The 434848-nt window shown below is 29.0% G+C and overlaps 10 protein-coding genes across 21 annotated transcripts; 7 read left to right on the top strand and 3 right to left on the bottom strand.

Annotated features, from left to right (window-relative positions):
* Positions 1–3940: 3940 nt before the first annotated feature.
* Positions 3941–81872, top strand: LOC116771494 (cGMP-dependent protein kinase, isozyme 2 forms cD4/T1/T3A/T3B). Of its 4 annotated transcripts, none has more exons than XM_032663346.2 (12): positions 3941–4249; positions 31647–32344; positions 56025–56191; positions 69312–69531; positions 74175–74316; positions 77129–77223; positions 77613–77759; positions 78820–79139; positions 79218–79305; positions 79378–79562; positions 79708–79924; positions 80339–81872. In XM_032663346.2, the coding sequence occupies exons 2-12, from the start codon at positions 31866–31868 to the stop codon at positions 80502–80504; spliced, it is 2226 nt and encodes a 741-aa protein (XP_032519237.1). In that variant the 5' UTR covers positions 3941–4249; positions 31647–31865; the 3' UTR covers positions 80505–81872. The 4 variants fall into 4 exon arrangements, with proteins under 4 accessions (XP_032519237.1, XP_032519238.1, XP_032519239.1 ...); XM_032663347.2 differs by lacking the exon at positions 3941–4249 and adding an exon at positions 18265–18461; XM_032663348.2 differs by lacking the exons at positions 3941–4249; positions 31647–32344 and adding an exon at positions 52519–53089.
* A 9169-nt stretch (positions 81873–91041) lies between these two features.
* LOC116771070 (rap1 GTPase-activating protein 1) lies at positions 91042–225408 on the top strand. Of its 8 annotated transcripts, none has more exons than XM_061523119.1 (14): positions 91042–91232; positions 132546–132699; positions 172591–172729; positions 210170–210359; positions 212260–212444; positions 218879–219023; positions 219131–219406; positions 219698–219879; positions 219974–220071; positions 220874–221227; positions 221414–221507; positions 222045–222222; positions 223223–223368; positions 223844–225408. In XM_061523119.1, exons 2-14 carry the CDS (start codon positions 132626–132628, stop codon positions 223985–223987), a joined length of 2205 nt encoding a protein of 734 aa, XP_061379103.1. In that variant the 5' UTR covers positions 91042–91232; positions 132546–132625; the 3' UTR covers positions 223988–225408. The 8 variants fall into 8 exon arrangements, with proteins under 8 accessions (XP_061379103.1, XP_061379104.1, XP_061379107.1 ...); XM_061523116.1 differs by lacking the exons at positions 91042–91232; positions 132546–132699 and adding exons at positions 152154–152254; positions 166477–166626; XM_061523120.1 differs by lacking the exons at positions 91042–91232; positions 132546–132699 and adding an exon at positions 152094–152254.
* Positions 225409–228689: 3281 nt separating this feature from the next.
* LOC116771582 (basic juvenile hormone-suppressible protein 2-like) lies at positions 228690–372409 on the top strand. Its single transcript, XM_032663471.2, has 6 exons — positions 228690–228892; positions 369624–369728; positions 369884–370017; positions 370096–370926; positions 371000–371172; positions 371289–372409. The coding sequence occupies exons 2-6, from the start codon at positions 369650–369652 to the stop codon at positions 372313–372315; spliced, it is 2244 nt and encodes a 747-aa protein (XP_032519362.2). The 5' UTR covers positions 228690–228892; positions 369624–369649; the 3' UTR covers positions 372316–372409.
* LOC116771357 (synaptotagmin-15-like) lies at positions 322561–360253 on the bottom strand. The gene is made up of 12 exons (XM_032663199.2): positions 360088–360253; positions 350317–350487; positions 349792–349983; positions 347497–347659; positions 343842–343978; positions 328365–328453; positions 327389–327513; positions 326796–326889; positions 325557–325724; positions 324354–324461; positions 323914–324130; positions 322561–322859 (listed from the first exon to the last, which is right to left on the bottom strand). The coding sequence occupies exons 2-12, from the start codon at positions 350465–350467 to the stop codon at positions 322732–322734; spliced, it is 1572 nt and encodes a 523-aa protein (XP_032519090.1). The 5' UTR covers positions 350468–350487; positions 360088–360253; the 3' UTR covers positions 322561–322731.
* Positions 372410–377315: 4906 nt separating the features above from the next.
* LOC116771573 (basic juvenile hormone-suppressible protein 2-like) lies at positions 377316–380000 on the top strand. Its single transcript, XM_032663460.2, has 5 exons — positions 377316–377413; positions 377488–377621; positions 377705–378541; positions 378613–378788; positions 378892–380000. The coding sequence occupies exons 1-5, from the start codon at positions 377338–377340 to the stop codon at positions 379907–379909; spliced, it is 2241 nt and encodes a 746-aa protein (XP_032519351.2). The 5' UTR covers positions 377316–377337; the 3' UTR covers positions 379910–380000.
* Positions 380001–382766: 2766 nt separating this feature from the next.
* LOC116771234 (hexamerin-like) lies at positions 382767–387108 on the top strand. 2 transcript variants are annotated; one of them, XM_032663035.2, is made up of 6 exons: positions 382767–382779; positions 383096–383205; positions 383538–383671; positions 384318–385097; positions 385172–385287; positions 385426–387108. In XM_032663035.2, exons 2-6 carry the CDS (start codon positions 383109–383111, stop codon positions 387026–387028), a joined length of 2730 nt encoding a protein of 909 aa, XP_032518926.2. In that variant the 5' UTR covers positions 382767–382779; positions 383096–383108; the 3' UTR covers positions 387029–387108. The 2 variants fall into 2 exon arrangements, with proteins under 2 accessions (XP_032518926.2, XP_061379353.1); XM_061523369.1 differs by having other exon boundaries at positions 385157–385287.
* A 2488-nt stretch (positions 387109–389596) lies between these two features.
* LOC116771343 (troponin C) lies at positions 389597–392426 on the top strand. The gene is made up of 5 exons (XM_032663177.2): positions 389597–389756; positions 389944–390115; positions 390811–390913; positions 391464–391612; positions 391980–392426. The coding sequence occupies exons 1-5, from the start codon at positions 389754–389756 to the stop codon at positions 392006–392008; spliced, it is 456 nt and encodes a 151-aa protein (XP_032519068.1). The 5' UTR covers positions 389597–389753; the 3' UTR covers positions 392009–392426.
* Positions 392427–392872: 446 nt separating this feature from the next.
* LOC116771516 (basic juvenile hormone-suppressible protein 2-like) lies at positions 392873–395947 on the top strand. Its single transcript, XM_032663386.2, has 5 exons — positions 392873–393199; positions 393267–393376; positions 393914–394723; positions 394796–394941; positions 395026–395947. Exons 1-5 carry the CDS (start codon positions 393121–393123, stop codon positions 395828–395830), a joined length of 1950 nt encoding a protein of 649 aa, XP_032519277.2. The 5' UTR covers positions 392873–393120; the 3' UTR covers positions 395831–395947.
* Positions 395936–398528, bottom strand: LOC133319328 (arylphorin subunit alpha-like). The gene is made up of 5 exons (XM_061523315.1): positions 398429–398528; positions 398190–398323; positions 397291–398115; positions 397043–397209; positions 395936–396910 (listed from the first exon to the last, which is right to left on the bottom strand). The coding sequence occupies exons 1-5, from the start codon at positions 398517–398519 to the stop codon at positions 396019–396021; spliced, it is 2109 nt and encodes a 702-aa protein (XP_061379299.1). The 5' UTR covers positions 398520–398528; the 3' UTR covers positions 395936–396018.
* Positions 398529–405943: 7415 nt separating this feature from the next.
* Positions 405944–423483, bottom strand: LOC116771517 (acidic juvenile hormone-suppressible protein 1-like). The gene is made up of 9 exons (XM_032663388.2): positions 423398–423483; positions 409073–409205; positions 408803–408936; positions 407802–408626; positions 407521–407690; positions 407157–407410; positions 406871–407077; positions 406602–406784; positions 405944–406509 (listed from the first exon to the last, which is right to left on the bottom strand). Exons 2-9 carry the CDS (start codon positions 409161–409163, stop codon positions 406262–406264), a joined length of 2112 nt encoding a protein of 703 aa, XP_032519279.2. The 5' UTR covers positions 409164–409205; positions 423398–423483; the 3' UTR covers positions 405944–406261.
* Positions 423484–434848: the final 11365 nt, after the last annotated feature.

Below are 434848 nucleotides of genomic sequence, written 5' to 3'. Positions count from 1 at the left end.
TTTCTGACTTAAAGCCTTTTGACTACCCTCCATTTATATTCGGTTTACCATTTGGTGTTGAGTCGTATTCATCATTCACATTGGAAATAAGCCAAGAGGCGAGACGGAAATTGATATTCTCATAGCTGGCAAGTGACATTACTCGAAGCAGTAAATTTCCCTCCAAAAAAGTGGCTCTGTGTAAGGTCAAGGATGAAGCTTACCAGTAAACGTAAAGAAAAGTCATCCCAGAGAGATTGCAGTACTCATATACAGTTTTTTTCGGGGTTTTTTACGGGTAATCATATACTGCCCACTGCAACGCTTTTCACTATCAAGATACAGTTACAAAGAAGGTTGCTTTTCTGGATTTTCTACTCGAGTGTGAAGGCGATATTTATGAAAGATGATATACTTAAGTCGAGTAGAAACGCAAGCATGAAGTATTTTAGTTGTTTCCAGAGATATCCCAATACTTCTGGCATTCGTCAAGAAGGAAAGTGAAAGGGAACATTTTAATGTAAATTAAATAATACACAAAAAAATAAAATAAGGAAATCACATTTATTTTATAAGAAAAATATTTTCAAAATGTCAAACAAAATTATTAAAAAAACTTGTAAAATTCTATCTTAGTCATTGAACTTTTAGAAAATAAAAATCGACTTGACTGCAAATAAATAGAATTTATATTTATTTCAACTTTGACGTAACTCACATTATTTAAAGTTTGTCATAAATAACTTTCATACAAGTTTAACGTGGGTCACGTACGATTTTATAATATGTTATATTAATATATTAAGATTTATGAGTAACAAATTATTTTATATTTAGAATCTTTTTATAATATTTGTTGAAACTCCCCAGGATTAATTGTACTAATTCTCCTTCGTTGGCATCAGGTGAGACGAAAACTAAAAGAAATCAATAATGCCTATTTAAGTTTCTAAAGAATGTCTTAAAATAATTGTTCATACAAATGTAAACTAAATTTAGGATAAAAAGCGACTACACACGTTTTCTTTTTTAAGTGAAACTTCTTTAGAATCCTGATTTCAAACTCAATGAATCGAAAAAATAGGTCCATAGAGACACAAACACATCAATGTATAGGATTCAGCCGGCGAGAGAATGAGTTCGACCACATTAGACGTTCCTGATCTTCTCTTTGCGCTACTCTTCGTAGCATCCCCACTATCGTCTACTAAACATTGTCTATATGTAGTGGTATAGTCAGTATACCTATATCTAAATGAAAGTAATATTTTTCGGATTATTCAAGGCGTAATCCGGAAAATATTAGTTTCATTAAAATGAATACTCGCGAAAGTCGTAGATCTCATTATATCTAATATCTATATCTTGCTCTAGGTGCGAGCGTCCTACGTGTTATGTTAGTATGTGTTTGCGCCTGCGTATTACAAAATTTTAGTATAAGTGTGTTGATTGTTGATGAATTTTTATTTGTATCAATATTTTCATCTCCTTGATAAATTAATTTTATAATTATGCCAAAAATTATAGCTGAAAAGAATCATGAATACGTGCGGAATAATATGAAAATAAAATTTAAAAAACCGCTAAAAGTTCTACGGAACGTGTCAGAGAATTTCGTGCACGTCAAAAAAGTAATTATCACATGTCCTTACGTGAATGATAATGTGCCCGCTGTACCAAATATAAGTACTTGAATATTTACAAATATACCCACCCATTAATGTAAGTCGTGGTGGCCTGGAGGTTAAATGCCCGCCTCTATACCTGAGGGCGCGGGCTTGAAACCTGGCAAGTACCAATGTGATCTTTTCCGAATCATATGTACTTTCTAAGAGTATTTAGACACCACCGACGGACGGTGAAGGAAAACATCGTGAGGAAAACTGGTCTTATAATTTCAAATTATAAGATTGAAATCGCAAACCCGTCTTGAGCAAGCATGGTTATTTATGCTCTAACCTTCTCCATGTGAGAAGAGGCCTTTGCTCAGCAATGGGTTCAGATAGGCTGATGATGAATATAAAATACAAGAAAGGAAATAACAGTAAAGGAAGTTGGTAATTATAAAAAAAATATTTACACTTGAAAAAGGTAGTATAAATTATAATGAGGAGTACTCTAGTAAAAGGAAATTTTACTTTAAAGACAAGAAGTTCTGTTTTCGGTTTCGGGGTACTTATTATAGAAAAAGCTTTATACCAGAATAAATATGTAATTGAAACTAAGTTTTTCGGACACAAGTATTTTTTATAATGTTATGTCAACATGATCTCAGCGTTTCGGTTCCTTTACAGCGACCGTGATCGACGGCAAACGATATGAAAGGATCCGTCCGATATGATGATCACAGTGACAGTCTACGTCGATGAACGATAGCAACCTTTCATAACTTTTAATGGAAATACTTTTTCTTACTTAGCTATTAGTATATACTGAAATAAGTTTTTTTTTTTAATGTTCAACATGGCAAAATATAAAACACAAGAAATATTTTAAAACTATTATTCTTTAGCTTATTTTGATTTAAATGTTCCTGAGGTCCCACTACCCGATAAATCTGTCTAGTTATTTAAAACTCCTTTAAATTTTCAAGAGATTATTAGATTTCATTTCAGACTCCTGTGATACCGTTACGTTTTTGTCCCATTTTAATCTTATTTATTTTTTCTATAGTATTTTTGAAAGACATAGAATACTAAGTTTAATATTTTTATATTTTTAACCCCCGACGCAAAAACGACGGGGTGTTATAAGTTTGACGTGTCTGTGTGTATGTCTGTCTGAGGCAACGTAGCTCCCAAACGGATGATCCGATTTTAATGCGGTTTTTTTTGTTTGAAAGGTATATCCGTCGAGAGTTTTCTTAGCTATGTTTGGTGGATATCGGCTCAGGCCTTCAAGGTCAACAGGTCGTTTGTTAGATGTGATAGGAATGCTTTGTTTGCTTGCAAGCATATGTGGGATCTGACATTTGAAACACTAACCTTTTGTCATAATAATTGCGTACTTTTTTTTAGGTCGGGGGTTTTATTAAATTTTTAGTTTATATTATCAAATCAATTATTATCTAATAAAATTAAAGCAACTACAAGTACTTTTGCCTTTTTTTATAAGTTACAGAGGATTGATAGATTATTTATTAATACTTTCATACATACATTAACTGAAATTTTAACCTTATAATTAAAGAATCTCCTATATATAATTATTATTATACGTATAATATTTACATTATATCAACAATGCCTTTAATATTGGAACAAAATATTTATTGAAAAAAAACTGGCCGCCATTCGTAAACAGAATCTTCAAAATCTCGGCTATATACTTAATGATAACAATTAACAATTTTGTTTAAAAGCGTCATCTAGTGTTGGATAGCTAAACTAGTAGCTCGATTTGAAGATAAATATTGAGAATATATATTTGTACTCACCATAACTATACTATACCTAAATTTTTTTCTGCCGTCATCTCCATTATTTAGCACTGAATATTTATTGCACAATTTTTGTGTCTGGCCATTATCAATGAATATGTATAGAAACGGTTTCTCTTTTCTAACCGTTGTTAATGAAACGAGCCGTAGATAATTAGTTGATAACATATCTCTTAAGTTAATTAATATATATTAAAAAATACTGATAGTAATTGTTCCAATAAAGGATAATAGGATTGTATGATGTTGTTTGTTGCCCTTACTTGATGCACAAACAAATTACTGAGGGATTAAATACGATAAAAGAACCGTTATCAACGTTTCTAAAATCTTTTCTCCGTCAATTTGTTTCGTAATATTAGGTTAAAACATAATGTTAATTTCTAGAAGTCATTTACTTACCCACATTATTGAACAAATGACGTAAAATCGCTGCGCATTCATTCATATTCACAGCGCGGCGTTTTTATTTATACCTTATACCGCTTATCGGCGCATCACGCCGGGCCCAGTCACTGCTTAGTTGCCATACGGGCAGCGGACTAGTAGCTCGTGTATATTGCTGCACTCTATCGCCGATCAGCCTCACTGGCTCTGCTTCCAGTGACCTTGGCGCTGTACGTTCATTGGCCGCTATGCCAAGCGTCGCGAACGGATCCCTAAACTATGATCTTGATGTTTCATAAAACATAACCGGGAATTGTGTACGGCAGCAGGTGTCGGTGACGTTTCACGTCATCTGTCAAGATGTGTGACAACATAACCTCTATGTAACTAAAAACATTTTAAATTCGTTAACGACTATGAAAATGCGGGAACCAGCCAGACGTGGTAAGATCTTTTTTTATATGTTATGTATGATATGCTCTGGTTACATCATGGAAACAATATGTGTATAATTTTATGCCGGCTGTATAATGGGCCAACTCGCACAGGTTATTTATTCATTTACATTACCAGACAAAGCCGTGATCTCTGTACGGAATCTAAAAATAACTCGTACAGTAATGGCGGTTAGGTTAATCAGCGGCTTACTATAAGTTACTACCCCATTACTAATGCATTGCATTAATTATGTGCATGCATTGTAATTTCCTTTCAAACATTGTCCTGCATTAGTTGCATTCCGTTGTTTGAAATGTTACAGAACTGGTCGCGATGAAGCATGTATAATTCACCTAAGCGCTAATGTTTGCTAATGTTATACCTATAAGTTATTTTTCCAGTTCTACAGGAAAATTATATTTTTTTCTTATAACAAAAGAACTCAAATATCATATGCTTACAATATATGTTAAGATACGAAAATACAGAATTAGAAGGATTTATACAATACATGATTATTTTTAAATAATGTAATTTGCTATTTAAATAAATTTTGAATGATTTAATATTACAGTTGCACAGACTATTGACGAGTCTAAAATTTTAATATTAAATCACTTCTGACAATATTAAAACAATATATAATTTTCGATATATTCCAATTAGATTTAAACTAAAAATTCTAAGGTTGCATGCGAAAGCGACCTCATAGTGCTTCATTATGATTATGAAATGACAAACCACTCATTATCTTCGTTTAATCCTGGACGAAAGGGTGGGTACTAACCTTTCAAAGTTCCAAAGCGACGTACTAAAAAATATATCATATTATTCATAGTCAGTTAGATGACGTAAGACGTAAAAGTCTTCTTACTTTTTTTTAATTATCTCACTGCACCATTTATTACAATAGATTTACATTTTTTTATTTAGATTTACATTTTTATGTCTCAGAATTAAATTCTAATAAAATAGAAGAAGTAATTATATATAAATTCTATCTATGAACTGTGGTTTTAACATTATTGAGTGATGGAAGTGAAAAGTCCACTTTTAACATTTGATAAGATTTGATATTAATCGCATTAAAATGTTAGCAAATTCATTAAACTGATAATCTTAAAATCCTCTCCAATAAGGAAACTGAACAAAAAAATATGTTCCAACAACTTTTTTGTGAGAACTTAGAGATGTTACGAAAAATACGATCATCAAATGGCAGCTATCGATTAAACTGAAACAAATGAAGTTATAGGTACAAGTTAATATATTTTTTTAAACGAGTGTTACTTTCTACAAATTCTTTTCATATTAATTACAAATTTAAGTTTGTTAATTTCGATTTAATTAAGATGTTTTAAACATTAAAATTATTCCTAATTAAGTATTAATGCTTTCAATATCGACACTAAAAGGCTATTCTTCTTATTGTCTTAGTTTATCGGTATCAAGAATGTAAAATGAAAAATGTGGTAGAGAGTAAAAGTGTTGACTCAAAGATCTTTTGAGTTTTAAGGATCTAGCTTCATCTTTACAATGAATTGTTTATTCGTGAATCGTATTAAATCCTGTCAGAAACAACACTCGAAAATCCGTAACGAAATAAACTATAAATTAAATCTAACAAATTTCTTTTCATCCAATATTAAAAGTCTCATAATAAAATGAATTTAAATCGTCGGGAATCTTATCTCGCAAATGTGCCTATATTAATAGAACCTAGTTAAATAATTTACTTTTTAAATTTATTTGAAGGATATAACCGTTTTATATGACCTGAAAGTCGCAAAGAAGTCACTACGTATATGAAAGTAATTCATATCTCTTTTATAATAATTTTACAAAGACGTACATATATTTTATTATATATATCGAGCGCGAAGATAAATAAAATTTATGAATGAAGTTTATAGTACTTGCAGCAGTTTCAAAAGCTCTTATTAAAACTCCTTGAACTTCTTATCATATTATATTGACACAATTAATCTTTAAATAAAGAATGATGGCAGTGACACTTTGCTACATGAGTTTTTTCACTTTATTAATGATCATTTATACAGAAAACTTTATCTATTTCTGTTATTTATTTATCTCATTTGTGCATATGATTATATATAAAATGTGGAAATTGTTTTTAATGTGTATGTGTGATGAATATATAATTATAAAAGTAATGTTTGTGAATGGCTCGGACGACTCAGTTCGAAATTTTTCTATGACGTCAAGATAAATAATATCGATCTCAATGATAAAGCTATCAATAGTCCGCAGTCGTTCTTCAGTTGGATTGATATGATATAAAAAAAAAATACTTATCAAGTTACTATGATTTATAAGACGTTATCAGTGTTGTTGAAAACAATCGTAGGTACACGGTCTTACCAAAGATAATGTCACATCCGTAAATAGTACATTTGATTTAATATCTCGTTTTTAAATCTTTGCGATAAAAGAGTCATAGCTTCCAATGAAGAAAATTATTTTAATTTTTATTAAATAACTCGCTGTTATCGTATTTTTGGATATATATCGCAATTCTGGTTTTATAAATCATGATGATGGAATAGGAAAAATGTTATTTAAGGGATGTTGTTCAATAAACGTGTTCAATAATTAATAAACAATTATTTTCGTTTAAATTTTCACATCAAACACTAAAATATCTAATTTTCAAACTGATCTCTGTCTGGAAAATATATAATATTGATGTTCTAAAATAATCGATACATTACAGTTGTAATTTTACCGAGCAAATATAAATTTTATAGATGATTATGTAATATTACACATAAAGGTAGGTATATTTATTTATCAGAGAGATTTTATATAGATACATAACAAAAATTTGTGTTGTTTTTTCTATATTGCCACTTGTAAATTAAAATTCTTTATTACTTTTTATATAAAATCTATAATGAAAGAAAAATTTATTTGACAACAAAATTTTTAACGCTGTCTAAAGTGTGTTACATCACAGTAAGCATCACTAAAAGGTTCAATAGCTATGAAGCTCATTAATGGTTATAATTAAAAAACAATAAATTAAAATAAATTCTATAGATAATAAAAAAAAAATATGTATATGGTTGGATTTATCTACAACATCCGTGTAAGAAGATGCGAGAAATATCAGTCATAAAAACTTTAAATGCCAAAGCATAATTTCTTCTCATATTACTTGTAAAACCTCCTTCATTTGAATCTATATTTTTTTTATTTAATTGAACATTCTACAAGGTTTATTGATTTTTGCGAACCAAATAGCTTCCTTACAGATGACGCTACATCTAATTGCGTATCACTCAATTTTATTGCCGACTTTGATAGATGGTTGAGCTCACCATCACGGCTATTTTGACGGTCATAAACAAGTTATATTATACGTAGAATAAAATCTAATAATAGAAATAAATTTTGGCGGATTTTAATAATACGATTCTTCTGAATTGCTATTTTAATGTGATCGCTCCTTTACGTTCTTGATCTTTGAATTAGAAACCTCAATTTTGAATAACAATATATAAATTTTAACAAAATCAACCTTGTTGGTATTATTATTACATAATAAAATTCAATTACATTAATGTTTCCATATTGACGATCCAGTATGCCAATACTAAAGAAATAAACAAATGAAAAAGTTATATAAACGTCATAAAAAATTGTACCGAATTAAAATAATAAATTAAAAACTTTCCTCTTATACGACTGTTAAAAATAGACCGAAATTTTGATTTACCCTAGAACGTATTTAGGCTTAAAAAGTTTAAGAATTATAAAATTCTTTACCCTGATTCAAACCATCAATAGCAGTCGATTGCGGCCATGAATAATGCAGGTATGTAAAAAATTTATGTAATTCTCCAATACACGTGACTGGGATAAAATAGCAAGGGTTCGAGGTACTTTCGTGTATAGAATTAATATTAGTCTTGATGTAAAATATTAGGCAGAATGAATTACGTAAATAGACTAATAAACTCAGATCAAATTTTATTTGCACAAGGCTTACAGACTTTCTAAACTCAAAAGTTGTTTTACTTAGTATTTCAAAGCCAGCGTGTGGTTTTAATTCATATCAAACGGTCAGGAGGCTTACCAACTGCTGTGTCCAAAATTAAAAGATATTTTTTTTAGTTAACATCGGAAAACATGTTTTTTTAAAGTCCCGTTCTTCAATCGCCAAAAAGGAAGTCCTTATATAATCTATATGATTTGGTTGTTAGTCTGTCTAGACAATTTTTCCAAAGAAACGTAGGCAAATTACAGTTTTTCACTCTGCAATAATTTAAAAATATTTGATGGCTGTCAGAGATTTCAAAACAGATCAGGCCATCCCGGTGACATTACCATGATATTTTGCAAGAAGTACCTAATATCTTATAATATTAGTGACCCATAATGTTCTCTGTTTCCATTATTACAAGACGGCAAATAGTTTTTCTTCAGGTGTTTTGTCTACAATTTCAACCTATGTACAAGCATTAAGCAATGATATAATGAATTTGACAAAAAAACAAATAAATTGAGATCTAAGACTTTCGCGAGTTTTATTCATTTAAATGAAACTAATATATTTCGGATATACTACGCGTAGTAGCAGTATATTCTAAATGTATTAGTTTCATTTAAATTCAAATAAATTATCCATAAACGGCTTACATTTTATCATTTAAAAGCAAATATTTGTAATCGAAAATATCTTATAGTAATCTTAATGTTACACATGATTTACAAAACGTCTTGTCGTCGAAACTTATTCTTCATCGGATAAAACGTTTTATACGGACAGCACTTTAGCAATTTAATAATTTGGAACTATAATGACGTCTAATATGTGAGACTTCGAGTCTCAAACGACGGACAAAATCTGGAAAATAATATTATAAAAAAATACAACTAATATACTTAAATTCTTATTTCCTTTAGTGTGTTTTAGAAAATATTTTTTCTTTATTTGTATTGTTATAAATATACTTTAAAATTATTCAGAAAGATTTCTAAATTTAATGATTTCTTCTTTCGCTTCTGTAAAAGGTAATTGAAATAGACGCGTTAGAAAGCTGCTAGACTGGATGTTGGTAGTAATGTGTCTGATCCTTTAGATGGGTAATAATTACAATATGTTTATTTAAAGTATTTGTATCAAATAGTAACTTGCAACCAGGTGTGTATTCGCGAGTTGGTATCATTGAATAGACATGTTTGTTTTTACATGATAATGGAAGTCATAAAAATATTTATATACCAATATCTACAGATTTTTAAATTCACTAAAATCAATGCTTTATGAAGAAAATAATTAATTGAGGCATGCACCGGAGTAATAACACGCTTATATTCAAAGTGTGATATAATAATAAATCTTTAATAAATAAATTCTTTTAGCTGAATTAATTTACATTTTGTTGACATAATTAAAAGTGTCCTTTGAAGTTGCGCAAAAACATTGAACTATGTTCAGTTGCAAATTGTAAATAATTTACATTCAATTGAATTCTCAAAACTTGTTATTATTATGTACAAGACAACGTTGAAAAAACCTTCATAAATATGGATGAACCTTCTCTTGTATATACAAAATTATAATCTGTTGTTGACGGATTATTTAACTACAAACTTTATTATCCAGCAATAGAACTGTTTTTAAATCAGCATTTTCAAAAGATGAGTACTTACTATAAAATGCATTCATAAGTCGTATCGTTAGAATAGTTCATGTTTAAGAAATGTATATAAAGATAATTTTGTTTAATTTTTAATAATTTAGACTCTGAACTTTTATTAAGAACATTTGTTTATATTGTTAGCAATGATCTTATAACCACCAATAACAATCTGATAGTTAACAATGACTGACGATTTTTAGTAATGTCAGGTGGAATAGAAAATTGTAATATTTTATTCTCGTTTGTTGTATTCCTCACGTGGAATGTTCCGAGCGCTACCTTATTATTTTTGGCTATGTGACAGTTTCTGTTCATATCGATACATAAATTGTTTAGTTTAAAGCCATCATTGACGTTGATATATATCATTTGCGCTTAAATGAGTTCCGGGTCAACAAAATTATTTGGTCACTCTCCACATTTCTATATCTGCATATGACACTGAACGTAGGAGACCAATAAATCAGCATATAGTAAATAGTATAAAGATCAAGGAGAAAAATATATCAGATCAGAGAATTAGAGATCGTATTTGTAATATTGCTTTTTTGATAATAGCAAAGGTTATATTGGGAAACTTTGAAATGTTTCTGACATAGTTACATTATAATTGTTAGATATTATCTTAACGTCATTAGCATAGCGCTAACTACACGTAATGCTTATCCTTATGTTTCAGATGATAAATAATTAACAAAATATCATCACTGTTCATGTTTATAAAAAATAATCTTAAGAAATCAGTAATTTAATATGTAATAAGGTAGAGAGATAGACAAAATTATATTTCGTAAGTCGCAAATAAAAATTTAAATGATACAAGCGACTTACATAGACAGCGGTTTCTAGGAATATTCGATCTTAAATATCCCTAACGTACACGATGATATATTTGTTTATGTTTGATGAATTTTCTGTGATGTTTAATGTTATCGTATGTAGCATGTTGTATGAAGATTGTATAAATAAAATGGACTAATGATTTAAACGCTATTTAAAAGAATAACGCTTGTATAATATTCATCTAGAGTTGTATAACTTCAATCTTAAGTATTTCTGAGTTCACAATACACGTTCCACTTGATTATGGCCATTACATAATGTAAAAGATATTTATGGATATTAAAAGATAATAGTTCTTGGATGAGTAAGTGAGATAAGAATATGTAAATATATAAGTGCAAATAATAGCTATAGACAGATTTAGAGGCTTTAGGAGTTTCACGAGGTCATATTTAAAGAGTTTTAATTTAAAGAGAGTATTTCAATTTTATTTTTCTACATTATCCTTTGTCACTTTCATCTCTTTTTTCCCGTGATCACGATTACAGCAATCGAATCGAATCGTTGCATTAAATGTAGTGTAATAGAATCTCGAAGAAAATAAAGAAAACAGAGTTAAATGTGAAATAACTTTAATTTTTAAATAAAATATGTTGAAATTTCATAGCATTGCGAGGGTACTTTCTGCCAGAGTTTCATTTATGTATTTTTAGGTGATAAATAACATTTGAAATAAAAAACTAATGTATAACTCTTATTATAACTACGCAGCTTTACTTCTCACGAAGGTATTCAATGGAATGCTTGCATCGGCCTTGAGTGCAGTATTTGCTTCGTCCATAATGGCAAAAGCGATTCCGTTCAGTATCTATTTAAATTTCGTCCCACTTACAAAAAAATATTTATTTTTGTTAATAAAATTATAATATGTTAATCGATTTTAATATATTCAGTATTTTGTACATCTCGCAGATTGTCTACATATAAATAGAAGATCCTGTTTTCTGTCGTTGAACGGAAAATGTGTCGGATATTTTTGAGATTCTTTCTGTTTACGTATAAATATTATACGTGAATATATAATGTTGGAATCGTGTTTTTTAGGAATACATTTAACGAAAGTTTAAAGTAGAAGTTCTTTATACGCGTCTTAGTCGTAACCTTTATGATTTCAAATTTAGCTTCAAGGTAGCTTGCCTTATTTATTGATATAGTTGTTATAGCATTAGGATCCTGTGAGTCCGCGTCATGGCACATCTATACAGCCATCACTAATATTAGTATTCCAATATATAAGAGGAAGAAAAAATTAAGTTAAAAGCCATAGATTTTACATAAACCGCCACTGTAATGATTGTCTAACTGCATACGTTGAACTATTTTAAACTTATTAATGTTTTTTTTTATAATCTAATACAGCTTATTTCGTTATTATTAAATATTAAAGCTGATAAAATATCAACACGTCAATATTTTCCTACGTTAAGGACCTCGTTAATGTACAATAAAGATTTTGAGGTCTGTATAATCTGTTGTTATTTTTATATTCTATATTAAGTAATACAAATATCATGAGTTGTGAGCCAGATACAACTATACAGAGCTGTTAGTAATGTAAGTGGTTGGCTTATACAGTGTGTTCTATTTTATAACACTTTTCCATATAAAATTTAAAATTATAAACACGATGATTTGTAGGACACGAAAACCCATATTTAATTGTTGTTTTAAAAGGAGACATTGTGGGGGTTAGTGTGAGCAGAACGTTATCAAAATAATTGATTTACATTCATTAAATTATTCTTTAAGATATTAATTAAAGTATATAAGTTAATAGCATGAGACGAAAACAAACACTGTTTCTTTTTAATAAAACCTTAGTACTTAACAGAGGCTTAAATTTCGTATTCAAATTTTTATATTTTTGGCGAAAGAAACTGCTGCGGCAATTGAATTTTTAAATTCTAAAATTATGTTCATTAAAATGTCAATAAATTATAAAGTTTATAAAATTGGAGTCGTATCTCGCTTCTAAAAATAAAACATCCAACTCTTACCAAAAACAAAAATCTTAAAATAAAGATAAACGTAGGATAAAGCCAATACTTTATTTACTATGTATATACACCTACGTTTAAGATTAATGGAACACAATTTTACATAGAGCTAAACAGTATTGGACATATTGTACCCCGTAAATGGTAATGCTTTGGATCATCATACTGTACATCTGTTATAAGTTCAACCAATTTATCCGGGTCGAGTGATTGTGTCCCAAAATAGATCACACACGACAATTGTAGAAACCTCGTGGAGTCCCACGAGGTATAGTCATATATCATGGGGATTAGGATTATAAATTGCATGCCTTTTTTGTTTGCATTATAGTTTTTATTGATTGTCTGTCACATCTTATGTAAGATATCTTTTTTCTAACATATACCATGCATTATGTAGTAAATAATAGATTTGGTCACATTTTTGTGCAACCAAAATAACAGAAAAGAAACAACAAATAGTAAAAGACAGCAATTGTATCACTACATCAAATAATTCATTAGGAAATTTCATCAAACGAACTTAACGAAATTAAGACTATCAATGTCGTGTAACAAATAACTTGTTATGATTTAATTATTTATGACGTAAGTATATTTATTTAGTTCCTTGACCCTGACTACATGTAGTTCCTTTGAAAATTGCAATGGACATTTTTTTGACATTTTTATAATCCAGTTTTAAATACCGCCTGTGTGTTCGGAATAGCTTCTTTTTAAATGTCTATCATATAAGACTGCTATTTATACTACCGAAAAATTTTTATTACACGCTTTGGCTTTCAAATTATATTACTTTAATACACCGTCTGTTTCCGTCTCACTTCTAGCCTCTAGAGTCTAGATTTTTTGCTAATAAAAGCGCACATCTGTTTAATATTCTAATATCTTTACGTTTGGTTAATTATAAATAAAATTTTTGCTCTTCCTCCTTTAAACATAAATATTGCACATAAAACATATCCCTAAAAAAATATTTTCTTATTCTTTAAAAATTCAACTACTTTTGAGCACTGTTTTAAGTTCATTTAAATGAATAAAACTCGCGAAAGACTAAGATCTCATTACTGTTTTAAGTTGATTAAAGTGAAAACTGTAAAGCGTTGCTATTTTTTTGCTATTTTATAGAAATGTGAAACTATTTTGTATGATGTTTATTTATTTGGAGTAAGTTTTTTGAAGAGCGTTATTGTTATAAAAAAATAATAATACAAAATTTATATGTAATCAATTCCAGAATAGATTATAATGAAATAATTCTCAAAATTAATAAAATGCGAAAAAACAAGTGTTTGGAAATATATGATGTATGTTTATCAACTTTATCGAAAACTTTTACGAGGTGGAAGAGTTACCAAATTTTATAGAATATGTATATTGTTAAAACTTGGTACCTCTTTCTTTTGAAGCTGGTTAGAAAGATGCGAATTCATGACTAAGTATCTGGTCGCATATCTTATTAGGGAGGTGCCGTGATGAGTCAAGCATTGGTAAATTACTTTCAAGGAATCAAATACAGGCTGTATCGTTTGCGTTCCCCTTAATCTTACAAACCATTTTGGACATTAAAAGTTTATTGAATATTTGATATAATATACGAAATATCCTAATAATATCATTAACGATGATGCTTCTGTTTTTGTAATAAAGATTTTTTTACCATACAACGATATCAATAATTTTCATCTAAATTGAAATTTAAACAAGAGTAAAATTTAAATGACTACAAACAATACAGAGAAGCCAATATCTAGAAAACAAAAACAAAAAAAAAATATTCAAATCAAAAACGCCTTTCACCAAAAAACTCAGTGACTGATGTCACCTTTTAGTTTTCAAAAATAAAAAGCAGGATGATAATTCTTTAGCGTTTTTACGATAGAGGTATAAAAAACTGATCGTAAATTAAGGAGATAATGTAACATACTGATTTTTGTTTCTCATAACATCATTTTAGCTTGTTATTTTATTGGAACGGGAAATTTCAATCAAAAGTAATGTCTGAATTAGGTTTTTTATACATAAGATTTTATTTTGTTTCGAATATTTGCAGATGTAAATAATAAAAAATATATGTTTATTGTTTCATTTATATCTAGCCTTATTAACTTCTATTATATCAATTAATTACGTTAATGCAATCAACACAAATTTTAGTTGTTGAATACAAGGGTGGCCTGCCCCACAAGCTTACTAAGTCAAAGAAATTCTCAATTTAGAATTACGCGCAATTTGTAGGTCTATTGACTAAAACAAGCAAGAGTAAATGCCGAGAATTTGTAGTAGATAACATGAGTAATAATAAAATTACTATTTTTCATTTTAACTGAATTAGATCCAAAAAGGAAAACCTTAAGTTACAGAAGACATGCCAGAGAAGACTTTTATGTATATTTTTCAATCGATGTCCATCTCATATTTGGTATTCCACACAGTGCTGTAAGTTAATCTTCTGTAAGGCTTTGTACAGATATAACCTTGAATTTGATCCTATCTTTTTTGCTTAATAAACGTCCAGATGGATATATAGATATGGACTGATATTCTATGGAATATATTTCACTACTAGAGATATTTTCTTTGGTAAAACCTAAAATAAACATAGTGTTAGCGTCCTCAGTATTAAGAGGCGTCTATTTTGAGATATACAGTCAATTAATTCAGGAAGTACCCAGTTTAGATGAATTTTAAGATAGTATAGTCACACTTAGTACGTCCGAAATAGAATTGAATGCTATGTACAAAAATATTGAATAATAAAGGATCCATATATATCTATATATACATACCTTGAGGAACAATTGACAGACAATTTCTAGAATACTTCTGTTTTAAAAGTGTCCATTTAGAACAAAATAAATTAGATTTTTTTTTTATTATAAAATATATATGTCATACATATGTTATTATTAAGTTAAGTAATTTTTATATTTTTGTCCTCACAAGTACATACTACTCAAAAATTGTATCACGTATATCATCTAATAAATTGATAAATGTCTAATCTTAAATTTATAAAAAGGTTTTATTTTAAAATTAAAGTCGGTATTTTCCTATTATTCCTTTTATATAAATACAAGTGATGTATACATATATGTAAATCTATTTATTTAACTTCAGCAACGTAGACAAGTTATGATTTTTGTACTGTATGTTTATATTATTGTATGGATGGAAATATGCATGTATCTTAATAGAATATCAAAAGAAACACATCTAAGTAGTACCTAAATGATGACGAATGTCTACAAAAGTCATACAATCCTAATCCCTCTGAATATAAAGAGACAATAATTCAATACAGGGTTGTTTTCTTTAACATGAAGTCACCAAGTATAAAAATCAAATACAATTAATGAAACCTAATTATTATTTTTTAAATAAACAAATTTATTACAACTAAAAATTTTGCTTTCAGCCAATGACGTCTCCGAATTTTGATAGGGTGTAATTTTTTTTTCTCACTATTAGTTCACTTATCACTGGCTTTTTATTATTAACGTATTGAAGACTTTATTATATCTTTAAGATTTCTTATGTTTTATACAATTTTCATTCTTCCACTCACCTCAAAGAATATTCAAAGAAAATATGCTATTTGATAACCACTTCGCTCTTATCTAAGGTGAACTAATCTCGAAACTAGTTTTATATTATTAAACAGCATCTCGTCTAATAGCGTGTTAGAGCAAAACGGCTGGATACTGAAATAGAACATTATTTTTTATCCGATTCACAAATGACTGGAGTTATACCCGGCACGAGGCGTTGAATAATGTAACGTTATCAGAAGAGCAATGTCCGTGGAACCGGTTCACCAGAATCTTGTTTTGGTAACAGTCATGTTTAAGTTAGCTACATTTCACCTAAGTGTTACCAGACTATTCAAATGATCTATTCCGTTTATATCTTCACAATATTCCACATATCTATAATATAACTTCTAGTATTTTATATACTTGGTTAGGAAACGTGAATATATTTGCATAAAGCATAAAGTTTATCGGAAACGATAAAGCAAACATTAGATATTAATAAATATACATGTTTGATTTAATTTAATTTAATAAGTAATATTGGCCAATGGTGCGGTATTTTATAACAGGCTCAATGTGTTATTGGCAATTACCAGTGACATGCTTATCGGTGCGATTCTAAAAATAAACTGCGGAAAGATTATACAAGTTAAACATAAACATATTGTAAGGTTGACATAAATTGACTTATAAATAGCATCATTTAACTTATAATTATTACAACAACAAAGAGTTAGAGTGATCTGATTTAATGTTCTTTGATTTCGAATAAAATTACACCTTATTCTAATCATAAAAATATGTTATCGGACTTCAATAGGTCACGTATATAAAAAATATTCTAAAACACTTACAAAAATATAAACAGTGCCATCTATAAAGTTGTCAACGCAAAAAATTAAGCTAGCTTCAGGCTACAATTTAGCAACTCGTCGCTGGAGGGCGCTGTACACAAGTAATATGACAAAACAATAACAGTATGTAATTGTTTAGACTGTGGAGCTATGACATTTGACAATTGTAATTTGTATCGAAATTCTATAATTGAATTAAAAATTATCTACATTCCGTTTTAATCTGTTACGCTTGAGGTACGTAAAATGACAAACAGGAATAGGAAGGAGTCACGCTCCGGTGCTTTAGAGCCTTTAAAATAAATATTTTTCTACTACGGTGGTACTGACAAAATATGTTTAGGCGACCTCGGTGGCGCAAACGTATTGATACTTACGGGTTACAAGAGAGATTCCGCACTACATTAGATAAATGCTTAACGGTTTAAGTCACGAGATGCCGACTTATTACTTTATCTCATGCTTAATCGTATAATTTATTTGATTATTTCATGACAAGTGTCTTCAGTTATCTTAAGCTCGAAACGTTTGGTTATTTAAGGTATCTTTTAATTGTTTTGTCACAATGAAATTCTGTTTACGTTTCAATTCGTATCAGACATTGACTGAAAGATAATAAGTTTTTTAAAAAATATTTTAATTAGTCTGTTAATCTATTTTAAAAGAAATTAACGTAAAGATAGGTATTAATAGGACTATGACGATATCGAGTGGAAGAAGAGAACTATTCATAGTTTTCGTATTTTCCAAGTCGATAAACGTAATATATATATGATTAATATCACATATTTTTATACAAAAAAAGACACTACATAAGAAAAAGCTGTAACATATATCCTTTTTTTTTTCATTTCTTAAAATATATTTTACTCGATTAAAACAAAAAGAGTTTTTGATATATTTTCTGAACATTTAAAATTTTCGGTTATTTAAACTTGTTTTCTATTCGGACTTTAACAAATAAAATTATATTATACTATTATTATTTCACTATAATTAGATTAAATATATTATTTTAATATAAATCGCCGTCGCTCATGATTCAATCCGTATCTCAAGTGGTTTAAACTAGTATCTATGAGCTGGTGAGTGTCACTTGTTCAATATAAATTTATTGTCCAACCGCCAGCTCCACGACCGCTCGTCGATGCTGAACAAAACATATTTTTTAAGAAAAATCATCGATACCCGTACCGTATCATTGACAGTCGCCGACGCCATAGTGTAATATAGTGTTGAATATCATACAGATAAGAGCCAAATTGTTTTAAAGTGTTTTTGTGGAGTTTTTATCTTTCCGACAAATATTATTATTTTCGGTGAGTAAATAAGGTTCTTTTTGACATGAAAAGAAAAGCAATAGATTAAGTTCCTTTTTGTATGCTGTATATACACGCTGTATATACAAACACGAATATGAAGAAAATTGGAAATGCCATCAAAAATATCGGATGATGATTACTATCATTTGATTTACTGAAGAATCTTTTACCATTAACATTACCTAGAAAGTCACAGAATAAAAGAAATATAAATATTCTTATTTCAATGAAACAATAGTGTAAGCGCTACTGAGCTGTGAAATGCCTTTTTATCTGAATATTTAGAACAATAATAACCAAGACTTAAGAACATTTAGAGAGATCATAAATGTAGGTCGTGACTTAAAATACTTATTTCCAATTACTAGAATTGTAAACTATTGTAATCTATAGAATTACCATGACGATTATTAAATTATTAAACTGGTATTGCACTGTCCTAATTATGGAAAAATTGCCGGAAGGTAAAATCTTTATGTAGAAAAAAAAAAATGTGGTTCGGCATTCGCATTAGTGTTCAGCCTAGCGTTTGTAAATTTTTGATTTGTGCATATGATACCTACTTTATATTGTCATTTACCAAAAAATAAATATAACAATTATTTTTAACGTATTGCGTTTAACTATTACCATATATGAAAAGCGTTGCCATATTTATAGATACAAAAGGATTTTAACTACTAAACGACGGTAACGGCAATATTTTTCATCTTTATGTACATTTAGGAATAGAAAAACTAGTGGATAGTCGGTACTAATTACTAATTTTAAAGTTGTACATTTTATAATGAGCGCACAAGAGATTTCATGCTTTATAGTGTTCTCTGAAGCGCCAAGAAAAAATGTACATTTAAACGGTATCAGCTAGACAATCAAAATTAACGATAAATCGAAGATAGACGTGATAAAAAAAGTACTTAAGATCACTGTATCTATTACATATATTTAGTACGATAAATAACGAGAATTAGTTATTTGTGGAATAGCACCTTTCATAATACTATATGAGCTATAACATGCAAACTATTTCATAAAAAGTATATATATTGATTTATGATTGAAATGGAACAGTCTAGGAAATTTACTTTTGACTTAGAAGTAACGACAATTAACAACTAATTAACACTTTGTACTTAATTATTGGATCGTGTTAGTCGTGATGTTATTTATTTTATGGCATTCTCGTTATTTATATATGTGACGTTGGAAATGTTTACATTTCTTTGTATAAATTTATGTTTCTCTCTGAGTGTATTTTGGGACTCCAAATAGAAGCTGCAATTATATTAAAATTTGTCTATTCTTGTGAAAATTCTATCTATTGGCCGTTTTAAGTATTTACACGTCTCAGGCATATATTTTTATTTTCAAATAAATACTGAATATTTTTTTTTTAATAAAATTTTTATATAAAATAAGACGCTATTAGACTTAAAAAATCACAAACTAAGAAAATACTAACAAATGTTGACTATAATAATGACAAACAGATTATTGTGAAGACAAGTTTAGATTAAGATATGTATGTGTTTTAAAAAATTAAAAAAAGAGCGCTAAAACTAATAAAAATTAAATAATAACAGCTTGCATAGCATAGCAGATATTCCTGAAGATAGATAAGAATTACTCCTGAAAACTATTTTCAATTTCTCAAACTTATCATGTATAGCTTATTTACTTCAATAACTTAAGTAACTTCAATTTGTTTATTGAAACATGACTATTCGTAGATTCCATTAGGAAAAAAACTGTAGGATGAGGTGTAAAATTTTGTGAAGATATTGTATCCATCGTTCAATATTTTCTCAATGTGATAACTGGATAAGATTTTGTATCATGGAATCTGTAGTAAAAAAGTGAAAAATGCATCTTTTTAAGTCACTTTTATAATAGAACAAACTAAGCTTATTTTATGGACTTCATAGTTAAGAAAAATTTTGAAGATTTGAAGGTTGACAACGTAAAAATTAACGTACATATTTTATGCTATGTTTGCATACTTAAATTACTGACTCTCTCATGATATGAATATGAGTTTTGAGATATGTGCTTGTAACTCTATATATATACATATATACATGTAGCCATCGATTATAATTAATTATTACAAAAAAAAAAATCAAATCCAAACAGGGTTGGAATTATACTGACACCATACTTAGGAAATATTAATAAAAATACAGCGTTTTGTTTAATTGTTATAAGAGTTTTGTACAAAATCTTTACTGTCATAAGTTGTTTTAATAACAATATTTACAACTTATAACATCGTAATGATATCACAATACCTATATATAAAAATCACAAACTTAGAAATGTACTCAAATAGGATGTATGTATTTATACATGTAACTATATTTATATTGTGAACTACATCACGCGATTTCAATTACAGTCCCCGCGCTAAACGAGTGACGCGAGGTTGATCTTATATCAACAACGATAATAAGTTTACATTGTTTAATAACCGAAACATTGAATACGGAACATTATCTACAATGACCTCTTAATATCAATGAATTCAAAGTTTTTGTTATGGAAAATTCAATGAAATAACAGCAAATTAAATTAAAGATGCGTTGTAAGACGTAGTGTTATTTAAATTTGCACCCAATATACATTGCAGCGACAGTAGGTAATTCAAATCGATTTTATTGGATCGAGTAATTTTGTTTATTCAAAACTTTGTTACGTTAATACAAAATTATGATTCACATTTGCGCTACCTATAATACAACTAGAGGAAAAATCTTCCCTTAAGGCTATTATTAGTCACATCATCGTTTAATGCAATTCAAACTAAATACAATTCACATTTATTACATTTAAAATAATACGTGTAATAATAAATTTCGTATAAAATCCAGTTCTCGTTGGCTGCATTCGAGATAACCTCTTTTAGCTCACATTTGAACCTACACGTTTCTTAAATCGTGCGTGTGTTTAAATCGACCGAATCTCTTAAACCCAAATCGGTTTTAAAGAAACGATAAATAAAGTTACAGAAGTTATTGGTCACGCGATTGTATGTACGCATAACGGAATATTTATCTTAAAAGCTAAAATATATGTTGTCTATTATTGCTATAAGATGGAGACAATAATCTCATTTCCGATGATCGAATAGTGACTAATTTATGTTGGAGCATATTTTTCTTATTAATCTGTCATACTTAAAATACACAATACTTATGTTATTTACTGAAGTAAATTGCTATGTCATCAATTTTGTTGCAATAGTTCTTGCCAACTGAAGCGAAATAATTATTGTTTTAATATTTTTTTCTGTGCCAATGAAATGAGTGTAGTCCTAATTAAATTTAAGGACGGGTCGCTATAAAAAAAATTGATACTTTATACCGACGAAGATCAGGATTGGATTGGATTATATGCAGAAATAAATGCATTAACAGTGTACAAAAGCTATCCAGAACTCTAATATTTTTTGTAAAAATAGCTTTGATTCTCTGCTATTTGTGTGAAATACTTATTTAATTTGTTCCACTTCAGGACACCGTGAATATAAATTTAAATTTCTGACGGTAATTTTTCACAAACAATTTGTTTTCCTACATAAAGTTTTGGGTTTTACTGATTTTTTTTTTATGTTTTGTATTTCAGTAATTATATGGCTAGAATTACAAAGGTTTTAATCCATGGTATTTACCTAAATGTTAAACTGGTTTCAGTAGTTTAAAATATAGTTGAATCCTTTATTATTTCAAATCAAAGTTATTGGAGTTCTTAAGAATGTCAAACAATAAATAAAACGAGTAACTTATAAGTAGGAATCGATTCATGTTGAGATTAAGTTATTTCTTAAACGGTTATTATATAAATGTACCAAACCTTGACCAATACATGTCGGATAAGTGACTAGAACAATTACATACGCTATTACAACGCGAAATACACTCTGACATTTATAATATTATGAATGATTAATTTATTAAGATACAAGAAAAAGGCTAGGATTAAACGCGGTTTTGCTAGTGATATATTTTGCAGAAAAATGTATGTATACAAAAAATTAAAGTACTATTTGTTGCTTGATTAATGAGATATAACAAAGGAACAAATGACTCAGTTTCTTCTTTATAATATAAAGAAAAATGATTACAAAGTAATAAACCGAGCAACTTTATGTAAAATGATATCCCACACATTTGTTATAAAGATAATTTTTAATCGTTAAGTAAAGAATTTATTTCAGTTATTGTCGTGCAGTTTATTTCGTCTCAAGATCATTCTCTCTCATAAAATATCTTGAGTATAACCTAGACATATAAGTCAAAATAAATACTCTTTATTTAATAATAATTCAAGTCATTACGGCTCGCTTCGTATCATAAAATTGAACTTCATGTTGCGGGTGTGTAATAAATCGTCCATTTCGCCAAATTACTAGCTAACTAAAATGGCAGCTACCAGCTATAAATTATTTAAATCATACCAGGGCTTATATTCACTTGCCTTATAGAGCGATTTATTTGGTTACCGCCCAGAGATACTTATTTTTGATATGATCGGTATTTAAATACTGAGGCTGATTAAGATTTTTTTATCGGAGAACTTTGACATTTCACATATTTTCAACTTGTAAAGATATACATCTATATTTTATATGCTTTCGTGTCTTTTGAATTAAAATTGACATTTATTTAAATTACGACGGTTTACATTTCATTAAAGATAAATTAATTAATATTTGACACGATTTTACTAATTTACAACAATGTTAAATTTAAGTCTACTAAAAACAACCTATTTGAAGATCTTGTTACTTTGGTTTTACTGGCAGTTAAAATCATTTTGTGACATGCAATACATGTACAATAGATATTAAATATGTTTATTAATTCATTAATTTTGATATTAATGTGGATATAATAGAAAGTGTCGAAATGCAGCTGTGTAACCATAACGTGTGACACCTGACTCGCAACTGTCAATCAACCGGTCTCGGCAACCTTTTTAAATTGCACGTTGCCTTTATTTCACGTGTTTTATTTAACAAAAACGACGCTTCTGTAATTATTTAGTTTGTTCGTCAGTTTTCCTCTTGTTTTTAAATATTTATTCAACTATATCTGTATGAAACTGGTTTGTTGTTTAAAATGCCGTTGAACGGAACCATCAAAATGTCACTTTACTAGTCATAATTGTTTATTGACACTAGTAGATTGATCTGATTAAAAATATTGACGTCGTATTGATTTGTATCACGCTTTCAATGTCTAGTAATTAAACTTCCATGTTTGATGATTGCTTTGTCAATATTTTCATATACAAATAAATATATATTTATATTAGTAATAATTATATGAACAATTGTTTTTAGTAAAAAATTATTAACGTTTAATAAACATAATTTAATTAAACGTTCATATGATAAGACATGAGAAATAAAAAAAAGAATTATATTAAAATGTTATCGAAAAGAAAAGAAAAAACTTTTTTCTGAAAACTTTTAACTAAGAGACCTTCTTTTTCTATCTTGATTAAAATACACGTCACTAAATAGTAAATCCATTATGTCACAACACTACTCCGTTGAATCATGATATAAGATATGCATAAGTCGTTTTAACACCGCCGTATTCGGTCACTATATATGAATATAAATAAAATGTTCAAAGCATACTATTTACATATTAAATACCATGAAGGTGATTACTAATTAATCCAATTACATATCGGTTTTACCAGTTACTATATTTGGATTTTGATGCTATGGAATAGAGAAAGGGTATGCTAAAGGTCATAATGCTGATTCCCCTAAAACAGATGGCACGTAAAAAACGATCCCTAAATGTTAAATATCAATAAATTAGTATTATCTCCTAATATCGGATAAACAGAAAATACCAACTACATGAACATATTTCAAATAGGGTTGACAAAGTTAGCAATTTTGTTTTTATTTTCTAAGATATAATGTTTCATTATGAATAGTTATTAAGTCGAATATTTTCTAATATCATAAGACATAAAATATGTACAATTGCTTTTTGTTCTTGATGGTAATGTTTAGGTTTTTATAAATTTTATTAAGTGAATATTTTAATGCAATTTCGTGAACCCTAACTCGGATCCTAAATTGGTTACCCTGGATGCCAGCACAAGTCATTGCGTCTAAAGTTGGTTCGTTCAATTACCTAATGACTGCATCTCTACGGAAGATCCTTATTTGACTCAAACAATCTATGAGTCTGTTTAAAATTATATAGGACGACGTAGTATATGAAATGTTTGAATATTTTAAAATTAGTGCTTTATATACATAAATATAAACTGTCCTTGTAATACAGTTTGTATAATGAAGACAGAAGCACTGCCATTATGAATTAAAAGATATATAGTCATAATTTTTAAATAATAAGAATTATCACTATCTATTTCCCACACATTTCAATGTCATTACGTCCCAAGAAAAGAATCGTCATGAATTGTTTTAAACCGCCGTCTAATAAAGTCCAATTAAACCGAATTCTAAACGCGATTTCACTTACAAATGTACATTACGATCCAACCGTTGAATTGGTATTAATTGAGACCAATCTAAAAATAAACCAAAAGTAAAAATAAACATTGAAGCTTATTGATAACAAGTGGCTTTAGTATAATAATTGATGCATTGAACAATATTTCATTTCGGAAATAAATCCTACAATGCTCTAGAAACGGGGAAAATTGCGCAAAAATGTGTACACATAAAGGTTTCTTTTAATTCGTACACAGATGCTATTTTGTCTCCTTAATATAAAGTGCACAGATAAAATCTTGTCTCATTGTAGAAGCCGACATCGGTATGGCCATTATGTCCAATAACTTCGACTGGTTCTAAGTACGTAATGGATGTATGACATTCTATTTACTTTGTTAAGGTTTTGTGGTATTTATTTTAAACAAGGCATTAGACGCGGCTTCGTCGATATTTTTTTAACAAAGTCTCGGGATGTTTAATATTTAGAATTTAATTTATCGATGCGCTTTTCTTAGATTTGATTAATATAAATTAAATAATTCCACAAATAAATTAAAATATACTTTAAAATGTATTTTTATTGATTTGAATTATCATTCCTGTTTTGATATAATTCATCTAGTGTTTCGACTCATGAGATTTTTATTGATATAGTACGAAATAAAATACAAAATTGTTTACTCAAAAAAAAAAAAAAATTTCTAAACTACGTGAAATTAATTTTACACGAAACCACTAAAAAATATACCTGTAATTCGTCAATAAAATTCTCTTATACAACATATTAAAAAATTTATTTATTGTTTTTGGTATAATAAAAGTCAAAGTGTTTGATTGTGTGATAATAAAAAGATCGTAATTTCTCATTAAAATATATCTATTCTTTCATAATATATATTTGCTAACAATTGTTTTGAACTATAAATATAAAATATAGTGTGTCACTTGGTCAAGATGATAAAATTATTGTTATAAGTGGATGTTTTTATTTTTATGGCCTAATAAATTTAATAAAACAAATATAACAACTAGTTTCAACATCTTCTAACAGAAGATATGACATAATAAGTGTATCTTTAACCCAAATTATATCATTTTATTAAGATGTTGATGTAATTTACGACATCGCGTGGAATATAAAATTATTTAAAACACCTATTTAGCATCAAGATTGGGAAATAGGAGAGGTATTTCATTAATTCCTTTATCTTAACAGATTTTTTTTGTGGATGTGTTTTTAAGATTCTGTTACAAACCAGTACTGAACTATAAAGTATCTTAAACGACTTTAAAGATAAATCTAATATACCCACCAAACTTTTTATGATGCGATAAGCATTTGATATGCTCTGTAAAACTTTTATTATGGATTGTGACGTCATGTTACACACGAACCATTTAATCATTCGCAGTCAGGATCGTGTTGTATTGCAACCTTCGTTTGCTTGCTATAGTCGAAGTAATGAGTATTTCTAGTCCTACTTTAGAATAAGGGGCATATATTGAAGCATACATAAATGTTAAATTATTATTATAAGTTTAATTATAAAGCATTTTTTTGCGGTCACTGACATGATTTTGAACTCTGTAGCCTCTCATTATACCGTCATTTGCGAATTCATCAAGGCTGTCCGTGCATTTTTACTTTCATATGAATGCAATTATATCCAACATTCTCAGAATTAGACTTGAAACATAATATTATATTATATTAATAATATAATCAAAAGCTACTTATATATAATATATTTTGGATTAATTTTTATGTCCATATATATATATATACATATATATTTTATAACTAATTTGTAAAACCATCATTAACTTCATTTAATATTTTGATTTATTGTTTTTCATTTTCAAATAAATCCTTAACTAAGATCGGTTTGATTTTATATAAATACAGTTTTAAGGGACCCTTAGTAAATGTAGGTTATGAGACATTACAAGTTTGCTTGTTTCTATTTTTAAATCCGACTATGTGAAAATGAAGACTATACCTGAATTACGTTATTTTACTTTTCGTGAAGATCAATATCTGTTCAATCGATATGTATCGTGAAGATGAACGTGTGTTCTTAAACCATGAAGTTGACAATTGTACGAAACTAATATCGTACAATCTACATAAAATACGCTATGATATAAAGCAGAATTTACTACTTATTATTATAAATTTTGAAATTAATCTTGTGATAATGGCTTTTAAATATTCATTAATTTACCCTTGCGGTATAGTGTACTCGTGTAAGTAACCTGTTCTCTCAGAATAGACAAGCATTTACATACATAAAGCTAATTTACAATGTACATGTACAAGTTATCTTTAAACCGTATCGCATTTAAAATAGATTTGTAATGTACAATCATAAACTAAAATGTTTATTAATTTTAGAAGTATTTAAAAATTCGTATCTTTAACTTAACAAAATCTTACAATTAGCTTATTCGATGAGCTTTTTTCATGTAAGGAGTTTATTTAAAAGTGTTTATCAGCTGTAATAATTCATTTTTTAACAAGTTGTTCTCTTAGTTTCTTATATATAATATGAATTTCTTAAAATAATATATTTTTGAATTCAATAATTATAAATTTGTAAATCCAAAAATGTTTAACGCCATTGAAATTAAAATCTGTAATGAAATAAGTTAATTTAAATTGTTATATGACTGAATTGTTTCAAAGAAAATAACTCTAAAAATAGCTGTTTTTGAATGTAATATTCTTAATTCATTTTATACTATTATTATTATGGATGTATATGCACGTAACACGTTAAATCAAAAAGTGTGTTAATAAATCATTTAATAACTTAGCACAATAATTTATATAATTTTAATTTAACCTATTACATGTTTTGAGAATTCCAATTAAATATACCAACATAAATCTTTATAATTGCACTCTTATTGAGGTAATTTCAGTAAATTACAGCCAAGTTTGTCCTTCATTATTATACAAACATTGCCAAAAAACCTTAATTGTTTTATTGGGTAATTGTCTGCTAAATATGGTTATTTAACAATACGTCGTCGCTCTATTTATTGAAGTTTCTATCTATGTATGGCAGACTAAACATCGTGCAATAAAATGTATTATGAAAAAATATAAAGCAATGCCTTCGCTTACACATTACGTAATCCTATCTTAAATTTTATTATTTTGCAATAACTGTCAGGAATAATTAAATAAAAAATATAGGAATATGTCGATTTTTTCGGCTTTTAAATACTAGAACTTTTAAGCACTTACTTTTTAAAACTTTTATTTTAATAAATTTCTTATAGAGTTTAGATTAAAATAATATATAACGAAACCTCATAAACCCTAACGCTAATATTTGAATTTTAAAACTTGTACTTCAAAAATCTTTTGAATGATACATATTTAATTCATCAAAATCATTCTATCTCGTAAACACTGAAGTGAGCGCCGGTTTCATAAAATCAAACTTCTTTTTAAGTACGCCGCATTCGGAGGAAATCACTTATAGGAATATATACAGCGGCCTTACTATTGATAACTGCCAAGAATCGATTGTGTGCATATAAGTCTCATATAAGCATGTTCTATAAACTCCCACCGGAAGTGCTACACGCCCACCGTCCGTAACATAAGGTTACGGTGACATTACAATCTTAACTTTAATTGATTACGAGACTTCGAGAACCAAACGTATAATACAGTAAAAATATCACGAAGTTCCTTTATTTAATCATTATATATATATATATATTGGATTATACATGTGATAAAATTTTCATTAAGAAAAACAGATTTATTACTTATTTTATCAGATTTTTTAACAACACACCTAATTGCCAATATGTTCAGCGCGTTTAAAAAAAAATCTGTACTTTTGTAACCTTCTAAAAGATTGAAGTTGTTATTAAATCCGCGATACGTTTGTTTGCCGAGAATTCTATAAGCCAATGAGCATACTTTTTCATCTGAGACTTATTACTCCAGGTTACTAAACTCTTGAAGTTATATCTGAAGATCTTGATGGACGGATAAGTCTGAAAAAAGATTAAAGGTTTAAAACAAAACATTAAAGGTTTAAATTACGTTTAATTCCAAAAAATAACCTGCAGACGTACCTAAAATTTATTCATTAAACACATGATAAGTTTTTTTAAATCGCTTTATCAGTTACATTAAAGTGTCAGCACTAAAAAAGAGAATGAATCTTATATTCAACGGTAAATAAAAATTAGTGACACGTAACATTGTCAAATATTCACATTAGTGTCATGGAAAGTGCAGGCCATGTTTGGGTTATGCTGTGCGGATATTCGGCCATTAAATATTTATACTTTACGTTTATTTTGCTGTTTATGAAAATAGTTATCATTGGCTGTCTGCCTTGTTTGTCATCGTGCGTTTATTTTAAAGGTCCGACTTTCTGTTTGCACAGTTGTTTAAAGCCAGGTATATAACTAAGATATTCTTTATTGAACACTAAACAACATGACAAAAAGTAACACACATTACTAAACATAGATTAGCATATTACGGTTGTTCAATTATTGAGTGTTATTCTAAAATACTTACCATTTAATGTAGTTTAAATTTATGGAGTACTAAACGGGCTTAACTGACACCACAGCCTCCAATATATCACGAATGCGTTGTAGCGGTCAATTATGCTGATATGTGTCGATTCATACAACGCTTTAATATAAATCAGTGGAAAGTTTGCGGACACGTGCCATGTATATTTACGTAATGGATGTAATTTTTAAACTGTGTTTAAGTATTTCTATTAATAGAACGTGGTAATCTATTTTTTCTTAAGATCATTAATTTATTAGCGATATAAGTTTGAAAATTAAGGTCTAACTTATATGAAACTTGGGTTTTCGGATACTACTCGTTTTTATTATTATGTTATAACTACATAATCCCGTTGTTACGGTTCCTTGACAGCGACGCTGTTGCTGATATTTTATAGCTGTCATAAAACATTGATGATTTTTATTATTCATAGTAGTTATGTTTAGAGAGATGTTACATTGTAGATTGTGTCAGAATCTTCAGATCATGACTTGTCTATAATGATTAAGGGATTACAAACGCTGCAGGATTGAGTTTACAGATTCTGAAACCTATAATTAATACAAAATTAATACCGGAATGAAATAATTATCAACTCTGAAATTTTATTCCACACAAATACTAGCAATCGTAAAATTTCTAAGCAATTCATTAAAAATTATAAAGTTTTAATAAAAAAATTATAAATCTTTACGAATTTATAATTAAAAACATTAGTGAGGTAATTTTCTATAATAGCGGTAGAAAGCCTTTGAATAGATTCCACAAAATGTTGGCAATGTTCAATACAGAATCATTTAAATTTATTTAATTAGCATTATCAGATATTTTAATTAATTCTCGCTAAGATAACTCAAAGTCAATTGCAGTCAATAATAGACTTGGAAATCTGACACGACCCGTCCTTCTTTGTATTACAAGTAGTTCAACATTATACCTACAAGATCAAAGCGATTTTACCCGACATTATAATAAATAATGTTGGTTTATAGAATTATTGTTCAATGTTATGGGTTGCCCCCAGCGATGATTTCTGATTTCTGACCTTTCTCTGTGTGCTGTGAAATAATTTAACAAGAAACTACAATCTCGTTCGAGTTCATTATGTCATTAACGTAGTTGTTTTTGATCGACACTAAATGTCTATTTGTGTTTTTTATATGTGTCAAATTCGTCGTAAGTAATCTTCTCAACCTACAAATACACTTATTAATGAGGGTTATAAATGAATTTAAAAATCTTATTTTAATTAACAGAAGTCGAAGTCATGTTTGTATGTTGTTTCGCATAACGGTAACACAAAAGGTAATTAGGTTTAAAGATTTGGGTTACAATAGGCTCTTGTGTCTGACATAACTATCAACATATTCACTTATGACAAGATGGATAGTGTATTTCTGGCTTTATCATAAGATAGTCTGAGTTTCTTTAAAATACTAAGTATCTTTTTCCCATCTACTTGTGAAATTCCTGTTCCATAATTAGTTCCTTTCCACAATCATCCTACCGGATCACTATGTTTCCAAGTTATAGTCGGTGGATATCAATTGATGTTTATATCTTATTCTGTATCAATTCTTGAGTAGATTAGATAGAAATCATGTGGTCATACGCAAGCTGTATCAGGTGATCAATAGTCACTTAATATATTACAATGCGTTCAAAATATACTTTTCCACTTATATATAAAATATGAGAGAAACATAAAAGGCTTCATAAAAAACTTGATAAATGATTAATTTTAATTTCTTAATTTATGTCTTTCAATTTAAACATTGATCATTAATTGTAATTGTTTCTTGATTAATTATGGCTTAAATTTTATTATTAGTTTGTTGTATTGCATTCATCGTCATATAAATACCCATTATGATATTAAAATAGAACAATACCTTATGAGTAAAATGGTGACATAAAATTTAAATCTATTTTTAATTATGACACATTATTAAATTATATACAAGCTTATTTAGATGCCCTTATCTCAATTCTTTATTTGATGAGTTTATGTATATCAAATATTTTTTATAGAAATGCGGAACCGTACTTTACATAACTCTAGATATGAGTATTTGTTATAATTAATCTTACTAACGTATAATATGGTGTAAGTAGAGTAAAAAAATTTATTTTGCAGGACGTCGTCGCGGCACGCGGGGCTAACCGCACCGAGTAGGCGTATCACTACATCGAACGTCCGCGCTCGCGTCGCACGACTCACGAACATAACGTCAATAACAGAACTAAAATCAAGTGCAAGTGTATCAATTAACTAGAAAAAACACAGTGCTAGTGTAACCGTTAACATTATTAAGTGCTATATAGTGCTTCCGTTCGGTGCTCTGTAGCCGAGTGAATGCGCGTCTGTTTCGATACCCTCTGCTTTGGATCGTCACAGCGAGCAGCTGGTGACGATGAGCCGAGGGCCGTAGTAAATACAGGAGGAGGAGCGCTAACTGTGGCGCCCACCGTAAACGGTGATAGACGAGCATTAGACGAAACGTATCGAGAGGAACTAAACGGTATAATGGGGACTCCTACGATGAATTTGGATTCAGAGAATTGTGTTTCTAACGCAGCGACCAGCGAAATGCAACCGCTAGTTGAGAGAATTAGAGAGTTGGAGGCGTTGTTGAAGCAACGCGATCAGGAAATGTTGGAACTGCGATCGCAATTGGACAAATTGCAGAGCGTGTTTCCTTATCAGCAATATGCAAGGGGATCAAGAGGTCCCAGGAAGCAGAGAGCCCAAGGTATCTCAGCTGAACCGCAGACGAGCTCATCTCTTCAGGATCTGGCTCACCAGACGTTCCCGATCTACGATAAGAGTGAAGCGTAAGTACCTCCAGTTATTATGTTAATGAAAAACTGTTTATCTTAAAATGGCGCATTTCTTGATATGGATATCTCAAAGAGTATGTTGTCGCGACACTTATTTAGCTCAATGTTTATCATATCATAACAAGTAATTGATATAATTAGTAATTGAATGACAAACATGGCGTTTACCAGAAGGGAACATAATTATTTCACTCGTTAGCTTGAGACCATGAGCGAGAGGGCAATTGAATTAAATTTTCACATTAGTTTATATCATACGTCTCAGCAGAATAAAATAAATCTATTAGATATTTTACTTCAAGCACTTATGGTAATATTTGTATTTACTTATTCCAATGGTAAACTAAAAATGCCTCTTGTAAGTATTGTAATGATTATATTTAAATATACATATATATAATACATGTTGGGTCTAATGGAGTCGTAGTGGTTTCCCTGTACGCTTAATTTACTTTAACTTATCTTTATTGAATAAAGTATCTAAACCGTTATAAGTATTAAGAACATAATGGTGTTCTTGAAAACAAGAATATACAGCTTTTTCATTTAAATCAATATCAATATACTGAATTTTTTCACTGATTCATAATAAGCCTCCAAATAAGATTTTTTTAAAAATAATCAATATATTTTCGTATGTTTAGTAACCTTCTTGTTTAGTAGCGGATAATCTCGTTCTCGTTGTATTCGATACAGTTTGTTATCAAACTAATCCCATACAAATTTTGTTATCTATGTGATGGTGAACTTGGAAATATGCTGTGATAGACTCGTCCACAAGTAATTTAACAACATCACACAACATACAAATTTAATGTTTATTTCTTTAAACATGAATAAAAACATCAAATAAGATTAGTCTATTTGTAATATTCATTATTTCTTTCAAAAAGCTTTATTGTATTGTAGCTACTTATATGTTATAATATTTTTGTAGATAGTACTTTCATTATGACCATAAGTATGTACTTTTGTTAAAACACGCGCTGCTTCCAGTGAAAACTATAAAATAATTTTGCACCTAAATAGAATGAAAACTTAATTTGTATCAAAATCAATGTAAATGTCATTGTAATTATAAAATCTTTACTGTTACAATAAACTGTTCGAGAATTCATTTGTCTACCTTTAAGGCACTGATAAAGTATGACCTCTTGATACAACTCGGCTAAAAATATACATATATATATCTCCTCCTAATAGTCAAATATTAGCACTAAACATTTTTAGTGTTATCCACAAAGGAGTCATGGACATTGAACAAGGTTCGGTCGCGTTAATTCGATAATCGTGAACATCCAAACATTAAACTTATAAATATAATTAACACCATACTTATTGTCATTTTTGAATAAATAACATTCAACGAGGTCATGATAATTCAAACGTTTTATATGTATTGGCTGTTTGTCATTTATTTATCAAACGGTTATTTCACGTCTGTACGACCGTTATCATATGTTCTACTAATATTAATTAATTAAATAATTTATTAAATTATATTTTATATAACGTAAACAGCGGCTCTTATGGGACGTTAGGATGATTGCAATGCAATAAAGAATCAGCAATAACATTTAAAAGAAATTAAATCAGTAGATATTATAGCTTTTGACAGTATGAGTCATGCAATGCAGCTGCAATAGTTTCTTCCGAGAATCATCTATAAGAGAACGGTACTGATATATTTAAACCAGTCCAAATACTGGAGTTACATATGATCTGTCAACAACTAGATAGTAGTACTATATTCACAGAATAAAAATTATGTATTTTAAAATTACACATAAAAAAAACACTTAATCCGTAATAATAAATAAACAATCATTTCCCCTTTAATGTTTATTTCAATATATGTTAATAAATATCTTATTTTAATTCATATTCTAAAAATCGTTATTAACACCTCGGTATCTTCATGAACATGAACATGTCTGTAATTTTTTTTTATTTGTTCACTCCTTAAGTGGCATATAATTTCTGCAAAAACCCGAAATGTAAACGCGGTAGACCAAAAATAGTACAAATATCTCCTACTAAAACATAACTTTTAACTCATAACAAAAAGTAAATATTTGTCATAAATAATTTGTATCAATTTAATATTTCATCAAAATATATCAGCAGTAGATACAAAACGACCTTTTTAGAACACGCAGATTATTTTACGAAATTTCTGTTACAAAAAAGCAATTTTTTAATCTCAATCGATACTTAAGTATTAATTTTTATTGTTTTAGTCGTAAATTATTAAGAAATAAAACGAACATAAATGAAATATTAAAAACATGTAAAAGTATATAAAAAAAATGTCCCATTAAAAAGTATTACAAATTTTATAGTCTCAATTAAAGCGCCCTTAAACCAAAATTAAAAACAACTTATAACTACATTTAAAAACAGTACAATTAAAAACCTTATACCATTATTATTTTTAACTAATTTCATTCTTGTTTCTTGAAGGTGTTGGCCTTCACCACACTTCTTCAGTTAACGAAAATAAATGCTTCAAAAATAAAAAAATACTAGTTTATCTTAATTAATTTAGTAATGAGTAAGGCACAGATGTCAGATAAATGACGCATCTTAAGCAAAATTTCAAGCTATCTGACATACCGATCTCTTACGTGTAAAGTTGATGGGGAATAAATTTTAACGTTACGTTCGTCGTTTGTTTATAGATCTATTTAAAATAGTAAATATACAGATAATATGTAATCGTTGGTATGAAAAATAGAATCAGCCAACTATACTATATGGCTAAGTCATATATTTCTGTGTTACTAAAAATAATTGAGAAGTGAATGTAATAATGCAAATATCAGAGAGCTTTTTCAGGTGACGTTTTAATAAAAATATTGGATTTTAATGGTTACAATTGAATTTAATGTGTATGAATATTATTCGGGATATATCTTTATAGAAAATTAATTGACAAATCGTGGTGATTCCTATAATTTGTGCTGTAGAAGTTTATAATAATTTCAGCGCACGGATTTCGATCAAATAGTGACCATTGTTGTTACCGAGTTTCAAATTATAATTTGATTGATTAGTATTTCGTTCTCATAGATTAATTGTATAACAAATGTTTAAAGAATCTTCTCGCAATTAACATGTAAAAGGTGATTTATAACTTTGTTTAGATTCCGTCTGTGTTTAGGTTTTATTGCTTGGATTCGCCAATTACACCATTTAAGAACTTTAAATCACTAGTTAACTATTAATTATAATTCAGGAAACGTCTGCTCTTTATTTTCCATTGTCTTAAATAGTGATAAAACGTTGAAGCCTCGTGAATTCTAAAAAAGTCATTAGAATTTCAAATGTGACAAGGGATAATTTGGCAACATGTCCTCCATTTTATCTCATTGCTAAGCTAATTTTACTGTTTCTTTATTTGATACAAATATTAATCCCCGTGAAGGTAAGCTTCGAACGAATTCATACATGACTGGCAATAAGCCTAGAAGATAATTTTACTTCGTATCGCACTTGAACATTGAAACATTCCTGGCGTGACTTATTGAATATACAAAGTACGCCGACAACAGTGAACCATCTAGATAAACTCTCTTGGCATCTCATTAGCATATATCTATGTAGTAGTTTAAAATTGTCAAAACTGGTGGTTCAAGGCGCTAAGATGACCTTCCCGATTGACCTTATCGTTACAACATCTAGCCCGTATTCTACGAACGTACAACAGTGTATTTAGAACGCTTTATAGCCCCATCTAACAAGCCCTAAATTTTTCCTTCATCTATGTTTTATTTTGTCGCCTCAAATTCTAAGAAAACGTATTTTTAAAAACTTAATTACGCTAATAACTAATTTCAGTTCAGTAGTTTTTATTCCTGTATATTTAATATAAAAGGCACGGTTATCATCTTGTATATGAATTTAGTGGCTTTCATAATTCTAGTTTATTTTGTGGTTATCAAAAATAAAACGAAGCCGCAGTAAATGGTAATATTCCGTTTGAAATTTAAATATGAATACGAATATACGTATAACATGTTTCTAGGTAGGTAGTAGAATCGAATGTATTTTATTAAATATGTTACTTGTTCCTTTAAGTAAACATCAGTATCAAGTCTAATTATCATGATTATCTAGTTCGTAAATACCAACACGCCCAATTAAAACTTAAAAACTGGAAAGGTACTTACTCCTTATCTGAACAAGTGCCTTCGCTAACGTATTGAATATTTAACGTTAGCATAAATATTCTTAGTATATTTTCAAGTAAATACATTCAACCAACATAGTCCATTTAATCTGATATGCGTGACATTTTTGAAGTCTGTTTATTGGTAATGCAAATCCGATCATATCGGTGAGAATTTGAATTATTTTATATATATTTAGTTAACGATATTTATTCATTAAAATGTGTTGTTTTTATACATTAATACGTGATATTAAATAATTGTAATCAAAAATAGAAGTGTCCATATTTATATCTCTAAATTTAGTTAAGAAATGGTAAATAAAGTGTATAGTGTAAATTAAAACTAGCTAAAACCATGGGTTTAGCTCAAATAAGTCGATTATTTTATAAAAAGTTGTTGTTAGTTTTGTTCCCTGTCTGTTCCTAAATCATAGAGCTAATTGGATAAAATAAAATAATTTGAGAGGACGCCCGTGAGTGATCCCAAAAAAAACTGTATTTGAATATTTTTTTCATTTATAATAAAACTCCAAAAAAGTGAAAGAAGAAACAACAGCTGATACCCATGTAAATATTGCAAAAACAACCTGTAGCTCATATAATAAGTTTTCTTGAAACAATACGCACGGACAACAAATAAATTCGGGCATTCCGAGTTGAAATACAAGTGTGGTGCAGTGTCCCAAAGATGGCAATGAGAGAAATCTCGTTATCCGTTTTGGCCTTTGCCATATTCAAGCGAGCTTCACTTTTTACAATATTTATCAGCTTCTCGTTAATCCTCACATATCATTTTAAATACTAATTTTAATGAGAGACCGATTTATATATATTTTTATTATCGTGTTAAAAAAAACTATGTACGTCTCTTTTATCACATGATCTGAATTCTGAAGTAATTTCTTTACGATATGTATGTCAAGAGACACAAGAGAGCTATTCAAGAAATCATTTTATTGTTCAAGTACCGGCTTCTGAGGAAGGACGTCTAGCATGTTATCATTGAACTAGGATTTATTTTTATGTTTTATTAGATTTTATTTTACCTGCTCTACATTTTTTTATATCTACGTTTCGGGCGTGACTTTAATTTCAAAAATTATAAATAACCATTTTTGCCATTTCCGTATAGATGGACAGTCGTTCGTTTTAAATTTTTTAAGTCCCACAGACTTCAGCTATTAAACTTTTTTTACTTAAAAGCTATACTTTCCTTTGTTATCAAGATCAAAATACACATTTATTCAAATAATATAAAAGCTCTTTAGAATTCGACCACTAAGGTCATATACTATTTATTATTGAATTCCCAATTACAATTTATTCGGCAAGAAAGTGTATGGTATAAAACTGTCACTTTACATCTGTGTCAGTGAATTTGCTGACCAATTAAACCCGGGGTCGTTAAGATTTAAGATACGGTGGTCCTTTGTAACATGAGGACAAAATCGTACGAGTAAATAATGTTACACATTATGTACCGTTTCAATACTTTTATGCATTAAAATTCTTTATAATCGTTATGCACCGAATGGAAAATAAAGAAAATTACAAACAGTTAAAAGAAAATAATTAATTAGTAGGACACTATATCAAATCTAAAACAAATGTTTTGAAAGTATCTATTTTGAAATTGATACGGAATTTTGGAGGAATAAAATTGTATTCAGAGTAATGGTTAAGCATTTTTTTCTTCTAATATTCCTATACGCTTCTGAAAAAACAGATAAATTTCAGCTAATTTATTAATCTAGAAGATAGTCTTCGGCAAATCTACATAAATGATATACCTACGATAAATAAATAAAATTAATACGAAATCGATAAAAAAGCTTCTGGTACTTCAATGGTCAAATCATTTTGTTTTGATTTAATTTCAAACATTAATAATAGTTACTCACTATAAAAAATACATAATATATGGCAAGAGCACATAAAATGACGTAGACAATCTTTATTGAGGAAAAAAAATATTTCTGATATACATCATAAATTTGTTTGGTTTCCAAAAAGCTAATTTAAAACGACATATTTTTTTTTCAATTTTATTGCTTTTATTGCCTTGGACTAGATTATATGCTCCTTATATTTCTTGTTCATGTTGTCTAAGTCACATAACACCCGCTTGAAGACAAGAAACTAAAGACAAAAGGACGAAATCACATCCAAAGAACGTACTGACAGTGAATTTAACAAAAAATGATCAAATCTCATTTATAATTTTTTTTTTGAATATTGATTTGTTAAAAAAAAATGTACGGGACTATCTTTTCTTATGGACTATTCATTTGTATATCTACAAGAGAATCACACCCTTTCAAAACTGTACCGATGTCTTAAAAATTAATTAAAGTTTAAACAAGTGTAACATATTATTCATGTCTTGTAATAAAACATCAGCGTCCACTTACTTGGTATGATCAATGAATATGAAACGTAATTTGGTTTTTATTTCCATTCACAAGTTTGTAGAATTAATTACTTTTTATATGACAGCTTATTAAAATGCTGTCACATTTCTTATTACCGATCTCAAACTGTTGAAATATGCTTATTATAATTGTAATTTAAGCCACAAAGGCTTTGACACCATTTTATCAATTCAAAAGCATTTCATATATACTTTGTTAGCATTAAAGTTTCACGAGACGAAGGCCTATAGAAAAATTCCGAGAAGAAATCATAACCCCATTAAAGAAGGTTTTTATGACGTTCAAGTATAAACCTATATTTCATTATAATTCTAACGCTACTAAGAATTTTAATAGTGACATGAATAAAAATGTTGCCTTAAAAAGTGTAAATTGTACTTATAATTAATTTAAAGCATTTAGATAATTAAGGCCAACAATTCGAGATCGGATTGATAAGACAAACAGGCAAACAAGATTCCTTGCGTATATTTAAAGCTAAATAAGTGCATTCTGTAACGACAGCAGACGTCTTAATATTAGAAGGCGTTGAATTTCAAATAAAGATTTGCTAAAATTTTTGAGAAAAAAAAAATTAATAATAGTGTATTCCAGTGCTTAATAAAATGAATCTTAACAGAATTCACCCTCCGAGAGAATCCTGATATATCATGTCAATACTTTATCGAGTGACAGTTCAAAGACAACCGTCGCGTCGCTCCAATTTCCTTAACTTTCCCAATAACCACAATTCAAGAGTCATTAGTATAATTGCATGCTGTAAGAAGTACACTTGGTTATAATGGTTAAGTTTTAAAGGCTTTATATATAAAGTTTTAGGAATCCATTTTGAGAGATAGAAAATATTTAATAATATTTAAGATAAAAGTGAATAATTCTTGGTGACAGGCTAAATAAAAATAATATATTTAATATATCAATATAATAGGAAATACGCCGTCGCATTTTTTTTCTCGCTTCGTTCGAAAAAAGCTCTCGATGTAAGTGGAACCGTTTTTCTGGACATAGATTCAGTTTTCCGGCAATAAAATAAAATCAGTAATTTTTTGACAAAAACCACCCCAGATATCTGGGCTATGGAACGAAAAAACACTCGACTCCATTGGACATTCGTTTGCCAAGATCGTCTCAGCGGATGAATGACCTGAGTGTCTAGTATAGCGCTCGGTTCACTCAATAAAGAGGTACTTAGTTGTTACCACAACCATTATGTTGACAAAATCAAAATAAAAATATATATACATTTATTTAGAGCTTGTTATCTTTTTATTCATGATAAAAGATTCATATACATATAAATACTTATTGTTCAAACGAATTGCATTGCACATTTATATGTTGCAAATATTGCACGTTAAAAACAATATATTATTTCTTGTAAAAATATATAAGTATCGAAGATATGACTCTTAATCTGCTTTTGCAAGTTATGGGATTTGAAAAAAAATAATTTTAAATACATATAAGACAAGCCTCATTTTACGGTATCATCTAAGGTAACGTTAACAAAATTATTTGGACTCCCAATATTATTTATTAAGACTAAGAACAATTTAAGGATTAATGCTACTATCAAGGCACAATCATATCCATCGTTATCGTAGGAATTTCAACTTTAAAAATGAGGTTTTAAGGTTTAAATTTTATGCAATGAAACAAAAATGTAACGTTATTTTTTTCTTCTTTACAACATGAAACTTATACTTGTAATGAGAAAAATCAATTGTACGCAAAATAAAAAAAATTACTACAATATTCATTACATTAAAAAAAGTTAGACTAAACAAGAGTAAAATTTACTCTTTATATTTGTGAATTTTTTTTCATACAAGGTTTAAATTACAATAATCAATTCCACACGCAATATTAGTTTAACAATGTGATGAAGTAGTCGTAAACGACGAAGCTATTAATGGAAATTAAAACGAAAGTCGTGTAACCAAATTATTCCACTTTTTTGGTTCTACCATAATGATAAACAAGGTTGCATTGACAGAAAGATATAATTAATTTGTTGCTATCATCCATAAGAACTTTTCATTATTCTCTTAACTTTTTCTTAAATACTCTTCAAACCGAAGTAAAACGAATTTAACTTTTTGCATAGCAGTCTTCACAATTGCAGCCTTGTGAGATGTTTTGTCGTCCTGATAAAAGAACACTTCAAGTGGAAGTTAACAACTTTTATTTTAATATTATTTGAATCTCTAATACGTAGTAAATCTATCTTCCTAAAAAACCTATAAATATGGGTATATTCAAAATATGTTGTTTTTTACTTGCTTCTTTTTATTTAAACCGATCTCCTACTAAGTCATAAATGCTTTACGTCATTTAGAAAAATAAATTGTTATTTGTTATTTTCGCGTGTACTCATTTAAATCAACCATCATCACGGGTGCTGTCAAGGTACCGCAACGTCGAGATTATGTAGTTATAAAATGTAGAAGGTATTCGAAACGCTTAGTTAATTTAAAAATAATGTTATACAAACTCACATTATTTTTAATCGCGTAATAATTTCGGGTATGGTAAAAACGTTCGCAGTATCGTAGAGTGTTTCAATTAACATACTTTAGTAAATTGTAATACAATTCTTATCAATTATCCGCCAAAGCACCTTGTTTGATATTACATTTATTATCGAACGAGCAAATATCAAAATGAAAAGAAATTTAAAAAAGGCTTAATTAGTATTTAAATGAAAGGCTACGTTAAAAAAAGAATATGCTACATTTTAAGATTTTCAAACATTTATGATATCATTTTATCACATAATTTTACTCGTGATATTGTCTGTAATTTTATGATATATTTTGCTTGGTAACTTGTTATTTTTTCCTTCGTGTTTAACCTTTTAAATCTTTATATTAGTGTGCTAGTGAAAGTCCATCATACCTTAATTCATTACAAAGATTACATTGTCAATATAAGAAATCGTATAAATTTTTATAGTAACTAATAAAAAATATTTTAATATTAGCCTGTTAAGTTTTATTATGCTAAAATTCTAATAGATATTATTAATTTTGTACGGGGATCAGGAATTTTGAAAGTTACTATTAACTATACCTATTATGGTCTATACCAAAAGGCATCGGTATATCGTCTTGTGTATTAAAATAGCTGAATATTTTATAGTATAGTAAGACCAATGCAATGTATTGGCAAGAACATGTCTTTGTATAAAAATTAAGCCCTCTCCTCCCTGACACTTTATAACTTGAGAATGGCTTCACGGGATTAATTTTTAAACAATATAAGAATTTTGAAAATTTTAGAATAAATTCAAGCCTATTCTAATCATCTTTTGTAATGCTATGTCATCATTCGTTCTGGAATCGTGGAATATTTTGCCAATGTCAACGTTTTTATATACTTTAATGTACCCTGTACTAATCAAGTTTGAAATAATTGTCAGTTGCTTGACAGGTGTTCCGATAGAACGCGAGATTCAATGTCGTCTTCAAAGGTGGCATAATTCTAAAGAAACGTTATCGTATATATACGTGAATTAGTTGTATTGGTCGGGATTGAGGGCTTAACCCTTTCCCAGGGTCATAGTCGAAATTATATGTTTTATACACATGAAGGGGCGGTTTATATACCTTTTATATCTAATATGACTTGACAATAAAAATAAGTCATTAAAGTCGGCAATGTCATAAAATTACCACTCAAACATTAATTTCCTGAGCTAGGAATACTGTGAAACAAATGAATCATTTTATCTTTTAAAACAAAATGTTATAACATGTTCACTGCAATTCATATTTTATTAACTGAAAGTAAGATTTAAAATCGTTTGTTTTAAAAAAGCTTTATACTTACTAATTAATACTTAATTGCTTTCATAAAATTGCTGTGAAAGTTTCAATTGGTCACAAATCATGACCTTTTATTCACTCTTGCGAAGATAACTCGCAGAGAATTAATGGCATTGTAACGAAAAATACACTAAACAAATTGCAATAGCTAAAATACTTAAAAATATTCCTAACATATTAATGGCTATGCAAATATCAACAAAGTTGCAGAACTATTTATTATGTATTTTATTTAAAATTTTATAATATACAAACCTCATGCTATCTACTAACACTTTTCATTACCACTAATCGGTCAGAGAAATTTAAATCATACATCACTGTGACAGGTAAAGAAATTGGAGTTCACCAGTTGGTATTGATTTCATTATAGCATCAATATTAATTAACATCAAGGTTTTTGTATGTTTCTTCGTTAATTGTTTTAATAACGGATATTTATAAGGCATTGTAATATATGGTGTTGTAACTGTATTTTCCCAACGGCTTTGATGTTATATTTAAGTTTACTCTCGACCTCATTGTTAAGATTTATGGCATCAAAAGTATCGTGTTATGCCATCGCTGTGACGACTTAGTAAAGTACAAAACTTTATGCAAAACTAAGAAACACTAAAGCATATTGCTTTAAATAAAATTAGTTTGTAGGTTTACGGCCAGGTCATTAAGAATAATATTTTATCCCTGATTTCTCACTTTCAGTTTATTTGATAATTTCGAGTACACATTAATTATAATATATATTATATGGAATGTGTTATTAAGCTCCTTCATGCACATGTCTTTATTTTTTAATGGTCATAACTTAAGGGCGAAGAATTATTTATTCTCAAGTGTAAATATGTATTATGAAAAAGTTTATTATATAATACTAAATGATATATCAAAATTATTAAATTAAATTATGAAGTTTTCTTATAGAGGAATTTTGGAAAAAGTAAATTTTAATTATAAGTAGACAATATGTATCAGAACTATCGATATTAGGAACTTGCAAATAAACGTCACATGACTGGCAAAAAAAAAAACATCAATATGGCGGACTTGTTGGAAACAATATATAAAAATATGTCATAGAAGGGTTCTTTGTAATAAAGTGTATGTCTGGTCTCTGTCGAGATTATGATTAATCAAGTCAATATTGAAACTTAAAATAAACAAGCATGATGTATTATTCATTTTCTGCTGATTTCAAATAGAATCCAAGTCATGTACGCCTACCATATTACCCAATAATGATACTTAACATAAGGACGTTATGATAAAGACTAAGAGTCAGTGTGCTATTTTTAGTCGGCCAACGAGCCACAATATGTTCATTTCATCAACAATCAGACGCAATCAATTTGACCTATCCCGCTTTGTAGTAAATTCGTTCTGAGTATCAATATACATTACATGATGTATTTATTCATATTAGTTATTTGAAGCGTTTTTTTCGAAAATAAGAATTTAAAATTACATGTCTTATGCAGGCTAGGTCCTACTTACGTCGTACCTTACTTACTCAATTTGTAACAGCGCCATCTACTGTCGAGTAGTAAGTCAAAAAGAAAAACAATTGAAACAGTTTCTTAGGAACATTGAAGATGGCGCTTTAATTTCCAATAATTTTCTGAATACCTTGGTGGATACAGATAATCTTTAAAACTTCATAAACACTATTAAGATATTGGTTAATCTTTCATAGTTCTATATTAAATTATAATCTATAGGTATGCAGGAACAAAGAAAAACAAATTTAAAAAAAAAATATTCATGTTTTGCTGTATTATTGTTAAAAACAAACTTATTGTATGAATATTGAAAAGCTATAACGCCAAATTTATGTAATTTATTTTATAAATAAAAATAAACATAAAAGATTCTAATAAATATTTGCTAAGAATAATATTATTTTTTGCATGTCCATAAAGTTTCCTGGTACGATATTATTTAAATGCTAGACGTATGGTTCCTTGGCTGGTTTATGGTTAAACATATTCAAGGCCAGTCCGTTTGCCAGTGGCTAAAATAGTAGCAAGGTAACGCAAAATTTTGCTTTAATATCTCGATTTAATATTACCTCATTTATTACCACATCTCCCTAATCAAAGTTATTAAAATGTCAAGTTTACAAAGGAGGTCAATATTTCAAAGATTAGATTTTTAAAAATATATTGAAAATTTTATTTCGTGTCGTTTATTTTACCTAATTAGGTTTGACTAATTACTAAATTAGCGTTCACACTTCGACATATATAATTAATTGACTATGTTACACCACTTAAAACTTTATTTTTTATTGTTAAAAATATATTTCCTTATGTTTATCACTAATAACTATGCGGCAAAAGTTAACAAAATCGAATAACCTTTGCATCTGGTTCTATCATAAAGGGAACCAACGAACATTTTCGTCTTTCTTATTGGTTTTCTTTTTAAAATATTTAAAACATATTAAATTATTATTATTAAAACCTTAGTCTTAGGTAAAGTATTTTTTTTGTTTTTGATCTTGAATACAATCTAATGTGGTAGGAATTTGTTGCAATCGATGATTTTGTATTATATCTGATAGTCGGATTGATATTTAAATAATGTTTGAATGGAAATAAAAGTGTATATATCCAGCTTCAATAGAATTATCAAAACTGATCTACTTTTAAAATAATCGTGTCATGTTTATGTTTTTTAATACAAATATATTGATGCAAGCTATGTTATATCTATAACAACAACACAGAGGTTAATGTAAAAACGATTCTTTTTAATTTAGTCCCTTCCTTAACATTGTTACTGCGGTAATAATTCCATTTGCAAAATTTATTTGCATTTCCTTTTGTATCATAAATTCAAAAGGTTATATATACCTACATTTTTCTTGCATAATAACTATAAACGTCGACTTAACCCACTGTAATGAAATTCTTATAAATCTACTTACAGTCCTGAAATAACACGTGTTTATTTACACTACAATAAACGTTAAAGACGTATGTGAGCCAATTCGCGATTAAATTTAGTTATCGATAAAATTTAATAGCATTATCAAGGCAATTGCCTTTATCTTGATTTGGATCAAATATGTGTCTTTTGAAGCACTTTCTTAACATGTGTAAGAGATTTCGTTAGCTATGAATATGATGATGTAATTGCCAAAAAGTCCGCGTCTAATTATAGGCATAGAAAAAAACTATTTTAAGTTTCTTGTTTGTTGAAGATTTTGCGAATGCTGTTAACTGGAACGGAAAATTATTTTCAAGAACATCAAAAAACTAAGATTAATGGATGAATGTTTTTGTTTCTTTTTTTATATTAAATGTTCTCCTATAGGATAACATTTAAAACAAGCTTACATATACAAATATATGAGACGAGACAAAACTTCTCAACACTCCTTAGATTCATCGTGCTGGATCCATCGCGTTGCAAAGGAGTCCTAACAGTCCTGGAACTTGCGACCCAGATTATACAAAGTAATTTTATGAATGGGAAAGTTTGTGAGGATTTATACCTAGGTGTATAGGTATAAGTTTCCCTTTAGCCTTTTCTCCTTTGAATACTTTTTTTATGGATTTTGACAAAACTTTACCGTAATGTAGCTTAGACATAATGAAACATGATCTGTTATATATCCCCTCATTTCGTTTAAAACTTAATTTATTTTGAAATGGACTATATATAAATTTCTCTGACGGCCGATAAACATAATATCTATTGTTTTAACACATTTTATACATTTCTCTCCGAGTCCAATTCCGAAGGTCACGCGAACGAAGTACCGGCTAAAAACTAGTACAAGATGAAACAGAACATTTTGGTGTCACAGTGGTAGTTCTGAAACGCAAATGTTTTGTTTCATTAATACTCCACCGGTATTAGTACTCATTTCATATTAATGGCAAGGGACCATTTTCTTGATTTTACTCGAAACATCAAAATTTTCATCCAAAAAAAAAAAAATTTGTAGATCTTTAGTTAGGACCATAATCGTAAAAAAAATCGAATTAGTCTGTAACATAAATTTTATAGAACAATCGAATTCTCTCGATACGGTCTGGAAGTTCTGGAGAATCGAAGGTCGTTCCTTAAATTGCCATTTGGTCCCAGATGTTAGACACGTATTAATTTACGTATGTTAATAAGCTCGAGTTGTGTTCGCGCGAAGTAGTCAATCAGTAGCGTTCAGACTGACGGAACGCGTGCGCTATATATTCGCGTGGTGCAAAGTTTTAAGTGTGAAGTACAGTGTTATTATTTTAAATAATTCATATATTTATTATTTTTTTGTAAATTTATTTAAAATCACTTTAGATTTATACGTTTACTCTATAAAAAATACAATTTAATTAGTACCTCGTATGCTTATGTAGTTTACGGAAGAAACATGACATGTTCATATCTGACTTAATTATTTTTAAAGTCATATACAAAATCTGTAATACTTTAAAGGTGGTTATTTTTTAAACATTGATTTATCAGAAAACAATTGTATTATTATTAATTCTTTCATCCAAATGTGGGTGGAAGGTATTCCGTTCAATTGATTGTAAGCAAATGAGCACAATCAGAACAACAAAGTACTATTTAACTATTTAATTTGGTATGAAATTCAATGCTACTTTTTCTTAGTCACAAATAATATATACTTGTATACCAAGGTACAGTACTTGGTTGATTAATTTCTCTTATCAAATGAGTTTTTACAACCCTAGAAGTGCTCTGGTGTTGAGTCACTGATAGCCCTGATGGTTGTTGTAGCCACATGGTCGATGGCTACGTGATTTGTAATATAGATGGATAAATTAAAGTTCGTTACTTCCGATGTCATCGAGATAGCCTTCATATACAACCTTTGTATACGTTTGCTACCAATTTGTTTCAGTAAACCGCTATAGATGTTGAAAAGAGGCTTGTTATATTTAGATTTTATGAATTTGGATAAAAATTATTTAAATGTAGAATATACTTGACGATTTCTTGTGCCCAGTACGAAGTTTTATTTAAGTTTAAGAATATCGCCGAATAGTTTTGTGCGAATCCTAGTAATATTAACGGTGTTAAGGTTAAAATGTGAACTGAAACGACAACGGAAAAAACTTTTTAAGGGAGCAACTATTTCTAAGTTAAACTTAAAATTTATTCTTGAACTTGATGATGCAAATAGAAATTAAAATTAAAGGAAACATAAGAACAGTCGTTTACAAAGTACCTACCATCAGTTAGAACTGGACAGCTAATGTTAAAAGTTGTTTACTTAAACAAGAAGTATACATATTCCTATTATTTGGCTAATAGTTCTCTGTGTGCTACTTAATACTTGTCATAAACATTTACATTTTACTTCCATAAGCAATAGTTAATTAGCATAAGTAACTTTAGAAAGAACATCGGACATTGCGCAGTAATGGTAATTAGTGTCAATTAAAAATATTTTGTATTAAAAATAATAATATTTTTGCGTCATAATACCGTGAAAAGGAACCAAGACGATCGCAAAACTGTCAGACGATTCAGTCACCGAAAATAAATTGCCGTTTGTCATAATGACAGCAACCTTTCTCCTGTTACAAATATACACGATTTAGTGTCAGGGTTTAATATTAATAGTAGTTCTAGAACGTCTGTTTTCTCAACCAAAAAAATAATATATCGGTTAATCTATGTGACACAATTTTCAGCTGGACTATTGTATGTAACAATTTCATAGATACTTTACTATTTTAGTGGTTTAGAGCAATAAAAACAGACATTCCAAATTCACAATAATAAGTACATACGTTGATTTTAAACGATAAACGGTTTTGAACATATAAAATTAAGTATTATTTTTATATATTTCATAAACAGCTGAACCTTAATATATAAATAAATGTAATTTACTATATATTAAACATTTATGAGGAAAAATTAATATAAACTTGATTAATACAAATAGCTACTGTAAGGAAAAAATATATATGTTTGGTAATCGATTGACATTGTGATTTATGTATATAACCTGATTTTTCGAAATTTTTAACTTAAACATGTACATTTTAAAATTATATGTACTAATATAATTATCAACTAGATAATTTGTTAGCGTTGACGTACATGTTGAGGATTTTCTTATTTCAATTATTTATAGAGTGAATCGTAAAACAAGGCTTATATGAACGCAATTATTACCAAATTCATTTAAATATTGTTTGGTCATACTATATACAAATTAAAATACTTTAAGGTATCACTATATGAAATATGATAAGTTATAAATATTTTAAATGCAAAAAATATATACAAGACGTAAAAAAATCAACACATTCTAACAAACTTTAACGCTCTTAACATTAGTGTAATTAAACTGCATTATTTTTATTATAACCAAGATAGGTCGCTGTGCCCATTCGTATGAATAACTTCCACTATATTCATATACATTACCAATCAAGTAGAACGAATATTACGTAATCAGGTTGTCCTAATGGTTTCGGTGATGATAACGTCAAGCCCATAAATAACGTTAGCCGACTGTCAGCCCGGTTGACTGGGCTTAGCTGCGCCATGTGACGTCATACAGATTAACTGTCTCGCAAACAAATCCGGTTAAATGTTTACAATATTATTGGATTACGTCCGCGTGTGTACATGTGTCAGTGCATTTTCCTATGCATTTCTATTGTTATTTATATATAATCTGTGTAAAGATAGCAAAGGTAAAGTTAGAACATGTGGCACTAGCATTCACGTATGAATGAAATTTTAGTGATTTTTATGATTGCAAAATGAGGTAATGGTGCTTCTTGGTAAAAACGAATGACTTTACCTTTTCTTACGTTAAGTGAAAAAGAAAAGAATTTTTGTTTACTTAGTACTTGTCAAGTGACTTGATAACCAAACTTGTGATTCCGACTGGTCCGAATAATCGGAAAAAAGATGTTTTAAAAAACTAAAAACTGATAAAAACTTAAAATAACATCAGCGATGATGTTTGTTTAATTTAAAATGTTCAAAATTTTGGAAAGTAAATCAATGATGCTCTTACTCTCTTCCTTTGAAGGCAAGAATGCATAATCAAATTTACACTTTATCAACACTATCTCAAATTACGTAAGACAAACTTAATTATAATTTCATACCTAATTATTATGCATGTTATCTGCATGTGACACTTTAAAATGAATTTAATTATGAACCTTCCAATAAAAATAAATACATATATAAAGGCGCAAAAAATCTGTAACTTTATCATTGATATTAAAAAAATTTAATCATCATAAAATATAAAAAATATCGTATTCAATAATTAACGATATCAATAATCACAAAGTCGTAATTTGCATTCAATTAACTTGTTTTTTTCGTTAAAAAAAAATTGCGAAAGTAGCCGCAATTGAAAATGAAATCCGTATATCTTTTTGACTTATAAAATTCGTTTCATCTTAAAACCTGAAGTAAGATTAACTCCTTTTTAATAAGGATACTAACCGGTCTTTAATCTGGAAATATATAATGCAATATTGACGGTATTGCTTCGTTAAAACAGTAAAGAATGTAACAATGTAGGTACGTTATAACAAAATAATATTAATTCTATGAAGATATTCCTTTGTTAATACTTATTCAGGATTAACGACTTTTTTTCACGAATATGTCTTTATGAAATGCTAGTTCTTCTCATGTGTGATATTCCTAACAATTTGATGTTTTCCATTCCATTGTCTCAAGGGCAACGACTCATCTGTTTCTATATTTTCCACCTGTTCTTTTTCTATTCTGGATATTTCCATCAACCACAACCAATTTCCTGCTCGTTCATCTGTGATTCATTTAATAGCTACATCAGTTAAAGAAATATTAGAAATTTCTCAGTTTAATCTTTTAATGCGTTTTTCGCAATTTTGTTAATTTCTTGATATAATATAATATGTCATAGCATATAAATCGGTTTAAAAGATTCTATGGCGCAAGATCTTTTTTCGTTTAAACATTTGTGAATTTTAATTTTAATTTCAAACAAAATCTTTTTAATGCTAACAAGTTGTTAACATTATTTATATTCTAACAGGTAACGATAACATTTATTACAGCAAAACAAAATACTTGGGACGTTATCCAAGAAAAATAATGGGGTCAGGGTCCCTCGAAAGAGTTTCAAGGGTTTAAATTTTTGAGATATGTTAATTTAATAAAATAATTACATGAAAATGTTTTAACTGTCTTTTGATGATAAGCTTATTGTTGATATTTTAAATATTCAATGTAATATATATTTTAATCTATTCAATTGACTTTTCGCTATATTAACTATTGCAGCTACTTTCTTATAGAAGGCACATTCCACTAGTACTTATAGTAAAGAAAAGTATTGAAAATTGCATAAAGTTATGATTGATTTTTTTAATAAAGTGTTGGTTTTTTAAGTACCTATAATGCAAGATCAATTCTTAAAAAAAAATTTTTTTTATATGGACGTGAGGCAAATATACAAATTGCTAATTATCCATCAGAATATTTTTTCAGCCGTTCAATTATTTTCTAAGTGCAGCCTTAATAGCTACAGCATTTTCAGTAAAGGAAGTCAACATTTATCTAATCTATATATTTGTACGTTGCTATAAATAAGTTGTGTTTACTACACTATTAATGAAGTGTCATAGACATTACATTCTCAATCAATACTGTTATCGAATACGAACAGTAAAATTTGAGTGATATAATTTTCGTAAAAAAGTAAAGTAAATAATTAAATCCCTCCCTATAGAATCTTTCTTGAATTGCAACATATTCTTTATTATAATAAAGCTAACACACTCATATTTTGAACATATTCGACGAAATTTGTGTAGACAAAGCAGGTATAGGATAAGACCTCGGTGGTAAGATATGTAAACTAAGTAGTAAGTTCTTAAACTATGTTCGGCATTGAAGCGAATAAGCTCACGTCTGGCCTTCACGAGTACGCCATTGAGTTAAGTTGATTAATATCAAGTTGCCCAATCTAAGCACATACCCGCAACTGCACCGTATACATGTGACCTTTGTGATCTCTACTGGTTAAATGATTGGCCTTATTAAAACCACCCACTGTAACCAGTTCTGTCTGATGTTGATCTCAAGTGTAATGATATGTTACAAATGCTATCAGATTAGTGTTTCTTTATACCGATTCTGACAGTATTATCTTATCACCAATTTAAGTGTTTATAAATTTTATGTTATAATAAAACAGGTTTTGTTTTGTAATTATTAAAATAAACTATGGTCCGTAGACTTCTTGTCTAGTTGATCACATGCTCTTTTAATACGTGTCGGTGCTATCTTTATTTATTGTTACTTTCCGCTCTTGCGTGACAAACAACAATATACGAAATATAACTAAAACATTATAATTTTATTTACATACTAATAACTTTGACGAACGACATGTCTTCTCGGTTTAGGTTGCGTTATAGAACCTTTGCAATTATTCTTATTTCGCGTACGACAGATCAGATAGCCAGTAGATTCCCTTGAAATTTTAAACAGTCTTACAAATTCGTACCAAGCTACAACAAACGAACAAATCAGCATACAATCGCACAATGGAGACATTATTATTTATTACGTACACAGATATTGTTGAGAAAGCAACGTCAAAACATCATAGGTTTTATCTAGTTTTATCTTTTTGGAGCTTAAGTTTAAACCGCATTCAAATTGTCTCAAAAGATATACGAAAATTTTATCTATATTTAGAGTTTATGGTGTGATTGGATAAATGTAACTTTACTTATCTTGCATCGATAATATAGCCGATAAGTGAAACATATTGAAATAATAAATTGAGTCACAGATCGTTAGAAATAAAAAGCACCGTATAAAGACATTGACTGTTTGTTTAGTGTGTACATGATGTACTAGTTATAGTGTCGAAGGACGTTTAGTTCGTTAAAATGGCGCAGAAACACGCTACGCACTGCAAAATAGACCACTATTACAAACTAGAGAATAAATGTCTCGAACTAAAGAGACTGGTGATGGAAAAGACTGAAGAATTGAAGCGAAGAGATAAAATAATAGCGCTTCTGGAAAATGAAATCGATGATAAGGATGCCACAATTAGGCATTTGAAAAACGAGATAGACAAATACAGGCAAGTCGTCAAACCCTTAACGAAGCAGATATTGCAAAGGGTCGATGTGGAAGATGATCGGTCAGTTAAGGCACCTGGAGTTGAGAATACGAGGGTACTGCCTTTGGGTGAACCCAGGCTAAAGAGGACGGCGATATCCGCAGAACCATTATCATCATTATCTCAGGATTGTGAAATGAGACTTGTTAAAATACCCAAGAATCACAAGTAAGTAATGTGTGGGACATTATAAATGTCAACATATATAATAAGTGAATTTTTCCTTGATTAATAAACATTTAAACGTTATCTATATATAAGAAATAACTTTTTAAATATATGATTATATATGACTTTAACACGTCGACAGTTATCGTGTGGATGCTAATAAAATGAACGGATATAACACCATCTCTGTAACTCAGTATAAGCGAATCGTTCACGTCACGTAATGGCTAATGAAATAAACAATTGCAATTAGTTGTATAAATTAAAAATTTTATATAAATCATGTATAGTTATTAACTAATAAATATCATGTAATGTCATCAATCAATCAATAATTTCTCTAGCGAGGCCGACGTGTGAGGTGGCACGCCTTCGAACGTTCCCATTTGGTATAATTACAAGAAAACTTTATTATTGTCCTCGCCTATGCCGTTGACGGCTGTTCGATATACGACTGTGACTAATTCGCTAATAACTTTTTATTTGACATTTGCATGTTATAATTAAAATTGTTTTTATTGAGATATATATATATATTGTTTAATGTCAACTGTCAACCGAAAATTAACAGCCAGTTGAGTTAATTTTTTAAGTCCTAATTGCACAATTAAACTGGAAAGTGATAAAAGATTTTATTATAATATACAAGAAAATGTATTTTTTTAAAGAACACTGTATGATACGAAGAAAGAATTTTTTTAATATCTTTGTTATAACAATGATTAAAATCTAGAACTATTAACATTTTATAAGGAACGTCGATTGCATCAATTTGTAATAATACAAAGGTTATTATCATTAAGGTCTATTATAAGAGCCTTGTATAATCTTCGAAACATTTACAAAGCATCATCGGTTCTGATTAAAAATTCTATATAATTAGAGTTTTCTTGCTATTAGAATCATTGTGCAAGTAATTTTAACAAACAAATAATTTATCAAGGGATTATCTACACCCGTTTAATATATCACTAATATTAGTTTCATCGATAGTTCAGTTTAATTCTGTCTTTATTAATATAAAAATCTGTTTATACAACATTCAACTGTCACGATACTTCAGTTTACCGCAAGTTTGAATGTCCTTACTTTCTTGAAATCTGAGGGCTTAGTATAAGGCTACACGGAGATTTACAAACTTAATATTCATAGGTTTTTTACAGTTAATTATTTGTGATTCAGTTTTTTTGATGCATTCTCATAATAAATCCGTTTCGTAGTTGACGGGAAAATAAACTTAGATATATTGAAGCTCATCCATTCTTCTTATTAAGGCTCTTCATTTTCTTACTGATCTCAATATTTTAAAGTTTGTCCTCCATATATAAACTATAATTAAGAATTGAGAATACATACAATCTATTCACACTTAGTTCAATGATTAAGACTAGTACTATGGTTACTAGTTAATTCATTTGTAACAGCTTCGTTAACGTCAACGTAAATAAATCGCCTAATTTATTTTAATATGCTTATTTTTTTATATTAAATTCTCATGGAAGTCTTGTTCAATTTGTCGGTGTTTTTTTTTTAACCTTCTAATGACCGTTGATGTCATCTTTTTAAGTACGAACAAAATGTACAAAAGAAAATCATCTCTTTTTATATCAGTAGATTGTCGTTAAGAATTAATTCAATATCATTAGTTATAAATGGAATATTTTATAGATGTAGTGAAAATTTCTGAAACATCAAGGGACTTCCCTTAACCCTTTCCATTAAAATAAAATTTAATAACCCGTAATAACTATTCTTAATATAAAGAAATTTAAGGATTACGTCATTTATAACCTAATAAGGTTATATCTACTACGCTTGCGTCATATCATGCTGTTGGAAAAAGCTACTGTTTTTACAAACGTAATTTTTTTTTCTATAAGTATGTAATAAAGTAGAAATAGTCATTCTCAAACTAATAACTTAAAACCTGATTTTTTGGAGTAAGTTATATATATATATATATAGTTTTATATATATAGGTTATATATATATATATATAATGTGTATATATGAATGTATGTAACTACCCTTCTTCTTTCGCTAATAATGATGAAAATAAAATATTATCTTTCTTCCCTTCAATGTTTAAGAAATGTTAAGATTGTGAAATTTTAACAGACTTCTTTGTTTTTGAATATTTTATCGCCTTTTGAGATATTTTTCTTTTCATAATTAATACAGTTCTTATAATATTTATTAAATCTATTAACTATTTCTCTATAATTTTTTGTACCTACATAGAAATGAACGATCCCATGTTCTCTTTAAGACTGTAAAAAGTATTTTTTTTTTTCATAAACTATAATACAATGCCGTTAGACGACGTATTTATTTCCAATTTCTTTTTTCCTAGAGTTGACGCAAAAACTGTTTCATGTTACATAATATTATTGTTTTAAATTTGTTTGTCACGAATATATGCAAAAGATATATTTGTATTTATAACGTTCGTAACGTACAATACATATGCATCATAGTTGCTCAAAATGTCGCTTTTCATTTTATTACAATTTCTAAAAGACAATTTAATGTCACATTTTCGAAAATATCTATTTGGATATGAAAAATATTAAAAGTAGCAAATAATAGTACATTACTTAGTCCAGTAAATGCTATGGCATGGATCTCTCTAATTAGTTCTCATTGAGCGTCATCAAACCAAAGTGGAATGGTCCAGAATATTCCATCAACGTATTGTGTAACATATAGTTTAACTTTTATGGAATGCAACTGTTTGAACGATAAGTAGATCATAGATACCAGTATGTATCGTGGATTGAGATCTATACACAATATAAAAACGAACTTTATAAGTTTAACATATTTATTGTTTATCGCACACAACAAATGCGAACAAATACAAATTGTTTATTTAGTAAGCTCACTTTTATATCCTTATAAAAATGTAAACAATGTCGTTTTTTTTACATTATAGGTCCAGAGAACTTATAAAGGGTGCTATTTTGGATAACGACTTCATGAAGAACTTAGAAATGACGCAAATACGTGAAATCGTAGACTGCATGTATCCAGTTGAATATGCTGTCGGCAGCCTTATAATCAAGGAGGGAGATGTTGGCAGCATCGTATACGTCATGGAAGGTTAGTACATTTTACATAACGCCATCTAGTAGACACTAGCGGAAATTCAAGACTTTGTAACAATACCATCTAGCGATAAAAACCTGAAACATACTTTAGGTATTATTTCGAATAACTTCTGCTTAAGAAAACAGATGGCATATGAAGCATGTGAAAGTAACTCATTCAATAATAAATAACTTTATTCTACAGAATTGTTGTAGAATATTTTGAGGTATTAGAAACAACTTTTCAATTTATCAATATTAATTTTTTATTCCAATCCATATCAGTAACATTTAAATATATGCAGTTGTTCCATTGGTATGACTTATAAACCTGCATTCTGTAGGTAATTTATATTTAAAGACTTAATTTCTATCGTCTTCACGATGTCTGTATATTAGAAAAGTAAGTGCACTAACTCAACAATGAATCATATTTAGATAGAAAAATCTTTACTGTATTGTGGTGTCATACGTGACCATTTAAATATTTAATTTTCATGGATATGCATATAGGATAAAATTATTTATATAAAACAATATTTATATCAAAATAACAGTATAGTGGATCAAGTCAAAACTTTCCCTATGAGAAAGCGGAAAAACTACAAGCAACATTAACTTTTCCAGTGAGATGAATAAGGCGCTACAACCATGACGGTATACATAGTTCTTTAATAGAAACTAAATATTTCTTCTTACTTCTAAGTGCAACATTATTTTGGATTTAGTGAGGACTTGGATTGAAAAACGTTAAGTTTCTATTATGTTATACTTAATTATTAATTATAGCCTAGGAATAGTCATTGGAAAAGACGTAAAAAATTGTTTTGTTTGTAAATTAAACAATGTAAATACTAAACACTGAAATACAATATTAAATAATTAAGGATTGTAATTATTACTTATTGATCGGGAAACTTTATCTACACGAGTTAGGACATCACTGATGTAGAATTATATTATAATAGAAACTGTGTGCTTTTATTGAATTTAAAATGCAGTATTTGCTAATCATATTTCGTATAATAATAATAATAGGAGGTAGTTGGCATACATTGTACTTCGTCTTTCGAAACTGTTTGCAATTGATGCCTTACGACCTTGGATTTTTTCGCACCACAGCTTAGCTGAGGACGTACCTATTTGCAATCAGTTCTAAAATGCAAGTAATGAATAATTACGTTATTGTTTTTTAAGAGTAATTAAAATTTTAGAAAAGTATTCATTAGTAATTCTATTTTAATGTTATACATTAAACGTCGGAAGAGAAAGTGTTATATGTTAGGTGTGGTAATTAGAAGTCCTTTTATGGTGTCGCTAGAGGGCGCTGACCGTAATAATTGTTCCCTTACCGTATTACGTCATATTCTAGATATATCATGTTTAATATAACATCGATATCAGACGGGAGCCAAGGTTTGTATGACAGGAATATAATGTTTTATATATTTATCAAATAAATTTGTTTAATCTCTCAATTTTTTTTGAGTAATTATATTGATATGAATTTTAAATCATACTTTTGTACAGATCTTATTTAAATTTATAAAATTTACTTAATATTCTTCTGTATGGAAATTTTAACGAAATATTTTTATTTAAATTGTGGTCTAGTGGTAAAAAAACTTCTTGAATGATTAATTGGGATGAATACGACAGCCTAAGTTTATACGATAAAACTAAAAAACTTTCTGTCACAATGAAGTAAGTTTCGTATTCTTTCTAACATCTCATTTTATTGAACAAGTAACATTAGGAATAATATATCAAGAAATAATCAATTTAACTTGAATTGAATTGAATGGAATAGATTTCTCTATTTACCTATTTGAAATATAAATAACAATTTGTTTTGATAAAAAAAAAGCCTTAAAATTGTGTTAATAGTTTATTTTCTGTAAAATGATGCATCAGATACGACTATTGTTCCTAATTATAATTTTAAACACATCGAAGTTATCACAAAAGTTAAGTTACACCTTCGATACTTACAGATAAATATGTCACAAATATAAAGATAATTAGTTTTTTTCATATTACACTAATGAAATGAACAAAGAAAGTAGGACAATTGACGATATAACAATAATGAACCGTGTCCTTAAGTAATAGTATTGACGTTTATAAGTTACAACTTTCTCTTTATTTTTTGTGCTAATATTGGAGGTAGTTTGTTAATGAATTTGTTTTAACTAGTTTTTACGTCTTTGCTGGAACGATGCTAGTCAACAATCGGTCTTTAAAATGTGATATTGAATGAGTGAATTATATGTCCTTATAATCATATATAACAAACTCTTCCATTGTGTATTCATCTTGTTAACAAAATGGTTTTTTTATTAATCGTACTAACACGCACTTATCTTAGGAAGTATAAATAAGGCACGTCTATCGAATCGTTATCGATGAACCAAAAACCTTTTGACCTCACTAAAGTACGTGACCATTTCAATACATCATTAAATATTTTAATATAACAATACCGTTTCTTGTCATTCCCCATCCTTGTGATTCCTTCAAGACAAAAGTTTTTTTGGGAACATAAATCCAACAATAATTCCTTATGCGTATTTTTTTCACTTGTAGATTTCAAATTTGATAGAAGTTTTCTGTTTTACTTAATAAATAAGGTACTGAATGCAACTTCACCTACGCTGTCGCTATTTTTTTGTCGCCTTTTATAAAAATTACATATTATTAAATGTTTTCAAGGTATAAAATTATGGCCCAAGATCAAACTATATTTTATTCTTCATAAAAGTTACTAATTTACAAGAAATATTCATATGTATTTGTTTATCCTTTATATCTAATTTATAAAAATATATCTTAAAAGTCATAGAATAAAAGAAAGTTTGTTTTGTCAATTAAAAAATGAAATTAAAATATTATGATTTCGTTATTTTTCTGCAGGCGTTTTAAATAATAATTTTTGTATGTTCCTAACTCTTTTAAAAGTATATATTTGTAAACACTTCAGTCTTTAGTATTCTGTTCATTTTTAAAAATAATTCATACTCAAAACGAGATATGACACATTCAAGCATACTGTTTATATTATTTATATATTTTCTCTCAATACGGGATTTCTATATGCAGAAGTATAAATTATTACTGTGAATGAACATTTTAATGACTAACCGATACGATTAGTTACTAACGCTCAAAATACTTTCCTATTCAGGACCTATTCCTCTAACAAAAAGCACGTTTTGTTCCACTTATTTAGTTATCTTTTAAAATTAAAGGAACCGTTCAAATTGTATTACGTCGGCTTATATGCGTCAAAATAAATTTATAAACAATATGGCTTCCTATTATCACTGTGAAAATTGATTAAAACTCATTCAGTGATTTTTGCATGAATTTCTAACAACGACTAACATATTCCATCCGCTCAAAGTTTCGAATTTAGTATATATGATACATTTGGGTTCAGTTAGATCTCTCTAAGGATAATTCTCTTGAGAGGGGTAAGCAATTCAAAGAATTTTCAACATACCTTCAAGTGAATGAAGTTCTCATTATGGTGCATCTATAACTGGGATAAATTTCTATACATTCAACTGTTGCCTTTGTTTAAACAGCAATAAAGATGAATATTGTTTGTGTTCTTTTTGTAAGCCACACATCTTTAAGATAATTTTCAACTTGGTTCCACTCACTTAGTGACCAGGTTGGCCAACAATGTGGCCTTAATGTCTATCAGTCGTTCAAAGTCATTATTAAACTACAATTTTATAGTTATTATACGAAAAGTCTAAGAGCATAATATTGATAACCCTCACGAAACTTATCAGCATTTAAATATATGAAGATTAGGTCACAAAAATTCAATCTTTAAAATCAAGTGCACACCAAAAAAAAATTTAAAAGCTATATAACTAAATAAGCATTTAAAATTAAATCCATTAAGATATAAAACGTCTAAAATAACTTTTCCTCACTTTACTAATGCTTTACACGCATTGGTATGAATTTCAAAACGAAAATACTTTAGGTAAATAGTTTAAAGACTTTTCTTTCTCGCATGGCATTATTTTTGCTACGTTCTAGTAACTCGCGAAGAATGTTAGCTGAACAATTTGTAACGGTGTATTATTTAATGTTTTGTTTGAAAATAACTTAAATATCTAATTGGTCGTGTAATATTGCAGTTTAAGAACGGCCATTAACAATATAATGGATATTTGACGTGCACCATCTAAGCATAGTCGAATATAACGAGCGCTAAATATGGGTAGTTTTAAAATCATATGTAATGTCAACAAAAATTATGATAGAAAGCTTAGTGTGGGTTGGTTCGTAGTTTAAAGTAATCATATTTACCTTTCGCCATACGTGACCATATCGTTCAGCGTAGAATAGCATGGGACAGTATTTTTCGATACGATCATGGATACTGGTAAAACTACGCTCCGTTTGTTCAAAATGCACGAGATAAATGCACTTAATTGAACCATATTAAGGCCATTGCAAAGCTTACAAGTGCCTTAATGAATAGATGCTGTAAATACGGCATATATTTGCTTAACACTGTCTGAATGATCAAAACATGATAATAAATATATTATTTATAAGAATTCACTTCCAATTCAAAATATTTGAAATTTATTCATGTTGTAGCTATATAAAATATTATAAATAATAACCTTCAAAATATATCCGTGATTTGTGAAAGCGAAAACATGAAGCCTTGACCGCAGAGTAATTTACGTCACAGATGCGAACGAGGCTTCTTGATTATACTTTACATTTCTACTTTTACCTTTGGATTGTTGATATTTCATGAATTTTAAATTGCATCATTTAAATAACACTGAGAATATACAGAAGATACATCCATTTACATCTGATAAGTAGAATAAATTGTGCGATAACAATTAACAACATACCTCGAGAGTAATCAAACTATTCAGTGAAACATAAAGTGATCAATCTGTGCAATTTTATAAAAATATTACTTAATTTTTTTTTAATCTTTTAATTTCTGTAACATCATATTAAGTTTTAAGTCAAGTTTTTCAAAAGGCACAAATGACTTTTAAATAACATTTAATAGGACTATTTAAACTACTGATCCTATCAATTTATGCGCTTTAAAATATAAGCTGTTTTTATTCATACAGAGAAGTGTGTTGTTTCTTTATAATTTATTTCACATGCCTTTTTTCCCTAAATAATAAACGTAGAGTTTCCTGGTTTGTAGTATAACTCTACTAAATTCTTCATCGACTTTATTTATTGCTTTCCATTTTTCACTACTTTCCTTTCCATCCGGATTTTATTATAAGTTACGTAACCATGGTGGCATAATTAGTTCCGTCATTTGCATTAAATAGTTAAAACTGTCCGTCAATTCCAATGTTAACTTTCTAGAATGGTTTAAGGAATCGGTTTACTTATGGAAATATCTCAAATATTTACATGAGATAAAACATCCATGTGAACCTTTTTGAGTTATGTTATTTTTAATGTAAAAATTATGTTAGTCTTATCATTTGACAAATCTTAAGTTGTTACTAAATTTAAATAACAAATAATAATGTAATCATAATGAATGTGATGAAAATTATTTGTTATTATATTAATATTATCTTATCTTGTATTACCTTAAATTCTGTATTTTGATTTTATTTTTGAGAGACACTATGTCTATTGTTAAGGTCATAGAGCTTTCAACTTCAGGTATAAATATTGTTGTTTCATCTTCTCTCTCGCTCGCACACATCAAAATATACGTGCGCAGGAGTTGATCAAGATCCCAGTAAATCAGTAAGCGGTCCGACGCTACCGTGATTGGACGTCGTGTGATTGACTTGCGTCCGTTTAAAATATGTTTTAAATAGTTTTTAAAGATATTTATGTCGTATAAGGTTTATTTTTATTGTTTAAAGTGCTTAAAATTACGTAATCGGTGTGTATTGTAAAGTGCAGTGATGTGTCAAGGTGATATTTTTCGCGCGATCGGCAGCTGTCATTACAAAATTTTTCGATGTGTATTAAATGTCTAATATAAAGCTTGGATTTCGTACATCCGTTAATGCCACAACGATATTATGTTACTGCTCCCAACAAAGCGTTTAATCTTGATTTTAAGATAACAAAAAATAAGTTGACAAATAAGGTTTAACCCAATGACACATTGGGAAAGTTATGATAGTTAGAATGTAATATCAATGTTAAATTGAATACTGCACTCGTGTAATGCTCGCGTGCATTATCCGAATGTATCGTGAAAGTATTTTGGAACGCTGTCTTCACGGTGAAGATTTTAGCATATCAATGTTCAAAAGTTAAGCTTTCTACTCACTTTCAGCCTAACTGTGACATAAGTTTGTTTTGATACAAAACCTGTTATATTTTTATGGATCACTCACTTTGTATGTTTCCTGCTAATTAAAATATATAAAAAGGCTGAAACACTTTCATATATTAATAACAAATTGACGGCAGTGGCAATATTAAGAACACCAATAAATGTAATTTTTTAATAAATCATTGATAGAAAACTTGATGTTACAGCTGGTATGGAATAGTATGAACACCGTCCCATTGGGATTAGAAAGTGATGTTGTTATCAAAATAATCCAAAGCTGGGATTTCGTGTTATACTGGTTCTGATGACATGATAATAATAATATCATTTCATGATATAGAATTGTTTCTATAGAAAGCAGCTTTGTTATGGTTTATAATTTAGATCGATTGGAATACGTTAGGGTCCGAAAAGTCTTTGTTTGTTAATGAACCTCAGTTTGAGTTAATAAGAACCATTAGCCTAAACTTGTTAGTTAATATTCCAAATATTAAGTAGTGGGCGTCGAGTTTAATCCTTTATGCTGCTTTAATGTCATTTTCTGTTTATTAATTTATTTTATGTTCATTTGTAAGCACACCAGAAAATCATGTATAAATATTCAAAGTCCACGTATATATATATATATATATATATACATAAAGGCATAAATACATAAAGGCGTGCTTATTCAGTCAAGGAAAGACTTTTGTTATTATTAAAACCAAATAATAAAAAAAAAACACTTATAATAAATTTACGACCGAATAAGGAAATTTATTTTAAATATGCAATATTTTATAACAGTCTGCTTGAAATAAATTTACACATAAATATTTATGATAAGCATAGAACAATCAAAAATTAATGAAATAAAAAATATATTAATTTAATTATTGTCAGAACAAGAGTGTTCAGGACATTAATTTTATATAAGGAAAGCAATTCTTATGGGTAGTCTATTAATGGCTGAAGTCACCAGACTTTGCTAATGAATTATATTGTTACATCTGCGCATGATAATTCGTGACTCATTTTGTTTATTGATATTATTATTAATTGTTCCGATACAATGTAATGGAAATCACAAAGAACTTTTAAGTTAGTCGACGTATTTTTTGAGCAATCGATAAATTAGTACAGGGGTCTGGGGAAGGCTTTGAGACCGATAAATATCAATAAATAATAATAATAATCATCATCACTAAATAATAATAATAATCAATCCTACCGCTATAAATTATGAGAAATATTTATTATGTTCTATTTAAAATATAAATTTTAAGCATATAGAGAAGAAAACTGCTATTTTCACTTTCATTTGTTAAGACTGTTACTCGCTTTTTATCAACGTCATTGTTTCATTTCTTCCTTATAGTAATTAATACATATAACAATGTCATTCCAATTTTAAAAAAGAATATTTAAGTTTTGACAGAATAGCGTAAAAAAATTTAATGGTTTATTGATCATAATAAGTAATCTCATAATCAATTGATTCACACTTTTTCACGACTACAACACAACAAAACAGTAAGGATTAATGGAAATAATTAAAAAGTGATAGAGATATCAAACGGTAGAAAAAAGTTATGGTTTATTTTATTATATTAACGATTAAATATCTTTTTACCACAATTATCATTGTAGCTTAAGCAGATATAGCATCAAGGAATCAAAAATTATGTCCAGAAAAACATTTAAATGTAATAAAATAGGCAACTTTAAAACCAAGATATAAACCGTCCTCTAAAATTATCTTATTATTAGAGATTTCATTTGCAATGATTGAAAAGTAACAAGATTTATCCCGATTCAGAGGAAATTAGTTATTAATGAGGTCGTAAGATTTCTCAAGTTCCTTCATGCATCGCCCGTTCGCTGCATATGTGGACCGATGAACTTGTTTCAACTCAATCGGTTGGAAATCGTTTTCTAGTAATTCGATCATGCGTTCAATAATTAGCTTTAATTTACGAGTACATATAATTGTGATGATTGAGGATTTAAGATTAAAAATCAATTTACGGATAACACAGTTAGTACCATTGTACTCCAACATTTGTATCACACAAAGAACTAATAAAGGATTTAAAATAATTTTTGTTCACTTTAAATAAACTTTGGAACTTCTGGTATAGACAGAGCTCTGCTTTGCGCTAATATGTAAAATATAGTAGTCCATTTATTACTTGACACTAGATGTTTTACGGCTGCATATCTTACCAATCTTTCATCAACATCCGAGATGGAAAATAAACTAAACAAAATTCACTTAACCATTTAACACGAGAAGCTCGTTTAAACATTAAAATACATTTTATATCTGTAATACATTTGATACTTGTGTCTTCGGCAAAAGAATCTTATACCTCATTATTGTAAGGTTTTACGTTATATATGTGGGAAAAACATTAATTATTGTGTATTTTGATTGACGATGCACGTTAAAATTTAAATTATTTATATTAAAAAATGAAATTAGTAGCAATCATTTCATTAAATATTTTAAACCAATACCCTAATATAATGATATATTAATATATATTCAACATATTTCCATACTGTACTGGCTCTGTGGTCAGTGAAAGTGCATTTTATACAATATTAAATGTAAAAAATAATATACGGTCGTTCCATTATCTAATTATTACGTAATTCAGTTTACATTTGATGGACTCTTAAGACCCAGTTATTTCCTCATGGCGTTTGTGCAATTCGTGCTCTCGGACCGTAACGCCTCCGTTCTGATGGTCTTATATCTATGTTCACTAGTTAAATATATTGTACAGATTGTTATATATTGAATGTTATATAGTTATTTTACGTAGTCGTTACTAAAAATTATTCGCACGTGATCGATAAAGGAATCCTTGAATAATATTAACATGTGTTTACTTTAAAAAACTGTAATTTCACACCTTAAATATGTGACATATTTTATTACATACAATTTAAACGCTTTCTATTTATTTTACCAGTGATCAATAGACTTACAAATACATATTTATATTATGTTTAGGACTTATTTTTTAATGAAAATCGTTATTCATTATTTTAGTCGTTTTATAGGAAAATTTAATTCTAACTCACACTTGATCTATTTGAACGTACTTGTTTAGAAACGTATTCTATGTAAAGTTATAAAAGTATACTTTTCGGTATATAATATTGTTGTGGCATAAAATAAAATGTTTCTTTGTTAATCCAGATATCACAGTTCAGTTTATGTCTAAATAAAAAAGTTGTTTGGAACCGAGTGAGTGATTACAAGATGGGTTCAGTGTTTTCATTATTTTATTTACTTCCAAGATATTGCTTTCAAAGTTTTAAGATTGATATGACATTGATGGACTTAAAAACATTATGAAAATTAAACATTACCCGGGAAAAGCGGTCATGGAGGACCCGTGGCTTTCAATCAACGATAGAACTATGGACCTTGTTTATGCAGCCAATTGGGTTGGAGCCAATAATTTAAACAATCATAAGGAAGAATATAATCAGGATAGTCAATCGAGATTTAATTCGATATCTAGAAGCAAATCGTGTAGAGATATTGGTAGAAATTCAAATAAAGATGACGGCGAATTACATGCATACCACAAGCAAGAATACAATCACAATCAATGTACTAACAATGAAAATATATCTCAATTAGCAAAATATCAACAAGTTATAGAAGAAAAAGCACGGACAAATGATAATTTCCTCATACAAAATAAAATTAAACATAGCTATAGTTTTAAAGATATGCCAAATGGATATAAACCTTCAACATTGAGACGGGTTAAAAGACGAAACTTTACAGAATGGGATATTGAAGCGTTTGGTCCAAATGACCGTCAAGCTCCTGTTCCACCTCAACGAAAAGAATCACATAAATATTCACATCGTCAAAGGAAACCTGACCCAAAAAAAAATGGTTACCCCCTCCCAGACCCTGGACCATTACCCCCTGATCCATCATCAGAATCATATTATGAATATTACTCCAGAGTTAGTCAACAAAATAATGACACCGATAGTGATAAAATTAAACTAATGCAAAAAGAGCCAAAGAAAGATAGTGGAAATTCAAAATCATTTGGGTCAGCGCGTGGGTATGGAAATGATACGATGTATCAAATAATTAATTCAATGGCAACCTTAGATTTAACACCTATAAAATCTAGAGCGGGAAGTAAAAACCTCGACACGGATAGCGAAGCGGAAGATTTGGGTTTATATATGCATCCTATTAATGAATCGTTATCTACATGCGAGCAACTTCCTGAGCGTAATACACAACCTGAGAACGTTAGGAACGGACGTATGGACGATGTGCGACCTAATTTTCGTTCGAAATCTATGAGAGTGAAAAGTGAGGGACGAACGCCGCTCCGGGCTTTTCTTGATACGGTTGAAGATGAGACCAAAGCATATAATGGTGTTACCGTCACTCAACCGAAAAGGAATTTATCACCAAGCGAACAGCTGACGTTGATGCAGCAAAACATGTATCAAGAAAGCCAACTAGCACCGGTCCCTGCCACCGATAACGGATTTCACTCGGTGGGTTTAGGAAAAGAAAGCGAATATCGGACTAATAACAGTGTGTCTACACAAATTAAACCCGATAAATATGGGAAGTTATACAATACGGTGAGAGTGAAAAGTGACGATAGATATAATAGATACAATGACATTCTGTCATTTTCATCTCGCGATCGTATTAGTGAAGATCGTGTGACTAACGGTGCGTATTCAAGAAGTGCTAAAAGTTCCTCTAGCGGTTCAGATTCAGATTTTTCGATTCCTCGACCGAAACTCATAGTTCCCGTTCACACTTATGGCACTCGAAAACGAAGAACCGGAAATCTCTGTCAAAGAGAGAGCAATGCGACGGAATCATCTTTAGATGCTGGCATATTGCTCGATGTTACACGCTTAGAAGACAAGCCTTTGGAAAGTCATAGTAATGCAGATTCAGGTGATTTTTTTACATACGTGATATCTTCTAAGTTATATGTCTTATCTTTATCATGTGATTAGCGTATTTTTGGATGTTGTCACGTTGATTGATAGACGTAAAGGTTAACCACATTACCGTCCGCACCTTTTATTTTGCAGTAATATGAACGTACATATAATTATTTTACTATTTAAAAGGCATTTGCTCATTAAATTTTATTTGTAAATCATTCAGCCGAATTATAAATATTCTTTTTATTTCATTATATTTGAGGTTTTAGCGTACCATGGATATCAAATGATGACGCGGACTTTTGATTTCTCACGATTTTAATAAGATTACTGTCATATTGATGAAATAATTTATACTTTTTAAAGTATACGACTAACTTTCATTTTTCAAACGTATTTATTATTGCTTGCTCCAATTTCTAAAGTACGACTTTTGGAAAATCAAACTGATATTAAGCATTTTAAATAAGAAATACATTTATAGCTTTGGCTGAACACGATACCATTTTTATACTCCACTCATAAATATGTAATTGTACTGAAACGTTAATGTCACAGTAAACGTTTGCTTGAAAGTGCTTTCATTATAAATAAAAACGATAGTAACTTGTATAAAACCATTTTTTATTTTACATCTTTTACATCTTAAGCGCTAGTTATCTTAATTCACTTTTACTTTTTTCCTTCGATTTAAGCGCTTACAAAATTTACTATTAACATAATTAATTCATTCCAAAAACTTAATTTAATATAGGATTTGACACCGTTTCGTGTACCCGTTACAATAATTTATCATAAGTTATTTAAATAATTCAATAATATAATTTTCAAAGTTATGCGAAGATACTCAAAGCGATTGTTTATATCAAAACAATAGTAAGGTAGGTTAAACAAACAGGAATAAATAAATACAATATAAAGCAAATATTTCTTCAATTCAATAATGAATGGAAACAAAGAACCCGGCAATTTGCACTCTTTGTTTTAGTTGTGAACGTATACAGTAATTCTCTACTATGATAAGTAAGAAATTGTATCATGACATTTCATTATTAAATATGCAACCATTATTTACTATTGATACCATAAAATATTGAGTTTTGAAATACTATGCATAATAGAAGTACGTTGAGAAATATGGATATAATTTTTTTGGTTTTAACTTCGTGATCACTCATCGCGGCATTAACATTAAATAAAATCTTTATATTAAAATTAGAAACATTCGTGTTAAATGTCTCATATTTCTCAAAAGCCACAACATATCTCGTTACGTGTTTACTAAAGTTGAGACTGTGCAATATCCCGTCAAGTTCTCTAATGAGACCACTTGTGACTCACCAATGAGTTGGATTAACCTTGAACATTTATGGCTTAAGAATATGTGGAACTATGTTCAATTAATTGTGCAGATTAATTACTATTAGTTATATCGAATTTATTAATGTCATAAGATTAACTTTTAAGTACTACTAAAATGAATATATTATATTATTGTGACATGACGTTTTCACTTAACATTTAAGTATCAGTACCCTCATAAAATTTATGAGTTTTATAGTGAATTAATAATGTCAAAATTTACCATATTGCATTATTAAATTTTTAGATACTAAAGTGATAATAAAACTAACATAAAGTAATATGTCAAGTGTCTGAAATAAACCGATAAATGAACGAATTCAGAAAAAGAGAACAGATTTCGCCATTTTAAAATTACACACGTTAAAAGTATAAATTTATTTTATTAAAAAAAAATTAATATATAAAACAAGAGAAACATTTTTGTTTTTCACGATATTAAGATACAGGTTTCTATTGAACACGTACAAAATAAAAACTGTTTGACTGATTTTAATGTTGTCAACAGAGGGAAGAGTGGAAGTATCACGGGAGAACAAATACCTTAGCACCATGGCACCAGGCAAGGTATTCGGAGAACTGGCGATACTGTACAATTGCAAGAGAACTGCCACCATCAAAGCCGCTACCGACTGCAGGCTCTGGGCCATCGAGCGCCAATGCTTCCAGACAATTATGATGAGAACTGGTCTTATCAGACAGGCTGAATACACTGACTTCCTTAAGAGGTAGGTTATTATGATAAATATTTTATAGTGGATAAGTAAAAGTAAATTATATGTTACATATGACAAAAATCGATATCATTAATGGGAAACCGTGATATTTTTCATTCCAGTAATTGCCTATTGTTTTATTTAGTTCAGTGTAAATGTCAATTAAATTGTTGATATTGTTTTCTTATTAAATGGATCTCAGTCTCAGCTTACATTTTCCATTCACACGGGACTTCAAATTGTAACCGTTTTGGCAATATCACCCACGCTTGATATATTTTTATTTACTGGTCCTCGTTATACAAGATATCGGCATATACGGATCCCACGCGTAATTAAGAGAATACATTAATGAAGAAACTCACTATACATTTTGATGTACATTTTTTTCTGTGAACATGAAACTGTTTATTTTTAACACCACCATTCACGTACTTTTAAAATAAGGTATACATCATCGGTCAACAACTTTCGTTCCAAATCTGTAATCATGAGTTATTTTTGTGGCTATTCGAAGTTTCTTTTATTGGATCGAGTTGTTTATGGCTTAAAGTCCATAAAGTTTGGTAGTGTTTGGAGTAGCAGTTGTTTATATAAAGATTTTTTTTTTAATTTTATTTTCTGTCCATGTCCACCCTATCATAACTATTCATATTTTATATCTAAAAACATTTACGACTGCTTATTATAAAAAGACAATTTCGATTCTGTATCTTGCCAAGCTATAGCATTTAATTTAAGCTATTTAACATACAAATAATTTTGTGTCTCACGAACTGATTAATATTATAATTATTTAAAATTATTATTGAGAAGGTTTTGGAACCTATTGAAAGAATAAGTGTTCATTTACTTTCCGCCGTGACTTCATAACAGGTATTTGTAAAAATGATATATTGTCAGAATTAATATTTTTACTCGTAATCATATGAATAAAGAATCAGTATGCACTTAACAAATAACCATTCCATAATCAGGATAGTATTTATGAATGAATAAGAAAACTAATTGCAAGATCAGACAGATATTGTGTTTTACTTTGTGAAGATATATGTTTGTAGAAGAAAGGATATTGACCCGAGGCACTTATGCAAATTCAATGGGCTGAGCGACGACCTATTCTTATGCCTTCAATGGGTCGTACTCAAATCTGTACATATAACGTACTTAAATAATTTTTATTGAACTATAAATATCTAATCATCAAATTATATTGTTAACTGATCGTCTTAAGAATGATAAGAATTAACTAATAAATAAAAACCCAATAAAAGCTGCATGGTCCACTAATTTAATTGAAGCATTTTCGGAAATGAAATTCTAGAAAGTAACATAGTCAGGTCATCTAACAATTTGATGTATTAATGAACGCCTAATAAGATATCGTTCGTTTAAAAATCTTTTCTTACATACATAAACTTTGGAAGGAACCATAAGTTTTCGGTTTAAAAATAAATATTCCAAATTTGTACGAGACACAATGATTTAAAATTTGTATAAAATAAGAAATTCAATGTAGCATCCAGCTTGCATAAGAACTTTTGCAAAGCTGACCTCATGAAAGCATCCTTTCTAACACGAAAACGAATTGACATTCCTGTCGTACGTATTCCAAGATTTTATACAAAACAATTGTAAAACAGCATTGCCTAACGTCTCGTGCGATACTTTGCGAAATACTTTGAAGTTTGTCACGTTGAATAATATTTTAGTCAATCCTTTCACTGTAATAATAATTCAGGAAGACAAGCCATGGCCTAACCATATTTAGAAGTAGGTAAAGTTGTAATTTAAAATTATAAATTGCATTACTCCCCTACTATGTGGCTTTTATAAAATATCCTTTAAATTTTTTTTTATTACAAAATGATAGATACACACAAGTTACACTGTGCAATTCGATATAATCTATTAAAATAGTAGAGGTAGACTGCAATAAATACGAATATGAAACACGTATGCCATATACTTCGTCATACATGACTAACCATCGATGTCTATCATAATATTTTATGTACTGCGATTGCTCATAAGTCGTAGCCTTCTGTTAAGCAACTATTTACGTAAGTGCTGAAATTAAATACGACCGGTAATTACATAGCAATATCGTTGCTAATTAAATATATCTATGTAATATAACTAAGTGCAAACATAAAATATAAGATAAATATAATCCCAATAATACTATAATAATTATAAACATATATGGAATAGGCGTGTTGTTACTCTTTCATTTAAAAATCATTTACATGTATACGAAATTTATATGTATGTAGAATTTATTAAAATTATTTTAACGTGGTTTCAAATAGACCTCTCATTGTGGACGTATTGTATACTTCCTAGTAATAACATTTTTCTTAAACTGTGTTGTTTATATTTTGGTCTTGTTATTTAAATAGTCATCTGGCTCTTACATCATTTATTAACAGAGTATTAAATATGTTGCGTACATACACTTGTGTAATTTAGCTTGATAAAATGAATGCTTCATTGACGAAATCTTTAGTTGTTTCGTACTACTTCACGTTACGTTCTGCACTCTATCTCGTAATACGATGAAAGTGGTGTCAAAAGAAGTATTTTACATTTTTTTATTAAAGTAATCGTTATTTTGATTGATAGAAAAATGTTCTTATCTCTAACTTTATCGTTCCAGCGGAACGAATATAAAATTTTCCGTCATTTACACAAGTGACACTTATCTTTTGTCTACTCTTTAATAATAAAAAAAAACTTCTGTCTCCTCGCGTGCTGTATCAACATTAAATTCGCAACGTTTTCTTAATACTCCATACATAATTTTACGAAAACCACATACACTCATCTTAAAACTATGTCTGATCAAACAATTGGATTACACTTGCTCTTACTATAGATGTTTACCGCGGTATTCTTAAAGAGAACATAACGTTTCATGCTTTTCAAATTGTCTCTGACCAATAAAACAACGACACACATTTAAATAATTGTCACGCATCGGAAAGTCGCAACCTCTACAATTGATTTCGTTTAAGCTTAGTATACGTGCTTACGGTATAATATAGCCTATATGGATACAAAGAACGGACATTTTAATGGAACTTAAAATGCCTGTCATAAATGCGAAAGTATGTAAATATGTAATATGAGTTTTTTTTTTTGCTTTGCTCAAAAACGACCGAATGGTTTATTTTCTTTCGATTAAATTAGACGCATTAATTAATTGTGCTATAAGACACAAGTCCTCCAATGAATCCCCGGGCTTCAGCTAGTTTGATATATGATTTGTCGGTCAACACTTGCTGACCGAGAAAATAGGAACGTTCAGACATTGATCGTTCACACAGAAGCAAGTAATTAAATTATTCTCTAGTTATTGCCGCCCGACCAGTTTCGAATAAATAGCTTTATTGTTATTTAAATAAATTGCTTTGCATTGAATTTATTCTTCAGTGATGTTAAGGATCGTATTAAAAAATCCGGTTATTTTGTATTATAGGGTCCAAAATTTAAATAAGAACCTAAATAGTTCTTAGCTAATATCCTTAAATGGTAAGTATATACGATGCAGAAAATGCCTTATCAATGTTAATTAACAATTTATTGGTCTGTAATTTGTCGAACGGAGATATTGTTAATGTTTTAATTTTAGCTAATAATTATGTTACAATAATATAAAACGGAGCAATTAAACTCGTTTAGTGTATTTATTAAGTGTATCATTGAAAACTAAACATTAAACGATAAATTTATTTAAATAAATTATTCGTTACATGCGTATAAAACTTACTTACAGTTTTCGTAATATTTCGTATACTAACTAACTCCGCTGAATTACTTTCATATCAAAGATTTGATGTGAAATTGATTACAACTTAAATTAGAATTGCTACTTTATTTCACTCAATAGAAACAGGTTAATTTTCATTTTAATGAATTGATCATTGAACGAACGATTTAAAATGAAACATCCTCTATTAATGCCCTAATTATGCTTGATACAGAAACTTGACAAACAAGTTAAACATAAAACATGACTTACATTTAATGCCTTTAGGCATTAATAAATAAATAATAACACCAATACATGTTCTTTTTTATTTATCAAAAAGTAGTTCAATGATAATTTAATATAATATTTATGTAATGTGGCCATAGAAAATCTATGACTCCATACTTTGAGTAATTCAAATAAAAAAATATACATTTAATACAATTATAATTTCACTTATCTGGTAATTTTCAGGGAAATGGACATTACTAAATGTTCTGTTTCTTATTTAATTTTATATGTACGCAATAAAATGGATCTGACAAAAATACTACATTTTTTATATAAATATGAAAGTCGGTTTTTTTTTCTTTATTTTTCTTCCAAGTGCCTGTTATTAAGGATTTGTAATATTTTTTCATCTATAAAAATAAATAACACGATGAAAATTAGCTTAAATAAAAAATATACAATACCCAAATATGCGAGCCTAAGACTACAATATAATAAAACGTTGTAAATAATGATATTTAAAGTATTACATGACACGCTATTGGAAATATCTTTGCCGACAACGTTTCCTCTTTATCAAACTTAAAATATGTAATACAATCAATAACATTATAGTTGAAAAGTGATATGTGTCAGAAGAAGCATTAACACTTCGCCTATTTTATTACAGTGTACCGATCTTCAAAAACCTTCCCGAAGACACCCTTATCAAAATATCAGACGTATTGGAAGAAACACACTATCAAAATGGCGACTATATTATTAGACAAGGAGCCAGGGGTGATACCTTCTTCATTATATCAAAGGGACAAGTAAGTTATTCTTAATTGTAACGTTACATCTGCCCCACGTTTTAGCAATTAAAATACTTTGACTAATTACACCTTCTTCTATAGAAATGCATTCAAGATTGTTTACATTCCGTTGTTACTTGTATGGCAATTATATTATTATAGAATGTTTTAAGGATAAATTGTGGTAGATAATAGGTATCTTAAATCAATGTCGTTCATACAAAAATTATATTAAAATATCATTATGTAACCAGAACAGCTGAACTTTCAAGGTTCGAGCAGCGCAAGTTAGCATTTCGTTGGTAAATATTCTTTGTTTTGTTTTCATTAAACAAATTGTATAACGTCATCGGCTTTTTTAAATACACTATAGCAACCGTGTATGTAAATTTTGATATACAAATAAGGAGACAATAAAATTTTTGAAAATAATATATTAAACTATGATAATTTAATGTTAATGTTTTTAGAATATGATGTAATAATATGAAAACTTTTATATCATCATCATTATCATAATCTTGATAGCAAAAACCTCCAATTGCATCCAATGATGAAGTCATTATTAAGATGATTTTGTCTTGAACTTCTTGTCATTTCACATATGATTTATTTCGATGACATTGTTATTAAGTCGACGGTAATCTCTAAACAAGTCGAGTTTCACTTTCGAGAAGACGCGCCACTCGTACCTCGGCTTCATGTTTTTTAAATAGATACACGATTCGTTTCTCATCTTTCATTTTTGATATCACACTGTAACATTTCATACTTACGGCGTATCGTGCGAATTATATTGAGTTTCTCTTTTTTATAATTATCTTTAATATTTGATTTAAGTCTAAATCTGTCTACGGTTTTTTAAGTTAAGGTTTCATAAGAATTTTTATCAAAATAAAATTTAATTAATGGTAAAAGCGATTAATGATGGTTGCGGTTAAAAAGCGTCTTTATGGGAGGTGACATTAAATATGAATTATGCCCCTAATATATGTTTCCTTTTGTGTTCGACTTTGATATTACTTATTGTCCGCGTAGAAACGGTGATTGTAGTATAAGTAGTTCACCTTGGCATTTGAGCCAGCCTCGATACACTGCACATTCAAACTTAAATAATTTGCAATTTTAAACTGTTGCTGACATTAAACATTTTCTTTAAATCTCTTATTAATTTAAATCTCTAGAATTAATTGACGTGGACATTTTAAAAGGTACAATACAAAAATCAAATATCTCTTCATAGAATAGTAATATAGGATATTGGGAAACAATATAAATAATAGGATTGATAGCTCTAAGCTACTCATTTATATTGCTTATAAAAATATGTAAATCTTACTTGATGTGTAGGTAAATGTTTAAAATAGTCATTGGCTGCAAAGGCCATAGGCTATTGTGCAGACAAGGTCAGCGCACGGGCAAGTTAGGTCAAAAGTACTATCTTTAAATAACGCATCAAAATGAAAAAGCATAAAAATAATTATTAATAGTAATTAACAAAGACTTCAAAAAGAAAGGGTAAAATTTTATTATGTATATTTGCATAATGTATATTTTTCAATTATTAACGGATGTATAAAGATTTTAGTATTAAATACATTACATAGTTTCAGTTTATTATATGAATACAATAGAAGCAACTGTATGAATGTTATTGACACGCTTGACACTAGAAGTCGAGAACAAAGACACCATTTGTTTAAGGTCACATTTTTGTAATTCTGGGAAAAAAATATCATTCGTTTTGTAACTCTACATCGCACCTTTGAAACAAAAAGTTTATCCAAAATATTTTTCAGTATTGTTGTTTCAAACATTGTAACACCATTTTATGGTGCAATATGTGGACTATTTTATGTTTTATAGTCTTTGAATGTTAATGAATTTTATCTTTTGTTTGTGTTATTCTTCAATTAAGTATTATTCCTCAATTATTAGGTATTTAAGAAATGTATATAAACAGAAGTATTTAGTCTGTGGAATATAAAGTGGATTGTTGTAAGGTATAATTGCTTTTATGTCAGGTTTAGTTGCAAAATGTATTATTTACGATACAATGATATAATTGTTGTACAAAGCCGGATGTGTTGGTCGGGCTCAGGTTATAGGAAAAAATTACGTTTTTTTTTTGTCACTTACTCAGACGGCGTATCGTTAGCGTAATTTCGAACGAATTTTGCTATTGCAATTTAAATATATTATTTTGCGTGATATTTTTTGTAACCGGCTGTATTTATTCACAATCCTATTTCTTGAAATTTTTAATGGTATGAATAAAAATAACGTTAAAAAGAAAGATGCTTAACAAAAAGTGAAAGCCTCATTGCTGAAATTAGGAGCTCTTTCAAATAAATTACATTAAATCCAACCAAAAGGAAAAGTAACCGCAAATGCTTGTTAAAAACGCTGACGCGTTGTCGTTTTCCTTCACGTTTAACTGTTAAATAACAGGCCAGTGATAGTTCGAGTTATATCATAGTTATCTTTATTTTTTTTTGTTCGAGTTTTATTTTATCCCTCAATTAAGTTGTCTGTAAATAGTTAAATGTTTTGTATGTCATAGTAAACGCAGCTAGAATATAATAACAACTTCTACATTGAGTAATAATACACAATATAAATCATTTCGACATTAGTTTCTGTAATACTTTACGTGAATAAGATTGTGTCACGATTGCATATCGACATTGTTTGATATTAATGTTGACAACATTAATTATTTTAACAGATATTATTACCATTCTTATTTTAGAAAATAATATTATGTATATATTTACCTGAATTATAGTTACTTGTGATGAAGACACGATGTTATGTATCTTGTTTGTAGGTCAAGGTAACACAGAAGCAGCCAAATAGCAACGATGAAAAATTCATAAGAACTCTAACGAAAGGTGATTTCTTCGGGGAAAAGGCCTTGCAAGGGTATGTATATAATAAGCAATTCTATCACATCATACTTCGAAAAATATGATTTATTGATATAATAATGTTATTTCTTTGTCTATGTCTTCGAGTTATCTGCATGCACGTGTGGTTAATATCAGTTTACAACATAAAATAAAACTATTCATTTTTAAATATTTATTTAATACGAAAATGGTTATATCCTAAAATATTGATTGAAAGTGAAAATGTTCTTTGCTTAGATTAGCGTTTCAAACTAATGATAAGCATAATTATGTCTCAACATTTTTTACGATATCACTAAAACCATACGATCTTTAAGAGATTTTTTTTATCTTCCACTAACGATTTATAATAATAAAAGTGTTCATAGTAATTTCCTATGTATAATGCGTTACGTATTTCAGAGACGACCTCCGAACGGCAAACATAGTATGTGACTCCCCAGATGGCACTACATGCTTAGTAATAGACCGGGAGACCTTCAACCAGCTTATCTCGACGCTCGATGAAATCCGCACCAAGTACAAGGATGTTGGCGATGACAGGCAGAGGTAAGGCTGGAGACGATTATAATCATTGTGACTCATATAAGAAATTCGTAATAGTATTAAGAATGACATCTCACTGACTTAAGTATTTACAATATTTAACATATTTTTTTAATTTTTCTTATTACAAACTTTTGTTCAAAGCTTTAAAATGAATTTAATATATTAAGTCATTACTATATATTTTTTAATATCAACAAATTAATATCAAACTTCATATTTCAAAAACAAAACGGCTACTTCGACAAGCCATTTGTCACAGTAACAATAGATTTCACAAGAATTCAACAATACCATTGTTACTATTATTTTGAAACTTCGATACTATTTTTGGTAGCCTTTGTCTTATTATAATACGTTCAATTTATGTTTATGCTAACTTGGACTATGTTTACGGTAAGTAATTAACATTACACAAGATATCATTGTAGCAGACGGTAGGTATAAACAACGATTCTACTTAGAGCTTGAAATAAAGATGAAATAACAATACCATATCCAATTCTATCCAATCCAATACAAATTCCTTATAATATACCTTTAAATAAGCTCCCCTGTAAGTATTTATTTATTTCGCTAGAACTAAACTTAAGCTATATTTCAATGAGTGCACATATTTTTTTAAGAAGTTTCGTTTTCATCGGGCCTCTAACTAAAATAATGTGTTTATATAGATTGAATTTTTGTATCACATATTATCTTCGCAAATGATAATGTAATATGCAATTATGTATATCGCAACAAATAACTTTCACTATCACTCGAATGTGATGTTAAATGAGAAGTAAATCTTAGATGGGCTATTAACTGTCCTGTGGTATAGAAATAATCTTTTTATTAAAAACCATTAAAGATGATATTTTCTTTCCCGCGGTTTTATGTTGGTATTGTAAACAAGAAAACAATGTTCTCGGTAAAGCTAAGTATTGATTAGGTGATAATTTTGGAAAGTTTATTGTTATCATGTTCATAGTATTATATCTAGTATAATTCATAACAGTAGAAGTTTTTTTGTGCATAATACACTCCTAACTTGCATTATAAATTGGAATAATAATTTCAGACTTAATGAAGAATTCGCAAACTTGCGGCTATCAGACCTGCGCATTATAGCAACCTTGGGTATTGGTGGTTTTGGTCGGGTGGAGCTTGTTCAAATCCAAGGAGATTCCAGCCGATCGTTCGCCCTAAAACAGATGAAGAAAGCCCAAATCGTTGAAACCAGACAGCAACAGCATATAATGTCGGAGAAAGAAATTATGTCCGAGATGAACTGCGAATTTATTGTGAAACTTTATAAGACGTTTAAGGATAGAAAGTATTTATATATGCTAATGGAGACATGTCTTGGTGGAGAATTGTGGACAATCTTGAGAGATAGAGGTATTTTTATTGTTTAAATATGAGAGCAATAGTTAATACTCGTATATAAAAAATAATTCTATGTGTATTTCATTCCAGGACAATTCGATGACTCCACTACTCGGTTCTACACAGCTTGTGTCGTTGAAGCGTTCCACTATTTACATTCTAGAAATATAATCTATAGGTAATATAAAACCTACCGCACAATAATAAAGGTAAATTTAACAGCGAAATTGTAATGATAATGTAATTTTAGGGATCTTAAACCAGAGAACTTACTACTTGACTCCAAAGGCTACGTGAAGCTAGTGGACTTTGGTTTTTCGAAAAAACTACAAGCGAGCCGAAAAACTTGGACTTTCTGTGGAACGCCGGAATACGTGGCTCCGGAAGTTATTATGAACAGAGGGCACGACATTAGCGCAGATTATTGGTCCTTGGGTAAGTCATAAGATTTAAATGCTAGAAAGAACTATCTTACATTACCCACGTGCAATGTTGGCAAATAGAATTGACAAAAATAGACAAGCAAAAACTCATAAAAATACTGGCTTCTTGTCTTCTACACATATGATTATCGTTTCAGGGGTGCTCATGTTTGAATTACTGACTGGATCTCCACCATTCACTGGTGCAGATCCAATGAAGACATACAATAAGATCCTGAAAGGTATTGATGCGGTTGAATTCCCGAGGTCAATCACACGTAACGCAGCCAACCTTATCAAGAAACTTTGCAGAGACAACCCTGCGGAGAGACTCGGATACCAACGGGGAGGCATTACTGAAATACAAAAGCACAAGTATGTAAACAAGAATTAGAAGAAATTAACTCGTAATAATAGTAATTCCTGTTTCCGCTCCAATTTATCTATTTAATTAATAATTAAATAGATTAAATAATGTTTTTACAAACAAAAATGTTGAAAAGGCTGAAACTTTGAATTAGTCGGGGTAGAATCCTAAACGGAAATTGTTCGATCTGATTTTTATTAACATTGATTTAGATTATAACAAATTTTTACATGCATGTAACTCGTATAAGAGCACAAAATAATAATATTGTATGTATGTAAGAAGACTAGGTTAATAACGTCTAATTTATTTTGACGAACATTTAATTCTGAATGTTTAACAATTTTTTAACCCAAAGGTCCTTTAGGGTTATTACTAACCTCATACAAGTTAAATATGAATAATTCTATAATTCCTTCCAGATGGTTCGATGGTTTCAACTGGGAAGGTCTAGCACAACGCACTTTAGACCCTCCAATTACTCCCGTTGTCAAGTCCGCGGTAGACACACACAACTTTGACCAGTATCCTCCAGACGCTGACGAACCACCGCCAGACGATCTGTCAGGTTGGGACAGCACCTTCTAATGTAAACCAATCGGAGGGTTATCATTCTCTGATTATGACCTACTTGGATTCTAGTGTAGATACGATCTTATAGTTTTATGGTTGTTTACGACCTAATAAATTTATTTAGACGTTATTCTGCTCTGCTTGGAATAGAATGTAGACAATACATCTGAAGTTATGGCATTAATTGTTACGTACGTTACAGCTGATGACTTTAGATTTTAATGAACCCTTAAGAGACAATTCTTAATTCATTAAATTGTTTTCAAAGATTTTATCAACGATTTATTATTATTATTAAATGTCTCAACGGAGTATTTATAATTTAATAAATATAAATCGAATACGGCGTTCACGTTATCGTGAAGTAAGATATATCTCACTTAGTTGTTAAAAAGCAGTATTTTTCTGTTTGCCATTATAATCTTTATTAGCGCTTGCCAAGTTACAGATATATCGCAAATATAATTTACGACCAGTTAGTGTTGAATTTTATTTTGTTTCTGATTTAGTATTAGTGCTGTATTTGTATATATATTTATTTAGAACTAAGTAAATCGATTCTGATAGTTTTGGTGTTAACGCAATTGCTATAAAGTATAATGTTTTTTGTATACCGATATCTTGTTACCAGAATAAAATATACTATCAAGCTCATCGATTGACATTGATATGTCTTATAAGTAATTAACAATAACATTTTCTTTTTTTCATTATGAATTTAAGATTGGTAATTTAATTGAATTATTAGATCTATATTTCTTATTTTTGACCCTGTTTGTTTGAAGTGGCAATTTTAGTTTAAAAATTTAAATTGAGGGACAGTTAAAAACGTAACGTCAATTATATATAAATTAGTATTTCGTTATATAGGTACATGTTTCAGTTATTGACAGAAATATATTTATATATACAATATAAACTTTAACATAATCTGTAGCGTTTTGGTTCTAAATTTAGTGCAACCTCTATAATATACATATATATAAAATCTCTAATGTAAATTCTTATATAATGTGTAAATTATTATAATTAGTGTGGATTTTGATTGTTTTTATTTTATAAATCTTTTTAGATAAGTACTTACATAGTTTGAAAATTGTTTTCTGCTTTTCTTATGCAACAAATCAATTAATTATTTCCGTAGTAATATTTTAATGAAAATTATTTTATATAGAATCATAATTCATACGTGAGGTCAATTCATTAAGTCTTCCGAGTTGTGTAAATATAATTTAAGATAAAAAAAAAGATTCAATAGCTTTTGAATTAACTAATATGTAGTGATGTTACGTAGTGTAAGGACATTTATTTTTGTAATCATAGAATAAAATATACCTAATTGTATGATTTTGAAAAATGTATAAATACATTATTTCGATTGGATGCTAATAGTTTTATTTAAATTTTATCAAATACAAATTAAATATATTTTTTTTATTTTTTAATATTTATAGTTTAAATTTACATTATAATATAATTAACACAAGTGCCGTTCATTTGTTTTGAATATAAGGGAAAGTTAAAAGTGGTTCTTATAAAATTTAATGCATTCGTGGGAAAGTAAAAAGATTGAAAAGAATAAAATAATCTTTATGTAAAATATCATATCAACTAAATGAAAGGTATTTGTATTTTTATTCTTACGTTAGTTCAACGTTCACTTAATGTTATAATGATAATTGTTCCAGTTGATTTCTTTCTTAACGTTATTTATCTTCCAAATTTCATAATTATTTCAACAAAAATCTTGTACTGAAAAGATATCCTAACATGTTAAGTATGAGATCTTCTGATTCAGCTATCTAAGATAACATCATAGCATTTCTTCATTAATTGTATCAGAAAGTTCTGGAACACAAATTATGACAAAATTATCGGTTCTGTGATTTCTAGGAATTTACAAAAATCATTAAATATAAGGTGTATTTAGTTTTATATAGAAAGTCCAACATTAAATATCAATTAAATCTCGATGAATTTCCTCCATAACACCTCTGAAAGACATGGTAGTGTTGATAGGTCTCCAATTACTTCGCGACTAAGTTTTCAAAAAAGTATAGATTTTCATGAAGTAATTTAGGTCATTGTTTAAAATAAATTCAACCATTAATCTCTAAAGAAAATCTTACATATCTATAATTGAAATAAATATTTACCCTTCGTTCAAAACTCATGCATCCCTCCTTCCCTCATTGATAACAAAATGACAGGGAAATCAAATTTATTTTATGTATATATATGTCGCGCCGACAGCCTCCTCGAATCGAAAATATTCCTTTTCGTGTATTCGTTCATTATAATTGTTTTCAAATTACCCACTTCACCGATGTTAATAATTTTATTAATACATCAGGTGATTAGTTTTTTCCAAGTACCCACAATTGTAATACAGAATTTACCATATAAAAGTCCAAGCATAATCGTACTGAATTCATTCTACGTTGGTCGCTCTTAGGAGCCACAGTGGTAGAATCTCTGCTATACAATTCTTGACATTCATTGTAAGAATTTGTTAGCAATAAACAAGTATCATTTTGAGTAAAGACTATCTTTGCTTCGAAATGGAAGCCTGTCCATCGTCATCGGTACTTAACGCCCAGACTCGAAAGCCTTTTAAAGGACTAGGGTCTTGACCAAGGTTCCACGAGGATCCCCTCGCTCTCACATATATATTTTTTATTTTACATTTTTAAACAAGTTTGAATTCGGAAAAGACATTTCATTAAAGAACCTAGTTTTAATACTAATTGTAAAAAGATAAAATTGTGTACGAAATGGAAGACAAATTAATTAATTACAAAAGCAATCAAAATATTTCATAGTTATCGAAAAAAATATGTTTATGTTGTATATATTAAAATACAAAACTACTTTTTTGAGTTATTAAAGTGTTCAATATAAATGTGACCTCAAAATATGCTAATAAATAACAAAATATTCATACAGTTCGCTGTAGTCCGCAGCTCATCCCCGGCTCTCGGAATTCCGCACGATATTCCGAAGTGGTCCACGCTTAACAATAAAGTAGGATACGCTGGAAATTGAAAACTCAATATACTAATACTAATATTCAAAGATAAACATGGAGGTCAATTTAGTTACATCGTTTTATATAACACATCAATATTTTACTTAAAGCTTATAGCTTGAATAATATTGTTTAAAGATCTGTACGGTATTTACATTACAAGAGATGGTGTTCAAACGGATATTTATAAAACATTTTCCATTGATTCAAGAATTTATTTTCCAAGGCCCTGGATAAAGTGTAATGATAAAATTCAATAAATTTCTCCATACACTTTTCTTTGTCCTAAAAGAATTCGAATAAAAAAAACCTTTAATGAGAAAATGATATTAGGATGATGATTCGATTTTTATTCACAAGTTATCCACCTAAAATAGTTACTTATTTTAAACAGACTTTTAAACATATGTATGTACATGGCTTGACGAATTATGTGCATTACGTCGTTAATCTAACATACATAATCTGTTTCTATTAGCCTGTTATGTTGAATATTTTACAATGTTTGTGTTATACGAATTATATTAAGATACGATGAAAGAGTGTCATGAGAAGGACGAATTATGAATTCATAAGGATCGTCATAGCTATATTCGTACAGTGGAACGACATTTACAGTCACTGAGTAATCTTCTGGGTATTCCGGAAAAATAAACATTGGTTTAGTTTTGACATGATAAATTTATATCAGACAATTTGTTATAATTTCATTGAATTAGTTTACTTAAATACAGTTATGTTTTGTTATAATCTATTATTACTAAACGTTTACTATAACTATCTTCTATTGACCAAACTGTTTTACATATTTATCAATACTTAAGATAAGTCTAATAGACAAAGAAACTTTTTATAAACATCGAAATTGAAGAACTAATTTCCTACGGGATTAAGCAAAGTTAAACGTCAGTCTAAATGGAACTGATGCCATAAGGGAAAATGATAATGAGAGAGTAGGAAACTTTAAGGAACCCTTCCCTTTCTGCGTTCTTTTTACTTGTCTTGCGGGAATCTTAAATCCTAATAGCCCCTAAGGTATCACCCATAGAAGTTTAATTACGTGTTCAAATTACCATCAAATGGGCATTTCGCTCGTTTGCTTTCATATACCATATAAATATTTATATTTATAAAAAATGTATACTTATTTGGGTCTTAAATTTTTTATATTGAAAAAGTGAATGATGCCTTTTCTTTCGTAACACTAGCTTGTGGTATTAAACTCCGCTCTTGCAATTTAAAGCAAAAAAGTAAAACATAAATTTAAGCTAGATATTAGTACACATTTGATATATAATATTCGGATATACTTAACGATTTGTATTATATTAATTAACAGTAGTATTGTTAATTGACCTAGTTTCATGAAAGTTTAATTTATGCTTTAAAAACTGCAGCAATGTGCTTTTTTCGATTATTGTACTTAATGGAATTCATTTATCTAATTTCTGCATATTCCTCCTTATACACACGGACCAAAAATGTAGACTTACCTGAGATATAATATAAGCTTTAGGAATATTCTGTGTGTTTAAGTAAACGAGGTGGATCGTTAATAATAAAGCAAAATATTGTCTCATTAAACTAGAGTTCTATTATTGCTAAGATTAAACAGTGTAGTAGCTATTAAGAACAAACTTCTAATATAACAACGTCTTAAACATTGACAAATAAGCGAAAAACTTAAATCAAGCCAAATATGTTTTTAATTGCCCTATCATGTAAATTTATTTAAAGAATAAATATTATAGTAGAAAATATATTGCATGTAAACTTGTTATAATGAAAATAATTATGAACATTTAAATTAAACTAAGTTTTTCGGTTTTTACGCGTTTTTTATTATTTTATTTCTACATATTCCCAACGTTTCAATTACTCTTCACCAACCGTGATCACGGGCATCTCATCTGTCTGTGGAACATGTAGCAATAAAATAATAGAAAAAGCGTAGCATACGAAAAATTTAGTTTCAATTCAATGTGTACACGTGAAAATCTTATATATCATAATTTAAAACACATTAATCCTCCTAATACATAATAAATGCCAAGTTAATTAGAATGTATAATGTTAAGAGGTACCGATAAATGGATATACAGATTAACCGATCTGGCGGCTTTTGAAGAAACTTATTAGTAGTAAAACATCAGATTTCAGAATAAGGCATAAGCTATAATTTATCTCGGAATTCAAGGTAATTAATGTGGAATAGACCATAACAGTTGTATTATGTGTGGAGTAATGGGACACAGACATCGCTGAGGATTGCTTACCATATCGATTGTTTAAACATACTTATAAATAATTCTCTCAGTCCGATTTTGAAGTCCCTTCCGATCAACTCGACGATAAATCTAGTTTGTTTACTTTATTATTATATATTAAAATGTTCTAGATATATTTATTATAAAAACAAAAATCACATAGGGTGAAACAAAATCACATCTGATGTATGTATGTATACTCTGAGCCTGAAGCTAATCCAGTTGAGTTCATTGAGAGTAAATTTAGGTCGCATAAAATGAGTTTACGAAGGTGTTACTAGGTAGAAAGCCATTTTCTCAACCAACCCCATCATAGAATATAACGTGTTATGGGGTGAGCTTCGTACATAAACATATATATAACACCGTATTATTAAAGAATAGAGTAATATGAAAGATTTATAAAAGAAAAAATTGTATATGTATGTACGTATTTAGCTAATAATAATTTTAATTTAATGTATCGATTCCATGTCAGCAATTACTAAAACCAATTACGAAGTGGACATATGAACATTTAACAGATCTAACGTATCAGTCTATTGGAAAAAAAAATAAACACTGCTAGGGAAGAAAGTCCGACCCTCCTGAATAAATCAATGAATGGAGATGAAATTATCATAAAATAACCGAATTTATTATATAAGTTTTCTTACACGAATCAAGAGAGAAAACTTCCTACAAAGGATATCAAATTGTTAGTTATGATTTAAATTGAAATATATATTTTTGTAGTTATAAGGCCAAAACGTGTGAGAAGTGTTATCAGTCGTGTAGTAAGGATGCGTTGGATTTTCGCTTGGATCCCTCTATTCCTGTTGGTAATGGGATAATTCGTTGCCGCCTAGGGTCGAACCCTCCGTTATTGACATTTGACAGATTGCACTCGTAAACTTCAATCGAAATCTAACACTGTGCGTGAAATCGTTTAACATTATGTTTGGCTTTGGTACGGTGATGATGACAATTACTGTGGTACGTTTAAAATCATCTGTCAGTTCCGTATTTCGCAATATTTTATCCACTTTCTTTATATATGCTACACAATACACATATACATCACTATCCATGCAATAATGTGTACGTATAATTGAAAAACAATTTACCTATCATTAAAAATAATTTGTAGAAGTACGTATAGGATTTAAATTAAAATAAGATATAAGAGTTATAATTAATGATAGAAAAACTCACAGAGTGTAAAGTTCCGGTTGCTGAGTAACAGATTATACTGGTATTGTCGTTCGTTTCGGCTCGACTGTTACAAAATATACTTCATTTTTATATTCCAACTAATAAAAGCCGGGGTCGCTTTATATGTTTGCTTTTTTAAAAAAAAAAACGAACGTGTTGAAAAAAACCTTATAATGGCATTCCTTTAAATTTTTACGCTCCATTAATATTAACGTTCTATCAAAGAATTATGTAAATTTCAATCGCTCTGTTTTTCAGTGTGATTAAATAAAATAGTCTAGGAAATAGTTAATAATTTTAAAGGTACCATGAATTACATAAGCATAATATAATTTTTGCAATCATGTTATTTCAAAACTAAAAATTACCTTAAAATTATATTATTGGAGATTAATATTGTCTTTTGTTATGAAAACTTTAGATAGAAAATTTTTACTTCTTTGATAATAATGAATCAGTTTATCTGTATGAGAAAATATGTCTTAGTTTCTAATAACATATATATTCTACATTAGTAAGATTTATTCACATAGGAACACAATTATTAAATCCGATTCCACCTTGTTGAATTTAAAAACAAGAATTAGATTATCTACGTTTGAATAACAGTTGATTGAAAAGGCTCAGTCCAAACAAAAAGGTATCGCAAATAGAAAATTGATTTTATTAAGAAAAACGGATATTTTGAATTCGAGTACGACTATTTTTAAACATTGAGTAAGTTCTTATTCCAATCAAACATTAGAATATTTTAATAAATATAAATCTATAAATATATATTACATTTGCTTGAGTAGTTAAATTTAAGCAAGGTTGCTCTCCAATTAAATTATAAAAGCAGTCTAATCTAAAGACTTATTAACACTTAAAAGTGTTAATAAAGTTATTGGCTTCTATAAGCAAACACATAACTCGTTTAGATTGTATTTATCAATTCGCTCAAAACAATTTGTAATGTATTAGTTTTGAATGTATTTGATATAATATCACCAGTTTAATGAACCTTGCATGTTCAAAATATACGTGAGTGTATAAAACTTTCCCAAACATACCTATCGTGGACGTCAGGCGTCCGTTTGGGTTTGCCATTTAATTATTGACTGTACCACAGAGTTTATACATAAATTATACGAACTGGGAATAAATTATTTCCGGAAAATGTTTCGATTTTTGTTAATCCAATTCTGATTGATTATAAAATAAATGTATTTTCGTTATTGACGAAATGAAAATGGTCTCTCATGTAATGCAATTAAAATTGTTATATTACACAACTATCTCCGCTAATTGTCTATTACGTTCATCTATTTAAGGTGTCGAATTTGTCAAACCGTAAATACTTTTTAATAATAATTTTGTCAAAGAACCTGATAAAAAGAAATCACTTGTCTCGAGAGAGACGCTATTTGCTTTACTTGTAAGCTTTTATTGCGGAGCAAGAGACAATTTTCTTTTTAATTTAGGTTAACCTAGCTTCGTGATAAAGGCTACGTCAGCTATAGCCGTATAAAAATAGATTTTAATTTAGAAAGTTTACTACTATTTCCATACAAAAAAAAAATATCGTGCATACGTAAAATAATATTAATACCATTAAAAATACAAAAGGACTGCACAAACCTGCCTTCAAAGGTTACTTGCTCCGGGACCCTTATTAGTTGGAATAAGAAGAAATGAACCAAAATCTAAAGCAAAATTAATTATACGAATGCTGCGTTATTATTCACAGCAAAATATACCTTATTCTCAAAGACATACAAACAACTTTTTAATTTGCTAAGCTCGTTTATTAGCCGCATTCTATAACGGGGTGTGTAAGGAAGCTGAAATTTTCCGTTGAGTAATTAATTTATCATGTAAATGAAAAGTAAATGAATGTAGTCTCATTATGAGAAATATTACATTACGAAGTCAAGGATCTTTTAAATTACAAATGTAGTAATGAAAGTGAAAATAGAATGTTTATTGTTGCGGCACTAAAAAAAAATTGTTACATTTTTAAAACTAGCCGTTCTAATTTCGATTTGATGGTTTAAAAGTTAAATATTTGTTTCATATAGACACAAAGGGCATACATCTTTTTAATGGTGTTTATAGAGTTAGAAAACACAAAAAGAAAAAACCACGTAAGAAAATATTTTTGAACTTAGAACTTGTAATTCAGTACAGAAGCCTGATGAAAACTGGACACGCGGTTGTCACATGATAGATAATTTAGGTTTTGAACACATTGGAAATAACAATAAGTAAGTAACATACAAAAAAAAGTCTTAATAAATCGCAATAAAATTAAAACAACACATTCGAAATCATTTTCTTAAAAAATCCTTTTTTTAATAACTTATAAATATCTGAAGAGATTTTTTAAAAGCATTATGATATTATTTAATGTAAAATCAGTAATTTATATATTATATGCATAAAAAATGTATACATATATAGCAAACAGCTATTGTGAGTTCAGGGCCTAATGAAGCCGTAGCAGGACATTGAAATCACAGCAGCTTTCCAACTTTTGACTGGTAATATAACATATTACTTTGGAATCTGAGACTGGCCGCATTTGGTGACTAAAGCTTACCCTTAAAGCGACATATACAGATAAGATTTTTAAAAACATAAAGTTAGACCATTAACTTTACTATCACTTCTAACATGACCTAATGCACAATATTTTATGAACACAATAGATATATAAAATTTATACGTTAAATTGTATAAAATTCATTGCAAATGTTACAACATTAAGATACGCCCGTAAATCAGTTTTACGTACATATAAAACAGAGTTCAATCAGAATTTCATTCTCTTTACGGTTATTGAAGTACGGTGGAACATTAATTATGAAAGAAAAACAGCTCCAGGAACTTAAATCTGCATATGAATTTACATTGTTAAGAAAATTACACAAAGGGTTCTATAACTATTATTTACGATTATTTCAGTGAAAAGAGGTTTAAATATTCTTATCGAAGACTAGAATGTTAATTGCTTTATTGATAAATTGTTATTTATTTAGCCCTATTCAAACTAAGATTTAATATTAAAATTATTACTTAAAGAAAAATTTTCCCTTAATAACCTTAGTTAGTAAGTTTTTTTATTAAAAGATGGCTATGTGACCTTTTTCAATGAAGGCATTCATCACTGTAACGTTGCTAATTCCATATGCATTACTTTAAATAAAGCAAGCACATAAAATGTATAAATACACAAATCCAGTTGGACAAAAATAAAGCAGTATATACAAGTCTTTATACTGAATTTGTTTACATAATATTTTTGATCATAATATTTCAGGAGAACCTTTAATGCATAGCATGATTAAGTGACTGTGAATTGAGAGTGCTATCACAAAAAGACCACGTGAAATCTCTAATCAAAATATTTATCTTGAAATTGATTGAGACACTTATGATCTGACATTGATACATCATCCCACGATTACTGGGCAATGATATACGGCTTATTTAGCTATGCGGCTTATGAGAATTATACATCTTAAACGTGTCTATTGTCTATAGATATAAATGTTATTGTTCCGAGTTGTTCAACGCAACAAAGTTCAGACTGCAATAAACCTTAAGTTGTACTTCTCGCTTAACTTTCAAACGTAAAGGAAATGTTGAAAAGTAGGTCAAATCAGGAAATATTATAGCATTGTTGTATATTGTAACTATTGTCAGTAGAATAGATACAGTTAGAGTATATGATTTCCTATCAAAAGTCTTGTGTCAATTTACGTTACAAAATACTTGTTAGGTAATCTGGATATTTTATTTTCACATAATTGTAGGTATATTTTTACGTTAAAAGTTTATTTCCGTACTCGGATAGGTCGCCCGAGGTAAAAAGCGGGATGAGCTGTTACTTAAACTTAACACAGACATTATCAAAATGATAATTCTATGAGTATTAAAAGCAAATTCATATATAAAAAATAACAGGACGAATACAAAAACATTTTCCACAGTTGGTTGAGCGTCCGATTTTCATTGCAAGTTTAGTTTCGTATGAGCGTTCAGCGGGAACGAACGTCTCTATATCATAACAGGCGTCGCGAATCTGAACGAAACGTAAATAAACCGCAGGTTACTATTTACATTTTTAATTTAATTTAAATAGCTTCAGTTTGATTATATAATTGACAGTGTTGTCATGTGATATTGATATTGAGTTGCTTTGTGTGACATAATTGTGACACTTGAGTTTTAATTAGTGCTCTATTTGGGGTAAATGACTGCGCATATCAGGTAAGATTCGTGTTAAGCATTATTTTTATGTATTGTATCGCTGTTTTACGATGTGCGTGAACCGGCAACGGTTTTGATTTCACCGGAATTTTTAAATGGATCATAATTAATATTTAATTTCCTATGTGCATTATACAATTGCAAAATTGGTATAAACATACTAAAGTGGTTGTATTCAATGCTTTTTTTGCAACAGCCCAGTTCTTGTGTGATAGGAGTCATAAAGAATTCAAATTTTTGATAATTATCTTCCATTTTTAATTTTAACAGGTTTTTTACAGTATACGCTTGAGTTAATATTTTTTTCATAGACTAGTCACACAAGTTATAATGTTGAATCAACATGCGTATTCAAGTCAAAGACGGTCATAATTATGTATTGCTTAGTAACCATTTATTAATTAATCACTCTTAATTACTAATTAAGTATGTTTTAGAACTAATTGGAAGAAATAAAATACCTATAGTTTTTGTACGAATCAAATATAATATTCATAAATTCTTTTATATTTAATTGCGGAACGTAATGTTTTTATCAGCGAGAGGTTACGAGGTGAACATTAAATCAGGAAATCGTTATATTTCGAAACAGTAGAAGAGATTGGGAATATTCTTTAAGAAATATGAAAAAACAAAAATTACTTATTCATTATATATATATTTATGACAAGCATTGAAAACAAAGACGAAATTAAAAACATTAGCATGCAATGATAATACTTTACAAAAGTATCAATTGTTATCAAAATAAAGTGATGTAAGTGTGTGAAGATTTTTTATCACCGGCTATATTCAAATATGAATGGAAACACCTCCCATTTGTTGACATCACTATGTGTGGAAGTCATGATATCATACGCGAATTATTGTTTTTAATATAATCAAACCTCTAACTCGTCACCTTTGTCTTCGTTACTAGTGGTCGATGGCCGAAAATACATAAATGTTTTAAACACCGTTTTACTTTAAAACATACGATGGTTTCACACATTTCGTAGATAATTTTAATGAGGTATAATACCATAAAAACTATATGGCTGTATTATTCCTGAAAGCGAATTTCGCATTGCGGTAAAACTAATGCATTTAAATCCTGTCTAGTAAACCAATGGAGTACAGGGCTGATACTTACGGGCAGGCAAAAGGAAACATCACTATAATAACAATTTTATAAATCATATAGTAATTATATATTAGTTGCAAAAACTAATCTTTACATTAAAATAAAATTGAAATGTCTGTTTGCAATATTGAAATCACCGTTTTTTACTACATGTATATGAATACGGTACGTATATACACCAAAATATCATTTTTACAATTTTTGTCTGTCCGTTTGTTCCGGCTAATCTCTGAAATGGCTAGACCGATTTAGACGAAACTTTTACTGACAGGTAGCTAATGTAATAAGGAGTAACTTAAGCTACTTTTTATCTCGATCCCGAATTTAAGCGTTATAATGCGCGATTGGGAGGTGGGCGCATGCGGTGCTTAAAAGTTTTAAATTTGCTTTTTGTTTATCTTAAGCAGAGAAAGTCGCGGAAAACAGCTGGTATAATACATAAATCTGTTTTAAAAACTATATTTTTATTTGCCACTAGTTACAATGTCGTCTCAGGAATTTTATTTATATAAATAATATAAATGTAGTTTATAAATATAAATCATGTATAACAATTTAATTCCCAAACACAGTTCTTAAGTTTTCGATTTCGTAGACAATCTTACACAGAGCAAACACTTCTGATAGAATAGTTTTCTATTAAACGTGCTTACTCTGAGATCACGGACCTAAAGAAGTTAAATAGGAATGAATGAACACTTCAATCTTTCAACATAATTTTAATTTCAATATTTGTTTTGATTTAATATTCCGTAACATGCAATAAAAAGAAAAATAGGTAATAATATGTTGATATTTTATAGTATTTACATAAAATGTGTATTGATTTTTGCCAGTTTGCAATTCCAGTAGTTTAGTTGCGTAGGTGCGGAAATTGCTCGGACGAACACGTGACCGGAAGTGATGACCAAATCTAACTTAACGATAGTGTAAAATAAAGATGAAAGAAATTTTCTTTTCAGTTATATTTTTATAGCAAATAATATCTCCCTGTGATTAAATAGTGGTTGTTTCTATGTCCAGAAACGATTTATGTATTATACCTACATACAATTATAGGTTCATTTTAATATGTGAAGTGACGTATATAAAAATATAATGTAAATATATTAACTTTTTACAAATTTATTTTTATAAGAATATACAGATAATATTTTTAAGGATGTTCAAAATATCAAGCTTTATTACTCTACTTTTATCCAAATTTCTATTCGTAAAAAATTTAACCTTCCGGATGAATGAGTGCGGATAACGAGGTACCGTTCAGGAAATTTCATTCCACTGAATACACTAATTGTAGGCAGGATTTTATATTTATAAAAAATATTTCATAGGGAAAAAGTTTTGTAATTCATCTAAAATATAATTTACTGTTCTACTTTTGAATATTGTGTTCGAAATTTGAAGTACTTTGGAAAATATGTAATTAATATCAATAACATCCAATATTTTATCTTTGGATATGAAATTTGTGCAAAGGAAACTCATGATATTGCGAGTTCCATCTAAACGGAATGCCGACCAAGATTATGTCAAAGTCAAGAATTCAGGATACACGAAATCATAGGCCTTAAATATACTTTAGTGAATTTGAATCAGTACTATATTATTAAAAGCCATAAATTTATGGCAAAATTAAGGAGTAGGAGTACTTTATTTACTACTGGCAACACATACTTTTATGTAAAAAATTACAAGTATTTTATAAAACTCTGATAATAATATAAAAATATAAATAGTTGTCCAAACTTGCGATATTTGAAAATTGCTAATCAAGGAATTGGATTAATGTTAGTAAGAAGGAAGTTTTGTGGGTGTTTATATATATGTCTCTCATTATTCTTTACTATAACATTCAACAACAAAGGCATAGATTAAATTTAAAATGCTTTTTCTAATGGTGTTACGTGAAAAATGTAGATGTAAATAGTTGTTAAAATTATTTACTAGCAATATTCGATAATAAAGCATTTTATAAGTATCAATGTTATGTTTAGTCTAGTTTTTACATCTAAGAATCCTTTGTAAAGTATAGCAAAGTTTGCAAAATTTGGTAAAGGTAAACACGCATTTGCATTTTTTGTATCTATTATAGTGATAAAATATTGAAAGTATTAATTCGGAGTCGAGTACGTCAGTGCAACTATCTGTGGAAAATATGTATATAAGCATATATATTTCAAGAGTCATTGAACTGGAATAACTTAAAAGTCTTAAAGGATCAGAGGTACCCATTGTACCAAGCACCATCTCAAAAATAATTTGCATTATTTCTGGTTGAAGGAAAAGTGGTTTTGAATAGCACAGCGCTATAAAGATGTGGTTTTCAAAATTTCTTACACTTTAAAAGCTTCACTGTTCAGGCTGTCAGAACTTTTCCTTTCTTTGGTATTATAAAAACTGTCATGAGAGAGCTTTCAACAACTTTAAAGCAGGCAAGTTTTAAAGTGGTCAGTTTTCTGTCCTTCAGCCTTTCGATTAACTTTAGCAAAAAAATAATTGTTTTCAATATTCATAAGAAGAGAGCATATCGAAGAGTTAAGGGCAACTTAAATTCATTTCTTTATTAATTTCTAATAACTTATAGTAAAAAGCGAGATTCGGGAGCCAGTTATTTATTATAAAAAATGGATACTAAGAAGATTCCTACAGACTCAGAACCGAAGTTTTTTTTTCTGCACAAATTAAAGTTATTGAAATAATTACTATACTTTATTAATGCTAATTTCCTAATTTCTACTCTTTGGTAAGGTTTTTGACAAATTATCAAGAATTTCAGATTTTATAGAAACATAAGAATGTCTCAAAATTTCAGGGATAATATGTAGTCTTACAAAATTTTCTATTAATCAGTAAATGTAGTTCAAAAATTCTTTAATCCATTTCAAAGATGCCCAAGGGCAAACAGAAATAGATAATGTTATATCAAACCTAAGTGTTCAGAGAAAAACTAAATTTTACTAATACATCTATGTACATATAACTTAATTGCAATGATATTATTCTTATTCTTTATTTCTGCACACAAATAATATATATGTTTTATACAATACAAAAGAAAATTAATATATTATATATATTTCGAAACCTATTAAATTATATCATCCTTTATGAAAGTGGAATTGTATATAATATTGTTATGTAGTCATAGAAAATGCAATTGTTGCGAACCACTGCAATAACCATAACAAAAAGTGCACTGCGGTTTGCTGTTTCAGTGAAAGCAAGTACTTGTATTACGACTTGTAATGGACATAACAATAATAATGCACACATTACAAATGAAAATTTCTTTGTACTTTTAAAATAGTCTTTTATTTGTTAATCTTTTAAAAAACTGGATATATCGTCGTAGAAAAATTTGCTAACATGGAAAACAAATCAATAGCCTTTTTAAAGTTCCAATTATAAAATTGAACGTATATTTTTATCAACTTATGTTAATCAATTATGATGTTTATTTAAGTGGCGACTGGGGTCATGTATTATTTTTATATCCTACTAGAGCATAGAGGTCAAGCGTGAAATATATTTTTGTTTTAGTGACATTTATAATGTATTAAAAAACAGTTCAATCAGTCTAGTGAAAATCAGTTTACAAAACAAACACAAGATAGTTTAAAGTTTTCGTTAGCGTTGTAAATAATATTATTAAATAATTATTAACATACCCTCTTAAATTTATGGCAAAAAACAATTAATAATACTGCATATTTCTTAGTATACAGTACTTTGAATCAAAACGTTTAAATTAAATTTTAGTTTTAAACCCATTTGCTTTTCACTTCTAAACTAAATATTTTCAAAGTAATCTCTTAAGAAGAGTTTATTGGAAAATTAAATTAAAAATTAGCTGAAAAACTAATTAAAATTGCTATAAAGATGTTCTATGTTTGTAAAGATGAATCACGAAAGTAATTTTTAAAGCTTACATAACAGTTGTTATTTTTACATAAACTATATTTATATAGTTTCACAGGCATATTTATTAAAAATTAAGTTATTTTGTTATGGTAGGTTAATCACTTTGCTATTCCAACCCATTAAAATATAATATCAAATTATTGCTCTTTTTGAAAAATATGCTACATATACCATGATACACAAAAATTTTGAACTACGTTCCGACATTTGTGCTTATTTAAATATTATAATGAATATTCTGATATGACAAATTATCTAAATTTAGACAATTTAACTGGTAATTATAAAACTGACACAAACTGAAGAGATGAATATGTTTATATAACTAATTAATAACAAAATTATAAGTTTTTATATTAAAATTTTCAAATAGTAAAATACTTATTCTTCTTATATATTGTATTGTACAAAGTCATAACTAAACTAAACTATTTACAATTATTTTTATTACAAAACAGTATCGATAATTTTAACATTGCCTTTAAAATGAATAATAGCTTTGAATCTTGGCGCATGTCAGTTATAACGATTGAAACAAATGTCGGAGGCTCTAACAACACCATGAGGTTATATTACACAAAATAAAACCAGTTCAGCAATTTATTTGTGTGAAAATTGCAGATCATGGCTGATATTCTTGAAACTAATTAGTTTCGTTTAAGTACTAATGTTACTAAAACGTAATATGACTTATTTAGTATTTATGTCATTTGGATTACCAGTTCTTTATTAAAAATCTACGTCTCAAGCCATCTTCCTAACTTGTTATTATCTTGATAGCTGTTACAACATAAGTCATAATTCTGTACAGTTAATTCGTTTTCATTCTTTGTAAGTCGATTCGCTTTCCGTTTCAAATAATTACATTGCGGAATAGAACCTACGTGTGAAATTATCACAAAACAATGGTCATTGTCACTTCCAACCGATATTTTGATATACTTATATTAAATTTCAATTGATGATGAATTATTATACATATTTTTTTAAACATTACCATATGAAAATATCAGTATATTTGCTGTAAGTATTAATATTAATAATAAATCACTTTAGAGGAATGCTTTATCAAACATTTAGTATTTATTCATATGTATAATGAAGCAATATATTTCACTTGTTATACTTGGCTTTAGTTATGTTAAATTTATTATTTATGTCGGTTAAAACTAAAAGGGTTTTTAAAGTAATACGTTGCACATTTTAAAAATTCTTTGCTTAAAGTCGCAAAATAGTTGACACTTCGTCTTGATTGTAATTATAAGATTCTAAAATAATAACAGGTTAAACATTGCTGAATTTTAGGTAAACTTAAGCTAAGTTTACCTAAAATTCAGCAATGTTTTGCTAAGGCAAAGTTTATTTTGTATGTATGAAATTGCAATATACATAGTGTTCCAGTTTTGTTAACAAGCCAAGTTGCATAATCGGTCAGATATCATCAATCCGCTCAGTAACTACGAATTGGATTGTAATCTTATATCATAAATACTAAAGTATGTTCTAAAACAACAACCAAATGAGCAAAGAAATTCTTTACTAACAGATCATCAAAATAATAACTAAAATCTGGTTAAAAATAAGAATATAATTGAATTACTATAAAGTATAATGCTGTAGAAGAATAAATAAAAAGGACTATGTTCCTTCACCTTTATTTGATCTTAACTATAAAAGCATAACTAACTCTGATTATAAAAAAATGTTTCAGTTTAGATTTTTTGAGAAATTAGAAGAGAGAATTAAAAAAACAGCAAATTAATATTAAGGAAGGTTTGTAAGCGTATTCCTGACGTAGAAAAAATTAAACAGGTTATAATTTGTTTGATTATGAATTAGTTTTGAAACATCAAATATACAAAATAGGCATGTAAAAAGTTGCTTACATGCATAATTAAACCAATCAGTTTGTCTGTCAGTACTATAATTGTGGCTGCATGTATCATATAATGGATTGAATAATGTATAAATCAAACACGATTAAATTTACCTTGTGTCTACATAATTGTCTAATTTCTGCCTTCGACTTTTTATAAAAAAGTTAAGTCCCTAGAATATTAATCTTTAATAAAAAGATTCTTTATTTAAATCTTTAAAAATAAAGATTTATTTCAAACAACCAATACGCATATTCAATAGATATTATAAATATAATTTTTGTTTTCAATTGCAGCGTTACTTCACGAAAGGAACACATTTAAAATTAAAAATTAATTCTTAAAAGCAAAAACTTTTATATTTTTTGTTCTACATAGAATACAAATTTACTTTTCATCTTTTAATCAAAAATCTTATAAAAGTTGGTCAACAGTTAACCAAACCCTCGAATTTTCTCATTACAATTTTAAATCAATTAACATCTAGTTAAAGGGAATACCAGATCTCATTTGCATTTTAAATTATTTGTTAAAAATCTTAATTTTTAAGCATCTAATTACATACAAATTTGATTTCTACATTAATAACGGAAATAAAACATAAAATATATCGATATATTACTTTATATTAATATTTAGACATTGCAAACAATTTTAGTTCATTTAAGACTTGATTTTAGACCTGTATTAATACATTTGAAGTGAGTACATGGTCTTTGTTGGTAGTAATTATATGTCAGCCACTGTGATTACTAATTATCACATTACGATGTTGACGAAATTATATACATAATTAAATGAGACTATGATTTTCGGATATACTAAGCTATTATTTGATTTAACATTTTACCTTACGTTTCCAAAACTTTACAACAACCGTGACCACCGGCACACGAGATGATTCTGTCTGAGTTTTATAATAAGAAATCGCAAGAAAATTAAGTAATGGTTGGCCGTAGATTAATAATAAGTTGGTCGTAGATAAATAACAAGACTTACTGACAGAAACTTTTACCTCGTCTGTCCGTGATCACGTTTGCTGTAAAGTAACCGAAACGTCGGCTAGAATGTAAAAAATATATCAGAAAAGGGCGAAGTATATCCGAAAAATATAGATTTATTTAAATGTGTACTTACGATAATGTTGGATATCACAACATCTGCACAGTTCAAAAACATCAGGTCTTAAATACTTAAAATTCTATGCTGATCTGTAGAGATGCTTTTATAAGGTAATATTTTTTTGTTGTTCTCTACAATCTAACTACAAATTGTTCAAACTGTAGTGTAAATAAATATTAGCATACATTTTATATATTTCCATAAAATTTGCATTATTGAAACATGTTAAATCATGCAATTCCACGCGATTTGTCACAGTTGAAGCTAGCATCAGCCTCATCTAAATTACATGAGCCGTTCATTAGGTCTGTTCTACACCGTTCTGACTTATTGAGTCGCGTGATAAAAACTTGACAACATCCTTGTAATATGCCAAGTTTAGACATGGAATATATCTTATTAGTGGAATAAAAGTCTAGATTAGATTCCTAGTTAGCGATGACATACGGTTTGTTTTGATTTTACATACGAAATATTGTGCTTTAGAGGCTATTTTATGTTCCTTATAGGTTAATTCGTTCCGAATTATTAGTAACAACACCGACACAAGCGGTTTAGTTCGCTAAATTCTGTTATTAGAAGCTGCAATTGTGCGTGGGGTCTTGTTGGTAACTTAAGTTTGTAATCTGATATGGTCTAATAAATCCAGTGTAAATGCTGACACCAACAGCGTGCTGACTAATATTTTGATAAATTTATAGCTTTTATTAAATTATTCCAGTACTTATTTAAATATAAGTGGTAAAATCTTTTACAATTGATATTCTGAGTAAAACCATCATATGTTTACCAAAAAAACTGTTTTTAAGCAAATTGGTGGCTTCATACAAAAGGTAGTATAAAAAATTTACTTCCCAATTTGTTATTTCGGTCACGGAAAAGGTTCAAGAACTGTATCTGTCAAAAGTCTGAATGCACATTGTAATATTGAATATTTAATTCGTACTCTTAGAATTATTTTAATTCAACCAACCATTACAAAAACATTACTTGTCATTGAAAAAGGCATTATAATGAATTAAACATTAGTTTTAAGAAATTATTTGTTTAAAAATTACATGTTTCTTCTCTGCTCACGTGATTCAAATATAGTATGAAATCGTTCACTCCTATATTTGATACCTCTCTATCTCGTAAAATATAATACTCGTATTCTTAAACATTTGAATAAATAAATAGAAATTAGATTTGATTATAATTTCTTCTTCTTAAAATATTTCGTTATTTGAACAAGGATTCATATTAAGTTTGTTCCTACTAGATTATCAAAAGCACTTATCTTTAAAGACATTTAGTATTCCATCCTCTTGAGAATATAAAAATAAAGTCCATTTGATCGTGCCTTTATGGAAATTTATATAATATGTAAATAAAAGCATCGCTCGAATAAAAATTGTTATTTTTATTCAGAATATTCTTGTTTAATTTCATTTTGTACACTACTTACTCTGGGTTTCTGACTTGTGTTTGAAGTTTAATTACTTTATTTTATAGCTTTGCCGGAGAAAAATGGTATAATATTACATAACTAAACATAATGTTTATAAAACATGAGCATAATTACATACATTACATATAATAATACAACGCTATAAATTTTGTGGACTATAAAGTTTACAGGGACGCGTTTATCTGTAACTATGAGGTAGCTAGCAATTCTTAGTGGTAACAAAACAATTCGATTTCACAAAATAAGCGAATAAAAAATAATTTTGAAATCTCTTCAATATAAGTCATGTAAAAAAATAAGTGTATGCATTCATGAACCTGAATAAACTTAAAAATAATTTTGAAAATAACAAGACAGTCAAATTGAAATAAACAAATTCAACTAACCCTTAATGTATAAAATGTAAAATTTAATGCATTTACTCAGTGTAGCTGAATACTGAGTGCTTTGATTTTAATTTAGGGTCCTGGGACGTGCCTTATCAAAATTCGTAATTATTGATATAAGGCTGGCGCGGACAAGTGCTTTACACAGCAGACGCTACAAATTGTTTCAAACATAAGCTGAAATATTTTTTTAGGCTGACATATTTATTAACAAAAGTTGTCATGAGTTTGTTTGTATATATTTTCGTGTGTATTATGTAACTTAGGTTTTTTTTGTTAATTTATATTGAACAACTTTTAACCACTTCTAGAGCTATGTCTTTAGTAAATAGTATAATAGTATTGTTGTATTAAGTCGAAATTCAAAAAGATGTAGGAAAACAATATATCTTGTGAATATCGCTGTTGCGTTAATTGAAATTAAATTTTAGCGTATTGAACTCCTCACCAACTTACATTAACGTCCTTAAAATAATCAGTATTATGAACTTTCACTAAAATCGCCTTTTGTCGATTGATTTTTTAAGATGTCTCTCTTTTGTAACTCAATTATAAAACAATGAATAAATTAAATAAAACCTTTTTAATTTAATGTTACAACTCTTTTAAATATATATAAGTTGCGACTATAATTTTCGACTTATATGAAGTTTATATAATCCATTACATATAAGAATATTTAAAAATAACTAAATATATATATCAGAATTTCAAAAGTAAATAATTGGTACTGTCGTAAAATTGAATACAATTTAGTTTTACCTCTATTTCATTACAATTTTGTATCGACAAAGTGATCGGAGTACTCGATATAAAAATATTAATCATAAACGTATTCTTGGAAGCGTGGTAGGAGATTTTTATTCCCATTGAAAACCTTATCGATCGAATCGATTCTGACACCAGTTGTCATGTTGTATCACAAAGACTGACAGATAAAATTATGTATTCGATTTATGTTTTATTTTAAATGTAATGTATTTTTTTTGTATTTTGTTATATTTAATATGATATATTGAATTAAATACGTACAAATGTTATTTCTTTTTCATCACAGTTCATCAAATTCTTTAATATTGTTTTTGATTTGCAAGAATGAGTTTGTTAATTATACTGGCTGAACTGTAAATTCACACTTTCTAGTATTGTTATAAATGGTTTAGTTAGGAAATAAAAAACGAAAGTAATAAAATAAGTATGGGCATTACATATAAAGAATTCGCACATACATACATACATATGTGTATGTATATGATCTTGGACTTCATATACCGATTTATGTACCTACATATTATGAAATAGAATCAATTCTGTGCAAAAATACTCTCTAAGTGTGAGATAATACGGTTTCTTTTATATAAATGATAACTAAGTTAACGAGATCGTTTAATTTTTAATGTTTTAAAATTATTATCATACAGTATAAAGGTATTAAGTTATAAGTTTTGCACATAAATGGTTTTATTTTAGATAAGTCTTATTTTATGACTCTAATGAATGAATCGGCTATTGCATACACCCTACAACTAAGCAATTACTTAGAATTTGTGTCGTGTGAGTATAATAAAATGCATTTTCATTAAAATTTTATATGCACTTAGACATTATCAGCGGACCTATTACGCAGAGCAAATTGGTAATTAAAAAAGTTCAACGTACCAGCTATGACGTAGCAGAGTCAGACGACCGGTCAAGTGGATTCTGAAAACTGAAGTCAACTTTATGGTATCATATTGTTTGAATAATAAACCTTTAATTTATTTCACACTACTGCAATATCATAATGCTCATAAAGATATTTACCGTGAGCTTATAGTACCTGCAATACTAATTTTAAAAATAACTATACTGTAATCTAACTAGTAATTCTATATTAATCTAGTAATTCCATTTAAGTTGAAGTAACATTGTAAATATATGTATTTATGTATAAAAGAGGACAGTGTTACGTTATTTTCTACGTAATACTTGTATCAACAGATTTAATGAAATCACATAATTCGTTCCGCTCCGCACATTACTCCGGTTTTTTTTTTCTTTCTGACGCATTCTTTAACATAACATTTGTAATGTTTCCTTTCCATTTATATAAAATGTCATATTCTCGTATTATCTTTACAAAAATTACCCATTCAGAGCAAGAAAATTGGAAATCTTTATGTTCCTTTTGTAAAAATCTTTATTTTCTTTGTCGTCTTAACGACTCCAATGGAGTTTATTTATTTATTTATTTTGGGTTATATTTTTTTCAGTTTCAACTACTTATAATTAATTGACAAGTTTTAGAAGTTATGAGATAAATTATAATTCCTTGCAATATCCTAGAATTTAAGGGCAAATAATAATACATATAATAAAAAATATAAATCCTTAGAAATGTAATATATTCTCTGGGCAACTTAGCTTGTGACTTAGTAATCTTTCGTAGACCTTATTCTTTGTATAGCACGGATCTTTCAACACCCATAAAATTAAATAAAAATATATTTTATATGTAAGATTTCATTAAAAAAATTTAAATTCGTTATAAGATTCTCCGATCAAAACTTTGCAAAGTATCTATCTACTTGAAAATGTAAAAGTTTTTCTTAATTAAAAATGCTTTCTTTTATTTGAACATAATTAAAATGGTTAGGTGTGATTTATTTTCGTCCAAATTTTGTCTACCATTTGAATAGAGAGATGAATTCAAGTATTTAAAATAATATATGTGAGGAAAATCATGAATTATAAATGTGCATATATGCATTGCATCTAAGATACAAAATTTATTTCTTGAACGCATTGATATTTTATTCGGATATAAGGCCATTGAAGGCCAATCAATTAATATTATGTTCTTGACTCAAAACACGCACATTTGACTTAATATTGAATAGAAATAATTTCGAATACTGATATATATTTATGTTGTGATGGTTTTCATAGCTACTTGGTCTAATTTGTCAATTAACGGGTAATTAAAATATATAATTAATAAAACATCCATAAAGAAAACATATGGTACATAGTTTTATGAATTTATTATTTATAGATAAATTGCATCTATTATAAAAACCAGCTATTTACTACTTAATTATACAACTTAATTGGAACTACTACTTACAATAAATGTAAAGTGCTTTACGCAATGATGTTTCATTTCGTTTGCAATTCACATAAAACCATTTGAATATCAGTAACTGAATTTGATATCTCCAAGAAAGCAAAATTTTAATGAACAAAATACTTATCAAATTCAAAAATAAATATTTTTTACGTGCAAAATTATTTGACTGTAAAAGCAGTGTTCAAGATAGATCCTAAATTTTATCGTCAAGGTAAAAAAAATGCAGATGCCTAAAAGTTTTCAGATTTGTCATGTTTGTAATCAATCAAACGAGCGATTAAACAAAGTAAGCGACGTTGTTGTTACGTAATTTGATGAGCAATACCATCAGAGAGTTTTATTGAAACCAGTATTTGTAAAATATACACCCATAATTATGCATACTTTTCGTATATATATATATTTAATATGAAGGCAGTATTTTAAGGTATATTCTCATTGAAGTAAATATAAAAAATAGTATATATACTCTCGATCTGTGATAGATATAAAGCTGCTATTTTTTTATTTCATGTCCTCAGATTCGTTTCTTCATACAGCGGGGTTAAAGTGGACCGGTAATTCGTTTACAAAACAGCCGCTGCCTCCATTTCTCGTTTCATAGAAGTTTAAATGTAACCAAGTTTAGAGTAAGTTAATTCTCACCTGTGCTACATTTAGAGTTCTGAGCCTTATTTAATTAAATGGTGTACTGAACGCTCAGTTCAGAATCCTGTTAGGGATTCCTTGCACGTTTATAATTTGAAGATCGCTTAGCGTCATTGAATTCCTTATAATTTAATATTTCATACAATGGTGATATGACAGGGATTAGTATTAAAAGAATAATATTATGTTACTGAAAATATTTTCAGGATATAATTATTTCGTTCACTTAACTATTTTAAATCAGTTTTATTCAACTTTTATTGAAAAATTTACAGGAATAGTATTAAAGGGTATAAGTTAAATAAATATTTAACAACGTTCAAGAAGACTATCGTTCAATTAAGTCAATACACTCTTAAACATAAGTCTATGTATGTAGGTCAAGACTGATACAAATAATAATCATTATTAAAACTAGTTGTTTTACATTAATCTACCAAAATAAAGACATTTGTTTGGTAAAAACAATGTTTTGAAATGAAAAATACCATGTATCTAATTAAAGATATTTTAATATATATATTAAAATAAAATTTTCTTTTTCGGATTCATTTCGCGTATTTTGTTATTTTACCCAACGTTTAGATTACTTTGCTCTAACCGTGATTATAGAAAGACGAGATGAAAGCGTCTGTCAGTTAGTTTTGTTTTTTCGTCTACCGCCATAGATTTCTTAATTTTCTCTCATTCTGCTTTGGATGCCTGCGGAATGTGTTAATTGTGAAGTCTAGTAATATGGTGACGGTCATGGGATTTTATAATTTTAAAAAGTAGGTCCCAGATGATAGGTAACTTTACAGCATTTCCTCTACTGAAATTAGGATGCTCTTTAATTTCTATAGCCTCGCTCTTATATCTGTTTTCGTGATTGAGGCTCTTTGGTTTCTCAAAACATATGTATATAGTAACATGTTTCTACTTTCTGATTTCTACGCACAAAACAAAGTTTTTAAGATCAACTTTTTTAACAATTTTTTAAAAAAATATTTTTATATTTTAAAAGTGGTTCTCTGGTATTACGTCATACACCAATGCAATTTGTCCTGTTCCTATTCTCGTTGCTATTAATTTTCTACCAGCCAGCCTTAAAACATCTTACAATAAACTTATAAGGATCGAAGCTCCTTACATACTTAAGACTACTTTGTACTCATTATCTCCTTTTTGCGTTTTAATAGTATAATAGTGGAATGTTTTATAGTGTACAAGGAGAAATAAAACTTAAGCCCTTAAGACCCTACGCATTAAACACGTAATGTTTAATGCGTACTAATGTATATTGTTAAGTTTTTATATAGTGTGAGTGCAATAAACATGTAATCAAACCTGGTCTAGTTTTATAGTCGAAATGTACATGTGACCATATAATTTCAAAAATGATATAATTTATGATTTCATTAGGAGAGATTAAAATTTTCTGTATCGGTTTGTCTTATTCTTCACATACAAAATCTTTAAGATTTCTCATTATGTTTCCATTTTTTATTTTATATGTTCCTACAGCTGGTTTAATTTTAGAGAATTAAACGAGTTTATTGCTACGGATTTTATTATAATAATTTTTATTTTTAAGTTGTCTTAACTACTGAATAATCAAACAATTGGCAGCTTAATTCTATTCCATATCGTAAAATTTAAAAGAATATAAAAATAATATATGTTATCTCTGCTTTCTGCTACTTTTATAGGAAAATACACTTTGAATTATTTATCACGTAGCAAAGATAAAATGCATTGCCACCTTAATAAAAAATAACAGTCCCTAGACTTAGACCTCCATTAAAATTTATAGCGATATTGTAAGCTGTAGTGGATACAATGTACGTGAATCCATGGTGAGGGAGACTGTCGAAGGGCAAAGGGCAAGGGACCGGATCCGATGAGTCATAACCGTCGTATGTCATAATCACTTTTTCACTTTAAGTGCTACGTGATAGCTATTAATCAACCAAATTGTTTATACAAGTATTAGAAGCGGTGAGGCAATATATTACCTATAATACCCAAGCTGTTCAGTTTGTTATTTTAAACAAGCCAAATAGTACCCGTCGAGTACGGGTTTTGTTTAAGATATATTACGTGGAACTTCGTCTTCAAAGTTTGAATTAATTTACCGCTTACTGCACTTTAGACTTCGAAGTTTTTGGATGTATTACTTATGTAATAAATATTATGTCCCATTTAAAGTAAATGTTAATGTAATAATGACTTCAATATATATATGAAATAAAAATCATATATACTTAACCTAAATCTATTTCTTGTCTTTCAATTTAACATCGGATCAAATAACATCCAATTTTAATTTTAAAGGCCTACAATATAAAGTTGAAAGTCAGTTACGTCCCTGACTAATAATGAAGAATGCTTCATAATCGAATGCGAACCATTGCTGCGTATGAAGTGGCCACTCACACCCACTTGTGTCAGGTAATATAAAATGGTCATTTCCATCTAGCCAAAGGACTATGAAATACTTTATAGTCCTAAATTAATGCGCATTTCTGATTTAATTTTATCTTTAAATAAGGTCACGTACCAATAAAATTAAACAGTCAAAATTAAATATTTATCCGACGAAAATTTTGAGTTATAATGATGAGGATATTTTTATCACTACAAGCACTATTTAATAATGATTTTGACTGAGATGTCAATTTAAATTATTACACGTATAAATACTTATGACAATGTAGAACTGGAATTACGAAATAGATAATATTTTCTTATTAAATCAATTCTATTTCAACTTCCATATTTTATTCTTTCAAATTATTTGGAAATTTACCAGTTTATCTATAAGAGAGAATGTAAAGCAATAATTAACTAAAAATAATGACAATAAAATTTTCTTCAAAGCGTTTATTCCACAAATAAAAGAAATTCAGTTTTTCCATGGCATAAAGTAATTCAGTTAATATACCTATTTTTTATTATTTTCCCTTTGGTAATTTTAAATGTTATACGACCAAAAATATACAAGCTTAGAAAATAATTAAATAATAGTTTTAGTAAGTAACACCATAATCATTACAATATTTCTGTAAACTGATGGTGATAATAAGATGATTAAACTAACCATTACTTATATTTTAATTTGCATATTAGTACAAGAATAATATTTTTAAATTAAAAAAAAATTACAATACTTCAAAATTTAGAGGATCTTTTTGAAACTCTTACAATTAATTCGTTACTTGTAAGAGTTTCAAATTTTTTTAAATTCAATTATATTCATGCGCGTTGTGTTAATAGAGCTTACGGGTCCTTGGGAAACCAACATCCCCAAAGACCATGCCATCAAGGTCAATAAGTATTTCGATCACACAAACGAACTCACAAAGAATAGGTTCATCATAAATTTATACTCGGTAGAGGTAGAAGCCAGCCATATAACAGCCAAATCTCTCTACAACAAAGATTTAGGCCTGTCTAGAACTAACACCAATTTATTCTTAGAATTACGTCTAAGGCGGCCACAGTAGGTTCGTTTCAAATTGGTTAGGTAGAGATGGGAGCTTGGATGGTGGAGGTGAGAGTTTAACGAGCTTTGGGTAGGAGCACTTCAAACCTACACCTGGGTCGCAAGTCCCAGGCACTGTTAAAGCTCCTCTACCTGCAACAAGATGGACCCGACATACACACGGTCAATCCACGGCCTGCTGAGGATTTTTTGTCATGTATACTCTTTATTGGTTTGTAAAGCTAGTTATTATTTCTTTTAATTCTGCTTATGTTAGAATCCCATAAATAGTAATGTTACGTATAGTATTTTGATACTATTTCCTTTAAGACATTTTAGATATATTTAATTGAATAACAACTTTTCATTATACTTTTCGTTCTACATAGTTACCCCTAAAGCATTCTATTGACGTCACAGTTTGACTTCCCTCGACGTTTTCTTAACAAAGGGATTCTTGCAATTTTTATTTATTAAAAAATGAAAAAGCTTTTAATCAGGGTCATAAGTCTGTTTGCAAAGACAAATATTTCATTTAAGATGGCTATCCAAGTTTTCAAGTCTCAGAGAGGGTGTCAGAAAAATATTATTCCATATACTAAATATGTAAATGTTAGTATGAGACATTAAATTTGTATTTTATTAAATAATTGGTCAATCTAAAACTTTATATTGGAGGTAGATATCTAATTAATTTTTTTTTTAAACTGACAAATACATAAGGAAATCCGACATCTGAGTAATAACCTTAATTAAGAGTCAACTTACAGGTTTTAATTTATGAGATTCGACTACAGAAAATATAATTTAATAAAATTGAAAATAAACCAATGTTTAAGAGTGTTACGAAGCACTTTCTTTTATTCCACATTGGCAATTCAAATGATAGCGGATGTGTCGACCTTATTGAGCTTTTATTCAAATAACTATTGTAACAATAGTACCAAAATTGTATCCTAAATTGATCCATGTCGTTCTTGAAGATTCTACTTTATGTGAAGGATATAGGTACGAAAATCCGGTGAATGATAAAATTTTTAAGACACTTAACCGTGTGAGGTTGACATAGGTCAATTTTGCTCCGGACCAAATTAATTACTGTCCAGTGTAACATAATGAAGTATAACATCATAAAATATTTGTTAAAGGAAGTTAAACGCGGTTTTAAAAATTTTATTATTATTGTAAAATTAATCTTGTGTTGTTTGCATTAATTAATTTAACTCGCATCCTTATTGCTTATTTGCTTGAAGAATTAACGTCAACTTAGTTTTACTCGAAAGCTTAACAAAGAATAAATACATATTAAACATATCTATACTGTATAGTGTATACATATGTTTAAAAAAATGTAGAGAGTCACAATGCTTCAAAAATGTAGATTATTTTTTGGCAGGAATCGTAGCAAGTCGACGGTAAAACTAGTTTATCGTTAAATTCACCCTCATCTTGAAATAAATTTTGTGAAAAGAAATACTTCCATGTGAATATAATTCTAAATTCAGATTTGATACTTTAAATGCACGAAGCATTTGTTCAAAATATCCAACTCACGTCAACCAACCTAAACTATCGTTCTTATATCTCGCGGGAAATCAGAGAAAAGGCTTATTTTACATGTTGTTTAGCGAAATATAACTTTAACATCTGATATGTTAACTTTTTACAGGATTTCACTTGAATAATCCTAATTTTTGCCCTCTCCAGGGACACAAACGAAAACAACTTTTCAAACGCTTACGTGCGAGTTTTAAGAGGATAAAGTGTTAACTTTTTTACATTTATAAGATACCCACTAGCATTGATAAATTTAAACATATCTAATAAAGAAAAAAATTATAACATAAGTCTAAAAGCAAACGTTTTATCCATAAATAATTTTATTTAGGTATTATTGCAAACTTATACATTAATTATGTAATTAATAGCAAATTGAATTTCTTTTTTCTGCTTTCATTGAAGTGTAATGATACTATAAGTAATAACTTATACAAAAATAATATAATATTGTCAGAACTGTTACCATTTACACAAAGATTTGCAGTATTCATAAATAAAAATGCGGGTTCATTGAACCTATCTTCGGTCAGATGTCAGACGGCCGCTGAAACACTGCTTACACCCTTTCGACAATGCGGCACCAGATAGTGCAGTGTTATTTATCGATATTTTCTTATATAATATAAAAATAATTCATTTTAGAAACTGACTATATTCTTTAAAATTAAAATTGATCGAGACTATGATGTAACATAAATAGATATATTACGTCAATATATGTCATCTTTGTGAATTCACAAAAAAGAATAATTATGTCTTAAAAGGTAAGAAAGTAATGGGGTAAATTTTATTCATTCCCCGAGCAAATCACTGAGAAACCACGTTGGATAAGGATACTGATATTTTTAAACAATAAGGTAAAAAATCTTCCGCATCACTCGGCTGACGGCTTATGTATCATTTATCGATATAAAAACCAACAGTTGACTTCCCTTATTAAGCAAACGCCTTGTTTCATCTCCCGCTGTAAATGACCAGATAGTGGCTGAATAGCTTCTTTGTAGTTGATATTGCCTACTTTATGGACTATACACATGTAGTAAAACCACTTCGAGACAGAGCAGTATTGCTTTAGACCGACGCAATTCAAATACGGCCCTTATCAATGACGACTGTCGTGTGTCATTAAATTTTATATCTATTAAGACAAAGCCGTTAAAAACTTACGAATTGCGTGCAAAGAATGTTAATAGTATATAAGCGGAGAAGGTTTCGATGAACCTTCTATTTTGTTGAATCTTAGATTATTTCTTTATTCTTATTGTATTTATGATTATGTTTAGCTTTAATGTATATGACGATTTTAAGTCGAAACATTCTGTAATAAAAACATTAAATGTTAACTGCTACATAAATATTAAATACATTTTATATTGAATATCATGAAAAAATATACTTCGAATTATTTAATGTACAAAAAGCTTTTTGTAAATTAAATGAACCAAGGTCCCTACGTAATAGAATTTGCGAAGACCATTATTCCCTAAATCAACAATTGGATATAAACTCATCTTCAGAAGGTAAATAAAATTCGCTGCTTGGATTTACATAATCTTGTCGTAGACGAGAAGAAATTAAAAAAATACTTATCTTAGGACCAAGTTGTAGCCTCCGGTCATTTGGTTTTAGATATTTGAAATTTAGGTTAAATTTAGAAAAATTTGTTTAGTTTAAGAGGCATAAAGTATTTCAATTACATTAAAGTTTTAAAAGTCTTATTGATTGCTATCAGATTAAACCTAAGCAAAATAATTATATGAAATATTGTTCAAATTATGTAAAATATCGTATTGTAGATTAAAAATAATATCCTTTTTTTAATTTAAATCTTTCTTGATGGAAGAATATAATGAAAATTCATATTAAAAAAAAAAAGCCTGATTACTTTCTTTCGTTACGCAGCATTTGTAATAAAGCGCGATTGTAAATGAAAATCATTGTTATTATCCATCACTTAACTGACTTGAAATGATAAATATGTATGTATTAGAAAATTAATCTATATCGTGGCTTTGAGAAGCTTTCAAAGTAAAATTTTATTGTGTTTTCTTAAACATCCAGGTTATATAAGTGTTAATGAAGTTTTATTTCTAAAATTTTCTAAAAATAACAAAATATAAATTTTAATACTATACTTATATTTTTCATAATTTTATTAACTTAGTAACAGAATTCTGAAAAACTAATAATCTCAAAATGTTGAAATGTTAACGAACACAGTCTACCAAATTAAATTTATTTATTACAAAGACCATTTTACCTTTCATAAAATATCACTATCAGAAAATTCTAATTAATTTACACGAAAGGTTCTATTTTATACAAAAGTGATTTATATCTAACGGATATTTATTAGGACGATGTTAATCAAAAAGCTAATCAGCACGTCACGAAATAAAATGTGAAATTTTTAATATGAAAAGATATTCATATCCTCCCAATAGTCGCTCTCAAGAGGAACTAATGAACAGCATTGAACATTTCAAACAAATTTGGCTGAACAATTTTATATTTGAAATGAATAGCAAATATCATGTAAAAATTACTTTTCATAATTATCCCTGCCTAACGTTCACAATATAACAAAACTAAATCACCAATAGAAACTTCTTTGCATTATAGAAATTGTCATAACGCATTTGTAATTCACTAATTACTAAATGTTGTGATTATACCTAGGAGCAACGATTATAAAAGTGAAATCATATTTTCTTTTTCTGGCATGTATTTTTTAAAAATTTGCAACTTTGATTTTCATTTTCTAAGACGTTGTCATCGTATGAAATTGAACTTACGATAAATGAATAGATTACGTAACATTAATTTAAACTCATATGTCTTCAAGAACAGTAGTCTTGGTCCACATTACATTAATCAACATAATTCAGCACTTAATCAATCATAGAACTTCATAATAGAAAGTCACTTACAAGAAACAAGCATATAATTGAAAATGAAGTGAAACTTATTCATTATATAAATCTGTTTTTGACAGTGCCGTAAAATTTAATTATTCGTATATAGAACGTATGTATGTGTGTAATTATAAAAGTAATTTTCATAAAGCCCTTGAGTGTTTTAAAGTAATTTAACTTCTTAAAGAGTTTCAAAGAAAAGTTTATTTCCCAATCTGCAAAATAAGCAAGTGATTCCCTTTCACGGGTCCTTAGTAAAAAAAATATTTTGTTGTATATTATGTTAACCAGTATAAAACTACGTGGATCAATGATTAAGGTTTACTACTCTTTTTTTGATTAAACAAGTAAAGCAATACTTTTTGCAAAAGATGGCAACCTACAATCAAAAAAGGGAAAAGCTTTTCAAAGTATGAATTAATATTTGATAGGCCTTTAAGCAAAGTGCAAAATTCCTAGCGGACATATTAAATGAAACATAATGGAGAGATTAGGTCTAAGTTGTAGATATTATTTTCTTATAATCTGTTCCAGTTCGGATTTGAGAATTTGGTACAATTTCCGGATATTAATTATGTACACTTACTGAAAATTTGTTGAAGAAAACATTTATATTCAAAAAACTTAGCGTCTTCTGTGTATATTTTATAATAATAGACTAAATGATTTTGTCAAAAAAAAAGATTTGCCTTAAAACACTATTTAAGACTGTGACGATATGATAGTCGTTAAGAATACCTCTAAATATACTTTTGTGGTAATAGTATAGGTATATTATTGGCAACAGTTACTGTCAATTATTACATTACATCCCAAGTATATAAATAAAAATATACATATTAACACGTTTAATGAAAAAAATTAATACATGTTAGGAAAATATAAATAGTTTTTTTTTTGGTTGTAGGAACGCATATATTATTTAGATAATTTTAAGAAGGTTACGTCCGTTGTATATATTGTAATATTTTATAATGCATTTAAAATATCACACGAAAGAAAACGCATGAACAGCCCGAATGTTTTTTTATTTTTATATATAAATACATTTACTTGTCTTTGCGAGCAACAAATGACTTTTCTATGTTTACTCTGGACGTGTACAGCAAAACAAAACCATAGAGACTTTCTATCGAAATATTTAACACGGCTTGCGCATGCGCATCGAATATTCATTAGCGGGAACAATGACGGCATTCTAGTACGGTTTAGGAGGTCTCCGTGTGATCTTTATAGCTGACAGCGACTGTCACACCATAATTGAAATAGCGACTTTAGCAGGTGTAACAACCAACAAAGGAGTATTACTAATTGATTTAATTGTGAGTGTCTAGATTCCTCGTACTAATTATCTGATTAAATATTTATAAGTTAAATATTTAAAATACCGATATCCTAAAACAGAGTAGAGCAAAATAGAAACGATTTAATATTAATATTCGATGTTTTAATGAAGTTAATTTGACAAAATAGTAACTAGAAACACTATGCCTTGCCTACGCTTGAAAAAGTAGCATAATATAACATTCACTTATATGTTTTTTAATGAATTATATATATATTACACTGGCAAACTTTTGAAGGAAAGTTCCATTATCTAATATTTTCGATCACGCAAAAGGTTTTCAAAGTTTTGTCTGGTTTTTGTTCATCTGGGATTTAAATTTCTAAAAGAGGGGATACAAACTTGAGCTGACCACATCAAACAGAAAAGTGACAACGAACTAAGGTTTTTTTATCTGAAATATTTTTATACTAAATGAACCAAACTTTATGGCCTGTTATATTTATTAATGTAAAGAAATACTAAATTTACAACGACAACGCGTATTGTAAAAGGTGCTATCATAAAGGCGTGTGAGTTTTGTCGTGCTCCTGTGACGTCGTATAAATAACGACTGGATCTACTTAATGTTAAATTAAACTATTAAAGTTACTGAATCGTAAGTTAAGGACATTACTATTAAAATATATTACTTAGTTTCATGGACAATACAAGCTAATTTTAATAGACTTTTAGTTTTCCATTTATTTATTTTTTATTATATTATAATAATTAAATTAAATTTTACAATTAAAAATAACACAGAAAATAAAGCTAAAAATACTTCAACATTTAACATTCAAAGCTCTTGAAAACACTGACTTATTTTGCACTTTAGGTTCTTGACCTCGACGGTATTTTCAAAGAAATTGGTAACTGATTATTAAGATTTGACACTATACATACACATTTTAATGTTCTATTTCATACACATTGCCGTATTCTGGTAGTAAAAATTGTGAATTATTCATACTACGCTTTATTATATTCTCTCTCTATATTTAATTTTTGTAATGCTACTACTTGATGCTTTGTAATTAGTTTATAAGTTGTGATATCTAATTATCCTAGGAGATTTATTAAAGAATTGTTGATTAAGATAATTACTACAACCAGGACTAATTGAACACACCAAAAGGAATGTTACTCACAAGTTTTTTAGAGTTACACTCATAAATTTGAATAAATACAAACAATAGAGATTGATACAGATACTGTATAGTATATTTGTCTTTCTATTTAAAGTCTCGTGTCACCAAAAAGGAAACGGCATTGCCCATAGATAAAGGTTTCAGTAATAAATTTTCCACTTTCCAGCTCGTACAGTAATACACAAAATAAATTATTTTATTTCCAGTTTATAAACAATATGATTTCATTAGAATGATAAGCATTATTATTCTTTATTTATGTTTTGCTTTTTATTCATTATTTAAGAATTCACAATTTTATAATAAACCAACCCATTAAAAAATAAAATTTTATTTTGTTCCGGCTAATAATATTTTGATATGTGGAAAGAAATAACTTTAACCCTTTAATCCCGAGATAAGAGAGTATTCTAAATATATTAACATACAAAACGTCAATGGTTAATCTCATCAGATTTGATCCATTGATACCATTGATATCATCTTTATTTCATGCAGTAAAAAATATTTTTCATCTTATTTAAGCACCCTATATATATTTATTTAAAGACGATTTTTATTATTTTATAAATCATAATTCTTCTATTCGCCTATCTATCACAGGTAAATGATTTATGAAGTTATTAATTAAAATAATATTCAATATAACGATTTTCATGCATATATTATATTGCAATATAATTCATTAATAACAATTTCCTTCACATTTGTTGCTAATGTTACGAGTGAATAAATTCTGAAGAAATACATGAAAGGTATCGAGGATATTAATACACTATGACGATCAAATAAAAAAAAAGTGTCAGCGAAGTATTTGCCAACGAAAATACCGATATTGGGTAATATCATGGTAATATCAGAAATTGAAAGAGAGGCGGCATCGAGCCTTTTCTGCTTGTTATTGCGTGTTCAAAATCCTGTATTATTAAGAGTGACATTGTTAATCTGACACTATTAATGTTTATATTATCCATGTCACATATCCATACAATCCTATTTATTCGGTTTGTCTGTCACAACACCTAGTATCTTGTTGAAGAACGATAAAATAAGAACCTTCCTATAGACAATACTATAAAAAGTTATTATTTCTTTAATTTCACTTATACTTAATCGCTTTTTATATATTTTTCAGTATTTTATATTTTTAAAGAATATTTAATTTCGTTACAATTTATTAAGAGTATTAAACAGATCTTCTTAGTATTTTCTTTTAATTCGATTGAACAAAACTAAGAGCACGTAGCCTCGACACGTATTCACCATTTATGTTCTGAGCCGCAGAAATTTCTGTATCACAGTGAGGATTAAATGAAATTGCTTTAAAAGAATTGTTTATATATAACATAAACTGACGTAACTCATGTCTCTATTGTTCTTTTTATTTTATGACTACTTCTAAATTAAATAATAAATTTAAATCAATAACAAGTTTGAAATTTCAAAAATGTGAAATAAAATAACAGCATTTCTATGAGTTATAATCCATAATTTTTTTTACATTACAACTTTTCATGATAAACAATATTTAAAAGACAAATAGATTGAGATTAATGTTATAAAAACACACCAAATTTTGTGTCAAATGTACGAACGTAAAGGCTTTTTAACACAGAAATTGTATGGATTGAAATTATTTGTTTTATTTTCGTTAGTAATATTTGATTTAAAAGGAAAGAACGTATATTTTTTTTACAATTAAAAAGGCTTTTTTTATATCCATATCGTAGGAGTCCGCGAGAAATCAACTTATATGTCATCCTAAGCCGTCGCCTTATTGAATTTATAACGTCTCTCAGACGGTATTGCATTAGTGTTTTAACAAAATTTATATAATTTTGTATCACATATAAAATATTTAATATAACATTTGACATTTTGCTTTAAAGTATTTACTAGTTTTCGCTAGAAAAAGATTTCCTTAAAACGATAGGAGTTAAATAAAATTTAGTTCATAATAAAAATTGTATGATTACATTAAAAAGTAAGTTATAAATTTGGAGTTCGAAACCAAATAAACTCTTATTTTATATCACATATTCAGGTTTAAATGGGTCTTTTACCGTCCTTAGAACGTTTAGCCTCGAGGGAAAAGGAGTACAAAGACATCAGACGAACTTAGGCGTGCAAACGAAGTTTGTTAACTCGTTGGAAATTTTTACGCCTTAACAGGTTTTTATCATAAACTATAATATCGATCACGTGCCATTACTTTAGTTTAATTTCAACTAATATGTAGGAAATGATTCATATATTTTTATTACTTTTTGTATTATAATAGATTTCCGTTACAAAAAACATTAATATCAGCTGTATGATCTAAAACCAATTTTTTGTATAAAATGAGAACAATTCTACTACCAACACTGAAATTTAGAGAGGAACAATTTTACGTCCAGATTAGCTACTATTTACGCAGCACTCCCTTGAACTTAGATGGACTTTTTTGACTTTCTTAGAAAGTGAACCCGTCATTATAATAAAAAAATATGTTTAATATATCAATATATATAACGCAACAAATTATTTTTTTATATTAACAAATTTCCAAATACAGGTTGAACTTAGTCTTAAAGAGGTGTTTATGGGATATTTTACTTCTACCTGTAAAGATATCGGATACGAAAATATAAAATCTTTTTTTTTTCTTAACCTCATAAATTACCCGTTGCCAGTGACTTGAACTGTCATTCTATTTTTGGCAAACCCCATTTTTGCCGATAGTACTTCAATATGTGTTTTAATGGAAAGTAGTCAAAGTACTGTCTCAAGAGAATTATTTGTTCAGTTGTTTCAGAAATCAGTACATAAAAACAAACAGATTAAAAAAACGCAATTTGGACATTGAAAAGAGTTTTTCCAATTATATTTAAAATTTTTATTAATTTTTTTCCAATTAATTTAAATATTTTAGGTATTATAACAACCATATTCTACTTTAACTTATTTAACTGAAATTTAGGTTATTTTTAAAGTGAGAGTTATTGCCGCGTTTCCTATTTCCTCCACCTATCGCATGTCACATTGCAGTCAATCGCAGAGTAGGAACAAACTACAAGACACTCTGTAGAATTCATGCGAGTATTTTGTATTGATATAATTATTTAGGAAGCATCTATGATTTAATGTTTGTTTTTTTTACGACTCATATTTTCTAATTTGTGGATTAAAATTAAATATTAAAGTTTGAAATCTTGTCTCCTGTTGACTTCTCATTATCATAATATTTTACCGAACGTAAAGTTACTTCGAAAGACATTATACAAAAATCTTGGTTACCATCGGAGAAGAAATTTCACTTGCATTGTATTTCATAAAATAACACCACACGTTTATTATTTCAAGAGGTATTTACCGTTGCAGACGTTATGGCAATATTTTATGCCAATTATTCACATAATATACATATGTATAAAGCTATTAAAAATCATTTGTCTTAAAACCCAGTAGAACACGGCGAAGAATTTTCATTACGGTACATGAAAACGACAATTTTATGATAAATGTTTGAGTAATAATCGTAAAATATATTCTAATATTATTTCTCAATTGTAAATAACTACAAGCACAACCCTATTATTATTAATATTTATATCTATATATCATAATTGAAATTCAAATGGAGTTGTCAATCACCCTGACAACATAAATAGCGGCTGTTCAAACATAAATGTAATTAAAAGCACTACCAATTAATATTGTGTTATTATAATCAGAAATATGTGAGGTATTTAATTATTGAAACGTATAAAAAACTTCCATTTAACAATTATATTTAAATTACGAAACTTAAATACATATATGATATATAATTTATAAATCAATTTAATTTCTTAATCATTATTTCTCACCGAAAAATCACAGGAGATTACCTCCATGAAGCAAATAATAAAAAAAAATAAAGCTCAGCAAAAAGGAAAAGGGGTACATATTGGCATAAGGGCTATTGGCACAGATCTTATAACGACAATTTTAATGAGCCAACCATTAAATGTTATGTTTGTCAATCTGAGTATCTAAAATGTTACTCATAAATTTAAACACAAAACAAATCATCAATTGGATATCTGTTTACTTCAGTTCAGGTAAACATTAAGAAATAAATAACCATTTTACTCAATTGCTCGAAACTAGATAGGTATTTTAGGACATTCATGAACATTTCTGCTTTTTAATGTTACATTTGAGATGTCTTATTTTTGAAGATATATATTTATTCGCCAATTATGTACCGACTTATCCATAGATAACGTTCATTTCATTAATCTGAAAAAATTTGATGAATTATACTAATCTCAATATAATCCATCATCGGCCTTCAAATAGCGTTTAAATATTTAATACTTACTAGATTTACTAGACTTATTGTCTAACCACAGCTTCATCCGCGTCCAGGATAATTTTATAAACAAAATCTTTAGTAATCATACACTTTCAGAAAATAATTAATTTATAATTGAAAAGAAAGTCGCACTGTGATATTAATGTTTTACAAAATATATGATTCTTAGGATATATAAAAGAAACAAAGTATTACACATGCACTATATTCCATAAAATAATTCACTGTACTCATTTTAAAAATAAAACAAAACAGAAGTAGTTATAAATATATATCAAGTTAGACAACAATGCCGCTAACGATTTACAACTGATTCGAGACGTGTCCTACATTCCGAGTTGGAATCTTGTGTAATGCTATCATGTTGAACCAGCTTATTCGCAGCACATTATAATAGATTTAACTATAAATTTCGATTTTATAAATAAGCTCTGTGCTTCTTGATTTGTTTTCGTGGTCAGAACAATAAGCTTCTTCATAAAATTAAAATCAATATTATTATATGATAAAAATATTTATTAAAGCACATTTATTAATATGGAAAATAATCCAACGGATAATTCAAACCAATGTTGTCCAGTTAAAGAAGTAATTTTAGAAATTAAATATCATCAGAAATAAGACATGTACGATATCAAAATTTCACGCCCAAAGAGTAACCTAATTTGTGACGATGTAAATTCCAGCTCATCACATGCCACTAGTAGGTATTCATTCATGAATGAGTTATGGAGTGTGTTTATAACCAAAAATATTGAAACGGATTTTTATACTTTTGGATGTAAATTGTATTGTATAAACTACTTTTTTAACCCCCGACTCAAACAGGGGTGCTATAGGTTTAACGTAAATGTTTGTCTGCGCGTGTGTGTGTATTTCTGTGGCATCATACCTCTCAAACTGATGGAAAGATTTCGGCTTCTTTTTTTCATTCGAAAGCTAGCTTCCTTGCGGTGGATGTTTGATATGTTTGGTTAATATCGTTTAGGTAGTGTAAGAGTAAGTTAAGAGCTCTTTTTAAAAATAATGTAAAGCATTTCTGGACTATGATTATTCGGCAAGTACTTTTGTCGCCAGTATGATTGTTAAATAATAATTAATGTATAAGTGTTTTCAAAATTTTATAAACTTTTGTTATTATATTTAATTTCAAATATTTGATACTCATGCAAAATTGCACCATTTGCACGTGGTCACTATAAATAATGTTAACAAAAATAATCTAGATCTTTAATTAATTATATTATCAAAATATAAAGCTGTAGGTATTTATTGCTATTTTTTTGAACGAAAACCCTTTGCTGGCCATGACCGATTTATTATTTTAAAAATAGTTCTTTGTATCTCGTCTCACATATTTTCATCAAAAATATTCCAAGATTTTAAAACACGAACAGGAAATTTCTATCGATTATACGATAGAAATTTTAAATAAAGTTAGAACACGCTTCGAACTCTGTGTACAAGTTCTACGTTAAAAAAATACGAAATCAATCAATCGCATACAAAGTACTAGCGTGCATAATTTCGTTAGTAATATACAAGCCAGGCGTGAAATGGTATAAGACCATGCACCCACTGCCGAACTATTTCTGATATGCATCACATCACTGCATTATCATCACGCTTAGGAGCGTTTGATATCATCAAATCTTATCAGTCATGTAATAATTACGCTTTAAGAATTTTTTCTTATATGTCATACGGCTATGTGTAATATATATAACTTATAACGATATAACTTATTCGGTGGGCGTCAAGTGCCACACGTATCAAGTGCAAGTACAAAGTACGACCATACCCCAGACAGGAGAATCAGTTTGATTGAAAATAATGTATAAATTCATAATAGGAATAGTCTGAATCCACTGACTTCAAGTATATATTAAAGTTCATTTAAATGAAACTAGTATTATTCGGATATACTACGCGGATTTTATTATTTAAAAACTACACAATCCCGACGTTTCGGTTACTTTGCAGCAACCGTGATCACGGGCAGATAAAATCCGCGTAGTATAAATGAAACTAGTATTTTTCGGATTTACTACGCGGATTTTATTATTTAAAAACTACATAATCCCGACGTTTCGGTTACTTTGCAGCAACCGTGATCACGGGCAGACGAGGTGTGAATGTCTGTCAGTTGGTCCTTGTTATTTATCATCTACCGCCATCGATTTCTTAATTTTCTGGCGTACCGCTCTGGATGCCGGCAGAATGCGCTCACGGTGTCTTGAGGTCCTGCGGTGTGGTTTCGGACATGGGATTTTATATTTTTAAGAACGGGGTCCCAGGTGTTTGATAGATTCCAGCCATCTTCTCTATTGAAATTGGGATGTTTTTTAATTTCAATAGCCTCGCGAATTAATCTCGGTATATACTTGTCTTCCCGAGCGAGGATTTGAGGTTTATCAAAACGAATGTAGTGGCCTGGTTTGTCCATTGTGTGTTCACACACTGCTGACTTCGACGCGCGCCTGTTTTTGATGTCTGAGATGTGTTCCTTAACTCTTGTACCGATGCTCCTCTTCGTCTGTCCAATGTATGACAAGCCACAGTCACAGTCGAGTTTGTATACACCCGCTTGTTGTAAAGGAATGTTACTCTTGATTGGTCTCAAGAATTGGCTCACTTTCTTATGTGGTTTGTAAATAGTTTTAATGGAAACCTTCTTCAAGATGTTGCCTATTCTGTCAGTAACTCCCTTCACATATGGTAGTATCGCAGGTTGTCGTTCAACTGTGGGTGGCTTCAGGTGGTTCTTGCGATGCTGGCGAGGCACGGGCAGGTTGTTGATAGTGAGAGCATGTTTTACATGCTGCAGCTCGGCCTCTAGGTGGTCAGCATCACAAAGGTGTTGGGCTCTCTGTAACAAAGATTTGCCAACGGTAGCTAACTGTATAGGGTGGTGGTGCGAGTTACCGTTGAGGTACCTGTCCGTGTGTGTGGGTTTCCTATAAACAGTATGTCCCAAAGTATTGTCAGGATTCCTAATGACAAGTATATCAAGGAAAGCTAAAGAATTATTTGCCTCCAATTCTATAGTAAACTGAATCTTACTATTGATAGAATTAAGATGGTTCAGAAAAGCAGATGTTTTATTTTTATTTAATATTGTGAAGGTGTCATCTACATACCGTTTATATATTAAAGGTCTTATAGGAGGAGAGCAAAGGGCTCGCACCTCGAAGTCTTCCATGAATATGTCAGCGACAACGGGGGAAACCGGCGAACCCATTGCAACTCCATCTACTTGTATGTAGAATTCATCCTTCCACATGAGGTAGCCAGATGTTAGGCAATGCTTTAATAGTTCTGCATATTCTATAGGCATATTGTTATCCTTTAACTTACCTCTTACAATCTCAATGCAGTCAAGAACAGGTATACTAGTGAATAATGACTGTACATCGAAACTGACCATACTGTCATTGTCGCTTAATTTTAGGTGTTTTAAATCTTTGACAAATTGGTAGGAATCCTTAACAAATGACTTTGTGTGGCCCCGGAGTGGTGATAATATCTTTGAAAGAAATTTAGCCAGTTTATAAGTTGGTGAGTCAATCTGGCTTACTATTGGGCGTAATGGAACATCTTGTTTATGGATTTTAGGCAACCCATACAATTTTGGAGGTTTTGCACACGATGGTACGAGTGATTTGATATCAAGATTAAGTTTTGAACTGTATTTGTTTATTAAAAATTTTGTTTTTAATTTTTAATAAAAAAATTTTTAATAAACAAATACAGTTCAAAACTTAATCTTGATATCAAATCACTCGTACCATCGTGTGCAAAACCTCCAAAATTGTATGGGTTGCCTAAAATCCATAAACAAGATGTTCCATTACGCCCAATAGTAAGCCAGATTGACTCACCAACTTATAAACTGGCTAAATTTCTTTCAAAGATATTATCACCACTCCGGGGCCACACAAAGTCATTTGTTAAGGATTCCTACCAATTTGTCAAAGATTTAAAACACCTAAAATTAAGCGACAATGACAGTATGGTCAGTTTCGATGTACAGTCATTATTCACTAGTATACCTGTTCTTGACTGCATTGAGATTGTAAGAGGTAAGTTAAAGGATAACAATATGCCTATAGAATATGCAGAACTATTAAAGCATTGCCTAACATCTGGCTACCTCATGTGGAAGGATGAATTCTACATACAAGTAGATGGAGTTGCAATGGGTTCGCCGGTTTCCCCCGTTGTCGCTGACATATTCATGGAAGACTTCGAGGTGCGAGCCCTTTGCTCTCCTCCTATAAGACCTTTAATATATAAACGGTATGTAGATGACACCTTCACAATATTAAATAAAAATAAAACATCTGCTTTTCTGAACCATCTTAATTCTATCAATAGTAAGATTCAGTTTACTATAGAATTGGAGGCAAATAATTCTTTAGCTTTCCTTGATATACTTGTCATTAGGAATCCTGACAATACTTTGGGACATACTGTTTATAGGAAACCCACACACACGGACAGGTACCTCAACGGTAACTCGCACCACCACCCTATACAGTTAGCTACCGTTGGCAAATCTTTGTTACAGAGAGCCCAACACCTTTGTGATGCTGACCACCTAGAGGCCGAGCTGCAGCATGTAAAACATGCTCTCACTATCAACAACCTGCCCGTGCCTCGCCAGCATCGCAAGAACCACCTGAAGCCACCCACAGTTGAACGACAACCTGCGATACTACCATATGTGAAGGGAGTTACTGACAGAATAGGCAACATCTTGAAGAAGGTTTCCATTAAAACTATTTACAAACCACATAAGAAAGTGAGCCAATTCTTGAGACCAATCAAGAGTAACATTCCTTTACAACAAGCGGGTGTATACAAACTCGACTGTGACTGTGGCTTGTCATACATTGGACAGACGAAGAGGAGCATCGGTACAAGAGTTAAGGAACACATCTCAGACATCAAAAACAGGCGCGCGTCGAAGTCAGCAGTGTGTGAACACACAATGGACAAACCAGGCCACTACATTCGTTTTGATAAACCTCAAATCCTCGCTCGGGAAGACAAGTATATACCGAGATTAATTCGCGAGGCTATTGAAATTAAAAAACATCCCAATTTCAATAGAGAAGATGGCTGGAATCTATCAAACACCTGGGACCCCGTTCTTAAAAATATAAAATCCCATGTCCGAAACCACACCGCAGGACCTCAAGACACCGTGAGCGCATTCTGCCGGCATCCAGAGCGGTACGCCAGAAAATTAAGAAATCGATGGCGGTAGATGATAAATAACAAGGACCAACTGACAGACATTCACACCTCGTCTGCCCGTGATCACGGTTGCTGCAAAGTAACCGAAACGTCGGGATTATGTAGTTTTTAAATAATAAAATCCGCGTAGTAAATCCGAAAAATACTAGTTTCATTTATACTACGCGGATTTTATCTGCCCGTGATCACGGTTGCTGCAAAGTAACCGAAACGTCGGGATTGTGTAGTTTTTAAATAATAAAATCCGCGTAGTATATCCGAATAATACTAGTTTCATTGAAATGAATAAAACTCGCGAAAATCTTAGATCTCATTATATATTAAAGTTTCTTTATTGTGGCTGTAGGTTTTCTTTTTAGTAAACTTTGATATATCTATCTCAAACTTTTTTAAATATTTCATATTTTTTTATACATCACGAAACTGCAAACACCAATGATATATCTTTTGGACGTTAACGCTGTTTAGAATTTTAAATTAAAATTAGGATTTTAATTTTCAAAGGAAACTTAAGTAACAGAAGTACGACCTTTACATATACATATTAACATTCAGACATCTTCAGTCGTTTAAAATATATGTATGCCATCTCAACAAGCATACAGATTTACTCGTATATATAGACATATAAATCTATGAGACATATGTAAGGTAGTAAAAAGTTTATGTAGTGTAATGAATAGTCACTATTTATAGCCGACATATATTCATATATATACCGACTATTTATTGGTCGTTAATTAGCATTGAACCGTTATTCAATTGGCTTCAGATTATGCTATCTTTTAATGTCAGTAGAGAGGACTCAGATATCCTGTTGTCTCAATATCAGTGAGATTGTTCTAAATAGACAAGTTGATGGCGACATATTATCATAAAATATACTTAATAGACTTCATTGGCTGTGATCTGAGTCACTGAAAGCCAGTCGATGTTCCTATAAACTGCATGTCGTTAATAGCCTACATGTAAAGTCCATTTGAAGTGAACGAAAACATTCTACTTCATATTACGTAAACAATACGAAAAAATTTTTAACCGCCCAAAAAGTTGCTATTTGTTCAATGAGTGTATTTGTGTATCGCAACGTGTTTACATTATATATGTATATATTTGTAATTTGATTAAAAAATAAAGACTATAAGTAAAATCAAAATTATATATTTGTCAAAATTGAATAACTAGACAATTCTTTTAGTAAAACTATGGAACATAATTCCTATTGTTGAAATTTAATATATAGATGTGGTAAATATCTTAGAAATTACTAAAAAGATCAACACTATTAACCAATTGTAGACTATTACACTGTAGAGGCAAATTTATCAGCTTCTAAATCCATTAACTTGTATAATTACAACGTCGGCAGTCGTCAATTGCAGACGTAATAGCACGGTAAAACTTCATTCATATGAAGCCCTAAAACCTATTAAGTGATATTGCAGAAAAATCTGAGTAGGAACTTATAAATATTTTTTTTATAAATCCACATCAGATAGCAGATCGGAGTACTTTTTACCAAAATGAAGTGTTATTTCTTATTAATAAAACATTTTTTCATAGTGTCGTATATAAATTGAAATTTTATTGTTAATAAAGACGAAATGGAATTTTTTGTACGTCAATGTGCTACATAAAAGAATTAAGCATTACCCGAGAGAATTAAAAAAGTTTCATTTGGAATTTTAGTACTGTTTTAAAATACGGGAAGCAATTTAAAAGTTTTGCTTGAGTTTGTCCAAGATTTAGCATTTTTTCGTCCCAAGAGAGCTTGCTTTGAAAAAACACATGTCAAAGAATTAGGTTGTAACCTAATCAAGCAGGATCAAGATACGCAACTTCTGACATTATTATATTATAATGTATTTTGTTTGTATATTAGATAACAATATATTTATGACATTTCTTGTTACTATAATTAAAATTTATTGTTGTTTAGACGTTATAAAGACACAGCTTTGTTTAAATATTTCAAATAAAATTGCGTACATATGTATTATAAGGGGGAGTAGCGCAGTCCAGCGGTACTACTAAGTCTAACAAGGATTTAATATACAAAAATGAAACTTTAGAACGAATTTTATATGAAAATAATACAGAAAAGCTTTTTAAACTAACAACGGCTACAGTAACTGGTGAACATATTGTACGTGACTACTAAAGTTTGTTTGCTACTATTTTGTGTTTTTCAAAATATTTTTGGAACTAGTTGTACATAGTTTTAAAACTATATTCGTATAATATTTTAAGGATTGGATTTATATTAATAAAATTTACATTGCAAAGCACTGAAGGTTAACTGTTTCAAGCTTCATTTTTTCACTTTGACTTTTATTGCTAAATGACTTTCATAGTTTAGGCATATATTCGTTAACATTTTTTCATTCATAAAATATAATAGCAAAGACAGACAAACAAAAAGTTTAGAAAAAAGGGACCTCACTTCCATTACTTAATGTCAAAAAAAATTACGATCCGGAATAGCGAGATTGTATTTTGGGGTTTCAAACAAGCACAATAGCCATTCTCCTACCCAAAATAGACAAATTGGAGCAGGTAAAATATCTAAATCACACTAGTGAAATTTTTAGAAAAGGTTGCTTATATACAAAATAGAAAATTGATAATCCGGGTGTCCGTTTCTTCGCGTTAAACCAGTGATGGGAGCTTGATAAAATTCCTCAAAATTTTACGATAATAAGGTTACAACAATGACCTGATCCTCCCAGTGCATCTACCTCTATCGATGACTATCGGCACTTGGCACTAAGTGCATGTCCGAAGTCTCAACACCAACGACGAAGAACATTTTGACACCTTTTTAATTAACGTCTGTCTAGCTTAACCGTGTCATCTCTTTACGTTCATAAAAAAAAATTTACATGTAGATATGTATTTACTTTATTTTTAACGTATAAAGGGAGGTTTTTTTTAACTTTTAATTAATACATAATTTATTAATTACCAAGTAATCTTGAACAGATATCAAGAGTACTCATATAAAAAAGGTATAAAACTTTTATACGTGTACACTTTCATAATTAAAGTTTTATATATTTTTTTAACTTATCCCATTTTGTAAGGACTGCCAAACCGTTAATGTGTTTTAAAGGTCTGATGACAAAAACCTGTGGAAGGTTTTGTTATTGTGTTGTAAAACAACTTTGTTTGTTGAACAATTTTGTTTATATAGCTTAAATAATTATTAATACTGTTTGTGAGTTTTAGGAACTAGGAGATTTTTTTTAACCAGCATAAGTGTCAATGAGCGAATAGACTTTATATATACCTGGACTATACTAACCTATTATAGGCACAACAGACACCAAATTTGTTGGCGTTTTAGTTAGTATAATCTTAAAAATAATTGATAAAGACGTTATTATTTTGTATTTGCTTTGAAACTAATTAACATATTAATAACATAAGATGTATAAACGACACAATAATATAAATATTACACCGAAACTTTGTGCTGTATCTTTTCCAAAATACTATATGATATAACAAACTATAAACTATTTCATTAATAAAGTAAAAATGTTGGTAGTATTTTTCCATATGTTTTTTATAATATAGATTTATAAATAATTTTACCAGAATTCAAACAAAGTTCTTTTCTCCTTTTAAACAGTCATTGATTTCGTTTTACTTTTAACATTAATTATGAATACCAATTAGTTTTAATAATAATTGATGACAGCCTCATGCTATTTTCATGTTGAATCCGTCATTAATGATGATAGCACCGATATATATATATTTTGTACAGCATCTATTATTTCGTTAACATAAGCATATACAATATATACAATAATCGTTCACTATAGGTACATATAAATGTTCTACGTTTTGCTCGACGACTTTTACTGTATTGTGTTGCATAAGGAGGTAGTTTTATGTTTATAATAATAGTTCGACACCTTATTGCATTTGATGGACCAATACATTGTAAGTATGGGTGTCCTGAATCGCGATATTGAAATTTTATCGAAGCTTGAATATATATGGAACTTATTCAACCACATCAAGGGGAGGTCCGTCTCTACGTAGTAGACCGGTTCATAACCGGGTTCATAACCGGTGCGATGCTGAACTATACCAAATTATACAGAACCCGAACAATACCGGTCTCTCCCCTCTGTTCAAAATCTTTCAAAAATTAAAAATTCATTTAAAATAAAGAATCATTAAAAACCTTAATCAAAGAATTTTCAGCCCCCAATACAAGATGTCATAATGAAGCGAAAATCTAACATCACATACATACGTGATCTGATGCATCGAAAACCTAATAAATATGCACAAAACTTAATTCAATGAGCAATTACTAACGTAGAAAATTTAACCTCCTTTTATGGTTTTGGTTTTTTTTTTATAATGAGTAAACAAAAATAAACAAATTTGGTATACACCAATCAAGAAACAGAAAAAAGACCCCGCAGGTATTCTATTTTGAATTATTAATTTATATGTGTATCAAATCAAACAAAAAAAAATAATGGGCATTATAAATATTTATTAATTTTAGTATAAAACAACAAGTACGTATTTCAGCTAATTTCAGAAAATATAATATAAACCCCAGCGTATTGTTAGGTGCAAGATAATATATATTATTTTGATAAAATAAAAGTATCATTGTTTCTATTTTATGATTTATTTTATTCCATGAATATTATACCTAATGCTAGGAAGATACCAGAAAAGCGTTCGCTTTTGTTGAAGTTAACTTCTATCTTTTTATAGTAATTGTTTCGACGTGTGGAGTGAAGGGTTTTATATATGTTTATGCCAACTAATGAAAACTTTTATGATTACATATCAGAAAGAGCAGGGATTAAATGTTTGATTATTTGCAGCAAGTTTCTTTGAATCACTATTAAAGGAAGGCAAGGATTTTGCTATAACAATAATTTCGCAGACGATACTTTGAAAAGCAGCTGGTTTTTAATAAACTTTATAGCCATTATTGTTCCCTCCCTTGTTATATTTTACAGATGGATTTATTATTATTTTCCACAGTTCAAATATATTTTCAATTTCTCTCTAAACTCAATTCAACTGACATTATTTCAATAAATATTCACAGATGTCACTTTTGTAACCAAATTTATTTCTTAATAATTTTATTATAATATTTTATGATAAATAAGCACCAGTGTTGTATTAGAAAATCTACACAGAATAGTCGTATTTTCTACTTAGAAAGATCTAATACGTACTTTTGTATTACCGAATCAGGTATCCAGCTCTTTTCGATAAACCGTATATAACCGTATAATCATTAGTTAAAATTGAAAATGACATTAGAGCAATGCTGCTAAACATAATTTATTTCGAAAGTCTTATGCACACTTTTTCTGGCTTCGGACAGACGTTACTGCTGGATACACAATCCTTGGTTGGAGAATAGACCTCTGTTCTTACTTCTGCCGCAGTAGGACAAGTTTAACTTTAAGTTTTATTTTCAACATTATATATAAACTGCACTTATTGATTCATGGATGAGTTTTAGGTAAGTATTTAATCATAGCCTCATTGTTTTGTTCACCTATCGCATGTTGCTGTTACAACAGTTCTTGGGGTAATAGAATTGGTATTGATTACTAATCGTCTGGTAAAGCAACTACGGCTAATATTACTCGGATTATCTTACCATGCAGCATTTATATTCTCACTCATTCGTGAAAAAAAATATGTAATTTTTCTCAAATGAATGATCTAGCCTTTGAAAATATATTTTTAGACAATTAAAAAAAAATGTTTCACAGCTGCTTGTTAATGCTAATTGTCTTATTTTGATTATCAGTAATAGAATTTATTCAAACCTTACGCGGTCTATCTACTTAATAGTTTATTATAATTATTGTTATGACCTCAGTTAGTATTAAAACGAGTTTAATTTCACTATCTTAGTAAATGTATCCTTTACAAATAGCAATTATTTGATAAGAGAATGTCTAATGTTTAAGTGTTCACTCCAACACGAAATTCTTTAAACATATATATTGTGTCTTTAAGCAACACATGTGTAGTAAACTACAAACATGGTAAACCATGAAACACGTCGAAAACATTATTAAGGTCTACAGGACGGCATTGAATTTAGTAATAGGTATCCTAAAACTCACACCTTGATCATTTATCTAAACAACTTATATTAACAAACTCACTAAAACAGTATGGGACAGTATATTTTAATCAAACCCCGAGAACTTTGGATATAAATACAAATACGTGAAGGAAAGTTATTTCAATGATATTAAAACTTGGAGGGATAATCTATACGAGGGATTATCTGCACAGAACTTTAGACTAAGTATATGGGAAAAAATATTGTTGTCAGTTTTCTTTTTTTCTAAATAGTTTTTATGATCACATCACATACACAGTTTTTTGCGACATCTAACTAGTATTTACATAAGATTGAATACTAATTATTAATTTAAATTTTATTGAATAAAAGGAGTCAATTCTTCTACGTCAGTGGTGTTGGGTGCTGAGCACCGCTCTTTCCTCATCAAGCAGCACTTTGCCTTCTGATGCTATCCATACCATATAGTACTTCATGCCAAACCAATGATATGTGCGATCGATCGCACTTCCAGCGTAGAAACGGACCCCCGAATATTGAATGCCAGAAAACTATAATATACCAAAAATACAACAAAACTCCGATACTGTGATTCAGAGATCATAGAAAAAAAATAGATTCCGGATGACGTAAATAAGGGATGCAGGTAGTCAGTCGACACAATATTTCTTAGGATACAATAGTTCACACAAACACGGAAATATAAAATTCAAACGGACCCTAGTTAGTTTTTAGATACCTTGGGTATTATTTTATGCATCTTGTAAATTTAAGTGTAATCTTTAAAATAAAATTTTAAACTTGATTATAATCAATATCTAGAAGCTGTTTTATTTAGATTTTTTAAAATGAGTAGTACATATCCTTTATGTTGTTCATTTTAACCAATAAATAGATTGCTATATTAAATTATAAATTACTATTTAAAATACACAATTAAGTCCTTAAATAATTGGTCTCGTCAACTCAAGTGAATCAAGAACTCTGTAGGCGTTAGTGTGATTGGATTCTTGTGTTAAAAGTCAACAACGTCATTAAGATTTAACAGAACATAAAACTCCACTTCAAGATATTTCTTTTTGACACTTAATTAATAAAAATTTTTTGGCTATGCCTTCAATTTCATGAAACTCTGTAAATTATTGACAAATTTTAATTATTCTAACATCTTGGCTGATTTTTAAGATTTGAAGAAACAGTTGTAATAATACAGTTGTTATCAAATTGAAAGTACACACTACTAGAATTATCACGTGGGAAATTTTTGGCCTTATTTCATAACCTTAATGACCTGGGCGCAGAATATTCTGACAACCGTGATATAAATATGAATAGTATCTTTCTGACTAGTGCAGGAACTTGGTAACTCAATGCACAATAAATAAAAATATACAAGTTTTTTTTTTAATCTTGTCGACAAAAGCTAAAATTATGGCAGAGAGGCTATCTAGCTTAAATAAAAAATAAATAAGTGAAATAAGTAGCTTGCCAAAGAATATTTATTTTCAATCACATGAATTTCTAAATCCAAATCCTATATATCTGTATTTGTTGTTTCAGGTCATTTTGATACATAGTAGTGCCAGATTTGAGTTATTAAATACATCAGTGTTGAAGTTAGTGTCATGTGATCAACAACAATGTTAAAGATACAGATGTTAGATTCCATCGTGAGCAATGAAGCTGAAGAGAATCAGGAAACGCAACAAAATGGGTATGTATTTAGTCAATTAAATGCTGTAATACTATATAAGGACAATAATGATTATTGACAGTAACGATATTGTTATAATATAAACAATATTTAATTATGTAGTAAAATAATAATTCTTTGCAATAATTAAATTCTATTAAAAATTTCATCCCCTTTTCACTTTGAATAATACTATCCGTGTACACTTTTGGATAGGCGCAGGATTCATTAGAAGGAATACAAGATTTCAGGCCACGCGTTATATATTTTAATTTATTTATTATAATTTCAAACAGAAATGATTTCACGGCATAATATTAAATTAATAGACACTCTTGCTAACGTTCGCATGTCACAACATATTATGAGACACATTTGTTTCCCGGTGAGACAGCTATATCGATCTAACAAATGTTATATTACGTGGATCTAAAATAAACCCGTCCATTTCTAAAGACAAAAATTACATATGCGTCTGTAAAGGCAGCCTTCAAAACTTTTTGATATCCGATTTTAGACAGTAAATATAATTCTTAGATAAACACAAGATGTAACATAAGAGTCGCGTAAGCAAAATTACAGATTTTTTATCATTCCTAACCTTTATAAAACAAAGTCACCATCTTTTTATTATTATTCATTAGTTAAATCATTGTCTTTTATTTTCCTTATTGAAATATGCATTCATGAATACTGTATCTAATTCTGTAAAACAGTATTAAATATTTATTAAAACATACATTGAAATAAATATAAACTAACATGTATGTAAAGGGAATGAAGAATCCGAAATTGAACAAACTGTAAGGAAACTTCGCTACACCAACATGTTATTATTTCTATACGATTATTATCGATTTTTCGTAGGACCTTCTGACTTCGACATTTGCATATAATTTTCTGAGAATACTTGAAAACTTTACCTATTTATTTTTCTATGTGTAACGTTATATTAGAATAAAATAATAAATGTACCTTATATGTTTGTGTTATAATGAAATTATATAACTGTAATAAGTCTTCCAGAAATCAGTAGGAATCAAAGAGAATTAAGTCATAAAATGGAGACAAGTAATATTAGTATATTACCTACAAGGGGAATCACAATGGCTGGTTTAGTTAGCCCCATTAATCCTGATATACAGGCCATGAGAAGATCGTAAACCTCACGGGAAAGAAAAACAAGTCTATTTCGCCAATAAAAACAATTTCCAAATTTCTTTATACCATCATTTATTATATTATTAATAAAAGAATCTAAATGGTATCAAGATTATTAAAAAAAATAAAATAAACCTTTACTATTAATTATAGCATAATGTGAAATAATCACAAATAATAGATAAGTTTAAAATGTGATACATAAATATTTACGACAGATTTTTTGTTACAACGTCGGTAAACTAAATGCTTTATAGAAAGGAAGAACCGTCGCGACGTCGCGCGTCTTCTTTCTTAGAAAGAAAAACAATTTCAGGATCAAATGTTTTATGAGCTGGCACCACACCAAAACATATTAAATAAGTTATATAGAAAGTTTTCTTCTTATGGAAGACACGAAACATTTCGAAATATAAATACTATGAATGTAATCCATATTTTAAAAAAAATAATAAATAATATCTAACCGTATATAAAAAAAAAATTATGTAATATTTATTCACTCGATAGCATTTATTTTTTTGCATACAATAGAATATTTCTATTGAAAGAATAAAGACTTTTTAATTAAAAAATTGTGGATCAATCAGAAAAAACAATTACGTTCAGTCTGGTTCTTCAAGTTAATTTTTTTTTGTGCAATTATAAAAAAACGAAGGTCGTGTTGTATACGTCAGTTGTGGTGCTTGCATAGAAAAGGAGACCATACTGGTTTAACACACGTGTCAGAGGTATGTTATGTATTATACACAAGTAAATTATATAAATACATACTTTCATCTCTGTGTGACTGACTACCCCAAGTATGGTCGAATTAATAGACATAAATTTACAAGCGAATTCGCAAAGCGATACGTATCTATTATATCTTTACAATTCGGAAAACTGTATAGATATAATGATACGGGGTAACATACCACATACCCAATGGTTTCCTGCGTATATACGGACCCCTATGCGTTTATCTTGATGAAGGTATATAGCTTTAGTAATTAAAAAACTTTGATATCGTGATTTAAAAAATGTTTATTGTATTAGAATTAGCTAATGAACGAGGGTACCTACAAGATAATTAGTTGCCGTACAAACTGTCACAGAGCAAAGACAATTTTGTCTTGTCCATACTGACTAGTCGAATATGCTGGGATTGTTAATACAATGAAGACAGTCATTTTAATAAAAAAAAACACCGTCCCTTTTTAAAAGTGGAATGCTAGAATAGAGGATTCATAAAAAAAAGTTTTAATAATTTGAATTTTTCGTTCAATGATTTTATTATATACAAATTTTATAAAAAAAAAATGTCGTCATAATATTTCTATATTAGTACATACTTTTTTGAATTTAATATATATTTTTATTTTTTTTATAATTAATGTGGACACGTTGGGAACAAAAACAACATTTTTAGCATAATTAATTGTATGCTTTTCCTGTAACTTTTTTTCAAAAATAGTATAAAAAAATACCAGTGTTAAAATTCCATATATATTAAACAAAACATTAATACTTATTTATATCTCTACCTTTTATACATTTAAAACTCATAATAAAGAGAAAATTTTCCTAAAATTTTAGAAACTCCCGTGTAAGAATCGATCAGTTAATTGAAATTGTACTGATCGATGTTTAACTGTCTTAAGAACTTATAGACAGACATTTGAGAAAGAAATCAAGAGAAACTAACATGTTCGCTATCAAAATTTACTTAATATTAACAAAATATTTGTGAATAATTCAAAACGGTCGCAACGTAATTTTTTAATATTGATTTCACTTTATTGATTCGGTGTCGGCAACAATAGTTATACTCGTTACAAAGGTATAACCTGTCAAAGCTGAAACACCGTTCTCATCGAAGAAAATATTGGATTACAACAAAATGTGAACCAGATATCCAAAATAACAAGAACCCTGTTTATCACAAAATACCGTTGTATACTATGATGACTAAAGCGAACGGGTATCTAGATTTTTTGGTGCAATTATTATTAGGTAAGTTTTGCTTGTTTCATCGATATTGTAAAGGCAGTGGATAAATACATTTTAGAGTTCCCTAGTGTTACTAATAAAAAGATTTACAATTAAAACTATTTACTATACTGCATGTAAAAAGGACCCAAAATATTAAAATTAATTTCTTTATTACATTTTTGACAAAGACGGTTTAAGTTCACAATGATCTATATATATATATCATTAAATATTAGTGCAAGATTGTCTTGCAAAATTTAAAATAGTGTACTGCATACACTATTGCTCAGAATACTTAATAGTGCTAACTGAAAAAACAACGTTCAATTTAAAAATGGTATGTGCAAAGGGTACGTATTTATCTCATTAAATAATTAAGTTTCAAACATTAAAGTTACACTTTTAGTGGTTAATCGATTTACCTACGTTAAACTTTCAAAGCAAGTGCAAATCAAAACTTGATAAAATATTTATGAAACAAGTTTGAACACATTGAAAATTTATTATACTTAACATTATCAAAGCCAAAGTTAAGCTAACTTCATGAATAATGAAACATCAGAACCCTATAGTTTTAGTGAAACTTATAAATATTTTATCAGCAGAACTAAACAATTCAATTAAGTTATAAAGTAATTTGTTTTTAAGTCCTAACAAGGTTATGTAATTCAATTTCATTCGAATAGTTATATCTTATTAAACATAAAATATGTATTTTTCAAAAATGTGTAAGTAACGATGGATTAATTGTATGATGCAAAGACATATGCCTAATGCTAAGTATTTTGTAAAAGTTTTATTTAGGAAAAAAATATATGTATAAAAAATAATTGCAAGCAACGTCATCTATTATACAACAAGAGAAAGTCGTAGAGAATCGTCAATCGTAGTTTCATAGATCCTCACTAGATGGCATTTCGTTAAAAAAGCTACCGTTATTAATCATTATTAAAATAAAAAAAGATTTTTTTTTTACTTAATTGTTGTTAGTTCTATATAAATAACAGTTATTTATATTTTTTACTGTAAATTACGATAGCAATTTTCTTTACTGAACGTATCATAATTCAAATTGTTACATACCTAATATGAAATAATATGGTTTAAAGTCTAGTTAATAAAATAATATACTTATTACTTAATAATATAGATATTGCATCTGTTCTCCTAATACAACAACACTAAAAATTTGTCTTATCTCTTTATTACTTTGAAAAACGAAAAGTTTGTTCAAAATTAAACTACATGGTAAATAAAGAAATGGCTAAATCTTAAAAAAAGACTAATGGAAAACTGTAATTTGTGGTAAAAATTGGTTACTTGAAAGTAAAGATAACGATAGGACCTAGGTAGAGAGATACTTCACCCTGTATGATCAATTCAAAGGAGAATGTTTCTACAGAAAAATGTATTAGAATTCATAAGATACGGCTCATTGCTTTAAAACATTATTATCATTATTAATAGTAAGGTCTGAGACATTTGTTTCGAATGTTGAGCGTGACGAAGACGTTCAATATCAATAAATTTTAACATGCTTCAAACAAAATTATAGTTTACAAATGAAAGTAATTCCATGAAGCAACATAAAAACATACATAATTAATAAGAAAAAATAAACTGTCAAAGCAACTAGGCTTTACAATTTATTAAAAGCTTGGTAAATAATATTCTTTTTCAGAATAATAAAACTATGACACCGAAGCAGTGTAATTCTGTTAGATGTAATTTCCATTCAAATTATCCATCCATACGACTTGATTCTTTGCTCGCTCGTTTGCACTTCCTCCACCCATTAATATAACATGATTGCACTATTTAAATTGTATTGACAATACCAGTTTTACAAGCTTCGGAACTAGTATTCCCTGTTGAAAGAAAACTTGAAAGGATATATGCATCATTTTAAAATGTATTTAATATGTAAGAAATCGGATATAGCTATAAGGGTTTAGAATTATTAATAAAATGTTGTCACCTGGACCTTGTGGTGAATACCAATACAGACATTCAAAAACTTTGCTAATTCAAGACTAAATTTAATAGTTCTTTTCTGAATAATGATGATTATAAAATATAGGTCTCTTAATTTTATTCTACAGATAATAAAAATCTCAATTGAATATTATACCAAAAAATTGTTATTTGCACTTTCGAGCAATTTATAAGGAGAACAACAAAACTAATTCTTAATGGTCGACTACAGTGAGAAAGTAAACTCGCTCATTTTACTACGACTGTGACGGAAACACGGACGATTAGTACAAATGTCTATTTTAAAACAGCAAGCAGACTGTATGGTGGCTTGTTTTCCTTATTTAATAAGACGCGTGCCGGACATAAGCAATTGTTCGTGCCCGCGTACCATGACGCTGTAAATCAACTTTTCGCTTGTAAAAATAAAGGGGCGTTAAGGATCCGTTAGTGAAATATTGAAGATTTTCGATTATGAATATATTTTTAGAACTACAGCTGTACTTTTTATTATTAACCTTGAAATTTTTAAAGGGTGACTTATTGGAGCAAAATTTATTGACTTCGGAAAACGTTAAGGGTTTGATTTAATGTGTCAGTTTTTTATTGTTGTATGAGAGGTCCTTTGTTACAACTCTAGCACCCACTTTATTTATGATAACTAACAATTTTAACGCGCCATTTATTTTATGCCGGGGTAGTTATACTATCAAACGAGCTAAAACGTTTTAGTTGGGTTTTACTTGGTTGTCAGCTTGAAATGATATCTTTTATATGTCACGTAACAATTAATTTGTTTTATAATAAACGATTCTCGATTTTGTCAAATCTTAATTTTATAAAATTTTAACTTGACGGTAATTCTTAGGATATATAAAAAAATATTTAACTTTTGAGGGACATATTAAAATGTTATCCCTATAAGATACCAGTTTACTCTGATTGCCCTAATTTATGTATACGAATACGCAAATAAAACAAACATTGCAAACAACGAAACAAACAAACAATAAATCAAGCCGACAAAATACAGAATATATTCATTGAGGGCCTTCAAATGAATTTACATTTTTGTTTGTTTGTTTTTTTTTATTGAATCTGATTTCAATCTGTGCATTTACCACTTGAATTAAAATCTCTAAAACTAAAAAGCTAAACATGTACAAAGTGATTGTTAATTTAAAATGAATTGTTATTTAAGATATGCAGGTTTTGGTTCATTGAAACAAAGAGAATTACACACTTAAAAGAAACTGAAAGTTATGTTAATTATTACAATATTTAGAATAGTGCTCTAGTTATATAAACTTAGCTTTCTGCAAATTTGCATTAATTGACAAATCTCCTTAAAACTATAGAAGATCTAAAGCTAAATATTGTTAATTACTGTTTAGTTTTATTCAAACAACACAAGGTACTAACAGGAAAATGATAAGATATAACGAAAAAAAATGCTAACAAAGTATAATCAACCGAGTTATGTAAAATAAAATAAAAACTACAAAACATGAAGTACTAGAAATAAAACTAGTTTGTGGTTGAAATGTAACACAAAAGATAGACAAAAGCATGTGCCCAATAAGTTCATACTTCATGTTTGCTCAAGGGGCGTTGGGGTTCGTTACCAAAAAGCATTTGCAATGTTTTTGCTAACATCGATAAATTCAACACCAGATACATCTATTGTTATGTTTTAGTATTGTTCGTTTGTTATCTAAATAACAAATTCAGTTTTCAAGCAGAGCCTCACTCCATCAAATGTTAATTTTAAATATACCCATTGAAAAATTGTTATTGGTTACGCTCATGTCTTGGTAAAATTTTATTATTGTTTTTCTATAATTTAAATAAAAGTTGGCATAGCACATGTCTAAAAGGAGGAGCTTCCTAGATTTACATAAATATAATAAAATATCACTCCCAATCTTCTCACAGCTTAATAACTTTTAATTCCTATGACAATAATAAAATCAAAGAGTGAAATAAAACCCAATATCTCGATATATATTAAATAAAATATACATCGTATAAAAAAACATGTCTCTTTTCGGCGAACAGCCAAATAACAAATGTATCTAATGCAAATCAGTCAACATAAAGGAAGCGCCGGCGCATTGTCATGCTGAATGTACGGACTGTACATCGCAATAAACATACGCCCCTATTTACGTTTACAGAACGGTACTTTTGATTTTTAATTAAATTACAACCCTCTATTTTGCATTACTTTTGGAGTACCTATAAATGTGCTATATTAGTTAGTGACCCTACGATATTTATTTTATTTAAGTTTGTAAAAATAAATAAAATCTTTTTTTTTTTACTAAAGGTGTTTTATGATCGTTACGCATCCAAAACACTCTAAACAAATTGTCATGTAGTGCGGTTAGAAGTGCGTTTATTTAAATTAAACCCATTTCACGTACATGTCTTAAAAGATTGTTGATAGATTTTCTATAAGTTTATAATATTAAGTTATTATACAGATTGTTTTTCCTGTGACATAAAATTCTATATTTGTCCTTTAAAAATTAAATATATTTAAGATTTAAATTTATATGGTGAAGCACTATAAAGCAGGACTAAAAAAAATATATACAAATTATTCTTAAAAAAGTCATCAAAATAGTTGACTGTTACATTTTCTATATATAATAATAAATGTTATTCAAAAAAAGGTAACTTGTGCCCACCGTCCGTCAAAACAGAATTAAAGAATCCAACGAAAAGGTCACTAGAGGGCGCTCATTGTCACTCCTTGATGAATGGCTGTCATATTCCAACTATCAGCTATACATATGCAAATACAATTTTGATGTATGACTGACTACATATTCGAAAATGTGAAAACGAAGGGGAGGAGAAATTTTTTATTATTGAATATTCCGGGACAAGATAAAATTTAAATAGAATAAATTTTTACAAAATTTACTTCTATAATTCTTTGTTATAACAGTAAAAATGCTCCTTTATTACATCGTATTCATATATGTACCTACACGTATCATTACTTGAAATTCTAAAACTAATGGCCATTTTTAAGATGCTTTCTATTTAGACCATTTAATATTCGGAACGACTTCACTAACATTAGAAACAGAAGATTTCTAAGACTGAAGAATTTTATGTTTATTTTCTAATGTGGTAATTTTTATGCAAAACTGAAATTTAGCTTAAAAAAAATTCTCATACCAGTGCTGTAAATGTAAATTATTATTGAAACGTACTCCCCAGACAATATTTTTTTTAATTTAGCTATTGAAACTCGATAATCGACGGACCTCGATATATCAATTAAAATTCAAATAACATTAAAAATAAATATTTCTCGACACAATCAGGATACAAACCTGCAGTAGGTATACAGGGCTCGAAAGCTAAGTATCTGAACTCATATAAAGTGTTTATTCGTTCGAGAAGGAAAACATCCGTTAGCACACAAAATATTTTCGACACGCGTCTCCGTAACATATCGTTCTATCTTCTTTTATAAAGTTCGTTCAAAGGGTTGAATACACAATACAATGAATCAAGTTTCCTATGTGAGTTATTTGAGGTCCTACGGCCTTTTCAAAACCACGGCCCGATGTCACCATTCACAAATGATTGATGTAACTAATTAATTTAGGTGTGCGCGTGTTATCCGAATGCGATGCACTCGAATACAAATTAAAAATTGGGTTTGATCCTTTGTAATGTTAAATAACAAAGCATAGATGTTTAATTATAAAAAAAAAAATGCTTCGGGGAATGTTCAGTTTATAAGGTTCGGTGAAAAAAAATACAAAATATTTGTTATATCCAAGAATTTGTTAGCAATCAGACACATTATTTAAATGATTTTTTTTAAAGATATATTTTATTTCGTTATAGCCATTATTTTATTCATTTTATATATGTGTCATTGATCTTTTTTTATTATGTAGCTCTCATTACCATTATTATATTAAATTTATAAACTCAACTCAATTTCGTTTCTTCCATAATTTTCTTTACCGCACCGTAACTATCAAGGTGTGGGCCGAGGGATATGAGCGTACATTATGAATGTTTCCATCGCCATCTGACCTATAACTGTGACCCCATTTTTAAAATAAGACGACCCCAGTATTCCGATATTGAGAAATCATAAGCGATCTGTATTTTCTAGTAAAGTTTCGGTATTAGAATCCATAGTTCTATGTGGAAGGGAGAATTTTAAAAATCATTCAATAGCATGTTGTTTTAAAAGTATAACCATATTATTTTAATATAAAAAAATATATAATATGTATCTAAAATACTCTGAGTAGTTTTATTTTCGTCTGTTATGTATTTATTATTTATTTATTCACAGCGAACATACTTTGATATGGATACAAATGCGTTATCAAAAATACCTTAATTATTATTATTATTTTGCGTCATTTAAGTATTATTGATTCAATTACAAAGCTTCTCATAAATTCCCCGTGATAAGAAGCGGGAAAGACATCAATTTATTATGTACATTTTACGATGAAAGCACGTACATCCCACAACAAGTAAGTCCAGGTTATGCACCGTTGCCTGTGGCTTACTATGCTTCGTTACTTCACCTTAGATTTTATTTAATTATAACAACAGCTTTTTACAAATACCTAATTATTTCCGACGGAAGTTGAACTATATGTTTAAATTAATGTCTTAAAACTCTGTGATTTAAAAACACTTCCTCAATTATGTTATAAAACATCTCTTGTAACGCTTCAGTTAGAAATATTTTATTTTGTTTTAATTAATGAAATAAAACTATTCCAAATCACACACACATATATATATAAATAAGAAAAATATCAAAATATAATATTTTTTTACAATTGTTCTTTGTACGATAATGCAACTATAATATTTAAGTTTCGGTTATTTTCTTTTCATGTTTGGGTCACGGAAGAGATAACAACCTTTGAGATAAAGAGGTTGTAAAACCAAAACCAAAGAAAGATTACTTCGAGGTAAAAATATATCTTCATGTAACAAATTTCTTATAAAAGTCTCTTACTTGAACGGGATATAACAATGGATTTATGTTTAAATTAATGGAGCTTTTGGGACTTGAATGTTACGAAAATTTACCTCCACTCATAATGTCTGCGTTAAATCTAAATTACATTGTCTTTGTGCGGATATCTTTGATAAGGGGCCTCTTATCTGTAAGTTATATTTGACATCTGTTACAACAGTAATCCCGAAACGTCCTGTATCTTAACTCTTAAGCTTCTAAGATAATGTTACCATAATATTTGCAACAGTATGTCGCTTTGCAGCTGTCGGCAGCTGTCTGCCGAACTGACTCAGGCCTTACTATCATTGTTTTTAGTAGAGGTGTCAATATTCTTGGACGTGTAACTAGTGAGATATTATGGGCATATTTTAGTTTATACGACATTTGATCATTTTATTTCAATTTAGGATTTAATGAATAATTTTATGTTTAATACTCAGAACAAGCAATCTTTACTTGGTTATTTAGTAGCAAAAAGTGTATCAAGAATTTTTTTTATAACAGTATAAATAACAATCGAAAATACGAATAAAATCTTGTGACATATATTTCCTTAACTTTTAAAAATATATTGAATGCAATAAAATAAATGTTGTAAGTGGATACGTAGAATAAAAAAATATAGTTAACAAAATGTATAAAATCGTTATGTATTAAATTATACGTTCTTTTATTGATACATTTTGGGAAGTGTACAAACAATGACCTTATGCAAATTTTAAAATTAGAATCTGGTATTTTAAAATCCTACATAAGGACCAGACAGCTATAAGTTACTTAGACTAATAATTTCTCACAATTCATAAGAGGTAATTTAAGTCTCAGATATTCTTAAAGCATGAATGATGTTGTTTAATTACTTGTTATTTTTTGCAGATAAATGTAACGAATATCAATCTATACAAAGTATCGTATTTATAATATAACTAGGACCATTTCTATAGTTGTATAACATCTGGATAATTTTACCCTATTACTCAACGTGTTGTTAATTGACAAGTTGACAAAACTTTACAGATAGAAATAAAAAAAAAAAAAAACCGTTAAATTATAGGAACGTTTACGAAATATCATATTATTAGTATGCATGTATGTGGCGTATGTAGCGTAATAACTAACTATTTTAGAGTATTAGGTTCAATATAAAATTATATAAGAGCAACCGCTGCGTGAAATTACACGCCATTGTGTATGAATAACAAACACGATCTCTCAGAGTATGTAGTTCTATCTCTGGCTCTAAAACTGTTGATGTACGATTTTATAGAGTAGAACTCGCAATATAACCCTTACCAAGGGACAAAAAGAACCATCTGCTATTATTATATGAACCTTAATCCCCAAAAATAAGAGCTGTAATAGTATAAAAGTAACCGTTCTTAGGATAAATGAGAAAGAATATTGTTCTAACATTATTGCCGAAAAGGTCGGTTGAATGGATTGCTATTTGAAGTGGGACACTACAATAGTGCAATAAATAACGCTTAGACACCCGATACCTTTTAAACACGTGCCTTTATAAACTTTTAACGTATCGATTTCATTTATAAACCAGTAGTAATACAAAAATGATTACTAAAATAATAAGAATTAAAATATTTTTTTTGTATAATGGATGTTTTAAACTATATAATATGTTGTGTTATAATTGTATTAGAAATTAATTGTATTCAAAGAGTTTTTAAATGTCTTCTATTTTGGGAATTATTACATCAAGTACGATTTATTGCGGCGACAAATTTGAAACGGTTCTTTTGATAAACATATAAATAATGTGTTTAGGTAAGGGGTTTAGCTAAAGTTTACATAGATATTTATCTTTTATTTAACAAATTCCTGATTCCTTATGACGAACTGTTTTAAACAACTCAATATTTTAGTATAAAATAATATTATATCTGTCTCATTAACTTAAAGGTTTCCACATCCTTTGATAACGCAAAACTTAACAACAAGAGCCCTTCCCTGTATACTTTTGTTTTTAAATTATCTAAGCGGATATCCCATATATACACCGTATGCTCTCTAATTAAGGGTCCTTGTATGATACACATTAATGCCGTGGTTCTTATTCCATTAACATAAAGACTACAATGCAAAATTGGCCAATGTTACGCAAAGCAAATGTCTAGACCCTAGTTTAATTTGTCCTCTCTTTGACGGTAAACATAATTTACCACCCCCATGTCTGACTTTAATGTTGAAAATTGCAAAGCAAATATACATATGTATATCCATTATACAAAAATCTGTGCGTTTATATTTATGATCGTAAGGTTTTACTTAATGCGGCCAGCTTCCTACTTGCGCTCTAATGAAATTCCTTTCATGGGACGACATAGAACAGAAATTACAAAAATGTATAACACAAGAACCGATGAAGTATGGCACATTATACTTCAAAGCTTCTACGACCATAGATTCCATATAGACAGCCTTCGACGATATTATTACGGTAATTTTTATCGGATCATCTGACATTTTGTATTAATTTTATCTAAAATCGAATCCCTCGTCGGTGATGTCGATCGCGATCTACAGGTCGTTAACCTCTCTATAACAGCGAATGTTCTGTATTTTTTTTTATTGACTTTAAAATGGACCTTATTACACGTATTACAAGCATCCGAGGCCCTGAAAAGGACCCCTTTAATTGATGTATTATAAAAATCCCTATTTTTCCGCTCTACTGCTTAGATTATGTTAATAGATGTAATACCGTCTTAAATCAACACATCAACGCGGACTATTGTGACAATTGTATCAAATAAAAAAAAAATTGGTAATGCTTTTTTTGTCATAAATAAATTCTTTATATTATAAGAACAAGTCGGCAAAGACTTTCTTGTAACATGTCCAAAAAATATGTACTTTTAAGAATTTATGCCAAAAAAAAATACATTTTATTTATGTCCATTTTCAAGTATTTAATGATAATGAATTATACATTAAACATTAATATTATTGCAATGACATAAAAATCGAGTACATTTTTAAACAATCCCTAAAACGCGAGTAATCCCCGGTTATTCTTTCAAAGTTATACAAAAGGCGAAGCGACAATGAGGGGATCAACCCTAATTCCTAATTCAAATCTGTTAAATCTGAATGGTAGCCCCCCGTTTCGATTTGGTGGTCAACGAAATCCGATACTTTAGCGCGATAGCGTTGAAGAGTCAAGTTACTATTAGTGCCTGTTAAGATCACACGCATTGGAATTAAACAAATGGTCATAAATATTTAAAAAAAAAACATTAAATATAATTTCATCGAATTATGTCACAAAGTCATTACTTAGTAACCACTTTGATGTCTTTTTTTAATTTTATAGATATATAACTTGGTTTAATACCAAAAGAATAATATAATTATAATGCAATTTATTGGTATAATCTTTCTTTTTTAGTATTGGATATTGGATATTATTTTTCAGGATTTTGTTACTACAATAATCATACAAAATGGGTGTACATTATAAATAATTAATATAGATCGCTATTTTATTCTAAGATATACAGACAATAAAATTAAGGTTTATATAAGTTTATAAAATAGAACGAGCTAAATATTTGCTCTGCACTCCAAGCATTTTTAAGAAACAACTGAAAACCGCAAAAGTTTTCTCAAAAATATTTTTAATCAATTAATGTCTCGAAGATTTTGACCACGAAACTGTTCTGTAAACTAGTTTCGTGTAATTAATCACGTGCCACTTGTGACCGACAGCGCTGGCAAGATTAAATCTGTTGCGGAATCCTGATAGGCATTCTGTTTTATTGATTTTAATCATATCTTCATCAGTGAATCCATTATCATTGGGATATTAAGTAAATTTTAGGTTTTTATAATTTGTGTCCTGTGTAAATAAAACTGTATATATTATTCTTTTATGTATTGACGTCTACATAGAGAGGATAGGTACGAGTATATTCGTTACATTTGTTAAGGGTAATTTTAGTTTATTCTTTATTTGTTTATTGCACGAACGTTTATAAAAGTTTAATTATATTTATTTTCCTTTTCTTCTTCTGAACTACTTTTTTAAATATTTTCTCAACTTCCATCGAATGTTAAGTTTCTATATCAATAACATAATGGACGTTGTTGCAAGTTATTTGGCTATAATTTATATCAAGATGTGAAAGAAGAAGCAGTATTCATCTTAAATTTCAATTCTTTGGTCAGAGATGTTACCATATAAGTATATATTGCAAATCACAACAGATTTGTAATCCCAAAAGTATCGAAAGCTTCTCCAATCCTGAATATGTCAGAATATTGAAATTAATGTTACATCTGTTTAGATTTAATACATTATATATATGTTACAAAAGGAATGTCATATATAAAGTTACAACTCTATTTTATACGTAAAAGTATTTGAAGAATGTAAATAATTCCAGCGGCGTGGTAGAATAATTGATCCTCTTTGTGAAATAGTGTGAGGAAATAGCTTTAAGTACGGATGACTCTTGAATGCCATTCAAAGGGGTATTGAGCTTAACATATTAACTCACGGCTGGTGGTTAGCGTAGGTATTCTTAAAAAATAGATTAAAGCTAACGACCTTAAAGGGTACGTCTCATTTTATTACAGTCACACAATAGGGTTAAAAGAGTCATTGTTGAGATCGCGTCTGACTTAATACAATACATTTTAGTTCTTTGTGTGGGTGAAATTCTTGTTTGAAAGTATTTAAAGGTCATACGAGACTATCATTGCTAAGCATCAACTCTTTAACTCTTAGGAAATATTTAAAAAGTTCTCTAAGAACGCTCCTTAATTGAACATTTTAATGCCTTGTTAACTATTCAATATATGTACAATTCTAAACATTATACGTGAAGAATATTTGAAAGGTAATAAAACAGGAGAAAGGTCATTGACACTTACTGAGAAAAGAGGGCTGGGATCGCCGTTGTTTTGGTCCTATTGTCCTCTTTGTGAATATTGCTACGCACTTGTGATACTTCACCTTGCTCTGGACTACATCTTGACGCAAATTATAGAGGGGGATACAAATTGTTTCAAAATATAAAATTTCACAATTGTATTTTTATTACAAAGGAAATTTTTAAACATTTCATTCGCTAAGTTTTTGGCACATTGAAACAAAGGTTTGCATTTTTATTAAAATACATTTAAAATATCGATAATCGTTAAAAAAATTGTGCGAATGATATGAATCTTAAATTAATAAAAGGTCGATCGCGATATTTGGTATCCAAGAACTCTTCAAAGATAAATTGGATACATTTGATTCCTTTAATTATTTCAAAATTTATTTATTATGCATTTAAAATATGATGTTTTGATTCAAACCACCCTTTTCTTATCCAACCCGGCTCGTATTATCATCAAATATATTATAATAAAGTTAACTGTGTGAATAACAGCATCCTTTTGTGGTCTATTGTTGTTTTGTGGGAACTTTCTACTGGGTCATGTACTTACTCTATTGTTATTATTATCTAAGGGATACTTAGCAGTTCTTTCGTCTTAGTATAGTGACCGCGTGATGTGGACAAAAGGTCTAAATAGCCAGACATTCGTGTTGTAACAAATCTCGTCATTGTTCGGTTTTCTTTCAGATTATGTGACGCTTCCCCTAATAAAATAAAATATTGTTTTAATTTGTTAAAAGAGTGCTGATTTTATATCGTGAATGTAAGCTCTTCCAAGGCTTTTGATCATGATTACGATTCCAAACGATAATTTCAAATTACAAGAGGTGATTGCATTGTAGCCACTACACCGGTTTGATTTGCTCTACAATCTCAAACCTAGACTTTCTTTTTATTATCTTCGTTCCTACAGGTTGTTAACGCTAAAAATAGTGTTAATATCAAAATCTAGGTTCATTCGATATACCAATAGGATTTTGAGTTATGAAAGTATGTTAGTGAATTTCTGTCTTAAGTACACACTAGAATTATGGGTCAAATTACAAAAATATCTCTTTGTGTTAAATTTATAAACCTCATACAGTTTTACACATGCAAATAGGTGAAAAAAATATATTGGTACGTACAGAATACGGTTGAGTTTGATAAAAATTAAGTATAAATACAATAAAGCCTACATTCGAGGTTAAAGAATGCAAGGATTAATAAAACTTTTTACAAACCATGGGACGCAAAAATTGTTTTCTAATTTAAATATGGAACTAGTTTTTTTCGTCAACATTGGAGCATTAAAGTCGGTCGGGTCAAACATGATTTTTCTCTCATCGGAATCATTAAAATAAACGAGATTTTGGACGACAAGCATCTCGCAAAAACCGGCTATAATGATAATAAAAAGCAGATGTGATTTTGGTATTTGCTATTGTTTATAAAATTTATTACGAATGCAAGAAAAGTGAAATGATTTATAATATAACTTGTATTTACTCTCGATTTCGAGATACCAGTTATTAATTTATTCGAAAAGAATTTAATTTTTCCTTAAAATTATTATTTTTGTTACAGGTAAGGACTTGGAGGAAGGCGTTATGAAGAATATTCTGTTTCTTATTATGTTAAAATTTCCGATTAGAATTATATAAAGGATTTCATATTTCAAACTCAATAAAGTATTGCTAACATTAATAAACAAATTAATCATGATTTAAGAAAGACAATTATAAACAAAACGGATGTTGCTTAATTGAATTTACTTAGAAAATAGAATATAATTAAATCCTTCTCTCGTTTAATATTGGGTTATCTTTGACTTCATTCTATTAATTTTTTATCTTATTACTTGCAACGGAAACCCTCAGGTCCAAGGTACAGAAAACAATTCTTGACGGTAATATTACATTTGGGGTCCCATGTTAAGGTAATTATGGGTCAAACTGTACCATGACCCCTTTCAAGTTTGGCACGAAAGTTTCAAGTAAACACATCGTCATTCAAATTCAAAAGGTCATTGGCATAGAATTATACAGCTTCTTTGATATGTGTAATTTGAGTTTTCCAAACCAATGCGTATCAAGATTAGAAATAGCAACGGCTTTTGTTGTTTAAAAATAATTAGAATCTTGCTTATATTTATGATTAACTTACGCTATTATTGTTTTTCTTTTAAACCTTTACATTTCTCTACTGTTAATAATTAAAAAAAAAAAAAACAAGAATTACAAACGAAAATTTGAGAATCATTTTTGTTTCTGACTCAAATAAGTTATAGTCAGCCTTTTAAAGGTGCACAAAACAAAACAGTACGATGCATATGAAATATTAAACGTATAAGTTTTAATAATTTATTAGTTTCAATAAAATTTAATGCGCCAGCAAAATTCCTATACATATATTGTATGGCAACTGTTCGAAGAAGGTGTCTATTTGTTTCAATTAAGCTTCACACGTGCTTTGCCTACATTATAATAGACCATATACAGTATACTCGACGCCGGCTAGCGAATATGGGTGTCAATAAGTAAGGCTACATATTAATATATTACGAAATATTTTTTTGCGTCTTCCTACTTATGACGTATTATAGTAATTTTCAAAACAGCTCTTCCTAGCACTTCATTAGTAATAACCATATACATGTGTATGGTTATTAGGTCTTTTTTATCGAATTCACATTAAATTATTATTGTTATCATTAATTTATATATTTGTTTTTGGTACGTATTGTAATTTTTTCTCATACAATATTTTTATATTTATTCCATAAAACTATAATTCATATAGTCAATCCATGGCTTTGTACTTTTAAACAATTAAAATTTGGGATATTTGGGCTTAAAACTCAATACGATTATATATGAGAAAGTTTGTATGATGGTATGTATGTATGTTATCAGTGAGAAAAACACAACTCATCCGAAGAGATGAAATCCTACAAGTAGGTAAGCTACACTGCTGAATAAGTCATAGGCTATTTGTTTCTGAATTAATCCTTGGGGATTTGAGGCAAATCTCCGGGTAAAAATTATTAACACATAAAAATATAATAAAAGTGCAACTTTAATGCTTTTTTGAAATAACAACGTCCTAATGGGATTTCTTGATAAGTCAGAGATTAATGAATTTTTTTATTACTCAATATACAGACTGGAAGTTCAAATAAATAATTACAGTAACAAAAGCAGCTTCTGCAGCTACAGCGCTTTTGTATATTTATCGTTCCAATTAGCACACCAAAACAAAAAAGCCTATTCTCTCCCGACCAAAACCCTTTATAATAAGAGCACAGGTGGTCACACTAGCACAGTGACCCCGATTCTGTCGCTGCGGGACGTCCCAGAGCTATTGTCCATAATCTTCCATCTCGATTCTAAATTGAGAATGAGATATGCCAATAAAGAATGAATTGCATTTCAGTCAAATATTTTTGTAACTTGATAACGAATAAATAATAAAAAAAAATGACATTTGAATAATTTTACGAATTTTAATAAAAATACTATTTACGAAGATCAAATTAAAATAATCTATATATTGCTGAACACATACTATAGAATAAGATACACCGTTTATTTAAAATACAGGCTTTTAGAACAAACGCTGCTCGACCGCGGATGGAATGTCGTGTGCCTGTTATTACGTTGCGTTTCTAAACGGTAAGAAGATTGGCTTCCGAACCGTTTGAAATTTGTACCAGAACAGATACAATTGTATATCAGACCTGTTATACACCTGTGTTGTATTCACTTTTTTATCGCAGGAAGTAACTGGTGAGAATCGATGAAACACAAAATCATTGCTTGATAATATTAAAACTTTAACCAATGCTGCTTCGGACGAGACGGAGACAGTTTATTCCTGTAGAAGTACTTAGGGACATCCAGGTACATTATCGCTGTTCATTAGTATGCGTCGCGAAACTGAGTGTGGAGGCGTGTAGCATCACCAAGATAGTGACTAACAGATGAGTATTACCCCCGTGAACTGTGGAATACATTACCTTTTACCAGTACAAAATAACGGCAACTGATCCTTTGTCACTTTTGACTTATACTACAAAATATACGTATGTTATAACGTATTAACACGTGTTAATTAATCTCGTAAATTAACAAGGTTACTGTGTGTATCTTTCTTTAAAAAATAATAATTTAAACCTTTAACACAAACATTTTATTTCCAAATATTAAATAAAATCAATTCCGTTCTTGATAAAAGAAGCATCGTTAATATTGAATGCATATATTTAATTTACTCCCCAAATTAAATTTGATTGATCTACATCGGAGTCACTGCATCCCGACGCAAGCGCAAGCAACCGTCGAAGCGACGACCAATCACCGAACATCAAGCTTAACTCAAACTTTAGTAGTCGTCCGACTGCGCGTGCGTGTGGTTGTCCTCTTTTTGCCGGTTCAAAGTTCGATAGCCGATCTCGTAAAAATGAGCCTTGTGAATAAGTGAATTCTATAACATTGATTCATGGATTTTTGTGTATCGTGACTGGAATATTTACTATGGTTATCGTTGGTGTTTTCAACAGGTCAGTTTTGTTTTGTTTTACTCCTGCATAATGTTTTTTTATTTGACATACCTTATTTTGTGTTGTATGTTATATATAAACATTCACTTAAGTATAATTCCGATATTAGATAAGTAAATATTATGTAGTATATACCTCTTATGTTCCAAACTACTTAAATAGAGAAATATTCAGTGTTACGTTTCATTGACTCTGTAATATCTTAGTTATGAAGAAGTAAACATAATAAATAGGAACTACAATTAATAATACTGCACATAATTTATGTAAAACGGCCGTCAAAGAGTTTTGCACTGTTTGATTTTTATGAAATCTTCATAAAAAATATCACTCTACCCACAATAAATAGATTCTTGTTGAAATGAAAATTCTTTGAACATTAACCGAATAATATTGCAAGTTATTCTAAAGTTATTAAGTTACAGTTACAATAATTACAATCTGGGCTCGTTTAAAAGAAAACAAACATGGCCTCCCCTAAACGAGGCAGATAAAAAACAAACAATATAATGTGTCAAACTGTAAGCGTCTAATGATTTCTAGCATCTGTCATCAGCCACACTACCATAATGCCCCCGCAAAAACCGTTCTGACAGATGTAATTATCATATTGATTGAATATGAATGGCACGAAGAGCTGTATTTTTTTACCTATAATATTACTTAACATTACTTGAGACACATGTAATATATGTGTTGAGATTCATTATGTTTTATTAACTATTGGTGCAGGGTAAGATTAACATAATATTTGGGACAGATTTAATTTGGTACCCCGATAAATTAAGTGATATTATAATTATGTTCAGAAATTTTATTACAAATATATTTATAGCTTACATTTGTTGTTAGATAAGACTAAGACTAATGAAGGTTTAGGATTGTGTCGTTATCAAATTCATACTTTTAAATAAAGTGTACCTACTTGGTGACGCAAAACAACAAACACATTAAGGACTTATTTTCCCACACCCACTTCCCAAAATAATAATAACCCTTTTTCCGTATCCATTATAAATAAATTTATTAAAGATTAATAGCGTTGTCATTAGGTAATATTTACTGACACCTGTTAATACTTTTACAGATACATTCATCGCCTTCTTCCGCATCCCATTTAAATATACTTTTCACACTCTTCAATTCGTCTTTTTTATATTTTTTGCTACCCCTCTTTTCCGCTCAAGTCATTAACCAATGAATTATTCATTGTTGAAGGGAGCTACAGAGATTTATACTTTATTGTTGTAATTTCTAAGTTAGTATTTGTATAGTTGGGCGTGTGGATGTTTCGACGCACTTCCGTTTACGCGCGAAATGGAAACTGATATTTGAATATACATGTGCACGCATGACGTCGTTCAGCTGCATTTTTGTAGCATAATTTTGTTCCTGCAAATTTTTTGATCTTACTGCATTGTGTGGTCTTACATACAAACACTTTAAATCAAAGAAAACTATTAAGAAGATGACTCAAGCCAATTACAGAGCTATGGACGTAATTTCATATCGTCATGATTAAAATCCTCTTTCAAATCCTTTAATTGAAACTTAATTCAGTAAAAGAACGATAAAAATAAAATAAATGTATTCTAAAGTGAATATCAATTAGCGTCAATGAATAAACCATTCAAAATGACAAGATTATTTGCAGTCGAGTCTCACGCCACTAACCCAAATCGTTGTCTTTTTTAAAATTAAAAAGATAGTCATTAACCTGGAAAATGTGAAAATTCCCAGAACTGAATATTGCCGACCTTGATTTTACGAAACCGCATTATAATAAGAAAAATATGAAAACATGAGAAGCGACTGTTTAGAGAATCAGATAAGAGAATGTCTTAGTGGTAAATGGACGATGTTTGTGATAATTAACATCTTTTATGACAGCATGGTGCATTTTCGCCAATTAAATTTAGCATAAAGAACATTAGCGGTGCCTTTTGCACTTAAAATAGTATGTATTTATATACAACTTTCACTTTTATTTATGTTTTGGTAATTTCTTTTCATTAGAATAATCATTAGTCTACTACGTCGTATTAAATTTTGCTCATGACGATATTGTATCTAGAAAAAGTTTCAACTTAAATTTAAACACAATACACTAATCAATTATTAATTAATAACTTAGCCTTTATATTTGTAATACAAAAAAGTTAGGTTACTTTGATGTATCTATGCGTAGCATGAAATATAGTATCTAAAGTTTAAAGCTCAAATTACAGCTATAAGAGAAAAACATAACAAATCTTAAATATTTATCTGCAATTGTTAATAATATCTACGCTGTACTTTCATATCGCAGAGTTTTTTGTTTCAACAAAATCCCAGTCAATGTGGTGTAATTATTCACCTGAATAGCCATATTTATTTTTTATCGACTGTTCTTTTTCCACCCACGCTTGAAACAACGGAGCATCCGGATCGAGATAAAAACAACAAAAATAAACAGCTTTAAGTGTTTTATGCCTGTATGTGTACTCTGTGATAATATAATGCTGTGGAAATCCCTGTACCCAATAAGGGTGCGTATAATTTTCTAGGTTTCTCGTTAATAAATTATATTCTACAGTAATTGCTCATTGATAAAGGAATTAGAGTGAAACTTTAGGTATCCAAGTTGACCGTGCAAACTAGTAGTAAGCGGTAGGTATGAATCAATGTGATACTTTCACTTGTAATTCTTAGTCGATGCTTATTACTCAGCAATGTCATTCAAAGAACTGAAGCTGGTTTCTAAGACTCAATAAACTCGTCTTCAACGTATATACGTATATAAAATATGTCTATAAATTCCTTCTATCAATTGCGTCTTAACTTCCTACATTAATAAGAGGAGATGGTATTTCATTAATATTAATATATTTTGTTCGTAAGAATTTGAAAATTATTTTCTTCCATTCCGTCGTTTTTTATAATATAATAACGTCTTATCCAATGCTTATGATATTCGGAATAAATAATATCAATGATACTTATAAAAGAAAAGTTACGAGTCATTAATGAAAAGAGATTCTGAAAAGGCGTAAAGAAAACCTAAGATATGTTTCTTTCAGCCAAAAAAAATTCTGGGAACAGTGTGGCTTTTACGTAACCAAAGCCACAGGAAAAACCTAGTTCCTATATTAATGAAAATCGTTCTGCTAATTGATAGTGTCACCACAATAGAAATATTCATAAACCACAATTGCATTTGGCTGTACCCAAAACTCTTACAAATGCGACCACATATTTCAAATGTTTCAGAGCTCAACCGATTCTAGAACACTAAATTACCTCAATATTTTTTAAGAATAAATATAATTTTATCATTTAAAACAAACGTTTGAAAGGATTTCCAAATAAACTTGCTATTGATTAGAAAACAGTTTAGCTGTTGAAAAGGGTTCTTAATGTACGTTGAAGTAAAACAATGAATCTGGGTAGAAAAAGGTAAAAGATAGGACACTTTGCGCTAATACAGTACCTTTTTTATAATACTCAGCAACGATATTTCATTAACTTAGATATATAATACATAATCACCAATTGATTCGTCCTCTTTGCAATACTTCCGTATTCTTAATAATTATTAATTTTACTCTTATTTGGAACATGCGACAAAAATATTGATAGCCTTTTTGTCGCTTTATCTCACTACATAATTTTACTTTTACTTTTAGAGATAATAATTTATAGAGTTGTTCATAAGGTAAGCATTCGTGCATAAAAGACGTGCGAGATTTCTTTTTAATAAAAAACACATTACAAACAGTTTTTTTTTTTATCCGAATACGAGAAATATATCTGTAAGTGAGTTATTGATCATATTTCATGTATAAAATAGCTGTCTAGTTTTTTCGGATGCAATATTCAATACCGCCCTAATTTTTACATAGCAATTATTAACGATTGTCATAAGCATAATCAATAATCGCTCATAATCCAAGAGCTCGTTGCGGAAATATATAGAATAGGATGTGATGAATACGCAAAAATGCCCCCACGTTATTTTGTTGTTAAAATTGAGCTAACAATAAAGTTCACTATACGACCATTGTGTTTGAAAACTGTCATGAGGGTTCCGTACGTGATAATACTAGGCTACCTTAATACCTCGCACCAATTGCAAGATCCACCATATTATTTGAAACACGAACCAATAACTATACGCACGCATTTGCTCCGATAGTGATGTATCTATTATTGAATTCTATATTTTCCGTACCCCACAAACGGATAAATTTATTTATTGGTTTAGCTGTAAAATCTTTGTAAGGGGTACGATTTACGACTCATTTTATTTTGTTATGGGGATCCGTGAAGTCGTTGCACGCAGTCTGTAATTCATTAATCTCGGGGCAAATGAACGTTTTAAAACATTTATTTTATATGACACTCAATATCTTAATTAAGAAACTAACAAGATATTTGTGAAAAAAATATATTGTAACAAAAATTACTCGTGCGAACGGAGCATTAATATTATTAATAGATTTTCTAAAATTTGTCCTGTAATATTTATAACATGACATTAATTTATTAAGTATATTGCGTTTATATAAAGTAATAATTTTAACGAATTGAGCTGTTTGATTGATTTAAGTTAATCAAATTACAAGCGATGACGAGTAAAATGTCTCTTCAAAGACGCGACGCGTGCTTGTAAGCATTCATTAATAAAAAGCCCACAATACAAGCATGAAGTTTAATATGTTTATTACGCTTAGGGGGGTTTATTGATTCCAGTGATTTTATTGTTATAGGAATTATGAATATTTTATGGCTTATCCGATATTTAACAATGCGGTCATTGTTGTCAGGCAAAATTGTTCCCCATTCCGGTCATTCCAGCTGACTAGTTATGTCCGTAACCTCTAACACCGGCCTGACAACCAAGAAATATATTAACTATTAAAACTAACGGAATACAACACAATTCTTCAAGTGATCTTGTATTAGTGCTCGCATAATTATGGATTTTAATGCCTGTTTCTAATAACATAACTCGCAATTGGACTTTGATATATTTGTTCAGCTCATTTAAGTTTTCTTGTTTTATCCGTTGCTAGTAATTTATGTATTAGTTTTTTTTTTTATTTATTTAAATATCGAATAAACATTTTTCATAAATTCGAGGGCTTCTAATAAAAGCTGAGCGATACTTGAGTCATTCGAATAATTGCGATATCAGTTTCTAGAGATCACTTATTTATCTCAATCAAGTTTTAATATCACTCCAGGGTATATTTATTTAACTTTATTGCATAACTGTTCATCTGATTTGATTTTGTGTTATCATTGAATACTTTAAGGATTATATAAAGAGTGTTTTGCCATTTATTTGGAATTTTCTTTAAATATCCGTTAAATCGATTTACCTTAAACGGTACCTTTTTACGGTGTAATAATAATCGGATTTGATTGTCGTTACACAAAATGTGGTCACATTCGATTGAAGTTAATCGGAAATAATCACATTACGTTTGTGTATGCTTTTTTGCACATCGGGGGACGGTTGTTTATTAGACTTTCGTATGATAGGTTTTTTTTTAATCAATTATAAAAGTTTTTTTTTTGATCAAGACGATATAAACAAAATATAAACCGATTTTGCCGAAAGGCAGAGATGTTGTTTTTTTAGTTTTCAAAACTCTTAATAGGTTTGTTGTTTTACATTCATCTAAGGGTGTTAGGTGATCTATGTAGAGGAAGGCTTTATAATAATACTTTCTCATGAACTTTAATTTTGTATTCAATAATTGGGTGAATTGTGTAACACTATCTTATCAGAACGGAAAGGTCAACGCAAATAGATTCAAGCTTCCTTACTGATGTTTTAGTTGTGACAAGCGAAATGTTTTACATGAACATTATATATGCTATATCTAACCAAAAAAAGTAGGACAAATTCCAACCTCTCATTTTATTTTCGATTTTTTTATGGTATTAGGGGCTCATTTGTCGTAAATATATAAAATTTCTGCGCATATAATAAACAGTAATGTGACATTTATTAGCAGTAGACATATCGAAGATTTTATTACTATATCTTATGACAAGAATGATGGGGGAAATGGTTTAGGCATTGCAAACAAAATATGCAAATTTGTGATACGTGTCGTAACATCAACGAACAAAATTACAGACTACCGTGGTCAACTTTTGGCACGCGAGTCCAGCCCACATCTTCTTAAGGGACAATGCCACCGCTTTGTTGAGAAACGTGATTTCCAATGGATTTCTCTAATATGCATAGCCGATACAATCTTCGTGGGTGACAATAATTCCTTAGCAGATTTATTGTTTTTCGATTCTAAGTTGAATTAAACGCACATATATTAAATACAAATAACGGTATATTTAATAGGTGTTGATTTATCATAACGCTATGAAGATAAAATATGTAAAATATGAATAAGGTATTTTTTAATTAAAATGAATTTGATCTTAGTTTTATGACCGATCCTAGTTTCAACTAGTATTTTGTTACTGAGAGAATGTGAAGGAGACATTTTTTTTTCAGTTTATATATTATATAAAGTAGAAAAAGTTCTTATAATGAGATCTAAGACTTTCACGAGTATTCATTTAAATTAAACTAATATTTTTCGGATTATACTACGCGTATTTTATTACGTACGAAAAGTAACCGAAACGTCGGGAGTATGTAGTTTTTTTTTTTAATAATTAAATATGGGTAATATAATCGGAAAATATTACATAGTTTCATTCAAGTTCTTATAAACAGTACATGTTTAGGAACCGATTGTAAATATATAAAAATCATGATTAACAGTTACTTTATAAACGCTACCTCCGAGTCCAGAATAAACGATTAGTCTCGGACTTTACTTAAGCTTAAAGTCCCGATTTCACAGTTACCCGTTTTAATCTATGTTATTTATCGATTATCTGTGCCCGGTTATCGTTTCGTTATTTATTGTCTGTACTTTATTTTCAAATATGGAATGGTAATGTTTGCTTTGGTTTTACAGCCGGCATCATTCATTCGTAACAAATATCTGTATTGAAAACAGATTTTTGAATGAAGTATTGTTATATAACGACCGCTAATAAAAACCTATGAAATGTAATTGTGAAAAACTGCTATTTTTATAAACATATAGCTCTTGCTACAATAATAAGGATATAATTTATTCAATCAATGCATAATGCAACCTACATTCTATAGCCGACTCGGCTTAGGGCGCCAAGTAGTGAGCACTCCAGAAATCATTTACATATATTTGACTTCACCTTATATGCTAATTAGTTAAGTCATTTATAACAGTCATTGTTTACTATAACACCCAAACAATTGTTGTCTTACAATTATAATGTTATCGTACACTTACGGCTTATGCTGTTAATATGTGGGCTTTCAAAGGAATAGGTAGATTAAGTATTGGCCTAATTCTTAAACCACATTGATAAAAAATTATTAATAATTATCTTTAAGTAGGTGGTAAATTTACTTTATTTTATAATCAAATTGAAATATGCAAATTTGGAACAAAATTCTAATTTATTATAAATTTAAAGCAGTAAAATGTTTGTTGTAAATCCTTTGTGACCTGCCATTTTGTCTGTTCCCTCTAATGGCTGTGTTAATAATTCAAATAGCTTTTACATTTTCATTATTAATTATAAACATGTCACGTGATGTTTGCAATGTAACAAATCATTATCTACCTCCAAATGAAGAATCTAGATGAATATTCAAATACAGAAGGTTATTCAATTTTAAAATATTAACCATTTATTATTATGGGATAAATTTTTATTTCACAAAGTCGTTCGAACCACTTTATAAAGAAAGATTGGACAATAACAGTGTTTATTTATAAATATACTGTACTCTACATCGTAGTATCTTGTTTAATCACGCTGGTCTATTTCGATATAAACCTATTTCTTTGTTAAACTGGAACGTAATATTTCGATATTTATGTATGGGGACCGTAAATGAGGGCGAAGGTGGTCGATAGACTCATTTCTCCGATAATTGAATCGCCTGTACTTGCGATATGTGAATCGACATTGCACGATTATGATATGTAAACTTGGAGAAATGAGATGTTTTCCTTGTGGAAACGTTGTGTTTTTAATAAAAATGTAGCAGAGAAGAGTCGACTCGGTAAAAATATATTCACACAAATGTACACAAAATAAATATCAAATCTCCATAATGAACTCTCAATTTGTCAGAGAGAAGTTCTTTTTTTTATTATAAATATGTAATATAATGATAAATATAAAAAAAAATAACATATGTTCCGTTTCATTGGTAGTAACCAGGGTTCAAACTTCAAATTACAATTTGATAACATATATGAAGACCATTATCACTCAAATAATTATCGTTAAAAAGATATAATGATACATTATCATTATATAGCCATTAACAAATTAAGTTCTAATATTACGTTTATCTTCCTTTATTTCCCTTAATTAGTTTGATGTAGGAAATCTTTTAAGTAATTAATATAAAGGAACTTATAATTATTTTTTTTAATAATTGCTTCCGTTTATCCTTACTAATCAAACCTAAACTGAGTATTAATAAGTAAATTAATGATTCTATTTCATTTAAGTGATAGATTTATTTAATTAGAAAAGCTAATTTTTTGCTCATATAATAAAAAGGCAAACGGAACATGATTAGAATCTGTACCTACCGAGAAGCCCACGCTTTCGTATGAGGATCAATCTCGCTCTGAGATTAAATTTGGGAACTCAAGGTGTGTCCATAATAACATATGAGACAGGTTTTTTCCATATTAAAAATGGAGTCGGTACTTATTTTTTTGTTTATAATTGAAATTAATACATATGTAGGTAAGTATTTATACGAATTATTTGAGTAGTAGTGAAGAGCATCCTAAATTTATAGAATATTAAACTATATATTACTATCTTCCGAATACTGGTTATATTAAAGTAACTTATAATATAAACCGAACAGATTGTATAGTCCAGTAAAATGAAATAATTACACGTATATATATGACTTTACCTTTGTTAAGATTATACACGATTTGAATCGGTACCATTCGAAGCTTCCAAATTACTATATGAAATATTCATAACTCACCGCCTCACTCGGTGTGTTAATTTCATCCGGATTAGGGATTGTAGGTCAGATGTTATTTTCTTCGTGATAAATTAATTTTCAACAGAATTGTAAATATTGGCGACTTATTTATCAATTATATAATATAATATGTTCAATACATTTTCCATATAATAGATCAGTGTATACATTTTTATATTTTTCTTTATCAAAATATTCATGCTATCAAGGTGAGGTTCATTGCAAATAAAGTTTTCAGGTAAATAACATATAACTCACGTTTGTAACAAAAGTTTTAATGATTATTTTGAATTATCGTTTCATATTTATTTATGTAACATAACAATTTAGAAGAGTTAAAGCCTCTGTTCGTGATAAATCTTAACGAATAACATATCCTTAACACAAGTAGAATACAAATTTTTTGCATCGCAATAAATTTCCTTATGTGTAATGTTTTATTTATATATTTATTTATTATATGTTAAAAAGGTAATATCGTTTCATCAGTATCAATTACATTTAGGGACCTACTGATAATAAAGCTTTTCATATATTTATTTTAATTTATAAATGATAACTGAGAATTGAATTGATTGAGAATTTGTTATACAAAAATATTGAAACAAAATATATAAAGCCAAACACAAATAAGACAACTAATAATAAAATGCGAGATATAACATATAAAAAATTATTTACATTATCATTTAATATGCTATTTAATTTCTACCTTAAACGTTAACCACATCAGCTAGGCGTTGGGATTCTTTCGTATGAAGGCTGAACGATATCAATGACAAATTATATATAATATGCATAAACGGACCGTAGAAGTAGACTAACACTATTAGTTCATAATCACCTTAAGATTATTTTAGCAATATTAGCAAAGAGATTAGTCGTATAAAGTTCTGGCCTGAAGTTAATTTCTTCCTAACTACAGCAAAACAACGATGCATCATACTGCCCCTGATCGCTACTGCCTTTCGCTTAATATCTTTATGGTCATTAAGGTCTTCTATGAAAATATGTTCCACGGTACAGGTGCTTGTATGAAACATGGGATAAACCTTGGAATGTGGAATAAAAAACCCGGGTAAATCTTTTGGTATGTTCAATAATAATCATAAAGTTTCTTTCTTGAAAAAAAAAAAAGGTCAACAAGTTATTTGTCATCATCGTAATTATTAAAATCTGTCGAACGACTTCTTTTACGACACGGGAAAATATGATTTGACTATTCACTTCAATTAACCAGCTCAGCTTTTTATGTCATTTTTATGTCTACGTTTATGGCGCTTATGTTACACATCAAAATAAACTAATTTTACTTCGCCTTAAGTACTTCTGCTGTGTACTATAATTTTTTAAACGACTTAAAAAAGAAATACCTTCTCATATGCCTTGTTCAATTATGTTTCTGTACTTAAAGGAGGATCAATGGTAATTAGGATTTTTTGTAAATTGGGTATTAATAAATGTGAGATAATTTTTCTTGTTATTATCAATTGCTTCTATGATTTTGGCAGGCATTTAGTTGGCAGCAGCTAGGTCTAGACATGTTGTAGATTTATGAAGCCTTCCCGCGTGGGAGCCGTTGGCCTCGGTTGAACTGACTTGTAAATAAGCTTATGAGTTTTTAAGTATCGTATGTTAAAACTTCCCTCGATGTTTGCTATTACACTATAGTACCTATATGTTTGAAACGAAATATTTTACTTGAAAACCACCCAGTATAAAATGGTCTCATTATCTAATTGTTACAAATACAATATTCGAGATGTACCTTAATTACAAAATGTATATCAATTTACCTATAAAGAATTATTAAATTTAATCAATGAGAAAACGATACAGAACAATACATTAAGATATTTTCATACAGACGAATGAAACCATTATATATAAATTTTATATAATCGTATAAAAATTAAGAACTCACATTTTTTCATGTCATTTTTTTGTATATAATTATTGAAAACTTTTAATACTTCACACTGACAATATTCACAAATAATAGGAAATTGATATTGTATACTTTAATTGTCACATAACAAAAAAATAAGACAGAGAAACTACACACTTAAAACAGACGGGTAATATTACTGACGTTGTTATCGAAGTACACGTAATAACATAACATTATTTTTTAATGTTTAGTAAAAATGAATAAAATATCATGTAACATGAAATTATAGAAACAATTATCTTTGATGAAATGTCAATCCACACTGAGCTGGAGGATCCTGTAGAGTAATAGTCATAAAAACACAACAACTTCATCATATATAATGAAGTTTAATGTTACTTCATGCCGGCGATGCAGTTTGTGTCACTTAAAATTTACAATGAACAATATGCGTTCTCAGAAATTTAAATAAAAATATGCGCATTAAAATTCCATATACCTTCCAAGCTTAAGTTACAGAGCGGGAGGTTGTAAAACTAATTGCTTTAGACACAAAAGAAAACGCAATTAGCAGACCTTTAGATGTAGTAGAGGTCACTGGACTTATACTTCAAAAGCTAAGTGGCTTTAGAGATATTTGTCACTTGGAAAACTAATTTATCTTCTAAATAATTATCAATTATCGATCCTAGTTGTATCCATCTGTTATTTCTGTGTTTATGTTAATAATTGAATTACAAAATATACTCATTGCCTTATCAAGAAACTGAAATTGAGTTCACGCTTTGAATAAAGTGTAACAAGAACATTTGAGAGAACCAGTTGTTGTCAAATGTATCAATAAAACATGTGAAGGCGTCATTTTGTATTTGCTGACGTTAAAATTGTGAAATTTCGCTAAAACTTTAGTATTGTAATGAATATTGGGTGTAATTTTTTTTTTTACTCAAAATTTATATATTATTTCAGTTGCAATAACATACAGTTTTATAAAAATTTTAAATTATACATCATATGATATTCGTTATTTACTAAAGATGTTATCAAATGCACATAATAATATTTATTATAAACTAAACTAATATCATAATCAAAAATAAATAAGAGAATTGAGGAATGGAATTTTTCAAATAAATACTCAAAGAAAATGTACAATTAGTAATACTTACTTACCCTTTTTATTACTTACAACTCTTTAAGAATGTTGAGTTGTTTTGAATAAAATTATATACCTACAGAGGCTGCAGATAATTATTTAGGTAAATACTTTTAATTATCTGTCATAAAAATGTATCCAAGAATATATATATAACTACTTGTAAACTAATAGCGATCAAATAATTGTGTCACCATTTGTTGAATTTATTGGACATAATGTCACTATGACGTAATACAGTTTTTGCTAACGAATTGATATATCGTTCCTCCGTTGCAAAATCGTCCACCCACGCTGTCCTTTGTTAGTATAGTTTATTACGCTGTGTTTATTGAAACAGAACAGATATAAAGTAAATAGAATTTTGCAACATACTTCAAAACTATGTACAATAAATAACAAAATGTGCTAAAAATTTTCAAGATTTTTTTTTCAAATTAGAGTGAATAGTGATTTTTCATAATGTGTAACACTTGTAAATTATTTTGGAAGAAAAAAACTAAATACTAATCATGGTGGGATGCTATAAAAACTAAAACATTATACACGCCCGCGGCGGCCATATTATTGTAATGGGGTATTGCCGGGGGCTTCGAAGTTTCTTACAACAATATCACATGTGTAATCGGTGGCGATATTGAGAACTAGCTTTTAGCTCGATCTTCGCTCTCGTTCACGGAGATTTCCCGGAACCAAAAGTAAACTGTATATTATTATGGCACTCGAGCTTAATACTACCCACATTTCACGTTAATCCATCCAGCAGCTTTATGGTGATTGAAAATTTAACACGGAGACAAATTTTCGTATCTGTTACGTAAAATATTTTATAACACTGAAGTGTTAATATTTTAATGCATATCAAGGTGTAATTTTGCCTGAAGCTTTGAAATCTTTATTAAAATAAATTTTCCATAAAAGTGCAACAAATTTTTTGGGAAATATTATTAAATTAATGTCATTAAATTTAAATGTCAATTCGTTAATATCTATTTTGTTTTTTTTTTGTATTTAAACGCCATTCAATTTATCTCAATCAATATATCTGATATATATATATGAGTGGGTGCGTTCTAATTGACTTTGGTTCAAACAAAACTCCCCATTTATATTTTAATGTTCCATTTATTCATATTCGTGAGTACAGATATAATTAGGTGTACTTAATAGGTTTCGCAATACTATTATATTATGACTATTCCCTATTTTATAGTTTATATATTTCGATTTTGTTTTGTCAAATTTAGTTAGTCAAGGTCTTTTTACATCAGACTATGAAAGTACCTTCAGCAAACCATGAGGATAAACTGAATAAATAGACACAGACCGAGTAAAAAATTGACAATGTGTCGTATAAAAATTGTGTTTGAACAAAAAATTTAGTCATTTATCGAATGCCAGTACATTTAGACACTCAGAACAACTTTTATTTCGTAAAAAGATTATCAATTATAAATTAATTAGATTATATTATTTTAATTGACATTGAAACTTACTACTTAGCGCCTTTATTTTATTATTTAATTTATGGAGCTGACACAAAGAGAAAAACGATTTATTTATTCAACATTTTGACAAACTTTATTCAGATTGCGCAACTTGTTTGCATTTCAATCAAAGATCCGATCAATTTATGGTTCCATGTAATCAACTCTCCAGCTCTAGTTTTATGTAGACGTGAATCTGATTTGGTCATCTTTCATTTGAGATTCTGATTATATTCGCTACGTGACTGTTAATATTGCTTTGTAATCATAAATAATTAATATAAATTACAATTCCCTGCTCTGATTATCTCAATTTTTCCATCCACGATGCAATCATATTTTATTAACATCTAGGTATACCTAGATATATAATATATTATTTTATTATATTTAAACGTTATAGTTTTGTTCATAAGCTTTTGTAGTAACGTAGGCCTGTTTATTGTGCATGCATATGTATATATATATATATATTTAGGTCAATTATTTTCCCTGTATTTTAATGAGTAATATATTGTTTTGTTTCCTTTTGTATAAATCGGTTCGCTTCAAGTAGCTTAGTGCTTAGTCTGTAAATACGATCCTTCAAACTTCTTGTCTCTATTGTAGGAAACTTCAATATTAGTGAAACATTTCCAACTTAATAGCCGGACGCTGAATGAAGTCAAAATTCGCGAAAATGAAATATTTGTCCACTGGCGGGCAAAAGGAATCATATACGCTATTGACTGCGAGAAGAAGATATATGAAGAAATTAATGTATGTACAGTTTTATTATTTCTATATCTATGGTTTTGGTTTATTAAGGAGGTATAAGTCTATGATATTTTCTTCAATCAAACAATTAATTAGTTGCATTAGAGTTTTAATTCTTAGAATTTGCTTATTACTTTCGTTTTAGTGGTAATTGTGTATAGCTTAGGATTACTATAATAGCCGTTGTTGAACGAGTTACTTAGCTCCCGTTAGGAGGAAGATGTTTAATCTTGATAGATGGGCAAGCAATCTGTACGAAGAGTGCAGTCAGCCACGCGAATATCTGGAATGTTACTGCATTGTGGTCCTTATTTTGAAATCCTATTTCCTACTGTTGCTCGCTGCACTTTTCGCTTCCGAACTTGATTTATTGTTCTCGAATTATTCTTCACGGAAACTAGTTTGTACGATAGAAAGATATATTTCTTCTGCTGAAGTAAATTACGTTACCTAAGAGGCAATTGCTGCCCAGTATTGGTGTCATTAGTGTGCTACATAATGACCATTAGTAAATGAGTCCTAGCCTCGGGCGGTTAGTTGAAGACCTGATCTGAGTTGTCTTCTTCTAAATCTGTTCAGATGAGTACAATTTTCTTCGAACTCACTTTATATTACCCTTTCATTATATCACCTAAACAGAAACTTAAAATTTTACCTGAACTAATTGAACGTCATAAGAGATTTATTACTTGAACCTATACAAAAATTTAAATTAAGTTTAAACTACCTATGGAATCAAAAACAAAATACAAATGACATAAAAGTGTTTTAACGAATGATTACGAACATGTAAGAAACATTTGCATATGTAATTCGTATTCCACATATATTATTATGTAAAGGTCATTTTTAACCACTAGCTCACAACTACACCTCGTCAAATACCATCAGAGACAACGGCTTCGAACACCTGCCAATTATATTATAATCAATGAAAATTTAACCGCAGACGCGTGCGCATACTAAACTAGTTTTTGTTTTTATTACTTAAGTAACCTTTTAATCAGATGTGAGATTAGATTAAATAGAAAAAACAATGTTGCAATGATTTGCGTAATACATTTAGCTCATTAACAACATGTTCCATCTTAAGATACGTATTAGTGTTGTAAAGGCTACTATAATATAGACAAAAAACATTAAACTCCCACGCAAGATGTAAAAGATAGATCGAAGTATGTACCAATGTAAAAACGCTTATTTTTTGTTAAGAACATTTTAAGAATGAGTACCTAATTATAAAAACAAAAATATATCATAAGATTATTTTAAACGGTACGATGTTTTATATCATCGTTACTGTCTGAAAAGGCTTTAAATACAAGAACCAGATACATATATGTGAAAGATTGAACTTTTAAAATGATGACGTAGTGCAAAGAAAGAGACTTATAATCTTTACATCTATTTCAATGAATAGATTACATTAAAATAAGATAAATTTGTTTATTTGATTTCCGATATCGAATTTGTGCATCCTGATTCTTTTGTTTATCAGAGTACATTTTAATCAATACATGACCAATAAAGCAGAATTTTGACATCAATAACAGCTGGCCGACAAAGTACCAAGGAATTTTACTGTTGATAAATATAATCAAGAAGTCCTTTTCCTTTGTGGTTATCTAAAAATATATAGTTCTGAATACATAATAAACATCGGGTTCTTATATCCCTTTAAAGTCTAGGAATTATTATCTTTTACTTTATGTTTGACGTTTTTATAAAGCGTAGATCTTGATATTGTTGCAAGAAGATAAAAATCCAACATAAAACGGGAGCCAATAGAGTATTGTAATATAAATGAGTTATGTCTCAATAACCAGCCAGTTTACAATATCGCTCGGTACCGCTCAGTAGGAGACGAGACTTTAATGTTGCTTGCATCTCGGATTAAAGGAAACTTAAATGTATTATTGAAATGCGATTTTATATTATGCAATATTTTATTACAAATGGAGGCAAACATTTGCGTGGCGGACGACTGCGGCATACAGAAAAATCAAATAAAATGTATACAATAGAATAATAATAATCAAATCATTCAAATAATAAATAATATCTGTTCAATTTATGAATTCTAGATTTTTACTTATAATTAATGTTTCCTATTTTGAAGCAATCTTTTCCTTTCAATGTGCCGATAATATCATGTAATCACAAACTATCATGCTATATTTTGTTTACCACTTACGTACACAGTAAACAGAACTCATTACAATAGTCTGGAATTACAATTTTCTCAGTCATCTTCATGGAATTACCTTGTTACTCAGTTCGCCCGTCCTCTGAAGTCTACCTACCTACTTACTGTATTACGGGTTTGGACGGAATAGATTAAACCGATCTAAGCAATCCGTTTCATTAAATATAATCGTGTCTGGATTTCGGTTTGGAATTGGTCCAATAGCAGTGGTTTTCCATCGATGGGGAATAATTCAGATATTTACCGCTAAGGATTATGCGGCATCCATATAATTTATAAAGCAGGTTTAGAAACTTTTTCTGACATATAATACTTTCAGGGTAGTAATATGGTGTAACTCTTATTGAAATAGTTGACATACCCGCGACGATTCGGCGTCTAAATATAATCTTCCTTATTACATTTTTAATGTACTTTAATCACGAGTCATTTTAAATGAAGCATTATGAAGGAAATTTAGAAAAAAAATATTGGAGTAATATTGTATGTTGGAAATTTCGTGGATTTAGATTTTGAATTCGGTTCTATAATTATTCGAAGTTCAAAATTTGTTTTTTTTATTAACCTGTTAAAAAATCGACTGCAAAATTATTTACATCCGTTCATAAACAAAATCAACATGAACGGAAACCGAAAAAATGTGCAATGTAATTAAGGATCTATTTGAAATAGGATGTTAATTAAGTTTGATAAAATAATTATTAATACAATTAAATTTGTTTAATATTCTGATGGATATTGTGATTTGTATGAATAGGTACTTGACGATGGTAAAACAATACATGAACGTTGTGTGAGGCAAAACAAGCGGTTTAATACCCCTACTTGAAAATAGCATATCTCCGAAATGGGATCATCCATAAAATTTTCCGGTTTCACATACACAATGCTTATGGGATGCCGTGGAATGTTACTAAGTGCTCCCCTAAAATACCCCTCACCCATTTGCCTAGGGAAGCCTTGGCTGAGAAGCGTCGCTTTGTTATTCCAGACACTTTTAAAAGCCTTTTGTACCTTCAAGTATGTCTTCTGAAGTATATTTTGTTTTTGCTTTTGAAATGTTTCGAAATTTCTACAGTGATTTTTATAATTATACCAAATTTATTCAGAAAAATTATTTACTATGTTTTTGTATTATAAATTTTTATCTTTTCTACTGTACTATATAAATAAATGATACCATATGTACTTATACAATGTAATAATTTATTTTATATTTTTTTGTATGCTGTGAAATATTACATAAATCATAATTTATTGTGTATATTATATAAATAAGCTGACTCAGTCACGCATAACGAACTGTAACTAATATCGATCTTGTAATACGATCGATTGGGATAAGGCTGTAATTTATCAAGAAACTTCACAAGCAAACGATATTTCCATAAATAGGCCGTGCCAAAACATATATAGTATATATATGAATGTGTAACTCATGTGAACTGTTAGTCTACGATATCCCCCTTTGCATGTTAATACTCTGGAGATGAACGTGTTCCGCATAAGTCTACCGAAATTAGCAGAGTAATTAATTAGTCTCCCCACGTCCATTCTCGGCTGAAACTGCTGAAAATTAAAATAATATTAATATAACGAAGACATTACTATAATGAAAGAACATTATTAGAAAAAGAACTAGAAATCATTACCTTTATGACTATGTTGCTTTTATACATATCTACATATATTTGTATTTTGTTAACTGGTAACACTGAACGCCGGTATTTTTTTCTGATTTCTTTGGTAATTTATTTAATTTCATTTATATACATATATTTAACGAAGATGTTTTCCTTCAAAACAGAAAATATTTCAAACAATCATCCCGCATATAAGCCCCTTGAAGGTTGCAAAGGTTGAATTCTTAACTTCAGTGATTGTTAAGATAAGACGCTAATTGGGAAAGTTAAATACAAATAGAAATGTTCCCTGTTCTGTTTAAAGCTTTCTGTATTTTCGTTAAAGCGAAGTTTTGTTTTACAATTTGTCAATAGAAAGCGTTTTGAGTTTTGAATAAATAACACCCTTTGGAGTTTCCTTTTACTTTTTCATGCTACGTATTAAATATTAATGTATAATTTCAGTAGCTATTTGAAATGCTTACTGTATAATTCAAGAGAATTAATTTTAAACCAAATATTTGTTTCGAAGCTAAGATTCATAAAAAAACTACATATCATTTTATCAGGGATACTTTGAAAAAAATTCTTCACATGTGTTCACATCCTGACACTTGAATTACTCATTTATTTTTTTACTAAAGGGATGCCGTCATATCGATGAATACAAATCACAACTATTAATTTATCTTCAAAATATAGGTAACCTTAATTTAAAAGGTAACAATAAATAAATATTCAATTGTACCCAGAATTTTAGCGTAACTTTAAAAGTTTCGCAATTTTATTAACAACCTTAAATTAGTAGTATTAAAGTACAATATTGAAGAATATGTCACTCCAATGTACTAAAATATTTATAAAAGTAATCGCAATTTTACTTCCACGTTATATGCATACAAAAAACATCACTCGTTAAATACATTTTCCGACTCATTTTTAGAATAATTATGACATCAGTCTGCTCTTTCAATTACTTTAAAATGTATTTAAGTAATCAAAAGAAATACATACTAACTTATATACTTATTTCATTAGTATCGAAAAGGGAATGTTTCATTAGTATCGAAAAGGGAATCTAATAAAAAGTGTGTAAGTATATTATTTTAATTAATATAATATTAATATGAATTCAACGTCCCTAAATTTATAAAATGTTGTCACATATCTTTTTCCATAAAATTATAGTTTAACAGACTGATTCGATTAAGCCACATATAAATTTTAATAATTATACATTTAATTAGCAGACAGGTGATCGTTAAAAACGTTACAAACTATTAACCAAAAAAATATTTTAAGTGTCCTGTCCTAGCCATAATCTTCGTAAACTATTGGACCATTATAAACTTTATTGAATTTTAATTAAATGAAAACATAACGAACACATCTGCCGGCAATTACGTTTCTCTTAACAATTCACCCTTTCAACACCACGAAATTAGACCCAGACGAAAAACAAACATTGCTTGATTAAGTTGCTCTAGAACCGGTTCGCGATTAGTGGGGAATCTAATTCGAAAAACCGTAGGTCATAAAGCAAAGTATGCGGGATGAATGAATGGTCAGTTAATTGAGTCAATAAATCACATGTGGCTATTATTCCTGACCCACACAAAGTGCTGTAACTGCCCGCTAGATGGGGCTGCTAGCAATGTATTGTTAAAATTTAAAATATCAGAATACATTTGAAGGCAATATTTATTTTTTTCTGTCATCGTTTACGTTAGCCTTTCAGATATTTGAATATTTTATGTAACCCTCCCTAAGAGTTTATGGCGATAACAAAAACTTTTTTGAAATAGATTATTATTATTATCGAGATCACACGTCAAAATGGTATTATAACTATTTTAATACTTGAGCTTTCCTATTTATACGCATAAAAAGAAAAAATGTTCTCAATATTTTTCTATTTGAAGAGACAGAATAAACAATACAATAAACCTAAAAATTATATTTGCGAAAAAAAACCGATTTTATAAAATTTTAGAACAATGTATTTCAAAATGTTTACAACGACATGTATCACACAGTTCAATTATATACCGCGAGAGTGGTAAAGAAAAAAATAGTTAGGTTTTGACTGCCATCTAACGGTCAGTGTTGAAACTAATATTTTCCTTTTATCGTCAACAGGCGGCAGCACGTTGGGGCGCCATGGAGCTCCACGACAGGTACCGCTCGCGCTCAACACGAACTATTTGAACTGCTTGAACGAGTACAATGTTCCCGTCTGGACGACCAGAGGGCGGTACTGCCACCGTATTTTTCTCAGGTAAATTTAAAAAAATGATTAAACGATACTTTAGTGGAAAAACACAAAAAGACCTCATGTTGTTACAATACTTTTACTAGTGGTAAGTATCATATAAAACTTTAAAATTTCATTGTTATACCTACATCGAAAACAAATAGACAAGTTATATTCGAAAACAAAGTAGCTGTAAAATTAAATCTTTACATTCAGAAGCTGTATAATAATGATTATATTTAAAAAAGGAACATATATGGACACATCGCTTACAATAATAAGACATATTTACTGGTGTTTCTGCGATTCATAGTTGTACAATGACCGCAGGTTCAACAGTCATATTTGGTTCGTTGAACAATAAACGTCGGAAATGATAAAGAAGGTTCGTGGGGTGTTAGACGGAGCGTATCAACATTATCTTGTCACGGACGTAACGGAATGGTCTCAAACTTTCTAGCTGTTGAATACTATCTTTTATCTTTTACGGTATATCTAAAGGTAATTAGTATTTCGCATGCCAAATATCTCTTCTCAAGGGATAGATCCTACCAAATATACCTTCTCCTACTATCCCTTCATAGGCGATTCTGTTTAACCAATATCGTTACAGTAAAAGCAACTTAAATATTCTCACAATATTTATGAATTAAAACGCTTGAGTAACTATTATTAAAATGGATCTTTATTTTTAAAACGTACATATTTTCCTAATTTCTGCTTCAATGATAAATATTATTTCCAACGACACTATGTAAAAATATTAAGATTTTTAATTCTTTGAAAACTTTAACAAACATTTTACAACTATGATACAATCTTTATATTTTTTTATTATTACAATTCTTAATATATCAACGAAGGTAGTATAAGAAATAAATTTAGGAAAAGTCAAAAAGCTTACTATATTAGGTAGTTTATAAACATAAATTTTGTTCCGAAATTAGTTTTAAGCATGAAAATATAAAGATTTAATCACTCATTTAAAATTCACCCTCCCTAATTTGTTTACAAAATTTACATATTTCTCTCTTACGCGATTAACTACTCGAGAATTTTATTGTTCAAATAGTAAAAATGCCAGTGTGGCAGTTTAAACTAAAAGTTAAATTATTATTGTTAAGATTATAAAAAAGTCTTTCTTTTTATTGAAATTTTATTTCGTTCATTTTATAATTAGAATAAAAATCATCTAAAATCATGGAATACTTTGTCTTAAGTATGATCTATACAGAGAAACATTAAAAATGAAGATGATGATTAAAAGGAAATGTTGATTAGCATTGTATTAAATATCAGCGAACATGAATTTCTCATGCACACTCATACCTACATATAGAATATTTCACTCATCTTCGTTTCACTCATATCTTCGTTTCACTCATATCTACACAAAACCCAAGAATTGTGAATGTATTATCATATTTGCCAGTTATTGCTCACAGAGACAAACATTCGATGTGACATCTAAAAGTAATATTAAGTATCATCGCAATTTGTTACTTATGCATATAAAGTATTATTGATTTATGTTATATTTGTTTACAAACTAAATAAAAATAGATGCTAAAGACTGGTTTACTAGGATCCTTACGTCATGTGATCCTTAAAATTATTTAGTCTTCCTCGTCTTGGACGAAAATTTGACCCACCAGTTATTCGCCCAACAACTTGAGTCAAACATGAGTCAAAGAGATTCTTAGAAGATACCGTCCTGTGAGTACTTTAAGGTCTCCAGTTTACTGAAACGGCCTATGAGGTCTATTGTTTGTAGCAATAATAGACTTGTTCTAGTGGAACATTTAAAAGGGGGGAATCTTTATTATAGACGTCACTTACACATAATTAGCAAGTAAACAGTAAACTAAGCGCTGGAGTGCTGTTTCACGAGGACAATAAACTAGCTCGCAATTATGCTGTTGTAATATTTCTTATTAAAAATAATAATAATCGATTTGCTCAAGTCATAACGATATTTGTCAATTACTTAGTTAAATTTGTCCTTACTTGGGACCAAATAATAAGACAATAACACTATAAATGTTAAAACAAAAGTTTCAAATTACTTAATTTATAAGGTACGAATGTATTGAATACAATACCTACCTATGTACATTTGTAATATAGCCATACTTTATTATTATTCATTATGAAGAAGTAATTAATAAAACTTTCTATTAAAACCTCGATCGTCATTAATTCAGAAATAAATAATATCAGCAAATAGAAAAAAAAACTAAATGGTTTTACCACGTCGATAAGTCGCCTACAAGTGTTGCCAATGAGATTATTACGGAAGATTCTATAGACATTATGAAACTACGATAAATAAAAAAACTATATAACCGTTAATAGGTATATATAAAGAAAGTTAAAATTCTCACATTGTCGATTTAAAAGATAAACAAACAACATTACAATTAAAAATAACCAATGTATTTGTATGTTGTTATGATTTCTTCTACACGAAAATGTTGTGGCGGAAGCTTGCATTAACTCGTCCCTTTGTTCTTACACTTCCAAGAAACTGTAGATATATTAATAGCTTAAAACCTTTTCATCATATCTGAGAAATTTACTTTATTAAAATAATTTACTTTAATATTAACAAGGTTGAGTCTTTGATTGTTATAATGAAAAAACTATGAATAATAAGTCTAATTAAATAACTTTCTTTTTTAATAATGATAAACGCAAATTTTCACGTGAACTAAAAAAGCTCGTATTTTATTAAATTATTTATTTGCTTCGCAATTAAATCTGAAAAGCATCTGAAAGTCTAAGATAAAGTATTCACCTGGCATCATGGCGAATGTTTAAGTAAAAACTATCGATAAAGTAAATTAATATTCAATAAAATCATATAGCCTCTTAATGACATAACTAAGGTAGTGCTCTCAACCATTGGAGGACTATGTTTTGTAAATAATAACTTGGGAATGTGTTATTTTAAATTCATTTCGTCCTTTACAAAAATCTATATCCAATTAAGTATTAGAGAATAAGTCATCTTTTTTAGTTTCGTGAATTTAGTGTTTCAGTTATGCTTCCTTACTATTGAGAATTTATTTTTTATAAGTGGAAGTAGGTAGCTACATAGCTGTGAGCTTTGAAAAAGGTTTATTTTATATAGGTGAGTCAGACATATCTATTTGATAGTTTTAAGGATGCTGCCAAGTCGTTTTTTGCTGTAATAACATCTTAGGTATTAATCCATCAATATCCGCCATCTGCCAGGTAGCAGTCCCGTTAAAACTCTTCCAGGTGTCAGAGATTATTTTGTAAGCGCACAGACAAACCAAGACACAATTTCTGACCTTGTTAAATATACTATATAATATTATATTTAAAACTAAGGAGTATTGTTACATAATTTTCTTTTGTTTTTTGAAGTACTATAAATATTACCAAAGTCTTTATAAATTGATGATATGACAGGTTTTCGCGATGCAATTTTAATAACACTATGATTTTCGGTTGCATGACGCGTAAATATAATTCTATTTTGTATTTTACCCGACGTTTCGATTACTTAACAGACGAGATGAAAATATATTATTTATCAAACCAAATTGATAATTTTGTTTGCACAGACAGGACAGACAGAACAGATAGAACTATTGTTATATAATATACATAATATGTAGACATTCAATTCAACATACTGAAGCATCCATTGGCCCGTGACTTGCGGTGACTGATTGACCTTCAGTTAATAATATCCCGATTACAAAAGGATACTAGTCGTATGTATAAAAGCATCTTCGTACTTAGAAAGGAACCCTATACGGCCAAAAAAAGTATATAAATACAAAATGTATTTCGAAATTACGTATTCTATTGGTGGTTTGTTTCACTCGTGTAAAGGTTTGGCAAATTTCGTGTATACAGATTCTAACACCGCCAATCCGTCTCATGTCTACCTAAACTTGGCAATGGACAACACTGCAGTGGTACTGCAAAATCGTTCATGTACGGATGCTGGTTGAATTATCTTGGCAAGGACTGAGGTCATCGGTATAAAAACGGGACCTAGTTCTTTATACGCATGACATAGGCGTTTTAAATATGGAATTCTTATATCATAGCTATTATAAACATATGAAACCTTCTTTTCTTTATTATAACCGGTACAGATGTATAAAACCCTTTCAATGTGATGAGTTTTATTGTATCTGTACTCTGTCCCCGGTGATTCCCCTGAATGGAATTGAAAGAGAAAATCAGTAATGAGGTTACATACATCTTGTTTGTATGTAGGCCACTATAATTTACATAAGTGTGGTACGCCAAATAACTTGCGCAATAACAGATTTATGTTTTGATTTTAAATGTAATTACTGGAGTGGAATATATCAAATAAAAATAAAGAATAAATGTTCGTATATGATACAACAAAGTAGAAAAATAATGAGGGCCTTTAAACAACTTCACTCTAAATTTTCACTAACGTACTTATATAGAAATAAATAATAAGTAATAAATTTGTTAATTCTTTTTATAATCTAAAAATTATTACAGAATTTAAAGTTCAAAACAAACAAAACCGCAGACAAAATAAACATAAAATAAAATACATTAAAATTAACATAATGTACAATAACAAAACAAAAATTTCGGTAACAATATAATAACAATGGTCGCGAATTAATTGGTACGATCAATTCCCGACCGAGACTTGACATTTCAACTCATTAACTGAATGTGAAATGTATTGTATTCAGTAATACTGTTGTATTTCGTTGGAAATCATGTTATTTTAAGCTGTTTTAATAAACATAGCGCATCTAAAAATATGTAACTCTATATTAATATAAACTTGCAGTCTATTTAAAGTATAGCAGTCTAGCACTACGCCGATGCTAACGACCTCCAAACGAGAGATTACATAATGCAACGGTTGCGTAATCATCCTTTCAGGAATCGTGTTTTTTTTTATTTCTTGGCAAATATTGTAATTTGGTACGATCTTCATAACGATTAATTATAACATTATTTTAAAGTATTTATCTCATTCTAGGTCTGGTCTCGTAGTCTAGTTTTTAAATAGACGTCTTCTTCAGCCGTTCCAAGAAATTTATCATCTGTCCTAATTAAAATATGACGATGTATGTCACGTTGCGTTTTCACTACAACTGTTTTCCGGCGACTTTGTTTGAGATAGGAAAACATTTTTAATCTACCGCGACTACGTACCTTTATTATTACGTACCTACATATGTAGTTTGTTTCGCGAAAAGCAGACAATCAAATAGTTTACTGAAATTTTTATGCATTATTTAAAATCTTTAACGAAACTTACATAAATTATATTAATGCATAATTTAAAGTAATAATAAGTATTATTGTTTTTGTATCAACAGTTTTTCATGCATAATTTAATCTGCGTTTCAAATGAAAAGAAACTGAGTACGCCTCGTACGCTGTGACGATTCAAACTTGGACTGAGCATACAGGACTTCATAACAACAAATTGGAAAGGGTTGTTGTTTGTTTAAACAAGTCTTATCTTTTCCGAGATACAGAAGTTCACTAATGTAGTGCGACATAATTACAAATTCTTAGAACCTTTACTACTATTGATAACTAATTGTTATCTTTAAAGATAACAATACGACATATATTTACAAAGTTCTGTTCCATTATTTAATTTCAAAGCTTTTGTAACTAATCGATGTACTTGAATGATTGAATATCGATTATGTAAGATTATAAAGCGTTGAAATATTAACGACTCTTCTAATATTAACATGGTAATCCTATAATTACAGTCGTGTTTAACTAAATGATTACAGATTTATGTATATGAAATCTAAAGCCTGTTATTATTATGAATAATTGTCACGTTCACAAATCGGATATTATAATCTCGTGTGTTCCATTGCCGTATCCTTAGTATGACTTTGCATTGTTAACTCAACACCGATAGTTTCTTTGTTTTTAGATATAAACAATTAGAGCGGTCTACGTTTAGGATGTCAGTGAAAATGAGTACTTAGGTTCTGTACCTACAGCTTATCAAATTTTAATGAAATGTGGTATTTTTACGTCTTTCAACATGAATAGGCTTTGGATTTGGAATTTTGTTTTTTATTATATATATACGGTTTGCACTTCAAAGGCGAATACTTTTATACTGTAGTAATATTAAATAACATATGATTAAATCAGCGCACGTCATGCTACGTTTATAGAAAGAGAAAATACCAGTTCTTTCAAAATAACATTTACAATGAAAGTTAGGTGCCGTCCGTATAAAATTTTATGTCAACCGACTTTGGAAAGTGATGATACAAATTTTAACTTTCATTTATTATAAAAAAAACCCTTTGTTATAACAAATTATCGTTAGCAAAATCGTTATACATTTTCTTAATAATATTGAAAATTTTTAAGTGAATTCATATGTAAATTACATAGTAATTTAATTGTGTCATATGTAATAGAGTTCAATTTAATTCTAAACTTGTCGCATATTATGTGTTAATGAATTACATGACATCAAAGATTTTGTTTATTTGGCAAACAAAGCTTTGACAGTATATATGGAATTTTAGGTAAAGAGAGAGTGTTACTGAAAAATTTACAGAAATAATAGGATGTTTATAAAGCAAAACCGCGGACAAAACAGAGCATTCCTATACCACGATCGGAGAAGTCTTTTCATATTCTTAACACTTATTAATGTCTTAAAGCTAAGATACTTGTAAATAGTAAAATATCACTGTATTATTTGCTTCGTAAAATCAATAAAAACAGTAAATAAACTTTATCAAAACATAAATAATATTGTATTTTAACAGAGTTATTACAGTCGCGAGTGCTGACGTTAACGGTTAACCAAATATTGGAAACAGAATTTCAATGAATAAATCGACATTTTAGCCACATCCTATTTGAGGTAACACTAAATAATTCGTTTGAAAATTGAATACTTCATAAAATAGTGAATTATGTGAAAGAACTTGTAACAGTAGAGTGAAACAAGAACCACTTCCTTCCTTGTACGACGGATGGCGATCTTTCTAAGATTTCCCAGCCATTTTGGGTTTCGGAAGCAGCTGCGCTAGTTACCTGTTGAATCCTTGTCCCAATTGCTCCCTGTGCGGCTACGCTTCGCTGCAAACCGGATATTCCCACGCACCACTCCTACATACAAATGCGCTCCTTTATTGCAATTCTATTTGGACACTTCATCTATATGTAAACAAAATTTGGCTGAAAGATATCACGGTTGCAATAGTTTTGTACCCATATGTATGTATATTATATAATTATTATTTTTTTTGATTTATAAATAAAAAATTTTAGGTTAAAATTCTTATTGTACAGATTTTTCGTACATTTTGTTTTTGCTTTGCTACATTCACCTGTCTCGTCTCTTATTCACCGCTTGCATCTGAAAGTTGAATGCACTCGTTGTCCTTGTCTAATGTTAAGAAGAACCATAATATAGAAAGAGATACAAAAACCTTTAGTTTAACCGGTGGTGGAAGCATGTGGCACGCGCCAATCGCCATTCGGTTGCCGAACGTTTACGCGGAAAGACGTAATGTTTGTTATGCTTCGACTATAGTATCTGAATGACTCGATCGTATTTTCTAAGTTTTGATTCAGCGTGCATAAAATCCGCGAGTGCAGCTTATAATTTTGGACTTTTTCATACAGTGATTCGTTACTGGAACTGTTACACATTTGTAACAAATATTCAAGTGCTTTCAAAATATTAGATTGTTTTTGAACAGTCAACATTGGAGGACGATAGTACCGGTGCGAAGTGAAAGTTCATTATTTTTATACGTTACTACAGTTAATTAATCTTTTTGGACAGTTTTCATCCTATTATAAAAGTTGTGGGAAGAAGCAGCTGAGTGACCCGAAATCTCATAATAAAAATAAACGATTTAGCCTGTGATGTTGGATTATGATGATTAATGATGCGTGTGATGTAAGAATGGGAATGCGTTAAAAATCTTCACCGCGACACTTCTCCGGGCTTTATGAGGGAAAGAAGATCATTACCTATTAGCGAAGTGGCGCTTAAAAGCGAAAAAGATGGACCTGGGAGGGGTTTGGTGGTGAATTCTGTTTTATGTGGTGTGGTAGATGAACTGTCTAACGCCAGGACCGGTAGGCGAGGCTCGTGGGTGCGACACGCCGTCATGGGTGTCCTCAGGTGGAAAGACCTGACCGGGGTCAGGACCAGCACTCCGACTGAACAAAAAGAGGTAATTACGGAAAACTGAAATGTCCATGGTGCCTTGTTACATGATCTGTAATTGAGCAACATTGAATTAGATATCAACACTAGTTGTAAATTATATCTCATTAATTAAATCGCAACTTAATTTATATTTTTCTGGATTAAATAACAAAATTTGATGTTATTAATGGTAGCGCAAGATGCTGGTTTGAAAAAGTGAAATAAAAACAAATTAATTTCAAAACCGAAATAAGTAATTAACATGTAATGACATTTGCTTACATGTCAATGTAAATACTATACTTATTTTTTTAATTATTGACGATTACCATTAGTAATATGAAACACAATGAGAAATGACTTAAGTGATTAGTATTCCGATATCAGACTAAAATTTAAATGTAATGAAGCAAACAATACTAGTCATTGCTGTAACAGTTAATAGTTTAATTTACTAAGAGCTTAAGTATAGGTTTACTACGAATTGTGATAACAAAAACGAAATTCTAATTGGATGATGCTATGAATCATATGTTATGTAAATATATGACTTATAGAGAAAATTTTGTATAACAATTTACTAAGTCCGGTTTTCTAAGATGCTAGTGACGTCATGCGGTTTTGCTGTCATTTTCGTTCATATCTCTCTGAGCGTCAGTTTGTCCAGGTCAAGGGGATTTATTTGTGGAACGTATTATGAGACATGTATAAGTCTAGATTTTCTTTTCAAAGCGCTAATGATGATCACTTTGAAAATACAAAAATACATATTATGTCAACATAACTTATGTCAATAGTGTATGAATTTTCAAGTTCGTGCATGAACAGGTGTATAATTTTTATTGATTCGTTCATGTTGGTTTGAAAAATACATATTTAATCAATTTATTAAACAAAATTAAAATTTATAATGTTTTATTGTTGCACAATGTATTTGAATGATTATTTTATCCAGACAAAATTCTAAAACCTTCGTAATAGATAATAGAATGAATTTTGACGCGTAACGTAAATCCAGTATGTTTATGGTCATAATGTGTACTAGTGTTATGCTTCATCGAAGAACACTACAATGAGTTTTAAAATGTAGGTTGTAACTGTAAAGTCTAGAGGAAAATTATTGTTGCGGTCTGATTGTTCAAATCGCTGACTTCTTTAACACAATGTCAAAAGAATATACATCCTGTTTTGCGAGTTTAGATTAGACCCTTTAAAGGCTCTTGAATCTTAATTAGGGCTGCTGCACGTCTTTTGAAATTAAATTTCTAAGACAACAGTTCATAACAAAAAATGTCGACTATTATGTAGTGGGGAATTTCTCACTCCAATTACCCCCAACGTTTTTACTACTTCAGGGTTGGCATGCGAAAATTCTTTAATTAATGCAATTAATGAGCACGCTGTACATTTTTATATTACATTTCTCTTAATTAAGATCTGATTGTAACATCACGTATGACGATTGAAGCACGTACTTACGTATCTTAAAATATTATGCATTAGTTTGCTTTTTGAAATACTACAAACCATCAAGTGAACGGAATACTGTACGAGTGAAATAAAAATTATACGATGAACATATTTAATAAGAACCTCCGACATTATAAAATACACAGTGTATTAAGAATTGAAGAGTCTTGTAAAATAATTTTGTTTATGTTATATTTATAACATTAAAATTTACACTGCGTAATTAAAACCTAGTAAAAAACTAATATTTTTTTCATTGATAACTTGTCTGCTTTTGTGAAATATTGCTATTAGTAAATACATCATGCTGTCGAACCTTTACTAATAAATCAATTCGCTTTTGGGCAATCGCGTGATCGTTGTACATTTTTCTTTATATTATTTAAATGCTCGAAATATTACTTAGAACAATATAAATTATATATCCCATTAAACTAATAACTTAAAGAATTTTGGTATTTCATTTATTTGCAATATTTTTAAATATTAAAATAAAATATATATCAATATTTTGGGGACAACATCATATTATAGGCGAATTATTTGTTATTAGATAAAAATATAAAGGAAAATAAATTACAATTTGTCTGCAGTAATCAAAACGCAGATTCTTAATTCGATTTGAATATCTATTATCTTGCGAGAATTCAGAGGATTTTCTTCTTATGATTAGGGACGCCAATTTGTTACTCGAATTCAACTGATATTCCTTAAACTGGCTTCTTATCGTTCCGTAAAAATCGCTTTGTAAAGGGAAAATTTAAATGGAATAAATTTAAATTCAAAACCATTATGAATTATAAACATTCATTTTTCTTCATTTTATAATGGAAACGAATTGCTGTCCTAGTTTTATACCAGAAGTTTTATAATAGTTACAAACTATTTATCAGTAATTCGTTACATTTAACGTCCAAAACTGTTAATAGTTCAAACTGCAAAGCGGTCAAGAAGAGTCAATCTAGCACTTTAGTTTCTTTGCTATATATGTGTCCACGATATTCTTGATACAGTGCTAAACTTGGCACTTTGACAAGTATTTTACGGCATTTGTTCTGCCTCGTCAAGTAGGTCGCTGACTTGGGCTACCGTGTCATTTCCTCTGTTTTCATGTTTGTCTAATATTTTATTGTCTCTTACGACATTTTTAGTTTTAACGGACGTGTTAGTTTTTTTTTAGAATTACAATTTTATTTTAGTATACTTCGACTGAGTTTCGATTTTTAAAGTATAGGTAAAAGTATTTTATATTTAAAAAAATACCCCCTAAATAGGACGACCTGTTTTTAACATAAAAACCATCAAATTTAGGGTCAAATACGTAAATTATTTCGTTTAAAATCTATATGTGATAAGTTAGGTTTACCTTCATTGTAGAATTATATAATAATAATAAAGGCACGGAAGGCTTTCCTACGGAATACAACTAGTTTTCTGTTGTATCGTATTACTTCAACTATTAAATATTATTATAAGTCTATTGTAATTGTATTTGTTGTAATAACACATAAACGCGTATTAATTTATATCTCAGTGTCACAAATATGTATTAAATGTCTTGTGATATCGTTTTTATTCAAATGATACTTGAGTAATTGATACCATCTAATAGACTTACATATCGGTTGTTCCAGTTTTGTAATAAGCTTATTGGTTATTGCTATATAAAGTTTATCTTGCGGTAATGTCTATCTAAGGGACCGTTCTCATCAGGATGTTTTGAGGAATCATAACTTTCGACACTGATATTTACGCAATTCCTTATCTTATCGCCAATAAGTTATAGTGCAATAAAATCATGCAATTATTATTGCAAATTTGTAATCGTTTTCTTGTGAAATAAAGTACAAAACTACTATTTTAAAATAAATTATATGAATTCGATAATATTTTCGTACATGGTAACTGAAACTCATTTAGTTTCATATTAGTGCTAGCGTGTAGAAACCTAGCGAGTTTGACGAAAGTCACACCTAGTTAATGTAGAGGCAACATTATTTAATACAAAAAGGTTAACGCACTGGAGCTAATGGGATAAAAACTGAGATAACATTGACAAGCGAGTGATGAATTGACACACTTTATAGCTACGTGTGAGATATTTACGTATATTCAAAGGTAAATTTTTATTTAGAAGTCAATATTAGACTTCTATTTTAGTTTATATGCTGTAAGGGACATCTTTTATTTTGTAAATGAGATGCTATCTTGAAAAGGTTCTATTTCAAAGTGAAAGCCTTGGCGACACTACATTTGAATCTGGTCGGATGTACTTTTCAAGTGTCGTGACCTGGTTGCATTTCAAGCGGTCGGTCCGTGATTATAATATCTTCACCCCATCACTCGACATGTTAAGTTGTATTATTTATTCATCAATTATAATAACTTTTTAAAATTTTATGTCCACAATCTCTTGATTGTGGATTTCGTAACGATGTGTGAATTTAATTCATCTCTAGATACATTACGTGATGCTATTTGAATACGTTTATATCAATATACGTACTTCGAAATTCAATCCAATTTATCAACCTCATCAGATATTTCTCTAACTATGGGAGATTTGAAAGCGTATTATTAATGATGCAAAGCTATTTTTATTTTGAAATCAAAATTTATGCCTGCAGCGTTGCTGATAGCAATGCTAATAATTTGTGAAACAATGGAAATCTACGCAGTAAGTACAATTAAATTGATGTTTGTAAATTGTTTGTCTATATATTCTTTATACTTCTCACTCTTTCAATATCGATATTATTCTGTTATGACCTTAATTCAAAACGTATTTGCACAACGAGGAAGACGTTCCGTAACCAATTCGTACTGAACACTGAAACATTATGGGTCGTCACGATTTCGTGTTCATTACAATAAAACACGGGCCATCTGTGTACAAGTAACTGTATTCAAAAACACACGTGTGCTCGAATTCTGTAGAAAATGCTTTAGATTCACGATTGGCTCTGACATGGAACATTGAACTAATGCATAAGAATATCTTCCTTGGGTATTCTTGTTTTGATAGATACCATTAAAAGTTTAAAAGAAGTCATTTGAATGACTCTCTTACAAATTTCTTAAGAATTCGAAATTAATGATCAGAAGTTTGTACCGTCTCTAAGTACATTGCAAGTTTAAACAAAGTAAGGGCTTAGGATTTTGTATAAGCTTATCGCAAAGTACAAGTGTATTTTAAGTTGGGCCACTCCGATCGTTCGGAATAAGTTTGAAATCGGGCACAAATGTTTTAGAAGCTGAAAGCAATTAAGCTTTAAAGTTATAGCTGTATATGTGAATTGTTTTACTTCGATAATTGATTACCAAATAATGTTAGTGCCCAGTCGTAAAAAGTAGTTTCATTCATATAAAACAAATCTTACGTAAGAGCCGTTTGTTAGGTTACACAAGAAAACATTTATATTTTTATTGCAACCAATTACACCTATTAACGATTTCTTTCTGCACACTATAAATTTAACTTATAGTGCTCTGGTAAAGAATATGTTTCTATTAATTTGATTAATGGATCAAAAGTTCAAGTATTTCAAAGAAAAGGTCAAAAGATTTAATTAATAAAATATGATTCTTTTAGATTAGTAGAATTATCCAGCGTTATTTATTTTATCAGTCAACCATATATATCATATTTATTACTCGCTTTGAAATTAAACTTCATACAGTCAAACCAATATGAATTTTAATGTCTTTTTCTAGGCTTCATCAATTTAGTCATGAAGAACGCATTAACGAATGCTAATTTTAATTATTGTTCCAGTAAAAACAGAGTGACACTTATGTCTTTAACCTAACGCTATATGTATAAATATATCGTAAGATTTTCTATCCGTGTATATCTTAAATCCGAACTAACTGAAATAATTCCGAAGATGCTTACTCACCTAATGTTTCTATGAGTTGGCTTGAGAAATTACCTCTTATTTGTTATAGAATACAAATAATGCTGATTGAAAATATTGTTTCATTAATATATTTTATTCTAATATGTAAAGTTACTAACGGATTGTGAAGTCAGTTTGTCTTTAGTCATTTGTTCTTTTTAATTAGCTGAAACAACGCACAGGATACATTTTGTTTTATTAAACTTCAAACACTTGATCAAAGCCGTTTGTATATTAATATTAGATAATTTCTCAAGCTTCCGATTTTCCCATACATCATCTATTTGTTTGAACAAGTGCATATCAAAATGTTAGTGATTATAAATAAATGCCCGCCCTCAGTACGTTGTTCCACTTTCGCAACTTGTCCCATTATTTATGTTAAGTTTACGATGTGTGGAAACATCAAGTGGGCTGGCTTGAGGCTTATCCGTGTTTGTTTTACTATGGGAACATTGTTAATGCCAGTTTTATTTGGATTATCATGTGACGAATCACTAATGTTATTATCTTTGTTTCAGGTATGTTGATTGTTTGAGTGCTCAATATTTTCGTAAGTGTTAAAAAATGTATATTTCTGTTATATTATTCAGATAGGTGCGGTTTATTTTGTTATAACGTTGATACATGATTCTCATGCCATTAATACATTTAAATATTTGGTTACGGGTGTTATAGTAAAAAAGTGTAGCCGGCAATTATTTCCGTCAAGCCGGGTGAAGGTCAGTATAACGTCATACTGGTTTTGTCTTAGTTAGATTAAAAAATTACGAAACATTACCATAAAAAAAATTCCTTTAATAAATAAGTTATTTTATAACAGTCAAGTATCATAGCTATGTCCTATCTACTTATGAATATTAGAATGTTTGGATTTGCAACGTCATTGTTGACGAAAATGATATCGATGAGTCACAGTCCAATATCGTGTCTAAGGTGTTAACTTCCCTAATAGATTTAATGATACAATCATTCATTTACGACTTGATTCCCGCTTTTAGTTGATTGAATAATCCTATTCAACCCATTGTCTTAATGGAATTGGAATATATGATATGTTGTAATTGTAGTTTTGTGTTTAAATTATCCGTATCTGTATTAACGCTAGTCATGAAAACGTATAATAACATCGCATAGCTTTATTGCTATATCAATAAAGCTATTGTTTCTAATAACATTAAAATGTAAGTCTCTTCTAATATATTTTACATATAACATTTTAGAAATAATATTATTGAATTATTTTATATTATGCCCTAATGAAGGAATTCAAGAAATTAAAAGCAATGAGTGCATAACTTCTAATGTCTTTTAAATGTTCACTCGACTATAAGAAGTATAGTTACAGCGTTAAGGCCCCGAGCACTCGTTATGAGGAATAAAAGTAATTTGCTTCTTGTACAAAATGTTTTTTCTTTTTTTTTTTTAATTTTTATTTCAAGCTTTTAATCTCGCAGAACTATTTATTCATCCAATTTATTGAGCGTGCAGTTTGTATAGGTCCTGTCAGGCTTGCAATAACAGGGCAAACCCTTGTCAGCAAACCCTGATATATGGTGTGCTACACTCAATTTACTCTTCACCAAGATCTCACACAAACTGAAAACGACTTGAGATATAGTTAGGCAACCGTTCATTAATATTTATTTGTAGGTAAAAAAGGGTCGGCTGAAGTTTGGGAAAGAAGAATAAGATGTTACTCTATAAGTAATGGAGTTTGTGTGTAACAAAAATATTCTGCAGTAATTTTCGTATATATTGTAGTTCAATGACATAAACAGAAATCAAAAATATTTTTATTGATAAAGTCCTTTGATAGCTCCATATCAGTATTATACAGAACTGACGTGCCTATATTTATGTATTAAAATCGTGTGTGTTTGTAATATTAAATGATAAACAAGGGACATCTGCAACGTGTATTTTAAGCAATACCAAATACATAAAATAATTCTCGTTTTATATAAAATATATTACATACATATTTTTGTCTTATAAAGAAACTAAATAGCTTATATTCCCGTGTGATAACCATAATATTCTTTCACTAAAGTTAATGGTAAGTTCTCTTGAGTAAAGAGAGTCATCATCTTAATGTGATTTACGAAGCACCAAGATGAAAGTTTTAACAGATTATAATATACTATACTGAACATTTCACCGTTTATGTATTATATACTTTATGTATTTATTTCCGTGTTATATGATCGGCGAGATTCCTTTTAGTGATGTGAATTTTCGCATCCCAGCGTCTCTAAAGCAAAGAGGTTTAATTTGTAACAACAACAAATTAGTTCTTTGTTCTCTAGAGCACTGCGGTCAAAGTATTCATTAACTTTCCTTTTAAGACTTGTGAAAACTGAGCTGAATCTTTCGACAGGACGTAAAGGATTTCGGGATAGAAAATAAGTATTTCACTCAGTCTTCGAATTCAAATATTTGTAAATATACTTAGTCAATAAACATTTGTTTTTGTATTAGATATTTCGTTGAATCTCAGAATAAATAGGTAATCGATAACTTCCGCAGGCCTTGATGTTTTTTAAGTTTTTAAGATATGCAGCTTAATAAAATATATAAGAATATAGATTAACATATAAATGCTTCGGCTCTAAATCATTTACATATATTGGTAAACAGTACTAATTTTAATAAGCCGTTTTAATTGCGTCAAATACCTCAAAATAGTTTGCGAGTACCACGTTATCAAACGTTTTCCTGGTGCCAATGCTATCAGCACTTCAATACATGGTTGCCAGTTTTCAGAACATTTTCCTTCGTTAATTCAAATGGGACGGACGTTCTTTTATCTCTATAAGTTCGAGTGCCGTTTATTTTTGTTTTCATTCTCATGACGGTTTATTGTATCTGTGTTTACACATAAAAATGATATATCTGCGTAGAAAATCGTCGTTGAATACGCTTGTGATAGATCTGTTGAAACGTAGGGATTCTACGGGCTCTAGTAATCCGCTACCCTCGCCGTCAGCAGATGTGGTAATATATTTTGTTTATTTAACATGAGAATTATCTATATTGTAAATATTGTCGCATATAAAATGTTTGACGGCCTTGAAAGCCAATCTTATCATTGACTGATTACATACGATTTTTGCTGTGAATATCATTACGAAACTTTTATAAGGTCTCGTTGAAAGGTCATTGTTGAAATATGAATTAAATTACAGTTATTTTTATGTATAATATGTTTTGGTAGTTTTATAGTTTTATGGAGTTTTAACGTTGTGATGAAACTGTTTATCGTTCGACAACTTTTACATCTTCAATTTCAGTACAAAAATAAATTGTTGGCAACTCTCATTGTTTACAATCACAAGTTTCCTGTTTGAATATGTTGTAGGAAATGTAATAAAAATTAAACTTAATTCTAAATGTATGTCCACTTTAAGTTTAGATTCAATTTAACTATCTGCATAATATTATACCGATAAATTGACAATTTGCAAAATGGCGCCTCGTAAAATTTTACCCGCGAAAAATATAATTAAATAATTTCTCACGGTCATTGCTGATATGGCGTTCGAAAAATATGTTATTTAATATGAATGTAAAAATAGTCTGCAAGAATATTTTACTAACAGCTAAATAAACGGTTAAGGTTTCATTGTTGTACACTATTCAAATCTATATTGAAAGATGCATTCATCCCTACAGCTGCTCACAATGATTTTAATAATATTTTTGCCTTATGAAAATGTATTTTGCTATAGATGAAAACATCAATCAGACTATAAATAGATACAATTTTAATTCTGTAATGCCAACTTTATTACCGGATATAAACACTCCTTCATACCGGTTTTCGTTCCGCGCTGCTTATCACTACCCCCATTACATTTAAAAGATGTCCGTTACAGACAGTTTCTTGACATAATCTGTATACATACGTTAATATATAAATAAATACTTATGAACCTATTTCCAATAAAACTCAAAATCTTTTACTGAATTCTCAAGGCAGCGCCCAGATAGACTTGCAAGTTCTAATAATAAATTATTAATGGAGATAAAATATTAATAACGGATGTGTTCCATAAATTATATCTAAATTTTGTGTTTCCTGTAAGTTTGTCACTTTTTTTGTACAAATATAAAATCGTAATTTAAATAAAAAGATAAATCTTCACGCTTTCGGCATCACATGTTTTAACAATCTGTAAATACCGTCTCAGAATTGTTTAAACCTTACACAATAAATCAACTTCATATAATATTAAAAATACTTAAGCATATATCATATTACGAAAAAGCAATAGAAAAAACAATAATAGTTAATAGTTTTCTACAAATAATAGTATAGTTTTATATAAAAAGTGTGTATAAGAAACGCAATTCCTCGTAGAATGTAAAACGTGCTCTTGAGTTTTGAAGTTTTAAAACAAACAGAGCTCGACCTTGGAACGATGGTGTGAGGTTCAGTATCTAATCCATGTTTATGAGCTGCGTCAATAAGTACAGTTACAATGACATCATTTAATGTGAAAATATCGTTATATTTTATTTTCATACTTCTCGTTTACCATATTTGTTATATTTCTGTGAGATATCATCTAGATTTTTGTCAATATATTCGATTCGACAATATTTTGTATTAGGTACGTTAATGCGAAAAAGTAGTTAGTTTTATACAGGTATGCCCATTTTTCTCTAAAAATTGTTATGGTGGATAATATTGTGATTGATTGTGTTCTATCGTATATTGAGTTTTAGATAATTTAGAATTTAATATGACTATTTTTTACTTAAAAAGCAATAAATTTTTGACGCTATTTCGATTTATATAACTTTTGAGATTAAAATTCAAACATTTCAATCGACATTGAACCAAGACTTGCAGACAAATATCATGGCCATATTCCTAAGCCTATTGATGAGCATAAAATTTAAAAAAGCGATCGTTGGCCAAAAACAAACGTTGTGTTTGCTTGTATGTCGTCATAGCAACTGCTGGGCAGGTGTTTCAAACAGCTGGCATGCTAACAATAGATGTTTGATAGGCTGTGTGGTGTGTGCAACAAGCTGCAAAATTAACATTAGAAAATATTCGTACCATCAAATTTTGATAAAAATAAGTGAAGATTTTCAAATGATTAATTTAATAAAAATTAAGTACATATTTAAAATTATAATTAAAAATCTGTCATTCTTTATAATAACAACAAAACGGAAAATTTGTGACAATAATTATTAATGCTATGTGTATAATGATTAATTAATAATAATACTAATTAGGTGTTTCCATTTTAAATTATTACAGGAAAATATTCTAGTATTTATTAATTATATATCATCATAATATATTGTTTGCATTGCGGTATGATGTTAAAATTTTATTTACTTTTAAATTGATCTCTAAAAACATTCGATCACACTTTAGGATGAAAATAATCATTGTTCAGATAAGTGAAAGTGAAAAAAGCGATAATGAGACATAAAAAAAAATAAACCATCGTATACGTTTACTCCTACTTAATTATTCTATAAGCCGTTGTGTATCGTTCAAATGGCGCCCCAAATATAACCGACACGCGATACTAAAACACGTCCTTACTGGTTTAGGACCCGGTAATTTATTTTAGGCAGAACTCTTTTATTGTTATCGATCGTTCTATGAGTTCAAAGAAAGTAAATACCATATGTAACAAGTTTTGGAACACTACAAACATAATTTACATTTTTTAAGCGATTGCTTTTTATTATAACGCATCATTTCGGGATATTCACGGGACATGTGAGATTAACGAGAAAATATTCTCCAAAAGATTTTGATCAATCCTTTTAAAAGAAGTTGATGGGATATGGAATTAGTAAAGTGTTGCATATGCTGTTTCTAAGATAATAAAAAAGTCGCATGCACTTAAACTTGAAGATTTCTAGTCATTGTGTATAATTCTCATATGCTGATAGTAATTATCATTATGCCGTTTTCTTTAGTCGGTCGATTTGTGTGGGAAAACATTTTTTATGATTACTTTTAGTTCATAATAAACATTACACTCGTGGGAGTGAGAGCAATACTTATCTGTATTTAATCTTATTTTAATGAACTCTGTTTAAATATGATCAATTGCAAAACATTTTCCCAATTTTGGAGCCAACTTGTGGATTATGAAATGTAATGAAATTAATTCAGTTGTTTCTAAAACCATCATGTATACCATGTTTGATAAAAAAATTTAAATTGTTGATACACGTATGCACCTAAAACTATGTATTTGTATGTTAGTGTTAGAAAAATATTTAATAATCTTTCCTGGTCTAGACGATGTTTACCACATTTATTTCGCAGATAAGTCTTCCACTTGAATATTCTCAGACGTGTTAGTTTTCATTCGATTTGGCACAAGCTGCCATTTATTTGGATCTAAAATATGCAGTGCGGACGTTTAAGGCAGGTATTATTTTTACTGAGACCTTCTCGGTCTTAGCAATGTATGTTTTTGTTATGTATTATGAAAATAGTTTCTTTAGATGCACGTTTTCTGAAATGAAATATCTTTGTCAGAGTATTTGTGAGACACTTTACACACAACTTTTATAACTTGACATATTAAATTTCTCGAGCTTTGTCGGACATCACGTATAAAAAATTCAAATTATCTCCCCTTTTAATATTAATAAAACAAAAGAACGTTATGTTGTTATAAATAAAGAGTATTTATTATTACCGTAATCAGCAAAAAGAAATCTTTGCTTTTTTTAACTGATTTTTAAAAATTTAAAGTGACACGACACGGGCAGAATATACTGTGGACGTTTTTGCACGATTGAAGGCCATAGTATATATATAAAAAAAAAAATTAAGTAAAATAATCTATCTGTCATAAAATAATTAATATAATCTATCATTGTTAATTGTGTTTAGATATAAAAATATTTCGACACCACCAATTGTGGATAATTTCAAACGGAATACATTTTCTTAAAACGTCTCATTTTCATTAGAAATGATTTCATAAAATTGTTAAATGGGAGCTGTCAGTTCAGTGGAATTTATCTGAATATTATTCAGGTTGTTGACTCCATATTAAAATGAATTAATTAACCTAACAATTGTTAAAGCCCTTTCATAATTTTAATACAAATGGCAGTTCGTCTGATTCGTTAGTTGTTTAACCAGCTGGAACATTTGAAATAATTTTGGGTTTTCGAGTGCACTGAAATTGTATTTCTTTGTTGTAAGTCTAAAACTCATTACTCAATCTTTTTGCTGTACATTATTTGAAGTTTCTTTCATTATAATTTTGAATAATCTGAATGTTAACGTTTAATTTTTATTATTAATAATATAAAAAAAAACTTAAATCTATACTATATTTAAATATATTTCTGTTATTACTTACTTTGTTTGTTTACAAACAAGAGTCATATCGGAGATCGGTTGTTTTTGAGAAGGGAATTCTGTTACCTATATCGACGGAATAAGGTTTATTGTAATATATATTCTCTTTTATGGTTCATTCTTATTTTAAAAAGATAATTGGTTGATAAACGCATTTGTATCTGCAAATCCACAGTGGGTATAATGAATTCAAAGTAACCCGGTACCCGCTGACTCATGCTTTTTATATCAATGCCACCTCATTGTACACATGTTTCATAATAACAGGTAATAGAGTTCAAATTTCATTGACAAGTAATAGAAAAACGAAATCATAATCGGCCCAACGCAATCGTCTACTCTTTGAATAAATCAGTGTTGCAACTCGCAGTAGACAGAGGCTACGTTGCCAGTGGAATATGAAATGTGCAAATAATATTTTGTATTGTTTTTTAATGTTTTAATTTTTCTCTTTGTTAGAACAATGCTTATTTGTTTTATCAAAGTGCAATCTTATCATTTAAAAATGGAACGAAAGTATAAGAAAAAATATATTGTGAAGGTCAAATGTGGTGAAAGCCCCCATATTACAGCATAAATAATAGTAAAAATGTACGTTTTTCATCTATAAATTTATTGTATGGTTTACATTTTATGTAAACGAAACGAATCGGAATATCTAAAAGTTGAGTTTCGTTTAGTCAAGCTTATTTTAGAGCACATATTAACACGATGTATGGAGACAGCCGTGAAATGTGTGTTAAAGTTTCCAACACCGCTTATTATTTTTTGCTGTTACGTAATTGATGACTTTAATGACGGTTAGACACGTAGGGATTTTTTTGAAATGCTCTAAGAAATATTTCCTTTCTTATAGCTACTAACTATTTTACAGAAAAGTCGCAAGTCAAACAATTTTTTCTCAAATATAATAGACATAAATGTATATAACGCTTTAAACCCAAATAAAATGTACCTTTTTTGTGAAGTTTTACAAGTGTAAATGAGTTCATCATTTCATTAGAAGCTGTAAGGTAGCTATTTGTAACATATACATATATACATCGAATTATTTATTAAACAAATATCGCTTTGTAATGATATTCATCATTTTCATTTAAAACAAATTTATGCTTAAAGATATGTGTTTTTTTTTAATATAATTCTTCCTTATACCAGATAAAATTTATGTATCGGTTATAAATATCACGTCCTGAATTATTTTATGTTTCCTCGTATTTACGAGACGTTATTACTTAAATAGCTCAATCAGTTCTGCCCTATAAATTGTAAAAAGTATGGAAGATCTGGATGCGCTTGTTTTTCGTGGTAAATGTTTTCCTGCTGTATGCCACAAATGGCCGGTAGACATATGGTGTTTTCTTATTGGAAATAGGTCTTCGAACGCCATCAGTGTTTTTTGACAAAAAAAAAAACAGGAACGAAATCTAATCGTACTAAAAATGTGTTCTGAAGAAATTAAAAACTTAATCTACAACGTGCGAATACATGAATCGTAGAAAATTTATTTTATTATATGAATGTTATCGCAATCACAAAACCCGGAATTCTTCCCCTTATATCTAAAGTGCATTTAACTAGGGATCGATTTAGGAGCAAACTAAAAATAAAACTGTTCATCGTGACCCACTTGGGAAGTCCAGGATATTCTATTGGGGACCGAAAAGTTTCTACAGCGAACTCAACATCTATTTTATCTTTATACTAAGTAAAACTTTGCAATTATTTCAATGTAACGTTATTATCTATAGAGAAATTTGCGATATCTTTGCTATAATTCTAGTCTTTGTTGTAAATCAAGTAAAAGTCATTTCTTACAGCAAGTGATCCAGTGGAGAAATCTACTTTCCATCTATACACTTTCCAATAGTGCTGTGTTGTTATGCAAAATGATCTTCATGATGAATGACGTCATCACTCTAATTTTTGTCTTAGATCAGTGTATAAATAATTAAAATATCTTATTAATCTGTGCTCCCATAAAATAAGAATTAAAACTTATTTACTTATTTTGAATAATCTCAAATCGGAGAAGTCGTTTGTAGTGGTGTAGTTGTGTTGATTTTTTATTCCATTTTCATTGGTAACAAATTTACCAAATAATAATATATGAACAATAGACGGCTTCAGTTATAATTATTAGTATCGCTTTCTAAGAGAAATTATGCATTCCATCTTGTAGATTATTGTATATTCTGACGTCTTGTGTCTAATTACAACTGTTATCAAGGTCTTTGAACATCTCAGTCTAGAGCGTATGTGTCACGCGATATGTTATTGATCTTTATTGCAATCTCATTTCGAAATCCATTGCAATATCCATTACGCGAAATGCATTGACAGACGATGTAACACGACTTGTGACAGAATCGAGTTGGTGATACTGTCGTTTGAGAAAATTTATTAGATGTGTTCATAGTCATAAAAATTTAATTCTATAGTTATTGTGATGTTAGTAACGTTAAAAGTTTGAGACTATACCATAGTAATTGTTCATAAATAAGCTATTACATGTACTGATTAAGACAAGATTACTTAATCTAACTAGTGTAATGTTTATTGTTGTTACGCAAATGCGGAAATATATGTTGGTTTTAATTGGATTAATTTAAACAACTGCCTAGATTTTTATCGGTTATTACACATACGAATGTTTCTATGAAGAAGTCGTTTAGGAAACATGTTGTAATTAACTGTAATTAAGAAAGAAAATGCTTGTAAACTCAATTGTATGTATACTGAAACTACAAAAATTGGTTATTTGAATAACTACAGATCTGCAAAGTTACATTTTTACTAGGAGTAGTATCATTACGAAAAAACTAATAAATAGACAATTGTTGAATAAATCCTAAATAGAGAGAACAGTATGATTTTTGGTTCAATATTTTTGTTTTATACCAAATATCCGCATTTAAATTATTGTCTCTCTCTACTGTTCCTATCTTAAGTTTAACGAACGCAAACGAATCACCAAACAAAATAATAAACTTCAACTCAGACTTTCTTGTATATATTTTATTTAGTTATAAATTTTAATATTACTTATATAACCGAATTCTGTGTATATCAAACAGTTGTTACGAATTATATTGTGTATTATTCAGAAATGCAGGTTATTTTATAAAAAAAAATAATTGTTCATTAACTTTCGCATCAAAGAGACAAATATTCAGCCATGCCTACATGCTTTTGCATATTTTTATGTAAAAAACAAAATGAAAACGGCCATCAAAAATAATCTACAGTAATTAAAATTCTAGGGATATTGACGTACTGAATGTTAAATTTAAATTCTGATTCATGTTTATAGTATTGCAAATTTAAATCATGTCATGTGTCATTACCTTTCCTTTACCTTAGCCTTGACGTAAAAACTCTCAAGGCGTGGGAGACAGAAATCGCAACCAAGTATGCAATACGACAGAGATAGAAATAAGAAGAAATATATACATGCCTAATAAAATATTTATTTTATATATTTAATCAAAGATATTTGTGCTGAATGGATATTTTCTACGGGTGTGCTTGAAATTTATATACTCAGATATTTTTATTTGCAAGTACTATTAATGTGTCCGAATTTACCTTTGTTTTATACAAAACAATATATACTTTAGATAGCAACAAAACTTATAAACAGCAATGAGTAAAATACAATGCAGTACATACCTCAGTAAATATTACGAGATCGTTAAGTCACGACTTATGTATGTGCTATATTTATAATTACATGTATGTATGTATTAGCGTGCCAAATTACTGAGATGTCCAATTTTCTATTTCATTTAATTTTTATATTTGTCGTGAAAGTAATAAAAATAACAATTGATTACTTTATCACGAGTATGTTATAAAGTAAATTATAGTTAAGTTAAGAGTGTTATCTTATTCAAGTAATGTCAGTTTACGAAATGCATAATAAAAATACTAATACATATAAGTTAAATTGTACACATTAGTTTACAATATCTCCTGATAGTGACTGATTAAATTGACTATTATTTAAGTTATTCGTAATGAAGTTAGAGCCTAGTGAATTGAAATATGCCCGAATAAACGCATTAATAATAGTATTATAACAACTGTTTTACGTTTTGTTATAATATTTGTTATATCAAAACAAGTCCTGAGTTCATTATAACATTCTTGGCAGCGTATTTATTTCTTGATGAAAACATATATTACGTCTGTTAGTCGCGAACCGAAGTCAGTCAGAAAATATTCACTATGACTCATATTATTTACGCCTCGATGATGAAGTTTTTACTAAACTTATATTACCAATGAAATATTTATATAATTATTGAATATAAAAGATTTTGGTCCACTTTCAATAGTTTCATTATTTCTATTATTATGTACTTTGCTTATTGAATTTCACCTCATGTACCCGCATTACAGTTGATGTGAGTGCAGATGGAAAATCTGACATACGGGTTGTTTCACGACACTTTGACTAATTGTATACAAATAACGGCGAAAATTTTATAGAATTTTGTTAATTATAATTGATTTTTCTTAATATGTAGATATATTGTTAAAGAGGAAAATATTTTGTTATTTTAAATTAATCAAAAGTTAAAAAAGGACAATTAGTGGTTATGAGACATGAGTATGGGATTAATTAATTAAAGGATTTTTTTAATTGGTAAATCATACTTCGACTTTCATATTTGTACCCATTTGTAAGTCTGGTAAGTGTAAAGTTTCGAACAGTTTACATATATATATATATATATATATATATATATATATATATATATATATATATATATATATATATATATATATAAATTGCTACTCAATTACAGTATTACATCGTCACCTAACAGCTCCAAAAACGATACAGTATATTAATCACTTTCAAACAAGAATTTTCTTACATTTCAGGGTTTTAAAATTTGAACCTATTTTAAGTAATAAGTATGTTTATGTGTTAAATTTCAATAAATCTTTCTTTCATTGCCGCATGACACGCAATTTTTATTTTCCGTTGGCGACACGAGAATCTTATAAAATGTATTCAACATTCATTCAACTGGCCGTCGGATATAAGTCGGCTTATTGTAGAACCTGTAAAGAGTTTTCCCATTTCGCCAGGTGCACTCTGCACGAAAATGGGGAAATTTCATTTCATTTTTCGCTGGAGGCCGACCGACATTGCAAATATAAAGCTTTAGTAAAAATTACAAAAAAAGTTAAAGTTTAGTTTGCACAGCATACAATGTTAACGAGGCAAAAATTTCAGTCATTAGTTTCTTGTAAATTTTTATAAAAATATCATTGTCGTTGTCAGTTCAATTTCATATATGTTTTAATGAAATATGAATTAATTTCGACCTTCGAACCGTTACATAACAATTAATCTACTAGGTATGACCACAACTCAAAAGGATCATTTAAAGACGTCAGGTGCTAATAGTTACATATTTGTTAATGCAGTTGTTTATTCTATTCAAATTGCTAAACCGATTTGGCACTCGTTTCATATCATGTAACGTGACATGAATTGTTTATCTACATGTCTATTTACGATGCTCCTTATATCCGGAACAAGTGTAAAGAATATCAGTCTTTAAAGTTATATAGTATAAGAGCTGTAATACAGTGCTTAAAGCTTCGGTTGACGAAATTGATCTTGACGACGTTCTGTCTACAAATAAAGTCACATTATGACACTCGTAATAATCAGTGTGTGATTGTCACTTTCGTTAGAGATATTATAGGAGAGAAAACTTTCATTTAGGAAGTAAAACATAATTTGATATATATTACTTTATAAATATGATAAAAAAATATGTGATGACATCTATAAGTATGAATTTCTAGGTGCAAGGTGGAAAGTTCTAGATATTTTAATTAAGCTTTTTTGGGGCATGGCTGAAGTTATAACGAAAAACATGCAAAATTAAGTTTCAATAAAAAAATATAACAAGAATTTATAAACGAATTCTATACGCTTAATATTGGAATAAAAGGAATTTATTCATAATATTACAATTGAAATTGTTATGAAAAGCGTTGATTTTATCTTTGAGATTTGTGATTCTGTTTTCGTTTTCTCTTTATGTAGCAAGGTAATAGTAATTATCGATTTTATCTTACGATATTTCTCGGAGTGGAAAAATACTTTGTTCTTTTTCAGTTTTGTTTATTTAAAGTCCTCTTTTGGTTCATTGTTAGTACTTTACCACTATTGGCTTTCCGATTTAATTAATAACACACAATGAATTATTTGACTCTCCATATCATTATCAAGAAATCCAAATCATAATATTATACTCTGGATCAGATGAAAATATATTATAAGAGTATGTATGTGTGTATATAAGAATATACTTATATGTAAAAGGTATAGAGATAAAGTAAGTTGAGTAATCTTTGGTAAAAAATGAATTCATTTCAATTCGTATAAAAAATAAGCACGAAATAAAAGATAAGTTATCGATTATGTATTACATTGTCCTCCCTAGAATAACCAGTGATATAAAGCAAAATATATTTCTCAGTAGCAGTAGCAAAGATAAGCCTCACCTCTTATACTTTCAGTCGTTCACGTCTCCACAGAATGTCCTATAAAATGTGATATGTTATATGTTGGATTCATAGCATAATATACATATATTAGATATTTTCTTTCTATGTATTTTCAATTTAATCAAAAGCGACATTTTTTTTGTAAGAATAACGGTAATTGTAATTGAAATTCAACCAATCGATTATCGTAATGAGAAAAAGATGATAGCAATTTGTTAACCTTGGGTAAGTAACGGTAGTGTATTTTTCGGTTAAATATTTTAACTGTAAAGTCAATAACCGATGAACTAACAACATAATAGGTATAAAATGTATGCTAAATCCGCGTAGTATATCCGAAAATGTATTAGTTTCATTTAAATGAATAATACTGGCGAAAATCTTAGATCTCACAATGTATGCTAAAATTATTTATGATATAAAATATGCAATCGAATATTTTATATATGTAAGTTAAATATAATTTTCGTAACAAACGCTTAACCAGCTTAATACTGTCAAGACAGATAAGCTGTTCTGCTATTGTTATATATATATATATTTATTTAATATAGACAATAATCCGGATAGAAAAGGCTCAGACGAGGCAGCTCAACAATGGACGGTGTATTACTGAGGGAATATTTTAATATAAAAAAATGCTTTATGTAATGATTAATAAAGCTAGTGATGTTTTATATATATATTGTCTGTTTCAGGTATTCTACGACGATAACTATGAACGTTTGGTAAGATAGATTTGATAAATTTGAACTGTGCCTTATAAAAATATATTACTATACTTATATGTGGCACTACCATTTTCACATTTTGGCACTTTTAGTAAAATTTGTGGTGATATCAGAGAGTGGTATTCATAAACGAGATAAGACTTATGAAATTTTAAATAAACTATTAGATACATTACGTTTAACAAATTGTATATATAAGTAATTGTATATATTTGATTTTAGCGAACAAACCGATGTTTTATGAACGCATCATAATTATTTTTTATTTTATCTTTTCCTCCGTCTCTCATTCAGCCTAGCCCTTACACTGCATTTTTCATTTGAATGCTGAAAACTCGGTGTATTCATTCTGGGATATTATCATCGCTCAATAGATTTAAACATCGTTTTAAATGCAATCTATTTTCTTTTGCGACAAGAATTCATGTTTCTGAAATATTTTAAGTTTGCGTTAAAAAGAATTGAGTTGTGATTATATTGAATATTCCAGTTCTTGTTTTATTGAAAACCACTTAACATACTCTCCCATATTTTCTGACTGCTAATTGGTAACATGGCAGTGAAGACAATATCTATACTGAGAGTTGATCTCATATTGAATTAATTAAAAAAACTAGTCTTTTAATCATTGATGTGACAATTTGATTTAACGATGAATAATAATTAATAAAAGTTTTGTCTGAATTAATATTAATTCTAAATTACATATAAAATTTATTTTTGTTTGTATTTTTACTCGAAACCAGTTATTCAGTTCCCTTGAAACTTTTCAGTAGGTACTACAACTAAGCTGTACTGAAATTTAAAGCTATATAGATGATATTTTCATTAGGTACACAATTGGAGCTTTGACAAATAGTATTTTTTTATAAAGATAGAAAATGTCAATTGTGTGAACCAAAGGCGTAAATCTAAAAATCTTGTAAAAATTAAAAAAAATGTTAAAGCATTTTTTTCTCGAGGAAGGCATTCGTGAAGTGACCTTTTTAGCATTTCTTTAAGATGGCTGTAAAGGCTCCCATTGTTCTAATATGGCATTCTTGCGTACTTCACTTCGCCTTCTTGAATGTAAGATTTGTGCCTGACAGAGAAGTGGAAGGTTATTTCGGTATTATGCTTGATTTGAACAATAAGCTATTTGCCATCCTGAAACTATTTTTACTAATTCCAGTATATAATATATATTTTTTCTCTATATGTATCATAATTAATAAGAGTATATATTATAACCACCTTATTATATTTGTTTGTATTTTAATAATCTTGAATGAACTTTATCAAAATAGAACCTCATAATACGTAATAACAATAACTTAGAGCTGTTGAACTACACAAAGTTACCGAAACTTATAACATAACTTCTCAGCCTATCGGTTTTCTACTTTAAAATTGAAATTCGAACGACCAAGTTTGTCAGAGCTTGAAACTTGAAGAGCCCATACCGTCAATTAGTGTGCTGGCTGGAGTATGAGCTTGGAAGTGAGTTGAGTGTATGGAAATTGTGCTCAAGCCGGAACGATGATATAACATCACCTGGTACCCACAAATGTAAAACAAATATGTATGTAATGTAAAATCAATACACTCAAAGAATATTGCTTACATAATATTTGATAATCGTCATAAAATTATTAAAGTACAATTTATGAAGACCATAAAACCAACCTGTTACTGTGTTGTGATAAAACTATAATCAAGTTGTCGATCACGATCGACTGTTTGGGCGGCGACGCTCTAGGCGGGCGGCCGTTGACCTCACTAATAACTTCCGTTTAGCAAACGAATCGTTAGGCTAGACCAGGCTCTGGCGGCTTTTTATTAGAATTAATTCTGATTTTCTGGTAATTGAAAGACTTCACTTGGTGACGTTTTGTATTTTAATTACGGATACTATTTTGGCCTAGCTTTCATATTTATTTGCGATATTAGATGTAACATATTTAGGGGTAGTTAGTATTTAAACTAGAAATATCTTTCAAACCGTGACTTTAAAGTGTCAAGCAATATATATAATTCGATTTTTCAAGAAGCTAGAGCCGAGAATTCTATTGCCTCCACTTTGAACTGACAGTCAGAAAATTGTAAAGGCGGACAAGCTACGTTTAAACTTGTCGATATCTTGTAGTCACCGACGGCAAATTTACCCTTCAAGTAGTCCTGATACTTAAAGTGCTTGTCGTCACTGGCTGCCTTTGAAAACAAACGCCAGTGGCTTCGAAATTGTGTTCTGTTCAGTAACTTGATTTTGCTAGATTGTACGGTTTTGGTTGAAATACATCACTTAATCGTAAATTTCAAACATGGTTTACAATTTCCTTTGACAGTACTAGTACATTTTCTCATAGATATATCAGTACTGTAATGTAGAAGTGAATTGCATCTAATATAGAGAGACAATCTGTAATAAAACCGTGTTACCACGATTCTAATCCCATCCAAATCAACAGCCCTTGGAAACAATGCGTTGATAGCGCTTCATAGTATCTATTGTCAATCGAAGACTAAAATTCAATTCCACGACCTACATCTCTTCAATACGTCTATGCTGTGCCTCAAGCTATGCAGATTGCGGCTGCAGGGAATATTCATTGTTATTTATAAGAAAGTAAGGAATAAACTCGTATAATGAAACTCAGACATTATTAAATAAAGTTTATAGTTTGAATAGCTGGTTTCATTGAATACAATGTTTGCTTAACGTAGTTGCGTGAATTTTGTAACTACCAAATGATTAAATGTGAAAAATAACCTGAATCAAATATTATATGTTGGTCTAATAACAACTTTTACCAATTTAAATTTATCCCACCACCGATATGCATCACCGCTTGTGATAATCATGGGAATATTTCGCCATTGTGAAATTTGCATAAAAGTTATGCTGATTAGGGAGTGCGTGATTTCTTGATAGCCCATAAGGCAGTGCCTTTTCTCACGCAAACCTCGTTCCGGTTGTTGAATATAATTGTAAAATCTTTTAAATTAACACATTAATAATAAGTAATGCCAATATTTTTCATAATATTATTATCGTCTATTCAATGACATATTTTATATTTTTCGAATCAAACCTTATAGATTCTTCTTTTCCTTTAGAACTTACTTTCGTATTGTACCAACAATACCCCAACACACGATTGAATTGACATCGGTTTTACACGGGCTTGAATCAAGCTTTTGTTACTATTTTTTTTTTGTTTTCGAGACGATTCCATTTGATCGGTTTTGATTTCCTAAGCTTTGAAAATATTTTTCTGTGGTTTTACTGCTTTCGTTCTTCATGACTATTGTAGTATTTTATTTACTCGTATTTTTACTTAAAAAAACTTATTTAACAATATGAAGAAAGTTGTTTGGAGCACATTACAAATTTTAAGCAAATTTTATATTCATTCATTTCAAGCAAAGGGTAAAGCATGTGGTATATTCTCTCTGATGGGAGACAAACCTTTGATGAAAAATATCAGCCCATCGTCTCCTTCTATTTATATACAGAAATAATTCACATGAATCTTCAAAAAGAACACACTTGAATTCCCTGGAAAGGATAGGATTTTATCGCCCATGCACCTTTTCAATGTTATGTGTGCACCTACCAATAAATACATACATATTGTACTATGAATCTATTGTAAACAAAACAATAATTCCTTTGTCGTAGTCACATATTCCAAACAATATCTTATTCCGAAAAGCCCACTTGTATTTCACAAAAGTGAATCGTAAATCTTGAGCATTTACATTAATAACAAGTGACTCATCATCAAACCCGTTTTATATCGGAATTTTGGAACGAATGCAATATTTATCGATAACATTAATACAGAAACAATGCCACTGAACTCTGCTTTTGGACTAAATTATAATTTCGGTAAAGAAAGTGTGTCATGTAACTGTTTAACTTGTAAACTTGTAACTGTTTACGTCACACGTTTTAGTATGAGATGTCGAACGTCGGAGTTGACAACCAAAATAATGCGGACATCACTTTCTTCTTGTGCATTTATGAGTAAAAGTACTCGTTCAATAAGTAAATAACTCTTAAATAATATTAACCTGTGTTTACGCGTCAATAGGGTTTAAAATTTATTTATTTTCTATTGGGATAAAATAATGTCAAGATTCAATCACAAATTTAATGTTATTCTCATTTGAAAAGATTACGATGATTTTTTTAAAAGCGTTTAATGGTAACCTTTTGAGTACTATCGATCTGCATTATATCCTTTCATGGATCTTAACTTACAGCAATATTATTCACACAACATCTCTTTACTGAGGCGGTTTATCTGTCGAGTGTTCTAATTCAAACTGCTCGATGCTAGGCTGAATGAAAACTAAGGCGACGTAGTTTACAAAATCCTACTTTATTAAAGCTATTTATTTGGTTTCAAACTAAACTTACCATCATATAAATCTTTTGGTTTGTTTTTCTTACAGTAATCATAGAATGCTTTTTTAGAATCTTCTAAATAGTTTGATGTTTACAGTGATGTAATGGATGTTTGGCTCTAATTTTCACTAATTACTGATTCAAATACTCCGTTTTGCTTAGTCCTATTTGGTAAATGGTATTCGAGCGTGTTGCTGTTAGCTTAATACTATTCAATAGCAAGCGTATGGAATATTACCGCCGGCACATTTTTGTTCAGCACTATAATGGAATACGTGAACTCGGCTTTTGCTCTAAAGAAAATAGGCTCGTTCAAAATTATGAGCGTTCTGAATAAATGCAGATTCACTGTAAGTTTGTATCTAGAAGTGGTTCATTACGCGACTCGTGTGTTTTAATGATATCATCAGCAAGTCATGAGTTTTTTATTTCTGTAGTAAAATTCTCATTTGAGACGAATATCTCTGTGACAAGGTCACTGGTTTTGATATAACTGTCATCTAATTATTATTAATTTCTTACCAATTTGTCAAACTACAACCACTAATTTGTCTTATGAATTTATACGTTATGCTAGTTCCAGATAATTTTGAATGGCAAGGTGAATAAAAGCATAAATTTCTCAAATACGTTTCAAAATTTGTTTGTGGGTGTAGGTGTGTGTGTATGTGTGAATAAAAAAGTGTGTATGGTACACAATAAGCGAAAACTTTACTAAATTTCACCAGAAATATCATATGGACTTCCTTAGAACAAACGCAGTAAAGTAAACTATAATTTTAAAAGATAACGTTTTTTGCAGTTGAGATATTTTTTCGAGGCCAACAGCTTTTTACACGGTTAGTATTTTAGATTAAATTTTTACATGTGTTTTGCTCCAATGAGAAACAATGGCTTGTTTTTACAATTTTTTATGTGATTGCGGTTCTCATTTATCAAGCCAGACGTTTCACTTAGCATTTTTAAGTTATCTTACTCAGATTAACTTAACATTTTCGGTTGAAGTCCATTTCAGAAGGTATTCTTTAATGCCAATTCGATAAAGGGGAATGACGGTCGACAAAAGGAGGTGACGCAGCATTGGGATAAAAAAATAATCTGAACTGATTAAAGATTGCAACGCTCATTTACCGGTCCGATAAACATAATTATGGACGGGTACAAGTACTCTTTTCCTCTCTCGAGGTTTTAATAGTAACTTTTGAGAGGTTTTTACTCCCTCTGAAATTATGTCAATGAGCTCCCTCTAGAGTTGCAACTTAGTATTAAAATTTTCACGAATACGAATTTAATAAATTATTTCATATAAGAATTGTAACAAGATATAAAGATATAGTTGTCTATATCATTTTTATACAAGTAGATTCTATTCTCTAAATACAATAACCGTAGAGGTATCGTACAAATAAATTAGCTTCCTCTGAAATTTCTATATATCCGTTCAAAGGCAATTTTCTGTTTTAATTTCTGTTTAAACTCGGCTGGTTAGTTGGGTCGTTCACCTGACAAGGTTCGTTTTGCCCGTTTATTCTTTGCTCATTTCATCAAAAGTCAGAATTACAGATTAAATGTTAATAAGTTACAATGTTTCTGTTTAATGCTTACAATTGCAACCGTTATATAATATGCTTTCAAATTAATTTAATTAAATTTACATATTAACACATAGTTTGTTTCAACTCGCTTTCTAAATAACATTTTCAAACTAACCTATACATTGAAATGGTCAACTATCTCCTTTTATATAAACTATTAAATGATTTTTATCGTTATTGTGATCGATAGTTTCTTTTGTACATATTAATATAACACTTCATATAATAACTCACTATTAATTAATAGGTACTGTTTAATTTTTAATGGCAGAAGTGTCACTGTTTATACAATTTCGGTTAATATTATATTATTAAATTTATTTTCTTCTGCTAATAAATTTTTATACAGTACATTTAATGCTTAATGAACATAATATTTCATCTTTCTGTGTTACATTTTACCGCATCCACTTCACAATGTTCCCATGCGCATGAATAGAAAAATCCAACCGGCTTTTACGTATTAAACACAAAACAGTTACGTTATTATTCGTGATTAGAATTCGTTGGAGACTATTGCATTATTATTATAATTTCAAAGATTTTTTTCAAAGATAAATGTGTATATTATATCTAAGGAAATATCAAGAACGTAATGTGTTGTCGCTTCCCTCAGACGAGAGCACTATGTTTGTAAGCAATGCAGTTTATTTTCAATCACACACCAATAACTCAACCATTACGATACAACTATTTTAATAATTGACACATCTGTAGTAAATAAATTAATTTCATCCTTTACATTGAAAGGTGAAAATTAATACTACTTAATTTTTTCTCTCGTCTTTTACTTTTGATTATATAACTTTTTGTATATAATATTAGCTATGCATGTTTTGTAAATTTTATTTTAATTTTTAAAATCATCTATAGCGGAGCTCTGTGGTCGCTGCCTTCTGTAGCGGTCGTCGTTTCATTACAAGTTAATAGGTACGCCAAATAGCACGTAAATGGAATTCTATTATAAAAAAAAAATAAAATTTTTCATATTATACCCCAGCTAGTATGCGATTTTTTGTATAGACTTCGGAGGTAGCATGTATAGACTTCGGAGTAAATTGGTTTACATTGCATTAAAAAATAAAGGAACTCGTTACAAAAGTCTCTAACATAGTTTTCTTATAAAACGTTTGTTATTACTGTAATACAACTATAAATGAGTAATCTGTTAATAGATTTTGCAAATGTTTATTTTTATAATCACCTCACAAATTTTATTCTAAAGTTACAATAGATATTCTGATACCTTTGCTCCAAAAGCATATATATTACAATGAAATTGTCAGAGACAATTAAGGTCAATAAAATCAGGGAGCCGTAATTGAGGAACTGAACTACATGAGATTCTATAGATACAGAATAAATTGTAGTAGGTGGGTAGATACATATCATAGAAGTCTGAAATGAAATCCTCATTTTTAATTTTAAATAATATGATTTCATTGATTTTTTTCAACTTCTTATACATAAATTCGAATGCATAATACTGAGACGGTGAAAAGTAACGCTTTAAATTCGAATATGAATAACTTAAGAACCCAAAGCAAACTTTTGATTAGAAGAAATTGACGTAAAATATTCCGATGGTAATAAATGATAATAAACTTTGAAATTGTGTACTTTCACGTAGTAGGAGTATATGAGGAAGAAAAGGAATTCACTGCTGAATTCAATGACATAAGTAATAGGGTTGTCACTATTTCCATATGACAAGAAGCCTTTGTATATTGACATTTGCCACGAATGATCCACTCAAAAGCCGGTATAAGATAACTGATTCAACGATATGAAAGAGTTTCATTTTACTTATACCTTTTATTCTCACTTTTTTTTGTATCATTTGTTTAAAACGCATATTTAATCCAAGTGAAGCATTATAATTTTAATAGTAAATTCATTGGTATATGTATTAACAATGGTAACAATTGTGTTTATTCCTTTTCGAAACGATAGTACCTATTTTAGAAACTTAATACATAAAAAATATAATTTGTACATAAATTTTGCTACTTTATATTAAAGTAAACTGATCTGTGTCGCTGTAAACATCTCAATGTATCTATTGCCTATTTAATGGGCCGCCTGGTATAGAAAATCTAATTATAAACATATTTAAAGCAGCCCAGCATCAAAGCATTCTCAATATAAAAATATATTCTACGGCTGCGTTGCGGCTGTTTCTGTGCCATTCGATGTATAAACTATCATCCAATATGACACAATTTATAAGATTTAATTGTATTAAATTAAAACTTATGTATTTTGGAACGTGCGTCACGGAACTGCACTTCTTTTTATTATAGCCACCAATCTGAGAGGTATATAATAAAATAAAGATCATCAATACAAGCTTCATTTATCATGTATAAGCTGGAATAGATGCACTAAGTAAAAATAGGTTTAAATATAACACTTCAGCGGTCCCGCGACTGAAGGAAACATTTGGTTCGTGACGTAAGATTAATTTGATCAAAGTGAAAACGCTCAACATTTTCCACGCTACTTGTTTCGAGTTGCTGTCAACGCTTCAACTAATGCTTCCGTCGGCTTCCAATATTAAACTTTTGATGGTGTTTATAGTCCGACCACAGATTTATGGTCGGTCTATTTTACTTCCAATTGATATAGTATAAAGTTGCAGGTTGATTTTTATCGTGGACGTCGTATTTTTGTAACCCTCTGAATGGAACATTTTGATTGTTCAAGATTTTCTCGCGTTCGAATTGATGGTGTGAAGAATCGTAACTGGCTTTAAATTAGAGTAAATAGCAGTACCTCAAAACGATTTGCTCGCTGTTACAGTTACCACAAGAATAGGGTCCCACGGTAGTGGGTCAATAACATCACGCCTACCCATGTTACCGATTTTGCATGCAATTTTTCTACCATCAACAACAAACAATGGTGTCCAAAAGAAAAATGCGGGTTTATTTTAGGATCTCAACTTTACCTGCCTTTAATATTCAAGGCTAAAATCTACATTTCATTTGTTAGCCATGTCAATTGGAAGTCGATTGAGCTAATTAATTATTAATGAACCACTCCATAATGTTCTCAAGACTTCGCAATCAATTAATAAGAACTATTTCGTAGAAGATATTCATTACTTAAACATTATACTAATTTAGTGCTATTGAAAGCTATCGTATAACATATGTAGTTTGGTAAAATAACGTATATTTAAAAAAATATTTAGCTCCCATTCATTCATTAAGCAATGTAGGGGTAAAACATTATTTTTATCTTGAAATTACCTATTCTTCCTCCCAGGTATCACGACCAGACACTCGTCGACCAGTGTCAGTTGGAGCCAACGCTGGGTCCAATGCTGGGGAGAGAAACTATACTGACTACAGATTGGCCCACGGGCCGCCATCGTCTCCTGGAGCCGTAGCAGCACAACGCCGAGTGGCCTGTCAAGCTAGCAGGTTACTGCTGGAAGAGACATTGGCCAAGCCCGGTAGGACGATTTATTTCTATAATAAATAACTAACCTTTTATCTAAATTTAATTAAATATTTTTTTTGCCTTTAATGAAAAAATTACATATTTTAACATTTTTAAAGAACCGAAATATAAAATATATAATTTGATGGCAATTATTCTGAATTTTTATATTCGAATGAAATTGATTTCAATGTTTAAAACATTTTAAGAACATTTTATTTTTATTAATATATCTAGTCTAGAAGCTATCTAAACGACCTTTTCACCTAGAAATATTAAGGCGGTGTAAAATATTTTTTTGTTTGTAAAACAATGAGATGCTTTAAATAGAACATAATGCTATAAAACTATATCATCTTATTATCGCAAACGAATCAGTTAAGAAAAGCTAGTCGTTATATACCATTAGTTTCGTAAGAATCAGATTAAGTTGTATCCGATATCGCAGAATAGTGAAACATCTACAAATCATTCAAATCATCTCCACTTTCAAAATATCTTCCTTCAATGTTTCAAACAGCTATTGTTCAACAACTTTCATAATTGTTGCCAGAACGAACGCATTATAAGAATAAAGGAGAAAGTGCTAATTGAATTTCAGTATGAGTATGTTTTTAGAGTTTTTGTTTTTAATTAATTAGAGTCGAAATGTTCTTGTGATGAATTTACACCAGCAAGAATCTGAAGCTTCATGTTATTCGATATAAAATTAATTTAATTAGAAGCAAGATATCTTGGGAAAAGGTTGTCATTTCAAAATGTAAGTTGGAAAATAACGTGAAAATTAAACGACTTATATTTTTGTATGATATAAACATAACATTTAATTAATCAGAAAGCATTGAATAGATAATACTGTAAACATTTTGTAGATTTCATTTGGAATCCGCAATGTCGTATATTTCTTATGATATTTATGAGATAGGGATCGTGAGGTCTGAGTTGGGTCCAGACTGCTTTATTTGTACGGCCCTGTACCACGTTTGGGTAACCCTTTATATAATTTATTTTTTTCTTAAAAAAAGTATCTTCTAGTTTCGCCGGAATAAATCTTCAGAAAAAATATTATGGGTACTATTTATTATGATCAAAGTACTAATTTATTTTTACCGCCAAAATAAAATAAGATGTCTTTTCGATATTCTTATTTCAAATCAAACTTTTATTTACATTTATAATAAGCGAATAATTTTAATATTATTATTTGTATATTTCCACTGTTTAAGAATGTACCTAGTAGGATACTCTTCGTAACGCTAAACGAATTTTATGCACTATTATATTTATGTTTTATAGTTTGATAGTCTTTAGCATTAGAATATAAATCGAATATGTGCTGTTTAAAGATCATCTTCAAAGGGTACGTGTTTTAGTTAACGATGACATCTCATACTAATCACCATTTGCTAATGTTGATTCTTGAAGCACGGTTTTTTATTTACAAATTTTTGTTTGTGTAGGGAACTGTTATTCCTTTAAAAATCAGGATTAATTATCACCTTGCGTTTAACTTATAGTTTAAAAGTTTTGTTTAAAAATATCCTATCAATTAACTGGAAATATTACTTTCAAACGCTTCATATTAGAGTTTACAACAGTTTACATTCTAACGGACGAGGCATGTTACACCGCGTCGGGAACAATGGGAATCCCCGGGAGTATTGTACTGAAAGCCCTGTAAAAATATTCTCTAACAAAGCGGTCTAGACTAGAATGCAGCCTCTTTCGAAATTAGATGTTTCGTCACGGTCATTTAATTTATAGTTTTGAACTTCAATCGTGTTTGAAATATTACATTATTCTAAGAACCACGTTACGTAGGGTAGAAAACGTACTTTATTTCAAATTTATAATCTTACATATAAACCAGTAGGCTTAAAATATTTATTATATCTATACATTTTCGCTCTTAGGTACTCCACCGACTATAGTGCAACCTCCAAATGGCTGTTATTGGGTGGATGGTGTCGAGGAAAATTCTCCAGACGATGAGAGTGAATCTCGACTCCAACCCGGCACCCCGCGTCAATCCTCCCGAAGACACAACATTGACACCGATGATACTGCCAAGTACTACAGGCGGTTCTTCCTTGGCAAGGTAGGTTTATGAGATGAAAATTTCTTTGGCATTTTTCATAGGAAACAATACCTAAAAAATTACTTATGCAAATACCGTCTAATGTAACAACGTCTATTTTCTCATGTGAAAAGAAATTTACTTAGCGTAATATTTCATTCCAAATATTGAAATAGTGTTATATTTGCTTCTTACGACAATATTTATTTTTATATCATTGTAAATGTTAACCTGGTCGACCTCACTTGAATCAATGCAATGAAGTATTTACTTTAAAGGTTCTATAAATGTAACTGAAATGTATTGATTATATATAAAAAAACGATCATTTTGCAAGTTACTTCCGTAAAGGACAACCGAGGAAATATTAAAATGATGTTAAGGAAATAATAGAACTGTCGCTTTTTTTGCCGGTTCTAAGTTCTATGAATATTAATATGGAATCCATTATTTATCTACTTATTGAATCTGTTGTCCAGGTGGTAAAAGTTAAAATAATTTTTTTGAAAACATTGATAAATTGTAGTCTACTAAGTAAAGACTTTAAAAAAGGCCATTTTATTTTAAACTACATGTAATAATAACATTTAAAAGTTGAATTGAAAAAGAAATCAGTTAAATTAAATCACGTAATTGATATCACGAGTATTTTCTTCGAGTATCAATTTTAAATAAAGAGGATTACGCAAGTTTTGATATTTCGCGCGCCCCGCCGCACTGTCTGATCGGAGCGCAGTGAGTACTGTTGCCAACTGGGTCGGTGGATGTTTCGGCTTATGTATATTTAAATATTGATAAAAATGACAGACATTCCCACTTGATCACGTTCCCCTTGACATCATAAAGCGTGGACGTGCGTATGTCACGCCAGTGTCGTAGTGTCGTTGGCCTTTTATGTATTGGCCTTCCGGGAGACCTCATGCGATGCAGTTGTAAATCAATTCCTTGCTGCAATTATGTGTTTTTTTACGCCTTCCGCTCAAATCGAGATAACCGGAATGATATGTGCTTTGAAGAAAATAGTGTTCATATGTTTACTATCAACATCTTTGATAGTTGCTTCCAATGCTATAGTACAAGCCGTGTTGACATCGAACAGTTACAAGCACGTGTGAACTTTCCCATACCCACGCACAAGGCGTGCTTTTTCTTCTTTTTCGTGGCTTCATACATCTTCTTAATGACCTGGTTTGATGTACAAGATTCAAATGATTGCTTATGATATCTTCAATCTGAGAGTTTTTAATTTCTATGCTTTCGCTAGTCATTTTCAAACTATACTTTGAAGTTTTGATTATAAATTTAGGTATTAGTATTATTTTTAGTAAGTACTTATTGGGCTTGTTTAATTGGAATTTGGATGGGAAATAACCACATATGGTTGAACGTGAGGCTTAAAATTTAAATTCAAGACAAAAGCAATTAATATACCGATTTAAATTAAAATTCGAATCAACCATGCATGCCCTTAGGGTCTACTCATACTCATTACAGAAATTACTTGCGGTAGTGGGAAAAGTCTGCGTTCAGCTACGCGGAACGGTCTTGCTTTACGCTCAACGAACTAAGTTCTATGTAGATCGAACAGATTACAACATTAGGGCATGTACCTACTCAATGCTAGTTTACTTGAAGATTTGCATCAAAGGTTTTGGCTACGATTCTTATGTATGCATAAATATTCATACAAAAATTCGTATTTCCAAGCTATAAGGGAAATACAACAAGCTATGGTTCTGCACTTTTTGCATTGCACATCTATTCTAATATTTAAACGTTTGTTTTATTTAATGTAGTCTTGTTCCAAATTTAAATATACAAAAATATTACAACTCTCATTAACAGAGAAATAAAATATTTTTTTAATTTTACTTACAATTCTCGACTGTTGCAAAATTCAGAAATGATTGCCTGCTCGCCATCTGTTTGGGACTGGGCGAACAAGTAGGTAACATTTAATCTCTTGAACGGAGACTGATGAGTGAATATGTTTTCTGTGACAAGAAGTGAGAACGAAATCATTATTCCTATCAATATAATTATGTTACAATTTTCTTGTATTGACTGTTGATTATTGCAATTAAAAAGCAGGCCAAAATGTCCGTTCATCTTTTCACAAATAGCTGAAGGTTGACAGTTAATAATTTTGAGCTGCAAAATCCATAAAATATTAATAAAAAGGTTATAAAAAATTTATGGATTCGCAGACTCATAACTTAAAACTATAATATTTTTTTTGGTAAAAATTTCAATCGACCTTATTATGTCATTTCCTGTTGTTTGAAAAGAAATTATATTTTAAACAAAGCGGTGTTAAAAGTTAAATTTGACCGTAAATTCATTGAAATCGGCCCGAAAGACAGATGCTCACAAATGACAAAAGACGAGGAGGAGTAATAAGCAAATGCTCCTTTTCATAACGCAAAATTGGTTCGAGAACAATTTGTTGGAAGAAAGCAATGGTTCCTCAGAAATGATTGCCATTTTGGTACGACTTCGATTGAATAAATCTACGGGAAGTAGATGTGAAAATGTCTTTCAGATCCATATATTTTCTGTGAAACAGATGAAATATTATAAAGATTAAAAATATATTGGTAAGCATAAATATTTTTAAATTTATAAATAATAATTTCGTACTTTACTAATATTATAAACGATGAAGTTTGTAAGCATAAGTGGATGGATGGATGGTTAAGAACTAAGTTTCCCTTCGTTCTTGATGTTTAGGATTGGCAGAATAATGTGAAGAGTAAAATTTACATTATACCTATATTCGAGATACGAAAGCAGCATAACTAGCCACATAATTGCAATATTATTACTAATTGTAGTCGACTTAAGATCTGAGACTGTTGTTAATTTATCGGTTACTGAAATTAAATGTAACGTGTAACATGTTGTCTATCTTATGTTCATTAGTAGGCAAGTTGTTTGTGCAGAAAATTGCTTAAGTTTTGATGAGTTTTAGTTGGTTTATAAATCATGTTGTTTAAGTAGCTACCTTCCTAGCACATATTCACGAAATACTATTTTAAGTAATTTAAATTTTAAAACAAAACATTGCTAGTCTACTTTTCGTTTTGTGAACAATTTTCGTCTTCATTCTATAGGATAGTATTATTTCCAATCACTGAAGATCAAAAAATCCGGAACATTCCATCGGCAATGACGTGATCCATCACCGTTCAAAAGGGACATTAACCCCTCGCCCCTTAAATTACCGTCTTTAGCTTTCAATTTGCGTCTTTGAAATGATGAAAAATTACCAGTGATAAATTCTGAAAACTCAAAATGACGCAGTGACAAAATGGACACATTTGCGTCTGCTTATTGGCGATTATTATGTGATATTTAATAGAACTTTGTATGCACTTTCTAGTAGTATAGTAATCATTTATGGTGATTTGAACAAATGAAGGAATAAAGCGTCCTAACTTTGAATTGAAAACGTGTATTATATCCTAACAAGTTCTGGTACGGTATAGTTCCGGAGTTCTTCAGTATTTTAAAGTTTCTCCTTCAAGTATTTACTTGGAAAATTTGATGTTTAATGCAGGATAGTTTTATTTATTCCATAAATTCACTAATGAGTTCCTGGCAGGGCATATATATCCACTTCTACAGACATTGCACAATCTGGTCACGTATAGTATTTACTTATCAAGAAATTGACGCAGGATACATTATTGAGTTGCAATTTGAATGACTTACAATATCCTATTATATTAATATATAAAAAATAATATTCTTACTTTATATGTAAATGATTCTTTTATATCCCTTTACTAATCGATAGACAACGTTACCATTTTATACTTGTTTAAATTTACCTTCATTATCAAGGTTGTACTAACAATGTACGAAACTAATTAACAGCTAGTCCCATGGTATTTTATTGTCTATGGACTATCGGTGTGACCCTGGAAACACCAACGAACCGAAAACAATTGGAATTTATAGCAAAAACCTTGTTCTTTCTTAATTAGTGACATACTTAAGATAAATTTACGAGTACTCATTTGTAATATAAGATATATAAAGTCATCAAAAAATTATAACTTATATGTTTCATATAAATATCATAATTTATTAAATGAATATTCAAAAGATCTTGCGAATATAATTTCAGAATCAGTTATTTTTTTTTACCTACATCAAAAGAAATGGAGATTTTAAATTTATCGATCCTTCCTTTTGCGTATTTCATAACTTTGATGTTTATAGACCACTTTGATAATTTCTTGCATTCAACAATGTTAAGATTTTCTCAGGTTGCAATTACATAAATTTGTTTAAGGCGTGATAAGGTGTGAGAAATGATGATATCTTCCACAACAACCTCGATGTCATTCTAATTCATATAAACTCACTTAATTTCTTTAAAGTGTGAAAAAACTATTGTACAAAAATTTTACATAAAAATCAGTGTCTTACTAACATAACTATTGATTCTATAAAAAAGAACCAAAACACTTACCTAATTGTAAAAAAAATACCACGCCCAAATATGACATTGTGTACCTACTAAAGTTCAAATTTATTCTGTGGGTTGGCACAACAAACTAAGTAATTTGTACTGAATGAAGCTTACGAATAGTGTTCTATCAAGATTTTTACCCTTTATCCTTTAAACTAGGGCAAAAATTGCACAGGTGTATACATAAATAATAAAGAGCAGCGGTATTCACAACTAAATGTAGAATAGCACACTTCATCAGCTCTAGGTACTGGCAGCTCTTTAAAATTTAATTTGGACAATAGTAATATTATATCATTGAACAAGTTTCGTTTATGTTCTGATCTTTGGCAATTATGAGACTGTAAAAGTCAATGCAGCTATGTATTTCCGAGGGCTCGTTTTATTTATTTCGCTTAGATAGACCCCAGCAAACTTTAAATGCCTAATTTAGCACCAAAAATTGTTTAATCTTATTGTTTATTGTGAACATGTGTATTTTGAGATTGGATATATCTTTTAGAAATTTCAAAAAATTCTAGTTTTGTTTGCACTGCCCGCTAACTTCGTGGTAAATCGAAGACTTCACTTATATAATAGAAAATCGAGTAAAAATTTTCAGCTTAGGTTTTTTTGTGGTATCAATAAATCTGAGCCCTTTTTACAAGAGAAAATCCAGTAGCTACTTGGAGGCGTTTCACCTGTCTCCGGTGAAATTATGTTTTGATCAATACGATGGTCACATCGCTTAAAAAAACGCTTTGTTAGAGCCGAAATGGTATTTTTTTTATTTTATGAGGAGTTATACAGTTTTGCTTATAAAATTGAAACATTACGGTTAAAAATGCTTTAAATCTGCGTAAAAAATTTTATGTCATTAAAAATTAAGTATGACCCTCATAAAAATTGTTGTACGTGAGTTTTACTACCTTTTTAAGAGTTTATTAACAGAATTTGCTATTTATTCAATGGTGGTGGAATGGAAATTGAAGTTAAAATTTGATTGTTTACTTTGTCTTGATAAATAATTTATAATGTCCTGTTCACAATAGGTTTTATTTATTTTCCTTTCGCCACATCTTAGAATTGAGGCGGCATTTCTTTATTGGCTATATAAGTAAGACATCACCAGGATAGGATGAGATCATTCATACTAATACAATATCTGATTCACTCCTGATTGCGTAGTCATAGTACGACTTGTAATTTTCCTGACTTCGATAAATAAATATTATTAAATAAATATTTTTTATGTAAATATCAATATCGTGACAAATATTTTATATAAATTTAATTTTGTATAACCTTCGCCTGTTTTCATAGGTGCGATAGGCCGTTCAATATTCCGTTTTAGTTGATTACTTTTCCTGTTTTGTTTCAGGAAAATTATGTTTAATTGTATTTGTTCTTAGAATTAATATACATAAATAAAAGAATACTAAAACAAGGATATGTCGTCCGCTCCACAAACATGTTGATTGCTCCATACTGTTATCCTTTGACCTCCATAAATAGCATTAATTATTGCTTATTGTTATTATTAAATATCAAGTAATATCACACAATAGGAAATTCACAAGAACAAAACGTTCAACTTACACGATATCCTCTAATTTAAAAGAATTGTTATTTTTCTACCCTTTTTCAAACTGAATGATATCATAAAATGATAAATAACAAAACTATAATATGCCTTTATTTTGAATGTTGGAAATCTTCGTGACTTATACGACCTTTTACGCCATGTATTAAGAAACCACGTCTGATTTATAGTGTGTTGGATTGTGATGATTGAAAAGTACGTTCCAGAAGCTTTAACATCACTTTGCGTGCAATCTAACGATAATATCGTCGTATAAAACGCATTGTACTAGAAATAATTGGACAAGACATTAATGAGATACAATTTCATTAACGAATGCTAAAAATTTTCACTACTTTCTTTTATAACCGTTGCGGAACTATTTACCAATTACATTGTTTGTTTTATTTTTAGGAGCACATCAACTTGGTTGGGTTTGATGCGAACCTGGGGCCGGTGGTTATGTCCTTGAAAAACGAACACATGGCTGGACAGGATCACACTAGAATACTTTTACGGCTAAGAACAGAGACTATGCACGCTCTAATTCCGATACCAAGTAAGTGTAATTAATATATACAAAGAATTGCGTGTGTCGCAACAGTTTATTTAACAATAGGTTTTTATTTGTTTGCAAACTACAATGGTTTTTTGTTTGGTCTACAGATACAGGGAAAATGCCATCACCATTCCGAATGGCCAAAATGCTGAATGAACAAATAAATGTGGACAATTTCATGGCAGTCATGTGTCTCAACGCCTCATCACTGATTGCCGCTTACGATGAACACGTGCTCGTGAATACATTCAAATTCGGAGTACTTTATCAGAAATACGGTCAGACAACCGAGGAGGAACTGTTTGGTAATAATGAAACCTCACCGGCTTTTGACGAGTTCTTAGAAATGCTTGGACAGAAGATCCAGTTGAGAGATCACAAAGGTAATTAGAATGTGAAAGTTAATCATCCAGAAAAGATGACTCTTTGATTTGTTACGTTTATTTTGTTCCTTCTTCACATTAATATATCTATATTTACGGTCTTTGTTTATCGTTGTTAATGATTTTGTAGTTGAATCTATAAATTAATTGACGGTGACATATTAAATTATTTTAATATTGACAACTTGCAAAATTCCTCAACATTTTCAAATTCGTAACACGTCTTTTCAATTTCGGTACTTTCCTTAAATAGTTAATATTCACATGGTGATGGTGGTACTGAATGATCAGGTTATCGCGGTGGTTTGGACATCCTTAACGGTCATACGGGCTCGGAGGCGGTCTACGAACGGTTCCATGACAGAGAGATCATGTTCCACGTGGCCCCGCTGCTGCCGCACACAGCTGGGGACGCACAACAATTACAGAGGAAACGACACGTCGGGAACGATATTGTGGCGATTGTTTTTCAGGTTTGTGGCGTTCGTCTTTGAATTACTAGAAACTAAACAATCATTACAATATTATTCTATTTTGTTGCAACCCTATAATTAATGTGTTTTACAGGAAAAAGCAACTCCGTTCACCCCAGACATGATTGCGTCGCACTTCCTGCATGCGTTCATTGTTGTCACGCCCGTGGAGGCTGCTGATGGGGAGACTAGGTATGTATAACTATATTATTTTCATATAAACAATTAATATGAATTATTTGTTCTTCTTGTTATTCAATGTATATATCTGTAGTATCTTCTATTGGAATTGTGCCAATTTGTGAGTATACATGGCAAGGGATATATAAATTTACGAAAACATTTAGATTAACTTTACATTTGCTACTAGGCACGCCTATCACAAATGTAATATCACTTTAAAATCCACTTAATTTTTATAATCAAGTTATTTAACATAAAGTTTTTGTAACTTCACAACAAGCTATTCAATATTTGCATGAAGCGGAGAGAAAATGGCGCGGAAAAGGGAATGTAAATTGTCTCTGTAATTTATATGCTAACGAATTGTGACTATGTAATTAAAGTTTTTATGACAACTCAAATTTAAGGTTTTCCGAGATGACAACCCTTTGATGTTTTAATTAGAGGCTACCAACCTGTTTGTAGGACAAATAATTTAATATTTTACTTCTTAATACAGATGCTACCAGGAAACTGTTTTGTTATTTATAAATGCTGTCCATAATTAAATCACTGGCACATTAATTAAAGAGGACAATCTGTGTCTTTGTTATAAAATATATTAACTCTGGGATTTACAAATTGTTTATAGAATAAAATGTGTTATAGTATTTATAATATCAAATTAAATGCCAGTTGACTATATGTAGCTAATAAAAATGCTATTATAGGTTTAAAAGCATTCGAAACTTTATTATATTAAATATTTAAATATGGGATTGTTTGAATATAAATCTTTTGAGGCCGTAACCATGTATATTAATATTTTCAGGTACAAAGTGGCCGTCACAGCTCGTGTGGACGTTCCATTCTTCGGTCCGACTCTCCCCCAGCCGCCAATATTCCGCAAGGGACGAGAGCTCAAGGAATTCCTCCTCACAAAGCTAATAAACGCTGAGAACGCTTGCTATAAAGCCGAAAAATTCGCCGAACTTGAACAGCGCACCCGCACTTCGTTATTGCAATCGTTAGCTGATAAATTGAAAGAGAAAACTATTGAGTTCCTTGGTCCGAGGAACGAAGTAGGTGCGGTGTCTCCGCAACCAGAAGGCACGCCGAAACAGGAGGGCGGAGCGGGTTCAAAGCTCTTCGACACCGTGAAGAAAGTCATTATCTCTAAAGTCAGGTATGTAGAGACCGAAATAAAAAAAACATTGTAAAAAAAACAACAGCTAAGTCTTAGGCTAGAAGGATGTAGTCGTCTGTTAAATATTAAATATCTGTTTTATATATATAGACTCCAAAAAATAAATTTTAAAATCCTTTCAATGTGTATATTTTTTCAATAAATTTTAATCGATTATTATTTCAGATCTCCAAGTGTCGACACCAATCTCTCCGGGGACAGCAGTAAAAATAATTCTTTGGTCAAGAAAAATATTTTACATGAAACGCCCACGCCCAATGTGAGTTACACAAAATTTAATATTCACGTGAAAGCAAATCTGTTTTCCAACTCGATATTTGTTACTTTTTTAAATAGACGATCCCATTGTATTTGGTCCCATAAAAAAGGGATATTAAAAGGTTAAGAAAGGAAATATTGAATGGAAAAATTTATCAATGGATCAAATATCGGGAATATTTTACTTTTATATTATAAGGCACTGTGAAAAAATATCTTAACTACATTAACTTGGATGAATTAATGTAAATTTATCACTATACATGTATTTGTATGTATGATAGAAGTGAAAAATTTATTGGAAGGAAGGAATTTGCAATACATGAATAGAAATAAAATTTACATTTTAAATAATTTCATTGTCTTAATACAGTCCATTGACCGCATTTAAAATCTTTTAGTTTCAGTAGTGTTCATTTGTCGACGGTTAATTCTTATCAAATTATTTGCACGTCCATGTAATGTAAGTTTTTTGGTAACAAAGTAATAATAATATTATCATTTAATTTCTAATTATCTTATTCTCATTATCTTCCAGAGCGGTCGTTCCAAGTCGTCGATAGCTTCGTCATCAGCCAGCGCTGTGTCAGTCCGGTCAGCTGGCGGCTCGGACGCTTCCAGCCCGGACGTGACGTCACGCGCCGCCGCCCCCCGCCCCCCACTGCACGACCACAGTGACGATTCCAGTCTGAATTCTGTGGATCTTGATCCACTAGGTTAGTATTCATATTTTTATACGTATTATTAATCTGTCTCCCTCTCATTAGATTTAGTAAATCGTTTTAGAGTGTTAGATGAAATATCGCGTTATATAAATCGGTTGCATTCAAAGTAAATATTACCAAAAGGAGTTTTATATTGTGAGGATATCTTTTGCGATTTTAATAGCGGGTTCTGGTTTTGATGAAGGAAGATCGTGGTTACAAAAGCGCAATGTAACTTTTTGTTTAAAAACATACCCGTGTCTCGAACACATTGGAATAACGTGTACCAATATATTGGTGTATAAGAAATATATCAGGATCATTACATATTGATAAACATCCAATTTGCTAGGTGTGGAAAGCCATTTAGACGCTATTATACCTTCGTAAATATTTAGCCTTTACTTACATTTATTTCAACATTTAACATATATATATCATGTTCATAAAAAGTCTGTAATCTCACGACAAGTTATCTGGCTTTGTAACCTTCGAACCATTTATATATTACTGAAATACATTTTATTTCCTATTAGACGACAAGGACTGGTTGAGTTGTGGTAAAGCAACAGGTTAGTTCTATATTGAATGTGTATTTGTAGGCACCCTGTATACCATGCATGTGTCGTAGTTGATGTTGTACTCCATCTAGCCGTAGGTTATAAATAACATTGTTTTGCCAGCACTAGCTAATCATTTACATTATAATAATAAAGTCCAAAGACGACAAAATCAATACTATTTTATATTTATCGTTTAATGCACTATTCAATCATACCAACACTTACACGCTACGAAATAATGAATGAACTATGAAATCGAAATATTGTTATTGTTCGACGGTATCCTTAGAAATAAGTACAAAAGGATTATACAGGCTGTTTTTTTATTTTAATATGATAGTAATGTTTCAATATTATAAAATTCCATATACTTTACTTATATTACGATAAATTGCAAGAATTACACGTAAGGTATGTTTTTTCATGATATTAAATTAAAAATTTATCAGGGGCGGTGTACGTGGATAGCGACACTGGCTTAGAGTCGATGTCGTCAGCGGACGCCGGCGCTCGGGAGCCGAGAGACACCGACCAGCTAAGAATTGAAGTTTGTCGCTTAAAGAATGACAAGCTTGATCTGCTCAAACAGAATATTGTGAGTAAAAGAAACCTCCGCATATAAAAATTGTTATATAAATAGAAAAAGACAGAACTCACAAGCCGAATATTATTCCGGTGACAATATCAACGCCGCAGGGCGAACTGTATAATTGTCCCTATAAAAAAATAAAGTTTTCATGTTATTCTAATTTAAATCTTAAATATATATAGGATAGAATATAATTTTGAAAATGATAATGATAAAGGCTGCTGTTTTAATTTAAACCTATCTTAAATATATGATTACATTTTTTTTATTGTTATGTGACAAATAACTGTTTTCTTTCTCTGACAAAAAACGACCCATACATTCTTACGAAGTTAATAATGAATAAATAACACTTATGGACATAATTTCATAAATGACTGCAATTAAAACTTTTTTTTTTATTTGACATTGACAATTCGTATTTATCAGCACTTGGCAATGTCGATAAATTTTGATAGTTGATTGTTAAATTTCTTTACAGACTTGGCAAAACGAAATAAAGTGCTTGCGTGAGAGGGTTATGACACTACAAGCGGAACTGGCAGCCGCGGCTAAAGAGCGAAGACTTCGAGAACAAACCACTACCATCATCCAAAACCCATCCAATCACGATTCTACTGCTTGAGATGCTTAGAAAAACTCTTGGTGACATTAGCCGATTCATTTCATCGCGCTTTAAATGTTTGGTGTTTATAAATTAGAACCTACACATTTATAGCTGATTGTATTATGGCATTATAAGGTGGCGGCTTCAAAATAGCGCCATCTAGTAGCAAGATTAGACATCTATAGAAGATTCGTCTAGACGACAGGAACATTGGGTGTAATTTTTGATTAACTTTGAAAAATCCTCATTATGTAGATGATGCCTGTTAAATTTAAGTGTTTCGGAAATAATTGTGCAATATTTTCGATAAATCAGATTTTTTTATACCATTCTGCGTTCACATGGTACCTTTGGTACTTCATATTATTTTCTTCTTATCAGAGACCTATATTTTTTTTAATATTTTCATATTTTGATTATGTTTATTGGAGATGTGTTTTCTAAGAAACAATTACAACATGCTTGTCGGTTTACTGATCAGCTTTTTGTTTAAAATTTTAATAGTGAAATTTTGATAATGTAACTTTTTGTGCTTTATACATGTCTTAAAAAATATTTAAAAAATTTTAAACGTTATTATACATTATAGTTAACGTGTTGTAGATTATAACCCAAAATTATGGCGGGTAGAAAAATATATATTAACATTTCTGAAATGTAGAGAATTTCTAAATAACAATAATTACATTATTGTATTTAATTGTCAAACAAAAGCTGTAGTAAATGTGTAAAAATTCTTCAATTTAAAATATTACAAACTAAAATAACGGTACCTACAAGCGAAGCCTTCTTAATTAAAGCCTATATTTATATGGTGCATAATTCATAGAAATATATAATGTTTAGATCTTATATAAATCTCATTATATATTTAATTTTCAACACTTACACTTCTCATAATAAGCACAGTGCAATTGATTTGTTTTTTAATATATTTTTTTTATAATTAATAGCGGATATGAACAGTGACGCCATCTTTTCGTTTGCACTTTTGTCTCAAGAAACATTATAATATCGCTGGTCACGACTGGCTTGTAAATAACGGTCTTAGACTATAGTTAAACAGTATTTTCTTAATTTATGTTTGATATAAGAAATGTTCGAGTGTCTTTGAGTTGTATATGTTTTGTTGTTTATAATTATTATTTTATACCAAAGTTAACATTCCCCACTAAATAGCATAGTTTCTATTACCGTAATAGGGATGAATCGTTTGAATCGCTTACTTGATGCACGCTAACATATTTCTAAGTTTACATTTAGTTTGTAATATTAAATGTAATCTTTTAGATCTTTGTTTGACTGTTGAGAATGATTTAGTTGACTAACTGTTGATTCTTCTCGTAGACTTAAACCAAATATTGCGAGCGCGGAGCGTTAGAAAATTATAATTATAAGAGATACTATTAAAATATATGAATAGTTAATTACTTAATAAATATTGTTGTTTCAATTATTCCCCCCAAAATGATCCGTCGGACACCGCTTGATATTAAAACGTAGAAAAATAGTGCATTGAAATTATTATCAATTATGACACTATATACAGTTATCGACTTCGGAAAAACCGTTAAGGAGCTAATAAATATGCGTTTATGAAGAATTTAAAGTGCGAATTAATGCAATAGTTTTATTTGGACCTGATTTAATATAATTTTACTTCTAAATCATTTCTTTATATCATAGATAACCGCCATCTATAAATATTACAAGGAATTACATGTTATAAGAATACACAGCAATGTTTTTAAAACTTTGGAATGTGATTGACAGATGTCGCTGTCGTTGTAACCATAATATGTTGAAAATTACACATAATTCGTTTTAAGCCTCTTTTTTATATCAACCCAATAACTTATTAATACCAAATTTTTATATTTTATAAAATAAAAAAAAATGTGTTTAATATAAATAGTATAAATATAAAGTAAGACACCATTCCAGTAATTAAAATATTGCATAGGAAAGTAATGAAATGTCTATGAAATACTTATCTTCCAAAAATAAATGAAGTTTTTTTTTTGTTTAAACTATTTGCTTTTTGTTATTTAATTTATTACTTTTTATACCAAGACTTAATTTTACTCAACTTTTAATATGGAATGAAAAATTATTTACCAAAAAATAATATCCTAGGAAAACACAAGAGAATACAGTCTATATCAACTATTTCCTCAATTTAATAACTTACGATTATCTAAAAACCCTAGTCCGTGTTTTTCCAAAAACATGTTTAAGGGTAAAACTCCCTTATTGACTATAAAAGCAACGGACTAGAATTCTAAAAGTAAGTAAGTAAGTAAGTAGATGTAATGATTGTTATATTTTTGAACGTATTTTTTTCGTCAACTTTTTAAAATTAAAAAATTTAATTCATAATATATATATAATTCTATAGGGCTGCCTTATATAATGCAATCGAATACGAATATTTGCAAAACACGTAAAGGATTTCAAACACACATACGTGACTGAGCTTAGAATGAACTTAAATAAACAAGCACTGTGTCTACGAATGTTTCATCAAACGAATAAAAGTTTTTATAGGTTTACGAATTGCTCCAGAGTTTTTTAGGTCAAATCGTCAGAAAAATATCAACTCTCTGCAAGTTTTCTCCTCTATGATAATTTTTCAAGTCAGTAAGGTCATAATATTAATTAGCACAATTTAGTAATCTGATGCGTTTTATATTTGGATAATTAAAATCCCTATATCTTAAATTTTTCTTGGACAAACTATTCTGGAACATCGCTTCTTTTTAATAATATCTTAACCTATTTTTGTCTTCTTAGGATTTATCTAGAACAGATTTTACAGGACGGCCTTTACGCCTGTAACCAAGCTAATTTTACTAGTTTCTGCCAGACAAACTCACTCATATTTCTTCAGATGATATAATAAACACAAGGTTATAGTTTTTTTGTCTAGCGATTTTTAATTGTATCTTGGACATTAAAGTCGAATTTTGCGGTACGCTTTTTAATTTAAAGTAGCAAAGCAAACAATATAACAAAAAATATATATTTTGGTCAAATCATTAGATGCAAAAAAAAAAAAAATGTTTTTATCAAATATAATTTTCATAAAGGTAACTGAAGTTCATTACCAACAGTATGAACGAATTACCAAGTGCATTTAAACTAACTGTTTAAAGAGCTGTAATATTTAAACAATACTAAAATTTAATACTTCGAATTATGGAGAGCTTAATAAAAGTTAAACGTTAAAAAGATGTCGATTCAGCTCCAAGCGTGAGCTGTGCTCTGTTTGCTTAAGCTAACAAATCTCAATTCTCCGATTTATTTATCTCGTGACATGTAACTTAAGATCATCAAATTCAAACGTTAACGTTTTGTAATTTTGTATGTAAATAAATTTTTAGTACTTACCTTCTTTGCTTAAATTGATAAATATTCTTGTACTTTAATTAGCCGAGCTTACCGTCTAAACTGCCTGAAACGTTCTCTGCAATACAGGTTTATTACTTTCCTTACACACAGTACACATAAATAATTAACGCTTAATTAATCTCTTACTTAAATTACTTACCGAAATAAAGCACACTAGAGCTTTCATATAAATTAATTAGTACCTGTTACTGAGATATTTGAGTTTATTTCAGCTAGGAACGTCTGTTATATTTCATATTTAAATCGTAAGGTTCAATAAAAGTTAAGCGTTCTGAAATGCTTAAATTTATTGCCATTATTAATTTATTACTTAATTAAAAACTTCACGTTAAAGACTTAATTGACGTAGTCGTTGTGGAGGACGATTAAATTCTAGCTTTGTTTATTTCTTTACTAGGTTTTGTTTGCAGTTCGTTTATAATTGACTATTAGTGTTTCTGGAATATTTATTTTAATTTTAATGAGAAGTACCTTATTGAATAAACAAATATTTCCTGTAGTATTCTTACTGCTGCTTGCCATTTTAACTAATATCCTCAAAAAGCCTCTATTAAGTAAAATAAGTTTGGAATAGTGTACCTACTAATGTTACCATCAGAATTATAATTAGTTTTTAGCTTAATTAAATCTAGATGGTTTCAGGCAATAACATCTAATGATTGGAAAGGTTAGAGCAATGTTATAATCTTCAGGACCGGCCAGTCGCTGGTGTGCCCTGTCGCTGACAGATCCGGGGTGCACCAACATAGCGGCCGATGGCTTTCGCAGTGGTTTTAGTGAGTAGGGACCTGCCCAGGTCGAGTCTCACACATCCTCTCCGGCCCCACCAAGGCCGGTGAGACGGCTCGTAAAAAGAGTTTCCCTGCGTCATCAAAAAAAAAAAAAAAATGTTATAATTTTGCTGGATAACATATCCCCTTGATAAAATACATGTCTTAATTTTGTGTCCATATTTTATAGCTCTCAAAAGACTTATTTCCAAATTATAATATTCACTTATACATATAAAATAGCTTTACAAATAAATAACCAATTTTGTCTATGTAATATATAACATATGTATGTAAGTATAGTAATTTGCTTTGACAACTTTTATCAAGGCGAATAATAAGCGAAATAATTGATGTAACATTATAAAAGAAAATTATGGAATGGGACTTTTAGCTTTGAATATTCAAAAATTAAAAAGTCAGGAATAATAGTACACATTTATAGAAGATAATGTTTTTTCACCTATCGCCTGACAACTTAATCTACCCTCGAATGAGGTAGTTGTCAGCTGGGTATTTGAAAAGTTAAAGAGTTAGTTAAGTCTTCGATAAGATTCTTTGGTTTAAAGTGGAATATTATTGTTTAGTGTTATATAAGTGAAATTATTGTGATGTGGAATGAAGTGTTTACAAAAGAGAAAAGTATTTTATGCTACGTCTTAATATAATATGGAAAAAAATGAAAATGTTTGGACATCATGTTAAAGCTCATTCTCGTCAATCTCGCGTTGGAAAGATCTTTGTAAGTATCACTTTTCACTTTTCGTGTTATTTTCAAATCCATCACAGGATTTACGTTTTGTGATTTAGTATTATATCAATATGTAATTACCTGTCGCTGAAATGTTTCTAGAAGTGATTCCCATTAGCGTGAAGAGTATAGTAAACAGCAAGGATGTGTAGGAAAAACTGTACAGACGTTTTAATGTTACAAAGAAAAATTTAACATAAATAAATAGCCATACAAAATCAAAAACAAACTAACTGGTAATGTAATAAATTTTAAATGGTTATAAACAAAATCTAACTAGTAAAAGCAAGAAAGTAAAATAAACAATCATATAATATAATTAAATATTAAGTTGTTTTTCGCAACAACTTTAAAGGAGTATTTTACTGTAACAGATTATTATATAAATGATAGCGTACATTGAGAGCCCAGACAAAAATTTTAATTTACATCAATATACTTTCTATGATCACGTATTGATAGCAATTGATTCAGTAAAAAAATATTACATGTTCAAGTATGAGTTAAAGAAAATTCAAGTTGAATGTATCAGTCACACTTATACTATGTTATAATTGTTGTGTAATATGAGTATATAAATTATTGGTATTTTCTACACAAGTTATCGGTGTATTTTTTATGATAACACCTCATTGTTAAAAACGGATTATTATTAATAAATTGCAAAGAGTGAATTTTTATCTTAATATATGTGTATATATTATAAAAAAAAAATCTCCACTGGCTGGGACAGAGATATGTTACTGTGCCCAATACTTGTATCAATAATTTTGTATGATGCGTTGTACCGCACAATGAAACCTATGGGCTGTAAGTGTTGTTAATTGAGACACATACGTGAAGAACCTGAATTCTAATAAGACATTTTCTTACATCTATCATTTTTAACTTATTACAAATGATAGAGGACTGACAAAAAGAATAAAGAGGTAAAGCCAACCACCCTCAACTTTTTCATTTTACAAAGCCAAAGGCTGTGAAATTAAAGCAAATTTTTATAAGTTTTTTCGTCAAAAATGATAACAGAAAAACTGATTGCGAACGTTTCCAAGAATCATTCCAGTAAAATAATTTTCAATTAGATACCTATATTGTTCTGTTTCAAAATGTTTTATCACGAAAATAGTTTGATGATTTCAAGTGTTGAAAGGATAATTAAGAACAAAGACAGTCACTAAATATTTTATTGTTAAAATAAACAATAAAACTCAGTACCTACTTTACTTTTTTAAAATTAACAATGCGATAAAGTTACAAACTTTATATACAAAGAGGTCGGCTATTCAACGTCAAAGATAATGCTCTTCAATATTCTGTTAGTGACATCCGGAGAATTCTATAGAGCTCCCTTTACAAAAGCCATATGACATGTTAAATTCTGTTGACAGAAATGTGACGTAATGGTTTGGCTTGTATTTATCGACAAATATGAAACATTATTGAAATACATTAACATATCGGAATATTTAGAATTGTCACATTTCACCTGAATTGCCTATTTTAATACAGTTATATCGTTACGTTATTTTTAGTATTTACGTTTAATCTTCAAAATGAAAATAGTTCTAAAAGGAGATTTAAATACATTTGTATATTGAATATATTACTATCAAATTTTTGACGTACGACTACCTAATCACGAGACTAATGAGGAAAAATTCAAACAACGATATCTTAGATTATCGAGAGTATAAATTTATTTTTATTAAAAGGTTAGAGGGTCCATAAGGTGATATAAGACTGCAAGCATCGGTTTGCACTAATTTATAGTCAAAGCTGTAGAAATAGAATTAGTCTATCGCCTCAAATAACTATGCAACAAAAGAGCAGTACCCCAGGATTATTATACACATATTATACATTTTCGTATTACAATATTTTCTAAGTTTTTGGTGTAAATTTATACCGGACAAAATAACACCATTAAATACAATTTATTCTTTTTAAAAAACATACTCCGGCAATTTATATACAACTGTGAGAACTCCAAGGTACATTATGTTGAGAATAATATTTCCAAACTTATAAACTACCTTAACCCAACGAGATTACTTCGGTATATTGCGGTAGAAATGACATTATACTTTCTTTATAATATCGGGAATTCACTTGAATCCCAGAGCGGGGTGGCTGTAGGAGCGTGAACACAACAACCTTATACATTATAATATGATACTTTATTTCTACGACGATGTTGCTCACGCAAAGTTCGATAATCATTTTATATAGAGTATGAAGTGCTTAATAATATGTGGTAAATATATTTAAAAAATCGATTTTATTTTTGAAGTTGTCTAAATAAAAGAAAATAGAAAAATAAGAATATGTTTAAATGAAACTAATATATTTCGGATATACTACGCGGATTTTATTATTTTAAAACTACATAATCCCGACTTTTCGGTTACTTTTCAGCAACCGACATCTCGTCTGCCCGTGATCACGGTTATTAGTATATCCGAAATATATTAGTTTCATTTAAATGAATAAAACTCGAAAAAGTCTTAGATATCTTTAAACAAGAATATGGATAAAACAAGAGAATGTTAATGACACCAATGACTTACCTGTCCCTAAATGGTTCTAAGACCCAGTTTTTTTTTTATCCCTATAAAACAAAACTTTGATGTTCATATCTATTTTATGTAGCTTTTTAAACATCTTAAATTAATTCAAGCAGAGAAAAAATTAAATTTATAAATTATTAATTCATGGATAAAAAAATATATTTCTTAGAAAATTTTGGGTAAACTATTACAATAATTACACATTTGAAGCCATAGAAATATGTAAGTATGTAATAGAATGCTTATAAAACGGAACCCTAAACCTACTTAAGGATTGTTACTCAACCCAAATAATGAATGAGATACTCAGTTGTATGTTATATTTTTAAGATTGAGTATCACTTACGTATGAACATTATTATAATATTCGACAGAGTTTGTTGTCAATTAATCCACATACACTTTATTGAGCGAGTGAATTAAAGTTTATACACCATCCAGTAAAATTTTATACATTGTTCAGTTCATTAAAATATAAATCAACATCGATATTTTATGTAAAATAAATATTGCTTTTATTACCAGCTTAAGCCGCAATGTAAATTGACGACATTAAAACCACAACGCAAATGACAAAGGCCAAAACAACAGTTTTAAAATATATTGAGCTTTAAAATTAATTAATATTTTCATAACAGAGACAACAGTTGAGACTAGACTATAAAAGAAAACTCACAATTAATATCTTTATTTTATTTGTTGATTATATTTGTTTTGCTATTCTCTGTATTTAACTTGCTATTTAGTATAACAAATTAGTTTATTTAACAGTTAAGGATTGCCTAGTTAGGCAAAATATCTTAAGATATTCACTTCACTCACGTCAGTAGCTGTTAGTTTTTCAAATTTATTTTCGAACTAGATTGTATTTTTTACATAAAAGTTTGACATTTTTTTTTAATAAAGTATACCTATTTTAATACATTTATAAATCCGTATAATCCCTATTTTCTTAAATTACCGCATTTTTTCTCTATTAAAGGTCACAAAAAAGATAGGACTGTTATTTATAATAATAATTAGAGGGTTAAACTATTTATTTAAAATCCTCTAAATTTATATTAATATCCTGGCACTATTAACTTATTTTTTTATGTGTAATCACGTATTTATATGAAAAAGACCTTCAATCTATTTAATTAGTTTTTAGGATTCCCTTTCTAAAATATGAAACAAATATTTTTGTACAGTCAAGGGAATAACTATGTGGACGTAGAGCTAATATGAGATGAGTGTATCAATGATTCATAGTTGAGATTTTAGAGAGTTAGCATTCAATGTTATTTAAAATTTTTGCATATGGTAACACTTAAGTTCTTTATGACAAATGGATATCGGGTTATATTCACTATGAAAAAAACATGTTTTAGAGAAATTATGTTTACCGTTTTCATTTTATAGGATGAAAAACAATCTGTCAGTGTACATTTTTAATGGCTACCAGTAAACATGATACTCGGTAATTAATCAAATAAGTTGTTTTTAAACTTTATTTGGTTATTATTGAGATTTAGAAAGAAAAGTAGGGAAGAAGATTCTGTTACTGGTTTATCGAATAAACATAGATGTAATAGAGAGTTTACGCCAATTCTCTAAGGGAGTGGTAAGTACTACTCTCTAAGAATTTTCTTAGATCAAAAAAAAATGAGCTGAAAAACTAGGTCATTCTACCTGAAATAAACATAAGTCATAATTCCAGTGACATCATTCTCATATCCAACAAAACATCCAATCTCAAAATCCTTTCAACTATGCCTAAATCTTATGTATACACGTGATGCTACCAGTAATTTGACAATTAGGCGAGTAAGTGGAGGGCACAATGCGGTTATGTTTTCCTGGTAATAAACAATTATTTACGGTTTTCGTTGCTTTACGAGTTCTAAAGGCAATCTAAATCTTAAACAATTATAACTTTTAGGACAAATATGTCAGAAAACCTTAACGATAAACAAATTCATGCATTTTCATATCACATTAAACAATATTTTAGGAACTGTGATGCTGACATTTCAATGGAACGTTTCTAATTTACATGCCATTTTCAAACGCATGTTATTTCGAAATAGCATAACAAACCGACGTTATTTTACCTTTAAAGGGTAAACATATTCCACGTATCTGTTTATAAGAAACTACTTCATCATGATTCTATTGGTGCCCACTGCTGAGCAAAGACCTTTTCTCACATGGAGAAGGTTTTTAAGAAACCAACTTAAGTTTTTCTATTAATTCAGAGATGTTCTGGATGATAATAAATATGTATTCTTTATTTTTTGTTTATTATTTCGATACTTCTTGAATATCGATAAATTTAAACTTTATCAAAGAAAAAAAAATTTTTTTTTGCTGATAAAGAATTTAATTTTTTAATTCACTATACTTATCTGTGATTTAAGTTATTCATATTTTTTCGGATTACACTAACTACACACTAATATTTTTCTATTAAGTTACATATATATACGTATATATTTAAAAAAGTCGAGGTAAACTTCAATTACAATACCTGTAATAATTTTAAAACGTTTAATTATAGTATCAGTGGAAACGCGGATAGTAACCTGAGAGAGAATAATAAACAGTTAAAACTTTCAGGAAAGCTAATTAAGAAAAGATTAAAATATCTGCCTCCATCATTTTGTGAGTTATAATTGCTTAGAATTTGTTCATCAAATGGAGTTCTCGCTTGGAACTAGATTTTCATTCCGGACATTTTATGTACCTCTTATTTAAATAATAATTTCACATAATTGTTACTCGACCCAGATGTATATGTTTAGATTTAAATACTAACTTCAGTTACATGAGATAAATTCAAATACCTCGAGTTATAAAGAGGTGAGGTGATCCTTAAGATCTTTCACACGCGATATTCAAAAGAACACGAAGATCTTGAGGTATTTTAACCATATTTTTGACATTAATTTCGGGGTCAATGTTTGACACACCTACTATTTATATTTATTTATTTATTTATTTATGGATAACCGACAAAAGATACATTATTTACAGCTTTTTTAAACATGAGCTTACAAAATAGTTTGAATGTTCTTCCAATTACAGGTCATCACAACGTGTAATATTAATTATGTCAAGTTACACACTTTAAGTGAATCATTATAAATTTCCAAACATAATTAATTAAATCAAATATTAAAAATTACAATGTTCGGCCAAAGTGTAATGTCAAAATTTAGAAAGAAAAAAAAGTTACGATAAAAATAATGATAACAGTAAAAATAATGTAAATAACAGAATGATAATCAGATAAAATTTTCAACACTTCACAAGTAAGTGAATTTATAATTATTAAGAATAAATCAAATAACCAATTTAAAATATTAAAAACATCAAAAATATTAGTGACAAAATGCAATACCGAAAGCAATATTGTGCTATAAAAGAAAAAAAGAAAAACAAGCATTCAAGAACCTCGATATACACTAACATTAACATTTAACAAGAGTTATATTTTGAAAACATAACGCTTAAAACTATTTTAACTGCTATGCAAGATGTCCAAGTCTTTACAGGTCTGAGAAAAATCATTATATGTACGTTTTATTCTGCTGACAGGAGAATTTCTTCCCAGCCGGGTCCTAGTTCGAGGAATGCAAAATAATGAAATATGTTGTCTAGGCATTCTAGATGGGACGTTAATATCAATTAAACAGAGTTGGGAACAATCTATTTTATTTTTTAAAAGTTTGTGCAAAAAGGTCATGTCAATGAGTTGTCTGCGGCCGGACAATGGCAACATTCGGTACTCCCTCAAACTATCAACGTAGTTCCTACCACAAGAATTACCACCAAAACGATACGAAAGGAACTTTGTGAATTTTTTTTGGATCCTTTCAATCCTATCAACATGTACTTTATATTGTGGTGACCACACAACCGAACAATATTCGAGTTTGCTTTGAACATAACAGTTGTAGAGAGTAATGACTGTTGAGGTCTTACGGAATTCCTTTCCCCTTCTTATTACATATCCTAGACTCCTCCAAGCTGCTTTAACAATATGGTCTATGTCTTCTGTGAACTGCACTTTTGGGTCAAAAATTAATCATTCTGCAATTTCTCTTAGAACTTTACATATTATACGACTGAAGAAAAGCCGCATAAGCTGTTTAAAGAAGAATTAGGACATTGTTCATTTGATCAATTGTTGATTCTCTGATCTCTTAAGACCGCGATGTGTATATATACATTGATTTTGATTGATTGATTAAAAAAATATTCAGTTTTGTCAAACAAAAGTGGTAGTAAGTGATGCAGTAATTTTATTATAGAATAGAAAAATTAATGACCTCGTGAAAATAGATTTAATAAACAGTTAATTAATAGTGTAGGTATATTTTATAAATGGTGTGTTATATAAACACTATTATATTATTATATAGTTTGTAATATAAGAGGATTAAAACAACAACTTCGCTAAACACCTTTAATTAGCACCTGCTCTTAACACCAGCGTTCCGACTCGACCTCATCCCTCTTGATCAACTTATGAATACGTCTTGATTGTTTTGTAATACAGAACTGTTGTAACTGTAATCAATTAAAGTAATACATCGAATTTTTTTGTGTTTTTAATACAAATCACCTATCCGAGCGAATAAACATAAATGTATATATGGTATTAAAATAAATCGAGCACGATTTAAAAAAAAATTCAAATGTTTATTCTTACGTCGTAGTATATTCAAATAAAAAGTATTGTGACAAGGAACTCTGACAACTCTTGTCTTGGTCTTTACACTAATTATCTTGAATTTCAGAAAATAATGTTTCAATGCTTCTATATTTCGTTTCCCTACTAGATCAGCCATGCTCAATCGGTAGTCATACGGATAACCCGAGAATTCTTTGCTTCTCAGCTCCATAAAAACATAGATAAAAAGTAACTTTCCTCTTAGCAGAAGGAAATAAATAAAAAAAAAAAGATCAAAAAAACTGGAACCGTACAGTAAAAAATCTGGTCACGATTGCTGTAAAGTTATGGAAACGTCGGGAAAACGTGAAAATAGTAAAATCTTTGTCACATTCGAAAAACAAAGTTTTATTTTATAATCTACGTATATAAATATCAGAAAAGTGACATATAAAAACCGTACAATATAAAGCCTGTTAATAAAATTAAAAATGTAGAAATAAACAAATACATTGAATATTTCCTTTTATAAAAAATCACATGCAACAACTGACTCTTTAACAGATAGTGTGAAATATTCAAGAGCAGGAAAAAAACAGCTATAAGAAAAAACTAGTGGTTTTTACTTCTATAAAATGTAAAAAAACTATTGATAGCAATTTTCTTTATTAAAAGTATCACAATTTTTACCTTGATATGTCTTACAGTAGTTGACTACCACGTAGTACTGAAATGGAAATAATAAATTCAAGAATTCGTGACAAGTTGTAGCTATAAAATAATATAAACTGAAGGATAGGAACACTAGTTTCTTATTTAATCAACACGTGTATCCCAAAGGAATATATCACTCCATAAACAATTCAACAAAGTATTATAATTAAAGGAAGATATAACCAGTTTATTTCTATACGTCCTGTTAAAATATTGCATAGGTTTTTTTTTTAATTTTCTCTTTATTCCATATTATTTCTTTACAGATTGCTCGCTTTAAAAATTTCTTATAATTTATTCAATTACAAATTAAATTAATATCCCCAATATCTCATGGATAATATTATATTACTGATTATTAAAAGGTTATAACGCTTATATTATTTATTATCAGTCTTCTAGAGTATAAAGTAAAACTATAATTTTAACTTTGATATATAATTTTAACTATTGAAAATATTAAATTTGTATATAAGGTAAAAAATCCAAAACAGGAAAATTATTTATATAGGCCAAAAATATTCGATTTATCAATATTAATTTTAATATTGATAAATAAATTGATAACGTGTTTTAATATTTTAATTGATAAATAAATAATATTAATATTAATATTAAAACACTATATTACTAAAATAACATAGAAGATTACCCAGGAGACAACTTTATGCAATTTACATATGGATGTAATGTTATTTCCTGTGTGATGCATCTCTGAGGCTTTCCTGGAGCACTCACTCATCGAATTTCATCGAAATAAATAACTAGTTCGATGCGGCCTTCGAGACTTGAAAAGTATTAAACATGGACTAGGTAGACTGAAATTTACGCTGCAATAATTTTTGTAACTCCGATATTTTAGTGGTATTCGAACTTCGTACGTGATATCCTTAAATGTAATTTAACCGTGTGTACCTTAGCAGTTGGGTGAGGTGTACAAGACTTGCAATGTTATATATATATATATATATATATATATATTGCAATATATATATATAAGACATGAAAAACGCCTTTTAATTTTTATTAAAACCGAAACAGAACAGTTTAAGAAAACAAAATTTAAATTTATGAATAATATACTGAATGTATATAATGCAACAAAGTTCATATAACACTGAAGCGATTTTACAAAGATAATGTTTCTAAAATAATACGTATAATATAATATATAATAACTTATAGAATAAAAACAAAAAGAGATTTTTTTTTGGTTTCTGTAACAATACAATATTTCATATTCTTTCCGGTCTTACTCATAAATACTTCAGAACTCGACGTACATAGCCTTCTCTTAAAAAATTCAAATGATTATAAATTCGAAATAAAAGAAAACTATAAAGATTGTATTTTGTATTCGCTTTATTAAACCAACGCTTTTTCTTTTTGAAGCTGATTCCCTAGACGAATTATATTTCTGGGACTGTATTTGTTTAGAAAATAAAATGCATTAAAGGTATTGTACCATACAACTTTCTTAAATTAAATAAAACAAACTTTGCAAACCATCAAAACGTAGAATTAATCGTAAACACACGTATACATCCTTTGAGCATAATGTGGTTTACAAAATATGACTTCCATCAAATCAATACGTTCAGTAGTCTCTATGTGATACCAATAAATACTCACTCACACGCGCACGAAATGTCAATTTTACGACATTGATGGACTAGGGTGTATCTATTTATTTGGAGTGCACCAGCAACTTTGTTATACTTAAAGTTGCAATCTATTTGTTCTAAATCTAATAGAAGCAAAGAAGTATGAAACTATGAATAACCTTTCTAATAATTTAAAAAATTCCATTTATCTTTGCGTTATATTTCGTTTCTATGTATTAATGACATCAAATATACTATATACACTAAATAAGAGGTGCACACAAGATGGTGAGTGCCTGCCATCTCTACGGACTACACTGTAAATACTATTACGAAATGGAATGGAAATGTAAAAATTACGACTTAATGCTTCTAACACTCTGAAAATAGCCTAGAAATAAAATTTCAAGTTACATACGGAAAAAAAAACATCCAACAGTTTACTTAGTTGTTATTCGTATAATTTATATAAAGTTTTGTAAATTTTTTTATAGGTTCGAGTTTTCGATCGTTGACAGCTGCCTGCTATAAAGTCCTGTTAGCTTGAAATAACTCAACGATCCTATTATCCTATTGTGCTTTTTTATTTATTTTACATTTCTTCTTTATTGTTGACTTTTTACTAGTTTTCTTATTGAATCGTTTTCTTATTTAAAGGTTTTCAACTGTCCCATTACACTTCAATAAATGTATTCACTGTTAGATGTTTATGGACTACGCTGATGTATTTTTTTATATTAAACATATAATATAAATCATATATTTATATTTTAAATGCAAGTGCGTTTATTTTGTCTCACAATTAGGAAATCGGATAAAAATTGTTTTTATGAAATGTATGTATAGCTGATACATATACCTATCCTATTTTTCAAAAATAAAATTCAACATCGATTGTACTATAGATTAAAACATTGTTTTTGTTACAGTTAATTCAAATTGTACTATTAATTTATACTTTGTCATAATTCGTTTTAAAATAATCTACAAAAATATTCTAGTACAAGGATTGTAGTTTGAGGACTGTCCTAGAAAAATAAGTATAGAATAATGAGATCTAAGACTTTTGCGAGTTTTATTCATTTAAATGAATATAATATTATTCGGATATACTACGCGTGCTTTATTTTTGTAAAAAACTACATACTCCCGACGTTTCGGATACTTTTCAGCAACCGTGATCACGGGCAAACGAGATGTGAACACATGCAAAATTCACCGAAGTAACCGAAACGTCGGGAGTATGTAGTTTTTTACAAAAATAAAACACGCGTAGTATATCCGAATATTATTCATTTCATTTAAAAGTATAGAATAAACTTGTCTTTCCAATTTTTCTAACACAAAGAATAATAATTATAATATAATAATTATTAATTTAATATATTAAGTGCAATAGGAACATATTTTGAAAATTAAACAAATATTATTAGTATTGAAATATTGTATTTTAACATTATAAAAGAAAAGAAAATAAATTTATTGAGATAACCCAGGCTTCTAGCCCGTTTATTTTTTAAGTAGTTTGGGATGTATATCATGTAGCAATAGGAAAAATAAATGTTATAGATGATAATATTTAGATTCCAGCGAATAATGAATATTCGTAGCTTCAGAAGTGTAAGCGATCTCGCAAAATTTTTAAAAGTCAATCCAGGATATCTAAGATTTTCTTGTGTACACATTTCAATGAAACTAAGTTTTTCAGACACTTCGAGTTTTTCACCAACCGTGATCATGATCAGACGAAATGAAAGTGACACTTTCATCTTGTCTGCCAAAGAAAAGTAATCGAAACGTCGGGAACCTGTAGAAATAAAATAAAAAAAAACGCGTTGTATCCGTAAACAAACTTGATACATTTAAATGTCAACAAACCCTAAATACATGCTGTAGTATAGTGGTTAGTTAGTTAGTTAAGTAAAATCAGTTGTTATTTAAGAAATGTTATTAGAGTTTAATAATTTGGTTTTAAATAACAGAAATTGTCTCGCATATATAATTCAATCATTATTTTTATAAAAGTTGTTTCATGAAACGTGAGTCAATTGAGTTGGTATTTAGCTATTTAAAATCGTTTTCTACCCTTTAAGGAATTATTTAGAAATATCGGGTGAACATTAGAAATGATTTAAGTTGTTTTTTCAATATTAACAGTGTTTTTATAAACCTGTTAATTACTTTTATATATTTTTTATAGATTTTTTTGTAGCTATTTTTTCACTTGTGATAAGAAACCATAATTCTCTTGTGGCATTGGTAGTTTTAATTTAAAGTGTTTTTTTTGGCACATTTATGTGTTTTTGTAATATTCAGACACATTTTAATAATGTAATAGTTATAAAAAAAGATGCATTCAAGTAGCATGTGATATTTTAAATATGCAAGATACTTCTCCTCGTTTGTTTTTTTGAAAATTCGTTTGTTCGCTGCTGTTTAGATATCCGATGGACATATTCCAACAAATTTCCCTTCATATGCGTTCAATATCATCATATTATTTTCTAAGATTTAATTTACCCCATAGCTTTAAAACTGGCTTGGGATAAAACTGACTAGCATAATAACCAGACGCCTTTCAAAACTTGAATAGTTTAAGGCCATTCATTTCGTCTTATCAAACTTTCAGTGCTAAAGAAGTCTTATCTTAGAAGATTTGTTTCCTCTATTAAAGGTGAGAGGTTGTTTCCGTCACAGGACCGTAAGCTTTATTCTTTAACTCTACAAATTCTCTCACAACATCGCAAACAACTGTTGAATTGAATATTATAATAACTATAAAGGTGTTGCCATACTATTATTTTAATAAAAAATATAAAACAAAAGATAATTCAAAACTTTTTTATAACGTGTACGGCGTTCAAGTAGATCAGCTTTATAAATTTAAACTTGTCAGTTTACGCCTTACAGATTAGTACTACAATAAGTTATGAAAGACGTATAGAAATAATCAGTAAATTCAATGATTTGGAAAATATTTTAAAAGAATAAACCAAAGAGTTGAATGATAATTTTTTTTTGTAATAAAAAGAAACGGCAACATGCACCTATTATTTTATATAGAGGTCAAAAATTAGTATAGTCAGTGCGACATTTACCTTGAGATCTGAATCCGAACTTGAACCTCACAAAACACATTATTAAGGCGAATCAAGTGCTTTACAGCACTATGATTCTGGCTTTAGGCGCTTGTCATGCTTTTGCATGAGATCCCCCATTATGTAAATGAACCAATTATCTCTTGTAAAATATTTTGGGAAATGCTGCATTTGCTGTCATAATTTTGTTATTATTAGCATTAAATTGAAGGATACAATTATAAGTTACATTAAGTTGAAGGATACAATTATAAGGAATACATACATAGTCCCGAAATAACATTTTTTAAGAAATTTGTATAAATAAAATGTGGTAAAACGAATTATATTTGTCCATTTACTTATATGTCATAGAAGACAAATGTATCTTTAACCATTTACAAGAGAATGCTTTTCTATAAAAACATGTTTTTTTAGTTAGTTATTCTTTGCTTTAATTATTATAGCAGAAACTGATATGCATTGGTCGAATGCTAATTGATTTAATCTACGAGTATGTGTTTTGGTTAGGTTGACTATCAGTAACCACCAAATAGCAACCTTTGAGTCTAGCTATGAATAAGAAAAGTACTAGTTAACATAGCAAATTATTATTTATTCTTCAACTGCATTAAAGCAAGTCTTAAATGTTTACTATGTATAAAATCTTGTAATTGACAACAATATAGATAGAGATGTTCATATAAATATAAATGTTTACATTAAGTTTTACAAGTTATACAAAAGTCAATATTAAAATGGACAATAAAATTAAATATACAAACGAGTGAACAAGTGAATAAATATATTTAAGTATCAATATATCCAGAATCCACGTGTCAAAGACAATAAACTGTTCAATTGAGAGTTCATTCCGCTGAACGATATTCGTGGTTCTCATTGTATAGCGTAACCGTTTTGATAGTGTGGATTTTATATTTTGTTTAAATAATAATATATTTCAATTTGGGTTATCCCTTTTATCACAATATGGGAATCACTTTGACATCATTGTGTATTATACTAAAAATTTAACATATTACGCTTCGCTGTTGTGAACGTTGATGTCATATCTTTTGAAACGATTTCATACCAAAAGGTATATAGCTATAGCTATAATTAGTACCTAAGAATTATGCTAGTATACTTTAATAAATTAAAATTTAACATCAAGAAGTGGCGAGAATATATTAATAAATAATTTATACATTTTCCAATGATATATCCAAATACTCTTCCGGTAAAATGTTAGAGACTAAACTGGGGTTCGTATATTTATTTAATATATTAAAATGGGTAGGGCAAAGCAATGCTGAATCATTCTATATAATGCTCTAAGCGACAGCTGCGCCACCTCGTCATACATTATTGATAAATGAAAACCGACTGCAAACAAAGAAACCTTCCTGATATTTGTACAGGATTTACAGAGGTTTTGTGATGCGTAAAGATAATATTTGATCTACCTTTTGTCCTCCACCCACTTTATGTATTTTAAAGTTTAATTAAAAAGAAAATAATTAAAAAGAAATTTCCAAACAATAAACAATAAAACTGTAAAAGTTTTTGATGAATAAGCAAATTTATATTAAGAGACGTTCTTTTTCGATTTTAAGGAAAAAAGTCGAGCTGAATTTCTATATTTATAAATTAAATTCACAGAATAACATAAACAATATAAGATAAAATAATAATTGAAATCTACATCTTCTAAACGTGGTCCGATTCGCTTTGCCATAAAAGCTTATTGGGTCCTTATTCAATTAAGTCCATATTTAGGCGTTGTATAAGCGTCACATCAGAAAGATGATTTTTGAAGTCTCAGATAAATTCTTGCAGATTTCTCCTAAATTTATTACGGTTAACATTTTATTTTTCATGGTGCAACATAAAACATACTAAATTATACTAAAACATACTAAATTCGTGCCTAGTTTTGTTTAAGTACAAAATATAGCTAACTTATTTGCAAGAAACCAAAAAAGTCGTGGTTTAGAATTAAGGGACATAAAAACATCTTTTTAAGTACAGTTTTATGTTTAATACAATTTTTTCATTTACGAATAAATAAACAACAATTTAAAATATATAAATAACAAAAAAGAAGCAATAGATAACTTGATGCATATTTTATCGTTTTTAGAAGTTGAGTTATATGCGTAAAATAATATGTTCCTTCAATTTTTAAGAGAATTTGATGGACATGATGCTGTTACATACGTCCAATAAAAAAGACCTAGTATGTATACAGAGTATAGTAGTGCGTTTATAAAGCCAGAACAAAATACAACGGATCAGGGTGAAAGCAATTTATGGTATCAGCCAAGGTTTGCTAGAACAACAGCATCAGAACCTTATGAAGGTTGTAAGCGTCAAACAAGAGGTGGTAGAATAGAGGATGGCAAAAGTAAAGTTCATAATAATAATAACGTAGAAATGTAAACATGTAAAACATGTAAAATATGACGAAATATATATCAAATCTTTAATGGAAATGTTTGTGATATTTTGGAAAACACGTATCTATCCATGATTGTTTATAAGGTCATATTTAAGAAAATAATAAAATCTCGTATTTTATTTAATTTTTTATCTATATCAACTAATTAAACCCATATTTACTAATTAATAAACATTGTAAATTATTTATAAGGCCACAAGCTACTGTGATAACATCATCTAGTTTCCCTAAAAGATTATTATTTGCACAACCATCAGTTTTCAACATGGTAAATTCTCTAAACTGTCTTATCACTCTTTCTATATGAATCCGTAAACTATCAGTTTTCTTTATTTCTCTGAGTTCCTTCTTTTATAGCCAAGTCAATTCTAGGTGTTCCTATTAGCTTATCATGTGAACCAACAGAAATTTTATGGAAAACATACAAACATGACATGGAAAACATCTTCTAATTCCTTATTTATTTAATTTAACACGAAAAAGCCCCATGACTTGTGCTATTTTTGATATATATTAATTAAAAATTCTACATACATATGGAACCGTTATTGCCAAGTCACCACTTAGTTCAGAGAATTTACTATCTTATTCTCTTCAATATTAATAATATTTGAGGAGTAGATATAAGAGTATTTTAAATTTTAATAGAAAAATACATGATTGTCATATAGTTACAATATTTTTCTCTTTTTTAAGTTGATTTAACTAAAGACGGCGTCTTGATAGCGTAAAAAATAGTTCTCTATTTGATTTTTAATCTAGTTTACGTATATCATAGAGGTGAACTTATTGTTGTTTGTATGGCTTGACTTACAGGGGTTAAGCAGATGTACCCGCACCTAGAACTCTCATTGATAAAATTCTATTTGTTTGTGATTTTTTTAACTATTTGGGTATTGTTTGCTATTTTGGCGTAACAGTAACTTGAGCTGGTTTGTTGATTGTTGTTTATGAGGTGAGCTTATCTTGTCTCACATAGTTCCTAGTTCATAGTTAAAAAAAATCCGGCATAGTAATTATTGTACATGGATACCGAACAGCATATTTGTAATTAAGCTTAGAAGTTAACAATAAGAATTAAAAAAATATTCTGATGAAATAAATGTTGTAATGTATGGAGTTGAAGTAAAATACATTTTTATAATGTTAAATTCTGAATGAGTCCTGACTCAATCATAAATGTAATTGTATTAATGCGTAAAGTTTATGTCATTGTAATTTCCAATTATAAAAGGTTACTGTAATAGATTCTCGATCACACTTTAATGTTTGTTTAATAGATTACAACATCTTCTGAATTATATATTGTTTTATTACACAAAGACTCACGTTGTTGATGTATTTCATATGTCAAAGGCTTCACAATCTTAAGAGCTTTTTCAACTTTTATTGCTTTTCCTCTCCCTGTACCTATTCCAATGTTCTCATCCGTTGAGATGTTTACTAAGCTTATTATTTTTATTGGAATAAATGTATTATAAAAACGTTAAGGACAAAAGAAATCTTGACGATAACTTCTGTGAGACACTTGTCATTTTTAAACGTATGTTACTCAGTAAACAATGTACTTTATAAACAAAAATCAGACAATATCATAATTGATTTACACATTCTTAAATGTATTTACAATAAATGAGGATTAACTTCTTTCTTTTGGTAACTTTCAATTATATGTTATACATAATTATTAGCTCTTGCTATGGTGCAATAAAATTAATTTTGTTCTGTTACAGCTTCTCAAACTTCTATCTTGTTACAAAAATTTGTTATTACAATAATTGTAGGCCAAGCTGTTTCAATTCCCAAGGGCAATTTTCTATCAGTTAGGATTTTTTCAAAAAGATAGTACTTACGTTTATGTAGTTAATTTTTTGCTTTATTTTATTTTCATTTTATACATATTGTTTGTATTTCAAATTTGAAGGCTTTGAGGGCTTGATGGATATTCATTTACACACAAACACACATATTTACATACGTAATCTTTTACATACATATGTATATACTCACGCACAAGTGAACACGCATATTCACCTTTTATGACATCAATTCTTCTCACTGTGATTTAAATAACGAAATTTTATTTTGAATAAAAACAAACTATTTAGTTTTAAAAAATATAACTTTACTAAAAATCTATGTGTTTTGTGACTAAATTTTATCATTAGAAAAGCAAATTGAAGTGATTTGCTTCATGATATTAAACTAGAATATTTTATATTTTAAACTCAAAATACTTGACAGAAAAAAGTGAATCAAAAGTAATTTAAATTGTAGTTTATAGAAAACTATTTATTCCTTATTATGCATTACAAGTAAGTCGTTTTAATTTGTTTTCTTAGATTATTTTCAAGATTTCTTAATATTTAATCCATATTTTCTTCTTAGAAAAGTTAAATATAACAAATCTCCTGTAAGAGCTTAATATGCTGTCACATTTACAAAGGGTAACACTATTTTAACAATAACACCTGTTTTATACGTAGAACATTTCGTCGGCTAAAACAATATAACCACCAATATCACATAGTGCCTTATAAATACAAGTATGTTTAAAAGAATAAGTAACCTTTTACTCACGGAAAATGTAAGTTTATTTTTCATGATACGCTTCTACATCTAAATCTGGTTTAAAAAATGTTATCCGAATGCTGAAATAAAATAATTTGGATGTTATAATAAATGGACTTAATACAAAAACGTTGTATAAAACAATGTTCATCATTTTTAATTAAGAAATGTGAAATGAGATTTAATTATAACGCAAATGATATTAATGTTCCTTTTTAATGTAATAATTCACAAACTTTGTTAATTTTAATTTTAATGTGCTTTAAAATAAACATTTTGAATGAAGATTTCAAATCACTGTAACTAGTTTGCTTGCAATGAATGAAATACATGACAGAACTATTTTGAATTTCACAAGTACTTAAAATTATATAAAAAGCATTTCAAATAACATATTTTCATTTGTCCATGGTGTTGTCGTATCTATTTTAGGATATTATATAGTCTGAGAAATAGTATTCATACCCTATAAAAATGTTTCCCTGATAAAATAATTCAAATTTATGAAACGGACAATTATGTTGTAAAATTACTAAGGAGTAAGGTTTCTTCGCTGGTAATTAGAGCTCTTATAATAAAACTAATAGGAACCCTTTATTTTCTACGAAATTCAATTACATATAATATTACAAAGATGTTAAATGTTTATAATAATTATTTTATTTAACGTATCATGTAAATTATATTAGAGATCATGATTAGTTATATTTTATTTTATTATTGTAATTAAACTGACCATAACTTTATTAATTATATTTGTCAAACCTTGAAATGCCTCTTTATGTAATTTCCCAAGAGTCACATGTGTTTCAACTTGAAGCGTGAGTCGGGAACTAAACTATTTCAACTCCATGTCTTCCCGTATGATATATATAGATTCCCGTATTACATATTTAGATCTCAGGTCAAAAAGAAGCACAGGCTACTCCCCAGAACTTAGAAATACTTAGGCTATATCAATATTAAAGTTGTATTCCTATTTCGCAAACAAAAATATTTATATTACTTTAATGATTCGTGTCGTTTAATGTTGTTGCATATGTATGTAAACGATGTTTTGTTAGAATTCGTTTAAGGTTCGTAGCAGTAGATATTTAATAGCATTATATTAATAGAATGCAACATTTTAGTAAATAGCTCTAAATTTAATCCATTAATTCTATTCTTAAATGTAAATTCTATTGTTAATTGTTGGAAGTTTTAATTATAATTTATTTAATGTATTTTATTATTTAACTTATTGTTTCTTTGAAATTGATGTAATTATATACATATGTATATTAATAATAATGTTTTCTAAACGTACATTATCGAAAATTCTATTCTAATAATATTTTGTCGCTGTTTTCAATATTCGCACACTTTGTTTTGAATTATATAAATTTTATATTTTTAATTTATTTGATAAAGAATTCTATCCAGGCTTAAAAACAACTCTGTATAGAACCAGTACCAAAAAAAAAAAAATAGCAGTTTTATAATTCATAGACTTTTACCAAATATATCTTGATAATAGCAAACCAGAGGTGAAAAGTACAAAAAGTAATAAATTAAAAGAAAAGAAATACAAAACTATATATCGTTATTAAATAAAGAAAGATCCAATCAAATACTTGAATTTTCTTATCATATTTTTAAGTATATTTATCCTTTTAGGTTTTTTATTCAGTAAATAACTTTATTTTTTATTGTTTAAGTACAATCCATAGTTTTCAAATCAGTGGGAAGTTTGTAATTATATTTAATTGGTACATAATAAGCATTCCTTCTACTAATAGTTTTCTTTATTTTTGGTATAATTAGAAACTTAGAACTTGTATTTGTAAAATGACAGAAAACTTTTTTTACATTCTTGAAAGTAGTAAGTTAGTGCATTTATAACAAATGAGTCTCTTATTGCAAAGGGCCTAGCTAGTGTTGTAATTTCTTATACATAGCTTTTTAATATTTTTTTTATTTAAGAGATATAATAGGTTTATTTGAATTGTCATAGGCATTTCCCCGTGCAACAATACCATAAATTATTATGCTTTCAAACAGTTTATGATAAATACTCTTTAATATTGAATTAGCCCCTGGCTACGTTTATAAAAAAAGTGAAATAGTTAAGCTTCTTTGATCATTCATAGGCATGTTTGTCCCATTTCAAGTGCTTATCAAAATAAATCCCTAAATATATAGAATTACCAACTCTTGTCAGAGGCTTACAACTAATTTGCAAATCCAACTTGCTTGAAATACTGTCTATGCAGCTGCCAAAGGTAATAATTTCACATTTTTCCACATTAAGAGATAGCTGGTTTCTCCCTTAGTAAAATATCGATCCTATTAAGAAAATCGGTGAATTTATATTTTGTGTTCTAAAAAGAATATTTGATTAATATTAATCTAGTACGTAAAATTTTGCCAAAATAGAGATAAATTATATTGGTCGATAGTTAAGACCATTGGTATAAAATAATGAACCAGGCCATATTGTTTTACTAATATTAAAAACATATTCCAGTGAACGTTGTTGATATTTGTGGTCATATAAAATTACTGAGGGATCTGACATAAATAAATACAAGAAAAATATCTCTGTTTGTATATCTACATATTAATAAAAAAACTATGCAGAAATTTGTGCCATAACAAGAAAAATCTTTTTAAATATGTAAAATGTAAGTACGTGAACACCAAGAGTATAAGTTCTCTTTTGAAAAGAGAGAATTGGGAACTGTTCATTTAAAATATATTTGTGATAAAAATAGAATATGTGATTTTTATAAATATAATTAAGTTCATATGATAAGCGATGAAAATAAATTTCCCTGTTTATTAATAGTTGATTGAGTAAACAACACATAAACATTTCTTGTCTTTATTTAAAACAATGGATTTAATTTTTAATCTAGAAACGTCGGCTACATATTATTCCCTAAAAAAAGTTGTTTTGTAAAATAGTCCACTTTTCAAATTAAATCTATTAAGAAACAATCGAGTGTACGCGTTACTCCTGAGACCGTTTTAAATGGAAGTCAAAGAAAATGTCTCCAAAACAATGTACAATGTAATAGCTTGCTTAATAACGATAATATTTTAAATTTTCACGATTTTGTTTTTCCAGTAGTTTATTAAATATTTATTGGGAACCGTTTCCTGTGAAACTTAAGTCATGAGAGGAGAGTTAAAATCTTTAAGGGATCGTTGCATTACTTGACATCAAAGACAAATAATAAAACAAAGAACCAACAATATATAGGCAAAATTAATGCAACTAAGAAAATACCTGCAGCAGTTTCAGAAATGATAATTGTCAGAAGGGGTTAATTTAAATAAAAAATATATTGTTTTACACGGATAAAAGTATTAGAGAACATGCCTATATTAGCCTAATAAACATACTTCTAGATCAGACTTAAACAAAGAAAATGGTTAATAATTAAGAGTCTTACTACGTTCAAGTGAGTTTAATATTTTTAATGTAAATATTTAAAAAATAACTTCATGGACTGGTTTAAAAAGTCTAAATACGATGTCAGATGTGAAAGTTCCTATCTATGTTCCAAGTTTTAGAATATAGTACATATTTTTCATTGTTTATTTCACAATGATAAAAGTAACCTCAGCAGAGCAAGTTTAGCGATCATATCTATTTTATTACCTCTACTCACGATAGCAGAGGTAATAAAATAGAGGTAATAATTCGTAATGAAAACAAAATTGCATAGTAATTTAAGAAATTATTTCTAACAAGAGAAAAAACATTAATATTTATATTTATAAATAAAAGAAAAATAATAGGAGAATTGATTGGCTAAAGTCGTTAACTAGAAATTTTTCCAAAAAAAGAAATAAGACAAAACCGTTGTAATTGAAATTCAGTACAACCTTAAGGAGAATTTGGTAACAATTTGTTCATTTGGCGTTGTAAGGTACATATAAATATTTAAGTAATAAAATCTCTTAATTGTTACAATATTTTTTTTTCTGTTTTTCAAAGACATTTTAGTTTTTGATAAGTGGTACTGCTACTACTACTTTGTTAATAATAAATAGATATAACCGGTTTTTATTCGACACGAACTTGTTTAATATTTGAAGTTCAATAATTGAATAGAAATGTCACTCACTGTGTTTGATTTTTTGTGACAATACACACATTGTAAAAGCTTCACGGATTGACATACATACATACGTGTCATGTTTGTGTATGTCAAAAGCACTGTAGTGTGGGTAATGTATAATAAAATATGTATATTCCTTATACATGTTATATTATAACATTTCTTCATGCACTTTTCATCCATTAAAACTTTGATAGTGTCAAATTCCACGGTCATTAGTACGCACATTCCCCTTAAACCATTTTTCTTTATATTTATAAGATATAGTTAATTTAAGATCATCTTCGAGTTAGGTTGCCATATCTGTACTAAAGTGTATTGGGCAATATACTTTGGGACAAGGAATTTTATTTTTTTACGTATCAATTGGAAATATGTTTATACGTTTCGAATAAAGTATTCTTGGAAACAAGGTAAGAATTGACTTTTTAAAAAATAACATTCGATACAATTCCACCGCTAATTTATTAAATTTACACAAAAATAAACACAATTCTAAATGAATAACTTTCAACTATCTTGAATTAAACTAATCGTTAAATGAAATCCGAATATAACACAATCGAAAGATTTAAACACACTTCTAAAATCTACTAACGACTAATCTATCACACCAACGCGCGTTACGAACGAAAAAGAGCCCTGATGTCCTCTGACAACTGCTTATATGTCGTTTGAGTCTCTCCTACCCTCTCATATTCCTACATTGATTCTCTTCTACCCTCTCATATTTCTACACGGCCTTTCCTGACATGAGCACGTCCCCGGGCTCCCTTGTGTTTAACTTTCTTGACGTCCAAAACGTAGTATTAGCACCAAGGGCAGGAAATTCTTTTCATTCGCACTAGACGTATTCAGTTTTGAATGTCTTGACATTCCAGACGGGCTTGGTTGCGGCTCAGTCCCCTCCACATGCAGGTCAACCTCCGGAGGCAAGTTGGCGTCATGACACAACTCTTCTCCCTCATTGTCTACGTCTGAAATTGAGAAATATAACGGCAGAAATCTTTTCGATTTTTGATTTAACTCAACAGTAAAATCATGGTTAACGTCAATGTAAAGTGAGCTAAACAAACATAGCCCACACAAAGTGGTTGTAAAACATCCCAATAACCAACCACTTGGGGCGGGACTTGTCGGAAGATCGGCCCCTCCAACCTCGTCAGAGACCCACAAGGAATTGCTTGAGGCATGACTTGGTGTGTGTGTGAAGGTTATCATAAAAACATGTTCCAAAACATACCATCTGATACAGGCAATGTTGGCCGACCAACATCCCATAAATAAACTCATGATCTTTTACAACCACAGCTCGATAGACAACTCACTATCAAAGTCAAGCTTCCGAACATACTAAATTAATTCCTAACCAAGAGACTAGATTCTCAGGATAACGTATCCGATGCACTCCAAGATAAACAATTATCCCAGAATCAGCCTCCTCCCGAGATAACCAGCCCGATGCACTCCAAGGCAAACGGTTATCCCAACCTAAGCGTCCCCTCCGGGATAACCGGCCCGATGCACTCCAAGGCAATCGGTTATCCCAGACACAACACCACTTCTAGGACAACCGGGCCCGATGCACTCCAAGGCAAACGGTTGTCCCAGGCACAGCGCCACTTCTGGGATAGCCTGTCCGATGCAAGACAGATCCAAGACAGCTATCCCAGACCCAGAGATCTAACCTCTAATACAGCGTGTCCGATACACTCCAAGACAAACGCTCACATCCTTACAATTAACTCATGTCCCCTCGCTTTAACTCCAATACATTTAGAGATTTGTGTCAAAACAATATTAAAATAGAAAACACAATGGGATTAAGTTTCAATAAAATATCAAAAGGGGTTTTAGTTAAAATTGCAGGTAGAATAAGGCAAATACCTCACCATCAAAGTAAGCAGAACACACATCGGGAGTCCATTCTCCCTTCCACGGGACCATATATTCCGCAGCTGCTCGAGTCGATTTGCCGTATGAGCCAGCTAACATCTGCAGCTCATATCGGCAGTGTGATAGTGTCTTCATAATCCGGTATGGTCCCCGCATACATGAGTCCAGCTTCCTTGTTGACTGAGCCACCTTGCTAACAAAAACAAAGGAATGTAGTTCAAAAGAGTGAGCCGGTTTACGTCTCTAGTTAGCATAGGCATCTTGACGAGCTTAGTTGGCACAAAGGAGTTTAGATGCCCTCTGACGACTCATCTGACGAAGGACTTCTCGATTACCACTTGAGCCTTCAACAGGAACGTCTCGTATCAAACTACGTATGAGCGGTGTGGCAGCTTCAGTACCTATAAGCAGGTTTAAGGCAGAATATTGAGTTGTCTTGCGTTTTGTTATGTTTAGGATCAGCTGTAACCTCAACAAAACAGCTGGCCAAGTCCTTGACCCAATTAAGGAAATCAGTGCTTTGAAACATGCGTCCCCGATCAGTGATAATTAATTTTGGAGTTCCAAAGAGAGACACCATGGTAGTGAAGTGTTGCTTTAGTTCGTCAGTGTCTTGTCGGAACATGGGATACCATAAACAAAATTTTGAAAACGCGTCTATAATAATAAGTACATGACGGTGACCGTCAGTTTCTGGTAGGGGGCCCAAGGTGTCCATATGGACTGCCTCAAATGCTACGTCTGGTTTTCTCCCATGAATGAATGAGCCGTGAAAGAGCACGAGCTACCTTTTTATGAGAAAGGCAAACCAAACAATGGGAAATGTTTTTTTTTTTGCAAATGTTCTCAACCCTGGGAACTAAAAGTGTTTTGTTATCAAGTCTACAGTTTTATCAACCCCTTGATGATCATGTTCGTCGTGAAAAATACACATAAGACAGTCTATGGCCTTTTGGAATATAACAACAAAAATTATGATTTTCACCAATAGGTGAGAGCTTGACTTAAAGGATGTCATGACGACTGGGGTTTAACTGCCCATCCACCAGTTTTTGTTTTAGAGAGTGAATTTTCTCGTCAGAAGCCTGAGCAACTGGCGCTCAATTTAACGGTCTCTTAATGGTACATAAGTTAACCGGATTGCGGCTAAGATAATCTGCATGGGACAAAAAACAACCTTTTCTATATTCCAGGTTAGAATCGAATTCTTGGAGGTATACCCACCACCGAGCCACCCTTGGCAACAAGTCTTTCTTACGTTGGGTAAGTTTTAACGCGTTACAGTCAGTAACCACGATGAAGTGTGCAACCACAAGATAATGTCTGAAATACTCTAAAGCCTTAATCACTGCCAGCGTCTTCAGTTCGTACGAGTGCTACTTCCTCTCAGCCCCCTGAGTGAGTCTACTACAATAAGACAGTACTCGTTTACGATTTCCCTTATGCACTCTCATCATGACGACTCCGTAACCAATCGAGCTCGCATCTGTGTAGTATTTCTATTGGCAGCGTAGGATCATAAATGGCGAGTACTGGCTCACTTGCAAGACAATCTATAATGTACTCACGAGCGGCTTGTTGTTCAGCTCCCCAATGAAAATTAACTCCCTTTTTAGTAAGTGCCGCTATGCAAGGAACCCTTTGGGCAAACCCAGCTATATTCCGCCTAAAATAGCTAGCGAACCCCAGAAATTGCCTTACTTGCTTAATATTTTTTGGTACGGCTGAATCAATTAAGGCCCGCACTTTCTGACGACTTGGCCTATCCTGATCTTTACTAATCGTACGACCCAGGTATTCAATAGTGGTAGCTAAAAACGAGCATTCCTTTATTATTTGCTTTTCAAGCAAATCTGTTATTATGTCACGACCACGGATCGTTTCAGCGTGTGAGAGTTGATACACAGGAATGCTGGATTTAAGTTTAATTAACATGCTGACTATGTTTACGGTTGATGTAGCAGTTCCCGTAATAAAGTACCGAGAGAATTCATTAATTATCCTCTTAGTAACCCTCTCTAAATAGTTACCTACCAGAGGTGTATCAATTGTCATCGAAACATCAGACTGAACAATCATCACCATTCATTCATAAAATATGTGCATGGTTCGAGCCTATATAACTTAACGCCCTCACTATTTGATAAACTCCCTGATAACCGTTCGATTTTGGGTCTCTTACTACACAAAGCTTCTTTTTGCCCCAACTGCCCACAGAAAAAGCACCTGATATCACTCAGATTACGTTTACGTGAATACTCCAGAGATCGTCTATCTCTCGTAACGTTTCACAATTCCGAACGCGAGTTTAGTTGTCTCGAAATACTAATTGTATTTGGTTTAACATAGATTGTAAAGAATTCGACTAAATCATTCGGAAATAGTTTAGCATTTGTCGCCATAGCCCTAATATTTGGATCAGTAACACTGCGAATAATTATAACCGAAATAAGCTCCTCACCGAGTCCTTGCACTATACGTAAGCAAAGTATCGACCGGCGTACATATTACGCGTACGTTGGATAGTGATCGGAATTCTTAGTCATAACTTCAAACAATATTCCAGCAAAATCTGGTACTTCAGAACATAAAGGTTTGAATTCTTTCTTAGAATTGGTCCAACTACGGTAGCTAGACACCCATTCATTGAGCCAAGATTTCGCATCCCCTAACAAACAATTTCCTATTCGCGAAAGGCATTCTAAATCATTCCAATTGTTTAAAACTTTCACGCAATCAACTTGTATGCACTAATCGTCAAAGTTGTGTAGATTTGGGTCAAAGTTCAAAATATAGTAACACCGAGATTTTTCAGCCGTACTAATTGATCTGATGGCACTAGCAACGCAATCGGTGAAACTCGCCTGTACTAATTCCAACGGTATACCCGTGTCGCCTACTTGTCGTGATCGAGCGAGGTTTCGGATCCTGATGATGATAACATTCTGAATGGTAGCTTCACGTCAAGTCACATGCGTCGGAGAAACCAGATGCCCTATCGACGATAATTCACGCATTCTATAGGGTACGCGACGATCGGAAACGCGAGATATATCGCGGACGCGCGTTGGTGTCTGCAACTGTCGTGATGACTGCCTATTACAAACGCTACCGGGCGTCAAACCTTTATAACGCAATTCCTCATAGTCGTGTGAATTCACCGACGCGCGGTGCGGCATGGACGAAGCCCTTGTTTTCGCCTCTAACGTTTTAAGACGAGACATCATTGCCTCCATATCAAGTCTCAACATGTTACTCTCATCAAAGGATTGCTCACGGGAACTATTACCCTGACTCTAGCTACGATCACGACGAGGATTACTATCAAGACCACTGCGGCTACAATTGCGTTCACGTTCAGACATTTTAGTAACAAAATAAAATAATTAAATAAGTATGATCGCTAGAAATTAACGTATCAACAAACAAACGCAATAAAAGCTTACTCACCGCTTAATCAAAGTAATTAACACAAATTAATATTCTCGATAATAACGTAAAACGATATTTAAAATAACTCCGTGTCTAAAAAAAAGTTATAATGAAATATTTAATAAAACACAAAAAAAAAATAATGTGTGGGTAAATTGAAATAACAAGGCCTTACCAAACGGGGTTCTCAAGGTACGTATCCCACTTCTGATCTTGGAAACAAGGTAAGAATTGACTTTTTAAAAATTAACATTCGATACAATTCCACCGCTAATTTATTAAATTTACACAAAAATAAACACAATTCTAAATGAATAACTTTCAACTATCTTGAATTAAACTAATCGTTAAATGAAATCCGAATATAACACAATCGAAAGATTTAAACACACTTCTAAAATCTACTAACGACTAATCTATCACACCAACGCGCGTTACGAACGAAAAAGAGCCCTGATGTCCTCTGACAACTGCTTATATGTCGTTTGAGTCTCTCCTACCCTCTCATATTCCTACATTGATTCTCTTCTACCCTCTCATATTTCTACAGTATATTAAATAAACATTTCAAATAGGTATATTATACTGGATATAATATTTTATAAACTTTTAATGAGATGGGATTTCATGAATTATACTGATGGTAGAGCATGTAATTAAGTCAATGGAATTGAAAAAATTTGATAGTTTTTTTATTTGTGAAAAGATGGTAATCATAAAATATTCGTTGCAAATACAATTATTTTTCTTAACCTCTTGGTAAAACTTAACTTTATAATCTGAATAAGAATTAGGATCTTCATATATATTTCTTAATAGAAGTAGAAAAAAAATTGATCTCTGTAAATGAACCTTGAGATGCTTTCTTGGGTTTTTTGATGAAATCATTATCTTATTCAAAAAGATAAAGCTTCAAACGAATAAGGGAAATAAAACGAGATATTTTAATGCTCCGAAATTTCTAGATATATTTTTTTAAAATTAGGAACTAATTTAACATTTTAAATAAATTACAAATTAAGTGAAATTTTTGTCATTTAAATATACATATATTTAATATCCGATGCAAGATGAGGGGAGTTATCAGTTTTATGTCGACGTCTCTGTGTGTTTGTCTGTGGCATACTGGCTCCTGGTATTTGAAAGCCAGTTTCGTTGCAGTGGTTCTAGACTTAGATCTTTTGTTCGGGTTATAAAGGTTTAGCAGTATAAAAGATAATCAACACTTTTCTAAAATTATGTAGGAATTTTTTGGAATATGATTTCTCGATGAAGTGCGCCACGCTTGTCAGTATATTCTTGAAATGATAATGAATGCCTTAGACTTTTTTAATATAATAAAATTAATTTATGTCAGATCAAGTGGACGTTGCTTTTATTTATATTGCATTTATTAAATGTATCTGTATCCAAAAGGTAGCTTTTAAAATTGTACTTTACAAATCTTTAACAAAAGTTAGTATATAATTTAATAATTATATTCTAAAAATAATTTTCTGTTTTCTCATTACACGAACAAAAAATCCATTCACTTTTTTATGATTTAGAAAAACACCACTAAAAATTTCATAGTAAAGATTTATATTAATATGAGTCATATTGTTAGTATACATTGAAATACGCGATTTTTACGATACAATGAAAAAGTTTGAAAGATGTAAAAACTTTTTTCATTACTGCAAGCTGATACAGTGGTAGAAACTCTAAATTTAAAATATTATATTTAATTTCATATTAGATAAGTATTAAAGATTCAGGACTATAATGGAAAATGGTCGGATTTTTAAAATGTTCTTAGCGTTATTATTGCATTCATTATTGATGTTTAGTTCATACAGAATGTAATTATATTGATAACCTTAAATCTTCAAATAGGAAATCTATCAAACATTTCGTTTCCCCTTATTTTGATTTACTATGCAAAAAATTTAAATATTGCAACAAATTTTGCCTATACATAAGATACAATATTCCTAACGAGAACTCAGAAAGAATAAATGTATGTGAAGTTTTTAAAAATTTGGAATTATTTCTTGTAGACATTTATCAAACCAATTAAAATATCATACTAATAATAGTACACGTGTTAACATTTATCTAAGTAATACAATGCGGAAAACTAATATTTCAGCACACAGCATATCCAATTATGCAATTAATATTGACCGAATAAAGGGAATTGAAATATTATGCACATAGTGGAGTTTGCTAATGTTTATTTCAAATAATGATAAATATTGTCGATACTTAATAAATACACAGTTATAACCGCATAAAGTATAGATTGGGCATTTAAAATGTATCATGAATATTTATGAAATAGTAGTTGATTGGTTTCATGATCAAATGTTATAAAATAATGGTTTTATGAAATTTATAATTAATACAAAAATATGATGTAATTAAATAATAATAATTGTTATTGACATATATTTTTAGTAGCTTAATCCAGCGGATTCTTTTTAATTTGCCCTTGCAATAGTATGTTCCGATGCTTGACATTAAATCTTTCTATTAATCTTATTTTTTAATAAAATTAAAATTACCCAGTCAAATACAGTGATGAAACTTCTTAGCATTCCATGGATTCACCGTGCGGGTGCTGGATCTATGATGTTACAGGGAGAGGAGCTTCTACAGTGTCTTCAACTTGCGATCTAGTTCTCAGGGGCCGCCGTCTAACTTGCATTACATGCTCATCTCCACCGTCCAAGCACCTCTCTCTACCCAAACAAATTTGAAACGAACCTAAAAGAGCTGCCTTCGAAGTACGTTCTGAAAATGAATTGAAATCTGTAAAATGGACATGCCCAAGTCTTTTAGTAGGTTATAGAGAGGTTTAGCTATTATACCTCTCGTTTCCACTTTTACTGAATACAAATTTACAACGAAACTATTCTTAGTGACTTCGTTAGTGAGCTCGTAATACTTATTGACATTGATCGCATGATCTTTGGGGATGTTCATTTTCCAAGGAATCATAAGGTCTATTAACATAAACCGTTTTAAAATTCGCGAATATAGAAATATATCTGGTCTGGACGCCGAGAACACACATATTATCGTGGAGTATCGTTTCTCATTATAGTCCAATCTAGAGCCACTTAAATGATAGAGTAAGGCATGACCTTTGTGTTTATAGCCCTAGTTCTTTCAAACATACTATATTTTTTGTTATGTACTGTACATACTAGCTTGTTTTATAATGCAAAATAATATAAATAAAAAGTTCCGAATCAATAACCGTAAATACAAAATGGTTTTTGTCTGTATTTTTATAGTTCAAACATTTTAATTTGCACAATATGGAATATTAAAATAATAATGTTCAGCCGTATAACGTTTCACGGTTCAAATACGTTATTATTTACTAGTTTTAAGACTTAAAAATGATTTCTAAATGAATAGCTGCATACACAAATTACGACATAAGAGTAAAAACTGTTTTACCTTATTGGTTTGTGCATTGAATAAACATAACATATCATAAGCTTTATAGTTCATAAGTACCGGAATCACATAAAAGTGGATGGACTATGAGATGATAATAGTCTTCTTTTTTACTTCAAAATAAATGTGGATATTTGTGCTGAATATAAAAAACTGTTACATTTATTTTATTGCACCACATTTGCACGCCTTTAATATAACATTAAAGTTTAGAACTAACGACTTAATTTCACATTCAGTTGTTTTAAAAAGTAAAATTAAAGATATTATGTTTGTTTTAAGTAGGAGACATTAAATATTAAGATTATAATTAGAAATGTAATTTGAGCCCTACTAATAAATACTACATACGATTTTACTTTAATACGATATGATTAGTTTAATAAGATAAGGTGTTGATTGAATATTCTCGTATTCTGGCCGTTAAGATAAGATTCTGATAATTATTAATCTTTCAAGGAAAACTGCTGGACGGATTTACAGAACTTATTATTTTAATCATGTCTAAAGACATACATATAAAGAAATGTATGTTATGGCATCATTTTAACATATAGTATAATGTATGCTGTTGCCATAATATTCGACCTAAGAAAACGTAAAAGAAAATTTTATAATATGATAATAAAATATTCTTAAATCATTAAAAAAATAAAGGGATATTTTAGAGATTTTGAAAAGCGGCTTAAATCCAAACACTTCTAGTAACATTTAAAACTTTGTTTGTTTGTTGTACCTACATTGTAAAGATCACTGTTAGCCTAACAAACAAATTTAAATAAGTTTATCTAAAAATAAATCCTGTTATAATAAAATTTTTCTTTTGCACATTTAAAAACATCGAGTTTGAGAAATTCTTTGACATAAAATTAAAAAAATATTTTCTGTCTCAAAATATATTTATTTACATTGGAGAAAATACTTAAGTGATAACCTTTACTCCAAATTAAAGTAGGTATATGTTTATAAGATACAAATTTTCTTTACTTATTGGTATAGTTACAATAAAACTAGTAACTTATGTTGATGCCAGATCTTTAATAAGCCTTAGTGCCAAGTAAATTGATATAAAATCGTGATTTTAATTTTTGATATAAAAAACGATCTTCTGTAATTTTATTTTATTTTTTTCTGTGAAATCGAATGCTAACATACCAAGTACAATTTGTACACATAATGTAGAAAACGTTTGAAAAAGAATCGACTTTCCAAACTTAAAAAAATCGATAACTAGTGATATTTTATCTGTTATAAAATTTATATATCCCATTTAGATTGCAAGCTTTAGTATTTTTTTTCTATTTGCATTTTTAATGACTACATAAAAATTACAAAAAATATAATAAATAAACGATTGTCTAATAAAGACGTCATATTATTATTATATTGATAAAGACGTTAAGTTATTCATTGCATGCACGAGACAATCGACATTACTGACATTAAAGGTTTGCCGACAGTTTAAATAAACGGTGCAATATTTCTCACAACTGACCTAGATTCTAAGCTAGGTGAGAACGTTTACGTTGTAACAGGCTTAGCATAGCAGAGGTCAGATGAAAATAGCTCTTGTTACTGATTATACTCGGCAGTAGAAATACATTGTGCTTTATAGTACAATGTTAAGTAAAAGGGTTTTTTGTTTGATAACGTAACTCTATAATATGAGGAATAAATTATGAAAAAAACACAGTCATTAAAAGTAATACTTTTAGAGATAAGATTATTTCTGTAAACAAATATGGTGAGTAAATGCGGTTCTGGAATATTCAAGTTGGGAACATTTTTGTGTTCTCCTTCGTATGAAACAACCCAGACAGCCCTTTATATTAATAAACCAATTTTGATATGGTAACATCACGAAGTTTATTTCTTTCAAAACAAAGCGGATAATTTACCTCATAGGAAGTAATTATTATCAATCACAGCCATCTGCAAACGGTACTTTCAGTAAGTGTTCTTCATGTTAATGTTCAATGATGTGAAATTTTTGGCAGTTCTCTGAAGTCTCCTTATTGCTAGCGTTGACCTTTGAACTACTTATGAATATAGAGATTATATTTTTTTATAATTGATTTTTTTCAGGGAAATCTTAACATAGCAATGGTATTTCTAATCGTTATTTTATTTCTTGTATTGTTAATACTGTTAATTTCCGGAATAAATATCGATTATCATTAGCCTATTTAGATGTTTTGAAATATCCAAACTTTTGTTGTAACGTAGAACTGCCCAATAAGAGAATAAAAGAGATTTTTCTAATTTGTTGAAAATAGCTCCCAATGAATGTAATAATTATATTTTGTTTATTGCTAGAAAAAAAGCTACAATTTTGTATAATACATAATATTACGAAAGTTTTTATACAAGGTTTTGCAAAAATAAATTAATAAGAAGTTTAAACTGATGAAAGAAGTTACAATTGTAATAAAAATAGAGCTTAAAGAGGTTGTGTTTAAGAAAAATTAAGAAATTAAATACTACTTGTACATACTTTTTGTATTATAAAATTTATAACATATTTCCAGTATCAAACATACATATACATGTCAACAATGTCTAGGGATATTACATGAAAGGCTTCTTAACCTAAAAACTATTTACAGTATATAAAAAAAATGTATATAAAATATTTTATTCTCCACCACTTCTTTGCAAATTCAATAAAATAAAAAATGAAAACTCATATTGAAACAAAAGACTGTCGATTATTCGAATTTGGCCGTCCAAAAGTTAGTTCACGCTACAATAAGACAGTGAAGTTCTGAAAAATTAAAAGTGATTACACATTTTCTTCTTTACTTCAATTTTGCTAATTTCAACGTGTACATTTGTTGTTATGTCACGTCGGCATTTGACAAGGGAAGAGCAGGTTAGAGCTGTAGGCTTGTTGGAAGCAGGCGCTATACAAGGCGTGGTTGCTGAAACTCTGCAAACCGGCCAAAATGTCATCTCCCGGTTATGGTTACGATATCGTGCTACAGACGATGTCGCTGAACTGCATTCAGGCAGATATCGCATCAACACTCCTAGACAGGACCGTTTTCTTCAAAATACCGCTAGGAGACAACGGAATATTACAGCTGTGCAAATGGTTCAAAGGCAATTTGACCACCAATTGTTGGTTAGTGACCAAACTGTAAGAAGAAGTTTACATGAAGCTGGTCTTCATTCTCGCAGATCACATCGGGTTCCAGCTTTGCGACGTGGCAATCGCGGACGGAGACTTTTGTGGGCTCGAGAACATTTCGCATGGAGTGACGAACAATGGTCCATGGTGCTTTTTCCTGACGGGTCTCGGTTTGGATTTCATCCGGATTCACGAAGATTAAGGGTTTGGCGAGTTCCTGGTCGACGAAGCCGTCTCCAGCATCCACAAGAAGTCCATTCATATCAAGGCGGTACTATTATGGTATGGACTGGTATTCGTATCGGTTCGCGAACCGATCTCATTTAGATAAGAGGGAACATGAATGCACTATTGAACACGCATAAAATGCATTATGTAAAAAGTAAAAATTACACCCAAAAATAAAATCACAAAAAATCAATTAAAAATCTTTGATGCATCTCTTTTTATGTATTGCAAATATAAACCATAATATAAACTTCAATTTCATATATAATTTTATATATAGTTTTAACAAAATATATGCAGAATTTCATATAATAAGGTAAAAATTAAATATCCCTAGGCAATGTTGATGTGTGTATATGCTATGAACTTTAAAACATCTGGCTTGAACTAAGTCATCTAATGTTTTCATTTAAAACTGATACAACGGTTATGTTTACATTATAGCATAAAGGTAAATTACGAATTACTCAGAAAACGAGATTTCATGTTCTTAATTGCCTGGAAAAGTCGAGAGCTGACACCTCGTTAGCCCGGCTCTTTTTACGGAAAGCTATCAAATTGAAATGTCGATCGTGTCGTTTTCTGTAGAGAATATACAGTGTGTATTTGGATCTTTGGAATGTTTTAATTGTGAATCGTACGCAAAATTATACTTATATGTATATACGAGAATATAAAAGGTGATAGGAGAATACACGATAGTAAAAACGAACGTTTAATAGAAATGTCTAGTATAATTGTATATAGAGTTATACAAAAGAATATCCAGGAACTTTTAAAAGGTGATGCAAATGCAAGATGCGACTCAATAGGATATTTAATGAATGGCGAAGATCTCAAGTCAGTGGATTCAACAGCGTATGATATGTATTATGTGCAGAAACCCAATTTCACTAGGATGAATGGAGGATTCATCAAAAAAAAATTGTAGATGATTTTGTTTCAGAGATCAAATGAAAAATGAAATACATATATAAAATTACTAAGTTAAATGTACAAAAGTACATGTCACTCAAATTTGTTGTGTCAGTCAACTTGTTATTTTGAACAAAAAAGTCATAGACAAGACAACAACACAAAGCAAGGTGTTCACACTGATTATTTTGTTTTTAATTATTATTTTTGATAATTTATTTTTTTTAATAATATATAAAATTGTATTGTATTGCATTATAATAAAATAAAAGTATAGGCTTAATACGTATTTATTTACTATTTTAAATACTTGAAAATAATCCCAAATAGCAAGAAGAACCAAAATGATCTCGGTATTCCTATAACATATGGACTACGGTATTTTAATTCTTCTTTTATTATTATAAATTAGGTTTGATATCTTTTCGGATGAACAGTATTTGTAGCTTAGAGCAAAACGTCTAAGTATTTAAATGGAACTATGAAGTATTTCGCTAATTTTACTTTAAACTTATTGTGACATAAATGCAAAGTGGATGGTTTCCGGCATTTTTTTAATGTTCAAAAGATATTAAGAAATAAAAAAAAAATTGGCCAAAAAAATAAAATTATATTGTTATCTCAAAAGTAGTGTGATTTCTTAGTCGTATAAAATAATATTATAGAATATCGTAGAAATATTACGTGAAATTTTTTCATGTTGATGTGAAAAACGTTTCCACTAATAGGTTTTTCAATTGTTTGACCAGCTATCAAGTCACGACTATATAGAAAGTAAATGTTTGAATTGCTACGCACGGCAAAATGTTCAACAATTACGTCGTTTTATTATTCATGAAATAAATTATACTTCAACTTGTTAAATAAACGCAATGTACAATTTAATTTAGTATGTATTTTACAATTAAGTGTGCAACACTTATTTATTGTAATAAATGTTGTTTTAAAACCCATAAAAATATTCCTGGACTAGGTTTAAATTCTTAATCTACCAAAGAATTTTGAATTAAGTATAAGCATCAAATATTTTAGAATATAACAACAATACTATAAAAATTTTCTTCAATGATTAGATATCAGCTAATATTTTTTATACAAATATTGGTACATAACTTCGAGAACTGCATTTAATTACATATGATTCTTTGCTAGTTAGCTGGTAATAGTAGTCATCGAGTAAAATGAAAAAATGTGGAGACACTAAAAGAAACATTGAGCGGAGAAAATGAAAATTATAAACCAAGAAGAAAATAAAAAGGATACTCATAAAATAAATTCTTTGATGAATATAAAAAATTTTCAATTTGGTAAATCTGTTTCATTATGTAAAAGAGTTCTCCTGGAACTAAAACAAAGCATAGTAATTGAGTAAAATATTTTTATTATTATACCAGCATAATCGAAATCTCTTGTGCAAAGTAGCTTAAAGTAAATATTGTATTTATTCTTATAATTATGTTAATATTGTTCCTTTGTTAAGTTTCAAATATAATTGGAAAAGTTTCTGTTACTGGCTCTTGGTGTAAAGCTCATACATCTTCAGCAGTTATCGCTATACTCTCACGGGATTGTAAAGTACTTCACAAATATTTTATAAAGTTTATGTTCGTTACTACGTACATCGTTAGTGGGTTAATGTAAAGTATAAAGTTATTTTTTTTATTAGTGAGAACATTTGCATTAAAATTTTATGTAGCCCCAGGATTTTCCCAAGGTAGCGCAGAAGCTTTTTATAGATAAACCTCATAAAATAATTTTAATTCTTAACTCCAATCTCAAGAAAATGTTACAAATATTTTGAAATAATTAATTTACATTACGTAAAAGAGTTTTTGTAACTTTGAGTCACGTGCCAACCTTGACATAAAAGAAGTTTTGGATTATGAATACCATGAATTTTAGATTTTTAATAAAAATATGTTGAAATGAAGAAGAGATCAAGTATTTTTTTTTATAAAAAAGCATGACGAGGATTTTTAACTTCGTATTAATGAAGACACACACACACTAAAGCACACGCACACGCACACACACATGAATAATTTATGACTTAAACAGACGAAATGAATATATGTTTACGATTACTATCAATAAAGGTCTTTTTCATTCACAAGTCATGGAATGGACATAAAAATCTCACTTTAGAATTCGAACGTGTCACTACGATTCTCAATAATACTCAACCATTTTCAATGGGTCATTGTTGACGAGTCCTTATCACTAGTGCTAAACTACATAGCGCATAGGAATATTGTGTTGTTATTTAGTAGCATAGTTTTTTACAGATAAAAATTGAGAATTTTATTTCAAGTTAAACCTTTATCTATTTCTAGGTCATTCGTTATTACTTCCAAACTAAGATTAACTTCTTTTTAATTACTATGAACACCACTTATAATCACAAACAAAGCCCATTAGCATACCCTCACCCACTCTTTTTTGAACTGGTGTGCAACTAACAGGTTGATTTGATTTTAATATGTAAATGGAATGCAATTTAAAAACTGCATTATTTTTATTCAACTATTAATGTTTAAATTATAACGGATATTTAATAAAGAAAATCTGAGAGATTTAAATCCGCGGAGTTAAAAGATTTGTACGCCATTTCAAATTAAAAACTTCGTTGTAACAAAAGTTTGACTAACGACGTGTCACCTCTCGACTCAGCTAGGAATTTAAAAGTGAAAGAACGTTATTACAAGCAACTCGAAATTAAACTTTTATGTACTAATGAAAAAAAACATCAAAATAAATTTTGATATCATTGGACTTGATAGTATTTACTTAAACTAAACCTTTATAAATTAAACATTTTCAACGTATAACACAATTAACACGTACATTACCCACTATGGAATTATACACTTACAAGCTAGTACTTCGCATTTGACAAACAGTAACGACAATCGCAATTTGTGATCTACTAATACCAAACATTAGACCGTTTAATTAGTAAATGGAATAAATAGGTAATCAAATTAGACCGTCTTTTTATACTGACTCTATTTCAAAGATGTGTTTTGTTGTCTTCACCGACTCGAACTTATTCGGATAATCTTGTATTAAAGCCCAATATTATTTCCAAATAGTGTGGAAGCAGCTGATGAAAATATGATAAATATTTTTAATTTATTCCAACATTTCTTTAATCTACGACTATGAAGGTAATCAAGTGGAATTAATAAACTTAAGCCTAGGAATAGTAAATTCAATAAAATCAAGTTTTCAAGTATTTTATTTTCTTACGTAGTAAGATATTTTTTGTTCTTGATGTTACAAAGGCTTTACAATTATCCTCTTGAATGATTATGAAGTTAATAAGATCTTAACCAGTTACACAATCTAGATCTAATTCAATAAAAATTATGAGCCAATAAGTATTATTCTAATTTAACATTCGATGACTCGAGGCACCGATAAACTATTCACATCTTCAGAAAGTCAAACTCACAACACACATATTTACAAAGATTATGATGTACTCACTATATCACTGTCATACGTCGATAATAATTGAATGTAATTTCTTTTTATTTTAGTATCCTACTCTATAACACGGAATAATGCAAAGATGTGGTATGACCTTAATTTACAATAATACATTTTGAAAATAATATTGGGAGGCTGAAAGTAAAAGTAACATTTTTATAGATTACATCATCTTTTAAATGTCAGCAACCTTGTTTTTTTTTGTAAATATTAGGTTTCAGTTGTTTATTCACCAGAGAAAAGTATCGAATTTTCTTTTTGTTATTATAGAAACAAAGATTCAAATGAGATTCTGGAATCTTGTTTTCATGTGATTCATATAGTAGAAAAGATCTGTTTATACTTGTTGGAATTGAATATATAACTATATTTGTAAAAATTTGTAAAACTTTTTTGGTATAATAAAAATGTTAATTTATAATAACTAGCTAAAGCGATAAATCGCTCTTGGATAAAATATTATTATAAACAATAATAATCAATCAACAAAAATTTAAACCTCTAGTTAGACTAATATATTTATATATTTTTTTTATTATGCTTTATACGCCCTTGAATTTTCACTGTCATTTTATGAAGTATATTTTAAAACAAACATATTAAAATTCATATTGGTTGGCTTTAAGAATTTAACGACTTCTAAGAAATGTACTGTATTTTTCCTTTTTATATTCTGTTTAACACCAAACGACTTTTTTATGAGTGAAAAGAAAATATTAAATAGAAAGAAAACGCAATGGACGTAATATGTTAATTTTAAATGTGGAGTTAGAAAATATCAATTTAAGTTATTCTGTGCACTTTAGTATTTAAGTTTCACTTTTATTACTGTCAGGGTTAGGGTATCATAAATCACAGGATTAGAGCTTTGGGCATTCTGGGGATACTGTGTACAGATGTGGGATGAAATGGGCAAGATGTTTTGTGAATCGTTGAAATGAGTAAAATAGTTAAAAGATAAGATTGCGTGGGAATGGAATGTGTACTGTTCTTATACTTAAGTCAGTACCAGCGGGGTGAGACCAAGGTAGAAAAATAAGGTACTTGTACTTAGAGTTAAGTTAGTTAGTTAGTTCTAGCAAAGACTTGATGTAAGGCGGATCATCTCTTGAGACGCCGATGATTAAACAAACATCTATATTATAATCATTGACCTGTGATTTCATGAACATGATATATTACATCGCATATCCTACAAGTATCAATACAACATCCTACCGATACTACATAAATGACACAAATATAAGAGCAATATTAACTTTTGACTTCTGGTAAAATATTATTTAAAGAAGAAGAAACACATAAATAGGTATTGTATTCTATTATATTTCGCCTACATATGAATAGAAAATTAGTTTTTCATATAGTTATTAAGTACTAGATTATCAAAGCATTTCAAGTTTTACTCACATGTGAATAAATATCAAATTACTATTAAAAGGTTTGGAACCTTCAAGCAAAAGTTTTTAGATACTCATAAATTTTATTCATATACATTCTTATTTTTTTTAAGATTCTCATCTGTTACTGTTCTTCGTCTAAACTTTGAAAACCTTTTATTCTATGATAGTTCTGACAATGAAAAATAAATTTTCAGCCTTCCAAGATATTTAAAAATTTTATACAGGGTTTAAAAAATAAATTTTAATGCAATATATAGCTTTAGTTACTTTCTAGATGAGAGGAATAAATATTATTAAATTTATCGTTTATCGTACCGTATCGTACATTTTATATGTCCCTATTCGTTATTCTACAGAAAATAATAATATTTGAGAGGTAATGCAATAAGAGGCTGGGATCAGTTTAAGTGTAAAATATTCAGTAGTGTAATCCAAGTAACATATTGTTTGTGTCTACTTGCACATGCATACTTGCACATACACATTGTATGATTTACTCGAACAGAGTGTTCCCAAATGTATTTTGTTTACATATCCAGCTATTCTGAATAATCAGATATATCATTGACAAATTGTTTATTTTATATGTAGTCAAAAGTATTTTTTTTTAACTTAAAGTAGAATGAATAAAATGGACGTAAGTAAGGAGAGAGGATTTTTTTTTTCGTTGTATAACACTATTATCATTTGGTCATGTTTAATTTCCGGTTATTGTGCTTCAAGTTTTAATTAAAAGATTGAAATGTGAATGTTAATTATGAATAATAAATATATTTTCTACCTTAATATTTTAGTAATTGTTACAACGTACTTTTTCAATACCAGCAACTAAGCACGATTTTAAATTTATTTTTGTTATGGTATGCTGCTTCTGCGGGTTCTAAGAGATCTTCAGGTAGATAAAATAACATAAAATTGTACGCAATTTTCTCAGTAAAAATGTTTATTATATGATTTATTTAAGTTATACATAGAAATCGAGCAAGATGAAAAAGTTTAGATAATTAAATTTAAGATGAAGATAATTCACAAAGGTTGTTCAATAAGAAGAACTGCAATATTATTGAAGCTAATGCCTATAAGGATGTAAAAATTTATTAGAGTTTTTGATAATAAAGAAAACAATATTGCATTGAAAATAATAACCATTATTTATTTATTTAATTTGTGAGTAACATTTCCAAACAACCTTTAATAATATATAATTATTGAATGAAGGGAAAACCAGACGATACCTCGGCTTGCGGATAACATAACATTCTATAAATACGATTACATTTATATTTTTAAATAAATAAGTCTTAAAATAAATCAGATAAATGAAAAACGTTTACATATTTTCTTTTGTTAATAAAGAAGCATGTCAAATTAATTTAGCAGTGGAAATTACTAAGTCAATCATTTTGTTTATATAAGATAAATAAGAACATAAACGTCCGATGTCTTCTATAATGAATATGCTTGTTAAGATATAACCGGTTACGTTGTTTCATTTCATTCTTTTTAACGTTTTAATTCCTTTTTATAAATAATGTTAAAGTAAATGGTTTAGAACCATTTATTTTACAAAGTGTATCATACAGAATGTGCATTATTTTATAGGACAGATCTCAATGAATCTGTGAGTTTTTAAAATCCTCGGAAAATTTACCTCCCATATATACCACGCTAAAAACATATTACATACTTTCTTTTCATTCTTTTCCTGATTGCCGGAAAAACTGTCCCCATAACCACCCACAAAAATTTCACCCAGACTTAGGATTAGTAGTAGAGACACTTAATCTTTTATCAGCTTTGCGGATAATTTATAACGATATTAAGAAATATAACAAAAATATTGATAAAAATGAGGCATTCATTACAAGTTAGTTGGTTGTTGATTTTAATGAGAGGGCTTTTGAAAGAAGCGAAGAATAGCTTTTTGAAAATATTGATATAATATTAAATATCGGAGTCTATAAAATTTATAAACGATGACGTATACTCTATTAGTTCTATCACCAGAAAACAGAAACAAGGATAAATTTTATCTTCCTTTTTGTACACACATCATTTTCATAAATAATAAAGCAGACCGAAACGTATTATAATGCTAAATTTGGTATTGGCCAGAAAGAAATTAAAGTCCTAATATCATAACTAAAAAATGGACAACAAATTAAAAAAAAACAGCTATTCCAACAACATGTTAGTGACATTTCTCTCTTTGGTCACCCGATCGGTGTACTTACAGACGCTTGTCAAACATAAATACATGGCTTTACACAAATATACCTAAGTGTCAAAAATTCCTGTCACACCCCAGATGTGGAAGCTGTACTTAATGAAAACGCAAAAATTCCAACCTAGAGTAGGCTTCTTCACTTCACTTCTTTCTTCTATACTTCACTTCACCTCAGGATGCATATCATGGATTATTTGACAGTTAAGTTAACCAGAACTTCAATATTTTGGTTAGTGCAGCAGCGTCAAATGTATGTAATATATTAAAATATAAAACCCCTAGGTATACTGATACTAATGCTTCTGTTCTGTTCTATAACTCCCTCGCTAGTCACGTGCAAAATACATTTTTCCCTTTTCTCACATATAAAATTAGCTATAGAAAATTATAAAGGATGATGCCTCACGCCTTTTGTAAAAATGGTATTAATCTTATCTATGATATTATATTGTGATTATTCTTGGACTTTTATATGGTAAACTCTGTATTACAATTGGGGTACTTGAAGACAACTAATCACCTAATTTATTACTAAATTTATATCGGTGAAGTGAGTCATTTGAAAACAATTATAATGAACGAATACACGAAAAGGAATATTTATAACCGAAATTAACCTATCAAAAATTTCATAATAGGTATCTATCGACACCTTGCACTAGCTGTAGCGAAGCTCTCCGAAAAGTCTTCCTTCGAAGAACCACTAGATTAGTGGGTGTTAAGTTAATTTTAACGTCACGTTCGGACGAATAACATAAAATAACAATGCGGCGTCACATATAAATTATGGTGGCCATTTAAATAGATAACATATATTTGAGATGTGTGACAAATCAGTTTGGTAAAAAGACTCGTCCCTACTTTTAGGTAATAGTATCGATAAGAGTATAAAGAAAACTATAAGGAAACCTTTAAATTAAAACTTGATTTGCATACAATTATTCATGAGTTCAACAATTAACGATATACTGTGTAAAGAGTGAAATTAATGAATATGTATTAAACATATTCATTGCACAGAAAATATAACCAGTTTATTTATCGATCATATAATTAAAGACTCTGCTTCTGCAGTTATCAATCAGTTTAATTTTACCATATTTAAAAGAAAATAGTTATATACGTTCTGTTACACTGACCGCTGATGTTTACTTAATACATTTGTATTAAATAAAGTGATAAATCTATAGCAACAAAAACAATGAGTATATAGATAAAAATATTTTGTTAAAAATATATTATAATTTTTTAATTAATATAACGATTCTATTAACGTTATGTCATCTATGTAAATAAGTTTACACAAGCTGTGTTGCAAAGGAATAGATAATAATATTATGTTGATCACTATGCGTTGGGGTCAATGAGTAAACTAATTTTAACTAGTAATGATTAATTAAAGTACTAATAACACAAATTTCAATAATAATGCTTTTTTTCTGTAATGTTTTATTTTTGACAAAATCAAATATACTTAATATGACTAATTTACTGGCTACACATACTTTTATGTTCGAGTTATCTTTTTTCTTGACGTTTAAATAACTTGGATTGCCAGTGGCGTTTATACCTTAAGCGGATAATAAATGTTGTTACGTTGAAATTCTAATTTATATTTTTTATTACTGTAAGCATTATTTTGTATATCCAAAGTTATAACTAGTTTATAAATTTTATTTTTTGTGATCTACGGCAAACAATTGATAGAGTCTATGTACGTGCACTTGGTATATCGATTTTTACTGGGTTACCAGTATTCATTTCTCACCTGCTCATTATTTATATGGACATTACTTTGCATAACCTAAATCCGGGTGTTGATTTATTATCCTCTTTGTTGAAATATTGTCGGGGGATCCTAGTTGTAAAATATTAAAAATCTAGTATCAGATCAAGTATTCTTTATGATTTTTATCTCAAATGAAGTGCAAATACTACCCGTGAGTCTATTTAGTATATATGCGGTTAATATTGTTTATTGTAATTATTCCGTTAAGTGCATTAAAGGACGGATTATGACGAGAACGACGACTGTATTCCGGTGGTAACCGAGGTAGAGTTGAGAATGGTGGTGCGGCGACTGAGTGCCAGGAATACCGCCCCGGGACCCGACGACTTGTCTAGTAAGGTATGGGTCTTGGACTCGGAGTCTTTCAAGCCTCGACTATTTGGTCTCTTTAGTGCATATTTTAGAGGGACCAATTCCCGCTTTCTTGGAAGACGGGTAAACTGGTCCTAGTGAGGAAGCCGGAGCGCCCTGTGGACTCTCCTTCCGCCTAACGGCCTATCGTGCTGCTGGATGAAGTGAGAAAGCTCTTCGAAAGAATAATTTCGAACCACCACGTCGAGCACTTGACAGTTAGGGGGGTCTGTGTCTGCGTATCTGGACTTCGCCAAAACTTTCAACTAACTGTCCTGAAGCTGCATTCTGGAGGCATTCCGGTATCACCAGGTGCCTGACTACCTTCGTCATATAGTCAAGTCCTATGTGACGAAAAGATCTGTCATCTACCTTGGTCAACAAGGCGAATGGAACCGGACGGAGATGTCGCGCGGGATTCCACAGGGATCAGTACTGGGACTACTTCTGTGGAATATTGGCCATGACTGGGCACTATGCACCGAACTTCCAAGTGGCGTCAGTATGAGTTGTTATGCTGACCACATGCTGGTGCTAGCGAACGGGAGAACCCACCAGATGGCGATCGAACTAATGGCATACGCGATCAAGACGATCGTTAATAAGATCCAGCAGTTGAGACTCGAGGTTGCGCTCCATAAGTCCGAGGCCATGAGTTTTTATGGCCGTTTGGATCGCCTCCTCTAAGAGGCTGAATTATGGCAGGAGGGGCTATCATCGGCGTCGAGTCAACGATAAAGTACCTAGGTCTTGTCCTCGATAGCCGGTGGAACTTCACAGAACACTTTTGATGCTTGGCTCCTAAGTTGGAACGGACAGGGGCTGAGCTCAAACGGCTCGTGTCCAACTTAGGGGGGCCGAACACATCCCGCTGGAGGTTGTATTCGAAAATCGTGCGGTCCATGGCCCTCTACGGGGCTCCTGTGTGGGCACCAAATCCGATTAGACGGCCAGCTCGTGCACTGATCGCGTCTCAGAGGGTCATGGAAATTCGGATTATACTTGGGTATCGCACCATCTCCAGGGAGGCGGCGAACTTCCTTGCCGGATCACCACCATGGGATCAAGAGGTCAAGGCGCTCGCACAAGTCTTCAGTTTGCGCTCTGAACCGTGTAGCCGTGGCCAAACTCCCCTGCCGCGACAGATCAGAGAGTAGTGGGATGAACTCCAGCGCGATCTCATGGTGCAGTGGAAGGAACGACAGCCGAGGACCAGGCACGCTGCTGTCGCAGCGGTAAAACCCCTATTAAGGAATGGCAAGACGCCACGGCGTCCTCACCTTCCGCCTGACACAGGTGCTTACCGAACACGGATGTTTCGGGAGGTATCTTTTTCGGATTCAGAGGGAGAAAATGCCCGGATGTCGTCATTGCAACGACCACCCGAAGCACACGGTGCAGCATACGGTGTCAGTGTGTACTGCTTGGGCTAAGCACCGCCGTGTTCTCAGGGAAGCGATCGGTTAGGGCGATCACTTGCGCCCAGCCTTAGTTCAGGCCATGCTGCGCAGCGAGAGGGACTGGGAAGCCGTCTCCTCCTTCTGCGAAGTAGTCATGCTAGCTAAGGAGGATGCAGAGCACGTGTGGGAATGATCCTGCTCACGCCCCAGCTGCCGTTACGGTGGCTGTAACCGCAGGTAGGTGGACGGCGAACAAGAGTAGCCTGCTGCCCGATTAGAACCAGACCCGAACGTACGGCGTGTAGCGTACCGCGCGCGCCTCAAAGAGCCAAGAGAAGAGAGAGTCAAGAGAATCAGATGTCAAGGTGGGGCTGTGGGTGCTAGCACAATGTTGTAATACGACCAGGCTCGAAGCAGGAGAAGGTACGGGGGGTTTTTAGTCAGTAGGGGTCTGACACTCTGGATGGCGCAAGACGGGGTCATTTGATGATTTTTCACCTCAAAAAAAATAAGCGCATTAAGCAAAGGACTAATTCTCTAAGATGAAATAAATTTATTAAATAAATGTTTGCGCAATTATTATTATTTGAATAATTAATAACTGAGGGTAGTTGAAATTATCAAGTGTAGTCACAACAATATTGATATGAATAGAGGCGAGAGTACAGATTACGGATAGTCTCGCTCGACAATGTATTATATACTCGTACATATATAGTGTAGATTACAGTATGGTTTTAAATTAATACTTGATATTCTCTCTCTGAAGTACTTGTTTAGAAGGGACGTTCCTTATAAAAAAGATCTGTTTATTGCACCCATGTTGATTGTTACGTCACACGACAATAGAGATCCACACAATAACTTAAAGCTGTAAAAACAAAAAAATATATATATTTTTCCTTATCAACATCATTAAAGAAGAAATAAATAAATCTTGAATATTTAAGCCACTCTTTATTGTCATAAAAGTTCTTGGAGTGCCTTTACAAATCTTATAAAGTTGAAAGAGTAATATAATCCAAAGAATCAGTTTATTTGAAAAAGCAGATTCACATTATATGTATCAATGGCAATATTTGTCTTCTGATCATATTTATTTTCAACATTACGACTCTATGAAACCTTTTTGATATTGAAGTAAATGAATTTAGGAAATGATATCTGAGATAAATTGAATTCTTGCAAAATATATTTTACTTTAAGCAATACAGAATCCATTCCTGATCCTTTGTACAGTAAAAATGTAATTTATGTACATACGTTTTATAAATTCAATATTAGTTCGTCATTATCGTCATAATAAAACACATTTAAATTTTAACTAATGTGTACTCAAGTATGTTGTAAGAGTAAAAAAAGTTTTATACCTTTAGCATGTAGTTAATTTAACTAATATTATCTTACACTATATTAAAATGGTTGGCTTTGTATATGAAACATGTTGTTTTGAATTTAAACTTTACATTCGAAAACGGAGCTTTTGTTTAAATTGAAGGCATTCATATTAAAGAATTAAGAAGATTATTCTCCTTTTAAGACTGCGAATATGTTATTTGTTTCCAATTTAGGTTTGCTATTATTTATTATCTATTTTTTTTTTTGTACAAAATTCAATAAAATAACATTTTTTTTATATTTTAAATTCTAATTTCACATGTAACATTCATAATTTAAATGAAACTAATATTTTTCGGATATACTACGTGTGCGTTATTTTTGGTTAAAACTACATACTCTCGACACTTCGCTTACTTTTCAGCAACCGTGATCACGGTCAGACGAGATGTGATCCGTCACATTGAGGGTTTGGTGTGAAATAGCTTCTTCAATTTCTTCAAATATAGGTAATGAGTATTGTTTTATTACTGTTTAAACAAAATATATGGGTTTTTAATCTAGTTAAGTTAATTTGTAACCAAAACCATTTTTATATGACAATTTTAAGGAACAAGGACAGATTTCTTTGGATTTGTTTTTCATGGATTATTTCGAAATTGAATTACTAAATACCATTTCAAGAAATATGTAAATGCATTGGAAGTTTTATACGTACAAATAGGTAGTAAAAATATGGAACATGGAACGAGTCAATATTTTTTATGTATCTCATTGCAAAAACGTCTATTACGCCAATATTAGGGATTCGTGCCCAAAGTATGTTTTTAGTAGATATCCAGGGGAATAACATTTTTACTCAATATTCGCTGCCAGTCCAACATATATTCGAGTAATTGGGATCCAATTTTTTATATCCAGTTATACGGCAAAATCGTTTTAACAGAATAAAGACCTAAAGTACAATATGGCGACCGAGTTATTATTTGGTAAAAATTTCAAAATAGTAAAGGTTTATTTACTTCGGCAGCCAATTTATTATATAATATATTTGAATAATGATTTTTGTTACTACTATTCGTCTAATTTTCGGTCTCTAAGCGTACCTCTAAGATAGATAAGTAGTGCCTTTAACGAAGTGACAATTATGAATAGCTTTGACTCAGGTTATCTACATTTTACAAACTTGGTTGTAATAAATGATATGGTTGTCACCCCTGATAAGCCGGGCGGGTCTCTAGTTAACTAATAAAAACAATGATTTTATTACTTTGCTGAGGATAATCTTTTCTTAGAGGCTAGAACAATTAAGTCTGACCTCAATAACATGGTAGGGCGTAAACGGCAATCCATTTAGATTACTCTAGGTCATCTCGAGAAATATTGCAATTTAGTAGCACCTTGGGGTATAATTTATTTTTTCTTAATTTCGTTAAATTCACTTCTTTTTGAGATCTCTCAGATTTCTGCAATTATTATACACAATCTTTGGTTTGGTACTCTTGATAAAATATGTGTAAATAACGAGCGGAAATTTAATTATAACAGTTTTATATTATTTTTCTATTCAAAAATTTATTAGCATACATATAAAGTACAATATATTTTTGTAAAGTGTTTTATGTGTAAAGTAAGTAAAGTTTTATATATATTTAGACTTGACGTAGTAGACAGTCCAATGTTTGATATATTTACTATAGCATCTACTATTATAATAAAGTGATTTAAGGTGTCAAATTGATTTTTTATAATTTTATTCATTTTAACATTGTATAATATAAAAACTCATTTTAAATAAATTAATAATACGGAAGAGAGACACAGTTTAGGAATTGAATTTTTTTTTTGTATTTCAATAATATTAACTTTATATACAAACTCTGACCAAGCGACTTGAAGTTTATTTTTATTCTATCATAAAATAAAGTTTAAAATCAAGATAGAAATTTCATTAAAACTTTATTTATAAAACAATTTTCATGAAATAAATACAAGAAGTAGTTGAAATACCAAAGAAATAAATGTTTAATTTTAATTAAGAGGCAAACAAACTGACTAGACCTTAAAATGAGCTGTAATATTTTCATACCTTTTACAGGGAAACATTTTGTTTGAATTTTGTTAAACATTGTACTTTACGAACGTATAAGAAGTAAGAACGTCTCGTTTATGGGAGCAATAAGAAAAGATAAGTTCAGTACATATGCTTCAACTTTGCTATTACATTATTTTTTATTCTATTCGTTGTACTTATTATATATAAAGTCTTGCTATTAAATTATGCATATAAATTAATTCATGTTCTTTGAAAACAAAGTCTTCGCTGCTGTTATTCTAAATGGTTATCACGGATATTACTCTAGAAGTGCTTAAATATAAGACGGAAAATAAAGGAACGAGCTGTGGGTTACAATAGAATAGAATGGATAGTAGTTTTACTTTGATATTCAGGATTATGCAGGGTGAATCACCTGGAGTACAATTTGTAATTTTCGACTATAGTAGTAGGGTCTACTACATTACTGAAATATAATTTTTGTTAGAAAGAAATATCAATATTAACATGAATAGAATATTAAATTTTTATACAAATTAAGAAAGTATCAATATTCTAAAATGATGTAATCTTAAATATGGTGTTATAACTTATACATACACACACACACACACATATATATAATAAGCTAAAAAAATATTGACATATATTCCCGCAAAACCCTGATAGAATTAAATTTTATGAAGAACTATAACTAAATATTCTATATCAAAATTTAATCTTATAAAAGACATTGCAGTATTAAGAATATTAGAATTTTTATATTTTTTAAATAGTACTGCATAATTAGAAGACTGTTAAGAATTTAATTATATAATATGTTGAAATTCATAGTATCTCGCAGCACAAATATGATCAAAACAACTAGCAATGTCACTCTTAAATTCCATATTTAATACACTATAAAAAAATTATGCATTCGTAAATAAAACATGTTATTTCCATTCAACAGTGCTTGAATGATTTATATTCTGTATTTATTAAATTCACATATGTTTGTTCCCAACAATTTTTAATGCCTTTATATTGGTAGTTTGATACCAAAAGGAAATTCATGAATTGCATGTCCCATCATTTGGTCCATTTTGCAAAATGCACCTAACAGCGTTGACGTTGATAAAATATTTGCAAATTCGTGAAATAATTGTAAAGAAAATTTTAATTTCTTTTGTATTTATAACTAATACATTTAAAGTTAACATAGTATAATCAATGTATTTCTTTTGATATCTTTCATGGAATTGTATCAATATAAATACTTATTTATTTTTGTTTAGTCTACAGTAAGAGACTAAAATTATATATCTTTGAAGAGGTTAAACATATAAAGCTTTTATTACAAAAGGAATTAAAAAATAAAACAACTTGTTAAAACCAAATCACATCATAGAAGGGAAATTCCATTGGTTATTTCACACGGTAATATTATTTATCATTATCAGATTACCGACCGAGGAACGGTTGGTAATCTATTTAATTAAAACTTTTAATCGCAATATTTATTTAACGTTAGTAACAATTTTACTTCGTATAAATTAAAGTGAAAATTGTTTCAACTTTATAATTATAAATAAACTTTAAACTATCAGTAAGATTATATGAAGTTTTGTTTGTTGAGCATATTTTTTTAGAATTCATAAAAACTATTAAATGAAGTATTTTGTGATTAAGTATGGCAAGTCCTTAAGCCGTAAAGTAGGCGACGCGGGATACTCGAATAAATTTATAAAATCATATCCCTTTATTGTGAAACCTAATTAAATTTATGAAACTTTTTTAAATTCTCAATAAAGTTATGCTATTTATTTCACTTAAAAGGCAATAACTCTTTCAGGAATTCATTATGTTAAGTATAGCATCGAGAATCCAAGTTGTAGATTCTGTCAATATTTTTAGGATACCCTTCGCTTTTCGCAATTCTTAATTCAAACTATGCTGAACGACCAAGTAACGCTGTTTTGAAAAAAAAATCACTAGTATTATATTGATTTTATAGTTGGCATTTATGGCCGTCAACTGAAGAGCAATTGACACGTTGAAAATTACATGAAAAGGTTTCTTTCTAAATTATTACACTGTTAATATTTGGGCATGAAAGCTTACTTTTTTTTTAGTATACTACAACCAAATTAAAAATTGTAGAAATAAAAAATATACGTAGGGTTTTTGGATGCTAAGGCAAAGCATCTCATAATTTTACAATTATGATTAAATTTTTGAGTTGTATGCTGTAGTAAATAATTGGAATTTAATAACAAGTTACAACCACACTTAAATATGAATTCGTTCATACTTTGGTTAGTTGGTTGATTGTTTTAAATGTGGCCTTCATCCTTGTTCATGCGTTACCAAAGTTGTTTAAGTAACATCAGTTCCAGGTACCACATGTCAAAAACAAAGTTCTGTCAAGTTACAGGGGCAGGTTAAATATGTTTCTTTGTGTTATCGTAAAGGAAAAAGTAAGATGGCATAGCTGGCGTATATACGTATTTAAGTTACAAGGAATCGGGAAAGTAATAAGGATTATATGTTTTAGGATTTATTTTATTATATAACTAAAGATAATAAGTCTTTTTTTGGCAAGCATATATTATCATTATATAAATCAAAACTATAATTTTCAAGTGCCATTTAATAAAAACGTTTTTGTTGCTATGTTGTTTTTAATGTTATTGCAAATTTAAGAAATAATTTCTATATCTATTAATCATAATTTAGTTTCATAAACCATGGACAAAATAAAATAATCTAAAAAACCGAATCAAATCGATATTCAACAAAACAGATATATAAAAACTTAATAAACTATTTATATTTATATATATTCTTATATTGATATATATTTTAAGGAAAACATCGTGAGGAAATCTGGTCTTAAAATTTCGAATTATAAGATTGAAATCACCAACCCGTCTTGAGCAAGCGTGGTGATTAATGCTCTGACCTTCTCCATGTGAGAAAAGGCCTTTGCTCAGCAGTGGGCTCCGATAGGCTGATGATGATGATATATATTTTGTCACACAGCTCTTGTGCCTACTATTTTCTTATATTGGAATCTCATTAAGATGCATACAAGAAATAAGGAAATAAGTTCCAATATTGTAAAAACTTTATATGTTTCAAGCTAGTGAATATCAATAACTTTAATTTTAATTTTATTGGTTACAAAAATATAGATTAATTTCAGTTAAATATTATATAGTTATTTATATGCAATTAAGTACATCTCGTTTGATATAAAAATAAAAATACCTAAAGTACAATTACATGTAAGTATTTTAATATAAGTAAATAAAAATTTTATAAAGAATTTTTTCTGATTATATTCTACCTTCTCTGCTTTATTTTTGTCTTGGAATTATATTTCTTTTCCCTGGGATATTTCTTCAAGTCTTATAATTTATCTCCATTAAATTTTATTGCACACAAGTGCCTGTTTGACATATATTTGTTTCATTTTTATATAATTTTCAGAGTTGAGGTGAATTGAACATTTGCTACCTACTTTAATTTCTCCGTTTTTTCATATAAAATTTTCAAAAGGTTTTTGCAGCACTGCTACAATATCTAGGGGGACATAAGATTTTTTGTCTCATTTTTCTTAATATTGGTAACCCCGATTATCTGATATCAATTTTCATATATTTACTGCATAAAACTGTTTCGAAGGAATTTAATTTGCAGGCAGGTAATATCATAAGGAGTAGGCTACTTTAAAACCAAGTATAAAATAGAGGAATTTCTCAATTCAATTCAATGTTTGTTATTCTATTTCTCCTTATGATATTAAGGCCAATAATAAATATATATTTTTTATATAAAGGGCATGAGGGGCATGAGGTGAATGAAAACTCATAAGGATGATAACGCAAGGGGGGTTTAATATAGGCAACTGCTGGTAAGTTAATAAATTAAAATTCCGTAAAGGTCGCGTATTTTATAATAAGTTTAATGAAAATCGATTGAATAACTGTCGTTTTGCGGTTTTTTTATCTAGATGATGACACGTTTGATTTTCCGTGTAAAAGACTAGTTTATTTTTTAATGAGTGACAAGAGTAAAATATTTAAAATTGCTACAATAAGGATAAAAGTAACAGAATAGAGAAATAAGTCGATGTACATCATGAACCGTGTTTTGTTTTGTACAAAATACAAAAATTCCATGATTAAAAACAAATTCAGGTCATCTAAATACAGAGATTGAAACAGCAGAATGCTTATTCTGAATTGAAAGTTTGTTCATCCGTTTGTTAATTGGATTTGAGCAAAGTTTAGAATTCATTTACATTTCTTTGATAAAATTTTAAGGCACGACTTTAAATTTAAATTTCCAAAAACAGTATTTTTTACTGCTAATTTAAATAATTATTGTTACAATTCTAGTCGTCAAGATGTTAAAGTATTTTGTAATATATTATACTTTCATATATTTTATATGCTACAAAATCGTATTTCAATATAAAACTCCCTCTATAAAGTTGTTATAGAGGTCATCTATTTTAATTAGAACGGTCAGCCGCACTATCGTTTTAACGTTAACAATTTTGCACTTCGTATAAATAGAATGTATAAAGCTTGAGTGCATGAGCTTTTAAGCAACAGAAAAATAAACTAAAATATATGTATTTTTTTAATGTATATAAAATACTGCAGATTTTTATTTATATTTGAATCTTCCATTTACAAGTGCCTCCGTTGATCAGACATAAGTTTGATAGATATTAAAATTGTTATAAAGACCAACAAAATACTTTACTTATTTATAAAATTGCTTAAGAGTTATTCATGGTTTAGTACGTCAAAAATAAGTGACCGATTTTTAAAAGTTATATATTGTTACATTCGTCCCGTTACAAAGCGATACATTTGAAATCTTAAGAAGAAAGCTATGTTTAGTAAATTGTAATATTAGGGAATTGGATTTATAAACAACGTCGATAACTACGGCTCTTTTTAATACATATGTTGAATGTGGTCTTTACTTTTTTTAATTTTTTAAATAGATATCCATTATAGTTCTTTTCAAAACATTAATTTAATAATTAATTATGAGTATGAGCATTAGACTCATTCATTTCTGCAAATATTAAGAGGAATGGAAATATTTTGTTATCACTTTGACCAAGTCCAAAAGTATAAGTGAAAGTTTAAGTGAATAAATTGTGAGTATATCATCAAAGATTTCATTAAGGAATTATGAAAATTATATCTGTGAGTACTGAGCCGTATGCGGGTGGTGTTTGCTTAAATAAATAATTTAAATATTATTTAACCCAAAATTAATCTCTGGGCTCGCCCTTGCCTATCAGTATCGAAATAAAGTAAACTGTCCCTTGATACATAGCCCTAAGGGTTTTTATTTTAAAATCTAATATCAAGTGAACTAGTTTTTAAAATATAATGGTTGGTTTTATTTTCTAGTTTATTTAATTTCATTTTAATAATGAGTAAAAATAAGCTTGCTATACTACTTTACGACAGGTGTCTTTTAAAGACGTGACGAACTCTACGACCTTAATTCCGGCAATCCTTGCCTGAGTAAACATGCTTCTTTTATTCAAAAATTAAAAAAGATCTACATGTTTTTACTGATGAAATAAAAAAAAAATCCTTTGTTTGATTGAATAATAAATACAAAATCAGTTTTTTTATTAATGTCGGTCTTATTACTAGTAACTAAGTAAAGTTAATGTTGGTAATAGGTTTTTATAACTCTCTCTTAACTGAGGAGCTTTTTCAGCAAAATAAACTTAGGTTTTTTTAGGACATTGCCCTACAAAGAGTACAATAAATATTCATTACGTGAAGACCAGTTAAAGTAAAAATTTATTGAACCCAAACTTTTCTTACGTACTCCTCTCGCTCCCCCTCGCGCTCTTATAATTAATGTCTAAAAGACGTTCTAGTAGCTGAAGTTAATTCATAATGAATTACAGTACAGTAGAATATCTTCGGATAATTTGATAAAATAGAAAAAAAAATAGGAATTATATTTTACAAATAGAAACATCTAGATCCAGAAAAAAAAAGAAAATATATTTTACTATTATATATAAACGAACTGCTTTCAAATTTATATGTTCTATAATATATAAATAGTTTTTATTTTATAAGATATAAGAAATTACAAGAACTTGTTTTAAAACAGTAATGTAATAATGTAACTCAGATAAAATAAGAAAAGAGGAAATGAAATTAAATAAATATCAATAGCCAACTCACCATAGCAACAACTAAAAAAAACTGACAATAGAAGATAGCGACTACGTCCTTATTATACAAAAATATACATTGCAAACAAAATATCTAATGCATAAAATTACAAAAAATATATATGTTAGATATTTATTATTGGATGGATAGAGTAAATAATAAATAATAAAATTAATGTGTAATTATATTTCCAAGTCACCTTGTAAATTATTTCACTGTACCATAAATAGAATCTAGAATGTAAAAAAGACAAAATGCAAAATTTAGCGACACTACAACATAACTTAATTTTTAAAGCCACAACGACACAGGAGATACATTTGAGTTCGTTTGCATTTCTCTTATTTTTACGTTAAAAATGTCCCTAGTATCACCCACCTTTTACAATAATTTTACGTTTAAGGGGACGACAAAAAGTATATTATTTATATAAGGCAAAAACAAAGGAGAATGTATTTTTTTGGACAAAAAACATGCGTCAAAGGGCACCAATAAATAGAGATTGAAATGATATGCGTTGAAAAAATCTAGCTTGTCAGCTTGTCGCATAGAATATACATAAATTAAAAGCTGTCTTCTCACGGACAAGTGTAATTTTAAAAGATTAGTGTTGCTTGTACACATAAAATTTAATTACACAAAACCAACAAACATTTAGAATAGCATCTATGTGAAATATATTTGTTGTTATTTGATGAGATGTTATTAAGTTTGTCAAATACTTTACTGTTAAAATATTTTTACGATTGAGATTATTATTAAACGGCATAGATATCAGCTATTCTAGAGTTTATAGCCAATATATGACGACGCATCACAGAACAACTAATACAATACAATGTTTATGATATGTACTCATATATATATATATATACAAATAGTTTGTTTCAGATGTCATTTATTGATATGACATAGTGATTTAGTTTAGGTGAGACATTAATTATAAATAGATTGATAGGTAATCTTAAAGTCTGCATTGCTGACATTGTCTTGTTTGTTATAAATATAACCTCATAAATTATATTGGATCGTCTTTTTTAGTGTCTGTCTAAGACTTAAAGATAGCTGTAAATTCTAGCACCTAAGTCATAGTGTTTACATGCATGCACAGAATTGTAAATTGTTGGCAAAATGTTTTACCCTTTCAGTTATATAAATTTCTTTTCAAAGATGTTGTGTTCCATGTTTAATAGCAGAAAAAAATCTTCTTATTTGTTATATTTTATACTTACTAACACTGCTAATTTTTAATTTTGCTTTAGAAAATAAAACTGTTCAACCATTTTAGGGTTACGTTATATCCATGTGAGTGACATACATATATTAAAAAATATTATTGTAATAAGAAAAAATACTTGCTACTAATACTACTAATTTAACGAGCTAACAAAAAAAATATATTTTAAAACTACATGGATGTTGTCTTAATTTTTTTTTTAATCAGTATCTTTGCTAGAAAAAGGACAAGGAAAAGCTTGTAGGTTTAAGTCAATAATGATTTTTTTCGAAATAAATAACATTAATATACTTAAAGGGTCTGTTACGTGACGATTTGGCTACTTTTTTGTAACCGATTTTGGTGAAACCCATAATGACGATTACTGTAAAGTATATGCTTTCATATTTATGGGAAAGAACTTTAGAAAAGTACCGTGAAGTTTTTACAGTTCTACTTGACGATTCAAAAGGTTTGGACTGATTATGGTACTACAGCTTTATTCGTAAGCTGGCTATATGATACTTACTCTATGGTCTTTTGACTGTATTTCAGATTGGTTAGTGCTCTTGTTGCTATTTTGTAGCTGCTCGCCTGAAACTATGGAAGTCAGGGCAAGAGTTCCTCCGGAGTCTTTCCTCACGACACTTCTGTTTTTGCTGTAGATTAAATAATCTATTTTTACTTGGTGTTTTAAACTATGCTAATTACACAAAATTGTGAAGTAATGTCAATTCAGTCGCGAACAAATAGAGTTTGAGAGGCAGTCCATGGTAGAATATGTCAATTTCACACTTTAGGAAGTCTCCAATGGAACAATCTCCAGTAATTAAATGCATCACAACATAACTTGTTGTTCTTAGCCAGTATTAATCAATTTACTTAGGCTTCAATTATTTTTTATCTAAACAAAGCACTGTTCATTGGAGTATTCGCCCCCAAATTTCCCTACATTACTTTGGACTTCGTGGATACAAATGCAAAAAATCTTGTTGGTGACAACATCTAGGTTAAATACAATCTATGCAGTATGGAGCATATAAATACCCTCGCATCTGGAAATAGCGTCCTTCTTCCTTAAGCTTACAGCAAGGGTTAGAAAACATTACCTGTGTCCGAGTTTCCTTCTAAAAACGATTTGGTTGTCTTCAAATCGAGAATGAATGGGCTATAACTAAGATGTTGAGATTATTAGTTAATGATTTATTTCCACTTACCAACAGATTGAATGCCAGTAGAAAACTATCCAGTTAAATTTTGATTACATAACAGTAAAATACTTTCTTAACTTATAATAAATGAAAAATAAATATTTTTTTCTCTACGTTTTATCTTAAAGTGGCTATCTATAGATATAATTAAATATAAAAACGAGATATGTGAAACTATAACATTTTGTCGATAAATGCGTTTTATGTTGGAAGTCAATCAAATAATGTGTTACAAGTACAGCTATGTATATAAAACGACACGAATATTCGTGAATTTTAACGGGAATATTGGTGGGATGGTAGCTTCAAACAAGATTATTATGTCAAATACACGCCAATTAGGACGTACAATATAACATACTAAAACATTTACGTCACTATTAATTGCATTATTGAATATGTTTGGTTTTGGGGTCACCAATGTAATATTAATATAATTCGCATATGTCCAAATCAAATGGTCTTATTTCAGCAAATATTAAAATGCATTTTTACATCTCATATTTCCAAATAAAAAGTCTATGATATTGATATTAAAAATATTTTTATAAGATTTTGTGAATTTGATAAATTTCAAACAAAGAGCAGTTTTATGATATAAATTTTACGATGGAAAATGTTAAGTACATAACCAAGTGAATTAAATGCAAACATCAAATTTAATGAAAACATAAATATGTTAACTTTTTTAAACAATAATTTGATATCTGAGGAATGTTCTTCAATCAATAAATATTATATTATTTTGACGTTTTTAGGGTTCCGAAACCAAATGGCATAAAACGGAATTATGGCATTATAGATCGGCCATGTCTGTCTGTCCGTCCGTCCTTCCGTATGTAACAGTCATTTATTTCCTAAACTGTTAGGCCTACATGTTTGAAACTTTGTAGGTTGATTTATTTTGGTAACCGCTATTCGAATTTTGAATAAAAATTAATGAATTTAATAATTAAAGGGGAGCACTCCATACATGGAACTGATTCAAAAATTTTTTTTTCAGCTAACCTATACGGGTATCTATAGATAGGGCTTTAAAAAAGAAATTAAAGTTTCTACAACTGTTTTTCGTCAAAATCAATTGTTTGAAGGATAGACGCTTCCAAAGTTAAAAAATGAGTGCCCCACCCCTTCTCTAACTTTTAAAATAAGAGAGTGAGAAAACTAAAAAAATATTCATTTTGCAAAATTATACAATATTACAATATAGTTGCCAGTAGGTATTTGAAATTAGTTATGGATTAGAAAAAAGACTAAATTTTTAATTTGAAGAAGGGAAAAGTTTTTGAAAATAGCTATGCCTTTATTTATTGAGAGTAGAATAGAATTCGCTATATAACAATTCCGCTATTGTAATAACTGAAATTGTTAATTGTTAATATTAATTTCATGAAAGGTATATATTTATTTACTATTTTTAATATTCGTACGGAAATTAAACTCATTTTATATTAAAAGTTCTGGTTGTTCAGTATTTCATACAGCATACATTTTATTTACTATGAGACAAAACCTATCAGCATTCCACGGATTCATCGTGCGGGTGCCGGGTCCATCGCGTTGCATGGAGAGGAGCTTCAACAGTGCCTGGTACTTGCGACCCAGGTATAGGTTTAAGGGGCCTATACCTAACGCGCGTTAAAAGCTCACCTCCGCCGTCCAGGCTCCACTCTCTATCTAACCAAATTTGAAACGAACCTACTAGGTCTGCCTTCGACGCACACTTCAAGAATGAACTGATGTTAGTTCTTGACAGGCCCAAGACTTTTAGTAGGTTAAAGAGGGATTTGGGTATAAAACCTCTCGCTCCTACTTCTACCTCGTACAAATTGACAGCGAAATTATTTTTAGTGAGTTCGTTAGTGAGCTCGTAATACTTGTAGACTTTGATGGCATGGTCTTTAAGGAAATTGGTTTCCAAAGCAATCGTGAGCTCTATTGGCACAACATGCTTAAAAATTCGCGAATATAAAAATATGTCTCGTCTGGACCCCGACTCACATACTATATCCTCTGGTATTTTATATTGCTTTCCATACGTATCCATCATTATAGTCCAATCCGAAGCCGCTTTAATGATAGAGTAAGGCTTGACGTTTGATTTTGTAGCCCTTGTGCCTTCTCTCACAAACCTATTGATTGCTGGTTTGTGTTGTTACTTTTTTAACTTCTACGGTTTTAATTATTTTTACTTTAAGTTTTTCTGAAGTTTAAGTTAGTGCCTAAATGTATTCTAAAACAGTTTTATCAATCGTAAAGAAGAAAAAGTCTACTACAATTCTTTTTACTCGTAATAGTAATTCTCTTTTCAAACCTACGGATATCAGATATATTTCTTTGTTAGCAGGATGTTTTCATTTCTCATTAATGTGTGTGGATGTGAACAGCTGTTGCTTATACCATTAAATATTTGGTTTAGTTATTGACCTTGTGTTCCTTACGTAATATATAAGTCTAAATTATCTTATACGGTACAAATTACAAGTGAAGTAATATAACTAGGGCCTCTTCTTGGTTAGTTAATATTTAGTTTTAATTTTCGTCATGCAATATTGAAAAAAAAAAAACATAGTTGATAGATAAAAGATTTGTAAAATTTAGCAAATTTTGAATATGAAACCTATGTGTAGTTTTTTATTATGAAAAACTAATTCAGTTGAAGTATACAAAAACGAATAAAAAAAAATAATATGAAGCAATATTAAATAAACATTCTTGATTTGGTAACCAAAATAGAAAACTGGAACAACTTAAAATTAAGCACCTTATTGTATTTTATTGTATTAAGTTTAATCGTGCTGTCCTTAAGCCAAAAATTTTAGCGGAGTTGACATGGATTTTTCTATCATTAATCTATTTCTTATCTAACGGTGAGCTTTCGTAAGAGACGCTTTCGTTGAAGAGTTTTTTGTGACTTTCTTTTGGTAATCACCTTTTGACACGATACGGCAGATATAAAACCTACATTCCTTGAATTATATATTTATATTATTCTCATAATTGAATTACAATGTTAAATGGCCTACTCAAAGAACAACTGCAGCATATCTTTTTAATAAAATAGTTTAACCGTATCATAATTTAAATGTATTTTAGCGTTAAATATAAAGTTATCAATTATTTACTTTGTATAAGAAGAATGCATAACGCTTCGATTGAAAGAGTAGTAAAATAAAATAAGGTAATAGATATTAAAAATACTATACATTTTCAATAATACAAGAAAAGTATTTTACAACAGATTTTAATTCTTGAGAAATTTTTGATAATTAATTAATAAGGTACTAAAATGGATACGTATTAATTGACTTTTTATAGGTACCATTTTATCTCAGTTTTCATAGCGTTGTAAGATTTTTCGTCAGAATAGAAATTTGTACTGAATAACTTATTTTACTCAAGGCTTTATATTTAATACAGTCACTTAATGGACTAAAATTGTAAGTAGAATTAAAGACCACCGCCGTAAAGTTTTCTAACTATAAAGTAATTAACAAACATTTGTGTTCATTTCCTAAAAAGTAAAATATAACACAAAATTAGGGTGGTATTTCATATTCATTAATAATTCAAACGTTACAAGTTAATATGAAAATATATGTACATACAGACCTGTATCGTTAAAAAAAATTATTTATTTAAATTTATTCCTATCGAAATAGGTGTTTTTATTCAAGCAGGTTAGTAATTCCATAGCAATCAAATTATGGAATTTCTTATTTCTTACAATATTTTTTTTCAAAATTAAACATGTAAAATATAGAATTAAAAATTGGACAGGATTCAAACATGTACCCTCCTGTATATGGCTTTGCCTTTACTAATTAAGCTGTCATGCCCTCGTCGTGTCAACTAAAGTCGGTAAATTAAGAATTCCAAATTATATTTAACCATCATGTCGGAACAGAAATACTATCTATTAGGTTTTATAACTAAAAACCTAATCAATGTTTTCTAACTTTGCAGTATAAAAGAAACACAGTAAAGATACCAGCACGGTTATTGTTTTACGTTCTTAAATTAACAAATTTTTGAATAAATACTCGAATTAAAACTATATATTTTATATAAAATTAAGAACAAGACAAAAAGTTTAGAACCTTTTTCTAGTATTTGACTCCTGACTAAGAGCATGAACATTTTCGGTTGTGAAAACAAGTCAGAGGGTAACATGAAATGACCATAGCGTTTTAATTAATATCCTCATTCTACACGTTGACACCTAAAGGGATAACACAAGAAATTATTACGTTCTGGTCGTAATTTCCTGTTAGCAGCGCACGTAACTGTGGATAAAAGTGTTACATTAATAGCTTTTAAACGTACTTGGTATTTGATACAATTTGGGTAGGTTGGTATATAAGTAGCAAATATTGCAATAACATTAAAAAGGTTTTAGTGGTAATTAAAAGTAATAAAACAACACGTCCCAACTTGTTAATATTCGTAAACAAGTGACATAAGGTCAAGCAGGCTTCCAGTTTTGTCCACAGAAAGGTTTTAAAGGTTCGACAATGTATATTCTGTTGCTTTTATCTATTATAGAAATTTTATTCACAACCAATTAGAATTACACTAAAAAATGAAAGGAAAAATAATGATGAAGATTTTGCGTACCTAAAAACATTCATAGAAACGAAACAAAATATTATAAATATGGAGACGAATTGGGTTACTTAAATTTTGTGAAGTCTCTACTTATTACAAAGCAATAGAGATTTTATTCTTAGCTGTTGCATGGAATTACCCCAATTTCTTTTCATAATAGCTAATAAAAAAATATAGAATTATAGAATACAATGTATTAAGTTGTAGTTTGCATACTATTTATGTAAAGTGTTTGTGCTCAACCTAAATATTATCACAAATATTTGTATTATTATATTGTATCTTCAACTCTTTCAATTCTTCACCATTATAATTCTCATTTGACAAAGTTTATAGAAAATCCTTATAGTAAAGAGTATTATTTTGGCAAATGATATATATTTTCACTTTTTTTAACGCTTTTTCACTATAAACCTTTTTACTAAAAAAGGTATATGTTTACCAAGATTAATCTAAAATAAAATGCAACAAATATAGAATCTTTTCGAAAAAATCATAATTATATATTAAAAAAATATGTATTGAATTTAAGAAAAAATGTATTAATATTAATAGGTCGCATTAGTTTCCTAAAGACATTAAAAATTATAGCAAAGCACACCATTCTTTTTTTAAATCTCATACAAAATATTTTATATAATAATTATATCAAAAAGTAATATAATTTATTGGTACTATCTCATTGAACTTTATTTATTAAAAAAGATTATAATGTGGTGTTTATGTTATTTCATTTTTTTTCTTTATTATGATTCGTTCAAATATTGACTTCAAAATAAATGTTATTTTATTTATTTGCTCATTGTTTTCATTTAAACATACCATTATCTAGGCATAGCCGTTAAATAAAAGCTTTGTTTAATATTAATTATTACAACGTAACGCTGTCACTAATTATTACTTTTTTTTTTTTGGAGAAGAGGCTGTCATGGAGGCTTTTTAGGAAAGATATTTTTATAGGCAGCATTAGGGATTAATTAAACGACGGAACATATTTTTTTAACATTTTTTTATTATTAGTTTGATATATACCATTAATAGATGAAATAGATTTTAGTTACTCGTTTATCAGAACAATTGCTACTATATAACTTACTTACTTACTTACTTACTTATAAAAAAAAGCTTACAGAGTGTAAATTTTAAATTGATTTGTTATTGTCAAAAATGTGACCAGAAATCCAAGAATCTGTAAAGAAAGAATTTATTATTTTTAACATTTCATGAAAAGCAACAAACCTAATTCTATTTTAAATATTTTCTTATTTTACAAGGGACATTTAAATATAAATATTTATGTTTGGGATTACAGTGGTGGTGGTGGTATATTTAGTTGATTTTAATAAATTCACACCGAAGGAATTAACGGTCTGCTTAAATGACACAATCCAAGAGGAATGAATGCCTCTACATTTAAAGTAAACTGCTGGTAGAAATTATCTAATTCATAGTAAGTTGCAGTGTATCGACTCAAAGAGTTTAAGAGTCTGCTCATTACTACTTTCGTATATTCCATCTAAAATAAAAAAAAAATACAAATAATCTTTATTAAATATTTAATATAACGAAATTATTTCATTATTCTTGCAACATCACGTTACCTCTCTATTCATACGATGGAATGGCTCTATGAGTAACAAAATATAAATGATTTGTTTAATCATAGAAAAGAATTCAAAAGCAAACATTATCATAAATATTGGTGGCCCGTCTGAAACAAAATTGTTTTTATAATACACTATACAATAACATATGTGACGAAGTTCAAAACTAATAAAAACATTACATTTTACTAATACTTGTTAATATCATTATGGTACTTACTTAATCTTTTATAAATTCTCCATAAATTGTATGTGGTGACAAAGATACGAGTTGTCAGAGAATAAAGTATCATTACCAAAAATAAACCTTCCGATCGCATCAGTTTGCCGATTATTTCCCAGATGAGTACGTACGATCCATAGAGATTTCGTAAACATATGTAATTCCATCTGGATACCGTCATGCTACCTGCTTTTAAATTTACTTTAAAGTTATTTGTGATTATCAATTTTTTTTATTCAATCAAAAGAAAACTCTACTTTTTGTCTATATTCATCGATTATTTATAAATTTTTTTAAGTTTGTACCTTCTTGAACCGTAAAACGCATTAAATTCTGATTTAATGTTTTAGCGGTCAAACGAAGAAGTACAGCCAAAAAAAAATATTGCATTTGCAAAGTAAGTAAAATAGTGTGGCAAAGGAATGTGATTGGCCACATATACATACCCTCTGCAAAAAAAAAATATTAAAAAATTATGGGGTATATTCAATTACCTTTTTGAAAAAGAGAACTTACCATTTGGTTTCCACTCATATAAACAGTTTAAATATAAGTCAATCATACGTAAAGAAACGTACAGTATCAAAGGTACAATCATAGTCACTACTATTGTCAAATTTGATGGATCGAGTGAGTAGTCATATCCAATTTTTCTGCGAACCTTATTAAAACACACTTTAAATATAAGATTTAGCTAACAATAAATCTTATCTTTTCAATGCAATTCAACTTAAGTCATATGCAAACAAAACTCTTTAATCTTAAATTGCAGAACTTACAATACACTGACATTATATTTATTGATTGTTGTATCACTATTACAAAAGAGTCGTTTTTATTAGTTTTTTTTATCTTACTTTATTTTTGTAATTTTGGCATTTCGGAATATATTAAGTGAATACAGATATCTGCGTATATATATATGCTAATTATTTATATTTGTGTACATTCAACAACTTACAACTCTTCAAATTTAAAACTTATTGTATAATTTTGTATGGAATGCTTTCAAAAACAACTAATAACATTTACAATGTGAGTGATACATATATTTATGATTTATTAATCTTACAATTGTAAAATTAAATTTGAAAATTCATCTACTAGACCAGGATGTAACCTTTAAAATATCCTGTTCCATTTACTTTCAAAATTAAATTCGAGTCGGGGAGTTAGCTATACAATATGTTTAATCTTCATATTGAAGGTTAAAAAAGTTTCACTATTATAAGTTTAAAAAAATTTAAATAGATGGTTTTGGTTGCCAGAACTTGTAAGTGCAATGGCAAGTAAATAGTAGTTGTCAGCTAACTTGGATTAAGTTTTAAAGTTTCGGTAAAAAAACTGCAACAAACTTTTTTGTCATTTTGTTAATATTATTTTATTTAAGGGTTTATTGAACGAATTTTATTTTTATTATTCCTTAAGGCTTCCGTAATCCATTTTGAGTCATGCACTATTTGCATTGCTGACAAGTGAGCAAGTATGAGTCTAATGTGAGTTTGGTGAGGGAAACTAGCACATTTTCTAAAAAAGATATATTCTAATTATTCGGTTTTTAATTACCAACACAAAAATTATCTGAAATACCCTCGTCTCTAGGAAAAATAATATTAAAGCAGCTTCGGATTGGACTATAATGATAGATACGTATGCAATATAAAATCCCAGAGGATATTTGCTTGTCGGCCTCCAGATCGAACATATTTTTATAGTGGCGAGTTTTAGAGCGCTTTGTACTAATAGAGCTAACGGTTCCTTGGGAAACCAAGATCCCCAAAGACCATGCCATCAACAAATATTACGAGTTCGCTATCGAACTCAGTCGAAATAGGTTCGTCGTGGATTATACTCGGTAGAAGTGGGAGCGAGAGATATAACGGCTAAATCTCTCCACAGCCTACTAAAAACTTGAGCCTGTCAAGAACTAACATCAGTCTATTATTGGAACGTGCGTTGAAAGCAGCCCTAGCAGGTTCATTTTAAATGTCGTTAGATAGAGAGAGCAGCTTGAACAGTGGAGGTAAGCGTTTAACGCGCGTTAGATAGGGGCCCCTTAAACCTACACCTAGGTCGCAAGTCCCAGGCACTGTTGAAGCTCCTCTCCCTGCAACTCGATGGACCCGGCACCCGCTCGGTGAATCCATGGAATGCTGAGAGGTTTCGTCTCTGTTTAATTTGTCTTCGTCATTTATCAAAAAATTAAGATTGTGAAGATCCTTGGTTGATTAAATTTCGTCCGTAAATAAATATTAAATCCATTCGTAGGTTGTCTTTTGCCCAAAAGATTTACTGGTAAAATGCCATTGTGGTGGTTAAGTGACCCTCCATAAACTTCGCATATGGGTTGCAGATGGTAATATCTAGACAAATCGTAGTTAAATTGGTGTCAAGTCGCATTTTGATCCATCAAGTCCAACATCTTATACTGTTATACATGAGCTGAGCTTAAAGATCAAATAAATAGCCTTATTTGTTACCCACATATGTATACAACACCACTGTTTGATTGTCCGTCTATAAAAACATGCTGGTATTGCATAATCAATTCTGTTCATGTACAAAAGCTTTCAGGTCGGCTTACAGTTCCTTGTGATTTACATCTCAGAATTCTTAATCTGCAGTTCATTGGCGTGACAAGTTCATATGAGGTCGCTAACCGATATCCTAGCCATTGTTTTTAAAGACCACCACCACCACTAATCTTGTTTACATATCTCATGTACATCTATACATGGAAGCCTTTTTGAGTTTTTGATAGTAAGATCTTACTCTCTGTCTCCCCGAGAAACCGGTTGTCTTTGGGAATGTTATTTTAAAATGATTTGCCGAATCTCAGGCAATGGGGCTCCGGCAGTAACTTCGTAGTAAGATTTTATTGTTAGTGCTTTCCATGTTTTTTTTTAGTTGGTCAGTTTCCTAATAATAGCCTATCAACTAATGTCTTACTGCCAAAATTCCCTTTACATTTTTTGTTAGCAGGAAAGTAGCAATATGAACTTTTTCTTGTATCTGCTTTAAAACATTTTTTCTTCAAGATTGTAGATGTCCACACAAAGTTTGAGTATTAGCGAGACGGTTGGTTCTGAAGTCTGATAATTTTTAAAATATTGGTAATTTTATTTTTATGAAAAAGCACAAATATTATCACAAATAGATTACTATTGTTTTTATAACTAGCACTGTATTTAATAAAAGAAATAGATTTATGTGCATGATACAAACGAATTTTTCAATCAAGATTGCGAGATGTAAAATAAGACAGTTGACTAAACTAGGAACGGTCCCATCAAGGTTAGGTCTTGGTTATATATTAAAGCCGTCACCTCTCTTAACAACTCATCTGAATCACTGAGTAGTTGATGACTTCAGTCTTTTAATGATTTATATTGAAAAAAAAACATAATCATTGCTTAAAATTAAATCCAGTTTAAATTTAATTCATTACTTCATTTACTAAAATCACGTATAATCAACGAGCCCTCCACAAATTTTCTAAATATTGAAGATTCGTGACTATTCGTAGGTTTATGAAGATTTTCTTAAACACGCATTACTTTTTATTTGTATACCACTAGCACTAACCGTTTGACAATTATTTTATTAATCTTCTATTTTGTCTTGACATATACTTTTAGAGGAACAAGTGATTTACTACTGGGGTAGTTGATTTTCCTGCCGAAATTCAAAGCTAACTTTCTGTAGGTCAAAACAAGATTATGTTATTAAATACTTGCTATCGATCTAAAGTACAAAAATGGTAGAATCAGTGCTAGCGTTGTAATACGTTACGTTACTTTTTTCTTTCTTACGTAAAGTTTTGGCTTTCAAACAATCGGTAGTCATTTAGATAAATTGTATTATTCTATATTTTATAGTCGAGATTTCGCGTAATCACTCTTGTTACATTGAATGATAGCTCATTGTGGATTGCTAATAAATTAAAATAAAATACCTTTTGTATCTGATTCAATATTGACATCAAATTTTGCATTCGACTAGTTCCATTTAAAATCGTTAAACATGTTGTCAATATAGTAGGTGCTCCAAGTATTATAATTAAAAGCACATCTAGGAAAGCATTTACAAATTTTGATTGCTTTTTTGTCTGTAGCATATTTAGATATGTGACTATCATAAGTATGCCTAAAACAATAAGTATTCATATTGATATTTATCGATTACTAAAAAATCGGTTTGTATATCGACCGAAAAAAATCAGAGCCGAAGTAAAGTACTTTTGTATTCAGTGGCGTTATATTAATATCATGTTGTATGAGTATAAATATTTTTCTATATATAGATCTGACATCACGTATGTTAATGTTAAAACTTACTGAAACTAGTGACGAGCAGAATGTTTCCTATGTATAATACTCTAGAATTCGTGATCCGGTAGACCCCGTCTCTGACTCTAGTGAAACGAAGAGGAGCCAAGGAGAATATACGAGAAATACGTAACATCGTTAGCGCTGTCCCTTTGACCTCACACCTAGGACACGACTCCTTCAAACGCATTTTAATCTGATACTAGATGAAAGTAAGACAACATATTTACTGTTTTATAATTATTGGAAATAAATTTTTCATTTTCTAATTATAAATTTATTTTCTAACATGGAATGATTTTCAGTAAAAAATGAAACATAAAATAAATAGTCTAACGTACCTTCGATTAAGTTTTCTTAGTTTTGCTAATTTTTTTTAAGCTAGCCGAGCTTTATATACTATGCAGCTAGCCGAGCTTGGTACACTAAGTTTTGTGGTTGATTAATAATATTTATAATTAATATTAATATAAATCATTTATTTTAACTCCTGTTACATCATGGAGCTCAAGGTGCGTGACGCTAATAACAAAATTTTGTAGAGATGCACTATGTTCAATATAAAAGACACATCAATTTAATTGGTATGCTTGTGCAAGTACTGTAATTTGCTGCCATTATTATAGTATCTCGAATATAAGTTAATAGTATGCTGTTTCCAATATACTTGTGTGTGTGAGTGTGTTTACTTAAAAATAAATAATTTTCGTCTATTAGGCTTTATATACCTTATATACATTAAAAGAAATGAGCGTTTACCTATATGTCGGAGTTCATGATTAAGAATAAAATAAATCCATGATTAAGTTACTTATTTTGTTAATAATATTAAGCATTAAATTTAATTAATTGATAATTTTAGGTTTATTTATAAAGATAAGTTGTAAAATTTTCTTAGAGTCTAGTTGGCTTTGATACAAAAAAGAGTTGTTAATTTTGATAATATTTTTTTATATTTCACCACGCATCAATAAAACAAAGAACAAAAAATATCGTTTTTTCTATAAATACGTTTAACGACAATTTTATTTAAATTAGAAGCTTCTATTTCTGTCAAAATGACCCCAGAGCTTTCATCATCTGTCAGTCAGTGAGAGTGTGAGGGAAAAAAGTAAAAACTCTGACGAGTAATTTTTAAAATACCGTGTTTATAAAATTTTTGATTTCATACAAAAAGTTGAGGCTTATCAACATCGAAGTTAAAGAGGTTTCAAAAATTTTTTTAAACGCATTGAGAAAAATATGATAAAGGAGTGCTCGTTTTTTTTCTCGACTTGGTGGGGAACTGTCTTTCAAACAGTGATGGAGGACTTTTTAGGGCTAACAGGATTTATGCTTAAAAATTACTTTTATTAAAAAAACTTATCCAAATGTGTTATTTTGAGTGAGCTGTAATAAGCGATAAAAAAAAATAGGAATGTAAGGTTCTTTAGAAAATTTATGTCATAGTATGTCAAGGCCCCAAAAAATTACACTAATAATACGGTATGTAACAATTAAATTGATAAGTGAATTGTGAGGTATGTGAGGTACATTATTTTTAATTTGAAATTTTCAACCCATTCATTTGGACATTTGTCTATCTTCTTAGGTAATATAAACATGAGAATCGAAATAATTTGATTTTTTCAATAAAAGACAAAGATACCGCGTTTCTAATATTTATAAATACCATTCGGTAGTAATGTACAATTTAAATGTTAATTTTTAAAAATTAAGGGGTGGTGTAAGTTTGATAGCAATATGAGTAGTGCGTTCGTGTGTATCTATTTGTCTATAAAATCGTTACTCAGTATGTTCAAATGATTTCGTTGTCTTTTTTTGCCACGGTATTTTTTACTATGTTTCATTAATATCGTTCCAATTATGCAAGTGTACAGTTTTTTTTTTAATTATGTTAATCATTATTGGATTATTTTACCTGAAGTAAGTGCGTCAAGAGTTGCAATAAAATTGTGAATCGATAAACAAAGAATATTTTTCTATGTATTAAAGTTTAATTATTATTACTAATTAAAAATTCACTAATAAAACAAAGTCCCTTCTCGCTTTCCAATCCTAATGTTTGCTTAAATCTTTAAAATAGACCAAAGGATTTGGATATTTAATTAATATCTTTATAATAGATAGAGTGACTTGAGAGGAAAGTTGTAATGTATTTAGTTGTAATGTATAAATGCAACTAACTCAAATTTAAGAAATTATGCCGAGTACACAAATATTATACGACAAATCAAAACCTTTACAAAAGATATAAAGCTCAAGATGGGGAAAGGAGAAGTAAAAGCACATTGTAACTGATCTGAATATTATCATAATTCTCAAACACGTAGTGAAGTAGATAAATATTTTACTTTATCTATATAATATAATATAAATAAGTAATAAAATGATTTATTATTTTTTATACATACAGTTTTCTAAAAGTTTGGTATAGAAATATTATATAAAAAAAATCTGAGCATAAAAAAAATTCTTGTATAAAAAAAATCTAATATAAAAAAAATTTAAAAAATTCTTGTATAAAAAAAATCTCAGTAAAGCAATATTTTTGAGGGCACGAATTTCACAGAACCAATTACATGTACTATTTTATGTAAATAAATATTTGTACTTGATCAATTTTCATTTATAATTAAGCGGTTTTTGAATTTAATATGAATACATAACGTATATGAATGTTAACTAGTTTGTTGATAGTAATTGAATATATCTCAGTGTAAAATATAAATATGTAAATTTAAATCTATAATATTTCTTTTAATTTTCAATAATTTGTTATAGTTTTAAAATTTTTAAGTAAATAGTTTTGTTACATTGTAAATTTTTTCTAATATTAAAACTTTAAATTTATTGTTATTTATGAAAAAACCCTTATAACAGATAAAAAAATATTAATGACAAGTTTAGGAAAATTTGTTAATATTTTTATACAGATTAGATCTAGAACTGAAGCGAAGCAAAAGTCTATCTTTTATAAAACTTACAAAATAATGTATGTGTAAGTATGTATGAAAATACTCGTATCAATATGTTTATTTAAATTTTATGGATGTTTGTGTAAGTTTAGTAAACCTTGTATGTATTTATAGTAACACCATCTTTTTTCTGCACTTTCCCCATCTTATATTAATATTTTCCTCTCATTTTTCATGTTGTTAGGATATTTGTAAGAGATTTTTTGTTATAGTAATACCACCTTTGCATACAATCTGTTTTTGTTTTCTCTTTACAAATATTGGGTGAAGTAAAGTTGATCATTGAATATTGTAACTTCGTTTAATTTAACTAAGAAAAAGGTAAAGACGATGAAGAAAATATATATTAGAAACTTTAGAAAGCCTTGAAAGTAATTAAAAGTTCATGTTGAACATGTCAGAATTGAATGAATTGAATTCTAGTGATATTATGAAACCAGAATAAAATGATCTAGGTACATTAATAAATGTACCTAGTCAATCTCAGTCATCAAGAACAAAAATTTTTATTTAGCAAAGACTCATTTATCAAGTTCACTGCCTAATTAAAGCTTAATCCTTTTATAAAAGAAAATTTATGAAGATATAAAAGAAAGTCATAACACTAATTTGCTTCAGTTTTTTTGAAAAAAACCCAATGTCAGAGTTAAACAGTTTACTAATTCACATGTCATAAAAGTAATTAGTCTGAAGACTTACTTTTTGTAAGCTGTTCACTTAAAAAAATATTTTTGGTTTTATAAAAAATGCCATATATGAATCATAAAATAAGCAGCTGTAGAAATTCAGGGAGATATTTGCGAATGAATATTTAATTTGATGTGACATTAAAAAGTTGGAGATGTAATCATCTGAGACTTAATTTATTACATGATAAAATTTTAAAGAGCAGTTTCTGACATATGCGGAACGTTTTATAAGAATTTAATTATAAATTGCGTTTGCCATATCGCTATAAAAGGTAGGTGTTATGTCTTATTTTAATAAAAAGTATAAAATAAACATCGAAAATTAGAAGATTATAAATATACAAGGGTAGTTTGTGATATAATAACGATGTAAATACAACTAAAAATCAATATACGTGCACTCATATCTAAAAATGTCTCTTTTCAAAAAAACTATCTTTTTTTGAATAAGTTATAGTTGTGGAATTTTGATTATATAATTTTAATGATTTATAGAAATTAAGGTACATAACAAAAAGGTTGAGTAATCCACGAATTGATAAATGGCCAACACTTAATTACAAACTTTATTACAAAATGAATGTTTATACTTTTGTTAAATATTATCTACATCTTTATATAGACATTTAACATGAATATCATTTTAACATCGTAACGAAAACCGAATTAACAGGACATATTAAGTTACACAATTAATATTGACTCAATATTGTATTAGTTAGCTACGTGACCTACTTTGTGTGTATTCAAAGTAATAAATAACGATTTAAACTCAAACTTCTGCTTCAAATTTATTAATACATATATGTGTGTCATTTGTATAGTTGCATATATTCGTGACTTATTGTTATCATATGAACTTGCACGTAATAATTTACTTCCATCTTCCAAGGTGTTATGGTTTAATTTACAGCAATTAATTAATTTATTTTTTTATTATTTAATTTCTGTTTTTTGAGTTTGCCTTTTCATAATTATTAATTTTTGAGACAATAGAAGGAAATCTTTAGAACATATTTAACATATACTTTAAAATATATTCCAATATTTTGTTAATATGGTACTATTTTTTTAATTTTAATTCGTTTTTAGGCTACCTTGAAAAATAAAATGCAGCTTTGTACAAATTCATTATAAATAATAAGTGTTAAAAATACATTAGTTTAAATAGTAAAAAGTCTTTATCCTTTATCAAAACTTACTGCTACTAATAGATTAAGAGAAAAAAAACACAAGGTGTACTTTATCCGTAGAATAATAATAATCAGCTCCGGATGAAATTATTAAAAAATTAACATTAAAGGGACACATTATTTAAATTTATAAGAATTAATATTATCAATGATCCTTGAAAAAGACTTGTTGGTGCAAGAAAAATCATTGTAGAAAATAAGTGTAGCCCTCATATTTCAATAAGAAAATTACCCGAGACTAGCTTTACCCTTGAGTAGCCAGAAAGATCTCGAGTATATAATACAAACATTGTTTTCATTATTTTTGGGGATAATCTTTAAGCAGAGGGTTGAACAAGCCAGACTTCAATAACAAGATAGAAAGTAAACGGCAATTAATTTTAATTACATATATATCATCTTCGGAAATATTGTGATTTAATAGCACATTATAGATTACAATGTTACAATAAAGTAAATACTGTAAATTTATTGTTACTTAAACATATTCTGATATTAAATCGAAAATTTTATGATTAGTGTCTGCCTTCTCTTCGTTTACGGCTACATATTTTCCCAGTTTATGTGTGTTTAAATATTAAAATTCAATTGATGACTAAAATTTTTAATAATTTTCACAAGCTTATTAAATTTTAATTTTTCGGAATTTGAAAAGTCGTTCATATCCTAAATAGAATATTTTGAAGGACTCAAATAATTGTTTAAACATTTTCTGCTAAACTTATTCACGAAATTCTCTAAAAATCCTACGCTAAATGCTTTACTTTTCAAAAGTTTTATTTTTATCGTGCTATCATGACTTACCACTTAGGTATTGTTTTTTTCTGCACATTTGGATTAATGTACAAAAAAATATATAGAGAAACAAAGAAGTTGCTAAGGCTGAACAAATAAGAGAGAATTATAATACACAAGCAAAGATAGAAGACATTGTTTTCCACCCGCAAAGATTAGGGACATGTACAGTCTTTATTAGGTTTCGTAATAAGAAACATAAGGAAAAAAGGTATGTGGTTCTCTAGTATTTTCTTAAGTATATCTCAATTTATATTTAATAATACGAGAATGGTCAAATATATTCTCACTTGTAAACAGAAACTATGTTTTAATATTACATGAAGTGCCTTTTAAAATTTTTATGAATATATTTCCTTGTTTTAATAATAAGAATTCATACAGTTTTATATGACTTAAGTCAGAATTCTCTATCATCAATTTATTTTTTAGCTGAGGGAAAGCTTTCGTTCAAGCCCTTTTATTGTTGATATTAACAATTATATTACCTAAGTATTATAATACTTTGCCATTCTGTCTGGTGTATCTCTAATATTAGAAAAAAATGGATCGCTTTGCTTTCGTGTACTTACTCTGCAAGTATTATTTCTGTAAGTCAGTCATTTTATATTTTGGCCAAAGCATACAGGTTCCATCTGCTGTTTTTATTTTTGTTGTTAGAAAAGTTTACAAAGATTTACATTTAATTTCTCACGTTTATATGTACGTTATATAGTTAACTCTTTACTACGGCACCATTATCTTGAGGTATTTTTGGGATGCGGAAATATCTAAAAAATTGGATACTTTATGACACCTAGTAAGAAATGTTGTTTTTTTTGCAACTAGCATTCTGAAAATTTATCTGTTTTGGCGATAACCTTTCATAAATCTCTTTTTAACCATGTATTAAATGTAAAAGAAAAAAATATCTTTTCTTAGGATTTTGTCGTCCGCTTAAATTTTATAATTATAAAATCAATATTACTGGTGATGTATGTGTACGTTACAGGTTGTCATTTCTTTAAATGTAAAGTATGTATATGTAAGTTATTAAAATTGTATATCTTTTTTTTATTTTACGATTTATCTTACGATTTTTTATTTTCCATTTGGCGATTAAATTACCATGTTCGAATTACTTACTCATTCCAGTCATCGTAGGCTAAAAATGTCTTACATTATTATGAAAAAGATTTCATACTCTTCCACTTCTGTACAAATATTAAAAAATATGTTAACCATAGCTAAGAACTATCGCAAAAAAATGGTTTTCAAATTTAAATAAACTGTGCAAAATTGATCTATTTGGGAGCTAAGATGCCACGATATCCACGTCAAACTTATTGCACTCCTTTTTTTACCTCGAAGGTTAAATATTGCTTAAATTTATACTTATTAGTGTTATAATAAGTTGTATGTGTAATAACAAACGCCATAGGTACATGTAACTGTGATTAACAATTTGATACATTTAGTTTGCCTATGTGTAAAAAATAATGTTCTCCACAAAAGGGCAAACTAATTATAATTAGTTTATAAAAATTTCATATTTTTGCAAGACTTATTATCGGAATTGAAAATGCAACTGACTATTTTATTATATCATAACCTTATGATGTATCTTAAAGGTAAATTGCAAATTTTTTAATGCTTGTTGGTAGAAAGTCGCAATAAATTTAACACTGCCAAGCATTAAGAAATTATTTCTTGCATATCTTAAAAAAAATACCAAATTATGCAGAGATGTCATTTTCAATGTAAATAAAATTGTAATAACAATACAAATTGTTTTCAAATCGATTATTTAGAATACTGCTCATGTATGTTTAGGAAAATTGGGATACTACTTAGACATATACTATAGTAAAAACTACAATTTCTTAAACTTATAAATATGACTAAGAATAGAGTTTGCCCCGATTTTAGGATACCAATGGCATCACATTTATTGCGTATTGGTATGCGGAAATACTTAACTAATTAAAATTTAAATGTATAAAATGAACGAGCACATAACAAATAAATATATTGTTTTTTTTTTTATTTTTCTTCTTGTTTTAATATTCTTTATTCTAAAAATATAAAAATTGCAAAAATCTTGTCGTTAAAAAATAGTGATTAAATTAGGAAAGTTAATATGCAGCTTTAACTTAATGAAAAAAATAAACATAATCCATTACCTTTCTTTGTTTCCACTTAATGATGTAATACTTATTGAGTTTTAGATGCAACGGAGATGACATTCTTATACTATGGCCAGAATTTCAGAGGAATGATATATTTTAATACTTTTTGGACACGTGGACGTCTTACGTTTTACGTAACGTCTTACGTAAGATTATTTAGATTAAGTGTTAATCTCTTGAAGAAGTTACAATAATTAAATGACAACAAACTTTGCTCTGAGAAATTATAAATTTAAGGTTTCATTAACTAGATCTCAATAGCCTCAACAAACAGTAAAATTATATGTATAAGTTCACTATGATAATATTTATTGCTGTATTTTTAGTAGTTTATTATGTATAAATAAATTTTATTTAAATGAATACTAACTAATATTTTAGACATCATCATGTTTTATTTTATTATAGGTTGTTTATATTATATAAGTTATTTATATTTATTTATTATATTAGTTATTATTTTATATATTATAAAAATTCAGTTATGATAAATCATTGACCTCAGCCAATAAAAATTTTATAAATTATAGAAAAATGTAATTATTGAAACGATTTATTCATAGATTAATTATTTATGAATGAGATGTTGTGTCTGTCCATTGTTTTTTGGAAATGCATGAACCTTGGAAAGTCAAGGAAATATTACGACTTAAATTTTAGTTACTTTTTTATAATTTTAGTAACTCTTTCTTTCTATGATTATATAAAATATTTCAGTAATAAATTATGAAGCAGTAAAGGTAATCTTTCTTTTCTGCTTTATTTCGACAAATTATTGTAATAATTTCTTTTTTTAGAAGCAAATTTACAAGGTGTTTCGTGTTTTAATGAAATATCGATTCCATAAAAAAAAATTGGAAGCTTAAGTTAAAAAAAATATTTCAATTACTATACTTTACTATAGTAACAACACTAAGCATATTAAAATTTCTTTTTTACTGCTACTTAATAATTGGAAAGTTTCAATGATGTTTAGAAATCAATGCTGTCATAAATCCATCCGAGTACCTAATTTCAATTTGAGTGCCAGAGAGCTTATGATTAAAAAAATCATTCAATAAGGGAAAAAATAATAATCAATATTAATTTTATAATAATGATCACAATTATATTATAGGATTAAATGCGAGTCAATCACTTCTGACAACTATGCTAGCATAATAATTGAAATACTTAAAGTATTTAGTACGGCTTATGTAGCTGAATCTGTATCTGTTACAATAAACTGGCGAGTACAAGCTAACGAAAAGCGGAATATCCTTATCCCAAATGCTGAGGAGAACTTTGATTCACAACGTTAAAAGTTAGCGTCAGCATTGACATTGATATAATATAACATTTAAAAAAATCAATAGATATTTTTTTTATTCATTGAATTTTTCACATTCAGTATATTTGGACATACTTTAATATTCTTAAGTTAACTAATCTATGTCAATATTTTGCTGACTGAGAAATTAACTAACAATAACAAAATTCTACGTTACAGATCTTTTTTTAACATATTTTCAGTGTAAGCAATTAAGCTAATAGTCATATAAAAATTTGATTTGTTTATATAAACAAACTCTTTTGCATTTATTAATTATTAGTAATGTTCAAAAGCATCATATAACCACTTGCTTTACTCAAAATAATAAAACAAAGAAATACTACATACAATATAAAAAAAACGAAAGTTAACCACTGGTCAATCCTTCGTTATATTAATTAAAATGGTATTTGAAAATAGTATATTTGTAGAAGCTACCTTACGAAGGCCTGAATTTTTGTTGTAATATCTACATTTTTACGCTAATGGTAACTCATTAGCTACCAAGCCAAACTATTCAGAAATAAAGTATTTTTCTGGCCTGTGACGTCAACAGCAGATAGAATAGCAGACTTTTCCTCCCAGACAAGGTCGTTCTTAAATCACTCTTGTCATAACCTTCCATCTATTTGATGTTGGATCCAGTTACACGAATAACAAAATGATTATTTGAATATATGAACTTATATATATATATACAAAGTAAAAACCATATATTCTTTTAGATAGTTTTTAATGACCAAACTTAATTGTTAAAGAATGCAATGGCTTAAAATTAAAAAAGTATGCCTAATATTAGTTTAAGGTACATTAAATACTTATTGATATTTTTTATGACAAGACAACTACGTTCTTTATTTTAATAGGAGTTAAATTATATAAAAAAATAATAATTATAAATTACGTAATGAATATCAGGTAAAATTATGCCATTAAGGAGTTAACTGATATCTTTTATTATATACATTATGGAAAATAATGAACAAACATTAAATTCTTACAGAATTACTGACGAAATAAGGAATAGTTAAACACAAAGTAGCTCAGATAGTTGAAATGTGTAGGTATCATGTATTTACGTGAACAAGAATTAAGACTATTTATTTATTTGTACTAAATTTGTATCAATAATTTAAGTGACAATTATAAAGAATGGATTAACTTACACATATATATATTGCTTTTTTCTTGTTCAAATTTTAACATAAATCATCTACATTTAATATGATCTCGTATAGGATTCTATATACAGTTAAAACAGTAAATAAAGACTCATTTTATTTTATTTTTTATTTTATTTTAATTTATAGAATTCCACAGCCGCACAGTATGTAGAAAATGTTATAAAACTATGAGTGAAGTAAATAAACCATTAGTATATCAAATATTTTCTTAACGTGACAAACGCCTCCTCTTTAGAAATCCTTTACAAATACCAGCTTCGTTTTGTTGTTCAGAGTCTGTGTTAATCAATTATGTGGGTTGATGTAACATAGCTGTCGTTTCTACCATTATACTTGAGTCGGAATACTATCATTATATTTTTTATATAACTTATGAAAATACCTCAATTTACAAGAATAATTTATAATCTTATCTTTTAATACTTAAGAAGAACAATTAAGCTATTTTGTGGATAAAAGTAAACGATAATTATTACTCCTGTTAAACCCTTCTCATCGTGCAATTTGTACACCTGGGCTTCTTCATCCGCAGCCCCGTTTTAAAATTCATTGACTCGCAAAATAATGTTGCCCGACAGCTGTTTGTTGTTGTTGTCACATGTCCAAATAGTTAGCTCCTGAGTAAGGGAATCTAGTTTATAAAAAGAAATCCATGAAGGAATGATATTATCAATAATAAAACTAAGAATACATCTCAATTACTGCATTAGTTCATTACATAGAAAAAGCATGCAAAAATTATATAAAATATAACAATATAGTATCATTGTTTTTGAAAAGGAATAAACAAATAATAAAGATATATTAAGAGAGTATGTACCATTTTTATACGATAATTTTAAGGTCAATTATTCGTTTCTTAATAAATATGATGTTATCTTTTCAAGTCAGCTTAAGTTCATTTATTCGTATGATAAGTTTATCTTAAAATACCTCATTTGTTATATTATCTGTAATAATTTTGATAGTTATTTATTGAAAACAAAGTAACATTTTTCCGACCAAAAATATTTATACAAGTGAAGCAAACTGGTCCTTATTTTATATTGAACAGAAATCTAATTTCAGAACAAAATTGATTCTATGAAGGGGAACTGCAGGTCATCTATTTTAATTAAAGCGGTTAGCCGCACTATCGGTAATAGTTTTGAACTTCGTTTAAATAGAACATATAAAGTTTGAGTGCATAAAACTTTATTAATAAAATTGTTTCTTAGTATGTTTTTAATACTAAACTCACTTTAAAAAAACATGCTATTACAAATATAGTTCTGTGAATAGTAATAATTTTGAGATACTTTCTATTAAGTTATAGTTTCCGGATCTGCGGTGGACATTTTACTTAAATCTATAACAATAATACATTTTGTTTTAGGTCACATTTTCATAATTCTTGTACGCAAATTTCCTTTATATTCACTTTTATGAATCTAAGAATATTAAACAAATTCTTATTGAAAAGAATAAAAATGTGAGCGTTATTTCTATATGTATTCGTTTATCATTTCATTAATTCGAAATGGAATCATTTACTTTCATTATTATAGTATTTTTCTTTCATTTTTATATCTTTTAGAAAGAAAAATATTCCTTTTATAATTTACGTTATTTTTTACCAAAAATAAACTTCCTTTCAAAGACATTTTGTGCTCGTTAATTATGTAAACAAATTTATTTTAATGCACTGCAGAGTGGAACTTTTTTGAAATTTCCTGCACGGAATTTTTAGCTTCTGAATTTGAATTCCGTATGCTTATAGGGGTACTTGGGAACTATCTCCACCGCTTCAACATAAACTGGATGAAACTTTAGCAACACAAGATGAATACGTTAATAGTTGTTAAGGTTCTTATAATATTCTACAGCTCCCATTTTAAGTAATAGAAGTTTCTTCTAATATGAGTTAATTATATATACGTTATGTAGGAATTAAACCCGTTTACGAGATGTTTTGCTTTATAACGTATACTTAAGAGCCTATTACAACCCGACTTCTATTTCGACTTAACGAAAACTGTTTATTTAGGAGATAGTGTAAGAACTTTTGTTATATAAAATGATTAAATATTTATTTATTTTGAATATAATTTATATAGAAATAATTGCAGTATTATAAAAGAAATTTGATGCACGAAGGATAACTTATCTCTTAAAAGAGATCTGTACCGGTAAGTAAGCTTTATTACATATTGAGACAAAAAGGATCGAAGATAGTTCTAACCACGTTGGGTTTTCTTTTTATAGAGATATACAAACTGAAGTACAATAAGGGGACAATATTTTACTTTGAAAATTAAAATTTTTATAAGTAATAAAATCCATTTATTTTATTACTACATTATGTACCTGTTCAACGCATGCCAATTCCGAGCTGCTGTAATAATTACGTTATTGTACGTTAGCTGGAGTTTTAAAGTAATATTAGCTCCTGAATTTGAATACACAAAACAGCTTACATTTTAACCTTTAACCTTATACCTCTTTGTTTTCAATATGACATCATATATTTCATTTATATATTTGACGTAAATTGTCTGTACGGTCTTGATAGTCTCGTTGGTAATTTCACGCTTGAGTGCATTTTTCTGTTACATCAGTTGTTACTTCATTTTGAAAAGATTACTCGTAGGAGGAAAGCACGTTCTCCATTTCTTCATTATTTAATCTATTACTCTTTTTGCAATTAGACTTTGTCATTCATTCAAAATTTTTGCATTTTGCATTTCTAGATTTCTATAAAATTATAATACAAATCTATTTAAATTATATGAAACACCATTCTCAGGTAAAATCTTCGTAATATGAATTTATGCTCACATACTTTAACTTCAAATAAGTTATTTGATGCCAATTATTAAATACTTTATAAGAGTTCTTAAACAATTTTAGAATATTTCTCTTAGGTAGGGAGGAGAATTAAGAAATTTAATGTTGATATCCACGAAAATAAATAGGAAGCGACAAATGGATAGATAGTAGATATCGACAGATCTATATTTTTATATTTAGGCTGTCTAGACTATGATCTTAGTTATAATTCTTAAATCAATTTTGAATAATGAAGTGCAAATATTATCTACACAAGAATTGTAGGATAAGTACGCTTACGACTTTTGCATATATATTAATTATTGATGAGGTTGATTGATAGGCAATAAATTTTGTAATTACAATTAACAATTGATCATTTTATCTTTAGCTTGTTATAGTTATTAAGTATAGGATTACTTTTTGTCTAATAAATCTTCAAAAAGGAGGAACTCCGTTGTAAAGTTGAAACTGCATGAAAGAGTATAGAAGAGTATAGTATAACATATTCAATATTGAAACTTTGATTACGTTGAAATCTTGAATTTTGTATTTATTTCATCCATATATAAAGAATAACCAATCATTCCATTATCATCAAGATGCAAAATAATATATACCTTTCTTATTTATTCATATAAGCTTCTAAGTTTTGGATGTTTTACTAGTTTGGATTTATTTTTAACTATAAATAAAGCAACGGTTAAGACAGTAACTCAATTTGTGTAAGTAATGTGGGTATCCAGGTTTAAAAGTCATTAAAAGAGTTAGGTACAGTACTGTATTGAAGGTTACTTGTGTTAAATTTGTAAATGTGGATTATGATGGTTTCCACCTATTCTAAAAAAAGTAATTGTTACATTATATCTAATATCACTGTTCCAATTATTCACGTTGAAACCACAATTAATGAAAATAAAAATAAAAGCTGTAGTCAAGCGCTATCCAGTTTGTATTAATTATTTATAAATATATCGTATCTTCTCATACTTGAAGAATGCAAATGGAAATATGAAATTGGTAATATTCAAATTTGGGATGGTAAATTAAATGGAATAAATTATAATCACGGGAGACGATTCTGCTTTAAATTGCAAAGTGCATCATGAATCTAGATATGATGAGTTTGGAAAATTGAACATTAATATTCAAGCATGTCTCAGTCTATGTGGAGAAGTGAGAAGTTTAAGTAATAACATTAATAAATGTAAAAATACGACCTATTTTAAGCTCAAAGAATATTAATATAATCATTTTTATTCGAGATTTTTCAAATGAAATATGGTTGTAAGTAAATAGATTCACTGAAGGCAATTATAAAAGGTACTATTATTGTGACAAATATAAACGGTTGAAAGTTTTGTGCTTGAAATTTACGTCAGACACACGAAACATATTAATATTTGATTCAAAAATAATAATCAGTCTTTCAAAAAGCTATGCATTAAATTAAAGACGCAAACATTGAGATTCCAGTTATTTAAGAGACATAAAATATTGCGTATCAAATTTTTTAAGTGTGCAAAAACAAATAATAATAATATTGTTTGCCGTAAATTACAAATTTACTAAGTCCATGAAAAATATGATTTATAGGATACATTGAGCATCCGAATTAGTGAGAAAGATATGGATATAACTTTTCGCAAATAATTATTGAACTTGCTTTAACATACTAAAAATAAATTTAAAAATATTATTTAACATTTGACCTTAGTTTTTTAATACAATATCTCTTTTTCCTGACGTTAAATGTGGTACGCACAATCTAAGTATAAAAATGTGTCAAAAAAACTACAGCAATAAAAAATAAATACATTTTTAAGGTTTTCCTATGAATTTCCGATAAGGAGCTTAAATTAGACTTACAAAATGTAGCTTTAATATTTTATAGTTGAAGAAAACGAATTTTTTATTAATTTTACTCTCCCATATTATGTCGTACACTGTCCTTATTTGCAAAAGTCTGGCCTTTTATTTTACATAATGAAATAGACTCAGCGCAAAAGTTAAATTAAATATAAGTTATATTAAATATCAAACATTTATTTCTACATCAGAATTAATATATAATTTGGGACTGTTCAAAATTAAAATTGCTTATTGAACTTGTTTCGTGTTACATTACCTATTAAAACTGAATAATTTTCACCCTTTCTTGTTTAAGGTAGTGTATTAATCGTGAGTCACTTGTATCAATGTCATGAACACACGCCTCGTATTGCGACATAAGCGTGTCTAAAGACTCTTGCATCTTACATCAGATAGTAAAACTTGTCAAAACAAGAATTATTACCATAATTAATATAATTTCATAACAGCTATTGCAATCTATTAACTAGGATTAAATATTGTATTAATATAATATATAAAAGATATATATGAAAAAAGTTTATAGACATTGAAATAAATATTAAGTTATTTAAGACTACTGAATAAATTATTATCTGTTAAATCGTCTGGAATTCTTCATAAAATGATTTTTTTGATATTAGGATTTGATAAAACCTTTTTGAGATTTCATAGCAAAAAAATAATATATTTTGTACTAATTTGATACAAAGTTTTACAAATAGGTAATTAATTACGTTCCTTAAATAAAATATTAGTTACTCAGTACAATAAACATTGAGAAAGATCTCTGAAATTGTATAGATCTGTTACAATCGATATATTTTTAGTAACATGTGACAAGAAACGGATTGTACACAAAATTTGGTCAAATTCGACTTCTATGTTGCCAACTTTCGAGAAACTCTCCCGTGACCTAACAAATAGAATTTTAAATCAGTTTACCTTATTCGTTAGCTTACCAGTATGCTGCATGTGTATATAAAGTTCAAAACATTATTTTACATAAAATTTAAAACTTAATTACAATGTTTGGTTGTTGAGTAAATATATTATTTATTCATTGCAGTTATTCAAAAATGTATGTAAGAGTAATTATTCAGTATTATTATTCAATGTTTTAGGTTTTATGTTTTTTGATTGAACTCTACTTAAAGTTATTCAAGCTTATTAACGAGAATGCTTTAGTTATAACCTAATATTCTCCAATATAGTGTCTGCTTTAACATTCTTGTTGTGGGTATAATTAAACTGCTTCTATGGTAGCGCTAATTTAAATGAGAGATGTTTCTTTAAAATTACAGCCAGGCAAATTAGTTCTTGGCATGCAAGTTATATGGTTTTTGATCAGTGTTTATAATACAAATAACCTTTTTCGATTCGATAAACCGTCACAGATCACAAACAATTTAGTTAAATCGGATAATCTTAAACTTATTGCTTTCTCGAGAATTATCTTAGTAGGTGTAAATTATTGTTATAAAATACACTGCTATTTAAAAGTTATGTTATAGCTCTGCAATTTAAAAGAAGTTTGTCATTCATATCAGTATGAGTTTGGGATTTATGAATAACAAGTATAAATTGTACTTTTTCTTTTTTCCTGCTCGTGCTGATATCACAATAGTTTTCTAAGATCGTGCACTAAAAAACAAATTCGAAAGGTTCAGAAAAAAAATAGTTTTTTATCTTTTTTAATCGTTCACAATTATTAACGGAGCCTTTAAAATGTATAAACCTTCGAGATACTTGACGCTTGTCTCTAGTTTCAAACGAACGGTACAGTTAAAAATGGAAGGAGGAAAATGAAGTCGTTTTGAAAAGGTTCTTATCCTTTTTGTAAAAGAGAACCCCTGGAAACCAAAGAATAAGTTTACAAATTTTCTGAAAAGTATTTCTAATATAAACGTAGAAAAATTAAAAATGCCACTAAGGGAACATCAGAATAAATTTTATTTAATACAAAAGGTTCTCGCTTTGACGGCAATAAAGAAATTCATTGTATGAAACGAGAAGAATAATAATATGTGTAAATAACTTTGTTACTGTTTTACACGTGAACTTTGCTTTCAAAGATTATTTCTTATTTATTCCATCCTTTTTAGAAACTACAATAGAACAAACTAGGTATACTTATTTTTCAAATAAATACTTCGAACGTCGTAGTCTTGAACCCAACCACATAAATAGGATGCTTAATATCTGATATATATTATTGCATAATGTAAAAATTGAAATGTCTATCCATGAGAACATTTAAAACTCTTGTGCTTATGGCTAATTACGTATATAAAAATATTTTAGTTCTTCGTTTTCATATTTCGTTCATCGGCTAAAACTTTTAAGGTTCCCACTAATATAATAAATGACTACCGTAGCGAGCTTTTCTTATTTAATATATTGAAAAAACTGCCAAACTTCCCCGAAACAGACAAAGAAACTCATCCAAACAAAGTTTCTTTTCCAGCATGATGTTTTTAAAGAAAGTTTAGGATCATCATATCAATGAATTTTATAAACTTATTTTCTCCTTCAGCTTCGAATTTGGATGGTGAGTATCAGCTTAAAATTTGCTCAAATCTTCATCCTGACTTTATAGAGCTGAATACGGAATGATAATATAGTGAATAAGATAACTAAAAAGCATTTCTATGTAAATGAATTTTTATATGACCTTTGAATAGGCTAAGTCCAAGAAAAGGCATGTGCTCTTGAGGTGTGAATTCTGTCCCTATTGTATAAAAATATATTACAATACAGTTTACCAAATATTCTTTATAATTTTGTGAGAACACTACTTATAACTTATAATATAATATAATATAATATAATATAATATAATATAATATAATATAATATAATATAATATAATATAATATAATATAATATAATATATATAATATAATATATATATATAATATAATATAATAATATAATAATATAATATAATATAATATATATAATATATATAATATAATATAATATAATATAATATAATATAATATAATATAATATAATATAATATAATATAATATAATATAATATAATATAATATAATATAATATAATATAATATAATATAATATAATATAATATAATATAATATAATATAATATAATATAATATAATATAATATAATATAATATAATATAATATAATATAATATAATATAATATATATATATAATATAATATAATATATATAATATAATATAATATAATATAATATAATAATATATATAATATATATAATATAATATAATATAATATAATATAATATAATATAATATATATAATATAATATAATATATATATAATATAATATAATATAATATAATATAATATAATATATATAATATAATATAATATATATAATATAATATAATATAATATAATATAATATAATATAATATAATATAATATAATATAATATAATAATATAATATAATATAATATATATAATATAATATAATATATATAATATAATATAATATAATATAATATAATATAATATAATATAATATAATATAATATAATATAATATAATATAATATAGATGATATTGATATTGACTTTATTCGTAATTATATATATATCATTGCTCATTTTTTCAAGGAATAAACTTAGAGAATTATAAATAATAAATAAGAACTGTGACGTGATAAGATATTATATTTTCGAGAGTGTTTATTGAAATAAAACTAATATTTTTCGGATTTACTACGCGTTTATATTTTTTTTTTTAACATGCTCCCGACCTTTCCTTCGTCGGGAGTATGTTGTTAAATTTACAATTTCTGTACATGACCAGCCGGAAGACATAGATTGCTACAAACGGTGGTACGCAGTACTCCAATGCAGCTAGCCCCAATGTCTTGAAATGGCATCCTTCGCCTCCTGGGAAATGGCTTTTACACTTCCAGACTTGCTTCCTCTAGTGACGGATCAGCGAAGATTAGTTCTACATTTCCTTCGGTTTTTCCTTTTTATGCCCAAAAAGGCCGTTTCTCCTTATAGCAACTTCGTATTCATATCCGGAATCCACGAGCATCCATTTGCATTCTCTAAGAGAGCCGCAATACCCTCCAATTAGTAAGGAATGACTCCACTCTACTAAACAGACAAATAACGGGAATGATGCTGAGGCTGCCCTAAGACCGCTCTAAGTCTGGCCCCTCATCCCAGGCCTGCCCAGTGTGTTAAAACTTGCTAGTAAATCCCAGGTTATCATATCATCATGCAAGCCTCCCCACTATGACAAGCAATAAAAGCATTGATTTTATAACTTCGTTTCGGAATAATCTTCACTTAAAGATTAGAGCAATAAACTCTGACCTCAAAAACGTGGTTGAGCGTAAACGGCAATTTATTTAGACTACATTTAGGTCATCTTGAGAAATGTATTTTAGTAGTCCCTTGTCGCAATTATCACTATAAAGAAACGTTACATGTATTTTCAACTTAAAAACTGTTTCATTCTTCTTTATCAAGATCGCATGATACCTTGACTTTTGCCATAGTTACTGTGTTTGTATGTAATAATGTCCCGTTAGGAATGATAATATTAAAAACACATTTTTTTATTAATCTAATTTTCCAAAAAAAAATATATCAACAACGTATTAAGTAGTATATTAGTAGGACAGTTTATCAAAACCGCTATATTTGTCATTAAAAAGTCAAAATTATTTTATCAATAGGATGAAAGTAAAGAAAAAATATTCCAAGTAAAACAAAAAGCAGTATAAAAAGTTTTGTAAATTTTCAACGTACTAAAAATTTTCCATCTTATTCACTATTAGGAACCTAACTAAAATATATCTAACCTTAAATTGTATTTCATAAATTAGAAGCTATAATATATTTTAATATTATATTATAATAAATTTGATTCATTCTAAACTAATATAATTCCAAAGGCGAAACAATAAAATTAAATATTATATTAAGATACAGTTATAAATACCAGGGATTATGACGCAGCTAGAAATGTCACGGATGTAATAGGATGTAATGTAAAGGCCTGTAATAAGCTCTCATAACTTTATAGAAATAACATCCGGGGTTTGCCGGAACTATGCTGTCGGTAGATGTTTTTAATTGTTTGAACCTCCAATAGGATTTTTTTCTGGACAGGACTATTTGTGTATTTCTCAAATAATATATAAAATTAAGAACTTGTATTTAGAATACTAATAAAACTCAGTTCAATAATACATAATTTTTTGTAAATCACACAACAATTATCACAGTCTTATAAAATAAAAGACGTACTGAACATTCATGCGACTGAACAAACTCAATACAAAAGATGATTTGCTTCAATTATATAGCTTCTAATATTCTTGATTTCTGTATTTCGTTAATAAGTTCATATTTTTGAGTTTTCTCGAATGGGATAAGTACCTTTTTGTCGTCCGTTCAGCTCTCACAGACCTTTTATTTGAAATATAAGTTTTAATATTAATATCTACAAATGGGTGTCGACCATTATGTGATGTTATATTTTTCAATATTTTTGTTACTATATACCATATTTATATGAATTTACTATCTTCTTCAATATTTATTTTAATGTCATAATATAGTTATCACCATTGTTTGCTATTCCACTTAATAAAATTAATCTTAGTTTAGTACTGACGACTTCTGTACTTCATTCCTTGGATCTTGCCATACAGAAAAGCGAAAAATCGAACCGAGGAGATTTATGTAACCTAGCAAAACATTATTAATTTATTTTATTTCTTTTAAAATTTAGTTTAGTTTCATTTAAATATATTAAATACAGACGTACATTATTTGGATTAGATTTAATATATCTCTCTTCGTTGAAACCAATTTTGTTAAACTTTCTAAAAGATGGAATACTCTTGAATTATAGATTTAAAAAAATCCTATTCGTTAGAGCTTTTCTGAACTGAATAAAAATAAAGGTCAAATCATTCCGTTTACCTCAAACATTCCCGAAAAGAGTCTAGCAGAAAATAAAATTGCAATAGTTACAAAGTCACGTCTCAGAACTTTTTATTGCTTCCAGAAATATGATCCTTTAATTAATAATTAAACTGTTCGGTTCCCTATTTTTCCTATATATTAATTATGATAATGTAACTTAATATAAAACTTCATAATTTCAGTCATTTCAATTAATGTTATTACGTGACGATGTAAATATAATATAATAAAAATTATTTTGTCGTTTAACCTTATTTAAAAAGCATATAAATAAATATATATATATATCGACGCAATTCTTATTATTTCAATAACTAATAAATGAGGATAGTTAAAATTATCAGGTGTCACCCGCATACCTGCGTAGCCACCTGTGCAAGTGAAGTAACAACAATGAGTGTCAGTTGGTAGAAATAGAGGCGAGAGTACAGATTACTCATAGTCTCGCTCGGACCGTTGCAGAGATTGGACCTCTTCGAAGTAAGGGATTCGTCAAACCGCCTATATGGTTACCTTCAATACCCTTAGAGCCCGACGACTGTCAATAATAAAGTCATTGGTGACGTCAGTTATGCTGACGTCACTCTTTAAAAAACGACAAAGTGCTTCTTACTCCGACATAGATATATACAATATTTGTATTTGTATAAATTTTAAGCACGGATAAATTTTTGTTTGTCATGCAACTTATTAGTTTACATGAATTTAAATTTTCTTTTAGTGTAAACCGGACTATTGAATTTGTTTACGAAGTGGATATAATTTCCATTTGAACAAAGTTATTTTTCTTTGTAAAGCATATAGAGATTATAAAATTTTCAAAACCTTTAATAGAAAGTGTACTTTGTAAATTCAGAGATAATCCCAGATACCAGATGAGAGGCGGAATAATAAAAGAAATATTTATAGCAATACTTGAATCAAAGTTGGAAAAAATAATTTACATTTTATTTTAGATTTGAAATATACATAATGATCAAGGACATCATAGTTGTCACAGCAACAAATTGTAAAAACAAAAACTATTTTTTTTTCGCGATTCGCCGTCTAGTTTAAATTTTTTATCCCGTAAATCTATCAAACTAAAAAGTTTTGTAGTAATTTTTTTTTAATTTCTGCGATCGCAAATAATGCGGGTAAAAAAACATTGCCAGAAATAATTTAATTGTTCCATGGAAAATTACAATGTAAACATGTTTCTCTGTTTCCATTCTATATGTTAAAAAAAAATAAAAGATTTTACACTCTTACTACATTGAGGAATGTATAAATGCATATTTTTGAAACTTTTTTTACATAGCCAGCAATTCGAGAATCAGTGATTTTACTTTAGTACATTTTAGACTACATTTTGTTTCATTACACTATTATAGTCTGACTTTTTGTTCTAAGTTGAAAAATCTAAAATATTTGAAAACAATATCGGAAGAAATAATTGGAGTTAAGCATATGCTTACTAGTACTATTACTAATGATACGTATTACTTGCAATATTTTACTCATGTACATAATTATATAAATACCGTGGCGTAACTTGAAATTTATTTCTTCAACTTTTTTATTATTTTCAATTTCTAATAGTATACTATTTTAAAATAGATACATCCTAAATCAACCTTTACAATCAAAGAGCGAAGATCAATGAAAACGCCTCCCGTCGCGATACGCAGGTGAAAGAAACTGATTTTTTATTTTGTATTTAATGATTGAAGGACACTACAATCAGTAAAACGATAAAGTGTATGCTCACACTTAAAAAAAAAATGCTAAAGTGTTCGAAAATTTACGACGTTCTCAAAATGCTGCGTCTGTAATAGTTTGGTAGGGTGTGTTTTATTATGGAGAAACAAAACTATTTTTTCTGCAAAGGGAGTAAACACTTCAGAAAAAGTGTATGAAGTTAGAGTCTTGGATCATATTGTGAAACGTCTCAACACTTTATATAAATACTTACGTAGAATTTTCAAAAATTTGGAGCCGAAGTGACAAAATTCCCTTGGGAAACAGTCCACAAATCCATTAACACAACTGGGCAACGACATTAAAGACCTGTACAAAAGCCAAAGGTGACCACTACGAATATACTTTTTAATTTCTTTTTAAATAAATGTGTAGTAATAAATTTTAATTGTATGACGTTATATATTTAACTGCACTCAGACTTTAGACTTGATTCGCTTTAGACTTGACTGCCGATAAAAATATAACTATGAGTTTATTGAGATCGGTTTGGTGAGTTTTTTACAAAACTTACAATTGGAAACAAAAGTATGGAGGGTCAAGAAAAATATTCTTAATATTCGGAAATAGTACAAATATATGACGAAGATATTTTGTATGGCATCTTTGTATTTTTTTTGTTATTTCTGGACAAAGTCATAATACATTTAATTTTCAGGGTGAAATTATAGTGTATGTAAATATAATGGTATAGTAAAAAAAAACAGTTTATTATTTAAGAAATTCTAAAATAAACCGAGGCTTTGTTGGGTTCTACGTGGCAAAGGGAATTCATAATTTTAAAATTATGTAGCGTCGGTCTAAAAAAATTGCCATTTCTGTAACGTCACAATACTTTGCTCTACTATAGTCATAATCAGGTTTCAATTAAGTAAAAAACATTCAATTGTATATTTGCTGAATCCTAAAACGAATATAACATTATTTTTAGTACCTACAAGCTAAAAAATTACAAAATACATAAAAACTATATATAGCGAATATACGGAAAACCAAAAGTTAAATACTGTATGTTACTTTTTTATGATTAACCTATTACTTTAGTTATCAGAATTAATATAGATTATTATTTAAATAATTAAGTATTTATACGTCACTAACTTTCAAAAATGGAAAAGTTATAAATTAAATAAGAATTTGCTGATTAGGAGTACTAAGTACAAATGAAATGAAATGCAAAACGTTTTTCTAAACAATATCTATATAATTTTAGTTTTAAACGATATCTATAAAGATTTCACTTTCTTTTATTCCATACACGTTCTATCTTAACCTCGGTGTGATCGATACGTAAATACAATCACGTGCTCGAAGTGCCGGCTGTCCGTTTCGTCAAAGCATAATTTATAGAAACACTTTGCTTAGTAGCGTCGCAATCAATATGGCTTTAAATTTTACATCGTGTGATAATATCAAGGGCTCTGAGATAGAAATTTGCTTAAAACAAAAGTTTGATTTTATTATAGATGAAACAGTTAACTGGCATTAACAATATCAGTTAAATAATATATGTTTTTCAGCTGCCATAGTTTAATTTTATAGCTTCTACTTTTATTCGACTGTGGTTGAATCATATCAATGATAGCTTCCAAAACCGTAAGTCCAGAAAATGTCCAATACATACTGAATCCTATGAAGAATAATAGTTTTGTATTTTAACTTTCATTTTGTTTCTTTCTCTGTTATAAAATCAAACTAAAGTATGTTATTATGAATGAGACATATGATTTACTAATAAACGATGGCATAAGAAAATTATTATAAAAGAATCATTAATTATGAGATTATTTGGTCCTTAATAGTTAGGTAGACGTAAATAAAAACATACTCATTGCCAATTTGGCGTTACACCGTTTATTTCTTTATTTGCACAATATTGAAATGACTACAGTATACGATATCATTATGAATATATTCTAGTTATTATACGATTATAATAAATATTTGAAAATAATAAAAGTAGTGATATTTTATGTATTCCTGAACTTGGTGTTTCTTTACCCATTATTTTTTTTATGTTTTTTAAGCATATAAATTAGAAATTTAATTTTATAACATTCCTTTAAAACATCTCTCTAAGAAAGAATAACCTTTAAAATGGTAGAAGTATATTAATATATATGTATATTATTTTAAGTATACGTAAAAAAAGTGAAGCCAAATATGTTTATTTTTTAAATACTTTGATCAGATATTGGAATTTTAGTGAAATGCTGATTAAGAGGCTAGGAAGTGAGTCCAAATATTATATAAAGTTGATATATTGCAAAACAGCGGATACTAAAATAGTTAATTTATTAATATTATGCTACAGAATAATATAGTGTAATATCAGTTAAATATCTCTCGGTTATTTATATAGGATAGAGAAATATATTCATATATTTTTAGTATTTTATAATCGATTTTAAAATTGCATTATCCTCTTAATTCCAAAGTCGATAACATGTGACAACTGTGCCTAACAGTAATAAAAAATAAATAAAAGTGATATGTATTGTTTATACAGTTGAATACTAAATGACTTTTATAATTTTACAATGAAAGGAAGTTATCATCAAATGAAAACAGCAAAGTACGAGTAGTTGTCTCAAATGCAATCGACTTACAAAGTTTGCCTTACATAGACATTAAACATATTATACAGCTCAAAAATCTTAAAAAAATATAACTTATATAAATATTAATCTATTAAACTTTTAATTATATGACAGGTATCTTCAATATAATAAATGATATTAGAAACAGCAACTCATTTAAAAACTGTTGCTAAGTTACATCGAATTAGTATTCCTTTGATAATAATTGATTTTATTAAAATGTCTACATAAGGCTTTAATTAATTAATAATATCTAGGTCAGTTGTCCGTTTGGCAAGGTCATTTTAGTTTGTGAGCGGGTGCCATTGTTTCACTTGTTCCATTGGGCTAGATATCGCCGAGTTCCAATGTTGCAGAGCTCTTCCTCTAGTGAACATGTATGATCCAAGCACAAACTTACCGAGTAGACGATCTGAAAAATTATCTTAAGTAAATACTTGCACGTTCAATTTTTTATTTATAAGTAGTATTTAAATTCATTTAAATTCTGAAAAATAATTGTATGCATGTGAAACAATTTTGAATTCGATCCAGAAATACATCTATACCTATAAGGGCAAGTAAATAGAATAATGTCTTTTATGGATCGTTGCTCAATCTTATAACAACTATATTAACTGAATTTGTACTCGGAATTCATTTTGGGGTATTTATAATAAAACTGTAAAATTATAAATATAGATTAAGACATGAACATTTTTGTAAGTTGAGTCAGGTTTCAGCTATTCATAGATCAATGTCGATCAATATTGTTGATAATAATTAATATAAAAACGTCATAAATTCTTCTTTTTAAATAAATATTAATTTGTACTCCCTCACTCATGTTTCAAGCGCATATACTATCCATGACTTCTCAGTTAAATTATGCTGTTTATAAATTAGAACTAACTAACGGCCAAAATAACTATAGCTTGCAAAATAACTAACGGCTCTATATTTTGATTTCATTTTGACGAATCTTGGTAACAGAATTTGCCGTCACGCTGTCACCAATTAACGTTTACGGAGCTTTATGAAATTTCGTTATCTAAATGATACATTTGAATTTCACATTAGAACTATTGTTTGTTTTGTAATGAGTGACATTAATGAAACATTGTTTGAACACTACCAAAGGGATTCGAAATGATGGTAATATAGCCAAGGTTTTCGTTATCATCTGAAATTGTGTATTTCTCTATTCAGTAGAATATATAGGTATATTTAACAAAGAAATTGTTTCTCTATGGACATTTTGTTGTTTTTTATTTTACACTTAGACATATTTTTTATAAACAAAGCTATGTTATAAATATTTAAAAACAAGGTTTAACTACATCCTGTGTTTTGCCACAACCTAAACGTTCAATATGTAAAACAATTATTCCGAGTACCAAGTAGTCGTTTTCTTGATACAAGAGAATAAAATTCAAGAGGTACTATATCTTACATTCAATTTATATGTACATATGTATATATGTTACCTTTGGCATACACGGAGTGAGGTTGTAGGGCCTGTACTGTAACACTGGTTGTGTGCAACTCATCAGCTCGTAGTCTAAAGTGAAAACATTCGGAGATCAAAGCATTTCCTTCTTCAGATACTTCAACAGCAGCCGTTCTACGAGCTCTTACTCCCCGACATGCTCGTTCTTGAGTCACTCTAGCTATCACCTCCCGTCTACTTGATGATGGATCCAGCTATGTGAAATAGAAAAAAATATTTTGGAATTTTATAAATAAATGTAGTCTTAATATTTACTAATTACTGCATTCAATTTTTTAACGTAATTCGATTGAAAAATCTTAAGAAAAATATTTTTTGTTCAAGGTTGTTTTATTAATATTCCCAAGGGCGAGATCAAATCCTTTCCAAGTAAGTAATTCTAAAATTTTATTATTTACATAATAAATATAAAAGTACCTTTAGACTTCGTGCTTCTATTACAGTGACAGTGAGCCGGTTCAAGTTTTCATTGTACAGTAAAGATACTTGAACTTCTCCCAAGTCCGATGTTGGATCTTGTACTTCCTATGCATACGAAATTATAATAAGACAAGTATGTATGTATCTATCAACGTATCTCTTATCCAGTCTTAATTTGATCTCATAAATTAGTGCTCGCTAAATATCTTCCTTGCTACCTTATCAAATCTACCGATGCATCGGGCTTAGATCTAGCGATCCTTCTTTTATAAGACCTGGCTGGGTTGTCACTAAGTCACTCCAAAACCCTAAGTTTGATGACATTTCAACTTCCTGTTTAGTGTCATAAAAATAATACAAGAACGTCTAAGCTACGGTTGGGATCTGCCACGTAAGGTCACCAAAGAGACAAAAACAAGTATCTTCTTACCCTGATCCTACATCGTTGTTAGAATCAGCAATATGAGATATCAAAATTCTGAGGTGTGATGCTAAACAAAACTTTATTACAAGCTGCTAATTTCTATACAAAACTTGTTCGAATTCTTAATGGGTTGCCGCAGCGTACCAAAAAGTTTCCTTAAGCCAACGAATAATAAAAAAAACCAAGATGGCCATTAACCACGTCTTGATAACCATTCATATTAGAAATGAGACAAGAAAGTCTAAGTAGGAGTAATACTATTCCAAATCGGTTTTGAACTAATATTTGTATACCTCTATTCCTAGTTTCCTTATTTCCATAAAGCGGGAATAACGGGATAAATATATCTTTCAACGTATAACAAACGTTTCAATGTATTTGAAAACAGTGCTACCGCTACAATTCTGAGAGCTTTGTGGTACAAGTCCCTGGAGCGATAAACAAATTATCACTCAAGAGGAACTTGGTCATTAAAAGTTATTGCTGTTTATATTTATTGCAGATTATATTTTTTTGCAATTAAAAATATTCATATATTAATCATAGTCCTAACCTAATTATCTTTAATATAACCAAGACCATGTAAAGTGATTATAGTATATACAAATTTAAATCTTTACCCAAAAAAAATTTTGGTCTTTTTGAAATAAAAATTAAATAAGCCATTTTAACAGAATAACCCTTATCTTTTGATAAAAATGTAAATAAAGTTAAGGTTAAATTTATTCATCACTACATATTGCTAAAACTACAAATTATTAAAAACTTGTTCGAACCTTCTCAACGTCTAGTTTATAAAGTTGTGGTTCCTCGTCCGGAGCCACTCCTTCGAGTTCACTCAATGGTAGAATGATATGGCCAATCAGTTGTTTGTTTTTACCAACTCTTCCAATGTCCAGAACGGAAAGCTTCAAGGTAAGCGTTTCTAATTTACCAGGAGGAATCTATTGGAGAACAAATATTAGCATTATTTTAAAATATACATCTCATTGAGTTGTTGAATAAATAAAGCCTGCATTTATTATTCATAAACAGAGCACATAAAAACAATAACAAAGTTGTATTGAAATAGTTTTATTAAATATACATTGAAATAACATCCAATGTGATCAAAAGCAATTCCAATAAAGTTAACAAATGTAACAAAAAAGGCAATATATGATTATTTTAGAAGTTTGAAGGAATTTCCTTTGAAGTAATGGAATTAATGTATTCGTTAGAAAACAGTGATTTGAAAAATGTGACCTTACTTGGAATATACTATTTTACTAACAAATATCTTTTATTTTTTTGCTGCAAAATAAAATATTTTTACATATAAATATTATTGCCACTCTTTGTAATTTAATAACATTGTAAACGTTAAACAAGATATAAAGTTTCAATTATCAAAAAGGAATTTGTTTAAGCGATACGAAGAGAACAGAGATCGTTACAGCAGAATGACCTCTTAATTGAGAAGATTAATCACTTGTTTCTTGTCCTATAAATGTAAATATTTAAGTATCTTTATTTATTCTTGTACTCATTAACATTGCTTTGATTATGTTTTAAAGTATTTACGTATCATCTAAATCTATCATATGAATGACGTCACTTTTAGCTCTTAATTATAATTACATCGTATTTTTATTATTTGAATCCTTTAACATTTTAAATACGTATTACTAAAATAGTTACAACTGTAGACATAAGTACAAGTAGGCGATTAATTAACATTTTATTCAACATCAAATTGACTTTGTAAAGGGGAAATGCAGGTCATGTCTTTTAATTAAAACAGCTACCCGTAGTATCGTATTAACGTTAACAGTTTTGCACTTCATATTAATAGAATGTTTAAAAAATTTGTGTACGAAACATTTAACCTACAGTAATATAATATTAAACTTAATTGAAAAACTTCATATTGTTTGATATACTCTAAATTTTTGTTCTATGTATTGTAGTGTATGTATTTTAATTATTTTATAAAGTATATGGTAATTATACTTGAATTGATGGTAAATACTTACTTGGTATACGAATGTCTCGTCGAAGAATGGGTTGCAGGTCTTCTTCTTCTGTTTCGTCTGCAAAACTCTCCGTTCGTCCGGCATAAGTTGAATTCTAATTGGTAATGAGGTTGTAATTAAAACAATCTAAATATTTTTCCCTTATTTCTAATATTGTTCAAGGTAGCACTGGTTATTTGTTTATGATTTGATAAAAACTTTGCGAAATTAAGATTTTATAAATAAAATATTATTATAAAAATAATATTTAATAAAACTCGCGTAAGTCTTAGATCTCAGTATATAAAAATAATAGTTAGTTTTATGGTCTTTGTCAGTGCTACAGAATACATTCGTTTTTATTAAAATGTTTTACTAGAGATTTCTTTTGAAATTAATGATTTTCTGATTTTAATCGTGGCTTTGCTTTTAAGTAGCACAATTTTTGATTTATAGATTTAATAAGCAAACTGCATCTGACACAATTAAATTACAGTTCGAAGTACTTTATGGACCAAATAAAAATTTATTAAGAGTAAATATTAACTTAACGTCTTATGAGTAAATAAATTAATAAAGTATTTTAGATACAAAACCTTATTTGATTTATATACCTGATATAGGGGTCACATGCGTTTGCAAGAGCTGGTGTACGTGAAGGTAGATGCTTCGCCTTAATAATGTGCACTTGGAGCCTTTCAGTACCGGATTCATATTTCAAGGTAAACCACACCCGTCCCTTGGGAAACAACATAGTGTTAACACATCGTTAGATATAATAAAAAAGTTAAATTAAAAAAGTAATCATAAGCTGGTCTATTAATTTATGACTTTTAAATTAATAAATAAATCTCTATGATAAAGCTATTTAAAATAGTATTTTTTACGGCTTTGTATAATAAATCAAGTATTTTGTATAATATATGCCCACAAAAGCGTTACATAAATATCCATCGCATGAAATCTTTCCGCAGTACAAGAGTATGTGGAAATTTCTGTTATGAATAACTAACTCACTTTGCTCCCCTCTTTTACATCATACATATGATTGATGTTGTAAAACATATTTTAGAAGCAAGGATTTAGTCATTACTTTCATATAATTTCAAAAATGTCGTCAAAAACAAATAAATATAATATAGAAATTTTTGATCGTGTGACAAAATTACTCAAAATATACATTAGATAAGTCATTAAAAAAAACTTCTCAAAACTGTTTAAACTATTATAATTTGAGCTTACACTCTTATTACGTTTAATTTTTTCTGGATATAAAATAAATGTGTTTTAATTGGTGTTACAAACACGTACTTCATTAAATACCATAAAGGAAACTTAATCTTATAGGTGTCAAAACATTAGTTTACCAATTCTTGCAATTTTGATATCGTGTCAAATTTAATTGGTGTAAAAAAATCTAAATTATACATACAATACAGAACTATTGTCAGGCTCGTTATGACAGTTTGCACACCTAATATCAGTTATTAATAAAAAATCAATATTAAATAATTGGTATATGTAGGCAGTTACTTGAAGTTGAAATAAAGGTGAATGAAGTGTACAAAACTATAATTTTAATCATATTACCACATGTCCCTCGGGCCAAAGTTGATCTTCTACCAAACAGTCAGCTTTGTAGAGAGATGGATCCAATACTCCAAGATCAGTAGTGTTTGCTATCAGGAATAAAATTATTTTAAAATAGAACAATTCTTTTTCTAATGAATTATTTTTTTATATAAAAATACAACTTTACGAAATAGCTTGAACTAGTCTGAATTAAAATTGAGTCTGAATTGATTTCCTTTTTAAATGTTACATTTCGATAGTATTTTATAAAATTTAACTTTAAGTATTTATATGACAAAACTTCATGATATCTATAAATTTGGAAGAAACAAAATAACATGAAGAATGGTAACTAGCAAAACAGAAATATATTTAGTTCTGTAGCACGCAGGAAAATATTTTTGTTTAGTTTTCTCTCTTTAGACTATAAAGACATTGACTTATAAAACAATATAATTCAATAGAGCATTAAGTTTAAAATTACAGATATTTTTGGGCAAAACACTTTTCATAATTTTAGGGAAAATTAAACAATTTTTCACATAACTACGCTACAAATCATCACTACTACTACTACCTAAAAATAAATATCTGAGGTCAAAGAAGATAATGCTAACAAATTATATTTTTAAGTAACTAATATTTATTTAAATTTTAAATTGTTAGTTGCTACGAAAATTACTAAAACATTATATATTTATCTATGACCTACATGATAATATATGGATATATCTCATGCAATATCTTCTGATACAAACCAAGTTTTATTTAATGGTATTTCACTATACCGCAGTTTCAAATGTATTTCTTGTTAAATCCACAATATTTATTGTAGCAGTTCTTACAAAGACCTTATCATGATATCGCTGAAAGCCTGTACTATGTCTTAGTATGTAAATGAACCAAACTATGCTGCTGATATCATAAAATTTAAACTTGAACAACATTAAATATGGACATGAGCTGCTTTAAAATTTGTAACGATCTTAATACTTTTAAATTTCTACCAAAATTTAAATAAGAAAGTTTTCAATTCACACATTTATTTTATAAGCCAATCACATGACAAACATATTATAGATCTTAGCTTTGGTAATTTTAATAAAACTGTCAAAAAAAAATTGGTAAGAAAATCGAAAATAATTAATAAAAATAATAATACAACTATAAGGTCCGATTTAGTGTCAGCAGCATATAAATACACAATCCTTAAAAGTATATTTTTAAATGAACAAAGAAAAAGACAGAAAAAATGTAGTAAGAAACGAACATTCTCATTTAGACTTGACAATAAAGTACTGATAGAAGATTATTAGGAAAACATATTATAAATAGCTAGACGAAGAATTCAAACCACTTTAGAGGGCCAAGAATATATAAAAAGTCGATATTGTTATTCATTTTTTAAATTTATTGTCTAACATTTTTCACATACCCATGTGACGTGAATATTAAAAAAATACATAAACGGTAAAAATTTATTAGTTTAAAAAGGAGACTATGCATGAATTGTTTGTATCTTGGTTGCTACAACTCTGTTTTCCTTCTAAAGAGAATTTTTATTCCGTTAAATATATACATACACGTTGTGGTTATATATAATTTATTAGCAATTAATGAATTAAATATAATTTATTTATTAAGTTTCTTTCATAAACACATATTGAATAAAAATGAATAAGAACTACCGCAAGTAAACCAGATTTTAAATAAAAGATCCTTTTCTAAATCGGTTTACCTGTTTCATAATATTTAACGGTTAAACGCATCATCGTCCTAAAGAGTTTTTATTTGATTTCCCGAGTACCCCTTTATCATATCCTAACTTGATGATAGTACTTTAAGATAAAGCCTTTTCTATAATAAAATTAAAAACGGCATATTACTGAAGAAGCAATAGCAAAACATACATGCAGTCGAATTTAAGTCATTTAAAAAATTTGCCCAATCTTCGTGTTATTAATTACATACATGGGAGTGAAAATCTCGAAAAAATCACTCCAGCTGTTCAAGAAATAAGTAAAAGAAGCAGACACAAACTTAAAAATTGTATTTCTGATGAAGGTATCATACATACGCTATATATATCGTACATACATTTAAATTCATTAACAGATAGATCCTAATTTGAAATAACAAATATACACTACAAATTTATTTTTTTTCATCTAAAATAGGAGAACGTCATTATACTCTTTAAGAACTTTAATATTTTTATCGTGATTTTCATTGATGAGCTCTCTTAGAATGTGAGGGTACGAACTGAAATGGTTCTTAGTAGCGCCAGAGGTACCAAGTCCCGATTTCTACCCTAGCTATGTTTAAATTACACCATCTTTTTTCCAAAGTTTCAACAGTAATATTACTTTAGTTGTCGTAATTTTTTGTGCCAAGACAAACTTTTGTTATGTAAATGTTAAACTTTAAGTTTTTACCTTACAAACTATTGCTTAGTTGGTTTTAGCTACAGTACCTTTTGCAGCTTGGTTTAATGCAGTAGAGATATTTTGAAATAGACACTAGGTTATCTCAGGTCACAGACATCCAACGCCTTGATCTAATAACTATGAAATAGATGGAACTCTAATAGAATATATTTGTGTTACTACTAAAATATATGTTTCAGAGTTGACAGGTTAAGGAAGACCTTTATACATATTCAATTTCATTTACATTTTATTGAAAACATAACATATTATTTGCACATATTTCCATGAAAAGTTCTAGTAAAACTGATGGGAGGACCGTATTTAAATAGCTTTTAAAATTTGTAGGAGGACTAGTTAAAATGTCTATACTAAAACTTTTAAATAATTACATTATTAAAATTCTAAATTTCATTTTAATTTCGTACTTAAGGTTTCTTACAAAATACTTAGAAAAAGGTTTTGCACTCTAAAAGCGTTGAATAATTAAGAGTAATTCTTCCAGAAGAAAAAACTAAAGTAACGAAATATTTTAAATTTATGAAAATAATAAGTCCACGGTAAAAATGGCAAATGATTAAAATTTAATAAAAAATAACGCAATTAAAAATAAACGAAAAATATAGGATAGTTGAAAAAGAAGCATAAAAATTCGCCTTAAATCGATTTAAAAAAGTAAAACATACATTTTGTTTAAAAATTAGGCAACAATGTGAAATTTTGGATCAATTTTAGCATATCATACTTTAGCATATTGCCTTTTAAAATTTTTATAACTATATAAGGAACCTGGTAAATATTGTGGTTTGAAATAAAGAATAATATGTTTCGTTCTTTTCAAAAATAAACATTGCAATACTTTTGAAGCAAAACTTCTTTCCCACTTGAATTAGAGAGTAAACAGGTAAATCCATGATCAGAGGGTTACGAAAGCTGTGAGGGATATATAAGTTAATGAATGTAGAAATAAAAAGAGAGTTATGGTTCGTTAAGTGCTACAGGGACAAGAGAGTTAGGTGCAATGAATTTTTTCTCTCATTTCTTGTCACCAGTAAAATAAAAAAAATCGCCTCCATTACCCATAAAAATACATAATAAATTGAAACGTTTGAAAATATTACAGCCATATACATATTATTGTAATGAAGTTCCAAGAAGTTTTATTTTAGTTGTGTGGTTGAAAGCACACTTGTATTTTTGTCATGATTTCTAAGAGTTGTCGATTGTAATAATGTTTTAAAATCATTAAATTCAGATGAGTACAGTTAAAGTTCCTTTTTTTACTGCTTCAAAAAAATCACCTTTATTATCTATAAAACTGACCTGTGGAATATGAAAAAATTAAGTTGTTGCTCTTGTTGTCAAATGCAGTGATAAGGCTTCGACTAGAAAATTATGCCGTTAAATATAGTTATAGTTATAACTAAGTAATATTCATAATCAAGAAGCATAAAAATTTATATTCATAAGACAACATGATACTTGATCTGTTAATAAAGTTTTATTTTTTCAGTTGCACAATTGTATTTTACTGAGTAGCCCCCTTATAATTGAGGGTTTAACTTTTGTCCTTACATGTCAATATAGGGCTAAGTATTATCAATTTTTACTAAAACTATTTTATGTCATTAATAGACGGTTAAATAATAATAATAAATAATAGCGCAATAACTATTTGGACATTATTATGTGCTCTTGGACACTTTTTAAATCTATAGTTATTGAAAACAGAATACAAAGGGAATTTCTAATTGAGAAGCCAACGTATGAAAGCTAAAGCTTTAACGTCAAAAGCTATACTAAGCTGGCCATTTATTATTCTGATCATATGCAATGAGTGTCTGTACCAGGTAATTTTAACTTTCAATTAATTAGTTGATAAATTTCAAGTTTTTTGACTAGCTATGCTGTGACAAGTTAAAAAGAGATGTCTTGTTCGTATAAATTTATTATTTTATAATCCTGTCTGTCTTTTACACGAATTGCTTCCCTCATACGTTTTTTCCTACATTCAGATACACGGAGAAAATATAAATATTCGAACAATAATTAATTATTAACGACATATTGTCAGTTAAAAGCGCCATTCTGGTGATAACAATTTTCAAACCAAATGAGAGTGGTTTAAAAGATAAGATATAATTTTTATATAAAAAAAATAAGACTTCTTTTTCGTGGTTTTTAATTGCTGAAAATTAAATTCCTTCTTTGATTCTAATATTTTTATCAAATAATGGATTTAAAAACGTTTTGTTGCTCATAAAAAGTCATTAATTCTCCTTTCAATATTACTAAAAACATTATTCTTGACACAAAATACATCCTATTTTAATAATTTCACTGAATTTGTACAATTATATTCGTAAATGCCTTAAAATATTGTCTACTGACCTTTTATAAAAATGAAATCCTATTATGATGGTATGAAAGAACTTTAACGACATCAAAGCAGCGAACCTGTGTAAATTTCATTTTATGAATACAAAAAAATATGGGCTCATTGTTATTGTATATAAGTAACATTTTATAATGTTTCATCGGAATTATCGTTCATCTTTATTATGTAACGTTTGAATTTTTCCGTTATAAATTTAAATCAAAACATTCACTAATCCATTTATCTACATCAACTATAAACAACGGCTCCGATGCACTGAGTTATTTATCTATATTAATATTTGCTGAAAATTCAATGGATTTTCATGCTTTGTTTCACTAGATAAATTACTTTACCCGATGAGAAAACTGTTTATATTTGATACACCTATAATTTGATCGATTTTTTTTATTGAACTCGTTGAAAAGTTATGTTTATTGTTTAAAAATAATGCATAGCCCTCACAGATCTCTTGGGTCAAGGCTCCAGAGTAAACAGAAACTATTTTTTTTATAATAATAAATCAATAGCTTTGAGAGCTAATGGAAAAAGTATTAGGGTATACATATTTTGAAGACCTAAACTATTGAGAGAAATATAATCGTCAATTCCCTCTTCTAAGCAAACGTTTATAAAAATAAAAACCAACGTTTTCTATTATGAATTGAACAATTTTTCTTTTTCTATACTGTTATTATTTTTTATTAAAATTTACAAACATCTGCTTTCTTTTAACGAAAACCGATTTGGTTTTAATAAACATAAAGACTTCTAATGTCTGGCTTTTGTTACTGAAAAATTTATGAAAAAGCGAATTTAGATTTCGTCAAGTACAATATATATTTAAAACTAATACATATCTAATATGACACGCGTTTTTTCAGCCAAAATGAAAGTTTGGTTAAAGATTATATTTGGATGTTTTCACATTACAATTTAATTTATAAAGACATAAAAAATTTTACTGTTCCTTTTTAGTTTAAACCAAACATCTGTCAGAGACGTAATTTATTGTTCAAGAAACGGGTTGTATTCACAACTGGTTGATGTACATTTAGTTCTATCTTTAAATCTCGTTTATGTAAAAAATATATATTCAGAATAATGCTATCTGTACTAAATATGTGATTAACAACATTGATAATTTAATTTATTTGGATTTTATACTTTCAGTAGTAAATAAATGTTCTTATTTTATTAAATTCATTTATTATTTCAATATACATATTTGAAATAATATCAGATAAATTATCTGGCAAGTTTAAAATCAAAGATAAAAAAGCATACGGCACACAAAGTAGAATTTTTAATAGTAGTAAAATACCCGTAAAGCGAGACGCTCTGGTAGTTGATTAGGTTACTGGGAAGAGGCATATGAAATATTTTACTTTAATTTAAAAGTCTGAAGCACCATACTACATGTTTAATGCACAAGGCTTCTATTTTTTTATGTTTTAGCTCTACATATACTATTTATATCTATTAAATTTAGAATTATATTTTCTGAGCGAGGTCATTTTGGTATACTTATTTCTTATATTTTTAAGGAACGCCTTTTATATTTGACTTTTTACTAAAGAAGATTTATTGTTTTGTATTGAATGTTTCATTTCACAATATGAATATACATATAATGTAGAAAGAACGGAAACCTAATTGAAAATTTTATCAAAATAAATGGCAAGGTCCCAAACGTACAACATAATGTATTATTAAATTCATAGAAATTGAAATTGAAAAATCTATTCTTATAATCATGTACATTTTATATTATTATGCAATATTTTTTTGTTCTCTTTGTAGAATTAAAAAAAATGAAACTAGTATTATTCGGATATACTACGCGGATTTTATTATTTAAAAACTACATAATCCCGACGTTTCGGTTACTTTGCAGCAACCGTGATCACGGGCAGACGGGGTGTAGATCTCATTATTAGAATTCAAAAATTTAACATGTTAATAAAACGAACCTTTAATCCTTCTCCACAATATGATAAAAGATTTTCTTTGGTTTTTTTTTTCCGCGAAGTATTTCTTTAAAGAATTAAAGTAATAAGGTGGAATGTGCTTCTAGAATCGTTTCGTCTAGATTTATTTTACAAAAGCTTTTTGGTATTCATCTTGATATCTCATAATTAAAATTTCAACAATCCACAAAAACTGTCTAAAATACACTCGATAAACAGCATTCACATTTTATATTTGAATTTCCCGATTCTTAAATAATGAAAAAATAAAACATACATTATATTGAATAGAGTTAAAAATTTAAATGTATTAAATTTGTATTTCCTTTTTTACAAAGTGTAATGTAAAACCAGAATGATTAGGATTATAAATAATAGTTAAATATTCTAGTGTGGCTATTTTCGTATATGAAATGGCAAACTAAAATGGAATAAATTATAATCACAGGGAGATGATTTTGCTCTAAATTACAAAGTGCATCATCAAACGGGAGGTGATGAGGCAATGAATTATAAATCATTTGCCAGATAGTGCTCAGTTTCTGTGGGGGAGTAAATAAAAGCCTTCGTTGAAGCATCATTAGAAATTCATTAGTTAGTTTTAATTAGACTCTATTCTATAATAGCTACGAAAATGCAAGCAAAATTTTCAAAGTCAAAAAATGTTTAAGACTGAAGATTAAAAGTAGTATTATATAATGTTATAATAAAATTATTATAACGAAATGTTGGTATATCTGATACACTTTTCTTGAATATTTCTTATTAATTAAAACTGTTATTTAATACTGTATAATTTTCAGATGATTAAAAAATTGAGCTTATATATTAGAAAGCAGATTTAAAAAGATAATATTTGAATTGTAAATATATTTTTCAATATTTTTCGAAGATGACATTTTCAGCAGCCAAGTAAAAATATAAAATAAAATTAAAAATACAATGGTTTCTAATCTCGATATGATAATACAAAAGTAACTTTTAGATATCTGATTAAAGTCAATATACATATTTGAGTGAGAAACTACTCAAAGAAAGGAATAATAAAAATATTATATTTTCATAGACCACCTTTCAACAAATCTGATACTGTGAGATTTTCATATCTGTCTCTTAAATATATTTGCACCCGAATGAATTTCCATTTATATTTATCCGCTTTGGAAATGGAATATGAATACAAAATAGGTATGAAAATTGATTTAATTGAATAAATAATAATATTCTTTGGAATAACACAGACTTGTAAACCCGCTACTTTTTATTTTAAAATACAAATGTAAAGGTTACTATAAACGTAAAAAAAAATATTATACGATTGTTTGGTAAGTGTAATATTTTTTAAAGTGTGTCTTTTCGAGGAATTTTCTAAAATATAAGCGAAACTGCAGAGAAACGTACACTTTCTTAATATCACATTATTAATGAAACATAGGAGGAGGAAATATAGTGATAATATAAAAAACATTTCATTAAATACGAAAATATTTAAAGCCAAATTTTCATTAATTTCAATTCCATTATCGATTTTATCTTAAATACTAATCATATTCCTTTAACGCTAAAGTATTAAAACGATAATATTGCGTAACTTTAAATGCAGCATGCATCTCTATTCTGTTTAAAAATAGATAATTTTTCAACCACCATATGTTATTAGTCCATCCCCTAATGTATCGTTGATCGTTTATTTTAAAGTAAATAATCACAATCGATAGAGAATCGCAAATGAGATGAGAGAATTTGATCTCAATTTAAGTATAAATTATTCAGCAGAACTAGTTCAAGGATTTAAAGAAACATATAGTTTGTGTCTGTTTATTTCGTGAGATTTACTTGAAAGAGAAAGTAATCTATTGGTCGTTATTTCTTTTATATAATCCCGAAACCCCGAATTAATTACTACCATTTTTACTTAAGTGGTTTGCCAAGTTGTAGGTCACATGTAAATTTAATAAGACTTGATGAAGTGGACATACGAGATTGAGGGTTCGGTGAATTAACAATAGCAGGTATATTGATAAACAACACTCTTGTCATTCTGTCTTAAACAAACGGCGGTTTTTGTGATTCGAGTGTAAATTAGGTGTATTGGATCAGATTACTACTAAACAATATTGTACTACGCTAATGAAATTAAATTAAACACGTATTATTTAATTAATAATCATAAAGACTAGTGCTAAAGAAACAATGAACTAGCATTTGAACTAAGATATCGTCTAGCTGAACAAATATGCACTTTTTTATACTTTTTTTTTCTTGGCGTTCAAACAACAGGTGGTGTTTTGTAACTAATATCTTGGCTTATACGTGATGCCAGACTACAAGTATGAAATATTATCGATTTCTTTATTTCGAATAAAATTTGTAAATTTAAGTATATTTTATGTCATTTTATTATTGCATTTTTATAAATATACGGAGGACAAAATAATTAAATTAAATGAAGGTTTTTGTGATAAATTTTATATTTTATTTATCTTTCTTCTAAAATCTTTTTTATTATTTCAGATATAGAAATTATTCCTTCTCTTTTACTTATATAGAAAGTTATGAAACTGTATCTTTAAACACAATCAGGTTTATTTGAGTCTATTGATAGACCTATTATACCTACGGCGCAATTGTAATTTAAAAAAGAAGTCTACTTTCATATTTTATTTTTTTATGTTTCATTCGTTTACTTTATAGTTAGGTACGTCAACCTGTGCAAAGATTATCATATAATAGAACCAATAATTCAATTTATGAATATGTCATCATCAGTTATTATGTTAAAAAGATATAAATATAATTTTATACGGTTATAAATAAATATATCTCCTTTGAGCTAAAAGATCTGATGACAGACCGTAAGCAAAAAAAATTAAATATATTATAATTTTTTGGATGTTTATACTTCTGATCTAATTTGTATCATTCACAACAAAGTATAAAGAAATAGGTCGAATGAAAACTTGAATTTATTAGGTTTATTCAAGAAGCAAATATCTAGCTATTTTCAACAATCTAAAATATACTGGAGCAATCTATAAATAATAACTGACCTTTTACCTCTCGAAATAGAAAGCCTTCACAAAACGACATTCGAGTCGAAATTAAACCGATAGTCTCTATTTTTCTTATTACATAGTAAGAGTACTTCTATTGTGTCCTAAAATTCTTGCAATTACATATGTGGAAAACATAACGAAAAGCTAAATCTTGTCTAAACTCACGATGTAATGGAGTCACGTATTGGGCCAGCACTAAAGTCAGATTATCTCAATTTTGCCGGACGTCATTCAATGTTACAGCCATTAGACTGGTCATTTACTGCTTATATCAAAGAGATGTGGAGTAAAATTTTATCAACATTTAATAATCATTGGAAAATATTTTTTGAATTGTTTTAAGCCGACTTCAAAAACGAGGAGGTTCACAATTTAGCGAGTCTTATTTGGAAGTTTTGTTATTCGGTAATAACGCTAAACATGTATTAATATTGAAGATTCTTCTTTTTAGTAGGTCTCAGAGCATTTATAGAAATCTGATCAAAATTTGTTTACAAAAAACCTTAAAGCAAGGAGTTTTTTATTCTATTTTATTATATCAAAGGGGTAAACGATCAGACGACCTACTTGATGCGAGGTAGTCACCGTCACCCATGGACATCTGCAACATAAAGGATGTTGCAGTTGCGTTATCAACCTTGACTGTGTAAGAGGGAGAGAAAAGCCTGAAAAAATTAAAAAAGCGGGAAAGGGTGGCAAAAGAGAGAGGTCAACCGGCTCTCTCACTCATTCGACGAAACGAAACAAAGGCTTCACGTCGATCTTCTGTGAGGGGATGGTACTTCCCAGTTCGAGCCAGCCCATGTTCGAGCTGTAGTTACTTGACTACAGTTAGGCTCTACCATCTCAAAATTAAAGTAGGCTTTTTTAACGTTTCTAAAAATATATATTTTTTTACTTAATTAATTTCAAAATAACAATGATTCTATTTTAACATTTAAGATTTGAAGTTGACTTTTTCTTTTTATAAAATTTTCTGGAATTGACGAGTGACTAATGCCATTGACGTCAAAAATCTTTATCTGAGCCAGTTAAGTCTAGAAACCAAATATAGCATTGATGTTAACGTTCAAATGTAAAATATCTAAATACAATATGTCTGAAGGTAATTTTCTTTAGACATTAATGGCATATTAATTACATCAAAGGTTATGCTTGTATACTTGATTTAGATATGTATTGACTTTAAATGTTGTCTTAACGAGTCCCGGGAGATAAATTTATGGATTCTTAAACAGCCAGCAACTCTATTTACTTATGAGATCTATTAAAAATAATAAGAGTCAATGACTTTTTGGGCAGTATACTTTCTAACCAGTATAAAAAATTGAAAATGAGATAAATTTATAACAGTAACAGATAAATAGTTAATAAAGAGTATTACTATGTCGGAAATAATGGTTTTCATTTTATTTCCATCTTTAATGAACTTAATGAGATTTTCAATAATTTGTCCATAATTTTAAATGAAATATAAAACTAGTGCGAACGTATTACAGAAATATCAACAACAGAAAGTGATGCTTAGTATGTTATAGACGTAAGAAAAAAATATTTTTCATGTTTCTTGTTCACTAATAATATTAGGTCAACTTTTTTTCTATTAAATGTATTTTATACAATGGTAACCAATACATTTGATTATTTGTTTTCTAAATTATTATTCAGTCTGAATAAGTTTAAATCGGCGATTAGACATAGCTTTTGATAAAATAGTCCTCTTGAACTTAAATATAGATACTTTTTGTAATAATTATTTTTATAATCTTTGCAAAATAATTTTAAATTAAAATAACACAAAAGAATCCTTTGCGATTGTAGTAAGAATAACGTATTGGAAATCTTAATCTAAATACATCGCTTACATCTCTGGTTATGATTCAGTAAAATTAATAAAAAAATAAAGTAATAATATAAAATAACAAATTCTAAAGTTTTGTTGTAGATTAACGAGTCCATTTACATTTAAACTATATACATCGAGACCAAAATCACACGTAATTGTTATGTTTAACGACTAGCGGAATGACATGGAATGTATTTTTTACCTTTCATATTATATTTATACATTCATATACACAAATAACAACAATCGGTGTAACCAATACAATAAAAATATATATATTATTTACAACACAAACTGATTATATTAAAAATAGTTTGGAGCGATTATAAAAATAGCGATTATAATAATTATTGTAGGATTGAATTTCATTGATCTACTTAGCTCAAAGTCTTTTGTTAACGCTTTTTATAGATTTCCTCAATAGGGGAAATAATGACGTACTTACATCAAGCTATCGTAATCTTCCAATCTCTTGATAAATCACGTGTTTTCATCGTGCTATCGTATTCATAGCTCTGCATACCCACGTAATTTATAAAATTTATGACGCATTTGGCGTTGCAATTTGTCAATAAAATAATCATTCTTCCAATGTATGTTTTTCTTATGTTTTCATACTATTTTTTTAACTCAATCACTAACGAGAGGAAATTATGTTTATTTATTTTTCTCGAAAAGAATAGGCAAAATCACTCATTTTGTAATTATGCATGGATAATAGTTTATGTTAAATCTTTTTTACCTATAAAACTTCCCTCGAACTGAATGACAGTCTATATAAAGAAAATATAATAAGGAAAGTCAACGTTTGTTAGTTCAGATTATATTATACATGTATATTTTAAGCCATTGATATTCAAACAATGTGTTTTATAAATTAAAATCGTGTCAAGTGAATTATGTATTCCTGTAAGCTCACAACGTTTAAAATAACATCGCTTTAGTAGAAACTTCATTAAACATGTTACAAAGATTAAAAAATAAAGATTTAAATTTTGTTATTAAAAAATATTATTCAAAAATTTATAACTTTCAAAACATTTCAATTCCCATATAACTTAAAAATCACTGCCTATCACATTCAATTCCAATGTAAAACTATTTGAAAATAAAAACTGAAATTGTAAATTTTTTTTCTGTTCATAATCGCCGAATAGCTCACGACCGAAGTTATGCTTGAAATTGTACTATTGTTGATATAAGAACAGAAAATATCGCTATTCATCGAGTAAAACAAAGAAAAGTTCGATAATATCAGGTCACAACTTCTGACGCGTTTCAAAATATCATATCTACATTGTTCTTTATTCAATATCCTTTGTAAAAAGTGATTAGGTGAATGGTATTTTTTTTTCCAATAATCCGTTAGATATCTACGTTTACCTTTCAAGCATCAAACATAAATCTCATTATATTTTTGTCGATACGAAATCACTCACATGTCAATCCATACATATATAAAAGTCCTCGGATACGATGAAAACATTCGGTCATTACTCTCCTAAAAAATTAATATTTTCACTTTCGATAACAACGTGGCATTCAAACTGACAGGTCTCTAATTGGATTTATGGTCAGCTTCAAATACAAGGTGGTATTGAATATTGGATTTTCTGTTTCCTATCAAAATATTGAAATTTAAGAATCAAGTTTATAAAATGTTTTATTCCAGGAACTTTAATTGTCTCATAAATCGTATCATATTCATTTACACAGAAAACTTTGTGAGCCTACGGTATACTGGAAAGATTTATAGCATTTAGTAAGTATCATTAAGCAAAATAGGATTAGATGCCTTGTTATATTCAAATTTATTGATTACTTATTTTATTTCATAATAATCAATGTTCAGCACGATATATAAAAATTATTATATTATCTTATAGTGATAGGAAAGAAATCGTAATATTGTCAAAGATATCATTATAACCGTAAATGATTTGACAGCGAGTAGTGTTTTGACAGAGACGTACTGATGTCATGAGCAATTAGAAATAGTTTCAAAAAAACGTTCTCGCATGGATGAAGAACAATATTTAAAAAAAAACGAACCTAACCTGTACTTTTTGAATGCTTTATTTCTAAATATCTTACATTAGATATATTCACTGTTGATAGCAGAAAATCCTATTCGTTCTCTTGGCGTCTAATAATATTGTAATTGATCTACCCCGACATTTACAACCACCCACAAGAACATCATAAAGTAGGAAAAGACTATGAATTTCCATTTTCTTTTAAATTAAATATGCTGACGTGTTTTGCAAAACTTATATTGAGGAAGACAGCCACAGCAAGATACTTAGCATGAGTTCAAATGACAAAAGTTTATGCTCAGTTCAATTTAACATCTACAACATGATTCTTTGTGGGAGTTTTAAAGTATGCAAGCTCGTTTAAAGACATTAAAACTGTATTTCATGATGAAAGTTGTGCCCACACACGACTATACTACTGAAACATGGTGTGAAGCCAAAAAATGTGCAATATGATGAAGGAAAATTTTAAGTAATAGAAAAATCTCCAAAACTATGCACAGATAATATCACTGGAACTAACGAAGATACGTGAATTCAGCTATTTAAGAATACAGATCAGTTTGTAGAAAACTTTTTTACAAAAGGAATTTCTTTATATTATATTCTAATGAAAATAAAACATAGAATGTTAATAATATTATATTATTATTATTTTAATATTATATAATTAATATAATATAAATATAACTAATTAAATAGTAACTATTATTTTTAATGTTATAATAGACTGGGGATCTTTTATATTTTTTATTTTTGGGTAACTTTTCATCATCAAGATCATGTTGTCTAGTTTCCTTCAGAAAGTTTTTGCAATATTAATAAATGTAATATTTTTTCTTTTTTTGGTTTATAATGTTTTATTATTTTCAACACTCGCGGTGGCCTGGAGTTTGAAGGCCCGCCTCTCATACGTGAGGGGCGCGGGTTCGAAACATGGCAAGTACCAATGTGATCTTTTCCGAGTCATATGTACTTTCTAAGAGTATTTAGACAGACACCACTGGCGGACGGTGAAGGAAAACATCGTGAGGAAACCTGGTCTATGGTCTAGCAAGCGTGGTGATTAATGCTCTAACCTTCTCCATGTGAGAAGAGGCCTTTGCCCAGCAGTGGGCTCCGATAGGCTGATGATGATGATGATGATTATAATTTTCAACATGTATTGCTCACAGGTAAGGTCAAAAAATATTCTTATACTTGTTTCAAAACCAACGAGCATGTAGGTATGTCAAAAGTGGTAAAATAGGAATGATAATATTTTTGATGTTTCTGTTTGTTTTTTTTATATTAAAGGAAAACTATAGGTGAAAAAAATATCTTAAACCTAAATAACATCAATTACTGTTTTATATCAGTAGATATAATGTTTTATTTAATTTTCACCTTCAAACTGTGATAAAACCATACCACTTTTTAGGCTATTTAACATCATAAATAAACATAGAATATTGGCAACCCTGGTAAATATAACGTATTATTATTTACAAAAAAAGGTTTCCTTTTGGTTTAAGAAATGCTTTTTAGAAGTTAGAATGTCGAGCAACACAAGTTCCTTCAGCAGAAATATAATAGAAACCTGGTAAAACTATATTATATGTTGTTAATTTTCTTAACTTTTCAGTATTCAAATAACTTGTTAACTAATGGTAACTGGATTCAAAGTTATATAATAATATCAGTTTAAAAGAAAAATCTGTGTTCAGATTACTTTAAATTAATGGGTATATAAATCACTGTTTTAAAAGTAACAAAGTGAAATATGGTATAAATCCGACACTTACTGAATGAATTGGAGCGGTACTGGTAGGACGTGGGAGGGATGAGCACGTCACTATTCAGGCTCGACACACTGACGTCACGAAGCTCGCCCAATGAGGAAGAGCGCAGGGTTGGCAACGAGAAGTTAACTTCCTTAGTCCTGAATAATAAATACTTTATGTAACAAAACTTCTTGGTATATTTGTAACGTATTCCCGAAAGTAAACTGTTTAATAATTTTGTTAATATTAAGTCCAATAATTTCCACATCATCCTAATTCCAGGTCATTGGCATTACGTCAATTTAAACAGGCGCACCTTATAGTTGCGTGATGTCATCAAATTACTAAAATAATATCTGAAATTAAATTTAATTCCTACAAAAATTGTAACTTTATTCCTGTACCGTTCAATTTCTTTTTAAGTTAATATTTGATGATAAACTAAAAATAGTATAACACTCCGAATTCTACCGTACAATCATTTTAATAATACAATGCTTTGGTTGCAAAAATAGGTTATTTTTTACAAAATATCAAATACACATTATTATGCTTATTTAATAAAATTCATAAAATATTCTCATTCTGTTTATTATAGTTATAAAATGTTATTTATGAATGTTATTTTATATTTTTTTAAACATATTATTTGTTTCATTTCCAAAACAATCAAATAAATTGAAAGACACATATATGAGGTCGAGCACGGCCTAAAATATATTCAATCTATAACAGATTTTCAAATTCGGAATTACATGCTTTTGAGTAGAGATTATATCGGTAACTGGATAGCTATTCCAAAACAAACATTTAAAAGGGAGTCAATAATTGGACTATTTAAATTTGCTTATTTACTAAATTAATACTAAGCCTTGCAGGTTGGACCAATAACTAAGGTTCCAGAACAAAATTATGACACATGTATATGCCAGCTTTAACTCACTCAACTATTTTAAATGAAACTAAATGATCCGAAATATTGCGTTAACATCTCACTCTACATTATGACTGAAATAAAACGATTAACGAGAACCAACCAGTCCCAAACAATAGAGCAGATTTCGCAATTTAATATTTACATTATAATAGAGGACTTTGTTACTTCACACAATTACATGAACATATCTTTTAAATAATCCTTTATACTGTAATAAACTTTTATGAGACTATTATAACAATATATCACAGTATTTAAAGACAAATATAAATAATATTTCAAAGTTAGCTTCACGTACGTCTACTGTAACCATTAATAATGGAAGATAATTTTTTTATGTTACTGTTGGGACAGTTATACACAGTCTATTCTACACAATATATACTTGTATTAATAAAAATATTTTTATATATGTACCGTCTTGTTTGTCTTATTTAAATATATCTTTCAACGAATGGCTATTTTCGCTCTGTATCGAAAATATTTTATTTGTAAAAGAAAAAAATTGTGTGGCTTTCCGTGAAAATTAAAAAAATTATAAATATTATTGTGGTCCACGTTCGGGTCCCTGGCATACACTCTGTGAGGCACAATTATACATGTGTAAAAAAAAGTGTATCCAAAGTTTTCCAAAACAAATGAAATTAGTCTCTATGGGTACAAATTAGTGAGCTAAGATCTGGCAGCGTTAGTATTTTTAGGTTTAGGTATACTTGTAAGTATTAAGTGTGTGCAAAAGTGTGTGTGTGTGTGTGTGTGTGTGTAGATTAACAGTTGAATTCACAAGATTTTGACTCCTTATAAATTATGTAATGGTATTATTATAATGAAGTCTATTAGCTCCGACACCCTCAATAACTATACTTGATTTAAAAAAATTTTTGGAGAAAAATTGTTAAGAAAAATAAACTAGATTTATTTAAATAATGTAAACAATATTATATTTGTCCACATTAATAAACAAAAATGTATAATACTCATTACTTATTCGATCAAAACACCTCTTCTATATATCAGTACATTATTTCTACATTCTACATTCACAGTCCCTTATTAACAATAATAATGTCTTAATAGTCTTTAAATGATCCCTATGCTCTGAAATGTAAGACACATTTAATTGACTCGCATCCTTAATTTACTGAGTACGAACATGAAAGGGATGTAGAAAGCAGAATTAAATTCATGTAGGATCTTCACTCACCGTTTGGGTAACGCTTTATTTGGCCCAATTACCTCAGACGTGTAATGTGTTCCCTTATCATGTATGTTTATTATATCCTTCAACACTTCATAGAAATGTCATGTATTATTGTTAAATCATTAATTGTTTTATTCATCTAGACTATAATATGTTTTCTCGGAATTAAATAATGTTTTTTTTTTCTTGTTTATTTAAAGTCATCGGTTTTCTCTTCCCCTTTTAGTAAAAATTAAAAACTCGTAAATATTACAATTCCTTGTATTTATATTATAACGCAAAACAATAATATTAAAATATATTATTTCAAAACAGATAAACAAATCCTGTCAATTTAAATACAGAAGAAACCTTAAATGAAATATTAAGACAGATAAAAGTAATTTGCATAAACGTTTTGTCTAGACAAATACCCAAAAAGATAAAGGTGACAACGCTAATAACTGTTTTAAGGCAGCCCTTAAGTTCTTAATATAAATTACCTTTAAATTTATAAAAATTTGTCTGCTCATAGTCTAATATACCTAAGTTTTCTATAAAATGCATGAGGGTTTTATGTTTAAGAATTCCACAGTCATTTATTCTTTAAATATGTCACCAGATAAAAATTTTATTTTATTTTTAAATAATGAAATATATTTTAAAATCAATTTTATTAGTCGTTTTTTATAAACGCAAGGCCTAAAAGCCTTTGCACGTAGCTCACACAGCTACATATATATCACATTACGTCACTGTCATTGTTACAAAATGTAAATGAGTAGCCTGTAATTGGAATATATTTTCGAAATTCAATATATTCCCTTAATAAGTAACTCATTTAATGTTTCCAGAGTGATGTAATGTAAAATGATGTCAATTATGTTTACAATTTGCCTTAAGTACATATTGCCTTAAGAATACTCAGCATCTCGATTTTTGATATTAGTGTTATAAAAGATCCTGGATAAATTAAGAAAGTATTTAAAAAAGAAGCTACAACATTTATGATAATTATTAATATAGAGCTAAGGAATATGGGGAATTATCGCTTTCTTTTCGAAAATAAAAAATATTTGTTTCAACTTACTTACTGGTTTTTAAACCAAACATTAACAGTGATAACTAAACACAATAATGTTGTTAGTAATAATAGTTTTTAAATATGTTTTTTGTCACATCCCAGTATTTATATTTCAGCAATGAAAAAAAAAATATTTTTTTTAATCCAAAAAAGAATGAGATCTGAGACTTTCGCGAGTATTCATTGAAATAAAATTAATATTTTCGAATGTACTACGCTTTTTTAATTATTTTAAACAGATTTTACTCCAGAAGTTTCGGGAATATCTCATCTCCTCCGCCCGCGACTACCATTGCTGCAAAGCAATCGAAACGTCGGGAATATGTAGTTAAAAATAATTATGAATGCGTAGTAAGTCCAAAAAATATAAGTTTTATTTTATTCCAAATAAAGAATACATTATTAAAAATAAACATCATGGGAGGCACGAAAAGGTCTAATGAATCAACTAATCAATATTTATATGAATACTTACAAATAACACGAAGCAGCGATATCATGAGGTGGATACACCAAAATGGGTGGAGATGGGGCTGGGCTTGGGCTGTTTTTACGTCGACGAGCACAAAAAACTCCTGCCATCACGATTAATAGCACCAACGCTGCACTTGCACCGCCTAGAGCTACCAGCACTGCTTCTATCATGGAAGAAAAGTTAATTTATACTTAAACTCTTTATATTTTCTATTCGTATTAATTTACGAATAGACATGGGTAGGAGATCTTGGTCATAATATTAAAAAAATATAGAGTTTAATATCAACTAACTTAAGAATGAATTGTAAGATTTTTTAGCAGATTTAACAATAATTAAAGAAATAACTCAGAAAAATTAACGTGCTGAACTAAAATAATAATAGTAAAACTAAAAATCTTCTTCGATCCCCTAGTAACTCAAAACATTTGATTTCAGGTTATTATTTCATGTTAAAATGGTATAACTACTATTTTCACACAATTTTATTTTAGTTAAAAATATAACAATTTTGATATAACTTGTACAAAGATGCTTTAATCTTTTAAACGGTACAAAGTTTTAATGTCTGCTATAATTACAATAAATCTTACTTATTAAGCGAACTTAAAACAGCGTGGAAGATCTTATAGTACTACTTCTAATTATCAATTGTATCTTGTAAAATAAAAAGGATTTTAAGCAAATAATATATAAAGTTCTCTTCAACTGGAAGTTGTCCATAAAGAAACACACTTGAAATACTAAAAGCATTGTCCCGTTAGAAAATTTATAGCAACACAATTTCTTTCTTTCTTTATTTATTTCTTACTTATATATTGTGACCACTTGATTTTCTTGGCGTCTTAAATTATCTGTCTAGTACATATAATACAAGGAAGCATATAATATTATGTATAATATTAATAAGCATATAATATTATATATAATATAGCAAGGAACTTTTCCGTAAAAGTTATTTAGTTATCTTTTAAATAAAATAAAAATTTAATATAATTAATTGCACGTACGTACATATATGTGTATTGGAATCTTTTAAATTTAGAAGACTTTTAACACTTTTGTAAAAATTGGGCAATACTTTAAGCAAAAAAATGAGAAATAACTTTGAAATTCATTCTTAACCATTTTAATTTTGGTTATGGTAGGTAATTCATTGAAGTTTTTTTTTTCTTTATTTTATAAATTTGGAGTAATCCAAACAGTGTTTTTAAAATTATTATTAGTATTATTAGTAAACAATCTATAAAATGTGTGTAGTGACCATGAAATTTGCCTTTTAAAACAAATAAAATAATCATGAAGGTTGTTATGGTATAGGATAAGATATACTTCAGATGTATACCATGTTTTTAAATGGTTGACATTTGTCTTGTTGGATAAAATGAGAACTTTATTTAAGAAAACTAAGCTGTACACGTGCTAACTTCCCTTCTTCTTCAACAACTACCGCAGAAAATTTTATAGCATCTTAAAAATATTGCAGCATCATTGACCTTAAGGATATTAGGAAAACGAATAATGAAGATTTTATTAACACGGCATGAGAATATCATATTTAATGGTCTCTCCGTATACGATCATGCATCATAAAAGTTTTTATGATATACATTAAAGAATTTTTCATGTACCAAAGACAATCTACAGCATTATGTTACAAACAATATAAAAATACGTAGAAACAATGTTTGTATATTTTATATTATACGAATATCGAAAAAGTTATTAATTTGTAAATTTTCGTTTAGAATACAAAAATAATTAGAATTTCAAAAGAAACTATTGGAATGCTGGTCAATTTTAATTCTATAAAAATATTTTTTTTCAACAATTGTAAATATATGATAGAAAGTTATTTTTTTACACAACATTTTAAAAGTACATTACAAAAACCTTAATGCTTTATCGTGTGTGATCTATATTATATTGTTATAAAAACTCATCCAACTTCCATTAACCACATAGCAGTAATTGATGTAAATTGTGGAAATTAACATAAAGTTTCACAATGCTTCATCAAAATATACTGCATATTTAATTCAAAAATATATATTAACAAAAATAAAGTTGGTCACCGGATAAAATTACTTAGAGAATGACGTCGATTCATTTTATTGCTTATAAAAGAGACAGAAGGAAAAGCAATATCAGAATACGTAAACTTAGATGATTTTAACATTAACTTTTACTAACTTATTACAATGATTGTTATGATGATGATTTATGATTTAGAAAAGAATAGTTAAACTTAAATATTAAAGCTAAATTGAAATATGGGAGTTTATAAATTCTTACCTCTTAAATTTATAGCATTGGCAATGGAGAATTCCGTGACTGTACTGACCGTGGAAGCGGTTTCGTATCTTGGGCTTGCTGACGAAGATTCCACCTGATCGAGAGCTTTGACTTGAATTGGATTTACAGGCTCACTATCCACGTGCTCATAATACTCTTCACTTGGTTCAGAATTGTAGTCACTTTCATAACCTACAAAATGTGTATGTACATATGTGCAATATATTACATATATGAATGCTTTAATTTCCATTTTTGTTAACTTAAAAGTTGAAAAGACTCCATCGCCAGATACATATCCAAGTTATTTTTTAATTTATAATGAAATGTCCAATTTTAAGACCTTACAAAATTATTAAAAAATTGGGAAAAAATAATGACAGTTCTTTTTCTTTTTAATCTCTAGATCTAGTTCAATAAATTGAACTGCATACAAGTAACTTAATAACGTTACATGCCTCGAACTAAAGGGTAAACTTGTTAGAACTATCTTAATATTATGGCTGATATTAATATTAATAATACCTGTATTATACTGTTCGATAGGATCCTTTATAATCTCTATAGGATCGATAGGCGGCGCATACCAGGGTCTTCTCGAGTAGACCTTCTTGCTCGTCACTGTTCGCTCTCCATCATTAACGTTCCGATAACTCGACGGAGACAAGTTTAACATCGCTAATCATCTGATGTTTGCTAAGGAAAAAAAACCATTTTGACACAAGGAACAATGACAAGATGCCATTAAATAATACCGGTCATGAAATAAGTAGTATCGTTATTTATTATTTGTTATATGAATGGACATTAATGGTACATATAATATATTTATAACTAAACTAAGAGAACTACAACGGACAGGTTCTGCCATGTCTAACTGTCAAACTAATTTACTTTGACTATCCTTATACTATGTGAACTTGAAATAGTCACTTAAGCTAAGATTCAAAATGTTTAATGCTTGATAAGGAACCCATTTACATATTATGTAAAATCAGTAACATAGGAATGAGGTATTAGAATAGGTGATGTATTCATAATATAAAGTTTATTTAATCATATTATTTTAAGGACTAATCGCACAAAACCAATCAATAACTTGAAATTCAGTTTCTAATATAAATAGTATCAGCTTCTATTTAAAAAAAAATATACAATGAATTAGTTTTTAAATCAAATTTTGTTTACGAAAATACATGTTTTTCATTCCAAATATTTTTTTTTATATGTTCTTGAGACTACTTTAATGTTCTAAGGTTTAATAAGGGTTATCTCAAAGGGACAATTGAAAGTACTTCAATTAGAATTTCTCCAGAAACTAATTTCGTTTAATATAAAAATAGTAATATCGAAATGTTTCATCTTTTAGAATATAAGTTCAGGAGGAAAGGAATAAAAGAAATGGTTGTTAAAAAGAAAATACTTTCCTGTAACATTATTTAGTGTTAAGACAAATTTTAATGTTGCTCTACATAAAATGTAAAAAACTAAAATTTATATCTTGAAATTAACAATTACAGTTACGTGTCTGAAACATATAGTATGTAGATAAACAAAACTATTAATAATGAAGAAGAACTCCTTTTATTATTTTAACGTTTCCCACAAAAAAAAGCGAAAAAAGGCACCGCTACAATTTGAAAAGTAATATCATTTGTTCATGCAAATGTCAATGTCTCTTATTAAAAGTACAATGATGTCCGAGCTGGAGTTAAGCTTGCCTCTGTTCAATTGTATCTACCTTATCTTTAGCACCAGCTCTAAAGAGAATCAGTTTCATAATAAGAGTAGACAATAATGAATTCTTAAGGATATAATAAAAATTTTGCGTGTAAAATAATTGAAAAGTAAGAACAATTATTTATCTTATTTATTCATTTTCAAAAATCAAAAATAAGGTGACGAACAACTTAGTCAAAAGTGACTAAATAAAATTAAAATATTTGTTTGTTATTTCAAAACATCTATTTTCTCATAAGAGTTTGAGGTTTTTGGTAAGATACTAATACTAGGACTTTTTTATACATCTTGTTGAAAGAATTTCAAAGGGAATTTCATTAAATTGTAAAGAATTTTGTGTAACTTCTGAATAAAAAAGTTGATTCCTTAACAAAACGAGGATAAGACGGACAAGGTCACGAAGGTTAGCGTAGAATAAATTAAAACCAGGAAGGACGGGTCCGGATATTGATTCTACCGATGGGAAAGATAAAAGATAACAAAATACTTCATGGACACTATTTTCAAGTACTATCTAAATAGACGATTAGGAAAATAGGCCCAATGGGCAAATAAACATATTTTTACAGTAATATAAGAATCTGATTTAACTTATATCTAGTCTTGAATACAAAAATATATATCTAAATGTATGTGGATAAATGTACATAAGAACCTTCCTCTTATAGTGATACTTATAATTCGAAAGAAACTTTTGTTGATATAAAATACAAAATAATTATTATAAAAATCCGAATCAAGAGCTACTTTTATGTGTTGTTTTTATTTTAAATTTTAGGTGAATAGAATTGAATTTAACAAATACTTAGAATTTATACTGCCTTACATTTACATTAAACCCGTTAATATTTTTCTCTTTACTTGAGATATGTTTATATAATATCTTAACAATTTAATATTCTCCCACTTAAATGAAACCTCTTGAGTAAGTAATTATTCGAAGCCCCGCTTATAGGACTGAAAAATAAATTGTCCTTCTTTCTTACATTTATTTTAGTAGCCGTGGTTAAGCAAGTTTTGTGACGTTGCTTTATAACAAAGTTATTTCGTTAGCAAATTATTTACCCCGTTAACGAAGGCAATACAAAGTTTTGAATTGTAATCAGAAGTAATGTGACATTCAAAGAAAATTAAACTATTGTGATTGGGTATTTGTTTTTCTATTATAATGTTTATTCATAAAAAAAAAATATTTAAGAGTTATTAATATTTTCACTACACTGTGCTCCGTTATCTTAATTCTAGTATAAATAACAGAATATTGCTATAGCAATAGTATGTGGCACTCGATTTAGTGAAAAAATAATAACTCTCGAGAAAATCACTGAAAACCAAAAATATCTCTTACACCGTCTTCTTTATTTTCTTATCAAGATCAATCATTTTTCTTTGTGTAATTTTCAATTGTCGGAGCTTTGTGAATTTTATTTTAATTTATTTTTATTACAAGAGGTAAAAAAATTCCTTTACCTACGATCAGTTTCTTTTAGGCAATTGAAAAAACATACGGATCGAAAGCGATTATTCCTACATATATATTCACTGATTATATTTTGAGCTGCTCTATTTTGTAGACAAATTGAAAAATTATACTTTTTGCCAAGTTCTGACGAAATGAGTTCCCTTTTTATTTCTTATAAGGTTAATAACATTTTCACATAATCCTTACATTTTCTTAAATTATAACTAACAGTATTTTTGATTTACGATAAGCTGTGTGATAACATTATACAAACAATTTGTCACTTATTTTATATAGTAACTTTATCATTCTGGAATATAATCTGCTTATATTTGAAATTATATATGTATAGTATTTTTAGTATTATTTAATATTAACAATACCCTCTTAGTTAATGAAGGTATGACCCTAATACGTAGCAATCAAATGACACGCAACATTACAAAATTTCTGTTCATCTATTTACATACACTGACGCAACGAGACAACTTTAAGTGCCCTAGTAATGTATTATAATATAATTAATTACTCTTTGGGCTTTCATGCTATTATACGTCAATTTTGATGTACATAAAACCCTTGCTTAGGAAATTCTGAGTAGCAATAATTTTATACTATTATATATATAACCAGGTACCAGCCCCGGCTTCGCACGGGCTCTTTACAAAAAATATAAAATAGCCTATTTAATTTTGAGAATTATTAAACTTATATTATGATATATCAAATGGTACGCCCGATTTAAATGATTTAAAAAGTAATTTACAGATACTGATGTAGGCGTGAAAACGAAATAATTAATTTTGATAAGATTTAGTACTGTATTAATGTAAATAGCTTTCCAATAGACGCTTTAGGAATGCCAATTTTTAAAAGTTGTAAAATGGTATCCTTAAGAGATAGACATATGCCATTGCAGACTTTTCTGTAGACCTATATAAAATACACAATTCCACCATACATTGTATTGTTATATCTCAAAGGGTTTTGGAAGCGTTTTCATTAAAAGCTGACAGACGGCTCATTTTTTCCCGATATGTTCAACAAATATCGTTAATATACACACAAATCATTACAAAACTTAACAAATTATATACTAACCCCTTCCTTGAAAATCACGCCATCGAGTGGTGAAAACCGCTTGATAATTGGTGCAGTAGTTTTTCTGTTTATTGCGAGCAAACAGACAGACTGGGCAAGGTACTTTATTTTATAATATGTATACATAGATAGATAGATTAGCTTAGGAATAAAAAAATATTGACATTTTTGTTTTAGGTAAACATCTTTATGTATAGTATTTTTCAACCTTGAAAACTATTCGTTACACCTACAATTTTTTATTGATTTATGATTTTTTTTTTATTTATTTAATCACAAATTCATCATCGTTTACAACCTATTAACTATTTAAAATCCCACGTGACCTGGACGCCTCTCTAGGCGTTCTGTTATCTACATATACTATCTATACTAATTTAATATACATCATCTGGTGATAGAAGAACACCCATTAAATACATAGTTTTGTAAGAGAAGACACAAAAAAATCAGTTTGGCATTTGAAATATCATAAATATTTAGTTTGACGATATTTTAAAACTTCTTTAAGTTTTTTTTAAGTCTTTAAAATAAGTTGGTCGATAAGGATTTAATAAGATGTTAAAATTGTCACTGTGTAATTTTTTTTGTTAAATATGTTTTTTTGTTGTTTGTTAAATAATGATGTTTAAATTGGTCAAGGATCCAACAAATTACGTTACACAATTTTAACGCCAATATTACTAGTTGTATACATATAAAGTGCTTACAAATTCATGAGAGGGACTAATAAATAAGCTTAAGGTCCAACAACCTTACCTATGATAAAATAACATAGTTATCCGAATATACTACGTTCAGAAATATATTTATTAGCTACCATTTTATATAGTTAAAAGGAAATGAAACAAATTCATAAGAGGTAAAAAGTAAAAACAAAAAAGGGCTTAACTCTAAAGATCAGCTTAGAGAACAGATTGACAGCTTACGAAAGTAATTGTTTGTATAGAACCTCAAGGACTCATGGATTAATCAAGATAATATTGCATTAAAAGAAATATTTTTTGATTAAAGATAACTCTTGATCGAAATGATATAGGAAAAATCCTTAATTAATTTATAAATACAATAGTTAATACAATATAAGGTCAAGATCGTATTTGACATGAATGAAAGGAAATGATGAGACTTCTCTTAGAAAACTTATTAATTCTTTTTAAGAATAATATATTTTTGTATGAATGAAAAATAAGCGGGACACTATGCATGAGTATGAAAAAGGAAAAAATATAAATGTAATGACTTTTTATCTGAATAATCAAATAATTTACTTAGAAATTTCCTACACTTTGGTAATTGAGAGAAAATGTCTGACAAACCTTTTAAGTCACGCATCATAAAACCTTAGAACTTAATATGACCCTTTTGTGTTTAATACTAGAACAGAATCGTTAACCGGAATTAAAAGTTTTCAATTATTTAATTAAGGCACAGATGATAAAACTTTAACTATATTTACCTTTACGGCTTTCTTCTTCTTAAAGAAAGATACCATTCAAGAAATACTCTTGACAACTTAACATATATTTATTATATATAAAATTAAATTATTGTTAATTATTCCAAATTAGATAAGTGTACCGATTAACAAAGGATCTCTAAACTCTAAATCTCTAATCTCTAAATATAAACCTCTATAATAATATAAATATAATCAAACTCGATTCTGTGGAAAGTCTGGTAGGAAGTGAACATTTTATCAGTAAAACAGTATTTCACAAAGGCAAGTACAAACTAAAAAGCTAGCCAGCGTGCTCACATAACTACAGATTATGGAAAATTTACAAAAACCTGAATTAATAACGCTTACAGACGAAAAGTCTAATACAGTGATCGAAAATTGCAACATTTTTGATGGAGATGGATAACTTTAATGAAAAAAGAAAGAAAATAAAATTGGATAGCGTGAATAATAGTAGATTTGTGTGTCACTTACAAAATCTACTTTAAACTTATACCAAGATTTACAAGATCGCCTGCTGAGTATAGAATTCAATTCTTAAAAAGTAAGCTACATGTATCGAAGAAACAATGTCTAGTTCATGGAAATAAAGCACCTGGAATTGTAAAAGTTTTATTGCTTGAAGTTGATAAAATAGGTAGTTAGTTCCGACGACATAATTTATATACATACATATATAGTTTTGATTGTTTGTAAGAATTTCTGTAAATTCTGAAAGCACTTTTACTTTTCAGAAAGATAAATTTTTTGGTAGATTATTATCTGATTGTTCGTGAATACTGAAAAAAGAACAAAACTAGGAAACAAAAAGCCAAGTATTGGGGGTTAACATAGTAAAGTACAAGAAATTTGAATTTCTTGATCCTGTAATTTTGTAAGGATCTTTTTTAATCTCTGTGGAATAAAAAATAATCCGTCACGCCTATCCAAATTAAACAAAATCGGAGAGGCTTTAATTGAAGTACAGAAAAAGTTTTATTGTTCATATAAAAAAAAACAGTTTATAAATTTTCCAAATGTAAACGGTAGTCTTAGATCAAATCATATTTGACCTTGAATTGTTTTTTATTTTTAATGGTTGTCTAGACTGTGAATCAGGATTTAATTTATTATCGGAAATGAATATTTTACGAGTAATGAAAGTAAAATATTTTATATTTCATCGAGAGAAAAAGGGTTTCTAATCATAAAACAACATAGAATTTTAAGACATGTATGAACTATGTATATGAAATATAAACTGTATTATGAAAAACTAATTCTTATCGTCCCTTTTTTATCGTATTATTACGAGTATTTCAGGACCTGGTCAACAACAGAGTGTTATAAAATAAATTAATAAAATTAAATAGATGTGTAGTGAAAATTTTTCATCAAGACATCCTCTTTAGGAGTGACCAAATGTTATTTTATCTTAAAAATATAAAAGTGGCGAGACCTAAAAGAAAATTTATTAAAAAAACGTTATTTGTAGCTTCTAGTTTTTACTTTTTCATTTAAAGATAAAAAGTAAAATGAACAAATTGTTGGCAATTTAATTTACTCAATAGAATATTCTATATTTTTGTCTGTAAAATTGCTAGTTTTTCAGGATATCACGCGAAAACATTTTTCACCCTTCTTCCAATATGACAGTTTGGAAGCCATTGTGGTAACCCTACAAACTTGAATTTAACTGTGTACTAATCCTGATATACATAAAAAATTTACTTCTCTAATAATTTATCCAAAGGCCAAAAAAAACTTAAATTCATCACAAATTTTTCGCAGACAACCTTAGGTCTTAATATTAGCAGAAAAAATGTCTCTATTTATGGTATAACATCTACTGAACAAGGAGATTGATTCTCATATTGATTGATTGAAATCATACTATTTAAAGCACTAAGTTTCAGTTGGTAAACAGTTTAGTTTAACTTAGCAAATTGATGGCATTGTCAAAAAAAAAAAAACAAAAGTTTTTTTAACTATACTTTGCACGTAATTCGTTTTTAATAACTTTTTTTAATATTTTTTTTCCAATATATCAAATTAAGTATACAACAACTATTCATTCATTAAACCAATTATCAAATAATTAAAATTCAATGGCTAATTAATATAATTATAAATTTGTAATCAGGTTAAGATTACCATTTAGAATTTACTAAATATTTTAAATAAGATACACAAATGTGACTTGCCTTCACAAGTGCACCTTTCCAATTTAAAAATTCATGTTCGCTCCAACTTTCCTCCATATTTTCTGTGAAATTACCGGAAAAAAACTGCTAAAATCTCTAGGATTAAAATGAAATTCAATATAAAAGCAGAATCCTTAATAATGTTACAGATATTAAATAATTAAATAGACAGATAAAATTTTCCTATCTTTGCCATGTAACTGCAATATACTTTTATAAAATTATTGAGTTGCCATAAAAAAAATATATGACTACAAACTAAAAATACATTTCACTACCTACCGCGTCGGCGACGACAATGCATCTATAAAAAACTACAATGTAAAATTAAATAAACTTTTAGATTTTATAGCAGTGATTACGAATTCAACAGATACCTTCAGAAAAAGCTCAAGAAAAAAAATGCATTATATTGAGATATTGAAATAGTTTGTGTGTCTTAATTTATGTACATTTATATATACGTGTTAAATGATTTATCCAGTCACGTGATTCTTATAAAATTTAAATAAAGCCTTTTTAAAACGATTTCATTATGTAAAAATGGGTTAAAATAGTAACTGAAAGTGTTTTTTTTTCTGGGGTCAAATATATTAAAAATTACTCAAGATTAAATAATATTTTAGAATTCATTTAATAATTAGTCAATATATTTCGATTTTTACCTATATTAAAAATAAAATTAAAGCAATTAATTATCTGTTCATGAAATCTGTGAGATATTTGTATAAGATATGTGTTCTCAATTTAATTAGTACATGTAAATTAATAGGGTTTCTAGCTAAATATAAATCTTTATTCACATAATACTAACTCAAATACTTTTTATTGATTCTTATTTAAGTCATCAATCATCATCAATCATCAAAAATGGGACAGCTTACGATGATATAAAACTTTTCACATAATATCTTATCATTTCAAATAAGATTACTTTTTATAAGACTTTTTGTGCTTTTGTATGTGTATAGTGTGTTTAAAGTTATAAATGTAAATGAGTGTGCCTAACAACATTACTCAGGACTATAACAAAAAATATCGTAAATTTTGTCAAAGCTCAAAATATTAATTGTGAGAGTTAGTAGTATCAAATTTAACATTCAACGTTTCAGAACTACTCCTAAAATCTATAAGTATATTATTTGTATGATAAAATTTCTATCAATGTATTTCTAAAAAAATCCGCATCAAACTATTCATTTAACGAAATACAATGAAAAGTATTTCTGTTTGCTATTCCTACATAATCAACAATAGCGACTATCATGCATTGGCTTAAATAGATTATGAGAATTGAAAATCCATTTTATTTCCGACTTCATAAAGAGTAAAAAGCAAGGTTATGTGTTTTAGGAGATCGTTATTTTTAAATTTTATCATTTGAAAAAGACTTAAAATAATTAATGTTATACTAACGAAACCTACCTATAGAATCAAATCAAAATATTTTATTTCCATCCAATCTATAAGCTTTAACTATTTCAGTAATTATATATATTTTTTTAATAATATTTTTTGGTATAATTAAAATAGAAAAGTAGTTTCTTATCTTAAGAAAACATACTGGCAGGCAAATATGCTTTTTAAAACGGTGATTTATATTCAATACTTATAATCACTTTGGTACTCTAAGAATGATCGAAGTCATCAAAGTAAAATATATAATTCATGCATGTAATTTTTACTCAGTTTAATAAATTGCAAAAAGACTCCTGGCATATGAATTAAAATTTTAACATTGTATACTTATAATTTAATAACTATTCCAATTTATTAGTAATAGAGTTCCGTAAAATATTTACCGTAACTTTTTTTATTTAAACATTACTAATTATATATTTTTTTGTACTGATTTTAGAATCTTGTCTTAAATTGCATGGCTTTGTTAAATGCACTTGTACATCTTATATAATCTTGTACATCTTATATGTACATCTTATACAAGTCTATAGACTTAGAGAATTTAAATACCCATAAACTTTTTGGCTTACGAAAATATAAAGATTTCTTAATGCTAATAAAATAAGGTATATGTATCTTTGTGTTAGTCAGCTCTTTATTTTCAGAGTATTTACGTTTTCTATTATTGTTGAACACATTCCTGTCTTTTTATCTATTTTTTAGAATATCCTTAAATCTCACAGCACAATATCTGTCGTCGCAGTTTTTTATATCTTTAAAATAATCTAAAAATTTATAATTTTAATAAAATAAACTATACTATTCATAAAGTGAGAAAGGGTTTGAAAAATCCTAAAACTACAACATATATTTAAATCTCACTCCAAGTGAGATCATGCAATAACCAACAGGTTAACAAGAGGATCTACAGGTGAAAAGTTACTTACCTTCAAAAATCAAAACACGAACACTTAGTTCGAAGACAACTTTCGATATTTCTAAACACACATCTGCATGCTTTTCTACTTATGCTTACATATAACAACTGGCGGTTATAATTGAAAAGTTGAAATATTTTCCTCAATATTCGGAAACACACGATGTTTGCGGGAGCCTGTTAGCTACTGTGCTAAAGTAGCGCAAAAGTTACACAAATTCTGCGCATGTCATGTAAAATAAAGTTAAAACACTAAGGGTAAGTTTACTTGCATAGAAGCATGTTTGATTTTGACGTATACGCCCTTTTAAGTCGTAGAAGATTTTAATACAAATTGGATTTGATTATTAGGAAGGCTAAGTGTCTATGTGAAAACTATTTATTTAATTTCAATGTTTTTTCCTCTTTGTAAACAGAATGTTAGGTATTAAGGTAAGTTTTTCTTAAACATGCATTTATTTATCCGCATTCATAACAGTATTATTATATATCTTGAATACATCATTATCTCTTACACTCTTTTTTATACTACTAGCTGTGCCGTGTCACGCATCGCTGTGAACAACAAAAGACAGAATATGTTTTATTGAAGTTTAATTTTTCAATACTTGTAGATATATGCATACATTTTTTTCCCATTGTTTGAGTAGATATAGAGGCTATCTGGTATTCCAACACGGGAACACGCAGCAGACAATTGTCTCTAAAGATTGACCATGAGCTTTGTTAATAGTGACTGCCAACAATCGAATTAGGAATTGCAATCTTTTAAATTGAAATGGTGTATCGATCGGGATCATGGGATATCGAGAAAATTCACCTTTGAAAGGCCCCGTTAAAATAGTTGCTTCCTATATTGTTCATTAATTTTTCTACTACAGTCGTGTGCCGTTGCAGAGTTTTGGTTGGTTAATGGCGCACTTAGGGGTATATTAGTATCGTGAAAAATAAATGAAAACAAACCTTGAAGCCTGTTGTATGTCGTGTCAAAATTTCACGTGAATCAGTGCAGAACATTTTGAGTTTTCAGAGCATTTTCAGAGCAGACAGAACTAAATAATTCACTTTTAAATTATATACAAAAAATATTTATATGACCGACGCAAAAGAGTTTGAGAGTAAAGGCATGAAGGGCACTATATCAAAGATTTCGTTTGAACATTTTACATTTTATTGACAAATTGGTGCTGTCGATGGTTTAAATATGTCGATGCTGTATGCAGTGAAGTGAATGTATCTGAGAATAAGGTACCTCGGACCAGAAATGAAAACAAAAACAATACTTCATATAGGAATAAACCTGTGCAATGTGAACTAAAAGCAAGTGTGGTAAATAAACATACTATCTCGGACTACTCTGGCCAACCACTCTTTTCGAAGCTATAAGCACGCCTTTATACGTGTAAATACCATGATAATATGATCCATACGTTCCCAAAGAGATAACAAGCCTTACTTTCAAGGTGAGGTAAGCAAATATCTTCACCGATACAGAGACCTACTTTGAGTCATGGAAAGTTCAGGAAATAATAGCTCTAAAGACTGGATATACAGGTCTTAGACAGGATACAAAAATATAGTCGACGACGTTGAAGTTAGAATAGATTTGAAGGTATATAGTCCATGAAATAACTTTTTATTTCCAACATTAGGACATGTGTTCAAAGTGTCTGAAATCGGACCCCCTAATAATACAGTGACAACAATATTCTACTAAGCCGTCACTGAAGTAGATATTAATCATAAAATGTTTTAATGCATATCCGTTCTTAATTATTACTGCGAGATAACAATAAATTTTTACAAATAGCAGACTATCTTAAAACCACTTCGAGAAAAACGAAGTTCCAATTTAAGGATTAACTTTATGGAAAGGCTTTTTGTTTGTTTTCAATCAGGTTTAGAAACGAAAAAATCCATCCCACAACAACAACAACAACCCTTACTACTAACAAAAAACTAACGTTTTGACTTCCAACAAGAGTTTTATTTTCTTTTATGTTGAAATGTTTATCATCTAAGTTTAATAATACTTTATTATTTTTTCACCATTTGTGATGATTAGTAATTTAAGATAAAATAATAATTTTTTAAGCCTTCTTTAAAGCCACATATAAAGTTTTCTCCAACAATCTTTCTTATTTCCATCTGCTAATTATAATAAAGGAGACTACTTGTCGGTAAGTTTATAATAAATGAATTTATCTCTTCTTTTCTGTCCTGTTATTTTTTTATTTATGAAAGGTTAACAAGTTATTATCTCTTCAATGACGCACTAGACAACCCACTATCAACGTCACTTTGTAATGTAACACGTCCATCAAAGTCAAAAGTTGCTTAGAGTAAATGTAATAAAATGATCAAAAATTTGGTTTTCTAAAAACATTAAATCTCATTAAATTCTCACTAAATCCACGTTATTACATCATTTGCAGTAGACATAAATCTTTGCAGGATATATCGATTGCTACCATGTACAAAGACGGTGCGTCTCTGTATATGATAGCAATCTTTTGCTTCAACTGATTTCATATGTCTCTTCGTTTTCTGTTGTTTCAGTTGTTACAATTTCGACCTTTCTATTAAATACCACCTGCTGCTTCAAAGAAAAATAGTTATGTTGGTTTCCCCTGAGCGCTCACTTTCTTGAAACCTGTTTACGTTCTCCTGGTATAATTATTCTAATTACGAGTTATGTTACATTTCTATAGAAAGTCCACAAAAATATTAGGTCAAACTTGTTTCGAAGTAACAAAATACTTCGCAGTTACAAATGTTGGACAAGAACATGCTTTTCAGAAGTTACTAAATTTCAACAAGTCTGATTTCTTATGGTTTTATAAGGTTTCAAAAGTAGTTATGACAGAGAACCATAACAGGACGTCCATTTATCAAGCCTTTTGACTGTCTTGTTCCTTTAATCCTAAATGTGATTATACTATACAAAACACTAGAACGCAGACATAATAATTGTAGATATCAAATTCGCTAGGGAATAAATTCTACGATTAGTTGAATAAATATTCCTCGACCTTGGCCCATTTTTTGATACCCTGATATCTTGTAACATTGAGACAAAGGAAAGGCGCAATTTTATTATTTTAAATGTTATGTTAACTTATCTTGATTTTTTATACTACTTAAAACACATTTTTATTTTTACCATCTTTTGAAATAAGTAGAGTTATGTTTTTTGAGTATATTCATGTGTGTACGTTTGTTTGTATATTTATATTTCTTTTACATGCGTTAGAAACTAAACGGCTTGTCGTATTTTTATGTTTTTGGTATCAATAGGTTCATCTATGTTGTATAAGTGACATGGGCTACATCTAAACTAAAAAAAAAAGGATTTTTTGACTCCTAAAAGATATCTAAAAAAAATGGTTTCCAAATATATCGACTACGGAATCAAAATAAACAAAAAACTAGTGAACCAAATTACGCTTTTAATATAAATGCTAATTTTCCGTTTCTATCTTTTCAGTTCTTCCATAAATTTAACAAAAATAGCATGTATTGACGCACTCAGATTTTATTTTAATGCACGATGCTTGTTTCTTTATACTATTTACGTTTACCTCCAAGCCGAATTAAAATAATAAATAATAATTTATTTATGAGAATATACTTATATATACTAATGTATTTTTAAAAGACCTGCTGTTAGTCTATAATTTTTACTAAAATTCTTAAACTAGTAAACGTATACTATATTGGTCCTTAGGTTACTTTTTTTCTGTAACTATACATAGAAATGGATAACTATATTAGTAACATTGTGTCGATTAAATATAACATGTGGCAAGTAGTTGTGTTACGGCGTTTCTTAAATATGTAACCTCAACTTTTAATAATTAACGACCACATCTTAATTGTTTCGTTAATTAACTTAACATCGTACACTGACCAACCTTTTTTTATTATTTTCACTTAATACTTCAGGTAATTTTATGTTTTCCACTTCAGTCTTAAATCAATGTAGTTCACTTAATCAAAAATAGTTGAGTGTACTGTCCATAATCAACTCTGATCAACTGATATGTAATCTAGACTAGCATTTTGAAATCTTATAGTATAATTAAGTATTAATATTGCAGTTATTCTATAAACACCTTATTGAAGGATCCGAATTACCACCTTAGTTAAAGTAGTCAAACCTACTTCAAACCTTCCTTTCGGGATATCAATAAGAAGACACCAAACCATTTTCATAAACATATTAGCATTAGTCCCACAACAAGCGATCTCTATATATTTATATTCTGTTCTAAAGCCTGGTATCCTGGTGAAAATCGGTTTAAAGAGTTAAGATGCTCTTCAAAACGTTAATGTTCAATAGGTATATATTTGACTCAACTTTATATGATAAATTTCGGTATTCTAGATATCAATTTTTTTTTTAATGACAAATACAAAATATTGTAATACATATATACTAAAGGATGAAGAAGCCTAAATTAGATGTGCATTAATAAAAATAAAGCCTCAGTAACAATTTATCAACGTATGAATAATACCTAATACATTGAAAAATCTATAAAAAGACACACACAAAAACATTTTATTTGAACCAGAAACCTTTTAATCAAAAGGAAAAAAATATTTTTATACATTTTATTTGCTTTACTAATTGATTGCGCTTTTATGTACTCAATGTATAACTTGCTAAGAATAAAGGGCGCGTATCTACTAAAAGTATCTGAGTGGTCTTTCACATTAACAAGAAGAGAAAATAGCAATTCCAATTAAACTACATTTTACCTTCAGTTGCCGAGTGAAATTCAGTGATCAAAAAAAATTGCAACGACTTTTTGCTCTCTCTATCATAAGTTTAAATTGATAGACTTTTAACTTCAATACTCTATTAATTATTTCAGTATCATGTCTACTACGAATACATTTTTTTTTTATTTATACCAATAAATTAATTTAAAATAAGTATAATAACATATCTTATGAATAAAATTATGGTTATTGACTTACACTCGAATGTAGTCTTATTTAAAAGTCTTATAAAATTAAATAAATTTTATAAAATTATATCGAACAAGAAATTGTCTATGGTATTAATTGACGAGGTAAGTCAATCGGAGTCCCGTAATGAATGAAGTAGAGTGAATATGGATGATAATAGGATTAGTCGAGAAATTGGAAACACCTTTGAAATTATATTATGTTCCCTCATGTGAAAATATTACAGGTAAATGAATTATAATCTATAGTGTATATAGACCATTATCCACCACCATTATCAATTAAACTGATCGAAATTGACATAGAGCTATTTATTATTTTCTCATATTAGCTGGTTAAATTTTACATACATTCTTTGTTTTTACTACCTGTCATAACGGTCTCAAAATGTATTTTAAACATAAAAATAATAAGTGTTGCCGCTTGACTCATTCAATGAAAATTATCATTTAGAGAAATTGTATCACGAATGTCACAAGTTCAGAATTTATAAAGATGGCCAGGTGGTTTTTGATTTTGAAATGAAAAACATTTTTATCTATGAAAAGTGACGTTGTTTTCTGGAAATTAATATTTTATATTTATTACTAGCGACTCCGTCTGGTTAAAAAAAAAAACAATGAAAAAACTTTGAAGTGTTGCACCTCACCTCCCACACACGCGTGATGTCGCTTCATTTCGGGATCAGGATTCGAAATAAAAAATTTCCTAAGATACTCCTTATTTCATCAGGTACCTACCAATAAAAAACTCCTCAAAATCAGTCCAACAAATTCAGAGATAACCGGAACAAACAATCAGACAAAAATAAGAAAAATAGTATTTTGGTATATTTACCATATATTCATATGCATGTAGTAAAAAAGGCTATTTCCATCAAACATACACACCAATTTTATTTATATGAGTAGGTAACTTTGACTGATTTGATGATAAGGCAAATTACATACATATTTTCTTTAATATTTAGCAAAAAAATAAAATAAAGTCATATTATTGTCATTGCATTATAATAATAATACCGACGCGATAAAGACTATTTAAAAGTATAAAATATAAGAATAAAGAAAAATAAACATTTTATAAGACTAAAAACGTATTTTTTATCATTTGTAACTGAAAGGCATTGTAGCATACATGTTTGTGGACTACATTTAGCGTTTACTCTAAAAGGCATCTGAGAGATACATTAAACTGAATAATTAATAGATATCTCTATGTTAAATGTGTATCAGAATTCACAGTAAATAATATATTTTATTTATATATTATTTTATAAATATTTCATATTTATGTATAAAGATCTGGCTCATAGGATATTCAATAAAAAAAACTTCATTCTTACCACCTTTGCATTTATGTCATTAAAATTAGAATAATCATATAATTAAAATTACTCCTTTATTTCACTCTACTACTGTCTTATTATTATTAGTGTATATAACTTTATATACGATTTATTAGGGGAAGAAAATATTTGATATAAATTATTTATTATAGTATTGTATTTTTATTCCATAGGTAATTTAAATTGAGTGGCAACAACAGCTTGCGCGAAACACGACTAAGCTTTTAGAAAATAACACTACTGTGGCTACTACAACAACTAACAAGCCCAGAAAATGCGCTATTTCAAGTTTTAAGAGGAAATTTCCCGTCAATATAATATTATATAGATACATAAAGTTTACAATTATTATGAAACATTTTTATTAATTATTGCATCGTGAAATAAAGACCCTGAAGCATATATAACATCTTACAATAGCAAAAAGAACCTATTTGAATTTATACAAAGAAAATCTTTGTCACGAAACTTTCAACAACCAAATTAGTGATAGACAGGAATATATTATTCTATCGACTAAAAATATTGTATATGCCGCAATGATTCCACTAATCTTATATATGACTACCCTATAGCTCAATAAATATGCAAGTAGTTCGTCTCTGTAACAGCTCCGGTGAATATTTACAAAAATATTAACACAATTATTATTAAAATATAACTATAATATAAATATAATTTCAGAGATAATTTATAACATCGGTGTATAACGAAGTTGCCTTCAATATATCTCTGTAATATTCTAGAACAGCGTAATTAATAATAAATATAATGAAAAACAACCGTGATAACATTGTGTTTGTTTTGTATAATATTTTTTTTTATAATTTTTTGAGAAATAAAAAACTTGTCTTGGTATAAAAACTATAATGAAATCTGTTTTACTCTCTTTAAATTACCTACATTTATGTTTAAGGTTTTGTCTGCTTTAATATTTTTATTTTTTTTTAGACTTCAAAGAGCTACTTAAGTTACGAAAAATATCCTTATCAAAATCACGACTCTGATATGAACTCGTATGTTGTAGCAAACATGATTTAAATTTAAAAAATTAAATCACAAAAGAAATAAGAGGATCCCTGTAACAATGTCTTGTAATAATCAATCAATAATTTTCATAGTAATTATCTTCGTTTGAAATTTTCTGTCACTAATATAAAATGATATGATTGGATTCAATAAGATTTTACATAATTACAGATAAATAAATATTCTTCTTAACGTTTTGTCAAGATTTTTTTATCGTCACAGTATTTCTTTTTTATTTCAATTTAAAGTATTTATACACAGTATTTGATTTTTATATAAGATCAACAAGATTTTTTAAGTTAACAAAATTTCGTACTCGTAGTTTTTTTTTTTTTTCTGATCCAGCTTTCTTATTTAAATCTCATTAATGTAACAACATATACTTAATGAAAAATACTCTTTGAAGCAGTCCAATAAACATTTTTTAATGAAGATAAATATTTCATTTCAAATTTGCAATGTTTGGGTATAACTAAAAAGATTATTTTATTTTAAAAAAAGGTTCTTATATATGAAATGGTATTATTATAACCTTTTGTAATGTTTAAAAGAAGGAGCCATTTATATATAAGAAAGATTTAGTATATACCATATGAACTGCGTTCTTAGGATACATCATATAATGTTTCTTTATAAGACAGTTTTTTATATTTGTATCATGAGTAATAGAAAGCAAACTTTTATATTTAAAGCTGCTATTTTGTTATCATCTTCTTTAACTTACAAAAATGTTAAGTTCTGACAGCTCTCTATCAGAACATAACATTTTTACTCTTATAGAGAGTATAAAATTCCATTAGCTCTATAATTAAGATATTACTTTTTCAGATACGATATAAGTGCAATGGCCCTCTTAAACTTTCTTTAATACATAGTATTTGTAAACAACTTAATAAACTTGCGATAAAAATATATATTTCAAAGTGACTTATCGCATAACGACTATGCAATATAATTATCTTTTAACATTTGGTTATGTTATTGAAAACAATAAACAAAATTATTACATCTTCAATTAAAAGTAAATTTAACTGACCTGTACTTTTAAATGAGACACCTACATATGTTTTAAAATTAATGAATAAATAATTTTGATGAAGTAGTAGTTAACAAAATTAATAAAAAAAAAAAAAATTGTTTTGAGTTTTGCTTGGGGAATTAATTCATATCTTGCCAGAGTAAGAGGTATATCAAATTCAAATTCCATTCCATAAGTAAAAGATATAGAACAATTATATCATACACATATGCATACATTTTAAATAATTCTATAATCGAGTTCGTTTAATAGAGCAAGACACTCGCTTCGGAAAGATATCTTTGCTTTTTTCCTTACTTTACATTTTGTATCTGGCTCCTGAGATGATAGTTATCGCAACACATCATTTTACTTAATAAAACCTTTTACAAAGTTAAGAAGTATGTATGTATGTCATAATTTTGTGTGAAATCTTTCAAGTGATTGAGCTGAAATTTGTATACAAATTTGGTTTGGATGTTAATGTATGTTTAAATTTGTGACCCCTATCTTGGAACGTTTGCTAAGAATACTTTAAGTTATCTCAAAAAACGCGTAGACTAAATGATACGAAGACTAAACGATAATTAAATCGTCAAAAATATATAAAAAGTAAGAATGTTAAAAAACTGAACTTTTATTTTAATGTGCTTTAAAAAAAGGTTATTTTACTATTTTCTTATAATTTTATACCATAGCGCGAAGTGAGAAATATTAAACATGATACGTTCTTTCATCCATACAAAGTTTGTCTTATTTTAACTGTTCAGTATAATTGCTCTATTTAAATTAACTGTTTTTACTTTGCACATATTTCATGTTTTTTTTGTGTTTTTTTTTATTTAAACTATTTTTGAAATTTGCAACTTTTTCCATCAAATTTTGTATTCTAATCTCCACAATGATTTTTCTCAGATCAATATTTAGTAAAAAAAACATTTTTACTTAATGAATTAATAAAAATGAATTATGGCACAATGCTGCAATAAAATTATGCACAATTAAATGTTTACTTCAAGAACTTTCTTTATCAACTTATTAATTCTTGCTCTTATCAACTTAGTTACAGAAAAAGCAATTTTATTATAACCATAATATTTTTAAATATAAGTTTATAAGTACTTAAAGATAAGGTTGAGTAAAACATATATAAAGAAAGTGAATCGATGAAAAGTTACAGTTATCGAGAAGCTAACTGCCATGAGGGTGATAGCATGTCTGCTCCTTGGGTTCGTGGCTATGGCCACAGCCCGCCCCGAAGAGACGGAATTCAAACTAGGTAATTAAAAAATATTTTAATTGCATAAAAAATTAAGACATTAGATATTATGGCAAAAAAAATTAAGTCTGATTTTAAATTTATAAACTACAAGGGAATAATTAAAAGTTTTAAAATATTGTTTTAATGTTATGAAAAATCTTTTTTTTTTACAGATGTAATGGACATCAAGCATAAACAAATGATGATACTGAAGCTGCTAAACAACATCATGGGTCCTGTTATGTATAAAGATATTGAAGATATCGGTAAAAACTACAAAATCGAAGACAACATTGACATGTACACTGTAAATAACTAACCTATTTGTGTGTCTTGAATTCTGCTTTAATATTTATGTACTCATAATTTAACTATTCTATTCCAGAGACGTGAAGTTGTCAAGGTTTTCTTAGACAATCTTAAGTTTGGTTTCTTACCTCGTGGTGAAGTATTTACTCTTCACGTTGATCGCCAACTTAAGGAAGTCGTTACCATTTTCCATATGCTTTACTACGCTAAGGATTTCAGTACCTTTATCAAAACGGCATGCTGGATGCGCCTCTATCTCAACGAAGGCATGTTTGTATACGCTCTTACTGTTGCTGTCAGACATCGTGACGATTGTAGAGGAATAATTCTTCCCCCACCATACGAAATTTACCCATATTATTTCGTCCGCGCTGATGTAATTCAGAAAGCTTACATGCTCAAAATGAAGAAAGGTCTCCTCGATAATAGGCTATGTGATTTCTATGGAATTAAGAAGACTGACAAGGATGTTTACATTATCGATGAAAACATTTTCGACCGTCGCGTCTACCTAAACGACGAAGACAGACTTAGATACTTCACTGAGGATATCGATCTTAACACTTACTATTATTACTTCCACATTGATTACCCATTCTGGATGAAGGATGACATGACCAACAAACTCATGAACAGGCGTTGGGAACTCACATTATATGTTTACCAGCAGCTTCTGGCGAGATATTACTTAGAACGTCTCTCAAATGGTCTTGGTGATATTAATGTGCTTTCATGGAACAAGCCTATCAGAAAGGGTTACTGGCCTTGGTTAATGCTCCATAATGGCATCCAGTTACCAGTCAGAATGAACAACTTCGTTATAGGGCGAGACAATGATAAAATTTTAACATTGGTGATGAACTGTGAGAAGATTATCACTGAAGCTATTCTGAAAGGATATGTTGAGGTTAAAATATTTTTGTGAACAAATTTTTTTTTGTAAAATACCAAGTTTATTAATTTTTTCCTTCACCTTACAGATTAATGGTATAAGATTGGAACTTACTAAGACAGATGACATTGAAGTGCTCGGAAAATTAATTTACGGTACCTTCGAAAAAACTGACTTAACTAAGATTCAAGTAGATGCCTACCGTTACCTTCTCATCCTCATGAAGGCCGTTATTGGTATAAACACATTTACTGCTGACAAGTAAGTTATTCAAATACATAAATATATTGTTGTCAAACCTTAGTATAAAATATATATTTTTAGTGCACATTGCAATACATATTATATTTAAATAATGTTATGTAAATTTATTTCAGATATTTCGTAGTACCAACAATATTGGATAGTTATCAAACAGCACTCCGTGATCCGGTATTCTACCAATTGCAGAAGAGGCTTGTCAACTTAATGATCCTCTTCAAGAGACGTCTTCCAAGTTACACTCACGAGGACCTTTATTTCCCAGGTGTTAAGATTGACAATGTTGTAGTTGACAAGCTGGTCACCTACTTTGACGATTACTTAATGGATATGACCAACGCTGTCGTTTATAATGAAGATGAATTGAAAAAGACAACAGTTGACATGGCTTTCCTTGTTCGTAAACGCCGTCTTAATCACCAGCCTTTCAAACTAAGTATCGACATTTTATCCGACAAGACTGTAGACTCCGTTGTAAGGATTTTCTTGGGACCAAAAGAAGACCATCTTGGACGCTTGTTGGACATTAACATCAACCGTATGAACTTTGTAGAACTGGATTCTTTCTTATACAAACTGAACACTGGTAAGAACACAATTGTGAGAAATTCATTCGATATGCACAATCTTGTCCGTGATCGCATCATGACCCGTGATTTATGGAAGAAGCTGGATGGCATTACTGATATGAGAGACTTGTTACTCAAGGACTGGAGAAATTACCACACCGGTTTCCCAACCAGGCTGCTTTTGCCAAGAGGACGCGTTGGTGGCATGAAGATGATGCTTTACGTAATCGTAACTCCATTAAAGATGGTCGACAATGTTGACATTTCAATCCTTGATGTTAACCGTAAAGACGTCGTCCGTGACTTTAGGAGCACAGTCCTTCTTGACAAAATGCCTCTTGGATTCCCATTAGACCGTCACATCGATATTGCTAAGTTCTTTACCCCTAACATGAAGTTCTTGGATGTCATGATTTTCCACAAAAAACAGGTCTGTGACATGAAGACCCGCTGGGATCGTTATGTCCTTAAAAATTACGATTTGGTTGACAGGACTTTCATCAATGACAATTATTTCATTGATGTTGATATTGACACCAAAATCGATAGAAACACCAATTTATTTGACTTGTAAACATTTCATTTCGACGGAAAATCTCGGCTATAAATAAGGATAAATAAAAAATATGAGCAATATTTATAAATAAATGAACGAATATCATTTACAACTTGTTTCCTTTCTCAAAACCACCATTGACGATCTTTGTTTAAAATACTATATAAACAGATTATTATAATAACGACAATTTTCCTTTTTTTTTTTTGTTAAATTTGGAAGTAGTATAGTGCAGTGTTATATTTAATTTAAAAGATTATTAGACTAAACTTCATGCCTAAATTTAATTTACAATACTTGAGTATACATTAAAAAACCTTAATATTATGTATGATATCTATAGTAAATAATAATTATTAGTTTATTAACATAAAGACAAATATAGAAATATGACAAATTTTATATTTATGTAATTCAAATAAAGAAAAAAGGAATCAAGGGAAACTCTTTAAAATTATGTTATTGCAATGCACCATATACACATATTTTAAATTCGAGCACATGATAGCAGTTTTTAAGTTTAAATAGGCATCTAAACTTTATAACAATCAAGTGCTGAAACAGAAACAAATATATTTTTTTAAATTACATCTCAATAAATAGCAAAACCTATATAAGTGTATAGAAAAAGCTAAGTTATTTCTAAAATTAAAATCATTTGTAAATAAAATGCTGAACCAAACTTGCTACCTCACAAATAACCTTAAGAACCATTTATAGACAAAAAGGTTTTATTAATAATTATTTGAAAACATAGTATTATTTGTAGTGCGTAATAAAGTGTATCATGCACATTAATTATATATTATTATCATTCTGCAACTTTAATATCAATTTATGGAGATATGTATATGATTATAAGTAAGAAAGAGCCTTGGAGTGTACGTTTTACTCGAGGTACATTTCATTTCGAGTTTATAAAATGTAAAATAACATACGCAAATAAAAAATATAAATATTCTCATTTATGTACATGTTTGTGCGTAGGTGAACCGAGAAGTCAGAATAAACATTAAATACTTCAACTGCTTAAAGTTGCGTTATTATTTATCATAGAGTTACCCATGTAAAATAATTTCAAATCAAGAATTCAAGTTAATACACGAACTACTTCCAACGTGAAGAAATAGGCACACATGCTATTATAATTATTTTATGAGTCTTGCTATTAACTCTAGGGCTTTGAAATCGTCACCGAAAGAGTGGGCGGGTACTGAGACCACCCCCTGAAGAATTTTCTATTTAGTTATATTACTTTAGTTTGAAGGTTTCACCTACTTCTTATACTCTGTCAAGTAACTAATTGTATGAAAATCTATGTACAACACAAAAACTACTTAAAATATTTAAAACATTTCATTTTAATTGAAGAAACTTTAACCTTTAACTTTTAATTTAAACGAATATAAATGAATTTTTGGAACTCTCGATGAGTAATGACTTTGAGAAAGTATATATACACTGTATGTATGAGTATTAATACTATCACATAGTTACCATAACTTAAATAAGAAAACTCTATACAAGGTATAAATTAAATATACCCAAAACTTCCGAGTATAATATTAAAACTGGGTATATCCTGAAAACAAAAGCAACAGAATTAGGAGAATGTGTCTACTTTTCTTATTAATAAATATAAAAAATATTATTTTTAATAATAAACACTGTGTTAGAATTTTAATATTTAAACTCATGCTTCATTTATTGTTTGAAATTCTGCCATATTTATTTTTTATATGTTGATGTTTGACAATAGATACTGTAATATAAATTTATTTTTAATTTGCGACCATAGTGAGACTATGAAGTGAGAACTAGAAAAATACAATACACACAGAATCAAACATTTTATCTGTATCAATTTAAAATACTTGCAAGATCATGATTAAAATAATTAGATGATATTGCTATCGGAGTAAATAATTTTACACACTAAAAAACTTATCCAAAATATACAACTAAAGGTTTAAATTAAACTAAAATTTTTCGATTTACTACGCGTATTTTATTAATTTATTAACTACATAGTCCCGACGTTTCGGTTACTTATGCAGCAACCGTGATCACGGGCAGACGAGATGTGAATGTCACATTCATTTAAATGAATACTCACGAAAATCTTAGATCTCATTAAAGGTTTAAAAATGCTTCGTGTCTGTTTATAATCAAGAACGAATTCCTTTTATTCCATCAGGCGAAACATGACTGTGATGGTGGAGGTGTTTAAAGGAATTATCAACATCTCTAATAATTGAAATATAAGATATTAAAACGTCCAGATAAATTGAGTCCTCGTCCATTCGAGGGACGAAGTTAAATAACATTTCGCTAAGATAGTTCTTCTGGTCATAATAAGAGAATGTCTAGAGCATTTCACAAGATTTTTTTTTAAATCTACGCTTAAATTTAACAATATTATATATTTCCAGGAATAGACTAAAGAATGTTTAAATAACTAGTCTCAGAAAACTTTTAAATGAAACTAATATTTTTGCGGATATACCACGCGTGCTTTATTTTTATAAAAAACTACATACTCCCACGGCTGAGCAAAGACTTCTTCTCACATGGACATTGGCGATTTCAATCTTATAATTTGAAATTATAAGACCAGGTTTCCTCACGATGTTCTCCTTTTCACCGTCCGTCAGTGGTGTCTAAATAATGTTAGAAAGTGCATATGACTCGGAAAAGATCACATTGTTACTTGCCAGGTTTCGAACCCGCGCCCTCACGTATGAGACGCGGGCCTTTAAGCTCCAGGCCACCACGACATGGCCTATCAAGTATTAGTCAAGTTTTTATATAAAAAAGTTGTTTACTTCTTTAAAATAAAAGTTCTAACCAGGAGTATTTCTTGAGGATGTACGGTAATAAATACTTGATTTTTAGAACTTCCGTAATTTGAAGATGGTATGTACATATACTCTACAAATTTAAAGTTGTAAACTGCTCTGTCAATTAGCCCGATACAACATGGGATGTCTATTTTCCTTATTGTAGGCATTTTTCTTCAATTTTCAATTCTTGGCCTTCACAATACTAAACATTTTTAATTTTTTTAATATGGAAATTAATTATAATAAAAAAAAAGAAATATATCAAATACATTTATTACACGTTCCATATAACGTAAGTAAGCATGCACGATTCAATAAAATATATCATTTTTAATTAGTTTTAATTTTAATTAATAAATTGATATGATATGTAATAACTGCCTATACTAAAATTATAAAGCTGCAGAGTTTGTTTGTTTGATTGCGTTTATATCAAGAACTACTGGTACCATTTAAAAAAATATTTCAGTGTTAGATAGTGCAATTATATAGAAAGGCTATATAAAGGCTATATATTATTATAAAAAATTAGAAATCCTTAAAAAAATTTTACTTTGTAAACCAAGGTGAAAATCGAAATCCTATGTATGCGTCCGCTGCAAAAACTAATTAACAATACAACAAAATAAATACTAAAGTAATGTACTTCAGGTTTCTAGGTCTCTATTGTTACATTCTAATCGGACATTTCGTTCAAAAAAGTTATCACTGGCATAAGACGCATTTCACGCCTAAACCGTTGAACCGATTTTTATGAATTTTGGTATAGACATATATGAAAACCTGGAGAAGAACATAAGTTACCTTTTATCCTGATCCTTATTCCGGACACCAATCCCGATCCCGACTCTGATCCCGAAATTACACGAGTAGAACCATGAAGTTCAGTTCGGGTTCAGGGGCCACTACGTGGCATAGAACAACTCTGATTCTCACGCAGGTGGAGTCGCGTGCAAGGCCTGTATTATTATAAAGGACATGTTTCGATTTCTGGAAAAATATACCTATCTAAATATTTCATGATGTTATACATTTTTAATATTTTAATTTGTATTTTTTTGTACTCTAACTTCTTGAGATTTGACGGACAATTAATAAAATTATTATTAATACAATTAATATAATTATTTCATAAAAAAAAACAATAGACAGGTTTTTTAGTCTATAGTTATGTACATAATCTATAAAAAAGCCATGTTTAAACGGTCATTTTTAATTTATGAATAAAATATTTTATTTAACCATTTAAATACTAAACTGAAAACGAAAACATCTACGAGACTGTTCTTAGGTTACTTAATGCATAAATATTAATATATTAAATTTACACTTAGAAAATCATGACGTGAATTTATGAAAATAAAGACGACAATCTTATACTTTTTTTTTTTTTTTTTTTTTTTGGTTTCGGGTTGGAAAATCCTCATGGAGCCCCGTCGCCCTCGGGGAAGGGCGAAGGGGACTGTCAGACTCTTACTGACTAAAAACCAACCCGTGTTCCTCATGTACCCGTATGTCAAAGGGGCGGGTATCGCCAAAGCATTCGTCGCCACCCCCCCGACAAGTATTGACCCACCAGATGGTCAGGTGGGCCCCGTCAGCCGCTCTGCGGCCGTCACCCGGCCACAGGACTCAACTATGAGGCGCGCGCGGGACACACGCCGCCGCCTCGAAGCCTGCAACTGTTCGGACGACACGATACCCCGAATCTGTCGTCCACAGGCCGGCAATCTTATACTTTCTTTCACTTATATTTATCATTAAATATGTTTGTTTATAAATTATGACTTTGATTTCTTCATTTAGAATATGCAAAATATTATGTATTTTTTTGTAAAATAAACAAAATTTCATTACCTTCCGCTACTCTTTATTAAACCTTTTTCCTAAATTGAGCAGCAGAACCAAGTATATTATAAAATGTATTAATAATTTCATATATGTTCATGATCATTTATTAAAAAAACTACTTTAATTATTTTTTAATGAAGACTTTTTATCTTAAAACTTTCTCAACATACACAAGTATAGATAACTTTTAACCCAAAGACGTATAGAAAAAAACAACTTTGTTTATTTTATTGTTTTATAATTAATGTATTGATTGTGAAACGCTACGTGCATATGATCCACCAGTATAAATAGGGGTACATTGAAAGGAAAGTTACAGTTGACTGGCAACTGGCAACCGGCAACCATGAAGGCTGTACTTTTCGTGTTGGGGTTGACGGCTATTGCCGCAGCCCATGCAGTAAACGACGACCGTTTGATTGGTAAGAGTTTTTTTTTATTCACGTAATAAAAATTATTTGTCGAAGTGGTATAATAATTTATTTTTTATACGTAGTTGATATGGATATCAAGGAAAGGCAAATGTTCATTTTGAAGCTGCTGAATCATGTAATGGAACCAGTGATGTACAAAGAAATAGAAGATATCGGCAAAAACTTTAAGTTTGAAGATAACCTGGAACTCTTTTTGGTATTTCTTTTAAATTTTATATTACTTATATTCTATGTTATTGTTGTAGCTTACATGAATGTAACTAACGCATATTTTTTCAGAAACGTGATGTAGTCAAAACTTTCCTTTCTAACTTAAAAGTTGGTTTCTTGCCACGCGGGGAAGTCTTCACATTACACGTCGACCGTCAGATGAAGGAAGTTATCACAATGTTCCATATGCTGTACTATGCTAAGGACTTTACCACTTTCATTAAAACCGCATGCTGGATGCGTTTGCATCTTAACGAAGGCATGTTTGTATACGCTCTTACTGTTGCTGTAAGACATCGTGATGACTGCAGAGGCATAATTCTTCCACCGCCATATGAAATCTATCCATATTTCTTCGTTCGTAGTGATGTTATCCAAAAAGCTTACATGATTAAAATGAGAAAAGGTTTACTAGATGAGAAGTTATGTGACTTTTACGGAATCAAAAGAACCGACAAAGATGTTTATATAATTGATGAAAATGTTTACGATAAGCGAATGTACCTTAACGATGAAGACAGACTCCGATACTTCACTGAAGATATTGATCTTAACACATATTACTACTACTTCCACATTGACTATCCATTCTGGATGAATGATGATGTCATGAACACCAAACTTAGATTTAGACGATGGGAGATGACCCTATACATGTACCAACAGATTCTTGCTAGATATTACTTAGAACGTCTGTCCGCTGGTCTCGGTGACATTTCAGCTATAACCTGGAATAAACCCGTAAGGAAAGGCTACTGGCCCTGGCTGATGCTACACAATGGAGTTCAATTACCAGTTAGATTTAACAACTATTGGTTAGACGACGATAGAAACAGGGGTATCATAGACCTTGTTAAAACCTATGAAGATATCATTGACGAAGCTATCATGAAAGGATATGTGGAAGTAAGTAATTAAGGGTAAAGCTTAAGAGGAGAATTAGTTTATTTTTTTTAACCTATAATTTTCTTTTATAGATTAACGGTCTAAGATATGAACTTACTAAGACCGATGACGTGGAAATTCTGGGAAAACTTATTTACGGTGGACACATGGACAAACTTTCTGTGAACAAAATAAAGTGGGAAGCTTATCGTTACATGCTCATCTTAATGAAGGCTGTTGTTGGATTGAATACTTGGACCTCTGACAAGTCAGTAATTATTTTCCATGCTTAGAAATATTTATATTTTTTAATGATAACATGCTGAATGTATGTTTTTATTTATTTATGCTAATATGTAATGTTTTTTTAGATACTTCGTCGTTCCCAGCGTTTTAGACAACTATCAAACTGCTCTTCGAGACCCCGTCTTTTACCAGTTACAAAAGAGATTGTCATACTCTTTTATGCTCTTCAAACTCCGCCTTCCTTCTTACACTCGGGAAGATCTCTTGTTTAATGGTGTTAAGATTAACAACGTTGTAGTCGACAAGCTTGTCACATACTTCGATGATTACCTAATGGATATGACTAACGCTGTCATCCTGAACAAAGATGAAATGAAAAAGACCGTGTCGGATATGAAATTCTTAGTACGCAAACGCCGTCTAAACCACCAGCCATTCAAGGTAGTGCTTGACATTGAATCTGAAAAAACAGTCGATGCAGTCGTAAGAATTTTCTTAGGACCCAAGGAAGACCATTTAGGTCGTTTATTAGATATTAACAGAAACCGTGTCAACTTCGTAGAACTTGATTCTTTCTTATACAAACTTAACACTGGCAAGAACACCATTGAAAGAAAATCAGTTGATATGCACAACCTTGTTCATGATCGTCTTATGACGCACGACCTGTGGAAGAAGTTGGATACAATAACCGACATGAAAGACCTCCTTTGGAAAGACCTCAGAAACTATAACACTGGATTCCCCACAAGGCTTCTGTTACCTAGAGGTCGTGTTGGTGGTATGAAGATGATGTTGTACGTCATTGTTACACCATTGAGACTGGTTGACAATGTTGATGTCTCTTTAAATGACCTTAACCGAAACAATATGATGGTAGATTATAGGTCTACTGTTCTTCTAGACAAAATGCCTCTTGGTTTTCCATTCGACCGTAAAATAGATCTTACTACATTCTTTACACCTAACATGAAATTCTTAGATGTTGTTATTTACCACAAGAAAGAAGTTTGTGACATGAAAACCCGTTGGAACAAATATGTGCTCAAAGGCTACGACTGGTACGGAAATACTATCTTGGATGCTAACAACTACTACGTGGACGTCGACGTCGACACAGAAAGACGTAACTGGGTTATGTGAAATCAATATCTGAAACCGAATACAGAAAGCTAATGTAAAATTTATTAATTATTCTATGTAATAAAAGGAGCAAACAAACTTATAAAAATAATTTCATTTCTTTATTTATGAGCCAAGTTTATGATACCAACTATTAAATACATTTTCCATAATAACTTTTTATAAAAAACAAAAGTAATATACCTAGAACTAAAACCTTAATATATAAAAACAGTATTAAAACTCCTTAGTTTTTGAAGCTTTTTACCTCACTTATGCATGGTCAAAGTTTTCGTAAAAAATATGGGTGTAACATTATTGAATTTTCAAAAAATTAAGGTATTCTGAATAACAAAAATAACATTTGAAATAGTAGCTATAACAATGTCTTATATTTGTTTATCATAACTTAAGATTAAACAAAAGATTAAAAACAAAGTAGATCACAAATAAATAGGTATGTTTTAAAAATAAATCTATATGATTATTTTGTATTACGAGAAGCAATCATATATAACTTATTGAAATGCATCAAGTCAAAGCAAAACACAAATCCACAGTTATTTGATTTCTAAAAAAACTAAGTAAAATATGTTTTATCGTATTATATATAGATATTATTCGCGAGGAACATCTCGCAAGTACCTTGCGCTAATTTGTCTTCTACTTATATTATTAAATTATTTTCTAATATACATCGAAAGAAGAACAAAAAGTACATACATATATTAACATAAATTTTTGCTGGTCTTACTGAAGGAGAGTTGAGAAAATTGATTTCAGCCCAATTTACGTCACTAAATAAATCTAAATTTCTTAATCGTATACTACAGACTATTTTGAATTCACACAATGCGCAAATATTTTTGTTTGTATCTAAAAATATATTAAGAGTGCGTATGTATATCTTTTAAATAACTATAAGTAACGTTCAAAAGAACAGTGTTTTTGAGAAGCTAGATATTAGAAAAAATAAATAACAAGCCACCGTCTCATGAGGGATATTAATATGCCTAAGCCCTAATGACACCTTTTTTTTTTTTTTTTGATGACGCAGGGAAACTCTTTTTACGAGCCGTCTCACCGGCCTTGGTGGGGCCGGAGAGGATGTGTGAGACTCGACCTGGGCAGGTCCCTACTCACTAAAACCACTGCGAAAGCCATCGGCCGCTATATTGGTGCACCCCGGATCTGTCAGCGACAGGGCATAGCCCTAATGACACCTGATTCAGTGACACCTATCGGGAAAAAAAGATTAATTTATAAAGCTAGTAATGCATCATATAAAGATATAGCAAATTTCAAGATATAATATAAAAGTTTTAATTAAAATCTTCAATATTTTTTATCTCTTACATTTACCAAAGGTGACATTAATTCATATAATTACATGCATTGTTTTCATTTCTGATTTGTAAAAGTCAACAAATAACTTAAGACTGTGATAAGATAACAAATGGCCTGTTCGTATCCAAGTAAGCTATCTATACATATAGTAGTAGTTTCTGTTTGTCTGTTTGAGGGGTTGTTTTTAGAGACACGAATAATGTATGCGTAAAAAATTTGTGGTAGCCAACGTCTTGTCAGGGTCACGTGACTACGTTAAATAAAGAAACAATGTGGGGTAATTCGGCGAGAAGAGTAATTTACGAGAAAAATTGCGGTCTATATGTTAGAAATTACAAAGTTAAATATATATTATTATTGTTTTAGCCATCATCAGTGAATACGACAACCTAATTCCATACACACTTCAACTGTAGCAGGATAAAGTATTGTTTAAATATACTGACATTCTTAATATGGTTAATAACATTTATTTTACTAATAATTCCTAAAAGGTGCACAATCATAGTTGTAGTCAGCAGCATTTAAATATAACTGTATATAAAAATAAATATATATTCCGTAGAGTCTTTTATTTAAAAGGTATCTTACTATATTTTCCCTAGCTACCGCCATCTCTTGTAAATCTGTTGAACTTACAATTTTTTGAACCCCTGAACTACGGATTGAATTCATAATAATACAAATAGATGTCACTATAACGGATTTTTTTTATACTTCTTAAGACACCAGTAATAGTTATTTTATAACTTTTTGATACTATATGTCAACAAAACAATGTTTAATAAATATAAATTATGAAAATTAAAAACACATTATAAGTATCAATATATATTTTTTATCTTCATCTTTGATCATAGTTGACTTTTAAATAGTATACATACTTATTTACATTTTTTGATGGTGTAAATTAATACAATATACATAAGCTTTCGGAACTACATTTTCACTAGTTTTTATGATGTCTATTCATTGCCTTTATGTAGTGGGCAAAAGTAATATGTACTCAATAAACATTGTAGTTGCAGATGACAAAAAACCCTTAAGTATTACTTTAACTCGTACTAATTTGAAATAAACAACAAACTTTTTAACATTTTAAGTAATATGATTGCTATTCAATTTTGAACCTTATTATTAAGTTGTTTAAGTACAAAAATTTAAATAACTAGTTCAAAAATATGTCAATAGATTCTATTTTTATCTCACTTAAAACGTTCGGTAATTGATTTATTGAACTCAAATTAATTACAATTACTTTATTTATTGATACGATTTCAACCTTAAACCTTATTTTTGAAGAGATAAATTAGAACCGGCTATTATTATTATCCCACTTATGATTTTAAAATGAAAAAATATTGTGAAAGGAGGAAAAATTGTTCACGATAACATTACTTCTATAGGTTTAATATGAAAATATACATAAGTAATCTTAAAATAAACTTTAAAACGCATATGCAGTCGTTTCAAACCTTAAGCCAAAAATGCTAGAGTACAAAGCGTTAGACTTTTATTTTCCTTTAACTGAAAACTACATACAAGTAAGCAAGATATTAAAATATTTTAAAAAGTTCGATATTAGATGTTTTTTTATAAAATAATTTTATTTTAATGAATTAATTTTGCAATATTCACCTTTTTTAGTTTGTTCTCAATAATCTTTTGTATAGAACTATGTTTTTGACATCCTTACATATTATTATAAGATTATCGACCGAGTATACTTTTGACATTTGGTTAAAGTTGTGTTATATCTAGCAATTAGTACATTCAACTACCTTATCGTTAATTGAAATTAATAATTACTGTGATATCTTAGAACTGTATAAATGGGGTGCATATACTACTTGTTTTCAGTTCTGCTTAGAAAATGAAGACGTTAACATTAGTGTTTATTTTAGGGCTACTAGTTCTGAGCGATGCATTTCTCATAAAAGTTCCAACTACAGCTGGTACTTCGAGAATTGGTAAGTTTTTAAACATTGATAACATACATATAGCGTGTTTATGAAACTGTTTTAAGAATATTCACGTTAAAAAAATATAAAAAATTACTTTTATTGGAGGCATCTGTACCAAATATCTGTACTAAACGTAACAGACGTATATTGGGAAAAAATTTAATTTGTTTCTAATGTCCTTATTACCATTTCTACATATTTATTAATGGAAACAACAATTGAATAATTTCTGAACTATAATTTAGACAAATTTTAAATAAACATTTACAACTTTTCCGAATCCTTTTTATATCCTCGCATATTATATTCCATTACCATAAATCAGCTTAAATTTTTAGCACCAGTTGGATGGGTTCATGTACAAAAGTTACTACTACCGTTATTTGAAAATGTATGCGAAGAAAGTCAAGACCCCACCGTGGTTAGATTAAATGAAGAATTTAAACTGGATCCGAAACTTGGAAATTATTTGGTAATTATAACTACGTTGAAAATTCCTCACTGTTTTATCCAGTACAGAATTGAACAGATTAGGTCACAATTGCCTTATATCAGTTTTCGTATTTATTTTTCTGTTCCTTTACAAAACAAAATATATAAATTTTAATTTCCATTTGATTAAAATCGCTATCACGAGTTTCCATGATTAGACTAAATACGGAGCTTTTAAAGGTTATCATTCATAAAACGACGTTAATTTCTGTTATATGCGATGATTTACGAGTGATGAAGTGGAAACTCTCCGTATGTTATTTAATGATGTAAACTTTTGGTAAGAGTACAGAAGCGTAAACCCTGGTTTAAAATAGTGTAAGGTAAATGTGCCAGTTTGTTGATTAATAATAATAGATTTACATTTTAATATTGACTTATTGTTTTAAAATTGATTGATAGTATTCAGGTACTTTCCAGGCTATTTAAAAATATACAATGCTTTAGCGCTCAAGTTAAAGGGAATCTTAAAGTATTTTTTAAATGCTAAGTTTGATCCCTTAATTTGAAGACAACAACTTTCACAATCTTCAGTCCGGTCAATTCATTTGTTTCACTAAGAATATTAACACATTAAATTAATGTATCTTGTTTTTTTATGTGAAATGAGTGTTTGAAATTTTCAGAAACCAGATGTCATCGATAACCTTCTAAATTTGAAAGCCACGAAAGGCTTATTAGAAAAGGGTCAAATATTTACTGAATATAAATCTGGTCACTTAGATGAGCTCAAAGCGGTATTCGACGTTTTATATTATGCAAACGACTTCAATACTTTTTACAAAGCTGCTTGTTGGGCGAGACAAAATTTAAATTGTGGATTATTTGTTGATGCTGTATATTTGGCTCTTTTAAGTAGACGTGACACGGAAAAAATTTCTATACCACCACCATACGAACTGTTACCTAATTATTTCGTTCGAAAGGATTTTATTATTAAAGCATCTTCATTAATAAGAGGTGAAGAAATAACAACCGACACTGTTCGAAACGAAGGCAATGCTTATATTTTAGATGTTAATTACACAACAAACTTTTACGACGACAGTGACGTCAATTTGGCTTACTTCCATGAAGATGTTGGCTTAAATTCCTATTATTTCTTAACAAAACTTAAAAACTGTCGATGGCTTAACGAAAATGGATCCGTTAAAAACAATGGGCAGTACATATATCATACACTTAAGCAATTAAATGCAAGATATAATTTGGAAAGATATGCCAATGGATTACCAGAATTAGTGGGAATAGATTGGGATTACCTTAACGAGTCCCCGTACGATCCTATGCTAATATATTCAAATGGAAATAGTTTCAGTGAGAGGATGTCTATTAATAACGATAATGAACTCATAAATGTACTTAAAAATATGGAAAGCAATCTTCCCGCTGTTGTTATGCACATGGTACTTTCATTAAATATTCTACTTGCGTATATATTTATTCCTATTAAATAATTTAAAAGTTTAAATATTTACAGAGAGATAATGGGTACAATAAATCGGAAATACTCAACCACTTAATGGAAATACTAGTTAAGGACGAAAGGAGTTATGAAAACTTAGCACTGCAAATTCTTAGTGATTCTGATTCAGAGTAATTAATTTTATTTTCTTTTTGATGATTTATATAGAATACCTAGGCGATCTTTAAATGGATTCTTAAAAAATTCCTTTGCTAATTAATATTCATTATAAATATTTTTCCATATCTTAATAATCTTTTTTTTTTCAGCTCTTACTCTGTTTTAGAGCACTACATTACAACTTTAAGAGATCCTATCTTCTGGAAATTAAATAAGAAAATTATTGATATGGTAGACAATGCTTTAAGTATTTTGCCAACCTATACAAGAAACCAACTTTATATCCCCGGAGTTGAAGTACAAAACGTAGAGGTCAAAAAAATGATAACATCATTTGACAATTTTGAATTTGATGTCACTGATGCTTTAAAAACGGAGAGTGATGAAATCAAGTTTCACGTTAAGATGTCTCAAAACAGATTGAATCACAAACCTTTTACATTTAAAATTAATGTCGCATCCTTAGTAGCTCAAAAAGCACTCATTAAAATATTTATCGGTCCTAAGGTAATGCCGGGTGAACTAGCTAAGAAGAAGAACCTCTTTATGTTATTAGACTGCTTTGAGACTAATTTGAAAATAGGTAGTAATGTAATAACGAGAGCATCAAACGAAATGACGGACTTTTCCGAAGACCTTATCTCACAAGATATTGTATATAAAAAAGTGTTGGATACCGAATTTGGAATAGATGCGTTGCCTCTAAAATCAGTTACATCGCAAATCAAGTTCCCTTCTCGATTAGCCCTTCCTAAAGGTACTAGTACTGGTTTACCACTGCAAGTATTTGTTTTTATAGCTCCATATATAAAAGCGAATGTTGGTGGATCAAGGACTAATGTCGAATTAAATTCCGATGCAATATTTTCTCCTGGATACCCTCTTGATTTAGACATAGAAATACAAGACTTATTTAATTTACCAAATGCTTTAGTGAAAGACATCATTATAACACACAAGAGTGAAAGTATTAATATCGACAATAAGCCTGGTAATAATTACAATGATGGTGTCAACAATAGACTATGGCAAAAGGATGAAATAGATTATGTTAATAATCAAAATAGCTTGTTGGCTTTGGCTGAGCGACCTGCATTTACTAAGAAAACATTTGATTATAAATCTAAAAAGAACCAATATGGAAAACGGCCAGACTATTCTAATAAATACTCAGAAAAAGACAAGGAAATTAAGACTAATGAACAAAATCTAGATAAAAATGATGCGATATCTGAAGTGAATCCTGAACCCGAAAACATGGAGATTATAAATAACATTTACATTACTCCTGAAATAAGCCGAAAGGTTGAATTGGACACAGACGAAAGTCAAGGAAATGGTTATAAGTTTTTATTAGATAAAGATGAAATGTATAATGTAATACATAAAGAAGTAAATGAAGACTACAATATGAAAAATAAATTCATCCCAAGAAACGAAAAGGATGTATCCTATAAAGTAGTTGTAGACAAAGATGACCTTAATAATATTTTACATAAAGAAGTAAATGAAGAAGTTAAAAGTAAGTTAAACAAATATGAAAAAGATTCAAAGGTAGACAGAGATATAGAAGATAAGAAAGTTATTCATGTTTATGTGGACAAAGATGATAAAATAGACAATTCAAATCAAAAATGGACAGAAAACGATGTTGAACCTCATGGCCCACTTGGTATGCCAGGAAAAAAATTTTCTAATATTTTCAATATAGTTTTTGAACCCCAAAAATTAGATGACAAAGTTTACGTTTAAGACTATGACTATGACTTAAATGTAACTTTTTTTTTGTTATGCCTCTAATTAGTTATTTAATAAAATAAAATACGAAATAATTTGTTTTTCAATTATAAAGATATTTAATATTAGAATTTAAGTCACTTGATAATTAAGTTCAGTAAGTATACAAGAAGTCTTTTAATACAGTAGCAAAACAAAATTTGCAATAATATATTTTTTGAAATCCAATCGTTAATCCTGGAACAAGTCCAAATATTCTACAATGTTGTTACGCTTTCCCTATTTCCATCGCAGAAAAATTAAGAACCATCGGTCACCAATGTGACAACGAGTAGACGACAAACAGAAATATTTTACAGTCGTTTACAAGGTTTCCTATACATACGTTTTCTGTTTACAATTTATCTTATTCCATATAAAAACTATATGGAAAAGACTGTAATTAATTAAATATATATAACTTTAATTCACAAAGTATTTTTTTTTTAATTTTCAATACTTAAGCAAAATTATTATGTTTGAAAAAGACTATTAAATTTCTATTAAATATGTAACCCCTATATATATTACTCATTAAACCGCTTGTACGATTGCCATGTCCGACATTTGTCCGGATGTTATTCGTAATGATGTTGTAGTAATCTACAGTAACAATTTATAATTAATTATAGTATTCTAATTTAGGATGGCAAAGAAATGCAAGTAGAGCTCGATGAAACGTACTATTCATCATAGAACCTATTTAGAGAATTATTTGCATTTGGCATCTTATGCTCATGAGAATGCTGCAAGGAAAACTGCTAGTTCAGTGCCAAGATAACGTTATATTCTGAATTTCATTGACACCGATGATTCAAATCATAATAACTTCTACATTTAATGGCCCAATTATTTACATGCTAAATTTATAGTGGTAATAATTAATTTATATTCAACTTATTGCATTTTATGAACGAAACATAATGAAGCAATAAGATTTTCTATAAAAACTTTGTTTAATATGCCTTATACTATAACAGAAAATTTAAAAAAAGAAGTTCCTTAACCTTCATTAACGAAGTAACGATTAAAGCAAGATAATAAAACATTATAATAATATTTTTAAAGATTTACTTCCTCTCAATGAAGAATGATTTCGCATTGTTGTAATTATTTGGCATCGCTATCTATTTTTATATTAAAGTCAGTATGCCAAGGAAATAGAAACATTGAATGGAATTGAAAGCGATAGTCCAACTAATGGCCGCCTACAAACAGCCACATTGACGTTTGGTATCGATATAAATAAAGCATATCTCAACATCACTATTATAAACCAGAAATAGTCACAGGATGTGAGACGCCAAAGCATTTCACATATTTGCACATTAAATTGTGCAGTTTTCTTAATTATATCTATATATGTTAATTGATATGTATGGAATTTTAAAAATAATGGCTATATACATACATATGTCTACATATATAACATATATTATGTTTAATTTATACAGAAAATAAATATGTCACTTAATACATATAAAACAATTATGATCTATTTAAATTTTGTTTAAAATATACATATCTATTTATTATTTTTAAAATGCAGTATAATACAAGACCAAAGTTTGTCTGAATTTAAAAAGCTATTATCATATATTCTATAGGCTTTCCACCTAGAAAAATAAATATGAAATATTTTAAGAATAACCCACGTGGGTCCTAATCGCGTATAAATACAGTTATAGAGATTCACACGTGAAAACAAAAATTATAGTCGATCACCGACATTCTATATCTGAGCGAGCGCGCGTATAACCCGTTGCACAAGCCTGAAGTTGTAAACCAATGACGCGTACTAACATTACAATTTTCGCTTCATTGCAAAAAAAAAAAAAAAACTTTTTAAAACATTTAATCCTCGAAGACAATTTAAGGAAGTCAACGAATAACCTTTTTTATTATTAAACTTTTTGGTGTTTTTTTATATTTATTTTTATAAATATATATACAAATACATTTGTTAAATTTGCAAACATATTTTAGATTTCCAAAGAAAAGAGCGTTATATCAGTTGCCTACATTTGTCGTTCTAATAGTAACGTTGCTCTGTGCAATGTTTTCATATTATTGTGATGAATCGGTGAGATTCTAAAGGATTTCGGAATTCTTAGTCGGTATATTAGTACACCACTTGAATTGTGTTTTGATCCGGACAAATGAGCTCAGAGTTAAGCATTTTCGATGAGTAACAGCTTTTGAAATACCGCAGCAAAATAAATGATTATGTTAGAGTTTTAATAATAGCGTGATGGATAACAATAGATTATGGTTTATCCAGCTGCTACATTCTTTTATAAAGCAATAATATATTAATCTTCTCACGACTAATTTCTGGGATACAAGAGAACATGAAATTAAAAATCTGCAAAAATAATTGTGCAGAATATAAAAATTTTAAAGTTGAAAAAGTTTATTTGGATTATAGAAGTAGCAAAATTATTTTTAAATTGGTGCATTCCATAAATCTAAAGAAATCGCTTCCTATTATATTTTCACTATTGGCGTATCATTGGATACTGACGACGAAACGTCACTGAGCCATTACGAGAAGACACTAGCTGATTTTTACTTATTTTTGTATTCCTTCGTCGGAAGATTGGTCTATAAATATGAGTGCCACATGACTGTAAAATCTAGTGTAACAACACTCGCACTCGGATTCGGTTCTTGTTACTACTGCTAACACAACTCAAACATCATGGTGAGAAACTACTTACGTGATTATTTACTGAAGTGATGCTGTGGATAAGTGATTTTAAAAAATAATGTGATATTCGAAATTATGAGTATTAGTGTATTTAACGTCAGATTTTTTCATCTGATGCTATTTTCCCGCCTTGGATCGTAAGAAATTTCAGTTGTAATTAATAAAATTTTAATTCTTATAGGACACTGATGACGACCAGAAGATGGCTATGCTCCGCAAGGCATTCCAAATGTTTGACACCACAAAATCAGGATACATCGATGTCCTAAAAATCTCAACTATCCTGAACACCATGGGACAACTCTTCGATGATTCTGAATTACAAGCCCTCATCGATGAAAATGATCCAGAGAGTGAGTAAAATATTAAAACCAAATTAACATTGGGCTCATATTGCGTGTTACTTTTAATAAATTAATATTTGTTTAAAAAAATTGCAAACTCTTATAACATTCTTATTTATTTAAATATCTATTCTTCTCCTTTTTTATTCCAATTTTATGCTTTACTTGCAATAAAATCACACTACATTATCGTTATTATTACATTAAAATAATGTCGCCATAAAAAAATCACCTATGTATTTATTAACCTCATAAAAGTAATGAGGGATATTAATCATCGTATTTGAAACGAGCCACCGTATCTCAGCGACATCTTCAAAGATACATGAATATTTTTACTCGCAGTCGCTATAATGAGTCTATTTCGGGTCGAGCGTCTACTGAAGATTCCGATACCTTTGAAATTCGTCTCCTCTATTTAGGTATATTTAGACAGTTTGTTACAATTCGAACAATAGTTTTAGCACAAACAAATGTCACTTTTTAAGTTGTACATAATTGATTGATGTTAATGTAGAAGTGACAATCATTTTGGCAGTGATTAAATTATACGATCATTTGACTCGTGTATAACAAATTGTCTGTCACTACGAACGTCGGACACGGATATCATAATTTTACAAATGGAATAATCACAACAAAACAATCAATATTTTAATCATTTTATTACTGTGAGCTTATAAGAAATATTATATCTTAAACAGGCACTGGCAAGATTAACTTCGATGGATTCTGCAACATTGCCTCTCACTTCTTAGAAGAGGAGGATGCTGAAGCTATGCAACAAGAACTGAAGGAAGCTTTCAGGTAAAGATAAAAATATATTATTTTATTAGAATGTATATCTGTGAAATATGAATTATAGTATGAATTGTTAAAATACCTTATCTTTACAAAACCACTTAGCATAGTAAAGCAAAATAAAGAAAAACGTAAATGTTTTTTAAAATTATTAATATTTTAGAAAATGTCATTCTATAGACAGCTTGTATGACAGTTGTGAAAAGGGCGTATTGTGGGCGTAATTTATGAATGGTCATGTTTAATATATAGTATGTTGTACTATGATAAATATAATTCATTAACGATGATCCAATTTATTGGGAGCCATATTAATAAATTTATCTTTATTGTGTACCGTATAGGTGTTGAGTGCGTTTTTTAGGAAAGATATAAGAACGCAACTAATATTTTCGGATTACTACGCGTCATTTTATTATTTTTAAAACTACATACTCCCGACGTTTCGGTTACTTAGCAGAACCGTCATCATCCGAAAATATTAGTTTCATTTAAGTGAATACTCGTGAAAGTCTTAGAACTTATAACATAAGAACGTATAAATTTCCTTTTACAGATTGTACGATCGCGAAGGAAACGGTTACATCACCACTTCAACTCTCAAAGAGATCCTTGCAGCTCTGGACGACAAACTTAGCAATGCTGATTTGGATGGTATCATTGCTGAGATTGACACGGACGGTTCTGGCACCGTTGACTTCGATGGTTAGTTTTGTTTTCATAGTCTATTTTTAACACTAAAAGATTTATGATTTGGCATCAATCAAATGCAGCTAATGTTTTACCAATGCAGATCAACCATGAAATTGAGACTATTTAAATATGTCATGTATTGATTACAAATATTTTCATTTAAAATTAAATAACTTCTACTTACTTTTTGAATGTATAACTACAAAAGTTTTGATATACAGTCCATATATCTCCATATAAATATAAGCATATAAATCTTGTTCACAATGAGTACTTATGGAATTTTGTCCATGCAATTACGGTACCTCTTTCCAAGCGTCAGTATAAGTAACACAAGAATTGACAAATACGTATTATTAAATATTTTTTTTTGTTTCAGAATTCATGGAGATGATGACGGGAGACTAAAGATTTTTTTTTATCATATTTTTAACCCTTAGATGTTTTTTAAAGTATACTTATGAGTTTTAAGACTTCATTCGTACACATCATGCGGTATTAGCATAGAATGCATGTTAGTTAATCTGACTATGCACATTTATTTTAATCTATCTTATAGATAGTTTACATGTGGTCGTAAATTATTTTCTGGAATAATTTATATGGACTTCATTTTTTTATAATAATATGCTACTTACAACGCATTAGCAGTATTTTATTTAGCAACTCCATTACCTCAACAGACTTTTATGTAAACATTTCTCTGAACCCTGACAACATTACAGTTTAATAATTATAAAGATTCTACGTACAATTATTAAAAGTATTTATTGATTTATAAGACATTTTTATGTAATAAATCTACAAAATAAATAACTGGACTGATTTTCGCAATTTATTTAGATCCTTCCAAGCTGTGAATAAAGAAATAATTAAAATGCCTTAAATAATAAATACATACCTAATAGAGAGTCAGAAAATTTAAAAGCTATTTACAGAAACTAATATTTCAATTTATTGCTTGATAGTAATAAATTTTGGAAAGAAAAAGTAGTTGACAAAAAAATAATAATCATTGAAAAATTAAATCAATGCACTTTAAACACAAATAATCCTTCCGGCCGAAATGATGCGTGTGCCATGGCTACAATTGAAAAATTGGCCAATTGCATTTTGCTTCCTGAATATTATTACAGCCATGTACCTTCATGTTCTTTATAGATCTTGGATAAATCGACCCAACAATATTTAACCGGCGAACTTATTACTGAATGTAAATAAATGAATGGATATAAATTAAGTTTTTTTTATAATTTACGAGCCATTGCTTGTCAAAACAACATATATACACACATATACTGTAAAATAAATATTAATATATGTATGTTATTAAGAATAAAATTGAAAATGGCATTGGTGATGACTGTACTTAGGAAATTATTCTCATTAAAGGGGCCCCTGGATTTCAATTGAGGGAACAGAAATAGTTTCAGTCGTTGTTCATATAAAACGTTGCTCTATTTTCCTCTTAGTCAATGTCTGTTAATCCTAGTGATAAGATCTAAAAGTATAAGATAAAAATGTTTTTGCTACTATTACTCCTGGGAACAGTTAGATCAGCTCCTTTAGATGAATTTCAGACATTCGTAAACAATGAGGGTAAGAATATAAAGTCTAAATGAAAATTAAAGAAACATATGTACATAACTACTTGTATTATTTTCAGAAGTAGCATTTAATGATGAGACTTATATCAAATATATTGTTCCATCCGGTTATTCTCCACACAAATCACAAAAACAATCTAAAGTAGAATTGTTGGATTTTGCAAATAAGGTAAATAGTAAGTTGTTTAGATATGTTCATATATTTTTGTTGTAATATTATTAAAGCTATGTCTGGGTTAAATGGTTTTAAAAATATTTTTTCCAAATGCTACATATGTACTTATCTGTATAACATTATTTAATTTAATCTGTATCAATTAATTCCATACACGATAGTGTTCATAACCAGAAAAGAAAACATATTATCGTCGGCTGAAAATATGTATTTGTACAAATATTTTTAAAACATTAAAAATTTATAACAAACTTAAGATAGTTTGCCGCCGCCTTAATGAAGTTTGATTTTGTTAAAATTTGATAGATCTTGTATAAATCTTGTAAGATCTGATGAAAAAGTTATGTAAGGCTTATAAAAATATCTTTATAATTAGTCATAGTACTTTTGATATTAACAAATAATGACAAATATTAATATTAAAGAATTAATAAAAATATGTTTAATACAACATTAAAATCAAAATTAATTGGTCAACAATAGTTTTGGCTTTTACTTAAAACTTATTTAGTTGTTATTACTATTTTTCAGGACAATGAACATTATGAGATCTTAAAAAAACATATTCTAGCTGGTAGTATTAAGAATGGTTTGACATTTAATATATACGACGACAACATGAGAGAAGCAAGCATTGCTTTGTTTCGACTATTACAATATTCTGAAAAAGAGCAAATAAGCAAAATAAAGGAATGGGCATTGGAGAATATAAATCATGATATCATAGATTATGCCTGGAGATTAGTCTCGCTTTACAGAACTGATGTTATGAAAGAACAGGAACCACCTTATGTGTCCAAACCGAACTATTTCATAAACAGCGAAGCTATTTACAAAGCTTTAAAATTAAAAATTAGCAACGGAAAATTCGATTCTCAAACAGCAAGTGTTCAACAGTTCTATAGAACTGACGATGTTATAACGATTAATGCTAACTATTCCGGATGGAACTTATTAAATGAAGACTGTAACGATAAACTTGATTACTTTAGAGAAGACATAGGTCTTAACAGCTACTACTACGGTGTCCATCTTCAATATCCATTTTGGATGAATAACGATGAATTAACTGGCATTGATCCAAAATATGCAGAACAATATTATTATATACATAAGCAATTGATGGCTAGGTATAATTTAGAAAAAGAACACCCTGATTATAATAATTCTCAATTTGAATCTAAATGCTACGAGGACTTCATACCTTACTTAGTACATGACAACGGCTTGAACTTTGCAGTAAGATCAACTATAAAGAAGGAGAATAGCGAGGAATATGCACGTTTAAAGTCTGTAGATATAGCAATAAGAGAATGCATTGCAAGAGGATTTATTTACATGGTATTATTTAAGATTTTAAAGAAAGCTATTAAAATTGATTCATCGAAACATAAAGATTGTTGTTAATTTCAGGAAAATAGCACACGCGTTACATTAACTGATGAAAACTTCATTGATCTACTATCAAAATTAATTAGGGTAAATTTGGAAAGCGTGTCTATGGCAAAAATAATAAGATCTCTTTATGGTTACGGAGGCAAAGGATATTTTAAAAATGCGTAAGTACTATATGATATTAAACTATCATTTAATAACATACATAAAATGAATAATTTTGTGATATAAATGCTCTTTATTTTTAGGTATGTTCCGGCACCTTCAGTAATGCATCATCCACAAACTACGCTGCGCGATCCCATGTATTGGTATATAATTCAAACTATGCTAGATTACTTTATGGATTACTCAAACTCATTGGAACCATATAATTTTTCCAATTATGAGACCGATGAATTTGTTATAGTCAACCACAATTTCACAAAAATTATAACTTATTTTGAAGACTTCCAAATAGGTCTTAACAAATTATTTGAGAAAGGATATGATTTTAGTTTCTCCTCTTTAATTTTTACGGCTAGACAAAAAAGATTGAAACATATACCCTTTAGCTTTGAATTTAACGTTGAATCTAAATCCAATAAGTCCTGTATTGTTAAATTATTTCTCGGTCCTAATTGTGAGGGTATAAATTGCTGGAATGATTATTCAAAATATTTTGAACTTGATTCTTTCACTTATTACATGGAAGAAGGCCTTAACCTCATTAAATGGTCCCCAGAAGCTTCAAATAAATATTCGTATGATGATTATTTCAATGTAGGGTTAAAGTCTTTGAGAAAAAATAAGTTTGATTTGTTCAGATTTCCGGAAAATATGTTAATACCTAAAGGAACTGAACAGGGATTGAACATTACATTGTTCGTCTTACTGATGCCTGAGCAATATATAACTGAATTTAAAGAGACAGACATTTTAGGTTTTCCATTCCACCGACAAGCATTAGTAAATGATAAATTGCTTTACAAAAATTACAAGTTTTATAACATTGCGATATACCATAAAGAAATTAATAACCCGGGAAGTCACTTCTCGGCACATCTAAATTAGTTGTTATATTTCGATTTAATTTTAAATTTATTATAAATAATTGAAAATTAAGATACATATTAATATAAGACTAAGTATAAAAATCATAAGAATAAAAAATCTACATTTATATTGAAACGAACTTTTATTTAAACATAATGAGTTACATTGTTAAGATATTATTTTTAATAATATATTTCTCTCTCCTCTTAGTGTTTGACAACTTCATTGTGATGAATTGAATAGTAGGGAATGTTGTATTTGTAGGCCATCTCTTCTCCTTCATGGTAAACCACAACATCCTCCCAGAACATGTTAGGTTGCTTAAAGTAAGATTCACGAACTGGGCGGTCGAATGGATAACCATAAGGCTTGTTATCCGCAGCAAAACTCTTGTAACCTTCGAATTTCTTATCAACTGGAGAGTACGGGTAGACCATCACAAATATCTGGTAGGGGAAACCACCAAGAGATCCTTTAGGAACAAGTAACCGTTTGGGGAAGGAACCATACTCGTTGGCCATATCAGCAGGGATTTTAGATTCTTCAAGAAGTTTAAGAACATCACGGACAGGGACGGAATCATCTTTGTAGTAGAAGAAATCACTAGATTGGCGCTGAATCTTGTTCTGTCCCTTGTTGAGCTTGTGTACGAACCAGTCCCATTCAACAAAGTTTTGCCAGTTGTCTTCGAGGGAAATAGGATAACCCTTGCTGTTGTATTTAGGTCCAATAAAGATTTTGAACACAGCTTCACCTTCAACGTCAGACTTAACATCGATATTTACATTGAATGGCTTGTGGTTCAGACGAGGTTGACGTACTACGTACCAAGGATACTGTTGCGACTTGAGCTCTTCTTTGTTATAGAATACGTTATTGGATACATCGTAGTCGAAGTAGTCAAAGTATGTAACTAATTTGTCTACCTTAACGTCATTGATTTTAACTCCAACGTAGTGTAAGTTATCCTGGTTGTAAGGAGCCAGGAACTTCTTGTACTCGACGATGTATTTAAGAATCTTGCTGTACAATTGGTAGAAGATGGGGTCACGAAGAGAAGTTTGGTAGAAGTCCAGAGCGCTTGGCACAAAGTTATATCTAAAGAAAAATTGGATATATTAGTAAGGAGGTAGTAAAATTAAGAGTATGAATAACTTTTAAAAATTTAAAACTACATAGATAGGGAAATTTTACTCAAGAAAAAATGTTCAAAAATTTTAAAATACACACTTGTCCACGGGTTCAGGAGCAGCACCAAGAATACGACGAGCTGTAACTTCGAAGGAGTTGTGGTTGTCCTTGCGTCCACCTTTACCCCACATATCAGCATTAGCTTGCCAGAAGTTGCCCACGAAGTTGATTGACTTAGAGTTGTGAAGATCGACCTCCTGATTAACCTTTTATTTAAAGAAGAAATTAAGAAAGAGTAATAAATATATTATATAAAAATTATACAATAAAAATCAGTAAATACTCACAGAATTGATATGACCTTGTTCAAGATATTGAATGAAAGTCTTCTCATAGGTATCCAAAAGTTGAAGTTCTTCATTCTTTTCATAGGGGATTTGGTAGTACGAGGGTCTTTGCACAAAGGAGTGGAAGTAGTTTACGTAGGGACTGTAACCGCTCCTAATAGGCTGCCACCAAGAGAAATCAGGAATTTCACCTAATCCATTTGAAAGACGTTCCAGGTAGTAACGGGCCAACAGTTGTTGGTGGACGTAGTAGTAGATTTCTCCACGACGGTCCTTTATTACTGGGAAAAAGTCGCCGTCCATCCAGAAGGGGAAGTAGGATTGGAAGTAGTAGTAGAAAGCGTTAAAACCGACATCTTCAGTAAAGTATGAAATCCTGTGTTCATCGTTATGGTACGTTAGGTAGTCTGAATAGTTGGAGTATACCACGTAGCGATCTCCTTCATGGACAATTCCGTCCTCAGATCCGAAGTCGGGTGAGAAGATACCATTCTGCATCTTAATACGGAAGATCTTGTACCAAACATTTGAGTTGGTGAAGAGTTCGGGGTAAATTTCGTAAGGAGCAGGTACAACGAAGCCCTTAGTGTCGGCACGGTGGATCAAAGCAATGTAGTATGCATACAGGAATTGTCCTTCGTTAATGTGGACACGCGCAAAGGCAGCGGTCTTGTAGAAGATTTCAAAATCTTTAGCACTATACAAAATATTGAACAGGGCAACTACTTCTTCCCTTTGTCTTTCATAGAAGACAGAGAAAGGAACGTTCTTTGGTAAAAATCCAGACTTCCATAAGTCTAAGAATTCTTGGACAACCTTCTTGTTCTGAAAAAATAGATCATATAATTAAAACTCAGAGAGATACGTTGCGTGTTGATTAAGAAATAAGTTGAACCTACGGAATAGTCATCAATGTGGGCCTCAATATCGTAGTCCTTGCCGACATGATAGTATTCTGCTTCAGGATCTACTTGCTCAGGGTGGATGAAGAGGTTGAAAATTCTCTTCTGTTTTACAACAAAATCATTGTCCACTAAAAAAAAGAAAACATTAAATAAATATGATTTGGGGTAAGACAAGAATATAATTTAAGTACTAAGTAATAATGCCTATATTATTAAAGTTTGTATTTTCCTACCAGACTTAATTTTGTAGACGGGTTTATTTGGAACCACCACAGCGCCCGCCAAGGCTAGGGCCAGGCAAGCAAATGCCAAGACAGTCTTCATGTTGACAAGACCAGAAGACAACTGTGCCTAAAGTAATATGTGGCCTCTTTATATACTTATTCAAACAACGTATCGCCACATATAGATTTATGTTATCAGTTGCCTTAATTTGACCTCATGATTTCTGGAGGTAAGAGAGTTACGAAACAAAACACAATTTCCGAAAAATATTTGCAATCACGATATGTTTATGTTTGAATATCTTTTGCTTTTCTTTACTTGAAATATTTGATTTTCTATACCGTACTATAAATACATTATTAATTATTATCAGAACCATAATCAATAATATTATAAAGATCTTATTTTAAACATTATTCTTAGTAAAAAAAAATATTTGAGCATATGAATGCTAGTTAGAGATATAAAAAATATCAATATTTTATATATGTAGGTATACTGATATATTGAATAATTTTTTATAATTTTCAACTTATTTTAAAGGTCCGTTTGTTTTGCAATATTTTTTTAACATATATTTTAACACATTAATTATATTGATTTGTTGATAATAATTGCAAGTTATGGTAATACAAGCCTTCCTTTTTATTTTCCATTAACAGTGAAAATACTAGATAAAAATATTTTTATTTAAGTTAAAATACGTGTTGTTCTGTTTTTATATTTTTTACAATGCTTTATATTTTTCTTTTCAATTAAAATAGATATTCATCTTTATTACTTCGATGGATGCAAATGTGAGTTATGTATTTTTTTGCTATTTTTTGGGACAACAAGTGTATCGAATAACTAAGTATGTTTATTTGGACGGAAATCATTTCTATAAGTTTAAGAAACTGTTTTGTTTCCTCTAATTTGTCTTTTCATCTGATTTAAAATTTGTATATACATATATATAATTTAATTCTGACTAACCTGAGAATAAACTTGAAAACTAAAAAACATTACAACATGAATCTAAATATAGATAAACTGAGATGCTTCTTTTTTGAAAGTTGACTTAAAATATAACCTACCCTTGGTTTCCCTGAAATCAAGGGTAAACGTTATAGTGGTTAATATATTACATGTTTTATAAATTTGATTAACTAGCACCGGTGCTAATAACACTATTTATATTATAACAGCTAGTAGAAATTTTTTCGGATGAAATTTTTAACTTGACTACACAACGTTTGTTAAGATGACCATTTCACATTATACTAACTTTAAATCTACATAGAAACTTATTTATGAACCAAGAGCTGCTTTAAAATCAAATTAATATTTTGCAAAAAATTATAAGAATGAGCTTAAATAATATGATAAAGTTTAAACGTGTGAATAACTTTTTAGTTAAAAAATACAAATTAAACATTAGTTTCAAAATTTGTTACATCACTCATTATTATTACATATATTTGCAAATTACCTTTAAAAAAATGTCGTCATAAAATCTCTTTGATTATAATCTACATCTTTTCTAAGATTTTTCAAAGAACATAAATATGTATAGTTAAGTCTGATTTAATATCCTCGTGAAACTCACATATTTCTTTTGTCGTAGTAAAACAATAATAATTTTCATAGCAATGACATTTTAAAATATTGAAAGTATGAAAATTGAAAATTATATTTACTTAACCGTAATTAACTATAGGACATGGTAATTAATTTGGTGAAGCTATTGAATAATACAATATTCCAGAATTAACAGGACGGAATTCTGCTCGTTAATATGATTTTTTTCTATTCTATTCTACTTGCATTTTAGGTCGATTATTCTCTTTATCATAAATATATAACTTAAATTAATTATCTAGAAAATTTTATTTATAAGTATTTATTATCTTATAAAATCTAAATTAAGTAAAACTATGTAAAATTTCCTCAGAATTAAGCAACATGTGATTCAAAATAAGACAATGTCATAATATCTGGAAAAAAAATATATAGATATCGTTTTAATTAATGAGTGATTTATTTTTGGTGATAACATTGACAAATAACCGATGAGCTATTAATAATTTCGTATTCATGTTGAATTTCGTCATTACATTAAAAAAAAATTAAAAGTAATTATTAATCATAATCCAAGTGAAAACATTTTAATTATTAGGAGAAAATCTGTTAAAATAAAATTTATACTTTTTATTCTTTGTATTCGATATAGCTTAATATAGGTACCAAATTTTAAAATTAACATATTTAAATCCGATTCCAGATATAAATTAAATTTAAATCTTTTTTGTTGTCATAAATAATATAAATAGTAATTAAGACTTGAGTTATAAAATATTAAAGTGATGTTTAAAAATAAGACGCGTTCGCATAAAATTTCTCGATTTTTTTTATTATAGGAAAAACATAGAGAAATTTATTCGTATGTGTTTTTTATTTTATATTGATGCAGTTAAATCATCAAAACATATGCGATGATATAAAAAAAATTCGCGCTGATAACCCGCATTATCAATAGTCACGAAATAATGAAAGTTGTTTACATATTATTAATCGAATGCATTCGTTATTAAGAAATGATAAAAATATTCGAATAACAAACTGTTGTTGCAAGATGAAGTTTATGTTTTATTTTATAGGTGATATTATTATAACGTATTTTCATCGACTGTATAAACAAGCGATTGTTTCAGTCTCCACCCCAGATAACGTTTTAGTGACAATGAACAAAATACACCACCTAGCATAATACCGACCTGCATAACAGTCTAGTGACAATACAATCATTTATTTAAGACAACGAGCTACAGTATTCAAGTCTTATCTTGCCATTATTGTAATTCTATGTTCTTATTTGAATTATTGGCGAAATATTTAATTTAAAACTGACTTTATTAATTATTTATAAAAAGATACATCATAAAAAAAGTTATGCCAAGATTTTGTTTTTATTTTGAAGAATAAGATAAAATATTCCACTTCTATATCGGCTTAAAAAAAAAAGAAATGTATAAACAAAAAATTGAGGTATTTTGTTACATCACTATTTAAAAAAATCTTCTTTTATGCTGGAATACTAAAAATTACAACAAAATAGTAATAACGGTTACCTGTTTAATATGATTATTAGGAAATTTATTAAATATTTATGTTTTGAATACACCAAATGTCTGAGAAGACATTTTCATCACTAGTCCGCTGTTACTGTTTAGTAGTTGGAGTGTAATCGTCTTAAATTTAGACGGTAATTAATCTATCTTATACTTGGTGAATTGGACAAGTCGTAATAGTACTTATGAGAGACACCTTCAACAAAACAAACATTGTGTTTTATATAATAATATTTGTATAATGTTTTATCTAACAATATGACTGACCTAGTGTTTTATCTAACAATATAACTGACCTAGGACAAGGAATTATTTTCAATTTTAATTCAATTTTACTATTTGTAAAATTTTAAATGAGATTTCGTCATTTAAAATAATAAAATAATTTTAAATCAAAAGTGAGAAATGTGTCGTTTAGACAGTACACAATTTTAATAACTCCGTAACCAAATAAATATTTTTTGGAAAAATAATGTATTAACGAATTTTATTATAACATTATACAACATGATACAAACGATTTACAATTTAACTTTGGTGAGCGTTGCAGTAAACTTCATCATTTACGTATATAAAACATTACGTATATAGGAATAATAATTTTTATATAATAATCATATTACCCAAGAATGCTTTAGGGGCCTCTTAAATTATGACAATTTCCTATTAAATCCTAAGGGCTAATAAACAAATGTTGGTTTCTAAGTAAGACTAAAGTATTTAAATGAATAAAACTCTCGCGAGTTAAGACTCGCGTCTTAGATCTCATTATAAGACTAAAGTATAATACTTATAACTCAGTAAAATCTTAGTAAATTCACTAAAATGATATCTTTTCTTCGAGTTCTTCGATTACGAGTAGTGTGAAATTTGTTTAAGATGGCCCAAAAAACACTAAATTATAATTAAATACAACTATGAATAGTCTTGGTGGCCTGGAAGTTAATGGCCAGCCTCTCATACATGAGGGCGCGAGTTCAAATACGGGCAAGTTCCAATGTGATCTTTTCCGAGTCACACGTACTTTCTAAGAGTATTTAGATACCATTGACAGACGTTGAAAGAAAACATCGTGAGGCAACCTTATAATTTCAACTTATTGATTTGAAATCGCCAATCCGCCTTGAGCAGGCGTGGCGATTAATGCTCTAACCTTCTTGTGAGAAGAAGCCTTTGCTCAGAAGTGGGCTGTGATAGGACGATGGTGATGGCTTCAGGCAGGATTTGAAATGTATCTAAAGCTATTGAAATTGCAAACATTACTTAGTCTTATATGGTTTGAAAATTAAAATACAGGATTTTATATACGCAAATATATTTTTTTATTTCATACTAAAAATGATTGTTATAATTTTAATTTTAAAGCACTAAATTACAAAATCAATTACTAATAGAATAGGTATTGCGTCATCGTAACAACGAAAGGTTCAACGAGAAAGGACAAGAGATAGATTGATAGAGTTAACAACGGAGTTATAATTTTTTAATTGAGCTGCCATGCTTCGCTATGAATAACAAAAGACAGCATATGGTTTATTGAAGCTTATTTTTTCAATACTTGTGGGTATACGATTTTTATGATTATCCCATTGTTTGAGTAGATATAGAGGCTATCAGGTTTTTCAACACGGGAACACGCAACATACAATTTTCCATGTAAAAAGCAAACCACATCCAAATCTAGACCACACGTCTTTAAAGATTGACCATGAGCTTTGTTAATTGTGACGGCGTACGCCAATCGAATAAGGAATTGTAATCTTTTAAATTGAAATCGTGTATCGATCAGGATCATGGGAATTCGAGGAAATTCACTTTTGAAAGGCCCCGTTAAAATGGTTGCCTTCTATATTGTTCATTTATTTTTCAACTGCAGTCGTGTGCCGTGGCAGAGTTTTGGTTGGTTAATGGCGCACTAGTAAAGTGATATATAAAAACAATCCTCAAAGCGTGTTGTATATTGAGTCAAAATTTCAGCTGAATCGGTGCAGAGCATTTTTTGTTTATGCAGCAGACACAAACCAATTATATATATATTGAATTTAGTATTATTCATTTATATAATTGAACTTTACTGTAATAAATATTATAATATACTTAATATTTTTTCAAATCAACCTAAATCACATTTTTAATATCTTAAGAATCAAATCTTAATTAATTATTGTAGATATATCTAATTATAACAGATCTAATTATATAACATTTCTACATATTCTAATATTCGGCGCTATCATCATTAATGACGATGCAACATGACAATAACTTGTGGATGTCATTAATTATAATAAAAACTTATTGGTATTAATAGTTATGGTTAAAAGTAAAACGAAATAAAAGACTGTTTAAAAGGAAAATATTATAAATTTTGGTATAAACACGAAGTTTGGATGCACGACAGTGGAGTTCAGTAAGTGCGGACCATTGAAGAATGTGAATATAACCTTAGACAAAATACAAGGACATGTAGAAGAATTGAAGTTTCATTTTTAAATATCATGGAAATAATAAAAAACATTATTGACCTCAGCGATACTGACGTATCTCTCTATGAGAAACAACGAATTTTGTAATAAATACGATATATATAACAATACAACATTCTCAAAATGGAAATAAAACTAGTGAGTATAAATTGTTAGTTTAAATAGTGAATCCAATACTAGTGGTAAATGAAACGGTGACAACTTTAACTAACTATATTTTTAACATATGTTAATGGTGTTACTTACTGACTTAAATTAAGTACTAAGATGAAACTTATTTCCATTACAATTACGTACATCATCGTAACGACTAAATCGTGGGTGTGTTAACAATATAAAGGTGTATAATAAAACAAAATATATTTAGAAATATAATGACATTCTTACATCTCACTCATAATTAATGCAAATGTAAAATTTTTGTGGAGATTTTTTAATGTTTCACCTTCTTTCGGGTAAAAGCCTCTTATATATACATTAGGATGAAGCCTTTCCGTAATATATAGCTAGCAGATTTAAATAAAATATATTCTTATTTGTCAAGAATTCGTTTTAGTCAACGTTTGCTTGCAGTTGCTTTTGTAAAAAGTCTCTTCACAGGTCACAGATGGCGCTGACGGTTTTTAACTTTTTTTTAAGCACATCGTATGTATTAACATTTAATTACTCAAATCAACATATAAGACTATACTCAGGAAGTTAAAGGTAAAAGCTATATTTATATGATTGTATAAAATAATCTCTTTTCTTCCTAGAATTAACGCATTTCAATAGTAGTTAGAATTCGATAATGAAGTTAATGAAGTAAAAATATATAAATATGTATAAAGACATTCATATTATTTTGTTTTAATCCTCTGTAATAAATATTGTTACTTTTCGAGCGTGGTTTTGAAGATTTTTAAGGCACTTAGTTCTGTACTACACTCTTATTTGATTTAACTTCATTATAAGAGATGTCGCTACTTGAACCATTACATCAGCAAGGGTTTTTTATTTTTAACAATAGATGGCAGTACACGGACCGATAGTACTATAAAATACAAAATAAAATTTTAAAGTCCTTAAAAATTCGTTTTTACAGTTTCAACAAATTCGTTCCTTGTAAGCAGTACTCATATCCTTTTGGTTTTATGCTTTTTATACTTACCAAATTTATACAGTATATATATAGCATAAACAAAATTAAACCATTAACTAGTTAGGACTTACACATTATAATCAATAATGTACATAGAAACTATTCAAAGAGGATACATAATAGTAAATTGATATATCCCCTTGTTTTTCAAACAGCGATTTCGCAATCAAGTTTCTATATAAAATTCCGGCACCGTTCCTATTTTATTACAAAATAGCATCTAAATTTGGCCTTATTTTGATGAACATAATATAGAAGTTTATGCAAATATCTGTAAGTCATTTATATAATGAGATCTAAGATTTTCGCGAGTTTTATTCATTTAAATGAAACTTGTATTTTTCGGATAAACTACGCGTGGTTTATTTTTGTAAAAAACTACATACTCCCGACGTTTCGGTTACTTTTCAGCAACCGTGATCACGGGCAGACGAGATATTTTTACAAGAATAAATCACGCGTAGTTTATCCGCAAAATACTAGTTTCATTTAAGTCAGTTATAGACAAGTCTTTTAATTAATAAATTTATAAAACATTTTGTAAGAAGCGTATACGAATCTTCAAGTGTATTAAAATTTATTTCTTACCGCTTCAAATCCTTAACAATAAAGATCTAAAATTTAAGTAACTAAATATATAAGAATTAAAACAAAACTTATATTTTTTTATTTATATTTAACTCGTATATTTAAGGTATTATTAAATATCGTTGAATAATAAAATAAAACAGACATTATTTGTTCCCTTCAGATTTAATTCAAAAATGTATTTATATAGTTTATAAAAAATAATATATATATGAAAAATATATAATTGTAGTGAAAAAATATAAATAAATATTTTTATATATAAATAGATATATAGCATACAAAAGACTTTTTGAGATCTAATAGCTAATTGATATTATGGTTATCTGTGGAATGTTACTACATGTTACAAAATATTTTACTATTGCTACAAGGGGCACTACTTCAGTAACTAATTAAAGTCTTTGGTATAAATTATAGCGTACACATATTATACATAATGTTAATAAAAGACATTTGATACATAAACTAAATAACGGGTGTCATCTTAGAGCTACCGATTGTAATCAGAGACTCTTAAAACCAAATCGCATTAGGTACAACAATTTCAGGCGTGGGCTTGTGATAGATTTGAACTTCCTTAATGTGTAAGTTAGGAAGTTTGTGTATCCACATGTCATTCAGCGGTCTGTTCAACGGGTAACCGTAGGGCTCGTATACAGCGCGCATAGGACTAGCACCGCTCCAGCTTCCAGAAAATCCATTATATGGTTTGTAGTCACTGATGAAGACTAAGAATTGGAACGGCATACCACCGATACGACCTAAAAATTTAAAATGTTATTAGTTTCTCACTTAAAACGAATAAAAGGACTTTATAAGGGGTTAGAATTATTTAAAAAATTTGAAGCCTCACCCTTAGGTAACATCAGATGACGAGGGAATCCACTGTAGAAGTTGTTTACATCAACTACCCACTGACCGTTACCGCGAAGAACATTGCTAACCTTGCTTACAATTTCAGAATTAGACAACCATTGGTCGATCATGTATGAGTTGCTACTGGACTCACGTTTAATCACACATTCTCCTGCTGGCACTGTAATAAAATAGTATTTCAATTAAAATAACCAAGAATTTTTAATAATTGATGATAATGGGATATTTTTTTTTTTCAATACTTACATTCGTAAATGAATTGATCAATTTGGAAGAAGTTCTGTGAATTTTCTTGCAATGGAATTTCCAAGCCCTTGCTGTCGTATTTGGGACCCACAAAGAACTTGACTACCACTTTTTTAGAAACATCACTCTTGACATTAACGCGTACTTTAAATACTTTGTTGTTTAACTGCGGCCGTTGGACCAAAACGCTCACTGGGCTTACCTTAGCTGAAAATAAAAAATGATTTGTAAAACTTTTTATTTCCTGAATAAGCATTTCAACGTTTTTCTATTATATTATACTTACACTCGACCACATTGTATGGTAAGACGTTAGAGATGTTGACGTAGCTCTGTTCAAAGTAAGTTACAAGTTTATCAACCTCAACTTTTTGGATTTGAACATCAGGTACAGCCAAATCCTCTACTCTGTATTTTGGCAAATATGAGACCCACAGGTCGTACAAGTTAACGATACGTTTCCAAATCATATAAACAGCGGGATCACGAGCTTCTGCACATGGAATTTCCAAAACAGAGGACATAACAAGAGGCACGTATCTACAAAAAAGGAATATTTGGTTATAAATTGAAGACTTTAATTTTAAATTAATATATAATTTGATTGCAAAGATCATATAATAAATTAAAATGTAATTTATTAAACTTACCCTTTCCACCACATTTTACGAGATACAATAGAATTGCCAAGTAGTTTTTTCCATGAGCTCAAAATGCTACCATAGTAACCTAAATTGGGAGAATAGTCGTTTCCTTCGATAATATTCCAAATTACGTCCACGGCTTCCGGTCTGCGCAAATCAATCTTGTCACCGTTTTCCTGAAAATATTACTAATTAAGAAAACATGTATAAATATGAAAATTACGTTTTAAGAAAATATTTAACATTAGCAGTACTAATCCACATATTTATTTTTATAAGTTACTTACACCAATAACATATCCTAGTTGAATGGCTTCACGAATTCTACGCTCATAGATCTTCAGCTGTTCTACAGATTCAAGAAGCTTAGGTTGGTTAAGTTGGTAGTAATCAGGCCTAATTGGCAAGGGAACACCGTTGTAATGGACCAAACCGCTTGAATAACCTTCCTCTACAACATCCCAGTTCAAAAGAGGAATTTCTCCGAGACCATTGGAAAGTCTTTCCAAGTAATAACGGCTGACAATTTGTTTATAGAAGAAAAGATTGTAGGCTCCCCAATTTAGTTTATGTTGGGAAACTATAGACTCGTCAAGCCAAAATGGTTGTCTAAGATGATTGTTGTAAATGATAGCGTTCAGTGAGTAATCATTCATAAAGTATGACATTGGTGCGCTTTCCTGTCCGGCATATGGCCAAACAGTTTCGTTCCACCTGATCACTACGTTCTCATCCCACATGTAACTTTGCGGGTAGTTCTTTACAGATTCCTTTCCATGTACATTAATCTTATTGGCCAAGTTAATGATTTCTGCATTGTGGAAGTAAGATGGGAAAATTTCATATACTGGTGGTACAACGACACCCTGGGTCTCGGGGTGGTAGAGAATAGCGACAGACAATACGTAAACAAAAATTGCTTCATTCAGATGTTGCCTTAAGTAAACAGCTGCCTTATAGAATGATGAATAGTCCTTGGCACTGTATAACAAATTGAAGGCAATTTCAGCTTCACGACGTACTGCGGGCTCACTTAGAGAGAAGGAAAACCAACGTGGCTGGAGAATATCGTGTTCGAGCAAGTAAATGAATTCTTTAACAGCAGTCACATTCTAAAAAAAAAACATTAATTAGCACTATTTACATCCATCAGTTTGAAAAACAATGAACACATTATAATAATTTAATAATATGTTAGTTTGTAATTTTCAGCCTTTTGTAAAAATAATTATTGATTTATACTTTAAATAATGTCTTATAGATAATGTATTATATAACAAGTACATACGCTGTAATGTTCAATATTCTTCTCCCAGTCAAATGATTCAACTATCGATTTTAATTCCAAGCTTTGGACTGGATCACCAATGCGGTTGAACAAATTGGATAGTTCAATCTGGCGTTGTAAAATGACATTGTCAACTGGAATGCAAAATTAAAGTCTGTTAGAAACGATATAAGGGTGACCATAAAATCCCCATTTACTTATTAATAATAAAATCTTTATTATAAATTAAGTGCTAAAAAGTGCAAACCGTGGAATAAGAATTCTACTTACCAACTTTTGGTGGTACAACGCTCTTAGGGATGACTTCTCCCAGGGCCTGAGCCACCAGGATGGCGAGTACACCTAGTACGACACGCGCCATGACTAGTTTTGTGACTTTCTCTTAATTCTCGTATATTTATACCTGTAGATATCACTGCACTATTGTATCAGTTGGGTCAGGTAATAAAATATTCTGATAAAAATATAAGGTCAGGTTAAGATAAATGTCACTTTTAAATAAATATACTTTCATTTATTTCAAAGGCATAAGATTTTTATTAAGGTGAAACTAATATTATAATTAAATATTTGTCTGACTATTCCAAAAGCTTTTTTCGTTAATTAATAAATAAATTTATACTAAACTTTAGTATCTATTGTAAGATATATATGGTTCACCAAACTGATTCATTGATACTATACTTTTCATGTATGCAGATACGAGTATAAGCGTTCAACGTATCAACTTTCCTCCAGGGAATTTTGAATTTCATAAATTAGTTTAATTTGTTATTAATTATTCATCGACGTCTGGTGGAATTAGTAGTCTGATAAACATTTTGTAGCATTACTAACTTAAGCCTTAGATTTACAGACTCATATGTAAATAGCTGAAAATTTTAGCAGGTTCAAGATCAATTTTCAGTAACATAATTCTGAGAAAATATACCATGGCAAAACAATACACATATCATTCACGAAAAAATAATCTAAATTTTATTCTGTTGATGTACCTACTATAGAATCATATTTTTTGTATTTAATTTTACAATAATCTAATGCTTATATATTTGTTATATAATTTATTGATTTTTTTTTACACGGAAATATATTAATTTAAATTATAGCAACTTTTGAAACTACTTTTATACTAAAACAGATGAAATAATATTAAATAGTATTACTATTTTTATTATTTATGTTGCAGTATCGCTTGATATTGCTTAAATTAAGAAAACATTGTCATAGGTGGTATGAAGTAAAAGGTTAAATTAAGCTTAGATTTTAGATGTAGAGGGCGAAATTATTTCATAAAGTAACTTCTCTGTCAATTTTCTTAAGAGTAAATTTTTAAAGTCCCACATCGTGAGAATAATAATACTTTAAGTATATTTTTATTTAGTTCACAATATGCTGAAATTTTTGAAACGTTTAAGAAAAGACAAAACTAAAGAATTCGACAAACAACTTAAAATTACACTGAAAGTTAAACAGTTAAATTAATTGAAGGCTATTTTTTGGAGCTTTAATTTATTGGTGTGACTATTTCTTGAATTATAATTTGAAGTAAAAATATAGGTGCATAAATTTATATAGTCCAAATGAATGCCAAGTGATTTGTTCATATTTTCTCAAAATGATTTGATATTTATGTTGGTGAATATTTTACCTCGAAATTTACTACTTGTTCAAAAATTTTAAGTTATACCAAGCTTTTAATGAAAAATATAACTGTTTATGTTCTTAGAAATTATAAAAATATGCTTTTTATCATTAGTGATTCACACTTAAAAATTTATCGTTAAGTGTAGACTTAAAAATATGTAATGAGATAGTGAGAAAATGTTTCCAAAAGCTATTACAACAAAGACTTTTTTAAATGATAACACATCCGTATTATAATAGACCCGGCTCATTAGGATAAACGATCCAAGCACAATAAGCAATTAATTAATCGAAGAACATATTAAAAATGGTTGAAAAAGGTACACTGCTGTGACAAGGACCAATATATCACTCGATGTGTTCTGCCGCGCGTCCAAAGTTTTGACGTATGAGTTATTTATTGACCTAAAAAAATAAATTACCGGATTGCCCACACATTTGTTGTGTTCAAGGTGGCAGATTCGGATGCTCACGCAAAAAATGAAGGCCCTGAGGCAAGAGGCCTTGTTACTTGTAAATTAGATACGATTAAAGCTGGAAAGAGATTAAAGTTTTACATTATCTAAATAGAAAACTATGTAATGAAGGATTTTTTTTATTAATAAATAAGAATAAAATCTCATATTCATTGTTAATAAATCAGTTTTAAAAATGAAATATCAGGTGGCCTGAATCATACGCTATAATAATAAACTGTTATATTATTTATTACTGGTACTTCAACATATATTTGCACAGCATGTATAATTTAAACCACAACATTGTTTCAATTACCGTTCTGAATAACCACAAATAATTATCGGAGTATAAATTGCGTTGGGTGCATTATTACAGTTAAACCCTTATTAAAACGTAAAATATGATGTTTCAATACAAATGACAGTGAATCAGAGTGACGAAGACTTATGCTTCGTTCAATATTCATGTATTTGTTTTGAATGCCCATTACACCTGACACTTAACCGATGACCACCTATTATTTATACAGGCATGAGTATATATATTGCAATGTGCATACCCAAGCTTTAAGTTTAAAATTTCTAAATATTACAAAATTGTAACAATATTAATAAATTAGTTCTAAAAAAAAAAGTTAAGCCGATGAAATATGTCAAAATTTTATGTTGAAATGTTTTGCCACAATCTCTTTAAGATCTCAGCTGTCATTGAAAGAGATATTAAATTAAAGTACTGTTAATCCCTTCAACCAATAGGATTATGAGTCTAAAGAGATAGAAAATCCACAAAATATTTTGTCAAATTCGGGTGGTCGTACATTCATTTCCTTGTTTTGCGTTACGTCTGCATTGTGTTACAATGATAAAAAGGGAAAATTGAATATCAACAGGGTGTTTCACCCTTTCTTTTATAGTTTTAACTTTGAACAATGAGGTGTTGTCAAACGCCGCTTTCACTTCGATGAGTTTAAGCATTTTCTTTGTCAACAGATTAAGTGTGAGTATTAAGTGTTTTGTGTGAACACAGATTAGAATATATAATCTGTTTTCAAAACACACATATTATTTTACATTGTAAATTATTAATTGCATGCTATAAATAATTAGATCAATAAATTTTCAAATCTAATAACTTATTCCGCGTATAATGCTTAGATCATAAAGGTATGAGTGGTTATTAAGTCATAACAATGAATAACAATTAGCTGGCATATAACTTAATCCATAATATCAGAGGTTATATTAATAAAACAGTAATTATTTATCCTTTATATAAGGTTAAAAGCAATTTATTCCGAGATATTTAAAAACGTAATTATAGATTTTTTTCTTATTTTAAAGTTACTAATTCATTTTGACTGCAATATCACTTAGTTAAACACGAAATTACTCCAGGGAAGTTTTTAATGAATTTCCAAGTACCGCATGTTTGTTAAGTTTTTATTATTAGTTATAAGAATACCAAATTTTAAGGAACAGACTTGGTTCTTAAGGGTCTATTTAGTTGGAGTGAAAATACTGCACAATAAGTTTTTTTATGTCATTGTTATGTACGTAACTTTTATCAGAAAAATATTGCATTATTTTAGAGGCAAAATTAATACCTAAAAGGAAAATAATATGGCATAATTTTAACGGTCCTTTTTATTTTTAAAGTCTCAAATCGTATATAATATTATAAATAGTATACTATATGTTTAGTACCAAGAGTTTCATTAGTATTTTCATCTCATACTTTAATCACGCGTATTTTTATGTAATCAATTAATTAATACACTTTTTGTTCGAATCTTTTGTAGTTGTTGGTTGATAAAAAATTCAAATCGTGTCGACCACACATCAACATTTCTCATAAACTGAACGGGAAATATCTAAATCGCTCCATCTCGTCTTCGTGTCTCGTGAACATAACAATTCAAGATCGTTTAACTCAAATTATCTATTATGAATATTAACACATACAAAGAAAAATATCAACCGGGATTATGTCGCTGTGCAATAAGGTAGTTTAATTTTTAATCTTCTCTACTTTTTGCTTTTTAGTTTTACACTTATTTCACGTTAAATAGTTCAGTCAGTTGAATAACTGCCTTGAAATCCTCTGCATAATTGTCTTTAGATAGTAACACACTATATTTTTTAAGTTGGTGAACTTTCTAGAAGCATAATAAAAAGCAAAAGACGTTTCAAGAATATTCTACTCAATCGCTTAAAATATCTAGCTTGTATGGTATAAACCAAGGTCGGAATGATAGTGAGTTGTATTTGGTCATTTCTTCCAGTGGAATAAAACCCTGGAAGGGATAGTAGAACAGAAAAGAGAATTTTTGATATCTTTGATTTTGTAGTTCCATTTCATTTATTAGGTAATATTCATCTCGAATTAACAAAATTAATTATAGTCACAAGACATTATTATATTTTAGAATATCGATGCCAGTATGGATTTATATTAAATAAAACAGAATTATATACGAGCGGTTACTAGTTAAAAATAAATCTCTTAATACATATAATGTAATAACAACGTTATCAGTAAAAGATGTCTGGAACAGGTAAGTTTAGGTCACATTGATAACGTCTGTCAATACGTTAACGATGAGTTTATATCGTCTCGGCAACAGGATAATAACGATCAATATTATAATTAACTGACCCCGTGAACTTCAACGGCTCACATCAACTGCATCTTTAACTGGAAGTTTAATCATAGTTTTCAATCTCACCAGGCCACGTGTCGAATGAATACAGAACTGTTTTTTGCTTCTTAATATACAATTACCTTTTTATAATAATTATAAATTATTGAAGTCTTCTAAATGTGTTTATAATTAAATTTTAATAGAAATATTGTAAAAATAACAGAATAATATGTATTAGGTTTTGAAAAAATCGTAGGTTATGATATATAAAAATATTATTCTTCAAAGTAATACGTTATATTCTAGAACAATGTCTTCTAAAAGCAAAACGTCAATTTATTTTTAATTATCAACCGATTCAGCGTGCGGTATCACCGGTAGAGCATCGCTCACACCTGTGACTATCAAAAGTGCCGCCCTCGAAGCAACACACGAGCCGCGTCGATACTCCCATGAGAACAACGAAATATACATACGACTATCACTAGCTGGATGTGGCTCTGAAAGCGTACCCAATGATAAGTGTAAAATAGTAGTGATATATAACCCGCTCATATATGTCCAATTATACATGCAGACGTGCTTTTCAGTTTTAACATGTAATTTTAAGCAATCATATGAATAATATTTATGCAAAAACAAGATTAAAAGAACATATTATCTTATTTAGTCTATCAGGAGTGTGAATACAAAAATTCCCAGTCGCTTCTAGATAACTACATCGTTATAACAATCCAACAATAATGGCCTGTTCAGATTTTATTGATTTGAAATACCTAATCGACTGATTGATTTCTTTATAGCCGTCCGACAATATTGTTCATATTGACGCTTGTCTAGATTTAATTGAGTTAATTGCCAGGGAATAAATGATCTTCACGCGCCCAGGACATGTTTTAGCGCCTAATTAAGATCTGTGGGAATTGGCTTGTTAAAGGGTTATAAATTTCTTGGAATGACTAGTCTACTTTGTTATGAGTGTTTAACTAGCATGTACAATTATGTTCTATGAAATCTTGGTTAACCGTAGTTAGCCATAAATTGAAAACTATAAGTCAGATAATGCTTTCTCGTTGTTGCAGATAATTTTCATAAATGTTATAATTTTTTTTTTTTAAATAATCTAAGCCCTTTTAGTTTTGGATACGTTTTTACGATACTACTTTTGAAAGTTTTATCACAGGTAAGTGAATTATATCATTTATTTCAATAAATTTTAAAAGAATGCCATTCGTCAAAAATTGAATTTATTTTGTAACTGTAAATTATATCACAATATCGGATCATACCAGGCTTTCCAAAAATAAATGTATATACCCAATCAATGTATTAATTTTATGACTACTAAAGCAGATTAAAATAGAGATTAATACTCCATTTCGTCGTAAGCCTCTTTTATTTTAATTTGAGTGCCTACATAAAGCTTCAACATTTTCATCATTATAGCGGAAAATGTTGAAAGCATTTCAATTGAGGTTCATATACTTCGCATTTATAAATTTTGACAATGTTTGTACTGATATATAAGTAAGATTAATTTAAGGTTACCTAAAAACCCTTTGTTTTAAGTATCTAAAGCATGCAGTTTAGTATAAAGATTGAAAATTTCTCATACAAACACTTGAACGAAATCTTACATCGCTTAAAAATCTTTATCTTTTCTATCTCAACCGATATTAAACATTCTTTCTAGATACCTAAGCTTTTAATAAATAAAACCTTTTTTTTTTAGGATTCCATTGAGAATTTTTACACGAATCTATTTGAGAATTAAAATTATGTTCTTCTGCGTTTCAATTTATTCATTTATAAAGCAAATTTTCTCTAGAAGCAAAATGTGTCGAGTACAAGAGTCAGTGGAACGACTAAAATAAAAGATTATCTTAACAATGGACACTAGAGTTATATGCCGCAACCTTATATATGTATTTATGGTCTAAATATTTTTATGTGCATTTTCAAATACTTAAATTATTGCATCTGAGACACAAATAAATGAATATTTTTATAGCACCTTATACAATAAGGGCAATAATTTAACACGCTAACTCTGTTTGTGCTCATCGTAACTTATGCTAATAAGTTCGTGGGCTTGCATCCTAATAGCTTGAATTGCGCTGGAATTAGCAGGACTTTCTCCGATATTTATGCTAAAATATGTGTGTTTGTCCTAGCTTAAATCATTTTATAAAACAGAATGGAAATTCAAATAGTTAAATTTATTTTATTTTATCAAAACATTTTTTTTTTAATTCATTTGCTATTTTTTTAAAAGCCATACGTTTTCTGATATATTTATAATAACTTAAAAGTTATAAAGCATTCAAACTAATATTACTTAGTAAAGACTTTTTAAGAATTTTAAAGGAAACGATAACTAAAATGTTACTTATTGGTTTACGGTGAATATGTGACACGTAAAATATGAATATATATTTATGTTAGATTGTCTAAATCACATAAAAACCCCGGCGCCGTTAATAACTTACAAAATGCTGAACAATTTACGTCTAAACAACTTAACAAACCTCATATGAACAATGCAACATCAAAGTGTTGCCAGCAGCTCTACATAAAACTTGACCAGCTCCAACAAAGACATCAATCGGATCACATTTCATCTCAAATTACACGTGTTTACTCATAACATTGAAAGTTACAGTTTCGTAATTCTAAAGAATTTGTTCGTTCCCCGAACATGCCGACGGCGTTTCCTAAAAATGGAACTTCCATAACTTTATGAAGCCTTAAAATATAAACTTTTTTGAAGATATTCACTGTAAACACAATATAGACGTTAAACTTTTTGTTTTACAACTATATATATTTTATATGGTTACTAATTTATGTAATCTATGTGATTATTACATGCATTAATATTAATACTAGTTTATACTTTTAAAATAAATAAAAATCTCATAACCCTAAGAGAAAGTTAGATTTGTAATAATTTCTTTAGTGTATTAGCTTAAGAAAGTTGTTAAATTAGAAACAGAAGAAAATAGAAAACCTCGTCACGATTTTAATGGATATCAACACCTGATCTTACGTTCTCGATCTTTATCGGTGAATAACCAATTTTCTAAGCCTTTAGTTAGGCTTTTAGCTAAGGTCAAATTCAACTGTCATCTGTTTGTTACACTTTAAAGAATCCGATTTTCACTATAATTCTAACAAACTCTCTTTAATAAATGCGTGACTAATAAATAGTCATAATATTGTTACTATAATGATACATAGTCATCGAAACGGTCGATGGCAATAGTAATTAACACAATTAATCACTTTGAGTTAACGAAACTGTAACACAGACTGTAATTAATGGCCAATGTTCATCGGCATCCGCATAAATAGTTCTCTATGATATTAAAGTAGGAATAAAATAATACCAGCAGACCTCCAGGTGTGAGTACATAAATATACACGGCGACCCGCCGGCATGCTCATGCCCGCTGTCATATTAGCTGTTACATTAAATTACAGCTTCAAAATTGATCGACCTCTCAAACTTACTATCTACTCGTAGTACCATTCTAATAACTACCTTATAGCTCTGCATTAAAATCTCTAATGTATTATAATGTAAAGGGATATAATAACATTTAAAAGCGGAGCAGCTCGCACATTGATTTCGGCTCATTCGAAAAGATCTTTTTTATTCATTTGTTTGTTTTACTAATATTTTATCCGATGTGATGGAATGCGCGCATTTGTCAGTTCATGATATATAACTCCTCTTAAAGTCAGACTTTATTAATTAGTAAAGTTTTCTTGTAAAGCCATGAGGGATTACAATTTAATTATCTTTTATATAGAATCTACGTTTAAAGCTAGTACTTATAAACATTGTAATTGATTTTCTTTTTATTAACTTATTTGGAAGACTCAGAGGAATATGAAAATGTCGTCAATTTAGGGAAGCAAATATTTGGTTTGCAGATCCAGCAATTTACCATTTTCATGCAAATTTTTTGTACACAATAAAGATGTTATAATTTTAATAGAAATAAATTCATATAATAGTCAGGTTTAAAAAAAAAATGAGTTGTAATTTTGTTTAGTTTTACTTTTTTGTTTCAATTTCATGAGAACATTCAATTTCAGTAACTTATTTAAACAGTTATATTAGGCGTACTCAGAACTAAATGTACTTTTTATAACTTAATGTTTTAAAGTATCTATACGATTTAAATTGTGTAGTTAACACAGTATTTGAGTTTTCACATGTTGAAAGAGGCAAGAGCGGCTGCATCGCCCTGTCATATATATTCGAAGCAGGAAAGCTATTGCTGCTACATTTAATGATAAATGCAAATTTTGTTTAACGAGGTTTACAACAGTGACTCTGATCGATCTCGTTCTTTTTTACCCCAACTCCCGACGGTCATACGTCCTAAGGGTGATACGTCTGGAGCAATCAACAGGTGTCCTTGAGGGTTGGTGATATAAAATACTTAAGATAAGTTGGGTCGTTGCACGTTCGTTGCCCTTTCAAATAAAATGTTTATATCAAGAGTTTTAAACCCTTTACGTTTTTTAAAAAAGCACACAATCTATGACAAGTATATTTCATTTGTATTGATTTCGTTACATTCTGATGCTTTAAGATTTATAGTCGTTTTTTGAACAATCGTTTACAATAAGCTTGCTAATTAATAATGTAATAGTAAAATCTATCAAACGTTACTTTAAACTTTCATAGAAACATTGATATATAAAGGCAACGCGGCATGTCGAACCGATCCGTGTCGGTTCATGACTTCGCTAACAACACGTAATGGACGACAATCATTAAATGTATTAACCCCATGTTTCGTAAATTGCGAATGTGCAAGTCACTTTACTTTTTTAATATTAGTGATACGGAGAACTATTTTAAGACACAATTCTAATTTCAAATTGTTTTTTATATATTTTTTTTTATTGAAATAAGTAGACGAAATGGTCTTGTTAGAGAAAAAATATAAACTTTATCTAATAGTTCATTTGGAATTAGTCTTTTTTATTTTTACATAAGCATAAAGGCTCAAATTTCATATAACACGTAGATGAGTTTAATGGTCCGTCGAAAAATTAAACCACGAAAGGCCAGCACAGATAATTTAAGGCCCCTTATGATTCCACTTCCCGATTATGAGATATGATACAGATGTCGGCGCCTATGAACTCTTTAAAGAGTTCCGCTTTTTAAATACCTGTATTGTTGTTATATGTATTATATCTCATAGAAAAGAGAAAATTAAAATCGAATACGAAATTCTTAATTTAAAATATGAAATAATCCTCCAGTACTGATTGATAACTATATTATGAATTGTTTAATTAATTTATTAATTAATTCATATTCTAGATATAATATTTTATACCTTAATGTATATAAAAACCTTTATAATACTAATTAACTACCGTTATAATCTTCTTTTTTATATTTGGTTTACCGAGAAAATTACTTTCCATAATTAAATAAAAAAAACTTTAATTCTTTATAATATTTTCCTCAACAACAGCATCTAATATCAACTAATAAGACATACTTAATTTGTCCCAACATAAATAATACAAAGATAAACTAATTAATTAAAAAGACAATATCAGTTTTGAAACTAATTTAATTTCTTCTTTATTAATTTTGCCCTCTCAATTTAAAGGTACAAAAAATAAGTTATTATTATAATATTATAGACTTAAAAAAAATATAAGTTATTTCTTTGTTTCTTTGGTAAAAAAAAACATATAATCAAAATCAATTATAACTAAAGTTTTTCTCAAGTATTTTTAAAAGGATAAATACTTTTGAAAACCAAATATTATTGTGGTATAAAATTTCATTTAATGTCTTAAATATACGTATTGAATCTCTTTAACCTATAAAAATATTTATATTCTTTGAACATTTTGCTGAAATCTGGAAAAAAATTATATCTTCACAACTGTCAACAAATCTTTTAAAGTGTCCTGATAAAAAACTTCTTGAAACAAACTGAGACTCATGTTATGTATAAAATACAAAATGTATTCTTAAAACACAAACAAGCAAAATCATGTAAGGTCGTAAGTTTTATCGCTGTATTGTTGCCATCTGAGTTTCTTTCTTGTGAACAGTGCCTCATAACGTTGAGCAATGCTCTCGAATTTGTTTCACCAATTCGCAGCTTACATTTCGAAAGTTTGTAAGAATACGTCGGGTGTCCGACCACCTGACTGAAAATACTGATGTACTTATAACAAGAACCATGTATTTAAAAAAATATCCAACTACGCCAATATTTAGTATATTTATTGAATTCATTGCAATAATGAAAAGATTGAAACAAAAACTTGGCAAATGTATATGAATATAAAGTTATATGATTTATTTTCATTTCCGATAAAACAAATAACGTTGTTGTGTCAAAATATATTTCAGACGAATTTCAAAAATATATTCAAGGCATAAAATCTAAACTTTATTGTATTTAATTGTAATGAAGCCAGTGTCAGTCGAACTAATAAGAAGAATATTTTGACAAAAAATATGAAAGATACAAACATACAAACATTCAACTAATATAAGATATACAAAACATCACGATGCTTTTATCGTAAATTAGTAAAAAAAATAGAAATGCGAATACCTTTTTGTAAGAATAAATATAAGATGTAATTTATCCTTATGTTTGTAAATTGTAATTATAACTCCAGTAATACTTATTAAAGTAAATAAATAATGACCTAAAACATCACTGATTATTAGATCAAAGACCAAAATGTAATTACACTGTATTATTTGCCCTACGTATCAATGAAACAGTGGCTACAGAACAACACAAGTACACTATGTCAGTTTAAGCAGATTTCACCCCTCGTTTATCGCTTTTGAAATAAATATATAATAATATTTTAACAGCGTTAGTTCTAGTGAATGCATAAAATCATTTATGATAATTAATTAAAACCAAACATAAGATCCTGTTCTCTAATTATCTAACTGACATGGCCTACTTGATTTGACTATGCATAATTTGTTTTTTCTCTTAATTTCAGGTAAGATGCAGAACGGATTGAGCTACGATGCGTAAAATTTGCAAAAACTTATTTAACAAAATTATTATCATCCATAAAGCAAATAAAAAGTATTCCCACGATTTTACTGTTATTAAAACGTTTTAGAACTATTTTATGCTGATTCAGTTATTCAGGCATTACAAATTAAACCTCTAGTAAAGTAACTTTATAACTAAATGTGCAATATAAATATATTTTCTAAGTTTTTGTATTTATATTTAAATAATTCTATTCGTGTACTACAATTATAATTACTTTCAATAAGTGTGATGTATCTAAAACGATTTGATTTGTCTTATATCGAAAATGGTTAAATATACGATTTGTATTTTGTGAATATTGTACCAAATGCTTGTACACGTAATGATATTTTATAAAACTAAATTAAATATTAACAATTTATCTTAAATATTTAGCTTGATCCTATTAGCTACAATAATTCAAACAAACGCACATTTAAAGATGTTAAAAAATTATAATGCTTCATTGCAGTAATTTTAAATAAATTAAATACCAAAAATTTTTACGAAAATATTATTTACCTAAAATTTTAAAATGATGCAGTGCAATTCATATAATCACTTACGTAATAATTAAAAATTGAGTTCTAGTAAGACCCTAACTCATACCACAAATGCTAGTTGATTCTGTAAAATGTGTCTTAAATTCGATCTTACATTCGAGAAACACCTGTTCTTACATGCGAGTTACATTGTATTGTAGATAAAAAATATATATTTTAAGTATTTCTCCAAACAAAACATTTGTTTTCGTTGGCAACAACCAACGAAAATAAATATCTTAATCTTATTTACTATTGAAGACCGCCACTTGTCTTTACTTTTTATGATAAAATATTCTGGCTTCTTGTATTAAATATTATTGACAAGTGAAATGTAATTTCATGGCTTCAAAAAATAATAGTTTACATCATACAGCCGAACGCTGATCAATCAAATAGTAACAGCTGCTGAAAATTACTTTAAAACACACAAAAAAATCCCACTATATACTCAAATAGGAGTTTTCATTCAAAACCATAACAATAGCTCTTCCTTCATTGGTATACTGACGGTTGATTATGCTGTGTACAGACAGCAGGGAGGAAACATATCTTATATAATATAGCTCTAATATATTTGTGTTAAAATTTGATAATGATTAAATTGAAACAAATAGAAAATATTAACCTTGTGAATATAAAAACAGTTGAGGCTTCAGAGTAATAAAATAGAAACATTCTCAGTAGCAAACTTACCTTGAGTAAACATGTAAGAGGGCTCAGTTATTGTAAGCACCTACACTTGAAATATAATATAAATAATATAATATAAATAGAATATATATATTTATGTGGCAGATAAGATTATATAAAATAACAAAATACGCCTTTAACTTTAACATAATGTCGAAATAATAATTTCAGTCATTTGTTAAGACTTCCAAAGCATATTTTACGTAAAATAGCAAAATTCAAAGCATATTTATCTGCGTTCAGTACAAGAACGCAACTAGTTAATTTCCTTTGTGACAAAGGCCGACGGGATGGATGCGTGGAAATCGCGATGCGTCACGCTATACCAGCTAGCAGCCGCCCTTCTAAACTTACTCCCGACTTTAGATATATTTAAATTTTTTACAACCGGACCACCAAAAGTTTTAGTACTAAATTCACATGGTCGTTACTTAGCAAATATTTTAAAAAACATTCTTCTAAATCTAATTTTCGTGTGATGAGCTGTTTCCACAAAAAAATAATGTCTTTTCCAATTCTACTAGTAGTAACCTAAAAACTGAATAGTCTCCAGAAACTTAAGATCTTATAAGTGTCTTTAAGTTTAAACACGAAACGGAATAATTTCATAGAAAAAAAAATAACAAACTATTAAGAAAAAACGTACATTTTCATATGTAAAACTAAATATAAAGTTATATTTTCACTAACAAAACCACAAATATGCGGAGTGACCTTTAAAATAAGGAATCATGGATATAACGTAACACCTTTGTTCAACACGACACGTGTATGTATTATTATGTAGAATATCTTTTCATTACAATATATTTTTAAAAACATTAATATCTATAACAATAAAAATCATTTCATCTTTTTGTATGTTATTCAGTACGTCAGTGTTATTATAAGTGATGAATGATGATTCATATAAGTTTTTCAGTACAAATAAGTTTAAAATTCACTGACAAAAAGATACCAAGTCCGCACAATAAGGTTAATACTTTAAGAATATTGCAACCAACTAATTAAATACATATAATTGTCAAAACATATTCCAAGTACATAGTAATCAGAAACGGTACACTAACGCCGAAACATTATCTAAGTTACAAGGCACATATTTAAGTAATAATAAATCTATGAGTATAATTTAATCTCATTTTCATGACTTTGAAATTTTTTACTTTAATTGTAATTAAAGATTTGTAAATCTTTAAAATTGGAACGGAAGAACTAATTTTCTACATTTTATCTGTATCACTATAAGCGACACTACCAAGACCAAAGAAAGGACTTCTTTTTTTCTATTTAAATTTAAGAACGGTTTATTGTAGTTAACAAGAATTTTAAAATAATAATATATTTATAACGATATTCACAAGTATATTATTGATTATTCCCTGTGAGGTTGAAGGTAAAACTGATTAACGAGCACTAAGTGCCTCCTCGTCTACAGTCGCACAGATCCTTCAAAAGGCGTTCCCAGAATACGAGCGCGATTAATAGCGACACAAACTATTTCCGGTTAACCGAAACAAATTATAATTACTCCTTCGGGTATACTTACACACCACCCCCTTTGATGTTTTTATTCAAAATCCCGGTTACGGCCGACTTAAAACAAATAGAACGGGGCACAAGCGATTACGCGTTTAAACGATTTGCAACGGTGATAGCTTTCTGATATTAGCTGCTTTCTGCCCCTGTGTGGTCTTGTTCGGCTTGAATTACTTTGTTTTTGGCAATATTTTGATTAGCAGTCAATTACGTGACGTCCGGTTCATTGCTCGTGACGGACGAGCCGATAATTTTAGCAGTGATCAAAGCGTCTGCAATAACTTCCTGTATGAAATGAAATAACTAATAAGTGCAACATAATGTCATCAACAGTTCAACATAAGATTTTCTGTAACCAAAAGTTATTATTCAATTTGCTTTGATGACGAATACGGAACAGTGGTTAGTAATCTTCCGAATCTAGTAAGCATGAGAATAGAACATAGGTAGGTGAATATATGAGTTCTTTGATGACTTATAATAGGTGCAGACAAGCATTGGTACAGTCGCGCAGATGCGACATCCGTAGGGCCCACGTGAAAATCGATTTTCCACGCTACGCCAGCTGGCCCGTGCGACAAATAAACTTGAAGACTCGTTCATGTGACAAGCGTATTATATAAACTCTATCTCGATTGTATAGAGTTCAAAATTGAGTGACATGATTTTATTAAAGTAAATTTATAATTTTGTTTTGCTATATGTACTATCAACGTCAAAAGTTCCTTTGTTGATATTTTTAATGTTTCGCACATTGTTGGCTGTGACGCGGACCTACCGCGTTTGATCCGATTGCAGTTGTTATTTATGATTATTAGAATAGCGTGCCGCTGGCGAATAATTAATTTTTACGTTCACTTCTTTATTGTTGTCGTGAAATTGATGATACTTAATTGTAGTTTTTTTGATGATAAGGAAGTATCTCGCATATTAATTAAAAGCTCTTTAGGAAATATGTTTTTCATTTATGCAGATAGCTTTTTTATATTATATTCGTAATATTAACAAAACATTATTTTTATAACAAGGTTGTTTTTGACTTTATGATTAATTTACAAAAACACTTTAGAATACATCGAAATTTTTATTAGCGATTTTATATAAAATGAAACGATGGAAAAAATGAATCACCAACTGTTATTACATACCAATCATTTAAATTGTACAGGAGATTTATTCAAAACCTAATCTCTATCTTAGATCAAAAGAATTTTAATTAAATTTTCATATTATATAAATAAAAAGCAAAAGATAGTATTACCAGGTATCACAAATAACTCGCCGCGACTTGATTGACGACTCAACAATAACCATCTCTTGAAAATGTATAAAGACAGATTACACCCGCTCCGACATCTCAGAAACGTCAAGGTTTGATTGGTGATTCCCATGTGTAATACTAGTAGTCTTTCAACATAGTGGAAGCCTTTTCATTTGTTATAATGAGTAGCTGTATCCATCATTGTCACCAAGGCCAGCGGAAACAATGCAACAAAAACCCAGCAATGGTTCTGCTAAGGTTGTTCGTCACTTCGTCAAGCCAATGATTGAAAACAGCTGTATTAGCCAGATATAATTACGCATATGACACGAATTCGATGCGTGTCATAATGGAACAAACTAACCATAGAATTGTGATATGCCGGCGTATCAACCGCATCGTGTATAAAAGATGTGACCGCTCAATTCACAACTAAATACCTGAATCTAATCAACATTCTACACTAATTTTTAACACTTAATTTTACACGTATCTTAGCGTTTCATATATAATTTTACGGGTGACCCGTTGACTTTGAGGTTCTAAGAGCATTGGAACGATTTAAATAATGCAACTTGTAATAATAATATGTTAACGAGGGACTTACAGCTTCTCTTTATCTAATTACGAGTAAGTCTTAAATAAAACTAAATTAATAAACGCAACTACTCCATTAAAAGATTATTTGATTATTTCATACAAACATATCTGTGGTTTTCATAAAATACTCTGAAATTATCTTTATTTGTTTTAAATATAGACGTTAAAAAATAACATTTAAACCTTTATCTTAGAGTGTATTAAACCGTCAGCAAAAATTTTGAATTTATTATTTTATACATTGTATTATATAAATAAGAAAAAAGTAATATTTAATTCTTGTTTATATATTATTGAAAATGAGAAGTTTCCTCTGTGATCTTAAAAAACTTTGTAAAAATAATTGACCCTTACATAAGATTAAGATCAGACGGGACTCCAGTGTACTCGATGAAAAGATTCCTTTTATAGATATAAGCTTCTTTTCTAAAAGAGAAATTCATGAAGCTCGTTATCCTTTCGAAAGCTTTATACCACAGTATCTTACATATACTACGAATTGATACAGTTTGTATGAGTATCCACAAAGGCCATGATTTTCTATGTGATTTTCAATTCAATTTATGCTCAGGACTGGGTCTTAGAATTCAACTTTTTTTAAATCTATATTGTGTTGTAAATAAACTCACATAAACTTTTGCTTGGTAAAAATTACAAAAAATGTTATTCAATATTTGCTTTTTATCAATATCAATAATACAAAAAAAGTTTACATATTTATTTGATCTTTTTTTAGATTAAATTTATTAGAGTGTATTTGTTTTTATATATTAAATAAAACTAAAATATTATATGTATCTCGTAGTCCCGGTTCCTACTTATTTGTTATGTGTATTACATAACTAGATTGGACGAGGAGAGAGTTAAATTATTATTTTTTATTTAATTTATATAAATATCGGTGAGGACAGTTTTATTCTGAAATATCATCGTCATATATCAATATCCTTAACAAACAGATGTGTAAATTGGACTGTAAATTTCAACCATTATTATTCCAATATCCCCAGTTTCTATAAAAGTCGTTCAACCCCAACTTTATACCCCTTACAACGAGGCGTAACTGAATAGCGTTGCCATTACAAAACCCCACTAAATAAATTCTCACCCCACGTAAATACAGATCGCAAAAGTAAATAAACGGCTGCCATTACTGCCCTGATTATTTGTTCGCCCCCGATGTGACCGCCATCTTGATTTATTTTTTATAAATTCAATTAAAATTATGGTCAGTTTGAAATATTGCTTTGAAACGAAGTAATTTATTATAAATCCTGTTTTCATTTACCGTTTTTCATTGTTTCTCATATATATAAATATCTCAAGAATATATTTTTTTATTTAAATATCATCTAAATCAGGAATATGTATGTATTTAGACGTGCTTACGTTACCACGATCTGTTAATGATTAAACTAACTTTTTCAACAACTCGTTAAAATAAAAATATTTCTAGAATTTAATATAACATTCTCACGCCAACGTTATTGGACAGTTTGAAACTCATTGTAGGGGTATTTTAATGTTCAAGCGATCGCTATCCGGATTTTCCACTTGGCATTGACATTAATACTGAGGGAAATGTTCAATCGATGTGACCTTTATGCATTGCTTACTTTGTTGAGCAAGGGCAGGGCCGAAGGCAAAGCTTTTTAAAGAACAAATATTTAACTCTTAATTAAAATTTTATACGCTTATTATATGCTTTGAATACCTAAACAAACACAAAGAAACAGACAATTTTGTCATTATTAATATATTTTCTTTTATGAACATACAACTCTTGTGCACTTTGATAATCATTGTAATGTAAAATGTTCTGGCTTGTTCAAACCATAAAATCGATGGTGTACAGGGAATTAGCAATACAGAAATATCATTCGATCCGGCAGCCAATTAGTACACGCGTCAGAGCGTAAAAGTTGACTTACTCAATATCACCGAGTCTATTTCCCGTCAAAGTAAATGTCATCTTTTAATTTTTAAAATAGCATTCCCATGTGACTCCAAATGATAATAAATAAAGTGAATATTGTTCATCATCTCGAAATGTTGAGGCATCTTATTGTAATTATTGTTTTTAATGCAACAAAATATTACATTGCTTCGAAATTATTCATGTTTTAATAACTTAATGTTTAAAGAAATAAAATTATAAATATCAATATATTTTTTTAAATATACATAATAAATTAAAATAAATTTTCGATAAATTTATTACTGGGGAGAATTATAAAACTTTTTCAATTAATTTGAAGTTTAGACTCATCCAGATGAGTATAAATTAATTATGAATGGCTTTTATCCACAATCGTCACTTGAAATCGGTAATCGAGATCTGATTTATTCATTCTGCAGTTGATCAATAAATAAAAATCCATTTACAAAATTTATTTTATTAATTAATTTTCTTGACAGCACTCTAGTATTTCAATTAATTGTAACAAATTAAATATAAATTCAGTAAAATTATCAATTTAAATAATGAGATAAATTTCATTACATCTAGTGTTCAATGTAGCGAAGCATTCTCTCGTAGAAGTTGAAACATTTACTCCGCCAGTAGTGGCCGTCATTTGCTCAACTTTATTAAACTTAAAACATTTGTTATTTGACATGGAAAAATTGTTCTACGGAACAAAAGTAATTACACCGCGATTTTAACATATAGCAAAATAATTTTGCAAATTATAAAACAAGTATTACAAAATTATAATTGTTATCATGATTCTTCCATACATCTATGATATATCTACATATTTATATTCTATTATTAAATTCGTTGGATTACCGTAAATCTAAACTGCTACGTACAAGCCATTCTCATATTAAATGTCACACGTCCCTATATCACTAGCAGACCTCCATGATTCTCGCTCTAATACCTGTCATGAAAAACAGAACACAATGGGACTACACTTCACACCTATTACATTACACCCGCTTCCATTCATAGATTTGACGCCGTTACAAAGACAGTAACATAAACGTCAATATGGCGGCCTTTTTCAAAATCGAACGATCTTCATTTTATTTTTATTTTTTCTGGCGGTGTGTGATGCATTGGCCACGAATTAGGCGGCCGATTCTTTATCGCAAATACGTAGTACATTCACAGAGTGACAAAGTAGACACGCCCTTATCTTGTGTGGCATACCTGGGTGGTACGAGCTTTAAGTTATGTGAATGTGGCCCTACAGTACAGTACAGAAGCAGTAAATAATCTTTTATATATGTATTATAAGAACCTAACAACATGAAAGTTTTTTATAGTTATAATAAAATAAAATTTATTCAGTCATGGTCATTATTAAATTTAGATATTAAATATGATTTATTATAAAAACTATACTTATTATTTTCCTAAACACACACTGCATAACTAAATTAGTTATGGAAGTATACCACAACAGCTATTATTAGGATTTATTAGATACCTACCACTGTTTTGTACCTAACATATTTTATTTTAAACGGATTGAATATGAAAGAACTTTATTGCCTTAAACTTCTTCTTTTTTATGGTATTGCTTCAAAACGAGGAAGCAATCAATAACATATCGCAAAACTGTCACCAGGTAAGTGTCTGTAGAAAAAGATAACCACCCATCGGTAGCATCATAGATTGGTTTGCAACAATAAACTATACTAAGGTATGCCTTCGACCAGAGACAATATAGAATGACGGACACGACTTCAATAGAGTTGTTTGTGGTTTAGATTCAAGCAGGCCTCATGGGGGTCGATGACTGCTACTGAACAGTAGGCTGTAAACTATTGTCTTTGAATCAACATGAGGTCCTAAATGCGGTTGACCATACATTAAAGGCTCGTAACAAGCATTAGAATTGTCATGTACCATTACACTAGCTTCGTTTATTTGTTTTAAACATTCCTAGAATTGAAAACATATAAATCCATTGAAGTTTGTATGGCATTTTCGGGGAAAAATCCTTTTTAGTATGAACAAGTATGGAAAATTATTTATATTAAGAATGTAATTTATATATACGTATATCATCATCTGAGCATGGTTAAGTGTGGTTTTTTATAAATAGAAAAATACTAAAATTTATCATTACTCATATAAACAAACCTACTTCAATTAAATTATTATTTGTTTATTAATAAAAGTTACCTACGTGTTTTAAAAATAAAATAAAAAATATATTAATTTTTAAATAGTAATATGTTTGACTAAATAACATTATTATTTTTACACTAAATAAAGCTACTTTAATTGAATTGTTACTGAAACTTTTTTACCAATTTATAGTATGTTACGAAAGCAGTGTGACATTGACAGTCAATGGTAAACCTAATATGAAAACTGATTCTCAGTATTTTATTAATAAATGGGTCAATATATTTCGTAGTAAATTGAATTTAGAGCAATTAATTAAAGTTTAATGCTGTTATTAATTATGCAAATGCCTCCACATTTAAGATAAAGTACCTGAAAGGTCCAAGAGAATTCTGTCTCTCTCTAAACGAATAAATAATACCCTCTAACCTAACAAAACATACCTACAGTCAATACAAATGTTAAAAAAGATTCTTTTTGTTGCAAGTTTTATTCCCTTTTTAATAAATAATTTGTATGAGTTAGACTAGTACGAATTAAGTATTGTTTTCGTATTCAACTGCGTCACTCCAAAAATAATATATAACGCATTAGTGCGTCATAAGACCTTAGATGTTTTAAATTAAATTCTTTATAAAATGTTACCAAATCTAACTTTTTTGTCTGTATGAATTTTGAAAATGATTCTTAATTACATGATAATTAATATTCAATTTATTTAATGCTCAGTTATAAGAAATACCATAATTTCGACAAGAACAATACTTAAAACAATAAATATCTTAACACAGAGACATCCGATTAGCTGTAATAAGTAACAAATATTTACAATAAAGTACTTACTAAATAGGTTATTTGCGACGTTCTCAGAACATGGAAGGTTGTAAATCTATTTCATTGCCATTGGGTATTTATTTTAAAAGTTTCAACACATTATTTTAGGGTGCTACCTCCTGCTACGGGAGCTGAGCAATAAAACAATAAAATTCTCATATACTGTTACTCTTTACAGGATCATCGAAGACAGACTCTAAATGTGTTTGTTTTGAATGATAAATGATCTTTAACAAAGAACCCGATGCCTTCTCGGATTCAGAGATAATATTTTAAACTTTTACAAACAACAATTGCGTAACTTTTAGTTTTTTAATTGGTATTTCATTTTTTATGTTAAACGATTAAATGTCAGATGTCATAAAATTATATAATAAATATATATGCTCCTTTATGACATTGGTTTTCTTGTTTTTTTTTTAAATCAGTTAAAATATAATTGAGAAGAAATATATCCAAACATTACAATTATGAAACAAATATTTTTTCTGATTTAAATTGTCAATGACTTAATTCTTACTTTTTATTTGTTAAAGAGATTTTTTTTTATCACATATAAATATATCAATAAGTACACTATTTCTATTAAATTATTCTTATACCTTTTGGTTGCTTAAGGAAGCCTTCAAATTATGAGGGTAGGATACAAAATTAATAAAATTTTACAGTTTCAATGGAATTCATGAAGTTATTTTGTAAAAATGCAATGATTATGGATTGTAACCACAATTTCTATCTAAAATATTTTAATTATTAAAGATCTCTCAGTATCTGAAAGTTATATAGCACTTAAACAATAAATTATACTTCTAAAGAAGCCATTAAACATAACACCTTTATAAAATGTTTGTAAACAGTCAAAGCTTTCCAACTGAGAGGATGCTCACACGCAGTGAACGATAAAGATTTCATACAAAGACAATAGCCGCGACTAATAACTACCGATGACTCACATTCTATACATAAATGTATAGAATCAACAGTTCAAGACGGTACTTACAGGAATCACTAGCAATTGTCAACCGTTGTATGCCAAACCAGACTAATAATTCGTTCAAAACAAGGGAAGCTGCGCTACATAGTGCTGGAACGCGACATGAGGTCTAAGCCATTGTTGATTAGAAAACAAAACAGCGTGTCGACACCCTCGTTTCTTTATTTGCTACAAAATTAGAATTCCTTATTGGCGATGTGAGACAAAAACACGGAACGAATGTTTCTTCTATTGAAAGACTGCAAATGATGATGAAGGCCGTTATTTTTAAATTAAATGTTCTATTTATCTTCAAATTGTAATGATATGAGTTGTTTTTGGTTGTTTCTCACTTATGATCCAGTAGAAATGCATGCATTAATAAAATTCCTGCAACATCGATTCATTCCATCAATAAAGATCTCGAATTATTTAAACATATTAAGTAAAACTTGATGGTTGTAGAAGGTAAATAACTTAATAATATTGCTCTCGAAACTTCGTTACATACAGAGAACCTTTTAACGTAGGAGCGGAAAGCATTTGCAAAATTGTCTTTAGTGAAGAACATTCCAGATAAAATTAAATCTTTGGAATTGCTTACAACATAAAAACAAAAAAATGTGTATATCATTTTTAAAATAATTTTATATTGGCTTACATGATTATTTTCAGTATAGATCTAGGTTGACTAAAAATTTAAGCTACCAAAATATTAAAAGCAAACACATTTACGCATCATTGAAAATTATATTTCTATTTTTATTCGAAGCGTATTAATTATAAGATTTTGATTGGGTTATAATATAACACAAAGTTCTCTTTGCGAGTAGGATGGTAGAAATCAATAAAAAGCTCAGAGTCAATCGAGTGTAAATTCGTTTTTGGACAAGGGATCACTGGATATGCACGACTTTCGCATTTGTTGAAGAATCTGTGGACACTCGGACAGAATGTTGAATAAATTCTCGTGAGAACCAATGACAGTCGAAACGACGAAGTCAAGTGCCTTCCCAAAAATTCAGACGATTGTACATTTTTGCCAGGCAAATGGTTTCGTTACGGTAGCAAATAACTTTCGGAAGCAATTTGTTTATTTACCACGAAACTTCCACATGAAAGTTAGGGTCCTGAGAACTGTGTCAATATTTGTTTCCGTGAATCGTTATGTTTTACACCTATAAAGTAATGATGAACAAGTCATTAGAGATGCTGCGTGACTTATAGCAATTTTAATTGATTTCCATGAAGACAGTTATTATTGAAGTATAGATAGTCTATCATATTGGATACAATTTACTGCGATTGTGCACGAAATCTATTTAATTTAATTCAAAATTATACGTATTACTGTTTAGTTATCAACTCTAACAAATTTTATATGTATATTTGTAATATTTAAGCTACAAAAGATAAAAAAAAAATTGAAGTGAAATTTTATATGATCCCTAAAACGTTCCAAAATGTAGTGCATATTTTTAACGATGAATGTGTTGCCCACGCGGGAAACTGCTGGCCATTAAAACGGATCCCGCAAAGATTTTCTAAATATAAGTACACTTTCATGATTTTTAAATTCAGATCCGTTGGAAAAGCAACGTAATTGAAGAGCAAATAGCTTCGAATGAAATATTCATGTGACGAAATCGAAGGCGTTGATATACCTACTTTAAATAAGTATGGTAATACGATTTTAATTGGAAAGTATGAGTAGTGCCACGATTAGTTTCAGTTTTATTCGATTAATTTCAATAATCAATATGTCATTACCCCATCGACAACGATAGTGTAACAAAGCGTGACATCGTTGGGACACGTGCGTGCACTATCCGCGAAAATTGATCATCCCATTGACTTTTCCAAAAATGGAACCGATGACCGATTACCATAATTTCGAGGCAAAATCCGAAACCCACGAAACAACCTGCAATACACAAGTCAAAATAACTGTCACTATTCCAAACTTTTAATTGCTTTACAGTTAGTGTAATTCGAATTGTGATTTTCTTTCTCACGATGATGTGTGAGAACAAATTAGATATAGATGTTTAAAAGTTGTTTTTCGATACGGAAAATAAATTTGTTTACTTTCATTCGTGTATGGTATTTGGTCGGAAGTCTTGAAATTGAATCTCTGGTAAATCAATTATTTAAATTGTATGTAAAATTACTTAAAAAAATCATCTTATAGAAATATACCAATAGTGATGACATAATTTTTTAAATATCAGAATTAAGGTAAAAACTACAATTACAACAAAATTGCGTTTGCGTTCCTATTTTGTATATTGTAAAATAAATCGAACTAAATTGGATTGATATTAAGGGATATCAAGAATTTTTTTTCTTTGAAAAAAGTATTTCAAAAGTTAAAAGGCAGGTATGATGAGATAAGACTTTTTATTTTCAATGTACAGATAATGGTTGAAATGTCACCGACGAGACGATAAGTAAAAAGTCTTACGCCTTCACGATCAGTCTCCGCCCCATTTTACCACCAGTTTTTTATGACCAATTAAAATAGACTCACGACTTTCCGATAAACTTAAAGTAAATATAATACTAAAATAGAAACAATTCACAAACTAGGTTCAAATATATCATTATTTAAAATATTTAAAAATCTTGTTTTGGTTAAATTTCAATGTATAACATAACTGGTATATTAGCAAAATAAACATTAAAAAAACAGTGGATGAACCGATTATTTAATCGTATGATCCAATGGGAAGATAAAATAATATTATCAGTATCAATATAATTTAAAAGAGAGTATCGTAAGATGTAACTCGGTCTAAATTGTATACGATAAGGAAACGTATTAAAAATGCAATAAAATAATGCTATTATTACAATAGCGAACGTGACGTGTTTCAAAACTATAATATGACATCACTTTACAAAATCTTAGCCTATAATATTTATGAGCTTCATAATTCATGCAATAATAACAGTTGTAACTAATAATTTAAAGCCAAGTTCATGATAACCGCATTCGTCATTTGTAGTTAACGAGTCATCTTGAAAACGTTTTACAGAATAGAATTAGGAAAATAAAACAAATAGGAATATTGTTTGAATTAAGCGTTAAAAGCGTAAAAACTTGTTTTTTTAGAGTTAACAACACGAAAATTTAAAACCGCTCTAACATTGCGTTCAGCCAGGCGGAATAGATCTGCGATTCCCACGCGTGTGCTTTACTGGCTACTTTTTTGTTCGACTGTTTTTAATGAAAAAAATAAAAATCAGAATTCAGTCACGTTTTCATTCAACTCTTCCGTGATTCAGTGACTAAGTTCTTATTTGAGTGAAGAATATTTTAGCTATTTTGTTACCTACATGCTCACAAATCAAATAAAAGGTGTAGTATTTATATCTAGCAGTTCAGGGAAAATAGTCTTTATGTACATGACATCTATAGCAGACAATACTAATATTCCATGGGAATATCTACTCGTACATATTGTACCTCTGACGCCATACGATTGTCTGGTGCTAAGCATGCATTTGACTGCCTAATTACACCCCATACTGTGCAGAAAGATATTCAGTGCTATTGTCGAAACGGGAACTGTAAAGACTATTCTCGTTATTGTGTCTTCACTTACCCCTGAAGAATAGTTTTATATTATGACTATGAAATACAATAATAACGCTAATAATTGACTTCCATCAATCTGTAATGTTACTTAATATGTAATGGAAATTG

Source organism: Danaus plexippus, chromosome 17, assembly GCF_018135715.1.
Source record: "Danaus plexippus chromosome 17, MEX_DaPlex, whole genome shotgun sequence".
Taxonomy (NCBI): Eukaryota; Metazoa; Arthropoda; class Insecta; order Lepidoptera; family Nymphalidae; genus Danaus; species Danaus plexippus.
This window is presented reverse-complemented; position numbering and strand designations above follow the sequence as displayed.

What these genes read in the sequence shown, in the direction of transcription:
- LOC116771494 (XM_032663345.2), top strand. Translation starts at nt 65,843, where the DNA reads ATGAAAATTAAACATTACCCGGGAAAAGCGGTCATGGAGGACCCGTGG. An exon ending in GGGGAAAAGGCCTTGCAAGG is followed by an intron (nt 77,224 to 77,612) that starts GTATGTATATAA and finishes TACGTATTTCAG; the next exon opens with AGACGACCTCCGAACGGCAA. An exon ending in TCTAGAAATATAATCTATAG is followed by an intron (nt 79,306 to 79,377) that starts GTAATATAAAAC and finishes ATGTAATTTTAG; the next exon opens with GGATCTTAAACCAGAGAACT.
- LOC116771070 (XM_061523116.1), top strand. Translation starts at nt 166,526, where the DNA reads ATGAAGTCAAAATTCGCGAAAATGAAATATTTGTCCACTGGCGGGCAA. An exon ending in TGCCACCGTATTTTTCTCAG is followed by an intron (nt 172,730 to 210,169) that starts GTAAATTTAAAA and finishes TCTTCCTCCCAG; the next exon opens with GTATCACGACCAGACACTCG. An exon ending in GGCGGTTCTTCCTTGGCAAG is followed by an intron (nt 212,445 to 218,878) that starts GTAGGTTTATGA and finishes TTTTATTTTTAG; the next exon opens with GAGCACATCAACTTGGTTGG.
- LOC116771357 (XM_032663199.2), bottom strand. Translation starts at nt 350,467, where the DNA reads ATGTTAAACTTGTCTCCGTCGAGTTATCGGAACGTTAATGATGGAGAG. An exon ending in GTACCGCTCCAATTCATTCA is followed by an intron (nt 328,454 to 343,841) that starts GTAAGTGTCGGA and finishes TATTCCTGATAG; the next exon opens with CAAACACTACTGATCTTGGA. An exon ending in GCATGTGACCCCTATATCAG is followed by an intron (nt 326,890 to 327,388) that starts GTATATAAATCA and finishes ATTACCAATTAG; the next exon opens with AATTCAACTTATGCCGGACG.
- LOC116771582 (XM_032663471.2), top strand. Translation starts at nt 369,650, where the DNA reads ATGAGGGTGATAGCATGTCTGCTCCTTGGGTTCGTGGCTATGGCCACA. An exon ending in ACAACATTGACATGTACACT is followed by an intron (nt 370,018 to 370,095) that starts GTAAATAACTAA and finishes ATTCTATTCCAG; the next exon opens with AGACGTGAAGTTGTCAAGGT. An exon ending in AACACATTTACTGCTGACAA is followed by an intron (nt 371,173 to 371,288) that starts GTAAGTTATTCA and finishes AATTTATTTCAG; the next exon opens with ATATTTCGTAGTACCAACAA.
- LOC116771573 (XM_032663460.2), top strand. Translation starts at nt 377,338, where the DNA reads ATGAAGGCTGTACTTTTCGTGTTGGGGTTGACGGCTATTGCCGCAGCC. An exon ending in TCATGAAAGGATATGTGGAA is followed by an intron (nt 378,542 to 378,612) that starts GTAAGTAATTAA and finishes TTTCTTTTATAG; the next exon opens with ATTAACGGTCTAAGATATGA. An exon ending in AATACTTGGACCTCTGACAA is followed by an intron (nt 378,789 to 378,891) that starts GTCAGTAATTAT and finishes ATGTTTTTTTAG; the next exon opens with ATACTTCGTCGTTCCCAGCG.
- LOC116771234 (XM_061523369.1), top strand. Translation starts at nt 383,109, where the DNA reads ATGAAGACGTTAACATTAGTGTTTATTTTAGGGCTACTAGTTCTGAGC. An exon ending in AGCTGGTACTTCGAGAATTG is followed by an intron (nt 383,206 to 383,537) that starts GTAAGTTTTTAA and finishes TTAAATTTTTAG; the next exon opens with CACCAGTTGGATGGGTTCAT. An exon ending in CTTAGTGATTCTGATTCAGA is followed by an intron (nt 385,288 to 385,425) that starts GTAATTAATTTT and finishes TTTTTTTTTCAG; the next exon opens with CTCTTACTCTGTTTTAGAGC.
- LOC116771343 (XM_032663177.2), top strand. An exon ending in CGATGAAAATGATCCAGAGA is followed by an intron (nt 390,116 to 390,810) that starts GTGAGTAAAATA and finishes TATCTTAAACAG; the next exon opens with GCACTGGCAAGATTAACTTC. An exon ending in TGGCACCGTTGACTTCGATG is followed by an intron (nt 391,613 to 391,979) that starts GTTAGTTTTGTT and finishes TTTTTGTTTCAG; the next exon opens with AATTCATGGAGATGATGACG.
- LOC116771516 (XM_032663386.2), top strand. Translation starts at nt 393,121, where the DNA reads ATGTTTTTGCTACTATTACTCCTGGGAACAGTTAGATCAGCTCCTTTA. An exon ending in GACATTCGTAAACAATGAGG is followed by an intron (nt 393,200 to 393,266) that starts GTAAGAATATAA and finishes TATTATTTTCAG; the next exon opens with AAGTAGCATTTAATGATGAG. An exon ending in AAAGGATATTTTAAAAATGC is followed by an intron (nt 394,942 to 395,025) that starts GTAAGTACTATA and finishes CTTTATTTTTAG; the next exon opens with GTATGTTCCGGCACCTTCAG.
- LOC133319328 (XM_061523315.1), bottom strand. Translation starts at nt 398,519, where the DNA reads ATGAAGACTGTCTTGGCATTTGCTTGCCTGGCCCTAGCCTTGGCGGGC. An exon ending in CCCACATTGATGACTATTCC is followed by an intron (nt 398,116 to 398,189) that starts GTAGGTTCAACT and finishes CTATTTTTTCAG; the next exon opens with AACAAGAAGGTTGTCCAAGA. An exon ending in AACAAGGTCATATCAATTCT is followed by an intron (nt 397,210 to 397,290) that starts GTGAGTATTTAC and finishes TTTAAATAAAAG; the next exon opens with GTTAATCAGGAGGTCGATCT.
- LOC116771517 (XM_032663388.2), bottom strand. Translation starts at nt 409,163, where the DNA reads ATGGCGCGTGTCGTACTAGGTGTACTCGCCATCCTGGTGGCTCAGGCC. An exon ending in AACTAGGATATGTTATTGGT is followed by an intron (nt 407,691 to 407,801) that starts GTAAGTAACTTA and finishes TAATATTTTCAG; the next exon opens with GAAAACGGTGACAAGATTGA. An exon ending in TGATCAATTCATTTACGAAT is followed by an intron (nt 406,785 to 406,870) that starts GTAAGTATTGAA and finishes ATTTTATTACAG; the next exon opens with TGCCAGCAGGAGAATGTGTG.